The 576,716-nt window shown below is 37.3% G+C and overlaps 1 protein-coding gene and 1 long non-coding RNA gene across 2 annotated transcripts; one reads left to right on the top strand and one right to left on the bottom strand.

Annotated features, from left to right (window-relative positions):
- Positions 1–92,337: 92,337 nt before the first annotated feature.
- On the top strand, positions 92,338–534,875 carry LOC132657042 (uncharacterized). The gene is made up of 4 exons (XR_009594884.1): positions 92,338–92,411; positions 103,335–103,441; positions 104,207–104,343; positions 534,766–534,875. It is a non-coding gene; the product is annotated as an uncharacterized LOC132657042 (long non-coding RNA).
- Positions 509,330–510,505, bottom strand: Pdha2 (pyruvate dehydrogenase E1 subunit alpha 2). The gene has a single exon (XM_021627456.1). The coding sequence runs from the start codon at positions 510,503–510,505 to the stop codon at positions 509,330–509,332; it is 1,176 nt and encodes a 391-aa protein (XP_021483131.1).
- Positions 534,876–576,716: the final 41,841 nt, after the last annotated feature.

Here is a 576,716-nt window from a genome sequence, read left to right as displayed (position 1 = left end):
TTTTAGGTATTGGGAGATTATGGAAAGAAATAAGGATTGATTAGAAGGGCAAAGTTTGAGAGGATCCACAGGGGAAAAGGAAGCTGAGTCTACTCTGTAGATCCTTGAAGTCCCTGGGGCCTGTGGGAAAGGAAGGAAGATGGGACCCTGTAGATTTTACAAAGCTGAAAATAAGACTGCTGAAGATATTTGGACAGTTATAGTGTAGGACATGCTACAGTTTTCACAACAAGATGTTTTCTGTGCTTTGCTTTGTTTTGGTGTGTGTGTGTGTGTGTGTGTGTGTGTGTGTGTGTGTGTGTGTGTGATTTTGAAGGAGAGGTTGCCAGAGTGGGTACAAGGGAGATTAGTGAGACTGAGGTGCATGGTGTGAGACTAAGAATCAATGAAAAATAAACAAACAAGCAAACAACAAAGCGCAGAATCGGAATTGGAGAGTGGGAAGGAGAATGAAGTGACCTTTTCATCTCATTCCAAGTCAGAATAGGAGCTGAGACAAAGGGATGGGTGAGGGAAGAAAGTTGTAGAAGGCCTGGGAATGGGGGCTGAGAGCAAGGAGCAGGCATTCTGCTTTTACAAAGGTGGGGATAACACCAGGAGTCTGAAACTGTAGGATATTAAGGAGAATGAAGACTGTCTGCATGATTCCCTGGCCGGCGTGGGAAGCGCATTTCCAGGTAGAGTCCAAATTAAAAATTTAATCATTATAAATTAGTCTTGGGAATTTACTTTTGTAATGCATTTTAAGAGAGTGTCATTATAGTTGCATAAATATTTATATATGTTTTACATGAAGGGTTTCCTATTACTGAATAAAATGAATGTATTTAACATGTGAATATGACATGACAATTTAGTTAAGTGAAAAAATTTCAATTTTTTAAAAGAGAGTATATTCAAGCACTGTTATTTAAACTAGGAAAAAAAACTGTCCATAAGTGACTAACTTCCCTGTATTTTAACTTATCACTCAAGCTATAAGATAATGATATGTAATATAAATATAAATCACTCAAACATTATTTGTTTTAAATTTACATTGAATAGTGGCTATAATATATTTTCATTAAATATGGGTAGAATTTAAGTATTCATTATAAGGATTAAAACTTTGCTTCTTAACATTTAGATACAAATCCTGACTTTAGATGATTGACTTATTTTTTTTCAAAGATGGTAATAGCACATTTATTAGATGTTATAAAATCATTACTTTGTTTATTTATTTATTTACAAAGTTATATGTTTTGTCTTCTTTTAGGAAAAGCTCTACTTCAGACTGTTGTCACCTGCTTAGATAACCATTTCTTGGCAAGCCATGTACAATTCTCATTCTTTTCTAATTAATTAATTTATTTATTTATTTAGTAGTTTATTTACTTTTATTCTGTTGTAGCCCACACACACACACCTCCTCACAGTTCCACGCATCCTCCCTCTTCTCCCCCTATGTCTGTCCCCTACTCCACTGATAGGGGAGGACCTCCTTTCCTTCTATTTGATTCTATCCTATCAGGTCTCATCAGGGCTGGCAGCATCATCTCCCTTTGTGGCCTAGCACGGCTGCATCCCTTCAGGTATAGGTGATCAAAGAGTCAGCCACTGAGGTCATGTCAGAGATAGTCCCTGATCCCCTTACTAGGGAACTCATATGGAAACTGAGTAGCCTATGGGCTTCATCTGAGCAGGGGTTCTAGGTCCTCTCCATGTATCATCCTTGCTGGAGTATAAGTCTCTTCAGGACCCCCTGAACCTAGATTTTTTGGATCTGTTGCTCTCCTTGTGGAGTTCCTGTCTGCTCCAGGTCTTTCTATTTCCTCCTTCTTCCATAAGGTTCCTTGCACTCTGTTCAAAGTTTGGCTGTGAGTTTCAGCATCTCCTTTGATACCCTAATGGTCAGAGTCTTTTAGAGGTCCCCTGTGGAAGGATCCTGTCCTGTTCCCTGTCTTCTACTACTTCAGAGGGCAATTGTCATTCTTTTAGCAATGTCTTTTGTCAATGATAGCTGAGAGGGCCAATTAAGTGTTCTTGACAAAGCATTTACAGAACACTTACGTTACATTAGAAAGAACATTCGAGTCTCTCTGAGGAAAAAAAAATAGAGACTTGATTTTCTTCAAGCAACATTGTTAGCTTCCATACTGAAAGCTGCTTCATAAATCTTTGTCCTTAATAATATGTACATTTATATCTTACCCTTTATTATCTGTCTTCCCACTAGGTGGCAGGGCTTTGTCAGTTTTGTTAATGATTACAGCCTCTGGCAATTAGTAGGTGCTCAAAAAAATAGAGCAAATTAAATGATTCAGTGATGGGTTTATGAAGCCTGTTTGTGATACCATATTGCATAAGATTCATAAGCTAAGCCCACACTCCTACTGAAACGGAGAAAAGTGTGATAGAGAATTTCATTCATTGGCTTGTAAGTTTGTGCTTTCAATATGTATATTTGCCAGGTTCTCTGAAGATGGGACATCAGACAAATGCCAGGATATTGAGTGAGCCAGCAAAACCAGAACCTTTGTGTGAACACATTCTGGCTACAGTTTTTGGGTTTACAATCAACTAGGTCTTGGCTGCACTGTTATGTGAGCAGCAGGTGTCTGAAAGCATTAATTGTCCAATCAGACATCTGTGGAGCTGGCATGTGGCTGGCTGAAGAAGTTGCAGTAAAGATGGTGCTAGAAGAACAGTGTTAATAGACTTTATTCTGTTTCCAGTATATTCCTACGGAAACATTCAGTGCTGTCTTAACAGTTGCTCACATTTTAACTGCAAACCACTGTTTCTATTAAACTTTCCTAACAGGGCACTGAAAGAATTTCATATACACAACAGACAATACATGATAGACTATACATTCTATGCTTTCATATTCCCACTAAACTACACATGATGGACTATGTATACTTTATATTCACATTCGCAGCATACTATGTATTGATAGACAATACATTGTATGCACAAGAAAACCAACAGCATTCTATTTGCTGAAGTCTTACAGAACTTCAACAAATAGGCTTCCCAGGTTTGATCTCCTTTGCAAAATTCAGGTTTAACACAAATATATGTTAATGACACAGCTTCTATAGAGGTTTTCTATATAAGTTTCTGTAACATATGTTTAAATTTTTTACTCTCAGAAGAAATTCTACACATAATTTTCTATATAGCATCTCCATTTTAAGATGCGGTTTTGCTTTAAGAGGTTTTTTATTTTTGTTTGTTTCTTTCCCGCTTCTTTCATAAGATTCCCTGCACTCTGCCCAAAGGTTGCCCATAAGTCTCAGCATGTGCATTGATAGTCTTCAGGGCAGAGCCTTTCAGAGGTCCTCTGTGTCAGGCTCCTGACTTGTTCCCTCTTTTCTCCTTCTTCTGAAGTCTATCCTGTTTGCCTTTCTGGGTAGGAATTGAGCATTTTAGCAAGAGTCCTCCCTCTTGGTTAGTTTCTTTAGGTGTATAGATTTTAGTAGGTTTATCCTATATTACATGTCTATATGAGTGAGCATATACCGTGTGCATCTTTCTGCTTCTGGGATAGCTCACTCAAGATGATCTTTTCCAGATCCCACCATTTACCTGCGAATTTCATGATTTCCTTGTTTTTTATTGCTAAGGACAGGAACTCCACAAGGAGAGCAACAGAGCCAAAAAAAAAAAAAAATCTGAGCACAGGGGTTTTTCCTGAGACTGATACTCCAACCAAGGACTAAACATGGAGATAACCTAAGAACCCTGCTGCACAGATGTAGCCTATGGCAGTTCAGTATCCAAGTGGGTTCCATTGTAATAGGAACAGGGACTGTCTCTGACATGAACTGATTGGATTGCTCTTTAATCACCTCCCCCTGAGGGGGAAGCAGCATTGCCAGGCCACAGAAGAAGACAATATAGCCACTTCTGATGAGACCTAATTGACTAGGATCAGAAGGAAGGAAAAGAAGACCTCCCCTATCAGTGGACTTGGGGAGGGGCATGCATGCAGAGGGTGGAGGACGGGAGGGATTGGGATGGGAGGAGGGAGGAAACCACAGAGGGGATACAAAGTGAATAAAGTGTAATTAATAAAGAATTAAAAAAATAAAAAAATGTTTTGTATTAAAAAAGAGGGTTTTTTGCATGTACTTAGGTTATTGGAAAATTAGAAATGGAATTTTTAAAGAAAATATAAAATATATTTCTCAAAATCATGTCACTGGATTAGAGAAATAGCTCAGTGATTAAAAGTATTTCCTGCTCTTCCAGAGGACCTAGGCTTGGTTTCTATCATCCTCACGGAGGTTCACAACCAACTATAACTCCAGTTTCAGGGGATATGCACCTTTCTCGCCTTTGTGGTAGCAAGCATGAATGTGATGCAAATATGTGTGTGTGTGTGTGTGTATTATGCATATATGTTTGAGACAGGGTTTCTCTGTAGACTTGTCTGTCCTGGACTCACTTTGTAAACCAGGCTGGCCTTGAAAGTACAAAGATCCTCCTACTTCTGTCTCCCCAAGTGCTGGGGTTACAGCCATTTGCCACTGAGTCAGGCTAAATATTTTAATATGTATACCTAGTATGTATTATTTTTAAAAAAACTGTTTAGTGTTAGTTTGCCATCTCAATGACTTAAACTCTACTCACATTCTCAGGTAAATATTACCCAAAGACTACGGGTAAGGTAGAATTTTAAACAAATTTGATTTTTGCTTTTTCTCTCATGAATGGTGAAAGAGTAATCATTGATGGTAAGTATTTAATGATGTTTTTTGCTGTTAGTTCATTAAGGTTGCACCAATTCTGGTAGTGAGGAAAATAGCCATAGGTTAAAAAATTAAAAACAAAAAACAAAAAAATAAAAACAAAACAAAACAAAAAATGACTTCACGTACTTCACGTAGAGCATTAGGACCCTGAAACAGAATAAACGTTTAAGGGACAACCAGGGACCAGTGTGAAGGAAAGACTGGGATGGGAAGGTGTTCTGTAGGCCGTAAACTGTGCATGAGATTAATAACAAATATTTTACATCGGTGACGTTGAGAATCTAAGTTGTTGCAGGAAAAACAGGAGGTATTGCTGAACTTCAGGTAAAGATTCAGTTACAGATGACCTTGGCTGGGAAATCACGGCTTATTTCTCTGTTGATCTTTAATGATCTCCCACAATCTACTGAGCAGATGTATTGCAGTGATTAAACAGGTTTGGCATGCAAAAACCCTTCTTAGTTCTATCAAGCACAAAAGTAAAGTCTGGGAAGATTTTGATTATAATTAGATTGAATTATGAGATCATTTGAGTGAGGCCTGTAATACTGAGGTTTATCAACTGAGGACAAATGATAATCAAGTCTTTTGTAAAGAACCACAGCAACTTCCTTTGGTTGATGACATCCTTTGTTATCCTGTCATCCAAATCACGTGCTCCCTAAGTGGTTTATGCTCATTATCATCTAAGACACAAATATTACTATTATTTCTCTCACTGCTCAGCTGAGAATGCAAAAGTCAAAGGCTAAATGATTTGCTTCTACTGGACCATCTGTCTGGTCATTTTCATCATTTTGATTAATATTGTATTAATATATTTTAACATTTTGAATTACTGTAGAAAACAATGAAGTTTGCTCTCACATTTTCATATATACATTCCATTGTGTCTTGCTGATATTCAACTCCTGTTAACTCCCTTCTGTCTTATGCATTATGTCACAACCCACTGTAAGTTCAGCTGTGCTTCTGTCCTGCTGTTTCCAGAAGACAGTCTTTATCTGTAGTTATCCACTGCCTCTGTACACTTCCCACTTTCTCTTCTACCGTGATCCCTGTGCCAAGGCATAGAAATATGTTTAATTCTATATTGCATGTAGTGATAACCTTGTTGGATATGAAATCTTGGTTGGCAATTACTCTGATGCAGTGCTTGGCTATATATATCTTTCGATGATTCCTTAGTTTTGGAAGCTTATTATGAGGTATGGTGTTATTCTGATACATTTCTTTTTATCAATTGTCATTTTTATATTGCAGGTTTTAAATTTTTCCCCACTTGGTAGTTTATGTAAGATGTAAAATTAAGTAGATCTCTACTTATCATATCTATTTCAGGTTTCAAATAATTCTATGTCTGGCTGTATATATCTTTCCCATGATTTGAAAGATTTTATAGCTTTATATACCTCCCAGTATTATCTCAATTCTTTTTTCATGATTTCTTTACTTCATCTTTTGAGTATATTAATTTTTTTCTAATTGTTGTTACCATGTTTATTTTTATTGATGTCTAGTATTTATTCAACCTTGATTTCATCTGTTATTCTCTCCCTGTATTTTACCTTACTAGTTTATATGTTTTGTTTTCAACATTTCTGTTGGTTTTATTTCAAGATCTCCATTTTCTTCATGAATTTCACATCTGTGTTCTTAACTTTATCTTCTTCATTGCTGTCTTCAATTCGCCATCCTGAGTTTTATATCTTTAATTCATTCATTTCCCTGTATGGTTCCTCTTTGAAATGATTGAATATTTATTAATATAATATCTAGAAACATGTATCTGTCATCTTAACCATTTCTGTCATTTCGTACTTAGTAATGGAAAAATTGTGATATTTCAGAGAAATCATGTTGCCTTGTTTTTACGTTTCTTATAATTTTGTGTTGTAATTGCACATTTGTTGGCTTGGGTAGAAATGACTTCAGATTTCATAACTTGCTATCATTCCGGAACTATTATCAGTCAGCTAGGAAGCTCAGACTTAAGCAACATGTTGCTTTTCAAGATGGTACCCTGTCTCAGCCTACCAAGTCAAAGTGACTGAAGAAAGGATCTCCTCTCTATTGCCAACCCATAACACTGGAGATGTCCTAGTCATACAAGCCACCAAAGAACCAGGCTTCTGCTACTATGAGTAGGGGGCCAAGGTCAAGCCCAGACACTTGCTTTGCTTGACAGTTTAGTCTCTGTTAACCCCCTTGGACCCAGGTTAATTTACTCTGTAGGTCTTGTGGTGTCCTTGACCTCTCTAGCTCTCTCAGTCCTTCCCCACAAGATTCCCAGAGCTCCTCCTATTGTCTAGCGGTGGGTCTCTGCATCTGTTTCCATCAGCTGCTGGATGAAGCCCCTCAGAAGACAGTTATGCTAGGCTCCTGTCTGCAAGGGGATGGGAGCTTCCCTGTCTCTGAGGAGAACAAGAGGATGCAATGGGGCAAGGAGGTATGAGGGAGGGAATGGGAGGAAAGAAAGGAAGGGTGTGCAATCAGGATGTAAATTGAATACATTAAATAATTACTGGAAAAATAAAGAACTAGGCTTTCCCCTTGTACAGTAGTACTGTTAGTCTCTGCTTACTGAGGCTGCAGTGCATGTCTTTTGGATGAGTTTTCTGTTTACCCTGCCTGGACAGGGAAACCCTAAGCTGGATATTTATGCTGCTTCCTGTTTTATACTGTATTATGATGCTTTTTTTTTTCTTTTTTTCTTTTAAACTACCTGTTCTGTGATTTTCAGATTCTTCCACTTTCGCTCTCTGGACTCAAGTTTTGATTTCCCGACTCTTCTCAATTACAAGTCACACAAAGGCTGTGTCTAATCAGCATTGTTCACACACACACACACACACACACAGAGAGAGAGAGAGAGAGAGAGAGAGAGAGAGAGAGAGAGACAACAACAAAATAAACAAAACTCAGGTGGGTAATACTTCTCTACTGTCAGTTACTTCTCTATCATTTGTTATGTGGTCTGGTCTGTCGTGTGTGTGTGTGTGTGTGTGTGTGTGTGTGTGTGTGTGTGTATGTACTATATCATATAATGTATAATCAAGTCTTCTCTTAAAAGTTGCATACTTTAATAAAAATGCAAGACTGTGGGTTTTTATTTTGTTTTACTTTATAAATTTCATCCACTAATTCTAGTCACTGAGGGTGAAAAACTAAGTTAATGAATATACTTTGCTATGTCTTTTTCCCACTTCTCACTGCGACCATTTTGTTTTGGAATGTTTGTCACAGTGACTGAAAAGAACAATTACTTATACATTTCACACTATATCTCTTAAGTTTTCAGAGAAATAAGTTACTTAGCAACTTTAATAACAATGTCATACTTAGTTAGGAATACATTTTATCCAGTGGGCTTATCTCTGCTAATCCTTCAATGCCACATAATACCAAGCAGTAAGCGTTAGTAAAGAGTGTTTTGAGTCTTACTCCAAAGGCCTTTAAATGAAAGGAAAATTTGTCCTTTACAATTAGACACTGACTGATGATACAACAATAGAACCCACTAAAAATAAACATAAGTTCTAGTGAGGTGATATAGAACCAGTGGCTGTCTGACCCTCCCTCTGAGAGCAGACAATCCAAGAAAATCCAATTATCACATCCATATTCAGACAAGGAAATAAAGAAAAAAAATAACTGTATTTCTCTTTATTCCTTTTAAAGTATGAAGAAAATTTTCACAATGGACAGTAGCACACTTTTCCTGATGTACTGTTAAGGTTTCCTTCCTATATTAAAAGTTTTACTGAGATCTAGAATGAATATTTGTTTTAATTACTGAGTTTTTGAATATGTGGGTTTTATCAGAAAGTCTAAATATTAACTTTTCCATGAGCATTTATTGTAAAACACCTTTTAAATATCTAGAATATTAAACATACTAATGTTACTATTTTCTTATAAAACAAATGTATGTTACTAATGCAAATATCCATGAAATGCTACTTCCTGCACAGTCAGAGATACAGTTGAGTTTCCTTCAGGCTCTGTGGACATTGCCTCATGAGTTTTGGGTTCTAAGGAGGCCTCTTTATATCTACAGATATAAAGGTCTTCACTGTACAGCCTCTAAATTCTGATTGTTTACAACGCTGTATTTCCTAGCATCAAATTCGTTCTCATATCAATGGATTTGGAGGTGGACTTAAAGCTGCATGTTTTTCTTACATTTTATTCTAATTTATACAAAATGTATATTTTATAAATCTTTAATTGTTGAAAATATATGTTCTCTTAAGTATAAAGTCTTAAAAATGAACATTTTGAGACTGCCTGCTTTCTTCAGGTAGGGTTTTTTTTTTTTTTTCCTATTATCTGTAAAGTTACCTAAGAGTTGTGTTTTAAAAAGAAATTAGTAGGATTTTATTTTTTATTTTATCAATTTAAATTTGAAAAATTATATCTAGACAATAAGACTGACTGTGAGGCTTTCTACAATCCTCCCACCCTCTCCTAGAGGTATTTATTGTAGCAATCTTTACAAAAGGATGTTAACATTGGGAACATAATGAGAATGTGCTTCCTTTGTGGTATCTCTTCAGGTTACTGAATTTTATTACAATATTCCAGAAACTTGTTGCCTTTCATAACTTTCATTGTTAGTTGTCAAAAAGAGAAAATGGTTTCGTGGTGTAGGCCATGCTGTGAGAGGATTTGCAGCTACAGCAGTCAGTCTGAGGTGACCGGACACCTGGTGACACAGAGCAGAGTCGACTAGATGCTGGTGACCAGCCCTGCAGAGGCCCAGTGAGTCTCCGGAACATTCTTACAAGCTTCAACTTCATGTCGTTTAATTTTATTCTTTCAAAGAGCTTTTTGATCACAGAAAAACGAGATGGTAGGTGCAGGGTTCTCAAATATCTAATATCTGCATGTGTGTACACACATACATGTACACGCATGTACAAATTTACAGACAGACAAAAACAGAGAGATTCATACTTGAGAATTGCATTTTTAAAATAATTAATAAGCTTCCTTTGAGATATCACTATCATGGTTGACATTAAAGTTTTTCTTACACATTCTATTGACTTTGATAAATATATAACGATGGAATGGTAATTCCTAATGGTTTAGGACACATATATAGTATTTTATTATTTAGCAATACTATGAGCCATATTTAATTTTATGTTCTTCTAGTTTCTGGTAACAATTCACATTTATATTTTTATAACATTGTCTTTTCCAATATGTCAGATACATAAAAATCATACCATATTGTAGTCTTTACAGATTATTTCCAATTCATAACATACAGTTAAGTTTATTCTGTGTTGTTTCTTGACTTTATGGCTTATTTCTTTTAACTCATAAATACTTGAGGTATATATATATATATATATATATATATACACACACATACATATACATATATCACAGTCTGCTTATTTATTCTTTACAAAAGTACATCTTGGGCTCTAAGCTTTTTGCAGTTATTAGAAATATTCAAGGGTGGTTTGTTAGCTGAGTGGGTATAAGTGTCACCTTCCATAGATAAACATGGACATGTGTGGTGACTGGATATTTTATCATAGGGTAATTCTGTTCAGTTTTGTGGGAAACCTAAAAAATATCTTCCAATGAGCTTCTACCATTTCACATTGTGTGCTCTGGTTGCTCCATAGCCAACTAGAAGTATTGGGTATTCAGTGTCTCCACCCTGTCCAGCATTTAATTTTTTTTTGGGGGGGGATACCTAATTCTTTCCCCCTTTTTATTAATTTTTATTATTAGTTACATTTTTTAAATTTTTTATATTATTCACGGGTTATTCACTCTGTATCCCAGCTGTAGCCCCTTCCCTCATTCCCTCCCAATCCCACCCTCCCTCCCTCATCTCCTCCCTGCCCCTTTCCAAGTCCACTAACAGGGGAGGACCTCCTCCCCCTCCATCTGACCCTAGCTTATCAAGTCTCCTCAGAACTGGCTGCAATGTCCTCTTCTGTGGCCTAGCCAGGCTGCTCTTCCCTCGTGGGAAGGGAGTGGAAGAGTTCGCCGTTGAGTTCATTTCAGAAATAGTCCCTGTTCGCCTTATTAGAGAACCCATTTGGGCACTGAGCTACCATGGGCTATATCCGAGCAGGGGTTCTAGGTTATATCCATACATGGTCCTTGGTTGGAGAAACAGTCTCGTGAAGGACCCCTGTGCCCTGGTGTATTTGGTCCTTGTGGAGCTCCTGTACTCTCCACGTCTTTCTAACACCCTCTTCTTTCATATGATTCCCTGCACTCTGCCGATGGTTTAGTTATGGGTCTTAATATCTGCTTTGATACACTGCTAGGTAGAGTCTTTCAGAAGCTGTCTGTGGTAGGCTCCTGTCCTGTTACTTGTTTCCTCCTACATTTTCTCGTTGTATTAGGCAGACAGTTGTGTTTCATGCTTGCTTTGCTTTCCCTTCTTTAATAGCATGTCAGTTGGTGGCCCCTTTCTAAGTTTGTACTCTGTCTGCACAATCAGCTTTAGTTCTTTGAGGATTTTATTTTTAATTGGATTTTATCCTTATAGCTGTATTTAAGAAACTTTTTTATATTTCAGGTGATACTCCTTTATCAGATACGTATTTTGAAAATAGTGTTTCAAGTCTGTGCCTCCTCTTTTCATTTTCTGGACAATTTATTTAGCAGAAAAATGTTTTAAAGTTTAATAGAGCATACCTTATCAACTATTTTATTTTCATGGCTCATGCTGTTAATGCTGCCTATAAAGAACCACTGCTACATTCAAGGTCATCTAGAAGATACCTTAGAAGTTACCTTCTATATGGCTTTTGAGACTTAGATCTACAGTTGGGCCTATGCTCCATTTTCAGGTAACTTTTATGAAAAATGTAATGTTTATGACTACACTCGTTATAACTTCCTCTTTGCTCTCTGTGTGGACACACAGTTTCTGGGCACCATTTGTTATAAGGGATGTATTTTTTCCCATTGTCTAAACTTTTTTTCTTAAAGGTCTGCTTGTGGTGTAATTCTAGGTTTTCAGGAATAATGATTAAACAAAAAAAAAAATTAAGATGCTTTAATATCCTAGATAACCCTAGATTTCCTCCAGGTCTAAAGGGGGAGGGAAAAAGCATTGTATAATAGATTTAGAAGAAGTAGCATTCTAAGAAAATCACTGTGGTAAATGATGTGCTTTCAAGTCTAATTGGAACCATGCAGTGTAAACACAGTTTCGTATGTAACTATATGAAGGGTGGTGCTCCAGTCACTAACTGAATGAAATTCTCAAATATACAGTGTGCATGGTGGCCTTTCTTTTTAATCTTCAAAAGCTTGTTCTTTGAGAATTGTGGGAGGGTGTTGTTTTTACAAATATCATTATTATTATTCATAGTAATATCGTCATTAATTACAATTTATTCACATTGTATCCCAGCAGTAGCCCACTCCCTCATCTCCTCCTGGCCACACCCTCCCACTCTTTCCTCTGCTATGGCCCTCCCCTAGTCCACTGATAGAGGAGGTCCTCCTCCCCTACTGTCTGACCCTAGCCTATCAGGTCTCATCTGGACTGTTTGGATTCTCTTTCTCTCTGGCCTAGTAAGGCCACCTCATGAGGTGGTGGTGATAAAAGAGTAAGTGACCTAGTTCATTCCAGAGACAGCCCCTGCTCCCCTTATTAGGGAGCTCCTATGGAGGCTGGGCTGCCCAGGGGCTATATCTGGGCAGGGTGTCTAGGTCCTTTCCATGCATGGTACTTGGTTATTTCATTAGTCTCTGTAGGCACCCCGTGGGCCCAGTTCTCTTGGCTCTGGGGTCTCCTTATGGAGCTCCTGTCCTCTCCGGGTCTTACTATCTCCCCCTTCTTCCATAAGATTCCTGCACTCTGCCCAAAGTTCGGCTATGAGTCTCAGCATCTGCTTTGATACCATGATGAGTAGAGTCTTTCAGAGGACTCCTGTGGAAGGCTCCTGTCCTATTCCAAAACACCCTTCAGTAACCCATTATTTTTTTAAATTGTTGTTTCTCTATTCATAAAATAGTCTGTGTGCATGTGTGTGTATGTGTGTATGAGTGTGTTTGTGTGCATGTGTGCAAAGAGGGATTTGTGGAGGCCATGATCAGGTGTTGGATCCCTTGGAACGAGACTGATTGTGATTGTAAGCCAAGTGATTGTGAGCCAAACAATATAGGTGATGAGAACAAAACTCTAGTCCTCCGCAAGAGCAGCAAGTGCTCATAAGCGCCACACTGTCACTTTAGCCTCTTAATTCAGTTTTCTTTGGAAATCTCAGTTTTCACAGAGATGAGGAAGACTGTGTTCTACTTTAACATAATCGGTCAGTGTTGTACATTTGTCTCTAAGCACTGTGTCAGAGGCATCCCAATGTTTTTCATGTTTAACTTCTATTTCCATTTGGCTCAAAATACTGTATATAGCTTATCATTGATTTCGTTTTGTATTTTATAATAAAATTATATGGAAAGTTAAAAAAATAGTTTTACTTGTTGTCTTTTATGCTTGGAAAGTATGAAAGGGTTTTCCAAATGCATCATTAACTTTATTGTCATAATTCTAGTGGATCATTGCACTGCCTGATTAGTTTTGATTAGTTTATATAAAGTGGAGATCAGAAATTTGCAGCTGATACAAACTAGTACCTTGAACTACATTTTTAAGGCATGGGTCATGTAGGAACAGCAGTTTGAATATGAATCAGTGGTAAATTTCTATTAACTGATAAAAAATTATTTGACTGAACATTTATTATAAACTTTTACTGAACAAAAAGCATGCTAATGATTAGGGAGAGATTTAAAAAAACTGAGATGGCAATAAACATATAAATACAAAGTCTATGTAAAAAAGACTACTTGTAACAAACTAATCGGTCAATAAAATAAGAAAGCTACATATAGATGGTTAAATAGAAGAGAGATGAGAGAGAACTCTTTTAAGCAATTTACCAACTTCTGTTTATATATTTTTTAAAGATATACTTTGAGACTCAGTATTCGTGGTAATGTTTCAAAGGCCATTCATTATAATGACTGTATTCTTGGGAGTACCATATGCGTGGTTCAAATGAGAATAGCAGTCACACACACATATTTGAACCTGTTAGCTTGTGGATATCTTAAGACATAAGTCAGTCAGAAGTGAATATGTAAAGAGAAAGGCAGCTAAATGTCTGTCTGATAAAACAAAATCCCAGGGTATCTTATAGCAATGTCTTTCCACATCAAATATGGTTAAGTTTTAACAAGTTGATTGAAATAATTCCCCTCTATAGCCTTGCCTACTGATGGTGTTAAAAGCAGACTTTATTATTTATCTTTTAATGTATACCATGATTATTTTGTCTCCTTTACATTTAAAGATTACATGTTTAATCTTACAATAGTTGCAACTGCTATCCAACTTGCAATCAAAACCATTAGCTCCCTTCTTACATGTACCAGCCTTCAGAATTATTTTTTTCTTTTTGTAAAAAAAAAAAAAAAATTGTAATTATAATTACAACACTTTACCATTCCTCTTCTTAACCCTAAGACCTCCTTAGGATTGAGGGAAGTCATAGTAAGGGGAACAGGGACTACTTCTGACAGGAACTCCATGGCAGGCTCTTTGACCTCCCCACCCCTAAGGGAAGAGCAGTCCTGCTAGGCCACAAAGGAGGACTTTGCAGCCAGTCCTGAAGATACCTGATAAAACAGGGTCAGACGAAAGGGTAGGAGGTCCTCCCCAATCCGTGGACTTGGAAAGGGGCAGGAAGGAGATGAGGGAGGGAGGGTGGGGTTGGGAGGGAATAAGGGAGCAGGATACAGCTGGGATACAGAGTTAATAAAATGTAACTAATAATAATAATAAAAAATTTTAATTAAAAAAAAGGATTGAGGGAAGCTATATACCTCTTCTCTTTGTTATTCACATTTCTGGCTGCTACTTTCATTATTTGTAATTGTATGCATACATGTATGCAATGAGTAAGTTTATATTCCTAAAAATAGCCTGTTCAGCCCATATAATATTACGTGTGTGTGTGTTTTAAGATTAAGCTTTTGGCACCAATTGTGCTTTTCTCTGGAGAAGCATACTTCTCCTGTTTCCAGCCTTTCTTGGTTTCTTTTTTTTTATTATTATTTTTTATTTTTATTTTTTATTTTTTTTTTCAATGCAGTTTATTCAGGAACATTGAACAATCCTCGGACCCCGGGGAAAGCCAGCCCACAGCTTAAATAGCCTCTGGGTAGCCAACCCAGGCTTGCCACATGGGCAATGCAGATAGGTCCACATACATGGAAGCAAGCCAGATCCTCAGCCTTAGCCAAATGTGGAGTTGTTCGTGACAGAGAGCACTCACCATCGGGAAGGTGGAAGGTGGAAACCAGCTCCATCTTTAAGGCATAGCATTCCGCAGCTCTCTACAGTTCCCCCTTTTTGTTTTAGACGCATCAGGCAAGAGTAGAGGTCTGATCTCTGATATTAGAAATAAATTGGGACTTTGTACAGATGTTCATTTAGGTGTCATCCACCCAAAGAGCATCAGACCAGTCTGATACCTTTTTCTCAGAGGTGGGACCTGGGGCATCAACCCGCATGCAATCAGACATGCTCTTCTCTGGGTCCAAAGCGGCTGACCCTGAAGAAGAAGAAAACAGGAAACAACCTAGGAACCTACCACAGAGGGCCTCTGAAAGCCTCTGCCGTTCAGACTATCAAAGCAGATGCTGAGCTGGATGGGCAACTGTTGGGCAGGTGAACGGAATTTTAGGTAAGAACTGGGATGTAGTCTTGGTTTCTTTTTAAGTAACTTCTTTCCTTTGTGATTCTGTTAATATTGTCAGATCGTACTGTCCTATGGGAACCTCCAGAACCATTTCAGGTTTTTGTTTCCCGAAATAACCAATTTTTGCAAAGATATCAGTAATAGCAGAAGCAGGGCATTTAAAAAAAAATAGACACTTTCTCTAAAGGAAGTAGAACAGAGCAAGGGAGTTAAATGGTTTCACAACAGGAAGCACGGCGGCTTAAAAATCATGTAGCATAGGCTTTGGGCTTATTTTTGTAGTGAGAGCTTTCATGGATATGCTCTGTTATATGTATTTGTAAACACAACTTTTATTGTAATTCTCATTAACATCTTAAATCTTCACCCAGTGGGGTGTGTTTTACTGTTTTAAGGCATTAAGAGTAACCCTTAGACATTCCGGAAGGCCTAGGTATGTGTGAAAAACAAAACAAAACAAAACAAAACAACAACAACAACAACAACAAAAACAGCTCCTGTTAGTCGTAATATAGGCTGCCTTGTTCATGATATCATAGACACATTCTTTGACAAGCTGGTCTCTTTATATATTAATTGTGCAAGGTTTTGATTAAACAATGAGGAATTTATTTTATGTCCTCTTCTTCTGAAACACTGTGATTTCTCAGTCACTTCAAGTGACTGCCCATGTGACATGGTGACAAACACCTGAAAGGATATATGTGGGGTCAAGGTTCTGGATTTTCAGCTCATGCTAACTGGATTTTGTTGGTTCTGGGTGAATCTCTGTTGATCCAGGCTACATGACAAAAGGGAATGTGGTGTAACAGTGATTCCACTCATAGCGATAGAATAAAAGAAACAGAATAATGTTTTGGAGAAAATATATAGCTTCTAAATGCATGTCCCAATGATGTTCTTCCCCTAGCTAGAAACAACCTTCTGAGATGTTAAAAATTCAGCTAAGAATTTAAAAAATAAATGGATTAATCACTGATAAAAATAAAATCCCTTACTGTGAACTCAACTTTTAAAATTTTATCAGCTAGCTTATGGTCTTCAACAAAAGCGCCTTTGGAAAACATACTTGGATTCAAACAATAATGAAAAGCTTTAAGCAACAAGATCAGTTCAACATTCTTCTTTTATCCCATTCTTATAAGAGATGATATATTTTTCTGAGCCTGCGGTCATGGCATGTCATAATAGCTTAACTTATGTTCTTTGGCTGTCATTTGATATTATTTGACAAATCTAGCCTTGTCTACAGCACAACCATTGTTTACAATTTCTTAAAATTTGAAGCAACAGTTCAAATTCAACTCTGTATAAAAATAACAGCAGTAGCCACTATTTTTATCTATTTGCTGTAGATATATAAATATAACATACGTTAAGAGGCAAAAAGTTTTCAGAACAGTGTCACATACAAAATCGTGTATATTCTAATAATATAATTTTATAGTGTTTATTTATAGTCATATTAATTCTATACCATGTTGTTTTCTCATATTTCTATATCTTTTTAGGATTAATTTATTTTTATTAATTACAGTTTATTCACTTTATATTCCCCCTGTAGCTCCCTCCATCTTCCCCTCCCAATCTCCTCCTCCCTCCCCCTTCTACATCCATGCCCCTCCCCAAGTCCACTGATAGGGGAGGTCCTCCTCTCCTTCCTTCTGATCCTAGTCTATCAGGCCTCATCAAGACTGGCTGCATTGTCTTCCTCTGTGGCCTGGTAAGGCTGCTCCCCCCTCAGGGGGAGGTGATCAAAGGTTCTATTCTAATATTCACTTGTGAAAGATATTCAACTCTTTGTGGTGCTGCAAAGAGGTACACATGATTATATAGTTCATAGAAATAAAACTCATGTCTTAGTCTATTTAGATACAGAAACAACCAGTTAATTTAATTTTGAAAAGGACTAGAAAAAACTTTCAAAAAACTCATAAAGGATCTGAGAGTGTATCAGCACAAATTAGCCTATGATGGTTTAATCCTTGCCCGTAGTGTGTGATATCATATATCAGGAGCTGAATTATGTTCACAGTGTGCTGTGCTGTCTCCTCTTACAGGGTCTAAATGCGGCGGGAACCAGCCATCTTGGATTTTATACATAAGGTGGGCTATGAGCGCTAAGAACACCCTAGCTCACTATTCCTTTAGTCCTATATGTGGGACTCCAGGTTTGCTCACCTAAAAGCAGTGTCTTTATTTACTGTGCAAATAATTATGGATGCGACTATTGAATAAGTAAGAATTTTCAAAAAGCAGAGGGAGAAAAACACTGCATCAGAGGCCCACAAATACTAGTGAGAATATGCTTCCAAAGAAATACCAAATGAAGAAACATCAAATTGATTATTCTTTCCTTAAGAAACACAATGACATCAACACTGTAAGGCATTTATTTTTTAAATTAATTCATTTTTTTATTAATTACAATTTATTCACTTTGTATCCTGGCTGTGGCTCCCTCCCTTTTTCCTTCCCAAACCCACCATCCATCCTCCTTCTCCTCCCATGTCCCTCCCCCAGTCCACTGATAAGGGAGGTCCTCCTCTTCCATCTGGCCCTAGCCTATCAGGTCTCATCAGGACTGGCTGCATTGTATTCCTCTGTTCCTTGGTAAGGTTGCTCCCCCTCAGGGGGAGATTATCAAAGAGCCAGCCACTGAGTTCACATTAGAGACAGCCTCTTTTCCCCTTACTAGGGTACCCACTTAGACATTGAGCTGCCATGGGCTACATCTGAGCAGGGGTTCTAGGTTATCTCCATGCATGGTCTTTGTTTGGAGTATCAGTCTCAGAAAAGATCACTGTGCCCAGATTTTTTGGTTATGTTGTTCTCCTTCTGGAGCTCCATAATTTAGGATAAACATACTAAAATATGTACACCTAAAGAAGCTAACCAAGAAGGAGGACACTTGATGAGATGATCAATACTAATTCAGAAAGACAAATTCGAGGAAAGTCAGAAGTGGGAGAAAAGAGGGAACAGAACAGGAGCCTACCACAGAGGGCCTCTGAAAGACTCTACCCAGCAGGGTATGAAAGCAGATGCTGAGACTCATAGCCACACTTTGGGCAGAGTGCAGGAAATCTTATGAAAGAAGGGGGAGATGAAAGACCTGGTAGGGCACTTATTAAAATACATTTTATTGCATTTTGACATATTAGTCTGTTTACTATGATGCTTTTTAAATAGCCTCTATTAGCTTTAATATCAAATCTATAAAACAGGTAGCTTAACAGAGTAGTTGCATAAAAAGTTCTGTTGTAAAAAAATTGACATACAAAATAATATTATCAAATGGTAGTCAGTTCTCTATGTTATAAGTGATGTGTTGTTTTAATCAACACTTTCCTATTAATCAAACATCAAGACCAATACTCCTAAGAGAAGACTGATTAGTATTAAGGAGAAAAAGCAAATTAAAGTAACCTTATGCAGACTGAGTAGTAATATTTAGTAATATATAAGTATGTTAATGAGAAAGAGGTCATGCATTTAAAAAGGAGCTCCCATTTTAAAAGGCTATGTGGGATGTTTAAAGGGAGAAAAAGAAAAGCATATATAATGCTATTATAATCTCAAATAAAGTAAACCATTAACCTGCAAAAAAACAATTTACACAGGATAGGGATTCAGAAATAAATCCCTAAAAAAAAAAAATCAGAGAAAACTCTTTTTTATGTCTCTATTTGAGGACTAATGAATAAAAGAGCGATATATGATAGGATAAAGTGCTATGGCTTTTATCTTCAGATTCTTCTATCAGTTTCTGCGAAGTTTCTTTTTTCCTTGGGGATGGGGCAGCTTCTGGAATAATCGTGATTGACTTTCTGGTGTACTGTCTGATGGGTAGGCCATGAATACAGAACAACAAAATAGAAGGGGAAATAAACCATTTCCGAATTTTATGACTTAGAGTGACTTAGGGAAAGTCTTGTTTCTATGAATGACTTCCAGTAGAGAAGACTGTCAGTGGACAGTGGCACAAAAACATCTAGGGACAGTGCTCCCATTTCCCTTTCAGTGCTATCTTTCTAAAACACTGAAAAAACTAAAGTGCAACACCGTGGAGTTTGATTTTTTCAGTCCTTTCAAAGTCACGGTACATTGAGTGTTTTCTGCCAACCATTATAAACAAAAGTTTTCCAAAGTTGATGTAGGTATTAGTCCCACCCTAACCAGAAATAGAAAATAGAGTTATAACAATGGGATTGGTGTAGTACGGGTTTATAGAATAAGAGAAGAAACAAACACTATTCTCCTCTATACTTTTTGTGTTCTTAGGTGGACTCCTCTATACATATATATATATATATTTATATATATATAAATATATATATATCAAGGAAATATATATATATATATCAAGGAAAAAAAAGAAGAATATAGCAATGTGTATCTCAGGTATACATGGACCTAGAAAAATGAATAAGCTACAAAGTGGTACTTCAAAGACCAGGCTTAAATATAATCCTCAATGAAAGAAAGCGAGAAAAAGCAAGAAAGCAAGAAGAAAGAAAGAAAGAAAGAAAGAAAGAAAGAAAGAAAGAAAGAAAGAAGGGGTTAGGAATGATGCAAGATAGTTGATGAAGAAACACGCCAAAAATAGGGGAAATACTTATGCAAAACCTGAGCCTTTTTTCTCCCTGGAGCAGAGAATATAAAAGCAGAAGCTTCTTTCATACATGTAAACTTTTCCTTGCATTGCCTTAGAGCTTTTTTGACTTCAGAGTTTATTTGTTCTTGGAGGGTTTCAAAATATTATTATGCTAAAATGGCATAAGTTGTATAACATATTCTAGTCATGTACAGTGGTCACACACTTGGAAGTGGCAAATACCAATCCCTCAACAATTCCCTATCAACCCTGTGGTTATATGGCCACACCTAGTTGTGAGAATGCTTCGGAGATGAAGTCTAGTTCCACGTCTAAGTACTATTGAATTAGCAGTCTATGTGTCTTATACCTTCAACTTAAATAAATGAGCACCATACTTTTAAGCTTTTTAAAAAATCTCAAAAGCTGCAGAGATAGCTCAGCAGTTAAGAAATTAAACCAGCAGGTCCAGAGGACCTGGGTTTAATTTCCAGCACTCACAATTGTTTGTAACTCCAATATTTGACACCCTTACACAACATACATGCAGGCTAAACACCCATTGCACACAAAACAAAAATAAATAAATTATAAAAGAGCCCCCATCTTTTGATAATGTTTAATATCTATTTATCTATCTATACATGCATATATATTTTTATTTATTTATGCTGTGCTTTGTGTAGAACCATTATGGTACAGAATTAATTTCAAATTGCTTTTTCATCATTTGAACTTAATTTTAATGTGACACAAATACGTTATTGCTTAATCCTTCATATCAGAGATAGAGATTTAGAGGATTAAAAAGAATGATTTAAATCCAACTCAGAAGAATGTTTATTAATGCATGACTGAAACATGAGCAAAATGTAGAATGAGTATAAAATAACTGTGGGTTGGGAAAGCTTGTATTCAATGGAATCAAATCATTGAACATGCAAGGGTTTATCTAAATGCTTTCTTATCGTTAATGAAAAATAAAGAAAATCAGTTTGGCCAAAGCGAGTTCTGGCTCAAAGAGGCATGCTGAGGAGAAAGAGAGGTAGAATAATGGGCTGCAATGTCAACCACTGAGAGCCCTGCCATGTAAAGAGAACAAAAGAACTGAATCCCTTACCCCTTAGCGCCTCAGTCCTAGTGATCTCTTTCAAAAGAATTCCAGTGAGACACAGGGAATGTATTGTAGAAGATATGCAATGTTCACTATGAGGCATTATGGAGTACTGTCAAGGGGTCAGAGTGGCCAGTGGCCAAGGAGACCACTGCAGAGGCAAATACTCATGAGGGTTGAAAATGGACAGTTGCCAGAGGGACACTTAACGCTGGTCTACATTGTTATATAGATTTTATGCCATTTCTAAAGTCTGTGGAGCAGAAAGCTTTTCTGAGGGGGACAGGTTGTGTGTGTCCAGATGATGTTTGGTGCAAGGCCTGTTTGAACTGATACTAATGGGAGGAAACAAGGTTATAGCAAGCCTGCTACATGGTATTCTCATGTCATTTTTGGGAGATCAACCTGAAACTTGTACACATGCAGGGGTATAACTTTTAACCTGTTCTTTTGACCAGTTATCACACATGGAGTAAATTAAAAAGAGGTAAAGCAAATGAAAACTCAAACTGATTGCATCTGTTTTGGGTGACCTTTTTAAAGTTTTAATTATCATTATTTATTACAATTTATTAACTGTATCCCAGCTGTGGCCCCCTCCCTCATCTCCTCCCTATCCCTCCCTCCTTCACTCTTCTCCTCCTATACACCTCCCCTAATCCACTGATAGGGGAGGACCTCCTCCCCTTCTAACTGAACATAGTTTATCAGGTCTCATCAGGACTGACTGCATTGTCTTCCTCTGTGGCCTCATAAGGCACTCCACCATCAGAGGGAAGTGATCAAAGAGCCTGCCACTGAGTTCATGCCAGAGACAACCCCTTCTCCTCAGAGGTAGGGAACCCACTAGGAGACTGAGTCTGTGGACTACATCTGAGCAAGAGTTTTAGGCCCTCTCCATGCATTGTCCTTGGTTGGGATATCAGTCTCTGCAGAGATCCCAGGGCCCAGTGTTTTGGCTCTGTTCTCCTTTTGGAGCCCTTGTCCCCTCCAGGTCTTTCTATCTCCTCCTTCTTTCATAAAATTCCATACATTCTGGCCAAAGTTTGGCTATAAGTCAGCCTCTTCTTTTATACCTCAATCAGTGGAGTTTTTCAGAGTCTTTCTGTGATACACACCTATCCTGTTCCCTGTCTTCTCCTGCTTCTGATGTCTGTTTTTGCTGTTCTGAATGAGGATTGAACATCTTCCCTAGGGTCATTCTTGTTGTTTAGCTTCTTTAAGATAATAGATTTTAGTATGTTTATCCTATATTTTATATCTATTAACCACTTATGAGTGAGTATATACCATGTTTGTCTTTCTGCTTCTGGGACAACTCACTCAAGATGATCTTTTCTAGGTCCCATCATTTGCCTACAAATTTCATGATATCCTTGTTTTTATTAGCTGAGTAGTAGTCCATTGTGTAAATATACCACAATTTCTGTATCCATTCCTCAATTGAGGGACATCTGTGTTGTTTCCAGATTCTGGCTATTACAAATAGAGCTGCTAAAAACATGATTGAGCAAATATCCTTGTTGTATAGCTATACAACATATATCTCATATATATTGCATATATCAGATATATGCCTAGGAGTGTTATAGCTGGATCTTGAGGTAGCACTATTCTTAAGTTTCTGAAAAAGTGCCAGATTGATTTCCAAAATGGTTTTACAAGTTTACATTCCCACCAGCAATGGAAGAGGGTTCCCCTTTCTCCACATCTGCTCCATCATGTGTTGTCATTGATGTTTTTTTTTTCTTAGCCATTTTGATGGGTGTAAGTAGAAACCTCAGGGTTGTTTTGATTTGCATCTCCCTGATGACTAAAGACATTGAATATTTTTAAGTGTTTCTCAGCTATTCAATATTCCTTTATTTTGAATTCTCTGTTTAGCTCTGTACTTTTAAGAAAAAGAATTGAAAATATCATCCTGAGTGAAGAATCCCAGAAGCAGAAAAATACACATGTAAGTGGATATTATACATATAATGTAGGATAAACATACTAAAATCTGTAACACGTAAAGAAACTAAACAAGAAGGAGGACAAGGGTAAGAAGATCAATCCTCACTCAGAAAGGCAAATGGGATGGACATCTGAAGAGGGAGAAAACAGGGAACAGGACAGAAGTCTACCACAGAGGTCCTCTGAAAGACTCTATCTAGCAGGGTATCAAAGCAGATGCTGAGGCTCATAGCCAAACTTTGGGCAGAGTGCAGTGAATCTTATGAAAGAAGGGGGAGATAGAAAGATCTGGAAGGGACAGGAGCTCTACAAGGAGAGCAACAGAACCAAGAAATCTGGGCCCAGGGGATTTTTCTGAGACTGATACTCCAACCAAGCTCCATGCATGGAGATAGCCCAGAACCCCTGCTCAGATGTAGCCCATGGCATGCCAGTATCCAAGTGGAATTCCCTAGTAAGGGAAATAGAGACTGTCTCTGACATGAAGTCAATGGTTGGCTCTTTGATCACCTTTCCTTTAGGGGGAGCAGCTTTACCAATTCACAGAGTAAGACAATGCAGTCAGTACTGAAGAGACCTAATAGGCTAAGGCCATTGGAAGGGAAGGAGGACCTCCCCCATCAGTGGACTTGGAGAGGAGCATGAGAGGAGAAGAGGGAGGTTTGGATTGGGAGGGAGCTACAAAGAGGATATAAAGTGAATAAACTGTAATTAATATAAAAATAAAAATAATTTTAACAAAATTGAAAGCTATACTCATGAAGTCTCAACAATATGGGTGCCCAAACAAGAACTAAACAAGATTGACACAAATATACATGCTAACATGGAAGAGAGAAATCTCTCTGGGCACCAACTCTGAAAGTGTACTATAGTCATGAACAAATTGTTGAGAAGAGAGGTAAATATTTTTTCCCCAAGGAAGAATCCCTTAATTTGTTATCCTATACAAAGTGATCAAACCAAAGCATACAAGGAACACTATATGAAATAAACAGATTATATTGTTATATTAGGAATATACATGGATACACATATATACATAAATGTCACATTTGCATAAATTCTACATATATATTCCTATATATGTACATACACACACATGTATATATTTATATTTATATATATACATAAATGAACAATTAAAACTGAATTTGATAGAGCAGGAGTTGAGAAATATATATAGTTGGAGAGAGAAGGGTAGAAAAAGAGGTAATTATATTTTTAATTTAAAAGACAGTATAGCCATTCCTGATGAGACCTGATTGGCTAGGGTCAGATGGAGGTGGAGGAGGACTTCCACTATCAGTGGACTTGGAGAGGGGCATGAGAGGAGATGAGGAAGGGGGTAGAGCTGGGATACAAAGTGAATAAACTGTAATTAATATAAAAAATTAAAATTAAAAAAAGTAAAAATTAGAAATGATTCAATAAAAGTAGCTATACTTTACCAAGAATAAGTAGCCTTTTCTCTATTGGTACCCAGAAAGTTCTTGAACCTTTATTTTTCCTACAGTTTGCCTTATCTGTTGACCTCATCTCACATGGAGAAAAATCTATGATACTTCCATGCCCCTCCTGTATAGTATTTGAAGTACTTTGGAAGCACAACAATGACACTGTCCTAGTCTTCATAGTTCACCTGTCACTGTTTTCTCCTTGGAAGATTAATTTGTCAACAAAACAAGCCTTGTGGGACTTGAGCTGTTTTTTAAGGAAATGACAGATAAGCATCTACCTTCTATATCTGCCACTCAAAGAAAATGTTCAGGAGCAAAAACCTCTGCCTAGCATAGCTATCTTCCTTCTTGTACCTATCCTTTTCATCTATCTGTGTATCTATGGATCTATGGATCTATCTATGGATCTATCAATCTATATATAATCTATCTATCTATCTATCTATCTATCTATCTATATTATACCTATCATCTATCTATCTATTTTCCATCATAATTTTTTTTTATTATTTGGAATTTCACACACTGCATCCAGTTCACATTCATTTGTCATTCCCAGATCCATCCACCCACCCTTGTGTCTCCCTACCCAAAGTAAAGAAAAGAAAAATATATATGAAGTCCAATTTTTGTTGCCCATATCCTCATTGGAGCATGTTCAACTCCCAATGGCCATCTCCTTAAAAAAAAACTGAGTCCTTTCCCAACCCGACCACCCCCTGCCAGAAGTCATCAGCTTTTGTGAAGAGCTACACTTTAGAATCCCTAATGCATTTTTTTAGGACTTGCATTAATGGCGTCTTGTCTAAATTGTTTCTAATTTTTTCTGTGTGTGGGGGGGGGGTAGTTATCACAGAAGTATTCATGTCTCTCATTCTCAACTATGACTCTGGAGTCATCCACATCAGTACAAAAGAGATTTCTTTGCCCATATCAGCCAGCAGCAGCACAGATCATGAACTTTCATAGTTTCCAGGAGCAGTACAGAAGCTGCCACAGTCTGGTTGCCAGTCGCAGTGGCAGCATGGACCACAGGCCTCAATATTCCTTTTAAAAAATGGGGACTATACTGTTGTTTTTGTCTGTTTGTTTTGTTTTGTTGAGATTGACAGGCTTTAATCTATTTTTCAACCTTGGCCTAGAATCACACAATCTCTTTCTATAATCTCCATATTCTAATTCATTTCAGAAGAAGGGGCTGGTAGTAGAAGGGTTTTCAAAGCCTGGTAAGGAATTTTCTGCAAGTTCTGGTTTTGGATTTACAATCTGTATATTATAAAGAGAGAGGAGGTCCATTTTCAATGACAATTAAGTTTGAGACTATCTGGTTACTACCATATCCATTTCATGGTAGTAAAATGTGACTTAGGGCATGGCTTATAACCTTGAAAATTTTTATCAGAAATCTCCCCTTCTTTCTGATGAAATGAAGGCATACAAACATCAATGATGAGGACTGTAAGTACTTTACTTACTCATTGTCTTTCCTCATGTTTGTAACTCTATTCTTATAATACTGCTGTGTAGTGCAGTTATGTATGATCTCTGCTTTTATGTCTTCATTTTATCAGCATTGTTGCTATGTGTAGTTTCTATGATTTTTTTAAACAATTAATGTTATTGCTTAAAATAACACCACCTTTTCTTTTTGTGAAGAAGCAATTCAGAGTGAATAAACATTTCTAAGTTAACATGAGAAAAGTTTATTCTTAAGTGAACAGGTGTCACTAATTACAATGTTCTTTTATCTGATGAGAACATTGGAAAGTGTGCTTTTTAAAATTCTTTAAAATTTAAGTAAACCCTTTCCTTAGAAAGTTAGAGAAAGAATTACATGCATTGGCATTTATTTACTGTGTTCACATCTGTTATCACATACTGTTACAACAACAACAGAAACAGCTACAATTGGCTTCTCACTGACTGCTAGAGATTCAAGGCCAAGCCGTCCTTTCTTTCCCACAGCAGGTTTCTGGCTCAAGAAATATGTAGCTGGATATTTGTAAGCAAATGAGATTTAAGTAGCAATTTTATAATTTGTACAACTGGAACCTCCACAAGCAAGGTAATTATTCCCCTATCAGTGTGAAGACAGCAGCTGAAGGTTTTGGAACCTCAGTGACTCTGTGACAAGCAGTGCTGGACTCTGAATCTTTCTGTTCACAGATGTAGCAAGGAAAGTGGTGCCTGAAGAGACCTCAACAGCGATACAAAAGACACCCAAAGCATTGACATATAAATCTGGCTCTATCCAGGTTTATCCACAATAAAGATCAAAAAATCCAGGATCACTGTTGTGCTTTTGAGAGAATAAGACAGAAGGAATATATTTTAGACAAAACTAACTCATTTACATGAAGTACCACTCAAAAGGTGAAAAGCAAATCTTTGCTTGTAAGCTTAAGAAGAGTAGAGAGGGATAGAGAAGACAAGACACAAAGGTATTTAGAGGCTGATGTAATAAAAAAAAATCACGCTAAGGCAAGGACACCCAAGAAGTGGTTGTGATTAATGGCTTTCCTAGATGACTGTTAACTGTTATTTCTATCAGTATAATGGAACTCCATAAAATTGGGATTGCAAAATTGACTGCTACCGTTATTATTGAGCATCACACAATGACACATGTAGAACACTTCATATGAGGGCAGAAGGGAATAAATCAAGTTCTGGAAAAACCCTGACAAAGTTCAGGAATTCCTCCTGCCTTTTCCATCTGAGACAGGAATAACCCCTCTCATCCATTAAAGTTTGCCATGAATTAGAAATCCTTGTGACATAGTGCTCTTGAGAAGCACACAGTCACCTTGATTGCCCACTTTCCTTTTATAATTAAAAAAAGGTCCTCAAATTCCTTACTTTGCTTTCTCTCTGAATTCTTTCCAGAGAGCCACAAGAAACTAGGGAAAACAGGGTAGAGAGCTTAGTCTGTCTTCCACGTATGACTAAGACCTCTGTTCCCTGTACTCCAAGCATTGCCATGATTAGTGCTATCATGCTTATACAAACAGCTTCCTATCTTTCTTGGCACAACAGGAATAAAGAATAGGGAAAGCAGTGTCTTTTAAATTAACACATATCAGGACCCTACTGAAATATTTAAATTTTGTGATGCTTCCCCCCCCCCAATAGGGATTATTATATATTGCTGCAACTATTATCACAGAGGTGAAATAATCAAACATACTGTAGGAGGCGAATCAGGGTGATCTTCAAATCACTCTTTGCCTTTCACTACTCTGTACTACAGAGAGCTCACTCATACAGAGCAGACTTCTCTAGCTGCCATGGGACTGAAAAAAACAAAACAAACAACAAAAACCAGAAATACTAACAGGAAACTCTTTGATAAGTGTTTGATAAGAGGACACAAACACCCCCATGCTTTTCTGTGTCTCAGCTTCCAGTGCAGATGACTGAGGGGCCTTAGCTGCTCCTCTTGTTGTACATGGCTTCCTCTCTGCCCCTAGCCCATCAGAAGCTTCCTTTATATTGTAATTATGTTGTTTCTACCTAAAAACTCCTAGAAAATACATTGTCTTTCATGTTATGTTTATGGTGGACCTAGAGTTTATTTGATATATATTTTGTGATATATTATAGATGGTTTTCCAACTAGATTTTTATGAAAAAAATCCAGTTGAATTCTGCCAGCTTTTGTTTGTCAGAAACAAGGGATGCCTAAACCTGTCTTCTAGCTCAAAGTAGACATTTTGACATACCTCACTGAACTAGGCCCATGGAAACCGCAGAAAAATGACAAGCCCATGAATTTCACTGTACACTTCCATCTCCCATCATTTAATTATATTGCCAATATGTAGAAAACTTGCTGCATTTCACTTGTTCCTTTTATTCAGAATTGTGGAAAAACAATATTGTGAATGAGAAACACAAGTAAGCTCCATGTATACTAAAGAATGATATGAGGCTAGAGATTACTAGGTAGGGGTAGTACAGAAAAGCTATACAACTATCTTTGCCATCAGAAAACAACTGATTTTAATAGATTTTATTTGCTGGTGTTAAGCAAAATAATACAATTTACTAGATTAGCAGCAATGTTCCACATACCAATAGATGTGCCGATTTACTCAAGCAATGTAATGTGGATAACAGAAGCTTCACTTCACATCAATATCTAACTGAGCCATTCTCTGAGGCCTATCTGGTCCCCACAGAGAGCAAATTGATGAGAATGAGGATTCCAAGAGGAAAGCCCTCAGTTTTTTATTCAAATCAATTATGGTTCCTCTGCAAATACGGTCTTGCCTTTGATTTACTATTTTTGTAGGGTTGGTTAATTCCGGTAAGTTCTGCTCTTTTCTACAGCTGTAGTTCTCATTCAACAGGTCAGATAACCAATGTCTGGATTCTACCCTTTGCCAAAGTCATCTTTGGAAAGTGTGCCTCCTGAAAATGGAGACATTATCCAAGAAGTGGTGCAGAGCTTCTTCGGATTTACTTACCTGAGTCTCAGCTAAGATTCCATTAAATGTAATTCCAATGTTTGTACTCTGACTGAGAGCCCACAGTGTGACTTATTCTTTGTAGAACTAGAACATGTGTCGACTGAGATGCAGAAGTTCCACATATCTTAAAAAAAAAGAGATTATCTCTTTTTTTTTTTCTTTGTTTTCATTACACAGTTATCCTAATGAGTGGAATGGAAATCATTCATGAGAAAAAAATATGAAAATTAACAATATAATCTTATGTGTTAGCAAGGCGTTTTCTCAAGAGAATTTGGCTTCTTTGTTGAAGGCATTCTGTATAGTCTTAGTTTCAGAGGATGAGTTCATTACCATCATGGCAGGGAATTAGGCAGCAGACAGGAAGGTCCATGTAGTAGAAAAGTGTCTGAAGGATTTCACACCCTGATTTGAGGCTTCATGCATCAAGAGAGTTACCGGGCCTGGCATGAATTTTTGAAATAATAAAGCCCACACCCAGTGACATACCTTCAATAGGGCCACACCTCTTAATCCTTTCCAAACAGTTCATCAACTCAGAACAAAGCATGCAAATTTGTGAGCTTATAGGAGGCATTATCATTCAAACTACCTAGCCCTCATAGGCTTGTAGCCATACTATAATTTAAAGTACATTCTGCCAGCTTCAAAAGCTGCCATACACTTTCAGTCTTAAGGCTGTTTAAAACTCCAAAGTCTCTCCTGAGACTCAGGGCAATCTCAATCTGGAACCTCTTGTGAAAACAAAAGCAAAAAGCAGACTACATACTTCCGATATAAAATGGCACATAATATTCATTACCATTCGAAAACAAAGGAAAGTAAGCATAAGGAGAAAATACTGGGCAAAGCAATACCGAAAATCAGCAGAACTAAGTTCACATTCTGCATCTCCATGTTCGATGTCAAATCATTCTTCAGTTTACCAACTCCTACAGCTTTGTTGACTGAAACACACTTTTCTCTCCTGGGATATTTCCATACCCCGTTAGCAGCCATCTTTGGTAGATATCCCAGGACTATGACATCTCAACATCTCCAATGCAATCAAAGTTTTGCCTTCCCCATTTCAAACAGTGCCCTCTCTGGGCCTCCATGCAGGGACTGCTTTGCTAAATACCTGCCTCAGGAACCTGTCACAGAAATTCCCCAGTCCTGGTACCAACTTAGTTACTGCTCTATTGCTGTGAAGAGACACCATATCCAAAGCAACACTCATAAAAGAAAGTATTTAATTGGGACCTTGCCTACATTTTCAGATGGTTACAGGAATATCATCATGGTGGGGAGCTTCACAGCAGGCAAAGAGGCAGACAGCATAGTGCTGGAGAAATACCTAACAGCTTTATATCCCAAATGCATGCAGCAGGCAGACAGAGAGAAACCCTGGGCCTGACATGGGCTTTGTTCAAAGCCCACACTCACAGTGACATACCTCCTCCCCCAAGGCTACGCTTCCTATGCCTTTTCAAACAGTTCATCAGTTGGGGACTCAGCATTCAATATATCAGCTTGTAGGGATCATTCCTATTCAGACCACTAGTGGCACTTCTTAGCTGCTCCTATAACCAAAATTAATGTCTGATCATCCTTCTCTCTCCAACTGTCAAAGCACTGAAAATGAAGAACAAAGAGTTCAGGCAGACAGCTAGAGTTACAAAACGCCAAGAAAATCAGACATGTCCCAAATGGGAAATTCTTCTTACTAAAATTCTAAGTTGATCAAAAATAAATCACAACAAGTATAAAAGAGCCAGAGAGATGGTTCAGCAGTAAGCAGACTGGTTTCTCTTGCCTAGGATCAGAGTTTGGTTCCCAGCTCTGACAAAGTGCTCAAAACCATCTGTAACTTCAGTTCTGGGGTATTTAATACCTTTTACCAACCTATGTGGTCTCCACACACAAATGTGTTACTCATGCATATGATCAAGTAAAACATTCCTACACATAAAATAGAAAAAAATGAATCTAAAAATATTTTACGTGTGATAAGAATAGTTATTATTCTATAAACCACAAAATCCAGTGAAATACATTCAAAGAACAATATAATGATTTTCAGGTGTATACTCTTGGGTGAGAAGTAGCATATCCTATGATAACTTGTTCTAGATTTTATCAATTCCAAAATTTTTACCTTCATAGTCTCTGCAATAGGAACTAGTTCTGACTCATGTGGAACATTCATGATAAGTAACATTTCTTTTTTATCTTTTTCTTTTTTTATTTCAGTTTATTGTTATTATTATTATTTTTACATCCCAAGGGTGTCCCCTCCCTTCTCTCCTCCCTCTCCCTTTCCATTTCTGCCCAGAAAAGGGGACTCCCTCCCTAGCACATCGAGCCACATCAGGATTGAGCATATCCTCCTCCTTTGAGGCCAGGCAAGGCAGTACTGCCAGGGAGAAGTGATACAAACACAGGCAATAGAGTCCATGTTAGAAACAGCCTCACTCCCCTCATTCGCCAGTCAACCCACATGATGACCAAGACGCCCATCAGCCACATATGTGCAGGGGCCTAGGTCCAGACCATGCATGCTCTTTAGTAGCATTTTCACATGATTTCTTGAAACAAGGGGAAATATGTATGTATGTATGTATGTATGTATATGTGTGCATAACAGAATTTCTACAGAAAACTTTTTATTGAAACAGCCATTTCTTCTGTTATTTTATTATTGATGAACTATTTGACAATGTCATACATGTGTAAAATATTAGATAACTTAGTGCTGTACACACCTAACTCTATTATCCCACCTTCCTGCGCATCCCTCTCACATGCACATATATTTTGGTTTAATTTTGTGACACCTTGAGTTTAAGCAGAGATATCCTGGTGAACAGGTTTTGAAACTATAGAATGGAGCCTCGTAGACTCAACAATGGTTCCAGTGGTACCCTGTTTTATTAAACATGTCTTAACAAATCTAATTTCTGAATGGAAAGATTATATAGGCGTACAATACACATCAACCTGTCTGAAAAAAAAATTTAAATACTCACATATAATACTTTAAATTTTTTAAATGTTTAAAATTTTTGTACTAATATTGGACATTTTTATTAATTTTACTTATGAACATTTATTGATTAGTGCTTTATAGAGGTAATGTATATATTCACATTATAAGTCAAACATTTGGCTTTTAAAGAAAAACAAAATATTCATGTGTTTAAAAATATTCTTTTAAAGCCACAGTACTTCTCTTTTTGTTTTGAGAGCTCTAAGGTGATGAATAAATATTGATAAGGCATTTAGTGAGGTGTGTAACTGTTGTAACTCCAGAAGGCATGCTTCTTGTGAGCACTCTAATACATGGAAAATTTCCAAGAAGTATTCTGAGTCTCATAATTATCATCCCAGATGCTAGACTGTGTCTGCGCGGGACAAGCTCAATGTGCTGTCACATCCAGCAGGGTTGCCAATCTTAAACCAACTGTGACTACTCTCTGTACATTTCTCTCTCTGGGGCATTACCAAAAAAAAAAAATCTTAATTAGCTTTTGTTTCCAAGCAGGGCTTCATTTTTCATGATGTTACTTTCATTTTACTGGGATTATGAGAAGCAAATTGACCTTGACATCTCATCTATTACATTAAGTGTATTGTTTATGCAATATCTAAATTCAAGTTATTAACCTTACTGAGATAAAAACCAGAGGAATATTAAGGACACACATTTTCCTTTAATACCAAAGCATGAATTTGTTATATGAAATTAGGAATCATGTTAAGATATGACAAATTTCTCAAAGCAACTACTCTGTTTTTGAAGGTATGTTAATAGATAATAATATACACAAATTGAACAAAAGGTGGATACGTTCTTTTGGTGCACTGATACTGATGATACAGTTTTGTTTAAATTCTGCATTTTGAAATTGCAAAAACCCTAGGAATATACACTACTTATTCTAGAGAAAAGTCAATTTGAAGCATTCCAAAGATTCCAGGGGAATAAGCTGGACCAGTGCAAGATTCTTAAGTATTTCTATAGCCCAAACTTTTGAGAAACTTAGCCTAAAATGCATTTTTATTAGACAGTGCCATTCCAACTTAACTTCAACTTTTCACACAATAAAATTTGATTTACTTAAGTATTCAGATTGAGTTCAGGAGCAACTTAAATATGCTTCCTGAATCAACTGCCAATGATGGTGAAGAGCAGATTGTCAACGTAAATGTGTTGGCTGAACCAACTGCCAATGGAGGTAAAGAACTGATTGTCATTTACCTTCTAGGATATTAACAGTGTGTTTAACAAGTAACAATATGCGTCCCCCTTTTAGTAGAAATGCTGCTTACTAATGACATCTCATTGCCTCACACAGCAGGGACACTCATTCTATTTGGGCATAATGACCAAGCTAACATCAGTTTTTAAGAATGTATGTTATCATTATTCATTACAGTACGGCACTGAAGCTTCTCTGAGAGGCAATAAAGAACAAAATGTATATTTTAAAGATCCCCATTTTCCCCCTAAAAGCTTGAATTAAGCTGCAGTCTGTGGTGCTCAGAGAATTGAGTTATGTCCTCAAGCAATGCTTCTCTTAGAGTGCATCATGCCTGCAAAGATTGGGCTCTGATTAGCCTCTGAGTTTTCTAATACAGCTGATTGATTTTCTGCTACTGTAGATGCCATTGCATTCTGTGTGCTGGCACGGGCTCTCTGTCTTTTGCATGAATGATGGATGATTGTCTGTGAGGCTCCAAGCGCATACTTATTTCCTCTTCAATAAGAACAACCGTCAGTATTATTTAAGCAGAGAAAAACACTGAGGCAAACCGGCATCCTTAACAACAGTTAGTGCTCTCTTCATACTCCTTGTTGATGCTATCTACTTAACCCAGTGTTCTATAGGAAGTCGGTGATCATGCTCAGGGATCTTAATCTCCTTCCTCCCAGGTGGAGAATGAATACACTTTAGTTAAAACAGAAACATGTATCTTTTCTGAAACAATAATTAGTAAGCTGTTTCATTTTTACATTATATTGGCTGGGACATTTGTTTTAAATGTAGACTAGCACTAGAAAATAAACCTGTAATCTGAACCCATTAAAAATTTCTCACCATAAATGTACGTGCAAAGTCATCTGAGTATCTTAAATTCTGTATTTAAGAATAAGTAGGTAGTAGTTATCTCTATTGTTCGCAGGAGGCTAGGGCTGAGTGGTCATGACTTTAAGCCCATCTGGATGTTAGGGCAAGACCATTCTGAAAGAAAAAAAAAATTGAAACAGCAATTTCAGTGCCAATTGACAGAGATTTTTTTTTCCACCGACTGTCTTAGTTCAGAGTCAGTGAAAGCAGAGTCTGAACAGTGCTCTAGTACTAAAGAAGGGGAGCTTGAATGATCCAAGAGCAAGTGACGGAAACCAAGGACAAAGTAGGGTGCTGACGGGGGCAGGAGAACTCTGCTCTGCTCTGGTATCTCAGGGAATCCTGGGATATGTGTGCAACCAGTTACATGTCCACATCTGAAACAAGGGCTCAGCCTTTCTCTCCCCTTGCATTACCTCGTTCTCGTGGGCTGAATCGGGGAAGAAGGGGAGCTAAATACCCCAGGCTTGTCTATGCTCATCAGTTCCCACATCCGAGGACACACAGAAGAAAGAGAGAGCCATGGGTTATTACATAGCCAGCAATGACTAGTTGAGGGATAGGCAGATCCAACGGTCTGGAGACCAGAGTTGGGCAGTAGCATTGTTGATCATACAATTGACATGTATCTGGCTTGTTCCTATACTGGGCACCAATATTGAGAAAAATAACCAGTTTATTTAAAATATGGTTCCAAGAAACTAAGGTAGAGTTGGTTAACAAGAGTAACCATGATCTGAAGGTGTTCTGCAGCATGTGAAGTTAACAAAAAAGAAAAAAAAAAGATTTTTGTTTTATTAGTTTTTTTTTTTCAATTTGTGCATAAAAAGAAATCCACTTTTGATGTTTTCAGTTTCCTTAAGTAGATGATGAAGAAGACATGTTTTGGTGGCACAAAGAAAACCTCAAAGAAGTTCAAATTCAGCTAAATGTTTTAAATCGCCAAAATCTTTATGGAAAAAAATGTTTATGGCTTTTAAAAATTGCACCTATTATTCTGCAATATTCCTGTCTGTAAAATGCCTCATGAATCTGAGTTAGTATGCACATGGCTCACTCACAGACACAAACCAAATTGTACACTAAGGATGAGGTATGGACCGATTTTCTCCAGATAGGAAGTACCAAATGCTTACACATTCACTTGGTGAAATTGTTTTGCTTCATGAAGAGTTATCTTTCTGAAAACTTAAACCTGTGCCACTTACTCCACAATAACATGCATTTTGCTTTTCTTCTTTTCAGCTATAAAACATTGAATAGTTTTGGAAAATAATTTCACGTGGGACAAAAGTAAATATTTTGATATTTTATTGTTATTATTAACGTGATTGACACTCAGTGCCCTAACTGGCTGATATCAGGATGACTGATTAATTCATACATTCTGAAACAATTTCAAGTCACAACATGCTAATAGATAAGGCTTTGTCCATAGCTCCAAGTGGATGACTCAAGTTGATACATTAATATTGATCTTGTGGTGCTTTGGCTGCTTGATATTTATGCTACACATGAGCTTCCAGTATGAATGGCAAATTGTATGCAGCTAGACTGATACGTGTCCTTCTGTATTCTTCCCAAACCTAAACTTTTCCCGATATTCAAACTATAGTTACAAGGTAAACTCATTACAATACACATCTTCTAGGCATTCCTCTGATGTTAGTTGAGCAACTGAGGAAATTGGATAGGTAGGGGCACATAGCGTAAGCATGCATGCACATCATCAGCTGAATCCACATGACATCTATGAGAGGAGTACACAGAAAGACTCCTGTTAGACTCAGACCACACCACACCGTGTAACAGTTCTCGCATGTGAAAGCAGATCTTACAGTAATATTAAGAGATTAACCTCTTGTAGGGTCGTCCTTAGTGTTTAGTTTCTTTAGGTCTGTGTGTGGCTATCTTAGACTCCACTCAACAGAGGATCAAAGCAGATGCTGAGACTCAGGGTCAAACTTTGGGCAGAGCACAGGAAGTCTTATGGAGGAAGAGAGGGGTGGGATTAGAGGGACATGGAAGGGGCAGACGCCGCACAAGGAGACCAACAAAACTAAAAGATCTGAGCCCAGGGGGTCCTGCAGACTGATGCACCAACTTAGGACCATGCATGGAGGGGACCTAGACACTGTGCTCAAAATGTGGCAATTGGCAGCTCAGGCTCTACGTGGATCTCTGAGTGAGGGGAGCAGCTGCCTCTAGCATGAACTCAGTTGACTGCTTTCTGATCACTAGCCCCTGATGATGCAGCCTTTCCAGGCCACCGAAAAAGAAGTTCTAGTCAGTCCTGATGAGACTTATAACAAGCTATTGGCAGATGGCAATAGTGGAGAAATCCCTCTTTCAGTGGACTATGGAAAGGTGATGGAGGGAAGAGAGAGGCAGGGTGAGACTGGAGGGAGTTGAGGGCCTCAACCAGGATATATAACGAATAAATTATGAAAAGAATAAAAATTATACAAAAAAGCAAAGATAACTAGCCAAAACATGTAGCCATTTTGTAAATATAAATAAAGAAATGAATAAGAAACAAAAAAAAAGAAATTAACCTTTCAATTTCTAGTTAAATTGGAAATGACAAAGTCGTAGTGAACCCATTGATTCACTCACCTTTTTCCAAAAAGCTAATCATATTAAAATAGGGGCATATAGTAGCAATTTTTGAAGAATCAATGTAAAGTTCTTAGGAAGAAATTACTCATCCACTTAATCAGAATCAACTGTGCTTGTGTGACTTGAGAACACTTAAACTGTATTAACCTAGTTAACAAGGCACACACATGCTCATTGGGCACACTGTAGAATACACTTTGATGTCACTTAACCATAGCTGTGCAGCCTCATATTTAACGTAAAGTTATAATCACACCTTCTCCTTGAAAATATCACTTGTAAAACACTTAATCATGAAGAGTACCTGGCATATGTATGTACTAACATCATCCACTCCACTTTTAGTGGCAAGTCTAAGAAATCAGTTGAAGATAATACAGGTATTGTGATATAAAATGATTAAAAGTATATTATTTTCAATAGTGGGAAAACATGAATAATGTATAAATCATAGCATGGAGCTATGAGTAATTAAGCAAAACTATTTAGATGATATGTTGTATGAAAAATGGCATGGCAGAAGTTATATTATTGAATCAAAATATATCAGTATTACATCAATAAAATGAATTATGGTAAATGGTATATGAAGTATGATCGAATTTATTAAAATTAAAATAAATTCATCAACAGTAAATTCTGAATGTAAAAATATAACGTAGAATTTTATGTCCCTGAATGCAGGTGAATGAATAAGATATATTGTCTTTTTCATATCATATGGCATTTCCCAGTTTGTAGTGAAACAAGAATTTCTTTATAAGAAGACTAAGTTGATTTGAACTGTTTTAAAACTTCCCCAAATTATATCAAATAGTCTTAAATCTAACTCATAGTTCAGTGAATACGATTCTTTCATATGTAGTTTGCATACCTTTACAAAATACATGATACTTCTAAATGAGAATGTATCCTTAGTAGAGAAACTGCTGGTTTGAATCTAATTAATCTTTATAGATATTTTCCATAGTACTGACTTGAGATAATATTGATGAATTATTAAATGGCTATTTTTGTCATAAAGCAATAACAATACCAGCTTGTCCTCCATGCAGCAACCTAAAAACACTGAAGGTTGACTAAACCCTAAAGTCAATACCATGTAAAAGACCTATGTCATATACTAATGAAAAGACCTAAGTCATATAGTCTATACTCTTTATAGTAAATTTTTTCTTGACAGAACTCACAATGGACTCCAGGAGTCTTTGAGATTTTTATTTTTCCACCTTATTTATAGATATGTATCTTTGATGATTAGCTTCTGACTTCATGCCTTTCATTAAATATAAACTTTTATTGGCCAGTAGTTTTGTTGACCATGGAAAATATTATATGTATTTGGCAATCTATAATCTGTTGCTAGAATAAGTCACTTAATACTTCATGTAGTAAAAGTGTAGTCAAAGTGTAACCAATAGCCATTTTTATAGTGAAGAAAACTTATAGCATATCTAAATGTAGCTAGCAATGAATATAAGATGCCTCCATGGGCAGACACTTTCCACATTGTCTCACAACCTGAGATTGTTTCCTGGGACCCAGATGGAAGAAGTGAACTAACTCTGTGACTTTTTCTCAGACCCACACACACATGCTGTGGCATAAGTCCTCAACAAATTAAAAATAAATAAGGAAAGGGAGCAGCAACTGGCTCAGTTTTTGAGAGAAAATGCTGCTTTTGCAGAGGACTCATGTTTGAGTCAAAGCACAGATGGTGAGCAGCTCATAACTAACCGTAACAACTTCAGAGCCTCTGATACCCTCTTAAAACACTGTGGGCACCCATGTACACACACACACACACACACACACACAAACACACTTACACACATTCAGATCAAATAACACAATCTTTTTCTAAGGGGACAGTAATTTTAACATAAAATAGAAAGTTCTCTCACACAGACCTAATGAAATTAAACCAGCATGTCACGCCATAGAGTACTAGATGAAAGGCTTGACCCTTATTGAAGCAAGGTCTATCATGATCTCAACTTTGCCAATCCTTTGCCCATTGATGGCAGATCGTTCCTGACTTACAAAGATCACAAGACCAATACATTAACGGGTAAAATCAAAGAATTTACAAGATGCCATCTGCAGTTGCTACAGTGTCTTCAGAGAGAGAACCTGCATACAGACAAACAGTGCTTTTGCTACAGTTCCGTAGAAATGGGATTGGTTGAAGCCAATAGCAGAAGGCAGGAAACTAGAGACAAACACCTTCTCACTGATGAAAGAATTTGATTCTACCAGATGCAGATATTGGGTGTGTGTGTGTGTGTGTGTGTTGAAGTTTATACTTTCTCCTGAATAGTTTCTCCTTTCCACATACTCCTAACACAAAACTAGAGTTTGGCAGCTTATTAATGCTCAATACGAAGAAAGTTTGGCAGTTTATAGATGCCAAGTACCTGGGATCATGTGTCAGGCATGATTATCAGCAGCCCAGTTTCATTCCTGTACTTCCCATGGGACTCTAGGGTTATGTATGTGTTTCTATTCTTATTCTGCACAGTCAAAAACCTATGTACAGCAGCAGAGAAACACAAAGAACCCTTCTCTGATCTTATCAATATATGACATTCTTTGTTTGTATTTTATGTTTCCTGTCATTCTGAAATAGGTTTATAGTTATGTACAAAAAAAAAAAAAAAAAAAAAAAAAAGACAAGGAACCTGGAACTGATCTTATATCTTTCTGGGACTTAGTCCCAGGAATTACACACTGAAACTGAGGATCTTTTCCAAAACTGTAACTTCCAGAGAGTCAAGTAGGCAAGATATCAACTTTTGATTCATTTACTTGTTTAAAAATGTATCTGGGGCATCCTTACCCATCTTTTAATGATCTTCATTGAATATTTAAGTACCAACTCATGACATATCTACTTAAACACAGTTTTCTTCACCTGGACATACATCTGGAAGAACACAATTCAGAATTAAATACTTCTTTTCATGAATAAATATTTCATGAACTGCTACTAACCTCATGTTATTGTTTTTTTAATTGGATAACATCATGAGTGTTTTCTTGTCACCATCAACTCTAACTTTCAAAATGCAGATTTAACATTCTAATAAATCTACAGATATTATAAACACAACCAGTTTCACTGTATAGATTAACATATATGGCAACTACTCCCCTCAGTTATCAACATATTTGTAAATATTCATTTTTAATTTGTTATTTTAATTTCAAAAGTCTAAAATAAAAGTGGGTATAATGGGATTGAACTATGATTTCCTCTGAAATATTTATTACAGATTTTTTCATCATTTCATTTAAAACTGTTGTGAGGTAGCCACCAGGGAAGGCTACTCAGACACAAAGTTAAGCTGATAGAAAGTCACTATCATCCAGCCAGCCAGCACACTGTGTTTTCTAGACCCCACTCTAGTCCTGAGCCTCTATCAGGGTGGGATTTTAAGCACAAAAATAGCATTCAGAGTGGACACAGCCAAGTTAGCAAGTAAAGTTAGCAAAAAGAAGGAAAATAGATGTCAAAAAGCAAGGATACTACATTAGGGACTTTCCCGAAACTATGGACTTGGATGGATTATTTCTTTGTTCTCTTGCTAGCAATTGTTGCTGTCTATGCTCTGGGTCCCAAGGCCTAAATGGTATTTCCATCATGGCATTAGGTGTGTTAACCTCTGGACATTAAGGGCTAGTGTCCTGTTACAGTAACAAAGAACTATTGAATGTAAACTTATCAGAAAAAGCAAAAGTGACCTACTAACCAATCAACAATCTCTCCGTCACATAATTGCTGTTTCTTATTGTAACAATTCATATTTTTCTTTTCCAGTGTCACATACCTGACATTAAGTTATTACTTAAATTGGAGTATCTGAGTATTGATTTGATCTGAATGAATATGATAGAATATAGAAATGGGACAAGATATGTAAATCAGTGAGTATGCTGTAAGTGATCCTCAGTACAGTTTATTTCTATTTGTTGATATTATAATTACATATTTCTCATTTCCCTTTCTTTCCTGCAAACTCTCTCTTGCAACTGCCATTTTATCTCTGTCAAATCCATGGAGTCTTTTCCTTTAATTGTTGTTACATTATAAATGCATATGTATACTCTTCTTTTTTAAATAACCCACAGAGTAAACTCTGCGTCTCTCCTGTAAGCATGGCTGTGAGTTCATACAATAGAGCATGGCCAACCTACCAGGTGCTACATTACAAGAAAACCGACTCTTTCTCCCCTAGCAGCCATCAACTGTCAACAGTGCCTCACCTGCAGGTGGGACTTACATACCTCTCTCATTTATTATGTAATGTCTGCTGCCTTAATCATGTGCAGATCTTGTGTCACAGGCAACCACAGCTCTGAACTGTATATTGGCTATTCCAATATGGGGAGAAACTAAAGTCTCTCTCAAGGACCAACTAATAAGAAGACTACTAGCCTTGGAGATCAGAAATAAGGTCAGTTTCATGAAATTTCATGCTAGTCTCAGAAATAGCATGAAAAGTAAAGTAAGTTAGATGTGGATTTTAGTCATCATCATTCCTAGCACTTGAACAGGCTCCTCTCACTCACAGATAGGGAGATGAATAACTGTGACAGATGGTACCTTAACTAATGGGATACTGTGCATATGTGGGTGTGGGGTCTTGAGCAGAGCTATGCAACATCTGCATTAATGATTGACATGTTCTAACTTGGTCTGTAGAGAATATTTATCCACAAATAACTTTGTTTTCTTCTCACTTGTTCCCAACGTCATTTCAACTAAAGAGGTAGAGAAAAACATCACCAGCCATCATCATTTGGTTCAAAGTGCCAAAGGAGCCCCAGGAAGAATTTTCGTCAGTTTTGATCCAGCATAATCCACTATCATTGGGTTTTTGGTGGAGACTAGAGTTGAGTGAATAAGAAGGAAAATTCCTGTGTAACATCTGACAACTCTTCACCAAACATACAATTAGGCAGAAGTGTATCCCATTCTTGGATAGTCAAGCCCAGAATAATAGGAACTGTCAGGTAGAATTATTATGCTTAGGAAAGCTATATTTCAAAACTGAATATTAAAGATCTTTCAAGGATAGGGAAAATTGAGGGTTGTCATGGTCCCCAGGGCAACCCAACCAAAAATGCATCAGAGGTGGCCACATGCAGAAGTGAAAGATGCATACTTATTGGTTAGATTTTGTTGTCAACATGGCACATACTAGAGTCATCTATGAAGAGGGAACCTAACTGAAGAGTTGTTTCCATCAGATTATACAGTAGCATACCTGTGGCACACCTTCTTGATTGCTAATTTATGTGGGAAGGCCCAGTTTACTCTAGGCTGCGTTATGTATGGACCAGTGGTCTTGGGCCATACAAAAACATCCAGCTGAGCATGAGGTAGTGGAAAGGCAAGAAGAAAAGACAGCAAGCGGCATTCTTCAATGGTCTTTGGCCAGGTTCCTGATGGAGTTATTGTCCTGAATTCCTTGAATGGTAGATTAGAACCTGCAATATGAAATAAAGCCATTTTTGTCATGGAATTTTTCACAGCCGCAGAAAAATAAATTAGAAAAAATTATTGCAAGAGATCAAGAAAGCTGAAATCATACAAACATAGTCAATCTACAGAAGAAAAATAGACAATAATCAAATATCGACACAGTACATCATTGAACAACAAAGATAAATATGAGGAAAAAAAACAAGGAATTTCCAAGATACTTATAAAAGTATAAAATAAGTTAAACTAGTCTTCATGTCTCAATAAAACTCTAAATGTAAATAGAGTGAATTCTTCAGTTAAATTATATAGACTATCTTTAATCAAACAAAAGACAAACAAATGATAATTATGGGTTATTATGGCAAATATTTACCTTTTATCTATTTTCTATATACTTTATTTGGATTATTAGAACATTATTCTGCATACTTTGCAACTTTTTCTCACTAAGTATATACTTGGTTTGCCATTTCTTATACACATCAATTATAAAGTACATACTATCACACTATATGAAGAATACTTAGTATGAAAATCATCATTTCTCAAACTTACATCCTAACAGAAACACTAATTATTACTGATTTTGTTAACTAATAGAATGATCAATTTAAAATGTCACTTTTCCTTCTCCTATGACTTATTATCATGAGTCATCTCTGAGGTGCAACTTGGTGGATATGAGGAAGACTGTAAACATCCCTTCAAGCCAATTTACACAGATAAATAAACCAGGTCTCCCATAAAGGGGAGATAAGTAGAAAATCTCTTCTCTCTTTCTCTTAAATCCATTTTACTTTATCATTTCTCTTTATTCTTTACTTTTCATTTTACGTATTTAATTATTATTATATTTCTTTTGCACAGGGTCTTGCTGGCCTGGTAGTCTCTATGAAATGCAGAATAAGCTCAAACTCATGGCGGTCTTCCAACCCCAGCCATCTACATACTAGGACTGTATGTTGGATCTACTATGTCTAGATCATGGAATATCTCTTTTAAGATCAAAATTGTCATACTGTTACAGTCCAATTAACTATCTATTAACAAGAGAGCTGATCTTTTCACCAAACACTATGTGTTATCTAGAATAATACTCAGCATTATTTTCTTCTAATGTAAAAAATGAATAAATCTATCATCTTTAAGTTGTTACTATAAGTTCAGCTAGAAATTCAAAGTTATGTAAAAGGCATTTGCTAGATTCTTCTAAGATCAATGATTAGATCACAATTGTTTTACTTGACATTTAAAGGGCTCCAAGACCTGACTGTCAGTTCCATTTATCTTCTTTGGTGCAATTACACTGGATTATATGTAATATGTTCCATTATTTCAATTGTACAATGCCGTTTCAAGACATTTTCTTCTTTCAGCAATGTGCTTTTTCTCTTTCCTCATCCTTCTATTTTCAGTGATGATGTTACCATTATCTGAAGCCAGATGCAAAGGCTTTATTTTTGTTTTTGGTTTTTAGGAGCAAAGGAATGTTCCACCTCTACCCAGCACATGACATGTCTTTATTGGAGCTCTTCAGGACCATCCTTTGTATGTCCCAACTTCGCATCCTTTACATACCACCTTCCGTGAAATGTCTTATCACTTAAATGTTGCTCTCTTTCCTTAACAAGCAGTATTTATTTGCTTGACAGGTATCATACGTCTTATGTTGTTACCCTCATCACCTTCTGTGTGTAAGTTGCACAGGTGGTCACTATGTATTTACTTGAGCTTATTACTTAAGAATTTGAGTCTAAAATTTAGTGACTGTAATGGCTATGAAATTTAAATAGGATATACACAAATGGCTATTTGTATTTTAAATAGAATTAGTTTATTATGTTATATCTGGAGATATACATTTTAGACAACCAGAATCTTGTAAAGTTTGACCATTTTGTTAATTTATTGAACTCTGATATCATTTTGTGTAGATGACTAGAACATCACAAAGGACCAACGTACTAGGATAAACATACTAAAATCTATAGTCATAAAGAAACTAAACAACAAGGAGGACACTAGGAAGGAGGCTGAGACCTCATTCAGAAGAGTGAACACTGGAAGTAGAAGACAGGAAACAGGACAGGAGCCTTCCACAGGGGCCTCTGAAAGATTCTACCCATCAGGGTATCAAAGGTGATACTAAAACTCATAGCCAAACTTTGGGCAGAGTACAGGAAACCTTATGAAAGAAGAGGAAGTTAGAGAGATCTGACGGGGACAGCAGCTCCACAAGGAGAACAACAGAGCCAAAAACCTGGGCCCAGGGGAGACCAATACCACAAACAAGGACCATGTATGAAGGGGACTTAGACCTCCTGCTCATATGAAGCCCATAGGATTCTCAGTTTCCAAGTGGGTTCCCTAATGGGGGGAGCAGGGGATGTCTCTGGCATGAACTCAGTGGCTGGTTCTTTGATCACCTTTCCCTGAGGAGTGCAACCTTTCCAGGCCATAGAGCAAGTCCTGATGAGACCAGATAGGCTAGCATCAGACAGAAGAGGACAAGATCCTCCCCTGTCAGTGGACTAGGGGAGGGGCATAGGGTCAGAAGGAGGAGCGTTGATAGGACTGTGAGAAGATGAGGGGAGCTACAGCTGGGATAAAATTTGAATAAATTATAATGATAGGATAGATAGATGATAGATGATAGATAGATAGATAGATAGATAGATAGATAGATAGATAGATAGATAGATGATAGATAAAAATAAAAAATAAAATTATGTTGAAATCTGATTTTAGTGTTAATTTCAACTATAATGTTCCTAGGTTGGCATTTCTTTCTTTCTGTAATTCCCTATATTCCCAAATTTAAAAGAATCAACAAATACGCATGTCCATGAAAGTGTCAGTTTCATAGACAACTTGAATTTAGGCACAGCTCTTTAGTTTGGTGGTTGAACAAAATATATGGAAGAGAATGGTCTTAGTCCTATCCTCTTCATCTGCAGGTTTTATTTTCCTGGACAAATTGCATCTCCTGGTTCAACTTCAGCTTTGACACCAAGTAAGTGGGCCAAAGGTTCCTGCCTCAGGAGGTGTGTGAAAATGACTCAATATTTATGAATAGTTATATCAATTATTTTCTATATTTATATATAGAATATATATATTGATTTAGATATCTTCCTAGCACGTTCCTGCAAAAGAAACACAGACAGAACAAAAGTCTCACTAGCAGTAAGCTCCCAGCCTAGTTGTATTTCACAGTGCTGTGCAGTTACTCTTTTCAGTTTACATTTTCTGCAATAAAAAAATGTATTAAGTCCCAAAGAAATTAAGTAGAAAACACCAGCACCTGTGTTTATGGCATACTTTTACTCTTACATCTAATGTTTTGTTTTTTTTTTCTTTCACTTTCTGGAAAATTAGTTGCTTGCAAACAGGTTGGGAAGGGGTCGTAGAAGAGAGAGAGGCAACTTCTGTAATTTGACTATTCAAGCAAAAGTTCTACAATGAATGGCAAAAATAAAATAATGAAGTGTGTGGTTGTCTATAATCTAGATGATAATGTAAGAATATTGTTTAGCATAAGTGTAATGGCAATCTGAGTTTTTCCAATTATATCCAAAATGCTGACAAACCAATTCTGCTACCACGTACATGTCATTAGATAGATTAGTGCTTGAATGAATGCCATGAGCATCCTCATGTGATTTAAGAAATATACCTTCAATTAATGGCCCTATCCACAATCTATTGGAGAACCTCTTGAGGAATTGTAATTATTTTTATATGTATGTATTTGGTAAATGATGCTATAAATGAACTCAGACCAAGAAATTACTAAACAGAAGAAAAGAGGAATCTATTCCTTATTAGCAGTGTGATATAAAAATTTAAATGATGTCCTAATCACTTACCAGCATTAAAAAAGTTAAAGAGAATATTTATCTTCCCCCAACAGTACATAAAATAAACCCTTTGTGTAAAGAAAAAGTGTACTTTTTGTAGTAATTTATTATTTGTCTCCTGAATGTTTATTTTAAATCTTTCTTCCAATGTCTTAGATAGTTTTCATTTAGTGCTAATTTTGTCAGTTTATGTGAATTTCAGATTATCTATTGCTACTTTAAAGTTGATAAACAAAGCAATTTTCAACCATATTTCAACAAAACTGAGAAAATTTAAGTATCAAATGTATAGTATAGTATTTCTTCACTTTAATTATTTCCCCTTTCTCTCATCCTTTCTCCTCTTTTCCCTTTCTCTTACAGGACAGGTTACTATCTCTGTCTCTCTTGTTTCTAAATCAATAAATACATCATAAAACCAGAAAGAACTTTTCTTTTTTTTTTGGTTTTTAAATTTTTTTTAACTTTACACTTTATTCACTTTGTATCCTCCCATAAACCCTCCTACCTCCCCTCCTAAGCCCACCTTTCCTCCCCCTTCTTCACACATGCCTCTTCCTAAGTCCACTGATAGGGGAGGTCCTCCTCTCCTTCCTTCTGAGCTTAGTCTATCAAATCTCATCAGGAGTGGCTGCATTGTCATCTTCTGTGGCCTGGTAAGGCTGCTCCCACTTCAGGGGGAGGTGATCAAAGAGCAGGCCATTCAGATTATGTCACAGGCAGTCCCTCTTCCCATTACTATGTAACCCACTTGGACACTAAACTGCCATGGGCTATATCTGTGCAGAGGTTCTAGGTTATCTCCATGCCTGGTACTTGGTTGGAGTATGAGTCTCTGGAATATTCCCTGTGTTCAAATTTTCTGGTTCTGTTGCTTTCCTTGTAGATTTCCTGTCCTCTCCAGCTCTTACTATTTCCCACTTCTTTCATAAGATTCCATCACCCTGCCCAACAGTTGGCCATAAGTCTCAGCATCTGCTTTGATAGTCTGCAGGACAGAGTCAAAAAGAACTTTTCTATGTTAGCTAAATGACAGACGACAAAAAATGAAGGGTGTAATTGACTCTATGATTAGATTCAATCATAATATTAGTTTTAAGTTTGGGAAAAGAATTCCCACATCAGAATGTTACAGGCATTCAATGGCAGATAAGGCAGAATTTCCTTTCACCATTAATTCATAACCCTTTCTACTGACTGACTTTTGTCAAATTAACACAAGCTAAAGTCTTCTGAGGGAAGAGAACCTCAATTAAGATATTGCCTCCATAGATCATACGTACACAGTCTTAGTGATTGATGGGAAAGGCTGAGCCCATTGTGGGTGGTGCTTGCTGTCTCTAGGCTTATGGTTCTGGTTTCTGTAAGAAAGAAGGCTCATCACGGCTTAGGGAACAGGCAAGTAAGCAGCACTCCATGCTGCCTACACCAGCTCCTGCCTCCAGGTTCCTGCCCAGTTTTAGTGCTTGTTGTGGCTTTCCTCAATGGATGTGATTTAGGATACATAAGCCAAATAAACCATTCCCTGTAAGTTGCTTCCCAATATAGCAATAATAACATGTAACATGGAACTCAAGTATGTCCCTTATTGGCATATTATTATCAAGAACAATACTTTATAATTTAATTTTTTTACTCTTTTTTTAAATTTTTTATTATCTTTTTTATTTTTTATTTTTTTATTAATTACAGTTTATTCACTTTGTATTCCCCCATAAGCCCCTCCCTCCTCCCCTCCCAGCACCACCCTCCCTCCCCATTCTTCTCACTTGCCCCTCCCAAGTCCACTGGTAGGGGAGGTCCTCCTCTCCTTCCTTCTGATCTTAGTCTATCAGATCCCATAAGGAATGGCTGTATTGTCATCTTCTGTGGCCTGGTAGTGTTGCTCTCCCCTGAGGGAGAGCAAAGAACAGGACTATCAGATTATGTCAGAGGCCGTCCCTCTTCCCATTACTATGGAACCCACTTGGACACTAAACTGCCATGGACTACATCTGTGCAGGGGTTCTAGGTTATCTCCATGTATGTTCCTTGGTTAGAATATGAGTCCCTGGGGAGACCCCTGTGTTCAAATTTTCTGGTTCTGTTGCTCTCCTTGTGGGGTTCCTGTCCTTTCCAGATCTTACTATTTCCCACTTCTTACTAAGATTCCATGCACTTTGCCCATCAGTTGACCTTAAGTCTCAGTGTCTACTTTGATAGTCTGCAGGGCAGAACCTTTCAGAGGCCCTCTGTGGCAGGTTCCTAGGCTGTTTCCTGTTTTCTTCTTCTTCTGATGCCTATCCTTTTTGCCTTTCAGGATGGGGATTGAGCGTTTTAGTCAGGGTCCGCTCTCTTGATTAGTTTCTTTAGATGTTCAGGGTTTTAGTAGGTTTATCCTATGTTATATGTCTATATGAGGAGTATATAACCGTGTGTGTATTTCTGCCTCTGGGACAGCTCACTCAGGATGATCTTTTCCAAGTCCCACCAATTTTTTTAAGCATTAAAATAAATCATGGCAAATTGTGAGTTTGAGGTTACACATAAAAAAAAAACTGTTTATGCTGTGTTGGCTGAAATAATTTTCTTAATCTCCTTTCTCTTTACTTTTTAATAATAAAGCATTTCCTTTTCTAAATGGTCGTAATAAAAGATTTTCTCAGTTGTATGTGAAGATACAAATATTTTACACTTTTCATTTTTTCAGAAACTACAACATAGTTAGGTGATACAAACATATCATACATCTCTCTCATGCATCATGTCTGATGAAGCATCTGACTCCTTGGTCTCCTTGTTTTATGTCCCCTTTCTGTATGCCTTCTGGCACAGTAAAATCCCAAAGGGCTCTAATGTATTCCATAAAAGGAAGTGGCATTATTTGTGTATAACACATGCAATCATCTTACATCTTTTAAATAACCTAAATTATAATTCAATTTAAACTAAAAACAGATGGCTTGCATGAGAATGCCCCACATAGTTTTGTATATATAGATAATTGGTCTCCAGTAGATGTAAGTGTTTAGGAAGGCTTAGGAGATGCAGCTTTGTTGAAGGAGGTGTGTCATCAGTTGTGAGTTCTGAGAATTTTTAAGACTCATTATTCCCAGAGTTCACTCTGGGCATATTACTTGTGAAACAAGATGTGAAGTCCAAGTGGATCACCAACCTCAATATAAAACAAGACACACTAAACCTGTTAGAAGAAAAAGTGGAGAAGTGCCTTGACCTCATTGGCACAGGAGACAACTTCCTGAACAGAACACCAGAAACACTGGTTCTGAGATCAACAATCAATAAATGGGACCTCATGAAAGTGAAAAGCTTCTGTAAAGCAAAGAACACTGTTGTCAGAACAAAACAACAGCATGCAGATTGGAAAGGATCTTCACCAACCCTTTATTTGACAGAGTTAATACCCAGAATATATAAAGAACTCAAGAAGTTAAAAAGCAACAAATCAAGTAATCCAATTTAAAAATAGGGTACTGAGCTAAACAGAGAATTCTCAATAAAAGAATATCGAATGGCAGAGAAAAACTTAAAGAAATGCTCAACATCCTTAGCTCTCAAGAAAAGGTAAATCAAAATGACCCTGATATTTTACCTTACACTCATCAGAATGACTAAGATAAAAAACTCAAGTGACAACACATGCTGGAGAGGTTGTGGAGAAAGGGGAACCCTCCTCCATTGCTTATGGGAATGTAAACTTGTGTAACCACTTTGGAAATCAATCTAGTGCTTTTGCAGACAATTAGGAATAGTGCTACCTCAAGTTCCAGCTATACCACTTCTAGGCATATATCCAAAATATGTTCAAGTATACAGCAAGGACATTTGCTCATCATGTTTGTAGCAGTTTTATTTTTAATAGCCAGAACCTGGAAAAAAACCAGATGTCCCTCAGTTGAGGAATGGATACATAAATTGTGGTACATTTACACAATTGAATACTACTCAGCAATTAAAAACAAGGAAATAATGAAATTTGCAGGCAAATGGTGGGAACTAGAGAAGATCATCCTGAATGAGTTATCCCAGAATCAGAAAGACACACATGGTAATACTCACCTATAAGTTGATATTAAACATATGATATAGGAAAAACATACCAAAATCTATACACCTAAAGAAGATAAGCAAGAAGGAAGACCCTGGGTAAGATGTTCAATCTTCTTTCAGAAAGGCAAATGAGAGGACATCAGAAGAGGGAGAAAATAGGGAACAGGACAGGAGCCTACCACAGAGGGCCTCTGAAAGACTACCTAGTAGGGTATCAAAGCAAATGCTGATACTCATAGGCAAACTTTGGGCAGAGTGCAGGGAATCTTATGAAAGAAGGGGGAGATAGAAGGACCCGGAGAAGACATGAGCTCTACAAAAAGAACAACAGAGCCAAGAAATCTGGGCCCAGGGGTTTTTTCTGAGATTGATACTGCAAACATGGACCATGCATGGAGATAACCTAGAACTCCTGCACAGATATAGCCCATGGCAGTTTAGTGTCCAAGAGGGTTCCCTAGTTATGGGAACAGAGACTTTCTTTGACTCAGGGGCTGGATCTTAGCTCTACCTCATGGGGGAGCAGCCTTACCAAGCCACAGAGGAAGACAGTGTAGTCCTGCTGAGACCTGATAGGCTGGGGTCAGATGGAAGTGGAGGAGGACCTCTTCTATCAGTGTCCTGGGAGAGGAACATAGGAGAAGAAGAGGGAAGGAGGGTGGGATTGGAAGGGATGAGTGTAGGGGCTACAGCTGAGATACACAGTAAATAAATTGTAATTAATAAAAATGAATAAATTTTTAAAAAGTTGTGAGGTCTCAGATGTTCTTAATAACATTTTTTCCTCTCTAACATCTTGGACTCTAACCCTTTGAAATAGTAAGCCCAAATAAATGCTCTTATTTTCCTAAATTAGATTGGTCAATGTTTTTTTTTTTCATAGCAGCATAAAAGTAACCAATACAACAGTATATATTATATTATGAAATAATGATAAGGATAAATGTAATGTACATGGTTAGTACCTACAATTTTTACCAGCATTATTTATATCTAAATGTGCTGAAAACTCTAATTGTTCAAATGTTTCAACCATCTATATTTCATTTATTACTAAAACATTTTTTCTAAGACAGAGCAGTATGTAATAATATAAAGATATGGTAGTTTTGTCCTTTTTGTCATTCCTTACAAAAATACTGTTATGCATGATGGAAATAATTGATGAAAATTTCTCCTCTGCATACAAAAAAAATTTAAAAACATATAAGTTTATTATCAATAATTTCTTCCATTAAATACAAGTTCTGATTGAAGATGTAGCACATAAATCCAAAGGAAAGCTCAGTAAAGAATTACCGAATACATTGCTTCATGCATCTGAGCACAATTATCCTCAGGACAATTTCTCATCTTAAGGATCAAAATAGACTTGAAGTCATGTTTTTTTAGTCAACAATTTTATAAGCACTAGATGATAGTTATTAAGCTACAGTCATTGACTTTATATGAAAACACAGAGTCCTTGTCCCTCAGCAACATATCCAGTTACCTATGCAGCATCGTTAAGGATTCCCCAAGGAGCAGAAAAGGACAGCCTTCACCAAGATCTTTTTTACTTTCTGCTAGAATCTTAACAATATTTTCCAGTACTCCCCATACTTATTAACATCCTTCTACTTCAGATATGGCATTTTAAAATGTATTTTGCAAGTGGATCTTTGACAAGTTATCGGATTTCTTGTATTTGGGTATTTTGTTTTCTTACTTAATGGACCTATTATCTTAATGGATTAAAGTTTCTAACAGAGGGAAATCATTTTCTTTTTCACGTTATAAAAAATGATGTTTAATTAGGATTTTTTTACTTTTACTAAAGAAACTCAACACAGTTACTGATGGAGCTAGTTGGTTCTTGGGAATAGGTTGCAAACTGAAACATCTTAAAACATAGAGCAATGCAGTAGCAAATGATGATATGTTCTGAAAAATCCATTAATTTTAAAACCAGATAAAAGTGGATACTGGAGAAAGTACCTGTCAGTCAGTTATTCAAGAGGTTTTGAAATAGTCATGGAAATTCATGGATTCCTCAAAATTGATAAAATAATATATTCAAAAGCCTAGTACATGTGGCCCACAAATAGAAAGTTAGTTTCAATGATTTTAAAAACCAATGTGTTCGTAGCTCTTTTTTTAAGCTAGTTTTTAAATTGAATATAGATTTGTCTCATATAGTACATCTCAACCACAGTTTCCCCTACCTGAATTCCTCCTAGTTCCCCTCACTTCCTCTCTCCTCAAGATCCATTTCCTCTTCAGAAAAGACCAGGTCTCCAAGAGACAACATCCATACAAGACACAATAACATAAGGCAAAAGCCTTCATGTTGAGGATAGAGTAGGCAACCTAACAAGAGAAAATAGTCTCAAGAGAAAGATACAGAGGAGTCAAAAGATATGCCTGCTCCCTCTCGTAGGAGTCCCATAAAACTACCAAGCACACAGCCACAACAAATATACAGAGGACTTTGGGTAGCCTCATGCAAACCTGATTCTTTTTATTTCAGTGTCTGTGAGCCCATGTGAGCCATGCTTACTTGATTTGGTGAGCCAAGTTTTCCTGTTGTCCTCCATCTCTTCTGAATTCTGACTCTCCTGTTCTTATTCTATGGGGTTCCCTGATCTCCAAGGGGACTTCCAGTTTAGACTTTCTCTGTTCATAATGTCTGGATAGGCATCTTGCTTCCATTTGCCATTGAGGAATCCTCTCTGATGACATCTGGACCAAGCACCCATCTGATCTATGAATATAGCATAGTAATTACATTGACACTTTTTTTTTTAAAACCAGTTCCATTTGGACCTACCCTAGGTTTCTGGGTTCTTCAGTCTCTTGTTCCTGGCCATCCAGGAAGTATCAGGGATAGGCTATCTATTTTGGTCTGGGCCTTTAGTTAAACCAAATATTGTTAAGCGCCTCCCACAAGTTATGCACCACCATTTCCCCAAGCATGTCCTGCAGGCAGGACTTATTTGTTTGGGTTGGTCCAGGTTTCTCTTTCTGTAGATTTCAGATTCCAAGCCTACTTGGAATCTGACCTCTCTATGTTCAATGAGTTGAGTAGAAGTTGTCCTCAGCAATGTGGCCCTGCTGTCAGTTTTCAGAGGGTGATGGTTTGTCCTAGCATCAGCATGGGTCATTTAGGGATTTCCATAGCACCTACTCAGCCAACAGCTCAACCAGAATATATCCCAGTTCCACATCTAGAATCCTTGCCTGGCTACAAAAATGGCCATTTCTGACTGTATTCCTAAGAGTCCACCCTAACGTCACCATTATGGATGCCAGGAAGTTTCCACTGCACTAGGTTTCCACAGCATTACCCAAATGCTTCCTAAATCCATCTGTGCATCCATGCTATTTTTCCTCCATCCATCCTCCCCATTCCTGTCCCCAGTCTACCCGCAGGATCTATTCTACTTTCTCTTCACAAGGATAAGCAGAACCTGGAAATAACTTAGATGTCCCTCAAATAAAGGATGGATAAAGTGTAGTATGTTTACACAATGGATTATTACTCAGGATTTCTTTTAATGACATGACATCAATCTGCAGGCAAATTGATGCTACTAGGGGAAAAATCATCCTGAGTGAAGTGACACAGATGCAAAAAGACAAATATTCTTCATGTTCTCTTCTAAGTAGATATTAGCTGTCAAGTAAATGCTAACCTACCTACAATCCAGACCCAGGAGGCTAGGTAAAGAAGAGGGCTATTGGTGGAAGCATAGTGTTCATAGCTCTTATTGTAAGGTTCTGATAAATCTGATGGCTTCAAGCAGCACAAATATTATCTACTATTTTGGTCTGAAAAAGTTCTTCAATAAGTTTCTCACCTGGTTGGAATCACGAAGTCTGTCAGCTTCGGTCTGGGTTTTCTGGAAGAAAGTATCCTTCATGTTCATTTAGATGCTGATTATTTAGGTAGCCCTTTGACTGTAAGACCCAGAATTCCTTTCTTTAATTATTTTTAGACTGGAGAGGAGGACCTACCACCCTGAGAACCTGACATCCTTCTTTCAGTGCTTGTCCCTGGGTCTCATGTCTCATCATCGGCAATGAGCATCTCATTTTTCACCTTTCTACAGTCCCTGAAAACTTTATCCGGTGCTGAATCTCTCTTACTACAGTCATGAAAGTTTCTGTATGATTAAGGGATTTTGATTAGATTAGGTCTATCTAGATAGTTCAAGGCAAGCTCTCAACCTCAAATTCTGGAATCTTAAACATAATGACAGGATCTCTATTTTTATACCGTAATTTATTTTAAGTTGCTGGAATAAAGCTGGTAACATTTTTTCAAAAGACATTCATTATTCTGCCTACTACCTACCATAGTAATTTAAATAACTCAATGAAAAACCTAATTCAGAGAGAGAAAGCAGAGGGAGAAATAAATTCAGGAACAGGTTGTGAAAATTATATGTAAATCTAGTTGAGGCATTACAAATCAGTAAAACTATAATATTTGGATTGGTCTCCTCTCATGGATGAAATTTATCTAATTTTAAAACATGGAAATTATTTCCTACACATCAGTCTTGTTTACAGTAATATATGCTGTTTGGGAAATAAGATGGAATCAACAGTAACTGAAACAAAGCTACATGTCTTATAGTAAAACATTCATGGTATAAGATATTTTATCCTATTTTAGTTTTTTTATTATTTTCTCTTTTTCTCTTTGTACTGTTAAGTTAATGGATATTTTTCTAACAATTTCTTGCTAGCTTTTTGAAATGTTAATGTTGCATGTTTAGGGGGTAATATAAAGCAGTAAAGTAAAATTTAAAGCTAACAATTGTCTAATATTTTACCTGTAATAAAGATAGTTTGAATATGTAAGGTATGTACATTTAGAAAGAATGTTCTAATGGGGAGGAGGTCCCCCCATCAGTGGACTTGGAAAGGGGCAGGGTGGAGATAAGGGAGGGTGGGTGGGAGTGGGAGGGAATGAGGGAGTGAGATACAGCTGGGATAAGAGTTAATAAAATGTAACTGATAAGAAAAAGATAAAATTATAAAATAAAAAAGAAAGAATGTGCATTCACTGTGTTTTAACATGCACAAGTAACATGAGCATATGTAGATATCTGTGAAGCTGTGATGATGTACTTATATGCCTATTTGATCATAACTATTACGTCTACATTAGGAGAAAAAAAGTCAGCTTAACTTAATCTCTTAATTTAAGATCCCTTAAACTGATCTTCTTATCATCCTTCATGGTTGGATACCATAAAAAGCTAAAATGTTACACTCAGGATGCGAGGCTAAGCACTGCACTCAGGGTCAGCCGCTTTGGACCCAGAGAAGAGCATGTCTGGTTGCATGCGGGTTGATGCCCCAGGTCCCGCCTCTGAGAAAAAGGTATCAGACGGGTCTGATGCTCTTTGGGTGGATGACACCTAAATGAACATCGGTACAAAGTCCCAATTTATTTCTAATATCAGAGATCAGACCTCTACTCTTGCCTGATGTGTCTAAAACAAAAAGGGGGAACTGTAGAGAGCTGCGGAATGCTATGCCTTAAAGATGGAGCTGGTTTCCGCCTTCCACCTTCCCGATGGTGAGTGCTCTCTGTCACAAACAATTCCACATTTGGCTAAGGCTGAGGATCTGGCTTGCTTCCATGTATGTGGACCTATCTGCATTGCCCACGTGGCATGCTGGGGTTGGCTACCCAGAGGCTATTTAAGCTGTGGGCTGGCTTTCCCCAGGGTCCGAGGATTGTTCAAGGTTCCTGAATAAACTGCATTGAAAAAAAAAAGTTTTCATGTATATAATTACATATATTGTTTTAATTTGAAATGTTCATGTATATATACATGTACTGATATATATATATATATATATTATATATTATATTTATGGCATATATGTCGATTGCTTTAAGAACTGAATAATAAATAACATCTATTTCTCAAAAAAAAAAGAAATATCACTTTAATTCAGCAAAAGTTTTTCAAGAAGCTTTGTTATTATGAATTGGTTCAGTATGGGTATTAAAAAAATGAAACATGCAGTATTAAAGACTGATGAAGCCACAGAAGAAAGAAAAAAAAGAATAGAAGGAAGATAAGAGAGAAGGAAGGAAGAAATAAAGAAGAGTATAAAACTGTTCAATATAAGTATCTAGAATTGAAGGCATATAATTTAATGATCTAGGAGACATTTTTAGAATAAACTGAGAAAAACAATAAGTAGTTGACATCAATTTTGAAAGTTGGGAAGGATGTCTTATTTTAATAAGATACAAAAGCTATAAACAAGCAGGCCTATGAGGTTAGATTTTGGGTGCTCATAGAATAAAATAGACAATGTGGCCACTGCTGTGTTCTAAAAGAGAAAGACAATGTACAATTAGGACCAATATGATTTCTTCTCTTACCAGTTGTGTGTTCTGCGGATACTTCTATATTTTCAAACTTCTGATAAATGTATAAAGATCCCTCTTCAAATATTGTCCTTACTCTCACATATTACAAATGTGAGTCCCTTCCAAAATTCAAGATGTGCAAGAATTGTTTTACAAGGCTACGACAAGAGCAGCATGAGAGATGGACTGGGAGACAAGGAAGTTGGGTGCATACAAGCCATCTATGCAATATTTGAGGAGGCTGAGAAGATATGTTGTGAATGAGGAGGAGTGGATGATGGTCAGAGAAGGTAAAAGTGTAGTGCTGACTAAATTAGTAACATGGGTTAATGTGACATAAAAGGGAAGGAAAATCCAATATACCAATGAAAGTCCTAGTACAGACAGCTTTGAATTAGTACTGCTACTAAGGAATTAGAAAGGGTAAAAGCAAAATAAATGGAACAAAGTGAATTTGTATTTAAAAAAATAAATTCCTGCCTTTATTATAATAAACCAATAAAAATGATGCTAAAGTTATCTTAAAATTAAGGTTCGCTTTCTAAATAAATAACATTTTAATGAACTATCAAATGACTTAATTATATAATATTTTGATATGAAATAATAGTTGTATCACAAACTTTTCCCAGGACAGTGGAAGAGTATCTGACAGAACCAGCTTGTAGGAGAAAATAATTATTTTGCCTTTCAGCTGTAGAGAGACCACAGTACATCCTAGCCATAGACCTTGGCAGATAGTCTCAATCCACAGCAGTAAGGACAGCAGAATGGAGGCTTCTTAGTACCCACCAGGAAGTAGAGGACAGAAGCTGAAATCAGACGTGAGATGAATGCCCAAAGGCTGAATTAAAGTGATATTTCTAAGGATAATAGAAAGATCAATTTCAAAATATCTTAAATAAAGAGATTAATTTAAGCTGATTTTCATTTCTTTTGATGTAGACTTCCACCAGTCCGCTGTCTCTACAAGATTCCAGACCTTCCAAAAATAACACCACATTCTAGGGCCCAAGGATTCAAATCCTTAGCCAATGAAAGACGTTTCAAATTTAAGCCAATATAATAATTCAGCCCCAGAGTATATATCCATCCAATTCTTTGAAGCTATGACATTTTCTGTTTTCCTGAAATCCTTCCCATATATATATATATATATATATATATATATATATATATATATATGTATACGTATACATATATATGGGACACACACACATACATATATATATATATATATATATATATATATATATATATATATATAAAACACTATGACCACAGCAACTCAGGGAGGAAAGGATTTATTTGACTTATACTTCCAAAGCACTGTTCATCATCAAAGGAAGTCGGGACAGGACCCAAAAGCAGGAACCAACCTATTGACCATGGAGGAGTGCTGCTTACTGTAGAACCCAGGACAACCAGCCCATGAATGGCTCCAACCATAATGGACTGGGTCTCCCCTAATAAAACACTAAATTAAAAAAAAATGCCCTAGAGGTTTGCTTACAGCAAGGTCTTATGAAGGTTTCTTTCACTATGATGACTATAATTTGTGTCATCTTGACATAAAGCTAGGTTATAGGGAGGGAATTGAGGGTCAGAGTTTGGGAGAGACATCTGTAATTGGGGGAGCATTGTGGACCCATAGTATAGTGAAAATTCCTGGAATCTATGAAGGGAACCCTAGTAAGGACTCCTAAAAATGTGCCATATCAAGTCATAATTGACCATCTCTTGTAGTCAGACAAGGCCCCTGTAGAGGAAATGGGTTGCATTCAGTTGAGGTTTTTGACTTATGGGGCTCCATGGAGATCTCTAAACAACCCTGGATGATGCTAGGGCACACAAGGTTTCTCTCTAAAACCTGAGAGTGGGGACCCATTGCTGGGGACCACTTCCATAAGCTCATTGAATGTAGAGGTTAAGCTGTTGCTTAAATGGAGGCTTCACATCTATATTTTTTTAGTACCTTTGGTGCAGGAGGTATTTTTTAAGGTACAGAAAGAGAAACCCGGGCACCAATCTCACCACAAAACTCTCAACCCACAATCTGTCCAGCCTTCGAGATGTGCTTAGACAATGGTGGTACAGAACTTGTGGCAGTCACCAACCAATGTCTGATTTAACTTGAGGCTCTCTCTACAATAGGGAGCCAATGCCCAACACTGCTTGGAGGCCAAGAATTGGAGATGGAATAACCCAGAGACCTAGATTAGAACCAAACACAAATGGCCCAACCACAACAACAAAACCAACAAGATTCCTAATGATAATCTGCCAGACTCACTGACTGCTGCTTGTCCAATCATCATATCAAAGGCTTCCTCCAGCAGCAGAAGGGAAAGGATGCAGAGACTCACAACTCATAGCAGGGGACTGAGGGGAGTCTACATTTTACATCTCCATCAAGTCCCTCTCCTAACAGATTGGGGAACCCACCAGAAAAAAAAAAAGAGAAAAGTTTGTAGGGGATGCAGGACATCAGGAGAACAGGGACTACTGATTCACTTAAGCAAGACATACATGGGCTCACAGAGACTGAAGCAGCAAGCATGTATTCCACACGGGTCTACACTAGGTCTTGTGCATCTATGTTGTAACTGTCAGCTTGGCATTTGTATATGACTCCTCTTTGTGGGAACATGTGTGTTTTTAACTCTTTTGCCTGCACGTGGAACTGTACTCCTCCTGTTTCTTTGCCTCATCCAGCCTCAGTGTGAGGGCTTTTGCCTTGTCTTACTGTATTTTGTTTGGTTGAGTTTAGTTATTGTCTTCTTTTCGGAGGGGAGGTGAATGAGAAGTGGATCTGTGGGAGTGATGATGTGGGGAGGAGTTGGAAGGAGTAGAGGGGGAAACTATGGTAATGACTTACTGTATGAGAGAAAAAATACATTCTAGATTTAAAATTGAAAACTAGTCAGAACAATGTGTGCATCTGTTTATATATGCCCTATGTGTCTCAGTGCCTACAGAGGCCAGAAGGGATGGATGGCCAGGAGCTGAAGTTACAGGCAGTAAGCTGGGCTGGGCAGTGTAGGTGCTAGGAAACAAACTAGATCCTCTAAAAGAACAGGGACAGTCATCAAGGCTGATCCATCTCCTCTGCCCCTGATCTTTACATTTTACATAAGCATTCCTAGCAAAGCTCTCTGGCACAGATCAAATTACTTCAGGAACAGAGCAGTTTTCCTCCTCTTTGCTTTGAAATCCTCCCATCGTGCTTTGTTGAGCTATTTAGAGCAAAATGTTCAATGCTTATTTTGGAACAAAATCATCTTACAGTCTTTAAATGCAAGCATTTCTTAAATCTTAACTCTAATTGGTTAATTAACTTCCAATTTGGTTGACAAGAGCTAAATGAAGAGGCTCTTGGTGTTTGCGAGGACTCTGGGAAATTAAATTTAGAGATTACAGTGTAGTCTGCCTCCAAAATGCCAAGTCCAATGCAGGAGGCCTTCTCTCATTTTCGGGTTTCTTTGCATCAGCCAACAGTACCTTGTCAGAAACCCTGATGCTAAGTTGCTGTCTGCCATTACCAGAAAGCCCTGAGCTCAGTGGAAAATGGAGGACTTCCTTTACCAGTGAGGGTTTCTCTTCTCTGCCTGGGAATCCAAGACCTCCAAACCCTCTAGTGAGAGATGTCTCTTCCTCCTCAGGGAAATGCGGGTCCAACTCCATTTCTTAAGGTAAGAACCCATCCAGGAAGCAATTGGAATTCTTAGAACGTCTCTCCATATTTATGAGGTAACTCAGTACCTTAGCCCTTCAGCCAATGACCTTTCCCATCCTGGATATTTGTACTCTCTTCCCAAAGTTCTGTATAATCCTCCTTCACCCTGAATAACATTGATTTGCTTCCAGACAACTGGTACCAGAAGGTTATTTCTGTTAGTTCTCATAGGCCATTGAATTCCGAGTTTGTCACCTCTACTCCGGTGGCCAACGAACCCAGCAATGAAGGAGAGACATAGAACTAAGTAAAAAAAATGTGCTTTTAGGGCTTGGGACCCACACTGGATGCTGGATCTTAACACAAAACCCCCATTTCTAAGCAACCAAGACATCAGAGTGAGGTAGTATTAACTTCCTTGAGGTCTCTCTGGTGCAGGCTGAGATAGTCCCAGCCTTCCTCTGTCCATGATACTTTGTCTTTCAACTGTCATCCTTCTGCTGGGTGCCGCCCACTGTTAAGGTTTTCTGCCCTGTAGCTTAACTCTGCACAGTTTAGTCTGAGAAGCAGGCCGGAAGAACAGAGGTGCACGTTTCTCGTTATCAGCAGAAACAGTTGTGAGCCTTGCTGAAACTAGCTGCAGCACGTTATTAGGAACACAAGGGGAAAGGAAGAAGCAAGCCTGAATGCTAGAAGCCATTGAGGTAATCCCTGGAAAAGATATTTAAAAAGAGAGCATTTCCCTACCCTGAGAGGGGCTGCCTGAGGGGCTAGGGCTCACAGACCAACTCCACATAGCATCACGTGTATGCTACCGTATTAAATCTTACTCATTATGCTAATTTTCATTTTTGGTAGCTATAAGGCAACAAAAAAATCAATTTTAATTTTATACTGACTTTTAAGAATATATGTAAATTAAACAGAAATTGCTGAGTTTTGAAAGAGTAACTTTTTTGAGTGAGGGTTAAGAGAGCACATCTTTGTAAGAAATAGGTAAGATCTGTTTGGGGTGGAAATTCGATGAAGCAGTGATCTTCTGCCAATGACATGTGAAAGGCAAGAAGAAGGTAGCACGTATATTTAAAGACAATGCTGCCTTACTTTTCAATCAAATTATGTCATTTTCATGCAAAGTTATTTTAGAAAGATGTTCGATTTCGCAATATGGGACAAAAAACAAGTCATGTAACATTTTAATGTTGTCAGTATTAATATTCCCTTTTCCACTGTTTGGACATTAAAAAGTGTACTGAGATAGGTTGAATGTTGCAGTTCAATTATTCCAAACTGTCTGGAGATGTAAGCAGGTGAGGAGTAAACTACAGTATGTCTAAGGATGCTATGTGTATGGATGACATGATTTCCAGAAAAGATTTTAGAGGAATACTCTACCAATAAAAATACAGTAAATTTACAACATAAACCAGTAAGCTACTTATTATATACATACATATATATATATATATATATATATATATATATATTACCCTGCAGTTACTACAAAGCCACTACATGATGAGAATGTTTGGTCCGTGTACAATTTTGTGTTTATGGCTTCATTGTTACTGTCTTTCATATTATTTTCTGTTTCTTTTAAAAATATATTTATTTATTTGTTTATTTATTTATTACAATATATTCACTTTGTATCTCTGCTGTAGCCCCCACCCTAGTCTCCTCCCAATCCCACCCTACCTCCTCCTTCTCCTACCATGTCCCTCCTCTAGTCCACTGATAGGGTAGGTTCTCCTCCCCTTCTATCTGACCCTAGTCAGATCTCATCAGGGCTAGATGCATCATCTTGAACATTTGCTCAACTATGTTCATAGCAGTGTTATTCATAATAGCTAGATTCTTTTCTGTTTCTTAAAAAAGAAAAAATCAATACATATATTGAAATTATAGTAGTCATAATGCCTCTCTTTCTCTCCCCAACATGCCTTTCTCTCTCTCAATCTCTCCCTATAGATGTAGATAATTTTGAGCATGTATTTTTCTTGCTTTCATATCCAGATAGCTGAGCTTACCGGCACCTGGCCCCACATCTGGCTTAAGAGGCACTGATAGCATGTTGTTTCAAATATGGTAGCCAGGAAACCACTACTTCCATTGACTGCCTGGTATTCGAAAAAGTTCCACATGAAACTTTGGCATATTTTCTACTTGTTTACATTTTCTCATGCCATAAATATTTCTACAAATGTAGATATATGTTTATATAAGTTTTACCTCATATGCTGTGATTAGCTTTCCAGTACCATGGTAAAAAATCTTTATAAACCCAACCTAAAAGATTTACTTTGGATTACAATTTCAGAGATAGAAGCCCATGATTTATCTTCATATTTGTTTAGTGCATATGGTCAGACAGAATATCATATCAATAAGTATGTGATTTCAATGCTGTTCACCTTTTCCTGGGTTAGAATCAAAGAGAAAGAAAGGAGCAGATTTCAATGTCTTATTCAAGGGTATTCCCCCAAGAACCTAAATTCTTTCCACTAGACTCTACTTCCTAAACATTCAGTCATTCCCTAATAGTGCCAAAGATTAATGATGAAATTTTAAAAATATTGCCTTGGGGGGGGGGCTTTAAGTTACAAATAAGGACATTTAGTTAAGTATTGATTCTTTCTTGTAAATTGTTATGATAATATAAGAAGTTGAAACATCTCAAACAAAAGAGTATGTAGTTGTATGGCAACTATAATCATTACTATATACTACATACTACATACTACATACTTTCTTCTGAATATTAACTAACTTAAGAATCATTAGGACAACACTGATAGTAACGATGGTTTTCCTAGTAGTACCATGAATCACCTAGTCCAGAATACCAAACTCCTCTGAGAATTAAATGATATCACAGACATTGTCTCCACTGTTCTGGGTTAATTGTAAGTTCTTTACCTGAGGTGTTCCCTACGGTATCTATGTAGACTAAGCCTTCTCTAACTAGCTCTTCTGTTATACATGACATTCAGTGACAACTTACACATCCCACTGGAAATACTTTGCCAAAATAAAAAATTTATATCCTTTCATTATTTCCAGCATTTTATCACCTACTGTTAAAAGGATGGTAGGAAAACAAAATAATTTAATAACCTTTCCAAATTCCTCTATTTCCTTTCAATATTTTTGTTGTTGGCCTTTGTGAAATATAACTTCATTCTAATGTCTCCAATATTTAAACAAAAACCATGTTATTTGTATTTGCATCCACTTTTTGGCAAGGAATGGTTGAATCATACAAGCAACACTCTATCTTTTTGTTTTTCTGAAAATCTGATTGTAATAGTTTACTTATGCCTTTAAACTTTATTAAAATATTCTACCTTGTAAAATATCTTTTTAAAAAGCCCCACATAGTTATTGGAAGCAATAAAATGACAAAATTGAGACCACAGGATATAACAGAAAATCTAAATTCAAATAATCTAAATCATATTACTTACAACTTGGAAAAAATGCTGGCTGAGTTAATTCAGTCTCTACAGCTTTGTTTTCTCATCTTAAAAGGAAAAAAATGAATTTCCTATGCCTATATTGCACCTTATAATTTCTATATGATGAGATTATACATCAGAATGTGCTAATATTGACCAATCACAATAGCACCTCAAATGTTCATTCTGAAACTGAATGTTGGTATGTAGACTGTCACCTGCTACTTATTCATACATAAAAATCATAATTATATCAAATGCCATAAGGGAAATTTTCAAGCAGGAGAGTAGAAAAAGCCATGGCATTATTTGTTGGCCACATTAAAAAAATATATGAATGAATCAGGGTATTTATAATCCTGAAGTATAGGATGTTTTCCAAGTTTCCTCAAAATATGACAGAATGAACTGATATGCAACCCCAGTGGAAAAATATCATCCAGATGACTTTGTAATATGTTCAGAGTCAGCCTGAGATGAAATTACTTTGCTTGTGAGGAGAAGGCATGATTTGGTACTAGACCAAGTATTCAAAATGCAGAGCATTGCTCACACTGAATACAGGAAACGCTTCCTATGATAATTTATTCTATGAATATTTTTTATTTTATTATTTTGTGGAAGTATAGTACTTCCTTGTTCCAATACCAATGAAGATAATGCAGTGTCTGTGATTAACAAACCCTTTGGTACCTGTGGCTACATAGGTACCTGTGGCTACATAGAAACAGAATCACGTGGGAAACATAGGAACTCTACACAAATTACCCATTTTTCTTCCTCTGAGACTGCAGTGGCTCATCAAAAGCTACTGAGATATACTCACGTGATTTACACAAGTACAATGCTGTGAGCTGCATGTTGTCTGGGGACTGTAGTTGATGTTTTCTACAGGTCCAATATTAGAGAATTTAAGAGTCCTGAAAAGGAAAAGTTTTCAAGTCTGTTTTTTTTTTTCTTAATTTTTTTTTTAACAAACTTGATGCTGGTGACCCCTTCTGTCTCCCAATATGCAAATCTAGGCTAGATGTGATCCTGTCCTTGCCTCGTGATTAAAACATCAGCATATCTTCTCATTTTAGGAAATCTGTCTTAAATTTAATTATTTCTGTCTATGTATTTTCTGAAAATTCAGTCATCCATTTGTTGATTATTCCCTTATACTAGTATATAAAATGAGATCTCTCCATCCAGACAAGGAGAAATTCATGTGCATATCATCTTTTATTTTATTTTTTGAACTTTTCTTCACATTACACAGGGAGAAATTGCCCTACTCCTCTTGAACCTTTTTCTCTGTTATCTGCTGCCTTTTTGCTTCATCATCCCGATTGAAATTCCAGACGGACTAGAAAGATTCCTCATGGCGGCCCCAAGGTGTTGGCACTGCATGTGTAAATCTGTGTCGCATCTCCTCCCTGCCCCTCTGTTCCTCCAGCTGCCACACACTTTCTTAAAAATGGACTTGCTCGGAGAACTGGAACGTTAGCTGAGATTTCCACCAGGCATTACCAGAGGAAGAGCAGGTGATGCCCAGGAATGAGACAAGGGCTTCGCAAAGGAACATCACATGTTCCGTGGAAAACAGTACTGAATCTTGACAAAATATGTCAAAATACTCTAAGTATGATCCTTGTAGTAGGAAGATAGTAGCTTCATTGATATGACTAACAATTATCTTTTATACACAAATTATTTCTACTTGAAGTTCAGACATGGTCTTTCTAGCTTTTATATCATGATAGGAAGACATTATTGCATGAACCTTACATGTGAATAAAATCACCAAAAATTATTAGTTTATGTTTGAGTTTAAGTTATATCCAAGAGATGATAGGCTCACTCAACTTGTATTATTTTTTTCTGAGCAGAAATAAGCAAATAAACATACTGTAAAAACAAATATGTGTGTATATGAATAAATAGAGAGGGCTGTAAATGCAGAAATTTCCAATGCTTGGATATAATGTGATAATATTGGATAGTAGGAATGGCCAAAAATATAATAAACGGGTATGAATAATAATCTTAAGGTATATTATCTAAAAGTAATGTGTTCCGAGAGTTGGTAATGCACCATAGTGGGTAGCTATAGCTTGGTAAACAATTCCTTTGTTTGATTCCAAGCACTGAAAAAAAAAATGATGACAGTTACACATTTACAAAATTATAGTTGCTCTGACTTTAAGAGTTGTCAATCCACAGACATAGACTATTAAATAAAAACTCTAGTAACAAATGTATGGAGAAACTTCCATTGTGTTGTTGGTAAAACAAGTCCAAGAGACTCCTAAAAGGTAACTATTGTCATTGCTCCTGATTGCTCCCAATAAGTGGAATGTAAAATTTCATTTCAGATATAATACTCAGAAAACTTGTGATGGATCGATCTGACCTGAAAGTATTGTCCCTATGGAATAATTTTCATAGTACCAGAAAATGCTATCTAAGCTGCCAAAGGGAGGGAACAAACAGGAGTTCTATCCAGTTCTGATACCTGTGACCCACAACAAGGTGCATTGGTGGCACTCATTCCTTAGAAACTAATAGCTTTCTAACTGGAAGTAATGCCTGCTCAACAAAAGAGAACTCATAGCTGGGACTGGAGACTGTGCCAAATTCCAATGGCTAGTGAGGTTATGGATATTAGCAGAGAATTTACTACTGCTACTTTCCTAAATCAGCATAATTATTTACTATTTTCTGAATATTCATCCTTGTCCCCACAGTAAATGTGGTTTAAACAGTTTATGAAAGAAGCTTCTCTTTTCAGTAGGTAGAGATCATTAAAGAAAACCATATCTGGTCAAAACACAGAAAATAATTGACTGTGGTGTTTAGACCCAAATAAATACTTTCCCTACACAACCGCTGCACCTAGCACTCAGGAACACAAGAGGAGATGGAGCAGAGAAAATTTATAGAGAATGTTTAACAAACATTGCTATTTGGCTTTTGGTATATATTTAATATGCAAAGACTAAAACAGGAAATATAATCAACCAAAGAAGTCACTTCATATTTAGTCATGTTAGAATGGGTTTTAGCTGATTTAAATATGGTACCATGAGTTACCTCAATTGGACATCTGGCCTCAGGTTATTTTCCAAGCAGGGATAGAAAAAATGGGATGTTTGCCATTTTTAAGAAGCAAGTATGATGTTTAGGAAATAAAATTGCTTATAAACTAGGAGAGGCATCTCAGTTTAAGAGATTAGTACTTGCATTTTCCACGGGCTGGATTTTCACTACATAGCACTAATTTTAGTGAAATGAAAAAGCTGACCATAAAATTAGTAATACTAAAAGCTAGAGTAGAAGAGACAAACATCTTATTTATTATAGCCACAGTAAAGAAAACAATATTTTTCTAAAGAGAAACCTGTGCATAAGTTTATTAAAAGGAAGTCATCCATTGAAAGCTAACAGAGATAAGAGTTCATTTAATAAATGAAGGCTCACGCTCATGTGGATTTTTTATCTATAAAGAAAATCCTGAAGCAATTTATTTCTCTTTAATTTGGATGTCAAATATGTCTTACTTTTTCCCTTTCTCTACCTAGTAGGAAGAGTTAATATGCTTATCGATAGATAAAACTTCAAATATCTCTATCAACCCCCATGTGAACGTTAAAATAAAAAAAAACCAGTGAGATCACAAATCTTAACAATGCTGAATCTTGCAGAGAATAGTTTTAGGAATTTGATTGGTGAGATTATTCTGATTTAACTGTTACATGAGTAAGAGAAGGGACACTGCATTGGTCAGGGTCACGATCTGACTGAGTGAACGCTCTGTGATACTGTTAACAAGCATTTCGTCTGAACTTTGAGATGATGCTCAATGTTTGTTGGCTTTTCTCTCAGATGTAACAGCAGGAACATCCCTTATCCAGTCCAGCAGCAGCTGTGTGATGTAAAATACAAGCTTAGAGGATGTATATATCTCAGCTCCTTGAGATGGCCCAACTAAACAATATCTGCAGATGCTGTGTTAATTTCCCTTTAGGTTAGATTATTGGCACAACTTGTTTACTTAAGCCTCAAATCTTTTCTTGATCACCATTTGTAGGCTCTTTAAGTAACACCTTGTAGAACATGGACCTGGTGTCTTGACTAGGACTCAGGGTTGATTCATCTTCACACCACATGATGGTTAGCCTGAGTTTCTCTCTAGATGGTTCTGAAGATAAAGCATGCTTCAGACATAGCCATAGGTTGTTAATCTATACTTTTCCGATTCCTGTAACCCCACACTGAGAAGGAATGTGATGTGATCAAAGAATGGGTTACTAATGGCTTCAGGATCTGGTCAGGATGGTCCAGGAAATTTCTTTCAGCCATTGTTCTAGCTTCTCACAGTTTATGACAGATTGCATAATAATGTATCTTGTCTTTCACAGTTTTGCTTATGTTATTCTCTCTGCTTAGAAAATAACACTTTGTTTCCAACATATCTGATTTTGAGTTGTTATTTAAATGGGAAGTGGAGAAAAAATTTGAACAAATGCCCAGCATTTCAAGCCAAATTAGAGGCATTTCTTGCATACTCTCACGGACTGCTGAACATTCCTCTATTAATGACACAAGGTTCTAAAGTTGCTTGAATTATAATATTTCTAACAGGCTGGGAATGACTCAACTACAAGTGCCATGTATGTTTAACATTAGCACTCTACATTAGTCAGTGTTCCACGGATATGATAAAATAATTAAGGCTGAGTATTTTATAAAAGATGAGGCTTATTTAGATCATCATTTTGGAGAATGAATGTCTGAAAAGGGTGAACTCATTAATTTGACTTAAAATCTTTTCTGGGAAACCAATGGTAGGCTATTTTAATAGTACTTTGAAGAACAAGGGATCTAGTCTTCTGACCAGGCTCAAACCTGATCCATGCTCACACTGCATGGTGAACCAGACTTAGTTTCTCTCTCCATGGCTGGATCACATCATGGTTAATAACATTATAGTAAAATCATGTGTATGAAAGAGAATACCTGATGATTGAGGGGATTATAAGAGAAAGAGTGAAAGAGATAAAAAAATAGAAAGAAAGAGATGGTGGGGGCTGAAAACAACTTGCCTATAGGTCCTATCTTTTAAAGATTCCCTTTCTTCTTAACATCACCCACTGATGCCCAAGCTAACCATACTAGAAATCGAGTGGCACAAACAGCTGAACCACAAGCAATCCCATGCTGTTTTATTTAAGCATATTTTTAAAATTTATTTATTTTTTATTAATTACAGTTTATTCACTTTGTAATCTCAACTGTAGCCCCCTCTTCCATCCCCTCCCAATCCACCCTCCCTCCCTCTTCTTCTCCTATGACACTCCCCTAGTCCACTGATAGGGGAGGTCCCCCTCCCCTTCCATCTGATCCTAGTCTATCAGGTCTCATCAGGAATGACTGTTTTTTTTAAAAAAAATACTGATTTGTCTAAGAACTCTTTGACTTCTATACATAAACTCCAATACTATGCAGACAGTAAAATTACAGGTAAATAACTTTTCAAATAAAAGTGTGAGGAAGAGGATAGCAAAAATGAATCAACTTGAGTATCAAATGGGTACACACTCAGTCTTGTTATTAGACTTATCTAGAGAAAAGCTCACTGAAAAGTACATATCTTAAGACTCACTTAGACAATTGCGTAGTATGAGAAATTTGTGTAAGCGTAATCTCCTGGGTCAGTTCAGAAATACATCTGCATATCTGGAAAATTTAAGCTCTGTAAAACAAATTTAAATAATTGCAAGGTAATTTTGCTTTGTTTCATGTCTTTTAAAAATATTTTAATTTTATTTTATTTATATATTTATTTATTACAATTTATTCACTTTGTATCCCTGTTGCAGTCCCCTTCCATGTCTCCTCTCAGTTCCACCCACCCTCCCTCTTCTCCCCCTATACCCTTTCCCTAGTCCCCTGATAGGGCATTCTGCCCAAAGCTTGTCTATGAGTCTCAGTATCTCCTTTGATACCCTGGTGAGTAGACTCTTTCAGAGGCACTCTGTGGTAGGCTCCTGTCCTGTTCCTTATCTTCTCCTACTTCCGATGACTATCCTGTTTGTCCTTCTGAATGAGGATTAAGCATATTCCCTAGGGTCCTCCTTGTGGTTAGGCTTCTTTAGGGCTGTAGATTTTAGTACGTTTATTTACATGTCTTTCTACTATTTTGGTTTGGTAATCTCCAAATGTTATCTAAACCAATAAAATGATTTTCTTATTCAGTACTTTTCTCATATCTAGATCACTACTAAGCATTCTATGATATCCAATTACTACACTACTACAATACTTTACTACTGAAATTACTACATCTCCATTTCTGAAATAATTGAAAATCACCATCCTCTACTGTTTATGTTTTAAAGTGCACTTTCATCATTTTACAGTGGGAAATGGGGGAAATGCAGAATGCAGTTCTCCATTTTGTAAAATTCTCTAAGGGAAAAAAAAGAAAACTTATGTAAGGTAAAAGACCAGGAGAAAGATCACGAAGTAAAAATCAAGGTAAAAAGTAAAATTGGTCACTTTCATTTTCTATGACAGATAATAACAAGACAAATAAGAGGTAAAAATAGGTAAATATTTTCACTAAATATTTTTATAGCATCGTATTCAAAAGTATTATTCCATCTCTCTGGGGAACGAGCCTGCCTAGACTACACTTCTATAGGAGATAATTAGGGCTCTCAAGAAAGCAATGTGGTGATCAATAAGACTTTCCGGCCATGCTTATTTTCTAGTGATATCCCAGGAAGCCCTAGGGCAAAATAATGATTCTTGTGTCTGATGGATCCAGACCCTCCGGCATGTCTCAACAGCCTATTTGGCATTGGCTTCTGGTGGATCTTAGTTAGGGGGAAGCATTTTGCAAAATTCAGGATGTGCACCAGGATGTGTGCTGTTCATACATTGGAGGTGTGGGGGGTAGCTGCCTTGAGACCACGGCAGGAGCATAGCTGTGAAGAATCCACACAGTCGGAACACTGTTTCTGTGTGAGAGAGTTAGAAGTGGACCATTGGTTTGCACCATCCTGTCATCTGCATCACGGCTCCTCCTTCCCAAGGCTTTTCTCAAAGCACAAAAAGCATCTACTGAGGATTAGACAATGAGTGCATGCATGTGAGTTGGTACTCCTGTATATGGGCACGTGCGTGCTTCTGTGTATGTGCCTGCATCCATGCATATGCATTTGTAATGTGTATGTATGTGTACACATGTACAAGTTTGTATGTACATGCTTGTGATCATGCATGCATGCTTATGTATGCAGCTGTGTATGCCCCTGTAACTACATTCATGTGTATATGTGAACATACATGTGTTGTGTCTGAGTGTGATAGCAGGGTTGTTTTTGCAAAACTGTGAGGTGTATACAAAGCTGGAGAAAAATTCATGGCAAGAAAAATGAAGATCAAATCTCTGTCTTCAAAGAAGAGGGTTCTCTTTGCAAGTTGTCACTAAAATGTCACCTTATAACCGTGTTAAGCTAAGTTACATCTTTTAATAAGAAATCTACTAATTTTCATCAGCTGCTAAGATATTTCTTTAATATTCCACCCTATGATTTGAAAGTAGATTCAAAGAATTCAGCTAGAATTAATCAAGGAAGATGGAGGGGGAAAGCATGCTTAAAGGGATTAAATCCTTGTAACTGAAAAAGAACATTAAGACTGAAAATGTCAAGAAGAGGATTGAAGTATTTTAACTTTGTCATATGGAAACCTGGTGTTTGTAATCATCTGCATCATTCGATATGCATGCTATGTGCTGTTTTTTTTCCTAGTATAAATCCTACATTTTTCTACCAGAAGGCTCTTAGAAAACCTCATTTTAAAATATAGAGGGTCTTATTGTTTTTTTGTGTGTAATGGTGACCTACAATTTCTTAGTGAAATATCATATTTTTCTTGAGATGTAGTACAGTTATATAAGGGAGAGAGAGAGAGAAAGCATTTAATGGCAAAGGTAGTGAAGATGGTTATACAATGTCTCCATAAGACTTTTCCCTTTATGCCATAATTATACAGAGGTCAAAATCTTATGATTCTGCTCACCCTTTGAGAGCCTGTCTTCCTTCTCATGTGTGATGAATTTATACTGATGCCATTTCCAGTAAGAGACAGACAGATTGATGACATCTTTACTCCTACCTTCAATTCAGAAGCTGGTCCAAGAGGCCTACCACCCCATTAATGTCTTAAACTCAGGGTCATCCTTTAAAAGCAAAAGCCAAACCTCCATATTATTTTATGTCTTCCCTTAAGGTCAGAAAATTTGACTCCTTTCTATCACCATTTAATGCTGCATCCAGCAAAAAAATAAATTGTCTTTTCTGCTGATTGACAAGAGATGATGACATAAGATAAATGGTGTATTTTGGCTTTCTGTAATACTTTTTCTTCTTGTTCTGCACTAACTGCCTCCACATTTAGTACCTCCAATGTACTCTCTTGTCTCATCTTGCTCCCTTGATTCTGTACTGCTTCAGTTTAGTTACAAATCCATACTGTGCTGAAAACATAGCATGGACAAATCCTGAAATAGCAGTAATTATTATGGATAGCATTTGCAAAGCCTGGAACAATTTCAGAAGAATCAAATGGAAATATTTGAAGTACATATAAAAGGAAAACCACCCTGGGTACAAACATATATAAGCAAATGTATGCCTTTAAAAGGCTAAGATATCTCCATTCAACAATCAAAAAAAATGCAAAACCTAAATTCTAGTAATAGATTGAAGTAAGAGTGTGGGCGTCATTAGAAAGGGAAGCAACCGGAAGTGAACAATTGAATACTTAAAATGAGTGGTCACATTCATCATCCAGGGGAAAGAAAGTCTCAACTCACTGTGCTAGTGAGAGGATCCAGGATGTCAGCAGTCTGAGTCCTACAAGAGAACTTAGTGTACATAGTGGTGAGCTCAGAGAGGAAGAGTGCCAAGTAGGAGACTTTATGAAATAATGAAAAGCAACACAGGAAAGGTAAAGTATAAGAAAATCTCATGATTTTCAATGGCATGTCCTAGAGACAGTATTTTTTCAGTTTGGTTGAAAGAAGAGAATATTCTATCAAAGGACAAGAGTTGCCTGTAAGTCAGTCAAGACCTTGACCATGGCTCCTAATCAAGAGTGTCACATGGTCACAACAGTACCTTATAGATATTGAGAACAACATCATTGTGATGCTGGGAGACATTGTGAAACTGAGAGAAGGCTCAGCATTTAAGAACACTTGCTGGATAGACTAGGATCAGAAGGAAGGAGAGGAAGACCTCCCCTATCAGTGGACTTGGGGAGGGACATTTGTGGAGAAGGGGGAAGGAAGGTGGGATTGGGAGGGGAGGAGGGGGTTTTATGGGGAATACAAAGTGAATAAAGTATAATTGATGAAAATTAAAATAAAAGATGTAAATTAAAAAGAGAAGAAGTGCACGTGCTGGTTTACAAAGGACCTTGGTTCAGTCCCGGAAGGCTCATGACAGCTCTCTGTAATTAGAGTTCCAGGGGTCCATCAGCTCTCTTCTGGTACCCGGGAGCACTGCACAAATGTTGCACACAAATCTGAGACCTTATGATTTTCCCCAACCATACTGGGAAGTCAACTGGAGCTGTCATTATTCAGGTCTTCTTTATGTAGCCATATTGTTGAGATTTCAAGAGTACTGTTTCCCTGTGGTGTCTAGAAGATATTTTCTAGCAGGAGAAAACTTTAGCTCTGGCTCTTAAGTCTTTCAGATTCCTCTTCCATAACTTTCCCTGAGAAGCATTCAGCCATATTTTTGAAGTAAAACCTACTGATTCTTTGGATTTCTTCTATGTCTGTCCCTGTGCCCCCCTTTTCATTTCTGATTTTGTTGATTTGGGTAGTGTCTCTCTGCCTTTTAGTTTGGCTAAAGGTTTGTCTATCTTGTTGATTTTCTCAAAGAACCAGGTCTTGGTTTCATTGACTCTTAAAATTGTTTTCTTTTTTTCTATTTTTTTTTTTATTTCAGCCCTGAATTTGATTATTTCCAGCCACCTAATCTCCTGGATCTTCTTCTTCTTCTTCTTCTTCTTCTTCTTCTTCTTCTTCTTCTTCTTCTTCTTCTTCTTCTTCTTCTTCTTCTTCTTCTTCTTCTTCTTCTTCTAGAGCTTTCAGGCTTGCCATTAAGTTGTTTGTATGAAATGTCTTAAACTTCTTTCTGAAGGCACTTTCCTCTTAGCACTGCTTTCATTGTGTCCCATAGTGTGAGTAAATGTGCCTCAATTTTCATTGAGTTTTAGAAAATCTCTAATTTCTTTGTTATTTCTTCTCTGACCCAGCAGTTGTTGCGTAGAGAGTTGTTAAGTTTCTATGCATGTATAGGCTTTTTGTTATTTTTGTTGTTGTTGAAGTTTATTTTTATGCCATGGTGGTCTGATAGTATACAAGGGATTATTTCAATCTTCTTATATCTGTTGAGGCTTTCTTTGTGCCAGACTGTATGGTCAATTTTGGAGAAGGTTCTATGGGATGCTGAGAATAAGGTATATTCTTTTGAGTTTGGGTGAAAAGTTCTATAGACATTTATTAGGTCCATTTTATTTAGGACCTCTGTATGTGACTTTATTTAGCTTCTGTCTGGACCTGTCCCTTGGTGAGAGTGGAGTGTTGAAGTCTCCCACTATTAGGGTGTTGAGATCGATGTGTGATTTAAGCTTTAATAAGGTTAATTTACAAATGCAGGCACATTTGGAGCATAGATGTTCAGGACTGAAATGTCCTTTTGGTGCATTTTTCCTTTGATGAGAATGAAATCATCTTTTGAAGTAAAACCTACTGATTCTTTGGATTCTCCTCATCTTTTTTTGATTAATTTTGGTTGAAAGTCTATTTTATTAGATATTAGGATAGCTAATAAATTAGGATAGGCTCCGTTTGCTTGAAAAACATTTTTTCAGCCTTTTTCTCTGAAGTAGTGCTTATCTTAGTTGCAGAGGTGTTTTTCTTGAATGCAGTAGAATGTTGGATACTGTTTCTGCAACTATTCTGTTAGTCTGTGTCTTTTTTTAAAGATTTATTTATTATTTATACAACATCCTGCCTGCACACCAGATCTTACTATAGAATGGTTATGAGCGACCATGTGGTTGCTGGGAATTGAACTCACGGCCCTTAACAGAACAGAGAGTGTTCTTAACCTCTGAGCCAGCTCTCCAGCCCAGTCTGTGTCTTTTTATTGGAGAGTTGAGTCCATTGATGTTGATAGATAATAGTGACCAGTGAATGTTAGTTCCTTTTATTGTGGAGTTGGTGGTGTTACTGTGTTTCAATGCTTGGTTGTTGTTTCTTTTCTTTTTTAATTCTTTGTTGTGAAGTTATCTATATCATGTATTTTCTTGAGTGTAGTTGATTTCATTGGATTGCAGTTTTCCTTCTAGTATCTTCTGTAGGGCTGGGTTGCTGTGTAGATATTGCTTGAATTTAGTTTTGTCCTGGAATATTTTTTTAATCTATTAAGAAGATATTTACCTGTGAAATTTAAAGTGGGTGAAATGCTAAGAATGTAAGTAGTCCAAGCCATAATGATGAGGATGATGATGATGATGTAGGTCTGAAAAGCAAGACATTCAGGGTGCTGCCTTTTGAGAAAGGGATCTATAGATGAATAAAATATAAGTCACATTAATAATAAATAATTTTAAACCAGATGAGACAATAAGAGTGTTAAACTGCAGTAGGCATCCATCCTTTATTTTGCGATGTCCAATATCTTAAACCCTTCCTTTGTGTAGATAAAGGACAATTTATGAAACAAAACACAAGTACAATTTTATAAGCAGATATCATCATGTTTTAAGATTATAATTTTGTGTTGGACCACAGCCATAGCTATCCTTGGCTGCATGCCTGCTGTAAGCTACAGGTTGGACATACCTGCTAGATATAAAGCCGTGTTACCACCTTACCTATAAATGTACTTTCCATGTAGTGGTTAATACTGAAGCTTTCAAAAGAAAGAAGCTTGTACTAAACAATGTATGGTTCTCTAAAGCTTCCAAACCTGCCTACCAAACGAAAAGTCCTCCATTCATTGCATTATCTGGAAGGGATGTTGTATACTATTGGCTTACTTTACAGAACAATGGAATGATCTGAGAAGCCATCAGGAGGTAGAAAGAACCAACATACCTATTTCACAGCCAATAAGGCACCAAAAGAAAGAGAAGAGAAAAGCTGAACATATGAGTACAGTGGGCTTTCTTTAATAAGTGATTTTTATTTCTTACATATGAATAGAATAATACTTTGAAGTCCTTTTATCATTTTTAAAGTACAGCCAGTGGTTTTTAAAAAATCACAGTTATAGTATAGGTATTTAGTAAAGAATTTAAATGAATATTTATTGAATGGGCCTTAATAGTCTCCTAGTTCAATAAGATATGACCTGTAGTGTTGATAGATTTTTTTAAAAGGTTTATCAAACAAGTAGGCCTGAAATTTTCAATTTTTGGTGCTTCTTTTTGGCATCATGCGCACACAGCCATTTCCATTTGCATTTACACTTATTCAACAAAACAGAGTGATTACACTCTAGACTTCCTGGTCCACTGCCTCCTTCAAAATTCACTAACAATCAAATCACATAAGAATAAAGTGCCCTTCACTTTTTAAAGCATTTCATGTTTCACTAATAAGATGACTCTTTGTATACAGGAAATTGCTATTTAAAATGCCATCTTTATGAATATTCTGCTTAATTCAGATTAAGATCTCCCATTAAGGCAAGCAAAACAGAATGCTGACTGTACTATAAGAAATGCTGTAATAAACTACTTTTTTTTAAAAAAAATGCCCTTTGTATAGAGTGCATGTTAACAGTAGTTGGGCAGCTAGTATTTCTCCTGTCCAAATGACAGATATCCTTTTTATATCTATATTATTCCTGTGTAGTCCTTAAAATTACTTCAGCAAGGAAACTTTGAGTACAAAATTGCCAGAGATGAGAATACACATTTATATCTCTGGTACTTAAAAAGTACATTTCTTCCCATACACTGACACATTATAATGATGTCAAGGTCCTGAAAAAGGAGCATGACATTAACAAGATGGAAGGCTAACTTAATGGAAGTTCCATTGATAAAATGCCATCCTCACAAAGCTTGTAATTGTTCTCTGGCTATTATACTCTTACCAAAGAGGTAATATATCAGAAGACTGTTCATCGAGGCCGAACTCTAAGAGATTCTCAGACAGTGCAAGTTGTATATCACCAAACAGTGGAACATTAAAAGCAACTAACTTATTCATTAATTATTGTAGCTTACTGACTGCAGTCAAGAATTATGACAGAAAATCTAATCATTAAAAATCTCATACATAGTTATTTGAAGATGTTGTTTTCTTTTAAAATGAAATACATCCCTTGAAAAACAGATCAAAGAGTCCATCTCCTATGTACAAATTAATAATGACATAGCACAAGACTGTAAAGTTTCTGGGATTCTAATTATGTTTGTGCTTCAAGTTTCTCATAGCTCATATAAAACTGAATGTAATTATGCAGTAGAAAGTTGTTGATTTCCATCACAATGGTAGGTAAATTAGCTTCTGTATGAACATCTTACCTTTAATTGTTAAAACTTTGCAGTAAAAACCAAAAAACACTCTTCTGTTTTTTTCTTTGAGTTATCTTAATTTACATTATTCATATTTTCATAGAGCTCATTCCTGACACTCTTTCCTGTGGTAACTGAAGTCCTTACAATGACATTTTTAGTAGAAAGTGTCTCAGGAGGAATTTTTATGATTACTAGATTCAGCAACAGAAAATACTTACAATGAGTGTATTGTGTAGACTGGTGGGAATTATGATTTGCTTGACATGATAAAATGTAACCATAGAATTTGTGACTCTGCCACTAACACTATATTTTGAGTTCTAACTATCAAATTGTATTTTTTTTATTTCAAAAGGAAGTGGGAAAAGAAGAAAGTGTACAATGACCAAAACCGACTTAAATTCACTGAACTCAGGGTACCTCACATTCCTAGTGTTCATTCATTCCACGACCCTTTTCAAATCCTTAAAATACAAAAACAACATGAAGAGCCAAAATTGCTTTAGCCTGTTTCCCTGATACTCAGAATCTGAGATGAAGATTGGAGCAAAAAAGTAGTGAAGGAAGCAGGAGATTAAGGAGTTGAGAAACTGACATTTTTAAGAAGAAGGCCCAAATTCATCCTGTCTTCACCAACGTCTGCTTTGGAGCAGTCTTCTCTAAGACGTGAAGACTGATGCTTCCTCCCTTCCATGCTTAGTTATCGACGCTATCAGTCAGCGCCCAACTTCTGGTCTGGCTACAGCATAAAATGATAAGTTCCCAGGCTTGCTGCTCTCAGTGTGAAGCCTGGCTACATCAAGCAGCTAACTATCTTCCGATGCCCCGCAGCAGGGCCCATGTGGCTGGAGAACATTTCAGAGGCTCTGTTAAAGGAGGAGCTCAGGTATCACAGAGTAGCATGCATCGGCCCTAACAACAAATCGCACTTGTTCTAAAAATATGTTACAGTGAATTTAAATTTGATAGTTAAGTATAAAGATAGGAGGCACCATTTTGTTGATAGTTACCACTGTTTCTGGTAACATGAACTCACTAAAAAAGGGCCATCCTGTACTTGGTTGGCTGTGCACATGATATTATCTGATCCATGGCACACTCGGTGTAAGAGTTGTTAACACTTATCCTTAAATTCACCCAAATACATATTCCTTCTTTAAAACTTGATCCGTAAATGTATATGGATTAGAGCCATTTTGGAACTACATATTGGAAAACCATATGGCTAAAGGCTGCTAAATGCCTGGAAGATTAGCCTGAGAAGTTCTGCAGCTAGTTTTATCTTCACTACACCCGGTGTTATATTTGTAATTATAAATCAAGGAAGAATAAATGGAAAGCAGATAAAAGGTATCATGACTACCACTTAATTAGTATGCTCTGGATTAATTTGAATCTTTGCAATTAGATAACAAGTTATTTCAGTTATTTCATGAGAAATCAATGACAACAGAAAAAAATGTTCTCAGAAAAACTGTTTCAGGCATTTTTTTTCCCCTTCCCAAAGCTCTTAAAGTGGTAGCTTTATCCAAAGAGCTAAGAATCCATCTGCTTGGCAGATACTAATTCTGGTTGACTGTAACCACAGCAGATACCCACTCTCATACCTAAGACATTAGTTATTTATTATTCTATACATGCTGGCTTCTATACTGATTCTATTAAAAAGTACTGCAGTGTAAAAGACACTCTAATAAATTTTCGGTGATATTTGTATTCATGCCAAATAATTCTCTTAAGATCAGAATGTCTTTTTTTTTTTAATTTTTTTTTATCAGTTACATTTTATTAACTCTGTATCCCAGCCGTGTCCCGATCCCTCATTCCCTCCCAGTCCCTCCCTCCCTCCCTCCCTCATCTCCACCGTGCCCCTTTCCAAGTCCACTGATGGGGGGGACCTCCTCCCCATTCATCTGATCCTGATTTATCAGGTATCTTCAGGACTGGCTGCAAAGCCCTCCTCTGTGGCCTAACTGGACTGCTCCTCCCTTCGGGGGTGGGGAGACCAAAGAGGGATATACTCACTTATATAGACCTATAAGATATGATAAACATAATGAAATCTATACACCTAAAAAAGATAATCAATTGAGCGGACATGGGGTAAGATGATCAATCCTCGTTTAGAAAGACAGATGGGATGTGCATTGAACGTATGACAGGAGTCTACTGAGCGCATCTGAAAGACTCTAACTAGCAGTGTTTTCAAAGCAAAGACTCATGACCAAACCTTTGGCAGAGTACAGGGAATCATAAGAAAGAAGGGGAGTTAGTCTGATGGGGAAAGGATAGGAGCTCCACAAGGACCAAATAAGATCAGAATGTCTTTAAGGAGACGTTCTTCAGTAATTGAATGTGGAGAAATTTACACTATTCTTCATATATGAAATATAGAAAAGCCTTATAGTAATCTTTACATGTGCAAAAAATAAAATCAAGCCTGTATTGTTAGAATAATGAAGCAGGAGTAGTGTAGAAGAAATAACTGTATTATGATGAATAAAACTAAATTTACCCTATAGAATTTCTCTTATACCAAAAAAAAAAAGGTACCTCTGTCATCCAAGTTCACCCACTGCTAATATACATGTTTACAGCTATCAGAAAGCAGAAGTTTCTTTGTAAAAATGAGTAGCAAGACAGGTTGAGTATTCATTATATACTTGCAATGTGTGAAAAAGATGGATTGAATTGATCCCTCTGGCAATTCTCATCATCAATAACAGTGAATGATGGCGTCTGGGGAGAGGAACCTGCAGTCAACCTGTGACGCTTACTTCATTTCACAGCCAATACACTTGATTTTTGAAGTCATGGCTGGTTAATGGTGCTGGATCATACATTAGCTCGAATTTCAACACAGGTTTAAGGTGAAATATGCAGACCTGAACCCCACCCAGTTTACTTCATTGTGTGAAAGTGAAGTAGATAATGAAAGCGATTAAATGCACAACCTAAACAACGTATTCAAGTTCAAAGCATAGTTTTCCTGCCTCTCATTTACCTAAAAATAGACCAACCTACAACACCATCAAATAACACTGGTGGATAGATGCAAATTTTTAAGTAAGCAATAACAGAATCTACTTTTGTTAGATACTAGTGTTTATCGGAAAGCAAGCATCCTAGATCCAGAGATAAGAGTTCTTCAAGTTGCCTTTGTGTTTGTAGCAAAATAAGTCTCTTAGAGGAACAAATGCATTTTTTTTTGCATAATTTCCTTATGAGCACACTTTGCACAAAAACACAGCGTGCAAGTGGCAGCCTTTCAAGCGTGCTGCTTCTGTGAGGTTTATTAGGCTGTAGGAGCAACAGAGATCCTAAGCAAAAGAACTTTTCCTTTTGTTTGTTGAGTTATAGGAAAACAATGTTCTGTGTTAATCATTCTATATAACTACTATCACCCCTCCTTTCTGTGCACATCTTATTTCTAAAACTTGGATACCTTAGTGAATTAAACATGAGACTGAGTCAGTATAAAGGGTATAAAATTCTTAGTAATGTTTTGAAGGTACACCGGTCTGTCATAGAACTTTAACTATGTACATTCATCCATAAATTCTAAATGATTTTAAGTGACAGAGTGATTAGTACAGTGATTAAAGTATAGCTGTTTAACCATTTTTGACCTTCAAAAATCCAATTTCCCATGTTTTGCTACAAGTACTTGACATGCCATTGACAGAGAACAATGCTTGACCTACTCACTGCCTCTAGGTACTCACCGTATTTAGGTTCTCTTGATGTGTTTAAAGCATAAAGCTAACCACATCTATTGTCAATATTAATATATTGCCCTATAGAATCTTATGCTGTGCCTCACAGTACCCAAAAACTTTGAATGAGTTGCCAGTGTTACTCATCTTAAGAGACTGAATATACAAAGGAACAATGATTAGCGCAACAGATAATAGAAATATGACCCTCAAATCCTACAGTGATTAGTCAGAAAATTAAACAGTGTGCACAACCCTTGGCTTAGAACAATCACAACTTGGACATTACATTCTGGGACATGTTTGTTTGTTTGTTTCTATGTTCATTTGGCTTTCATTTGTCCAATCAGAAATGGCAATTACCTCTCCTAAGTGGTAATAGAGGTACTTGCTTCTAATTATGTTGCTAGGTTCCCCATGACAACACCTCCAATGACAGCATGTCTGAAGGTGCTCCCTTCTTTATGAAACACTGTTAACATTCTGTCTGCCCTTGGATTTCTACCATAGAGAGGAAAAAGGTGTTGGATGACTTGCTCTCCCGAGCTCTGAATAAATAGCCTGTTACTCTCTGTCTGCTTTTGACAGTCCATCTGCCTGACCTTGTTTGGAGCATTGGTAGGAGCCCAGGGGTGTGACTATGTAATCAAAGCCTCTTCTCAAGCTCCTGGTCCCTCTGCCCTGATGCCTGCTGCTGGTGCCGTCTTTCTTTTGCTGGGTGTTTCACAGCTTTTTCCTTGCACAGCAGTCAGCTGACATTCTCTTCTTTTCTCAGCCAGCAGGAAAACACCCAATGCTTTCTGTGTAGTGTTGGCAAACAAAACACAGGATGCTGGTTAAATCTTAAGGTGTATCATTGTCTTATCAAATCTCATTGTAACAAAAACTTGACTAATACATAGACGGTGTTAATTGTTATACGAGCTTTAGTTTTAGTAGGTTGATGATAATATTTTTATTATCTTTGTATATATTTGTACATGTACACATTCATTTTAAAATATGTCAGCAAACAAAACACAGGATGCTGGTTAAATCTTAAGTGTAAATGGTTCATTGCCCAAAAAAAATTGACTAACACTTATATAAAAGGTATTAACTTTCATCTGAACTTCAGTTTTTATAGGTTAATGAGAGTATTTTTTATTATCTTTGAAGACATATGCACATATACACAGACATCCACATGTATTTTTAAATATATTTGTATATACATACATATGGATATATGATTACACTAAATATATGTGTGTATTTATATTCACACATATAAGTACAATATGTGAAGCATTTTTACATCAAATACAGATTTCATCCTGAGTCCATTTCTGTTAATCTAAATGCATAATCATATTTTTAATGTGTGGTCCTTGGAAGGCAGTGCTTATAGCACAGTCTTTTGATAAATCTCTACTTTTCTCCAGTGTTTGTAGCTATCCCAGGAGACTCAATGCAGATAGATGAAGTTTAGAAATGGAGGTTAGGAGGATGGACTCGGCAGAATTTCACAGCGAAACTTGAATTCCTTCCCCCTTGCATGCTTATACCTGTATCTCTCTAGTCAGAGGCTAACCACTCTAGGGTCTTAAAGTCTGCTTCTCTCTCTTCAAACTTCCACCACAAACTAGAACAATTTTTATTTTGATTGCAAATCAAGATATATTTTTATCTTTTTATGAATTAACAGACACGTACATGTATCAACATATATGCACATTTACAGAAATGTGTGATTATACTGAACTATATATTTTATACATATTGATATACAATGGCTAAAATATGCTATATTTAAAGCATATTTACACTAAAATATCTACCTTTTTATCTGATTGAATATCTTTTAAGATAGCATGCTTCTTGAAAAGTACTCTATAAATACTAGAAGCAAGGTCAAGATGAAAAGTATTTCAAAAGATTGGTAAAAACAGGAAAATAGAGTGGGAGGAGGAAAGGAAGGAGAAGAAAAGGAGGGAGGAGGAAGGAAAGTAGGAAAAGGGCAAAGGGTGGAAGAGTAGAGGACAAAGAGGGTAGAAAGGACAAGGAGGGGGAAGAGGAATGGAAGAAGACAGTACATTTTGAAAGATGTTTCTTTTGTCATAGCAACTTTATAAATTCATGTGATCCATCGCTACCCTCATAAGTATTAGATATATTTAACATCTCCTCAATCCATATGCTTTCTCTGGATGATGATCTGTTTATTTCATGGTTATTCTTTCTTGCTACTTGTTACCTTTGTATATGATTACTTACCTGCATTCATTTATCCAATTTAACAAAATGTCATATAAACTTATGGAAACTATATCAGTTTATTGGAAAAATGTTTTCGTTTCTGATATCCCTGCACATATAAATGAAGCTAATCTAACTGTGGCAGATGCTGATCTGAATTCAGCATGATACTTTCATGTCTCTTCAGGCCCTGGGCAACTAGAAGTAAGAAACTTGATGGGTTAAAGAGGGGCTCCCCCATTTCTTTCCTCCATTTAGCTTGCAAAGGCTTCTCTTTGCTTCATTCTCGTCACCTTGTTTCTGCCTCCATACTTTGGCAATACTTTGGCAACCATCAAATGCCAGAGAATTTAAGGAGTGTCAGGATTTTCTACAAATGCAACAAAGGGTAGACATGAGCTATGACCCAGGGTCCAGAAAAAATGAAAATACATTTAAGATTGGGGCCCACAATGGAAAAGTGAAACAGAAAATTCTTAAGAAATTATGGTTCTGAAAACAGATGAGAAGATACAAATGAGGGGAAAAGAAATGGGTAAACATCAGTGTGGTTCTAGCACAGTTCATGTGGATTGTTTTATATTATATTCATCACCCAACACAAACTCTCAAACAAAACTTTTTTTACTGTTTTGTTGTTGTTGTTGTTTTTAAGGATACGGTGAAGTTGTACACAACATTAGGTGCTACCGTTATTAAACATAATTGGCTCAAAGTTATTAAGTATCATAAATCTAAAAATAAATAGCACTGAATGGTGGGCAGGCTCCCCAGTTAAGAGATCTTGCTGTCTTCTAGAAGACCTGAGTTTGGTTCCCAGCACCCAAGTCTAGAAGGTAAAAAACTCTGATAACTCTAAGTCTAGGGAATCAGATGCCCTCTTCTGGCCTTTGTGAATACCTACACACATTTACACACACACACACACACACACACACACACACACACATCTAAATAAAATGCAATAAAAATGGATTGTTAAAATATGTTGTGACAACATTAATCAAATTACCCACTGCTATTTACAAAACTTCAACTGGAAAGCTGTTTATCATAGACACTTGACTCCTGGAATCAGAGATGTTCTCTCACACCAGCTACCTCCATTAGAAAGTACGTTTGCATCTTATAATGATGAATAATACTTATATAAAAAAGCTAAAATACATCTAGCCATCCTGAGCAAACTTGGCTCTGACACTCCTTTCCCTTCTCTCCAATTCCCTCTGCTTTGCTGAAAAGTGTTAGGTTATATTCCTAAAGTTACCCTTCAAGGTCCATTTCCTTATTTGGGCACTTCCTCCTTCTAAGACTGACTACCAATGTCCCACTATCAAAGAATTGAAGTTAAGCAATGAAAAGCCTCCTTTGGCTTCCTACTTAACATGTGCATTAAAATTAAACACCTCATCCTAACACAGAGTTTCCCCTTTTACCTTTATAAACTGCCATTTGCCCCTCTATCCAGAAGCAGTCATTTTTCCTTTCCTGGGACAAATATCCCTTCCTCCCTTTCCCTTGCCCCTTTTCTCTCTTCCTTGTTCCCTTCCTCTTCTTCCCCTTTCTATACATTGTATCTTAAGCATTTATCCATGTGCTTTGTACCTGTGGGGCAAATATCTTTTGTGCTGAGAACTTGATCATGTTTTTTTTGTTTGTTTGCTTGTTTGTTTTGTTTAGCAGACTTAGAGGATCTACAAAATTTTTCAGAATATGTGTCTTACTTTGATTTGACATTCAGAGGACATAGACCAGATTTTGTTGTACTTTAATAACAAGTAATATACATATATATATGTGTGTGTGTGTTTATGCATATATAATATATGCATATGTATTGTATATGTATAATATACATATATAATAACAAGTAATATATGTTTATACATGTGTTTATATATATGTTTATATACATATATATGATTTTATACACATAAATCTATACATTTGTCAGCTGCAAACATCAATTCATTTGGTTAGTTGTTCTGGTTTGGTTTGGTTGTTTGAGGATTTTTGTTTGTTTCTATCACACTGGACTAAAACAGGGTTATAGAAACACATGAAAGCAAAATTGAAATAAATTTATTGTACTTATAATTAGTTAAATTCTAATGTGGCAGTCCAGGAATTGCATGCCATATTCTAGGGAATTAAAGATAAGTGGGTTCATTCCCAATGATCACTCAGTAAAAGAGAAAAGGAGAGAAAGAATGAGTGGAACACCATTTCCTTAGATAGCCTGAATCAATGCATGCTATTCATTTCTAAAGGTTTGGTGTGGTTAATAAATTCAGGAATCATTTCTGACTTCTGGAAAGCATTACTCAAACGACTTAATCAAGCCTTGCAGATTTCTCTTCTTCCAATAGATGTTTTCAGAAAATTGAGGTTTTGTGGTATGGGAGTGATGTGAAAGAAAATGAGTTTAGGAAAGTATTGAAATTAAGAGAAAAAATATGCAGTCATCAAACTTTAAAAAAAAAATCTTCAGGTGGATGGAATGAGATTATCAATATTCCACATTGCTCTCATGTAATTAGTTTTAAAATCAGTTTTTGTTTGAGTTGCATTCGTTTGAATTGCATTTTCTTTCTTCTGAAGTGTCAGGGATTGACTAAAAATTATTTTTCTAAATGAATACCATAAATGGACATCTTACTATAAAATTGTATATTACCTATTAAAGATATAAGATTAGTTTTAAAGAGTGCCATTAGTATAGTCAATAAAAGGATATGGAGGAGCAACATTAGTAGCAACAGACAGTTGTTCTAACCCTTTGCACGAGGATTCTTCACGCTGATGATGCAGGAACCACCGAAGCTGTTTGTCCAAGGTGAAGTACTTGTGGAGTGGGCATCAGTTAGACAGGCACTCAGGTGCACGCATTCTTGGCCATTGGATGGCCACATAATGAGCAGCAGGTCATCCATCCTGCGCCTTGGAATCAAATGCAAATGTTTTCCAAGCACAGCTGCTCCTCATGTGAAGGATGAATGTTGGGTATTTGCTGTCTCCTGGGTTTCTTTGTCTTTCACAAGGTAACATTGGCTCCATTATTCACTAAACTAAATAGTATTTTGCATAACCATAGAGGGATATATATATATATATATATATATATTTGTTTTTTATATACAAAATAACTGAAGGTTTTAAATTATTTCCTTTACTATGAATCATTTTAACACATGAACTAATTTTTAGGTGAAAATAGCATTAAAACTGAAATGTGAAGAAAGGTGCAAAAGGAATCTACTAATATTCTAAATAGAATTTTTGTTAATCAATTTCTTCTTTAATAATTTTCTACATGCATGTAATGTACTCTCATTACTCTCTCCCTTCTACCATCATTTATGTTCATCCCTCTTGTTCCTGTCATTGCCCCTTCTATGTCCATATCAGCCTTAGATTCATGACTTTTAGGTTTGTTGTCTAACTCGGTTAGTTTAACCTGGGCTATCTGTGTATGCACTGGAACTGGGATGTTCATGAAATTCAAGTCCTTTTAGTGGATTGTTGCTGCTCTTTATCTTCCAAGGCTAAATTCATGGAGTTAAATGACTTGAATTTGAATCCCAGCTTCTTGCCTTCCCAGTTCAGTGAATTAAGGCAAACAAACATCACCTGAGTTTATGTCTTGTTCAATGGATGAGGGTAAACTGGGTGTCACACACATACCTGAAATCCTGGGACTCAGGAATCCAATGAAAGAACTGCTACAAGTTAGGATTATTCTGTGCTAAATACTGAGACGCTGTCCCAGGAAACATAAAAAAGAAGGAAGGAAAATAAAGATAAACAGTATCTTGTGCTAGTAGAATAGTCTCGTATCTGCTCTAAACAATGAATTTGAGAGCTGCCTTGCCAAAAGTAGGCATTTTGTTGATGATCCTTATTGCAGCCTTCTGCAAGGATCCATACATAATTAAAGGACCAGTGCTATCACCGCCTATAATACCCACATTTAAAAATAAAGTCAGTTTGGCCATTCCTGAGTTAAACAAAATACACTTGGAATATTGTGAAAGACTTTCTTTTCTTGAGAAAACCTCAATAATGGATTAAGGACATTGGTGTTTGTGTAGCTAAGAAAAGTGCAGCATAATGAATATAGAAAATTAGAAGTCAGTATGCTTCTATAGATTAAAAGCTATTAATTTGAATATAATAACCATTGATCATTATTTTAATTACAGAAGATTTAAAGATGTAAAAAAATCTTTAGCATATATATTTATTTTTATGTATAACAGTCTTGAATTTACTAACTAGGAAGTTAATTTACCTAACTATGACTTATTTTATTTAATAATGTCTTGATTATATTATTTTTAATTTTGGTTTATTAGGGTACTTATAATTTACAATAACATTTAGCTAACATTATATTTTCCTTTATTAAACATTTTCCTATGTTAACATCAAAATAGTCCTTTGGTTTGATCACAGCATTTTATAGATGTGCCTGTCTGAAACAATCAGCAATTTATTTGCTAGAAAGTATTTTAATATGCATATAATTTGTAATAAACCACCTGCATTTAGTGATATAGAATAAAAAGCATTTTATATGAGAAATTCCAGAAGATGTTGGATTAGTTGACACTGATTAATAATTAATGCTTCATAAAAGAGAATTAACCCTTTCTGACCTTCAATCATTTCTTATATGCATGTCTGCTTTATTTGTACTTTACATTTAGCTGGTGCATTAACAAAGGGTCTCCAGAAAGGTGATAAATAAATTTATTGTATTCATAAATCACAGCATCTTAGATATTTTACCATAGCTGCAAAGAGATTAAGATGTTATACTTCCACAGGATGGGTTAGTCAAAGCACGTGGGACCCTTTTTTGTCACAAAATATAAAATTGAGAATAGAAAACTAAAAGATGTTATTTGGTAATAACTCAAGAGGTTTCTGTTCATGGTTAGCTGCCTCTATTACTATGGATTATGGTAAAACAGAGTACAATGATATCAGGAATCTTAAAAGGGAGATCTGTTCACCTCTTAGCAGACAGGAAGCAAAGAAGGAATAGCAATGGAGGAACAAAACCAATATACACCTTTCAAAAGCCCCAAAAAGGACCCAATTTTACCAAGACCACATTTTCCATAGTCCAATTGGTTCCATTGCCCCATTCAAACTTTGGCTCCACCAATGGACTCTACTGTTTATAAGGAAAGGCTGTCGTCATTTCATCTTCCTGGAAGAACTCTCCTATAGAGCCTCTGAGGGTATGCTTCACTAATCCTAGGTTGTCTCATTCTAATCAAGTTGACAGTCAAAGAATTATCATCATAAAGTTGTAGTTGGTTTCCAGGAGAGCTCCAGAGAGGAAACAAGCAAATCACGAGGGTTACCAAAGTTGACAAACAAGCTTTAAGAATTCATCTTAGTTTATTCACTTTGTATCCCCCCCCTGTACCTCCCTCTCTCTTCCCCTCCCAATCTCACCCTTCCTCTTCCTCACCCCTGTCCCTCTCCCAGTCCACTGAAAAGGGAGGTCCTCCTCCCCTTCCCTCTGATCCTAGTCTATCAGGTCCTATCAGGACTGGCTGCATTGTCTTCTTCTGTGGCCTGGTAAGGATGTTCCCTCCTCAGGGGGAAGTGATCAAAGAACAGGCCAATCAGTTCATGTCAGAGAAGGTCCCTGACATTACTATGGAGCCACTTGGAGACTGAACTGCCATAGGCTACCTCTGTGCAGGGGTTCCAGGCCATCTCCATGAGTGGTCTTTGGCTGGAGTATCAGTTTCAGAAAAGACCACTGTACACAGACTTTTAGAATCTGTCGCTGTCCTTGTGGAGTTCCTGTCCTCTCCAGTCTTACTGTCTCCCAATTCTTTCATAAGATTCCCCGTACTCTCTCCAAAGTCTGGCTATGAATCTCAACATCTGCTTTGATACCCTGCAGGGTAGAGCCTTTCAGAGGCCCTCTGTGGTAGGCCCCTGTCCTATTCCCTGTTTTCTCCCTCCAATGTCCATCCTCTTTGCCTTTTTCAATGGGGATCGAGCATCTTAGCTAGAATCCTCCTTCCTGATTAGCTTCCTTAGGTGTACAGATTTTATTATGTTTATCCTATATTATATGTCTAATATCCACTACTGGTGAGTATACAACCTGTATGTCTTTCTGCTTCTGGGATACCTCACTCAGGATGATCTTTTCCAGTCCCCACTATTTACCTGCAAATTTTATGATTTCCTTGTTCTTTATGGCTGAGTAATATTCCATTGGGTAGATGTACCACAAATAAATAAATAAATAAATAAATAAATAAATAAATAAATAAATACAAGAATTTATCTCAGAGGAAGAGGAAGACAATGCAGCCAGTCCTGATGAGACTTGATAGTCTAGAGTCAGAAGAAAAGGGAAGAGGACCACCCCTATCAGTGGACTAGGGGAGGGACATAGGAGGTTAAGAGGGAGGGAGGGTGAGATTGGGAAAGGATGAGAAAGGGGGCTACAGCTTGGATATAAAGTGAAAAAACTGAATAAAAAATTAAAATTAAAAAAAAACATGAAAAAAAGAAAGATTCATAGGTCAAATTTCACCCATATATAAGGAGAAATAACTAGTCAACTCTGTTTTCTTTGCTTATGTTTTAATGTTTTTATTTTTTAGTTGTTAAAGAATTTTTTAAAGGTTATTATGATAATTTAATATTTTTCATTTTAATTTATTTTTTATTAATTACAGTTTATTCAATTTGTAACCCTTGATCCCTCCAACCCCACCCACCCTCTCTGTTCTTCTCCCATGTCCCTCCCCCTGTCCACTGATAGGAGAGGTCCTCCTCCTCTTCCATCTGTTAAAGAATTTTTTCACTACATTTTGTAATTGAAATTGAACTAGTCTTGTTTCATTACATGGACATAAGTCTAGAAGTGGTAAATTATTTTAACTTAGAAGAAATGTAAAAATGAAGTCACAGATTCTTCTGAAGTAACTAAATACATATGTGAACTTAAAAAAAAAAACCTCCTCTTAGACTAGGAGAGTTTGCAGTGGACATTTCACTAATGCTATTGAAAGAGAGTTGAAAAAACTAGACAATTTCAATTCACCCTTTGATGGAAAGTGGAAAGCTTTGGTGGCAGATGTCCTATGTACGGTCTGATATTTGTGCAGCCATCTTCACATTAGAACCCTAGCCACAGTGAATGTATAATACACGCAGTATAGTCAGTCCACTTCAGGTGAGATGAGCTACTCAGAATATTTAAACAGATACATAAAGTATCCTGCTTAATGAATATTAAAATTTTTAGAGCGGTAGAACCTATTTCTAAAACTTTCTGTGAATAACTTCTAAATGTCATGCAACTTGAGGTTAATTCATAGTACTTCATAATTATAAGTATATTATATCATCATAAAGAAGTATCTTTTAAAACATTTTAAAAATAGTAAGTGCTGTCAGCATCAGAGATTAAGATGTATTTTATAATATTGGAATATGAAATATTATGTAATACATGTCACAACAAGTTGTAATTAATTACAAATCAGTTCTACTTATGAACATAATATACATACTTTGTAACTTAAACTATGTTGACGGAGTTTAGATTCATATAAATATAATACAGAACTAGATAGTTTTCAAATAGATGCACCATCCGAGTTTCTTGAGAAGAAAAAAATAAAAAAAAATAAAAACTAGACAAGCATAAGCACAGCAAGTTCTCGTGAAAAGCTAGGAAAGGTTGTGGCGGCTCAATTTCTTTGTTTTTTGTAATATAAGTTTTTAAGAACTCCATGCATGGGTATTCTCTTTATGTTTTTCCATGCCTCATTCTTCCGTGTCCAAATCTCTCTATTTGCTATGGCCCTCTTAAAGTCATGACTGCTTCTTTTATTATTATCATGTTGTGTGTACAATACACATTGCACAGAAACACACACATTTCACTCACACACTCAAGCTTGCACATAACCTTTAAACACTGTTCATATGTGCATGTGTTTGGGACTGACCATGTGAAACTGACCCAGCCATCCCGGTGAACATCTGTGCAGAAACTTGGTTTTCCCTCTCTCAGTAGCTACTGAACACCCATAGCTCCGCACGTGGTGGGTTGGGCCTTAGGAAGACTACATCTTCATTGCATCTCATCATGTTTGCCTTCAGGGTCCTGAAGGTAAGACTGTATTGCTGAAGAAAACATGTTTCTCCTATTTCACCTTTCCAGTTATTTGAAACATACAGTCCTATAGGATGTGACGCAGAATTGTTTATTTCATCCTTTTATTTACCTTCTTTCTCATTAGACTAATATCGAATATAGTCCATATTCTCAATTATTTAAAACAAATTCCTTAAAATGTATTTACTTGTTGAATTTCTATTTATTGATGATAAAAATATGAATGTTCTCTGTTGTACTTGAATCAAAGAAACTAAAAAAAATGATTTATTATATTTGGCATAAGTTTTAAAAAATGCTAAATATTTTAAGGCCACCTCCATTTTGGTTTGCTAATTAAAACAATAATAATTTTAGTACTTGCAGGCTAAAACAAAGAGAACAAACTCTGCAAGATTAATTGCTTATTTTTTATTTTATATTTCTGATTTAAAGATATTAACTAGATAAGGATTTCAAGCACCTATGTTCTAGATGTCCATGGCATTCTAATCAGAAGTTCATATTACATTACTGGTTGATTTCTTAATGTTGATATAGTTACTCAGTGCTTGTTTTTCTGTTTTGAGGCACAATAAAAAAATGTATGTTCAAAAGAGACTGTAAAAAAATAAAAATAATAAAAAAATAATAAACACCACTTCCTGTGAACTTATTTTAATCCTTCCTAATGGAAATCTCCTCAGGGGAACTAAGTATTCTTTCTTAATTGTTTATAATCCATTTATAATCATTAATTTGCTCTGGGTAGTTTTCATTTACTCTTCTCTTAAAAGTTGCAAATGACTGTTGCTGTTTAATGTGGGCGTTAATGATTAACTGATACAATGTCATCCAGGGGAGGAATTTTCCAGGGCTGTCTCATTAACCAGATGACCCGCAGACGTTGTCAGCACTACCCAGCGAGGTGATTGATGGCCAGAGAATAAAGGTTAGTGACTCTCCCTCAGGTATTAATGTATAGCATCTTCACTTACCCCTGTCTTGGGCTTTTCCAGTAAAAGATTGATTTATTACGCAGCTTCGATGGAGATTTGTCAAACTCTTAATCAAGGAATTCTATATTGCTACAAGTAAATCAATGACACTTTCTGGCAAAATGACTTTTACAGTACATGAAAACAATGCTTCCAGTGCATGAACCGTTCTCTAATGGTGATGCATTTCCAAACATGAGCGCAGCGATGGTGGACATAACAGAAAGGACAAAAATGCAGTATCCTTTGACAAACAGGCACTAGTGTAAAATGAAAGGTTTTTGTTTGCGTTTTTTTTTTTTTTTTTTTTTTTTTTTTTTTTTTTTTTTTTTTTTTTTTTGTCATTTCTCAAGATAGAGAAAAAACAGTTCAAGCTCAGGGCCATCGGTGGAACGAGACACAGAAGATGGAGGGGAAACAGTGAGAAAGACATTCTTTATGGATTAATACCTCTGTAAAAAGAAGGTGATATGAAGAGAGTACAGCAGCCTGGCTTTTCTAGAAATCCCTTCTTTTTTTTTTTTATTGAAAAATCAATGCAGTTTATTCAGGAACCTTGAACAATCCTCGGACCCCGGGGAAAGCCAGCCCACAGCTTAAATAGCCTCTGGGTAGCCAACCCAGGCGTGCCACGGGGGCAATGCAGATAGGTCCACATACATGAAAGCAAGCCAGATCCTCGGCCTTAGCCAAATGTGGAGTTGTTCGTGACAGAGAGCACTCACCATCGGGAAGGTGGAAGGCAGAAACCAGCTCCATCTTTAAGGCATAGCATTCCGCAGCTCTCTACAGTTCCCCCTTTTTGTTTTAGATGCATCAGGCAAGAGTAGAGGTCTGATCTCTGATATTAGAAATAAATTGGGACTTTGTACAGATGTTCATTTAGGTGTCATCCACCCAAAGAGCATCAGACCCGTCTGATACCTTTTTCTCAGAGGCGGGACCTGGGGCATCAACCCGCATGCAATCAGACATGCTCTTCTCTGGGTCCAAAGTGGCTGACCCTGAGTGCAGTGCTTAGCCTCGCATCCTGAACGTAACATTTTAGCTTTTTATGGTATCCAACCATGCTTGGGGAGAATGTCCTGCTTCAATGGCTGTAAAGGCCTGAATGATCATGGCTGCATCACACTGTTGTGAGACTCTAATCTTGCATATATACCACAGGCAAACCAAGACTATACTTTCAGGGTTGATGTCAGGATCCTTGGAATCCCTGAAGACAGCAACGTGTGCTTTTTTGGATTTCATGACAAGTATTGTGCTTGGCAATTAACCAACAGTGGTCTCCTGAGTGGCAATGGCTGTACTTTGCATCACTGACCTAACTGTAGATGATATGCTTCTAAATGTCATTAGTGTTTATTATAGACAAAGCAGAAGCACAGCCTAATTGGTTCTAAACATCTAATACAGAGAACTCTGAAACCATGTTGTTGCGCAGCGACCTCCAGTTTGTGGCGCTTTGTTGTGGCAGCATTAGGAAGGTACACCTCTCCCTGCTGTGGATCCAGGTCATTTGGTGCTGATGGTTGACTGGACATAAAAAGGACGTGCCTCACAAGACAAAAAAAAAAAAAAAGGTCACATCATGTTGAGCTCTGAAATTCACAAACAAGGCATTGTGTAAAAATGTATAAGCAAAAGACATTTTTCTCTTTCTGTGTGTGAACCAAATGGAGAGAAAATGAACTGTAGTTCTTCTGCAAAATGAGGTAGTCCCATCTCAGAGATGGGTAGTTTAGATTAAGAGGTGGAAGGGACTCTTCCTCTTTAGATATTCCATTTGGAATAAAACATTAAAAAATAGCCATCAGAATTGACATTTAGAAAATAAGGCAAAATTCAGTGTGATTGCTAGGAGTTTTTTTCAGTTTTCATTACATACACAATGTGAAGCATGTTTCACAATTTCAGAACATCAATTATAATCTTAGAAGGGCCTCAAGTCTTCAGAAACCACATTGGTATCAAGTGCTTAATATAATATTTTTAAACAATAATCCATTAGTTTAAGAAAATCTAATATGACATTAAAGCTTAGTGCTACTATGACTTTCTCTTTACTATTAAACTTATGGCTTAAGAACAAAAGCAACACTTCAAAGGCAAACTCCTATAATATGACATGGTAAAATGCCACTTTCATTGCATGGACCATTTCACCGAAATGAAGTTTAAGGATGTGCATTGTTTTGGAAGAACAATTTGTCTTTGAGGAACTGTAAGTACATTGGAGAAAATCTTGGAGGTTCCCTTCCCTTAAGTGTCACACATACACGCACACACACATGCACACACAAAGACACGCACATACTCATGTGTAGGTTCAAATATACACATATACATACATGCACACAATAATCATGCATATACATACATACATGAATATCATATAGACACATACACCCATATACACATATCACATAAATACATACCACACAGAAAAAACACTTATATAATCATCAATTCATATACATATACACACACATACATACATTTATATACAATTGAAAACAAGCATGGACACATACAAACACTATGCATACATGTACACAAAATATACAAACATACATATATATGTATACATGCATCATATACATATCTACATAATGACCATATAATATAAATTTTTACTGAAATAGCACACTAATCAAAATCTTTCATATCAGTGGTTCTCAACCTTCCTAATATTGTGACCCTTTAACATGGTTCCTTATGCTTTGGTGACCTTCAAGCGTAACATTATTTTTTTGCTACTTCATAATTGTAACTTTATTAGTTATGAATTGTAAATATTTGATATGTAGTATACCTAATTTGTGACCCCAAAGGGGGTTATAACTTATAGTTTGAGAACCACCATTCTATAATTTAGTAAATTATATTCAGAGTTGACTTATGTTTACAATTCCCAACAAATCTATGGGAATGACTTAATTTTTGCTCTTAATATCACTTGCTATCTAAATAATGCTATTCACAGGATTTGACAAGACTTTGTTTCCATCTACAGACTTATAACCATTGACTTCTATAAACTATGTGAATATTTAAGATTCTAACAAATAATGAATTATTATCCTGTGTCATGACTCAAACTGAAAGTGTTGTATTAATACAAGAAAATTCTTGTTGGGTCTGACTAATGTGTGGAGGGTAACATGATCATTTTATTCTTATTTACTCTGAATTTATGAAACAAAAAACTTGCTGTTATCACAACATAAAAATCTGTAAGAGCTACTTTTTAAAGAAATTCCTTTTAAATTCAAAGTACACCAGAAGGCCTGCTAACACTCCCATGCCCGCCCATTCCTTCAGATGATTCATGGCTGCAGCAATCCATGTTGATAATCCTGTGGCTAGTCCTGCGTCCACTCCGGTAGAATTTACTGTGACAATGGCCACTCTCAGCTGCTCCATCATAGTATCGAATTCTCCAGTCCAATTACCTAAAATATACCTCGACAATTGTTTAGACAAATTTGCAGCACGGGAAAAATTCTCATGTTGTATGCTAGTGACACAAAGTCCAGCATACTTTCATTGACAGCCAGGTTGAGCGATTTGCCATAGGGTATCAATTTGCTCCTGCAAGAGGTCAATCCTCTGATTGAACACCATCAAGCTTCCTTTTAGTTGAGCATTAATTCCTTTATGTACAACTAAGGCATGAGCTACATTGGCTAAATGATTATTCAGGGTCTGAGCAGTCTGCCCAGTATGACTCATGGCTAATGCCCTGGTGGTAGCTCCAACAGCCGTCAATGAGATGGTAGTAACAATGGTGGCTGTAGTTCCAAGATCCCTTTTCTGTCTGAAGAGAGTCATAGCATGAGGGGCATCAATGGGCACAGGCACCCAGTGAGGCATGCGAGTAACCAGGGCATACCTAAATTTACTAGCATTCCAGCATTGGGCAAAAAAGCAAGTATCATTACCACAATTACTTGGCTCTATCTGGCTAATAATGAATAAAAATGGGGGATATAGACAAACAGGTGTGGGCTTATAGGAAATATTATGAGAAGCCTTAACCCCTCGTTGGAACATCCTGTGTCAGTTCTAGAACTAGCAGTGGTGGTGTCCGAGGTCTGAGTAGGTTCAGGAGACCATTGCCCCCAGGGGCGAGACCTGCTCCATGCCAATTGACTAACTCCATGTTTTCCTCCAATTTTGAAAGTCATTTAAGGTTCTTAAATTATTTTTTTCCCTTTTTTTAAAATTTTTCATCAATTACACTTTATTCATTCTGCATCCCCCCATAAGCCCCTCCCTCCTCTCTTCCCAATCCCACCCTCCCTCCTCCCTCTGCTTGCATGCCACTCCCCAAGTCCACTAATAGGGGAGGTTCTCCTCTCCTTTCTGATCTTAGTCTGTCAGTTCACATCAAAGTGGTTGTATGAATCATCTGAAGGAATGGGCGGGCATGGGAGTGTTAGCAGGCCTTCTGGTGTTGGTCTCCTTGGTTTGCCTGTGGTATATATGCAAGATTAGAGTCTCACAACAGTGTGATGCAGCCATGATCATTCAGGCCTTTACAGCCATTGAAGCAGGACATTCTCCCCAAGCATGGTTGGATACCATAAAAAGCTAAAATGATACGCTCAGGATGTGAGGCTAAGCACTGCACTCAGGGTCAGCCGCTTTGGACCCAGAGAAGAGCATGTCTGATTGCATGCGGGTTGATGCCCCAGGTCCCGCCTCTGAGAAAAAGGTATCAGACGGGTCTGATGCTCTTTGGGTGGATGACACCTAAATGAACATCTGTACAAAGTCCCAATTTATTTCTAATATCAGAGATCAGACCTCTACTCTTGCCTGATGCGTCTAAAACAAAAAGGGGGAACTGTAGAGAGCTGCGGAATGCTATGCCTTAAAGATGGAGCTGGTTTCCGCCTTCCACCTTCCCGATGGTGAGTGCTCTCTGTCACGAACAACTCCACATTTGGCTAAGGCCGAGGATCTGGCTTGCTTTCATGTATGTGGACCTATCTGCATTGCCCCCGTGGCACGCCTGGGTTGGCTACCCAGAGGCTATTTAAGCTGTGGGCTGGCTTTCCCCGGGGTCCGAGGATTGTTCAATGTTCCTGAATAAACTGCATTGAAAAAAAAAAATTCAAAGTAGAATTCAGTTAAAGTAATCCAATAATACTCTTAGCAATTCAAATTAACCATACCAATCCCTTTAAAATAAAAGAAATATGCTCTCCATATTCACACATATTTTGAACAAACAAATCAAGAAATGATGACAGAAACTTAGACATTTTCTAAAAACGTTGCACCATTGGATGACTGTGAGAGAATATTTCATAAGAAACTCAATCTCGATCATGAAGGCCTCCAAATGTCCTTACTGATTTACTATGGGACGATTCCCTTCCAACACGAGATTTCTTTAGTGAAGAGATGTCCTTTGAAGTCGATTAAACTTGGTCATGGTGATACCAAGGCTATGAGCACTTTCATAGCTAAAGGCAACAAATCTTTGACAGGGAGGCATGAACACTAGACTCCTGGTAGGTGTGCTATTTTCAACATAACACCATGGAAGGAGCATAAAGTAAGTCTATCTGTTTGAGATTTAAATTTGAGCTGTTTCAGGGCTTTGAAGAATAAAAATACAAAGTCAATGAACTTTTCTTAACTTTGAAGAAGTGAGTACCTGTATATAAAACTTTATTCTCTTCCCTGATATTAGCCTTTTTAAAAATTCTTGACTTTGCCCATAAATGCTACCAAGATGTAAGATCCAGAACAAATGCTACTCAATAATTATAGAGTGTACATATGCCATATAGAGGGCTTTGTACTGTGGATTAAAACAGATACTTCTGTTTAATTCAGGTTTTTAGACATCTTTGATGGCTAGGAAATTACTGCCTTTTGGAACTTTTCTAAATCAGGTGATTAAACTAAATTGCTAATTGAGAAAACACGTTTATTGTTACATGTCATTATTTTTCTTATGTACTACTAAGTCAGAACTCTTATTTTTTTTAGAAAGATAGAAAGCCTTTCCAGTCACTTCCTCATTCACAATGTGTAACTCACCACTACACAATAAAGTGAGAAAACTAAATTTGTATATAACCTTTTAAAGAAATTAGTTAAGTATAAAGGTGTGAAAGTATGATTTTAATAGTTCCATTACTATACAGTACATAAGAATAAAAAGATCCATTTGATTCCATTTATTTTTGGAAAGAGTAATACTGAACTATTTTCTTTAACTGTGGGTGATGCCTTCATATTATTTCTCACACAAAATGAAAAATATAGGTAAAAATTACATATTCACTTGAGGTAATCAATTCAGATAATGGAGTAAGTCTATTCACACTGTGTTGATTTTCTTCTTAGGTAAAGCTATCTGAATTCTTTCACTAATATTAGGTTTGAAAGCATTTTAGAGTAATTGTCTCAAGCCATAAATTGTCAGAATATCATAAAGAATAATCCATTAATAAATTTCCATACTGTTATCAGAATGCTTTATTTTCCTCTGGGGTAACACTGATTTAAAACAAGTTACAATAGAACAACCAAAAACCTTCAAATTGACCAACATACAAATATAAAATTTTCACTTTCATTAAAACTAGTCAAAGGAGATAGGTCAGGTTTTGAGGAGTTCTGCTAAGCAGAACTCCTCAAACCAGTGTTTGCACTGGTTGAATTTGTTTGTCAGCTTGATGAGATTAAGAAAGGCACAGGAAGCAGCTTAAATGGTGCAGGGCTGTAATCTCAGTACTCTGGCGGGCAGATTTCTGTGAATTAGAGGCCAGCCTAGTCCACAAACTCAGTCCGAAGCAGCCAAGAATACACAGAGAAACCCTGTCTCAGAAAAAAAAAAAATGCGCAGAGTAAAAAGTACTGTTAAGAGGTCAGCCCTGGCTTTCCCCGGGGTCCGAGGATTGTTCAATGTTCCTGAATAAACTGCATTGAAAAAAAAAAAAAAAAAAAAAAAAAAAAAAGAGGTCAGCCCTAAGTAAGATATTTATAATACCACTTCTGGTTCAAAGAACATGACTGAAAAAAAGGCAGTAAAAGAAGGGGGGGTGGAGAAAGAGCTTTAAGATAGGGATAAGGACGCAACATCGCCAATTAGAGTCATGAGCTCACAAAGCAGTTGGGTCTATTAGCTGGCACTGACTCTACACACATCAGGTTAGCGTAACAGTCAGAAACGTATGGGGAAATGACTTATCATCTGAATTAGAAGGGAAAATGGGAAAAAAAAAACCACAAAGTATAATTCTGACCCATCATTATTTAAATGCCAAGTCTTTCTCTCAAGTAAGTCTGACAAGCTGTTGGTCTTTCCTGGGGATAAGTTCCTATTCTAGTTCTAGCAAACAAGGTCTTCCTTCTATATACTTCATTGCTCTAACTCTTTTTTTTTTTTTTTTTTTTTTTTTTTTTTTGCCTCTGAGGAAGCGTTTATTGGTGGAAATTCTATTTTCTGAAATTTCTTATTCCAACAGACTTTGGCCAATATGAGAGGCATGAGTGTCTCTTAAGAAAAGGTACATTCCTACCACACAGGCTAGGTATGGGACATTCTGGTAGTCTTCTGCCCAATCCTGGAAATCTGAGTGAGGCATAATTAAAAAATTAATAAATTACATTTTCTGTTTTAGTGGTTTAATTTGGTGAGCTTTCTTTCTTTCTTTCTTTCTTTCTTTCTTTCTTTCTTCTTTCTTGCTCTTTCTTTCTTTATTTCCTGTTTGGATTTTGTTTGTTTGTTTGTAGAAGAGATTTTGGAACAATATAACATACTCACTGCTCTTATTCAGAGCTATAGGGATAGAGGGCTATAAGAAGGCTATTTGGTTTTCAACCTTTTTAAGATAATATACTTAGCAATACATTGTTCCATTTCTCTGTTAATTACTATCTTCTAAGGACTTTGTATAGCCAGTATCACATCACCTGGAATATTAAAGAATATGAAATTTCCAGTTGCATCCTAGTTTTAGTCAGAATCATTGTTTTCCAAAGAATGTAGATAATTTTCATGCCTTTGAACATTGAGAATTGTTTTTATCTACTAAGGCACTTTCATTGCCTTACATCAATCTGGAAAAAATAGAAATACAGTTGCTTGCTACAATGTGTATTCCAGGGAAAAGGCTAAGGAAGACTTCTCACTGTGCCATTTATTAGTCATTTTTTCTTATGGCTAGGCTGCTATTGCTTAAATGATGATGCCTAAATAACACTAAAATCACAGGCATACTGTGAGGCATTAAGAGGATGGAAGTGTAACCTAATTATGATATTTCAAGATGAGAACTTGGAGAGATAATTATAATTAAGCATGGTACTCTGTTTCACATAGGGATTTAGGAGAAATTCCAGCCAGGAGGAAGATCTTAATAGATTTGGCTATTTACACTTTGAATTTTCCAGTCTTCAGAACCTACTAAGCAAACCCACTAAGCCTCTTTACCTCATAATAGCCCCCCATCTGTACTAATCAATAACAGCAATAGAAAGTGGACTATGATACCTCCCTCCCCTGTCCTTGTGCTAGCTATATCCACATTCTCTGTCCTCAAATTACTGAGGATGTCATGCCCGTCCTCTGCTCCTATCCACTCACTTCTAGTTGTAATCCTTAAAATCAGTATTATTTCCAAACATGTTTCTGTTACCAGCAGTCTTTCAAAAATCTTCATTAAATTTTCTCTCTCACTGTTTCTCCAAACAAGGACCATGTATGGATGCAAACTAGAGCCCCTGCTCACATGTAGCCCTTGGTAGCTCAGTATCCAAGTGGGCACCCTAATAAGGGGAACAGGGACTGTTTCTGACATAAACTCAATGGCGGGCTCTTTGACACCCCCTCCCCAGGGAGGAGCAGCCCTGCTAGGCCACAGAGGAGGACTTTGCAGCCAGTCCTGAAGACACCTGATAAACCAGTATCAGATGGAAGGGGAGGAGGTTCTCCCCTACAGTGGACTTGGAAAGGGGCAGGGAGGAGATGAGGGTGGGAGGATGGGATTGGGAGGGAAAGAGGGAGTGGGATACAACAGGGATACAAAGTTAACAAACTGTAACTAATATTCAAGAAATAAAAATTTAAAAAAATTTTCTCTCTCTCACTGATAATCCTTTCAACCTTTCTAGGTTATGGGGCCTTAAATGCATAAAAATTACATAATTCAATTATGTTAATATTTTAAAAAGTAGATGTGCAAAACCTTTAAATCTGCATTCCACTTGGGTCAAAACAGCATTTCATTGTCTGTTCAAGCCATTCCAATCGTTTCTGTTCCCCACTTTTCTGACTTCATCTTTATTCTGATCTTTTTTAGTATTGCACAGTTCTCATCTCCTTGCTTCTCCTGATTTTTCTTCAACATTCAGTGCCTCTAACTGCTAGATATTAGCTAACTTATGGATCATCTCTTTTATCTTCTGCACCACTGCCATAGCTGGTCTACCTAAAGCCATGCATTTAAATCTAAGCTATGTGTTGAGAGAAAGTATTTCTTAAACCCCGGCATTTAAATTTCACTTATTTAATAAACACCTCAAAATTAATGTATTATTTTTCTCAATCATGTGCAAAAATAGTTAATTTTTGGTCCCTAAACCTTTTCATTATTCTCCCCCAGATCAATAATTGCATGGCCTTTCACTCACTTATTCAAACAGCCCATTCCATCATACGAGACTTTTCTTTTTCCTTCAATACAGATATTCTGAGAATCACCGATTTAATATAATAGGTATCTTGATGTTGCTCAATTCATCTTTATTTTTAAAAGACAATGCTAAAATTATTCTATGAAAACAATTTTCATAACGTTTTTCCTGTCTTTTAATCTATGCCCTAAAGCCCAGCCTCTGAAGTAATCATTTAAATATAACTAGCTCATGTTATTTCCCTCCATTGGATAGTCAAGTGGCTTTTCAAACTCCACCAGCATTCATGATCTATTAAAATGCATTTTTCACACTGCTGTATTCATAGTCATGGTACTCTAGGAGAATCAACTTCCTTTATCGTCATATTGCTTGCCAAGTCCCCTTTGCCTCATGAATTTTGTATTCTGCTTTTTTGTAGCTGGTTGCTCTCAGCTTCATTTTTTAAAAATTCTAACACTGCTTTACTTTTTCCTACTGTGGAAACATGGTGTCATGTTTAGTCAACCTGATTTTTCCAGATCACACTCCTTTGCTTTTAAAATTAACTTTCTATTATACAATATTTTACTTCTATCTCATTCAACATTTTCTCACTACTTCAACATACCTGAAAATCAGTAATTGTTCTAGGCTGTTGATCTAGCTCAGTTATTAGTGCTTGCGTAAGACAGAACTCTAGAATTCAATCAATAGCATAGTATAGGGAGATGTGGTACCATAGACTTGTAATTAGCACTTAAGAGGTGAGGGCAGGAGGGTTCAGAGACTTTCATAACTACGCCATAAGTTTTAATCCAGTGTAGGCTATTAACACATGAGAACTTAACACAAACAGAATACTATAATTTTATGTATATATACAGATGAATTTCAGCTTATGTTTGGTGAGTGTTGATGACAAGACCAGTAGTCTCTTTATATAGTGCTTATCATCTGGTAGACTAAGAAACAAAGAAAATGCCCACATCATAAACAAAAGTAATCCCTTTTAGTCAATTGGACAAAGTAGTTCAGGAAAAACAAAATTATTATCATAGTTTTGGAACATAGAGGCCAGTGATTCTCAGTCTTCCTAATGCTGCAATCCCTTAATACAGTTTCTCATGTTATAACCCCCAACCATAAAATTATTTTCATTACTACTTCATAACTCTGATTTTACTGTTGTTATCAATCATAATATAAATATCTCTGTTTTCCGATGGCTTTAGGCAACACCTATCAAAGGGTCATTCTATCCCCAAAGGGTCATGACCCACAGGTTGTAAACCACTGATCTGGAGGTCCCAGCTCGAGGCAAAGACTCATTCAGAGTCAGGTAAGGGCTTAAGTTGTAGTTCATTGACATCATTCTCTTGCTTCATCTTAATATGATGGAAGGGTGAAAAAGCTCCTTCTCATCTTTTCAAATAAACGCAATCTGACTTTTTCCCTATTTGTGTCCCTTTAGTTTTCTCCTTTTGCCCTTTTGATCCAGATAAAGTTTCCAGAATTATATTGCAAAGGAGAGAAGACAGTGGGAAGCCCTGTCTCCTTCCTGATTTTAAAGGGGTTGATTTGAGTTTTTCGCCATTGACGACAATGTTGGCTAGATGTTTGTTTGGCCTTTAGTATGCTGAAGTATGTTCCTCCCAGTCCTACCTTCTCTAGAATTTTATCATGAAAGCATGGTACCAAAGACTTTCTCTGCAGCTATTGAGATGATCATGGATGTTTTTCTTTAAGTTCAAGTATATGCTTTATTATATTTATTGACATTTTGAAAAAAAAAAAAAGAACAGTGTTTCTGGTATAAAGCCAGCATGGAAAGATATCTGCAAATGTGCAATAAATGACCCTCACATGTTGGCCATACCAATAGTTCTTCAGTTATACTTAAGGTCCACCCAGCAGTAGGGAAATTATGCCTTATACTAGAAGTCTAGCCAAATGTATAGGGCTAATGAGGTCATACATTTTAGAGAGAATCTAGTAACTCCACTTTTCTAGATCAACAAAATTGCTTGCTATACTATAAATCTTATTCTTGTACCCAGAGATAAATGTACCTACCACCCACAATCAAAGAATCTTCTTTTTACAGCAAATGAAGACCATCACAGAAAACCACCACTGAACACAATGAACAGACCAATGCACCACTGGGAGCCTAATGGGTACACCTGTCTCAGCTCCTGCATCTATGATTCAGAGAATAACACTGAAGAGGAACAGAAAGATGTAAGTGCAGTAAGAGCCAGAAGTCTGCTGTAAAACAGTTCCTCCTAAAAAAGGCTCCATAAGCAAGCCTGGAACAATGGCAGTATCAATACTCTTACTAATGCGGAAGTGTAGAGATTTACTGGGTCTTATATCCAGACAAATAAATGACTATAGGCAACTATTTATTGCTGGGAGAGGGAAAAGTAGCTTATCCCAGAGATAAGCTATCTTATTGTTTCACTAATATAAAGTAGTTAGGCCTGACACCATATATATATATATATACCACAAAAAAAAATGGACTGAGCAAGTTTACTTATATATTTGTGTATACACATACATACATAAACACATACATATGTGATATATTATATATTACATTCATATATGTATATATGTGTGTATATATGTATAAATGCATATATATGTAATATATACATGTTACATACATATGGTACATATATGTGTAACAGTAGCAATATAAGAAAATTAGGCTATCAATTTGAGGGGTTATGATGGGTTAGATGGAGGATCTGGAAGGAAAAGAGAAAAGATGAAAAAATGATGTCTCTATTTTAATTAAAAATATATATTTTTTAAAATTAGAAGCTAAAAGCACTTCTCTTAAAACTATGGTCCTCAAATCTTAAGCATTCTGTGTTAATAAATTTCAAGAGTAGAAGCAGGGTAATAGCAGAGGGACAATTAGCTGAGTGGTGTCAGGTCTTTGAATTATTCCTGTTCCACACCTTGGTAACTGTGGAATCCTGGCTAGTTTTGTCACCTTTATAATCTCTGAGTTCTTTGAAGTTCTATCACAGGGGAATAACACTGCCTTTCCAAGTGAGGTTGTCATAAAGGTTAACCTGACAACACATATATCCCTATGATAGAAGGATGGGTGGATGGATGGGCCCCAGAGGGTAAGACTGAGATTTGCATACCATTTGGTAGAATGTCAGTCACACTGCGGTGTTTAGCAGTGCATTTTTATAGGTCCTTCATTTTTAGTTATTAAAATATCCTTAGATTTACTGATTTTTCACAATACGCTTTCCAGACATTTTGCATTGCTATTTTATGTCCATTTCCAACCAAGGATTTTTCTTATGCATCAGTGGCACTTATACCACAAAATGTGCTGCTTAAACTGAGTATATAGAGAAATATTTTGTGTTTAGTATTATACTGTCTAAAATGTAAAAGTAGTCACTGGTTAATATTTCTTCTATGTTAAAAATAAAGAAAAATGTAAACTTACAGAAGTTTTTAAAGAATTAAGGCATGTCATTTATAAACATACTACCTAAACAAAGCATCCAAATACAATATTTCTTTCTGATATTTCGTGGATGTTTTCACTGTATCATATAACATAAGATATTCTAGGTAAACTTCCTTGACTTAAAATATATCCATGCAAACATTTAAGTTACTCCTTTTAGGCAGTGATAAGAATTACCGGCACCACTGGAATTTCTTTTTTACTATTTATATAGTTATATGGTAAGTGTATCAGAAGACAAACAATGTACTCTCATTAAGTACATTTTCACTACTCAAGAAAAGAAGACTACAACAATTTTTCTGAGAACAGTAATGTCACATAATCAAGTCATCAAGAATTAAAGACAGACATGCCTTTCTAGGAAATGTATAGACACCATATATACTGTGATGTAATCCAAATCCTATGGCCTTCACTGACTACTGTTATATAGCTACAGACTTCCTGGCCCATGGCCTTAAAGCAAACATTTCATAATAAAGATTATAATGAGTTATTTTAAATGTTACCTATGCTTTGCAGTCTGGTCTGTTTTCAGATTTGAACACAATCTATCATCCTAGAGTTGTTAATCTAAAAACATGACACAGAACACGTTGAAAACAGTCATTTATTTCTTCTTGAGCAACACTGAAATAATAGGAATATTCTATCCTACAAAATAGAGAGGGAAATGCTTAATCAAAAACAGTCTAGAGAAGCTGCTAGGATTGGTCAAGAGCAATTGCTACTCTTGCATGAGTTCCAGGTTCAGCTCCCAGCACCCACACAATGGTTTACATCTGTCTGCTGTTCCTTTAAGGTTTACAGCCACTGATTATTCACACAGATTGTAGAGGTCAGGCCTTTGTTTTTATTTCCACTGGTAAACTTAGATCGTAATTCATAATTCCATTGAATTTCTTACAATCTGCATTCTAACCTGGAATTTAATGACTATTAAAAATTATGTTACATCCATGTTTCAATTCAAAGTTGGCCAGTATGCGTGTCATGTGTCTATCATGACACAGTCATACATGGTGGTTTCATTGCCCTGAAACATGTGACGCATTTTATTGATTCAACATTCCCATAAGACATTATAAATCTCCAGAATCACTTAGTTATGTTCTCTACATCCTCATGTCTGACTGGTCATAGCTCTCCAGGACATTGTAGAATGGATGTAGAGCAATGGTTTTTAACCTTCCTCTAGTGGCAGCACTTTAACACAACTCCTCATGTTGGTGGTGACCCCACTGCATAAAATTATTTCTTCGTTACATCGTCACTGAAACTTTGCTACTGCTTTAAATCGTAATGTAAATATTTGATATGTGATCCCAAAAGGATTGTGAGCCATCTGTTAAGAACCATTGGTTAAGTGTGTGTTACCTTTTAAGTTGACTTATTTCCCTTATGAGTATGTAGATAAGGTTCATCTGTATTTTCCTTGATTTTCTGGTCAGTAATTTTTGTTACTGTATACTATTACATTGTGAATGTACAAACTGATTTTAGCTTTCACCTTAGATGGGCAATTTGGCTGCTGCTAATCTAACATCATCTAAGCTGACATAAATATTCATGTGTGGGTTTTGTGTGGACATATTTTTCCCCTCAGTTGCACAAGTGTGAAGGATCAACAGTGCAGGATTCTAGGGGAAAAGATTCATAAGTTTCCCAGAAACTGCCATTCTGCTCTTGAAAGCAGATAAGATTTTTTTTCTTTTCATTTCCAAGTTGATGACTGGGAGTCGCTGTTGATCTTTCTCCCTGCCAGCAGCTGACATCATCAGACTTTTTAATCTTTGCTAACCATTTATTTTTATTTTTATTTTTTTTCAATGCAGTTTATTCAGGAACATTGAACAATCCTCGGACCCCGGGGAAAGCCAGCCCACAGCTTAAATAGCCTCTGGGTAGCCAACCCAGGCGTGCCACGGGGGCAATGCAGATAGGTCCACATACATGGAAGCAAGCCAGATCCTCGGCCTTAGCCAAATGTGGAGTTGTTCCTGACAGAGAGCACTCACCATCGGGAAGGTGGAAGGTATGCCTTAACCATTTATTTTTGCTTTAGTTTTAAGTTTACCAGTTAGAAATTGCACTGAGTATTGTTTCTACAGTTGCTTAACATTTGTATAGCTTTATATTTTTGTATATTTTTGAACACAAATTATTCCCCAAATATGCATTTTAAAAGTATTTCACTAATTTTGATATATCTTATAAAATTTAAAAAATTGACAAAAAAAATCAGTTATTGGTTGGTTACTCCCTGAAGCTTTTGGCCATCATTACACTATCAAATTTTGCTGGTAGTATACCATTATAAATAAAGGGTTTGCGGATGGCTTAGTGTTTATGCTATGTTTTGCATGCAGAGTACCTTCCTACTTCAAAAACACTGGAATGTAGGGACGAAAGCTCCATGTGGGCACCAGCCTTCTGTCTCCATGTTCAATATAGGTGTTGTTTTCAGCAATGTGGCAAACCAGAATCTTGTCAACAGTTTAGGTTGTTGGGTTGTTTGGTGGGCCTCCTTTGACCAACAACTCAACTGGATGTAACCCAATCATAGTACTGGAGGATTGTTGGCTGACAAGAGATGGCCAGGTGTGATTCTGTCCCCATTACTTGGTGATTTAATTTACATTTTCTCCACATATGTATGTATTTTAGAAAGTTTCTACTATGCTAGGTTTTCAGTCTACCTCGTAAGCACCCTTTAATTTTAGCTCTCCTTCCTCATATTCATTTCCACAACTCCCTCTTCCTTTTACCTACCTACCCTTCTCCATTTGATTGTCTCATTCCATCCCCTTCATCCTTATTTATCGATTTTATTTCTATTTCCTAACAAGATACATCTGTTCCCTCGAGTTTCTTGTGCCATACCCACCTTCTGTGGTTCTGTTTGTTAAAGCCCAGCTATCACTAATTTAAGAGCTAATATCCAACATGAGCAAATGCATAGTATATAATCTGAGAATCTGTGCTTGAAAATTTTGATTGTTTGGGCAGTTTGTGTGTGTGTGTTTCTGTATATCTGTATGTCTGAAGATTTTTACATTTAAACTTTTTAAAAATTTCAGAACTATTTGCTAAAAACATCTTGTATCCACTTAACTGTATTTGTATAGTTTGTTTATCAACTTTCAAAGCTATTTTATTGGTCTTTATTTTCAAGTAAATCAAGTTATCTTTATTAATTTGTTAGGCAATTGTTGGTTAGGCATTTATAGAGTATAATAATAAAACAAGTATCAAGAATGTTATTCTCTTCAGTATAATTTTTCTGTATTGTTCTTTTTGGTTTTCACACAAACTTTTGAGTTATCTCGTACATACCTACAAAATAGCTTGTTGGGATTCAACTTAGGAGTGTGTAGCAATAGACAAGTTGTGCAAACAATGGCTTTCATCTGAACAATGTTAGTTTCAAGGCTATTAATACAGAGTATATCGCTGTTTATTTAGGTTGCCTTTAATGTCTGTGTACTCATATGGTCATTAGTAACCTTTAAAATAATGATGATTTGTATCTCCATTTTATTTTTATTAGCCTGGCAGAAGATTAATGTGGTTTATTAATACTGAAGGGAAGTTTGTCTTTGTTTTGGTGACTTTGTATAGATTTTAAATTCAATATTATTTATATATTTTATTAATTTAGAATATTTTAGTTTCACATTAATTAAACCTCTTTCTCTAGTGTTCAAATTAAAAGCTTAAATAGTATATTTAGACCTAAATGTATATACTATAAATATATTCACTATAAATTTCCTTTAAACAACTACTGCTTTTAATGTATCTTCAAATATTGATCATTTGTATTTTCACTTATATTTAATTCAATACAATGAATACTTTATTTAGTCATCTATTTTCATGTACTTGTTTAACTTTTATGAGGATGATATTTGGAAGGGCAATTGCTTAAATTCAAAATGATTTTTTCCCACAAGGTTTTAAATTATTACTTCCTATAAAAATTGATTATTTAGTTGTTTTATAAGGAGGCAATGGGATGTGGGTGGGGCTATTGAGAAAAAAAATCTTGCTCTTTTATGTAACCCAGACTGACTTGAAAGTTACTATGTAGCCCCGCCTAGCTTTAAACTTCTAATTCCCCCTGCTGCATAGTTCTAAATTCTGGGAATACAGACATATACTGTCTTACCCAGTGGCTGTAATATTTAAAATGTGCTTGCTCTTATATTACGCCTATAATGTTTAAGTTTATGTTTCATGTGTTCATGAGATGAGTGTGCATTCTATCCTTGTTAGATAGATCAGTTTTGATGACAACATGAACACATTCATTGTGAGCTTCTTCCTCAAATATCTAAGTTCTTTGTGTTGTTTTTTTTTTACCGTTAGATTACATGAAAACATATTGAAAATTCCAACTATAAAATTAATTTATCTGCTTTGCTTTCAGATTAATCTTTGTTTCAAATAAAGATCTAACATGTCTATAAGTTAGCATGCCAAGGAACAAGTTCTACTATAGCATTTTCACACTTGGTTTTAGTTGATCTTCATTTTCTGCTCCTCATGTTCATCTCTCTGCCTTATCCCCACTTACTTCCTTCAATCACTATTATCTATCTTTCTACTTTAATGTCTCAAGTATTCTATTATCATTTTTACCTCTTTTTCTTAAAAACATTTTTCAACACTCATTATCCTCATTCTAGTTTCATGATCTACATACACACACACACAAGCATACATAACTGCCACACTGATAATATTAGAAGTGTATAACTTTTTTCTGATGGTATTATTATTATTATTTTATAAATTACAGTTTATTCACTTTGTGTCCTAGTTGGAGTCCCCTCCCTTACCCCTTCCAACCCCACCCTCTCTTCCTCATCTCCTCCCATGCCCTTCCCCAAGTCCACTGATAGAGGAGGTCTTCCTCCCTTTCCCTCTGACCCTAGCCTATCAGGTCTCATCAGGGCTGACTGCATTGTCTTCCTCTGTGACCTGGCAAAGCTGCTTCCCCATCAGGGGGAGGTAATCAAAGAGCCAGCCACTGAGTTCATGTCAGAGACAGTCCCTGTTCCCTTTACTAGCATAGCCACTTGGATCCTGAGCTGCAATTGGCTACATCTGTGCAGGGGTTCTAGGTTATCTCCATGCATGGTCCTTGGTTGGAATATCAGTCTCAGAAAAGAATGCTGGGCCCAGATTTCTTGGTACTGTTGTTCTTGTTGTGGAGCTCCTGTCCTCTCCATGAGTTTCTATCTCCCCTTTCTTTCATAAGGTTCTCTGCACTCTGCTACGACTTTCAACATCTGCTTTGATACCTTGCTGGGTAGAGTCTTTCAGAGGCCCTATGAGGCAGGCTCCTGTCCTGTTCCCTGTTTTCTCACTCTTCCAATGTCTGCCCCAATTTTTTAAATTAACCGAATGAGGCTCTCTTATGGGGACTAATGTCCATTCAAAAGTGGGCAAGAGAGCTGCTTTACTCATCTCACCACTGTGGCTGTGGCACAGGCCTGGTACCTGTGAGCTGTAGTAAGGGTCCACACCTGATTCTGAAATCACCAGTGACTTGAACTTGGCCTTTTCAGTCTTCACGCCTATGAGAAACAAATTATTGATGTCCCCATCTTCTTAATGAGTTATCTTTGTATATCAGTCTACAGAGACTAAAGCTTATTAAACAACACATGAAATAAGTTTGTTTGAAATCCTGTCATGATATGGACTCTGTTGCCTGCTCTTTGATCACTTCCTCCTTGTGAGAGTCCTTGCCAAGCCACAGAGGAAGAGGATGCAGACAGTCCTAACGAGAATTGGTAAGCTGGGGTCAGATGGTAGAGGAGGAGAGCTCCCCTTTTCTGAGGAAGAGGGGAGAGGGATGGGGGAAAGAGGAAGGAGGAAGGGACCAGGAAGAGATGAGGAAGGGGCTACAATCAGAATGTAAAGTTAATAAATTATAAAAAATAAATTTAAATTTAAAAAAGAAATCTTCTTTGATCACCTACCCTGAGTGAGTGAGGGGCATCCTTACCAGGCCACAGAAGATGACAATGCAGCCACTCCTGATAAGATCTGATAGACTAAGATCAGAAGGAAGGAGAGGAGGACCTCCATATCAGTGGGCTTGGAGAGAGGCATGTGTGAAAAAGGGGGAGGGAGGGTAGGATTGGGAGGGAAGGAGGGAAGGGCTTATGGGGGGATACAAAGTGAATAAAGTGTAATTAATAAAAAAATAAAAATAAATAAAAACTGAAAAAATAAAAATTAAAAAATGTTAAAAAAAGAAATCCTGTCATGAGGACTAAGATTAAAATTATATAGTATTTTGGGAACGCATTTAATACGTATATTTCAAAAATACATATGTTAATAAGTATGTTAATATGTATGTTACAAAAAGCAATGATGATTGAAGATAAATAAAGATTTCACTATAGTTACTATTTTCTTTTATTCTCTAGCATTTTGCCATAAATCTTAAAGGTAATACAATTTATTTAAAAACAATCTCATCTCAGAATTCTCTAGGTTACATATTTAAATCAATTCACACATTTCTTTACCATACTGTTGTAACACGAGTGATTAAAGTTTTATTGACAAAGAGTTATCTGTTAGTACAGGCTAATAGAAAATGAAGCAAATGTGTGTGTATAGTGAGGAATTGTGTTAATTTGCCTGGGAGTTTGATTTTGCTTCCTGTGCTGTGAATGTTGCTGCAGAGATCTCGACATTTTTGTTGTTGCTGTTAGTTACTTTTATTCCTCTCTTAATTTTGTGCTCCCAAAGGATTATTAGTGATGAGAGTCTGTTTCTAGACATCCTTTAGCTGCAATGCCCTGCCACTCTCCTAGACCCATCCTGGCTTGTGAATAGCACATAGAGAACAGAAGGAATTATAGTATTTCCAGGATACAAGCAACTGCATTTGGGATTTGGTACTTGATTTGGAGAGAGAGAGAGAGAGAGAGAGAGAGAGAGAGAGAGAGAGAGAGAGATGCTCAAAATTTTTCCAGTGGCATAGTATGTTTTTAACCAGGAGATAGAAGAGTACGGAGACACGAGTTGAACAAATGCTGCACCCTGCAGAAACAAGGCTTTGGAGAGTGGGAGGTTGTGCGGCAGAGCACTATAGCTTTATTTCACAATCAATACTCTTTCTCCTGCTTCCAGATTGGGTAGAACTTCTGAGATAGAAACTAACAAGCTATCAGGTGATGTTTTTCGAAAGCCTTTAGCGACCAAGATTTTCTTATCACATGCTAATCAGTCACTAGTAAATTTAAGATAGTTGAGATTAATTTGAAAACAAATATGTTCATTTATAGGTATAAATACATATTATATGTGCATTATGTATATACTATATATATATTTGTGTATGTTAAGTATATATATATTAATGTGAATATACATATATATTACAATTATGTTTATATATTAATAACCAAAATTTCTTCTACTTACCAAGAAATTATATTTTTGTTTAAATATACCAAAAAATGTAGCCTTGAACAAAAATACAATATATGTATACAGACAGAAAAAATGATGTATTCTTCTTTACTTTTTTAAATTATAATTTCATTTATGGTATATAGTGCTTTTGTCTAACATTATAAAATTATATCTTGAGAAGTTTGAGTTTCTACACAAACAGGTAATTCTGGAAATGAAAGATTTAAGAATTCAAACAGGAACTACAGTAGCAAGCTTAACCAATAGAATACAAGGGATAGAAGAGAAAAATCTCAAAGTTGAAGATATAGTAGAAGAAATGAATACATCAAGGAGAGGAAATGTTAAATATAAAAAAATCCTGCCACAAAATATCCAGAAAATCTAAGATGCTATGGAAAGACCGAGGCTATGAATAAAAGGAATAGAGGAAGGAGAAGAATCCAAGCTCAAAGGCCGAGAAAATATTTTCAACAAAATCGTAGCAGGAAATATTCTCAACTTAAAGAAAAAGATGTCTATGAAAGTTAAAAGAAGCATAGAGAGAACCAAATAGATTGGGCCAGAAAGGAAATTCCCCATGCCCCATAATAATGAAAACAGAAGCATACAGAAAACAATGAATGATTACTAAAAGCAGCATAGAAAACTAGACAATGGTGATGCATGCCTTTAATTCCAGGACTTAGGAGGCAGTTGGGTAAATTTCTGAATTCATAGTCAGCTTGGTCTATTAAGCTTAAGGACAGCCAGGGCTACACAGAGAAATACTGTCTAAAAAAGGGTGGGGGGCAAAAATCAACCCCCTTAGAATAAATAAAAAGCTGCAAGGCAAGATGATAAAGAAAAATAGGAATACGCACTAAAATACAGTATATTCAACAAATAGTGCTGGTATAACTGCCAGGAACAGATGCATCTTTCCGAGAATAAGAAATAGATTAGATTTTGCAGGAGGACTAGGAGTGTATGGGGACAGAAATAAGAGGATTCAGTTTGGGGTATTTGAATGGTGGGAGAAAGTGCAGGGACAGATAAAAGGGAATGAAGCTGACATAAAAATACAGTTAAAGCCCTCAGCATTCTATATCTTCACTAAAATCCAACACTCCTCCTAAAATAGACCTAAAAAATGTGGTACAGTGAAAGAAAAAAAAACTTCAAAATATTCTTTATGAATGTTGGAGAGATCTTATGATAACCTGCTATGCTTGCAGACAGGGCCCTAACTTGACTGTCATCTGGGAGACTCCAGCCAACAGCAGATCGAGACAGATGCTGGAAAATAAATACCTCAGTCAAAGAAAATCTTAAATCCAAAAATCTCCTGACACAAAACATCCAGGAAATCTGTGACACTGTGAAAGGATCAAACCTCTGAATAATAGGAATAGAAGAAGAAGAAAAACACACATCATTGGCACAGAAAATATTTTCAGCAAAACCTTAGCAGAAAATGTCCCTAAACCAAACAATGATATGGCTATCAAAACACAAAAACCATAAAGAACACCACAAGGACTGGTCCAAAAATTAAATTCCCCACTTAAGAACCAAAATATTTAGTTTACAGAACAAAGAAAAATATCAAAAGCTTTAAAGGAGAAAGGAGCAAATAATACATAAAGGAACATCTATTAGAACAACATCTGAGTTTTTAGTGGAGAATCTAAAAGCCAGAAGTGCCTGGGAGATGTTCTACAAATTCTAAGAAAACACAGATGCCAGCCTAGACTGCTATCCTCAGCCAAGCTTCACTCCGAATAGATGGAGAAAGACATTTCATGACAAAACTAAATATAAGCAGCATCTAATCTGAAGAGGCTGACCACACCAAATAAAACACATGGAATGAGTAAAAAGACTAACAACAACAACAAAAAACCCCAAACATACACCACCATAACAAAATAACAAGAATCAACAAATACTGCTCATTGATCACTCTTAACGTGAAGAGTATAGTTACCCATGTTTTACTCTCTTTAGGCACAGACTAACAGAATGGATCCAAACACAGGATCCATCCTGCTTCTGCATACATGAAATATACTTAAATTTCAAGAATAGACATCACCTCAGAGTAAAAGAGTGGAAAAGATATTTCACATAAACAGACCTACCAGGCAAGCCTTTTGTAAAATGTATTGTGTGTGTGTGTGTGTGTGTGTGTGTGTGTGTGTGTGTGTGTGTGTGTGTGAATGGCAGTAGAGCAAATATATTAAATGTTATTTCTTGGCCTTATGGAATGAAAACAATGACTTTTAGAATGAGGCTAAATAATATAACCAGGTTTCTCTTCCCCTAAGTTATACAGGCAATTCATCTTTAGTATAGTTTCAGAATTAAGGTGATAATACCCCAAATGTCACTGTGGAAAGAAAACTAGCAACCTCACTCTTAAAGAACAAAAGTGTAAAATGATGTACCAAGTTATTTTTTAAGGTATATTGTGACACATCTTTAAAAACACGGACTCCAGGTATGAAATAATAAGCTGGTTTCATATACTTGAGGGTTTCCATTGATTTTTAACTTTTAAGTTAAATATAAAAACCATTAGGTTTCCATTTTTCTTCAACAAAGAGCTACTGGGTATCTGCTATTTCAGATGCTGTTTTTGTAAGTTAACATTAAATGTTTGTTATTTGCAGAGCGTTAAGAGACCATTAAAATTACAAGCAATAATGGAAAAAAAATAAGTAAACAGTATTTTTTTCATAACAGGAGAAGAGAGCTATAGTGGAGTGGTATTAAAATTATCACAGAAGTCTTATTGTAGAGTCATGGAACAGCTTCATTACAAAGTGATTTTTGTCTCCCAAACATTTGTACAAAGCTATCTGTTAGGCACTGTCCTAAGAGCTTTTAAATGTTACATTGTTTAATCCTTGTTGATTCTGTATGATACAGGTACTAGTGTTACTAGTATTTTAAATAAAATGAAAAATGGAAATTAAAGTCAAGTACTTGCCCAGGATGCACCGAGTTGGACAGTGATCCTACTAGTCTCTCTATTCGTATCCAGTTTCTCTTGGTTTCATTCTCTCATCCACTCTATGCTCTGGACTTTCTTCCATGAGCAAAGCTGGGAACAAAATAAACAGAGAGATGCAGGCTATGTCATCCTTTGTAGGAATGCATTTAGTCTTATCAAAGGGACAAATGCCAACGACTATCCACAAAGGTCCATCCACAACCTCTGTGCTGTTATTGAAGAGGAAAGAGAACCTCTGATCTATCACTCACTTGAGTCACTAAGGGTAATAAGATGTATATAACTTAACAAGTTGGGGGAAAATGTTTTGGAATGGCTTCATAACAAGGAAATAATCAACATGTGCTGATGTAACTTTTTTAAAAGGTGTCAAAAGGTCATGTGATAATCACAGTTATGCTTGTATGCACATATTCAAGAATAGTCAATATAAAAACAAGGAAAAATATAGATAGCATAAAGCCACCAGTGGTTGCTACGGATATAATATGGGTAAAAGAATGATAATGGAGATGGACCCTAAAACACTTAATTTTTATTCTAAGGGAAATAGGGAGCCAGTGAAATGCTCTGATGCGTAATCAGCGTGCTGTCTTGTGTAGGAATCACTGTGCTGGTGGTGTGGAGTTGTGTACTGTGCAGAAGATGAGCTCAGGGCTGGCACCCCAGCCTGAACACCTTGCAGCAATAGTGAAAAGAGGTTGCTGTTTCTTGGATCAGGAAAATATGTCAGAGAAATGACAATTATTCATATTCTCATGTGTTTTAAAGTTGGGAAACATAATTCATTGATGCTATGAAATATAGGGACAAAAAGGGAAGATTAAAAAAAAAAAACAACATGAAGGAAATTGGCCTTGAGTCAAAATATCAAGTTGCTACTAATTGAAACAGAAAGACTGTAGAAGAAGCCTATTACAAATGAATGCAACTTTGAAAAGGCTAAATTTGACATTCTTTAGACATCTTGGTGGGATGTGAGTCTAACATCCAGGAAATTCAGGGTAGGTAGTATCACAAAAAAGCATTAAATGCTTTAAAATAGGTGAAATAATGAAAGCAGTAACATTGGCAAAGAAGAGAAAAAGCCTTAGGACTTTTACATTAGTACATTTATAAGGAGACTGAAAATAAGCAGATTATGAGGGCACCTGAGCAAAAAGTTTCTTTATGTAATACCATATTATTAACACAGGTAATAAAAATCTAAGCTACATGTAGTGGTTTGAATTGTAATGGCCCCTATAGGTTCATATGTTTGAATACCTGGATCTTAATTGATGGAACTCTTTGGGAAGTACTAGAGGTAGAGCTTGTTGGAGGAGGTGTGTCACTGAGCATGGCCTTCGTGGCTTCAAAAGCCTCGTGCAGTTCCCAGCATGCTTCTGCCTCTCACCAACAAGTGAGCACTCCGTTGTCCCTGACACCGTGAAGTTGTGAACTATAATGATCTGTAATGATACCACAAATAAACTCTTTCCTTTTCAAATTGTTATGGCCATGGTGCCTTATCACAGTGACAGAAGTAACTGAAACAGAATTTGGTACCAGGAAATGGGTGATTTACATGAAAACAGGCCCATGTGGTTTGTTTCCTTGGTTTGGGGTTTTTGTTGTTGTTGTTGATTTCATTTTGCTTGTTAGAAGAATATGAAAGACTTTGAACTTTTGGAGTAGCATGGTGTTTGAACACTGCGGACAATGCTTTATGGGCCAAGTCACCCTGCTATGAAACTCGAAGACAGCAGTGCTGAAAAGAATGTGGAGTATGGATTAGCAAAAGGACGAGGAGCTGTTTTTGTGATATTTTGGCAAAGACTTGTTGATTTCTGCCCTAGTCCTAAGAACTTGCCTGAGGCTAAACTAAAGAGTGATAAACTAAATTTCCTTGGTGGAGGGCATTCCAAGAGAGCCTTATATAAGGAGACTCATTGACTCCTCCAGCTGGTTAATAGTAATCACTGACGCAGGTCTAAATAAAAAGGAATAAGTGAGGCAGAAAGCAATACATAATGCACAAAATGAAAAGCAAAAGGGTACCCCAGTCAAGGTCTGTGCTGAAAGAGATAAGATTAAGACCTCATCTGAGTTCATATAATGAAAGGGAACCCTGTAGGCAAGCATTTACCCAGCTCTTTTATTTTATTTTATTTTTCTGAAAGTTATATGCATAATCCTAAGTAATTTTCTGCTCCTAAAAAATCACCACAGGAAAGCTGTTAGGAATGTGATTCAGTGGAGCTATGATCCACCCCAAGCAAGTTGGCAGCCAACTTTGCAGCATTGTTCATGTAGTTCTGGCTTTAGAATTTTGATAGAAACATGTGAAAAGGAATCGTAGAACCTTCCTCTGCATTAAAGGGGAATTGCTGAGGACAGGCAGTAACTGAACATAGTATCTGCAGGGAGGCCCTAGGAGTGCAAGGAGCCCTGAAAGACATTGCATGAAGCTCTGAAAGGAAAGTCTGTTTTTCATTGGGGCCCTTAAAGATGATGGACATGCCAGAACTATGGAGTATCTCCCAAGGAGAGTAGTAAACAGGGAGTGGAACCAGCCAGAGAGAGAGAGAGAGAGAGAGAGAGAGAGAGAGAGAGAGAGAGAGATGTTTTAAGTCTAAACAGCAAAGCAGAAATGGCAGGTGATAGAAATGGCAGGGAAAGGTAACTTGGCAGGTCCAGCCAAGGTATGCTGCATGCTGCATAGATCACACCATGCAAACAGTTTATTGGGGGAGACGGAGCCAAAGGCCCTCTTGGTGTGAGGATGAGAGAGAGAGAAGCAGACAGACAGACAAACGGACAGAGAGGCAGACAAAGTCTGGGGAACAGAGAGAATGAGGGAGAGAGAAAGAGAGACACACACACACACACACACAGAGAGAGAGAGAGAGAGAGAGAGAGAGCTGAGATATGGAGAAGGACCGTTTAACGAGGGTGCACATGTTGCCCAGAAAAACATGCAACTCACACCACCAGTGGAAAATGTGCTGCATCTGGTAATTGTTACACTAATTGTTTTTGGTCCTGCTTTGGTCCAGCATCTCTCACAATTCTATCCTCGCTTTTGGAAGGGAGGATATATATGTTCTGTGCCACTGCATGTAAGAAGTGTGTAGTTTACTTTTGTTTATACAGGGTTTACAGCTGACAGATTGCCTTTAGTCTCAGAAGGACTTGGACTTTTGGCATAAAGACTTTTGGCTGAAAGACTATGGGGACTTTTGAAGTTCAACTAAATAAGAGTTTTCAGTACATAGGACCTGTAACCTATGGAGACTAGGAATGGAATATGGTGGTTTGAATGAGAATGCTATTATAGGCTTATAGTATCCACTTAGAAGAACTTTTTGAGAAGGACTACGGGGCGTGGCTTTGTTGAAGGAGATGTGATATTGGGTATTCTCTGAAATTTAAGAAGACTCAGGCCAGTCCTTGCATGCTTCTACTTTTTGCTGTGGTTTCAGAAGTGAGTTCACAGCTGTTCCTGCCATCATGCCTTCACACTGAAATCATAGCCTCTAGAAACATGAGACCAATTAATTTCATTTTTCAATAAATTGCCTTATTCATAGTGTCTTATCACAATAATTAAAAGTAACTAATGCTTTACCTAAAATACAGAAGTTAAAAAGTTTCAGCTACATTTGTACTCTGCCTGGATTCAGATTTATACTCTTTCAGTTTTAGAAAGAGTCTCAAAATTGAAATTGGACAGTGGAAATGAAAAAGCTCCATGTTTCATAGCTTCAAGAAATGGTTTCCACCTTAAGGATGTGTGTGTGTGCGTGTGTGTGTGTGTGTGTGTGTAGGTCAAAGGTTGCCTTTATTTATCTATCTCATTCACTTTATATCTACATTAACCTGGAACTCATTGATTCAGCTAGATCTGCTAACAAGTAAACTTCAGAGGTCTATTTTTCACCTGACGTGGGAGTTCATGCAGCTGCTGAAAATTTGAAATCAGGTCTTTATGTTTGTGTAGCAAATGTATCACTGACTAGGCCACATTCCCTGCCCAGGCCTGGAAGCTTCTTTGGATTCAGTTTGAGTCACAGACATTGCCCAACCCTGTTAAAACTGGTCTGTAAATGGGCTGTTAGTGTTTGTTTTATATATTATTAAGTTGGAAGGGGAGAGGAAAAAAGGGAGCAATTAGGTATTGAGATAGGAAAAGAAATACTAAATTTAAAGAAAATAAAAAGAGAAAAAGAGGAAGAGAAAAGAAAAGACAAGTAAAGGGAAAAAGAAGTTATGGATGGGAATGTGGAGAAAAAAAATAAAAGAATGAGGATAGAGAGAGGGGTAGGGAAAGAGAGAGAAAAATTACCTTCATTCTCTAGTCTGCACTTTCAGAGATGTAAGCAGTAATCACAGGCTCCAAACACTTTCTGAGCATCAGATACTAAATAGCTATATTTGGTATTTAATTGACCCACAGAATTAAGCTTTTGTTAAAGAGTTGATTTTGTAAGGGAATTTTGCTTTGGAAGTTCATGAAAAGCAGATGGATTCTGGGAAGGAATTAAGTCTCTGCTGGTGGGAGGGTGATGGGTTCTTTCATTAATAAATGTGAACAGCCGGGGGATGTTAATGAATAGACATCCCGGAACTTACATTCCACATTTGTTCCATAGAAGTAAAAAAAAAAAAGACTTGAATATGTTAACAGAGGTATTTTACAAAAAGAAATGCCAATTACAAGAAGTACTTAATATTATAAATATTATAAAAATAATTTATACTACTTTTAATACAATATTGTGGTTATTCATATTGCAATTTGAGGATCTATGAAAATTTAGGTAAATAATATTATTTAACATCATATTTGTGAGACAATAATTGACCCCACTATTTAGGATCTCATATGTTATCCTCTTTATTGTACATGTTACTCTCGATTTAGTGGTTGCTTTGAGGACCTGAGTTCCATACTCAGAATCTACTTGTAAAAACTTAAGCATGAAAATGACAACACATACTGGAGAGAATGTGGAAAAGGGGAACCCTCCTCCATTTCTGATGGGAATATAAACTGGTACAACCACTTTGGAAAACAATCTGGTGCTTTCTCAGATAATTAGAAATAGCGCTTCCTCAAGATCCAGCTATACACTCCAAGGCATATATGTGAAATTAGATCAAGTATGCAACTAGGACATTTGCTCAACCATGTTTGTAGCAGTTCTATTTGTAATAGCCAAAATCTGGAAACAACATAGATGTCCCTCAATGGAGGAATGGATACAGAAATTGTGGTACATTCACACAATGGAATACTTCGCAGCTATTAAAAACAAGGAAATCATGAAATTTGCAGGCAAATGGTGGGAACAGGAAAAGATCATCTTGAGTGAGATAACCCAGAAGCAGAAAGACACACATGGTATATACTCACTAATAAGTGGGTATTAGACCTATAATATAGGATAAACATACTAAAATCTGCACACCTAAAGAAGCTAAACAACAAGGAAGACCCTAGGGAAGATGCTTAATCCTCATTCAGAAGGGCAAATGCAATAGACATAAGAAGCAGAAGAAGACAGGGAACAGGACAGGAGCCTACCACAGATGGCCTCTGAAAGACTCTACTGATAGAAGTATCAGAACAGAGGCTGAGACTCATAGCCAAACTTTGGTCCAAAAAGAGACCAAAAGAGCCAAAATAAAACTGAGCCCTGGGGCCCCTGCAGAGATTGATAACAACTAAGGACCATGCATGGAAGGATCTAAAACCCTTGCTCAGATGTAGCCCATAGACTCCGTATCCAAGTGGGTTCCCTAGTAAGGGGAGCAGGGGCTGTCTCTGGCATGAACCCTATGGTAGGTTGTCTGATCACTTCTCTCTGGGGGGTGGGGGGTTTCAGCCTTGCCAGGCCACAGAGGAAGACAATGCAGTCAGTCCTGATGAGACCTGATAGGCTAGGGTCAGAATGATAGGGAGGAGGAGGTCCCCTATCAGTGGACTAGGGGAGGTACATAGGGGGAGAAGAGGGAAGGAGGTTGGGATTGGAAAGAGATGAGGGAGGGGGCCACAGTCAATAAATTGTAATAAATAGTAAATAAAAAATTAAAAAAACAAAAAAAAACAAAAACCGTATGCATGGAGGATCCTGTTTTTAATCTCAACACCATGGAAGCAGAGATAGAGAAATTCATGGCTCTTCATTGACACATGTCCTCTAAGATACTTTCAACACCATATTCTCAGGCAACTCCATGTATTCAGTGAGTTTCAGACCAATGATGGACTCTGAAATTAATGATGGATGGTACTTGAGGAATAAGAGCCAACTTGTTTTCTGAATTCTGCTCATGTGTACACTCATATCACTCATATCATTTGTCCACATGTAAACACAAATACACACATACACACACAATCACAATTCCATCTTGGTTTGTCTGTTTTAGCTCACTCCCCTCTCTGAGATTTGCCTTTGAGTAATGTATGGACATTTATATAAAAGCTGAAGTAAACTTCAGGAATGTATCAAACATTGCAGTTTGTGAAAGAGAACAGTGTTTATCATCAGTAGTACAAGTACTCGGTAACTTATATCACAAACTTCCTATGTATTTTATTTTGTTGAGGCTAAAGAGTATCAAGCTGCAAGAATGCTATATAAATACATATTCTTGCTTGCTTCAACGTGTGCCTTTAACTACCTTGAAGTGCTGTGCATTTTCTGCAGGTTCATCTGTTCTCAGCCAACTTCAGATGGTTGGCTGCTGCACTCATTCGTGCAGGAGAAACAGCCACACGGCGGCTTTTGTAATGTGTGAGGCAGTATGTGGCCACATGCCTTGGGATTGCCATGCATCCCCTGACATTCTAATGCAGGAAGTAGGAGCTTCCCTGGATGAGTGACATTCAATTATCCAAGAAAGAAATTCTTAAAGGACCACACGATGCAAAGATAAATCACCTTAGCTGACAGCTCCATTACAAAACTGACATATGAAGAAGAGAGGGGCCCACTGGGCGGAAGGCATTCTCTCAGCCACTCCCCAAGCAACTGCAGCTTCTGGGCAGGGAAGAGTCTTGGCCAGATGCTTTGGGCAAGGCCCAAGAGTCACATTACCAGAGGATTAGATTCTCCCCCACAATATGAAGGACTGTTCCTGACATCAATTACTTGCTAAATAACCCTTGAGAAGTTTCTGACAAGTAAATGTAATGATAATTTTATGATATGACTAAGGCTATACAGAGCTCCTCCCCTCCCCACACCCTAACCTTCAAACTATAATCAAGTTCTACTTAGGTTTTGCACTCCACTTAGCACAATTCCTTCCTGTCAAATTCTTTTGTCTCTATCAATCAGTGCAATTGTCAGACACTGTCAGACACTGAATAAATATTTGTGAATAAATAAATTTACATGAAGAGGGAATATCTTACATCTGTGCACATACCAATGGCTCCACGCACTTACTCAGGGGCCTTTTTTCCCCTTTCTCTATGTGCTTTAGCATGAAGTAAATCCCATAATCTTTACTACTGTCTCCTCCCTCCTCCAGCAGTTTCCACTCTGTCTTGCTTCTAGCATCTGTGAAAATGTGTTTAATTAAGGCTTGCCTTATGTCAAAATTATTATTATAATAGCATTGCCATCAGAGGGCTTTCTTACTATTTAAATTAGATAATGAAGTAAACCACAAAGCCTCGCTCTGCCATGGCATACTTTCTGCAATGTCACTCTTTGGCTTTTTGCTCATGGATGACAGAGGCCACAGCCACAACTATTGTCAGAGATAAAAATGCTATCTGGTTACTTGTCTGGCAAACACAAAAATGTAGGATTTCCTTCTCTCTCCAGTAATTCTTTAAGTTAAGTAGCAACTTCACAGCATGCCAAAGTGGACAAGCCTCCTTCCTGTGTAACAATAATGGGGAGGAGATTCCTCAGTGACAGGCCTAGTTTCCTGCTGGATATGTGAATGTCCTCTAAAATATATTCAACACCGGATTCTCACTTCTGCAGCTTCTTATGAGAAGTCTGTTCCCAATTATTCTAAGAGGTGTGGGCACAGGGAAAGACAAGGCAAAGTTGCACCTATTCTTCCTTGTAAAAGTAATAAACCTTCAACAACATGAAACACAATATGGACAGTGACGCAGAGGGCTTCCTCTGAACTTCTGAGATAATCTCATTCCCATTTTGATTCCAGTAACAGGAAATGTGATGAAAATGTCAAGAGAGGTTACTAAACGATGTAGGCACATTTTCCATTCCTGTGCTGCATTTTTAATAGTTACATTAAATGTGAATACTTTAGGGACTCTCTTTCCCTCTCCTAGGGAAAATGAGGTGTTCTTGAGATAAGACTTTGATATTAGTAAAGGCTTTAAAGAGACAGCTATTTAATTATGCATTAATATAAATGCTGAATAAGAAAGGTTCCTTAATACAGCAAGCCCCTATTACAGGTTACATCCTACCCAGCCTATTAATGTTTAGTTTCTATTTCTGGTTGTTGTTATCACTGAGTTTGGACAGACCAGAGAAATCTAATTAAATCAGCTGATTTCTTAAGGGATAGAGAACTTAAAAGAAATTTACATTTACATTGGAATAAGTCATTGATATAAAGTGGAGCAGATGTTTCTATTTGTTGTTTTATCATTTAATCATTCATGTAGATACATCTCTCACAGTAAAACATAAGCACATGCACACACATTATTGCCAATAGTGTCATACAGAAAGGAAGTTTTAAAACAGTACATGTACACTCCAAACAAGGGCCATCTGAAGTATTGGTGAGTTTCATAAATAAAATGAGAAAAGTCAGAGATTTCGTGTATGGCTCCATTTATGCTTTGTGCCCTAAAATGCCATTGTGCAGATTTTATTGTGTGCTTCCTTGCAGCTTAAGATATCTAAAGTTAAATTTTCAATAAAATATTTAAGCAATATAAAAGTCAGACATAAGAGAAGGATGGTTGGAAGTGTATTGGGGAGAGAGTACAGACTCTGCAAAGGGCTTTTGGCTTTCTTCTTGTACTCCTGAGGTGCTGAGATTTTGAAACAGAAATAAGAATGTGTTATGACAGCTTTTTCCCCCTTTCTCTTTAAGTTCTAAAATGTTTCAGGAGACTAAGTATTTGTAAAGGGCAAAATGAGAAGGCCAGGGTAAAGAAAAGGGTCCTGAAGCAAAGCCAAGAGTTAGAGAAGGGATCAGCTCCCTGATACCAAAAGAGGTTAAAAAACAGAAGGAGGAGGCAGTGGGAAGGAGTATCTGGGTGCTCATGCTGAATGAGACACTTGCAAGCCTTCTGCTTAGAACTTTCCTTTTCCTTGGCAGAAACCGACAAACTCTTGGATTTTGTGTAGACATAGGAGCATATAATTTGGATATCTCAAGGATGAAACTATCTGCAGATGTGGTAAGATCATGAAGGAACTCAAATTTAATTCTGGATTAAGGAATTGTAAGTAGTCCTTGCCCTCCAGTAGATGCAGAAATTCAGTTCCTACACTAACTTTATTTATTAAACCATTTGGGAAAGCCAGCTTTCCATGACAAACTATAGATCAATTCGAGCATCTATGGCTTAAAATCAAGTTGCTAATGATGCAAATGACATTTAATGCTTTCTTATCTTTAACAACCCAAGATCAGCTTGATTCATTAGGCCACCAACTTCAGTGCCTGGAATATTTCACCTCACTTTCTGAGTGCTGGGATTATAAGTATGAGACACGTTGTAAGGGTTCATGCCTTTCTTTTAGGAGGCATATCTAACATTTTTCTATTAACATCTAAAGATAAGTTAAAATTACCACCTTCTATACTTCCTGACAGCATTTGTCTGCTTTGTAGACTCAAATCTTGCCCTAAATGTATCATCCAAAAATCTAGAGTAGTGAGAGTGGTGATAGTTGAAAACCTATTTGGTTGAAGTCGCTGTCACAGTACTCAGTTTCAGTATTTGACATTCTGACTAATTCAGCCTGACCCTTTAACATTGAAAGGTGCGAGAAGAAGGAGGGAAAGAATTTGGTTAAGTATTAGTACTAGACTTCGACTTCATTGTGGTCAGCAGCAGGTTGGTTCCTGGAATATTTAGCTGTTCTCATTCAGGATATATATACTCTGAAAAAAATATATATAATGAATAAAATATATAATGAATTATATATATAATGAATAATATATATATATATATATAATGACTCACCAACACAGGTAGTAATATCTTTTATTATTAGTTGATATGAAAAGATCCATATGTGGACATATAAAATTTAGTTCTTATGATAGCATAATAAAGTGGAAAGTTTTTATCTCCACAGAATTAGATGAAAGTAATTAGGCAATAATTAGCTTGAGTAAAAATTTAACCAAAAGTACACACTTCAAAGTTGACATTGCTCAGTGGTAGCCAGCTTGCCAAGCATGTGTGAGAAGCTTTAGGTTCAATCACTAAGAAATGCTTTAGGTTCAATCACTAAGAACACAGTGCAGGCTCTTTCCGGAGCATCATGATATCAAGTTTGTATTGGGAAAAATATGCTGAAGATATGACAGCTACATTTATATGTATAAAGTTTTATTTAGAAATTCATGTTTGCCATTGATATTAATGTAAATAGTAATTTGAATTCTCAATATAAATTAAGGATGCATGATATTTTTAATATAATTTTCATTTATTACAATTTATTCACTTTGTATCCCAGCTGTAGCCCCAGTCCCCTCCCAAACCTGCCTTCCCTCCCTCCCTCATCTCCTCCGATGCACCTCCTCCCCTTCCATCTGACCCTAGCCTATCAGGTCTCATCAGGACTGTCTTTCATAGTCTTCCTCTGTGGCCTGGTAATCCTGCCTCCCCATTCAAGGGGAAGTGAATAAAGAGCCAGCCACTGAGTTCAAGTCAGAGACAGTCCATGTTCCCCTTACTAGGGAGCCTATTTGGAGACTGAGATGCCATGGGCTACCTCTGTGCAGGGGTTCTTGGTAACCTCCATGAATGGTCCTTGGTTGGAGTGTCAGTCTCAGAAAAGACGCCTGTGTCCAGATTTTTTGGTTCTGTTGCTCTTCTTGTGGCGCTCCAGACTCTTCCAGGTCTTTTTATCTCCCCCTACTTTCATAAGATTCCCTGCACTCTGCCCAAAGTTAGGCTATGAGTCTCAGCATCTGCTTTAATATCCTGTTGGGAAGAATCTTTCAGAGGCTCTCTGTGGTAGGCTCCTGCCTTTTTTCTTGTTTTCACCTTCTTCCAATCTCTATCCCGTTTTCTTTTCTGAGTGAAGATTGAGGATCTTACCCAGGATCCTCCTTCTTGATGCATGATATTATATATAAGCATACTCTTCACTTTCAGAGCATTCGTCATGGTTTACATTTACTTTTAAATGAATGTGATGTCATGTAAAAGAGACTTTATGTATTTACACTATTATATCTTTAGTATCTAGCAGAGTGTTTGACTCACATAAGGGGAGCAGGGGCTGTCTCTGTCATGAACTTGGTTGCCTGCTATTTGATCACCGTCCCCTGACAATGCTGCCTTGCCAGGTCACAGAGGAAGAGGATCCAGGCAGTAATGATGAGACTTGATAAGCTATGGTCAGACAACAGAGGACAAGAACTCCCCCTTTCAGTGCACTAGGGGAAGCAGATGGGGGGAAGAAGAAGGGAAGGTGGAACTGGGAGGAGTTAAGGGAGGGGTCTTAATTGGAATATGTAATGAATAAATTGTAAAAAAAATAACATTTTAAAAAAGTTAACAAAACGAAACATGCCATAGTGTTTGTTAATATCCTGAAAACAATATTCAAAACCAATCACTTTTTACCTACTTTCTCGTTTGATGAAGAGACTAAAATAGATTAATCATAAATTCCCCCCTCCATATTTATGTTGAATATATGGGGAGAGAACAAATTTTATTTAATGAGTAAAAAGAGAGAAAACAGATCCCTGGACTTGGCTCCATTTGTAAGCATGACTACTTGAGACTGATACACAGCACCCAGTTAGGAAACAGGTCTGTGGTGCAGAGCTTCAATTGCAGGGCTGAGGAGGAAGTAGAGCCTGGCAGAATCCTGAGGCAGGATGGCCGGTCAGCCTTGCCTAATCAATCAGACTGTGCTGTGAGAGATTCTGACTCATTCTGGCTAAACCAGATGAACAGTGCCTGAAGAATAATATTTTTTTTAAATCATGATTTTTATTTAATTTTTATTTTTTATATTAATTACAGTTTATTCACTTTGTATCCCAGCTGTAACCACCTCCCTCCTTCCCTCCCAATTCTACCCTCTCTCCATCACCTCCTCCTATGCCCCTCTCCTAGTCCATGGATAGGGGAGGTCCTTCTCCCCTTCCATCTGACCCTAACTTATCTGGTCTCATCTGAACTGGCTGCATTGTCCTCCTCTGTGGTTAGAAAGGCTGCTGTCCCATCCAGGGGAGACGGTCAAAGAGCTAGCCATTAAGTTCATGTCAGAGACAGTCTCTGTTCCCCTTACTGGTGTAACCACTTGATACTGAGCTGCCATGTGCTACATCTGAGCAGGGGTTCTAGGTTATCTCCATGAATGGTCCTTGGTTGGAGTATCAGAATAACATTTAAAGCTGACTTTGTTGAGCACTGGCCTCCATGAGTGTACACATGCCTATTAGTACACACAGAGAGACAATTTAAAGTCCCTTCCTTGATTTCCTTTGTGCTTGATTACTGCTGTTTTCTGCACTCTTTCCTGTGCCTTTCTATTCCACATGTGCCTGAGACTACTGTGAGATTTCTATCAACACTATGATTATTTTTTAGTCATTGTGCAAGTTTATCTTCCCGTTGGAATGATTTTCTTGCTGTTTTCAGCTGTCAGAATGCAATTGTTATTTCAGATTAAAGATATCTTCTGCTGTGCCAACAAACACCCTTAATTTGTGTCACAAAGCTCATCACAAGCTGACTTTTGAGTCTCTGTTGTATGTATACCTTCCTTACTAGCAAGAGCCAGAGAAACTTTTTTCCTGAAACCATGTTCCCTCATTTAAAAAAAATAATAGTCAATTAATGTTTATTGAAATGAATTCTGCATATTTATTAACAGCGTGAGATAATGACTAGGATATTAATAGTGAGCTGCTTCTAGTGCCAGAATCATGTATTGCCAATAGCTGAAATGACAACTCATTCAATCAGGACAATTATATTGTCAGGCATTTTTAAAAAGTAGCATCAGTTATTGTAGGGAAAAATAGCACTGAAGATATGAAGGGTGGGTTCCCATGCTGGTAGAACAAATAAATTTTGATAAAGTCCTTGCTAGCTTTCCATGCCTACTCTAGAAACAGAATGCCAATAAAGCAACGCTCAGATGAGCATGGCCATTAGATTTATTTTCAGGGGATTTTGCTAACACACTTTCCATTTGCTAACAAAGGGCAAAATAAAGTGTGTTTCTTTCATTTCACCCCATAGTTGTCTACATGTCTTAGTTGGTGATAGAGATTCCTAAAGCTGTTAGGCATGAGAATAGAACATTGGAAAGAAAGGAGGCTGTCCCTAGAAGCAGTGTTTATACCTCTCCAGGTGTGGACCAGTACAGCTCTTTGTGGGTAGTGAAGTGTCCTCCACATCATGTTTTCACTGGTCATTGCACTGTCTAGTGGGTAAACTTCCTTTCTATTAAAATCTCATTGTTGCTTCCTTATCGCTCCACTGCTCCTTTCTCACTCAATTGTGTGTGCTCATCCCTCCCTTCTTCCATTTAAGTAATAAACTGAGTTGGTTTCCCAATAGTCAATTCTAAATTAGGCATCTTGGAAACTATATTAAAATTTTAACTAAAAGCATAAGCACCAGTTTCAGGAGTTGCTTAATTATTATGCAAACACTGGGGAAATCTGACTCAACACATCTTCAATAATTGGTGCCATATATTAAGTGTTGGCTGAGTGCAAGTTGCAAAAAACAAATTACTTCGTTGTCAAACATCAGGACAGAATTATGTTTCCTATTAGCTGAGGTACAAGCTGTCCTATTCCAAATACAGGAACTATCTCTTCAGTCAAAGTAGACAAAGGTGTGTGAGAGCATAGAAGTAAATTAAACAGGAGGATGCATCAAAGATGGCAGGTGTTTATTAGACATCTGATACTGAGTCTCGAATGAGCATTTCTGAAAAATGAAAAACCACAGAGTGTTATGGAAGCATTACTTTCTCTGTGCGGCAGAGTAAACTCATCTTTGTGAAGAATAGTAGAAAGAAACAAGTTGCTTTTGAAATGTCCATGTTAGAGTCATTGTTGTCCCTAATTATTTCATTTGCAAGCATCTCTTTTCTCATGAGAGTCAGTCTTAAAAGTGTGCTACACAAAGACTTGGGAACTCAAGGGCACTTTGCAGTATCTGCAAAGTCTAAACTATTTTCATAATGTTAGGACCTTACTTGGCTTCTTCACAGTGGTGACATTTTTTCTCATGATAAAAAGCACTGATGGAGAAAAAATGTTGTTTCTTAAAATTGATGCAGGGCAGAAGTACAGAACTATGCTACAGTCTAGGCTATATTAATCTCTATTGCCATAGTTTCACAGTAAAAACTATCTACTTTTGCAGATTTTGTAGCAACTAAAATTACTTTTCATTAAGACCAGATACTTAACTTTAAACTATACAACTGTCATAATTTTAGTAAACTGTGTTACATACATATTATAATTTAATGGAAAATAATTTTGAAAACAGTAATAAACAATATGAAGTACTTCATATAAACTCTTTCATGCCAACACAGGGTTATTTACAATATGAAAATAACAAAATACATTTGTTGGGATGAAGGAATATTCTAATGAATATTGGCTTAGATGTTAGAGAAGGTGTATCGTCAACTACCCACAGAACTTGAAGAGGCGTAATAATTTAACAGTTTATTGAAGAGTGTCTGGCACAGAAAATAGCAAATACTACTTGAATCTGGGACTGAAAATCTGCACAGTCAAGTTCTTGTTACAGTTTCCAGTCCCCAATGTTTCCCAAGTTCTACAAACTGAACCATCCCAAATTATTAAGTAGTAGCTAAAGAGTTCAGAATCAGTTGATGCCAGGGTATACATTTAGATAACTCACTCAAACAGAATCAAATAAAAGGTATATAGACAACAAAGGAAGGAGAGTTAAGCCAGACAGACACAAAATAGCACGAAAATATTTTAAGAGTGTTCATATGTGTTTAAATTATACCTGAACTCCCCAACTTTTGAGATTGAGAGTGTAAAACGGTGGACGCTTTCTTGACCTAATTTTTCCTGTGCTGAAAATCTGTCTAAACAATTGTCTAGCTATATTTTAGGTAATTGGACTGGAGAATTCCATACTATGATGGAGCAGCTGAGAATGGCCATTATCACAGTAAATTCTACCAGAGTGGACGCAGGACTAGCCACAGGATTATCATCATGGATTGCTGCAGCCATGAATCATCTGAAGGAATGGGCTGGCATGGCCTTCTGGTGTTGGTCTCCTTGGTTTGCCTGTGGTGTATATGCAAGATTAGAGTCTCACAACAGCGTAATGCAGCCATGATCATTCAGGCCTTTACAGCCATTGAAGCAGGACATTCTACCCAAGCATGGTTGGATACCATAAAAAGCTAAAATGTTACGCTCAGGATGCGAGGCTAAGCACTGCACTCAGGGTCAGCCGCTTTGGACCCAGAGAAGAGCATGTCTGGTTGCATGCGGGTTGATGCCCCAGGTCCCGCCTCTGAGAAAAAGGTATCAGACGGGTCTGATGCTCTTTGGGTGGATGACACCTAAACGAACATCGGTACAAAGTCCCAATTTATTTCTAATATCAGAGATCAGACCTCTACTCTTGCCTGATGCGTCTAAAACAAAAAGGGAGAACTGTAGAGAGCTGCGGAATGCTATGCCTTAAAGATGGAGCTGGTTTCTGCTTTCCACCTTCCCGATGGTGAGTGCTCTCTGTCACGAACAATTCCACATTTGGCTAAGGCTGAGGATCTGGCTTGCTTCCATGTATGTGGACCTATCTGCATTGCCCCCGTGGCACGCCTGGGTTGGCTACCCAGAGGCTATTTAAGCTGTGGGCTGGCTTTCCCCAGGATCCGAGGATTGTTCAAGGTTTCTGAATAAACTGCATTGAAAAAAAAAAAGACATCCCCTGTTCCCCTTATTGGAGAAGCCACATGAAGTCTAAACTGCCCTTTGGCTACATATGTGCTAGGCATGTATGTAGGTCCAGTCCTTGCATGGTCCTTGGTACTTCAGTCTCTGCAAGCACCTGTGAGCCCAAGTTTGTTGACTCTGTTTGTCTTCTTGTGGACCTTCAGTCACCTCCAGGTCCTTTTGTCCTTTTTTTCTATACTCCCTGTGCTCAATTCAGTGTTTGGCTGGGAGTCTCAGCATCTTTTTTAATCTGCTGCTGGGTGGAGCATCTCAGAGAAAAGCTGTGCTAGGCTCCCATCCGCAAGCACAGTAGAGTGTTGTTAGTAGTGTTAGGAGTCGGCTCCCTTGCTGTGGGTCTCAGGTTGGGCCAAGCATTGACTGAACAATCCCTCAATCTCTATCTTTATCCCTGAACTCTTGTAGGCAAGGTAAATTTTGGATTGAAGATTTTGTGGGTGGGTTGGAGTTCCCTCCCTCCACAAGGAGTATTATCTAACTAGAGGGTGATCTATTCAGGATCCATAACCCCTGCTATTAGGGGAGTCTCACCTAGAGTTATCCACATATCCTCCCAGGAGCCTAGCCTGCAGAAGGTCTTCTGCAACAACTTTAAAGACATCCTAAGTGATTTTTCCAAGCAAAGTCATCCTCTCCACCCAATGAGAATATTCTCTTCCAAACGTGTTCAAAATAAAGATAAGCCAGTGGATTTTAATGAATTAAATAATTATAAGTTATACTTTTTTTAGGTTAAGATTTCCTCATTGCCAGCTGAACTTTTATGAAACTAACAAGTGCTACTTAACAGTTTTTAACAGACTTTCTTCAGTTTTTTTTTTTTTTTTTTTTTCCTGGCAAGGATACTTTTCCTTTTCTTAACTACTTATCAGCAAAAGACAAATAACTATAGAAGACATTATGAAACACACATCTTATTTTAAAATAAATATTATAGATATTCACATAAATATATCACAATGACAATGTTAGTTATTATTTCTTTTGGAAGATGAGATTTTATTTTTAATGTAACTTATATTAATATTAAAGAGATTAATAACAAGTAAATTAACACATATTTTATTTACACTATTAATGAATAATTTGTGTGTATGTAAGTGGATTCCTGTGTATCATAGCACAAGCGCGGAACTCAGAGAATAACTTTTAGATGTTGAGCTTGCAGATGTAGAGATCTAGCATATAGATAGTAAGGATCAAATTCAGGGTCCCATGTTTTGTGGCAAGCACTTTTATTCACTGACCCTTATTGTCAACTTATTTACTATGGTAGATAACAAGAAATATAATTCTTATAAAAACTGTATTTTGGTTTCCTTAGTACTATAAAAAATACTAGAAAAAACAACAAAAATAGAAAGATTAAGAACTTTTATCTTATAAACTATGCATCATATAGTACAGTGATGCATAAACACTCATTAGCTGTTGACATATTGTGGTAGTATTAATTTAATATTTCTTAAGATAAAATTTCAAGGGGTAATTTTTGTTTCTGGACATGATTTTTTCTTATTTATGTTTTACAGTTTTAAAAAATAAATGATTTAACTACTATTCTAAACTTCATTTTAAAATTTTAAAGCAATTGTACTTCTAGTGAAGAGAAAAATAAGCAAATGTACAGTGTTCATTCTAGATTTTAAAGTAAGAAATATAGAAATTAATTGGTAATTACATTGAATCATAATTACATTGAATTATGCTGAATTAATTCAATGTAGTTACATTTAATTACAATTAATTTACAGAAATTAAATAAAGTGTGATAAATATATAGTAGCTTATCACAAACCTATGAAAGCTTTTTATTTATAAATGTATTGAAACCAGTTTGCATTTATGGGACACAAAATAGTAAGCAGATAACAATATAATATGATTTTGCTACAAACATACTCATTCTATTTTTCTCTCCCTCCCCTCCAAGTTTTCAGCAAGTACAGATAAATTACAAAACATATGTGTATAAGAATAGAATGCAACTCAAAAATGAAGAGAATATTTCCATGTACCAAACAGCTGTTAAATATAGGTTAAGCCTGACACTTTCAGTTTATTAGGCCTTTGTGCATACTGAGAAAAGAAAAGCACACATGCTTAGTACAAAATATGAAGATGGGTTTCATAACTGAAACCAGGATGTAGAGAACATGTGACTCTCACAAAAGCATCAAGTGAGAAGAGATCAGCACCTTCCAGCAGCTGCTTGATCATCAGCTTTAAGGATGTGTTGAGCAAGTCTCTAATTATGTGATGTGATTCTCTGACATCACTCTGACGCAGAAAAACAGAGGCTGATAATTTAACTAACAATTTTGGGAGGTAACATGAAAGTAGCCCCAAAGCTGGAATCTAGAGAGAACAGAAAATGGAAGAGAAGTGAGGAGGAAAGTAAGTAGTATTCCACTGTGTAAATGTACCACAATTTCTGCATCCATTCTTCAGTTGAGGGACATCTAGGTTGTTTCCAGATTCTGGCTGTTATGAACAAAGCTGCTAAGAACATAGTTGAATAAGTGTCCTTGTTGTATGGTTGAGCATCTTTTGGGTATATGTCCAGGAATGGTATAGCTGAATCTTGAGGTAGCACTATTCCTAATTTTCTGAGAAAGTGCCAGATTGATTTCCAAAGTGACTGAACAAGATTACATTCCTACCAGCAATGGAGGAGTGTTTACCTTTCTCCACAACCTCTCCAGCATGTGTTGTCCCATGAGTTTTTGATCTTAGCCATTCTGATAGGCATAAGGAGGAATCTCAGGGTCATTTTGATTTACATTTCACTATGACAAAGGATGTTTAGAGGGAAGGGGCTACAGCCAGGATACAAAATGAATATATCCCAAAAATAATAACAATTTAAAAAACACAGAGTATCATTAAATGCATATGCTTAGTATTATAAAAGAATTAAATATTAAGAAGCTGGCAATTTTATAATCTAAATTTGAGCATGCAATTCTATAAAATAATGTCTTTCATGAGGTCGTACTATCTATTAATTTGACACTGTCTTCCCAAGTTGCCTTTTTGAGTATGTGGTCACTCTATTACAAGTAAGTTTTGGCACATGAATTATATGTAAATAAATGATTTGTAGCATTATTCATTAAATATACGCAAACCTCAACACCATGACTAACTGTAGTGTTTTAATGAGAAATGTCCTCCATTGGCTCAGGGATTTGAGTGCATTAGCTGGTACATGCTCATCAGTAGCAAAACTGAAAAACAGAATGATGATTAAAAGGAAATTTCTTAATTATAGTTGTAACATAAAATTATATAAAATTTATACTAGGGAAAATAATACTTAAACATTAAATGTGGAAGTGTACCAATTTGGAAAAACTGGGCATAAATGATAAACATCATTAGAATTACAGTTATCACCAGTAAGGAAAGAGAAAATAGGTTTTAAAAAAAAGGACACGTGGAAAAAAAAAGGTTATTTAATGGACTTGGGGAGTGGCATGCATGCAGAGGGAGGAGGGAGGATGGGATTGGGAGGGGAGGAGGGAGGGGCTTATGGGGGATGCAGAATGAATAAAGTGTAATTGATGAAAAATTAAAAAAAAAATAAAAAATAAATTAAGAAAAAAAAAAAGACCTCTGTGCGTGGACAGAGATTGGGCAGCTAGAGCACTTGCTTCCCAGCTTGACAACTCAGATCTCCTGAATCTGATCCACACAGTCTATAGACCAAGCAAGCCCTTTCAAGGTAAGGCTAGCCCACTAGGAAATGGCTGGAAGCGTGTGGGCACCTATCCTGGCGATACAGTTTTGAGCAGCAGGAGACCCTATCTCAACCAGGGAGCACAGCAAGAACCGACAGTGAAAATGACCTCCGCAGGCATATCGTGGCTTATGTGGGCCCATTCTCTCCTCCCCACTGAGCTCGGGAAGCAAACTTCATTGTCACCTGGGCTTCACACATACCTTTCGTGGTATCACACTATAAAATTTTTAATAATAATGTATAAAATTATTCCGTTTTAAGATTGTTTTGAAACAAATATTATTAGTCATTAGTCGTTATTTGAAATGTTTTCATAGAGACATGCATTACATTGTATTAAGAGGCATACTGAATGTGCTAGCAATATGAACTGTATGCTGAAATAATCAGGATAAGTTAAATGTTTAATGTAATGTTTAAACTGCCTTTAATATTTAAATTCAATTTCATGATGGTTTCTTAAGTGAAATTATATGAGTTGGGTTTTAACAGTTTTGCCCAAATTGTCAATATTTATATAAAAAGATTAAAATTATAAAGGAAAACTTTCCAGTGCTAACACATCCATAGTGTATACATTTAGATGCCCATATTTACTATACCAGTTATATACTGAATATTAACTAGATATTTATAACATTTCTCCAAGTGAAGAGTGGGAACATCATTTTTTGGCTATTTTGACAATACATTATTTAGTTTAAGTAAATTTGCTTGATGCCACACTTTGCTAGGACATGCAAATCCACTGAGGAAGAACAGTTACCCAGTGGCTGAAAATGTTAACCAAGCAGAAGACCGCCACTTTAAAGATTACTTTGGTACTACAGATGTAAACAGACATGCACTTTTTTAAATTTACATTCAGTTTTCCTGCTACTAATATGAATACATTGTTCTTAAATACACATTTATTAAATAATAGGAAATTTGTATGTATGCTCTAAGTCTTAATTATTTTTATTTTAACTCACATCCAGCACTTTCTATTTTGTCTTTGACATCGTAGAATGACAATATGTCATTCACAGTATGCTTCTTCCTCCTGCTTTTGATTCAAGAAGAGCTCTCAGCTTTTCCTGAAGCCATGTCTTCACTCTGAAATCATAAGTCTTTAATTCTCTGGAATGATAAACCAATTAAATACTTTCTTTCATAAGTTGTCTTCTTGGCCATAGGGCTTTATCACAGTAACAGAGAAATAACTAAGTCAGAAATTAGCACCAGAAAGTAGGCTTTTTCATGAGGAATGTGACCATGTGGTTTGTTGGTTACCTTGAAATATTGATAAGCAATGTGCATCACAGGTAGACTAAACATCTCAGAGATCCATAATACCATTAGTTAAAACAACATGCTAGGGCTGGAGAGAGGGCTCAGCCATTAAAGGATAGACTCACAACCAAAATAAAACAATGTGCTAAATTGTTAAAGTGTCATCTCGTTCTGCATCTGTAATAATTCATCAGTATCATGTTTAGATACATACTAGGAAAATTACATTCTTTTTTAATTTTTTTTCTCATTAGTTACATTTTGTTAATTCTGTATCCCAGCTGTATCCCTCATTCTCTCCCCAATCCCACCCTTCCTCCCTCATCTCCTCCCTGCCCCTTTCCAAGTCCACTGATAGGGGAGGACCTCCTCCCCTTTCATATGACTCCCTTTTGTCAGGTATTTTCAGGACTTGTTGCAAAGTCCTTCTCTGTGGCCTAACAGTAGTGCTCCTCCCTTGGGAGGTGGAGGTCAAAGAGCCAGTTATTGAGTTCCTGTTAGCAATAGTCCTTGTTCCCCTTACTATGGGAAACCAATTGATTACTGAGCTATCACGGGTCACATCCGAGCAGAGGTTCTAGGTTTTATCCTCTCATGGTCGTTGATTGAGTGTCCATCTCAGAAAAGACCCTGTGCCCAGATATGTTTGGTCCTTGTGGAGCTCCTATCCTTTCCACATCAAACTCCACTTCTTTCATATGATTCCCTGCACTCTGCCAAGGGTTTGGTTATGAGTCTTAGTATCTACTTTAGAACACTGCTAGGTAGAGTCTTTCCTATGCTTTCTGTGGTAGACTCCTGTCATACGTTCAATGCATATCCCATTTGTCTTTCTAAATGAGGATTGATCAACATACCCTGTGTCTGCTATCTTGATTATCTTCTTTAGGTGTATAGATTTCATTATGTTTATCCTATCTTTTAGGTCTATATAAGCGAGTATATTCTACTTGCAGAAAAATGAAAATAGATCCACATTTATCACCCTGCACAAAACTAAAGTCTAAGTGGATCAAAGACCTCAACATAAAACCAGATATGCTAAATTAATTGGGAAAAAAAAGTGGGGAACAGCCTAGAACTCATTGGCACAGGAGACAACTTCCTGAACAGAACTCCAACAGCACAGGCTCTAAGAGCAACAATCAATAAATGGGACCTCATGAAACTGAAAAGCTTCTGTAAAGCAAAGGACACCGTCATCAAAACAAAACGACTGCCTACAGATTGGGAAAGAATCTTCACTAACCCTTTATCTGACAGAGGACTAATATCCAGTATATACAAAGAACTAAAGAAGCTGAAAAGCAACAAACCAAGTAATCCAATTAAAAAATGGGGAACAGAGCTAAACAGAGAATTCTCTGTAGAGGAATATCGAATGGCAGAGAAACACTTAAAGAAATGCTCAACGTCATTCGCCATTAGGGTAATGCAAATCAAAACAACCCTGAGATTTCACCTTACACCCATCAGAATGGCCAAGATGAAAAACTCAAGTGACAACACATGCTGGAGAGGTTGTGGAGAAAGGGGAACCCTCCTCCATTGCTGGTGGGAATGTAAACTGGTACAACCACTTTGGAAGTCAATCTGGCACTTTCTCAGACAATTAGGAATAGTGCTTCCTCAAGACCCAGCTATACCACTGCTAGGCATATACCCAAAATTTGCTCAAGTACACAATAAGGACATTTGCTCAACCATGTTTGTAGCAGCTTTATTTGTAGTAGCCAGAACCTGGAAACAACCCAGATGTCCATCAACGGAGGAATGGGTACAGAAATTGTGGTATTTTTACACAATGGAATACTACTCAGCAATCAAAAAAGAGGAAATCATGAAATTTGCAGGCAAATGGTGGGATCTAGAAAAGATCATTCTGAGCGAAGTATCCCAGAAGAAAGAAAATTACATTCTTATCTAACAAAAGAGGAAATCTACTTTAATTATTGCTTTAGTTTAGGGTTCCTGAATGCAGATTCTGAGATAGAGAATTTCATGCAGAAGATTTATCTAGTAGTCTCTCTGTCTCTGTCTCTGTCTCTCTCAGAAAATTTCACCTAAGGAGTCAATGAACATCAGAACAGGAGCAGAACCTATCCACCCCGTAGCTACAAGTATAGCCTAATGTTCCTTTAACTTGCCCCAAATAGAAATGAAGGAATTTTAGCAGCCTTGCTGCAGCTGGTAATGGAGCGAGAACTTAGCCATAAAGCAGCATTCTGAGAGGAAAGACAATCCTTCCTGGGAGTCAGAGCTGTGAGTTACAACAGTTCATATCGTCTAAAGCTGGCCAACATATGGCAGAGACTAGAACCTGAGCACCACATCTTACAGGCTTCCACAAAGTAAAGCTTCCATTCAATCATTAGATAAATTGGGAATCACAATAAACTACAAAATATTCCAACTAGTCTTGGAAGTTAAACAGGAAAGCTGAGAAGTGGATGCTCCAAGTTGCTGCTATGATTTTAGTTCAGAGCCAGGCGTGGTGGTACATGCCTATAATCCCAGCACTCAGGAAGGCAGTGGCAGGGGGATCTCTGGGAGTTAGATGCCAGCCTGGTCTACAAAGTGAGTCCAGGACAGCCAAGGCTATACAAAGAACCCTGTCTCAAAAGACAAAAAAAAAGGGGGGGAGGGGTTTCATTGTATCATGTTTTTAGGGCACTACCTTGGAGGAACCCTTGCCTCTACCATGTGTTGCTTGGAGTTACAATATAGATATATGAAAACTGAGGCAAGTCTCTAGTAAATAAAAGTTCTATGTTGATGGCTGAAAAGCTACCAGATGGTCTGGCAGCAAGGTTCCAACTGTTATGGAAATTGGGGAATAGACTTATCTTCTTGCCCACTTGGAGGATCATCCCCTGTCTACAGGGAGGCGAACAGTCGGGGTCTTATGAGGAGAATCTATTTTTGTTAAAGAGCTTTTAATCTCTATCGACTGAAGACATTTTGTGTTTTATCTTAAAAGCCATCTCAGCTTGGTTGGGATTGACTACCCAGAAGGCCACTTTAAGAGTTTTAAATCACTCTCTGGAATCTGTGGCAGAAATTTTCATGACTGATGTGGACAAGGAAATGAGCATGCTGTTCACCTGCTGACCGAGATTTACTCCCATGGAGACCACATCATATAGTAGGGAAGGCTCTGGCTATCTCACCTTGGAAGAGTTAATCCTCAACTGGCTCCCTATCCTATTGTGAGTATTCCTGCGTCATCTGGACTTACAGAGTGAAAAGTTAGTCTCAACAGGCTCAAGAATATCACAGATCATGGCTCACATAAAGTGACAGAATTCCGTACACAGATTTTAGTTCTAACATATTTGCTGGAGTGTAAGCAGTCTTACGGACATACATCCACCTTGCTCAATTGTTTAAGATGGGTTTGAATTCTGAGAGCGCAATAATATGATTCAGAAAGAGAGTGTCTGTTTCTCCTGTTTTCTAGTGTGGCATTCGTACAGCTTGATTCAGGCTAGGAAGCATTAAATAAATGTGCTCAGATACTTGTGCGTGCATATTGGAAGTGCTGAAAATGCTTCACATTCTTATTTATTGTAAGGATGTTAGCAAGGACACTTCTAGATACATTCCACTACCACAATCCCCACTCTGGCGTTTTCATATAAGCTTCTCCACTTCCAATTTCCCAAGGACAGAAAATGATATTCTTAATACATTGTGTAATTTCAAATTTATTGTCTATTAATTTTCTATCCTAGTCTGAATAAGTGGTCCTTACAGCTGCAATTTTGGTATGTTTTGTTCACATCTGTACATTAAGTCTGAAACTACAATGTGACACACAGTTGGAATTCAATAAATAGGTAATTATTAAAATGGATGAGTTCACCACCAATACAGTCTACTTTCCCAACTGACCCACAATTACACAACCTATATTAATTTGAGCAATAAGTAAAGCTAAATGTCTGTGGGAACTTGATGGCTTCACTCAACTCTCAGTCCGTGGGCTAAGTGATAATTGGTCTAGAAATAACTTATTTTGATCTTAAATAATATTGCAATGTCATTTATACTGTGTTTATGTTTCCCTGCTACTATCATTCCTGTCTTACATCTTGGTCAAATGAACAATATCAAAACAACAGCATACAATGTTTGGATACTATTTAAATGTGAGGTAAAGCATGAAAATTATAGCAGTTTGTCCTCTTCTTTTACATCCTAGCACTATACAGAGCAGATTGTTCATATGAGTCTGGAGACAATTATTATATTAACCTTATATTAAACCCACTGCTTTACATACTAAAAATTGAATATAATAGTTAAAAATACCATAATGAAAGAAGTGAGCACATTCCCTTAGTGAAACCACTTTACTATTAAATGCTTGGGGGAGAAATTAATGTACTCCAAAGAAATCGACAACCAATTAGGGTGTACTTGATGCTCTTTCAACTCTTTCTCCACACTCCTGGAGGTTAAAATCTATGAGTGACGCACACCAATTTTTTTTCTTCACTCTCAACTACATAACACCTTGCACAGTGTCCATATGAAAAAAGCAGAGGATTTGGTGTGCAGGAGATACATGTCACCAGCTGCTCTGTGTCTACAGTGTGTTTTATGGATCTTGTACGTATTATGTGTGGCCACACTCAAGTTTATATTCCAAATGCTGGCATAGAGAATCTCATAGGCAAGGAAGAGAAGTGTGAATTCATTCTTAGAGGCTGTAATTGTATCTGCTTCCATCCTGTCACTTTATCCCACTTCCTATCCTTTCAGCAAGAAGAGAATAAAGGTCTGATATCTTACATCAGAGAGATGGTAGCACAGGTGTGACACCTAATAACAAACTTGGCTGGAGTTTCATGATGCCACTGGCACATGGCGCTCCAATAAATATGTCTGTCTGTCTGTTTGTTTGTTTGTTTGTTGTTTTCTAAAGAGAGAGAAAGAAAAGGTGTGGAATTGGTAAAGGGGGGAGGAGAGGAAGACCAAGCAGGCGTTGGAAGATGTTAAACCATGATTGTAGAATTAGACTTTCCCCACACCTATTTTATTTAGGGTTCTTAAGCACATTTCCCCCCTTCCAATTCCCTGAAAACTTAGGTAGGAGATTAGTAGGGAAAAGTCTTCTTTTATCTATTTTCTGCTCATTAGGTTCATGTGCCTTTGAGGGAAGAGCAGACTCAGTCATCAGGATACTAGCAGTCCAGTCCAAAGGCCAGCACCATGCAGCAACATGATGTCAGTGAAAGCTGAAAGACTCAGCCTGAAGGAGCTCTCTGGAAATTTTCTTTCTGCTGAGTGACGTGTGGAATCATGAAGATCAGTGCAGCAATGGTGGTCCAAAAAGCACTGTCTCACTGTTCATGGGCCTCTATATATTTGCTCTCATCAGAGTCCACTCACAGATGCTCCCAGCTGGCCAAAGTCACACCCTACACACATGAGAGCTCACAGAAAACATCATGAGCCCTCTCACGAGCCAACCTGGACAAAACATCAAGTGACCAGCTTGCAGCAAAACATCACTGAGTCTTCAAGGAAAATAGAAATTTCTACATCACATAACAACAACAACAACAACAACCGTTATAAACTTAGTTGAGCAAATGTCCTTATTGAATTGGTGGGACATCTTTTGGATATATGCCCAGGAGTGGTATAGCTGGATCTTGAGGTAGTGATATTCTCAAATTTCTGAGAAAGGACATGTTCAGATGTGGCCAGTTGGCAGCTCAGTCTCCGTGTTTATCTCTGAGTGAGGGGAACAGGGGCTGCCTCTAGCATGAACTCAGTTTACAGCTCTTTGAGCACTTACCCCTGAAAATGTAGCTTTACCAGGCCACAGAGGAAGAGGATCCACGAAGTCCTGATGACATTTACAGGTTATAGGCAGATGGAAATCGTGGAGAACTCCCCTTTTCAGTGGGTTAGGGGAAAGGAGATGGGGAAAAGAGGGAGGGAAAGTGGGACTGGGGAGAGTTGTGGGAAGGGACTTCAATCAGCATATGTAATGAACAAATTGTGAAGAAAAAATCATTTAAAAATTGCATTCAGAAGAGGAAGAAAACAGGGACGAGGACAGGAGCCTAACACAAAGGGCCTCTAGAAGATTCTATGCAGCAAGGTATCAAAGCAAATGCTGAGACTCACAGCCAAACTTTGGGGAGAGTGCAGAGAATCTTATGAAAGAAGGGTAAGATGAAAGACCTGGAAGGGACAGGAGCTCCACAAGGAAAGCAACAGAACCAAAATATCTGGGCCCAGGGGTCTTTTCTGAGACTGATACTCCAAGCAAAAACTATGCATGGAGATAACCTAGAACTCCTGTCCAGATATAGCCCATGGCAACTCAGTGTCCAAGTGGTTTTCCTAGTAAGGGAAACAAGTGCCATCTCTGACATGGACTCAGTAGCCCTCTCTTTGGTCACCTCCCCCTGATTGGGGAGCAGCCTTATCAGGCCACAAAGGAAGACAATGCATCCAGTACTAATGACACCTGATAGGCTAGGGTCAGATGGAAGGTGAGGAGGACTGTCCTTATCAGTGGACTGGGGGAGGGGCAAGGGAAGAGAAGAGGGGGGAGAGTAGGATTGGGAAAGGGCTACAGTTTGGATACAAAGTAAATAATTTGTAATTAATAAAAATAAAAAAATATTTTAATTAACTATATATATTCATATACATACATATTTTGCTTTTCTTAATAGCCATCAAATAAAATACAGAAATGTAAATTTATAAACATTAGATAGAACCATTGTACTCATAAAAAATTTAATTTACACAAAATAGAAAAATAGAAAAAGATAAGTTTATATAAATAAAGCACTAAACAAGTTTGTCTACTCATGAGGAAGTAGTCATCCTAATTATCATATACTAAGGACTGTTTCCAACATTTCAGTTATGAATTAGATGTGGTCTTATAGTCATTAAATCAAACTATTATATTTGTTCAGATAATGGGGAAACTAAAATGCATGAAGGTTAAACATTTGCCCATGGATGTCCAGGTAATATCTGTCACAGCTTAAAATGAACACAGGCACTGTTTTGCGAGGCTGGATGTGAGAGACTAAATCACAATCACTTAAACTGTAAATCTGTCAAAAAGTGGTAGATTGAAGGCTCTGTCTATAGTCATGCACCAGGATTCCTACCATTATGTCTTTCTAACTCTACATCCATAAGACAGGTGAGTGTAATATTTGTTAAAGTGAGGGTCAGAGTCCACCTATTTCATAACCTCTTGGACAATGTAGGCTCTTAAATATTTACCTAAAGAAAATATGTACAAAATAAGTTTAATAAATCTATATTTAAAATTATACATATAAATATATATAACCACTAAGTCTAGACATTTATATATATAATCCCTTTTATTCACACTAATAAAATTACTAATAAATCTATTCTGTACACTTATAAAGTTTTACTTTCTTATTTTATGTGTATGAACTATTTTCTTGCACATATTAATGCACATAATGTTTTTTCCCTTGTGCCCATGGAGTCCAGAAGACAGCATCACATCCCCAGGAGCTAGAGAGAGAGATAGTTGTGAAATACTGAGTGCTGGAACCAAACCTGGGATTCTCAATAAGAGCTGCTGATGACTGTACTGATGAGATGTGTCAGACCTACATACATTATTATTAGGAAAAGTGTGTTGAAAACTAGTATTCATTCACAAAGCACTCTGTACCTGGGGTTTACCTGATGAGATCTAGCAAGGAACATGATGTACATGAACATTGTTGTTTGTATTGTGTTTACTAATATTAGCTATAATTACACAGTAAAAACATGACTTGGTACATGTTCAGGTAAAATTTGAATGATGTTGGAGTAAATGCAGAGAACATTCTATTAAAGAAAAAAAGTTTGGTTTGTCCTAAATAGAAAGAACAATTCTGGTATTTTTATCTCAATTTAAACAACAATAAGGTGTATTTGGAAAACACATATGTAAGCAATTTCAAACTGCAACCATATTATTCTTGCCTTAAATGCATATGTGTGGATAATTTTACAACAGTTCATTTGTGCATTCATTCAAAATTATTTTTAAAAAAATACTAAACTCTTCCAGACACTAGCTAAAGCACTAGGGGCAGTTTTTAACATGAGATGTAAATTTTAGAAATAATTTTGAGTTATATTTATATATTGTGTATGTAATCAAAAGAGTGATCTTTATAAACCATAGAAGACCATAGTGTCCAAACTGATGTGCAGGTTGAAAATATTCACTCTAGGCTTTCCAAAAAAAGCAGCTTATCTTCTAAAGTTATTGTATCGCTAATGTAATTATATTTGCTATTTCTCCCATAGTATCTGTAAGTCACGTGTTTCAGGGCCACTTACCTTCTATCTGAAATAAGAATGAATAGTGCAGGGCTGTTTTAAACAAGCATCATAGCATGTGACAATAAACAAACAAACAAAAAAAGAAGACCTTCATTTCAGATGAACTCATAAAGCATTCATCCATGCTGCTTGGAGTTTCCTTTATTACAACGTGTCTTAAAGCTATTAAGTGGATACAACCATTCTACGCAACAATAATCTGCGAGTTCTAGAGCAGATTATTCACTCAGAAGTTCTGTGTCAGTCCCTTAAAGTCATATCTGAACTTTGCAATAAAAATATCTAAGTACTGTCTTCATAAGGAAATAAATCCCCCATGAGATCAGTGCATCTAAATAAGTATAAGGAGAATGCTATTTGCCAGTCTACTTAAATCATTTAACATGCATATATATATAGTGTTTATTTATCCCATATTCACCACCATTCCTTCCTCTAAGTTCTCTCAGATGCGCCGTCAGAACCCACCCATCCTAACTTAATGTTTTTTAATTTTATTTTTTATATTAATTGCAGTTTATTCACTTTGTATCCCATCTGTAGCTCCTTCCCTTATCTCCTCCCAATCCCACCCTCCCTCATCTCCTCCCATTCTCCTCTCCAAGTCTACTGATAAGGGAGGTCTTCCTCCCCTTCCATCTGACCTTATCTTGTCAGGTCTCATCAGGACTGGCTGCATTGTCTTCCTCTGTGGCCTGGCAAGGTTGCTCCCCCATCGGGGAGGCGGGGAGGTGGTCAAATTGCCAGCCACTCTGTTCATGTCAGAGACAGTCCCTGTTCCCATTACTAGGGAACCCACTTAGAGACTGAGCTGCCATGGACTACATCTGAACAGGTGTTCTAAATTATCTCTATGCATGATTTTTGGTTGCACTATCAGTCTCAGAAAAGACTCCTGTGCCCAGATATTTTGGTTCTGTTGCTCTCCTTGTGGAGCTTCTGTCCTCTCCAGGTCCCACTATCTCCCCCTTCTTTCATAGGATTGTCTGCACACTACCCAAAGTTTGGTTAAGAGTCTCAGCATCTGCTTTGATACACTGCTGGGTAGAATCTTTCTAGAGGCCCTCTGTGGAAGGTAGCTGTCCTGTTTTCTGTTTTCTTCTTCTTCCAATGTCCATATCTTTTGTCTTTCTGAGTGAGGACTGTCTTTCTGAGGAAGGAGGGACCTCCTTCTTGCTGAGCTTCTTTAGGTGTACAGATTTTATTATGTTTATCCTATATTATAGGTCTAATGTTTACTTATAAGTGAGTATATATCATGTGTATCTTTCTCCTTCTGGGATACCTCACTCAGGATGATCTTTTCTAGATCCCACCATTTGCCTACACATTTTGTGATTTCCTTGTTTTTAATTGCTGAGTAGTATTCCATTGTGTAAATCTACCACAATTTCTGTATACATTCCTCAGTTGAGGGACATCTGGGTTGTTTCCAGGTTCTGGCTATTACAAATGAAGCTGCTATGAACATGGTAGAACAAATGTCCTTGTTGTGTACTTGAGCATCATATATGTTTTTAAACTATTGTTAAAAACCATAGTGCAATTAGTGTTATATGGAAATGGCAAACATGCACTGTAACATGGTCAACCTTCCAGGAAACACACCACTAGAGACAGCTGACTCTCCCTCCCCTTGTAGCTATCAACTGTCTATAGCTCCCCATCTAATGTTTAAGCCTGTGAGTCCCTCTCTTCTTTGTGCTGAATCTTGATGGCCTTGACCTTGAACAGGCAATCACAGGTTCTGGAGTTCATGAGTACTGTAGTCCAGCAATGTCTAGAAACACTGTTTGATTCAAGCCTCCACTACTCCTAGCTCTAATGATCTTTCCCCCTCTTCCTCAGCGATGTTCCCTGAATATCAAGAGGGGATGCGATGTAGCTGTCTTACCTTGGTGAGCACTTTACAGATATTCTTTGAGTATTTGAGAGTTAACTACTGTCCATTACACTAAGAAGCTTCTCGGGTAAGATCTGACACTACACCATGCTACAGGTAGACAGATAACAATGTAGATGCCAGTTCAATATAGCCATTCTGCAAATCAATACTATACCTCCCCCCATGTTCTAATAGTTCCCCAATCGTGGGCTTCGTGTGAGATTTACAGTATCAGACAAGGGTAAGTATCCATCTGTAAAGGGGGCCTTAGATTCAACCTGAAAGTTGCTGGTTACAGCCATAGCATTCATGCTCCTATTTCACCCATGGCTAAGTGTTGATGGATGAAATGTGATTATTTTCACAGTGTGAATAGTTGGGTGTGAGCTCTGCCAGCTTTATTGGTCCAGCACCTTATACTGCACTCTCTGGTGCTAGGAGAGCTGTTCGAAAGACCAGCTGCTTTCAAGCCAGTTCCAACTGGATCATTAAGTACGTTTCTATGGCATTCTGTGGGAAACAAACAACACTACTAAGACCAACTGTGAAACAAAAATGCTTTCTACATGCTCAACGTCATTAGCCATTAGGGAAATGCAAATCAAAACGAACCTAAGATTTCACCTTACACCCATCAGAATGGCCAAGATGAAAAACACAAATGACAACACATGTTGGAGAGGTTGTGGAGAAAGGGGAACCCTCCTCCATTGCTGGTGGGAATGTAAACTGGTACAACCACTTTGGAAGTCAATCTGGCGCTTTCTCAGACAATTAGGAATAGTGCTTCCTCAAGACCCAGCTATACCACTGCTAGGCATATACCCAAAATTTGCTCAAGTACACAATAAGGACATTTGCTCAACCATGTTTGTAGCAGCTTTATTTGTAATAGCCAGAACCTGGAAACAACCCAGATGTCCATCAACGGAGGAATGGATACAGAAACTGTGGTATTTTTACACAATGGAATACTACTCAGCAATCAAAAAGGAGGAAATCATGAAATTTGCAGGCAAATGGTGGGATCTAGAAAAGATCATTCTGAGTGAAGTATCCCAGAAGGAGAAAGACAAACATGGAATATACTTGCTTGAATAGACCTAAAAGATAGGATAAACATAATGAAATCTATACACCTAAAGAAGATAATCAAGAAAGCAGACACGGGGTATGATGATCTATCCTCATTTAGAAAGACAAATGGGATATGCATTGAATGTATGACAGGAGTCTACCACAGAAAGCATCTGAAAGACTCTACCTAGCAGTGCTCCACAATAGATACTAAGATTCACAACCAAACCTTCGGCAGAGTGCAGGGAATCATATGAAAGAAGGGGAGTTTGATGTGGAAAGGATAGGGGCTCCAAAAGGACCAAACGTATCTGGGCACAGGGTCTTTTCTGAGATGGACACTCAACCAAAGTCCATGAGAGGATAAAACCTAGAACCTCTGCTTAGATGTTACCCGTGATAGCTCAGTAATCAATTGGTTTCCCATAGTAAGGGGAACAAGGACTATTACTAACAGGAACTCAATGACTGGCTCTTTGACCTCCCCACCTCCCAAGGGAGGAGCAGTACTGTTAGGCCACAGAGGAGGACTTTGCAGCCAGTCTTGAAAATACCTGACAAAAGGGAGTCATATGAAAGGGGAGGAGGTTCTCCCCTACTAGTGGACTTGGAAAGGGGCAGGGAGGAGATGAGGGAGGGAGGGTGGGAATGGGGAGGGAATGAGGGATACAGCTGGGATACAGAATTACAAAATGTAACTAATGAGAAAAATAAAATTATGGAAAAGAAAAATAAATAAATAAATCACAATGTAAATAGCAAAAAAGAAAAAAAAGAAAAGAAAAGAGAAGGTAACCAACAATATAAAATATTCCAGTAGCTCATTTAGGATGAGAACTGAAATCCAATGGTTTAGCTGTATTATTGTCTGATGTTGAGAAGAGTTTCATTGAAGATTGAGCAAAAAATTATTTGTGCAAAGAAAATTTATAAATGTAAATGAAGGTATCAAGTCCTAAGAAAATACAATAAAGATATCAATATAAGAGAAACTCTGTGAAGAGTTCTTACACTGGGGAATACTCTTGGGGATTTTATTTTGTTTAATAAAAAGAATAACCAGGTTTAATGTATTTGGGAGTAAATACAGGAAGGGGGAGATATTGATGCAGAACATAAAGTATATAAGTACATATTCTGTCCATTTGAAATCAATAAAAGACAAGCCAATTCAAAAAAAAATGCTTTCTACAAACCGTTTTGTGAACATGTGCAATGGCAACATTATTTTTCATGCAGGACATGCACTGTCCTTGTTCGTGGCATTGAGTTCTGCATACTTGAAACCGTTGCAGAATACCAAATATTAAATTTCACTTGGCATTTTCCTAGAGTTTGAATGTGTACATTGTTGATTATAAAATTTCTTCAACTTCTAAAGCCGATGGCAAGGCCATGATATTATTTTGTGGGTGAAATCAGGCTTAGCAAAACTGAGTGAAGATGTTAAAATTAAGTTTGAGTACATGCCATGTACATCTTTCTAGGTCTGGATTACCTCATTTAGGATGATCTTTTCTAGTTCCATCCATCTGCCTGCAAATTCCATGATTTTTTTTAAATAGGTGAGTAGTATCCCACTGTGTAAATATACCACAATTTCTGTATCCATTCTTTGGTTGAGGGACATCTAGGTTGTTTCAAGTTTCTGGCTATTATGAATAAAGCCACTATGAACATAGTTAAGAAAATGTCTTTATGGTATGGTAGAGCATCTTTTGGCATATGCAAATGGGTGGTATCTCTGGGTATTGAGAAAGAACTATTTCCAATTTTCTGAGAATGTGCCAAAATGATTTCCAGAGAGGTTGTACCAGTTTGCACTCTCTGTAGCAATGGAGGAGTGTTCCCATTTGTCCATATCCCCTCCTTAGCCATTCTGACTGACATAAAATGGAATCTTAGAGTCCTTTTGATTTGCATTTCTCTGATGGCTAAGGTCATTGAGCATGTCTTTAAGTTTCTCAGCCATTAGAGATCCCTCTGTTGTGAATTCTCAGTTTAGTTCTGAACCCCATTTGTTAATTGAATTATTTGATTTATTGATGTTTAATTTCCTAAGGTTTTTTTTTTATATATTTTAGATATTAGCCCTCTGACTTTATAGGGTTGGTAAAGATTCTTTCTCAATCTGTAGGCTGCCATTTTGTTGTATTAACCATGGCCTTTGACTGACAGAAGTTTCTCAGTTTCATGAGATCCTATTTATTAATTGTTGATCTCAGAAGCTATGCTCTTGGTGTTCTGTTCAGGAAGTTGTCTTCTATGCCAATGAGTTCTAGACATTTCCACATTTTGTCTTCTAGTAGATTCAGTCTCTGATTTTATGTCAAAGTCTTTGATTTACTTGGACTCGAGTTTTGTGCAGGGTGACAAATGGGATCTATTTTTTTTCTACATGCAGACATCCAGTTTTGTCCAACAATGTTTGCTGAAGATGCTTTCTTTTTTTCCATTGTATGCTTTTGGGTTTGTTGTTGTTGAAAATCAAGTGTCTGTAGGAGTGCAGGTTTTTTTTTTTTTCTGGGTCTTCATTTTGGTTCCATTGATCAAGCTGTCTGTTCCTATGCCAATACCATGCATATTTTGTTACTGTTCCTCTGTAGTATAACTTGAAATCAGGGATGTTGATATCACCAGAAGTTTTTTTATTGTACAGAACTATTTTGGCTAATCTGGATCTTTTATTTTTCCATATGAAGTTAGCAGTTGCTCTTTTCAGGTCTGTATAGAATTGTGTTGGGATTTTGATGGGAATTATTTGAATCTGTAGATGGCTTTTGGCAGGATGGCCATTTTTACTATGGTAATCCTGCTGATCCATGAACTTGGGAGATATTTTCACCTCCTAAAATCTTTCAGTTGCTAAGTTTGGTACGCCAAGATATTTAATATTATTTGTTGCTATTGTGAAGGATGTTGTTTCCCTAATTTCTTTCTCAGCTCTTTCGTCTCTTGTATAAAGGAGGGCTACTAAGTCTTTTGAGTTGATTTTGTATCCAGACACTTTGCTGAGGGTGTTTATCAGCTGTAGGAGTTCTCTGGTAGAATCTTGGGCTGTCACAAATGTATGTTATCATATAATCTGTGAATGGCAATAGTTTGAATTATTTTCTTCTAATTTATATCCCCTTAATCTCCTTCACTTACCTTCCTGCTCTAGCTAGAATTTCAAGTACTATATTGAAGAGATATGGTGAAAGGGAGAAGCCTTGTCTTGTCCCTGATTTTAATGAGAATGCTTTAAGTCTCCATTTAACTTGATTTTGGTGATTGGCTTGCTGTATATTATCTTTATTGTGCTTAGGTATGTGCCTTGTATCCCTGATATCTCCAAGACTTTAAACATGACGTAGTGTTGGATTTTGCCAAATGCCACTTTATCATACAATGAGATGATCATATGCTTTTGTTCTTTCAGTTTTTTTTTATTTTGTTGTTTTGATGGATTAAGTTATGTATTATGTTGAACCATCCCTGAATTCTTATGATAATGGTGGATGTTATTTTTTAATGTGTTCCTCGATTCCTTTTGCAAGTATTTATTGAGTATTTTTGCATCAATCAATGTTAATAAAAGCTATTTTTCTAGAATTCCTCTTTTGTTGGGTCTTTGTGTGGTTTAGGTATCAGGGTAAGTGTGGTTTTATAGAATGAGTTTGGGAATGTTCCTTCTGTTTGCATTTTGTGAATAGTGTGAGGAATATTGATATATTAGTTCTTTGAAAGTCTAGTAGAATTCTGTACATATGGTATGTACCCATTTATAAACAGGTATTACATCTATAGTAGAGGATAACCATACTACAATACACCAACCCGAAGAAGCTAAATAACAAGGAAGGCCTAAGGAATGGCACTGGAATGTCACACAGAAGGGAAAATAGAGTAGAGAGCATAAGTGGATGAAGAGAGGGAACTGAGCAGGAGATGGAATGGGGAGGAAAACAAGGGTGGGAATGAGATGTGGGGAGAGCTGGGGTGGGAGGTGAGAGGGCTGGAGCAAGAAGGAAAACCAAGGGGGGATTTCTTTTTCAAGCGGGAGGCCTGCAATGGGGTAGGCCTGGGAGAATATGGGTGTGACACTAGCTGAGATCCTTACAGGGGTGGGGCATGAAGACTGAAATGACCTCCTTTTAGCCAGGAAGGACTATTGGAAGGAAAAACAACCCACCACAAAACCTTTTGATCAAAAAATTACCCTGTCTACAAAAAATATAGGGATAAAGAGGGAACAAAGATTGAGGGATTGTCTAACTAATAATTGGCCCAACCTGAGATCCATCCCTGGCACTATTATTGATGCTCTGCTTTGCTTATAGACAGAAGCTTAACTTGACTGTCTGACTGTCATCTGGAGGCTCCAGCCTGCAGCGGATTAAGACAGATTCTGGGACTTGCAGCCAAGCAGGAGGCAGAACTCCAGGGCTCCTGTGGAAGTGTTGGGGAAAAGAGGGAAGAACCTGGAGAGGACAGGAACCTCACAAGAAGACCAACAAAAACAACCAAACCAGACACATGGGGGCTTATAGAGAAATCAACTAAGGAACACTCATGGCCTGGACCTACGCCCCCTTCACGTATGTGGTCGATGGGGCTCCTGGCAAGTGGAGTGGATGGCTGTTTCTAACATGGACTCTATTGTCTGTGTTTGGATCACTTGCCCCTGGCAGTACTGCCATGCTTGGCCTTAGGGGATGAGGATAAGCTCATGCTGGGGAGGGTTGATACAGTGGGTGGCTTCCCTTTTTTGGAGGAAAAGGGAGAGGGAAGGTGGAAAAAGGAAAGAGGGACTGGGAGGAAAGGAGGTAGGGGGCATCCTTGGCATGTAAAGTAAATCAACTAATTTAAAAAGGAAAGAAAAGAAAAAAAGAAATACAAAAAGCAAGTTTGAGGCTGTAGGAACTATTTTGTGTTTAAATCATAAATGAATATATACAGATACACATCACTTACATGTAAGAACATAGTCATTAAATCTTTCAGTCAGCTCTGAAGCCTTTAAATAAAACAAAAGATAGTCTTTTAAAGCAATCTTGTGAAACAAAGATATGCATTATGAATGAATGAGTGGGATTTATTGATTAAAAATTAGAAATTTTGCATAGGTTAAAAACTATAGCTACTTATTATATTCTGTGTTTGTGAGAGAGACCAGAGACACTCACTTTCATATACATCAACTCATTTAATTTATATCATTCTTCATATTCATTTTGTATATGACGAAACTAAAAGCAAGAGCAGAATGATTCTGCACCTAATAAAGAATAAGCTGTCGATGCAACCAGAAGACATAGTTTCTTAAGAAGATGAGTTTTTAAAAATATACTTACAAAAGCCCTTTACATAAATTATTGAAGAAGGAAATTACCATTTTTCAATTAAATTATTTGATTAATTACTTTAATTAATATAAAATTATCAGACTCTACATATGATATATCATCAGAGTATGAGATTCTGATGTTACATATATAGTGTAGATTTGTATAATGATGGAAAAATCATGCCAGAGAACTCTCATCTCTTCTTTCCTTATTAATTACCTAAAAATGCTAGATGAAGCTATGGTTCTGCTAGGTCAAAAGCTGGATTAAAAATAAAGCTAAAACCCCTATAACTAAAACAGGTGCAACATACTGAAGAACAGAAGATTCAGGCAGTCCTAAAAAGACTTGATAGTCTGGGGTCAATTGGTAAGGGAAGAGGGCTCCCCCTTTTTGAGGTCTAGGGGACAGGGATAGGTGGGAAGAGGGAAGAAAGGTGGGACTGGGAGGAGACAAGGGAGAGGGCTACAATCGGGATGTAAAATTAATAAATTCATTTTTAAAAAGATCGATTACCACAATGGACTTCATTTTTAAAGCAATTTATCTCCAAAGAGTTGCTGGCCAATTCATTACAGGAATTTGCAGAATGAGAAACATCAAGACTCAGCTACTCTTGTATTACTATGATCAACTTGATTAGATAATCTGCCTTCACAATCCTTTCCCACAATAAAAAGCAGCCTTTCACATATCATAAACATTTCATATAGATTAAGATCATCGTGGCTATTAAGCTCTTCAACACCATTATGCAAATATTCTTCCAAATAGATTAATATTTCACACAGCCAGGGGCACAGACAGATAGGGATGTTTTATTTTAAGGAAAGAATACAATACATGCATATTTATTTTTCTAGATAGATAAAAGTAAATTGGGGATGCCATTCTTTTTCTATAGCTGAATTTAGAAAAAACTTTAGTAACTGCATTCTCCTGGGCAATTCTGTTGACAGTATTACAAAAATTGCAAACTGAAAATATGCACAAGTCAGAACTAATTATTTAGGTGAAACTAAGTATGTAAAAGCACATGAAGCATTCTTTCATTTCTACCCACAAATGCTCTGTGACTTTTAATATAAAATACATAGTAAACCTTTCATATTTTTCATCTGAAATGACCAGATGTTCTGATGAATGTTTTACTCTTTTTAGGAATCATAAATGTGCTTTTCTTCAATCTGAAATGTCAGTGTGATATTATTCCCATCTGATATTAGCTGATGACTATTTCTTAAAATTAACTCATGATATTTGGATAACTATTGAGAGTATGCTTTACTTCTTCAAGCTACTGAAGTATAAAATGGCCTCTTTGTAGAAGTATCCATGTGAATAATTTTCTGTCTTTAAAAAATATTTTTCTTTGATTTCTTTCTCTGTTCAATAAAAGTTTATATGTACATACACCAATATGTGTGTTTATATTGTAATATACCACCTTGTTTATATTTTTTTCAAGGTAGAGGTGATAACAGCACCATTTCTTTATGAAATTCCATTCTAGAAAGTTTCTGTCTTCTCTTTTTAATAAGGCCTAACACAAATATTTGCTGTATTTTGCAATTGAATTTGTTCCTCCTTGAGTTGGAGATCTTTCAGTCCCCTATTCAACTTTTCCACTTATCATAAGCACATTTATTCTTTACTTCACTTGAGAACAGGAGATTAATAAAATAATAGAAATACTATTTTCCCACAAGGTCGATTGAAGGATTGTAGAAGGAACCGCTTCATTGTTGAATGCCTTTAGATGAAGAGTCTTATGATCTTGTTTAGATAAAAACAAATCATTTTGCATTTTTAATGTATAAGTATTTCCTGTGTTGTAAAATAAGCTCTGAGAAAGTTTTTTTTTATCTGTGTGCAATTACCTAAAAATTCTCCCTTAAAAGCAATAAACGGTAAATGGTATTTGGTTCGGAAGTATAGCAAAACATTTCTCATATTTTCACTTATTCCTCGTACTACTCAGAGTTGAGGTTTACAGACAGAGATTGGCACCATCAGAGAGTTGATATTTTTAAATTTTATTTTTTATATGAATTAAAGTTTATTTACTTTGTATCACAGCAGTAACGGCCTCCCTCATCCCCTCCCAATCCCACCCATCTGCCCTCATCCCCTCTCCAACTCCACTGATAGGGGAGGTCTTCCTCCCCTTCCATCTGACCCTAGCTTGTCAGGTCTCATCAGAATTGACTGCATTGTCCTCCTCTGTGGTCTGGCAAGGCTGCTCCCCCTTCAGGGGGAGGTTGTCAAAGAGCTAGCTGCTGAGTTCATGTCAGAGACAGTCCCTGTTCCTCTTACTAGAGTACCCACTTGGAGACTGAGCTGCCATGGGCTACATCTGAGCAGGGGTTCTAGGTTATCTCCATGACTGGTCCATGGTTGGAGTATCAGTCTCAGGAAAGTTCCCAGGGCCCAGATTGTTTGGTTCTGTTGCTTTCCTTGTGGAGATTCTGTCGTCTCCACATCTCCCCCTTCTTTCCTAACATTCCCTACCTTCTGCCCAAATTTTATTTATGAGTCTCAGCATCTGCTTTGATACCCTGCTGGGTAGCGTCTTTCAGAGGCCCTCTGTGGTAGGCTCCTGTCTTGTTTCCTCTTTTCTCCTTCTTCCACTGTCTGTCCCCTTTGCCTTTCTGAATGAGGATTGATCATCTTACCATGGGTCGTCCTTCTAGCTCCGCTTCTTTAGGTGTACAGATTTTTGTAGGTTGATAAGTTGATATTTTAAAGGACATATATATGGTCACATCTATATTCCAAAATCTTCAATCTTCATCTTATCGTCAGTCCGTTTCTGTGTTGAATAACATGATGAAGACCCAAACTAGAGATACAGAAACCTTGTAGAGGGGAAAGCAAAAATGAAGTTTAAAATCTCACAAAGAACTAACCTCAACAGAATAAAGAATCCCCACATCTGATCTGTCACGGTGGTCTCATAGTCACACTTACACCAACACCATTAGATTTCCTGTGTAGTTCAGGAAAAAAAATTGAAACAGGGACTATGGCAGGCCTCAATGAGCAAGGCATGAGAAAATGCTGTGGATGATACAGGCAGTTTTTCTAAATAATTTCTCACTTTTTGTGGTACACACATGTAAAAATGTGAGCCATGTGAAGGGAAAATAAAGAGCAAAATTCATCAGGATGGCTGTCAAGAAAGAATGTGTACATTGTCTCCCCAAGGCTTTAAACAATCGTAGCCTGCATTGCAGGATACTCTAGGGCACAATTAATTGCCTATCTGATTCACTTTCATACCATAGGAGAAATAATTTACCATTAACTCCCTGGAGCTCTGAAGGAGTTAATGTTCATCACATGGATGAGCTCTTTATTCCCAGAGAGAAGCTAACTCTTTCTGCTTGAGCATAGGAAGAAACTCAATTCAAGAAAATATTAAACCATTTGGAAAGAACATTAGACTGAATTAAACACTCTCTGTGCTCACCCATGTGATAAAATTAGCTCATTGTCTTCTCCTAGTCTGTTTGCCAAAAGCACAAGAAACAAGAATATGTACTACTAATTTAATTGCGTAGCTAACCAATAATATTTGTTAAGTACCTACTGTTTACAAAGAACTATCCACAGAAAGGGCATAGTCGTAATGAAATCAGACTATGCAGAGAGCGTATGATATCTGAACATCAAACTTTGACATCTTCTCTCTGCCTGCAAAATTAAAAGCAACAAAACCTTAAATGTAGTAATTTATTACATATCTGATAGACAGATCACACCATAAACATTGAAACAAATAAATATTGTGTTACCTATTATAACTTTTACTCATTTAAACTTTAAAGCTATTTTGACACTTTAACATATTGACCTAATTTATTACAGTAGACTCTCCTGAAAGCTAGGTACTAGATAATTTTAAAACTTCTTTTATGATTCTAATTTGCATCAAAAATATAATACACTTCAAAAGTGTATTATATAATGATATCATATGCTTGTAGTATGACATTTATGTGATGAGAATATTATACAACATTGTATTTTGACTTTCTGTGTATGTGTAGGTATGTGTGTATGTACATAGGTGTGTTGATATATGTTTCCTTTTCATCAATGTACATGTGAAGGCCAGAAGACAACATCAACTGTCATTCCCACACATCAATACACAAACACATACTTGCATAATATGCCCCTCACACACACACACACACACACACACACACACATTGGCCTGGTGCTTGCTGATCAGTGAGTCTCAAGGATTCCATTCTCTCTGCCCACACATTGAGATTACAAGTACAGACCATTAATACTACTGTGGTGTGTGTGTGTGTGTGTGTGTTAGGGGAAGGAGGAATCCTGGAGATTGCTTTTAAGGTAAACATTTTAACAACTTAAGCACCTCCACAATAATTCTTTTCAGCTTCTTAAGAAAGGAATAATACAAAATATAAGAATGTAACAATGTTAGTATAGCCAAATATATATACCCTAATATTATTTTCTTACTAATAAATGCATCTGAAACTTTACTGTAGAAAATTCAATACTATTTAAAAATAATAGCATTGATTTTACTTATAATTTTATAAATGGTAATCAAGTATTATTTTCATATACGTACAGGCAAAGTGTAATTTGCTTTGGTCAAGTCAGCTATCTAAGATGTATTCAGGAAGCAAGAAGTCTCAGATTCAGCATCAATACACATATGTGTTCATTTTTTCCTTTACATCGTTGTAGAGATGATTGTTAATTTAACACTGCCCATGCGGTGTGTGGGGAAATGCTCTACACCTTGCCCTTGCCTGATGCCATTAGGTATTCTTGTGGATTGGCAGCAGACCCATTTGCATTCTACGGAGTGAAGCACTGAGAGAGAATTTATGGAGATTGAAATGTGAGCTACATTGAGAGCATAATTCCAAGCAGATGATTTCAGTTAATTAAAACAAGTAGTACAGGTTCCATATAAATGGGTGCTGGTAATTTCCAGAAAATATGAGCACCCAGTACATCTACTGAACTATACATTTTATCACAGTCAATCAACTGTGATAAAAAATTCCATAATTACTCTCAAGATTCACAGAACAAATTGTTTTTTTATCAAACTAATATTCTTCAGTATTCTCTGACATACGGGATGAGGACCCCAGTTTATTTACTTATGTCCTCACTTCTCTTTTACTGTGTCTATTTGCCTGCTTATTATATCCTCCAACAGAAAAAGAATGTAGAATATCTCCGCGGACTTGAAATATTTAGTAATATAAAACAGTATGCTTGGAGTGAGTGGGAGCTAGGAATATGTTTATGTGAGATAAGTGAGAGGACGTACTCCTTTTTTAATTTCTAGACATGCAGGAAAAACAACATCAATTTTCAATACACCATGAATAATGAGAGCATCACCAATAAATTTTCTGTATAGTGATCATTTTCTTATCCTTACACCTTGCTGCTTAGCTGAAAGACAGAGAACCTCACCAAAGATTGTTTCTCAAGTTGGGCCATCTGTTCTACAGTGACTGAGTTCTTCCCGATGTAGCCCATGCTTTCCAGTCCTCAGCATCTCTCCATGACTCGTGCCTTTAAATCCAGCACTGTGTGGGGGAGTCATATGTATTATCCGCCAAGTTCTGTTGTCAGCTTGCTGTGAAGCCCTGGCCACACACTGGACCACAGCTTTTATGTGCTGACTTTGAGGAAACGCTATCAAAAGGATTTCAACTCAGTGATTATAGATTTTTATTAATCACAACTAATTTTTCAGCTCTAGCTAACCAGCATTCATTGACCCACTAAAGCAAAGGTTTCACTCCCATGGACACTTAATTCAAATATATCACATGAGCAGTCCTGATGGAGTTTTTAAGAGACTCTCTACTATGGCCTGGTAAGGCTGCTCCCCCCCAGAGGGAGGTGATCAAAGAGCAGGCCAATCAGATTATGTCAGAGATCAGAAAGGAGAGGGGCTTATGGGGGGATGCAGAATGAATAAAGTGTAATTGATGAAAAATTTAAAAAAAAGGGAAAAAAATAATTTAAGAACCTTAAATGACTTTCAAAATTGGAGGAAAACATGGAGTTAGTCAATTGGCATGGAGCACGTCTCGCCCCTGGGGGCAATGGTCTCCTGAACCTACTCAGACCTCGGACACCAACACTGCTAGTTCTAGAACTGACACAGGATGTTCCAACGAGGGGTTAAGGCTTCTCATAATATTTCCTATAAGCCCACACCTGTTTGTCTATATCCCCCATTTTTATTCATTATTAGCCAGATAGAGCCAAGTAATTGTGGTAATGATACTTGCTTTTTTGCCCAATGCTGGAATGCTAGTAAATTTAGGTATGCCCTGGTTACTCGCATGCCTCACTGGGTGCCTGGGCCCATTGATGCCCCTCACGCTATGACTCTCTTCAGACAGAAAAGGGATCTTGGAACTACAGCCACCATTGTTACTACCATCTCATTGGCGGCTGTTGGAGCTACCACCAGGGCATTAGCCATGAGTCATACTGGGCAGACTGCTCAGACCCTGAATAATCATTTAGCCAATGTAGCTCATGCCTTAGTTGTACATAAAGGAATTAATGCTCAACTAAAAGGAAGCTTGATGGTGGTCAATCAGAGGATTGACCTCTTGCAGGAGCAAATTGATACCCTATGGCAAATCGCTCAACCTGGCTGTCAATGAAAGTATGCTGGACTTTGTGTCACTAGCATACAACATGAGAATTTTTCCTGTGCTGCAAATCTGTCTAAACAATTGTCGAGCTATATTTTAGGTAATTGGACTGGAGAATTCGATACTATGATGGAGCAGCTGAGAGAGGCCATTGTCACAGTAAATTCTACCAGAGTGGACGCAGGACTAGCCACAGGATTATCAACATGGATTGCTGCAGCCATGAATCATCTGAAGGAATGGGCGGGCATGGGAGCGTTAGCAGGCCTTCTGGTGTTGGTCTCCTTGGTTTGCCTGTGGTATATATGCAAGATTAGAGTCTCACAACAGCGTAATGCAGCCATGATCATTCAGGCCTTTATAGCCATTGAAGCAGGACATTCTCCCCAAGCATGGTTGGCTACCATAAAAAGCTAAAATGATACGCTCAGGATGCGAGGCTAAGCACTGCACTCAGGGTCAGCCGCTTTCGACCCAGAGAAGAGCATGTCTGATTGCATGCGGGTTGATGCCCCAGGTCCCGCCTCTGAGAAAAAGGTATCGGACGGGTATGATGCTCTTTGGGTGGATGACACCTAAATGAACATTGGTACAAAGTCCCAATTTAGTTCTAATATCAGAGATCAGACCTCTACTCTTGCCTGATGCATCTAAAACAAAAAGGGGGAACTGTAGAGAGCTGCGGAATGCTATGCCTTAAAGATGGAGCTGGTTTCCGCCTTCCACCTTCCCGATGGTGAGTGCTCTCCGTCACAAACAATTCCACATTTGGCTAAGGCCGAGGATCTGGCTTGCTTCCATGTATGTGGACCTATCTGCATTGCCCACGTGGCACGCTGGGGTTGGCTACCCAGAGGCTATTTAAGCTGTGGACTGGCTTTCCCCAGGGTCCGAGGATTATTCAAGGTTCCTGAATAAACTGCATTGAAAAAAAAAAAAAAGAGACTCTCAAACTTTACTGACCACATCTCCGTCATCTGCATTTTTCTCAGTATTCTTATCTTCTGAGAACTTATAGAAGAGTTCATTTCACTCTCAGCACCAGTGGCTTTTCCAGGCATCACAGTGATCACAAACCAAAATCGTGATGTTTGCTACAACTCCAAACGTGGTACCAATATTTTCATCTGTTTTGCCTTCTGTTCCTACAATGACTACCAAGAACAAAAGCAACTCTGAGAGGAAAAGCTTTATTTTATTTTATGTTTCAATGAATTTGGTTCATTACTGGGGAATGACAGGGCAGAAATCCAAGCAAGAACCCAGAGGTAGAAAAAGGATCTTAGGGGAAAACTTCTTATTGTACTGCTTCCTCTGAGGCACTCGGCTACTTCTGTTAATTAGCTCAGGTTCACCTGTCTAGGAACAGTACAAGCCACAGTCAGTTGGGTCCTTCTATATCAATTAGTAATTAATAAAATGCCACACAGACATGCCCTCTAGCTAATCTGATAGAGGCAATTCTTCAATTGACATTTACTCTTCCCAGTTGATTATAGTTTGTGACAGTTTGTCAAAAACTTATTAGTATAGGAAGGTTTTAAAGCACAGAAAGGTTATGCTCACAAAGCCAAAATAATGGCTAGTGTCTCAACCTGAGCCCTATTCACTCAAGGCTGAATATCTAATTAAATTCAAATTAGCTGTTATGCTATCCATGATCATGAAATTTGTATATGTACTGTGATATTCATTCTTCAATCTACTGTTCAAAGGATAAAATCTTGCCTACCGTTCTTCCACCTTTGTTCCAAAAACTAAATATTCCATTGACTGAATATCTCTGTCCATAGTGGGTGTAACTATGGCAGTCACAGAATTTAAAAATAATGTTGATGGAACATAGAAATTTTAATATTAGTAATTTTATTAATGTCATTAACTTTGTTACACAGAGAAGCAGATAATATGTCTGACCATCTACCTGACTAAGTAAATAGTCATGACCACAGTCTTGTTTATGTTTAAGCATGTTTCTCTTAGTTTTCTCTTCAGTCTATTGAATTTTCTCTTTACATAGCTTTATTTACAAATCATATATCATTCCCAATATTTTTACATTAAGATTGTGAGGTACAGAATTTATAAACAATAACGGATACTATGATTTTATTGATAAAGCTTAGAATTTTAATGAAATAAAAACAGGAACATTGACTTCTGACTTCTTGTAACTGTAAAATTTGTCACAAGGCTTTCCTTACATATTTTCAATGTGAAAGATTAAGTAAGTTATTTAAGAAATGTATTTTGGTGAGCTAGTTATACATGCTAATTTTTATGAAAATCTGGTTTATGATTTTGGCTCTGTGAATAGCAACTATAAATCTTATCAGGTTAACTCATTCTGGAGCCACCATCTTAAAAATATGTAACAATGGAGAAATACTATTCCTTGACTCACATTATTTCTGATTAAGTCAAATACAAAGATTTTAAAGCCGTGTAAGATTCACACAGATTTTAGGTGTGCTTTAGCTGGATAGAAATAATGAACTTACTAAACCAGATGAGATTTCGCATTAGGTATCACTCATTACTCGGTTGAGGTTAAGGTTTATTAGCAAATAATCCAGTCCCTTAATTTTATAGAAATGGATTACACAAAATGTAAATGAGCTCTGAGTTGTTCTTCCTGTTGGCATCCTCAGAAAAGACAGAAGTTCATAGAGAGTATCTTAGTCACAATATCATGACATCAATAAAACATTAACCAAAATATGAGTATCTGCATCACAGAAAGTGTGCTACCATTTAGAAAACAGAGCTTTAAAAACAGCAACAGGTAGATAATTAACAGTACTGTAGAAGAGGATGTGATTCTATTATCTCTAGCCTGATAATCTGTACCTACAATTTTGTTAATACTATTTACTATACTGAAGTTAGTGATATGAAAACTCAAACAAAGACCACTTGACTGAATAAGATGATAGAAATCTAAGAAACATCTTCAGAAGTTAGTGGAATCATAAATTACCCACCATCATTTGATGGGTAAGAGCGATCTGGAGTTTAATAACAAGTTTTACTAAAATATTAAATTATTTTGAAAATGTTTTTTTTTTACTGTACAAAAGAAAGAAAATGATATTTGGCATTAAGATGGAGTGATGATATAGTTTTGGGATTTGATGGTGAGGTAAATAAAGGTAATAGAAACATGATGAGAAATTAAGATAAAGCCAAAAAAAGCTTATTTTTAAGTGCAGATGAAGACATCACCACATTTGAAGCAATTAAACAATACTAAATTTATGGTTATGGAAAATAGCCAGGCATATTTGGTAAAACAAGCTTGGAAATGACTTAAAAAATACATATTTTCTTAAATCCTTCTGTGAATAAAGCATTAGTTTAGTACCCAAACCAGACAAAGCATTACAAGAAGTAAAAATTCTGACAGACCAATTTCTCAAACCTTCAACCAACACTTACAAATTATAACATGAGTCAAGAAACAAACAGAACGCATAACTAAACAGAGCATCTGTCTGACGCTCTGTGTGCGCTTTCATGTAAACACAAATAAACATGCACATTGACCATCCACAAGTTCCCTGTGCTGTACCACCCGGTGCGGGGACTGGGGACTGAGTGCCAGCAGCGCTGCTGCTACTTCGGTGGCTGTGAGGGTCTCGGAGGCAATGTCCTCAGCACAGATAGAGAAATTCCACATCAGCAGCACTTCCAGCCCTTGACGTGCGGACCAGACATTTCTGGAAGCCACTGGGCAGCATGTGCTTGCTTTTCTTGCTGCTCCCATAATAACCTACTCTTGATGTCAGTCAGGTCTGGGTTTTGGATCATTTCCACACCCTGTTGACAATAACTCTGGGTTCTGACAGTCACTTAATTTTGACATATTGCTGTGACTGGTGCCAGGTGAACTTGGTTCTCTCTGTAGCTATCTTGGGCTTCACCAGAGGCCAAAACACAGCCACAATGTCACAATAAAGATGGCAACAAGTTGGAAAGAAGTGCCAAGGAAGAAGGGATTTAGCTATCATTATTTTAAAGCTCAATTTACAGAATCACACACACACACACACACACACACACACACACAGAAAGCTAGTTGCTTTGGACCATGTGTTGTATGCAGGAACAGAAAAGCAAATCAGGACAGAAATCAGTAATGTGTGTACTGTTGTGACAGAACTCACTATTTTGATTTTTCCTTTTTATGGTGCATTTTGAAGCTTTGGGCTGGAAAAGCTAATAGTTCTCAGAATCTTATTATCAAATTTTCCCCTTCACAAAAATAAATTTAAAGTAGACTGCATACATTAATGTTGAAAAAAAATACTCTGGACCTTGCAAAGACAAACCTAAATGATTTTAAGCATTACAAATAATCTTCAGATTGAACAAAGAAGGTATGATTGATGAGGCACTAAATTAATATGCTGGACTTTCAAATTAAAATCTTCTTGCTTGTAAAAGATAACAAGATAAAAAGGAAAACTGATAATATTTTCAAAAGGTAAATTGATAAGATACTGTTAACACATGGAAACAAATGAATAAAACACAACCTGCACAGAAATGCACCAAGACCAGGTCTAGTGGTTTGTGCCTACAATCATAACACTCAGAGGATAAGGCTAGAGGGTGATTGTGGCTTTAGTGGCCATTCTAAGCAAGCATCTTGCAAAAAATATACACATGGTAAATAAATATATTAAAAAGTGTTCCATATAATATGTTGTTGTAGAAATGCAAATTCAGTAATCCTGAAATAACCCAGAATGCTTTTCAGAATGGCCAAAATCCAAAACACTGACACTACGTGGAAGTCAGGATACAGGCAATTGGAACTTTCAGACATCTCTGATGGGAATGACAGAATGGTTCATCCATTTTAGAAAACTGTTTGAATTTTATTTGTTAGAAAGCTAGACATACTTTTACCATGGCATATGCTCTTGAGAATGTGTTAAGATGATTTGAAACAACAGACACTTATAGTAAATTTATCCATAATTATAATTTGAAGTGATCAAGGTGTTCTTTAACAGGTGAATGGATAAATAGACTGAACTATATCCAAAAATAGCTTCAAACCTGGAAAAAGATAGACCAAAATGAGAGAGTAACTAAAAATCGATGCTGGGTGACAATAACCTTATGTCATTCTAGAAATAGAAAACCGTGTGCCACTACAAGGAAGGGTGTGTGATAATGAAGGGCACATTTTGCGGGACCCTGTAACTACACTCAAAGTATGATGTTAGAGCAATGTTGTAAATTTTCAAAGTATAAAGTGTGCAGCAATAAATGATCCATAATGTAAAATACAAATTCAGTTGTAAATATGTGTCTATAGAATTAATTATAATCAAGGTGTCATGCCTGAGAGCTACTTTTTCAGGGGATCATGCCTTAGTCAAGAAGTATGAAAGTAATTTTACATTTTCTGCATACTAGCTCAAAAGTTAAAATTTACTTTAAAATATGATTAGAAATATTTAAATTGAAAATATGTTTCAGCCATGAAGATTAAGCGAAGACTTCCAAGCAAAGACCCTATGATTCAGAATTGACATCATTAATGTAGACAGAGCAATTTGGAGAAGTACTTATTTCATTTGAACAAGTTTTAATTATGAATGTGTGTGTGTGTGTGTGTGTGTGTGTGTGTGTGTGTGTAGGGAACATACATGGTATGGTGTGTACAGGTCAGAAGGCAACAGTTCTATCCTCCCATCATGTGAGAATGGATGAAAAAACTCAGGTCATCAAGTTTAGCAGAAGTGTGTTTTCTTGCTGAACAGTCTTGCGTGCTCCCCAGTAGGTACTTATTCAGTGGAAAACTCTCTGGGTGTCAGTCCTTAAGGCACACTCTGAGTCCAGAAGCTGAAAGCAAAAGCCCTGGATATGATAATTGCCCCTTACACTTCCAGTTATTAAACAAATGCTGCCCACTCACCTTACACAACTTTTAGAAGAAATGGGCATAAATGCCAAGTTCTTTTTTATTGTTTATTACTATTAGTTACATTTTATTAACTCTGTATCCCAGCTGTATCCCGCTCCCTTATTCCCTCCCAATCCCACCTTCCCTCCCTCAGCTTCTCCCTGCCCCTTTCCAAATCCACGGATTGGAGAGGATCTCCTCCCTTTCGTCTGGCCCTGTTTTATCAGGTATCTTCAGGGCTGGCTGCAAAGTCCTCCTCTGTGGCCTAGCTTCTCTGTGGACTGCTCCTCCCTTGGGGAGTGGGGAGGTCAAAGAGCCTGCCATTGAGTTCCTGTCAGAGATAGTCCCTGTTCCCCTTACTATGGGAAGCCAATTGGTTATTGAGCTACCACGAGCTTGGTCCGAGTAAAGGTTCTAGGTTATATCCATACATGGTCCTTGGTTGGAGAAACAGTTTCAGAAAAAAACCCTGTGCCCAGATATATTTGTTCCTGTTGGGGCTCCTATCCTTTCCCCGTCATACTAACTCCCCATCTGCCGAAGGTTTGGTTATGAGTCTTAGTATCTGTTTTGAAACCTGCTTGGTAGGGTCTTTCAGATGCCTTCTGCGGTAGACTCCCGTCATACGTCCAATGCACATCTCATTTGTCTTTCTAAGTGAGGATTGATCATCTTACCTCGTGTCTGCTTTCTGAGTGTCTCCATGAATCTGTTTTAGGATAAGAAAGGCCTGTCTTTTTATTAAGGCAGGTACTAAAAACTGCCTTAACTATTGACATAAGACAGATTACTTCCCATTTACAGAAACTGCTGTTAGCCATGTAACTGATGGCGTAAAAAACCTTTCTTTGTCTCAAATTTTGCATGTTCAGTTGTGTTATCAGCCTTCCCACACATCTTGGCTAAGGTGTCAATCTTATATTGATCCCTGGGTTGGCTAGTGCGCTTTTCTCACCCCGTTACCTTCACACTCGGCTCCAATTTACAAATCTCACTAGCGTAGGCAATTTTGCTATCTTTTCACAAGATGACAGTATTCTTGGTTCAATGATGAAGTGTGAAAATTTGCCACTAAAATAATAAATGTGATACATGATATTGGAAGCTTTAGTTTTGAAACCACTAATGTAGTTTTTGAGTGTCTGAAAAGATTTTGAAGAAAATGAACAGTTTTGTGCAGCTTTCCAAATTTAGAGTTAAATTTAATTAAAGAAAATCAAAGAAGAAGACGGGAGTGGGGTTTCTCTTTAATTATTTGTACTTGATACAATACACACATATGGACTATGGCCTTCACACACGGTTTAAACCACCCTCCTTGTTATCTCATAGAAGTAATGACAAAATTTAGAGCAGACAAACAGAAGACTATCTAATAAATGTAGAATTGATGGGCATTCATCCATTATAAGAGCATTAAAATTAAGTAGTAAAAGTAGTATTTTTATTACTGCATACAAATATAGAACTTCCTCTAAAATTCTTTAGAGAACTTTCATGACTTGTGCTATGTAAGCTCTGAAATTTATAAAAAACAAATACCTAAGAAGTTTCAACATTTTTTTTCAAGTGGTGATTTAAGGACTACAAAACCTTATTGTGGAAGAGCAAGCTCAATCAATATATCAGTGTTCTCACTGTACCTAACTGTTAGCAGTTTTACTAAAATACCATTTGTTAGAAAATACCACAGTGGTTCTTAATACCATCTATGGTAATTTAAAAGTAAAATGTTTACTAGAAAAGAGAAATTATTGAAAGAATAATGTGTCAGCATCTTTACAATGTTTAGTCTATGACACTGTTTGTCTGTCTATGAGTTCTGGTTAGGCCTGGCACAAAGAAAGCCAGTATACAACATGTTTAGATTATGAAATCATTGCTAAGTGATGATACTTGCATATTTGGATAGAGGTTCATTTATTTTCTTTTTAAGACAAAGTAGGGAGCAATAATGAGGTAGCAATGAGGGTACCATTTCATGAAAATATTTCCTTTGAATTTCCTGAGAATCTTCAGAACATAAAAGGAAGCTCAGTGAATAAACCTGTAACACTTTGGGTTTGCTTCTTTTCAATTTTCAAATAGATATATGCTTTACACCTAAGATTGTGTTCATGTTCTTTTACCCAAGGGAAGCATCATCAATTGCTTTACAAGATTTAGACCCCAGCCCTACATGCAACAACCTTTGGAATAGTGTTATTGTAGAAGGAACATGGTGCTAGCAGCTCTGTTCCCTGGAGACCCTTGGTTGTTTACAGAGCCCAGCATTTTCTATAGGAGTTTTACTTATGGTGGTTAGACTGTTTGTTAGTCTATTGAACTCTTTAATACATTAAAATAACTAGGATGAGGATGAGGTATCACTAGAGAAGAGAAAAACAAACACAAAAGAGGAGACAAGATAATGGAAGGAAGAGGGGAAGAGACACCAAAGAAGGGAACTAACTGGGAGTGGAGATGAAGGGGAGGGACAGGTCTGGAGATTCTGGGGTTTCTTCGTCCTCACTGGCTCTAAAATAGGTTTTATATTCAATTTTGAAATTAGAACAGATGGGTTTTAAAAATCCATCTAGCTCTGCATTTCCCGGAGCTACACAGTGCTCAAGTGTTCACTATATTTCAGAGTACTTGGATCGCTAATAATTTTTTTTCATTACCTGTCAATGTAAACACTAAGCTATGAGCATGTCCTGTCTCTAAAGAAAATGAACATCTGAATGAACCAAATCATTGTCATGACATCTTTTCATCCTAAAAATATCTACAGTTTGAAAAAGAGACACATGTTCTCTTCAATTGCTTCTCTACTGAAGGAAAAGACTGAGAGTAAACTTTTGTACAGTGGGTAAACTCTTGTACAACGGACAGGCACTGTGCAGGAGCTGAAGAGTGGAGAGATTCCAGAGAGAAGCACAGTGCAAGCCAGGTTACTCAGATTGCTTATGTAGATACAGTTTCTTTCCACCATCTATCGGCTACTTCTCCTAAATGATCAAATTAATTATGTCTCTAATATTTAGAAATTAAAACTCTTTTATGAATGCTGTATATAAATCAGAAATTTCAAACATGCATCTCAGTTTTTACCCAACCACATTCCAGTCCAAACATACAGTCTAAAGACTGTGTAACTGACCATTCCTCACAGCTTTGTCCATAAGAGCAGAGTATAGAAAATAAATCTTAGAAACTGTTTCAGTTCAATTCTATTAATTAAAAAAAAAGCAAAATGCAAAACAACTTGATTTAGAGAAAAACAGGTTTCTGGTTGTTTACACTTTGTTTTTGTGCCTGTGTAAAACTGCAAGAAATTACTTGCCTTTTTTTGCTAATTATTGTTACTATTTACAATTTATTCACTTTATATCCCAGGTGTAGTCCCCTCCCTCCCTCTTCCATTCCTATCCCTCTCCACTAGACCACTGATAGAGGAAGTCCTCCTCCCCTACTGTCTGACAGTAGCCTACCAGGTGCCATCAAGACTGCCTGGATCCTCTTCCTCTATGGGCTGGCTATGTCACTCCACCAGGAGAAGTGATCAAGGAGCAGGCAACAGAGTGTATGTCAGAGAATGTCTCTTATTCCCTTATCTTGGGAACCCACATGAGGACTGAGCTGCCAATGGGCCATATCTGAGCAGTTGGTCTAGGTCCTCTGTAGACATGATTTTGGTTGATACAACAGACTGTGCAGTACTCGCCTGGACCCAGAGTTTTTTATGCTTTGAGACCTCCTTGGGTGGCTCCTGTCCCCTCTGAGTCTTTCTGTCTCCCCCTTCTTCAAAAAGACTCCCTGCACTCTGTCCAAAGATAGAATATGAGTCTCTGCATCTGCTTCAATCCCCTGCTGGATGGAGTCTTTTAGAGAACATCTGTGGTAGACTCCTATTCTCTTTCCTGTCTTCTCTCAATTCTGATATTTATCCTGTTTTTCCTTCTGAATGAGAATTAAGCATATTCCAAAGAGTCCTTTGTTGTAATCAGAGATTAATATTTACTATTGATTCATCTTCTGGTGATGCTGCTGTTAGTCCTAAACAGCTGTATACCCAAATCACCACACAGAGACTGGGTTTATTTAGTTAACCTAGAACACAATGCTGGGCAAGTTCCTCCATCCTAAACCTCCAAGCCCTCATAGTTTCCTAACATTTTTATTTCCCACATTATACTTGCTTTTTGTGAAATCTTAGGTCTGGTTCATGCTCCTTGTCCTCCAAGATCTCTCTTCCAGCTCCATCTCTCAGCTCTCCTCTAGCCCCTTCTCCTCCTACTCATTTCCTGTCCTCTAGCTCCTCCCCTCTTTCCTGTCCTTTGGCTCCTCCCAGCTCAACATTGTGTCTAGTGCTTTATTTGGAAGTTTACACCAAGTTGAAACAAGATGCTTAGAATGAGTATCACAATGCAATATCCGGATTGAAACCAGAGAGTGGGGGGCAGAAATCAGCATTTAAATGAACAAGGGTAAGGGGTATACGTTTCAAAAGAACATTATAACAGTCCTTCTTGTTGTTTAGCTTCTTTAGGTCTATAGAGTTTAGTATGGTTATCCTGTATTATATAGCTAATATCCACATAAAAGTAAATATACACCATGCATGTCTTTCTGCTTCTGCGGTACCTCACCCAAGATGATCTTTTCTAGTTTCCACCATTTGCCTGCAAATTGCATGATTTTCTCATTTTTAAATGCAAAGTAGAATTTCATTATGTAAAGGTACCACAATTTCTGTATCCATTCTTCGGTTGAGGAATATATGGTTGTTTCCAGATTCTGGTTATAACAAAAAAAAAAAAAAAGAGCTTCTATTAACATAGTTGAAAAAATGTCCTTGTTGTATGGTTGAACATCTTTTGGATATATGTCGAGGAGTTGTATTGCTAGGTCCTGAGTTATCACTATTCCCAGTTTTCTGAGAAAGCAAGGGATTGATTTTCATAGTGGTTGAACAAGTTTCTATCCCCAGCAACAATGGAGGAGGGTTTCCTTTCTCCACATCCTCCCTAGTATGTTACTTGAATATTTGATCTTAGTGATTATGATGTGTGTGAGATGGAATCTTGGAGTTGTTTTGAATTACATTGCCATGATGACTGAGGATATTGAGCACTTCTTTGAGTTTCTCCACCATTCAATATTTCTTTGTTGAGAATTCTCTGTTTTCATCTGTACCTCATTTTTATTTTATTTTTTATATTAATTACAGTTTATTCACTTTGTATCTCAGCTGTAGCCCCCTCTCTCATTCTATCCCAATTCCACACACCCTCCCTCATCTCCTCCCATGCCCCTTTCCAAGCCCACTGAGAGGAGAGGACCTACTCCTCTACCCTGGCCTATCAGGTCTCATCAGGACTGGCTGCATTGTCTTCCTCTGTGGTCTAGCAAGGTTGCTCCCTGTTTAGGGGGAGGTGATCAAAGAGCCACTGAGTTCATGTCAAAGATAGTCCATGTTCCCATTACTAAGGAACCCACTTGGCTACTGAGCTGCCATGGGCTACATCTGAGCAGGGCTTCTAGGTTATCTCCATGCATGGTCTTTGGTTGGAGTATCAGTTTCAGAAAAGACCCCTGTACCCAAATTTCTGTTGTTCTCCTTGTTGAGCTCCTGTCCCCTCTAGTTCTTACTATCTCCCCCTTCTTTCATAAAATTCCCTGTACTCTACCCAAAGTTTGGCTATGAGTCTCAGCATCTGCTTAGATACCTTGTTGGGTAGAGTCTTTTTTCCTGTCCCATTTCCTGTTTTCTCCTTCTTCCAATGTCCATCCTGTTTGCCTTTCTGAGTAAGGCTTGATCATCTTACCCCAGGTCCTTCTTGCTTAGCTTCTTTAGGTATACAGATTTTAGTATGTTTTTTCCTATATTACATCTCATTTTTTAATTGGATTATTTGGTTTGTCTGTGTTTCATTTATTGAGTTTTTTTTTATATATATATTCTGGATATTAGCCCTCTGTCAGATATAGGGTTTGTGAAGATCCTTTCTCAGTCCATCGGCTGTCGTTTTGTTCTGTTAACCATGTCGTTTTACAGAATCTTTCAGTTTCATGAGGTCCCACTTATTGATTGTTATTCAGAGGGCCTGAGCTATTGGTGTTCTGTTCAGGAAGTTTTCTTCTTTGCCAAAGAATTCAAGGTTCTTCCCCACTTATTCTTCTAACAGATTTAGGGTGTCTAATTTTATGTTGAGGTCTTTGATCCACTTGGACTTTACTTTTGTGCAAGATTACAAATATGGATCTACTTGCATTTTTTCTACATATAGACACCCAGTTAGACCAGCACCATCTGCTATGGTTTTGGCTTCTTTCTCCATAGGTGTGTTGGTTTATTTGTGAGTCTTCAACTAGATTACATTGATCCATCAGTCTGTTTCTATGCCAGTACCATGATGTTTTTATTACTTTATAGTACAACTTCAGATCAGGGGTAGAGATACCTCCAGAAGTTCTTTTATTGTACAGGATGGTTTAGCTATTCTGGATTTTTTGTTTTGTTTTTTTCATAGGACATTGAGAATTATTCTTTCAAGCACAAAGAATTGTGCTGTTATTTTGATGGGAATTGCATTGAATCAGTAGATTGCTTCTGGTAGGATGGCCATTTTTACTATGTTAATCCTACTGAGCTATGAGCATAGAAGATCTTTCTATTTTCTGATATCTGCTGATATCTTCTTTAGTTTCCTTTTTTAGAGACTTGTAATTTTTTTCATATGAGCCTTTTACTTGCTTGGTTAAAGTTACACCAAGTTACTTTATATTATTTGTAGCTATTGTGAAGAGTGTTATTTCCCTAATTTCTTTCTCTGCCCTTTTTTCTTTTGTATACAGGAGGCTACTGATTTTTTTTTTAGTTAATTTTGTATCCAGTCACTTTGTTGAAGGTTTTTATCAGCTGACAGAGTTCTCTGAATCACTCATGTATGCTATCATATCATCTGCAAATATTGATGCTTTGACTTCTTTCTTTCTAAATTGAATCACCTTGATTTACTTTAATTGCTTCTTTAATCTACTCTTATAGCTCTAGCAAGGACTTCAAGAACTATGTTGAAGAGCTATGGAGAGAGTGGGCAGCCTTGCATTGTCCCTGATTTCAGTGGGATTGATTTAAGACTCTCTATGTTTAGATTGATATTGGCTATAGGCTTACTGAATATTGCCTTTACTATGTTTAGGTAAGTGCCTATATTCCTGATCTCTTCAAGACTTTAAACATAAAATAATATTGGATTTTATCGAATGTCTTTTCAGCATCTAAGGAGATGATCATGTGGTTCATTTTTTCTTTCAGTTTATTTGGTGGATATCACTGATGGATTTCTATATATTAGACAACCCCTGCATGCCTGGATGAAGCCTACTTGGTCATGGTGGATAATATCTTTGATGTGTTCTTGGATTCAGCTTGTGAACATTTTATTGAGTATTTTTCCATCAATATTCATGAGAGAGATGATCTGACATTATTTGTTAGTCTTTGTAAGGTTTAGGTATCAAGGTAATTGTGGCCTCATATAATGAGCTTGGTAATGGTCCTTCTTTTTCTATTTTGAGAAATATCTTGAAGAGTATTGGAACTATCTGTTCTTTGAAGGTCTGCTAGAATTATGCACTGAAGCTGTCTGGCCCTGGGCATTTTCTGAATGAGAGACTTTCAATGACAGCTTTTATTTCTTTAAGAGATAGAAGACAATTTAAATTATTTACCTGATCTTTTTTTTTTCAACTTTGGTAAATGGAATCTATCAGGAAAATTGTCCATTTCATTTAGATTTTCAAATTTTGTTGCACATAAGTTTTTAAGGTAGGACCTAATGATTCTTTGGATTTTCTCAGTATCTATCATTATGTCCACCTTTTCATTTCTGATTTTTTGATTTGGATAATTTGGATAATGCAACAAAGGTTTCCCCAAGGTTAGCAGAGCTGCCTGGGAGGTGGGCTCACAATGAGCTTGCCTGGTGAACACAGAATCAGAATGGGGCTGTGACTCAGGGTAGTGTTTCTGGAACACATTAAGGCTTCCTGAAGCCCCCATCTCATCTTAGGAATGGGCTTGCCAAAAGTACCAGAAAGCTCACAGGTCTTTGTTTAAAAACTCTCTGTCTTCTGGGGTTAACTTTTCCATTAGGGATTGATATACTCAAAGCCTGATGGGTAGGACTTCCTTTCCTGTAGTTAGTTTGGCTAAGTCTTTGTCTATCTTGTTGATTTTCTCAAAGAATCAGCTCTTGGTTTCCTTGATTCTTTGAATTGTTTCTTTGTTTCTAATTTATTGATTTCAGCTCTGAGTTTGATTATTCCCAGCCATCTAGTCCTATTGGGTGTGTCCTCCTCCTCCTCCTTCTTCTTCTTTTCTTTCCCAATGCTTTCAAGTGTGCCATTAAGTTGCTTGGATGAGATATCTATAATTTCTTTATGAAGGCACTTTAGTACTATGAACTTTCCTCTTTGCACTGGCTTTATTGTGTCTCATGTGTTTGGGTAAGTTGTGCCTTAATTTTCATTGAATTCTAGGAAGTTTTTAATTTGTTTATTTGTGCTCTGACCCAGCTGTTGTTGAGGAGAATTGTTCACAAAGTAAAAGGGAAGATCAATCTAGAAGAGCCAATTGTGCATCCCCTAATGTAATATCTTGACTTTCTTTTCCATAAAGTATTGTACTGGGCTCTTTTTGTTATCTTGCTAAGAATGAAAACTGTACATTTAACTGTTGCACCTTTGTTTTGTTATTTTTAAAAATTATCTTCATATATTGCTAAACAGCATTCTACCTCTCAACCAGAGGTGGCTTTGCCCAAATGGGAAATGTATAACAAGCAAAAGTAAGGGAATTTTAGCTACACAGAGCTCCTTGAAATGATGTGTCTTTGTTCCTAATGGTATCTGTCTCACTCTCCATGTGCCTAGCTAGGTTGTCATCAGATTAGAGACAAAGTGAAAATCTTTAGTTCATTTAATGAAATTAAACCTTATAGGAGCTATGTTTAATCATCTGAGAGCAGAGAGTGGGACAGAGATGGGTGCTGGGAACATGATGAATCTGATGAAAGCACTTTAATTCAGAGTTAACCTGCTGCCTCTACTTTTCTCCCCGTGTGTATTAATTGTAGAGGGGAAATTTTATGTATCACTTAGATGTCTCCTTTATAACTCAAGTTTTTTTTTCACATAGAGTATAAAATGTATGCTTAGATTTTCCAGGAACACTTGAGGGAAATGCCTTGTAAATGGGTATATAAATTTGCTTAATTAATCAAACAAAAAGGAAAAGCTTTTAGAGAGCAAAATCATGATGGGAACTTAAAATAAGGGAAATTAAAAAGATAAAGCTTATTACTGCCTTCTAATTTTAATTTATGCTGTAAATAAAATAGGTTTAAAAGCAAAGGCTGTGAAAATATGCCTCTAAAGCAGGTTCTCCAGTATAATTGGCTGGAGCCCAAGAATTACCAACAGGCTCTGAGTCAATATTGTTCCTTGTACTCTTGGATGCAGTCGAAACATTCCGTAGTTGGTCTGTGATCCCAAACTAACTTTCTAAATACAAGGGTTAAATTCTGACATGCAGAGGTGTTTGTGCTTGTATTGAAAATCATACAGTTTTATAAATAGAAAGCAACTGGAAAAAAGCATACTAATTTGGGGAGGAGTTGTGAATGTCATTCAGTGGCATATGCTTTAGTGTTTGTTTTCTACTTCCGATAAATCTGGATAAATTTGTACAAATCCAGTTGAATTCAAGTCTTCAGTCTATGGCAATGTACATGAGAATATACACTCTGGGTCATTTATAATGAAGCTCTGCCTTCATGCCTTCAGTGTGTGGTGCTGTGGCAGTGGCAACATGGATAGTCAAGGGCCTTTAGACAAATGCACAAGGCTGGCTCAGCACAGAGGGAAGATTCAAGATCTATACTTTCACAGAGTGTGTTTGCAGACCACCATGCTCACCAATGGAGCTGTGCCAAGACAGGAAAGACTGTTCCACTTCCCTGGAGATGTTCAGTTTTTTTTGTTTGTTTGTTTGTTTGTTTTTTTGTACTTGGCGTAAAATAGTGACCAAAATGTTAAAGCAGAAAACCTGTTGTCTTTTTATTGAATGTTTTCATAGATGTATCTCTTTTCTACTTTTTTTTCTTTTTCATTCTTCTCTCGTAGGTTATATTCCAAATGCAGCTTCCCCTCCCTCCATTCTGCTCTGCACCCCCCAACTTCTCCTCTGCCCCAGATCCACTGCTACTCTGTGACCCTCACCTTCCACCCCACAGAGGCTGTGGGTTTAGGCTGGCACAAACCCTCATATTAAAGGCTGAACATGGCAACCCATTAGGAGAAAAGGTAACAAGAGTAGGCAACAGAGCTAGAGATACCCCTCACACACACACACACACGCACACACACACACTCAATAAGAACACAAACCTACACAACTCTAAGGTATATATATACAAAGGACTTAGCTCTGACCCATACAGGATCTGTGATAGTTGCTTCAGTTTCTGTGAGCTCCTATGAGCCCTGCTTAGTGGGTTCTATGGGGTGTTTTTGCCTGGTGTCCTCAACCCACTAGCTCCTACAATCCTTCTCTCTCCCCTTCTGTGGACTTCCTTGGCTCAAGCTACTGACTGGCTGAGGATCTCTGCATCTGCTACCATCAGTTGCTGGATGACTCCTCCCTGATGGCAAAATGCTGATCTCTCTTTTCTTCTAATAGCCCATATAATTTAATATAACTCTGAAGTAGCAAATGAGAAGCTACTTGAGACATGGAAATTAGTTTTATATCAAGGGGTCTAAATTTGGAGGAAAGCATGAACTCAAATATGTTCTGACTTGTAAGCCTGCAGGCAAAATGTACCAGTTACTGTTTTACAGATTGTTCCCACCAAAAAAAATAGATTTTAATCCTTGTCAAGTTATTTTTAAATTATAATTTATGAGCTACTTCTGATTAGAAAATTATCTTTTACTATCTACAAGGATGTGTTCCAGTCATTAACTCTTTGTAATTACAATTGTAATCCAACCATTTTCTATAGCAATTGTAGAAGATATCATATATAACATAAATGATTAGCATTTATGAGGATTATTACTATTTTCCAACTTGAGAACTTTCTAGGTATTTTACATATGTCAAATAATCAATACACCACAGCAGTCTTAATGAGCCATATACTTACACCCATTTTACACTGGTGGAAACTGAGACACACAGACAAAAAAAAAAAATGCTTAGTAACTTGGCAGAAATTAAACAGCGAGTTCATGATGTATAATGTACAACTTAATAGTCTGAATTCAGAGACTAAAATCTTAACACTGTATACATAATTACAAATGTAAGTGCTGTGACTGAGACACGGTGCTATAAGCTGCCCATGTCAGTGCTCAGATGCTAAGCCACACTTAGAATGACCGCTCAGAAGCACGGAGTGGACTTTCCGCACTGAGTTTAGCAACACTACTACATGAGTGTCAGTCTAGCTGTGGCACTGTCTGCAACCTTGATGAGTAACATTAGTTTGCGTCTTAGAAACATCCTGTCCCTTGAATTATATGAAGAAACAGAAGCCTGTTTTCTTATCTATCAGCCTGATATTCTGTCAGCTTCTAAGCTCTTGAATCTATTGGGAATTTCCATATTCTGCTCCAGAGACCCTCCATCTTCACGGTACGTGCTTGTCTTTATGATTACCTTCTCCCTGATCAACCCTTGTCTTTACAGTGAATGAAAACAATGTGCTTTCAGAGGTTCATGGAGTGCAGTGGAAGCATGGTCTACCACATTCAATAGTTCTTCCCACTTCCAACAGGAAGAGATTTTTACAGGACTCAAAGTTAATCAGGGTAGCTAAATTTTCTTCCTGTAAGACCTTACTTTCCACAGTTTTGTTTTTCTTTTTTTCCCAAATTTTCTATGGTGATGGCTATATTACAAATTAAAATTTTTGTAGAATGATTTTGGTTATATTTGATGGTACATTAATATAATCAAGGCAAAAATTAAAATTTAATATTTGAACTAAAAGCCTCTAGCATTTTTATCCTACTGAATGTAATTAGAATGTTCAATACGTTGTTTTTGTTAGCAGTGCACACTTCTAGAAATGATGTATTCACTTTTACATAATTGCTTCAGTTTCTATCCCATATACCAAGCCACCTCGACTCACTTAGAACTAAGTTTCAAAGATTATATCTCCCGCCCTGCCCTCTGTTGGCACCAGCACCACCCATTAATTCAAAGGTATTTAAGGGAACTACTATGAAGTTGACATGACACATCCAAATGGAAATGGCTTGCTGTTCATAATAAGGGGGTCTGTGGGGTGGGGGACTGGGGAATAGAAAAAGATGCTATTTCTGTCAAGTTATTGACTAGTTCATCTGATCGCTGAAGTTGCAGCAAAATAACTGGAGGCAAGACAGGTACACTGCTCTTTTAAAAGCAGATGGTAGAACTCACAAGAGATTTGAGCAAAGAGAAAAAAGATAAAAACTTAACATACAAACAGATTACTGTAAAATGAGCTGTTTTTCAAATAATACTAGGAATAAAATCAGCAAATGCAATCTTTGGTCTTACACTATCTTCCTAGAGCAGAGTCATACGATATTTTCCAAAAAGATGTTTACTTTCTGATCTTGCTAACTTTATTTTTAATATCAGGTTTTGAACATAATTTTTTTCTGTTACTCTTTTACTATTCTGTACTTGCAAAGGGACAGTAGAAAACTACTCTTCTGGAATTATCTGGATTGTTGCTTGACTTTATATCCCATAACTAAGGATATTGATTGCCTGGCAAATTCAAATTTATTTAAATATATTTGTTAAATTAAATTTCTGCCTCTATGTTTATGTTACATTTTGTTTCATGGTAAAACATGCATTTTGAAGAGCAGCATTGGAATATCTGCCTTATAGTTTTCTTTGTTAATGGAAAATTCTACATTTATCTTTGATAAATATTATGTGATGATCAGGTCAGGGTCAATACTGGCAGTGTCCATCTTAATTGTGTAATGTAAATTCATTTTTTTTCAGTTAATCCCAATTATCATTTCTTATTTTTATTATCATCATTTACAATTTATTAATTTTGTATCCCAGTTGTAGCCCCCTCCCTCATCACCTCTCAGTCTCACCCTCCAACCCTCTTACTCCCCTTTCCCTCTTCCCTAGTTTTCTGGAGGTCCTACTTCCCTACTGTCTGATCCTAGTCTATCAGGTCCCAGTAAATTCTTAAGGAAATACCTTTCTTTTTTTTAAAGAACATTTATTTTAAAGAAATCTTACACTCTATGGATAAGAATATTGACACTATTTAATTGGAAAATATTTACCAGCAGTGGGCTATCTTTCATAAAACTCGATTTCAGTTGGAATTCCATATGCCAGAATTGCCAAGATTTAACTCTTTAGGCTATAGTCATGGAACAGAGTGAAGTACTCTAATCCTGGTAATTGAAAACTCAGACAAGAGTTCATTTAGTAGATACTTTTTCAATGTGATTCAAATAGTTCATCATTATTAGCTTCATTTTTAGTTAATACTATCATTAACTTATTAGGTTAAAATATGTTTAGCATGCAGCAAACAATCCCCTGAAGAACAATGAAGTCTAAATTCATTGTGAGTTCTGTGATGCATATCCTACCCAAGTCTCTCCATGTGTGAGAAGGCAATGCAATGGCAACAAACACAAGAGAATATGAAAGATCTCTATCAGAAATGGATGGAACAGCATGCCCACAGCTTCACTTAAAAAAAAATTACCAGCTGCATTTCAGTATGAAAATCTACCTCCAGTTATGTTTTCTGTCCTCCTCTGCAGCTTTTGTCATCTCATCTGCCTTAGGCTCTGAGGTCCTCTTTGCCCTGGTGTTACCCAGCACTATGACTCCATGATTGACCAATCCCATGACTCCAGTGATGGGGCTTTTGTTCCCTGGGTGATGCCTGTGGAGCCTGCTAGTTGATTGTGGTCACTCATGGGGGACTACCTGCCAATGATGCCCGCGTCTCCAAAAATGAGACCTCTCTTTTTCAGTTTTGTATTATTTGCTCTATTTTGCCTGGGGATCATGGGACTATGTCTGAATGTTTTGTACCAGCATGACAAGGGAGATTCCTCCCTGTTCCTTGCAAAGAGAATAATTTTAGAAGAGAGAAGTGGGATTTCTCTTTAAGTGCTGCTTTCATTTATACTGTAAAACTTGAAAATAAAAGTGACAACTCTTTTAGTTTGAAAGTATTATCAATTCATAAAAGATTATATATATCTTAAATATCTTATGAATATTTAGAGAGTTATCATTCTCTGCTATAGAATATCAGATTTATAAAGACAGAATTTATATCTGACTTATCCATATCTCTGAAACCTGTTTGCTTAACACATGGCAGTAAATATATGTATTTATCTCATTAATTTAAGGTCAACTCTGAAAACTGTGAAAATAAAACATAATCATTTGTTGGCATTTCAATGGCAAGTATAGAGTATGTAACATTTGAATGAAGTTTGATTTATTCTGTCTTTTTGTGTGTGTCTGTGTGTGACCCTACTTATTATTATTTTCAATGAATGATCCGTCCCACAGGTCTGTCACTGGAGATCCTGAATGGGGGAGTGGGAATGAAAAAGGAGACAAGGGCAGGAGAAATGAAGACCAAGACAGTTTCTCTGATCAAAGTCTCCATTTATTATTTTTAGTATATCCTTTATGTAGGCAGGGCAAAAGTAATGTAATTGCCTTTGGCAGGGTTACTAAGTGACTAGATATCACAGGATGGCCCACCAAGATGTGCTAATAATGGTTGTTTGGAAAGTTCCTCAGAAGTGTCACTTAGGAAGCCCTGAAGGAGAGAAGGATTTAACATATTTCAGGAAGATGATCTTATCAAAAGCCCCAGGTCAGCCAGGAATGCATGATTGTATCAGAGCAGTAGTCCCGCAAGCCGGACACCAAATTCAGGGGGCAGCAAGGTGCCAGAAGGTCCCCGACAAATGAATAGTTTGATGACTTTATTTTTTAATTAAATTTTTATTTTTTAATTAAATTTTTATTTTTTAATATTAGTTGCAGTTTATTAGCTTTGTATCCCAGCTGTAGCCTGCTCCCTCATTCCCTACCAATCCCATCTTCCATCTCTCTTTTCCTCCCTGCCCCTTTCTAAGTCCACTGAGAAGAGAGGTCCACCTCCCTTTCCATCTGACCCTACCGTATCAGGTACCTTCAGGAATGGATGCAAATTCCTCCTCTGTGGCCTAGCAAGGCTGTTCCTCCTCCCATGGGGGGTAAGGGGGGAGGGTTAAAGAGCAAGCCATTGATTTCATGTCAGAAATTGTCCCTGTTCCCCTTACTAGGGTACCAAATTGGATACTGAGCAGGGGTTCTAGGTTATATCCATACATGGTCCTTGGTTGGAGATACAGTCTCATAAAAGACCCCTGTGCCCAGATATATTTGGTCCTTGTGGAGCAACTGTCCTCTCCAGGTCATACTAACTCCCCCTTCTTTCGTATGATTCTCTTCACTCTGCCAAATTTAAAAAGCAATAAATGAAGCAATCCAATTAAAAAAATGGGGTATGGAGATAAACAGAGAATCCTCTGTAGAGGAATACAGAATGGCAGAGAAACACTTAAATGCTCAATGCTCAACATCATTAGCCATCAGAGATGCAAATCAAAACGACTCTGAGATTTCACCTTATACCCATCAGAATGGCTAAGATAAAAAACTCAAGTGACAACACATGCTGGAGAGCTTGTGGAGAAAGGAGAACCCTCCTCCACTGCTGGTGGGAATGTAACCTTGTACAACCACTTTGGAAATCAAGCTGGTGCTTTCTCAGACAATTAGAAATAGCGCTTCCTCAAGATCCAGCTATACCACTCCTAGGCATATATCCAAGAGATGCTCAAGTACACAACAAGGACATTTGCTCGACCATGCTTGTAGCAGCTTTATTTGTAATAGCCAGAACCTGGAAACAACCCAGATGTCCCTCAATGGAGGAATGGATACAGAAATTGTGGTATTTTTACACAATGGAATACTGCTCAGCAATCAAAAATGAGGAAACCATGAAATTTGCAGGCAAATGGTGCAAATGATGATCTACAAAAGATCGTCCTGATTGAGTTAACACAGAAGGAGAAAGACACACACAGTATATACTCACTTATAAGTGGGTACTAAACCTATAAGAAAGGATAAAAATACTGAAATCTGTACACCTAAAGAATATAAACAAGAAAGAGGACCTGGGTTAAGAAGATCAATCCTCACTTAGAAAGACAAATGGGATAGACATTGGATATAGGAGAAAACAAGTAACAGGACAGGAGCCTACCACAGAGGGCCTCTGAAAGACTCTACCTAGCAGTGTATAAAAGCAGATAGTCATAACCAAATATTCTCTGTCTTTAGAGGGACTAATTTTTAAAAATTCATTGAAAGATAAATGGTAAACAAAACTGCTCTATTTGTTGTGGCTAAATTAAATGATAACAGTGGCTTAGCTAGTTAACCAGATGAAATACATTCTTGTATTGTAAATGTAAGATTCAGCATAGTGTTTCAATCAACTAGTTTTTCTTTAAAAATAGACTTTACTATGAACCCAGTCTTGTCTTATTTCCTTAAATGAGACATTAGCAACATATTATATGCATGCTATGTTTCTTTCATATTTTGAGAATATGAAAAAGTCTTGTCAATTTCAAGTAAATAGATTATATTTAAAAATCAAGATCAAATTTAAATAAACATGTTTTTTAGAAAGAACCTGTTTAAATTCCAAGAGGGGCTGTACAATGTTCTTTGCATTCCTGGAAAGACAAATCATGTTATCACCATCCATGAAAAGACTATGCAACATGCAACTCTGTAGAAAACAGGGTATGAGTAGTTTAACTCGATTTTTCAAAGGAAAATTTGAAAAATTGTACTTAAAGTCGTAGTCATTTTAATATTTTTATAATTTTAATCATAAAAGGTAAATATAGCTGAGACCAAAATAAATTTTGAGAGAAGTATTTGCAGGGCATTTGTCATATAACATTCCAGTGCATATAGCTGCTGTAATACAATTCATAGAAACAGTTTTATATTTACTTTATGTTGTTTATGAATGATTTCCTTATATGTATGTAGATGAACCATGTGTATATGCATTTGGTGACTAGAGAGGACAAAAGAGGGTGCAAAATCCCTTTCATCTGAAAGTGCAGGAGTTTGTAAGAGTCCCTGTGTACTGTCAAGCAAACCAGGTTTCCTTACAAGAAAAACAAGTGTTCTTAACACCTGAGCATTCTCTGCAGCTCCAAGGTTTGAAAAATACATTTGACATTTTTTATTATAATATTCATGAAATGTAACTTGTTATTTTGATGTATGCATACATTATGGAATAAATAAATTATTCTAATTGCCATATTTATTCCCTTAACTTTGTGTGTGAAGTAACATTCACAATATACATTCAGAAATTGTCACTTTTTACCTATATAGTATGTTACTAATAACTACTTTCAAGTTACTAATAACTACTAATAACTACTATCAGACTATCTCTGGGATTAGTATTTGCTATCTAACTGAAAATGTATTCCTTTAAATTAGCATGCCCTTGTACCCAGGGCCCTCAAATATCTTTTGTGACTAATATAATACTACTTCTGTATTTTCAAAGATAGAGTTTCATATATATGTATTTATATATACATATAGTATATGTATATAGTATATATCTAAACATATAATATAGCATATATAGTATTAACTATACATTTATTTTCATTTAATTTTAATTTTTGCAATTTGTATATTTTATATCCTGATTGTAGCTACCTCCTTCTCTTCCTCCATGTTCAACCCTCTCTCCCTCTTCTCCTCCTATCCCTTTCCTAGTCTACTGAATGGAAGAGACCTCTTCCCCTGCAAACTGACCCTAGATTACCAAATCTCATCAGGACTGCCTGAATCCTCTTCCTCTGTGCCCTGGCAAGGACATCTGCCAGTGGTAAGTGATCAAAGAGCAGACAACTGAGTTCATGTCAGAGAATACACACATTTAAATATTAGTATTAAATCCTTCTATTTCATAGAGAGAAATTCTAAATAAGCAACTTTAAAAACATGTTTAATCAAAATAAAAACTAAACATTTTAATTTTTAATTAATGTATTTTTATTTTTTACAATTTATTTATTTATGAATACAATTTATTATTTATTTATTATAATTTAATATTCTAGCTGTATCCCTCTCCGTCATGGCCTCCCAATCCCACCCTCCCTCCCTCTTCTCTTTTCATGCCCCTCCCCCAGTTCACTGATATGGGAGGTCCTCCTCCCCTTCCATCTGACCCTAGCCTATCATATCTCATCAGGACTGGCTGGAGTGTCTTCCTCTGTGGCCTGGTAAGGCTACCCCCCCCCCCATCTCAGGGGTTGCTGTTCAAAGAGCCAGCCACTGAGTTCACTTCAGAGACAGTCCCTGTTCCCATTGCTAGGGAACCCACTTGGAGACTGAGCTGCCATGGGCTATATCTGTGCAGGGGTTCTAAGTTACCTCCATGTGTGGTCCTTGGTAAGAGTGTCATTCTCAGAAAAGACCCCTGGGCCCAGATTTTTTTGGTTCTGTTGCTCTCCTCGTGAAGGTCTTCTCCATTCCAGGTCTTTCATTTCCCCTTTCTTTCATAAGATTTCCTTCACTCTGCCCAAACTTTGGCTATATGAGATCAGCATCTGCTTCAAAACCCCACTGGGTAGAGAATTTCAGAGGCACTCTGTGGTAGACCCCTGCCCTGTTTCCTGTTTTCTCCATTGTCTGAGGTCTATCCTGTTTGCTTTTCTGAATGAAGATTGATCATCTTACCCAGGGTCCTCTTCCTTGTTTAACTTTTTTAGTTGTACAGATTTTAGTGTATTTATCCTATATTATATGTCTAGTATCCACTTATAACTGAGTATATACCATGTGTGTCTTTCTCCTTCTGGGATACCTCACTCAGTATGATCTTTTCCAGATCCCACCATATCCCTGAAAATTTCAAGATGTCCTTGTTTTTAATTGCTAAGGAGTGTTCCATTGTGTAAATGTACCACAGTTTTTGTATCCGTTCCTCAGTTGAGGGAAATCTGAGTTTTTTCCAGATTCTGGCTATTATGAATAAAGCTGCTATGAACATGGTTGAGCAAATGTCCTTATTGTGTATTTGAGCATATTTTGGATATATGCCTAGGAGTGGTATAGCTGGGTCTTGAGGAAGCACTATTCCTAATTGTCTGAGAAAGCACCAGATTGATTTCCAAAGTGGTTGTACAAGTTTACATTCCCACTAGCAACGGAGGAACGTTTCCCTTTCTCCACAACCTCTCCAGCTTGTGTTGTCACTTGAGTTTTTTATCTTAGCCATTCTGATGGGTGTGAGTGGAATCTCAGGGTCATTTTGATATGCCTTTTCCTGATGACTAAGGACATTAAGCATTTCTTTAAGTGTTTCTCTGCCATTTTATATTCCTCTATTGATGATTCTCTGTTTAGCTCTGTATCTCATTTTTAATTGGATTACTTGATTTGTTGCTGTTTAACTTCTTTATATATTCTGGATATTAGCCCTCTGTTAGATATAGGGTTAGTGAAGATCTTTCCCCTCTCTGTAGGCTGTCATTTTGTTCTAATGACAGTGTCCTTTGCTTTACAGAAGTTTTTCAGTTTCATGAGGTCCCACTTATTGATTATGGATCTTAGAGCCTGTGCTGTTGGTGTTCTGTTCAGGAAGTTATCTCCTGTTCCAATGAGTTCTAGGCTTTTCCCCAATTTTTCTTCTAACAGATTTAGTGTGCATGTTTTTATGTTGAGGTCTTTGATCCATTTGGACATTAGTTTTGTGCAGGGTGATAAATCTGGATATATTTGCATTTTTCTACATGTACACATCCAGTTAGGCCAGCAGCATTTTTTGAATATGCTATCTTTTTCCATTGTATGGTTTTGACTTTTTTGTCAAAAATTGAGTGTCCGTAGTTGTGTGGGTTTATTTCTGGATCTTCTATTTGATTCCATTGATCCTCCTTTCTGTTTCTATGCCAGTCCAATGCAGTTTATATTACTCTTACACTGTGGTACTTCTTGAGATCAGGGATGGAGATACCTTCAGATGATCTGTTGTTGTACAGGATGGTTTTAGCAATCCTGGGTTTTTTGTTTTTCCATATGAATTTGAACATTGTTCTTTCAATATCTGTAAAGAATTGTGTTGGTATTTTGATTGGAATAGCAAAAACTAAACTCTTGATCAGATTTAAATGTTGTATACTGAGCAGGCCCTGGTAAAATGTGTGGAACACACAAAATAATTATATAACAGCTAAATGTGTCCAAACACTAAGATGTTGCAATATATAGAATAAAAAAAAATCTCATAGTATACAAATTATCACAAGTGATATGATATAGTTTATAATTTTGAGTGAAAATGAGATGAAATATTCCTACATTCTCTGGGTGAGAAAAATGATAATTTGTAGTCATAAATGCCAGTAGGCAAATAAACAGTTATAAAACTTGTGTCGAATTGGAAGACAACAATATACTGACTATTCATTGGCTGTTTTTCTTTTGAACAGAGCCAAGGCACTACAGTAAATATGCCTGGAAGGCCTGTGCAGCAGGAAGTCTTTTCTGATTCCAGCCATAGCAGAGCCTTGAACATTTACCCTTCTTTGAACTCTGTGCCTGAAAGAAAGGGAAGACTCCAGAGTCAGGCACATTTATCTGTAGATTTGATTATACAACTTACTGCATGGTTAAAAATCATTGGATGTTTGAAAATAAAGTTGTCTCCTGAACACAATGAAATAAATAATCTCAGAAGATTTTTGCAAAGATCAAATTACATATTGTAAAACACAAGTTTTATCCCCAGAACAATGCCAATATTCCACCACAGCACTGCTCAGTTTTTAACCAATGATGAATTTTAAGTGGGTCAAGTAGGAACTATAAGAGACACAAGTAACTCTCACCTGGTGCAATGGTCTCATCATATTAGACCTTTTTTATTTTTTTTTATTTTTAGTTAAAAAAAATTTAACTAAAATTAACTGAAATGGAGGACAGAAAGGATGATAAATGTTTCCAGCCTGAGTACCAGCTTAGTGTACCCACTGGAAAGAGGGTGTTAAAAAGTGTTTCCACAAGTCTGGGACTGGCACAAAGGAATGGAGATGTGCTAGAAGCAAAGGCTAAAGGTCTGGCAGGAATGAACTAGGGGGACTCTGAGTCTTCACCATTAGAATAAGTACCCAGGGAATGGGGGTGGGTGTGAGTAGTGGCCAGGCCCCAGAATCACATTCTATCTGGGACTGGTTGTGGCTACACTAGGCTGGGACTCAGGTAGGTAAGTTTGGTTGTGCTTTTTTGGTCAGACTTCCTTAGTCTTGTTGCAGCTTGCATGCATAAGCCGCATAGAAAGGAGCTAAAGGAACAAAGAAATGAGATGACTATTAATGAGACACAGCTATACTCTCAGATCTTTACCAGACTGTGCATTTGTCAGAGAAGATACTTGGAGGGTAATTCACACAGACCCCCAGAACCCTAAAATGTGTAGAGTGAAAAACTTTTGAGTACTCAATCCTGAATGGGATGGCTTCATCAAACCTCTCCCCTCAAGGATCATGGATCTATGCAGAAGAGGAGTAGGTGGGTGGGAAGATGGTAAGTATCTAGAAAAAACTGAGGAAGGAAAAATGTAATCAGAATATATTTTATGAAAAATAAATAATTTTCAAATTAAACAAAGAAAAAAGCAGGACATGACCCAGAAGATATGGAAGACTCCAAAGAATAAATGTCTTCCAGACACAACAGGACTCATGTACACATGAGCTCACAGAGACTACACAGGATTTGCAAAGGTTGAAGCCAGACAGTGTCCCACAACAGAGATCAGGAAGTGGAAACAGGATCCTAGCCATAACCAAGAAACTACTTGTAATTGATACCTTCAGGCAATGGGAAAATCATTTCAAGATGAAACACAATATAAAATACATAGTTTTTGTTTGTTTGGTTGTTTTTTTTTTTTTTTTTTGTGAAGACTTTGTTTCATCTTGACACTTCCATTCTTATTTTTGTTTGTTTTGTTTTGTAAGTTTTGGAAAGAGGAGAGAGAGATAGAGGTAGATAGATGATACATAGATAAATAGATGGCATATAGATGATAGTTGGCAGATGAAAATCATAATCAAAATATATACTATGAAAAAATTAAAAAGGAAATGATGTGGTAATGGAGTTACTTAAAAACTATATATAACAAAACTACTGCATGCATGAAGAAGGAGAGGGAGGGTGGGACCGGAAGAGAAGGAGGGAGGGGCTTATGGAAGGATATAAAGTGAATAAAGTGTAATTAATAAAATAAAATTATAAAAATAGTTTACTATAAAATAAGAAATTGAATGACACAGGGGTTTTTCTGAGACTGATACTCCAACCAAGGACCATTCGTGGCTATAACGTAGAACCCCTGCACAGATGTAGCCCATGGCAGCTCAGCATCCAAGTGGATTTCCTAGTAAGGGGAACACAGACTCTCTCAGACATAAACTTTAGTGGCGGGTGCTTTGATCACCCCCCCACCCCAGCAGGGAGTAGCCTTGCCAGGCCACAGAGAAGGACAATGCAGCCAGTCCTGATGAGACCTGACAGGCTAGGGTCAGATGGAAGGGGAGGAGGACCTCCCCTATCTGTGGACTTGGGGAGGGGCATGGGAAGATGGGATTGGGAGGGAATCAGAGATGGGGCTATAGCTGGGATACAAAGTGAATAAACTATAATTAATATTAAAAAATAAAAATTTTATTAAAAAAGAAACTGAATCACATATCAGCGTAAATAATAGCACTGAGCAAGCATACACATCAAGATCATAAATGCTTCAAAGAATTACTTAGACTATCAGTGCAATGCTGTCTTATACATCCTTTTGTGTTTTGGAAATCATGTTATGTATCTGATTTTTCTGACGGATGAGCTTGCTTCATACCACAAAAGATCTCATATACTTGGAATTTTTCTTCACTTTTTACAGATGTATTTCTTCCAACACATCAGACATGTTGAGCCATAGTGAGATAAAGGCAGTGAGGTTGTCAGAACGTGTTTGTCTGGGTGAAGATTACATAAGACAATGAACCTCAGGGGTTTAGGGAAAGTTCCTGCTTGTGAGAGAAGAGTGGAGGGCAAGAGCACGGATTCCTGTTGCAAGGTAGGCATTCAGTAAGTAGTTGTTGAGTGAATGAATACATGAATTAAAATTAATTACTGAATGGGGAAAGCCTTGAATCAAAAAGCCCTTCCCTTGCATACAGCCTCTTGGTTCTCTGCCAAGGCTCCTTGACACAGACCTTTCTATATAGAGGTGTCTGTTGAATCAGGTTTTCTTTTTCCATTATGTCTTCGTACTATTCCTTCTTATTTAAAAACCCAGCAACACAGCATGTCCACTTATATTGAACCACGTGGTTTACTTTCCAACTATCAAGGACACAGAAACTCCTAAGGCTTCAAAAATAAGTTGTTTTCTTTAACTAAGGGCACAGTCTGCTACCTTTCATCCACTTAGTTGATGTTTGATATACAAGAGTTGTGTGGGGTTTTTTGACTCGCAATCCAAGATTATTTGAATTGCACAAGGTATTAGGAAAGAAAGCATTACATTCTGGATGTTTTTAGACAAAACTTACTGTCCTCAAATATCTTCACTCAAATTACACATTCAGCTCAGTATTTGAGTGACCCAGGTGAAAAGAGGGAACTTTTTTCAAGAATTGTCTCCTTCAGATTGGCTTGTGGACATGTTTGTAGGATATTTTCTTAATTAACAGTTTATGGCAAAGGGCCCTGCCCACTGTGGATATCCCTAGCAAGGTGGCCTCATTTCAATAAGGTAAAGATAAGTTACTTTTTTGATTGCTCAATGCAGTCATCAGCCTTAAAATCAAATATATACCATTAGAAAAAACTGATTCAAAACTGTGTCTATGACTGTGTGAGTGTGTGTGCACAGGTACGTATATATATATATATGTATGTAGTAATAGTAACCAAAGGAAAAGACACTGAAACTTAACATGGGGAACATGGGAGCTGCATGAGGAAGAAACAAGATGCAGGAAGTACTACACTTCTATTTCAATGAAAACAATTAAAATGATATATGTAATATATAATAAAATTATAGGTATACATATAGAAAGAAAAATAGGCTACAATATAGGTCAACAGTACAATACTTGCCTAGCATGTAAAAGACCCTTGCATTGGAAGAAAAAATAAGAAAGAAGAAAAAAAAGAAGGAAGGAAGGAAGGAAAGGTTGGGAAACAAGCTGAAATAAGTCATTCTGGTTTTGATGAGTTGTTTTTGATCAGTATTTCATTTTAATAACAGTTATGGAGTGGATCAGCCACTGTTTACAAGTCAGTGTGCCCTTAGGAGTCAGTTAAGACAAAGTCTACACTGATTCTATATAAGCCTGTATTTCATTCTTCTTTTGTAACATGAATATTATTTTAAGATAATACTGTTTTGCAAAAAATACATATCTCATTGAAAATCTAAGTCAGAGCACTATTATCTATTTTTAATTGATTTTTGATGTTATAATGTAATTATAGCACTTAATTATTTCTCCTTCTCCCCTTCCCTTCAAATCTACACATAGACCCATTTTTCTCTTTCAAATTCATGTTTATATAAATTAAGTATTATTAATATATACATAAATATATATATATAATTCTAAATACAGCTTGCTTATCATATAAATTATGTACATGTATATTTTCTGGGCTGATCATTTGGATAACTAGAACACTATTATTTAATGTTACAATGAAAAGCAATGGCAGGTTTATAGTCAATGAACTTTTAGACACATACATAAATACACATATATAATATATGTTATATATATAGCATATATTGCATATATAAATATATATTATACATATATTAAATAAATACTTATCTTTCAATTGTATTTAAAAAATTTATATCATAAGGTTTTCTTTTAACTTTGGCTCAATTTAATAACATAAGAACTTCAGACCTATCTCTCTTATGAACATTGATGTAAAAATACTCAATAAAATACTTGCAAAGCGAATCCAAGAACATATCAAAGATATCATCCATCATGACCAAGTAAGCTTCATCCCAGGCATGCAGGGGTGGTTCAATATATGAAAATCCATCAATGTAATCCATCATATAAACACACTGAGGAGAGAAACCACATAATCATCTCCTTAGATGCTGAAAAAGCATTTGAAAAAATCCAACATCCATTCATGTTTAAAGTCATGGAGTGATCAGGGATACAACACACTTGCCTAAACATAGTAAAGGCAATATAGAGCAAGCCTATAGCCAACATCAAACTAAACAGAGAGAAACTTAAATCAATCCCACTGAAATCAGGGACAAGGCAAGGTTGTCCACTCTCTCCATATCTCTTCAACATAGTACTTGGAGTCCTAGCTAGAGCAATAACCACAACTAAAGAAAATCAAGGGGATACAAACCAGAAAGGACAATGGAATATATAACCTAAGCATTCACCTTGACAGAAATGTATTAAGAAATTGCTTTCACAATTTTACACACTTTCTGTTTATATAAATTCTTTAAGCATCTCAATATTACTACCAAATATTCAGGAGATGAATCAGTTGATGAAGTGGTTGCCATAAGAACCTAAATTAAATCCAAAGCACCCATATGTAGTATTTCTTCTTTCTCTTCTTTTTTGAGGTCCATTAAATGGGATGGAAATTACATGTGAACTACATTCAAGGGACTGGAGAAATGGCTCCGTATCAGTTTTACTAGTTGCTATTCTAGAAAACCTAGGTTTGATTTTATAGACATATATGATGGCTCATAATCATGTATAACTCCAATTCTGCAAGAGGTGAGGTCTCTTCTGTCTGCCACAAGCATTGAACACAAGCGGGGCACAGATATACATGCCACCAAAAAAATGACACAGATAAATTAATAAAATAACTTAAAAAATATATTCAAATATAGAATCATGGGAAGTAAATGTCTACATAAATTCCGAAGAAGTGCCAATTTATCCAAGGTCATAAGTATCTTTTCAAATGATACAGTTGATTCTAGCTAAAAATTAATTTGACAATAAAATATTTTGTAAAGGTAAATGAAACCGTTACAATGCTGCAGTGTTAGGAACATAACAACATTCTAAATACAAGGGAATAAACAGCACTCAGTAGATTGATAAACTGTTTTGCATCTCTTAAAAGTATGCAAATGTAGCAGAAGAGTTGTCACTTCAGGCTTACAATATTCGTAACAAAAAAACCTAATTTGTAAGACTTTGAAAAAGAGTCTGTAAAATTAAAAATAGCAAAAGAAAGGGGTGGCAAAAAAGTAGGAGGAAAGGGGATAGAAAAAAATTGATTTCCTTTGAAAATTAAAAAAAAAAAAGTGCCAATACTGGGGTGAGAACTACTGGGAGGAAACACTGAATCTTATGAGCCAAGAAAATGTCATAAAACATTTTCTTTTGGGGTAATTTTTTAGGAAAGGGAGGTGTGTAGCTTGGTACTAAAGTGTTTACCTTGCATGGAAAACACCCTTGTTAGATCTCCAACAGAGAGTAGATGAAGTTTGGTGATCACGTTAGGTCCTTTTCTATGTGAAGATGGTGTTTCTGATCTCAGTTTACCCAACTTCTCATAATATGTTAATTCAATGAACTGTGCAGTCTTTAGCACTTTACAAATTACATTGGAAGAGTCTAAGTGCTAAAGGATCTGCCCACATAGTTTAAAGTTTATAGTTAGTTCCTAACAAGATAGAATATCATTTCAGTCTTCAGAATTAGTAAGTAGATTCCAGTTAATATCTAATGGAGAAAGACGGAGATGGATGGAAGAGAAGAAACTGTATATGATGAGTCACACACTTAATGGAATAGAATGAGAGCAGAGGCTTACATGGCGTATGGAAAGGAAGAATACTTAAAAATAAAAACAATACCAAGGAGACCAACACCAGAAGGCCTGCTAACGCTCCCATGCCCGCCCATTCCTTCAGATGATTCATGGTTGCAGCAATCCATGATGATAATCCTGTGGCTAGTCCTGCGTCCACTCTGATAGAATTTACTGTGACAATGGCCACTCTCAGCTGCTCCAGCGTAGTATCGAATTCTCCAGTCCAATTACCTAAAATATAGCTCGACAATTGTTTAGACAGATTTGCAGCACAGGAAAAATTCTCATGTTATATGCTAGTGACTGTCTCGCCTCTGAGAAAAAGGTATCGGATGGGTCTGATGCTCTTTGGGTGGGTGACACCTAAATGAACATTGGTACAAAGTCCCAATTTAGTTCTAATATCAGAGATCAGACCTCTACTCTTGCCTGATGCATCTAAAACAAAAAGGGGGAACTGTAGAGAGCTGCAGAATGCTATGCCTTAAAGATGGAGCTGGTTTCTGCCTTCCACCTTCCCGATGGTGAGTGCTCTCTGTCACGAACAATTCCACATTTGGCTAAGGCTGAGGATCTGGCTTGCTTCCATGTATGTGGACCTATCTGCATTGTCCACGTGGCACGCCTGGGTTGGCTACCCAGAGGCTATTTAAGCTGTGGGCTGGCTTTCCCCAGGGTCAGAAGATTGTTCAAGGTTCCTGAATAAACTGCATTGAAAAAAATAAAAAATAAAAATAAATAAATAAAAACAATAACTTCTCGATGTCCTATTACACCAGCCCTGGACTAATGCCAAGAGGAGAAAGAAAATCATCAGTAAGCCCATGGTTGCCCCACTTAAGGAATTCAGGCATTCTTTGATGAGTGTTTATAACAGCAAGGTCTGGTGCTTTCTATTTGATTGTTAATTATTTTGCTCCCTGAGGTCTGGTTGCTGACTATCACATACCCCAAACAATGCTTTTGTAACCTTGCCTCCAAAATTATCTCTAATTGGCTAAGTAGAAGGCCTACACACCTGGGAAGGGAAGAAATGAGAGAAAAGCTATGGTTCTCTCCAGGAGGCGGGATCAGGGGAGGGGTGATGACAGAAGGATCATGGGAAGGAGAGAAAGAGGTATGAGAACAGAAGCAAGTGGGACTGCCATGGGTTAGCATGGAGAGAACCACGTGGCTGGCAGGAATTTACTCTGAAGCGGTGTTGGAGAGAACTAGCCTAGATGAAAAGAATGTGCAAGTGTTTATGGAATTATGCATGGGAAGAAGCCCAGATAGGGATGATTAAAGCAACCTGCATGGGATGTGGGGCGGCGTGGTAACAAGGTAGCTTAGAGGGTTTATATCTGGCCAGCCTCAGGTGAATAGGCTTATTTAAACTTCTATCAGGCGTCTGTGTCTTTTATTGATATGGTAGTGAGTTACTAAAACCACTGTAATAATTATAGATAATTAATAGTAAACATTAATAGACTTTTATTTTCTACAAGTGGATATAGAAATGCTGGTTTCCTGGGGGGAGGGGACTCACTACAGTACACTTAGCAGAATAGCAAGAAATTTAGCGTGCCAACCTTCATGCGTATGCTGTGACCGGGATGACGAAACACCTCTGCATCCTGGTCGATCTAAACATGCTCCAGGACCATTTGATGCAGCATGTGATCACACCTGGGATTTCCTTGTTTCCATGCTCCGAGGACATCTTGCAACAGCTCAGGGCCCTGTGTGGTCTGTAATTTGGAATAACGTAGGAATTTCTGACAGGGTGCTTTATCAACAGTGTTCTGCCGTCAGCGTATTTTCATTATCCACCACACTATATAGGCTCTGGATTGAGACATGTGTTCGAAGTTTCCAGTGTGATAGCATGGAACTATGATCTAAAAAGATGGAAAAGAATAACTGCATGTTGGTTGTCCATGTTCTCAAATCATACTTAATGACAACATTGGTAAGTGTACATAGCTGACATTCTCAAGTCAGATGTAATCACAGCATTGCTAGGGGTGGTGAGCTAAGTTATCGTGTAAACCGTGCTTCCTCTGAAAACATTGTGCTGATGAACTGGCTGACTTCCATGTTTAGCGAAAGTAAATAAATAAATAAATACCCCATGCGGAAGAATGTAATATTTAATTAATCTAAAGTGGTTTCTGTTTTTGTTTTCCTGGACGGCGAGTTTACAGAAATTTCACTTCTTCTAAAACTGGTTGAAAACAGCTGTTTGTATTCCTGTGTCTCTCTTGTATCTGGCAGTTTTCCATTTGGGGGTGCTGAGATATCATCAGCGAACTCCATCTAATGCATCTAGGACTCCCTCGGAACAGAAAAATAGGACTTTCAGCAAAGAAAGTTTACAATGAGCCCAAAACATGATGTAAAGAATTTTCTTTTCTTTGCTTATAAATTAAAATCAAATTAAATGAAGGCACACAGACAGTAAGTAAAAGCATCAGATGTTTCAAAAGCTTGAGATCATCAAATTTGGAGTTTTTTCCAAAGTAATTTATAAATTCAATAATGAGTCATAGGGGAAGTCAATTAATGTCTTTGTCGTTTTCTCTTTAAAAATTATATCCTCAGTGGACTAGGGGAGGGACATAGGGGGAAAAGAGGGAGGGAGTATGGGTTTGGGAGAAGATGAGAGAGGGAGCCACAGCTGGAGTACAAATTGAATAAATTGTAATAAGTGATAATCATAACTTTAAAAAGTCAAAAAATTATATTCTCAAAATATTTAAAATGAAATGACTGTTGCTAGGTAACTCACAGTTGTAGATGTCTTCACCTCAAAAGTACATAGATTTTTGGGGTATATCTACATTCCTGAGCAATTAAAAGAGACCCATTCTTAGTGTTCTATCACCTTCTGTGCCTGTGTGACATGGTAAGTTGGAATTAATTTCAATATCGACACATTTATGTGTGTAATATCATGCTCTCACTCATGAAAAGAAATATAAAGGACATAGAATAACATTTTCAAGTCATTCGTCTCAGCTCCCCTCCAGATTTAACCATCTTTTTATGTTCTTTACTTCAGCCTCTTTTCTTTAAAATATATAAAAAAAAAAAAAAACTTTTAATTAAAACGTAATTACATCTGTCTCCTTTTCTAATAGAGACAGGGACAAGCATATGTATGAGTTACGGATGATTGTGAGCCACCATCTGGATGCAGGAAACCAAACTCAGCTCTTCTACAGAAGCAGCAAGTACCCTGAACTGCTATACCATCCCTCAAGCCCTTTTGTTGAGCATTATAAAGACTACATTTCAAATGAATTGTAAAAATTCTGTTGACAGAAAAGTCATTGTTCAATATTGCCATCTCCTTAAATTTTTTTCTCTGAAACATACAATTTTTAAAAGTGTGATGCTGAAAATAATATAATATCTTAAGGCTTATGCTTCTGACATAAACCATTGCTTTATTTCACCAGTGTCTATCACTTTAATTTCTATATTTCAATAATTTTGAGTCTATGTATAAAATCATAGGGTGATATTGTTGTGAGAACTGAATGCAAGAAACAAAAACCATCTTAATAAACATACTTAATCAAGCAATTATGCTGAAGAGTTTTTAAAATCCATAATGGGCTTCTTCTGGTCCTTCATCATATTTTAAGAATAATATATGTACATATATTATATATATTCCTGGACATTTTCAAGAAGGTCATGATACAAAACAGAAAGCATTATTGAAATCTCACTGTGACTGTGTCCTCGGCTTCCACTCAGCAGGTCTTTGGTTTCCTGATGCCTTTTGTAACATTTCTGAAGCTGGAATTTTACTTAAAAGTAGACACATAAAATCAACATAAGATACATATAGCATGAAATTTTCTCCTCTCATTCGCATGCTTCTGATAATCTATTCTTAAGCCATTGATAACTTTTCAATTAATATACTAGAGACAAGTTTGTTCCCTAAATACTCAGTAGTAAAAGAACCTTTGCATTAGGCATATCTAAAAAATATTTCATGTTTGTTCCTGTATCTATAAAAAAAGGAGAATAAAAAACACCTTACTCTCACTATCTAACGGATGTTTTTGCAGGCAAGGAACACTTCTCCAAAAGGCCTCTGTTTTCAAAAGGCGTGTCTCTCTATTGTCACAATATGCAATTATGTCTCATCCCAACACCTTCAAAGGTGCTGGCACTGAAAGAGCCTGAGTGCTTGGTTTCCAAAGAATGAGAAAAGGACAGATATCCTCCAGAAGTTTTCATTTTTCTCCTCATAGCCTACACTTGGGAAACGTGACTGCCTCAGAGGAGCTGCCCATGGCATGACGCAGAGCAAGGTTAGGCTTCATTGTGTTTTAGAAAACAGATGCCCCAGACAAATACACCAAAAGGTACTTGCAACAAATCAGAGTGACAAAGCATGATGAAAACAGAGATGTTTCACTACATTTGTAGTGCATTGGAAAAAAATAGATGTTCCATGTTCAAGACATGAATAGAAAAATTGCCCTTATAAAGCATTCGTATTTCACATTTTGCCTTTATTATGAATGGAATGAATTAATTAATCATCTTCAATTCAACTTTTAATTTTGAAGTGGAAATGACAGTAAATTCTGTGCTTGCCAGACTTGAAATGTTTCTTCTAGTTAATACACTTCTATAAGAGATACTGTCTCCTATATATTCAGAGTCTCCTTAATAGCTAGTTGCACAGATGATCATTGCTAGCAAGAATCATGAAATTCAATTTTCATCAAAATTTTCAGATTTTTTAAGTAAGTTTTTAACTGAAATAAGATTATTCCACTTACTCCATTCCCTTCCCTCCAACCAGTTACTTAAATTGCTGTTGTTTGAACACTTTCCATGTAGTCATAGATTTCAGGGTAAAAACAAGCAAACAAAAAAAAAACCTCAAATATTTAAACTCATATTAAGAAAACAGTGACTTTATATAACAACACTTATTTTGGCCTTTTGGCCGAGCATGATAAGGTGGTAGCTATGTGCCGGTAATTCTAGCAGTTGAATATAGGGCTGAGGGACAGGAGTTCAAGATCCTACTACCTGCTTAATAAGACCCTGTCTAAGAAAGCATGTGAACTGATAAATAAGACCTTACACATTCATAATTTTCAGCATGTCAAAAAGAGAAGACCTGCTTGGTTAATGTAAACATGTTTATAAAATATAATATACATTAAAATGCTGATTAACAGTATAGAATGTTAATACACAATATACTATTAAGAAATGAAGGTACAGTAGACAATTCTAAACCATAAACATTTTGTTTCCACTTTGTATTTTGCAAGCCTTAAGTGTTATCAATTTCTCAAAATGTACAGTGGAAAGGAAGGAATAGATTTAAAGATATGAAGGAAAGTTGATGAGAGTCTTGTGTGTTTAAAGTTCAGCATATTTAATGTAAAGTTTCATTAAATATGATTAAATAATTTTGATTAGAAAAAACAGCAAAGATCTAAAATGCTGGAGTCAGCACTAGTCTAGGAAAGAGTGTAGCCAAAAACAGAAAACAAAAAACAAAAACAAGGGAATCTCAAGCAGGCTTTTACTTTATAAAATAATAGAAAGGGAGACATTTCTAATGAGTTGTATTCTAGATGCCTCGTAGAATACAAGGTCAGTAGTAATGAAGTTCCAGACATGTGATCCCAAATTATGATACATTTGCATGTGAGGAAAATGTAGGAAAGCTACTCTCATTTCTTCCTTTTTCCTTAAGGTACCTCTGAAACTAGAAATTCCCTCTCCAGCCTACTATTCAGCTCATCTGAAAAGTCGGTCTTCAAGTCCACTGCTGGGGAGATCCTCCTCCTCTTCTATCTAACCGTAGCCTATCAGATCTCACCAGGACTGGCTGTAATGTCTTCCTCTGTGGCCTGGTAAGAAACTGCTCCTAGGGGAGGTGATCTAAGAGCCAGCCACTGAGTTCATGTTAGAAACAGTCCCTGTTCCCCTTACTGGGAAACCCATTTGGATACTAAGCTACCATGGGCAACATCTATGCAGGAATTCTAGGTTATTTACATGTATCGTCCTTGGTTGGAGTATCAGTCTCAGAAAAGACCCCTGAGCCCAGATTTCTTTGTTCTGTTGCTCCCTTTGTGAATCCCCTATCTCCTCCAAATATTTCTACCTCCCCTTTCCTTAATAAGATTCTCTGCAGTCTGCCCAAAGTTTGGCTATGAGCCTCCACATCTGCTTTGATACACTGCTGGAAAGAGTCTTTCAATGGCTCTCTGTGATAGGCTCCTGGCCTGTTTCCTGTTTTCTTCCTCTTCCAGATGTCTGTCCCATTTGTCTTTCTGAGTGAGGATTCATCACCGTACCCTGGGTCCTCCTTCTTGCTTAGCTTTTTAGTTGTACAGATTTTAGTATGTTTATCCAATATTATACATCTAATGTCCACTTATAAATGAGTATATACCATGTATGTCTTTCTGTATATGGGATACCTCACTCAGGATGACCTTTTCTAGATCCCACCATTTATCTGCAAAATTCATGATTTCCTTGTTTTTAATTGCTGAGTAGTATTCCTTTGTGTAAATGTACCACAATTTCTGTATCCCTTCCTCAATTGAGGGGCATCTGGGTTATTTCCAGGTTCTGACTATTACAAATGAAGCTGCTATGAACATGGTTGAACAAATGTTCTTGTTGTGTACTTGAGCATATTTTGGAAATATGCCCAGGAGTGACATAGCTGGATCTTAAGGAAGCACTATTCCTAATTGTCTGAAAGAGGTGCATGGGAAGAGATGAGCAAGGGAGGATAGGGATGGGAGTGAGAGGGCTACAGCTGGGATACAAAGTGAATAAACTCTAATTAATATAAAAAATTAAAATTAAAAAGAAAAAGACCTTCTTCAACCATGGTTTTACCCATATCCCAGAGGAAATTACCATATGTACTTAGAAGACCTGAGCAAAAGGTGCACCACTTCTCAATTTACCATTGACTTACAGATCCTTCATTCAAAAACAGTTCAAACTACTCCCTTCTTCACCAAACTTGTAAACATATGTGTTCATTTCTGTAATGTCTTCACTTCTTATACAGGTGCTTTTTACTTAAGATTGTCTTAAGTAAATTTGTTTTCCCTGGTTTTTGCTATAGTGACCTCATCCATAAATGAATAATGAGCAATTAAGATGTTTCTTCCACTGTACGAGTTGATGTTGGCACTTGACCAGAATTGCTATCTCAGTTGCATTAACAAGATGATTAATATTGTGTTTATATTATCTGTATCTGTGTCAGTACAGTTATATGTATGCACACGTGTACAAATCCCACTAAAGTTATCACTTGAAAAAAAAGAGACAGATCTTTATGAAGATGCAAATCTACTCAAAAAATTTAAGAATCAAAACTTTTTTTTTCCATTGGCCTTTAAATCATTTTCTTTGTCATGTAAATGTCTAAGAGTATCATTTTATATCTTGTCCCTTCAGACAGAAAACCTTTTATTTTTACTAAGTGTAATCAGACAAAATATTTTGCCATAAAATTATCTAGTTGTCTATGCTGTAAGTTTTACTAGTTTTTTGCTTTCATCTAGGATATGTTTATTCATCTCCCAATATTATCTCAGAAATGTCTATCTATATCTTTAAAAAAGATTCAATTGACTTTTATTTTTTCTTGATACTTTTATTTTTCTTTATCTTCCCCTTCAGCAATATCTGGAATATTGCCTTATTTATTGCTACCATGAACCATAAGTCCTCTAGATTATGTCTTCAAGACCGGTGACATTCCTGAACTACAGCAAAATTTTCAAGTGTTCAGTGGATCATGTTTAGAATGCTACCTCACTGGTTGTCTATTCCTCTCTTCATCTTCTGGAGAAAACACCATCAAAAAGCACTTAGAAAACTTTGGAGATGCATCATCTGGTAAAAACTTTTATTATGAAAGCATAAGAATCTAAGTTGGAATGGCCAAAACCACTATGAAAAGCAGGCATCGAAGTACACTCCTATAATCCAAGTCTATTGATGCAGAAACAAGATTACTGCAGAGAAATTTTAACCTTGCAATATGGCTGCTCTGCTTTCATCCAGTCTTCACTGTGCTTCTAAAGCCAATAATAGATGATTTACTTTCTATTCTATCTTAAGACTTTGAACTCTGAATATATATATATACATATATATATATATATATATATTTCCCATCCTACACACAGCAAGGACTAGAAATGGTCATTAATGTTGATGTCAGCAAGACAGAGATATTTCTCCAATGAGATTTTGGTCGCCAGTGTATTTGGGGAATAACCTTTAGGGTCAACCTGATGTCCAGGTTACTCATATGCATATGGATCCTCTGCTAATGTTCTTTCACCTCAACAGAATAAAATGTGACAAGTCGCATCAATAGTCATTGTTTTCTAACTATTTATTTTTATCCTTATGACATGGGCACATATGCATGAACAATGAGACACAGAAAGTTCCTCGGTAATGAAGCTGAGTAAATAAATGAGAGATTTTGGAGCTTCCTGGCTTTTTATTCTAATGGATAAATTATGTACAGTTCAGTTTTCAAGTTCTGTGCTAATACTGGAGGAACATTAAATTATTTCTCTTCATGATACTAGATGTCTCATATTTAAAACCAACTTTATCTTCCATTTTCATCATGCTTAATTGCAAAACGCTTCTACATGAATCTCTTAAACAACTTTTATACATAATACACAGATTACTTATCTTCACATGTTTGTATGTTGAATGGATGTTGTATTTATATTGTGAGGTTATTAACATTCCTGTTACAAATATATGGTTGTACACCTAAACACTCTATGCCAGGAGCAGTTGGTACTTTATTGGCCCCAGCATGAAAGAAAATCTTTTTTTTTATTTTATTTTTCTTTTTAGTTACATTTTGTTAACTCTGTGTCCCAGCTGTATCTCACTCCCTCATTCCCTCCCTAACCCCACACTCCCTCCCTAGTCTCTTCCCTGCCTCTTTCCAAGTCCACTGATAGGGGAGGACCTCCTCCCCTTTCATTTGACCCTGTTTTATCAGGTATCTTCAGGGCTGGCTGCAAAGTCCTCCTCTGTGGCCTAACAGGACTGCTCCTCCCCTAGGGGGGAGGGAGGTCAAAGAGCCTGCCCTTGAGATCCTGTTAGAAATAGTCCTTGTTCCCCTTACTTTGGAAAACTACTTGGTTACTGAGCTACCACGGGCCACATCCGAGCAGAAGTTCTAGGTTATATCCATAGATGGTCCTTGGTTGAGTGTCAGTCTCAGAAAAGACCCTGTGCCCGGATATATTTGGTCCTTGTAGAGCACTTATCCTTTCCATATCATACTAACTCCCCTTCTTTCATATGATTCCCTGCACTCTGCCAAGGATTTGGTTATGAGTCTTAGTGTCTGCTTTGAAACACTGCTAGGTAGAGTCTTTCAGATGCCTATTGCGGTAGACTCCTGTCATATGTTCAATGCACATCCCATTTGTCTTTCTAAATGAGGATTTATCATCTTTGCCCGTGTCTACTTTCTTGATTATCTTTTTTAGGTGTGTAGATTTCATTATGTTTATCATATCTTGTAGGCCTATATAAGCGAGTATATATCATGTTTGTCTTTCTCCTTCTGGGATACTTCACTCAGAATGATCTTTTCTAGATCACACCATATCCCTGAAAATTTCATGATTTCCTCCTTTTTGATTGCTGAGTAGTATTCCATTGTGTAAAAATACCACAATTTCTGTATCCATTCCTCCGTTGATGGACATCTGGGTTGTTTCCAAGTTCTGGCTATTACAAATAAAGCTACTACAAACATGGTTGAACAAATGTCCTTGTTGTGTACTTGAGCAAATTTTGGGTATATACCTAGGAGTGGTATAGCTGGGTCTTGAGGTAACACTACTCCTAATTGTCTGAGAAAGCACCAGATTGACTTCCAAAGTGGTTGTACCAGTTTACATTCCCACCAGCAATGGAGGAGGGTTCCCCTTTCACCACAACCTCTCCAGCATGTGTTGTCATTTGAGTTTTTTATCTTGGCATTCTTATGGGTGTAAGGTGAAATCTCAGGGTTGTTTTGATTTGCATTTCCCTAATGGCTATGAGGTTGAGCATTTCTTTAAGTGTTTCTCTGCCATTCAATGTTCCTCTTTCGAGAATTCTCTGTTTAGCTCCGTTCCCCATTTTTTAATGGGATTACTTGGTTTGTTGCTTTTCAGCTTCTTTAGTTCTTTATATATACTGGATTTTAGCCCTATGTCAGATAAAGGGTTGGTGAAGATTCTTTCCCAATCTGTAGGGAATCGTTTTGTTTTGATGACAGTGTCTTTTGCTTTACAGAAGCTTTTCAGTTTCATGAGGTCCCATTTATTGATTGTTGCTCTTAGAGCCTGTGCTGTTGGTGTTCTGTTCAGGAAGTTGTCTCCTGTGCCAATGCCTTCTAGGCTGTTCCCCACATTTTTTTCCAACCGATTTAGAGTATCTGGTTTTATGTTGAGGTCCTTGATCCACTTTGACTTTAGTTTTGTGCAGGGTGATAAATATGGATCTATTATGAAAGAAAATCTTAACCATTTCCTTCATCATGGCTGACCTTTCTTCTTCAGCTTTGATGGCACCAAGTTGCTCTCTCATATTATCACATAAATTAAAGCAATGGAGTAGAGAACATTTTTTACTCCATTGGGTCTATATTCTCATATTTCCATCTGTTTTTCTATTCTAAAAATTATGAAAAAGAAGACCTTTCTATGTACAATGAACAATTTATTTTTATTGAGGTGGCATTCACTATGCCTTTTAAGGGTCACACAGCATCCTAATTGCTACCGCAAGTTTACTTTTGTTCAATACATAAGCAGACTTTTGTGTCTTTGCCAATTTTATAATGGTATTCCTATTTGTAATTTACTTTAAATATCCTTCTAGATGCTGTTATTATACTTTACTGAGGTAAAATTCTCTTATATCAAATGAAAATCTTCTGGAAAAGTGACAGAAATAGATTTTCTTTTAAGATCCAGAGCATCACTAGACCTGGGTCAGTTTTTAGTACCAGATATTTTCTTTTCACATTCTAAAACTTTTCCTTATACACATAAATAAGTACGGCTCTCATTCTCTTCAAAGAAAGCTTCTCTTTACAGCAAATGGAGACTACTACAGAAAACCACAACTAGACACAATGCACATATAAAAGGACTGTGGGGAGTCCGGCCCAACAGATACCTCTTCAACAAAAGTCCTGTACCTAAGTCTTTGGGAACATCATGGAAGAAATAGCATGGAAAGATTTTAAGAGCCCAAATACCAGGAAATCTGCTATGAGACTGTTTTTACATACACACACACACATACACACACACACACACACACAAACACACACACACACAACATTCTAAGCAAAATCTGAACAAGGATATCAACAGATAGCCTAGTGAGGAAGGAGGAAAGGCTCATGGATTCCCAGCCTCAGATGAAGACTATAGGTAACTAATGACTGAGAGAGGGATAATAAGCTTTTTCCAGAACAAGTACCTAATTCGCTACCCACTAAAAAGCAGCTACATTTCATATATATGAATATATATGTATGTGTGTGTGTATATATATACATATGTATATATGATTATATATATTTGATATATATTTGATTATATATATAATCAAAAAGAAAGAAACCATTAATTTGTGAGGGACACAGTCATGGGGAACAAGGCAGGAATGGAGGAAAATGACATGAGAAGAGCTAGAGGGAGAAAAAAGAAGGAAGGATATGATGTTAATGCTTTAAATCAAACACACATTCCTTTTTTTCAAAAGTGAAAGACTTATTGATATTACAATATGAAAGGTTGGTTACAGTTTTTTTTTCTAGTAATTCTAGCATTCAAGGAAAACAGTACATCATTTGTGAACTTTCAAAGCTCTTTAGGAGACATAGCATTTCTGCATGAAAGCTGGGGAGATCTGCAGAAAGGAATTGTTGAGACCGTGGGAGAAGATGAGGGTGAGGAAGAAGAAGAAGGAGGCACTGCAATAGTGTAAGGCTATGAACACCTGAGAGATGGTAACTTGGAGTTTGCTCACTAACCCTGATACACATGTTGGGTGTAAAATCTACAGAGGTGAGCAAGCATGGACCTGACATAAACATAGATCACTTCCTCATCTTCTGCACACTGTCCTCTCTTACCCTTCCCAGCTTTCTCCTCTCCTCTCTTATCTTCCTCTCTTTCCCCCTCACCACCTTCCATATGTAGACTTTCTTCACTTCCTAATGGAAGTGATGTTTCCAACATTAGAACAGCTGTAGAGTATAACACTAGCATTCTCTTTTAACGGATCAAAAGCTGCCTTGTTTATGATAGTTGAAATTGTGTTTCTAACAATCACTGTATTTTTCACTTTATTACAAAATATTAGTATAAGTGTTATGAATCTCTCTGGATATGTCAAATTTTCTAAAATATTAATAACACCTCCCTGCATATTTTTATATTATACCACATTTTATGTAATTATTCCCTTATAAAATTAAAACAGGCTTAAAAAGAACACTTTTCCAAAGCAGCTTCTTCCCACAGCCCATAGAGGTTGAACTCTGTACTTTTATTTTTCAGCTAATTGCCAGTGTTGAAAATAAATTCATTTTCCACATATTCTGGTAAACACACCCACCCCCCCCCCCCACACACACGCGTTCACGCACACACACACACACAGAACTAGAAACTATGTTTTTGTAGACTGTTTGCATATCACCAGGAATGAATGCTCTAATTTCCCGAAAAAAATAAAATATGTTTTGAATTTCTTTTTGTTGAGATTCATAGTTTAGATTCAATAATATTTTTGGCATTCAATCAAATGAGAGTGAAGCAAAGGTCAAGCAGGACGTTTCAGGAAACATAAAAATATTGTTTTCTGGAATTTTTTCCTTTGAAAATATTTACAACCCTGCAGTATAATATTATTTCTTCTCTCCAATAAATGTAAAAATAACACAATTTTATCCTAGATTTTTTTATGTATTATAACCTTTGGGAAAGGTCCTCTTCTTCAATTGCTTTATTCCTGTAAAATGAAAATAATGCTGTTTACTATTATATAGACTGCAGAAGTCAGAGAAAATGAATGTGTACATAAAACCAATTAAGAGAGGAAATGTCACATGCTAATGTCTGTTCTCACTACCACTGTCATTATAATGAATTTTAAATTTAAGCAAAATTCGTATCTGCTCATAAAAACTCATGAAAACAATTGATGTTATTAAGATGCACATTAGTCTACAGATAAATAGCAAAAACAATGTTTCTGGCTTTAGGGTTTTTATTTTTAACTTAATTTTATATTTTTTAAATTTCCTGTCTTTTTTTGCATTACATTCCTACAATGCTCTCACATAGACATAACCTGCTCAATCCACTGCATGTCACTGCAGGTTCCTTCCATAGTTGTGGTGCAAAGGCTTTATAGCTGGGTAGCATTCCTGTTTGCTTTTCTCCCTATGCGCTCCCAAAGCTCCTTCTCAGGCTAAGAGAGCTTATCCTCAGCAGCAAGACTCCCAAGTCAGCTCCACCTCAGCTCTTCCTAGGCTTCTGTCTGCTGTGCATAGGTCACTTGGGTAACTTCTAATAATTCCTTAAAACCCAAATCAAAGCACATGTCCCTTGTGGGACAGTGTGTGAATATCTACAGATGAAATTAATTTCTTTACAATTTTGTGACACTCAGGAGAATTCTGTAACTCAACAGAGATCAAAGGGCCTCCCTCCACTGGGACCTCCGCGTTTCCACTTCACCTCATAGATAAAGTGTAAAATCTGGACTTTGCTTTTCAGTGGACAAGGAAAGTAGTAGATGGAAACACAAGTCCTGCCACCAAATAACTGTAAGCATTAAAACACGGTGTCTTGGTAAATGGTTATGAACATTACATTTGTGTTTGAGTGTGCAAACGTGTGTATATGTGTGTGTGGTATGTGTTTAAGTGTATATGTTGTGTATGTGTGAGTGTGTGTTCAAGTGTGTGTATTTAAATTTTGTGTGAGTGTATGTGATCGAGTGTGTGCTTGTGATGTTTGTGTGTTTGAGTGTATGTTTTTATGTGTGATGTGTGTGTGTGTGTCAGTGTATTCAGGCATAATAGTATATGCTATATGTAGTAAATTTCTCCTGCTCTCCTCACATCAACTGCACCAATCCACAACAGAACAGAGCTCATCTGGCTTGCTACCCTGATTGGTCACACTTAGTGAGGGTCATGGTTTTGCCTAATTATTTTTAGCTGATTTCATGCTGGATTTCTGCTTAAACATAACCTACAAAAAAGTAAATCAACAAGTGAAAGAAAATCAAGCAAATTATACTCCCTTTTTATACACCCTGAACATTTTTTTCTATCACATTACACTTTTATTTCTTTCATCATCTCCCTCCTAATCTCTTTCTAGTCAGCATGAGGAAAACTCCATTAAATAGAAAAATATGCATTTTTCTAGGGTAGGAGAATTGATACACCAAAGACTATGCATATTAAAAGCTTTGATACATTTTGCCAACTTTCTATCTGCAGATACTTTATTGCTATCACAATCATTATGTAGCATGTATAATTTTAATACAGATATATAATTACACCATTTATTACAGCTATCACTTACTGTGTTCTTACAATATACCAATCATGGTGTTAAGTGCTACAATACATTAAGTGTATCTTTATGTGCTCCTGCTGGCAATGTCAGAGCTCCCATTTGAAGGTAATCTCATTTAAAAATCTCTAATCATTGAAAATAATGTTTTATGCTTTAATTCAAAGTAGAAAGCTTTTCATGCTTTTACTAATCATGTATTACTTTTAAGAAGTATCTTCCCAGCGCTGGTGTAGCAAAGTACTTCAAACAAGGTGATCAGAACAGAAATCTGTTGTCTCAGTATTTTGTAGGCAAGAAGTCCAAAATAACCACATCAACCACACTGTGAAGGAAGCTCCATGGGAAAAGGAGCTCCAGTCCTCTCTCCTAAGGACTGGGAGTTCCTTGCTGGTCATTGACTAACTCCAATGTTCACATTCTTGCTGCATTGGACAATCATATCTCAACACTGGACCCTTCCTCAGTCTGTTTAACAAGGACATCAGTCATGTTACATTTCTTTCTACCTCAAATGTTCCATCTTGAGTTGGTCATCTGCAGAAAAACGCTATTTTTAAAAGATCATCATCTTCTTTTAATTCACCAGCTCCACTGACCTTCACACTGATGGAACTCTTCTCACAATCTCGGGCTGATTTCTGCTTCTCTGGCTTTTGCTCAAATGTCACCTCTAAAGAAAGAACTTGTCACAAAATAAAAATAAATCAAGTCAATGACTTCACACTCCACATAGACTGTACAAATATGCCACAGTGACTACCTGTCTGTCACAGTGAGGACCTCTGGGAATGCCAACATGCTTTCAGCCCTCCGGGGAGGTACAGGCCTCCTGGGAGGTAGCTTTGATAGAATCTCTGTCCATGGGTAAGAAATTAGCCCATGCTCTCATTTTCTCTGTTCACTTGCTCTTTGACTCCCACGTGAGATCAACCTCAGTTATAAACACAATACACAAATATTCTCCTGATGACAAATCGTTCAAAATTTTTCCTTTCATAGAAAATAGATAATTTTTTCTATACAATATATTCTGATATGGTTTCTCCTCTCTCTGCTCTCTACTAGCTCCTCCTCATCTCTCCTTTGCTCTGGGTATACTCCCTTTCTGTCTCTTATTAGAAAATAGCACACATCTAAGAGACAACAACTAAATATGAAAAATAAAATATAACAAGATAAAGCAAAAGCTATCACATTGAGGCTGGACAAGCTAACCAACAGACAGAAAACAGCTACAAGAGCAGGCACAAGGGTCAGAGACACACTCACTCCCACTCTCAGGCTTCCCATGAACATACTAAGCTGAAAGCTGTAATACTTAAACAGAGGATCTGGAACTGACACATGCAGGTCCTGGACGTGTTGCTTCGTTCTCTGTAAGCAAACATGAGTGCTGCTCAGTTGATTCAGGGGGGCATCTTCTGCTGGTAACAAATCTTAAACAATCACATTAAAACCGGAAACGCTGATCAAACTACAGTGTACTCTTTTTCTATCACTTTTTCTGTTTAGAATTCCACACCGTATTTGTGTTTCATGCTTCTGCCTATCTTTTATTTTATTTTATTAATTACACTTTATTCATTTTGTATCCCCCCCATAAGCCCCTCCCTCCTCCCCTTCCTATCCCACCCTCCCCTTTCTGCATGCATGCCACTCCCCAAGTCCACTGATAGGGGAGGTTCTCCTCTCCTTTCTGATCTTAGTCCATCAGTTCACATCAAAAGTGGCTGCATTGTCCGTAGAGGCCTGGTAAGGCTGCTCCCCCTCAGGAGGAGGTGACTAAAGAGCAGGCCAGTCAGTTCATGTCAGAGGCAGTCCCTCTTCCCATTACTATGTAACCCACTTGGACACTAAACTGCCATGGGCTACATCTGTGCAGGGGTTCTAGGTTGTCTCCATGAATAGTCCTTGGTTGGAGTATGAGTCTCTGGGAAGTTCCCTATGTTCAAATTTTCTTGTTCTGTTGCTCTCCTTGTGGAGACCCTGTCCTCTCCAGCTCTTACTATTTCCCACTTCTTACATTATCTTATTCTGTGTCACTTTTCAGGCATTCCTTTATATATGCCTTTGTCATTTTTCAAAAGGAACCTATCAGGAATTGCATAGAACAACGACCAATGGGCATTTATGTCATAGTCTCATGATCATACTGGGAGACTGAATTCCAGGAACTACACTAGAGTGACCTGTTCTCATTGCCTGATGTTAGGAGAACACTGGGTCAGCATCACTCACTCCTGAGGAACTATTAGTCTCCCAGTCATAGTTTGTATGTAGGTTCTCCTGCTATACTGCTTCCAGTTTTCTCCTCTTTCCACTTTTCAGAAGTAATCTATACTCCCTCAAGGAAAGGAAAAGAGAAACTAATTCACATATATATGGATGGATGGATGGATGGATGGATGGATGGATGGATGCATGTGTTTTCAAGATTACTTGTTGAATTTCTGTGTAAGGAATATTTAAAATGCTACAATAAAATATGGCCCAGTTTTTTAAAAAATGAACAAAATATCAGATGTATCAAACTGTCAAAACTCTTATACGACACTCAGCTAATCATGTTAACATATTCAATTTCACGGGTTGTTACAAGAGGCAAGTTGGAACTCAGTGAAATAGTGAAGTATATATTTCTAAAATTTAGTCTTAAAACCTGACAGCATGAAATTCTTACTGGATGTCAACCCAAAGAAATATTTGTTTCTCAGCACTGTAAACAACAGAGTTTATGTCAGAGCAAGGGCTGTTTTCAAATATCCAGTTTTGCTTCAAATTGTAAAGTTTGTGACAGATAATACACTAGTTTATGAGGAGGCATAGGAAATAACACAAAAAGTGTATCACACTAGGGCCAAGTGGAGCATGGGCCCTGAAGAAACAAAACAACTGCAACATAAAAACAAACAAACCAACAAACAAAAAACCCTCTCCATTCCTACTTTGTGTTGGAAAACGCAAAGTATTGACTGATTGAAAAATTATAATGCAAATACAAATAAAAACAAAGCAATCTATTCATGAAGTAATAGTGTTTTTTTTAAAAAATAGTCTCCCTATATATCATGTATCCTTATTCATGCTTAAGAAAAACATTCTTTTACATAAGAAAAATTATTTATGGATTTATTTTTTTAGTTTCTATTTTTTATATTAATTACAGATTATTTACTTTGTATTATAGCTGTAGCCCCCTTCCTCATTCCCTCCCAATCCCACCTTCCCTTCCTCATCTTCTTCCTGCCCCTCTCTAAGTCCACTGACAGGGGAGATCCTCCTCCCCTTTCATCTCACCCTAGTTTATCAGTTTTCATTGGGACTGGCTGCAATGTCTTCCTCTGTGGCCTAGCAAGGCTGCTCCTCCCTCGGGGGGAGAGGGTGTCAAAGACCCCTGCACTGAGTTCATGTCAGAGACAGTCCATGTTCCCTTTACTAAGGTATACCCATGGACTACATCTGAGCAGGGGTTCTAGGTTATATCCATGTATGGTCCTTGTTTGGAGAATCAGTCTCAGAAAAGACCCCTGTGCCCAGATATATTTGGTCCTTGTGGAGTTCCTGTCCTCTTCAGGTCTTATTAACTCCTCCTTCTTTCATGATTCCCTGCACTCTGCCCAAGGTTTGGTTATGAGTCTCAGCATTTGCTTTGATACACTACTAGGTAGAGTCTTTCAGAGGCCCTCTCTTGTAGGCACCAGTCCTGTTTTTTGCTTTCTCCTACTTCCAATGTCCATCCCAATTGTCTTTGTAAGTGAGTATTGATCATCTTACCCTGGAACCTCCTTGTTTAGCTTCTATTTATGTATTTAAATGAACACTTTCATATAAAATGTCAATATTTGATTTTCCTTTCTAAGCTTCTGATACTGTTAAGCTATTTATACCAGATTTTTTACAAAATAGGAATATGATATTGATGATTACTAGCCAAAAGAAATTCCTGTTACTCAATTAATTATAAAATCTCAATACTTTAATCTCTATGCTATTTGGCAATGTAAATAAAGAATAGGCTTTATTATGTCTAAAAATGTACATCAGGAAGAAAAATATACTATTTTAGGTAAAATAGGTCAAATACAATGAATGTTCACATCACTGATTACAATTTTCTAGAAGATACTAATTAAGCAGTTAATATTATTAAGCAGTTAATATTATTAGGTGATCCAAAGTACATCAACTGTTAAAAAAGTGTTTACTTGGGATTAATAATGTTTAAGTTTATAATTTGGTATCTTCTTTTAAAAAAATGAAAATGAAACTTCTGTACATGTGGAGAAGTAAACAGGAAGCAGTGGGCTCTCTGTACGGTGTTCCATTAGTTCAGTGTAGCCAGCACTGCAGCTGGACAGTGGGGGACAAACCTTAGTTAGCATGAAGAGTAGAGAAGGGTGAAACCTGGACAGAAATATCTAGTGTTTGTCAGCTTAACCGCAGTGGTCTGAAATAAACTTCTGGACTCTGATTTGAAGAAAAAGAAAAAGAAAGAAAAAAAAAAAAAACAGCTCCATAAATAAAACTGTTAAGAAATGTGTTACCACAGAGAACAGTTTGTGCTGCATTGTGACTAGATTTTAAAGGCGCAAAGAACATCATGTTGCTTTAAGTGCTATTAGGTGTGATGATACTTAATGACACTTCTCAGTTCTGATTTTCCCGAACTTATAAATTGCTAGGTCAACTGTCTTTTTCAGTAGGCAAACCTCTCCCCTCTCCCTCAGTCAGTGGTAAACACTTCTTTTTAATTAACTAAATTGTTGTCCAGCCAGAAATCTTGACATTGAGAAAATGCATGTCTGGAGATTTGCTTGACAGAGGACCCAACAGGGTCTCCATATAGAACAAAAAACATGACATTGTCTCTGAAAGAAATGTATGGTCTTGCTAATCAGAGGTTCTGCTACCAGCAGGAGTCAGGGCTCTGGAGACACAGAGACTAATAGTCACCACATCCTCTGTTCCTTTATGGAGGCAGAGGAAGAACACTCAAATAAATCAGATTTGTCAAGGCCTAAGTGCCATTAGGAATGTCAGCAGGTTTGAATTGGAGTTTCATAGCAGTGGACAGAACTTTTGATTGCACTTCCCAGGAGCCTCCCCCTCAAGAAGCAGGCAGGCATTCCTTTGGCTTCTTCCCCACCTGTTTCCCCTAAATGTCTTCCCTACCTACTGTTTCCAGGTATTCCATGCCATCTAATTTATGTATAAAAGATACCAAGGACTACACAGGGAAAGAGCAACATATGCTGCCTTCTCTGTATCTTTTTTGAGGCTCATCTATCTTTGTCATTCTAAGCAACACATACTGTAGTAATAGGCAGTTATTATCTCTTAAGTAGGTCAGAAAAGAGCTATTTAAATGATTCACCCGTTCTTGGCAAAGCAAGGATATTATTAGAGAAATATCTAAGTTATATATAAGGTAAAAAGTCTTAGAAATAATTATTAAAACTATTTATATATTTTACATACATAACATGTAGGTTATTCCTATTAATTATGGTGTCATATAAGCTGATAACCGTGAAAGCTTTTCCCCCAAAACAAAACATTTTAAGTTAAAACAAGTTTATTTATTTATTTTAAGAAATCTTATAGAACTCACTGTGGACCTTGGAAGGATGTCTGACACATCATACATACAAATGCTAACTATTTGTTGAATACTTGTGATGTAATATTTCATGAGGGAGTTTTGGATGATAAATTGGTTATGAGAGATAAGGCTTGTGCCTTTTATATCCTAAATTATAGAGATTTCTATGTTAAAAGTCTCAATTTCTTTCATCATTTGCAAAGCAAATACTTCTATAACTCTGATAAAACTTTAGGAATTATTAGAAAATGAATTGGACTCTTAATAAAACCATCGTTTTTTTTATAAATTCTCAAATTTAATATATGCATTGAGACTCACCAAAAGCAAACTGAATATAACTGAAATAGTAAGAGAGGGAGAAAAAAACATACTTGCATTGAAAGGCAAAGATATTCCACATCCAGGACAGTGACATGCCTTTCTTCATTCCTTTGGATAGATCAAGTTGTTAGCTGTAGTTAACAGCAAGTAATTTATATTCCATTAAATAATTTTCTAACTGAATTGTACATATCTGAGCATGCATATGTCTCCTCAATTAGCTGTGTTTCTCTTCATTCATTAAACAAATAATTATTTAGTGAATGCCATGGCACTGAGAATTCAAATACGATAAGTGTCTGCCCCTGTGATCTGAGGACTTAGTCTCACAGAAGGCATTTATGCATCGAGAACACACATTGTGATTATGAAAAAATAATGATGATAGTGAGCAGATAAAACAGCTTCGCTGCTCGTAGGAATATGTCTAAATAGAACTGTGAAGCAACCAAAAATATTTAAAAGGCATGATGTGAAATTTTATTTGCACAGATATATTCTAACTTACATACAACTGCTCAATCAAACCGGCCAGAAAGAACCATAGAAGTTTTCCCAAAGCAAGTGAGACTGGAGATAAAATCTATAAAATAAAAGGGAAGCTTTAAGTAGATGAGCTGGCAAAGGAGAGCCATGTAGGTGACCTGGAGAAAGATGAAGAAAGATCTAAGTAGCAATTGTTTGAGGCTAGGCAAGCAAACCGCAGGGCTGTGCCTGTGTCAGGAGAAAGAGGCTCAGGGTTACAGTGCTGTCAGCACAGGAATAAGTAAAATGTTGGCCTGAGACAGGAAAAAGTGAGTAAGGTCTGGGATTTTCTAGTATGATCACAGGTTTCCTGTTTTCTGTGAATTGTAGTTAAAAGATAAATGAGTGAATGTACAACCTAATGAGAATCTGAAAATGTAACATTGCCTTGACAGAGTATTCATAGGTACCGGCTATCATGTTTTCTCTGTACTTTTATTTAACAATATTTCTAGGAATATAAAAAATAAATTTTTTCTTGAGGTATACAGTGGCTAGAAGCTAGTGAGGAGAAACTATCAAGGGCAATTAAGTATGCAAATATTTTTTTAATTTTATTTTATTAAAATAAAATAAAATTAAAAAAATATTTAATTATTTTATTTTTATACTTTATTCACTCACTTTGTATCCCCCCATAAGCCTCTCCCTCCTCCCCTCCCGATCCCACCCTCCTACCCCCGTCTTCACACATGTCCCTTCCCAAGTCCACTGATAAGGGAGGTCCTCCTCTCCTTCCTTCTGATCTTAGTCTATCAGATCTCATCAAGAGTGGCTGCATTGTCATCTTCTGTGGCCTGGCTGCTCCCCCCTCAGGGGGAGGTGATCAAAGAGCAGGCCAATCAGATTATGTCAGACACAGTCCCTCTTCCCATTACTATGGAACACACTTGGACACTAAACTGCCATGGGCAACATCTGTGCAGGTGTTCTAGGTTATCTCCATACCTGGTACTTGGTTGGAGCATGAGTCTCTGGGAAGACCCCTGTGTTCAAATTTCTGGTTCTGTTGCTCTCCTTGTGGAGTTCCTGTCCTCTCCAGATCTTACTATTTCCCACTTCTTATATAAGATTCCATGCACTCTGCCCAACAGTTGGCCATAAGTCTCAGCATCTGCTTTGATAGTCTGCAGGGCAGAACCTTTCAGAGGCCCTCCATGGCAGGTTTCTAGGTTGTTTCCTGTTTTTTTCTTCTTCTGATGTCCTTCCTCTTTGCCTTTTGGGATGGGGATTGAACATTTTAGTCAGGGTCCTCTCTCTTGATTAGTTTCTTTAGATGTACAGATTTTACTAGGTTTATCCTATATTACATGTCTATATGAGTGAGTATATACCGTGTGTGTCTTTCTGCTTCTGGGACAGCTCACTCAGGATGATCCTTTCCAGGTCCCACCATTTACCTGCAGTGTGCAAATATTTATTGGCTACTAAATATATGACAAAGGGTAACCTCATAGCCCAGGGAAGCAAAAGAGAAGAAATAAGGACTGAGTACCAGAAACTTCAGACAATCGTGAGAAAATTTTAGTTGGACAAAAATGAAATTTCAACCAACATTTCCAAGGAGGCATTCTGCCAGTCACTCCAAAACCCTGAATTGATCACTGAATGCTTAGCCATTGTTTGGGAACAGGGTTTGGTTGCAAATGCAATGATGGAAGCAGGAAGGAGGCATCAGTGTCCACATCTTTTATAATTTCAAGACATGGAGTCCAAGGGGCACTTTTAATGGCTGCTACACACATGAATCTAAATGGACCACTCTCTGATGACAGATTGTAATACAATCATGGTATCAATAGATCACAAAAAAATTTTTTTACTCAACTTATTTATTTAATTTGTAGCCATTTTTGGCCATGTGAGAGTCATAACAGAGTACATATTAAACAAGCTGCACCTGTCTCTAAGATCATGCCTACATGGCAAAAGGACAATCACAGAGCTCCTATCATGAATTATGAATTATGGCTATATTTTTAGAAGAATCTGTTACACATATGTGTAAAGGTTTATCTTTATTATAAAATTATCTCAAGAAGATTATAGAATTGATGAACTAAATCTAGTATAACAAGAAAATTTATTTGATTACAAATTTCAGTCTGCCAATTGATATACATCTCATTTGTTCTTTGCTAATTAGAAAAAAAATCCACAAAATTTCACTGTGGTAGTTTTGAATATTTTCAAAAGTGTATCTTTTGAGACAACAAGGCTTTTCAAAGATCCATGACTGTTATCCAAGAAACAATTCAGGGAATAAATGTTCTTAAAGTATTTTGAAAAAGCGAGACCAATAATAACTAGTACAACCATATTCAAAAGGGGCAGTGTGTGTGAGTGTGTGTGCTTTTACATATTTAACTAGAATGGACATCCTTAAAATCTTTTTCAATTAGGTTATAATGAATCTCTTTGCCTTTTATATGACTATCCAAAGGACGTTTCTTTTTTTTTTTTTAGTGAAATTGTCTTTTCTAGTATAATCACTGTTATTATCATTAGGTGAAAAATAAATTCATTTTGATTGAAGCTGAATTTAATACATAGCAAGTAAGTATAAAGAATGCAGACAATATAGAAACCGATTATGATTAGTAGTCATGTGCTAATTAGTGAGGAAAAGGAATGTGCCACTATACTTTTCATTTTCAAAGAACTCCGCGAATTTGCTTATGAAGTGATTTCAAGAGCCCAGAACGTTTTAAATACTTGCCTATTTTCTATATTGATAATTAGTTCATGTAATTGTTTTGAAATAACTGATTCAAGCATGTTTTCGGAAATTGACCTGAGCTTGTAGTTGCATTGTCTTCTCTAAAAATAAATAAATAAATAAACTTTATTAGAAATCCAGTTTTATGTTTTATGGATCTTTAAGGGAGGAGAACACACCAAGGGCAGGATGGATGACTCAGTGAAGTGCACATACTATTCTTGCAGAGGAACGGAATTCAACTTCCAGTACCCGTCTGCAAGCTCGCATTGCCCGTAACTCCAAGTCCAACATCTCTGACACCCACTTCCAGCCTCCACAGGAGTTGCATGCATGCCACATACCAGCCACCCAGAAAACTGAAATATTCTAACTTAAAGGATGAATACACTACAAGTTATCTATGGTGAACATTGGGTAGTTCTTTTAGGGAATATGAAAATTTCCTGTTGAAGGGTGTATTTATTTGTCTTTATCAAGTATAGTACAAATGCCAAGGTTAGCGACTTTTCTTATTTTTTTATATTTGACCTTATTACAGGATCACCATCTACGATCCAAGAAAAGATATGGCAAATACCAAGGATGTGCTTGGGGCTCTAGGTGGCCAAAAGAGGGTGTCAGGTGCCTCTTAGTATCACATTTTAAACAGAAAAGAAATTGATATTTATATAGCTGTAAATACAGTTATAAAATTAGGAAATAATAATTGTTGACAGTTGAATCCTCAGGGACATTGATTCGGTTACCACTCCCTCACAGCCACACTTTCTTCCATTTCCATCCTGGTTCGAGGTCAGCCATGTAGACTGAGCTGCTCCTTGCACAGCTCCTTCTAGTGTCCACGACTGTCAAATTTCCCACACAGCTAAACGAAGGAGGGGGCTTCTGTTGGAATAAAAGTGAATAAAATGTAAGTAATAAAAATATAAATAAATTTTAAAATGTAAAAAAAAAAAAAAAGAAGCCTAAGCTGCCCGAGTCCATCTCCAGTATAAGATTTATTTAAGGCAAACATTTCAATATACCTTGCCAACCTCAAAGCATGACCTATCGGAGAAAACATGAGTTGATATCCCAGGTGTACTACGTTTTGGTACAGTTTTAGAAAAACATCTAACTTGCCACTTCAAATCCTTCATGGAATAAAACACAGTACCAGTAATTAATGAAAGAAACGAATTTACCTTATTTTCTGAATATCAACTAATTTGCTCTTCCAAAAAAAAAAAAAAAACATTCAGGATAGTGCTATGAGGTAGAGCTTAAATAAGCACATCTATGTAAAAATGTTTGGCAAGTACAATATCATGTTCTACACGAGAGCTGCAACTGCTCTGATATCCTCTGAATACCCTAATCAGTGATTCATCCAGTTGTAACATTTGTGTTTATACCCATCCTTCCTGATTAAATGGCTTATATTTATACTAAATGTCCTTCTCTTGAAAAAGATAGCACATTAAATTGTAAATGATTTTGCTCATATAGTGAACACACTGTTGATGAGGTAAGTGAACTAATCATATTTATGGGTTAAAGATTGGTCTAATTAAACAAAGAAAATTTATCTCTATTTACAAGAGATAGAAATATTTATGGATTATATTTATTAATTATGGGGAGGAAGTAGGAAATCTTAGTGTCTGTCAATATAAATCACATTTTTTCATAATTAAGTTTGTCCAAATTAATTGTTTAATTATTATAAGTAGATGTTTGTTTTTAAAACAAACAATAAAAGTATAAATTCTTCAAATAATGGGAAAGAATCAAGAAACTGGTGTATTTTTATAGATTCATTAACTATTTGAGATCACTAGATTCTCATAAGCAAAATGAAGTCCCATGTTAGTAACAATGTGCAAAGAAATTGGGATGTTTGGGCAGAAAAAAACATTAATCTTAACAATAGAGTCTCTAAACCAAGAAAGCATTTCATTCGAAGACCCTGAACTTTAAAACATTTTACATTTTTGTTTTGTTTCATTTTATGTGTCTATTTGTCTGAATGTGTGGAGAGCACTGTGTGCGCCTGGTGCAGATCAGGACAGAAGAGCTGCCGAAAACTCGTTATAGGCAGTTCCGAGCTGGCATGTGGGTGTTAGGAAGCGAACCGTGGTCCTCTGCAAAAGCAGCTATTGCTTTTAACTGTCAAGCCACTTTTCCAGCCCCCAGAAACTTTTTAAAATACAGCTAAATTCTGATGATTTTTTTTTCTGGTAACACGTTTGTGAATATCAAAAAACAAAATAAACAACGGACTTCCAACTTATCTTTAGAAACTGTGGGAAATCAACACATCTTGTCAGGTTTGTGCATGTCAGCTTCTGTTAGTCATGACTGCACAGTAAGATTGCTCAAAAAATGCTCCTTCTCTAAAGCCACTCACCCGACCTAGAAACATGTACAAGTCATCTGCAAAGATTTGGACCTAAGAGACACTTTAAATCAGTTTAACATCTTGAGATCTAACCTATAAGACATTTGAAAATACTATTTTTAATTTTTAAATAATTATTAATTTGAGTCATTATTCATTTTTTTTAATGATGGTGATTAAAATTGGGGAAGTGACCTATTTTATAAAGCTTCTTTTAAACTCCATATAAAATGATCAAAATAAAATAATGCATTTTGAAAAATGTCTGGACCCAAGAAATTCTTGCTTTATATTCTTTACACAAAAGCAATGAATGTAACATTCCCAGTGTCCACACATTTTTTCCTAACTATACCCCTCTTTATTTTGTTTCATTGACCTATTTTTCTATCTCTGTATTTTGTTATTTTTGCTCTCACATCTTTCTTGAATATGCAGGTTCATAATTGCTATCAAATTTCAAAACTGGTCACTCAATATTTATTCATATTTTTTGCTCCTCTCAGTCTTCCCCTTATTATCTCCTTTGCCTGCATATAAACTTTAGGGTCCTCTGGCATCAAACATATTTTTTCATTTTAGTAGAGCTCTTTCACATCATGTTTAGACTTGATAGACATCATTGGTATGTACAGAAGTTTGCTATATCTATGATGTGTATTTTGCACTCATTTCTAACAGTATGCTTTTCATTGAAGATTTGTATGTATAGCTACCAGAAGTTTTGTTTGGAAGTTTTTTTTCCTACTTCTGTGTCTCAAATTAATTTTCAGAAAAAAAAAATGAAATGTTGTTTTAATGGTTTTGTCATTTATTTATAGTATCTATATTATATGTGTTGCAAAACTGATTTTGGTTACCATTGAGGATGTCTCTGTGCCTCTGAATTTCAAGTGTCTTACTCTGTTTGGGATGTAAAAATAAATCATGTAGATCAGATGGTCTTTAAAAGTCAGCTTATTTCTTTCATTTTTAGACAGCTGTGGGGCTCCTCTCTGGTTCATATTTCAGTTCCTTGGCACATCATGTTCCTGGTAGAGGGTATGTTTCTTTGTTTTGGATTTATTTTTTTATTTTTGTATATCACCATGTACTGGAAGAGGAAAATGAACTCTCATCCACCCATTTCAAGAAGCCATTCTGATGGGTTTAAGGTGAAAGCTCGGGGTCATTTTGATTTGCATTTCCCTGATGACTAAGGATGTTGAACATTTCTTTTTTTTTTTTTTTTTTCAATGCAGTTTATTTAGGAACCTTGAACAATCATCTGACCCTGCGTAAAGCCAGCCCACAGCTTAAATAGCCTCTGGGTAGCAAACACCAGCATGCCACGTGGGCAATGCAGATAGGTCCACATACATGGAAGCAAGCCAGATCCTTAGCCTTAGCCAAATGTGGAGTTGTTCTTGACAGAGAGCACTCACCATCGGGAAGGTGGAAAGCAGAAACCAGCTCCATCTTTAAGGCACGGCATTACACAGCTCTCTACAGTTCCCCCTTTTTGTTTTAGATGCATCAGGCAAGAGTAGAGGTCTGATCTCTGATATTAGAAATAAATTGGGACTTTGTACTGATGTTCATTTAGGTGTCATCCACCCAAAGAGCATCAGACCCTTCTGATACCTTTTTCTCAGAGGCGGGACCTGGGGTATCAACGCGCATGCAATCAGACATGCTCTTCTCTGGGTCCAAAGCGGCTGACCCTGAGTGCAGTGCTTAGCCTCGCATCCTGAGCGTAACATTTTAGCTTTTTATGGTAGCCAACCATGCTTGGGGAGTCTGTCCTGCTTCAATGGCTGTAAAGGCCTGAATGGTCATGGCTGCATTACGCTGTTGTGAGACTCTAATCTTGCATATATACCACAGGCAAACCAAGGAGACCAACACCAGAAGGCCTGCTAACGCTCCCATGCCTGCCCATTCCTTCAGATGATTCATGGCTGCAGCAATTCATGATGATAATCCTGTGGCTAGTCCTGCGTCCACTCTGGTAGAATTTACCGTGACAATGGCCACTCTCAGCTGCTCCAGCGTAGTATCGAATTCTCCAGTCCAATTACCTAAAATATAGCTAGACAATTGTTTAGACAGATTTGCAGCACAGGGAAAATTCTCATATTGTATGCTAGTGACTCAAAGTCCAGCAGACTTTCATTGACAGCCAAGTTGAGCGATTTGCCATAGGGTATCAATTTGCTCCTGCACGAGGTCCATCCTCTGATTGAACACCATCAAGCCTCCTTTTAGTTGAGCATTAATTCATTTTTGTACATCTAAGGCATGAGCTACATTGGCTAAAAGGTTATTCAGGGTCTGAGCAGTCTGCCCAGTATGACTCATGGCTAATGCCACAGTGGTAGCTCCAACAGCCGCCAATGAGATGGCAGTAACAATGGCAGCTGTAATTCCAGGATCCCTTTTCTGTCTGACGAGAGTCATAGCGTGAGGGCATCAACGGGCACAAGCACCCAGCAAGGCATGCGAGTAACCAGCTAGTAAATTTACTAGCATTCCAGCATTGGGCAAAAAAGCAAGTATCATTACCACAATTACTTGGCTCTATCTGGCTAATAATGAATAGAAATGGGGGATATAAACAAACAGGTGTGGGCTTATAGGAAATATTATGAGAAGCCTTAACCCCCTCGTTGGAACATCCTGCATCAGTTCTAGAACTAGCAGTGGTGGTGTCCGAGGTCTGAGTAGGTTCAGGAGACCATTGCCCCCAGGGGCGAGACATGCTCCATGTAAATTGACTAACTCCATGTTTTCCTACACTTTTGAAAGTCATTTAAAGTTCTTAAATTATTTTTCCCTTTTTTTTAATTTTTCATCAATTACACTTTATTCATTCTGCATCCCCCCATAATCCCCTCCTTCCTCCCCTCCCAATCCCACCCTCCCTCCTCCCTCTGCATGCATGCCACTCCCCAAGTCCACTGATAGGGGAGGTTCTCCTCTCCTTTCTGATCTTAGTCCATCAGTTCACATCAAAAGTGGCTGCATTGTCCGTAGAGGCCTGGTAAGGCTGCTCCCCCTCAGGAGGAGGTGACTAAAGAGCAGGCCAGCCAGTTCATGTCAGAGGCAGTCCCTCTTCCCATTATTATGTAACCCACTTGGACACTGAACTGCCATAGCCCCACTTTTGATCTTGGCCATTCTCATGGGTGTAAGCTGAAATCTCAGGGTTGTTTTGATTTGCATTTCCCTAATGGCTAGTGAGGTTGAGCATTTCTTTAAGTGCTTCTCTGCCATTCGATATTCCTCTACAGAGAATTCTCTGTTTAGCTCTGTTCCCCATTTTTTAAGTGGGTTACTTGGTTTGCTGCTTTTCAGCTTCTTTAGTTCTTTATATATACTTGATATGAGTCCTCTGTCAGATAAAGGGTTGGTGAAGATTCTTTCCCAATCTGTAGGAGGTCACTTTGTTTTGATGACGGTGTCCTTTGCTTTGCAAAAGCATTTCAGTTTCATGAGGTCCCATTTATTGATTGTTACTCTTAGAGCCTGTGCTGTTGGTGTTCTGTTCAGGAAGTTTTCCCCTGTACCAATGAGTTCTAGGATATTCCCCACTTTTTTTTCAAGCCGATTTAATGTGTCTGGTTTTATGTTGAGGTCTTTGATCCACTTGGACTTCAGTTTTGTGCAGGGTGATAAGTATGGATCCATTTTCATTTTTCTACATGTAGACATCCAGTTGGACCAGCACCATTTGTTGAAGATGCTATCTTTTTTTCATTGTATGGTTTTGGTGTCTTTGTCAAGTATCAGGTGTCCATAAGTGTGTGGGTTTATTTCTGGGTCCTCTGTTCGGTTCCATTGATCCACCAATCTGTTTCTATGCCAGTACCATGCAGTTTTTCTATGCCAGTACCATGCAGTTAAACATTTCTTTAAGTGTTCTCTGCCATTCAATATTTCTCTATTGAGAATTCTCTGTTTAGCTCTGGATTAACTGATTTGTGGCTGTTTAACTTCTTTAGTTCTTTATATATTTTGGATATCAGCTCTCTGTCAGATATAGGGTTGGTGAACATCCTTTCCCAATTTGTAGGCTGTTGATTTGTTCTGATGACAGTGTCCTTTGCTTTACAGAAGCTTTTCAGTTTCATGAGGTCCCATTTATTGATTGTTGCTCTTAGAGCCTGTGCTGTTGGTGTTCTGTTCAGGAATTTGTCTCCTGTGCCAATGAGTTCCAGGCTCTTCCTCATTTTTTCTTCTAAAAGGTTTGTATGTCTGGTTTTATGTTGAGGTCTTTGATCCACGTGGACTTTAGTTTTGTGCAGGGTGATAAATATCCATCTATTTTCATTTTTCTGCATGTAGACATCCAGTAAGACCAGCACCATTTGTTGAAGATGCTATCTTTTTTCTATCGAATGGTTTTGGCTTCTTGGTCAAAAATAAAGTATCTATAGCTGTGTGGGTTTATTTCTGGGTCTTCTATTTGGTTCCATTGATCCACCACTCTGTTTCTATGACAATACCATGCAGTTTTTATTACTGTTACTCTGTAATACAGCTTGAGATCAGGGATGGAGATACCTCCAGATGATCTGTTGTTGTACAGGATCGTTTTGGAGATTCTGGGTTTTTTGTTTCTCCATATGAAGTTATGAAGTTGAGAATTTTTCTTTCAAGTTCTGTAAAGAATTGTGTTGGCATTTTGATGGGAATTGTATTGAATCTGTGGATTGCTTTTGACAAGATGGCCATTTTCACTGTGTTAATCCTACCAATCCATGAGCATGAGAGATTTTTCCATCTTCTGGTATCTTTTCAATTTCTTTCTTCAGAGAATTGAAGTTTTTTTTGTTTTTGTTTTTGTTTTTTTCAAATAGGTCTTTCATTTGCTTGGTTAGAGTCACACCTAAATTTTTTTATGTTATTAGTGGCTATTGTGAAGGGTGTTGTTTCCCTAATTTCTTTCTCAGCCCCTTTGTCTTGGGTATACAGGAGGGCTTTTGATTTTTTTTTTTTGAGTTAATTTTGTATCCAGCCACTTTGCTGAAGGTGTTTATCAGCTAAAGGAGTTCGCTGGTTGAATTTTTGGGGTCACTCAGGTATACTGTCATATTATCTGCAAATAGTGATACTTTGATTTCTTCCTTTCCAATTTATATCCCCTTTATCTCCATTATTTGTCTTAGTGCTCTAGCTAGGACTTCAAGTACTATGTTGAAGAGATATGGAGAGAATGGGCAGCCTTGCCTTGTCCCTGATATCAGTGGGATTGTTGTAAGTTTCTCTCCATTGAGTTTGATGTTGGCTATAGGCTTGCTGTATATTGCCTTTACTATGTTTAGGTATGTGACTTGTATCCTTGATCTCTCCAAGACTTTAAATGTGAATGGGTGTTGGATTTTGTCAAATGCTTTTTCCACATCTAAAGAGATGACCATGTGGTTTTTCTCCTTTAGTTTGTTTATATGGTAGATAACATTGATGGATTTCCATGTATTGAACTACCCTTGCATGCCTGGGATGAAGCCTACTTGGTCATGGTGGATGATATCTTTGATGTGTTCTTAGATTAGTTTGCAAGTATTTCATTGAGTATTTTTTCATCAATGTTCATAAGAGAAAGAAGTCTGAAGTTCTCTTTATTTTTGTTGGGTCTTTGTGTGATTTATGTATTAAAGTGACTGTGGCTTCATAGAATGAGTTTGCTAATGTTCTTTCTGTTTCTATTTTGTGGAATAGTTTGAAGAGAATTAGAGTTAGATAATCTCTGAAGGTCTGGTAGAATTCTGTGCCTAAATCATCTGGCCCTGGGCTTTTTTTGGAAGGGAGACTTTTGATGACTTCTCTATTTCCTTGGGGAATATAAGACTATTGAATCTTTTTACCTTGCCTTGATTTAATTTTGGTAAGTGGAATCTATCAAGATAATTATCCATTTTATTTAGATTTTCAAATTTTGTGGCATATAGACTTTTGTAGTATGACCTAATAATTGTTTGTATTTCCTCAGTGTCTGTAGTTATATCATTTCTAATTTTGCTGATTTGGACAGTTTTTCTCTGCCTTTCAGTTAGTTTGGCTAAAGGATTATCTATCTTATTGATTTTCTCAAAAAAACAGCTCTTGGTTTCATTGATTCTTTGAATTGTTTTATTTGCTTCTTATTTACTGATTTCTGCCCTTAGTTTGAATATTTCCAGACGTCTATTTCTCTTGGGTGTGTCTGCTTTATTTTTTTCTTAGTGCTTTCAGGTGAGTTATTAAGTTGCTTGTATGTGATGTTTCAATTTTCTTCTTGAAGGCACTTAGTGCTATGAATTTTCCTCTGAACACTGCTTTCGTTGTATCCCATAAGTTTGGGTATGTTGTGCCTTCATTTTCATTGAGTTCTAGGCAGTCTTTATTTTCTTTCTCTATTTCTTTCCTAACCCAGCTGTCATGTTCAGATATGTTCAGTTTCCATGTATGTGTAAGCTTTTTGCTATTTCTGTTGTTGTTGAGGTCCAGCTTTATTCCATGGTGATCAGATATGATACAGGAATTATTTCAACCTTCTTGTTTCTGCTGAGTCTTGCTTTGTGACCAACCATATGGTCTATTTTGGAGAAGGTTCCATGAGGTGCTAAAAAGAAGGTATACTCTTTTGAATTTGGGTGCAAAGTTCGGTAGACATCTATTAGGCCCATTTGATTTAGGGCCTTTGTAAGTGTCTTTATTTTCCTGTTTAGCTTCTGTCTGGATAATCTGTCCCTTGGTGAGAGTGGAGTGTTGAGGTCCCCCAATATTAAGGTGTTGGGATCGATGTGTGATTTCAACCTTAATTATGTTTCATTTACAAATGTAGGTGATCTTGAATTTGGGGCATAGATGTTCAAAATTGTGATCTCCTCCTGGTGAAATTTTCCTTTAATGAGAATGAAGTGCCCCTCCTCATCTTTTTTGATTAATTTTGGTTGAAAGTCTATTTTATTAGATTGTGAGCATGTGAGTGTGTGTGTGTGGAAGTGTGCCTTGAAGGACAGGGTGTTTGAGGATGTAGATTCTGAAAGTATTGGGCAAGGGTGCTGTGCAGGCACCAAAGGGATTGCAGGCACTTGAAGTCTTTGCAGGCCCAATTTGCTTGTGCAGATTCCCTGAATACCTCAGTGGCTTACAGGCCACTGGTATTCAGCTCTACCTGAACTCCACAAGTTATTTGCCTGAACTCCACTGGTAGACCCACAAAACTGGGGCTTCAATGTTGAAAACACCATCCCTCTGTTTCCCACAGTGGGTAGGTGGGAAGGATCTGATGTCTGGCTGCTAGTTTAGAAGGGCCCTGGATCTGGGGCTCTGCAGGCACTTGGGAGTCCAACTGTAGCCGTGGAACTGGGAAGCTGATCCAGGTGCTTGCTGGAAAGTACTAGGGAGCCACAACATTGATCCACAGACCTATGTGGCCCAGCATGCCTTGTGTACCTGGGCGGTTTGGTGGCTCTGGCAACTTTGGTGGCTGTACAGTTGTCTGTCCACCACTGAGGGATTGAGCAGCCCTTACAGTCACTGGCTGGGAGGCCCTGCAGAGTCCGTACAGGTGCTCACAGACCCAGACCCAGTAGGATGGAACTGCGGATCTAGGACTGGGAAGGCTGGTACAGCTGGCATCCAAGGCTGAGGAGCTAGGAGCCCCGCCTCTGCTGTCTCAGTCCCCAGGCAGTGAGTTCTGTGCTAAGAGTCTCTGGCACTGTGGGCTGGCTCTGCCAAGGAGGAGCAGGGCCTGAAAATGGGAAGTGCAAAAACGGTTCCAATATTCACCCCTGTCAATCCGCAGAGAAGTCAGCAGTGACCTGAATCTAAATGGTCTCAGCTCACCTGATGTCCCCTTTCTCCCTGGAAGCCTCAGTGTAGATTTTGTGGCTTCAGTTGCCCCTCCACTCACCAACTGCAGAGTTTCAGATCCTCTGCCTTTCAGATACTGTGCGTGCTGGTTGCCGTCATCTTGTATCCCCCTTATGTTTTCTTTTTATGAAACACAGTTATTTACAGAAAGGAATTTGATGCTCTGGAGCCTTCTTTTAGGATTTTTCTAGGATATCCATAATAACATTTCCTCTATTTCACTCCAATTCTCCATGAAATGTGAAACGCCCAATGAGGCTGCGAACAGCAGGTACTTCTAAAAACCATTATGCTCTTTGGGCTGGTATTTCTCACTGGTACATAAGTGTAGCACACTGAAAACTCTTAAGACAGTTCTCCTGGAAAATACTTCCCAGTTTTCTTTGTGCTGAGATCTCTATCTATACTCTCTGATCCTGACAAATTAGATGATCCCAGGATTGAGGTGGTCATGGAGAAAAACTGAGTTAGACATCAATTGGCAGGCTTAGAGTCCCTCAGGATATCTCAGAAGAGGCTTCTGATGAAGGTGCAGTGCAGTTACAGTGGAGACTCCAGCATATTTGACATACCAGGAATATGGGATGACCTCCAAAGACAGAAGCAGCTGTGGAGTTGAGCTGGCATAGCTTGCAAGATAAGCTGTGTGCTGTGAATAGCAGAGCAACATAAATGAACCTTCCTAAGTCATTTGGTGCCCAGAGGATTGTGAAGAGTTATCAGATATTACATCCTGAATTTATATACTACTCAGTGTTGGTTTTGCTTTAATTTGATTGTAACTATGCCCTGGTCTTTCTCTCTTGGAATAAGTATGTAACTTACTTCTTTCCCCTTTTATATAGCATGAGCCCACAGTTAAGAGACTAGATGTTTTGAGAAATTTTGAATATTTTAAAGAGACAGAGAGGGAACAGCAGCCTTGCCAGGCCACAAGGGAGGACATTGAAGCCATTCCTGATGAGACCTAATAAGCTAAGGAGAGGAAGACCTTCCTTATCAGTGGACTTGGAGAGAGGCATGGGAGGAGATGAGGGAGAGAGGGTGGGATTGGGTGGGAATGAGGGAGGGGATTATAGCTGGGATGCAAAGCAAATAAAATGTAATTAATGTAAAAACTAAAAATTTAATTTAAAAAAGAAACAGAAGTTCTTCAAACTGTGAAACTTTTAAAGTGCTTCATATTGGGATACTAATATGAGACCCTGGAGATAATCAGGAAAAATACAAAAGTTGTTCTTTTGTCATAATGTATTGCTGTTTCAATCTGACAAAAGAACAACTGCGCTGGTTTTTGTTGTTGTTATTGTTGTTGTTGTTGTTACATTTACACAAACATCTGGAAAGAGAATTTCAAATGAGAAATGGGCTCTATCATAATTGCCTGTAGGCAATCCTGTGAGTGTGTTTTCTTGGTTAATTGATGTGAGAAAGCCGATCCATTTTTACATGAGCAGCCCTGGACTGATGAGCAGGTATATGTATATTTGTATGAAGTCAGGCTGAGAAAGCCATAAGGAGCAAGTTTGTAACAGTGTTCCTCTGGGTTTTTGTTTCAGTTCCTGCTTCCAGGTCCCTGCCTTGAATTTTGTCACTGACTTCCCATATTACACACAGTAGGCTGTAAAGTGAAAGAAACCCTTTTTTCCCCAAGTTACTTTGGTCATGTTTTATCTCAATAACAGAAACCAAAATAAGACCCTGCTATTCTCCTGGCCTCCCATGCCCTACTCCATTTAAATCTCCTATTTCAAATTTCCCTTTGTATTTTTATGATATTATATTTATGTTCCCCTTCACTGGACGATCTGTTCCTCTCCCAGTCTCTCACCAACTGCCCAAACACTGCGGGAATCCTAAATGAAACACACACAACCTAAACTGTACAAACTAAAATGCACGCATTAGAAGTGACACGCAATATCCGTCCTTCTCAATTATGGTTATCACATTCAGCGTGTTTGTAGGTCAATCCATTTGCCTTTAAATTCAATTTTTCTGAACAGCAGAGTAGTAGTTCATTCTGTAAATGTTTCAGTGATAATAATAATAATATAATAATAATAACAAATGATGATAATAATAACAACAATATGGAACAAAAGAGAAAAAGAAAGAAAGAAAAGGTAGGCTGGTGACTGTCTAGCTTCAGCGATCCTTTATCCATTCCCCACAGTACGGAGATTGCAGCTGTAACTTTGACCACCTCTTGTCTTTTATATGAGTGCTAAATCTCAAGAAAGATCTTCAGATTTTTCACACAAAACCCTCCTCCACACAGAACCATCCACCTCCTCATTAGTTTTAACATAGGATTAGATATATATTTTGAAAAATATACATATCTTTATACATACATGCAGTTTGAGTTTTGAGATTATTCTATCCTATACAAAGTAATTTTCTTCTTTCATATTTAGTTTTAAAATAAATGTTATTATCTATCATTGTTGTCGTTGTTGTTATTATTCATTAAAATTTACTCACTTTGTATCCCTGTGGTACCCAGTCCTGCATCTCCTCATGGTCCCACCCCCCCTTTCCTCTCCTATGCCTCTCCCCTAGTCCACTGGTACTGGGGGTCCTCTTGCCCTATCTGACCCTAGCCTATCAGATCTCATCATGACTGTCTGGATCCTCTTTCTCTGTGTCCTAGTAAGGCCACCTCACCAGGGGGAGGTTATCAAAGGGTAGGCAACCAAGTTCATGCTGGTGACTGGCCCTACTCTCCTTCCTAAGGAACCCCCATGGAGACTGAGCTGCCCACAAGCTACATCTGAGCAGGGGGTCTAGGTCCTCTCCATGCATGGTCCTTGGTTGATTCATTAGTCTCTGCAGGACCCCTTGGCCCAGATTTTTTGGTTCTGTTGCTCTCCTTGTGGAGCTCCTGTCTCCTCCAGGTCTTTCTATCTCCCGCTTCTTCCTACACTCTGCCCAAAGTTTGGCTGTTGGTATCTGCTTTATTACCCTGCTGGGTAGAGTCTTGAGGGGCCCTGTTTCAAATGAATAAGAAGAGTTAAAGAACAGTACAATACATAAATGTGCATGGAAACCACAAAACTATACCCCTCACTTTCTGATACACACACACACACACACACACACTGCACTCTGTTATACACAAATATACACAAACATCATCCTTTGTTACTCACACATACACACACATACACATACACTCCATGCAATCTGTTATGCAACATACAAACACATATACACAAACAGCACTCTTTGTTATTCACACACAAATACACACACACTGCACTCTGTTACACACATACACACACAAAGAAAAATTTCTGATAAGCTACTTTACTCAAAATTAAATCTAAAATGTGTTCTTTCTTTGCAAAAGTCAGGACATAAAGGTCTCTTTAAATCATTAATGCAACTCACTAAATGTCTATTTCATTGTTCCATTAGAAAACTCTGCAAACACACACATAATTTAAAATGCAAAATTATAAATGTGTTCTTACATTCTCATTTTTTAAATTTATTTTATTAATTACACTTTATTCACTTTGTGTCCCCCCATAAGCCCCTCCTTCCTCCCCGCTGGATCCCACCCTCCTTCCCCCTTCTTCACACATGTCCCTCCCCAAGTCCACTGATAGGGGAGGTCCTCCTCTCCTTCCTTCTGATCTTAGTCTACCAGATCACATCAGGAGTGGCTGCACTGTCATCTTCTGTGGCCTGGTAAGGCTGCTCCCCCTCAGGGGGAGGTGATCAAAAAGCAGGCCAATCAGATTATGTCAGAGGCAGTCCCTCTTCCCATTACTATGTAACCCACTTGGATACTAAACTGCCCTAGGCTACATCTGTGCAGGGGTTCTAGGTTATCTCCATGCCTGGTACTTGGTTGGAGTATGAGTCTCTGTGAAGACCCCTGTGTTCAAATTTTCTGGTTCTGTTGCTCTCCTTGTCGGGTTTCTGTCCTCTCCAGATCTTACTATTTCCCACTTCTTACATAAGATTCCAAGCACTCTGCCATACTAAAATCTGTACATCTAAATAAACTAATCAAGAGAGAGGACCCTGACTAAAACACTCAATCCCCATTCCGAAAAGTAAAGAGGATGGACATCAGAAGAAGAAGAAAACAGGAAACAACCTAGGAACCTGTCACAGAGGGCCTCTGAAAGGCTCTGCCCTTCAGACTATCAAAGCAGATGCTACATTTTCACTTTTTAAGAGAATTCAGAAAGACTCACAAGGCAACAGTTCATCGATGCTTTTACTTCTACAGATCAGTATGTAGTGACAAGCCTATTTCCACCAACATTCTATAAGCCAGACAACACCTGTAGGGCAAGCACATCAGGGGCATTAAGTGTCTGGAAATAGGAAAATGATTTCCACTTACGGGCAGCTGAAATGCACCAGGGAAGACAGTGAGAATAATGTTATGTCTGGTCTCATTTTGACAAACTCGTGACAGCACCATTTCTTTCCCTGATAGACAATCTTTGAAATACGTTTGAAGATTCCTTGTACTTGAGCTTGTTTCCTCCACAATGTCTATGATCAAAGCTTACGTCCAACAAAATGTAAAATAATGTCTATTGTTCCCTGTATGTAACAGCTAACCTGATTCTTTTATCTTTCCTTACAGAACACGGGTTTGTATTTACATGAGTGTTGGCAGAAGCTTCAAAAAGCAGATGTATAGATCATCCATTCTGTCTTTATTATGCTCCTACCATTCCTTTATTAGCTCTGCAAGAATCATTATGTTATTAAAAGTAACATTGTAAATGTTCTTATCATACTAAATCACAATTCACTTTTACAATAATCAAAGTAACATAAGTATAATCAAATTACACCCATAAAACTGAATATCACTGTTAAATAGGTCAGAACTTCTGTGCTCCTAGAGTTTTGTCATGTATATTTCAGTCAACCTAGTGAGAAGTGTAGCGCCTGGTTTTCAGCATATAGGGAGTTAGGATGCACAGTTAATGAAACCCATATATTAGGATTCGTGCCACTTCTATAGATCTTGAGTACCAAACTTGTTCTAGTTTATTGTATTCAGTAGAAACAACATAATAAAATATAAGCTCAGGTATGTAATTCATATACAGTGGTGGAATTAATTTAGAGTTGGAAAGTAATTGCATCCCCTGATTAATATCACATATTAATATTATCTGATTTGTTTTCATAGCTAAACAAGAAAAAATACACTACCACCATATCTGTATACATGGGCTGGCACTGAAATGTATTTTGAAAAGACTCATACCAACAATTATATGCAAACTAATACATATGTACACACACGCACGACTTAAAGCTTTGTCAAATAATGTCACAGACTGTAAGGTTCATATTAAAACAAAAATCATTATAAATAATAGCTGTGACAAGTCTCTTAAAGAAGGACACAGCTGAGCTTATAGCAAATCCAAATTTAACCTGGGAGGAGAAAGACGAATTTAACATCTAAACTTGAAAAGAAGAATTTTTTTTTTTTACTACATCTGTATTAAATCTAATTCAATAAAAATTGGAAAATTCAATGACTCTACCCATACGTTTAAAATCCCTCTGCCACTCGCTGAGAGATTTAATATATGTTCTCATTTTAGCATAAATGATTTAGTTGTAGAATATTTTGAAAGTACTCTGATACGGACAAGAACTGTCCCCAGGATATGTCATTTTAATATTTTATGCTTGCATTTCCCACACAAGTGAGTGTTGTCATGCAGCTCGAAGTCTTTATATCATGATAGTTCTATCGATGTATTCTTACTCTCACTTGCATATGGCTATTAAGCCTCATTGCCACAGCTCTCAGTCAAGCTAACATACGGGGGCTCACAGGATAAGTTCTACCACGGGAGCTTTTTGCAGAGTGCCCATGCTAATATGATATTATTTTATTTATTTATTTATTTATTTATTCATTCATTTATTTATTTATTTTGCTGAGAATGTGAGGATTAATAAGGAGCCAAGGCATCTCTGTGAAGTCTGTGCTCCTTCTCTAAGTGGCAGCTAGGCAGGTCATTTAAGTGAAAATCACACCAAGTCGGTTGGCAGTGTTATTCTGTGGAGTTGTAATTGTGTGGTTCACTTATCTTCAAGATCCCTTAAGGCATTTTTCTTTTTCTAAATGTGTTTGTTTCTTTAAATTTCTTATTCATATGTAAATAAAGACTACTAGCCATACAAGTATCATTAATCAGAGAAGCTTCACTTATTGCCATTTTGTCTATTGTTTTTTTCATGGTTGTTGTGCTTGCTCATGAAAATCAGGTCAAATTCATATAATACATCAAACGGTATGAGCAAATAGATGATCATAGAGGTGTTCAACATTATTAGATGTTTTGGCTTTATTAGGATTCCACCCACAATCAGCTCTGTACAAAATATCAGAACAAAAATAAGAAGGCTTTGCAAATCATCTTACCTCTTCCTTCCATGAAAACTGTTGACAAAGTTTTGTACTATTATTTTAATATGTGCAGGTACAAGTTTAACTATTTGCCTTACTGTAGTTTAATAAGCAGCCAGAGCTGTAATTGCTCTGCTGCTGTCAACAGCATGCATGCCTGAGGATTAAAATAGCTTTTTCCATTCCTGATGATTGTAGTAAGGTGGATGATTTTATTTAGAAGTAGTTCAGACCACTTACTAACTGCAGCTAGTTTTACAGTAAAAACAAGGGTGAGGCATGAATTGCTTGTAGAATGAATTTGTCTCTTTTGTTGGAGCAGTCATCACCTTCGTGAAAGATTTTTCATGATAGAATAACTTCAAAACAACCCAGTAATCCATCATTGTCTCTGTGAACCATCTTCCTGTTTTCCAAATCATTTATGAATTATGACAAAAACAACATTGCATGTTATTGTGACAGGTTTTCAGATAAAAACATGTGTGTTTTGTACATATAAACACACAGGGTACAATTTATAACGGCAGAGTGGCTGTGCTAGTTTTAACACTCTGAATGAAAGTTGGTCTCACTCATCAATTCACATTCCATCATCTTTCACCAGTCTCTGAAGTTCCAGGATGCACACCGCATGGGGTGCTTGTCATTTGTACAAAGAAAGAAATAAGAAATGCTATAAACCTATTTCCCTTGACAGCAAAGACACAGATGGAGATGGCATTTGGACCATATTGTCTGCTTGAGGGTCATCCCGAAAGCCATTATCTCTCATAACAATGAAACCAAAGTTATTTATTTCCCCACAATTTTCTGATCTGGTGTAAACAGTGTTACCTTGGGGGCTTGAGTTTCCTTCTAAGAGGTTGTGTTGTCCTTGAGAAGAAACACCACATATGGCTGAATATTTGTGGCTGATGAAAGTAAAAATTACAAATTATACATAAGAGTTGTTAACTCAAAATAGAAAAATATTAAGAGGGACCAGTGAGACGGCTCTCTTTGTGGAGGCACTTGTCACTAGGCTTCACCACCAAGATTCAATTCACTCCCCACATGGATTAAGGAAGGAACTGATTACCACATGCTGTCATCTGAGGTTCACCTTCATGCTATGCCACACCCCTGCCCTCCAGATTTGTACGTTAATATTTATATTATGAGAAATTGAACTTCATCCTTATTGGGATATGTACAAATTAGATAAGCTTTCTTGGAAGTTTTCACTGTTAATATTTTTATTTCATTCAAGTCATTTAAGAACTGTTCTTTTGAAATACAATCATACATTTGTTTGTTCTATTGGTCAGACAGGGAATAAATGTTTATAAAAGCCTTAGCATATAGCAGACTCAATTGTAAATCAGAAAGTGATACAGGTCAAAGGGTGGAAAGGAATAACTTCTGACACTGAGACCTATGTTGAGATCCACCAATGAAGCAGTTGAATCTCAGTAGAAAAGACAAATGTAAAAAGTAAGCACAAGTCAATTACATAGAACAAAATTATTAAAAGTATGATGGAAAAAAAAACACAGGGTGAATGGGAACAGGGGTAACCCCAGAGCAGGGTTCACATGAAGTGCAGCCAGTATTACAATCCATGTCACATCTACAGGCTCAGTGAAGAGTCATCATCAGCATGACTTGGAGAAGGGCATTCTGGGAGGAGGAATTTTCTTTACAAAGCCACTGAGATTGAGGATGGTGAAGCATATTTATGGAGGAACCTGAGACAGGTACAGCTAGCCAAACTGAATGAAGTAGCAGAAGGTATTGAGAGACCAAAAGATAAATTAGCAGCTATTATTAAGACCTGAAGTGGGTGGGTAGAGAAGTCCAGCAATGTCCTGAGGGGAAGGACTGCCTTACTGCATTCTTTCCCCACCCACTAGAGATACAGTTGCTAGGAAACTGGACCATCCCCCTAGGAAGGGACACCGGGTCATTAATGGTCTGGGAACCTTCCTATAGCCAATCGATTCAAAATGTAGCATTTTGACCAATAGATGCTTGCCAGGCAGAAATCGCCCCTGCCTTGGGCATGCTGGGAGGGACCAGAATCTTTTAAATCATCCAACTAAATTAAGCACGGGCGCTCAGCTCCCATCGCTTTGGCGGTGGGTGTGTGTGGGCCCAAGCTGCAGCTTGTAATTTACAATAAAAAGAACCTCATATGTTTACAGAGGAGTCTAGTTATTCCTGGTCTTTTGGGGTTCGTGAACTGGGCAGAACAGTATATAAATGGGAGCACATAAACACTACATCCAATTTAAGAAACGTTTTGGGTGTCTTTTGCCACTTTTATTATTACTTTAGGTCATGATATTATCTGGGACTATGACTTTGAAAGAAACAAAGCAAGCTTGAAGACTGGTGGCTCCAAAGAAGAGCATATTTTAACTTTTCCAACAACTGAAAGAGAAAGGTTGGAACTAGAAAATCTTTCCAGCAAGTTTGTGATTAGCCAAGATAATGAAAATATATATTGTATAAAGTAATGAGCACAGTCTATTTACTCAAGGTTTTCCTGAGTAAAATGTGAAATTGTAACAACAATACACATTATTTCATGCAATGACTATACTTATTATTATTAGCACCCGGGAGAATAATCACTTGTGACTGGGAGGAGAAATTGTTTCATACACACACACACACACACACACACACACACACACACACACAAAAGCAACCAAATTTTCTCTTTTGGGAAAATAAGTGCTTTAAATGAACCAATTTGACTCTTTTCAAATGATAAGCCAATTTTCTCAAACACCAAATCAAAATAAGTTATTGAGGCTCACTGAAGGCGTGAGCATCAAAACATGTAACATTAAACGTTGCATAATTTGCAAAAATTGCTGATGGGTGTGTATGTGCGCACTTACTATCTCATTTGGTGTCAACAAGATTATTCAAGTAAACTGTATCATTTCGATTCCAAGGCATTAGCTCTATTATAAAGACAGAATGGGCCTGGATTCTCTGTTTGTTTTCACATTCCACTTTCTTGTCATTTGCATTTCTTCCCTCTGTTCCTTGATGTACTCCTCTCCCATAATTGGCATCACAATCCAAAGCAATGGTTAAGATAAGCAAATATTTACAAAAGATTAAGCAGGTTGGAAGATATGTCAGTCATCCTACATTTCAGGAAGGAAACTGAGTACAAAGAATGTAAACTTTATGAATTATGGCTATAAGCCACTAAAAAAAGGTTCCATAATTCATTGGAAATGACACGCAAATTCATTGGTTTCTTATTGAAAAAAATATTCATTCAACCAAAAGAGATTTCAGAGTGTTGAAATACAAAAGTCAAAAGCTATTTTTTCACTTTCCAAAATGTAAAGCTGAAAGAATTAAATTTGATTCAAATGTATTTTATTTTCAATTAGTCACATCCATACTAAAAATGTCTAGTTTTATTGAAGTAGATAAAGTTACATTATAAATTGCATAAAATCTATAAAATGTATTCAGCATATATTGTAAAATACCACATAACCAATGGTTCAGATAACACCTTACAACTGATTTACAAGTGTCTGTTGAATTTGTCATTATATCACTGCTCCTACAAAGGAGACAAAATTTGAAGTATATATATATATATATATATATATATATATATATATATATAATCTTAAAGCATCCAGTCCAGAATTACCAACAAATAATTATCAGAATCCCAAAAGTTTCCCTTTCTGAATAATGTCTGAAATTTGTGTTTGTTCTACAAATTTACATTATTAAAGTACACAATGTTTATTTATAACTGAATAATTATAAATATAGTAGACACATAGATTATAGAAAAATCTGAAGAATTGAATCTGACATTCAGTTTTATAGGAAAGTATTCCTGATAGTCATTCTTTATAATTAATATTCAGTATAGGTTGTCATTTAAAGTTTTCACATAAAGTTTGTCACATAAAAACTTTCTGTGGTCACTCAAAAAAACTGAAATAAAGATAAGGCATTACAAATCTCTATGCAAATGAATCTTTTTTCGTGGTGAAGTGTTCTAGCTTGTCAGCAGCTCTCTTGACATAGCCCATCACAGGATTCACTAACATAGATCCTTCTTCAGCTAATGAAGAGCAGCCTGTAGACGGCTGAGAATTTATAAACAAACCCAATGCATGATTCACAAAAATATTAAACTGTTCACAAAAAGGTGAAGAACCTTTTCTTCTAAAAGCACTTCAAATATGTGTCTACCCTCAAGTAAATATGCAAACAATTTTTTCTATTTAGGAAAGTGGCCACTCAGGGCTTGTGTCTTAAGTATGTAATGGCCTTGTGCAACGCCAGATGGGATCTGAGTATCACCACACACACCATTCAGCATGAATGGACAAGGAAGGCATTTTTCTAAATCACATCTTGACTGAAGAAGGGCATATTTTCCCAATTAGAAAATAATTTAAACATCTTTGCAATACCACATCTGTGTCCTCTTGAATTAGGCAACACACTTGCCCTGGTCTACCTCTCAAAGGCTGCTGTTGAAAGGGTGGTTGAACAAAATGGATCTACTTCACAGGCAGAAAGACTACAACGATGGGACTGCCTAGGCAGCCTGTTACCAGTGCAATGGCAACAATAAAAAAATTAAAAGCTAAAGAGTAAAACCAATATTCTCCTATTAAAAAATGCAAAATAATATAAATGATAAGAGAAGCAAGACTTTTAAACAGGTTTAATATATAGCCAGGATGTGGTACCTGTTTCAGTTTTGAATATTTACAGAAAGATGAGATATTATTCTTTGTGATTTTCTTTTGTGGAAACGTCTTTTAAATTTACAGATCCCATACATTTCCACTGTGATTTTTAAGACTTCAGGAGACTAAACCATAGTCATTACATAATAGACAAAGAAATCATGTTTGAGATGATGATGTTCTGGAATCAGATGATGATGATGATGGCTACACAGTAGATGTTTAGTGACACTGAATTAAATACCTTAAGTGCTTGACATCATACAGAGGGGATTCTTGGAAAGAAGCAAGAAAAACAAGTACCAGGCACGGAGATAACTTAGAACCCCTGCAGAGATGTAGTCCATGGCAGCTTAGTGTCCCAGTGGGTTACATAGTAATGGGAAGAGGGACTGCCTCTGACATAATCTGATTGGCCTGCTTTTTTATCACCTCCTCCTGAGGGAAGAGCAGCCTTACCAGGCCACAGAAGATGACAATGAAGCCACTCTTGATGTGATCTGATAGACTAAGATCAGAAGGAAGGAGAGGAGGACCTCCCCTATCAGTGGACTTGGGGAGGGGCATACGTGAAGAAGGGGGAGGGAGGATGGGACTGGGAGGGGAGAAGGGAGGGCCTTATGGGGGATACAAAGTGAATAAACTGTAATTAATAAAAAAAGACATAAAATTGGAAGACATTCAGTTAAAAAAAAACAATTTTAACTTCTATAATATGCTTATTTATAACAACCAATGCCATAATGTAGATAAGGTAGGCTTTCCCTCTAGCTTGTTGCTCTTTGGTTAACTACACAGGCTGATTGTTTCTAGTGTGTACTAATATTCCTGACGTGTATTTAGAACACTACTATCTGTATTACTTCCACAAAGTACAAAAATGCAAGAAAGTTAAGGCAGGAAAGGAAAGGTTGCCACAGGTATGGAAGTGGGGAGGACAAGGGAAAAAGAGAAAAATAAAACTCTTTCCTTGGTGCTTTCACTGGGGATTTGAGGGCACTCTTTGTGGATCATTGAAACTAACAGTAATTCTGCATCACAGAGAATATTTGAATCATCTAAAGTATTAAAAGCGCCATTATGTATTTTTAAACTAAGCACATTAATTAGTCTAAAAGGGAATTAGCACTTCAGTCTTCTCTCTTGATTACTGTGAAATATTTTTCCACATATATATAATTATTTGGCAATAATTAGAAAGAAGTGTTACTGAAGAATAGGACATTAAAACCTGAGAGATATTAAGTGGCTAAAAAAATGGGAAGAGAGACATGTTGGGCTTAATTGCTTGCGTTCATATTCTTTACATGAGAAGTACAATTGGCAGTAACTGTATCAAAGATAGCCTGGAGAATGCTGGTCCATTTTCTAACACTGTAAGAAATGGAACCACTTCCTATTACATTCTAGGAACACTTTGCAAGATGAAGAAAGTAAGGACAAATCAGAAAGGGCTGAATATTATAAGCATTTATTCAGAATTTCTGAACTCAACAAACTCCTGTTCAAATAAAAACACCACTCCAACAATACAAATCATTCCACCCATTTGTGTCCTTAACAGATAAAAACATTGAGTGATGAACAAACTTAGTATTACATTAAAAATGATTGTGAAATGCTAGATGTGAAAAGGCTCAGATTAATGGAGTTTTAATTGATTTCCTCCCAAGTTCTTCATTTTTTCTTTTTCCTTTTCTATTTTTACTCACTATCACCATCACTTATTTTTATTGAATGGACATAATTTTCCATGTGATAACATTATACAAACATATTTGTAATTGGTTTAAGTGTACTACAAGTACATACAGTAATACGTGACATGATATGTATTTTAGTTTTGTCATAACTATTCATGCACCGTAGATTTGATGCTTTGTTGTTTAATTTGGGGTATTGTGTTAGATTTCTGTGGCTATAAGAAAATGCCTTCAATAAGCAACTTAAGGAAATGTTCATTCTGCTTGTAATTTCAGAACTTCAGTCTCTAGTCTCTTGTTTTGTACAGTACACAGAGGAGTGACTATCAAACCCAAGAGGGGTGATTGTCTCAGTGTGACTAGGATATACAAAAAGAATTAAGGGAAAAGGGCCAAATACCCCCATCAAGAGCATATTGTCAAACTTACTTCCTAAAGGTGCAAAGACATTCTAACAGTACCACCCATGATCTGGGTATATAACAAGTGGATATCTAGGAGACATTGAAGATATAATAAATTGAAGAGAATAATAAAGATTTAATTAACCCATACTCTACAGTTCTGTATCTTCCACCTTCATTTCCCAAAGACTTCACTTCAGTTCATGTTGGTTGTCATTTCTACCATATTTCCATGAATTTAGGAAACAATTAAAGATGGAAATGTTAGTTCATCTGTGTAGGAAGCATCTATTAACTCTTCTATGTGGGCAAGAAGTGTGCCTGTCCTACATGACAAATGCCATTTGCCTAATTTTTTTCCTTCAGTTCCTTGTTTGGTTTAGATCTCTGCTTAATTTATACTACAGTTGGTGTTAATTTGGTTCTAATTACTTCTGAGATTAGTGGCAAATTTTATTTCTTTCTTACTAGTTATATTTTACTTAATTTAAAACATTGTTTTTCATTTGCTAGAATATTGCATTTATATAAGTGAATTAAAGCAGGAGATTAAAAAAAGTATTGTGTTCCTATAATTCTGACATGTGAAACTGGCTGTTGCCAGACGAGAGAGAGAGAGAGAGAGAGAGAGAGAGAGAGAGAGAGAGAAAGAAAGAAAATACACTTCACATTTTCATCCTTATTTGATGAGCTATTTTCATGACACAAATTACATACATTTATTTCATGTCATTTTAAAAAACTATATACAGGGAGAGTTTGGGATTAGGCCCGAAAAATTCTCAGAAACCTTTTATTTAGGATAAGAGATGAGGAAATCCGTATCCAGCTCCAGGAGTCTAGTTACACGATGGAAACTGCTGCCTCTCCCAGAATCACACACAGTGGACAGGATGCAAGCATTCCGAGTCTTGGGCTCTTTTCTCTGTTTCCTTTAAATGTCAAAAGTAACTTCATATTTTGGGACCATTCTTTAGCATCAGCTTTGAACTTTTGAAATGATCTCTCCATATTCTGAGTAAACTGTTAAAACCGACCCAAAATATTTTGTAAATGAGCACCTGGTCATCAGGAAATCTAGACTATAACCCTTTCCTTCAGTGGCTCTTTTCAAGGTTCTGTTCTAATTAAAGTAAAAAGGCACAGCAAATATTCCCTCTCCACACTTTTGCTTACCTTCACTCTCAAGTTCAACATTTTAAGTTTTTACTTCTGCTCAAATTCTTCACATTAATCTCCTCACTTTTCACTCTACCTGTTACAGTGATTTTTATTCCAACAGCAAGACAGCAGTTGGGAGACAGCCTTTTCACCTTTATGCCACCAGACGCCAGGCTTATTTACTGTTCTGTGCTGCCACTCCCTCTGGAGGCCAATAGTCCTTCTTGAAAGGAGCAGACAAGGTTGCAAGGCTCACACAACTCACAATAAATGGGTAGGACTTATGAACGTCTTCCCAGAGAAGTCATAATGAGAAAAGCAGATCTGGGGAGAGGAGAACTTTTAATGCTGTGAGTGCAAGCACTGTGTGCAAGAAACAATGCTGTAACCAGAAATATCAGGGAGCCCTGCTGGAGTCACCTCACTTTACTGGAGGAACAAGTATCTTTTTGAGGTACTTGTTCTTTGTTTATTTGTTTGTTTCAATGTATTCACTTTGCATCTGGGCTGTAGCCATCTCCATCTTCTCCCAAGCCTACCCAACCTTCCTCTTCTCCCCCTATGCCCCTTCCCAGGTCCACTTGAAGAGCTTAAGTTAGCTTGGGTGACTCCATTTTAAAATAAGAAGCCATCTTGTGCACACCAGTGACTGGGTGCTGAACTTAGGTACCAGGAATTATCACAAAATGTTCACTTGGCAGAAAAGAGAGTTAACTCTCCTAGCAACAGCCTCCAGAAAAATATCACAGAATAAATACTTGGTGAAAAATAAAAATAATTCCCCTGGCAACAACCAATCAGAATCAGGTGGGAAAAATTTCCCCAATGTTCCAGACATAGTTTAGAAGAATAGCTATTGTATTTAAAGCTTCAGCTAAAGGGTCACCTTGCCCCTCTAACTTTTACCCACTCCTGTAGCTCCAAGGCATGGAACCCCCCCAGCTTGTGGATTTTCCATATAAAAACTCTATTCACCCAGGGCTTAGGGTCCCACTTCTTTACTGCTACATCAGGAAAACTTGGGTCCTGTGTTCAAACAGGTATACAATAAACCCTCATGTATTTACAGCAAAATCAATTCCTAATAATCTTTGGGGGGGGGGGGTCTCACAAACTGGGCATAACACACTGAGAGGGGAGGACCTTTTCCCCTCTGTCTGACCATAGCCTATCATCTTATCAGGGCTGGCTGCATCATCTTCCTCTGTGGCCTGGCAAGGCTGTATTCCCCTGCCTCCCCTCCAGGGGGCTGTTGATCAAAGAGCCAGCCACTGAGTTCATACCAAAGACAGTCCCTGTTCCCATTACTAGGAGCAGGGGTTGGGAGAAGGAGTCACAGAGACCATCTCTGGGCAGGGCAGGAGAGAAAGAGAGAGAGAGGAGGGGCTTCCAGTTTTCTTATTAGGTGACCCAGAGCATGGTGGTTCCAGGTGGTCTTCTTGGTGGCTTCGCTGATATCTGATATCCTGTTTGTCAGGTCCCTTGGGGCTGGCCTTACAGATGCCTGCTTACAGATCCCAATATTCCTCCTTTTTGTTTTACTAAAAAGTGAGGAGCTAGTTTCCCACTTGGAAACTGAGCAGCCTAGGGGCTTCCTCTGAGCAGGGGTCTAGGTCCTCTCCATGCATGGTTCTTGGTTGGAGTATTGGTTTTTGCAGGCTCCCACCACCCCTCCATGCCCAAGTTTTTTGGCTCTATTGGTATCCTTGTGCAGTTCCTGTCCCATCCAGGATTTTTATCTCCCTCTTCTTCTATAAGGTTTCCTGCAGTCTGCCCAAAGTTATGAGTCTCAGTATCTCCTTCCATATCCTGATGGGTAGAGTCTTTCAGAGGCCTCATTTCTGGAAGGTTCCTATCCTTATTAATAAAATAAAAGAAACATTGAGAACAATTTTTTTTTTTCAGTTTAAAGAAAGACTCGTAGTACAGGCTAGCTGCAAATTCTAGAAGCTACTGGGAAGAAGAATATGGAAAGAAAACAGTGAGACAACAATGTTGTTTGTTATAAAGGAATTTTATTCTAGCAGTACAGCTATGCTGGCTATGCTATGCTGGCACATCCAAAGACCTAGGTCTGTGTAATCTGAATACCAGTAAACCCTTAGTACACACCTTTAATCCCTCTAGCTAAAATATAGACAGGACACACCTTTAATCCCTCTGGCTGGAATGCAGACACACCTTTAGTACATACCTTTAATCCCAAACAATGATCTCTAATAGAAGGACAGACAAAGTGACAAATCAGGGAAAGATTTGAGAGAATGAGTCAGAGATAGAATACACCTATCTCTCTTGGCAACAGGCAAAAAAGAGAAGCTACTTAACAGCAGCGCAGAGATAATAGAGAGGTGGGAGTGAGCAGTACAGGAACAGTAGAGTCTGGAGACAGTACAATAGAGTTCATACACTCAGTACAGTACAGTTCAGTGCAGTTCGGTTGATATCTGTGCAGGCAGTTCAATCCTGTTCAGTTTGTGGAGTTCAGAAGTAATTTTTCCAATCAGAGCAATTCAGTCAGAAGCAAAAAAAAAAAAAAAAAAAAAAAAAAAAAAGCCAGTTTGAATCAGTCAGCTTGGACAGGAGTTTAAGCCAGAACAGGTGATTTGAACCAGCCAACCAAAGTTCAGAAAAAAAACAAAAACTGAAAATTGTGAGCTTATTCAGCAATATGTCTATAAAGCTGAAAATATTTTAGGCTTTGGTTAGTAGATGAAGGCTGGAGCCGGAAGCCTTGAAGGTTCTGGATTGCAGAAGACTAGATTGGAAGCTAGAAGCTTTCAGGCCTAGGTATAAGGATATTTAGATAGAAATGCTTTGGACTTACACCTAAGCCATGTATTAGTAAAGCTTGGGCATGGTTCTCATCTCATCCTACCATCTGAGGAAATTTAAACAACATTCACAATCTGAATTTAAACTGGCATGGCTATTAACCTTATGACAGAAAAGCAACCACATTTTTGTAGAATGAGGCATTGGAGAAAAATTAAAAAATTCAAAGTACCAAAGAAAGAATGCATAAGTTCTGCAAAGCATCTGAGGGGGAATGGGGAGGGGAAGAAAGAAGAAAGAAAATCAAAACGTGATACCTTTCTGGACTATGACTTAGGAACTCCAACCTAACTGAACTTCATGGCCTCTCATAGGTTCTGTGCTAGGGAGTTAGAATTCTGAAAAAGTGCACCCTCTTATTTAAAAGGTAATTATTCTTCCTCTCTCCCTAAGTAATGATCCTTTGGATGACTGGCTGGCTCAACTGGATTACCTCTTTAAGAGGGGCTAATGAGATAATTGATTTTAGAGGAGAATCTACTACGTCTGCTATGCTGGACTAGCATAATTCCTAACCACATTCTAAAATTTGTATTTACTCCCAAATTTAAGTGTAGCTCCTATTTCTAATCAAAGAAGCTTTCCTTTACAGCAAATGGAGATGAATGTGAAAAAAGCACAGTTAGTCAAAATGCCTACCTAGATTAATTGATCATAAGAGGTCCAGTCCCACTGGATATAATCATGCCACAACTCCTATAGCTCAAGAAACTTTGTGAAAAAAAAAAAAGGAATTTAAAGATAGTAAGAACCAGAAGACCTTGTAGTCTGCCTTGAAATTGATTCTCCTAGAAATGACATGAAGTTTCACATATGATTCCTCAATAATATGTCAGTCTAAGCAATGATTCCATGAACAAACATGCTATGATAGACTTGGAGATTTCGTGGACCATACCCATGACAACGAATCATAGGCAATTAATAAGTGCTGATAGAGAAATAGAGAGAATTGGTCTTGCCCAGGAATGAGTCTCCCCCATTAGTTACCCTATACCACGCAGCCGGCCTTGAAACAATATACATGTAACAACACTAAACAAACTCATCATGTTGTATATTTATGTATACATTCTATGTGTTGTTTTTGTATATGTGTGTCTAAAACAATAACAGTAAAGAAAAAGTCAGGGATAGGAAGGATTAGAGTAGAGTACGTGACAGAGAATGGGATGAGGAGAAGTATGTGGGAAATAAAATAATTATATTTTAACTAAAAATGTTAAAAACTTTAAAAATGCCTTTCCGGCCTATCTTCATGAGCCACCTTCCTATTTATCATCTCATTTCCCAAAACAAACTGTTTAAGAAATATCTGTTCAAGTTATGGAGAATTTTATCTTTGGTTAAGTCCAGATTGAGCAGATGTTGTGATACTATCTGTTCATTCTCCTAGGTACTCCCTTCAGGCTGAAATGGTGATACTAGTGGTGTGTGAGTGAGAGGACCGGTTATGTTCTGGTGGTGTTAACTTAGCAAAAATGTCTGAACTTAGCAAAAATGACTTCCTTCTCTCAAGACACAGCTTTTGCCTTTGCCCTTCTGCAGTATTAAGTCCAATTTTCTTTAGGCTCTTCAAGCTTCTACTCTAATTATATGTCATTCCCACATTCATCTCCTAAACACCAAGGGAAGCAGCCATTTTGTAATGCACCTGCTGCTAACTCTCTGTCCCATGATGGTTTCAGGTCCTTTCACTTGAGCTCCAGAAGTCCACATTCTCCTCCCTACTTCATAATCCATCACTCTCCCATTTGTATGTAATATCAGTTCCCCAAATCCAAATCCAGATTGATCCAATGTTAAAGAGAACCCCCTCTCTCCAGTTCAACTGAGAAGAGATGGAAATTACATATTTCTTACTTTTATTTGGGTAATTCTTTGTGATAACATATATTAGGTCCCAAATCAAAGACCTCAGATCTTGAGGTGAAGCCATTGAATAGAAACTCCCTTCCTGTTTGACTTCCTCCTTCTCCGAACACCGAGCGCTGTGCCATCACCAGGAAACAGCAGTGAATATGCTGGAGTAAAACCGGTTTGCTGTTGTTTTCTTGCCTATTCATTGCACTTGAACTCTGGTCACAAACAACTTAATGCAACCGCCATGGGTTCTTTACAGCATGATGCTTGGGTTCTAAAACAAAAGGTGTAAGGATAAGGGGAAGCTGTGAGCCTTTGTTACCTGGCCTGCATTTCATTTCCTTTAGATGCTATCAGTGAGAACTGAGAATCAAACTCTGACTGCTATTTCAAGCAGAAGGCATTAACCTTCACCTTTAAGGTAAAGTCATGTCAAATAATTTCCACACATATTTGAGAGCTACTCTGAATACATCCATCAGTTCCTACATCTGCAACAGAACAGAATGATATTTATGAGCTCATCATAAATATCAGAGATGTAACCTATGAATACAGAATACAGTTGAGTAATGCAAAAAAAATAAAATAAAATAAGCAAAACCAAAGATCTGGGGGAAAAAAAAACCTGTCTACCTTCAACTAAAATGGGCTTTAATAACAAGCAGAATTAGTTCATTTGGAGCGTTATTTTCTTTCTTCTAAAAGGATTCTGATTATTATACAGCAATATCATGAAGATCTGAGACCCAAGGAGGTAACTGGTCAAAGCCATCATACTAGACTTCACAAGGATGCTCCAGCATAAGACCAGAGTTGTAAGGCTAGACAAGCTGGGTGTAGCCCAGACATGCTGAATCTGCCCTCATTGACCAAAGATTTGCTTTTTTTAGTTCCTAGCACTGCAAACGTTTTGCTCTTTCATTTTTTAATAAGAAATAAAATTTCAAAGATGCCAACAAATTTATGCAGGTACAAGGAGGCATGTTAAGCTCTTGAAGGAAGATAGCTTCCATGTATCTGCTGCTGTAGTGCTCTCTGTACTCTACAGCGAGAGGCACCCTTTAGCCATCTATTTTAAGAAAGTAATAGCGGGTGACATTTCACAAGCCAGGCATGTTCTGTTTAAAAAATAAATGAATCCTATGGTTGTTGAAAATGTCTCAGAACATCAAAGAAGATATGTGATATTTCAACTACCCAGAACCTCAAAGCCCAATATATAAAGAAAAGGGATAATCAACGTGTACCCTGTTTAATATCACCTTGTATTCATAAAGCTCATTTTCTCAAACTGATTTATCTGATTATATCACCATATGATTTCTTTTATTAAGTTTACAATTCCCTTTCTCCATCTTTATCTGCAATTCATATTATCATTCAATCTTTAGCAGACAAGAATATGCCTCACACTCTTAGTTATAAGTGGGGACAAATGAACATAGAATGGAATTCTAGTGACTGAGCAGTCACTGAAGTGCTGAGGGATATACAAAGGAAAACATTCTACAAGTTTGGCAACACTGACGTGCAAGAAATGAAAAGCTGAAGGAAAAACCATAACCCTAGGTTAAGATATTTAAAGCACAGCAGGCAAAGTATCACAGCCCAACATGTAAAAATGTTGGTAAAATAAAAAAGTGTAATCAAATGACTATATAGTAATTCAAAATTTGTAAGTAAATATGGAACACGACAAACATTACTAGAAGCAGCGAGTTTTGTACTGATGACATAAAGAAATGCCATCTCACTCACTTGTCTAAGGTCTAAGCTGTCATATGACTTGCTGAGGCTTAAGGTAGCTGTAGCTCAGAATTTCTCATACACTGCTTCATGTTAGCTCACAATATCCCACAATGACAAATGAAGATAAAGAAATACAATAAAACATACATTAATATTTTCACAAATCTCTCCTACTAGTAACTGTATCTGTTACAATTACCTCCACAAATAGAAAGACATGCATTTACTTGAAAGAATCCATGTTAGCTGCTACCTAGGGATAAGGTAAGCAGACGTTCATAATGAGATGATGTGTATAGAGGAATTCTTGTCATAAGCATTCAGAAAAGTGCATGTTTGAGAGTGTTTGTTCCATTTTTGAACTAACAGTCACTAGTGTTTTATGCCGGTCTCTACATATTAGTCAGGATTATAAAAATCGGGACAGCAGCCGTGTCCGCGATGTTGTGAGGTACCCAGAGTCCTCTTTCAAACCTCTCCATGGGAAGAACTACTTTAAAAAATGATGTCCTTGCATTTTGGAGCATAATGTTCAGTGACAGTTTGAAATGTGAGTTCACAATATGTTAGGTCCCCAACAGTTTTCATAGAAATGAAGTGACATGTCCTATTTAAAAAAAAAAAAAAAACAAAACAGTGTTTGTTAGTCAACTCAAAAAGCATCAGCAGAGAACCAGGGGATATCAGTCAACAGATACTGAGAAGGCAGTTGGAGGCAGAAATCATAAGTTAACGTGTTGCTTTATACTTTTCCATGATTGGTAAAGTTTATGTAAGTTTGTGTTGTAATATTACATGCTTTTCGAACAGTACAGATTTTGCATCTATGTGTCTGGTGACGGGGAAAGTAGAGGATAGTGGATAGTTGAAAGTGTTGATTTTATTTCAGCAGACAGTCTATGTCCTATCTGCTTCACAATTCTTCAGGGCTGCCACACTGCTGACAGGTCAGAGGTCAGCCTTTTATGAGGATGTGTGGGACTTCCAGAATCGGGCTTTTACCTAACTCTCCCATTTTTATATTTTACTTTTCCTTAAAGTTCAATAAGAAAGAACTGTTTGAGGTTCTTTTTAAGGGCCAAGTGCTCTTCCCTGCCCTTTGCTCTGTCTCATCTTAGACTCAAGAAGGTATTTCAAAGCTCTGAGTCTTTGTCATTTTTTTTTGTTTGTTTGAACAATTCCCTGGACAGAAAGACTTAATGCTTCCACTTTTTCTTGAAAAACATTTTTTCATAGTTCTTATGCAGTATTATAATTATTTTCTAAATCCTAACTTAGTCACTAAGGGCACAATCATCAAATACTCAAACAGGAATTAATACTTAGGCTTTGTCATTTAAAAAATATGTGTGGTCTTAAGTAATTTACTTAACCTCTCTGATGGAGAAAAGGGGTTAATGGAATTTACTAAGGAGACTCACGTCTCAAATGAGTTGCAGAAATATTAAAGACAAGTCCTAGGCCAAAGCAGCTGCCACCAATAAGTGGCAGATTCTAAGTATGTAAGATCTTTGGTTCTAAGAGCATGTTTATTTGCATATTACCCAAAAGAAAGGCTTTGATTTTAATACGTAGCATGCTTGATACTTGAATGAATAAATGTGAAAGGGTCTAGAAGAGAGCACAATGAACAAATGCTGCTTGCTGGAATACAGTTCAAATGATAATACCCAACTTAAAAAAAAAAAACACACAAATAAGATACCTATACCACATTTGTGGAATGCATTTGTGTGAGGTATATGTACTTGTTTATACTTCTGTGATTGTATGTATGCACTATGTGAATGTGTGTTATGTGCAGGTCAAATTTTGATGTCTCATTCTTCCTTGATCACTTTCTATCTTACCTTTTGAAATAGGGTCTTTCACTGAACCAGGAACCCACTAATTTGTATACACTTGTTGGTCAAAGAGCTCTAGTCTTCCCACTTCTGGGGTTACCATCCCTGGATTTTACCTCTGTACTCAATATCTGAACTCAGATCTTCATGTTTGAGAATCAAGCACTTTCGTCACTCTTCATGGCCATGCTTACTAGGGAACTATAATTGTAGCATGTGTTTATTGAATGCTACTATGTATTGTTCTTGAACTTTTTGTACACAGTCACACATGCATTATTTTAACATTGTTTCATACAAAGTATAACTGAGACCAAAAGGCCAGTGGCTCTTGAACTGTGTGGACACTTAGATGTATACTCTGAGAAACAGCATGGAAAGCATGTCTGTCTTAGTGACTGGTTAGAACCTGGAACAAAAAAAGAGGCATTTACTTTATTTACTTACTTGTTGTTTTTTGTTGTTGTTGCAGTTATTGTTCATTGGTTGGTTGGTTGGTTATTTATACACTCAGGCTTATCTGAACTTCATCTCTCCTGTTACAACTTTTCTAAGCTCTCACATGTTATGGCTGCAGGCATGTGCCATCCAAACAGTGAAGGGCAAACTTTTAACAGAGAAAACAATAAGAGGTGGTCAGGAAACAGATGCATCGAACAAGTTGAGAAAGAATGACAGCTCTGGGCAAGGTGGCAGAATTCTTTTTTTAAAAAGTCGAGCTGTGGTTTGCACAGTGTTCTGATATTTGAATGATTTAAAAGAAATCTGAGCCTGTAATTCCTGCCTCTTCTCTGGCTAAATTACTGCTCAGTCTAGTTTAATTCTGGTAAACATTTTCCCAGTGAGGATTGGGAACATTTCCACTGGCCACAGCAGAAGAACCACTGAAGGCTAGACGGATATTCTACAGTAAATAAATTGACAGTGCCGTTTATCACCAGTCTCCTGAGAGTTTAGTCAGCGTGGAGTCTGCAGTGGTAGTAAGCCCTGGTAGAGCTCAGAAGAAATTGAATTCAGTATCTACAAGACTGAGAAGTTCCTGAAGTAAAAACATGTTTGAGAAAACCTGTGGCACCCTTCTCTGTTATCTTTGCCTAGCTGAAGGCAAGCATACAGGACAGTGTCATGATCCTGCCTTTATCAAGCTCATTGCAATATCTCTAATCTGTGTGTGTATGCATAAAACATGTACTTTCTATGTACATATACATCATGTACACACACACACACACAGACACATATGTATGTCTCATGAACTTCTTCTCCAGAGACGATGTCCTGCGACAAACTGCCTGACTGCCACAGCAGGTGCGTACCAATAAGTCTCTGGCCAGGTCTCAGGCACACTGTATAATGGAAACTCAGAATCAGTGTGTGGGATGGAAGGAATGAGCAGAGTCTTCCCCTGTCCATCCACATTCTCTGAAAACAAGTATGCCCGTCCTCCAAGATGTCCATAGTAAATAGACATAAAACTAGATAGCTAAAAACTATATTTTCTTGTTTCTGTAATTGTCAGTCATCTAATGCCAAATCCTTCCGGGGGAGTCAGATGAAGTTAGATTTTCAATGATTTTTCTAGTCTGTGAGGATGCCAGCTGATCTCTGGTCCCCTTTCTGTCGTGTTCCTTCTTATCCTCAAGGATTGTATCTCCACAAGTAGGTAAATGAAGATACACAATTATTCAAAGTATTTCTGAAATATTTATTTTCATATTTTCAAAACTTCATATTTTACCACTTTGCATAGGAACGACTCCACAGTGAGGTCCTGAATGCACAAAACACATGAATTTTGAATAAAATCACTATTAAATTATAGCCTTTAAATATTCTAAAATGCTCAGCAACTCTTCAAAGGGGAATTTGTCATTTGAAATCATGAAATTCTACATAGAATTGTCCTGAGAGCAAATATTAAACCAAGGACCATGTCTGAAACTCTGATATAACACTCCCCCTCCTCCCCCCACTAAAATCACTCCTTACACAAACAGTATGAACAGCCAGTGGAACCCATTCCTGGGGACCCTGCCTACCCTGTTGCCTTTGCAACTCTGTCGTGTCTCTTCTTTGGAGTGATGTTCGTGAGAAATAAGCTTGTCTGAAATGCAGCTTCATGTCACATTAGCATATGGCCATGACATATGGAATGAAAACCAAATGACTGGTTTCTCAGACCTGTGGAAGCAGAAGAAAAGGGGGCTTCAGAAGAGACACATCCCTCTCCGCAAAGGCAGCTGCCCAGCACACCATGCTCTCCCGGTAGACTGGTTCTGGCCAAGACAAGTGTCTTCACTGAAAAGAACACTGCCAAGAAGCTGACCTTGGGGGACTGGAGGCATCACAGTGTGATATTTACATTTCTTTGAAGTTACTTTCAAGTTTTGAAAAGCACTCCAAAAAAAAACCCTCATCCTCAACTGTGACTTGAAACATTTTCAGTTCCCTGGGAGCAGATCTGATGCTAAGATGGACTGAAAGTGACATGTCTGCTTCATTCTTGTCTGTCCCTATGTTTTCCGCTCGGTTTCCCAGCCAGCCTGAAATAAAGCAAGCCAGCAGATTAATGATATTAAATGCATGCACCCACACCTTCTTTCTCATCTGCCTCCTGATTCAGTAGTTCAAGGTCCTTTTGAGAACATGTGACCTACAGTATATTACTTTGGTATCCCCACATTCTGAAGAGGGAGACCTCCTCCTCTCTGATTCTTTCTTTACTTTGAAATTGTTGCTAAATATGTAAGCATCACGCCCTTCGCCACATGCTGCCAGGAAATAATACTTTGAAGACACTGCTTAATCCTTTATGTGAGTGACAAGTTGCTCTAAAGCTTTGTGAGTTAATCAACTTGAAAAATCCCATCATCCAGAAACTTCATCCTAGCTCAAAGAAACGAAATGCGAGAATATCAACTCTGGTATACCATGAAGACCCCCTGGGGACAGCGTAAATACAGGAAGTAAGATATGAAAACATCATGAAGTAAGGCTGTTGAAGAACACAGCACAAGTGTCACTTCTCTTGCGCACTTGAGATATGATTTCTGTGGTGGAGCCATGAGCTTCCTCATAAACCCATCATAAAAATTCAGGTCCTTCTAATTTTAATAAGGATTTCTGCCCTCTGCTACTAAATGATTGCTTGTTCTCATTTAGCATCCAGTAGTTACCATTTCTGATCACATCCATGGACAAAACCTCTATCTTCAATACTGCCTTACCTTCTCTTGTATCCCACTAAAGCTGACCTTCAGTCACATGATACTTTAAAATTTAGCCGCAACAGCTTTTCTACTTAGCCTCACATTGACACCTAAAGTGCAGCTTATAAATACTGAATAAGATTGAGTCTTAGGAATACTTTGTTTTTCCCAGTATATTTTCATCTCTTTATGTCAGGAATCTAAAATAAAATCTCATCAACATATTAAATATGATAAAATCTAATGTGATTTTAACCACTGCATGTTCACGGATCATTAATCAGGGTCATCCCTGTCCATTTCAGTTGCCCCACTCTAAAGTTCCAAAGTACTGGCACATGTCTTTGTACACAGAGAACGGTGGGCTCAGGTCTTAGTTTCAGTTCTCGTGAATGATTTGGCAGTTGTTACTACATTTAAAATATCTGAGCCTCTACTCTGGGCCATAGTATAGCACTGGTGGCTCAGGACACCAGGAAAGTTAATGCCTCTGTAACATGGAATAGAGCATAGCTGTTCGTGATATGGCCCTACATAAGCCTGAGTGAAGGAAAAATATAGGATTGGAGGCCCCATGAGTTCATTACAATATGGCAGTAATATGTATGCTTTGTTCCTTTAGAAAGTGTTGTTCAGAGAGGTCCCAGCCCTTGTCTGGAGGCAGGAGACCTTAAGAGGCTTAGACTTATTTCCCTAATGGCTTTGTCCTGCCCCCAACTCCTTTTTGTACACTCCATTGAGCAATCACTGCAAACACGATTTACCCTCCAACTTCAGTTCTCTTGTTGCAGCATATCCATGCTGGTTACTGTAATGCCCACCTGTATGTTAAACAACAGCAGCTGAAGAAGAAAATATCTGTGCCTCAGTCTCCTCATCCGTAGACCAATAATGAAAGTTTTAGGGTAGGCATACCAGATAATAGCAGAGCCATAGCGTATAGGTAATTATTCAGAACAAAAAACTGTAACTTGCAAAGGAGAAAAAAGGCAAGTGGAGTACATGAGCACATTGGAAGGTAAAAGAAAAAAAAAAAAGAAAAAGGCAGATTTGTCTCTTAGTCAACATAATAGTTCATGCAACGGAACTCTGAAATGGATGATCCAAGTTTCACACACAACCCAGTTTACTGAGGGTGAAATTGGTTGTGTTTAATTTAAAAAGTAGTCAGTGAGAAGGTTGAACATACTCAGTACTCACCTTACTGGATTTAACACCTAATTGCCAACGACGATAGTATTCTACTTTGCAGCAGTGTTTGTAAACGCTTCCCCATAACCTCTTACTCACAAAGAGTCTACCACCACATTATGCAATTACTATTTAAATCCTTATTAGGATAATAAAGTTATTATCACAGTTGCTAACCCTTTGAACTTCCTGAAGGTTTATCATGCTCCTTACTGTGGCTTTTCCCAACTTCCTCCTCTTATTCCCTGAGACTCAGGCTTATTTCTCTGGTTCATCTTTATCAGATACTCAGTTTCCAGTGATTGTCTCGAAGTGAAGCCTCTCTAAAATGAATAAATCCTTCTAACATTGTTTTTACTGGGTTTGTTTTTTCTATTGGTGCTTATATCAAAGGTCTGCCTGAGGTCTCTTAACTGTTCCTAAATATGGAAACATATCTGAGTTGTACTAAGAGATCCTCAGTGGCTTTGATTTGCTCACTTTCGTGATCCCTGATTGACTCTTCACCATCTGTCATTAAATCATCAGGTCCTCTAAATACTAACAATCATTCATCCACCTTACAGAGAGCAGATGGAGAGCAAGCAGGGTATAGCTCATGTTTCCCAGCCCTGGGGAGGGGATCTAGTTAAAGAATGAAATGTCCTTGACAAACCCACCTTCCACAATCACTCACAAGCTCGTTCATAAGTAAAGAGGTCTTCTATCTAGGTTGAAATTATTCAGTTTTGCCATGTTGGATTTCACCTCTGTCTTCTATATACTTATCAGAGGATAATATCATTAGGGTGTAAAATAAATGTTTTATAGTCAAAATAGCATCTTTGGTGGGAAGATAGCATTCATTTTTTTCTTTTTTTATTAATTAATTCAATTTAATCTTCATCATAGGCCCCTCCTTCCTCTCCTTGAAGTACCACCCTCCCTCCTGCAACCCTTCTTCCCTATTCCTCAGAAGGGGGGAGCCCCACTACCCAGGCACCCCAGCTCATCTATTCACATGAGGACTGAGTTCATCTTCCTCCCCTGTGGTCTGGTAGGGAAGTCCCATCAAGGGGAAGTGATCAAAAAGCAGGCAATATAGTCCTTGTAAGAGATATTGGCCACTCCCCTAACTAGTGGGCTCACATGAAGCCTAAGATGCCCATCGGACTTATTTTCTCAGGGTCTGCTACCTCACTCAGGATGATCTTTTCTAGTTCCATCTATTTGCCTGTGGTTTTCATGATTTCCTTGTTTTTAATGGCTAAAGGTCACCAAGTCTCCATATCTCCTCAATATACTACTAGAAGCTCTAGCTAAAACAATAAGGCAACTAAAAGAGAACAAAGGGATACAAATCGGAAGGGAATAAGTTAAAGTATGACTATTTGAAGATGATATGATAGTATACATAAGTGACCCCAAAAATTCCACCAGAAAACTTCTACAGCTGATAAACACCTTCAGGAAAGTGACTGGATACAAGCATAATTTTTAAAAAAATCAGTAGCCCTCCTGTATACAAATGAAAAATGGACTGAAAAAGAAATTAGGGAAACCATACCCTTCACAATAGCCAAAAATATTATAAAGTATCTAGGGGTAACTCTACGAAAGAAAGTCAAAGACTTGTATGCCAAACATTTATAACTTAGTAGCTCTTATTCAATCTGAGTTGGCATGCACAGAAAGTACCAGCTTGAAAGCTTTCATTCTTTTGGTGTGCCTTGTGATGATCTGTGTCCCTTAAATGAAAGGTCGGAAAATAACTGATCAAGAAATAAAAAAGAAAATTCACAAAATTATAATGAAGAAAAATGTGTGAATTGAACCTTGTATGGCTGGTAAAGCTAAAATATTTAGTATCTAGCTATTTATAGAAAAGCTTTGCCATCCTCTGCTTTAAATTGTCTCATTTAGTCTGAGGGCAGGATTTTGGAAACTGTGGAGTCTGATTTGACAGTCGACCCTTTGTGCTGCCATATTTATATCCCAATTAAACTTCTTGAAGGCAATAACTTGGGTCAGCACCATTCCGTGTATGCAAAAGCATAATAATTATTCTATTCACCCAGAACTACCTATTTGATTTTCAACAGAGATGGCAAAACATATAATACTAAAAAAAAGAAAAAAAATGTAATGGAGTTAAAGAGATGAGGGCACAAGAGCCATAACTAGCATGGATACAGCCTTTGAGCTGACCCACAGCTTGAGGGGAAAAGAGCTATAGTAAGTGGTTATATGGGTAGTTTTCTATATGAATGTGGCTGGGCCTTGATAGACACAGACATGTTGTCAGGGATTAAAATGTGTCTGTGGATATTTGTTTTGAGATTTACCCCAGCATGTGTAGATGGACGAAAGCATCCTAAAGTGGAAATGCTGTATTCTTTACACTGAAGTGCTGAACAGGAAAGGCTCAATAGGTTGAGCTGACTTTATGATCATCCAGGCTAGAAATTATTCCCTTGGTTTTCCACAGTGTTGGGCAGGGCACCCCTAATGACTTTCCTAGTTAACCATATTGTTAATTGAAGATCTCTGTATTTCTCAAAACCCAGAATTATAGGAAGAAATTTCCTACATTCACTGCCTGCCTATATATCTATCTGTCTACAAATCTGCCTTCTATCTTCCCTTTTGATTATTTTTCATCAGTGAAATGTCACTAGCCCAACAGCTATCCCTCACCTACTTCACATGATTCATAATGGTTAATTACCACACATTGATCAAACCTGAGAAGAAAAGGTAACACATTAGGCTATTGAGAAGAAAATGGGAGAGACTACCTAAATAACTGGGAAGTCAACAAGTGACATTCATAGAGCAGATACATATATAGAGCAGACATTCATAGAAGCCATAAATGATAGATAATTATTATTATACCAAAATTCAAAATGTGTATGTTGAGAACATATATACTCTCACAAAAACACTTGAGTTCACATATTGGGCAACTTAAAACTGTCTATAACTCCAGATCTAAAGAATTTGACATCTCTGGTTTCTGCAGGCGTGTGAGTGGACACACACATGCACATATTTAAAAAAAATGATAACAATGTAGAACTTTTGCTTGTCAAAAGATGCTACAAATAATTAATAAGATGAATAAGCAATCTTCAGACAGAAGCATATTAAAAAAACACATATTAGAACCCACTGTTATTCCAGAAAGATAAAGAATTACTTCTGCTAGAAATGAAAATATTATGCAGTTTTAAAAATTGAGCAAAGATTTTAATGAACAGCTCATAAAAATATCTACATGATGACTAATATGCACATATGAAAGAGCCTTACCTAATTATCTTTATATAAACTCATATTAGACCTCTAATGAGATATCATACACATTTACCAGAATGGTTAGGATTTTAAAATATTGATGCCAAGATACAAGAAAAAAATTATAGAGCAACTGGGTTTTTTCACATTCTTGGTAGGACTACAAAAATCAAACATCTAGTATCTTATTTTTTAAATTATTTCAGTTTCTTTACTTTACATCCCAAGGGTACTCCCTCCTTCTGCTTCTCCCAGACCCCTCTTCTCTCTTTCCTCCTTTTCTTCTTCCTTTTTTCCCAGAAAAGGGGAGCCCCCCATATCAACACTCCCCAGCACATCAAGTCACATCAGGACTGCTTTTATCCTCATCCCCTAAGGCCAGGCAAGGCAAGTGATCCAAAAGCAGGCAATAAAATCCATGTTAGAAATAGATTCCCTTCACCTCCAGTCACCAGGATCCCCACAAAACAGACATTTTGATCCTACATTATTCACTAAGAAAATTGAAATACATGTCCATAAATTCTTCATGGTTATTTACAGTATTTTCACTCATAAGAACTACATAAGAGAAATGGTTCTGCTTTCTAGCACTAGAAAAACTGGTATAGTCTGTAATGTAGTCAGTATGATACAATTAAAGATGTTTAATGAAAACTCTAATAGCATATATAATTCTCAAGGACATAGAGCAAAGGAAACATACAAAGAGTATGTTGTGGTATACTGGTCATAAACAACATAACTACTGTGCCTTATTACTAATTGAACTTACCACAAACATACTCACAATACTCCAATGATGATGAGATATTATCCGCGAAGGAACTTTCCAAGGCCATCACACTCCAATTGTTCAAAAAGGCTTACGATATGGAAGACTTTTGTGAAAGAAGGGACAGGAAGATTGAACAGAGCAGAAGGATTTTTCTGGGGGATTGTATCTCCTAGAAATGTCATTGAAGCTACACCCACGAAGTCTCATCCGTGTCAATGCCTAATCAAAATTGGCAACAACACATATTCTAACCTAGAAGTGGGGAGTCCCACAGGATCTCTACCCTAGAGACAAAAAAACAAAAAACAAAAAAACAAAACAAAACAAAACAAAAAAAAAAACACCTACAGGCAATCAAGCAATCCCAACCACAGGCAAGATAGTCTGCCCAAAAAAGTGCCCCCAATTTGTTTATCCAAGGCCAAATGGTCAGCCCTGAAATCATGTACATTCAATAACACAATATGGATTATATGAACTGAGCAAGTTGTGCTTGTATGTTTAGATACATATACATGTAGATCAACAATTCAAAAAAAAAAAAAAAAAAAGAGGTCATTGAGTCAGTCATAGCAACACATACCATGAATCCCAGCACTTGGGAGATAAGGACAGGTGGATTTCTATGTGTTTGAAGCCAGCCTAGTTTACATAATGAGTTTCAAAACAGGAATTGGGGGAGAGACCCTAATTCAAGAAAGGTAAAGAGAGAAACGAAAGAAAGACGAATCAGAATGTAGTGATCTGTGTGTGTGTCTGTCTGTCTGTCTGTGTGTCTGTGTGTGTATCTGTCTGTGTTCACCTTCCAAAACAGAAGCTGCCCAAGCTTCTCTAAAGAAACAAAGAACCTGGCTCACCCCTTGACTGTCAAGCATATACATTATACAGACTTTTTGTTTTTGTTGTGAAAGATCCTTTCTCAGAGATGGAGAACTGTGAATAAAAAGTACCTCATTGACCAGGCTATTTGCTATAAATCCTGGATTTTCTAATTTAAAGCTATGTTACCTTGGGGTAAAAAAGATCTCCATATTCTTACTTTTTTCCTTTTTATATTTCTATTTTATTTTTCTCTATTTATTTATTTAGTAATTACACTTTTTACATCTGGACGTCAGCTTCCTCCCTCCTCTCCTTCTAGTCCCTACCCCATGCCTCCCTCCTTCCAGTTTCCTCTCTCCTTCCTTCCAGAGATGGGGAGGCCCCCAATTGGTACCAATCCACCCTGGTATCTCAAATCACAGCAGGACTAAGAACATCCTCTCCCACAGGGGAGTGACAAGGGAGCCCAGCTAGGGGAAAGTGAACCAGTGATAGGTAACAAATTCAGAGACAGCCCCCACTCCTGTTGTCAGGGGACCCACACAATTCCAAGCTGCATATTTGCTACATATCTGTAAGGGGTCTAGGTTCAGTCCATGCAAGCTCTTCAGTTGGTGGCCCAGTCTCTGTGAGCCACGACAGGTGCAGGTTAAATTATTCTGTAGGTCTTCTTGTGGCACCCTTGACCCCTCTGACTCCCTCTATTCTTCACAGCACTCCTTGTGCGCAGCCCATTGCCTGGCCTTGAGTCTCTCATCTGTTCCCATCAACTGCCAGAGGAAGCTTCTCAGAATACAGTTAAAATAGACTCCCGTCTGCAAGAATAGCAGAGTATCATTAATAGAAACGGTGGTTGGCCCTCTCTCATGGGGTGGGTCTCAAGCTAGGCCATTCACTGGTTTGCCATTCTTTTGATCTCTGTTTTGTCTTTGCCCCTATCCTTCCTGTAGACAAGACACATTTTGGGTAAGGTTTTATGTCTGTGTTGGTGTGCCCTCCCTACGTTGGGAGTCTCATCTGGTTTCAGGAGGTGCTGACTTTATGCTCCTTAATATCAATTGATTGGATTCTCAGCTAAGGTCACCTCTACAGAATCGCAGGAGACTAGCTTTTCTCAGAGGTGATACCCCAAACTGATTTCTATCCTCTCTCCCTGTTCTTCTCCTCACTTCCATCCTCCTCTCTGCTCACCTAATCCCCACTCTTATTATCCGTCCACCCCATCTTTCCCTCAGCTCCCTCTGTCCATCTAGTCAGGATGTCTATTGTCTTTCTGTTCTGAGTGAGATTCAAGCATCTTCATTTTTGCTGCCCTTGGCTTCTTTGATTCTGTGGTTTGTAGTATGGCTACCCTGTACTATATGGCTAATATCCACTTATAAGTGAGTGTATAATATGCATGCCTTTCTCTTTCTGGGTTACCTCACTCTGGATGATCTTTTCTAGTTCCATTCATTTGCCTACTTATTTCATGATTTTCTTTTTTTTTTAATAGCTGAGCAGTATTTCATTGTGTAAATGTACCACATTTTATCCATTCTTTAGCTGAGGGGCTGATTTTAAATAACAACCACAAAATAAGAGAAACGTATACTTTATTTTATACAAGACTCTGGCAAGTACTAACTACTGTAGAATAATTTTCTATAATTAGTTTTCTTTTCTACTCATTTTAACATATTTCTATCTCTATGAAATCTATTCTTAAATTCTCATTTGTTTTGATGTGTACATATACAATTTCATGGTATATATTAAGTATAATTTGCTTTAACTTTTTTGTTTGTTTTTGGTTTTTAAGACATACCCAGCTGCTTTAACTTTCAGTGCATATAAATTTCTGTATTTTTCTAAAGCAATCTATAATACTATGATTTGTTCATTTTACAGTATTAAAATATTTTAGTGTACTGGCCGTGGCTGCTATTTCATACATATAAGAACTATTTCAGCTTTGTGATGTATAAACAGTAGCATTCAGGCTTTTTGACATCAGGCTTGGCAGGAAATACATGTGTGCATAGCTATATTATACTATATATATGCATACACACATACAGGCAATATGGTTTGGCAAGAATCCTCTATCAATGTTATCTCAATTAACAAGGAAAGTATGTTAGTGAATCATAATCTCGCATTTAAAAACTTCCATAAATAGATCACATATTTAGTAATCTTCATATATTTCAGTACTTTTGAAAAACTGCTGACCACTTTGCAAAGAGTTATGAGTTTTCAATTTGCTTTAGATCAAAACCTTCTTTATTTTCATAAAAGTGACAAAATTATTCAAAATTAAAATATTGCTATTGATCTAAACAATCACAAAATATACTTTGAAAGTATTGAACAACTATAACCTTCATGAAGGACCGTACCTTAATCAACACCATAGTAATCCAAAGGCATCTAAATATTGTCTATGTATGACTGAAGCGTCTTTAAAGGGCACTCTAATTAATAAATGCATTAGGCATTTGTCAACAGAACAGATAAATGTTTTATTTGCTGTACTCAAATAAAACCTCAAATAAAAAGCTTTACATATTTTTCACTCCGGTAATGGCCAGATCCCTGATGGAGAACAAGTGGTCTAATCAACAGATAGGGCTGATCTTAGAGCCTCAGATTTAAGCCCATTTGAGGTTTTACTCTTCATTGATACAGACTGATCACTTTGATTAGCTAGTCATTTAATTAGAAAATAGATAAACTCTCTTATAAAAACTGAGTCAGGGCTTAGTTTATAAACTTTGGGTTACTATTAGTAATTCTAGTTTGCAAAAAAACTATAACCTTCAGAGTTAATATTGTCTTTACATGAGAGCTCTTAAAATAACTGATGCTATCGGAAATATGTGAAAAAAGCAAATGCACACAGTTATGGTATACAGAAGATGAAATATCAGATTTCAAACAGCTAGTGAATATTTGTTCTTGTGAGTGTATGTTTATTCAGTATTTGTGCCTTGAGTAAAATTCATTGATGTAACAAAGGTCTGTTTTCTTTCCTTATTTTTACATAGTAATCAGTCCTATTGTTTGCGTACAGAAAAATTCTTCCAGGGTACAATTAGAACAGCTTTAAGTTATATAGGTTCAGGGAAAAACTAAGCTATCATATTTCTTCCCAGAAGAGTCTCTGTTGCAAATCACCCACATATAAAAGGAAGGGTGGAACAATCCGGTTAAATGATAATGGAAGATACAAACTGTAAAACTCTGACTGTATGAGTAAGACCCAGAGATGAGACCGGTTTCAAAGGCCAACCCAATTTCTCCTTGATAGGAACCCAGGGGCCCTTCCTTTTCCACTGAGCTCAATTAGCCCCTTTGCTCCATGACATCACCAAGTAACTGATTTCAATTGTGCTTCAAGAGCCTTTTACACATAAGAATTAAATGAGACTGTCTCATTTAATTTCAGTTAATGTAAGTATAGCTTCTGAGGTGGAATTGCTCGGTTATAACACTGAGCTTGGAGCCAGACGGGCTGATTAATTCCTAGCTGTTTGAAGTGCTTTCTTCTCTTATCTTCAGCTATGCAGGCCTAACCACAGCCCGAGGAGAGCGGAACCTCAGGCTGAGGAAGATTTTTGTCTCCTCTCCATAGAGAAGAACAGAGAATAGATAAGCAGCATGGCAGGAGGCTGAAAACAAACCAGAAACTTGTTGCTGATTTTGAGGAATATGTGGGATTGTGGGTCTGCTTTGCAAAACCCCAAAGTGCGTACTATAACATCCTGATATCTGACTTTCAATTCCTTGCCGCACTGTGCAATTCTAATTGAAAATTACTATTGCCTAGGCACTAACATTACCCTAAAGATGTCCTAGTTAGTTCCAGTTGAGGTTTTTACATAAAACGAGCATTAGCTGCAACAAGAAAGAAAGGGAGTGGATGGGTGCTGTGAGTCGTTACGGCACCAATTAGGAAGCTTTCCCAGATTTCATTGTATAACCTTTCAAGATCCTCAAATAATCTGCTTGGCAATTCTCAGGAGAGCACTTTTATGATCTTCAAAGGAAAAAAAATTAAAATATGCCTCAGCGTGGGTATCCTAGCAATCATACTCTGGCATATCCTCCAGCCTGGGATGAAAACTGGATGGATTTCTGAGGGTAATTTAATGGCGGCACTTCTTCGTTTCCCAAGCACACAGGAACACACCCGCATCACCTCACACACAGTTTGGAAAGGGGTAACCGTCTTTTCCAAAAATATGCCCAGGTAAGAACAAGCTGCACAGGCAACTTTAGAAAGTGTTAGCCTCTCTTCTTTTCATGGGTTACACTGCCAGGTGAAACAACCCGCACCAGCAGCAAAGCCCTGGTTTTTGGCACCTTTGGTGCTTAAGAGTGAAACAGCAAACTAAGGCTTTGCCAAGGAGCTTCCAGTAGCACATTGGAAAGGCTTAGCCACTCAAGGGAACAAACTATTAAAACTAAGCTGGCTTCAAAAGTGTTCTTCTTTGTGCTCTTCAATATTCGCTCAAATAAACATGCCCAAATCCTGAAGGAAGTCAAGGAAACCACACACCGAAGACTCTCACACAGAGACTAGCACCAGTGTTCAAACCTGCACTTTCCGTTTTGGAGAAACATGATGAATTCAGAGATTGACAGGCAGAAGGCACACATTTATACTGGGTGTTTTTGTCAATGCTTGATCACCAATGTGCTGGCTGGTTCTGACAAATTTCCATGATACCGATGAGAGTCTATGTGATCTTACAACAGAAAGTGCTTCCAGAGTGACACTCACCATAGCAACAGAGCTCTCCAATTATGTTATCTCAGGGCGGCCTGCACGAGGAGGAGAATATCCTCTTCGTTATTAATTCAGGATTGCATAAAGATAAAATGGTGACGGCTAGGTACAGATCATGGTCTGTGGAGACACAGCCACAACCTGAGGAGGTAGATCTATTTTATTTCAATTCATCCATGTTTGTAAAAAGGCATTCCATACTTAAATAATGTTGCCAAAGGACCGTGTTTAAATTCTGCTGCAATTAGGAATTCAAAATCATGACCATTTTGTCCCTGTCATAACCACAGAAATAAAAATCATACATTATAAATATTAACTAATGAGGCAACTCTTAAAACTCCTTAACATTAATTCTTACTTTTCTTGTTTTGGAGCGTAGAAAGAATATTGCTCACTGGGACATGTGGATAACAGAGTTGTTATTGATTAGTCACCTGTTATATAAGCAGCTTCACACCAACTGTCTCATTTAGTATAAGCTGTTGAGAGGCAGCTAGGTATTGCACTTTTGGAAATGTAGATGACGCAATGATGCTGTAATGTACCCAAAATCCCATGACCAGCTAGTGGCAAAAGTCTCTTCTCAGGATGCTTTCTCTATTGTCTTTTTCAGTATTCATCCGTTGCTTTCTCTTCTTGCTCTCATCTCTTCTCTCTGTTTCGTATGTTTTCTTCTCTTTTACTAATTACTCCTCAACTTCCTGCTGAAAATCCCGAGAAACTCATTCTCTGAAAGCACAGGACTCCAGGTGATGTTGCCAGCTGCACAGGGTAGGCTAGGCTTTCCAAAGCCTTCACAGGTGCCTTCCACAGTGGCCATCTGTCTCTGCAGTATTATCCAAATCCTTACCCTCCTTTGCTGATGTTCTTGCAAGGTGTTTTTCTTTTCCAAACTCTCCTTTTTTCCTCATGATTGCTGCAGGAAATAAGTAATGTTCTGGTTTTTAATCTACTATCAGTGATGTTAAGATTCCAGAGTTTCCACCATTAAAGAATGACATTAGAAAGTAAAGTATTGTCCTACACTTGTAAAGTTTGTTGTAAAACAGCAAGTTAGGAATAATACTTGTATATGCAAATATTCAATACTGCAAAATGTCAGTTGGCACTTGAACCAAGTTGTTCATTTATGTTACTGAAAAAAAAAAATGGAAAGTAAATGCTCATCAAGTACTCTACATAAATCAAAAGTATCTTCACTGGAGAATCCAGGCCAACATTTTCTGCTTTCTTTCCATAACAACACTTGTTGGCATAAATCTATAAGTATATTTCTACAGTGTACTGTATCTGCAGAAACTTTGCATTTTTCCCTAGGAGAATTGAATAATGTCTAGAATAAATCGTTGGGTTAATTTTTTGTCTTCCTGTTCTAATCTGCTTCTTATATTAAATAGCTCTACCAAAGTAAATGTCTTGAAGGCTACTCATGTGTTTGATTCTCTCTTTTGCTGTGTTTGGCAGCAAACATGGGTGTCATTTGAAGTGTAGGTCACTAGGAATCACTGAAGTTCAAAGAAAACAAGAGGCTCATGATGGTCCAGAATTATTTTTATAGTTAAACATTTTCATATTTTGAATTTTCTTTTTTACATTTTCTCCAACTTATTATTATTTTTGTTTGTTTTGCTTTTCAAGATAAGATTTCTTTGTGTAGCCTTGGCAGTCCTGGACACATTTTGTAGAGCAGGCTGGCCTGGAGCTCAGAGATATGTCTGCCTCTGTTTCGCTGTGTGCTGGGATTACAGGTGTGCACCAGGCTTCTCCAACTTCTTCTTTTTTTTTTTAACTTATTATTTTTTTATTAATTATAGTTTATTCACTTTGAATCCCAGCTGTAGCCGCCTCCATCAGCCCCTCCCAATCCCTGCCTCATTGATTTCCATGTCCCTTCCCAATTCCACTGATAGGGGAGGTCCTCCTTCCCATCCCTCTGACCCAAGCCTATCAGGTCTTATCAGGACTGGCTTCTTAATTGATAGAACTATGATAATTTTTTTTTGCCCATCTAGAGAAAAATTAACTTTTTCTGCCCCCTGAATATTTGCTAACTTGAGTTTATAAGACAATCTGAAAATGGAGAGATTATCAAGGAAAAGGAATCTAAATTTAATAATATGCAAACATATGAAAGTCACAAATAGTTAAGGATTCAAAAGAGATTCAGATAGGTCTGTAGGTAACTTTAAACTTTATAAATGGAGTAAGTAATTTTAGAGAGTTCAGATTAGGCTCTACAATATAGATTAGCCACAGAAAAAGTTCTTCTGAGATCCTGCTGTAGTATCACTCTACTCTCCCATCCTGTGAAATAGTCTTCTAAATATACTAGCCTTTAGGTAAGTAGAGTGCCACAGAAAACATCCTTTCCAGCTATTCATGGCAGAGAGTGGGCGGGGAATGGGGAGAGTGATGCTAGAGGTCAGAGAGACCTTGGTTTTTCTTAGTTCAAAGCATTAAACGTGGCAAAACATCAAACTCAGACTTTTCAGTTTCTGGGGCACAACATGCAATTTGAGGCTTAAAGTTGCAAAGCGGGGATTTGAAATTAGGTCATTTTTTATCCTTCGACTTTCAATATACCTGAATAATCCCATTAAGGATTCTTCGGAAAGCTTGAAAGAATAAAACTATCCGTAATTCAAGCTTCAAATCAGAATCAAAAATTCACAAGCTCCACAAAGGTAATGATATACTATTAAGAACATAATTATGCAGTTGTCAATCGATCTTTATCTCAAGTCATCTAAAAGGCTTAATATGTTTAACATATGTTCATAATATGTTCAGCTGACGTTTATCACAAATACTCTATCATTTCTGAGAGGCCTACATGTGTAGCATATGCATACTTATATATGGGGTTTGTTGTTTTCTATTTTTGTTTTTCTTTTTAACATATAGTCTTTTCAGTTGAATTACTAAAAATATATTAGATATATACATATATGATATAAAATGTGTTTGGGAATGGCCAAGAAACAGGACTATAATTCTAAATATAGTAAAACAAGATTGGCTAATTGTACGTTTTTGCACCTAGATTGTACAAGAATGTTCCTGTTAGCATTGGGTCTGCTTGTTTATGTACACAAAGTTTTCTGTAATTAACTGTGATGTAATCACCATTGAGTAACTTGTTAAATGGGAAGCACCATACCAGTGATCATGGTGGGAGGTAACCTTATTTAGACCCCGTAAAGCAAAAACAAAACAGAAAGACTTGGCAATGGGCTGAGGACATGGTGGGAAGGATGGTGCTGTTAGGGATAGGAGAGCTCTATGAGAGCGTAAGGGGATTGTATGTAAGAACTGAACTATAAACATTTATAAAATTGTCAAACTGTAAGTTAAACCTTCAAACAAGAACACTTTCCTTTATATTGTAAGAAAAGGTCCCCAGTTCTTTTGTACATGTGTAGTGTATGACTTTTAGTCTCCTAGATGATATCCTATGGATTCTTATGCTCTTTGATTTTAACTGTTTCGGAGCTCATACATACAAAAACATGCCTTCATATTTCATTCTTCATTCACATCTGCAGTTGATCTCCCCATCCTTGTGCACTAAAACCTATCATTTGTTGCTGTAGAAGCCGATAGATAGCTTCTGATCATTCTAAGTACTTTAAGCTCAAATTGGAGTCATTTTCTTCTCTGTTCTCCAGCAGTTTTTCAGACTGCTATTGGCTCCTAATGGGCTGAACAAGTCACAATTTCTGCTGGACACATTTCAAGTAGGAAAGGTGCTACACGTGTGATGTTTCCGAGTTGACAACTCGTCAACTAAACAATCTACTAATTCAGGGCAATGACATATTGGAGGAAAAAAATTTCTCTGTCCAATACAGTAGTCCACCAGAGATTCTATTTATGTATTTATTTACTGTGTGTGCACATGTGTGTGTGTGTTGGGGGGTGTATGTTACTTTAGGTGATCTTCTTTGGGAACATCTGTGAACTTGTCAGACTTTAACAAAATTTAATGACTGACATATGGCAATGTTATGAAAGACCATGATAATTGAAGAGTTTGAGATACCATTTTGTCTTCTGAATTAGTCAGGGCAATAGTGTTTTATCAAATAAAATGTAGCTCAGAGTCTTGACTGAGTCAGACAAATTAGCAGCTATCAGTGTGTTCAGGATCTCAAAAAGAAGAGCCTGAGTTTGAAAAGCTGATTAAAGCTGTGTCCCCAAGGGAGATCATCTAAAGGGAACAGATTCCTCACCAAAAATGTTCCCATGGATAGCACACAGATCCCAACAAGCCTGTGCCACAGCTGATGCAGCAGCAAACCAGGCTGTGGGCTCTGCAGGAATCAGGACTGAAAACCATGGTGACTTGAAAGAGCCACTGGTGGGAGTTCACAGACAAAAGACTCAAACTGCTTATAATGTTCCCATTATCTTCAAAATAAAGCATGTTGTTAAGTATTCCAGAGGACTTACTGCTTTCCAAAGACATTATGCTGAAATTTTCCCTGTTTCAATCATGCATTTAGTGTGAGTCACCATCTTTAAAGAGAAAGAAACTTGAAAGGCATTACTCAAAGTTTTCTGGTTATGCAGCAATTTCTTGGAACAGCTAATTCACTCGATGTTTCCATTAGCCTGGTTTTAGACAGTGTACAGAATGCTAGATGGAATAATTACAGGCAAACCATTCTAAGAAGTAAGTCTTAGAATATTTTATAGCTTGATTATATTGGTTAAATTGATCAATCTGTGTTTGGCATACTTGTTAAAAGTAAAAATTTTAATGTCCTGATTTTCAGTCTGTAACTTCACATCAGGTCACAATTGATGTTGGACATTAGTTACCTTTTTTGTTGTTGTGAAAAAAAAACACCTGACAAAAGCAACTAAGGGGTAGAGAGACTCATTCTGTCTCCTAGTTTCTGATGGTGTTGTCCATAAGGACAAGGAATTATCCTCAGGAGAGTTTGTTCTGTGTTGATGGCAACCTTTCGGAGTAGTTTAGTCACATTTGGGTGGATGTGGAAGCAAAAGAACAGAAGCGCCCATTTCTGCTTACTAACCCCCTGTTGCAATGCTTAATAACCACCTCAAACAAAGCTGTAAACTCAGAAAAAAAAATGTGTTCAATCCTACGAGTCTGTAAGGACGTTCCACATTCAAGCATAACATAGGGTTTTCAATTTCTCAAGGTTTTTCTTGGATAGTTAAGTGTTATATTCAATTATTTATTAGAAAAGTAGGTAGCATTTAATGCATCAAGATAACCAAGGTATCATGATGCCTTTTTACAGACAAATATTTTGGAAAAATATGTAATTTTTCTAACATTTCTCCTGCTTTCCAGTGTGTGCAAACATGTGCTGTGCGTGTGTGGGAACATGTGTGCGCACACAGATGTGGAGGTCAAAGGTTAACGTCTAGAATCATCTCCAAACATTATTCTACTTTATTCATTGAGACAGGATCTCCCTACCAGGCTGGGGGCTCATCAATAAGGCAGGTTTTCCTAGCCCACTTGCTATGGGGACCCCTCTGTCCAATACAATCACCAATAATTACAGTTGTATCTCTCTACTCACTTGAATGCATTGAGTCCTTGGTATTTTAAGTTCAACATTCATGCTTATATGGTAAGTGTTTTGAACATTGACCAATCTCCCTGGACCCTTTTTGATAACTTCATGAATACTTTCATAATAACCAAATGCATACATGGAAGTTTTATAGTGCAAAGACTTTTATAATTATTTACAGTATATTTACTAAACTTGAAACATAGAATGAATAATATATTTATTAATATTATTTTCAACTTTATGCAAACAAAATATTTTATATGGATTCAAATTTGAGTTTCTATTTTTATACGACGTAACACAGAATTTGTCTTGATTTTGACATATCTTTTTATAACAGATTTTTAAAATAATCAGAAACAAGATAAATTTATAAGTTTAGAGAACATATGTTACATGCGATGAGTCATTAAATTGCAACTATTAATAATTGTAAAACTATTGTTCTATTTATTTGTTAATTTCAAACTCTGATTGTTGAAGAAATGTATATCACATATTCTGATTTAATATACATGATTCACATTTCACGTGAATCTGCTAGGCATTTAATATGTAGTGAGTGAGCATTGAAAGTTTATCTTCGTAGAAAATCATTTTCAGAAATTATTTCACACATCTGCCTACCTGTTTCTTCTAAGCCAAACAAGAAGGGAAAATTGTACACTCAGAATCTTGGAAAAAAGCAGTGTGAGTGCCAAACTGTAAGCAGGCTGCCTTGTGGGTGTTTGTTAAAAACACTACTATCTTTTTGAAAATAGATATTAAAATTGACACTGTTTGAAGTAAAAGATTTGTTGTGTTACTCTTTTTTTTTTCAGAAAACTACTGCTACTTTAAGTTTTTCTTTAATTTTTTGAGATTTTGGCATCATTACATTATTTCCTCTCTCAAATTCCTCTCATATATTCATTCCTACTCTCATTAAAATTCATATCCTCTTCATTCATTAATTTTCTCCTCCTCCCAAAATATCCTTCATCTGACAAATTTATCATGAGAATTTGGTACTTATACACTATGGAATACTATTCAGCTGTGAAGAAAAATGAAATTATGAACGTTACAGATAAGTGAATCAAAGTATGAAAGATCATATTGATTCAGAAAACCCAAATCCAGAAAGACAAAGGTCATGTGTTCTCTCTCATCTGGGACTGCTAGCTTCAAATATTCAGTTGTGAGTGCATGTACTGGAATAACTGTTGAAGCCAAAAAAAATTTAAAAAGGCCAGTTGCCTGGGTGTGAGGTGCATTAGCAGAAGAGAGCAACATACAAGAGACTGGAGGGGGAAATGTGAAAAATGAGGGGCTCTAAAGAGGGAGGCAAGAGGAAATGAATATAACAGTAGAGTAAAAATAGCAAAAAATGTTGGGAAAATTCATAAAGAATCATGCTATTAACTATATAAGTAAAATATCTATAATTCAAATGTCAATGTATCAATATTCATACATAGTTTGAATGAAGTTTTCTCATCTGGGCTGGCATCGTTTCCCCAAAGAGCTAAAGACAATTTGACAACAACAAAAGAAAAGACCAGTCCTGTGAAGCCCTCTTTTCAGATGTTAGTTAGGGATGCCAGGAGACTCTTAAATATTACAGGCTATTGCTCTGTGACTATTCTCACAGGTAAAAGGTAAGTTTTTCTTGTTGAATATATCATTCAGAATTTATTCTAAATAAACACTTTAGACACATGACCCAGATGTCCCTGAGCTGGAACTGACCTGAAAGCCTCTTCCCCAAGGACTAGCTGTCATGGTAACAAAAGGTGACGGCAAGCTTCCAGAGGAGGGAGGCAACCAACACTTCAACCCAGCTATGCTGTCTGTGAACCACAAAAAATCATCAGTACTGCATGATAGGCCTCAGCATAAAACAGCAGCACACAAGCCTTGGGGCTAACCAACAGCTCTGTATTTCAATTTAAGGACCATTCAACAAGCAGGATATCATGGCTGGTACTAGAAACCTAACCAACTACCTGGGGATAGTGAAACCATGGATCTCAGGTAAGAACTTTACTAAAGCAGCATAATACCTGATAACAATCTAAAAAAAAATGTCCTTAACAGGTAAGTGTGGTTCTCACTCCTAATCAAGTATGCTTTTCCTAGCAACAGATGGAGACCATGAAAAAGAACCATGAGCAATCAAAATGCAGACCTGTGGAGCACAATCCCAATAGAAATATCCGCACTTCATCTTCTGCTCTTAGGCTCGAGGATCTCTGTGGAGGAAGTATCAACAACATGACTGCAAAATTGAGCTGAACAAGGATGACACCATTAGACATGGTAAAGTGGACAGAGGAAACCCCGCAAGACCTCAGCCCTACACACAGAACAACAGGCATCTACTTATTGAAATGTGTGTGTTAACCGCAGCCACTCTGTTGTTCATATTTGGTATTGTTTATGTTCTTGGTGGAACTTTATGTTTTAGTAACCTAGTTTCATGCATCATACTTCTTTTCCCAGTCTCTTGGCTATATTCATCCCTTGCTTCCACCCCAAAGGTTGCTTTTTGTTTGCTTGCATGCTTGAATTTTTTTTCCCTCTAGTTTTTGATTTGTTGATTAAAATTTTTTACACTTTTTATGTACTAGAACGTTTTTCTTTCTTCATCAACTATGGCATGTAGACTTTTTGGGCATAGAAGTCTAGATTGTCCCTCATTGTCTTTTTATTAATATATTTTTTTTATTTGTAACCATTTATTCACTTTGTATCCCAGCTGTAGTCCCACCCTTATCCCACCCAGTCCCACCCTCTCTCCCTTTCTTATCTCCAATGCCCCTTCCCCAGTACATTGATAGTGGAAGACCTCCTCCCCTTCCACATGACCCTAGCCTATCAGGTCTCATCAGGACTGTCTTTCATAGTCTTCCTCTTTAGCCTGGTCAGGCTGCTCCCCCTTCATGGGGAGGTGATCAAAGATTCAGCCAATGAGTTCATGTCAGAGGTACCCCTTGTTCCTCTTACTAGGAAACCCATTTGGAGACTGAGCTGCCACAGGCTACCTCTGTGCAAGGGGTCTAGGTTATGTCAGTGGTCTTTGGTTGGATTATCAGTCTCTGAAAAGAAACCTAGGCCCAGATTTATTGGTTCTGTTGTTCTCCTAATGGAGCTCCAGACCCTTCCAGGTCTTTCTATCTCCTCCTTCTTTCATAAGATTCCCTGTATTCTGCCCAAAGTTTGCCTATGAGTCTCAACATCTGCTTTAACATCCTGCTGGGTAGAGTCTTTCAAAGGCCCTCTATGGTAGGCTCCTGTCTCATCCTGTCTTATTTTCACCTTCTTCCGATGTCTATCCTATTCGCCTTTCTGAATGAAGATTGAGCATCTTACCCAGGGTCCTCCTTTTTGCTTAGCTTCTTTATTTGTACAGATTTTAATATGATTATCTATATTATATGCCTAATTGTCTTTTAAGATTTGGAATGCATTGTTATAAAATTTTCCACTGAGAAACCTGCTGTTACTCTTATAGGTGTTTTGTTTTGTTTTGTTTTGTTTTGTTTTTTTCTGTGTGACTTGTATTTTTTCTCTTGGTGTTCTCAGTACGCTTTCTGTGTTCTGTGCACCCAGTGTTTCAACTGGGTTATGATATGCTGCGTAAATCTTTGTGTCTGGTCCTACCTTTTTTGTGTTCTGTGTGTTTCTTGTATTTTACATGTATGCACTTCCTTATGTTTGCAAAGTTTTCTTCTAGGATCAAGTTGAAGATCTTGCCTATATCATTAACTTTGGATTCTTCTCCCCAGCCTATACCTATAACTCAAAGGTTTTTCTGTATGTCCCATACTTCTTATATGTTTTCCCTTTGATCTTAATTTTTTATATCCCTTGCTTATTTCACCTAGACCTTTTCCTTTATCCTTGAGTCCTGATACTTGATCTTCTGCTTCATTATTCTACTTGTAAGGATTTGTGTTTTCTGGTAGGGTTATTGGGTTTTGTAATCCTATTGTCATTTTAGTTTGAGTACTTTTACTGTTTCTATCTCTTCATTGAATTTCATCCTCAAGTCTCGCATTGCCCTTGTCATTCCCATCTGCCTATTTCTGTTGTTTCTAGGATATCACTCTGGTGCTTATACTCCTTAAGCTCTTTCTTCTTACTCTTTTCAAGCTTTTTCTCTATCCCTTCTTTAATCTACTTATGCCTTTTGTTTAAGTTTATGTTTGTTCTTTTAAGTTCTGTATCCTGGAGTTTCATGTCTGTAATTCTCATGGGCAAACATTTCTACTGACCAGTGGGTTACAGAGGGGAAATATTGGCTTGATGTTCCATTTTGTTTGCATTCTTAAGATGACATTTGAGCATATGGACTTCTTTTGACAGTTCTATATCTGATATAGACAGAGAAGAAGAAGAGGAGGAAGAAAAGGTGGTGTCAGGGTAGGTTAGGCCTAAGAGTTGGAATGAACTCTGGTGGACAGAGAGGCTGAAGCCTGTCTGTTATTGTCCAGGCCTAGTGTATGTATGTGTGTATACAGATGTGGTTGGATGGAGAGGTTGAAAATGGTTTGAGAAGAGCAGGGGGAGTCAGGGAGGATGGAGGCAGGAGCCTAAAGGTTGATTGCTATGGAGGCAGATCAGCTTTGGCAGTATTTAGAGCAGATATAAGGTAAAGGGAGGGTGTATAGATGGGAAGTCAAACAAACTAGAAAGGCTAGACGCTGGAGAAGGATATGTAGGAGGAATGTGTAGGATCTTCCTGGGTAGGAAAGTTGAACCCCCTGCATTAAAAAAATAAAAACAAAACAAAACAAACAAGCAAACAACAACAACAACAAAACAGCACACACTGATTTAATACAGTTGGTTCAGAAGCTAGAAACAACCGAGATGCCCCTCAACTGGGGAATGGATACAGAAATTGTGGTACATCTACATAATGGAATATTACTCGGCAATAAAAAACAAGGAAATCATGAAATTTGCAGGTAAATGGTGGGAACTGGAAAAGATCATCCTGAGTGAGGTATCCCAGAAGCAGAAAGACACAGAAGGTATATACTCACTCATAAGTGGATATTAGACCTATAATATAATATAAACCTACTAAAATCTGTACACCTAAAGAAACTAGTCATGAAGGAGGACTCTGGCTAAAATGCTCAATCCACCATTCTGAAAGGCAAAGAGGATGGACATCAGAAGAAGGAGAAAACAGGGAATAGAACAGGAGCCTGCCACAGAAGGCCTCTAAAATGTTCTACCCTGCAGGGTATCAAAGCAGATGCTGAGACTTATGGCCAACTGTTGGGCAGAGTTCAGGGAATCTTATGAAAGAAGTGGGAAATAGTAAGACCTTAAGAGGACAGGAGCTCCACAAGGAGAGTAACAAAACCAAAAAATCTGTGCACAGGGGTCTTTTCTGAGACTGATATTCCAACCAAGTACCATTGATGGAGATAACCTAGAAACCCCTGAACAGATGTAGCCCATGGCTGTTCAGTATTCAAGTGTGTTCATAGTAATAAGAACATGGGCTGTCTCTGACATGAACTGATTGGCCTGCTCTTTGGTCACCTCCCCCTGAGAGAGGAGCAGCCTTACCAGGCCACAGAGGAAGACAATGCAACCACTCTTGATGAGACCTGATAGACTAGGGTAAGAGGGAAGGAAAGAAGTCCTCCCCTATCAGTGGACTTGGGGAGGGGCATGTGGGGAGAAGAATGAGGGAAGGTGGGATTAGGAGGAGAGGAGGGAGGGGTTTATGGGGACATACAAAGTGAATAAAGTGTAATTAATAAAAAAATTAAATTAAAATATTAAAAAACAAATCAACCACAGACTGGAAATATTGAGAAAAAATTCAACTAGTATATAAGTATATATAAGTTTATAAGTATAAAATGAACAACTATTTCAAAGTGTTTTTATTGTGCAAGATATTAAAATAATATAGAGGTAATTTAAAGTACACAGGAGTATATGATAGGATATATGCAACAGAATGTACAGTATTTCACATATTAGAAAAAAGTTGCTTATTGGGAGATTTCAGTATCTAAGTAAAAGTTCTTCATATAAATTGTTTTTACTAACTCCCTCTTCTTTCATATGATTCCCTGCACTCTGCCCAAGGTTTGGTATGAGTCTCAGCATCTACTTTGATACACTGCTAGGTAGAGTCTTTCAGAGGCCCTCTGTGGTAGGCTCCTGTCCTGTTACTTGTTTTCTCCTATTTCCATCCTATTCATCTTTCTAAGTGAGGATTGATCCTCTTATCCAGGGTACTCATTCTTGTTTATCTTCTTTAGGTATACAGATTTTAGTATGTTTATCCTATCTTATGGGACTAGTATCCACTTATAAGTGAGCATAGACCTTGTGTGTCTTTCTGCTTCTGGGATACCTCAGTCAGGATGGTCTTTTCTAGATCCCACCATTTGCCTGCAAATTTCATGATTTCCTGGTCACAGGGGTCTTTTCTGAGAATGATTCTCCAACCAAGGACTATGCATGGATATAACCTAGAACCCCTGCTCAGATGGAGCCCATGGTAGCTCACTATCCATGTGTGTTCTCTAGTAAGGGGAACAGGGACTGTCTCTGGCTGGCTCTTTGACCTCCTCACTCCTAAGGTAGGAGCTTCCTTGTTAGGCCACAGAGGAAGACATTGGAGCCAGTTCTGAAGAGACGTGATAACCTAGGGTCAGATGGAAGGGGAGGAGGACCGCCCTTATCAGTGGACTTAGAGAGGGGTAGGGAGGAGAAGAGGGAGGGAGGATGGAATTGGGGGGCAATGAGGTAGAGGGCTGTAGCTGGGATACAAAGTAAATTAACTGTAATTAATATAAAAATAGTAATTTAATTAAAAAAAAGAACTTGTTTTTATTCCTTTCCTTGTTGCTATGATAAAATGCCCTAATTTAAACAGTTTAATAGAGAAAAGGCTTATGCATTCTCACAGTTAAGGGCACAGGCCATTATGGTGAAGGAATCAAGGCAGCAGTGGCTTGAAGAAATGGGCCGCCTTATAATTATAGTCAAAAGAGAGTAATGATATTCATGCACACTGATGCCTATCTCACAATCTAAGATCCTCTGCTCCCGCAAAAAAATACGGGAACTGAAGATAATCACAGTAGCCACTCACAGAGGCCTACTTCGTAAGTAACACAGGTCATCAAGTCCCAAAGAGCAACTACACCTGAACTTTACCACAATGATGAAGTATCTTAACAGTGATTTACTGAAATTAATATTTTCCTAACAAACTTTATAACTGTACATAAAATATATTTATTCTATCATCACATGAAAAAAGCTTTTGAGTTTAAGACTCTGCTTTCTTGAATGTTAAACCAAGGAAAAGAGCAATGACTTTTATTCATTCACTTATTCAGCCAACATCATTTGAAGTCACTGCTCCAGGCTCTAGAAACGCAGTGTATAGAAAAATCAGATGATCAAACTGCAGTGTTCTCTGAGGTAGGAAAACAGTCAGACAGGTTCAGTGAAAGAAAATAAGAAATAAATAGGATGGAAAATTGTGCTAATGTTCGAAGGTGAATTTGAGTTTCAGAGAGATGAAAAAACAAAGCAAAGTGTCGGGGGAAGAGCAGAATGGATGGAGTTTATAAAGGTCTAAGGTAAAAAGGTCCTGGTACACAGTGTTGCAACTGACGCAGGTCAGGTGGAAATGATGCAGGGAAGAAGAAAAAGAAACACAGAATCAGGCCGAAGAGACAGGTGCAGTGGAAACCATTCATTCAACCTATTTGCATACTTCCAATATCAAAGCACCATTTTCTTTCCTTTCTTTCTTTTATTATTTTTGTTGTTGTTGTTGTTTATGTGTTTTTGCTCTTCAAGGCAGGGTTTCTTTGTGTAGTCCTGGCTGTCCGAGACTAGCTCTGTCTATCAGGCTGACCTGGAACTCAGAGATCTGCCTGCCTCTGCCTCTCAACTGCTGGGATCAAAGGTGTGGGTCACCATCCCTCACTTCATACTATCACTTTCTAAAGTTAGTTAATTAAAATTTTTGTTTTAGGACCCCAGAGGACAAAAATTAAGATTGATAAAGTTGTTGCAACTAGTTTGCTTTTTTCTAAATAATGTACAGATACCCAAAAAAGTCAGACTAAGGAATCTGTCTCAAGGAAAAGGGTGTTTGCCTATGGCATGAATACTTTACAACCTGTGGTAGGTCCTACAGGTAATGTGTTCCTTTAAAGCTTTCAAACCCAGGTGCTTAGAGAAATGGATACTTATGATTGCTCTCTTGTCCTTCACTTTCTAAAATTCTAATAATATTTTCGTTATCCTTTTATTCTGAAATATAAGTGTTTTTATATGTTTGTTTGCAATATTTGTTTTAAATAGCCAGTATTTATTGTGCCCAGTATTATTCTCTTGGAAACGAGTTGTAATGGCTGTCTATAAAGTCAAATGTTACTTTGTTTCACTCTTTTTATCTATATTTAGCTTCTGAGGTTGATATTATTTTAAAGGGAAAAACACATAGAAATTATGACACAAAAAACACCATGTAATCTCCTCTTTACTTGCTTTCTGTAGCTACACCATTCAGACTTTGTAGTCTCCCTCCTCAGCCAACATTTGGGCAGTAAAGATTAGAAATTAATTTTTAAAAAAAGATGTGAATTTGGATGTGTAAAGGAAAGGAAGCACCTCTAGAAAGAGGTGGATAAGGTGTGAATACGACCAAAATGTTGTAAAAAAAAAACATTCAAATAACTAACAAAAATGTTTAAGAAAATTTTCATAGTATATTACCATACAATAATTTCTCCTTTAAATGTCCTGAGAGAATGTTCAGAGCTTTAATTCTACCTTAAGTTAGTAATTATAGCTTCACATATCCCCATATTTACTTATCTTATACAGATATCTCATTGAAGAAACAGTACTCATGAATTTACAAAGGAAGTGTGAAATTCATATTCACTCAGAGATCCAATGAGGGAATAGAGATTTGTAGCTACCCTTATTGTTTAAAAAAATCAATTTCTCAGAGGATCTACTATGAAGACTTTGACTCAATGGGTTTTAAATCACAAGCCGCAAGTACAGGATTCAAGATAGGTTTGCTAAATGCCATGGGCAGAAATAGTTTCCAAGAGAAGAGGGCCCAGATGTGGGTTTGCTGATCCATGCTCTCTTTCTCCCGCAGGAGAAGTTAATCATTATGAGAACAGAGCAGGCCAGTCTGTGTTTTCACAGTATGGGACTAAGCAGCCTGAGAGAGCCATGGTAATGCCGAAAGGGTAAAAGATATGGACTGCTCTGTTTCAGTTTACAGACGGAGGTACAGGTCTATGCCCGTTCAAGAGTCGTTGTAAGTTTGCAGAAACCAATTCTTTACCTTGGCTTTTCCCGCCATGCTCAGTGCATACTTGTCTGTAATGACCCATGGTTGCTGCTTTAGCACTAGCTTTCATGCCTACACACCAGGCAGTAGGGAGAGCAGAAGGAAAAATTATCACTTTGCTTTTAAGAAAATAATTGGAAATATTATACATTTTCTTCACTGATACGTTATTATTAAAAAAATCAGTCACGTGACCACATCTGGCTACATCAGAAATTGAGAAATGTCTTTGTTCTTAGAGACTTTAAACTCAGCTAAGACCCAGGAAGTCATTTAGGAGAAACAGATACTCAGTGTTGTTCCCTTCTGCTTTGCATATTGTGTTAAGATGCAAATGCTTCTATTGAGTTGAAGCTCTGTTGATTTGTGTCTCAGCTCCATCAAGCATGTTATCTCATTCATGCTCATGCTGATCTTCTGACTCATGCAGTCTTCCAACTGCTTTAGAGAGAGAAAGCACAAGCCCAGAAAATGTACAGCTTGCCCATGACTGTGCATTGAAGTGCAATTAGCATCCTAGGTTTACACTTGCAGACCTTCCATGTGTCTCAAGGGTAATGAGAGACGTTCTCAGCCTCCCATGGACTCAAGTATGAAGACTGCCTCTTTTCTTTCCTGCTCTCATTAATTTCTCATGGATATTGCTTTCAAGAAATCCACGCTTATTCATTTTTAGTCCTTCCTTCTTTGGCCTGCTAATTTGTCAGTGTGATGCTACCCACTGTTTTTGCACCTGTGCTGGTTTACATAATTTTTTTTCCCTGAATTCAGTTGCAGATTAAAAACATTGCTGGAGATATTAAAATGATGCTGATGATGATTCTTGCCCACTTACATGTAGACTGATGTGAATCATGCTCTCTTCATTATGATATTGTTAGGCAGACTCTACCTAAAGTTCCTTTTAAGTAATTAGAATTGTGTCATGGAGAAGCACTGAACTTGAACATTACCTAAGAAAAACAAAAGCACCTGACAGTCTCCCAGCTCTCTGCCTGTGTAGAAGTGAGGCAAGGCAGGGAACGTGTATCTGAGACTCCTTCTTGTCACTTAGTTCATGTTGCCATCTGGCTGCCTTAATTTCCACCCACTGCTTGAAATATGTGTTTATAGAAATAAATATGAAGCTGCAAATAAAGTAATATGAAAGCTGCAAAAGGAAAACTGCAGTTCTGACAAACACTGAAGCCCTGGTTTTAAAAATAGCTTTGCACCATCATTTCCAGGTGCTTTAAATCATGAACTCTAAAAACACATACATGCTGATGGCTATCTGATGTGGTAATGAGCTTATTAATTTCCATATCCTTGCCACTGAATATCTTGCTTGTGTTGCCTAAGTTCATATTTTCACTAATCTTTGAGTACTTCTTTAAATGACAAAATAGACCATTTTAAACTAACTTTATATTTGGATACCAATATGCTGGAGATGATGTTTGTGCTTTTGCAATGATGTATATGGGTGTTATGCTCTTGTACATTTGAAAGTTGAATCACTCTAATGGAATTGATTATATATATATAGATAGATATAGATATAGATATACATGCATATGCTACATTTTATAATCAATATATAACCAATGTGTGTATATATATGTATGTATATATATACATATATATATATATATATATATATAATTTTGAGTAGCTAGAGATTTTATTATATTGTAGGGCTTGGTCTTCCTGTTAAGATAGCTTAAGCAGGAGCAATCTTGCCTGGAATATGATGGCCTGAGTTCAAAGTCAAGGACCCGTGTGAAAACAAAATAAAACCAAACAAAGCAAAATGTTTTGTGGTCACTTTTACTTGTACTACTTTGGGTGTGGGACAAAAGCAGGGCGTTAATCTTCACTGGTCATCCAACCTAACCTTTTTGATGAGCTCAGAACATCCAGAACATCCAGATACAGACAACCAAGATAATTTCCTACCCTCCATATATGCACACATAGTATGTATCAAACATATGTACAGGGACATGTACAAAGGCTCTCTCTCTCCCTCTCTCTCTCACATACACACACACACACACACACACTGCTATTATATCAAATATTTCACTTTCAGCCATTACTTTTGGTGTGTTGTCAGTAGTAAACAACAGGAGTCACATTGATAATTATGGTCATCATGATGATAATATCAGAGGGCTTACTAAGCAATTATTTCAGATTTCAAAGCAAGAACATACAAACACATTAATCCATTCACAACCCCAATGTCTCTGTCTCTTTCACACACACACATACACACTTTGTTGCAATTTGATAATAATTTATTAATGTACTCTTCTTGAATGCTGATGGCCTTATATAAAAGATTACTCAATGATTATAGACTAATCTACTGGAAAATATCATTCATAAATATTCTTTGTTTAGTGAAGTCAAGGTAATTTGTGAAACCCAATAGCAGCTGTTAATATAAGTTTATTTATGGCTGAATAATATTGTACCATGTACTTTTCTGTGAGGTGGTATACTGCTTGTGAAGAAGTAGTGATAACCTCTCCACTGATAAAAGAAAGGTGTCCTAAGAAATAGAAGTACAACAGGACAACACAAAATGGCAAGCACACTTAGTAAATGCTTAGGGTATACTGAGTGAATCTTTAGTGACATTGACTAGCATTGACTAACTGTGTAGGGCCCTCCATGGACAATATGTTTACATGCGATGAGATACATGAGAAACAACAATGGATTCCAGGATTTATTAAACGAAAGCCCAGTGCTTCTGAATCTTGGAGTTGCATGTAAATACTTAGCCTTGAAAGGGGAATAATGTTCAAGATCTATTTGTTTTATGACTCCTGCAATCTGGGAAAGATACACTAATTAAAAGCACACAATTCTAGTGGGAGCTTTTAATCTGAAATGGCCCTGACACAGAGACCATCTCTAAGCTCTGAGGCTATTACTCAACAGACCATCAGGACACCATGGGATAAGAGGAAAATTTTGCTCCTTTCCTCTTCAAAAGCCTGTTCACAAATGTAATTAAAAAAATACAAATACTCATTTTAATAAAATTCATAAAATTAATTTCACCTAAAATGTTTTAATTGAGTTATATTTTTATTTTTAAAAAAGCTTTGCTGTGTTCAATGATGCTCATTAGATAGTTTATCATTAGAAACAGATTTCGCACTTCCACTACAAAAATTTTATTTTATTTATTTAGTCTTTTTAATTTTAAATTATCTTCACAATTTATTCATTATATATCCCGATTGAAGCCCCCTCCCTCAACTCCCCCATTCCCACCTTTCCTCTCTCTTCCCCCATCTCTTTCCCCTAGTCCACTGAAAGGGATAGTTCTCTACTGTTTCCATCTGCCCATAGCTTCTTAAGTCTCATCAGGACTGCCTGGGTCCTCTTCCTCTGTGGCCTGGTAAGGCTACGTCATCAGGGATAAGTGATCAAAGAGCAGGCAACTGAGTTCACGACAGAGGCAGCTGCTCCCCTCACTCAGAGATCTACATGGAGACTGATCTGCCAATAGGCCATATCTGATCAGGGGGTCTAGGTCCTCTCCATGCATGGCCCTCCGTTGGTGCATCAGTTTCTGCAGGAACCCTTGGGCCCAGATCTTTTACTTTTGTTGGTATCTTTGTGGGGCTTCTTTCCCCGCCATCTTATTCTGTTCCCAACCCCCTCTTCCTCCATAAGACTCCCTGTGCTCTGCCCAAAGTTTGACCCTGAGTCTCAGCATCTGTTTCGATCCCCCTGTTGGGTGAATCCTTTCCACTACAAAAATTGTAAAGAGGCACTAGAGAGATGGCTCTGTAATTAGATATACTTGTTGCTCTGGCAAAGGACCTGGGCTCAGATCCCTGCACTCAAACGCTGGTTCACAGTCACTTATTATTCCAGTACCAGGGGACTTGATGACCCATTTCTGCAGGTAACAATCACATACGTGGTACACACACACACACACACACACACACCACATAAAGTAAAATAAACTAATCTAAATAAATACACATTTCAAATATAAGAGAACTCAAATAACAAGATACGATAACATGTTATCTTCTAGGAGGAAAACACTTTCTCCTCAGAATAATAAGTAGCACATAAAAGTCAGCGAGTAACTTTAAGAATTATAATTTATGGACTAACATACAGCTTATTGTTAAAGCTCTCACCTAGAATGCACAGACTCGAGGGGCCTACCCCAGCACCACACATTCAAACACACACGTACACACACACACACACACACACACACACACACACTCACACACATAGTGCATTATTATATTATTGTATTTCTTTAGCCATCTATGACAGTCTAAATGACACGGTTCATTTCTATTTTTTCATGCCTAGATGTTTTATCCTTGTTTTTACTCTTTCAAAGTTCAGTAATAATGTCATTCTGGGAATGATTTTGTTAGCTCTGTATTTGTTTCTTTCTTTGACGAATTCCTCAACCGAGGCTTCCTGTGTTAAAATACGTCTTCCTGATGCTGCCTAGGTACCTGCATTTGAGAAACAATTACCAGTTGTAGCAAAAGAAGACAGTTTTGTTTTGCTTTGGTTTGTTTCCTGATGGCTCCCATCAGCATGGCTCCCAGGCCATGCCCCTTCCAATGTTGCCAGGCTCCCATAGTGTGATTGACAGTACTCTGATCAGATCTAGGTTCGCGCGAGCCTGCTCTACGTTGCATTGTCTCTCTAGATTGGATTAAAGTCTGGCTAGGTTACTGTCCTTGACAAATTAAAAGGAACTTTCATTTGTAGTCATTCTTATCCAAGCTCTCTAGGCAGGCTCACTTTGTCCACTTCATAAATCTCATTTGGTGTCCTCTTGTATTGTTTCTAATGCTTGTGTGTTTCTTAGGAAGGGGCAGAGAAAACCTATTCAGGTCACATCTGCTGAGTCAAAACTCTAAATCTGGGAAACAACCATGACACCTGCCACACAATATACAACCATTAACACCTGCCAGACAATGTGATCCAGCACTTAGGACGAAGCAAACAGGTACAGACTCCCACACTGTTTGTTGCTGTTGAACTGTAAATAGGCTAAAGATGGTCAGCTTTTGCTTTGCTAGAGGTTCCTGATTAGCCACAGTTCGCTTTGCCACAATCTCATTGAACAGGATGTTTATACTACCTACTTATTAGTCAGTTAGAAGATGTCTCAATTATTCAAGCAAACTCACAGCATCGCAATGTTTGCATTTAAGTAACCCTTATTTTACCTTATAATGGCCTGTAAAAAGCAAGCACGGCAACACTAGTGAATAGATTGTGCCATAATAAAAGCTGTAAAGGTCTCCCTTTCCCTGTCAAATTGAAAGTTCTTGACTTGATAAAGAGGCTGTACACTGATGATCCTAAGACCTCTGGTCATAATAGAGCTGTTATCAGAAAAATTCTAAAGTTCAGGTAAGTTCTGCTGTTACCATCTAGAATACAAAGTGAAAGGCATACTCTCAGTGCTTGATTAAAATGAAAAATACATTAAATTTATATGTATCAGGAAAATACAGAAAATAAAAGATTTTCTGTTATTTGTGATTTGAAGCTTCACTGTTAACCTTAGAATTTGCTAGCCATGGGTAATAGGGTATATGGTAATTACTATGCTTATGCATTAAAAATATAAGCTCTTTGGGCTCAGTGATGCATGCCTGTAATTCCAACACTCAGGGAGGCAGAGGCAGGTGGATCTCTGTAAGTTCGAGGCCAGCCTAGTCTACAAAGTGAGTCCAGGACAGTCAAGGCTACATGGAGAAGTACTGTCTCAGAAAAAGCAAGCAAACAAACAAACAAAAACACCAAATAAAAATAGAAAACAAAACCAAACAAACAAATAAACCAAAACTTTACAAAGCACTATTCCCTGGGCAGTTTTCTTCAGATTGCTTAAAGACAATAAGGTAAGTCTTGTTTACTCACTCTTGGCATACCTTCAGGAACTTCCTGACTTATTTCTTCTCTCAGTATAAATCAAAGTCTATATTGAGTTATATGGGACTAATTTCCATATAAGTCACTATATACACAGTACACACACACACACACAGGCAGCAATACAACACTGTTAGAGAATGAAATCAAAGGCTTCCACACCATGCCACTTTGTTCCCTTAACTCCGTTTCACACCCTACGTTCATTAAAATAAAACATTAGCCCTTTCAATTTATTACCAGGTGAAACAAATCTATAAAAGTCTTGGTATTTTAATATCATACATTATGAAGTTGAGAATATGCAGCATCTAGTTTATGTGCAATTTGTATGTAGTTTCAGTTAGCTGTAATAATTTAATGACTTTCACATTTCTAGCTTAAAATATAATGAAAATTGCTAATAACTTTAGGCTCCCTGTAAAGAAGATGTTAAATGATTTTAATAAACATTTCACTTCAGCATTAGGAAGGCTTTTGCAATAAAACTAGAGGAATCCTATGAAAGATGTTATCATGCTTTTACTCCAGAAGTAAGGGTTGCATTCTAAATGACAGAAGAGTTAAAAAAAAAAAATAGATTGTGTAGGTACCAGTCTTGAAATTCGCGTATTACGAAGTGGCTTTCATGATATTTAAATGACATATATTACTACATTCATTTGGCCACCCAAATAAAGCTTATGGGTGTGATACATTTCACTGTATACAGAACTCACTGTTATTCTTTAGTAAATGCTTTAGCATATTCATTAGATTATAATTATACTTTAATGTATTCAATAAACAATAAAATATGTGGTTTTCATTTCTCGAAAGCAAATATATATCAAAACCTTGCTGTAAAGGCAATATCATTGTATTTAAGTTGTGTTACAATAAAAATGTTGAGTAGATATAGCAAATAATTTGCCTAATGGGAGGATCTTTTCTACTTACAAGATTAGAAGAAACTGCATTTAGTAAGTGGTACATACGCAGTATAATAAGGCATTATGCATGGCCTCTCCTTTCTATTTTAATTGGCTCAAGCACTCAATACAGACTTATTTCTCAATTTGGGGAATGTAATTCTGCTCTCATTACTAGCATAATACCCACCCAATAAAAGCCATCCTGTGTCGATTTATTGCTTCACCAAGTACTGTAGAAAGGAGAAGGCTCTTTATAATTCAAAAGCTTCAAAATTAATAACTTCCCCACAGAAAAATGACTTCAGATGATGAAAATTATCTCAAGCTGTATAGCTTTCAATTTTCGTGACCAGAAGTTTTTAAAATACAAAAAAAGAAATTTAGAGTATTTTACCCATTCTATTGTAAAAGGTATTTTTGTTTGCTTGTTTTGTTTTGTCCTTGTACTTCCTAACAGGCAAACATGGAGCGGTTCTCAGTCAGTGGCAGTGTTGCCCAGACTCTGCCTGTTTATTGAAATTATCACATTGTCTAAAGCTGTGGGGATAGTACTTACCATTAACTGAGAGGATGCTCTTTACTCTGAAATGCCACAAGATAAATGTACAAAATACATATTTGAATATAAAGCATCAATTTCGTGAAATAAACCACAGGTAATATAGTTAACAATTAAGTTAAATAAGTCTGTAAGTAGTTGACCTATATAATATCAATATACAATTACAATGTTGTCCTGATGCTAACAACCAACCATCATCTGTAGAGTACAGGATGGTGATAAAGCCTTGGAAATACACGATTGCTTGTTTGATTATCGAGTACCACATTTCATGTGTACATGCACACACCTATACAAACATGCACACTCACACACACACACACAACACATGATGTAACCTATTACAATTTACAAGGAGGTGCTCTTTTTCATATATAATAATCCATCAAAAAGATTTTTATGCTCCATTTTGTCTTACATGCACTTCTGAGCACTTTAGTGTACCACCATCTGCAAAATGATAACTTATATTTGCCCAATAATTCAAACCTCAGATTTCAGGCACATCTGCCTTCCTTTTGGCAGGCATAGTGGGAAAGTCGAGCTGAGGGCTTACAGCCAGGTGATCAAGTCAATGATAAAACCTTTGAGGAAGTCAACATTCCAAGTTCTGCACTTTGTATATTACTTAGGAAAGGATTTCAGAAGTGTCAGCTTCATGTGGAAGAAACAGGATGCTCACAATTTATGTTGATATTTGGGGTAGATATTTAGAATTTTCATAATGTAAATCAGAGATCCTTTCATCATCACACAACATCTGCAGTTTTCTATGTCTTCATTTACCCAGTTAGCCCTTCTTTCCCATGATTTATTGATCTTTTGTTTCTGTCTATTCTCTCCAAAGCAAAGCAGCTTCCACGTTCTTCCATGCCTCAGGGATTTACAGCAACTGAAGTCTCTGTTTTTTTTATGCTCCTCACATAATTTATTCCTTAAGCTTCACTTGTAATGCTCCATCATGGATTTCCTCAAGAACTGATGGAGAAGAAATTCATATTCCCTTCATTCCTCTTCCTAACTCCATTTCATTCATTGTTTCATATTGCTATTGAAGTCACTCAGCTGTTTGTTTAATTCTTGTCGTTTCTGTGATAATTTAAATATGACAAAGGCAAAATATTCATCTTTTTGTGTATTCAGCTTGCCAGAGTACAGAATAGGCATCTAGTGTTTGAAAATTTACCTAGAAAACATTCAATATTGAATAAACATTATTAAAGTGATGAATACAAAATCAGGTGAATGATAATATAGTATATATAATATAGTAAAAATAATGAATAACAAAAACATTTAATTTCGTATGACTTATGATGTAGAAGTATCCATGAGCTGGAATTGCTACTAATTAGACTCAAGACATAGGCATGCTAACTCTTACCTCTAGCACCAGGAGAGTGAAACAAGAGAGTCTCAAGTGTGAGACCATTATGGACTGTATGAAAAGTTTCAGAAGCCTGGGCTGCAGTGGTAGACCCTGTCTCAAAAGATTAGCAAAAAGAAAAGAACTTCAACAGCCCTGATATCATCAAACCTTAGAAACTTCAACAGGAAAGGGACTCTATAAAATTAGATTTATATTTAATAAAGTATAAACATAACAAATTCATGTTAATAATTCTAATCATCTAAAAAAGAAGATTAAAACTGATGTCTTGAATTTTACCTCAGAATGATGATTATAAGAACCATGTCTCCAGCTGAGCAATGAATAATCAGGAGATTCAGCCTCATTAGGACTTTTCCTTCAGTGAGAAATTTGCCTTTTAATGTTTAAAAAAAAAAATCCCAACATGCATGCAAAATTTCCCTACTGTTTTATTCCTTCACTCTGGTAATATTCAAGTTGCATAAAGTACATTAACTTATTGTTGATTTGGGCACTACTGCATTTTTAGTCATGTATTTTGATACTTTACGTGGGACTGCTTAAATAAAATCTTATTCCTCAATAAAATATAACTATAATTTTTTATAATTATAATATTATATATTTTTATAATATTTAGCTTGTGGTCAGTATTTTCTATGTTTCTAACTGCAAAAACTAAACCACCAAAAATGTTCTTTATTGAATAACCAAAATCTTTCTCTCTCTCCATAAATATATATATATATATATACATATATTCACATGTATACATTATTAGATTATATATGTGTGTATCTGTCTGTCTTTCTGTGTGTCATGTGGTGTGTGATATAAATGGAAAACAGATACAATGATGAGTGTAACAATAATAAATATTGCAACATAATAAAATAGCATAAAATAGTTTGTGAGTTGAATAATATTCCCTCAAAATTCATCTTTCAGTCCTTACACTCAATATATGAAAATGTGGCCTTACTAGGGGGTGGAACCTTTGTACAGGCTCTCTCTCAAGCAACACCACGGTCCAAAGAAAGCACAACCTGGTTTGTAATACTTTGTTTTAGTAACCTGTATATAAAACAGCATCTATATTTACACATAACATTGCAAATTTCATTTAAATAATGTTTAAATTAAGTTCACGGTTAGTTTCTGAAAGATAAAAAAAAAACTGATTCCAGTATGATAAGGCTGCTCTAACAAAATAGCATAGACAGAGACTGATAAAGAGAAATTGGCTGGATTTGGCAACACAGAGCTGTAACTCCAACACAGCAGGTTGGATTAAGAGTATCGTAGAAAGGATAGGAGCTCCACAAGGACCAAATATATCTGGGCACAGGGTCTTTTCTGAGACTGACATTCAACCAAGGACCATGTATGGATATAACCAAGAACCTCCACTCAGATGTAGCCTGTGGTAGCTCAGTAACCAATTGGTTTCCCAAAGTGAGGGGAACAGGGACTATTTCTAACAGGAACTCAATGACTGGCTCTTTGGTCTCCCCACCCCCGAAGGGAGGAGCAGTCCTGTTAGGCCACAGAGGAGGGCTTTGCAGCCAGTCCTGAAGATACCTGATAAAACAGGATCAAATGAATGGGGAGGAGGTCCTCCCCATCAGTGGACTTGGAAAGGGGCACAGTGGAGATGAGGGAGGGAGGGAGGGACTGGGAGGGAATAAGGGATCGGGACATGGCTGGGATACAGAGTTAATAAAATGTAACTGATAAAAAAATAAAAAAAAAAGAGTATCGCAGACAATGCCGTGCTTTACAGCAAGCAGTCTGAGCTACATAGTAAGACCCTCTCTCGTAGTCCAAATGAAATGAAAACAAAACCAGAAAACAAAAGTAATGCCAAGAACAAAGAGACAAGAAAGGTGTTGCACACTTTTCTGAAGGTTGCAAGTCCAAGATCAATGTTAAGCCTCTCCCACAAATGGTCCTGTACTCACTGGATCCTCATAGGGCAGAGAAGACAAGGCATATCTACTGTGTCTTTTGTAAGACAAACACCCCTGACATCCTTCAGACATAATCTTCACTTAATGGTCACTGTTATTAACGTTGTATTGGAAAACAAGAATTACAGAGCTCAGTTTTGGGAAGCAATGTATATTTATTCTATAGCCGAGATTCTTATTGAATTTTATTTCATTATATTCTTCATGACAATGAGCATAGTTCTGATAACCCAGGAAGTAGACAAGATTTCTTCAGCTGTGCTGATGAAGCCAAGAAAAGACTCTATAAAGGTGGACTTCCTGGATACAAATGCCACTTCTTTTATGATCTGTCCAGTGAGTTAAACTTTTTTTACTGGGAAAATGAAAAGATTACCTATCGATGTGAAGAGTAATTGAGGCTAATTAAATTTGGTGAATAATAAACCCTAGATATTGGTTGTTAGCTTGGCATGATGCAGCTATCACTGATATAACTTAAACTGTATTATGAAATAAAACATCCTTACTGAAATATAAGAGTTGCCTTTTAGCCAGGCATGGTGGCACACCCCTTTAATCCCAGCACTCAGGGAGGCAAAGGCAGGCAGGTCTCACTGAGTTTGAGGACAGCATGGTCTTCAAAGCAAGTCCAGGACAGCCTGGGCTACATGGAGAAACCCGGTTCTGAAACACTTATAAAAAGGAATTGCCTTTTAAGCCCTTAGAACACCATCTTCCCATTTATCCCTTTAAGGAACAAAGCAGATGATCTTTGATTCACAATTGGAAAATAGACTTTTCTAATGCATTCAGGTAAGCATATGATGTACTAGGATGTTTCTGTGTTTTGTAGAAAGTATCGTCAATCCAAGTGAAATAATATTTAACATATATTACATATATATTAATATATATCTCTTTATATTAATGTATAAAAAGTATAATTTTAGGTAAATATAAAATAATTCCTTGAGGCTTTATCATACTTCCTTGGTGTTAGTTGTGCCTCTTTTTTCTCATTCTACATTGACTTTTTCAACACCTTTGCAGTTAGAGCCTTCTCCCCATTTTGCCTACTTGCTCATTTATATAACCTATATCCTGCTTTTGCCCATGACACACAGCTCTCTAACTGGAGTTAGCCTACTCAACAACCAAGCAACCAAGTGCAGTACTAGGAACCTAGCCATCATAATTCCTCACTGCATTCTAAAATGTACCCTTATACCTAGAGTAATATGTAGCTCTTACCACGAATGCAATGATCTTTTCTTTACCGAAAATGGTGGCCATTATAGAAAGCCACAACTGGTCAGAATGCAGAGATCAATGGGGAAACTGAGCTCCAATGGCTATAACTACAGCACAACTCCTCTACTAAGACTCAGGGATCATCACAGAAGAGGAGGTGGAAGGATTGTGAGATCCAGGTACAGGAGTCTGTGTGAGACTATGTCCTATTGACATGCAGGGAACTATGATTCCTCAACAGTGTGGATGCCTAAACAAGACCTGGACAATGACAACATCAACAGGCATGCTAATAGGATAGGGATAAATATCAAAGGGTTTCAACCATAGACAAGGTAGTATAGGCAACTAATCACTGATAAGAATGATAGAATTAACATTTCCTAGGGACAAGACCCTTAATTAGTTATGCAATACAAAATAGCCATCTCTGGAATCAAATACACACAAGTCATGGAATCCGTAGGTTGTATTTATACATTTAACCCATTATCTTCATAGTAGGAAGCATGGTGACCTGCAGTCAGGTGCTGGAACAGTAGCTAAGAGCTGCATCAAGATCTGGAGAGAAAGAGACACAGGGAGAGCCAGAGAGAGAGAGAGAGACAGACGAGACAGAGAGACACACAAAGAGACACAGAGACATAGAGAAAAAAGACTAACACTGAGCTTGACTTAGGTGCTTGAAACCTCAAAGCTCACCCCTAGTGACTCACTTTCTCCAACAAGGTCACATCTACTCCAACAAAACCATACATCATAATCCTTCTAATTGTTCCAAATAATGTTTATTTTAATTTATTGCAATTTATTCACATTGCATCCCAGCTGTAGCCTCCTCCCTCATGACCACCCAATCCCACTCTCTTCCTTTTTCTTCTCCCATGCCCCTCCTCCGGTCCACTGATAGGGAAGGTTCTCTGACCCTAGCTTATCAGGTCTCACCAGGACTGTCTGCATTGTCTTCCTCTGTGTCCTGGTAAGACTGTTCCCCAGAGGGAGGCGATCAAAGAGCCAGCCACAGAGTTCATGTCAGAGAACTCTACCTCTTACTGGAAAACCCTCTACCTCTTACTGGAAAACCCACTTGGACACTGAGCTGCCATGGGCTACATCTGTGCAGGGGTTCTAGAGTATCTCCATGCATGGTTCTTAATTGGAGTATCAGGCTCATTAACTAATTAATTAATCAAATATATTAGCCTAAAAGTAGCAATTTTTAGTCAAACCTTAAATTTTATTCATTTTTATTTATTTTTTGAAGATGAATTGGTTTTAATATAAGGAGAAAGAAGGTATGATAGAGCACTCTTGTGGAAATGGTTTTTAAGATAGTGTTTATTATTACTGAAGTAAAATTATTAATACAACAATATATGTTCGTTAATTATCCAATGAACCATGGGTAACAATTGTCTTATTATTTTTCTCCTTTCCATCCACTGATCTGAATCTCAGCACCCATGCATTTGTGTGTAAACTGATTCTGTAAGAGTTTTCATAAAACCAAAAAAAAAAACATTTATGAATACAAAACCCTAACATTAGATTTTTATAGTTAAATGAGTTTTTTCATTCAAAAACTCAACACATGACTTCTTGCAGTGCTGAGTTATAGCAATGACTGACAGTCACATAGGGCTAGATTCTGTGCTTTTTTTTTTTTCTAATTCCTTAAATTTCCCAATCCAAATGTGCTATGTAAGGGCAAAGAAACAATGCCACTGGAATCGCACATAAAGAAAGCAGAGATTCAATGTAATAGCATTTGTTTAATATGACTGTCCATGGCAATGGGGTTATTGTTTCTGGACTTTGTACTTGGATTTTTATAAAAGGAGAAGCTTTAAGAGCAGCCCAATATTTGCTTGATAAATACATGTATATCTCAGCACTATAATGAAAACTATGATTATATATTCATGAAAATGCTGTTACCAATCATTTCAAGCCCAATTTATCCCAGAAGCAACTATCTGTATTTATCAATCACTAGAATGTCTGAAATGGTTATTTAATTTATTTAACCTGGACACGTTTTCATTTTAACTATTTTATTAACAATTATTCATTTAAATTACAAAGATACCATTTTAATAAAAAATGCCCACCACATTATCCCTTCCCTCAAGGGTCATTATAATCAAATTTCTCAATTAATTTAGACTTGCATCTTGACTGAGCCATTCAGACCACTTGTATTTTGAATGTCAAAGCTTTCTGGGTCACACCAGAATATAGTTCATGATTCCAAGGGTTTTATTAGAAATCCTGCTGGGAGAGGTTAAGAGGCTGCCATGGCTCTGTGGAAATGTAGGACAACACTGTGCGGATATTCTCATAAAAAAACACAGACAAAGATAATAAACAGAGTAAAAAGAAAATTGTTTTATACTCATCTGCACAGATATAGACTATAAGGCTTTTCAACTCCACCATGAAAGATGAACAACTCCGTCACGCTGTCTCTCTCAATCACACTCATACTCATTTACAAAGTAGGAACAATAACAAAATGATAAAATTATAAAATTTCAACTGAATTTGAAATATAAGTCTCGGGTGTATATTTGACATAGAACATCAGATATTTTTGAAATGAAGATTTTCAAACTATAGGTGTTTTACATTTTGTTACCAGTGACATATTTAATTAAATGATACTTAAGTCATGCAAGAGTCCAAAAATTCAAGTATTATCTGAAGAAAAAGAAGAAACATTTATCATGAAATTTTAAAAACAAAAATAAAATTATTTTTATTTTAAGTGAATGTTTTTGTGACTTTACAAATATGTACAGAACCTTTGACCCAAATAAAAAATATATCTTCTTAGCAGCAATTCCTGGAACTTTCTCCAAAATTGACCAGATGCTCAGATACAAATCTAGTCTCAATCGATTTTTTTAATAAAATGAGTCTTATGCAAGAAGTGGGAAAGAGCAAGATTTGGAGAGGACAGGAATCCCACAAGGAGAGCAACAGAACCAGAAGATTTGAACACAGGGGTCTTCCCAGAGACTCATACTCCAACCAAGTACCAGGCATGGAGATAACCTAGAACCCCTGCACAGATGTAACCCAAGGCAGTTCAGTGTCCAAGTGGGTTCCATAGTAATGGGAAGAGAGACTGCCTCTGACATAATCTGATTGGCCTGCTCTTTGATCACCTCCCCCTGAGGGGGGAGCAGCCTTACCAGGCCACAGAAGACCACAATGCACAATGCAGCCACTCCTGATGTGATCTGATAGACTAAGATCAGGAGGAAGGAGAAGAGGACCTCCCCTATCAGTGGACTTGAGAGGGGCATTCCTGAAGAAGGGGATGGGTGAGTGGGATTGGGAGGGGAGGAGGGAGGAGCTTATGGGTGGATACGAAGTAAATAAAGTGTAATTAATAAAAATAAAAAAGAAGAAAATGAAATAATACCCTGTATGTATTCTGATTTAAATCACACATTAAATTTGGAAACCAAGAACAAGATAAACAATAAAAAAAAAAAATTCCAGAATCATGGAAACTGAACAACTCATTACTCAGTGAAAAAAAAAAAAGTCAAGATAGAAATTAAGAAAGAAATAAAAATTATTCTATTATTTAAAGAAAATGAATACACAACATTCCCAAACTTGTCGATCACAATGAAGACAGTTCTAAGAGACAAGTACATAGTACTAAGTGCGTATATAAAAAAATTGGAATGATTTCATACTAGTATCAACAAACCTGAAAACATGAACAGTAAAAGGAAGGAACTAAAGGTCAAGGAATAATAAAAACTAAGGTCTAAAACAATAAAATAGAAACAGAAAATAAAACTAACAATACAAAAAAAATCAATAAAAGAGTTGGTTACTTTAAAAAAAACAATAAGATTAACAATCCTTTATTCAAATTAACTAAAAGGCATGAGAGGACAGATATAAATGAAGAAATTTGGAGATGAAAAGTGGGATGTGACAATAGATATCAAAGAAATCCAGAGAATCATGATGTCATACTTTAAAAACCTATTATCCAAACATACTGGAAAATCTAAAATAAAAAATGATATTCTGCCGAAGGTTGAATGGGGAGTTTGAAGTGGAAAGGATAGGAGCTCCACAAGGACCAAACGTATCTGGGCACAGGGTCTTTTCTGAGATGGACACTCAACCAAAGTCCATGAGAGGATAAAACCTAGAACCTCTGCTCGGATGTGACCCGTGATAGCTCAGTAATCAGTTGGTTTCCCATAGTAAGGGGAACAAGGACTATTTCTAACATGAACTCAATGACTGGCTCTTTGACCTCCCCACCTCCCAAGGGAGGAGCAGTACTGTTAGCCCACAGAGGAGGACTTTGCAGCCAGTCCGGAAAATACTTGACAAAAGCGAGTCATATGAAAGGGGAGGAGGTCCTCCCCTATTAGTGGACTTGGAAAGGGGCAGGGAGGAGATGAGGGAGGGAGGGTGGGATTGGGGAGGGAATGAGGGATACAGCTGGGATACAGAATTAACAAAATGTAACTAATGAGAAAAATAAAATTATGGAAAAAAAAGAATAAAAAAAAGAAAAAAAAAGAAAAAAAAAGAAAAGAAAAGAACACACCTAAGAAAATGGTGAAGAATTGGTTGATATGACTTAAAATAAAGATTAACTGTAAAAAAAAATGATATTCTGAATATATATATAATAGGCATGCATACATATAGTATTATATATAATACATTATATTATATATTATGTGTATTATTATGTATATATTATATACATATTGCACATATATAATATGTATAATATTATTATATTATGTATATGTATAATATAATATAATATACATATTATGTATAATATTATATATATATATATATATATATATATATATATATATAATGTGATGGTAAAAAAACACTAATCTTTCTCCATAATGTTAGTCTTCCACATCATCACTATATTCAATTATTTTTCACATACAAGTATTGTTTTCTCAATTTTATTTATTTATTTTTATATTAATTACAGTTTATTCACTTTGTATCCCAGCTGTAGGCCCCTCCCTCATTCCTTCCCAATCCCACCTTCCCTCCCTCATTTCCTCCCAAGCCCCTCTCCAAGTCCACTGATAGGGAGATCCTCCTCCCCCTCCACCTGACCCTAGCCTATCAGGTATCATCAGGACTGGCTGCATTGTCCTCCTCTGTGGCCTGGCAAGGCTGTTCCTCCCTCAACAGTACCAAAATATCTGGGCACAGGGTTTTTTCTGAGACTGATACTCCGAACAAGGATCATGTATGAATACAACCTACAACCCCTGCTCAGATATAACCCATGGCAACTCAGTATCCAAGTGAACACCCTAGTAAGGGGAACAGAGACTGTCTCTGGCAAATATTATTTTGAATTCACTCTTTTCTCAAGTTCTTCCCAAGTGAGTACCAAATCTATTCTCTGTGAAAAGCCAAAACTTCAGTAACATTGCACCTTTACAGGTCATCAAAAATAAAATATTAACTACTCGCCAACATATGACCAAAGTGAGATAGCTAAAGAGAGGGTATCGCTTCCCAGTCATCTTGAATACGGTTCAGATGAGCATGGACGAAGCACTAGAGTAATTATCACTCACAGTTTTACCACACATTAATGAAAAACAGCTACATGTCCTATTGTGGTGGTGTTAGAGACAGCATGAGATTGCCCCCTTTTAGTGTTATGAAATGGTTAGCTTGTAAAAAGTTTTCTTAAGGAAAACTGAATAAATGAACTGAACGACTGAATGCAATTGCTGGGTAGATGATCATGTTATTGTGTCAGAACTATGTGAGTGTAATAGATATAAAAAGCCACTTACAGTCAGCTTTGGGGGAAATTGCAGTGTTACATTGCGCACTTCCAGAAAAATCCTTTTTTCCTATCAATTATGGGTAAAAGCGACTGTTAAAACTGTTGTTTGGGGCCATGGCCAAGTCATTCTGGTACCAGGGCTGTAAATCTACCTCTTGTCAGGTACAAGAAATTTACCTGTAAACACCATTTCAACAGAGAGAAAAGAAAAAAAAAAAAGATTATGGTGCTTTGATGTTAAATACAAAATATTTATCTTAAAAAAGAAAACATGTAGAGACACCACTGAAAATGCTTGCTTGTCTCAGAGATAGTCATAAATTCTGTAAATTTTTCATAAGTTAAAATGTACACATAGTAATCGTATTTTGTGACTCACACATATTTTGTGGCTGCAGCTTTTAACATGAATAGCAAGTCTTTTATGACCATTACAAATCTCTGGCTTTCCATTCACTTGTTAAGGCTTTAATCTTGTCACTACTGTACCATTCATCTACAGAGTAATATTTTATTTTGGGGTGTGTTTGAGTTAGAAATGCATTGAGACAAATGTTGACACAAAGAGAGATATGCCAGTGACCTTTTTCAGTACAGAGCAACTCATTTATTCCTGAATCATGCTGTAGTATTTCCTGAGCATCTAAAGCTTTTTATTGTTCTTCGGGGGTTTGCCATAAAACATAGCAGTTGAGAGCATCACATTCTTATCTTTGTTGCCCTGGGTCACTTCTGAAGATTTGATTTTCCCCTCAGAGATGAATTCAGATTTGTAAGTTAAGCAAATTTTAGTTTTGCATCATTTAACTTCTCTTCCATTGTTGTAACACAAATTAAAAAACAAGTTAACAGTATAATCATAATAATTTCCCAAGAGTATGACAGTGCTGGTTATATATTTTACCATGTGTCAAGAGTCAGAGGAGATAAAACAATTAGCTTAGCTCAAGTGTAAACTTGAAAGCCATTTTCACGTAACATACTTACTTATATTCATATCCCTAGATTTCTGCAAATAACAGGTTCCTTAGTACATATCAATCAGTGATGAGGGCTAAGAAACAGAAAAGAAAGGATTATGTGTTGGCATTTCCAGGTCTAGACTTACCATCGTAAAAAAGGAAAGATAGGATTGATAGATTTCTTCTTTAGTTCTTGTTTCTATGTAAATTCACTAAAATCACACTCAACAAATTGATCAGATTTTTAATAACGTATATGTAAAGTTATTCAAATTCAAATATACATTCATAACAAATTTAACACATGTAAAATTTGATATTTATTATGCACCTTTTATAACAAGAAATATATTACTTAAGATAGTAAAATATTAATTTTACTTAGAAATGTTGATTTTATTTTTTCTTTTTAAAAATTGTCCACTAATTCCCTTTTTTGCAGTAACTGAATGTATTATACAAAAGTTCTTTACTGCTTAACAACAAATTTGGTTTTCCACGTAAATTTGGAAAGAAATTTATGTATCTGAGATTATTTTAAAGATCATGTGAAAAATATGAATAATCAAAAACAATGAATACTAACGTGTATTTTAATTAATGTATATTTTTACTAATTACACTTTATTCACTTTGTGTCCCAACTCTAGCCCTCTCCCAGTGAGCTCAAGGCTCTTCCCCACTTTTATTTCTAACAGGTTTAGTGTGTCTGGTTTTATGTTGAGGTCTTTGAACCACTTGAACTTTAGTTTTGTGCAGGGTGATAAGTATGGATCTATTTGCATTTTTCTACATGTAGACAACCAGTTAGACCAGCACCATTTGTTGAAGGTGCTATCTTTTTACCATTGTATGGGTTTAGCATTATTGTCAAAAATCAGGTGTGGTTTTATTTCTGGGTCTTTTATTGGATTCCATTGATCCATCAGCCTGTTTCTCTGCCAGTACCATGCAGTTTTTACTACTGTTGCTTTATAGTACAGCTTGAGATCAGGGATGGAGATACCTTCAGAAGATCTTTTATTGTAGAGGACTGTTATAGGTGTTCTGGGTTTCTTCATATTCCATATTAAGTTGAGAATTTTTCTTATGTTTAATAGTGCAATCTTTTTTTTTTTAGAATTTCTTTTTCTTTAGACATGCATTTCAAGTAACATTCTTGTTACACATGAATTGTTAGTAAGTTATGTTGCAATGCATTATGTCATGTTTTAACTTGAGTTTTTAAAAAAAAAAAACGCTAGGGAAAACACAGACATCAATAAGTGGAGTTTTAAGGGTTCGCAGAGTCTGAAGCAGCAACCATGGAGCTTGCATGCGTCCATACTTAGGTCCTCTGTTTATATGCTATGGTTGTTAGCCTGGTGTTTTCTGAGGGACTCCTAGCTGTGAGAGAGGTTATGTCTCTGACTCTTCAGCTCCTGGGACTCTTTTCTTCCTACCGGTTGCCTCACTCACAAGGGTTTGTGCCTAGTCTTATTGTAACTTGTTATTCTACGTTCAGTGGGTATTCCTGAGATGTCTGCTGTTTTCTGAAAGAAACTGGAGGAGTGGATCTGGAGAAGAAGGGTTCTTAGGAGGGAAACTTGGGAGGAGTGTGGTGGAGTGACAGGGAGGGTAGAAGGAGGGAATACTGTGTTCCAGCTGTATTAAGAATAACAAATCAATAAAAATTATGCTTATAAAGTTTAAAAGAGTAGACTAGGAATTATTTCCCAGTCCACATACTGCTCTATACTAAAGTAACTGGTAGTCACAGCAAAAGAAGCTAGAAAACTTTACAGGATACTTCTAGAAAGTCAATGAAACCTTTATGGCATAGATTAAAAAATTGTTTGAGTTTTTAGTCAATATATTTTGGTTGCTTGTTTGCTTTGGGCCACCACACATGCAAACATACTGATAATTTGAGCACATTAACAAGAATACATGTAAAATCTTTCTTATTGTTGTTTTTATCATTTAAAAAAATATACATTACAGGGATAGAATTGCTACCAGCCTATTATATTGTTTTTAAAGCCTGAGAGGGTTCTTACAGAGTTTGCTTTACCCTGGAGTGATACCTCCTTCTTCTCAGTGTCATCTTACAGTCTAGCCTACGGCTTTTGAGTCATTGACAGGAGAAACTTCAGACATCAGCTGTGCTCACAGACCTCCCACGCCTCCTGTGCTTAGGACAATCTCATACAATGAAGAACAATCTCTGTCCAGCCAAACAGTTGTGTTGTTGCAGGAGCACTCAAATGTCCCTTTTTCCTTTTTATCTCAGACCAAAGGTAGCCAAGAGCTTTGACAATAACCTGTGATGTTTCGCATCAATGGAACCAAACTGGCCAACGCCTCCCAAGAAGGTAAGCCATTTCTGACACTGGACTAATTATTTCTTAGCCTGTAGTGTCCAGTAAGGCACATTACGTCCCAGTGAGTACTCCATTTAAAAACATTTTTACATATATATATATATATATATATATATATATATTAGGAAGCTGATGAAGTAGTAGATTTCCTTATAACACAATCAAAGGGTGCTTGGTGTTAGCTATTCTTCTGCATATTCCTTTCTATAACCTGCTTTAGCATCCCAGACCCAATATCACCTTTCCTGACTTCCTGTCCTACTATCCCTCTTTAACTCTCTCTAGCATTGTGCTAGTTACTTTTATGTGGCTGTCATCAAACTCTGCAATGAAAATAATTTACAAGAGAAATCGTGTATTTGGGTTTGCAGTTCCAGAGGGATACAGTCCTTGATGGTGGAGTGGACATAGTTGGCAGAAAGACAGGCAACGGAAATAGCAGCTGAGAGCTCACATCATGAACCACAAGTAGGGAGCTCTGCAAATTTAAATGGCCTTGAAACTTCAAAGCCAGCCTGCAGTGACATCCTTCCTCTATCACGACCACACCTCCATGCCTGCACCAACAGCACTACCAACTGGGAGCCAAGTATTAAAACATCTGAGCCTATGGAGGACATGCTCACTCAAACCACAATTACCACTGCGTTCTCTCTTTATCCTTTTGAAATACTTCCTCATGTCCCCTGTGATGACTAGCTTTATCTCAATTTGACACAAATCAGAGCTGTTCAGGAAGAGGGAATTTCAACTGAGAAATTGGCTACTAGACTGGCCATTGAGCAAGCAGTTTATTGGCTGAGGTTTGATATAGGAGGAACCAACTCATCATGGGTGGGCAGGTTGTATGTACGCTATAAGAAAGCAGACTGAGCAAGCCACGAGGAGAAAGCAGGTGAGCAGTGCTCCTTCCTAACCCTTACTTCAGCTCCCGGTTTCAAGTTCCTATGCTGTTTGAGTTCATGTCCTGACTTCACGAATGATGGACAAGTCTATGGAACTTTTAGATAAAATCAACCCCTTTCTCCATAAGTTGGTTTTGGTCATGGTGTTTTTTCAGAGCATGAAAAGCCCTTGGACAGTCTCTCACTCATTTCTTAGCATCTAAATAAGCATAAGGCCTTTACTACTTTTTCTACTTGTTCCTGCATGGCATTTTGCTGTAATTAGATCGACAAACTTTGCATCACAGTATGTCTTGCTACAAACTGGTTCTATTCCAATATCTCAGGACACTGCTCTTTTTTTCCCCCTTGCATTTCTTAGGAGAACATGGCTTTAATCAATGAAATCCAAAGTTATTCATGGTATATTCTGTCTTCTAACATACTTGTAGTTAATTTTGTTTATATTGGGATCCACATTAATTTATCATAAATCAGTTTCCTTTCTTTTCATATTTATATTTCATTTAGAGTCCTAAAATAGTTTTTATAATTACCTTTAGATATAAATTGTATTATTTATATATTTAATTTCAAGTTAATAAATAGATCATTAAAATTGATTTTCATAAAAGAGAGTGCATAATCAAGTACAATAGGGTTAAGAACTATTAGGATAACTTAATTTATTAAAAGTGAAAGCTCTTTCAAAGTAGTGTATTAAATACAGTACTCCACTGTAAGCACAAGAGGCCTCCGATTTCTTTCCTTATAATATATTCGTAAACTAACACTTATTGCTCTTCTACCCTCTGCCAGAATTCAATGGAAAATAGACGCATAATCTTCTAATCACCTACCTTCCACAGCATTCTGAGAAGGTAATCTAAGTAGTCTTTCTTATATACGTAAAATTGAGGCCTGAAGAGTACACAATGTGGCTAAAACGTACATCTGGAGACAACTCACTCTGTGTGTTGGTTAGAGGAGGTGTGCAGGTGTTCTCTGAACAGCTGAGGCCGCAGGAACAGTGACTCCAGGGAGTAGTCTTTCAGAGGGGTAGAACAAGGACACAGCCTTCCCAAGGGACACTTTCTAATTATGAGAAATGCTAAAGATTCAGAATCCAGGCCTCAGGCAGAGCAATAATGATCTATAAAACAGAAAAATTGGCTACTCTACTCCACAAGATAAGGGGACAGGAACATTAAAAGTTTTCGTAGATTTGATGCAGTATCCTATAGAAGGCACAGAGGTGTTTGTGCTCACGTACATGCACCAGCGAGCCTGGAATGGTAAGCACCAAAGGTTTTTCGCCAAAGGAAGGAATGAAAAAACCATTGCTTTCCCAAGAGGCTGGAGTGAACATGGTTTTCAGGTGACCATTGCGCCTTCTGTGTGGCTGAAGACTTTCTGGCACTGGACTCTCTGCCAGACTCATCCTTGTAGACTTCTGTTTCTCAGTCAGTCTATAGAACCCATCTTACTGGAAAGTGTCACATGTACTTTACAAAGATTTCCAGAGTAGTCATGTCTGATCTGTACTTAGCTTAATTTGTTTCTCAACAAGTTAGCTATGCTTTGTTGTGCTCGCAGGACTGAGTTAATCACCACAAGAATAGTTTCCACCAGATTGTGCTGTTCTTTTTTATTATTATTAATTACATTTTACTCACTTTGTATCCCCTCCCCCTGTGGTTCCCGCCCTCCTCCTGTCCCAATCCCTCCCTTCCTCCACCCTCTGCATGCATGCCCTTCCCCGAGTCCACTGATAGGGGAGGACTTCTTTTCCTTCCTTCTGATCCTAGTCAATTAGGTCTCATCAGGAGTGGCTGCATTGTCTTCTTCTGTGGCCTGGTAATGCTGCTTCCCCCTCAGGGGGAGGAAATTAAAGAGCAGGCCAATCAGTTCATATCAGAGACAGTCCCTGTTCCTATTACAATGGAACCCACTTGGATACTGAACTGCCATGTGCTACATCTGATTGTGCTGTAAAGAAACGCCTAAAGAAACAGCTCAGGGCCAGACTCCTGAAGTTTGAACCAACTCAGCTACTGAGTTGTGTTGCACAGAACTACCTTCTTGCCTCCCACAGCTCATCTCGCTGCTGCAGGTGGAGGTCACAGAGACCTACACAGTCTCACTTCAGGATAAATTCTAAAAATGCAGAGATCAAGACACTTCAGAGCAAAGCCAGCATTTCAAGTAAACAGCAACAAGGGTAAAGAATCTTGAAGGACTGGGGTCATTGTAGAAGGTTTCATTGATATATAACTTGGGCACAAGTGCCAACCCAACAGACAGAATCTGAGACAGTGGACTTAATTCAATCCTTCCTCTCCATAAAGCTACTGCTGGGAAATAACAGACATTTTGGAAAATTATTTTGAAAACAAATCTATGAGTTGAAGCAGCAGGCCAGTTGTGCAATGCTTGTTTACTATGAATGAAGCCCTGAAGGCAAAACAGCAGCAAATATATGTGAGAACATACACACATACAAACAAACACACACACTCACATATACAGGTACATACACACCCACACATCATGCTGATTGTAACTTGGAATTATTGTTTCTTTGCTTCTGATAGAACTTTCTGGCTAATTTGTGCTGAGAACATTTTTGTTTTATTCTCCATCATTTGCTTCTCCCACACAAGCAATATACGTGCAATTAAAAATAAGATTTGACTATTTTATGATAAGAAAACAAATAGTTTAAGATCATTGATTTTTTTCTACTTTAAACACTAAATATGGAAACTAAATTAGTACTACAACATTATGGCAGTGGATGCTACTCTTTTATTAATATAAGTGAGATTGAGACATAGGATAGAACTAATGTGATCCAAGCCAGGGAATCTTGTTCCCATGGTTCATATTCACAATTAATATCTACTCAGATAAAACGCCACATAAGTCTGAAGACAGATACTAGTGACAAGGAAAAAATTTTCCTATGTGGATTAAATAAGGAAAATAATATGTATTATTACAACCTTTTCATGGCTGGACAAGTCTTTCATTTTACACAACGAATTAAATGAGAATTGTTTGTTGTTGCTGTTAAAGCACTTTAATCAGAAGCACTAGCCCTTGTTCATTTCAGATTTGTTTGATTTTATTTGTCCTGTGTCACTGAGCAACTTAGGATCTCTAAGTTTAGGTTATGTTATCTATAAAATAAGAAACACAGCAAGTCTATATAATAAATATTTTGAGGGGATTCAATGGCATTACATAAAAGATGTGGTTAGCCTAGTGCCTCTCATGAGAACTCGGCATGAACATACGATTTACTGTGTTTGAATATAGACATATAGAAAACAATATTTTGGAAAGGAAAAAATGCAAATAAAACAATACAATACTTTTTAAATGAAAATTTAATTTTGAATGCATTACCTTGAGACACAGAAAAGAAATTCTATAGATCTATAATATACAATTTTTACATGAACATTACTCTTCAGAACTATGATATTTTGTGTAATGATAATCATGCTTTAGATGAATGTGTGAGAATCCTTTTATATTGGCTAATCAAGCTTCTAAAATTTTAAGCTAACAATTTAATGAGTTTGAAAGAAGCAAAACTGATAGACAGAAATACAGTGTGAAAGCCTAATTTCCTGAATAATGAACTTGGAGCCTCCTTCTAAGTACTTCTGCTTTGTTTAAACATAATCACCTTTCTTTGTACCTGTTTAATTGTTGAAGGCACTGAAAAATGTAACACATGGGGTCAGGTTAATATTTAGAGAGAATTTCAATGACTAGAATAAACTTCATTCCATGTGTTCTATACAGCAACACACCTTTGAATTTTTTTTTAAATCAGGAATTTATTTAAAATTAAGAAACTATGGGAGCTGGAGGGATGGATCAATGGTTAAGAGCACTGTCTGCTCTTCCAAAGTTCCTGAGTTCAATCCCTAAAAACCACAGGGTGGCTCAAAACCATTTCTAACAAGATCTGGTGTGCTCTTTTTGGTGTGTAAGCATGCAGTTAGGAAGAGTACTGTATAAATAATAAGTAGATAGATAGATAGATAGATAGATAGATAGATAGATGATAGATAGGTAGATAGATAGATAGATAAAATCCTTTTTAAAAAGGTTAAGAAACTAAAGAATAGAGAGAATAAATAAAGAATAGAATCTAATGTTCTACATTAAATTCTGTGCTAAGGAGCACAAAAGAAGCAAAGTCAAATTAGCTTCAGACTTCAGGGCACTTCCTGCCCTGGCCAGCAATGAAGTCCGAAACACACCTGACACAATCAAAAAACTGAGACAGAGTTTGACAGAAATGAAAAGAAAAGAAAACAAAGGATGCATGATGAGCATCAGGAACTTGGAATAAAATGCATGAACATATTTCCATGGTTGAATATAAACATTGTCCCCAAAAGTTCCATACATAAAGGCTTGGTCTGTAGGGTAGATGCCTTGTGAAATCTATTGGTAAGTCCTTAGGTTTTGGATGTGCAATCACCATGGGGCTGGGGGATCATCATGGGACTCAGTTCTCTTTAAGTTCTACCTCTGTGCTTTCTGGCTTGAGATATAATTCCGGCCACTGGCACCAACTTCCTTATTGCAACACAAAGCAATGAGGCTATTCAATCTTAGACTCGAACATCTAGAGACATGAACCTCTGTTTACTTCATGAGAAGCCTGTGATGGATATTTTTGCATAGTAACACAAAGATAACCAATATAATAATTTTAGTGGAATTCAAAAATGTAAAAATGGGCGAGGAAATCAGACTTCATTGTGAACACTTTCCTGAAGAAATTTTCAAGGAAGATTTTTTTTTTTAATTTGAAGAGATTTTTATTTATTTATTTATTTTTTAATGCAGTTTATTCAGGAACATTGAACAATCCTCGGACCCCGGGGAAAGCCAGCCCACAGCTTAAATAGCCTCTGGGTAGCCAACCCAGGCGTGCCACGGGGGCAATGCAGATAGGTCCACATACATGGAAGCAAGCCAGATACTCAGCCTTAGCCAAATGTGGAATTGTTTGTGACAGAGAGCACTCACCATCGGGAAGGTGGAAGGCGGAAACCAGCTCCATCTTTAAGGCATAGCATTCCGCAGCTCTCTACAGTTCCCCCTTTTTGTTTTAGACGCATCAGGCAAGAGTAGAGGTCTGATCTCTGATATTAGAAATAAATTGGGACTTTGTACAGAGGTCAAGGAAGATTTTTAAGCCTTTAGAAATGATCCAACTTTGCAAGTTTCACAGAAATCCAAATAATCTATAGATTCTGATAATAATAGTTCATTCATCCTGCTCCACTGAGTACAATAAATGGTTAACATCAATTTCTATTGATAAAAGTTGGCGGTTAAGAGGAAGAAAGTGTAAAGGAAATATTTACACTTTTCACCAAATTGATTTATAAACATAAAACATCTTTTAAAGTCTATTTAAAAATAATAATATAGCTTTCAAGGTAGCTCAGTAGATATTTTAGTTGCAACCAACACCAGAAACATGAGTGATATCCTTGGAAGGAGATAGGTGACCTGTTATTATCCCCTTATTCACACACATGTACTCACAAGTAAATAAAAAACTGCATTTGTAAATATAAGTGTAAAAAGACCTATTATATAAAACATTAAAATGGGAAATTTTTAAGGAATAATATTTTCAATGTATAGATGTCAAATGATTAAATGTTCTTGAATTTCAAAACTTTGAAAATAATTATTAAGATACTCAATAATAAACTTATAAAATATTGATGACACTAACCATGAAAGAAATATAGTTACTAAATTTTATGCATCAAAAATTAATTACAAACACAAATACTTTATAAAGATATAGTTAACCAAAGTATTTGACAGTATACATTAACAGGGTGTTGCAGGAAAAATGTAAGCTGAGTTTTATTACCATAGAAAGTAATTTGGTTGCATACACATTATTAATTATTATTCTCTACATTAATTATTTAATTTGATCCTTCATACAATAACTGTTATATACCTAATGGATATTTGGTACTAAAATGTAGTTATGTAAATATGTAATCATTGTCTTCTGACACCGTGATTCATATAACTTAGTGGAGAAGAAGCAAAATAATTGATATTGCTACAATTGATGTGAAGTTGATCACACAGCCTTCACTTTCAAGACAGGAAAATTCAAGTTCAAGATAAGACTGGAAAGATAAGCGGAAGGCAGCCAGCTAAAGAGAGGTGATTAGTTACAGTGAGAGAGTACACAGCAGTAGGATCTAACAGCAAGTAAGACTTTGGTGAGTACTTGTTATTCAAAGAACAGTGATGCTGGAAGGAAGCAGGCTGCCATGAGAGACTGGCTACTGTTAAAGATCTCTGGTAAATCCAAACAAGCCACTGGAATGGGAAGACGATAAGGTTGTGACTGCCAGCAGCAATAGAACCAAGGAGCACTGACATCAGAGAGTGTGTCCCAGGAGCTTTGCAATGGTGGGTTGGTTTGTAGATGTTACTGATGTGAAGTAGGTGTGGGTCACTGATAATGGATACACTGAAGGAAATGAGGCTAACACAGCTATTCCATGCTGAAGGACCTTTTCATTAGTTAAATTCATTCTTTAACAAATCGTCCATGCGCATACTGCATTCTTATTACACTCCTCACCTTCCTTCCCGTATGTTCCTCTTGCCCTCTTCCCTAGAAGTTTCTTTCCCACATTAATGTAGTTTGGGTGCCTGTGTGTGTTTGTGTAAGTGTGTGTGTATGTGTGCATGTCTGTCTCTGTGTGTGTGTGTCCAACAAAGTATAACTAGGATCATAGTAATGACTGTGTGTCTAGAAATGTTTTGGATCCAAGTGAGTTTCCCAGTGAAAACAATGAGTCTCCATCTCCTGGATACTCAGAGGAGTAACTGATAGTTCTTCAAGAAGAGATACTATCCTACCAGACCCTGATGGAAAATCTTTATTGTTGTTATTATTCTATAACACAGATAAATCTTGGTCTATAAATAATGTAGTGGAAAACCTTATGTTTTGTAGTTGTATTTAATAAATTAAAATATTTTATACCTGTACTTAACAAATTAAGATTTAACTAGATCAAAGGCTTCTAAAATGGAAATAGGAGAAAAGAGGTGGTCTATTTATTAACTGGTAAATGTTCTTTCTAAAGCCTGGATAGTTTACTTTCCCATAATATATTATTTTGAATCAGAAACATTCTGAATTAGTCTGCTTAATCCTGTCCATAAGGCCCATTATCTGCCATCTATCTGCTAAAAGCAATGTCCAATTCAGAAATGGCATAAATATTTTTTTCCTATTGTTTGGGCATTCATAGATAAATCTAGGCCCAAATTTCCATTCATTTACAACATTCCCAACTGCTGCTTCTACTCTCCAATGACAAAAAAAATTGGGATTGAAATCTCCAGGCATCAAAGTGTTGATAAAAGCTTTACAAAGAAAGAGGAAAACAAGAGGCAGGGAGGTTAGGAGAGAGAAAGGGGGAGAAATGTAGAGGAGAAAAAGAGAATGAGAATGCAAAGAGGGAGGAAGAAACAGAGAAAGAAGTGAAAGGAAATGAAGGAGAAACATAGAACATTAACCTTACAGAGAACGGTATAGACCTCCTGGCCTTTTTTGAACCATGGCTGCACATCCATCAACAATGGCCAGCATCTCTTCTACAGAAGATTGCTGTGAAATCTACAGAAAGAGTGATTGATGTATTTGAGAATCAGGTAAGTTTCCAATGACGTAAGCTCTGAAAAGGTATCTATGATCAATTTCAGAAGTGTAAGTTTGTGTATTTTCTTATGATGGTTGTACAATTCATCTTTTCTATTTGTTTTGTGTTTGTATATATTGTAGTGCTTGTTTTTAATTGATGTGTTTTATTTGCGATTGTGCATGGAGAGAGACATAGGACTTTCAGAGTTTAATAAGAAGATATCTGGTACTTGTCTGTTGGGTAATTTTGGAGCCCTGTGTTACAGAGCAATTAACTCCTTACTGCCATCTCTGTCTGCAGGGCAGTGGTGTTTATCCACATTCTCCACTGCAGAGGAGTGCAAGATTAACATAGAGCAATTACTCTTTTGAGACAAAGTCAGCCTTAAACCTTTCTGGTTTGAGGTCAGAAGCTTCACTTTCTATTTCCAGACCCAGGCTTATTGTTTTCCTTGAGTGACACAGCTGAGTTCTCCCAACTCATTGCTTTGATGCTCCCAGTTTGCATGCAAACTGAGAAAACCAGAGATACTGAGATGTGACAATTCATTCATTTACATAATAGCCTTGGTAGCGACACTTCAACATAATATTCAGACAAGGCCTTAAGAACTCATTGAAAAGGCAAAGCGCTGGGGGTTCTAAGGTTAACAGTCCATCTAGACGGGAGCTGGTACTGAATGCAGGAGCTTCCAGCTGAAAGGGATTGCTGGCTCGGGAGTGAGATGCGCACGTGGCTTGGGTGACTTCAACAAAGAGTTCTTCTGTGTGCAGTTTGAACAGATTCCATGAATGTGTGTGGCGTTTTATGAGCCTGTCTCCAGCCACAGCGTTAATGCATCTGTTCTGCTCCATCTTTGTGCAGTCACCTGGACTGCATTGTCTGACATCACCATTCTCTATTAGCCTCCATCTGCTGGTCTGTGTCTGTCATTTCTTTCACGGTAACATAATGTGACAGAAGCTTCGTTTGCCTGAACTTATCTTGGCAAGTTCTTTGCCAAAGAGAACGCTGCAAATATCAGTTAGAGCTTTCTTATCTGGCCATGAATAGCTAAGGTTCATAAATCATTCTTTCACTTTCCATTTTGCAGCATCTAGAAAGGTGGTATTATTGACTTCAGATCACTGGAAAAGAGCGGTACTAAAATGTGTATTGACCAGCTTTTAGATCCTAAGCTCTGTTTTAAATGTAGACAGTGATCTTAACCAAAGCTCTTGGATGTAAAACTGAAGCCACTAACATGGCTTACAAGGGACTGTAAAACTCTTGACAACAGCCACTTTAGCAAGTTGGTAGCAATCTAGTGAAGCAAAAAATGTTCTGGCCTAGGCTTCTCATCCCTTGCTTCCTAGGCTCCTTTATTTTTATTTATGCTAATTTAAGAAGCTGCTTACATTATCATAAACCTATAAATACTCACTGTGAACACTATATTGAGGAAGCAGCTAGAAAGCCCACATGAAGCCTCCTTGTTCATACCCGGACATGCTCTGCTGACGCTTTCACAGTACTCTGTGTTTCCAGATTATTCAACTGAGAATTAGCATCTGAAACTTCCTCCAAAGAAGCCTAAGCAAATTAACATTTTACTGTGAGAGGGCCCAAGCACAGACTGTTTATTCCCTAGGCCTGCTGACACACTCTGGAAGCATTGCCAAGGTCATGCTTACAGTATTATGATCCTTGAGAGCACGGAAGATCTGACATCACAGGAGAAGGCAAACATCCTGAAAGAAAGATGTATATGGTCAGGGGTACATATTTATTTGTTGAATTTCATATAGTACGCTGAGCAAACAAGAGTAATTTTCTGGCATTCTTCTTTTCCTCCCCTGGAAGTTTTTCTATCAAGTATTTCAGATACATTTATAATTGATAATTATTGTTTAGCTTTTCTGGTTCATTTGAGTAAAATTTTCTGCTTATATATATTTTAATTTTTTATTTTTATTAATTAAAGTTTATTTACTCTGTATCCCAGCTATAGACCCCTGCCCAATCCACTCCTGATCCCAACCTTCCTCCTCTTCTCATATGCCCCTCCTCCCAGTCCAATGATAAGGGAGGTCCTCCTCCCCTTCTTTCTGACCCTAATCTATCAGTTCTCATCAGGACTGGCTTCTTTGTCTTCCTCTCTGGGCTGGTAAGGCTGCTTCCCCCTCAGGTGGAGGTGATCAAGGAGCCAGCCCATAAGTTCATGTCAGAGATGGCCCCTGTTCCTACTATTGGGGAACCCTCTTGGACACTGAGTTACCATGGGCTACTTCTGTGCAGAGGTTCTAAGTTATCTTCAAGCATGGACCTTGTTTGGAGTGTCACTCTCCCAGAAGATCCCTGTGCCAGGATTTTTTGGTTCTGTTGCTCCCCTTGTGGAGCTCCTATTCTCTCCAGGTTTCTATCTCCCCCTTCTTTCATACGATTCCCTGCACTCTGCCCGAAGTTTAACTATGAATCTCAGCATATGTTTTGATACCCTGCTGGGTAAAGTCTTTCAAAGGCCCTCTGTGGGTAGCCTTCTGTCTTGTTGCCTGTTTTCTCACTCTTCCAATGTCTGTCTCTATAACAAATCTATAGTTTGCTGACAAAATGAATGCAGAGTTCATCATAAAGTAAGCAAATGATCTTAATATAGTTTGAGGGCAATCCCTAAACCAATAAATTATGATTTAATATTTTATCAAGTGATATGGTTTTAAAATCATGGGTATTTCATTCATTGGGGAGTTACCTCAGGTAAGGTGTTTAGGGGTAAGAAAGAGTTTCTTACCTCAGATAGTGTTCCCATTCTCAAAGGCAGAGAAAGGCACACGGAAGACTCCTGAGCCTGTGAATTCAGATTCAGTTCCTGCTTAGTGCTAAATAGCATCAGTACATAAAATGTCTCATTTTTTATGAAGACAAATTGCATGAAAGTATATTTTCTATTAATGACTTCTCATTTACCAGAAAAAAGAAAAACAGAATTTCAAGCAGAAAACTAATCATTTTCCTTATATCTATAGTCATTTGAGTTTTATCATCATAAATAAGGCATGAGTCCTTATATTAATTGATACAATAAAAATAGCAAAAAAGCAAACAAATATAGCATAGGTCACATCTTTGTTGATTCTATGTATGCTTTCTACACATAGATAAAAAAAAATCCAAAACCAAATTAACCTTATCAGAGTGTGGTGAATTTAGAGAAGGTACCAAAATTTATCATAATAAATACGTAGATTAGAAAATAGATATCCAAGTAAGTGGTAGGCGCAGATATTTCATTCTGTCCACTTCATCACATTAGCCTTTTAATCGTCACTCTTTAATTAGCACACTCACTATGAGCAACAATTGTGAAGTCATTTAGGAGTTTCCCAAAGAAGTCACAATCCACTTGGGATAAATGTACCTTTTAATAATGAAACATAATGAGACTTTTATTACAGATGCAAACTTCAAAGAAAACACAATAGGAGCAATGAATTATTCAAAGGATCAAAAGAAAGAGTAAAAAAATAAATAGAAGAGTTGGAGTTTGTCAGACAGAGAAGATAAACAAAGATGCTGTGGAAATCATGATAGTGTTACCAGGTAACTAAGAATCCCTAGGGCCCTTCCAACTGTCAGGGCATTAGCTTGAAAGAGTGTGATTATCCAAACTAGATAAATAAAACCACGGTTGTGCTATTTTTCCATGCTATCTTCAGCAGATGAAATTGGTTATGTTTTATTTTATTAGTGTGTGTGTGTGTGTGTGTGTGTGTGTGTGTGTGTGTTAGATTGGAAAAGGAATGGAGAAGATGGATTGAGATACACCTAACATTGATTCTCCTGCTATGGCTCCTGAGTGGATATAGAGTCCAGCAATGACAGGACCATTTCCTTTTCTGTTAGATGTAAATTTTAGAAAATAAATAAATAAATAATCCTTAGTGCTAATCTGCCTACTTTTTGATACCATATCCACCTTAGAGTGTCTCCGGAAACATGATGACACTGTGATATTTTAATCCATGATAAAACTATGCGCTCTTTAATATAGAATGCAGACAAATATCAGAGCATCTGCCTAATTTTAAAGCCAACATTTAAGGATGTAAAATAAAGAGAACTTCTAGAGGCATGAGAGGACCATTAGGTCCGCACTCTGCAGAATAATTATTATGCAAATGATCAGTATTAGCAAATGCTTTGAAATATCACTGATGAAATCTCTATTTGCTCTCCAAATAGAATATTTATTTTATCTAAGTTAAAATTGAAACTCTATTGTTAGTAGGTCTAATTATAGCAGTCTGGAGAGATATTACTACAATTATAATCTGAACTATTTCCCATGGCCACTGTAGCCTAAAGCAGACAAGAATGAGGTGATTTTTCCAAGTGGAGCTGTGCATTCTATCTAAAATTAATATGGACCTTGGGTGCAAAAAGTTCACAGGGGATGCCTTTACATTTCATTATAAACATCTCTGAATTTTCAGCAGCCACCTCAATAAGTATGTTAGTATACTCAGTGAAAATGGAAATGCTGAATCTTTTGTAGTTTAACATTTCTTATAATACAAAGATAACAGAGACTACAGGGTATCCGTTTCTTAACACTTTTCTAGAGGAAGATATTTCTTACACTTCTATGAAAACCAGACAAATTTTGCCATATAGCATTACTTGAGTAACATTTATTTTATGTGTACAAATTGAAAATAACAACCACAAAACACACATTCATGCACACACACACAAACACGCACACACATATTATTGTTCCTGTTTTCTTATATTACAGGTGTCAGGAAGACTATTAACAAAGCTCTTTTCACCCATATAGATTCTTACCCTCTGAACAAAAGCAACATTTATTATTTTTTTCTCTTAAATTAATATTCTTTTTCTGAGTCAAAAAGCCCTTTCCCATAGACAATGAATTTTTACTTTAAAAAAGTTTTATTCAACAAATAAATAAAAGTTTTCCTCATTTTCCAATTATCTGGAGGGCTTGCAACCAAGAAGAACCTCTCTATACATTCACAGCAATAAGATGATAATTCACATTTCATTGATTCATTTGACTTCTTTAACTGAGTAGTAAAAGGTTTTGTTAATTTTCCAGATCAAATGACCAATGACCCCTCTATTTATATTAAGTGATCTCTTTCCCACCATGTTAGAGTAAGCAGCATTTAGATATGTCACTGTTAACGTTTAGAGGATGAGAGTCAATTCAATACTAAGACGAAAAACAAGGTTCACCTTTCTCTCTGGACACACAATTAGAGATCGTCAACCTGGCTTAGTTAGACATAACTGAATGAGGACATTTTCAACAAAAGAATTTATTGAGAAAGATGTTAAAAGAGAAGATTTTTCAAATTAAGTTTTTATTTTTTTACATTAAATACATTTTATTTGCTTTGTATCCTAGCTGTAGTCCCTTCCTCATTCCCTCCCAATCCCACCCTCCCTCCCTCATCTCCTCCCATGCCCCTTCCCCAGTCCACTGATAGGGGAAGGTCCTCCTTCCCTTCCATCTTGCCCTAGTTTATCAGGTCTCATCAGGACTGGCTGCATTGTCTTCCTCTGGGGCATGGCAAGGCTACTCTCCCTTCTGGGGGAGGGGAGGTCAAAGAGCAAGAGAGAAGATATTAATGCTTTCAGAAATGTTTAAACACTCACACCAGTGATAATTGCACCTTTTTCTATCTAAAACCTGAATGGATATTCTGGAGTAGGGTAGAGGCAAAAGTGGTAAAGGGACAGACAAAGTCACCAAAAAGACAAAGAGCAGAACACAGATCTCTCCACAAATACACATATTCTCTCTCTCTCTCTCTCTCTCTCTCTCTCTACACACACACACACACACACACACACACACACTCACAAGCTCATACCACATTCTGTATTATAGTTTGCTTCTGGAATTATTCTATGCTTTTCTCTAGTTGTCTTAGAAATTCTCTTTTCTTCCCTCTTCCTTGAAGTTTGTTGGAGAAACCACTAAACTAGTGTTAGTTATTAATACTTACTAAATTAGTGTGTGACATAAGTATGGCAACATATTAGTGTACTTTTGCTAAATTTTCCCTTAGGTCAGCTTTTATATTAAGTACTGTCCTGTAGCCCCTACAAAAAAAAATTTGGTAAGAAAAGAATATTGAGCTGCCATGAGATATGAGCTTGAGACAGAAAACAATCTGAAACTGGTATCTTCATTCTTGAGATACGACCTTTTGTGCTAAGCAGGTTTAAACTTTGTAAAATCATTTGCTTCTGCCCCAACTGTGCCTTGTCTATCCTATTTTATTTGATCTTGTTCTTCATTTATTCAACCTTTTAGTCTTTGGAACTGCACTAGAACTTGGATATACCACAGAGAAGAAAATGTAGTGTTATATACTGTACCTACTCAGCAAAACAGTCTCTATGGAATAATGGTGCTCATATAAGAAAATGCCACTTAGATGAGTTAGGGTCTGCCATAGGTTTGCTGAACTCATAGAGCCCTGGGAATCAAGATATATTGAAAAATCTATTCTGCCAGCTACATAAAAACACTTAAAAGCATTGAGATCCTTTGTGCCAAGTAAAGAAATTGCAAGGAAAGGCAAACGGATATTAGTATATACCAAGGCATTTCCCTTAACAGGTTTTTCTTTATTTTTATTAAATGTCTATGGTTCTGGCACAGTGGTTTTCACTTTGTGTAAAAGCCTAATATGTCACAGCATAATATTTTTCAAAAAAAATCATTATTTAAATTTTTCGACAGGATCCAATTTTGCTGAACATTTCCCTTCTTATCTAGTAGGTCACAAATAATTTAAAATAGATCATTACATTAAAAATGTATGTAAATAAGATTGGTACCTTGTGTTGCAGGCTAGGTATGATGGCTCTTCATGACTACAGAATATATATTTGAGCAGTATAATCGTTGGTTTATTTTGATGTAAATTATGGGGGAACTGTCAACTCTTGTGCTATAATGACTTCATTTACTCCTATTTCATTTTCAAAAAAAAATCAAGTGGAATGTAGACCCAATTATTAAATATGAAAGCACATATAAAATGCATAAACCTACATTATAGATATGAGTTCACCAATATACAGATCTTATATCCTAGAAATATTGTAAAATCACCTCAGATTCATTTTAGGTGAATCTGTTTTCTAATAGAAAAATCCCTGTTAAATGCTCCAAGTTAGATTTTCTTGGCAATGTGGAATGCACAGAGCCTGTGGTGAGGAGAAATAGATGCGTGGCCGGTGACTCACCCATCCTGTCACCCCAGAGCTGCCATGATGGTCAGCAGGTACAAATGTTGCTGAGAAGGTACAAACTAGTACCTGAGAACCCACACGAATAAGACGTGATGGCACTCATTCGGACTGGGTCAGGAGAGAGCTAGATTGAAGCTTAGGAGTGGACAGCAAGAAGTTATGATAATGATGAACCACCCAGATCACCCCTTCTTCATTTAGGTGAGAATGTGCAGTATTGGTGAAAGGGCTCTCCAGTGAAGATTAATGAACTTCTTGTCTAAGAAGAGGAAAGGTGATAGATTATCTATTTTTTTTTCTCATTGCAGTAAACAAAAAGATGACAGAACTGACTTCTGAGGTGGAACCCTTATTTTACTTCATGGTTTTATCTGTGGTAGCCAGAGCATGTAGCTGATAACACGAAGTAGTGCCTAGGAAGCAAAAGAGGCCTCGAGTGTAGTTCAGAGTGGGTTACGACCTTCAAATGTATACCTCCAAAGTCTAAATCCACAGGTCAGCCGCTATTTCTCCAATGTTCTACTGTGTCCTAAAACTGTGCCATCCTTTGGGAACCAAGTGTTCAAATGCAGAAACCTGGGGAGTGCACATCCATGCTTCAAAAGGTATTCAGGCAATTCAACAAGAATCTGGATGAGATGTGAGCATATTTATAGTCTGAGCTTCCGGAGTTCATGGCAGTTCCATGCAGAGTCAGCCATGATACTCCCACAAATACACTTGCACATATCTGTACTGTTGTGCGTGTATATGTCCCCAAACATTTTCTTATGAACTAATGTTTTAGCCTACGTTGCTCAGCCATCCAAACCTGAAGCAGTAAAGGTACTGATGCTCTAACAAGAATTAGAATATATATAATATAATAATATATATAATTAGAATATATATAATATATGTTTACATAAGTAAATATGTAAAAAATATATTTACTTGTTTTACTCAAAATTTTAGTGTCTAATTACAGTGAATTTGGGTGACAAGAGAAGCTGAGGAGTGGATATAAATTAATTTGATCATCGAATAAAATATAAAATGGACAGAAAATGTCCCAGCATCAGGAGACAAAGAGTATGGCCAAAACAGTAAGAGGGCGTTTTGTGTAGCACTATTGGTAACTCAAGAGCATAAAAGAAGCTGCATTCTATGGTCTGCTCTAGATTAAAGGAATATAGCAAGGTGCCATTTATTTGTTTATTTTGCATCGTTTAGTTTGGTAACTCCAGATGGATCCATTTGGGTCATTTGGCACAATAATTACAATTAATTTAAGAATTGATTTTAGAAAAAAAATACCTTTTGCAACCTAAAGTATTGAACTGACTCACTAGGGTAATGCCCTGCCATTAAGCCACTGACCTTGAAATAAAGGACATGCAAAGAAGATCTCTAAGGGAATTGAAATATCTTGATATGGTTGCCTTGCAAATTATTTTAGTGGTAACCAGCAGAAAACGCACTGTAATATCAAAAGTGAAATCATAGAACAAAGGGAACTCTCCCTTCATCCTAAGGCTTTATCTAAATATTAACACAAATACATACGCCTAGGTAGCTAGGCATAAATAAGATAGGCTGATCATTTTTCTCATAAAATTGACTCTATTGACTATTCTGACAGGTAAGAAATAAGGTTCCATTTTTAAAATACATTTAATTCTAAAGCTCATGAGAATTGTTTTATTTTTAAATTGAAAATAGATTCTTTTCTTATACAATAAATATCATCACAGTTTCTCCTCCCTCCACTTCTCCCACTATACCTCTCCTCTCCCCAGATCCTCTTTTCCTTCCTTTCCCTTAAGAAAAGAACAGGGCTCCAGGAGACAACAACTGAACACGACAAAACAAGATACAATTAGACAAGGCAAACACCCTCATAAATTTCAATTCACGGTTGTTCAAAACAGGTAACAATCAACTTTGTCTATGCCCATGTGATAGAATACAGGTGTGAATTGCTTGAGATCCCTAGTCTAATGTAGAGAATTGATGAACATAATAATGAACAAGGATCAAGAATTATAAAGGTCATATTTCATTTCTCCTAGGAATTTACCAACAGATACAATGCTACTGGATCTCTTTCTTAATTTCTCTTTCTTAATTTCTCTTTCTTTCTTTCTTTCTTTCTTTCTTTCTTTCTTTCTTTCTTTCTTTCTTTCTTTCTTTCTTTCTTTCTTAATTACAATCTTATTCCCTGTACCCCCGCCACAGCACACAGCAGCCCTCTCTCTCCTCTCCTCCTAGTCCCACACACCTCTTTTCCCACTATGCCCTTACCCTAATCCCCTGACAAGGGAGAACTTCCTATCAGGGCTCATCAGGACTGGCTGCATCATCTTCCTCTGTGGCCTGGCAAGGTTGCAAGCCCCAGGGGGAGGTGATCAGAGAACTAGCCACTGAGTTCATGTCAGAGACAGCCCCTATACTCCTTACTAGATAACCCACTCAGAAACTGAGCAGCCTATAGACTTCCTCTGAGCAGGGGGTCTATGAATGGCCCTTGATTGGAGTGGGTATCGAAAGAGATACTGAGAACCATAGACAAACTTTGGGCACAGTGCCCAAAACCTTATGGAAAAAGAGGGAGATAGAAAGACCTGGAGGGGGCAGGAACTCCACAAGGAGACTAACGGAGCCAAACAAACAAGTAAAACAAAACAAACAAACAAACAAACAAATAAACCTGGGCCCAGGGGGTCCTGCAGAGACTGCTTCTGGATCAAGTCTTTTTTTTTTTATTTTTTTTTAAATTCTTTACTAATTACACTTTATTCACTTTGTATCCCCCCTGTGGTTTTCTCCCTCCTCCCATCCCAATCCCTCCCTTCCTCCACCCTCTGCATGCATGCCTCTCCCCAAGTCCACTGATAGGGGAGGTCTTCTTTTCCTTTCTTCTCATCCTAGGCAATTAGGTCTCATCAGGAGTGGCTGGCTGCATTGTGTTCTTCTGTGGCCTGGTAATGCTGCTTCCCCCTCAGGAAAAGGTAATTAAAGAGCAGGCCAATCAGTTCATGTCAGAAGCAGTCCCTGTTCCTATTACAATGGAACCCACTTGGATGCTGAACTGCCATGGGCTACTTCTGTGCAGGGGTCTTAGGTTATCTCCATGTACAGTCCTTGGTTGGAGTATCAGTCTCAGGAAAGATCTCTGTGCAAAGAACTTTTGGTTCTGTTGCTCTCATTGTGAAGTTCCTGTCCTCTCCAGATATTACTGTTTCCCATTTCTTTCCTAAGATTCCCTGCATTCTGCCCAAAGGTTGCCCATAAGTCTCAGCATCTGCATTGATAATCTGCAGGGCAGAGCCTTTCAGGGGTCCTCTGTGTCAGGCTCCTGCCTTGTTCTCTCTTTTTTTCCTTCTTCTGATGTCCATTCTCTTTGTCTTTCTGAATAGGAATTGAGCATTTTAGCAGGAGTCCTCCCTCTTGATTAGTTTCTTTAGGTGCACAGATTTTAGTAGGTTTATCCTATATTATATGTCTATGTGAGTGAATATATACTCTATGCATTTTTTCTGCTTTTGGGACAGCTCACTCAGTATAATCTTTTCCAGATCCCACCATTTACCTACAAATTTCATGATTTCCTTGTTTTTCATTGCTGAGTAATATTCCATTGTGTAGATATACCACAATTTCTGTATCCATTCCTCCACTGAGGGGCATCTGGGCTGTTTCCAGCTCCTGGCTATTATAAATAAGGCTGTTGTACAACCACTCTGGAAATCAATCTGGCACTTCCTCAGACAACTAGGAATAGCACTTTCTCAAGATCCAGCCATACCACTCCTAGGCATATACCCAAAAGAGGCTCAAGTACACAATAAGGACATTGGTTCAACCAGGTTTGTAGCAGCCTTATTTGTAATAGCCACAGCTGGAAACAGCGCAGATGCCCCTCAGTGGATCTTAAGTCTTAAGAAAATGAAATCCATTGTGTAGATATACCACAATTTCTGTATCCATTCTTCAGTTGAGGGGCATCTGGGCTGTTTCCAGCTTCTGGTTATTACAAATGAAGTTGCTACAAACAGGACTGATCAAATGTCCTTGTTGTGTACTTGAGAATCTTTTGGATATATGCCTAGGGGTGGTATAGCTGGATCTTGAGGAAGCACTATTCCTTGTTGTCTGAGAAAGCCCCAGATTGCTTTCCAGAGTGGTTGTATCAGTTTACATTCCCACCAGCAGTGGAGGAGGGTTCCCCTTTCTCCACAACCTCTCCAGCACAATGGAATATTACTCAGCAATGAAAAACAAGGAAATCATGAAATTTGTAGGTAAATGGTGGGATCTGGAAAGGAACATCCTGAGTGAGCTATCCCAGAAGCAGAAAGATGCACACGGTATATACTCATTCATATAGACATATAATATAGGATAAACTTACTAAAATATGTACACCTAAAGAAACTAATCAAGAGGGAAGACTCTTGCTAAAATGCTCAATTCCTATCCAGAAAGGCAAAGAGGATGGACACCAGAAGAAGAGAAAACAGGAAACAAGTTAGGAGCCTCCCACAGAGGACCTCTGAAAGGCTCTGCCCTGCAGACTATCAAAGCAAATGTTGAGACTTATGGCCAAACTTTGGGCAGAATGCAGGCAATCTTAAGAAAGAAGTGGGAAATAACAGTAAGATCTGGAGAGGACAGGAGGTCCAAAAGGAGAGGAATAGAACCCAAAATTTTGAGCACAGGGGTCTTTCCTGAGACTCATACTCCAGCCAAGTACCATGCATGGAGATAACTTAGAACCCCTGCACAGATGTAGCCCATGGCAGTTTAGTGTCCAAGTGGGTTCCATAGTAATGGGAACAGGGACTGCTTCTGACATGAACTGATTGGCCTGCTCTTTGATCACCTCCCCCTGAGGGGGGAGCAGCCTTACCAGGCCACAGAGGAAGACAATGCAGCCACTCCTGATGAGACCTAACAGACTAGGATCAGAAGGAAGAAAAAAGATACCCTCCTCTACCAGTGGACTTGGGGAGGGGAGTGTGTGGAGAAGGGGGAGGAAGAAAGGGGTTGGGAGGGGAGGAGGGAGGGAACTAGAGGGGGGATACAAAGTAAATAAAGTGTAATTAAAAGTAAAAAAAGAAACACTAGCCAAAAGAAAAAAGAAAAAAAAAGAAAAAAAAGAAAAGAAAAGAAAATGGAATCCAATAGCCAGTAGGAGTTAGTGCAGCCTTGATATAGACTTCAGGACATTCTTACTCTTCCATTGCCTACTTAAGGTCCACAGTAAAAAACATTGAGTTTGGAGAACTCAGAAATATGGCAACATTGACCATGCTACTGACTTACTCCAGAAAGTTAGCCACTTTTTATGTCTTGCTTGTGAAAAGGAGGAATTATTTCACCTAGAGTTCAAATACTCTTTTAGCATATCTTCCCATTTGTATACCATAAACTAATTTTAGTAATGAAAGATTATATGCCCACTATTGTGGTGAGGTTGTTCTCTTAGAATCCTCTGACTAGGACAATTTATAATAGTCTATATCAAATCAGTATGCTCCTAAAGAATATAGATATTATTATCAACACATTCATAGTCACTATTCATGCAGTGTATTTTATTAGGTCTAAATTACGACCTCACTAACTGTGCTTTGTGTGAATATGAATTATTGGATGATCTGCCTCAAGAACTACACCTCACCCATGAGTAACTACTGCTCTAGCCTGTGCTCCTCTTGTTAAGACTTCTGTCTCAGAATTGCCTCAATTGCTTTTCTCCTTGTCTGATTACTATAAACTATACTAAGAGAAAGAGTCTATTAAATTATAATTTTAACACTGTTCCTTCTGTTCTTATGCCTTCATTTTCTTTCTTTCTTGTTTTTTTTTTTTTTTTTTCAATGCAGTTTATTCAGGAACCTTGAACAATCATCTGACCCTGGGGAAAGCCAGCCCACAGCTTAAATAGCCTCTAGGTAGCCAACCCCAGCATGCCACGTGAGCAATGCAGATAGGTCCACATACATGGAAGCAAGCCAGATCCTCAGCCTTAGCCAAATGTGGAGTTGTTTGTGACAGAGAGCACTCACCATTGGGAAGGTGGAAGGCAGAAACCAGCTCCATCTTTAAAGCGCGGCATTACGCAGCTCTCTACAGTTCCCCCTTTTTGTTTTAGATGCATCAGGCAAGAGTAGAGGTCTGATCTCTGATATTAGAAATAAATTGGGACTTTGTACCGATGTTCGTTTAGGTGTCATCCACCCAAAGAGCAGGATACCTTTTTCTCAGAGGCGGGACCTGGGGCATCAACCCACATGCAATCAGACATGCTCTTCTCTGGGTCCAAAGCAGCTGACCCTGAGTGCAGTGCTTAGCTTCATTTTCTTCTGACTACTCAGAATACAGCCACTAATCCTTGTTCCTTGACACTATCTGGACAGCCTACAGGAATCTGGGTCACCCTTTCTCTCAATTTCAAAATACATTCATTCATATTCCTCTTTTCTTCTCTCTCTCTCTGTCTTTCTCCTGTCTCCCACCTCCCCTCTCCCAATCTCTCCTCTTTCCTTTCCCCTCGTCCATCTCCTTCTAAGTACACCATCCCATTGGCCTCATATGGACCACTGAAGCCAGCTGTATCACCTCAAAGATATATAACCTGACCTCACATTGGTCTGAAATAGCTGAAATATTCTTTTCTCATTGTGTCAGTTATGGAGAGAGAGAGCGGATTCTGTCTCTCTCTCTCTTTTTATATATATATATATATATGCATAAATATACATAAACACACACACACACACATATATATATATATATATATATATATATATATATATATACACATGGAAGTTCACTACAAACAATTACAAGATAGGGGTTGATTCATTCAAGAATGACTTTCTACTTTCTAGATAGGCAGAATCTATTATCTGATCAGAAGTGCCAACTGGCATTGAAAACCAGGATTATTACTAGAGAATCACTGGTCTTCACTTTGTTAGAAGACCAAAAAAAGCTGGAGTCTGATATCAGCAGACAATAACAGCAGTAGCAGTGCTATCACCAAAGGATGCAGGAAAAGCAGGAAGGTAGATAGGCAACATTTTGCATTTGCCTTGGACTGCTTTATACCTCTCAACCACTCATTGAAATGACCTAGAAGGTCATCTCTCTCTTCCGGCAATCTTTTCTTGAACTACTCTTGCAGAAATTTGCAAACCTTCATTTTTCTTAGTTGGCTTCATACTCTGTCAGGTAAAGTTGTTTTTTTTTTTTTTTTTTTTTTTCCCAACACACATCTAATGTAGTGCAGATTTAACTTTCCAATGTACTGACCTTTTCAATTTCTTTTAATGCTTCATGAAACATAGACTTATATGTGTGCATTTTATTTTTACCTTAATCATTCACTTTTTATTAGTATGAATCTCATTATTTCTTTATGAATCAAAATGAATGAACCATAATACAGTAAAAAAGTAATATGATGATAAAATATTTTTTTAAAACAATGACTACAAGTCAGTTATAATTATTTTGACAAACATTTGGGATGACTTCTGAAATGCCATGGGGACTTGACTCTGTATCCTTCTTGGATTTGAGACTTTTAGCTGCTGACAGCTACCTGAGTGTTCCCTTTGTTGGTGCCTGCAGACATAATTTCCTTATAGTATTTCTTCCATTTCTGATAGCTAGGTATCTGCCTTCATCTGTATAGATATTAGCACTAAGTGGACAGTGACTATAAATGTTATCTAATGCTTCTGAGCACCTTATGGCCAAGACATACTGTAGCTGATAGTGCAGATTCTACAGTGAAAGTTCGTTAGTTCACCTCTGGTCATATTTGCCACATGGGATTCAGGCTACCTGATGACGCAGGAGGTTATCAAGGTTCCTCAATAGTCTCAGTTTATTTTATTTATTTGGCAGTACTGTCATTAATCCTGTCAGTGTGCTCGCTTTGCAATCAATAGCACTACCAGACTTAGCATATTCTTTGTGTACCAGACTCTCAGCACACTGGACACATCTATCAAGAAAGTGCTCTCCAAAAACCCCAAAATAGGAGCTTAAAATCTTGATTATAAACTCTGCTCCTCTCCCCGAATCTACCAATTTATTTAAAGGTATTATTTTAACTAAAAAAAAATCTTTTGTTTGTTTTAAATTTCTGTTCCTTCAGCCCAGAAGAAAATAAAATCCTATTAAAATATCTGGCGCATTTTTCTCTGGATGATGTCTAGTTTACCCCCCCATGTCAGTTTCCCTACTTCTGCTTACTGCTGGATTCTTTACAGTTTTCTTTGTTTACTGAACTACAACACTAGATAATATATATATATATATATATATATATATATTTCTCCAAAGAGAAAAAAAAAACACATTAAAACCATGAATCCATCAACATCGTTATTATTTAACATGAATTACCTATTATAGGGATACAATGGGAGTCACTGTTATAGTGCTTTCTGTAATTATTTCATTTTAACGAATCCTCTTACATTAGGAATGGAGTATAATGTTTTACTGAATTTTTCAAAAGAAGAAACCGAGGCACAGAGAAGGTATATGACACTTAAATTCTCAGGAATTAAAATGACTGCAGATGGCACTACAAAGCCAGGGTGCATCTTGAGGCTTTACCATCCTGTTAGTCACCCTTCACGGCAACAGAATAAGTAGAAGACACATAGAGCATTTCAGTGTTTAGTTGAACAAACAGATTTTTATGAGGAAAACATCCTACACATGTAGATACTCGACAATATGTAATTTTACAATATATTTTTTTAATTTTTTACAATATTATTCAAATAATAATATAATTTAAATTTCCTAATATAATAGCATACAATGCTATTCAAACGTAAGTGAAAATATATATATGCTCTTATTTGAATGGTTTTATCATCTAACTTGGCATCTAACTACAACTAAGTGCTAAATTTTCTTACTGTTCGTTAAGTAGGTAAAATATAAAAATTTACTCACCGTTTGTTAAGCCAAACATAAGCATGCCTATGAAATGCATCAGTGAAGCATTAAATAAGATCTAAATGGATGGCAAGATGATTATGCTGTCATAAAAAAATAGAGGCAGGTCACCAAGCTCAAGTGAAGCAGAATGAAGATTAAGCCTCAGAGAACCCTTCACACAAGAAGCCCTTTCACACAGTCAGAGCCCTCTCAGTTACAAACACCTGTTGTCATCTCTATCCCGATCTCGATAGGAAGGGCTGGGAAGGCATGAGAAAGGGATTCCCTTAGCTTAACTAAGACAGCAATAAGGGACAGACTTCAAATATAGCCATGTAATTGATGCTATTACAAATACGTATGAAGCTCTTACTCATGTCTTTGTTGTTTTTTGTTTTCATTTTGCTTCAGACCCATCCTTTGTGCTCTCTCAGCTCTAGACAACTCCCCATTTCCCTGTCAAGATCTGAAAGAATGGCACAAGATTTTTTTTTCCCCTTCTTATTGCCTTTGTTAGCAGTCATGAAAAATAGCATTTGTTAGACACTTGGCTGACTGTAAGCACAGAAACATTTTATTTTTAGATGTGCTAGTTTTTAATTTTCTGACAAAAAAAATATAAAAATGTAGAGTCATCTGTTGGGTTTTGGGACTACCTAATTTATCCATTTGAGTGACTGTAGCATAGAAGTACCTACTGTATCTGGAACCTGGAAAGAAAGACTAGACTCAAGGTGGATATTTCCACACAAGCAGGTTCTGAAAGTGTTTTGTAAGCAAAGGGAGACATAAGGAATGTTACATTAGCCAAAGGCAAAGCTGACAAAAAAGGAGAGGAAAGAAAGAAAGAAAGAAAGAAAGAAAGAAAGAAAGAAAGAAAGAAAGAAAGACCAAGAAACAAACAACACAATCACTGACATGTGGAAAAAGTCCAGCCCAGACTGACCACAGCTGGTGTTATTATATGCTTCTTAAATAGACTAAAATTTTAAAATGACAAACATAACAACAAATGAAACCACCCACTACTCTTGCCTCAGGGTTCTCTGAATATCAGCAGTGATTCTGAATAGAATAAGAAAGTTGTTTGCTTTTATTGAGCCCTTTGGTACAGCTTGCTCTTCTCTCCAAGTTTGGCTTCTGCTTTCTTTTGTATTTTAATACCCCTGTTCCCTGTGGATGTGTGACTTCAAGTTTGATATGTGGAAGGAAGAACCATGCAGATGTCTACAATTCTTATCTCTTATCCCAGTAGGTTTGTTTTTAATTCATTCTCCCACACTTGTACCTCTAACCTCCTTAATAAAAATGAAATCCCCTTTTATTCATTAGCATTTTAATGGAAAAAGAAGGCTACAATAATAGTATATGCCATGTCCATATGCTATGTTAAATAGGACAGAGCATTCCATAATTCCCAGAAGAAAGTTTCCTGCTGCCTAGACAGAGAATGTGATTCTATCAGTACTGGTTATGGTCTTATTTTCTTTCCATATTGCAGTTACGATTATGAGCATCTAAAGTAAAAAAAATAATAATCAAAACACTCAGCAATTTTACCAACCTTTGTAAGAGTATAGGATGTCTCCAAAGCCGGAAACCAAAGCACAACTAAATAAGCATCATCAGAACTAAAATGAGACCCTGTGATGAGACCTAAGGTGGACAGAGCTATTCTGGTTCTCCGTCAGGGTATACAGGGCTTTGTCAGCTCACCCAATAATGTTTCAAATTTATTCCCATGGAAACATTATATTAACATATTTCTAAAGCTGTCCTTCTCTTTGAAAGGTATATTTACTGAAGGCTTCTTGTGAGGCCCATAAGAGTTTGCAATCGCCTCCATGAGTCAAAGCAATAGCTCAGCTCTGATCCACCTTAATATCCTGTAAGACTGATGCCTAAAGCCAGTTGGCCTTGGATACATCATGAAGGAAAAAAATATAAGAATCTAAAGAATCATTTTCCATAATATATAGGTGTTATTAACACAAAAGCCATACACATGAAATGAAAAGCCTTGGTCTACTCAACACGTTTTACTTGATACGTTAGTTAAACTATTATTTTAAAGCATGTTAACAATTTTAGTAGTTTTCAGTCCCCAGTCAATATGACAACTGCCTCATGATAAATATCTGAAGCAGCCAGGCATGTGTTCATACTTTAGAAATACAGGTACATCTCCAGCTTTGAAATATCACCTTATGTTTTCAGTGTCCTGCCACATATCAGTTAAAAACAAAGGAAGGGCTCAAATCTGCACGCAAAGGCAGGCATTGATACTTACTCATTTCTTATATTCAAGGTATCTGCACGTGACTGTCTTATAGTTAGTTATCTATCAACAGTAAAAAAAAAAAGAACTTCAGAGTGATGGTTTATAGTTAATAATCTCAAAGAAATTAATCATTTCGATGTCTTGCAAGTAGATAGGACAAGTTTAATTATTGTCATATTATAGATAATTAAACTAAGGCTCAATTATCTATCTACAATTTCTCAGCAATTAATGGCAAAGGTCAAACATGAATCCATGTCTCCATATCCCTAGGGCTGGTCTTATCTCTATATATTTGTTACATTGTTAATGCCAGAGGCATCTAGAGGGAATCAACTGAAATTTCCTGGTTGAATGGAGCTGATGTTCTGAAACAGAGACCCCCTCCCCTCCATCATTTTTCTTTTCAGGCCACATTAATTAATTTATTTATTTATTTATTTATTTATTTTATTTACTTACTTACTTATTTGTTTATATATATATATTTTGCATTTTGGCCCATATTGGTTTTTTTAATATTAATATTTTTTGTTTTAAATAATGTTGGTCTCCTTGGTTTGCCTGTGGTATATATGCAAGATTAGAGTCTCACAACAGTGTGATGCAGCCACTATCATTCAGGCCTTTACAGCCATTGAAGCAGGACATTCTCCCCAAGCATGGTTGGATACCATAGAAAGCTAAAATGATACGCTCAGGATGCGAGGCTAAGCACTGCACTCAGGGTCAGCAGCTTTCGACCCAGAGAAGAGCATGTCTGATTGCATGCGGGTTGATGCCCCAGGTCCCGCCTCTGAGAAAAAGGTATAGGACGCGTCTGATGCTCTTTGGGTGGATGACACCTAAATGAACATCGGTACAAAGTCCCAATTTATTTCTAATATCAGAGATCAGACCTCTACTCTTGCCTGATGCGTCTAAAACAAAAAGGGGGAACTGTAGAGAGCTGCGGAATGCTATGCCTTAAAGATGGAGCTGGTTTCTGCCTTCCACCTTCCCGATGGTGAGTGCTCTCTGTCACGAACAACTCCACATTTGGCTAAGGCTGAGGATCTGGCTTGCTTCCATGTATGTGGACCTATCTGCATTGCACACGTGGCACGCTTGGGTTGGCTACCCAGAGGCTATTTAAGCTGTGGGCTGGCTTTCCCCAGGGTCCGAGGATTGTTCAAGGTTCCTGAATAAACTGCATTGAAAAAAAAATAATAGTGTTATACATTCACTTGTATCACAGCTGTAGCCCACTCCCTCTTTTCTTCCCAATACTTCCCTCCCTTTCTCATCTCCTCCCTGCCCCCTTCCGAATCTACTGAGAGGGGTGTCCTCTTCTCCTTCCATCTGGCCCTAGCTTATCGGGTATCTTCAGGATGGTTGCAATGTCCTTATCTGGCCTAGCAAGGCTAATCCTCCCTCGGGGGGAGGGGAAGCTCATGAGTTCATGTCAGAAACAATTCCTGTCCCCTTTACTAGGGAACCCACTTGGATACTAAGCTACCATGGGCTATGTCCAAGCAGGGGTTGTAGGTTATATCCATGCATGGTCCTTGGTTGGATAAACAGTCTCATAGAAGACCCCTGTGCTCAGATATATTTGGACCTTGTGGGGATCCCTGTACTATCTAGGATATACTAATTTCTCCTTCCTTCATATGATTCCTTACACTCTGCCAAAGGCTTGATTATGGGTCTCAGCATATGCTTTGATGAACTGCTAGGTAGAGTCTTTCAGGTGCCTTCTGTGGTAGGCTACTGTCCTGTTACTTGTTTTCTCCTATTTCCAATGTCCATCTTCTTTGTCTTTCTAGATGAGGATTGATCATCTTACCCCTGGACCTCTTTCTTGTTTATCTTCTTTAGGTGTACATATTTTAGTATGTTTATGCTATCTTATAGGTCTATATAAGTGAGTACCATGTGTGTCTTTCTGCTTTTGGGATACCTCACTCAGGATGATTTTTTTTTTCTAGATCCCACCATTTGCCTGCAAAATTCATGATTTTTTTTTTGTTTTTAATTGCTGAATAATATTACATTGTATACAAGTACCAGAATTTCTGTATCCATTGATGGACATCTGGGTTGTTTCCAGGTTCTGGCTATTATGAATAAGGCTGCTACAAACATGGTTGAGCAAATGTCCTTGTTGTGTACTTGAACATCTTTTGGATATATGCCTACGAGTGGTATAGCTGGATCTTGAGGTAGCACTATTCCTACTTGTCTGAGGAAGTGCCAGATTGATTTCCATAGTGGTTGTACCAGTTGACATTCCCACCAGCAATGGAGGAGGGTTCCCTTTTCTCCACAGCCTCTCCAGCATGCGTTATCTCTTGAGTTTTTGATCTTAGGCATTCTGATGGGTGTAAGGTGAAATATCAGGGTTGTTTTGATTTGCATCTCTCTGAAGGCTAGGGATGCTGAACATCTCCTTACGTGTTTCTCTGCCATTCTATATTCTTCTGCAGAGAATTCTCTGTTTTGCTCCATACCCCATTTTTTAATTGAGTTACTTGGATTATTGCCTTTTAACTTCTTTAGTTCTTTATATATTCCAGATATCAGCCCTCTGTCAGATGTTGGATTGGTGAAGATTCTTTCCCAATCTGTAGGCTGTCCTTTTGTTCTAATGACAGTGTCTTTCCTTTACAGAAGCTTTTCAGTTTCATGAGGTCCCATTTATTGTTTGTTGCTCTTAGGGCCTGTGCTGATGGTGTTCTCTTCAGCAAGTTGTTTCCTGTGCCAATGAGTTCTAGGGTCTTCCCCACTGTTTCTTCTAACCGATTTAGAGTATCTGGTTTTATATTGAGGTCTTTAATCCACTTTAGTTTTGTGAAGGGTGATAAATATGGATCTAGTTTCATTTTCTGCATGTAGACATCCAGTTGGACCAGCACCATTTGTTGAAGATGCTGTCTTTTTTCTGTTGAATGGTTTTGGCTTCTTTGTCAAAAATCAAGTGTTGGTGTGTGGGTTTATTTCTGGGTCTTCTATTCAGTTACGTTGATCCACCTTTCTGTTTCTATGCCAGTACCAAGCAGTTTTTATTATTGCTCCGTGGTACAACTTGAGATCAGAAATGGAGATACCTCCAGAGGATCTGTTGTTGTACAAGATCATTTTGGAAATTCTGTGTTTTTTGTTTTTCCTTATGAAGTTGAGAATTTTTCTTTCAAGGTCTTCACAGAATTGTGTGGGTATTTTGATGGGAATTGCATTGAATCTGTAGATTGCTTTTGGCAGAATGACCATTTTTACTATATTAATCCTACCGATCTATTAGCCCGGGAGATCTTTCCATCTTCTGATGTCTTCTTTGATTTCTTTCTTCAGAGACTTGAAGTTTTTTTCAAACAGGTCTTTCACCTGCTTGGTTACAGTCACCCCAAGGTACTTTATGTTATTAGTGGCTATTGTGAAGGATGTTGTTTCCCTGATTTCTTTCTCGGCCCTTTTGTCTTGGATATACAGGGGGAGTTCTAATTTTTTTTTTTTTTAGTTACTTTTGTATCCAGCCACTTTGCTGAAGGTGTTTATAAGCTAAAGGAGTTCTCTGGTTGAGTTCTTGGGGTCACTCAGGTATACTATCATATCATCTGCAAATAGTGATAATTTCACTTCTCCCTTTCCAATTTGTATCCCCTTGATCTCCCTTACTTGTCTTATTGCTCTAGCTAGGACTTCAAGTACTGTGTTGAAGAGATATGGAAACAATGGGCAGCCTTGCCTTGTCCCTGATTTCAGTGGGATTGATTTAAGTTTCTCTCTGTTGAGTTTGATGTTGGCTATAGGCTTGCTGTATATTGCCTTTACTATGTTTAGGTATGTTTCTTGTATCCCTGATCTCTCCAAGACTTTCAACATGAATGGGTGTTGCAATTTGTCAAATCCTTTTTCGCCATCTAGGGAGATGACCATGTGGTTTTTTCTCCTATAGTTTGTTTATATGGTGGATTACATTGATGGATTTCCATATATTGAATCACCCTTGCATGCCTGGTATAAAGCCTACTTGGTCATGGTGGATGATATCTTTGATGTGTTCTTGGATTCGGTTTGCTAGTATTTTATTGAGTATCTTTGCATTAATGTTCATAAGAGATATAGGTCTGAAGTTCTCTTTTGTTGTTGGATCTTTGTGTGGTTTAGGTATTTAAGGTGACTGTGGCTTCATAGAATGAGTTTGGTAATGTTCCTTCTATTTCTATTTTGTGGAATAATTTGGACAGAATCGGAGTTAGCACTTCTTTGAAAGTCTGATAGAATTTTGCACTGAAACCATCTGTCCCTGGGCTTTTTTTTTTTGGAAGGGAGGCTGTTGATGGCTGCTTCAATTTCCTTGGGGGATATAAGGCTGTTCAGTCTTTCTACATGGTCTGGACTTAATTTTGGTAGATGGAATCTATCAAGAAAATTGTCCATTTCTTTTAGATTTTTGAACTTTGTGGCATATAGGCTTTTGTAGAACGACCTAATGATTGTTTGGATTTCCTCAGTGTCTGTAGTTATATCCCCCTTTTCATTTCTGATTTTGCTGATTTGGATAGTTTCTCTCTGCCCTTTAGTTAGTTTGTCTAAGGGTTTGTCTATCTTGTTAATTTTCTCAAAGAACCAGCTCTTGGTTTAATTGATTCTTTGAATTGTTTTATTTGTTACTAATTGGTTATTTCAGCCCTGAGTTTGATTATTTCCAGCTGTCTGCTCCTCTTGGATGTTTCTGCTTCTTTTTTTCCTAGGGCTTTCAGTTGTACTATTAAGTTGTTTATATGAGATGTTACAAATTTCTTCTTAAAGGCACTTAGTGCTATGAATTTTCCTCTAAGTACTGCTTTCATTGTGTCCCATACATTTGGGCATGTTGTGCCTTCATTTTCACCGAATTCTAGGAAGTCTTTAATTTCTTTCTCTTTTTTTTTAAATTAATTTTATTTTTATTATTAATTTTATTTTTTATTATTAATTTTATTTTTTAAATTAAATTTATTTTTTGTTACATTTTATTAACTCTGGATCCCAGCTGTATCCTGCTTCCTTATTGCCTCCCAATCCCACCCTTCCTTCCTCAATCCTCCCTGCCCCTTTCCAAGTTCTTTCTTTATTTCATCCTTAACCCAGCTGTCATTGAGAAGTAAGTTGTTAAGTTTCCATGTGCGTGTAGGCTTTTTGATATTTCCATTATTGTTAAGGTCCAGCTTTAGTCCATAGTGGTCAGATAGTATACAGGGGATTATTTCAATCATCTTGTATCTGTTGAGGCTTGCTTTGTGACCAACTATATGGTCTATTTTGGAGAACGTTCTATGAGGTGCTGAAAAGAATGTATACTCTTTTGAGTTTGGGTGAAAAGTCCTGTAGACATCTATTAAGTCCATTTGAATTAGGACATTTGTAAGTGCTTTTATTTACCTGTTTGGCTTCTGTCTAGATGATCTGTCCCTTGATGATAGTGGGGTCTTGAAGTCTCCCACTATGGTGTTGGGGTCAATTTGTTATTTAAGCTTTAATAATGTTTCATTTACGAATGTAGGTCCTCTTGTATTTGGGGCGTAGATGTTCAGAATTGTGATATCTTCTTGGTGGATTTTTCCTTTGATGAGAATGTAGTGCCTCTCTATGTCTTTTTTGATTAGTTTTGTTTGAAAGTCTATTTTATTAGATATTAGGATAGCTACTCCTGCTTCTTTTTTGGGTCCATTTGCTTGAAAAACTGTTTTCCAGCCTTTTATTCTGAGATAGTGTTTATCTTTGTTGCATAGGTGTGTTTCTTGGGTGCCGCAGAATGTTGGATCCTGTTTCTGCACCCATTCTGTTAGACTATGTCTTTTTATTGAAGAGTTGTGTCCATTGATGTTGATAGATAATAATGACCATTGAATGTTATTTCCTATTATTGTGTAGTTAGTGGTATTACTTTGATTCATTGCTTGTTTTCTTTTGATTTTTGTTGGGAAATTATCTATAACCTATGTTTTACTTGGGTGTAGTTGTTTTTGTTGGATTGGAATTTTCCTTCTATTATCTTCTGTAGGGCTGATTTGCTGTTCAAATATTGCTTAAATTTAGTTTTGTTGTGGAATATTTTGTTTTCTCCATCTATGTTGATTGAAAGCTTTGTAGTCTAGATTGGCATCTGTGGTCCCTTAAAGCCTACATGATATCTCCCCAGGCCCTTCTGGCTTTCATAGTTTCTGATGAGAAGTCCGGTGTGATTCTGATAGGTATACCTTAATATGTTACTTGGCCTTTTTCCCTTTCTACTTTTATTATCTTTTTCGTCATTCTGTAGATTAAGTGTTTTGACTATGATGTTGTGTGAGGTGTTTCTTTTCTGGTCTAATCTATTTGGTTTTTCTGTAGGCCTCTTGTATGTTTGTGGACACCTCTTTCTTTAGGTTGGGAAAATTTTCTTCTATGATTTTCTTGAAAATATTTTCTGGACCTTGGAGCCTGGAATCCTCTTCTTCGTCAGTTCCTATTATTCTTAGAATTTGCCTTTTCATGGCATCCTTGATTTCTTGGATGTTTTGTGTTTGGGATTTTTCCGATTTTACTTTTTCTGTGAGAGAAGTATCAATTTCTGCAAGTGTATCTTCAATACCCAAGATTCTCTCTTCCATCTCTTGTATTCTATTAGTAATGCTTATCTTTGTGGTTCCTTCTCTTTTCTCTAAGTTCTCCAGTTCCAGGGTTTTCTCAGTTTGTGTTCTCTTTATTGATTCTAATTCTGTTTTCATGTCTTGCTACATTTCCTTCATCTGTTTGAATGTGGATTCCTGTGTCTCCAAGATGGTCTCTATTTTTTTTGTTTATTTCCTCTGTTAATGCCACTACTTCTGCCTCCATTTGTTTGGCTATATTCGCCTATGTTTCTTTAAGAGCTTCGTTCACTTACTTTTTCTTTGTTTCCATTTGGGAAGCCAAATCTTTGAGAGACTTATTTGTTTCCTCATTAACTGTTTGAATCTGTATGGCTATTTCTCTGAGAGATTTGTTGGTTTCCTCTTTATGTGCCTCAAGTAACTGGATAATCATAGCTTTAAAATCATTTTCTTGTGTTTCTGATGAGTTGGAGTATCCGATAATTTTGGGGGTTACCATGGAAGCCATCATATCTTGATTTACATTGGTTGTGTTCTTTCGCCGACCCCTGGCCATTTGGTTATCCGTAGTGTTCATGGTCTTTTCCTGGATTCTGCAGCTCAGACTGATCTTTCTCTGGTGTCTGGAGAATTCTTCAGGAAAATGGGGGAATTCAGTGGTTTCAGTGTGTGTGTTGGTGATTCAGCTATACCTGTAGGAGGAAAGTTTGCAGCCACAGAAGGGCAAATGCGGGGTAGCATGTGATTGTGGGTGTGCTTGTAGGTGTGTCCTAAGGGACAGGGTGTTGGAGAATGAAGAGACCATCAGTGTGTGAGAGGGGTGTCTTGCAGGCACTGAAAGTGTTACAGGTGCCTAAGGGATCACAAGCGCTGCTGAAGATTCTGGGCACATATTGTTTTTGCAGGTCGGCTAGGCTTTGATGGCTATTCAGCTGGTTTTCTGCCACTGAGGGGTTGGTTGGCCCATACAATCACTGGCTGGGCAGCCTTGTGTAGTCAGTGCTGCCACTTGCAGACTTGGGATCTGGGAAGGATTGTACTGAGGATCTGAGTGTCTGTGGCTGGTACTCTTTGGGCTTGCGCTCTGGTGGGGTGGAGTTTCTGGTGGTGAGTGCACTCTGGCAGGACCCGGTGGTGGTGGTGTGCTCAGAGGGTCCAGAGCTCGGCAGGAGGGCACTAGGCGGGGCATGGGCTCCTCAGATGTGTGTTCTGAGGGGTGGTGCTCAGCGGGAGGTTACAGCTCTCCCCTGCAGCTGATGGGCCTGAAGCCCTGCCTCTGCTGTCTTGGGCCCCAGGTACTGAGCTTTGCTGATCCAGGAAGTATTATACCGCGGAACTAGTTTCTGTGGTTGGCACTCTGTGTTGGGCCCAAGCTCTGGTGCTGGCAGTGGGTGCGCTCCTCTGGTGTGGTAGGGTTTCCAGAGTTGTGTGTGCTCTGGTGTGACTGGGTTTCCCGGAGTGTGTGCACTACAGTGGGGCGGGATTTCCTGTGGTGTGTGCGCTCTGGTCGGGCAGGATTTCCGGAGGCATTTGAGCTGCTTCTTGTGGTGAGATAGCATCTGTGGGATGGGGCGGGGGGGGGGGGAAATGCTCTGCTGGTCCAGAGCTCGGCAAGAGGGCCCTAAGTCGGGCCCTAGGAATGGACTCCTTGGTTGTGTGTCCGAGGGATGGTGTTCAGCAGGCGGTTACAGCTGTCTGCTGCACTAGGGGCCTGGAGCACTGTCTCTGCTGTCTTAATCCCCAGGCTGTGAGCTTTGCTCTCAGCTGCCTGGTGCTGTATGCAGGCTTCCCTGGGCGGGAGGCCTGGACAAGGGAAGTGCCCTACTTCATTCCCAGAGAAGTCCAGGCCTGATCTAAATCTACAAGCACTCCACACTTCTGTGGTGTCCCCTCTCCTTTAGAAAGCCCAAAAGTCCAAATTCTAGTTTCGATTGTCTCTCCACTCACCAATTTCGGAGTTTCATGTCCTCTACCTCTCCAAGACGGTGGGTGCGCTCTGTTCCCCACCATCTTGGAACCCCTTCAGACCACTTTTAGTTATAATTTTCCCCATGTTTCTGTGGCTCTCATGTGGTGGATATTTTGCTCACATAGCTGGCCCCATACTTCCCCCATAGATTCAATCCCATAGGAATCTATAAAGAATGCTATTAATTTTTTCCTAATTCCTTTTAGTTTTTCTCTTAGGATAGAGAACTTTTTGTGCTTTACAAGTGTATTGCACTGCTTGTAATGCTAATATAACCTTGAGTTATATTAATACTAAAATATCAGTATATGGGTACTAAAATAACATACTAAATGATGTCAACAGCAGATGCTTGGCAAATATTTAGGGGTGAAGTGGTTCATAACATGTCAAACAAAATGAAGAAAAAAATGTTTGTAATAGAAAAACCTCATCCTCTTCTGCTATTTTGTTATAAGATATGAGGTATGAGTTATTTTGTTTATTAGGATAAAAATTAGAAAAGGCAGAGAAAGGCCCAAAAAACTGGAATCGGAGCTACTTTGTAGAAGGTTCAAGATTGTTTTTCTTTGATTAAGCCTTGAAAATCCAGGTTCAATCTTCTTGAGAGGTCAAAAATGATATTGCAAACTACATCATGCCAAGATTGTCCAATCAGAGTGACAAGATGCCCACTGTGTGTTACCCATAGTCCAGGGCATGTAAACAGGGAAGAAAAGGAAAATGCATTGCAGACACACACACACACACACACGACATCAGAAAAATATCAAAACGTCCAGAGGTGTTATCTGAAATTACTATATTTCCACAGGAGTCCTCAAAGTCACAGGAACACTAAGAGCCCCACTGTCATTGACGATGGCGAAGAACTCCCACCTGTGCTCTGAGGATGTCAGACCTGGCATTGCAATGGCACAGAAGAGGTCCAAAAGTGCACATAGCCTCACTCTTCTTACACCCTGAACCTCCTGGGTTCCCAACTAAGAACTTAAGTGGTACCTGCCATGTCACTCTGCAACAAAAGATAAAAGATAACCAGGATATCCTTGGTTATATAACTAGAACTACAACCTCAAAGTTGAAAATGTCCAAGCTTCAAAATTGTAATCTTGGCTTCTTATTTTAATGTTTGTGTTTCCTAATTATTTATGTATATATTTACTTTTATTTTTATTATTTATTACAATTTATTAACTTTGTATCCCAGCTGTGGCCCCTCCCTTATCTCCTCCCTCCTTCCCTCTTCTCTTCTATACCCTTCCCCTAGTCCATTGATAGGTGAGGTCCTCCTCCCCTTCTATCTGACCCTAGTCTATCTAGTCTCATCAGGATTGGCTGCATTGTCTTTCTTTGTGGCTTGGCAAGGCTGCACACCCCAGGGGAAGGTGATCAGATAGCCTGCCTCTGAGTTCATGCTAGAGAAAGTTTCTAATCCCCTTCCTCAGGACCCCACTTGGAGATTAAGTCTATGGGCTACATCCCAGCAGGAGTTTTAGGTCCTCTCCATGCATGGTCCTTGGTTGGTAGAGATATCAGTCTCTGCAGGGCCCCCAGGGCCCAGTTTTGTTTGTTTTTCTTTTTTTTTTTTTTCTATTTTTTTCTGTTGCTGTCCTTGTGGAGCACGTGTCCCCTCCAGGTCTTCCTATCTCCCCCTTCTTTCATAAAATTCCATGCACTCTACCCAAAGTTTGGCAATGAGTCTCAGTTTCCGCTTCAATACCTCTATCAATAGTCTTTTAGAAGCCCTTTGTCGTAGGCTCTTGTCCTGTTCCCTCTCTTCTCCTGCTTCCGATGGTTACCGAATTTGTCCTTCTGAATGAGGATTGAACTGTTTATGCATTTATTTAGTGTATGTGTTTATGAGACAGAGAGAAAGAGAGCAAAAGAGAGCATGTATATGCTGTGTGATGTATGTAGAGCACAGAAGACTGTTTGTAAGAGTCAGTTCTATCCTTCTACTATGTAATCTCAGGGATCAAGCTCAATATGTCAGGCCTAGAGTCAAGAACCCTTTGCCCGCGAGTCTTCTCACCAGCTCTCTATCTGAGAACTGAACTGAACTATATTTTATATTTCCGCCTAAATCAATATATTTGTGTTTAAAAACCTCATAGAGCATTCACATTTTTTTTTCATTCACAGCCAGACTTGAAGTAACTGCTTTTACTCTCTTCTGCTGCATTTTCTTCCCATCCCCAGTCAAATGACATATGTTAGTCTGCATTCAGTCATTGTAGATTAGTTTTCTTTCCCGAAAATGCTATATAAATTGAATAATACAGTAGGTTATCTTTGTCATCTCATTAAATTCAAACCTCAAAGTTAATTTGAAATACAAACATATTGTTGCATGTATCAGTATTTTGTCTATTTTTATTTTAAGTGGTACAAATTGCTTATCCTACCCCTGTTGAATAGCGGGTTGTTTCCAATTTGGGGCTACCAAAAATAAAACTGTTAAGAATATTAGTACACAATTCTTAATACAATATTACAATATATGCTTTCATTTGCTCTGTGTAAATGCTAATTATTCAAATGGCAGAATCAAATGTTTCTTGCATGTCTAAATTCTAAAGAAATATCATGGTTTCTAAAAAGAAAGTTTGGTATCCTATAATTTCCCACATCAGTCCTTTGCTCCATACAGAGATCTACAGTTGGTATTGAGAGACATTAAGAATAAGTTCTTTTTATAGATAGATAGTGAGGGAAAGAGAGCTCTGGGTTGATGTGGTCTTACTGGTAAGTCTCAAGATGTTACAGAATGGTTTTCACTTCTTGCTTTTTCCTCTGAGGTACCACAAAACTAGTGGTCCTTCCCCATGGTTTTCCATAGGTGTAGAAATATTTTGCATGATTTCCTAAGCATTCACAGTTAGACACAGGTTGTGCACCAGTCAGTCTTTCAGTCTTTTAGTAAACCAATCAGGAGGTGACATGGAAAACTCTCATTATCTATGACTAAATTTTTCTTACCCAAAACCTACAAGAATGAATAATCATATATTGCATGAATATTTATTAAAATGTCCTACATGAAATGATCTGGTTAGTCCAATGTGAACTGCCTTCACAATGGAGAGGTTGAGCATTCTTCTGTTGTCCAGTCCATGAGGCTGGATGTCTTAGCAGTCCCAATCTTGTACCAAAGACCTGAGGCTCTTCAGTCTACATTTGATAGTTAAAGAGGATGATCTCTTGTGTCAGAACAAATGGCAGAGGCTGCATCAGTGAATGCAACAACATGGTGAAGCTCATCTTAATAACTTTAGGATGGCGTGTGCTTTCTTATTACTAATTTCTGAGAAGCACTTTCTATTTGTAAATCCTTTATTAGATATTTCATTTTTAATGTTTCTTTAAACCAGCATTTTGACTTTTCATTCTCTAAACAGTGTCTTTCAGAGAGAAAATGTTATTAATTTTGATGAAATACAGTTTATCAATCCTACATTTTTTGGATATGGTTTTTGTATTATCTACAAGAAAGTTATAACAAGTTTACATCATAAATGTCTTGTTTTCTTCTAGAAGTCTATGGCAGTAATTTTTCTACTTAGCTTTATTAGTCACCTTGAGTTATGTATGAGTATAAATATGTTCTTATTGTATATGCCACTTTTCCTAGAAGACACAACACACATCTCCTAATACCAGATGGGAAATGCACAAGAGAGCCAAATTGTGATTGAAACAAAACACATTGCTGTAAAGTAATATATTTTTACTGTAGTTAGGTACAGGAGAATGGGCAATGAATTACTTTCATGGTATTAATTGTCTCTTTACTAAGGAGAGAGGAACCAGACAGTGGGTAAAATAAAAGCTTAAGAGACTTAGAGATTAACCGTAATAAAAACGAAGCAATAGATCAAAGCAAAGAAGCTAGCTATAAGAACCTAGGGACCACAGAGAGAAGTTAAAGACGGACAAATTGGGAAGGGTCAAAGTGGAGAAGTTTGCTGCTTTTTACAAGTTTGAGTGGGAGAACTTCATTTACAGAAAAGGAAGAGCATCTTCCCCAGAAAGTCAGTAACACAATATATGCATACAATGGGTACACAGGAAACAGGGACCTTCCAAACCACAGAAGGCCTATGCAAGAACCTGAATGTTGAGTGGCATGACCAGAAGTGAAAGCAGGAAAAAGGTATGTGCTGGGGAGATATGCATATAGGTTTTGACGAACCTGTCACAGAACGCTTTTATCTAAGTTGAAGTTCCCACCTTTCGAAAAGACCCAGATTTTGCCAGGTTACTGGTACACTTCATCAGGCTTCCTAAATTCACACAGCCAACAACCATGTCATTGGCAGAACCTCAGGTAAGTGTCTTCTTTCAAGGTCCCTCCTGTGTTCTATTCTAAGAAATTCAACATTATGATTGCATTAGTAAAGAAATGCTAAAAGAAATGCTCTTGTTTGTGATGTGACAGAACCTATCTTCAAGCATACAGAAAAAGCATACAGTAAATAAATTAATAAATCACACAGTGTACTTACTCCTTTGCTGTTTAGGTTGGACTTGTACTCCTTTATATAAAATTTAAATTACTTGCAACCTCAAAGTAACATACTAAGTTGTTACAACCTAACGAGTTGCATACATCTTTCTTAGAGATGAAGTTTTCACCACACTCCAAAATGAAAAAAAAAGAGTCCTGACAGATTTTGTTGCACTTTGCAGATAATATTATACTTCAAACATAAATATTTATCTTAGTAACTTATTCATATCCAAACAATAAATTACGAAGCTAATCTCTAATAACTCAGATGAAAGTATTTTTAAAAGAAATAGAAACACTACATAGAAATACAATTAAAACATGCAAAACTATTGTCTTCCCTTTGTTTTAATTGACCAGAAGGTTGTAGTTTATATCTATGGTGTCATCCTTAATTTTATATGCAAAATTTTCGTAACTTCAGCCAAACCTCATTTACCTTGCTAAATTTTACATAATTAAATATCCGAAATATCCCTTTCAAAGTGCACATAATCTCCAATCATGGGCCTTTCGTGCATGGCTGCATGTTTCCATTACATTATTAGATACGGCAGTGCCATTAGAAACCTAAGAGAATGTCTGTGACTACAGATGATGTAGTTACTTTCCTGTGTAACAGCCACTTCAATTTATTTTTAGTCATCAGGGTCAATCATTCCAGCCAGTAGATTGTCTCCTCTTCAATCGCTTAGAGGCTATGACTGAAAAATTCAACAATGGTCAGATGAAAAGCCTAAGTCTTGAATCAGTGAAATCTTTGCTGATTTCCTATTGAAAGTAATCTCTTCCTGGAGACAAACACGTTTAAGATAGCTAGATTGTCAAAGCAGCCAAGAAAGAAGCAGGGTTCAATGAGTGTAATTACTTAAGAGTGATTCCCACAATTGTTGTCTGATTCTCGAATGCACATAGTCTGGTCATGGTAGAAGTAACCTTAAAATGGTCACTGTATTAGAAAAAGTACCAGTATTTCAATGTGCAAATTCTCAAAGGAGCCATCACTGTCCTCAATAACCCACACCACCATTCAACAAAGGTAGCTTCTTCTTCTAATAAAAGATTGAAATCCAGCTCACCTTCCACCAAAGAGTCTACTGAAATCCTCTCCAGTCTCCAAATTAGTATGTCAAGGATGCACTGTTGAGCTCAGCTGTTGGAAAAGCAGTTACTTGACTCTAGAAGTAACAGAAATCCTTGTTGTTTGGCCCATGCATGACTTCTGTTGATGTCACTGTGACCACCATATTCATGGGCTCCTTAGGCAAGAGCCTGAAAGATAGAGCATAAGAAGTGACTGGATCCAGAAGTCTACTGTTTCATGCACTGATGATCGTGTCAGCTCTGATTACAAGGTTTTGTCTGTGGCAGCTGGGGATATGGTTCAGTGAGTAAGTGCTTGCTATACAAGTATGAGAACTTGAAGTCTATCTCCTACAATGCTTAAGTGAGTAGTATGGCCATGTGAGTAGTATGTACCTATATGTACAGGGGAGGCAAAACTAGGAGGACTGCTGGGGTTTATTGGCTAGCCACTGTTTATGGATTGGTGAGTTCCAGGTTCAATGAGAATCTTGTCTCAAAATAGCGATTAATAATAATAATAATAAATGTGTACTGTGACTACAGCTTCATGGTATTGACCTGTGACCTCCCTATAGGTATGCACATTATATGAATGTGAACATACACACACATAACCATGTACATACAGGAATACACAGATACACACTCATACATATATCCTTGCACAGATTTCTCTATGATGTATATCAGTGGGTAAATATTCTCATCCCAAACAAATACTTTTTAAAAATGATTTCTAGGGTTTTTTTTTTTAGATCAAAATATAATTAAATAATTTATTCATTCCTTTCATTCCTTTGGATTTTCCAATACACCTATTCCTTACTTTTTCTAATTCATGGCCTTTTATTAAATGTTGTTACATATATATGCAGCAAATACCCATTTTAATTTGTGTTTATTGTGAGGAGCCAATACTCAGGCTTTCCTGTGAAACTTGATTTCTCCACTCTTCTAATATTATCTGTCATGTGCATGAGAATCTATATAATCTAAGTGCTACTTGCCATAAATAGATGCCATTCTGACCTCAGAATAACTCTCACTCAGCACTCAGTAGAGCACGAAATTTCCTGACAAACATTCCATGGATGTGATTTTGTTGTTGTTCACCAGTGATCTTCACAGTCATTTCTGAACAAGCTATCCATTTGAAATAGATGCCATCTCACCAAGTGACTCATTCTAAATCAGATTCAGGATTGTTCTTTCTTAATTAATTGATTGGAAAGTGTCACTCCAGATTCCAAAGACTTGAACTAACAAAATACAAGGCAGCATGAGTTGGTGTTAATGAAATCAGAACTATCTGTTCATCAACTCACTTATAACTTGTCAATCAAGTACAATCAGCATATTGAATATCCATCCATTTGACTAGTGAGATGGTTTATAGAATGTCAAAATAATCAAGTTCTCATCCAACAGCTAGTAAATTGTGTGTATTTGAAGCAACACTGTGAAATTGTGCCTTGATATTCCAATCAATTCTCCAGGTCATATTTTTAGAATAGGTATAGACATAACAGCATAATCCAGGCTAAAACATGAAAACTAGGTATAAGGGCTATCGTGATTTTCGTCAATAAACAAATTCTATCTAGTAGAGCAGTTATAGATAGAATATCACTACCTGAGAACACTTAAAATAATCAGTCATTATTCATGTAATTGTCTGTCCAAGTAAAACTGCTAAATGAAATGGGATGTAATAGGCATTAGTACCTCTGCATCTTTGAAGATGACATAATTACATCAATCTCTGCAATTCCCTAAAGGGTGGGGTATTGCATCTGTTTCAATATAATTGTCTTGGCAGAGAGACAAAGTTCAAAAGCTTCCATTTAGCCCTTCCCAACACAATGGACCTCAAATGTTAAACAAATGTTAAACCATCAGTGTGGTGATTACTTTTATGCCAGTTATAGCCAATAATTATCAGAATGACCAAAGGGTTTCTTTGCAGACCTACTACCGTAGCTGTAATTTTGACTTATGACCTCACTGAGCCATCATAGTCTCCCACATTATTTAGTGGCACTCTGGCATTTGACATCTGACATCACAAGGAATCACCTTCAGTTCCAACTAAGCATATAGTCATCTTTATCAGATCTGACTATTCTCTTCTCCCTGGTACAGAGATTCAGGCCACATTGAAGGAGAAGTACAGGTTTCCAATATTTTGACATTGAGATTTGATGTTGTCTGCAAATATGTTTGGCTATGTTCATAGCTAACTTGCAAGCTTCCAGCTACAGAATGATATTTTTCTGGCAGAGAAAGATCTAAAGCAGAAGTGCTATATGTTGTCCCAAATGAGATCTTCTCTACAAGAGGCTGATTCTTTTATTATTATTATTATTATTATTATTATTTAAATTATATTAACTCTATATCCCAGCTGTATCCTGCTCCATCATTCCCTCCCAATCCCACCCTCCCTTCCTCATTCCCTGCCCCTCTCCAAGTCCACTGATAGAGGAGGACCTCCTTCCCTTTTATCTGGCCCTGTTTTATCAAGTATATTCAGGACTGGCTACAAAGTCCTCCACTGTGACCTAGCAGGACTACTCCTCCCTTGGGGGGGGAAGGCAGTTCAAAGAACTGGCCATTGAGTTCATGTCAAAAATAGTTCCTGTTCCCCTTACTAGGATACTCACTTGGTTACTGAACTACCATGGGCTACATCCAAGCAGAGGTTCCAGGTTATATCCATACATGGTCCTTGGTTGGAGAAACAGTCTCATATAAGACCCTTGTGCCAAGATATATTTGGTCCTTGTGGTGCTACTGTACTCTCCAGGTCTTACTAACTCCACCTTCTTTCATATGATTCCCTGCACTCTGCCGAAGGTTTGGTTATGAGTCTCAGTATCTGCTTTGATTCACTGCTAGGTAGAGTCTTTCAGAGGCCCTCAGTGGTAGGCTCCTGTCCTGTTACTTGTTTTCTTCTACATCCAATGTCCATCCCATTTGTCTTTCTAAGTGAGGATTGATGATCTTACCCCAGGTCCTCTTTCTTGCTTATCTTCTTTAGGTGTATAGATTTCATTATGTTTATTATATCTTATAAGAATAAATAAGTGAGTATATACCATGTGTGTTTTTCTCCTTCTGGGATACTTCACTCAGAATGATCTTTTCGAGATCCCGCCATTTGCTTGCAAATTTCATGATTTCCTTGTTTTTAATTGCTGAGTAGTATTCCATTGTGTAAAAATACCACAATTTCTGTATCCATTCCTCCATTGATGGACATCTGGGTTGTTTCTCAGACAATTAGGAATAACACTTCTTTAAAATCCAACTATAAGACTCCTAGTAATATATCCAAAAGTTGCTCAAGTACACAAGGACATTTGCTCAACTATGTTTATAGCAGCTTTATTTCTAATAGCAAGAGGCTGATTTTTAAATGGGCTACATGAATGTGGTATTGAAACTGTATAAGAAGCTCTCATCCTCACCATAGAAACCCACATTAGACTTCTTTTTACCCATTTTAAAGTATCTCATGTTGTGTAAATCAAGCAATATGATAGTAACCTCTTGGTCCTTTTCCTTTTTAAAAGGCTGTCATCAATTAGGAATCACTAAAGATCTCAACAGTCAGTGCACTAATTTCTGTCACTTCCTGTTCTCTTTTATGACTTGTCACCTTGAATCTGATGAAAAAGTACTGCTCTTTATAGCCTACTCTTCTGTATAGCCTACTACTCATCACTGGTTTTCAAATCAAGGAGCTTATCTTAATAGTGACATTCCCTGTAGTCATAGCAGCTTTTAGTAGAACAAGTTACAGAGTTTCATGGTATTTCCTAGATCTTGTAATAAAACATAGTTGTGGTATAGGCAAGTGTGTAATACAAGTTAAACTTGGTAAATATTTGGCTTTTCAAGGCTTTTCATTTCCATTCGTGTCAACCTAAAGAAACTGGCACTCCCACCATTAAGAAATTGATATTCTAATTAATTGTAAATGCACACAAACATCTAAATAATTAATACTGAATCTTGTGGATCAAGTTAATACATAAAATCTGGAATCTATGCCAAGAATACCAATACCAGCCTAGGAAGAGGTCTCAGTGGATAACTTACCATGTAATCCTAAGGATCTGTTCTCAGGTCCCCAGGAACCACATGAAAACTTTCTGTAGTCACATACACAGCCATAATCTCCATGCACCTGCTGGAAGATGGAAGGTGGAGGAGAATCCACAGAGCTCAAGGCCCAGCTAGCTGACATAGCCATCAGCATACAAGAGACACATCTCAAGCAAGGTAGAAGAAGAAAAATGACACTTGAATTCGCCCAACTTCAACATGTACACTGTGGCATACACACACTCCTTCCCTTGAAGGACTCCATTATTTCATCATTGTCAAGTGGAAAATGATACATTCTTTAAGCTTTTTTTATATACCCAAGATTATATTTATTTCTTAATATTTTCAAAAGTCTTTCCCTGGTTATGGATTTATAGCTTGTCTTGTTTTCTCCTGGCACTTTAAATGTCTCATATCTTTTGGATTGTTTCATTTCTGTTTCAAAATCTACTGTCATTTTTATTTTTGTGGACATGTATATAATATATCATCTTGTGCTGATTGCTTTTAAAATTGCCCCTGTGTTACTGGCTTAGATTATTTCAATCGTGCTGTTCCTTAGTGTAGTATTTATGGTTCTTGTAATGGAGATTTGTTTGGTCATAATAAAGGTGATAAGTCTGTGAAATAATAATTTCAGAAGGTATTTTTCCATTTTGTGTTGTATGTTTCTCCGTCTGTCAAATAGTGCATTCATATGTGTACTGGTAGGTATGTCTTTCCAAGCAGTTAGAGATGAGAAGAGTATATTAAATGTCATGCTTTATAATTATCAGTTTTGTGTCCTTGAGACAGGGACTGTCACTTAGCCTGAAGCTAGGCTTGCAAACAGAAACCCCAGGAATCTTCCTGTCTCTTCCCCACCCAATTCTGGGGTTCAGGAATAAGTGCATATCCCTGTGAAAATTTTCATATATATTCTGAAGCTGTAAACTCAGGACCTCATGTTTGCATAGCATCAACAAGCTCATGAATGTACCTGTAAACATATATATGTACACATGCCACTCAGAAATATGCAAAAGTAAGTCTTCTAGAGAGATGTTGATGAGAAGCAAATGCAAGAAACAAAGCAGAGACCACTGTATAAGTCACAGAACTTGCTCAGTGTCACTTCCTGGCTACATTTCAAAAAACACTGTCTGGAAGGGAACAGTGTCTTAGGTGAGGGTTTTGGAGAACTTTGTAGAAAGTTGAATGACGTTCTAGAAAGCACTGCCTGATAAAATTATCACTGGGTCCCCATAAAGTTCTTTAGACACACTCTTGCAGGAATCCCTTGCAAATCACTTTTTCTTTCTCCTTCACAAGAACATTAAGATATTTGACATTTTCTGCCCTGTTTTCAGATGAAAGTATGGTTGAAAGGATGATTTTATACACAAAGAATAAGGTGGTGATATTTTCATTTTCATCTCTTGTGCCTTTGAACATCAACTATAAGACCTCCTATCTAAGCAATGAGACTTTTGAGCTTAGATTACACTTAAAGATTCTGTAAAGAAAATGCAATATTAACCATTGCTCTCTTGTTTCTAAATGCATTGATATAACCAGGCAGTATAAAGATATCAATCATCAGGAGACTTATTGACTGTTCAAAATAGTTCTATCAATATCTAATTTGCTGTCTGATCTAATGCACACTCAGTCAGGCATGGGCCTAAGTTCTGACTGTGACTCTCCAACTATACTAGCTTTCTTTTTCCACAACAAGAAAAAGCCTTCCTATTATCTTTGACCTTACACCTACTCAGAACTTCATTACCTGCCAGAAGGGAAATCTTCAAGACACACATCAACTTCTTTGCTCTGACTTCTTTCCTACCCACTAGCTGAGACTTGAATAAGACACCACAGATTCATCACATTCTTTATATTCAGAAATGGCTGGGCCTTTCTCAAATAGTCAACAAAATTTCTTTCACTGAACACCTAAGTAGAAAATTCTGTTTATCAATTTCTAGAAAACTTACACATTTTCAACTATGTATTGACTATAACTTTCACTCTAAACTAGATCCCCACCCCTCGCAAAATGGAACAAAGGTTTACATGTCTGATCATTGTATGCTTCAAATCCTTACAGATCCATCTACAGCACATCTCCTGCATTCATGGCTCTGGAAATACCATGGAAGAGGGCAAGAAATTATTGTAAGAGCAGAACACCAGGACTTCTACCGTGAAAGGGTCTCCACTAGATATGGCTACATAAACAACACAGGGACAATGCAATATCAAAGAACATACTAATGGGAAGTCTGAAAATTTCACAAGGTTTTACTCCTAGTCAATGACCTACAGGTAACTAATGACTGCCGAGAAAGAAGAATTAGCATCTCCCTGAGAATGAACGCCTAATATGTTGTCCAATAGAGAGTGGCCATCTTTGTTACAATATATGCATAATCAACAAAAATAGACTAAGTATGTTGTACTTAAATATATGTGCATATATACGTGAAACAATAACAATCAGAGACAATCTGTCAACTTGAGAGTAAGAGGTAGAGAACAAGGGAGGAACTAGAGAGAGGAAAGGGAGTGGGTAGTGATGTAATTGTATTTCAGTGAAAATATATTGAAAAAAATTAAGTCTCATGAGCCTGGAGAGATGATTAAGAACATATAAATGTGCTTGCAGAAGACTTAGGTTTGGTCCCAGAATCTACTACAGGAAGATCGGAACAGCCTGTAACTTCATTTCCAGGGCAACTGATACAATCTTCCAGCTCCCAAAGTCAACTGCACTCATATATATATATATGAACACACATATAAGTAAAAATCAAACAAATCTAAAAATATTCAGATACTTTTTATACAGTCTTCCTTGAAATGATTAGGCAGTCCCGTTCTGTGACTCACACATGGAAAGAGGCAACCCTTTCCCAAGTACAGCCAGATGCACTTTCCTGGAACTGGAAGAAGCTTGTTCCACACTCTAGAAACACCCAGATCTTAAAGAATAGCAGAGCCATTCATTGATTTGGTTTTATCAAATATTTACTGGCCTATATGATTCATCCAAGCCCTGTGGGAGTATGGGAGTATGTATGAACAAAACAATGGATACAGATTAGATTCTCTCTTCTAAGAGTTTAGAAGGGGTTCTCAAAGCATAGCAGCTTATAGAGAACAAGAGTTCAAAACTTATTGCAAACCAGGACTTACCTCATCTCTGGTGTTATATGCAGCCTAATCCTTCCTAGTGTTCCATATAACTAAAAAGGTGCTCATTAATTTAAGGAGCTCTATTGTAGCACATATTAAAAGGGTATAGACAATGAAGCTAGGATTTTTAAACCTACTAGTTCACTTTTCCTTTTCTTCATTGTCTAAGGTGAATAGATAGAAAGAACATCATTGCCACAATTACAGAACTGGGAAAAAAGCTAGGTCTTATAATTTTCTCTGAAACCTCTTAGGGTAGACTGGCTACAAGAAGAAAAAGAGAAAGAATAGAAATTAGTAAGTGCTATTTCTTTTCTCTACTGCTGAAGGAAAATGTACTGATTGTTTAAAATATTCCTTGATTATCAATATTTATCTAAGTGATGGAAGAGGAATATGCTTCTTGTTGTGTTCATTTCATAAGATTTAGTAGAAGAAATATGCATACACACATGAACATGCAGATATATAGTCCACACATGGTCCACAAATATACATGCAGGCATTCACACATATGTGTGTATGTATGTGCATGTAAAAATATCCAAGGAATCAGAAGACAAAATTATAGTACAAATCAGTACTAACTAAAATAACATACTTGATAGCAAGACAGAGGAAGTTGAGATCTAAGATCCTCTGAGTGTGATGGAAGGTAGTTATGCTTAATAAAAGCCTGGCCTTTCTCAAATAGGAAAATGAGGATACCTTGTGGTCTTTTAGCCAAAGGGGAAGGTTCTTGATATGCAGCAGGAAGATCCAAACACTTTCAGATTCAAATCACCAAGCAAAATATCCAATACTGCAGAAGTATAGTTGCTAAAATGTACCACTCTATTAAAAACAAAACAGAAAAAAGCTGTAGGTGCCAACAGTTTGGTTTGTGCTATGACATTATACTTCAAAGCAATAACTGTTTCTTTCTATCAAATGGCAGCTGGGATTAGCTTAACTTGGCTATACCTGGCTAATCTGGCTGTGTCTTGTCCATGTGACACTTCTCCTCCTGCAGGGATCTGAAAGCTAGCAAATCATGCTTCCACAGAGCGCTGAGCTATGTGAGCACAAAACTACAAAGGGAACAGAAAGCTACAAAGGGCTACCCACGGCCCAATCAAACAAACACATTTTCATTTCTGCTGCATGACACTGACCAAAGCAAGATACATGCTCTAATCCAAGGTGAAAGTTAAGTAAATAATATTTACTTGTGAATATTTACTTTATGAAACAGAGGGAAGAGGAAAGAAGTACCAGTAAGTGTGAACTTCCTGGGAGCCATAATAAATCAACATGTTTTGCTCTCCTCCATGGAGGCTTCAGCCTGAAAGAGCTGGCATGCATTCCAGTCAAATCACATTTTTTTTTCCCTATTATTCTGAAAAATGTTAGCGTATTGAATAGCTTAAAGCTACATGTCCTTTTGTTATACATAGTTCTATAAGGACCACCACAATGTCAGTATGCTAAAATCCAGACTCAGGGAGAGTACTGTGCTTCTTCCAAAGTGAGAGGGGACAGTGAAGCTGGAGGCGGGTGTCATTTCTGTGTACTACCTTCGCATGGCTCTGCTGAGCCCATTCTTTCATTCCCAATCCAGAAGACCAGGCTCTGCTCTCCATGCTGCCACAGTTCTGCTCCTCGTTGCAACAATGCTTTCACCTGGCTAAGGCTCACATTTTCCAGGTTAACTGATGATCATCCTTGTCTTCAAAACTTAATTCCCTTTTTCCATGTAAACCTATATGCTCATAGTTCCCAGAAATGAAATACAGACACAGACAAACTATTTGCCTACCACAAAAATCACATCATTTTATGTTGCTAGGAGCTTCTAAGAAACCAGAGCCTCTATGATCATGAAACAAAGTGTTTTCAAATTATTTTTTAAAAGTTTATAATTTTTCTGATCATGTCAGTAACTGTGTTTTATAATTGATTTTTTTTTTGGCAACTTAATGCAAGCTAGAGTCATCAAGAAAAAGGGATTATTATTTGAGAAAGAGCTTTCATCGGATTGCACTATGGGCAAGCCTAGGGTCCATTTTCTTGATTGCTGATTAAAGTAGGAGGCCCCAGCTCACTGGACAGTGCTACCCCTGGGAGATAGTGCTGGGTATTATAAGAAATCTGGCAGAGCAAACCAGTAGGCAAGAACCTCTCCATAGACTCTGCATCAGTAGAACCACCGTGTCACTGCATTGAGTCCCTGCCCCGATTCCCTTCTAGACTATGATATGGAAGTGTTAATGAAATACCCTTTCTCACATTACTTTATGGTCACAGTGTTTGATCACAGCAACAGAAAATAAATTTGGGCAGTAGTAAAAGATAAACCTTTAAATAATGGCAAAGAAAGTCTGATTTCTAATTAACAATTTTTTTAAATGTAATTCTTTTTTTTTAAAATTTTTCATCAATTACACTTTATTCATTCTGCATCCCCCCATAAGCCCCTCCCTCCTCCCCTCCCAATCCCACCCTCCCTCCTCCCTCTGCTTGCATGCCACTCCCCAAGTCCACTGATAGGGGAGGTTCTCCTCTCCTTTCTGATCTTAGTCTGTCAGTTCACATCAAAAGTGGCTGCATTGTCCTCTACTATGGCCTGGTAAGGCTGCTCCCCCCCAGAGGGAGGTGATCAAAGAGCAGGCCAATCAGATTATGTCAGAGGCAGTCCCTCTTCACATTACTATGTAACCCAATTGGACTCTGAACTGCCCTGGGCTACATCTGTTCAGGGGTTCTGGGTTATCTCCATGAATAGTCCTTGGTTGGAGTATGAGTCTCTGGGAAGTTCCTTGTGTTCAAATTTTCTTGTTCTAATTAACAATTTGAGAGCTACTTTTGCTATTTTTGAGAATTGCTCCTGGAAGGAACAATGGGGGACAGGGAGGAGAGTTGACAAGCATAGAAACAGGCACTATTTGCAGCTTACATAATGCTGAGGTCATCTCTCACTGCAAGCCCATTCCAAAATTCAGATGCTTGCTTTTGTCTTCCCCTGCCTACCTTCAGTTATATTTGAAAAAAATGTAATTTGTAAGTAACGTAGATATTTATTAAGTGCATATGCCTGTATGTCTTGGAGATGTCCATTGTATCTTATGTCTGCCAAAAATAAGCTGGTAAAATAAATCTTACTATTCAGCCATACTGTGCATATTAATAATATTTTATACAGAGATGATCAAAAGTATGTTTTTCTCTTCCACCCTTGGTTTTCTAACTTAGCTATCTCTTTTGTAGAGGGACTATAAACCAACTTTTGCGATATAATGTAGTGATGAAGGTAGTTATCCACTTGTATTATTAAAATTTTGTGGCAAACCCAAGGTATATTTACCAGTTATTATCTCTGGGAGTTGGAGTCTTCAATCCAAAGTTACAGAACACAAATGGAAATGAATCTTATTCTGTGCATTTTTTAGGCAACTAAACATAAAGGAAATGTCACTGATAATTTTATTCTTGTTAGTTGTCAAAATATATACAGCTAAAAATTACAATGGCTTGTACAATGGAATTTTATTTCTCATATATTTCAATCACAAAATGAATGTGCCTCATCTATGGGAGACTTGGCAATCATTCTCAACAATCCATGCATGATGCCCTCATGGAACTTGTGGTAGCCCCTCCCTTTTGTTTTTGCATGCTTATGCATTTTATTCAGGATATAAAAACACCAGAGTTATTAGTGGAACCTTAAAAAATAACCAGAGATGGAGTGGACAGATCACATCCTGTGATTCTCTGTTGGTGAATACATATTCTTAAACTCAAAGAAGATGAAATAAGCTGGTCTTTATGGACACAAAAACAGTTACACAAAACAAGAATAACAACAACAACAACAAAAATGGTTAACCACCTGCTAGCCATTCTTTTCCAGAGGTTGTAAATATAAGCTCTTTTTTCTTATGCTTAGGTCATTTGGCACATGATTGCTGCTTAAGTTATTGTACACAAGCTATGCTACTCAAATAATTACCTCAAATTATAATACTCATTATTGTAATTTTGAATATGTCACAGTAATGTTTTTAAGCAAAGTGAATAAGATTTCCTTTAAGGACTATTTTCAAATATTACTCAAATGTATCCTACGTTATGAAAATCAAAACTGAAAAGACTTGTATCAAACCCAGATAAGCTATGACATACCAGCTGCAGCCTTGTTTCACAACCTGACCCCTGTTGTGGGGCCAGGGTAAATCACTCAAGTTACTTAAATGAAGGACAAGGTGTTTTTGATCAAGAAATCACTAGAGTCTTGAGGACTTAAGGTAAAATCCAAGGTATTAGTGGTTGAGAAGACCCTAATTGGTTGATTTCCAGAATACTGATAAAATGAAGACTGTTGTTGTCTCACTGTGCAAGGAACACAGCTGTGTCGAGCAGAGCACACAACAGTGAGACCGCTCATTCACTGAGGCTAAAGCATTATTTGAATTTTTGCGTGTGGTTGGATAAGGTATCTCTGAACACCACAAGCAGATTTGCTCATTGATAATAGCATATCTTGACCTAGGACCATTGTTAAGAACTCACTCAACATGATTTTTCAGAGAACCTCAACAGTTGTCAACCACCAAACCTGGATTTCATGATCATAATGCTAATGAACTCATTTGTCCAAAATGCAAATATTGCGTCATTCTCTTGGTTTAAATTTAGTACTGTGGTTGAGGGAAAAACTGTAAACTCTGTGGCTGGCAGAAATAGTCCTGTAGTTTATAGCTTCTGCTTAATTGTCCTGCTCCTTTCTTTCCCTCTCTCTGACAAGTTTTCTGCATTTCAGCCATACTATACTGAGATTTTAAAGAACCTGCTCTTTCTAAGTGCCATCTTCCAAGCTCCTCTGCCTCCCTCAAAAGGTCATCTCTCCTTTTTTTCCATTTATTTTCCATCATCTTTTAAGCCACTGCTTAAAGAACTCTCATCCAGGAAAAGCAGCATGATGTAAATCCATTTTAAAATAGATTTTAAATCACTGTACAAAACACATAAAAAACTTCTTATAAGCACTGTGAGTGTTGATTTTTTATTTTATCTTTCTCAAATAATATTACATTTCTAGAAAGGGCAGCATGTCTTACTAATCAGAAAATGGAGATACATGCAACCCCCAAATTGGGAATACTCTTCCATCCAAAAACTTAATAATGAGCTTCTGATCAGGTTTTAAAACTTATTCTCATTAGAATAAATTTGTCAAACATCAAAGTTGTTCTCTAAGAAAGATACTCCCTTAGATGACTTACATACTTTCAAACACACATAAATTAATGTAACTATGCTAATGATATGCTCTCACCAACAATAAAGGAAGTCAGACTGTAGTGGGACAATTTTCTCAAAGTTTCTAGGAAAAAAAAAATGGTCGCTGGTTTAAAAATTAACTATCTCACCTTCCTTTCAGAGAGGAAAGTAAAAAAACACTGGTTCCAGCAAACACTGAGAGATTAACCCTCACTGGGGGAGGCTGTTAGGAAAATGAACGATAATTGGGAGAAGAATAGGAATCAAAAGAAAATCAGAAAGATTTAATGTGAAACATTTTAAATTAAATAATTTATTTATTTATGACAATTTGTTCACTTTGTATCCCTGCTGTAGCCCCTTACCTCATCCTCCCCATTCCCAACCTCCCTCCCTCTTCTCCCCCTGTGCCCCTCCCTTAGTCCACTGATAGTGGGAGTCCTTCTCCCCTTCTACCTGACCCTAGCCTATCATGTCTCATCAAGGCTGGCTGCATCATCTTCCTCTGCAGCCTGGGAAGGCCACACCCCCCTCCAGGGGAGGTAATCAAAGAGATGGCCACTGAGTTCATGTCAGAGACAGCACATGTTCCCTTTCTTAAGGAACCCACTTGGAAGCTGAAAAGCCTATGGACTTTCTCTGAGCAGGGGGTCTAGGTCCTCCCCATTTTAACCAATAGTTATAGAGTTCCTAAGTTGAAAAAGGTTTATTTATTTGCAAGTTTGAATGGAGTCTGAGCCTTAGTAGAAATCATGAGTTTTACAGCCCCATTTGAAATACTTCCACATAAGAACTTAACCATAGACAAAAGGTAAAGATATACCTCAGATCACACCAATCTTCATGATCTGAATGAAATTGTAGAGTCAATGGAATTCTGAACACTAGATCCAGGGCATAAGACGTGAATCACTGTGGATCTTAGCATGGACCAAAGACTCAAGGCATATCCTAGAAGCAGTGCTATATGAGAAACTGTAATTCTGGGAGACACTGTGTGGTTTGAGGAAAGAAAGAAAGAAAGAAAGAAAGAAAGAAAGAAAGAAAGAAAGAAAGAAAGAAAGAAAGAAAGAAAGAAAGAAAGAAGAGAGGAAGAAGAAAGAAAGAAAGAAAGAAAGAGAAAGAAGAAAGAAAGAAAGAAAGAAAGAAAGAAAGAGAAAGAAAGAAAGAAAGAAAGAAAGAAAGAAAGAAAGAAAGAAAGAAAGAAGAAAGAAAAAGATTTTATATGGCATTCATATTTGATGTAAATTTGTAAATGGAAATCCTATTTTAATCTAGGATATTATTCACCTTCTTTTTATGTATTAAAAAAGCAATGTCAGCTACTGAGTTCATGTCAGAGATATGAACTGCTCCCCTTACTAGGATGCCCACTTGGAGACTAAGCTGCCATGGGCTAACTCAGTGGCTGACTCTGATCACTTCCCCCTGAGTGAGGGGCAACCTTACCAGGCCACAGAGGAAGACAACGCACACAGTTCTGGTGAGACCTGATAGGCTACAGTCAGATGAAGGGAAGAAGGACCTCCCCTATCCGTGGATCGAGGAAGGGGCATGGGAAGAGAAGAGGGAGGGAGGGAGGGATTAGGAGGGGATGGGGGGGGTTACAGGTGGGATGCAAAGTGAATAAATTGTAATAAATAAAAAAAATTTTAAAAAACAATGCATCTCAGATCTCATGTATGTTCATAGTTGCTGCATGGATCAGACAACTAGCCTTATATACACTGAGACTTCCATTGCTATAGGACATGAAATTGAGGGTGAGAGAACCTCTCTAGTGTATATATAATTGAACAAACCTTGAGTGTTTGTGGAAGATAGCTATGATAACCAGAGAAGCAACTCAGAATGCATGAGAACAAAGATCTAAGAATGGTAGATTTGTCAAGAAACAAGGTTGAAATAATGTGAGCCCAGTACTAGGCTGATACAAAACTTCAAAAACATGAAAATATTCAGCCTCTGGAGAGAGGAACCAGGAGGCTCTTGGTACCTCTTACATTTATCATGACCAATTCATAGTTTTGTATTATGAGGAAGAAACTACTATAATTTCTGTAAGAGAAAAATGTCTTATAATTGCTATTTGAACCAGGATTCTTGAACCTTTGGGATTTATGTAATAAGTTCATGTAGTCTCATATTTTTCCCCTTGGGAAGACCCAAACTGTTAATCTTTGTAACAGCAGAGAGAATATACAGCACAAACATAAGTTAACTATGTATAAATTAACACATATGTAACTATGTTGATGATACATTCTCACCAATAAAATTGGAGGAATAGTAACAGAAAAAAAAAAGCCATGTAAGGTAACTCTTAAGACAGATCTAAAAATACCAATAATGGTAGCAGTGTTACTCATCTCCTGAGATTAAGAAAAATCATGTAGAAACAAAATGACAAAATTTTGTGCATAATACTTCTGTAAGAATGTTAACATTCACTTTCCTTCAGTTTTGAGGGTAGTAAGTATATAGTTCATTTGTAGTCTTTTTTCAATGTGGGTGTATCTAGGATGTCAAGTATATTCATAATAAATTGATAAATAAAAAACGCTCAATATGTAAAAAACCAGGGTAAGATGAAAACTAACCAAATAAAATAATTTAAAATACCCCAAAGAAATAATGGAAAGCAAAAAGAAAAAGCATATAATATATAGGGATTTAATATAATAGGAAGGTATGTACAATCTCAACAAACTTAGCTGATAGTTCCAACCATGTAAATATCAAATATCAAAGGCTACAAATGAAATGCCTTTTTATAATACAAAAATTTGAGAGAAGAATAAAAGTAGAAATATTAACACACTTAAAAATGTCATTATATTCAGTAAATTTGTGCTTCTAAGTGCCTCTAGGGTATAGCACACCTGTAATAACATCACTTGAAAAATTCAAGCTGACTAGAGACGTATAAAGCAGCATGGGCCCTACAGAGAGGTCCTGTCTGAAAGGTGGAAAAGTACCACTAGTGGTATTATATAGTGATAAAACACTGTGATAATATTTGGTCACTTCACTAATATTTATGGTAGGGATGGTTCTAGAAACATATTGACAAAGCAAGTTCATATATAACTTCTTAGATAAAAACTTATGCTGGGACAGTTTTATTTCTCGTGATTGGAAATAATGTGTGTATTCAGAATATTGACAAAAATCAAAGGAAACACTGAAGAATCCAAGTTCATGATAGAAGCTATTAACACACAATGTTTCTTAATTGTTATAATTAAACAAGCACAAGACACTATTAAAGAGAAGGTTTTAGAGTCTTTGACCAACATAAATTATATGTGTAACACAATGGCCTTAAATAAAACACCACAGCCAGCAATCCATCTTAAGATCACACAAAACATTTATATTAAAAAGCATGTAATTGCCACAGACTAACTGTCAGCACATTTCAAAGTATTGGCTTCATATGGATTACATTGTCTTGCTAAAATGTAATAGAAAGAGTCATTAATATTTAAAAAAACGTAGGGAAAAAAACTGGTGTACCTAATAGCTTGTGTGTTAATGTAGTCACCACAGCTGAAAATGGCAAAACCTTTGGAATAGGCTGATAATGAGCATTATATATCAAAATGTGACATACAGCTAAACATCCCTTAGAAGACTAAGGGCTTGTATTAGAATAGAAAGAAACAAAGTCAAATGTTATGCATTCTACTTAAGATATGGAGAAAAATATAAATAAAATAAAGTTTGAATATCAATCCCATATAAATTATTTTGAATTTCCCAAACAATGGAAGGAAAAAAAATACTAAAGGGTAAAATAAAAATAAAATAAAATAGGTAAAATAGTTTTAGCTACTTATCCTCCTATTGGCAATTAAAAACTATTAGGGATGGAGCTATCATTTTCTTCAGTGTCATAGCTACTGTTAAGGACTCCTCACTCCATCCTTCCATACATCCTTGTACAATAAACTCTGAGAACAAAATGCAAAAAGACATAAAAAGGAGGAAGGGAATTTGATAAAACTAAGATGAGTGATGAAGGGCATGTAGAAGGAAGTGCTGGAGGAATAAAGTTCAGTACACCCATGTATGAAACCAGCAAATAATAAATATGAAGTAAATAAAAGAAAAACACATGTCACAAAAATAATAAATTTAAAAGCAAGAAGAAATAAAAAGGACATATTGGGCATTGGAATATAGATATAAATGCAGCAAACACCCTGCAAGAGCTCTTAATGTATGAAGACACTTGATACATAAAGGAACCTCTTTTTGAGTGGGTAGAAGGTTAAAATATGAAAAATATAGATTGTATTCCAAATTTATAGAGGAAGACGTCTATGATTTCACAAAGGAAGCTTGTTAGTAATGTAAAAGTGGTTGCCTGCAAGCCTTATGACCTGAGTTTGATCCCTGGCCTTATGGTGGAAGGAGGGGCCCAACTCCCCAAAATGGTCATTTGAACTCCACAGGAATGTCATCAGTAGTTTGTAGTCATACAAACTTATTATTGGGTTTTTAAAGAAATATAAGGTCTATGAAGAAAATAAGAGGATAACTGAACCTGTTAAGAATGGTGATGTAGAGAAACATGCCAAACACCCTCAGCCAAACAATTTCCCAATACAGTGAAAGGAAGCAGAAATTGGTTCCAAAAGAAAAACAGACAAGGTGAGCCATTCTGCATTCAGTCCAAGCTCACAGGCCACAAAGTGATTTCAGATATGGAGAGAAATCCCACTCTTGGCATGCTATCATACTCATAGGGCAGTGAAGGGATGCCACGTTGAAAGAGAACCTATTATTAAAACCATCCCTTACTTCAAGCTATACTACAGAGTAAGAGTAATAAAAACTGCATGAAACTGGCATAGAAATAGGCTGGTTGATCAATGGAATCTAATTGAAGACCTAGAAATAAACCTGCACACCCATGAACACTTGATTTTTGACAAAGCAGACAAAACTATACAATGGAAAAAAGATAGCATCTTCAACAAATGGCACTGGTCTAATGGATTGAGTACATTCAGAAAAATGCAAATAGATCCATATTTATCTCCCTGTACAAAATTAAAATCTAAGTGAATCAAAGACCTCAATATAACACCAGATACACTAAATCTATCAGAAGAGAAAGTAAGGAAGAACCTTGAACTCATTGGCACAGGAGGCAAGTTTCTGAACAGAACACCAAGAGCTCACGCTCTAAGATTAACCTTAATAAATGGGACCTCACGAAAATGAACAGCTTCTGTCAGACAAAGGTCACTGTCAATAGAATGAAACAACATTTTGCAGATTGGGAAAGGATCTTCACCAATCCTACAACTGACAAAGTGTTAATATCCAAAATATATAATGAACTCAGGAAATCAAACACCAGTAAACATAATAACCCAATTAAAATGTGGGGCATGCTACTAAACAGAATTCTCAACAGAGGAATATCGAATGGTGGAGAAGCATTTAAACAAATGCTCAACTTCCTCAGTCATCAGGGAAATGAAATTCAAAATTACTCTGAGATTTCATCTTACACCCATCAAAAATGGCTAACATCAAAATCTAAAGAGACAGTACATACTGAGGAGATTGTGGAGAAAAGGGAACACTCCTCCATTGCTGTGGGTGTAAGCTTGTACAACTACTTTGGAAATCTGGCACTTTTTCAGAAAATTGGGAACAGCTTTACCTCAAGACCCAGCAGTACCTCTCCTAGGTATACATCCAAAAGATGCTCCACCATACAGCAAGGACATTTGCTCACCTATGTTCATAGCAGCTTTAATAACAATAGCTAGAATGTGGAAACAACCTAAATGTCTCTCAACTGAAGAATGAATAAAGAACCTGTTGCACATTTACACTATGGAATACCACTCAGCTATTAAAAATAAAGAAGTCATGAAATTTGCAGGGAAATGGAAGGAACTAGAAAATATCATCCTGAGTGAAATAACCCAGATGCAGAAAGAAACACATGGTATGTACTCACTTATAAGTAGATTTTAGCCATATAGTACAGGATAAGCGTACTATGAGGTACAGATCCAAAAAGAAAAAAAAAGGTAAATAACATGGATAATCCAAAGGGAGGATGCATAAATCTCACTCAGAAGGGGAGAAAGAACAGACAGAGGCAGTTGTTGAAGAGAGGGAACATGGGAGGAGAGGGGTCACAGAGAGTTAAGAGGGTGGAGGTCAGACCTGGTGAAGAGTGAAGGTGAGAGGACAGAAGGCCTGTAGAGAAAAGAGAAACTGAGGGCTGGGGTGAGTCTGTGACAAGCTGGAGACCTAAGTCAGGATAGGCTCCTGGTACCACATGAGGGAGACTCAAGCAGAGATTCCTTCTAGCAGAGGCTACAGAGACTGGCGAAGACACCCTCTAAGTAGATTAGCAGAGAGAGGAGAACAAAAACCCACTGATGAAAACTTTAACCCAAAATTTACCCTGCCTACAAGATGTGTAAGGATAAAGATCGAGCAGAGATTCAGGGAATGCCCAGCCAATGCTTAGCCCAACCAAAGACCGCCCTATGGAAGAGTGCCAACCCCTGACATTATGAACAATACTCTGCTAAGCTTGCAGACAGGTACATGGCAGAATTGTCCTCTGAGATGTTCTACACAGTAGTGCCTCAAAATATTGGGCAATGCTTAGGGAGTCTTACGTAAAAGTGGGCAGAAAAAGAAAAAGATATGGAAGTGACAGGAGCTCCACAAGAAGACCAACGAGCCAACTAACCAGACGCCAGAGGGGCTTGCTGAGACTGAAGCAACGATCAAAGAACGTGCATGAACTGGACCGAGGCCGCCTACAAAGATGTCGCAGATGGGCGGCTTAGGCTTCATGTAGGTCCTCTTCTAAGGAAAGTGGGAACTGCATCTGACAGGGACTCACTTGCCAACTTTTCTGATCAGTCCCCCCAGGCAGGATTGCCTTGCCAGGCCACCAGGGAAGAGGACAAGTTCAATCCTGATGCAACTTGATGAGATGGGGTGGATGGGAAGGGAAAGGGAGCTTGAGGAAAAGGGCAGAGAGGGAGAGAGGGTAGGACTTGGATGCGGAGGGGGGAATATAGAGACTTGGGGGAGGAGGGGTGGGGCTACAACAAGGATGTAAAATGAATAAAAACTGAAAAAGTGAAAAAGAGTATCGCTTTCTTAGAAAGCATTGAACTCAACAAAACAAAACATAAAACAAAACACAACAAAAGAAAAAGAAAAAAACTAAGCTACCCCAGGGCTTGTGTTCACAGAAATATGAAGCCTCAGATTTTCCTGCCATAATAACTAGATGGAGGTAGTTTATCTCTGGAGCCTCAGTTTTGTCTGCAACAGCATCTCAATAATACTAGACTAGGAAAGCAGTTTTGAAAACAAGAGGGCTAAAAGTTAACAAGGTGTAAATGACAGGAGGACCAGCTCAGCAGGGAAGTACATAGGGAGAGACAGGACTTCTTCAGTGGCCAGGAACATGTCATCAGGTTATTATAATCCTTTAGTTTGATAGCTCTGAACCTCTGGTCAGCGGGTGAATAAACTCTAGAACTTTTTTTTTCTGACCCCATACTCTAGGGTGGTACTTGATACCCACAGTTCTTAGCAGGTCTTGAAAGCACCAAACAGGTTCTCTACCTGTTCCTTCCCAGGGCAACTGTTTCTTCCACTTCCAACATGCCTGAGGGGCAAGCTCAGCTCCAGCATTAGCTATGTAGATTGGACCATCAGGGAGTCTCAGTCCAGCCCACAGAATGCATCACTGCCTCTTGGAAAGGAAGGGAAGGAGGGAAATGACTGAGGTAAAGAGCACATACTCAGGCAGATGTCATATTCTCCTTCAGTAACAACCAAAGCAAGAAAACCAACTCCACACAAGAAAGACAAGGGTCCAAAAGTTCAGTGATCTCCCATTATGCTAACTGTCCATCTCTGATTTCTGAGGACTCAGAAAGAAACTACCTAGAACCTTACTTTTCTTTTTATTTTTTAATCCTCTGATTTCCTTTTTATTTGAACATTTAGTAAGATATTTTACTTTACTGTATGTTTTAAAATGTATCTATTTCTATTTGTGATTCTTCGTACATTAATCTAATCTCCTTTATGCAATAGTTCTTGTGCTTTCTCTTTAAATGCTTAGTTATGTCTGTGTTCCTTCCTTTATCTTCCTTCTCTAAAGCTGGTTGTACTGGTATTACTAGTAGCGCTCATGTTTTGATTTTTATTTCCTTGCTTACAATTATCTGACTTTGTTTCAAAATCATTTCTTGGACTGGGTAAAATATCGCTGCTCTTACAACAATTTGTTTTCTCCTTGCTGATTAGTATTTGTGACTGAGCCTTCCTGAGTAGACTGCCCGGGGAGAAGATATACCCTGAAATGCAAGAGATAAACTTACTACAGATCACAGACCACAACGAACGAGGGATAAAAACGGGATAGAGAGCAATAAAATGTGACTCCTGCAAAGATCACAACTTCTTACCTACTGAATGTAAAGATATTAAGATAAGAAAAAACTCCAGATGAAGATTTCTAAATGTTTCTAGTAAAAATGATAAAATGACATTAAAGAGAAAAGAATATGGCAAATGAAATTATTCCAGGCCCTTGAGAGGAAAGAAGGCAGAATAAAGAAAAAACTTAACAACTCATATAATAAAATCAACAACAGGGTAGAAAAATCAGCAATCAGGAAACGATTATGCAAGAAAACTGATATTTTGAAAATAGAAAACAGATTTTGAAAAAAGAAACAATTAACAAAAGAAAATAGATTAGAAACAATGAACAAATGGAAAGATCAAGTCGAAGAAAGAAAATATAGGGAAAAAGTCAAGGTTGAAAATTCCAACCTCACTAAAGAAAAAGATGAACATGACAACTAAAAAGAACCTCTGTAATATGATAAAGAAACACATCCTCATAATCCATGGGATAAAACAGACAACTGAGATAAACAGTAAGATTATATAGAGAATGTACTCAGTGAAATCATAGCAGAAAATTTCCCATATCTAAAGAACTAAACAAAAAATAAAGAAATAAAAAATAAAGAAAAGAAGAACTAGACAAGAGGAAGAACAGGGGAAAAAAAACAAACACCGGATTCCAGAGAGAGCCTGGCACCTGCAGGGCAGGCTCCCTCCTCCACTTCTGGGACCCAGAAGAATGGGCACAGATATACAGGTTTTGGCAAGGAGTTCATGGTTTCTGTCCTTACCTGTGAATCAGTACCAATCATTTGCAAGGCTGAAAAAGTTTTTTTTTTTTAATTAAGAAGCTTCAAATTGATAAACCTATAGATAAACTGAAAGAGAAAGAAAAGCCAAATTAGAGTTAAAAATGGCAAAGTTAGTATATATACCAGATACCAGCAGAAAATAGAGAATCAAGAGTATACTTCAAACATTTATATTCCCAAAAGCCCTAGAACCTACAAGAAACAGATAAAGTGAATTTTGAAGGAGGACATGCATCCTACTAAGTTGAAATCAAGAAGAAATAAACAACTTAAACAGTTCGATAACCATCAGAGAAATTAAAGTAGGAAGAAAATGTTCCCAGTGTCATGGGAGGCTCCAACAGCAGCGGATCATCAAGACAGATGTTGGGACTTACTTGCAGCCAAGAATGAAGGAGAGGTCTGGAGGTACTGCAGAAGTGTTGGGAGAAAAGATGGAAGGACCTGGAGAGGACAGGAATCATAATTTGCGGTTGACTCATATGCATGAAATATTTATTAGATGCTGTTACATAATATTTAAAGACACAGAAAAGGGAAAATTATAAATAAAATTTGCAGTTTTCATGTTTGTTTGCCCAGGCAATACAGTGGATTCAGATATAGTCTAAGTACAGTTTAAACTTCTGTCTGTACTTCCTTCAAACTTATATAGATTGATACATTCCAGGATTGTACCCCAAGCTAAGATCGTGAACAAGCATGCACATTGTGCTTGTTTGAAGGGGAGTGGCCCATATACCCCTATATTTGAATGTGAAGGTCCCTTGTTGGTGGAAATGTTTGGGGAAGGTTAGGAGGTGAGACCCCACTGAAGATGTGTCACTTGGAATTGAGGTAAAATGTCTCTGCCATTCCCAGTTAGTCCTCTCTCTCTCTCTCTCTCTCTCTCTCTCTCTCTCTCTCTCTCTCTCTCTCTCTTTCTCTCTCTCTCTCTCGCTTGTACTTGTGCTTGTGAATCAGGATAGAAACTCTCACCTACCCCCCCCAGCACCATCCCTGCCTGCTGCCGTGCCCCCTGTCATGATGGTCATGGACTCAGCCTCTGACCTGTAATCCCCAATATATTCTTTCTTCTGTAAGTTGCCTTGATCATGGTGCCTTATCACACCAATAAAAGTGTAACAAAGACATAAATATTGGCAAGAGTCAGCTTTCACTTCATCTACAATGCAAACACAGTATCATCAAAGAAAATGTTTCCATTCTTCCTCTGTGGTACATATGTACAAAGGTTCACACTGATGTTCTGATTTGTGAATGGAAATTATAGAAGGTGTTTCAAATGACACCTAGTTGAATCTTTAACATCATTGCTATTTTAATTGACAAACATTAATTAAAATATATATTAATATGTTTATTAAAGTAGACAAGCATTTAACAAGTTAAAACATTTCAGAATAGCCTTAATATAATTAAAAATCATGTACATATATATATTTACTCATAGTCAAAATATTACTGCTAAGAATGTAAAGTTGCCATACTGTAGAATGTTTATGACTAATCAATAGTTCATGATTTTCAACTTAGTAATACTGTTTTACATGCTAAATTGGTGTGTTGTTGGTATAGTTTTTGAAATAATAGAATGCAAATGTAAATACGAGTGACTAGCCCATAAGGCTGCTGCCCTCAACTCTGTCAGTCCCTTTGGTTAAAGTAGCTTGTGTAGGAAACATGCTTCGTAATGTTGTCCTAGCCTATTCAGATTATTCTGTTTACTTAACCACAGCACAGTGTTCTCCTCTCCACAGTGGTGAGAAAGACATGAGATTTACTATCCTCAACCGTCAGCTTTACAGTAAGGACAGATGAGTCTCACTCCGGAGGAGTAATAAATGATGATTTGAAATGCCAAGAAGAAAACTAAGTAGGACATGCAGCTGAAATTGAAGAATCTAGTATCTAAATAGTGGAGGAAGCTTCCCCTGATGATATTCTATTTGAAGTTCTATGAATGAAAAATTCCCAGGCAGAAGGAATAGCTGCTACAAATGTCCTGAGAAAGATCAGATATAAGCATTTCTGAAACACCAAAATAACAGCATGTAGCTAGAGTGAAAACATGGCTAGAAGAACAGCGGAGAGGAGCAGCAGTTACTGCTGATTAATATGATGAAATTGTTTCCATCCCTCACTGTGGACCTCACAAAAATTTTCCTGCAGCATAACAGTATTTAAATTAAACATAAAAGAAGAATCCCAAAATTAGAGACAAAATTACTCCGGTTAGACTGGAGTAATGACAGGAAGCTATAAATGAAATCATGGAGGTGTGAATGCACAAAAGCAACAATAAAGGGAGTGTTTTCTTAGACCAAACAGTTGCAAAAAAAGATTGAGAAATAGGTAGCATAGTAATTTTGAAAATTGGATCCCAACTGGAAACGTAGAAAACAAGAATGAAAGGAGGGTGGGAGAAGAGATTGAAAAGAGTTTGGATTAACAGAATAAATTCCTAATGAAATATTTAAATAGATAAAACAAGAGTTCTTAGTAATACCGGGAACAAAGTAGAAATATTGAGAGAAGTCATAGAAGCGATATATGAGGATATTGAGCCTAAACGTTGGAAAGGATGACAGGTAATAAAATTGAGGAATCATTAAGCATTTGTTGTCTGAGGGCTATTTCATGGTTTTCTGTAGAATGTAAGCAAGCACGCAAGCAATGGCCAGAGGCTGGGCTCTACACACCTAATACCTTGGGTTCTTAGCCCAAAGTTATCCTCATGCCTCCTCAGCTACTGGGATGGCTGACCTTTTCCACTCAAGCCCCTCAAAAAAAAAATGTATCTCTGTTTGCATCATTGGCCTAGGCAGCCATTTGTTCTTCATTTCAGCTTCCTCCTTCTGCACTTGGTTAAGCTTCATAGCACAAGGTGGACAGTCTGAATCCTTGGAAAAAGAAAAAGAGTTTGTGTTGGAAGCAGCTTGGAGACCAGCACCAGGAACAAAGTGATCATAAAAGCTTGTGTGTCCAGATTCTGGCTATTACAAAGAAAGATGCTATGAACGTAGTTGAGCAAATGTCCTTGTTGTATGGTTGAGCATATTTCTGGTATATGACCAGCAGTGGTATAACTGTGTCTTGAGGAAGAGCAATTCCCAATTTTCAGAGAAAGCACCAGACTGATTTCTAAAGTGGTTGTACAAGTTTACATTCCTACCAGCAATGGAAGAGGGTTCGGTTCCCGTTTCTCCACATCCTCTCCAACACCTGTTGTCACTTGAGGTTTTTTTTTTTGTTTGTTTTGTTTTTTGTTTTTTGTTTTTGTTTTTTGGTGCATCACTATTTTTTAATATTAGTTACAGTTTATTAACTTTGTATCACAGCTGTATCTCTCTCCCTCATTCCCTTCCATCCCCATCCTCCCTCCCTCATCTCCTCCTTGCCCCTTTCCAAAGCCACTGATAGGGGAGGACCTCCTCTCCTTTCATCTGACCCTGGTTTATCAGGTATCTTCAGGACTGGCTGCAAAGTCCTCCTCTGTGGCCTAGCAGGACTGCTCCTCCCTCTGGGGGTGGGGGTGGGGCAAAGGGCCTGCTATTGAGTTCATGTCAGAAATAGTCTCTGTTCCCCTTACTTAGGACTCCACTTGGATACTGAGCTACCATGGGCTACTTCCGAGCAAGGGTTCTAGGTTATACCCATACATGGTCCTTGGTTGGAGAAATAGTCTCATAAAAGACCCCTGTGCCCAGATATATTTGGTCCTTGTGGAGCTCCTGTCCTCTCCAGGTCATACGAACTCCTCCTTCTTTCATATGATTCCCTGCACTCTGCTGAAGGTTTGGTTATGAGTCTCAGTATCTGCTTTGATTCACTGCTAGGTAGAGTCTTTAGAGGCCCTCTGTGATAGGCTCCTGTCCTGTTTCCTGTTTTTTTCTACATCCAATGTCCATCCCATTTGTCTATCTAAGTGAGGATTGATCTTTTTTTTTCAATTCTTTATTAATTACACTTTATTCACTTTGTATCACCCCTGTGGTTCCCTCCATCCTCCCATCCCAATCACTCCCTTCCTCCACCCTCTGCATGCATGCCCTTCCCCAAGTCCACTGATAGGGGAGGTCTTCTTTTCCTTTCTTCTCATCCTAGGCAATTAGGTCTCATCAGGACTGGCTGCATCGTCTTCTTCTGTGGCCTGGTAATGTTGCCTCCCCCTCAGGGGGAAGTAATTAAAGAGCAGGCCAATCAGTTCATGTCAGAGATAGTCCCCGTACCTCTTACAATGGAACCCACTTGGATATTGAACTGCCATGGGCTACATCTGTGCAGGGGTCTTAGGTTATCTCCATGCATGGACCTAGGTTGTAGTATCAGTCTCAGGAAAGACTCCTGTGCTCAGATTTTTTGGTTCTGTTGCTCTCCTTGAGGACCTCCTGTTATAACACTCCTAGGCATATATCCAAAAGAAGCTCAAGTACACAATAAGGACATTTGCTCAACCATGTTTGTAGCAGCTTTATTTGTAATAGCCAGAAGCTGGAGACAGCCCAGATGCCCCTCAGTGGAGGAATGGATACAGAAATTGTGGTATATCTACACAATGGAATATTACTCAGCAATAAAAATCAAGGAAATCATGAAATTTGCAGATAAATGGTAGGATATGGAAAAGATCATCCTGAGTGAGCTATCCCAGAAGCAGAAAGATGCATACAGTATATACTCACTCATATAGACATATAATATAGAATAAACGTACTAAAATCTATACACCTAAAGAAACTAATCAAGAGGAAAGACTTTTGGTAAAATGCTCAATCCTTATCTAGAAAGGCAAAGAAGATAGACATCAGAAGAAGGAGAAAAGAGGGAACAAGTCAGGATCCTGACACAGAGGACCTCTGAAAAGCTATGCCCTGCAGACTATCAATGCAGATGCTGAGACTTATGGGCAACCTTTGGGCAAAATGCAGGGAATCTTCTGAAAGAAGTGGGAAACATTAAGATCTAGATTGAGGATTCATCTTACCCCAGGTCCTCTTTCTTATTTATCTTCTTTAGGTGTACAGATTTCAGGATGTTTATCATATCATATAGGTCTATATAAGTGAGTATATACCATGTATGTCTTTCTCCTTCTGGGATGCCTCACTCAGAATGATCTTTTCTAGATCCCACCATTTGCCTGCAAATTTCATGATTTCCTCCTTTTTGATTGCTGAGTAGTATTCCTTTGTGTAAAAGTACAATTTCTGTATCTATTCCTCCGTTGATGGACATCTGGGTTATTTCCAGGTTCTGGCTATTATGAATAAAGCTGCTACAAACATGGTTGAGCAAATATCCTTGCTGTGTACTTGAGCATCTTTTGGATATGTGCCTACGAGTGGTATAGCTGGATATTGAGAAAGTACTATTCCTCATTGTCGGAGAAAGCACCAGATTGATTTCCAAAGTGGTTTACATTCCTACCAGCAATGGAGGAAGATTTCCCTTTCTCAACAACCTCTCCAGCATGCATTACCTCTTGAGTTTTTTATCTTAGCCATTCTGATGGGTGTAAGGTGAAATATCAGCATCATTTTGATTTGCATCTCTCTGATGGCTAAGGATGTTGAGCATCTCTTTACGTGTTTCTCTGCCATTCTATATTCCTCTACAGAGAATTCTCTGTTTAGCTCCATACAACAGTTTTAATTGGATTGCTTGATTTATTGCTTTTTAATTTCTTTAATTCTTTATATATTCTGGATATCAGCCCTCTGTCAGATATAGGGTTGGTGAAGATCCTTTCCCAGTCTGTAGGCTGTCGTTTTGTTATGACACCAGTGTCTTTTGCTTTACAGAAGCTTTTCAGTTTCATGAGGTCCCATTTATTGATTGTTGCTCTTAGAGCCTGTGCTGTTGGTGTTCTGTTCAGGAAGTTGTCTCCTGTGCCAATCAGTTATAGGCTCTTCCCCACTTTTTCTTCTAACGGGATTTAGAGTATCTGGTTTTATGTTGAGGTCTTTGATCCACTTGGACTTTAGTTTTGTGCAGGGTGATAAATATGGATCTATTTTCATTTTTCTGCGTGTAGACATTCAGTTGGACCAGCACCATTTGTTGAAGATGCTGTCTTTTTCCCATTGAATTGTTTTGGCTTCTTTGTCAAAAATCAAGTATTCATAGGTGTGTGGGTTTATGTCTGGGTCTTCTATTCAGTTTCATTGATCCTCCTTTCTGTTTCTATGCCAATACCATGTGGTTTTTATTACTATTGCTCTGTAGTACAGCTTGAGGTCAGGGATGGAGATACCTCCAGACTATCTGTTGTTGTACAGGATAGTTTTGGAAATTCTGGGTTTATTGTTTCTCCATATGAAGCTGAGAATTTTTCTTTCAAGGTCTGTAAAGAACTGTTTTGGTATTTTGATGGAAATTGCGTTGAATCTGTAGATTGCTTTTGGCAGGATGGCCAATCTCCCATGCTCATAGATTGGTAGGATTAACATATTCACTTGAGTTTTTGATCTTAACCATTCTGACTGGGTATAAGAAGGAATGTTAGAGTAATTTTAATTTGCATTTCCCTGATGACTATGGACGCTGAGCATTTTTTTAAGTGTTTCTCCACCATTTGATATTCCTCTATTAAAAACTCTGTTTAGCTCGGCACACCATTTTTTATTGTATTATTTGGTTTCTTGGTATTTACTTTCTTGAGTTCTTAATATATTCTGGATATTAGCCCTCTGTCAGATATAGGATTGTAGGGTTAGTGAAGATCTTTTCCCACTCTACAGGATGTCATTTTTTTTTCTGTTAGCAGTGTACTTTGCTTTGCAGAAGATTTTCAGTTTCATTAGGTCCAATTTTTTGATTTTTGGCATTCTGTTCAGAAAGTTGTCTCTGGGGCCAATGAGTTCAAGGCTCTTCCCCAAGTTTTCTTCTAACAGGTTCAGTGTGTCTGGTTTTATGTTGAGGTCTTTGACCCACATGGAATTTGCTTTTCTTCAGGGTAATAAATATGGATCTATTTGCATTTTTGTACACATAGAGATCCAGTTAGCCCAGCACCATTTGTTGAAGATGCTTTCTTTTTCTGTTGTATGGTTTTGGCTTCTTTGTCAAAAAGCAGGTGTCCATAGGTGTGAGAATACAATCTAGATGGTTCTCAACTGAAGAACAGATACAGATATTTTGGTACCTGTATGCATTGAAATACTGCTCAACTTTTAAAAACAAGAAAATCATGAAATTTTCAGGCAAACGAATGGAACTAGAAATGATCATTCTGAATGAGGTAACTCAGAAGAAGAGAGACATGCATATTATATACTTGCTTATAAGCAGATATTAGTCATATAATATAGGATAACCATTCTAAATCGACAGACCTAAAAAAGCTAAACAACAAGGAGGACCCAAGGGGAAAATGCTTAATCCTCATTCAGAAGAGCAAACAAGATAGACACAGGAAGTAATAGAACAAAGAAAACAGGATGGGAGTTTACCGTGGATGGTCTCTGAAATACTCCACCCAGCAGGGGATCAAAGCAGATGCCAAACTTTGGGCAGAGTGCAGGGAGTCTTATGAAAGAAGGGTGAAATAAAAAAGACCTGGAGGAGACAAGAGCTCCACAAGGAGACCAACAGAACCAAAAATTCTGGGCACAGGGGAGCCTGCAGAGACTGATGCGTCAACCAAGGACATTGCATGGAGAGGACCTAGAGATGTAGACCATAGGTAGCTCAGTCTTCAAGTGGTTCCTCTAGTAAGGGAAGCAGGGGCAGTCACTGACATGAACTGGGTTGCCTGCTCTGTGATTACTTCCCACTGTGATGTGGCCTTGCTGGACCACAGAAGAAGAGGATACAGGCATTCCTGGTGAGACCTGATAATCTAGGGTCAGATAATAGAAGGAGTAGGTCCCATAGCAGTGGACTAGGGGAGGGACATAAGGAGAGAAGCGGGAGGGAGGGTGGGACTGGGAGGAGATGAGGGAGGGGGCTACAGCCAGGATACAAAGTGAATAAACATCTAAATATAAAATATAAATATACATATACAAATAAATAATATAAATGTAAATATTGTATGGCATTGTTGGTCAGAGAGTCTCCTGGACATTCACTCAGCTCTTTCACTCCCTCTCTTCTCCCTCCTTCCCTGCACTCTTCCTTCCTCTGATTCTCCCTCTAATTCTCTACATTGCTCCTTACTTCCCTCCCTTTTTTTTACTTTTTTATTTTATTGTTTTATTTTATTTTATTTTATTTTATTTTATTTTATTTTATTTTATTTTATTTTATTTTATTTTATTGGTGTGTCCCTTGAAACATACTCTTTAGGTATTCATGTAGAGGTCAGAGGTCTATGCCAGGTTCTTCCTCTGTTGCTCTCTTCCCTGTGTTTTAAGATAGAGTCTCTCACTATTTCTGAAGCTCACTTATTTAGCAATACTGGATGACTAGCAATACTTGGGATCATCTTGCCTCTGTCTCCCCAGTGCCCTGATTAACAACACAGGATCTTAACAGCTAGCGTGTGCTTTGGTGGGTTCTGGGAATATGTACTCAGATCCCCATGGCACTTCAACTGAGACATCTCCCTGGTCACTGGGCTGGATTTTCTATGTTGTGTGTGTCTTGGAGGATTATATTATGTATTGGTCTTTGTTTCCTCAATAATGCATGTCATCTCCCCATTTTCCATCATCATCTTGCATTCTTGACTGGGGTGGGCAGTGGTGTTTGTCAGGATTGCTTATTTCTTCACTGATGCTATTGTTATTCTTTGCATTTCCCATTCCTGTTCCTGTGGCTATGATCAAATGGAGACCCTGTGGCCTCTTGCTGCCAGGAGACCATTAAAGGCATTTTCCTTGTATTTGAAACAGGAGATGTTTCTAGCTGGGAGCAGCAGTGGCATTTCATACTGATAGCATTGAAATTCCTAGAATCTAAGCCATGTGAATGTGTACACAGGTGGCGTTTTACAGCAACATCTAATATGCTGAGGTTTTAGTACCTTTCTGTTGTGGTAATCCTAAGAAAGATGTTTTAAGGTAAAGATGAGCTCCAGTCTCAGATAGTACAGCTGCATATTTACTCTGGTTAAGTTATGTTATTGGTTTGCTTATTCACATAGTCATGATGCTCTCAGAACATCTACTAACACTGTCCTGTAGGGCAGCTGTTTATTACACGAGCCTCTAAACCCTTTGCCTGGGAATATGCTTAGGAAAGCATCTGATGCTGAGGCAGGTGCTCTTATGATTGAGAAAAAGATAGTCTCTCTTCCCCCCTCTCTCTTTTCCCTTCCTTCTTCCCTTCATCTCTTCCTCCCCACCTCACCCTAGCCACTTATCCCTTCTCTTTTGTTTGCCCCTCGATTCTAACAACACAGATCCAGAACCCTTTCATCCCCTAAGAGTCTGGGAGCTTTTTTTAAAAAATGTTTAATCTGATGCTTCACCTCAGAACAAGTATTGTTGATGAGAATCCAGCTTTGTCACCTTCTTACTAGCTGTCAGGAAGTTATATAACTTGAAGGGAGAAGTATCACAGCTGGCTACCCTTTCTTTCTCTGGGCCTCTCTCTCTCTTTGTCTGTCTTAGTCTCTGTGTCTCTTCCCCAAAAGATGGAAAAGGATAAGGAGAAGTCACTAGATTTCAAGGAGCTCTCAGTACGCTTTCCTGAGGCAGGAAGCGGGCTGCTAGCAGTTCAAAGGGAGAAACTGGAAGGAGTGGCTCATGAACCATGGTGAGGTCCTGATGGAGGCAACAGTAAGGAGCTGAACTGTAAGTTAAGAGGTTAGTGGGCACTTGGGTATGAGGTAATGCAACTAACTGAGCCGCATTAGTGATGAGCCTTGACACTAACTGACTGGCCCCATCTGGATGTCGGTTTTCCATCTGTTGGTACCTTAGCAAACACACTGGTCAGATGACAGTCTGTAGGGACCATCGCCACCACAATGTTTTGTGTCCTTGTCCATACGGGGTCCAGGTGCAGGTGTTACACTGTTTCTTCCGTCTAGTGCATTTGATAAGTTCTCAGGTCTAGTTTTCCTAACACTACTTAAAAAAATAGGTCATATGGTCTATATCTACTGAGATAAATGAATAGCATGGCATCCTTGAAACGCTTAGGGATAAGATACTTAGGTCTTTGACTTACTGGTGTTGTTGGACTCCTGCTGCCCTTTACGTGCCCAGGAAAGTGCAGACTCACTCTGCCTCTGCCTTTTCACTAAAAATGAAATCAGAAGCTGTTTATAAAATGTATTGTCTCAGTGCAAGACAATGCTTGAAACATTGTCTTGTTTTATATAGTACAGAGTATCTTCAAAATTGGACACAGCCCGATTAGAGCACGTAACTCTATACAATGACCAATATTTAAATGTGCATTATTTTTTTAATTTTTATCATCATTTTTTTACCTTACTCTTTGCAGTAATTAAGATGTTGTGATTTTTTTTCTAATTATGTTTTAATGCTTAATACAATTTATGGCAACTAAAATATTTAAAATATTCTTATTTTTATTTGCTTTGTCAAGTTGTAATTGGTATGAAGACAAATTTTAGTTAAAATATGTAATCAATAAAGCATATAAATTAGTAGCAAGCTAAGAACTTGAATTTATTCATATCCCAATTTTAAAACAGAATTGTTTAATGTATATTTATTTCATTAGCATTATATTCAGTTAAGTTAAATTATGTCAGTTTTACATTTTAAAAGATTAAATATTTTAGCTAGTTTTTAAGATTTTTATTTCATTGTTTTGAAATTGCTTGATTTTGTTTCTCATTTCATAAGTTATTAATTAATACATTAATATATTTTTTAATAAAATATTGATTGCCTATGCTCTATATTCAGTTTCATCGAAGTATTTGAATGTTCTTAGCTTACCGAGCTAAAGTTTCACACATGGTCATTGGTTCTGTGTGTTGGAGTTTGGTGTACTGTGTATACATGCCCTGTCATTAACTTCACACTAAGAATGATCTTTTAATGTCCCTGTCATACCAGTACCAAAGATACAGTGTATATTATTCTTCAAGAGCTCCAATTTAGCAAAATTTCACATTTTATGGTTTGATTTGAGACCCAGATCTAGTCTTTAAAGTACATTTAAGTTGTCCTGATTATTTGCTTCAAAACCCCAATGACATATAAATTTTATTTTACAACAAAAGTAATTCATTTGATAGTTTTAAGTTTTTGCCCTATTTCTTTATACTTCTTTTGTTCATTCTAGATACTGAATCTAATTAAAAAATTTTAGCATCTGACAAGATTTCTTTTGATAATTTCATTCTTTCTTTAAGTTTTTCTTCATTTAAATTTAATTTCCTTAATAAATATGAACATAAAATTGTGAAAAAATTTAATTAATTTATTTTTTATTAATTACAATTTATTCATTTTTTATCCCGGCTGTGGCCCCCTCTCTCAGCACCTCCCAATACCACCCTTCCTCCTTCTTCTCCTCCCATGCCCCTTCCAGAGTCCACTGATAAGGGAGGTACTCTTCTTCCATCTGATCCTAGCCCATCAGGTCTCATCGGGCCTTGCTGCATTGTCTTCCTGTGGAGCCTGGCAAGGCTGCCCCACCACCCTCAGGGGAAGATGGTCAGAGAGCCTGCCATTGAGTTCATGTCAGAAACAGTCCCTGTTCCCCTTACTAGGGGAACCCACTTGGACACTCAGCTGCCATGGGCTACATCTGTGCAGGAGTTCTAGGTTATCTCCATACATGGTCCTTGGTTTGACTATCAGTCTAAGAAAAGCCCCCTGGGCCCAGATTTTCTGGTTCTGTTGCTCTCCTTGTGGAGATTCTTTCCCCTCCAGATCTTTCATCTCTTACTTCTTTCATAAGATTCCCTGCACCCTGCCCAAAGTTTGGGTATGAGTCTCAGTATCTGCTTTAATACCCTGCCTGGTAGAGTCTTCCAGAGGCCCTCTGTGGTAGGTGTCAGTCCTGTTCCATTTTCTCCCTCTGGTGATGTTGATCCCCTTTGCCTTTCTGAATGAGGATTGAACATCTTCTCCTGGGTCTTCCTTCTTGCTTAGCTTCTTTAAGTGTACAGATTTTAGTATCCTATATTATATGTCTTAATACCCACATATAAGTAAGTATAGACCATGTGTGTCTTTCTGCTTCTGGGATACCTCACTCAGGATGATCTTTTCTAGTTCCCATCATTTGTTGCAAATTTCATGATTTCCTTGTTTTTAATTACTGTGTAGTATTCCATTTTGTAAATGCACCACAATTTCCATATGGGCTAATATCCAGAACATATAAAGAACTCAAGAAGTTGAAAAGCAACAAATCAAGTAGTCCAATTAAAAAATGGGGCACAGAGCTAAACAGAGAATTCTCTATAGAAGAATATTAAATGGAAGTGAAACACTTAAAGAAATGTTCAACACCCTTAGTCATAAGGGAAATGCAAATCAAAATCACCCTGAGATTTTACCTTACACCCATCAGACCGGCTAAGATTAAAAACTCAAGTGACAACACATGCTGCAGAAGATGTGGAAAAAGGGGAACCCTCCTCCATTGCTGGTGGGAATGTAAACCACTTTGGAAATCAATGTGGCACTTTCTCAGACAATTAGGAAAAGTGCGTCCTCAAGATCCAGCTATACCACTCTTAAGCACAGATCCAAAAGATGCTCAAGTATACAACAAGGACATTTGCTAAGCCATGTTGGTAGCAGCTTTATTCATAATTGCCAGAATCTGGAAACAACCCAGATGTCCCTCAACTGAAGAATGGATACAGAAATGGTCAAATTTTTGAGCAAATTGATTTTACTCCTTGATTTCATTTTATATGAAAAACGTTCTCTGTAATAGTCTATTTTTCTACCAAGCATCATGGTATAACTAAGTCTTCTTTGTGTCTGTAGGAAGCCTTATCTAACAACCTAGTTCACTGACCAAACACATTGGTTACTTGTAAGTTGTTGCAGGAGATGTTTCCTGAAGAGTTATTTGGCCTGACTTCAGATTCTAACTGACTAACTCAATGTAATGTTTTGTGATGCTTTTGACACCCTCAGGACATGCCATCTCCAGTACTTTCATTTTAATCCCTGTGCCATGCTACTAAATATTCTGCTATGGTAAATAGTTCAAAAACTTTGCTCACTTGGTTATTTTCATGTTTTATTTTGATCTTTGGGTGATAGTATTATTTTTCACCATGAAGTTAAACTAGACCATTGGACCATTGAACAAGCTTTTTTTTTTTTTTAGGCATTTAAGTGGAATGACCCTGTTAGGAGCATGTGGCTGCCATTCCAGAAAATCCAGTGTGAAGAACTTATTTATTGACTCATTCAAGTAGCCTAAGTTGTAGGGATACTGAAATATGTGACTGAGGCTGGTCCATCATGGAATACATGACTATACATTGGGGAAAGGAAGAAAGAAAGAAAGAAAGAAAGAAAGAAAGAAAGAAAGAAAGGAAGGAAGGAAGGAAGGAAGGAAGGAAGGAAGGAAGGAAGGAAGGAAGGAAAGGAAGGAAAGGAAAGGAAAGGAAAGAAAAGAAAGAAACCTTATCTAACTTATATATCTTTTATCTTTTACCCTCAGTTCTCTCCTCTCATCCATATTAAAGGCTTAGTATCTTGAAATTCAGATATATTTCTAAAGGTGCTTCAGGCTAAAGTGGGTCTGCCCAGGCTTACAGCAGTTTTTATACTAATCAAAGATATAAATTCAAGTTCATGGATAATCAACTGAAAGGAAAATGGAGACTAAAGATTTTTTCCATTTATTTATTTAGTTAGTTAGTTTATTTCAGTTTATTTACTTTACATCCCAAGGGTCCTCCCACCCTCTTCTCCTCCCAGTGCCGACTTTCCCCTCCTTTCTCTCTCCCTTTACCCCCAGAAAAGGGAACCCCTTCCCCGTGCATTCACCCTCTCCAAAAAATCAAGGCACATCATGATTGAGCATATCCTCATCCCCTGAAGACACGCAAGGCACTGTAAAGTGCCTTTACCCTGCCAGGGTAAAGTGACCCAAAAGCAGACTATGGAGCCCATGTTAGAAACATATACCCCTTCACTGGCCAGGTGCCCCACATGAAGAGCAACCAGAACATTGACCATATATGTGTAGGGGGCTTAGGTCCAGACCATGCAAGTTCCTTGGTAGATGTCTCAGTCTCTGGAAGCCCCCATGGATCTCGTTTAGGTTTCTCTGTTGGTTTTCTTGTGGAGTTCCTGTCCCCTCCAGGCCCTTCCATTGTTTCTTCAGCACTTTCACAGGATCACCAAACCTCCATCACATGCTTAGCTGCAAGATCTAGCATCTGTCCTTATCCTCTTCTGGTAGGAGCCTCCCAGAGAATAGTCAAGTTAGGCTCTTGTCTGCAAGCACAGCAGAGCATCATTAATACATCAGGGATTGGCGCTCTACAGTGGGGTGGAGCTCAGGTTGGGCCAATTATTGGCTGGACTTCCCCCAATCTTTGTTCCCTCTGTAACTTTGTACTTCTTGTAAGCGGGATAATTTTGGATGAAATTTTTTTTTTCGGTGGGTTGTTGTTCCCCTCCTTCCACTAGTCCTGCCTGGCTAGGAGGTGATCACTTCAGTCTTCATCTCCCTACCTGTTAGGAGTCTCAGTTTGAGTCATCCCATATCCTCCCTGGAGCCTACCCAGTTTCAGGCTTGAAAATGAGATGCACCCCCTCAGTTTACCTTCTTGTTCTCATCCCTCCCACTTCCCACCCCAGCTCCCCCCAACTCTGATCCCCACCCTTGTTTCCATCCCCATTCCATCTGCCTCTCAGTTCTCTCTCTTAATCCACTTCCACTGTCTATTCTATTTCTCCTTCTGAGTGACATTCAGCACACTCTATTGGGCCCTCCTTGTTACTTAGCTTCTTTGGGTCTGTGGATTGTAGTATGGCTATTCAGTACTATAGGTCCAATATCTGCTTATAAGTGCATCATACCATGTGCATCTTTCTGAGTCTGACTCAGTGTGATCTTTTCTAGTTCCATCCATTTGCTGGAAAACTTCATGATTTCTTTATTTTCAATAGCTGAGTAGTATTCTATTTTGCAAGTGTACCACAATTTCTGTATCTTTTCTTTCCTTGAGGGACATATAAGTTGCTTTCAGTTTCTGGTTATTATGCATAAAGGCACTATCAGCATAGTTGAGCAAATGTTCTTTTTGAATAGTTCCTTTTGGTCATAAGCACCTTTGGAGTATATACCCAGGAGTGGTATGGCTGGATCAAATGGCACTGGTCTAATTGGATGTCTGAATGTAGAAAAAATGCAAATAGAAACCTGCACAAAACTCAATCCAAATGTATCAAGGACCTTGACATAAAACCAGAGACTTTAAACTTACTAGAACACAAATTGTGAAAAAGTCTGAAACTCATTGGCATAGGAGATTACTTCTTAGACAGACTGTCAATGGCACTGGCTCTAAGATCAACAATTAATAATTGGGATCTTATGAAACTGAGAAGCTTCTGTAAGTCAAAGGACACTGTCAACACAACAAAATGGTACCCTACAGATTAGAAAAAGATCTTCACCAACACTACATCAGAGACAGGGCTAATATTCCATTTACACAAAGAACTTGAGAACTTAAACATCAACAAATAAAATAATCTAATTTTTAAAAATGAGGTACAGAACTAAATGGAAAATTCACAACAGAGAAATCTCAAATGGCTGAGAAGCACTTAAAGAAATGTTCAATTTCCTTAGTCATCAGAGAAATGCAAATCGAGGCTAGAGATTTTAGGTCATAAGTTTGCTGATTGTATGATATAATCCCCTTATATTAAACAGAAAGAGAAAACCATGCTTGTGTCTTCATTCAACAGATCCTGTGTTTAACTAGAATCCATCTTCCTAAGGGGGTTGTTCCGTGTGGAACTTCCTGGCTGTATGACAGACAAGTACAAGTTCCTTCAAGATCTGTCCTTTTGACTTGGTGGCATTCCACTTTAATCTTTTTGACATCGGGGAGGAAGAAATAGTAAAATCCATATGGAGCAATCTTTCTTTAGAATCCCACATTTATTCTCTCACCACTGGAAAATTATCCAACTTCTAAGTTTAAAAAGAGAAAGTGGAAAGGAAATGTCCTTCTTCTAAGGCTATCAGCACTTATGAAACCTTTAACCAGCCAAGGCAAGGAAGATTCTTTAATTTTTATGGTTGTTTGTTTTTGTTTGTTTGGTTGAGTTGAGTTGGGTTGGGTTGGACTAAAGGTTTTATTTATTTTTTTAATTCATATTTCACTTGTGTTGAAAACTGTCATAGATTCTCTTGGGTTTGTATCCTAGGTGACACATCTTTTGAGTTTCTTTATTGCCAGGCCTTCCTAGAGAAAGACATCAACAATGCCTGAATAAACAAAAACACAGAACTGGTTTATACCTTCCACAAAATATTGAAAAATTTTGAAGTTCAGGAGAATTTAAATTCATTTCTTCCTTGTCCTATAATGTAATCAGTCCAAGGGAAACTTTAATTGGAAGGACTCTATTATATTCAACAGCATCAGAAAAATGGGAGAAAGATACTAGAAATATACTTTCTTGAACTGCGATAGAAAGGCTTACTAAATATAAAATTGTTACTTTTGTGAAAAAAATGGTAAAAATAAAAATAAATATTTTAATGTTGCCTATAGAAAACATCTGTATTAAAAACATTGCAGCAAGCTTCCAAATGATATATTTCATTATACATGCTGATTAAAGTAAAATATTACTAAGACAACTAAGCAAATCCTCTGGCAAAAGTAAAGCAGTTTGAAGGAGGGCATTAAGACCCCAGGAAATTAGAATTCGTTTGATGATAAGCTGGACCTTAGCAAAGAATAGTGCTACCAAGAATTACAGACCACAAAGAGCGGTTTTTTTGTTTTTGTTTTTGTTTTTGTTTTTGCAATAAATAAAAATTTCAATAAGACTAACTAGGAAAAAAACACAGAAATAATTTGCTGTGAAAACTGTCTTACATAAAAGGACTGCAGATGTAACTTGTGGAGAGATTTTCTGTTTTAGGGTGTAACATAAAAAGAGACTGTACAGTCGTGTCTGTGTGTGTGTGTGTGTGTGTGTGTGTGTAATAATAACATTCAAAGATGAAGGTGCCAGGAGTTTGAGAGAGAGTGGGGTGGTTGGTACATAAGACGGTGGAAGAAGGAAAGGGAATGGAAGGAAATGAAGTAATTATATTTTAATGATAATTTTTAAAAAGTAGACTTTAAGAGGACAACTCTTCAGGCTTCTGTCTGCAAGCTTAGCAGAGCATCCTTCATAGTGTCAGGGGTTGGCCCTATCCCATAGGGCAGGTCTTTGGTTGGGCCATGCATTGGTTGGGCATTCCCTCAATCTCTGCTCTATCTGATCTATCTTTATCCCTGCACATCTTGTAGGCAGGGTAAACTGGAGTTGAACTTTTGGGGGTGGGTTGGAGTTCCTCTTCCTCTGTTAGGAGGCTAGTCTAGTTGGAGGGTGTCCTCTGTGGTCTCTATGGCCTCTGCTACTAGTAATCACTGCTTGAATCCCTCTCGTATCCCTTACCCAGCAGCACCTCAAAACAGATGCCAAGTCTCACAGCCAAACATTGGCCAATGCTTACAGAGTCTTGTGAAAAAATAGGTGGAAATAGCAAAGGGCAACAGGAGCTTCACAAGAAGACCAACAGAGCCAACTAACCAGGGGCCAGAGGGGTTTGCTGAGACTGAAGCAGTAACCAAGCCCCATGCAGATGGAATGCGTAGGCTTCATGTGGGTCCTCCAGTATTGAAAGGGGAAACTGTATCTGAAAGGGATGCACTTGCCAGCTCTTTAATTACTTCCCCCTGGTGGGACTGACTTGCCAAGCCACAGGGAAAGAGGATGTGCTTGGTCCTGATACATCATGATGAGCTGAGGTGAATGAGAAAGGGAGCTCCCCTTTTCTGAGGAAAATCAGAGAGGGGAGGATTGGGAGAAGGGGGAAGGAAGAGAGGTTGAGACTGGGAGGGGAGGAGGGATGGGACTACAACCAGGATGTAAAATGAATTTTAAAAAAATAATCAATTATTTTTAAAAGGAGTAAACATTTCAATACAACTGTGTCTAAATGAATTCTTTAGTACAACAAATGAATGATGACTCAATGGCTGCCTCTACTAAGCTACTGGCTATCAGCTGACCACCAGTACTTGACTATGGTAATATAAACAGTATGTATAATGCTGTCTCTCCTGCCATCAGAGAATTCACATTGAATTGAGAGGATTCTAGAATGGATTTCTACTTAGGAAGTCTGAATTAATTTCCATAGCTAAATGCTATAATTTCTTTTTACAGTGATATTTTGAACGATATATTGAAAGAGGATAGTGCTGTTTCCTGAAGATCTAACACATGCTTCTAACATCTTCTGCACATCTGTCTCCCCTTTTCTTATCACCCTTATACACTCAGACTCTGGGAAATAATGCATTTCAAAATTTTAATGTTCTTTTAGTAGTGCCATCACAAGGTTTTGATATAGATTGTGTCCCTGTCCCATAAGATGTGCGGGAGGAAGCTTGACTTTTGTGTGGTCAACTAGTGGCAGTGTGGACTTTCAGGGTTACTGAGGAAGTACCTCTAGAAAGGATCAGAGAAGCTCTCATGAGACCTATATGCTCCTGAAAGACTGAATATTTATGAGAGAGCCTAACCTGAGGCATCATCGAGCTTCCTGTTTGATAATATTATCTTTCATGTGTTCCTGTCATCATTAATGAGATCCTCACACATCTGAGCTTATATCAAACAATGACCTCGAGTCTCTGGAACTGTGACGTTCTTTGGAAAATGTACTTGTTTAATGTATTTGTATTAACAAAAACCAGAGCTAATACACACTGTTTCAGTCACCTTTTCTGCTGCTGTGACAAAACACCAGCCCAAAGCATCTCAAAGTAGGAAAGAGTTTGCTGCACACTGTGACATTACAGTCGATCTCTGAAGAATTTGGGGTGCGAGCTGAAGGCAGGAACTGAAGTTGAAAGCACAGTCTAAGGTGCCTTCCTTCCTTCTTAACCATGTCTTGCTCAGCTAGACTTAGTATACTACCCAGGACTAACCTGACCAAGTGCTGAATCCCCAGTAGTAGGCAGGGCCCTCTCACATCCATCACTAATCATTGGTTGGGCATTCCCTCAATCTCTGCTAGATCTGATCTATCTTTATCCTTGCACATCTTGTAGGCAGGGTAAATTGGGGTTGAAGTTTTTGTGGGTGGGTTGGAGTTCCCCTTCCTCTGCCAGGAAACTAGTCTAGTTAGAGGGTGTCCTCTTCAGTCTCTATGGTCTCTGCTACTAGGAGTCACTGCTTGAATCCCCCTTGTAATCAGAAAGTGCTCCAAAGACCAATATAATGAAGGAAATCCCTCAACTGAGGTTTCCTCTTCTTAGTTTAATTTATATCAGGTTGACAAAATTTAACCAACTCACATACTACTTTACAATTTAGGATAGTTTATAAGTTAACAACACATATTATTAAATCTCTGGCTTCTTAGAAATAATTACCTTTCTAAAAGAAACCTTCTTTATATATCAAACATTTACATATATATGTGTATAAATATATATACATATATGCGTGTATGTCAACACATATGTACATACAAACATATATATGTATGTACTTATATATGTTTATACAGATATATGGATATATATGTATATATGTAATGTGTGGGCTATTAAGGAAGAGATAAACTTCCTTGAGTCTTATTGATGATGTCATCTTCACATGGAATCCACCCTGCTATTGACACTTTCAGCCTCATTTCACGAAAGAGCATTTCACAAATACTACATCTTACCTGGTAATTATTTTAAATTATTTTTTTCATAGATTATCATGGATCATAATATATTTTAATCATATACTTACCTATCTATTAATGATAGATACCACATTGTAAGAATACCAAGGCTCAAACAACATCAGTCTTATTAAGCATTGAAGAACTGGCCTTTAGATAATTGTAACACACTGGTAATTGTTGAATAAAACTTTGAGTGTGTGTGTGTGTGTGTGTGTGTGTTGAGGTGTGAGGGGGGAAGAGAAAGGGATAGAAATAGAGAAAGACAAATTAAAAAACCTTAATATATATATATGTGTGTGTGTGTGTGTGTGTGTGTGTGTGTGTCAATCAATGACTGAACACCAAGCTAAAAGTCTTGATGAATGAATGAATAGACACCACACACGGCATTAAAGAAAATGAAGTGTATGTCATCATTGGGAGGTTTAGATTTCTTACAGTATAAAAGAGATATAAAATGTATTCCAAGTTCTTTTTCATGGATGTTTAAAGGTTTCTAAAAACAACATTTATTTAAGTGCTAAATTACTATTATTCAAAAATAATTACAGTGTACTTCAGAAATGTAAAACCTTTCAGTAACAAACTCCTCATGTCTGTGAATACTCCAGTGAACCACTTTATTTTAAATTCTTATCCATTTTGTCCATTTTGTCTTATATATAATGTTGAGGTTTGTGTTTCAAAATAAACACAACATAGTTGTATGTTATTGACATTTCCTATACTTAAGAACTTACTGAGAACATATGGCCCCTAAACATTTGGGTTGAATATCTAAACTGACAATGTCACATACAGAAAAAAATGAATAATCACTGACACAATTAGGCTTTCATGAAGAGCACCCACTCTTCCAAATAAGTTTGAAGTTCATGGCAAGAGGAAAGGAAGGAGATTAGCATGAGGCTGGGGTGTTAGTGGATGAGCCGGGTGACAGTGGCTAGGTTAAGAGTTTTATGATTAAGTTACCCAGCAGTACCACTGGGGTGTAATTGGCTTGCTTCTGTGTACTAGAAAATGGGAAGAGAATGGTAAAGTTTAAAAGGTTCTAGAGATGCAGTCTTAGAAATAGAGCAAGTCTGTATAAATATGCTCAGTATCCTACACTCATGTGCGTTTCTATATGCATTCATTTTGTAAATAAAAGATGTTTAGAATGTCATTATTAATATTTTGATGTAATATCAATGATTAAGTATGACAATAGTTTCTATTTGTTCTAGTTTCTATTACAGAGGTATCTGAGTACATTTTTCAAGGTAGTTTTAAGTAACAGTTTGATACTCAGGACATGGAGCTATTGTCAAAAATTTTCCAAAACACTTTAAGATTTTCTAATTCATCCATTTCCTAATTTAGTTAATATGTTGATGGTTCCATTCAAAGTAAATTTGATACTTGGGATGTGTCTTTGTTTACATGTACCCCACATAAGATATAAACATATCAAGCCTACAGATATTTATAATAATAATAATTTCAGGAAACTCATTCTTTAAAAATGAGAAAATGGGTTTCTTGTTATTTCATATGAAGTTGAAAATTTTTCTTTCAAACTCTGTAAAGAATTGTGTTGGTAATTGCATTGAATCTGTACATTGTTTTTAGTAGGATGGCTATTTTCACTATGTTAATCCTGCCAAGCCATAAGCATGGGAGCTCTTTCTATCTTCAGACATATTCTTCTATGTCTTTCTTCAGAGACTGAAATTTTTTTTCAAACAGGTCTTTCACTTGCTTGGTTAGAGTTACACCAAGGTACTTTATGTCCTTTGTGGCTATTGTGAAGGGTGTTGCTTCCTTAATTTCTTTCTCAGCCCATTTCTCTTTTGTATACAGGAGGGCTACTGAATTTCTTGAGTTAATTTTGTATCCAGCCAATTTGCTGAAGGTGTTTATCAGCTGTAGGAGTTCCCTGGGATCACTCTTGTATACTGTCATATCATATCATCTGCAAATAGTGATACTTTGACTTCTTCCTTTCCAATTTGAATCCCCTCGATCTCCTTTAGTTGTGTTATTGCTCTAGCTAGGACTTCAAGAACTATGTTGGAGAGATACGGAGAGATTGGGCAGCCTTGCTTTGTCGCTGATTTCAGTGGGATTGCTTTAAGTTTCTCTCCATTTAGTTTGATGTTGGCTAAAGGCTCGCTTGCTGTATATTGCCTTTACTATGTATAGGTAAGTGCCTTGTATCCCTGGTCTCTCCAACACTTTAAATGTGAATTCATTTGTCAAATGCATTTAGCATTTAAGGAGATTATCGTGTTTTTTTTCTTTCAGTTTGTTAATATGGTGGATCACATTGATGGATTTCCGTATATTGAAACATCCCTACATACCTGGGATGAAGCCTACTTGGTCATAGTGGATGATATCTTTGTTGTGCTTTGTACTCGGTATGTATTTTGTTGAGTAATTTTGCATCAACTTTATATGGAATAACAAGAAACCCAGAATCACTAAAACAAAATTCTACAATAAAAGATCTTCTGGAGATATCGCCATCCTTGATCTCAACTGTACTATAGAGCACCAGTAGTAAAAACTGCATGGTATTGGCATAGAAACTGGCTGGTGGATCAATGGAATCGAGTAGAAGATGCAGAAATCAACCCACACATTTGTGGACACCTGATGTTTGACAAAGATGCCAAAACCATACAATTGAAAAAAGAGTGCATATTCAAAAAATGGTGCTGGTCTAACTGGATATTTACATGTAGAAAAATATAAATAGATCTATACTTATCACCTTATACAAAACTAAGGTTCAAGTGGATAAAAGACCTCAATATGAAAACAGACACACTAAATTAAACCTGTTAGAAGAAAATGTAGGGAAGATCCTTGAACTCATTGACATAGGAGACAACTTCCTAAACAGAACACCAACTGCACAGGCTCTAAGATCAACAATAAATAAATGAGAACTCATGAAACTAAAAAGCTTCTGTAAGGCAAAGGACACTGTCGTCAGAACAAAACAACAACCTACATAAGCTGGGAAATGTTCTTCACCAACCTTATATCTGAGAGTGCTAATATCCAGAGTATATAAAGAGTTCAATAATTTAAACAGCAACAAATCAATTAATCCAATTAAAAACTGGGGTAGGGAGCTAAACAGAGAATTCCTCTGTTTAGAGGAATATAGAATGGCAGAGAAACACTTAAAGAAATACTAAATGCTTAGGCTTCAAGGAAATGCAAATCAAAACAACCCAGAAATTTCACCTTACACCCATAAGATAGCTAAGATCAAAAACTCAAGTGACAATACATGCTGGAGAGGATGTGGAGAAAGGGAACCCTCCTCCATTGCTAGTGGGAATGTAAACTTGAACAACCACTTTGGAAATAGATCTGGGGCTTTTTCAGACAATTAGAAATAGTGCTTCTCAAGATCCAGCTACACTACTACTAGGCATATATCCTAAAGATGCTCAAGTACACAACAAGGACATTTGCTCAACCATGTTCATATCAGCTTTATTTGTAATAGCCAGAACCTGAAAACAACCCAGATGTCCATCAATGGAGGAATGGATTCAGACATTGTGGTACTTTTACATAATGGAATACTACTCAACAATTAAAAACAAGGAAATCATGAAATTTGCTGGCTAATGGTGGGAACTAGGAAAGATCGTCTTGAATGAGGTATCACAGAAGCAGGTAGATAAACATGATATATACTCACTTGTAAGTAGATATTAGACATATAATATAGTATAATCATACTAAAGTCTGTACACCTAAAGAAGATAATGGAGGAGGACCCTGGGTAAGATGATCAATCCTCATTCAGAAAGGTAAACAGGATGGACATCAGAAGAAGCAGAAAACAGGGAACAGGACAGGACCCTACCACAGATGGACTCTGAAAGATTCTACCCTGCAGGGTATGAAAGCAGAGGCTGAGACTCCTAGCCAAACTTTGGGCAGAGTTCAGGGAATATTATGAAAGGGGTAGATAGAAAGACCTGGATGGAACAGGAGCTCTACAAGGAGAACAAAAAAAGAATAACAACAATAAAAAAAGCTGGGAACAGGGTTCTTTTCTGAGACTGATACTCCAACCAAGGACCATTCATGGAGGTAACCTTGAATCTCTGCACAGATATAGCCCATGGTGGATCAGTGTGAAGTAGGTTCCCTTCTAATTGGAATAGTGACTGTCTCTGACGTGAACTCGGTTGCCTGCTCTTTGATCACCTCCCCCTGAGAGTGTATGCCGCTTTATCAGACCACAGAGGAAGACAAAGCAGCCACTCCTTCAGGTGGCTGAGACCTGATAGACTATGATCTGATGGAAGGGGAAGAGGATCTCCCATATCAGTGGACTGGGAAAATGTCATAGGTGGAGAAGAGGGAGGGGGCTACAGTTGGAATACAAACTGTAATTAATAAAAAATAAATAATTTTTTTAAAAGTTTCATAGGAAAACAAGAGCAACTGACAACTGAAAACTAAAATGACTTTCTCTTTAAAAATAATTTTTAGTGAAAGTTTATATGAACTAAAAGTTTTACTTAACAAGTAAAATATTACACTCTTTCTTTTGAAAACAAATTAGAATTCAAAGCAGTTTTATTGAGTAATAGATTTAAAATGACTCAAGCTCAATTTATCTCTTTACAACTCTTAAGTGAATGACTATGTCATATGTGCCACTGTAAGGATAATGTCTGAAGTGATCTCAGCATTTAAATTTTAGACTTGCTCCTGAAATAACCACGTATATTGCAGTCCAGTGTAGCGGGAGATAGTCCTAAAATTGAATTTTTAAATTTACTTGAAAGTAGGACACACTGAAGAAAGATATTAAACACTATTAATTCAGCTTATGTTAGCATATAGTTTAGATGAATAGTAGATTAGTAGATAGTACGTAGGTAGGTAGGCAGACAGACAGACGGATGATAGATAGATGATAGATAGATAGATGATAGACAACAGAGTGAACATATCATGTAAGTGTCAAGATCTAGGAAATAAAAGTACTTGAAGGGCAATAATTTATTTTTAAAAGAAATTATTAAAATCTCTGGTATATTTTTAAATAAAAACATTGGCTCAATAACTTTTAGAATTTCACTGGAATTCCTCAAATTAAGCATCCACTTTTTTTTTCTTTTAGTTAATTCATATATATATATATATATATATATATATATTACTTTTACAAGATCTTAGGGAAATTTCTTCTTCTTTTTTTTTTAATTTTACTTTTCTAGTTATATTTTGTTAACTCTGTGTCCCAGCTGTATCCCACTCCCTCATTCCCTCCCCAACCCCACACTCCCTCCCTGGTCTCCTCCCTGCCCCTTTCCAAGTCCACTGATAGGGAGGGCCTCCCCCCCTTTCATTTGACCCTGTTTTATCAGGTATCTTCAGGGCTGGCTGCAAAGTCCTCCTCTGTGGCCTAACAGGACTGCTCCTCCCCTGGGGGGGGGGGGAGGCGGGTGAGGAGGTCAAAGAACCTGCCCTTGAGATCCTGTTAGAAATAGTCCTTGTTCCCCTTAGTTTGGAAAACTACTTGGTTACTGAGCTACCATGGGCCACATCCGAGCAGAAGTTCTAGGTTATATCCATAGATGGTCCTTGGTTGAGTGTCAGTCTCAGAAAAGACCCTGTGCCCAGATATATTTGGTCCTTGTAGAGCTCCTATCCTTTCCATATCATACTAACTCCCCTTCTTTCATATGATTCCCTGCACTCTGCCGAGGATTTGGTTATGAGTCTTAGTGTCTGCTTTGAAACACTGCTAGGTAGAGTCTTTCAGATGCCTTTTGCAGTAGACTCCTGTCATACATTCAAGCATCCACTTCTTGCACACACTCAGTGCACAAACTCACCTTTTGGCTCTTTACTTTGGTTTTGCGGGATCCTAAGTATTACTTTGCAGCTCTCTATTAGACATTGGCAGGACACTTTCCATCTTATGCCCTCAGGAGAAAAACAGCTTAGCTGAAGCATGCCTTACTTGTACACTAATATTTTATGCTTTTAGTAATTGTCTAAGATGTCACACTGTAAATAAGATCTGAAGATAAAATGGTATAACTGTCACACCTGATACTGTAAACTGTGGAATAAATAGCAAATAATTTGTTCTTTTTCTACAAATCACATGACCTAAAAGAAGGGCTAATAAATAAATGTTCAAAGTGCTGTCTGTTCTGTGTGAATGTCACAGAGAATTAATTGTATTTTTAACAGTGCTATTGACTGTAACATCTTTACAGTTGGCTTAGCTTAATATATTCAGCATCACTGTAGAGATATGGAAAAATCCATATTGTGTTACCAGAAGTCATAAATGGTTTACCAAGGTTGACCAGATGAAAGAAATAATTCAATCACTTGAATACAAACTATAAATCAATATATTGTAAATTTTTTAATCACAGTGTGCACTTATAAGGACTGAGCATCGTAAGACAGTTGATGTTTTCCAGTAGGCATAATTGAAGAGCATGTTACCTTAAAAATATGAACCGCTCTAAAGTTGAAGCCTCACATCTCAATTTACTTACCACAAACCAACATTTATATAATTGTAATAATCAGTTCACATTTGCAAAGGCACGCTGCTTTCAAATAAACACACAATTGCATTTTTCTGTTGATTCTTTATTGATACTTTTTAACTAAATTCAATGTCAGTTATGAGTTTAAGTAAAAAAAAATTAGTCACTATGAAATATTTCCTTTAAATAAAATAGTAAGATTTCCAAATTGATATTTTTCTCTCTTAAACTAAATTTGATAATTAAGTATCCAAATAAATATTTCCTCTTCAGTATTATTGTCTTTTAGTGATGTTATTCAAAAGAATATTTCTGGAGACCCTAAAATCTGATAACCATTGCTGAGAAGTTTTATATTGCTGTTTTCAGATTTACTACATAATTCCTTGCATTTTTTTCTACAAAACTTAATGAATTGTATGTTTCTAGTGATTAACCCATTTGTTATCAAATTATCCCGTTTCCTGGCATAATAATTTTTCATAGTATTTTCATACTGTTAAGTAATTTAAAATCATTGCATAGACTGTCATGTGAGTAATATGTGTTTTGCTATATATCTACAAAGTGTACTGCCTCATCAGACAGGAAATGTGAGAATTTGAAGGATCCACATCCTTCTACAGGAGCACTCTCTGTACTTTACCAAACCCCTGTAAGAGTCACAATTCGGTGACTGAAATTCAAAACCGGTATCTCAAAATCTCAGTATTTCAACAGATGTTTGAGATGTTAGACCATTGCAGAGCGTCAGCCTATGAGCAACTTCTGTAAACATTCATAAGCCACTATTACTTAGAGATTAAGAGCTAATCTTTAGAGTCCTGTCCACTGTGGCTGGCTCTGTCCCACACCACTCAGGGGCCTTGCTCATATGTCTGGCCTCTATTCTGACATTCATTATTAACTCTGTATCCCAGCCATGTCCCGATCCCTCATTCCCTCCCAGTCCCTCCCTCCCTCCCTCCCTCATCTCCACCGTGCCCCTTTCCAAGTCCACTGATAGGGGGGGACCTCCTCCCCATTCATCTGATCCTGTTTTATAAGGTATCTTCAGGACTGGCTGCAAAGCCCTCCTCTGTGGCCTAACAGGACTGCTCCTCCCTTCGGGGGTGGGGAGGCCAAAGAGCCAGTCATTGAGTTCCTGTTAGAAATAGTCCTTGTTCCCCTCACTGTGGGAAACCAATTGGTTACTGAGCTACCACAGGCTACATCTGAGCAGAGATTCTAGGTTATATCCATACATGGTCCTTGGTTGAGTGTCAGTCTCAGAAAAGACCCTGTGCCCAGATATATTTGGTCCTTGTTGAGCTCCTATCCTTTCCATATCAGACTAACTCCCCTTCTTTCTTATGATTCCCTGTACTTTGCCAAAGGTTTGGTCATGAGTCTTTGCTTTGAAAACACTGCTAGTTAGAGACTTTCAGATGCGGTCAGTAGACTCCTGTCATACGTTCAATGCACCCCATCTGTCTTTCTAAACGAGGATTGATCATTTTACCCCATGTCCGCTCTCTTGATTATCTTTTTTAGGTGTATAGATTTCATTATGTTTATCATATCTTATAGGTCTATATAAGTGAGTATATACTGTGTTTGTCTTTTTCGTTCTGGGATATTTCACTCAGAATGATCTTTTCTAGATCCCACCATTTGCCTGCAAATTTCATGATTTCCTCCTTTTTGATTGCTGAGTAGTATTCCATTGTGTAAAAATACCACAATTTCTGTACCCATTCCTCTGTTGATGGACATCTGGGTTGTTTCCAGGTTCTGGCTATTACAAATAAAGCTGCTATAAACATGGTTGAGCAAGTATCCCTGTTGTGTACTTGAGCAAACTTTGGGTATATACCTAGCAGTGGTATAGCTGGGTCTTGTGGAAGCACTATTCCTAATTGTCTTAGAAAGTGCCAGATAGCTTTCCAGAGTGCTTGTACCAGTTTATATTCCCACCAGCAGTGGAAGAGGGTTCCCCTTTCTCTCCAACCTCTCCAGCATGTGTTGTCACTTGAGTTTTTCATCTTGGCCATTCTGATGGGTGTAAGGTGATATCTCAGGGTCGTTTTGATTTGCATTTCCCTGATGGCTAATGAGGATGAGCATTTCTGTAAGTGTTTCTCTGCCATTCGATATTCCTCTGTCGAGAATTCTCTGTTTAGCTCTGTTCCCCATTTTTAATTGGATTACTTGGTTTGCTGCTTTTCAGCTTTTTTAGTTCTTTGTATATACTGGATATTAGTCCTCTGTCAGATAAAGGGTTAGTGAAGATTCTTTCCCAATCTGTAGGCAGTCGTTTTGTTTTGATGATGGTGTCCTTTGCTTTACAGAAGCTTTTCAGTTTCATGAGGTCCCATTTATTGATTGTTGCTCTTAGAGCCTGTGCTGTTGGTGTTCTGTTCAGGAAGTTGTCTCCTGTGCCAATGAGTTCTAGGCTGTTTCCCACTTTTTTTTTTCCAATTGATTTAGAGTGTCTGGTTTTATGTTGAGGTCCTTGATTCCACTTTGACTTTAGTTTTGTGCAGGGTGATAAATATGGATCTATTTTCATTTTTCTGCATGTAGACATCCAGTTGGTCCAGCACCATTTGTTGAAGATGTTGTCTTTTTTCCATTGAATGGTTTTGGCTTCTTTGTCAAAAATCGAGTATTCATAGGTGTGTGGGTTTATTTCTGGGTCTTTTATGCAGTTCCATTGATCCTCCTTTCTGTTTCTATGCCAATACCATGCAGTTTTTATTACTGTTGCCCTGTAGTACAGCTTGAGATCAGGGATGGAGATACCTCCAGATGATCTGTTGTTGTACAGGATTGTTTTGGAGATTCTGGGTTTTTTTTTTCTCCATATGAAGCTGAGAATTTTTTTTCAGGGTCTGTAAAGAATTGAGTTGGTATTTTGATGGGAATTGCATTGAATCTGTAGATTGCTTTTGGCAGTATGGCCATTTTCACAATGTTAATCCTACCAATCCATGAGCATGGGAGATCTTTCCATCTTCGATATCTTCTTCGATTTCTTTCTTCAGAGAGTTGAAGTTTTTCTCAAACAGGTCTTTCACTTGTTTGGTTAGAGTCACACCAAGGTACTTTATGTTTTTAGTGGCTATTTTGAAGGGTGTTGTTTCCCTAATTTCTTTCTCAGTCTTTTTGTCTTTGGTATACAGGAGGGCTTCTGATTTTTTTTTAGTTGATTTTGTATCCTGCCATTTTGCTGAAGGTGTTTATCAGCTGAAGGAGTTCTCTGGTTGAATTTTTGGGGTCGCTCATGTATACTATCATATCATTTGCAAATAGTGACACTTTGACCTCTTCCTTTCCAATTTGTATCCCCTTGATCTCCTTTAGCTGTCTTATTGCTCTGGCTAGGACTTCAAGTACTATGTTGAAGAGATATGGAGACAATGGGAAGCCTTGTCTTGTCCCTGATTTCAGTGGGATTGATTTAAGTTTCTCTCCATTGAGTTTGATGTTAGCTATAGGCTTGCTGTATATTGCCTTTACTATGTTTAGGTATGTGCCTTGTATCCCTGATCTCTCCAAGATTTTAAACATGAATGGGTGTTAGACTTTTTCAAATGCTTTTTTGGCATCTAAGGAGATGATCATGTGGTTTTTCTCCTTCAGTTTGTTTATGTGGTGGATTACATTGATGGATTTCTGTATGTTGAACCACCCTTGCATGCCTGGGATGAAGCCTCCTTGGTCATGGTGGATGATATCTTTGATATGTTCTTGGATTCGGTTTGCAAGTCTTTTATTGAGTATTTTTGTGTCAATGTTCATAAGAGAGATAGGTCTGAAGTTCTCTTTTTTTGTTGGATCTTTGTGTGGTTTAGGTATCAAGGTGACTGTGGCTTCATAGAATGACTTTGGTAGTGTTCCTTCTGTTTCTATTTTGTGGAATAGTTTGAGGAGAATTGGAGTTAGCACTTCTTTGCTATTCTGATTTTAATAATGATTTCATAAGTATGTCGACAAATTACAAGCAGCAAAATGTGAATGGGATTATATCAAAATAGAAGTTTCTGTATAACAAAGCAAACAACAAACAAAGTCAAATGACAACTTACAAAATGGGGAGAAATATGTATAGACCATTATCAACTAAGGAGTTAATCTCTAAAATATATGACAAACTACTATTACTCAAGAAAAAAATAAAATACCCAATAAACTGATTTTTTAAAGGCCTAAGCATTTTATCCCCAAGGAAGCCATACAAAAGACCAACAGGTATGTGCAAAAATGTTCATTATCAGTTGTGCCTGGGGAAATGTAAACCAAAACCACAATAAGATTTATCCTCACACCAGCCACCATGGCTATTATCAGAAAAAGACAGATGACAGAAAGTGTTAGTAAAATATTCAAAGAAATTGGAGTCTTTGCAAACTATTGTTGGACGTGTGAAATTATATAGCTACTGTGAAAAAACAGAACTGAAGTTTCTAAACACATGAAAACAGAATTAGCCCATAATTTGCAATTGCACTTGCAAGAATTTATCCAAAAGAATTGAAATCAAGATCGGAGAAGAGATCACTGTGGCACTTTAGACAATATTTAAAGAGAGGTAGAAACATCTCTTGTTCCAGCGTGCACCAGAATGCCTAAAACAGAGAAGTGTACAATGTCAAACTGTGGAACTCTAACAAACTAGGAGATTCCACAATATGTGGCAGAGTGGTTAAAATTGGGAGAAACAATTTTAGGCAGCAGAAGTCACGTTCACTTAGATAAGGTTAGTAATCCCTGGCAATCTTCAAGGCAGTAGGGTCACTGTAGCCAACCTGTATTATACACTTAGAATTTTTTGACAGGAAAGTTCTCATGTGGTGTTTTCCTACTATAATAAAATAATTTTTAATGAAAAAGTGTAAAGCTGTTCCTGGAAGTTTCATTCTTATATATGAATCTATAAGTTACATTTATCTTTAAAATCCTCCACCCTAACGTACATTTTCCCCAAGGGCTAAGATAAGAAATTATAGACTTTTCCTTGCACATTACACTTCATTTAACTTTCAGCTCTGCCTCTTTAAAGAAATAGTGATAAAGTGCTGCATATAAAAGAAGAATTGGCAAAGAGAAGGTGCAAATTGGTTGCCGGGGGCATGTGGGAGGATCCGTTTTCCTGTCACAATGATGAAACACTGTGAAGCTGCACAGAGCGGCAGGCTGCTCAGCATGCTGAAGGGAGCAAACCTCCCTCACTTTCCGGCTCTTCAAGGCGGGTTAATTTTATAGTTACCTCGATTTTAAATAATATTTGTAATTATTTTCAATAGAAAAATTTGCAATCCTAGTCTAGAATTTTCCTCCATTATAAAAACTACCATTATTCACTTCAGAAAAAAAAAATAACTTCAACAATTTCCTTTGAATGTGATCTTTGTTTGTATATTTTTCACGTATCTCTGCTTATTTATGTGACTTAAGCTGACTTATTTTTTTCAAATTCTTTTTTGTTACTATTTCAAACTTTTAGTACATATAATAAAAAAATACTAACATTGAACTCATGATGAATGTTAATTTGTGTGTGTGTGTGTGTGTATCTTCAAGTGTATGCACAGGTATGTAGAGGCCAGCGATCACACTCAAATGTTGAGCGCAAATACACTACACTTTAGTTATTGTGACTGGAATTTTTTTACTGATCTTGGAACTCACTGACTCATCGGGACTGGCCTGGCAGGAAGCGCAAGAACCTTCCTGTCTCCAGGCCCAGAGTGCTGGGTTTACAGTGTGTGCCAATACACCGGCCTTTGTGGAGTTCTAGGGGATTCCAAATCATGCTTGTTCAGCGAGCACATTACAGACTGAGCCATCTCACCATGCCTGCAGGAGCAATAATTTTATGGTGTCCATTTCAGTTGCAAATTTCTTTCACATATTCCTTAAGAAAATTTCCACAAAATAAAGTCAAATGATGTTTAAGGTTTATGAATAAATACAGCTTCTCACACTAAGAAGTGTATTGCATTGAAATCAGACTTTAGAAAACTGTTATTCCTGTTTTGAATCAACTCATTCATCCTACCAATTTCTTTGATTTAGCCTATTTAATTGAGTGATGGTGTTGATTTACATAGGTGATGATTACATACTTATGAATAATATAAACAAACAAAGTGATAAGTGTAATTGGTTTTCTGAGATTCAGAAAATCCTTAATGACTGCTGTACTTTTGCATAAATATAAAATACAAAGTAAAATAGATCCATTATTATAGAAGAATTAAAATTTGTTGTTTTGTAGTCATCTCTAGTTCTTCAGCTTTCTGATTTTTATTTTGCTTGCAAATCTACATAAAATATCAGAGATTAATATGTAAAGCATTACTTATTAATCTAGGGCCCTTTGTAAATAGCCAGAGAAAAGAACCATGATGTAATTATTGTATTGGAAAGTTGCTAGCAGAAAATAAGTAGAGGAAGAGGGAGATGGGGGAAGGAAGAAAAGCAGTGTGAATGAGGATCCAGTTTGCTGGGATCAGTTCTCAGAACTGTCTGTTATTTGGTCACTGGAAGGACAGACACCTTTTTCCAGATTCCCTCTATCCATTGAAGTTCGGTCTCAGTGATGTAAATTCCCCTACCCTGCATCTAAACTGAGCTTCTTTTGTGGATCAGTGGACTTCCGCAGCCATGGTGCTGTCTGGGCACAAAACAGCATGGCTTTAGTAGAATATACTATATTATATTAATTACATTATAGCATATATTTGCTAGACAAGCAGCATGAATTTAAAATGCATTGCCAGCAAGTGGTAAATCCAAGCTCTTCCAAAGCAGCAGTCCACAGCAGTAAGCAAAAGTGGAGGCAGGCCTCCTGTTGTACCACAGGTCTCCTGTGTACCATGTAGCAGACACATCGACCCAGAGACAGTGGAAAACATTTCTTCCGTCCTTCATCTGTTCATTTACAGAAATTCACTGGTGTAGGTAGTATCAGTTGGTTTCAACATGCTTCCTCTTTTAGTCCCTTTTCTTATATTTTTGTGTTTTGTGGTCACCAAAATATAGCTTAACATGCCATGCCAGAAAGAAATGGAATATTGTATCAAACTGTAGGGTTTGAAAGGGGTAATTAATTTTCCTGGGAACCTACAAATTTCACATGTATTGTGTTCAGTATTATTGAACCACCAAGGACATACATACATTTTCCCCTTATTATTCAAAGCTGATGTTGCTAATGGGGATTGTTCTCTCGGCCACTGAAAAGATGGATGTGTGACTAATGGTGCTTTCCATCCCACATAAATGTGTGTGCTGTCCTTCAGCTATGACTTACTATGACTGAAGCTATTTACCACGAAGTCTCTTACACTCTCCCCCTTCCCAACACCTTCACTGAAATACAAACACCTCCTTTCACACTGTATTGTGTAGGACTAAATTGGCTTTGCATTAAAAAGTGAAATGTCCTCTTCTCAGGAGAGCTGTCTTTAGCTTACATTCTAATGCTCACAAACATTCACCAGGAAATACAAAGCAAAGAATAAAAAAATCATGGGGAGGACATACTCACATTCCTCAGGGAACGCATGCAGAGAAACTAATGGAGTAAAATTACAGATTTCTTATGTTACACAAAATGATGTTTATTTTGGTCTTTGCTGTTTCCATTAGTTATCTATCAAGTTCTTGATCTATTCCTTAAAATTTATGGGAGTGAGATCGTGTTGTTAACCGAGTTCAGTGTCAAGTCTGTTCTTATTAGTCTGAATCCTCACTAGAGAACAAATGCTCTTTAAAATTTTTATGATACTTTCCAAGTATTATGCTTTTTTCTGTCATCCTGTCTCTATTGGTTCCGTTCTTTCATTTCCATAGCCAGATTATCATCCCTTGTTTATTCTACACATTCTACCAGCTAGTCACCTTACTGATTATTAGTAACTATACATACTCCTAAATTACTGCATGTGCCTATGATAAAATGCCTCATTCTTTTCTGCAAATCTGTAAAACCTAAAGAAAGAAGAAATTATTTAAAGCATTGACAGAACAATAACAAGATGAATTGCCAGGACAAAAATACCTGAGAATAGTCACAGTCAACCGAATGTACCAGGTTAATATAGAGACTATAACCTGGAACTGGAACTCCATCAGAAACATCTGCTGTTGCATGAGGCTGTCATAACATGTCATTGCCTCCCAGCCTCAAATACTCGTTTTCTCAAATCTTTAATCTTTAAAGATGGATAACTCCCTTCTCCCAAATTTATGTCTTGGAACTTAATGACTGCAACAAGAAATTATTAAAATGTGAATGTGGACTCCTACAAACACACTTTCCAGCTAAGACTTATTCTTGCATCTCAGGCATACAACAACTTTTAAAATAGCAATTAGCCAGAGATTTTCAATTTAGTTAGTGCTTAGTAGAAAATGACTATAAAGCTCCAGGTTGTTCATCAGACTTGGAGGAATAGATAGAGTTTATATAATAGTTTTCTGAATACCAAAATCTCCAGAGCCTATTTTCCAGTTGAAAGAATTAACTGCAATCCAGGGAAATTCATATTACATCAAAAGGAAAGAGCATTTCATTCTAAGGCTAAGTACGAACAACAGCCAAACCACCTTATGCAGGGTATGGATGAGATTTTTCAGTCTGTGATTAACAGATTGAAAATCTCTGAGATCTCTCATACTTCAAAGAACACTGTGTACACAGGAAGTTTCTCTCCTGACTCCTTGGAAAGATCAAAGTCCCAGAAAAGAGTCTCATGAAAAGAAGCACAGTCTCCAGATGCTAGAAGCACAGGCCACTCTCTGGGAGCTTGGGAACACCATGCACTCTGGGAAAACTTGACTCACTAAGTGAACTCCCAGGTGGTGGCCATGTTTTTTAGTTCTTTTGTACCAAAGTGACTCATAAAAAGAGAGAGAGACTTATTTTTCAAACACTAGTCTTTAATCACAATTTCTACCATTTCCCAGAGTTTCATCTCCACTGAGATTCTAAAGATATGTGCTGTTATACAGAAAATGGAAGAATCAGCAAAGAGAGAAAGAGAGAGTGAGCACAAGCGATTTGAAAAGCCTTTTTGTATGTATTTGTTTGGAGAATTATCATTCTAATGGGACCAAACTAGATGTGATAGGACAAAAGTCTACTCACCTTTCTGTCTTGGTGTCCTCTGTGATAGATATCTATTGATACCAGCTAACCAGAGGTCGACAATTGTCTTTTATCAAAAGACAGCCTCAGATGCTCAGACAAGGAACACATTTAACCTTGTGAAGGTCCCTGGCATTTGCAACACCCAAGGTGAGATTGGCAGGACTCCTTTCTAAGAGCCTTTGTTCATTTGCATGCATCCATACAAAAGTTACACAAACTGATATTAGAATGTGATTTTTGAAGGACACCATGAGGCTCGTCCTGTACAAGAGGATCTTAAAATGTTGACCATAATGAGGATAGTGACTCTAGACTATAGCTTCTCCTCAAGTAACAGCAGGGTTACATCCCAGTAAACACACTTTGACTTGAAAATGTGTTTAATGCTCTGCATCAACAGAACATTATAGCTCAGCCAACAGTACACTGTAGAATATGAGATGTTTGCCCTTGTCACAACGTGGCTGACCAGGCATTGTAGGTCATTGCTACTGCTTTTCCATAGACTACGCCTTACCGCATTTAACCATCTCAGGAAAGACCACAATTCAAAATTTGAACTAGAACCCCTCCAGACTCTGTAATATCATAAAGTAAAAAATAATAATAATAATAATAAACAAATAGACAAAAACCAGAAGACAAACTGAGGGTCATTTTGATGTCTTTAGATTTCCTTGCCTGTGTCCTAATGTCACCAATTTACATAAAAGCTCTAGTCTTCTAAATATTTTCATTGATTATTCTTAACACTAGACTTAGAAGAAATATGGTTAAAAATAATTTCTTAAGAGAGTTTCTAACTGCGCAGAAATTGTTTACATATTATTTATTCTATCAACCAGTTGCTCGTGCTAACTACCTTTGTTTTTTCTTCCATTTTAAAATTTTATTTCATGTCAGTTTACTTACTTTACATCCCAAGGGTGTCCCCTCCCTCCTCTGTTCCTAGTTCCCCATCCTACTCTTTCCCCCTTTCCTTTTCCTTTTCCCCACAGAAGAGGGGAGACTCCCTCTCCCTGTATCAACCCTCTCCGGCACATCAAGCCACATCAGGATTGACCAGATCCTCATCCATTTCCAGGGGGAAGTGATTCAAAAGCAGGCAGTAGTGTCCATGTTAGAAAGAGAAGCCTCTGCCCCTTCGCATGCTAGGTGACCTATATGAAGACAAAGCTGCCCATCAGCCACATATATGCAGGGGGCCTAGGTCCAGACCATGCATGGTCCTTAGTTGTTGTCTCAGTCTTTGTAAGACCCTGTGGGTCTGGGTTAGTTGTCACTGTTGCTCTTCTTGTGAGGTTCCAGTCCTCTCCTGGTCCTTCTGTCTTTCCCCAGGATCCCCAGAGCTCTGCAAGTCCCAGCATCTGTCTCCATCCACTGCTGGCTATAGCCTCCCAGATGATAGTCATGTTAGGCCTCTCTGCAAGCATAGAAGAGCAACATTAATAAGGTCAGGGAATGGCTCTCTACATGGGGTGTGTCTCGGATTGGCCAGTCTGGTTGGACATTCCCTCAAGTCTCTATTCCCTCTTCATCCTTGCATTTCTTGCAGGCAGGATAATTTTGGGATCAAAGGTTTTGTTGCTCCATTGGTCCTGCATGGCTGGCTAGGAGGTGGTCACTTCAGTGTCCATGACCCCCACTCTGTTAAGAGTATCAGCTAGAGCTTACCCTGCCGCAGGCCTCCAGCTTGACGAAGATATGCCCTCCTCAGTCTCCCTTCTTGTTCTCAGCCCTCTCACCTCCCATGCCTGTTCCCCTGTTCTCCCCTCATCTGATCTCAAGACATGTTTCCCTCCCCATTCCATCTTCTGCCCTCCCAGTTCCCCTTCTTCATCCACTTCCGCTGTGTTCATAGATGCTTTATTCGTAATAGCCAGAAACTGGAAATAACCTAGATGTCCCTCAACTGCAGAAGGGATGAAGAAACTGTGGTTTCTTATTTATTTTATTTATAGGTTCATTCAGCTATAACCTCATTCTGAGAAACCCCAGTTTGTCAAAGTTACACAATGGAATACTACTCAGCTATTTAAAATAAGGAAATCATAAAATCCCCAGGCAAATGGATGGAACTAGGAAAGATCATCCTGAGTGAGGTAACCCAGACCCATAAAGACACACATGGTATGTACTCGCTTTTAAGCGGATATGAGACCTATAACAGGATAACCATACTACAATCCACAGACCCAAAGAAGCTAAGTAACTAGGAGGGCCCAAGGGAGGGTGCAGGAAGGTCAGTCAGAAGGAGAAAATAGTGGAGAGCAGAAGCTAACTACCTTTTTAACAGAATCCTTGAGCATCTTTCCCAAGCATCGTGGTACCTCATATGTAACACAGGAAGACTTCATTGTTCTTTTCTGAGAGAGAAATAAGATCATTTTTTACACTACTAGCCTACATGTCAGGAATTACTAAACAAATTCCATTTTTTTTTTCAAAACATTATCTTCACGTGTGGGAAAGCACTTCAGAGAGCATTTTGCAAAACTCTTTTAATCAGCCTTCACCTCTTTCACGAGAATCCAGACTGGCTGCGCAAGGTTGAACTTGAGAGTGCTTAAGTTCTCTAATTTTATTCAGGCTTGCTGACTGCCAGACCTCCCACTCACTCCAGCGGCGCTAACGAACAGAGGCGGCGCTGTATCTTCAGTGGGGAGACCGAGGTTCAGGTGAGGAGTTGAAGCCTGCGAAAAATAGGAAAGCTGAAAATCCCTGTACGGATTTTGTCAAAACACTAGAACTTCTAACTCCTATCTGTTGCAGATGGGAAACTTTCCATATAGTTCAAGATGTTTTTCCTCCCACTAACCTGAGATGTGATTTGGCCTGGCCACAAGTGCTAGAGTTATGGAATTGCTCAACTCCTCAGAATTGCACACTTTCTTGGCGTGCACCCCAGTGATTCCAGGGCCGGATAAATGGCTGCCAGTCACGTGATATTTCCACAGGCAAGACCCCTTTCTTTATTCAGCTATAACCTCATTCTGAGAAACCCCAGTTTGTCAAAGTCCTTAGCCCACCCCTGGAAAACCACGAAGAAGGGGGAAGATGGAGAAAACAGAAAATTCATTCCTTTAGAAAATACCTAGAGATATTTAAATTAGCTATCTGAGGAGTAAGAATACTGCCACAAAGCAAGTAGCAGCAAGCATAAAATGCGGACAATCCCCTCAGCAAATGGTTAAAATAAGCCATCTACCAAGCTTTATCAGCGCAGCAGTCCCCAAATTTAAATAAAATATGGTGTTACACATGTTTTCAAGATATAAAAATTGTAGATATCTGTTCTGAAATATTACATTGAAAACTCTACAGAAAAATCAGCCATTTCCACAGTTAAAGATATCTCAGCATTGCAAAAATCATAAATTAATTTTATTTATTCCATCTGCCCACTCAGATAAATCATTATGTAGCTATATGACGATTTTATAGATTAACCTAGTTTTATGAATTCTATGTCTATTCTGTAATCGTCTGAACATAACCCTTAATTTCTTCTGAATGCATTAGTAATTTAATGGGCTTCCTATTGTGCTTAATCCTTTTGTTCTTCCATAATGTGGAGCACACTTAAAATGCCTATCTGCCCTTTCATTGAGTACAGAGCTTTGGTAATGTGATTTCTTCGTTCATCCCTCTGCTCTGCCCATTAAGGACTCGTGTATCCTATGTGAGATTACTGCATAGTTATGGAGGAAAAGAGTAATTACTTCAGAATCTCCATAAGAGAAGCTTATGCCCTTTAGATCAGTGGTTCGCAAACCTGGATGATCAGCACAATTACTGTGGAGCTTTTTAAAACTGATAAGTCATCAGAGCTCCATCCTGAGAGACTCTGCTCTCGTGGACTCAAGTTTTTCTATATTTGAATTAATACTGGCGCTCATATCGAAGGACAAAAAAAAAAAGAAAGCGCTGTTATCAACCACCTAGATTACATTCCAGAAATTGAGGATTTATTTATCCCTACTGCTGGTTTACACTGCTATCCTTGAAAGAATTTTTTACGCTGAAAGATCTTTTTTACTCCATTGCAAACCACAACCCAAGAACAAAAGACCAGTCTTTCATGTATGAGAAACTGTGGTAAAGGCAACCCATCTCAACCACCCTTTGAGATATCTATGGCCTTCTGGGACCATGCTGTTAGTATCTCCCTAGGTCCAGCTGCTTGCACCATCAGATTCTAAAACACTTACTAATGAACTCCCTTCATGCAACTCTCTCAGACACATTTACGGTCAGACTAGGCATTAAAACACAATGTCAAAAGATCCCTTCCTAGGTACCTAAGTGACTATTTCATCAATCAGAGTGTAAACTGAATTCTAATAATGTAATAATCAAACTTCTTATCCCTCCAACCACCACCAGATCTCAAAGCTGGTTTATGGTTTATTTGTTCTTTTTTTTGTTTCTTTGTTTTTGTTATATATATATATATATATATATATATATATATATATATATATATATCACAGGTCATTCACTTTGTATCCCAGCCATAGTCCCTTCCTACTTTCCCTCCCCATCCCACCCTCATTCCCTCATCTCCTCCCTGCATCTTTCCAAGCCCACTGCTAGGGGAGGTCCTCCTCTCCTTCATCTGACCTAGCTTACCAGATATCTTCAGGCCTGGCTGCAATGTCCTAATCTGTGGCCTAGCAAGGCTGCTCCTCCTTCTGGCAGGAGCCTGCTATTGAGTTCATGTCAGAAATTGTCCCTGTTCCCCTTACTAGGGTACCCACTTGGATACTGAGCTACCATGGGCTACATCCGAGCAGAGGTTCTAGGTTATATCCATACATGGTCCTTGGTTGGAGAAACAGTCTCAAGAACCCTGTGCCCTGATATATTTGGTCCTGGTGGAGCTATTATCCTCTCCAGGTCATACTTACTCCCCCTTCTTTCATATGCTTCCCTGCACTCTGCCAAAGGTTTGGTTATGAGTCTTAGCATCTGCTTTGATACATTGCTAGGTAGAGTCTTTCAGACGCCCTCTGCTGTAGGCTCCTGTCCTGTTTCCTGTTTTCTTCTAATTCCAATGTCCATTCTTTTGTCTTTCTGAGTGAGGATTGATCATCTTATCCCGGGTCCTCTTTCTTGTTTATCTTCTTTCGGTGTACAGATTTTAGTATGTTTATCCTATCTTATAGGTCTAGTACCCACTTATAAGTATACACCTATAACATGTGTGTCTTTCTGCTTCTGGGATACTTCACTCAGGATGATCTTTTCTAGATCCCACCATTTGCCTGCAAAATTCATGACTTCCTTGTTTTTAATTGCTGAGTAGTATTCCATTGTATAAAAGTACCACAGTTTCTGTATCCATTCCTCCTCTGAGGGACATTTGAGTTGTTTCCAGGTTCAGGCTATTATGAATAAAGCTGCTACAAACATGGTTGAGCAAATATCCTTGTTGTGTACTTGAGCATTTTTTGGATATATGCCTAGGAGTGGTATACCTGAATCTTGAGGAAGAAGTATTCCTAATTGTCTGAGAAAGTGCCAGATTGATTGCCAAAATTGTACAAGTTGACATTTCCTCCAGCAATGGAGGAGGGTTCCCCTTTCTCCACAACCTCTTCAGCATGTGTTGCTACTTGAGTTTTGTTTTTTGCTTGTTTGTTTGTTTTTTGTTGTTGTTGTTTTATCTTAGCCATTGTGATGGGTGTAAGGTGAAATCTCAGGGTCATTTTGATTTGCATCTCTCTGATGGCTAAGGACTTTGAACATCTCTTTAAAGTATTTCTTGGCCATTCTATATTCTTCTACAGAGAATTCTCTGTTTAGCTCCATACCCCATTTTTTAATTGGATTGCTTGACTGATTTATTGCCTTTTAACTTTTTTACTTCTTTATATATTACAGATATCAGGCCTCTGTCAGATGTTGGGTTGATGAAGATCCTTTCCCAGTCTGTAGGCTATACTTTTATTCTGAAGACAGTATCATTTGCTTTGCAGAAGCTTTTCAGTTTCATAAGGTCTCATTTATTGATTGTGGCTCTTAGAGCCTGTGCTGTTGGTGTTCTGTTCAGGAAGTTGTCTCCTGTGCCAATCAGTTCTAGGCTTTTCCCCACTTTTTCTTCTAACCGATTTAGTATATCTGATTTTATATTGAGGTCTTTGATCCACTTGGAGTTTATCTTTTTGCAGGGTGATAAATATGGATCTATTTTCAGTTTTCTGCATGTAGATATCGAGTTGGACCAGCATCATTTTTTTGAAGATGCTGTCTTGTTTCCATTGAATGGTTTTAGCTACTTTGTAAAAAAAATCAAGTATCCATAGGTGTGTGGATTTATTTCTGGGTCTTCTATTCAGTTCCATTGATCCACCTTTCTGCTGCTATGCCAATACCATGCAGTTTTTATTACTATTGCTCTGTAGTACAGCTTGAGGTCAGGGATGGAGATACCTCCCGATGATCTGTTGTTGTGCAGGATAGTTTTGGAAATTCTGGGGTTTTTTGTTTTTCCATATGAAGTTGAGAATTTTTCTTCCAAGGTCTATAAATAATTGTGTTGGTGTTTTGATGGAAATTGCATTGAATCTGTAGATTGCTTTTAGCAGGATGGCCATTTTCACTATGTTAATCCTACGGATCCATGAGCATGGGAGATATTTCCATCTTCTGATGCCTTCTTCAATTTCTTTCTTCAGAGACTTGAAGTTTTTTTCATACAGGTCTTTCTCCTGCTTGGTTAGAGTCACCTCAAGGTACTTTATGTTATTAGTGGCTATTGTGAAGGGTATGGTTTCCCTGATTTCTTTCTCAGCCCTTATTTCTTATACAGGAGGGCTTCTCATTTTTTTGAGGTATTTTTGTATCCAGCCACATTGCTGATGTTGTTTATCAGCTGAAGGAGTTCTCCTTGAATTTTTGGGGTCACTCAAGTACACTATCATATCATCTGTGAATAGTGAAACTTTGACTTCTTCCTTTCCATTTGTATCCCCTTGATCTCTTTTGTCTTATTGATCTAACTAGAACTTCAATTACTATGTTGAAGAGATGTGGAGAGAGTGGGCAGCTTTGCCTTGTCCCTGATTTCAGTGGGATTGATTTGAGTTTCTTTCCATTGAGTTTGATGTTTGCTATAGGCTTGCTGTATATTGTCTTTACTATGTTTAGGTATGTGCCCTGTATCCCTGATTTCTCCAAGACTTTAAACATGAATGGTTGTTAGATTTTGTCAAATGCTTTTTTGGCTTCTAAGGTGCTGATCATGTGGTTTTTCTCCTTCAATTTATTTTTATTTGTTCTTTTTCATCAACCACTTATTTACAACTTCCTGCCTATTGTGGAAGGTTTCTTTTATAATGAAGTATATTTTCCTCTCTTTTATTCCAAGACCACTCTGTAGTGTTGTGGCTCATGATAATTCTCTTCCTTGAAGTTTGCTGTCTAATCTATCACTACTTATCCATTACTATATGTTATAGGAATACAATCACAAATTTTCTTATAACGACTAATGATTTACATATACTGTGTTTCTGATTGGAATCGACAAAAAATCTTTTGTTTCATAATAGCTTTGGTGTCTTGTATCTTCCATAGTATAACTATGTGCAGTCTGCCCACAATAACGATTCATGTTGTATCATAAGACAGCTCTCCCAACCTTCTGATTTTATGAAGATTTTTCTGAATGATAAAGGGGGACTCTTATGCAAACTCACACACTGTGGAAGAAAAAAATTTCTCTTTTGACTGTAAGGACCTTTTTGAAATGTTTAACTTTTCATTATGTTAGTGATATCTGATATGATGGAGCTTTTAAACTTGTTGCTTTAGCTTCTACATCAACTTCAACTGAAAAGTTACTTCCCATAATCAATTACTGTAAGCAGCAGTCCTTTCCTTAATATTTGCAGAAAACACAATCACTGGCATCCCAGCACTCCTGGATTACGTGTGAAAGCATAAAATAAGAAAATTCTTTCCCTACAAAAATTCAACCTGGAATTGAGATGTGGCAGTATTTTCTGTTCTTTTTTTTTTTTTTTTTTTTTTTTTTTGCTGTTGTTGTTGTTAGCGTGGTATTGGGGATTAAACCCAAGTCATAGGCGTGCTAGGCACACAATTTCCCGGCTGAACTACGTCCTCAGTATTCAGATATTATATTATATTTTGACTTCTGCTTGTCATTTATTAACATTGGTAACTTAGAGAGTTGCAAGTTTTCTCTCTTTTTTAATTTAAATTTTTTATAAAATGGTGATAAAGTTATGAATGCTATTTATAGTTGATAAGAAAGAAAGTGGAGAAATAACAATTGGAGTAAATTATCTGACATTTGGCATATGGTAAATCCTTAATAAGATTGGTTCTTGTTTTTAACTTTTAGAATGTTTCTACCAACAAGAATCCTGAATAATTACGGATGTGCTGTTTCAATGTAGATTAAGGAATTCAGTGTAGATTAAGTACTCTTATGCAATGCTATACTCCCAATCTCAACCCTTAGAAGCGAAAAACGGCTCAGGTCTGGACAGGAATACATCAACTAATGTAGGGATCCCTAGGATATTATGACTGTTCCTAACGTCTCAGAAAATATCTACCTCAATGACTCATCAGAGTAACATCCTGAGTCATCAGAGTAACTGGTGAAAGTTTTCAAAATGTGCTCTCATTTTGCCTTGAGATTGGAATTTGCTTGGGATGGCACATATTCCAGGGTTTTTTGTTTTGTTTTGTTTTGTAATTTTGTATTTCTCCACATAATTCATGTTTATACTCACTACAGACAAACAAGAGTAAAACTGGCAGGTTAAAAACAGGCTATTACCAATTGGTCACAGAGAAATACAAAGTCACATTGTGGCTTAAGATTGAGTATCTCTCTGTGACAGTTAAAATACTCATGGAAAAATGATATGAATAAGCAAGAAATTGTGTTCTTAAAATAAAAGTATGGCACAAAATTATCAACATGTCACTACTTTGATGAAGCCATTTACGTCTATTTTAAAAAGGCAAATAGCTGTTAGAAAAATGGCTAATGATGAAGAAAGAACTTGAAACAATGGTATAATACTTTCCTAAGAACCATAGGATGAGGAAGTTTTTACTAAAAACATAAAGTTAGACTGTATTCTTTAGGACATGCCTGAAGATTGAAATTGTTAAACCTATACCTTTCGTTATATGTATCCAGTCACTTTACTGCTCCTCAGCCTTCTTTAGAGACAAGGTTATTTTGTTGAACTAATGTAAGCAGCTGTTCTATATTACAAAATTTTCCTGGTAAATTAAGACCTATATTCACAATACAAATGTAATCATACATAGTACACTTCCATACATAGTTAGTGGTATATCTAACAACATGGATCATTGGATGTCAAAAGCTTCAGACTGGCAGACTGAAAGAGGAAAAAGATCTCCAGAAGGGAGTCTAGCAGCACAGGGAAGTTTCATTCTTCACCAAGAAACTTCCCTTTGCTTTACAAACACTGAACTTTATTGCATGAAATGCATAAGAATTGTCAAGTAATTTCCTGAAGTGATTGTAATAAAACTTTGTCTCTCTGCCTAATACTTTAGGGCAGGAAGCTTTACAATGCATATTTATAGCTTCCCTCCAATCTCCAAATTAGTCTAAAACAATATTGAATATACATTTTTTAAAACTTCAATAATATTTTGTCTGATAATGATGTGAGCAAAATCACTGATCCTGTCGCCACTGAGCAAGAAAGGAAGCTGGTTTGATCGATCAGAAAAAACATCAGTGTTGACAGTTGCCCATTATGTGAAAAGTCAATGCATAAAACATCATCATAAAAAAAGTAAAGTTATACTCAGGGAGTAGAAGATGATCAGAAGATACAAAATCTTACTGTGTTTTAAGGTAACAATTCAAAGATATATAGTGGACAGAAGAGACCAGTGGATTCTGGTATACTTGTAAATTTTGTTATTAATCATCACTTTTATGTAAAATGCGTTTAAAGTAAAATAAATAAATACAATGAAACGAAAATTTACAGATGAAAAGAAAAGCCAAATAAAGAAAAACAGAGACTTCTGGTTTGAGTCTTAAAGACTGTAGAGAAAAGAAGGAAGGAAAGAAAGGAAGGAAGGGGGGAAGGAGGGAAGGAAGGAAGGAAGGAAGGAAGGAAGGAAGGAAGGAAGGAAGGAAGGAAGGAAAGGAAGGAACAAGGAAGGTTTGGGAAATCAGTCACAGTCAAATCCTGAAGCCAAATGACTATTCATTTGGGAAAGAGTAGATCAAGCCATTTTAAAACCACATTCAGTCACTCAGCTTTGTCATTTAATTGTCATTCAAGATAGAAAATGTGACAGGTAATTAAAAAGAAAAAATACAGCCTTTATTACCTTTTATAGGAAATTGATTTATTTATTTTCTTTCATATGATAGGACTTTTCAAATTATTTATTCTTCATACTTTAGAATACATAAGCTAAGAAATAAAAATAATAAAATCTTTTGCGTCCTTATATACTATCGTCACATGAAATATATCCCAAAAATTATTGGAACAAATAAATATTATATACATATACATTTTGTTTAATTGAATATTAAAAAATAAGAACACTAAATGAGAAGACATTTACATCATGAAATTTTTAACCAGAAATGTCTTTCATATAAAAAATGTGTTAATGATTTTCCTTTCATTTCTGTAAATGTACATTCAAACATATATACATGTCAGTGTATATATGCTTTCTTTATTATTCAATCTAATATCTTATCACAAGCTACCCTATTCTTTTTCCTCCCAGAAGTCATTAGGCAAGAGTCAATTTCCCTGATGAACATAGATGTAAAAATATCAGTAAAATGTGAGCAAACCTAATCAAGAGCACCTCAATAAAATCATTTTCTGTGTTCAAGGTGCGGAGAGGGAAGGATGGTTCCACACATGCCTCCAGCCTTCCTGCCCACCCAGGTCAGCTTCCTTCATTTCCCAACTAATCCCAAACAATTCCCAAGTACTGCTTATCCTGAAAGAGTAAGCTTATCCGGAGAAGCTGTCGACTTCTGTTTCTCCCCAAGCTTGCTTTCTAGGGACACCCTTCTGGAACAAACATCTTCCAACAGAGTAAACACTGACGAGTAGCCACTACATTCCCAGTTTGGGGGAAAGATTCCGCAATGAGAGACAAAGCTGGGGGCAGGGTTTTGTCCATGTCAGATCTTTGCCTTTTGTTGCACATCCATTTAAAGAGCATCACTAGTCTGTGCGACAGCAGCACGTGTGCTCATATGCTCATCTATGAATCAGGTGCTCTTCCCTCTGTGATCAGAAATTGTAGAGGAAATTTGAGCTTAAAGCGGCACCTTAAAATACTTCTCTCTCAAAACTGATTTTCTGAAGAAGAATTTTAAAGAATCTCTCTGACCTTTCAACACAGAGGAAAGATTGTAAAATTCAGGAATTTTTTTTCACCAGTTACAAACATACCTATAACTATCGCATTATTCAGCACAAATACACACTTAAAAGATCAGATGTTAGAAGAAGAAAATCATGCTGCTCCTGACCTGAAGATTACCTGTTGGCCTCCTCAGAGAAGATGATAGGAACATTTGTATTAATTAGACATCAATTCTTACAGGAAGTCTGCAGAGCTTTGAATTTCTTTTTGATGTCAGTTAGCGAAATAATGGAAGTGTGAGAAACATTTATTTTGCTTGGGAGAATGAAAAATAGAGAATAAAGAAATCAGAAAGTAATCATGTCTTCTAAACTTTTCAAGTCATAAAGTATGGATGATTCATGGTCATCACTATAAAATTTTTATTTGTGGCAAATGTTAGTCTCTGTGCAACATAAGTTCAACTTTAAAACATTTGCTTACTGTGTCTCATCCGTAAGACAATTTGGTAGGTGGCGTATGGAATAAAAGAAGCTGGCATTCTCATTTGGGAACATATAACAAATGCTGCATTGGTCTAACATGGTGTTGTGACATAACCAGGGGCTGCCCCTACAATTTTGGTGCTTTCAGAGAATGTCATGCCAAAAACTTTGCTATGATAATGTCATTGAGCAGAACATTATAGGAAGGGATTAAACTAAGGATGCAGATAGTGGTCATTTTAAATTACTATAAGAGAAGATGCGTGGAAGCAGGGAGAAAGGAAAGAAATGCAGAAAGACAGGACTTGACAGTTAGTAGATTTCCTCCTCTTTGCTAAAGTTTGATTAGTCCAAGTCCAAGTTCAAATAATAGCTCTTGAGTTTTCATGGTTAACTCCAGCAGGGGCAATGTGTTCAAAAACAAGGTGAGGAATGTTCCACTACGTCTTTTTGACAAGCAAAAGTGAGATTTAGAATGCTGGATCAGAAAGGATTTTTTGTGGGTTTGTAGGACTTTGACCAAAAGAAATTTCTGTTTATGTCAACAGGACATAAACTGATAATATCATTATTAGTATTTTCAGTATTAGTACATTTATTATGGTTTTTAATAAAAATGATATTTTTATTTTAGTTGAAAAAACAGAACAACAACAACAAAGTAGGGTTTCCTTAAGTTACTTGATGAAAAACTACTCTCGAAGGAAACTGTTATTTTGTTTATAATTTACATCATTGTAAAAGCTTAAGGGGCACTTGCAATCATTTCATTCGTTGTCTCTGTAGGCAAACAATAGAGGGTAGATTGCTGTCATTTTTTTATCAAAGTACAAGAAATGCCGCAACAGAATAAATTAGCCCAATATTTAGTATAATGTTAGAACCTCTGTAAACACAAAACTAGTTCTAATTTTAGTTATGTCAAAGATTTTGAGAAGCAACATGCTATATAATGCACTGACTGCATTATTACATAACTCCTTAGGGGATAATAGTAAACCTCCGGTCGGGAGGAGTGGTCACAGGGCAGCTCCTCCCACTCAGGGTTCAGATCTTTGGCTTGCTGTGGCTGAGCAATCTGTACAGAGATTGTTCTTGCTCCTTTTAATACACCCTTGATCATGTTGTATTGCTAAATGTGAGTGCGTGTGCAGATCTAATTTATTCAACAGAAAGTAACATATTAACATATCCTAGTCAGGTCTATACTATAAACCATGGTAATTTTCAAGAAGTAGAGATGTAAAGTTCTTTTCCTGATGTGTGAATGTGTGGTATGTGTGTGTGTGTGTGTGTGTGTGTGTGTGTACATTAATTGTTTTTTTTTTTCTTTTTACATCCCAACCCTCAATAAGATTTAAAGTATGGAAAAAGTCTGTAATAATGTTATAAAAATGTAAACAATTTGTATCCTTACAGAAAAATCTATTTGGGCCATTTTGAGGCAACTTCCAACAATAAGAGAGTCTTTATGTTCACAGTGTAAATAAATTGTTGGAGACAGTCAGAAGCCCAGGAGCACAGACTTGAGTTGTGGAATCCTCTACATTCTGAATGGATGGCCCTCAGCTCCACCACCCACCCCTCATCTGCATCAAAGGCCCACACCTTCCTCATCATAGGACTTTATGAGTAGCTTAATTAGCACCAAGAGACACTGTGTCTTCCTCTTTAGCTTAGGTGTCACACAAAAGAGCACCAACATGTGCCACTAATGGGTAGGTTGTAAGTGGGAAAGGACAGAAATAAAATAAATACAAAAATGGGTGAGTACCATTGGTGGAGCATATTAAGAAGTGGGAGCAATAGAGAGGGGAGGACAAAGGGAAAGAATAAAGAACGAGAAACAAAGAGATGAAGAAACAGAGTGGTGAGAAAGTCGATTCAGAAAGGAAAAAATATTAGACATTTCCAAATGATTTGACATATAAAATAAGGACTCAGTGACTAGGGAACAGTTATAGGTAGGAGAGTTAAAGATTTATGTTTAACAGGACACAGGTTGGAGTATGTATTTTATAAGCCTCTGTTCTACATGGAGGATTTCTGCTTCAACTCTTGTTTCCATGCTACTGCTGTGCTAAGACATTCTTGGCCCATACAGACCTTCTCATGGACCAGTGAGTCTTTATTGTGCTGGGAATAATTTTACAAAAAGGAAACTGTTTCTGTTTTCTAGAGACTTGGCTTATTTTGATATATTTTTATTTCTTCATGGTATATGAAAAAACTCTAACATATGTTTTGTTGCGGTATATACTCTGTTTAAGCCTATGAGCCAGGATAATATACAATGGGGAAAGGGGCTCATCACTGTGGAGGTTAGGAAGTTTAAGAAAGAGGCTTCTCAGCATCTTAGGAGCATTTTTTTGCAGTCTCTCCTTATGAAACTGGGCCTCAATTAGAAAGATAACTAAGCCAGAGGAGAAAGACAGAGAGACAGAGAGAAAGAGAGAGAGAGAAAGAGAGAGAGAGATCACATTTATAGGAAAGGCTGCCTTTATGGTCCTATAATCTATTAATTCATACATGCATTCTACATCTGAGGAAAAGAAAGTCTTTGTTATGAGAATATTTACCCCCCAAAAGTCTCATTTTTGGATGTAATATATCTTAGCTATTGAAAATAATAGTTTTTGTTTGAGTTGATCTAGCTAATCTCATGGAAGGGCTTCCTCCCTCTTCACTCATTTTTTTCTTTAAATAAATTACAGTGTATTCACTTTGTATCCCTGCTGTAGTGCCCTCCCTCCACCCCTCCTAATCTCACCCTCCATCCCTCATCTCCTCCCATGACCCTCCCCATGCCCACTGATAGGGGAGGTCATCCTCCCTTTCCCTCTAACCTTTGCCTATCAGGTCTCATCAGACTGCCTGGACTGTCTTCCTCTATGGCCTGGAAAAGCTGCTTTTGCAGGGGGAGGTGATCAAAGAGCCAGTCACTGACTTCATGTTAAAGACAGTCCTTGTTCCCAGTATGAGGGATCCCATTTGGACACTGAGCTGCCATTGGCTGTATCTGTGCAGGGGTTGAGGTTATCTCCATGAATGGTTCTTGGTTGAAGTATCAATCTCAGAAAAGACCCCTGAGCCCAGATGTTTTGGTTCTGTTGCTCTCCTTGTGGAGCTCCTGTCCCTCCAGGAATATCTATCTCCCCCTTCTTTCATAAGATTCCCTGCACTCTGCCCAAAGTTTGGCTATGAGTCTCAGCATTTGTTTTGATACCTTGCAGGATAGATTCTTTCAAAACCCCTCTGTGGTAGGCTCCTGTCCTGTTCCTTGTTTTCTCCATCTTCCCATGCCCATCCCGTTTGCCTTTCTGAGTGAGGATTGATCATCTTCCCCAGGTTCCTCCCTCTTGATTAGCTTCTTTAGGTGTACAGATTTTAGTGTGTTTATCCTATATTATATGTCTAATATCCACTTATAAGTGAATATATACCATGTGTGTCTTTCTGCTTCTGGGATACCTCACTCAGGATGATTTTTTTTTCTAGTTCCTACCATTTGTCTGCAAATGTCATGATTTTCTTGTTTTTAATTGCTGAGTAATGATCCATTTTGTAAATATAATACAATTTCTTTATCCATTCCTCAGTTGAGGGACATCTGGGTTGTTTCAAGATTCTGGCTATTACAAATAAAGCTGTAATGAATTTGGTTGAGCAAATGTCCTTGGATACTTGAGAATCTTTTGGATATAAGCCTAGGAGTGATATAGCTGGATCTTGAGGAAGCGCTATTTCCTAATTGCCTGAGAAAGCACCAGATTTATTTCCAAAGTGGTTGTACAAGTTTACATTTCCACCAGCAATGGAAGTGTGTTCCCATTTCTCCACAACCTCTCCAGCATGTGCTATCACTTGAGTTTTTGTTATTAGCCATTCTGATGTGTATAAGGTGAAATCTCAAGGTCATTTTGATTTGCATTTCCCTGATGACAAGGATATTGAGCATTTAAGTGTTTCTCTGCCATTCGACATTCCTCTATTGAGAATTCTCTGTTTATCTCTGTACCCCATTTTATAATTGGATTATTTGATTTGGTGATGTTTAACTTCTTGAGTTCTTTATATATTCTGGATATTAGCTCTCTGTCAGCTATAGGATTAGTGAAGAACCTTTCCCAATCTGTAGGCTATCATTTTATTGTGATGACAGTGTCCTTTGCTATACAGAAGCTCTTCAGTTTCATGAAGTCACATTTATTGATTGTTGCTCTTAGAGCCTGGGCTGTTGGTGTTCTGTTCAGGAAGTTGTCTCCTTGCCAATGAGTTCAAAGTTCTTCCTCACTTTTTCTTCTAAGAGCTTTAGTGTGTGGTTATGTTGAGGTTTTTGATCAACATGGACTTTAGTTTTGTTCAGGGTGGTAAATATGGATCAATTTGAATTATTCTACATGGAGAGATCTCAGACCAGCACCATTTGTTGAAGATGCTGTCTTTTTTCCATTGTATGGTTTTTGGCTTATTTGTAAAAAATCAAGTATCCTTAAGTGTGTGGGTTCATTTCTGGGTCTTCTGTTTTGATTCCATTGATCCACAGTCCTGTTTATATGCCAGTACCATGTACTTTTTATTACTATGCTCTATAATACAGCTTGAGATACCTCCAGATGATCTGTTGTTGTACAGGATTCTTTTAGCAATTTGGGGGGAGGGTGTTTTTTCCATATGAAGTTGAGAATTGTTCTTTCAAGGCCTGTACAGAATTGTGTTGGTATTTTAGCCAACATCAAACTAAATGGAGAGAAACTTAAATCAGTTCCACTGAAATCAGGGACAAGGCAAGGCTGTTCACTCTCTCTGTATCTCTTCAACATAGTTCTTGAAGTCCTAGCTAAAACAATAAGACAACTAAAGGAGCTCAAGTGTTTACAAATAGGAAAAGGAGAGGTCAAAGTTTCACTATTTGCAGATGATATGACAGTATACATGAATGACCCCAAAAATTCAAACAAAGAGCTCCTTCAGCTGATAAATTCCTTCAGCAAAGTGGCTAGATACAAAATTACCTCAAAAAAAAAATAGTAGCACCATTGTATACGAAAAATAAAAGAGCTGAGAATAAAAGTAGGGAAACAACACCCTTCACAATAGCCACTAGTATCATAAAGTACCTTGATATGACTCTAACCAAGCAAGTAAAAGACTTGTTTGATAAAGTCTCTTCAAGTCTCTGAAGAAAGAAATTGAAGAAGATATCAGAAGATGGAAAGATCTCCCATGCTCATGGATCGGTAGGATTAACATAGTGAAAATGGGCATCCTGCTAAAAGCAATCTACAGATTCAATGCAACTCCCATCCTCAAAATACCAACACAATTCTTTACAGACCCCTTCACTCTTTTGCATCCCTGTGTAACCTACTGTTTTGGAGAAGAAGATAATACCCTTTTACAATAGAGAAGATGTTTGTTCAATGAGGTGCACAAGATAATTGGATTACCATGTTAGAATCTCCAGTGTTACCACCACCCATGTATGATTCGTACATGAGTTTGGTGATTCAGCTTCTCAAGTGAAACTTGGCAGTGACAATAACATCATACATTCTTTCTCAAAATATGCTTTTCAGTGTAAATTTACAGAAGTATAAACTTATGCATATAGAAATGTCCAAACCTTTATAGCAAACTAATATAATTAATGATTATTGCTAGGTATGTTGCCTGTATAGATTCCTACGTCTCCTATTGATCAATCTCTGTATTTTGAGAGACCTTCTGGGCTAGATAGTCAAGAGCTTCACATAGTGACATGTAGCTCTTAACACCCTCAACTAGTCCAGTTGGTGGTGTATACTACCAAACCTTCCTAAGTCACTCACACATCACATTACATAGTCATGGTGCCTACTTCTTCAGATGTTCTGGGCTCTCAGGTAAACCAAGGACCTGCATTTGCTTTTCTTACTTTTTTCCTCCTGTTTTAAAATAACTTTGTCTTTATTTGTTTATCTTCTTTTAATTTTCATGTTAAAAACAATGGGCAAAGTGTCAGTGATGTAAGCTAGGACGTAATCTACAGAGTACTGTAAAACAGGCTATAAACATTCAAAAATGCCAAACCATATAATGTGAAATGTAAAGACAATGTGTTTCTCTCCATTTCCTGGAATCTCCCAAAGTTCATGGAACTTCTTCAGTAATAAAACTGAGGATATTTTTCATGTAACATATACGATTAAGAAATGGAACCCCCCAGGAAAGGATTGGTGTCTGGAAATAGCAAGATGTTATGAGAGAGTTGAGACTATAGCTACATATCACCAGGCTTCAGGGAGAGACAGACATGTGAGCTGATGACAAGTTTCAGCCCATCAGTTTACACAATAATGCTTCCATACTAGAATCCATTTGCCAATTTCCAAGTAAATTTCAAATAGATATCTAAAGAGTGGTTAATGAAAACTCTATACCTGTTCTCACTTGTGGCTGTCTCCAAGTAGAAAGTTTATCTTCATTTTTATTATATACATTATCCATAATCCAGTGGACATAAGCATAGCATTTTCTCTGCTAATTGCTAATACAATCAGATATGACTCTCTATGTTGTGTCAGAACCAATTTGAATTAAACCAAACTATTGGACACTGAATTGGTATATACAGAAGAACTTCTTGATTGGTCATACAGAGAAATAGCTATTTATTTTTGTACCAAATACTCTTTTTGTAGTGACTGAGGAAAAAGCAGATAAAAAATTTTTGGATATTATTTCTACTAGTTTTTTATATAACTGTTTTCTTGTCTCTAACACAATCATAACTTAATAAGATATTTAGCTCTAAAATCCATGATATAGATTTAGACTAAAGGAAGAATGTTATTGACAAGAAAAATCTGGGTGTGTTGGTTCATATATGTAATCTTTACACATGGAGAGGGACACACTGGGACTGGAGCTTGGAGGTCATCATGGGCTAGTAACTCCATGCTCTACCTGTCTGCCTAGCAAGTCCCATCCCAGACTTATCAAATTAACAAGACACTATCTCACAAAAGTATGTTCTAACTTACCTCCAAGAAATCATTGCTGTGGAAACTTTGTGTCAAGATCAAACTGCAGAGTATGTCTGGTTTTATGTTGAGGTATTTGATCCACTTGGACTTTAGTTTTGTGCAGGGTGATAAATATGGATCTATTTGCATTTCTCTACATGTAGACATCCAGTTAGACCAGCACCATTTGTTGAAGATGCTCTCTTTTTCCATTGTATGGATTTTTACTTCTTTGTAAAAAAAAAAATCAAGTATCCTTAAGTATGTGGGTTTATTTATGGGTCTTCTATTTGATTCCATTGATCCACCATTCTGTTTCTGTGTCAGTACCATGCAGTTTTTATTATTATTGCTCTGTAGTATAGCTTGAGATCAGGGATGGAGATACCTCCAGATGATCTATTGTTCTACAGGATCCTTTTGGCAATTTTATTTCGTTTTTGTTTTTCCATATGAAGTTGAGAATTGTTCTTTCAAGGTCTGTAAAGAATTGTGTTGGTATTTTGATGGGAATTGCATTGAATCTGTAGATTGATTTTGGCAGGATGGCCATTTTCACTATGTTAATCCTACTGATCTATGAACGTGGGACCCAGCAGTGTATCAAAGCAGATTCTGAGGCTCATAACCAAACTTTGGGCAGAGTGCAGGAAATCTTACGAAAAAAGGGGGAAATAGAAAGACCTGGAAGGGACAGGAGCTCCACAAGGAGAGCAGCATAACCAAAAGATCTGGGCACAGGGGTCTTTTCTAAGACTGAATACTCAATCAAGGACCATTCATGGAGATAACCTAGAACCCTTGCTTAGATGTAACCCATGACAGCTCAACATCCAAGTGTGTTGTTCCCTAGTAAGGACAACAGAGACTGTCTCTGACATGAAATCAGTGGCTGGCTCCTTGGTCACCTCCCCTGAGCGGGAAGCAGCCTTACCAGGCTACAGAGGAAAACAATGCAGTCAGTACTGATGAGACCTGATAGGCTAGGGTCAGATGGAAGGGGAGGAGGACCTCCCCTATCAGTGGACAGGGGGAAGGGCATGGGAGGAGATGAGGGAGTGAGGGTGGGAATGGGAGTGAATGAGAGAGAGGGCAACAGCTGGGATACAAAGAGAATAAACTGTAATTAATATTAAAAAATAAAATAAAAAACTTTTGAGTAATGTTAGATAAAATACAAAATATTAAAGAAAAAATCTAAGCAATCAAACAACTGCCTAGAACATAAAATGGTACAATGTAGTAGATAATCATAATGGGTAATAGGTTGAATATTAGAAAAGGAGAAATTTAAATGGGAAAACACAATTTATTTTAGATATATTAGAAAAGAATTGAAATGGATAGATGTAGGAAGTCAGTTTTAAACTTAAAACAAAATAATTGTAATTTTTATCAGTGAGAATTAAATGAGTCACTGCACACACAGTAAAAATTACATTATACTAAGAGAAACATTTTTTAGTATTAACAGTTGCTTTTAGAGTACAGAGGTCCCAAGATCTTGAAATAGCAGATCTTCAATATGCAAATTTCACAACCTCAAAGTTTAAGTCATGTCCAAAACCAAAAACAAAAAAGCATGATTCTATCACATACCTGTTTTAACAACCTAATAAAATATCATGAAAGCTGAATTAGGTACAGTATCATGAAACTTTATAAATTCTTGGAACCTTAAGATCATTTATAATTAGGGTTGTTGAATCATGCTCTCCCCACAATGTTTCCAAAATATTTGTCCCATTATGATAAGTCCTGATCTATGAATGTGGGACCCAGGTGGACTTAGGTGATGTGGAAAGAAACAAACATTTTGGGGGAAATTTTAAGTCTGTATGAATTTTTCTTTGAAAATGAAAATTGTATCACAGTATAGTTCAGTGTTGCTATACAAGAAGCCGCAGCTGCTAGTTTGTGAAAACTGAAGGCTACGTGGAAAATATTATTATTCTAAACAGATAAGAGGAATTTTTAAAGGAGGAATCAATTAAGAAAACATCTAGATTACCAAATATGTCCCTCAAAATGTAGAGGAACCTGAATTTTGCTTACTCATTTATCATAAAACTCCTCTCTTAATAGGCTCAATCTTTTAAAGTCCAAAACATTTATCAGTTCACATTTCCAAACCTGCTGTTTCCAGAAAATATGATTGCAATCCATACTGAGCTAAGCAGCGTGAAATCCCTGTTCCCAATTATGTTCTTTCCAACTCAGGTCAGGCAAACAAACTCAGGACAACTTTAGAATCACTGATCGACTTAAAATGATCTGTGCTCTGGGACTTATCTGTCAATTTATTCCTTTCTTACCCTACACATCACCCACTTAGTGGCTTCAACACCACTAATGCGCTTGCTCTTGAGTCTATAGTCAGTGGGCAGCCTCGCAGACACAGAGAGTTGGGCTGGCTGCTGTTCTTTAGGTTCTGTGTGGCTTGAGGACTTCGCACAATCCAGAATGGCTCCACGTATGTTACTTCTGCGGGCTCGAGATCAATAGGACCGGCTTTTAGAGAGATGGTGCTATTCTTTCCCGGGAAGATCACTGATTCAATAATTAAACCACATTGCAAAATGCACATTCGACATAACTCCTTGATTCATCTCTACTAATCATTCCATTGGTTAACGAAAACATGTGACTAAATTCAACATCAATGGAGCAGGATATCACCCACTGAGAAAACTAGACCGAAGGAATATTACACACATACTCTATGCCATCATGGCACAATCACAGAAATTGTCTGATAAGCTCTCACTCTAGTAAATGTCCGAATGGCAGTAGTGCGTAAACCTTCATAAGAAGTCCAAGCACATCGTAAATACAGTGCTGGCCGATTCTAGAAAAACCTGCTACAATTCATAGAAAATTAAATAAACTTCCCATTAAAATATGTTCAGTAAACATAATATTTTTCTTTAATTTTTTTTTTAATTTATTATTCATTACAATTTATTCATTTTGTATCGCGGCTGTGGCCCCCTCCCGCGTCTCTTCCCATCCTTCCCTCCAGCCTGTCCTTCTACGCCCGTTCCCTAGTCCACTGATAGGGGAGGTCTTCCTTCTCTTCAATCTGACCCTAGCCTATCAGATCTCATCAGGACTGGCTGCATTGTCTTCCTCTGTGGCCAGGCAAGGCTATTCCCCTCACAGGGAGGAGATCAGACAGCCTGCCACTGAGTTAATGCCAGAGACAGACCCAGGGTCCCTTACTAGGAACCCACTTGGAGACTGAGTCTATGGGATACATCTGCGCTGGGGTTTTAGGTCTTCTCCATGCATGGTCCTTGTTTCGGGTATCATTCCCTGCAGGGTCCCCAGGGCTCAGATTTTTTATTTTTTTAATTTTATTTTTTTTATTTTTTGGCTCTGATGGTCTCCTTTTGGAGCTCCTGTCCCCTCCAGGTCTTTCTGTCTCCCCCTTCTTTCATAAAATTCCATGTGCTCTGCCCGAGTTAGGTTATGAGTCTCAGCCTCTGCTTTGATAGCTCCATCAGTAGAGTCTTTCAGAGGCCCTCTGTGATAATTTTTAATATAAAATCAAAACTATATATAAAGGTAATATTAATCTTCAACCAGTTGTTTGTTTTGTATATATTGTCCATTAATGTATGTGAAGTTAATGGCATATTAATAAAGGATAAATTAAAGCATTGTATTGCACTGTATGCAGTTAGGTTGTGGGTCTCACTGTCACAGGAGGTCATTGTGTCAAATATTGTGGATTGAATTTTAAAGCCTGCTGAGATTTTTTATAATGACTAATAGCATTCATCATTATTCATGCCAGGCTTCAGGTAATGAACTCTTCCACTTGAGGCTCTGATCACCTCAGGGGTCAAATGGAGCAGTCCCCTTTGTGTAGCTAAATGACAGACTATACATTTGGGAACAGCCATAAACTTGAAAGAAAAGATTTAAAAAAAATTAGAGACCTACAGAAATTATATAATGCTTCAAATTTTGATGTGGTAAGGGAAAACCTAATAATATATCACTATCAAACCTGTTTGTTATATTTTTAGCACAATTGGCTTTGAGCACTCTAAAATGCAGTGAGACTGAAATTGCAGTTATATCTCAATTGCATATAAATAGATAATCCATTTTTAATTCAGAAAGCCAAGCACAGCCTCAAACTGTTATAAAGACAAAGAAAACATTTTTCATTGCTTTAAACATTCATGCTAGTACTCATCTAACTGAGGTCTGCTTTATTTGAGGAGCAGAAAGGAAAGAAGAGATTGGAGCAATGGCAACCTCATCTCTCCCCCTCTCCCTTTTTTTTGTGCACACCAGTAAAAGCCTTACATTCCAAACGGAAATACAAATGCTGTATTCATTATATTGCTCTCCAGGTTAGGAATAGAGCATCATTTCTGCACCTGTATCATAGGATAAAAACAGAGAACCACAACAGAGATGGCCTTCCTCTTTCTTAGAATTGTTTTATCTGCAGACTATCAAAGCAGATGCTGAGACGGTGGGTAAAGTGCATGGAATCTCATGTAAGAAGTGGGAAATAGTAAGATCTGGAGAGGACAGGAACTCCACAAGGAGAGCAACAGAACCAGAAATTTGAACACAGGGGTCTTCACAGAGACTCATACTCTAACCAAGTACCATGCATGGAGATAACCTAGAACTCCTGCACAGATGTAGCCCATGGCAGTTTAGTGTCCAAGTGGGTTACATAGTAATGGGAAGAGGGACTGCCTCTGACATAATCTGATTGGCCTACTCTTTGATCACCTTCCCCTGAGGGGGGAGCAGCCTTATCAGGCTACAGAAGATGACAATGCAGCCACTCCTGATGAGATCTGATAGAATAAGATCAGAAGGAAGGAGAGGAGGACCTCCCCTATCAGTCGACTTGGGGAGGGGTATTCGAGAAGAAGAGGGTGGGAGGGTGAGATTGGGAGGGGAGGAGGAAGGGGCTTATGGGGGATACAAAGTGAATAAAGTGTAATTAATAAAAATTAAAAATGAAAGAAATTGTTTTGTCTGTTTTATTCTCTATTTTAATGATGAAAAAAATCCAGACATTTTAAAACCATAATGGAAATATAAAATTAACACCTAGACCAACGTAAACACATTTGGGGAAGTTATATGGTGTTTTGAGTTATTTGCCACATATTATTTACCACAATCTAAAGCAAAAGTATTAGTCTTATTTTGGTAAAGGTCATTCTTGTAGATTCCAACTATTTACTGTTTCCATCTGTTATGTATAAAGGAGAAAATAGAATATAAAATGTGTTGAGTTAGTTTTATTTTTTTGTCATTACTAGTAATTCCATAAATATTAGTAGAGAGGATTATAAGTGTTTGAGGTAAACAAGTAATGAAACAATATGCATGGGATAAAGACTGATGGTATCTCTAACTCTAGGTAAAACACTAAAAAGAGGTAAAGTTATCCAATATCCTGAGTTAGCTTGTGGCTGAAACCCTGGAAAAGATTCATGATTCTTTAATTTAGAATCATGTTAATAATTATTATTTCTTTAGAAATGGTTTAAAGTATTTCAAAAATATATAGCAAAAGTTGGTTTCTAATTATATATTCCATGTTGTTAGCTAAGCTACATGCATTTGACAATCTAAGAATTTATTTAGATAACAAGGACCATATTAGTTTTATGGAAATAGAGGGGAAATAGCACTTACAGTTCATTTAAGAGAATAACATGGTTAACAGCTCAGCAGACCTATCTCTTTTCATTACCATAGTAATCAAAAAGTCTAAATAATAAAAATAGATTTTTTTTTACTTTTTCTTTTCTTTCTTTTTTTTCCTCAGCCATAAATTTAATAGATGGCATATATTTTATATCCGGTACTCAGGTCACCATGATAAGTACTGGTGGCAACTTCTTCTGTTGCTGAGTTGTCATAGCTCAGGATGCCAAGAAAACTGGTCCAAGTTCTAATTGTTCTTTTTGGAGAAAAGCAGCTGACAGGAGCATGAATATACAGAAAGCAACTGTTCCCCTTCTGCTGCCCTCAATCCACAGCACATTTCCTCCATTCTCATGATCAAAAAGGAATCCAGCTGAGAAAGTGAGCCAAGAGAATAGACTTGGGATCATAGAAAGAGAACTGAAGGTGAGACCGGACATAGCTGATGCCTGATAATTAAAACACTTTGTTTGTGTGTGGAGAAAGTCCATTACTACAAATATTAAAAAGCTGAGAGTTGACTGTACAAGGTAGTTTTGGCATTAATAATGAATAGACATCATACATGGTATAAACTCTAAATTATTGATTACGTTGAACACTGGTGACTCCTCATCATTTAGCAGATCACCATATGCTTGCACGACCAAACCTCTGAGTATCATGAAAATGCCAAAGTTTCAAAATTAACTATTACTGCCATGATGAATGATCAATCAGTGTGGACTTTCAGCTTGAAAAATAATCATGTTTTCTACTAATCAATAGTATTTGTTCATAATATTTAAAAGAAAAATAAATATGTAAATGTACATATAGAAAACTGAGCATGGGATTAGGGATATTTATACTTACTCACTATATAGAATTTTTAAGAACCCTTTCCATTCTTTGTTACTCCAACTACAAAAATCATATCATCTGTAAATAATGAGACTCTTCCCTTGTTTAACCAATTTATATATGTGTTCAGCCTCACAGTGTATTTGATTAAGAAGGACGTTAACTTGTGCTATTACTTTCCCTTACAAAATCATGACTGTCAGTTGGTCTTTACTTGATGCCATATTTACTTCTATTATTCATATAGTTTTTATATTATTTTATACTATTTGCCAGGCTCTGGTTTGCACTCCCCAGACAAAAAGGAAACTGCTGACATTTGAAGGTAAATTATGTTTTACTAATGAATCTTTGTATTGCTTCAGAATCACAAAATTAAAGGACGATTTGAAATGTGCACTTTGAAGCAGCACCAAGATTCTATTATCAGTTGCTAAACCATGCATAATATTTGCACTAGATGCTGTGAGGGAAAAATAAACTCATTAATACCGAAAAATTGTTGTTTTCAAGTAGTTTCGTTACAGCTGAGTAGGCAGTAAGAGCTGTCTCATGCTTTTACATAGATTATTACAAAATCTTCACAATTGTCCTTTGAAGTAGGGTTTGAAATTGCATGGATAATGAATCTGGGGCCCCCAAAAACTTGAAAGGACTTGCTTCGCTTCATATAAGGATTATCTAATCCCTAGCATAGCTAGCTTTAAGGCTCCAGCTGTCTAACTTAGAATCTGCTTAAATATTATGCTATAGCTTCCCTGAGAATGTAGGACCCAGTAGCAACTGGTTGATAACAGAGAGTGACAGTTTTGTGCCATTTTTAAGGATAAAATGTCATTTTGCGGGAGAAGAGTTTTCCAGGAAAAAACCCTCTAATGACATAGTAGTGTGACGATTTTAGAATCTAGGAGAGACAGTGAATTTATTAATCTAATGAAAGTATAGTATTTATAAAGAAGAGGCAAGTTTGGCTAAGACTGAAAGAAATTTGGATGCTAACCTAAAAATTATTCTTTATTAATTTGTAGTAAGTAGAAATAGCAGAGAGGCTGCAACACTTAGAAACAGTAGCCTGCATATAGCAGGCCTTCTTTATATCTTCAATCAGAGAAATTAAGATAATAAAATATAAAAACAGTACCAAGGAATGGGGACACTAAGAAACTGTAAGAAACAATAATCAACCAAAAAATATAATACAAAGAAAAAGAACTCCTTTGGATCAGCATAGTATTTCCCACCTTAGCCTATTGCAGCCCCAAAGAGAATAGTCAGGAGGAACAAAGCATGGGTTCAAAAGTTCCAATGCAATTTCCATCTTCAAACTTCTGTCAAACTGTGCTGGAAATATTTTTATCCGAACCCTCCTAGGATTTCAGGTAGCCTCCAGCTATGCTGAGCAACTTTTCATAGGGTTTCAAACCTTTCATTTCTTTTGTGACTGAAATATGGATTTGGCTTATCTTAAAAAGCACATGTATGCATGTGCACACATAAACTCCATCCCAAAGAAAGCTTAAGCAAAAGAAAAGTTGCAAAGTCTTTAAGACTATCAGCAAAAATTAGCTTCAAATGCTGTGTGTGGGCCTACTCACCTGTCATCTCATCAGTTTGTTCTTCCATAAAGATGACCTCAGGATCAGAACTGTGTTATAAATCTTCATGCTGAGGCACATTTTAATTACTTTCTGAATCTAAGGAAGCCCTGTCCATAACCGTTGTCAGGCATTTTGCACATAATTTAAATTATTGAAAGTCCAGCACTGCAGAAAGTCCTGCCTACCTCATCTGAAGGTTCAGATGTACAAAGCCTGGTAACAAAACTATTTATATTTGCAGTTACAACAAAAGACACCTGACTTCTATCTAAAATTTTACGTACCTCAATCCACATTTTTGTCTCAAAAAGGACATTTACATGATCAAATCTGAGAGCTGCATTTTAGTGATTTTTACAAATGTTCACCAAGAGTAATTTAAATATGTGCTAAATGCAAAATATTTTTAGATGTTAGTGTCAAAAATATAGTGAGTGACTGATGCCAGAAAAAGTGTAACTTTATGAAAATTTAAATTTTATGCATATTTTAATCTACTCCAATTTTTCAGCTATATTGAGGCTTTATTGAGAGCAAGCAGAAGTTGGACTTTACAGAATCACTCTCCAGTATAACTTTTTGCTGAAAATATTGCAAATCCATGCTATAAAATACCCCTAGGTCACAGGTTCTAACCATTTGAAATATGACTAATATGGCTGAGAAAATAGGATTTAACAGTTTATTTAAATGTGATTAGCTTAGGTTTGAATAACTGAAAGAGTTGGTTTATATTGCTTAAAAGAGTAGAAGCTAAATTATACAATATGGTTAGCAGAAATCAAAGTATGTTTTCATGTTCAACAAGTAATTGCTGCCTGTGTATCTTCAATGAATAAAATAAAAATCACAGTGATCACTTTATAACCTTATAATTATAGTCTTTCAAATATACATATGTATAAGTATATTCACAGACTTTGTTTCATTTGATTTGAGAAACAATCAGGACAGTTCAATACCTTGGGCTGGGTGAGGAAAGTTTTCTTCAATGAGCAGGCACTTTGTCATAAATGGGCCGATTCCCCACAGAAAGACGTTTATTACAAGTTTACAATAAGACATCTGACTCTAGTGAGGAAAGCTGTGTCTGATAACGCATCAGTACATTTCCATGTCTTTCTATTAGGTTAGAGCTTCAGAATAAACTGTGGTCATGTATTCTCATTAACACTGTTGAAAATGTTTTCAACCCGGCCTTTCTGTTGCATTTATTATTGGTTGTGGAGCTTAAATATATGCCCTTCAAATACCCCAGGCTCTATGTCTTTGCCTGTGACTTTAAAATATCCCTGAGTGCTATTTCATTTAGTAGTCCTACTTAATGAACAGTTACAATGATTACTGGCTGATGTATGGCCACACACAGGAAAATAAATAAAAGGGAGCTGCCACACAAAATTATTCACCTTTGTTCTTTCCAGGAAGTCTTGCTCTCTGCCATTTCCACAGAGAGGATTACTTTCTCAGTTTTTCTCTTTGCTTCAGTGGATGGTAGATGTTTTTGGAGTTTCTCTCTGTGTAATAAATTACCTCTTTTATGGTAGTATTTAGGAGGTATATTTTAAGGGAATCAATAAGGAAGTAGTTGAGACCACAGTCTCATCCCCTTCTACATGCTATTAGTATTAGAATCCCATGGGCCAACAGGGCAGTGAACCACGGTAATGAGGTTGATAGTTCATGACGAGGCCAATGTGACAAATTGCCAACCTGCTGAGGGGACAGCCCCTCTAACCCCCGAGAAGGCCAATGTTATTCCAATTTCAATCCTGTTTTGTTCTTGTTCTAAGTGTGTATATGCTAACACCACAATGAAATGATTCAAATGGGTGCACTCACTCCCCTCCTGTCGAAGGAGAGCACCTGGTGGTGCATACATCTTTAATTCCTCCTTCAAACTGACATGTTCCTAGGCTGAAATTAACCAGCGTTTGTCATGCACTTTAAAGCACGAAAGAATGTTGCATTTTTCATGACTTATTTTGGAAGTATCTGTGAAAGCGATAGTTTCACCTACTCCTATTGCATATCTAGAACGATCTTTTAGCTCTATTGTTCCTCTTTTGATAGTAACATTGACTGAATTTTACAGTATTCTTTCCTGTTGGAATGGAATCCCTCTCAGGCAGCTTTTCCTCTCTATCTTCACCTGTATTGTAATTTGTGTAAGAAAGGCCTAACACACAATTGGCTGACAAACATCCAAATACCATTATGGGATGAATTTAATTATAAATGCTGTTTATAATTCATCTTAATTTACTCCTCTGGTCTTCACCTCACCTTTAGACATTTTCTTTCAATGATGCTCCTGTGACCAAGGGAACAATGAGACTAAGTTGTGCCACTGAATTTTAAGGGGAAATGTGACCAAATTCATTGACTGTTCAACAATTCTTTCATTAGATAGGAAGAAGCATTTTAGGAAAATTATAGTATGGCAAGGCCTCAGAAACCAATATCAACTTGTTCTGAAAGGTGATAAACAATATATCTAAAATTTTTGTGACAAGCCAGACATTTTTAGAAAAAGAAGTACTAAAACTATCTTAAAATCTTAATGTTTCTAATTCTTTTTCATTTATCCATTCCTAATCTTGCTAAAACATCCCTTGTTCTAAGGTCTTAGAAATTTACCTCTTCTGTGTTTAGTCCTAAGATTTTATGTGTCTTTAGAGAATCAAGTTTTCTTTTCCAAATCTTTGTAAATTCAGTGTTTTAATTACTAAACAAATGCCTCTAGCACACAAAATTTGAGTCTGTGTAGCTCTACTCAGCTTTTACCTAGGTAAAACATTGCAATTATTTTCCTGCTGCCTCTTTTGTTTTCTTATCTAAACTCCTCAAGCATAACCTTTATGTGATCCTTTTGCTATCTTAGCTGCTAGGGTTCTTTGTTCTGGCTGGTCCAAAAGGGTGATCCATCAGTTGCTCTAGGGAAGTTCACAGTAAACATTTTTTTTCTAGAGGGACTCACTGCCTTTTACTTTTTATTACTCAGTGGTAAGGTACATGCAGTCTGCTAACTAGATTTAACTTCTATTTTTGCTTTCATTTGTCAGCAAAGCATTTAAACACTTAAATGCTTAATGTAAGACATGCATTCATCAGTGCTTAGCCCTTCTACTTCACTCATGAACAGAACACTTCAGTGATTTACTACTATAGATTCAGATGTTTGTGTTTATCTTAGTGTGCTATATGTAGCCTATAGTTCTAGTGTTCCAGAAACAGGCAAACAAACAGAATTTTCTATCCTTGCAGAGATTATGTTATCAAAAGTTACATCAAGGAAGTAAATGAACAATGTAAACCTTGGTTCTCCTCCTCTGAGAAGCATATACCGCATGAGGTTAATTATACAGGATCTTGTTAAGAACAAAATTGCAATTAGGCAACATAAGGCCTGTCCTAATATATGACTTGATCTGTCTGACAAACTCAATATAAAATGGATGGGTTTAAAACCTTAGGCAGAGTGCAAGGAATCCTATGAAAGAAGGGGGAGTTAGTATGACATGGAGAGGACAGGAGCTCCACAAGGACCAAATATATCTGGGTTAGGGGGACTTTTATGAGACTATTTCTCCAACCAAGGACCATGTATGGATATAACCTAGAACCTCTGCTTGGATGTAGCCTGTGGTAGCTCAGTAACCAAGTGGGTTACCCTAGAAAGGGGAACAGGGACTGTTTCGGGCATGAACTCAAGGGCAGGCTCTTTAACCTCCCCACCCCCCAAGGGAGGAGCAGCCCTGCTAGGCCACAGAGGAGAACTTTGCAGCCAGTCCTGAAGATACCTGATAAAACAGGGTCCTCCCCTATCAGTGGTCTTGGAAAGGGGCAGGGAGGAGATGAGGGAGGGAGGGTGGAATTGGGAGTGAGTGAGGGAGCGGGATACAGCTGGGATACAGAGTTAATAAAATGTAACTAATAATAAAAATAAAAATAAAATAAAATGGATGGGTTTAGGTGTAGAATAGTTAGATGCCTTGTGGACAAGAATTATGACACTGGTAGTTTCACAAAAGGCAATTATTTCTTTAGGCTGCTTAGGGCATGACCTTGTTTGTTACCCAAAGAGTAGCAGACAGCATCAAGATTTTCTCACTGAATCTTTCCTGGAGTCCCATACAGTTTGTCTTTTTCTGTGTACGGTAAACTCATCCAACATCTATCTAAACTTCCTAGATAGAGGCCCTGAAGTTCTCTTCTCTGTCCCAGGCCAGACCCTAGGCTGGTAAGTGTATATGACATCTTGTCTACAAGTAAAATATTACTCCAAGAATCCAAACGGGCTCACTGATATGTGAGCTACTCTCCTTCTGCCAGGAAATACAAGATTCACTAATTTGTCACCTTAAGGTTGGTATTCCAGTATGTTCCTGACCAACGAGACCCTAAAGCTTTACCAGTCAGTGAAACCCTGTAGGTAAAGGCTACCAGCCTTCTCATGATTCTAATTATTTTCCATCTTTTCATTTCTAGAATTGTTTGACTTACTATGTTAAGAAATATACTTCACAAAGTTGGACAAATCACATCAGGATCTGCAATTTTCTTCTGGAAAACATGTTTTGATAAATAAAAAAAAAGCAAATCCTCTCTCTAAAACCTAAATTTTCATCTTTCTACTTAAATAAACTCATTGGGTTTTTTTCAACTAGCTCTTTGTATTAATTTCCTTGTCCAATGTTGAAAGAGTTTTTATATTATCATCTACTAGAAATTAATTTTTATATAGTTTCTATGTTCTTTGGCATTTATAGATTTTCCTAGTACTATTCTTGCTGCATAAAGTTTTATGAATATAGATTTTTCTCAGTGTGCACCCATTCTCATTAAATAATAAAAAGCTTTGTCCAGTTTAATATGCTGGCCTTGAGTTCTGCATCCTCTTATAACAATAACAACACTTAAGCTTCCACGCTGTGTTTAACCAGAGTATCTTTGTTTTCATATTAACACACAACTTTATTCTTGAACCAAACGTTTTAATTTACTAAGAGAAACTTATAATGTAGATTTAGGCATGAGCAATAAGAAAGGGGAAAGAGATATACAAGGGAAGAGTAACAGTATAAATTTAGATGAACTTGAGTTTCTGAGAGAGCTGCTGTATTTTAATTTCTATTCTCTGAGCTAGGTGTAACAGCCCGTTCTGAGTAGCACACCTTATCTTCTCTTCTGAGTTTATTGGATAGAAAAATTCCCCGTGTGAGAATCATCATGAGCTAACTTTATCAATGGGGCTACCCACTGAAACCCATATTTGAAGAGGCTACTGAAAGGCAGAGATGATTTGATGAAATAGGTACTAGGTTATTTTCTGATTTTGAAAGTTATTTTTGTCTTTAGGCTTTCCTCACACTCTCAGCTCCCTGACTTTCCTGAAATGAACAGCTTTTACTCCATTATGCCCTTCTGCCATGATAATCATGCCTTTGTATGGTTCTAGTTAACATTTAAGTTGTCAATATAAGGTACTTTATCATGATAACAAAAATCTAATTCAAAGGGTATCTTCCTCCAATGAATGAAAATGAAATGTTTGTGGACAAAGCTATCTAGGTATTAGAGGTTTAGGACACGCACAAAAACACACACTCACATATTGCAGTTGTTATTCTCTCTTTTTTAATATTAAATTTTATTTTTTATATTAATTACAGTTTATTTACTCTGTATCCCAGCTGTAATTCCCTTCCACATTCCCTCCCAATCCTACCCTTCCTCCCTCATCTCCTCCTGTCCCTCTCTAAGTTCACTGATAAGGAGGTCCTACTCCCCTTCCATCTGACCCTAGCTTGTCAGATCTCATCAAGACTGGCTACAATGTCCTCCTCTGTGGCTTAGCAAGGCTGCTCCTCCTGATGCTCCCTCCTCCCTCAGGGGGTGTCAAAGAGCCTGCCACTGAGTTCATGTCAGAGACAGTCCCTGTTCCCCTTACTAGAGAACACACTTGGATACTGAGCTACCATAGAGGGCCTTAGAAAGACTCTACCTAGCAGTGTATCAAGGCAGATGCTAAGACTCATAACCAAACCTTGGGCAGAGTATAGGGAATCATATGAAAGAAGGGGAGTTAGTAAGACCTGGAGAGGACAAGAGCTCCACAAGGACCAAATATATCTGGGCACAGAAATCTTTTCTGAGACTGATTCTCCAACCAAGGACCATGTTTGGATATAACCTAGAACCCCTGCTCAGACGTAGCCCATGGCAACTCAGTATTTTCTCTCTTTTAAACTTAGTCATATATCATGCTAGGTCCATCTAGATTCCTAATCACTGAAGAAATATATTTGATATTATATAAAACAAACAGTATTGGTAAAGAAAAAGTTGTAGATATGAGTTATTCATATAATTATTGACTTATTTTGTTGTTGTTTTACTCTTATCAATTTTCTCCTGATGGCTAGGCCAGTCTTTAAATTAGCAAGTAATATCTATTTCTTTTCAAAAAAAAAATGACAGAAGTTTACAAAGCCTGTTCCTAATTGCTATGTTTATGATAAAATTATATTTATTAAGGAAAATTTTAAATGGTTCTAAATTTTTTTTTACTAGGGAGGTGATAAAATTTGTGCCCCCTGCTTATTTCTCACTATGCTGGATAATTAGCATAGTATTGCTGTAACAAATATCTGAAGTTATCAGCTTAGAAAGAGGTTGAATTTGACTCAATGCTCTGAACATGTCATTTTATGGCCAGTTGTCCGTTGCTCCTGAGCCTTTGATGAGCCAGTCTTTCATTCATGATGACAGCTTGCTATATAGCATCATGAGATGTGGAGCAAGGCTTTCTACACATTGGGATAACATAAAGAGCCATATGAGGTCAGCTCACTATACTTAAATAATGTGTATTTTAACTCAGAATTTTAGCTAACACATTCATCAAATACTTTTTGTAAATTAATAAATAAAATATAAGAACACTCCACATCAGATATAGCATAATCCTTGCAGTAGAAATAAATCATTTGAACTATCACAAAATCAAAGGCAATTAAAAATACAGTTACTAAAATGCTACTGAAATTTGCTAATACAGTTTTTAATAGATGGAGTCAATAAGAAGACTCCGTGAGCAAAAGTACTGACCTTAAGACTCTGAAAATCTGGGTTCAAATATAGAATCCCCAGTTAAAAGAAAACTGGCTTTGAAAGTGATACTTTCCTGTTTTCTTCTTCTTCGGATGTCCATCCTCTTTGCCTTTCAGGATGGGTATTGAACATTTTAGTTAGGGTCCTCTCTTTTGCTTAGTATGTTTAGATGTACAGATTTTAGTGGGTTTATTCTATGTTGTATGTTTACCCCTATCAGTGGACTTGGTGAGGGGCATGCATGCAAAAAGGGGGGGAGGATGGGACCCGGAGGGGAGGTGGGAGGGGCTTATGGGGGAATACAAAATGAATAAAGTATAATTAATAAAAGTTAAAAAAAGAAAGTGATACTTTGACTTCCATATGCATAACAGTGGCTCTGTGTAAAAAATGATAATCACTATAAAAACAACGGAAACAATAATAAATAAATATATAATAATACAGGCAGCAAGGAAGAGGAATTAGTTTCACTGTACTTAGCTAGCATGAATATTAGGGTCTTCAGTGCCCACCTGTCAAGCTATACTTGTCCACTTGTACAAAAATGACATGGCTGTTACTGGTTGACCAAGAGCTCTCTGACTTGATGCTCACTCCACAGGAAGGAATTCATACCAGGTATTGTAAGCCCAGTCAAGAGCCCATGCTCTTGAGGATGTCACCAGCTCTGGAGTTTAACAATCTATTGTTAAGGTAAGTCACATACTAAAGAACTGCCCTTTAAAAATATGGTATACTTGTAGAGAATTACCACTAGGTCCTTAATCTGAGAAACTTCCCAGAGATCTACAGTGAATTCAGAGACTTATGACTGCCATAGTGTTTAGAATAAGTGACAGTTACATGATCAGATATGAAAGGACATTTATAATACTACTCTAGGACTTGGAATATAGGAGCTAGACGATACAGAGAAGCAAAATTTCATATTCAGTGAAATACACAGATATTGCAATCATGAGCTCTCAACAAACACAGGTAACTTCACTCAGTCAGCCCAAGAATAAGCGCTTCTCCAGCCAGGCGTGGACGGAGGAGGAGGAGCTCCGGAAAGGTTGCATTCCTGCTCTACTATATCCTACACCGGTTTCAGGAAAGGGGAAGTCACTGGCTTGAGGAACTACTTGAGACACCACAAGATTCTGCTGAGAACTTCAAATACAAAGGTCACATGGATAACTCAGATTAAACTAAATGAATCAAAAAAAAAAAAAAAAAACAGAAACAAAAGTAATGAATTTGAGAAAACGACAAGTAAGGGAGGGTAGCAGTAAGAGGGATATAGGAGAGGGCTGAGGAAGAGAGTAACCAGATTGCATTGCATGCAAGAATGACCCTGTGGAATAACTAATTTCTAATTTAAGTACTATTAATAATAGGATGTTGAAACTAAAGAAAAGTTTAAATCATGCTTTGATTTCATAGGAAGAGACGTAAAGGAATGTAAATCAATTTAAAAAAATGACGGTATTACAAAACTTAGTTTGAAGAATTACATCTCCTGTTGAGAAAGGTTCTTATATTGCAAGAAAGTCTAGAAATACGTATATGAAAACAGAATTATATTTTACAGGCCAACATAGACAAATAAAACAAAAATACTATACTCAGTTGTAGCACTACTTAAAATAAGATATCTCTGAGTGGGGGGAAATATAGTTGCTATTAACTCAGTAAAAAAAAAAAAAAAGATAGAAAACCAGAAAAAAAAAATTCAACAGAAAGAAAGCCAAATCTGAAATAATCTCCAGAGTGTGCCAGGACTTAAGAAATATAAAAGCTGGTAGCAAAGATGAAATCTTGCCAGACAAAATTAGAGTGGGAAGCTCTGAGGAGGAAGGGCCTCTGCACGCCACTGAAGAGAAGGACGCTCTCAAGGACTTTCTGCAGGCTTCAAGGCCTTCTCACTATACACTCTCTTCATGCTTTGCACACCTCACATGGCTGCACGGTTCTGTGTCACAAGGTCTATTTCTAAAATTCATTTGAATTACAGTCATTCCAACATGGTGCTCTTCCCAGAAAATCAGCTCAGGTCTCCAAGACCAATACCTCTGCATGCGTGATGTTTGTATCAGTCTCTAAATTTTTGCTTCTCAGGTTCATCTCTTTCCAGGACTTAGTTCAAGATGCCTGCACTTTACTATGATTTGTGAATTCTCATTGCCACTGCTGAATAAATATCACTAGTCTTGGGCAGATCTCTGTTATCAGTATGACAGAAAGTATTCACGGTCGGGTTATACAAATATGACAAAAATTTTGGAGTAATGACAATTCATAGACTACCTGAAACAAGCTGGGAAGACTCTACAAAGAGGTTTGGGAAGATCCAGCAATATTCCAAATAAAAAAAGATTATTAAAAACTTATATAAAATATTGCAGTATGAGTCTGAGTGTGCTATAACTATAGGACCATAAGGATGTAGGCTTTTATTAAGGCAAAAAAAAAGTTTGGAACTAAAATCTTATTGCAGTTCCTAGGGAAGATCGGGTCAGGGGAGAAGAGCATACAAGTCTGCAGTAGGTCACCTATACTCCTGTGTCAAATGCTACACATGGAAGAATATTGCTTCTGTGAGCCTAACAAATGAAAAAAAAAAAAAAAAGAATAAAGATGACACCTTGGATACCTTTATGAAAACATAAACTTCTCTATATCTCTTTTCACTGAAAAAAGTGTGGAAAAATTATTATTTTTATATAATGAAATCAAATATCTGGAAATAAAGCAGAGATTTAAATACAGATGACAAGCAGTTGAGTGCTGTGGTTTGACCACATTCCTACCAAACCCCCTATCCTCAAGACAGCTGGAGGAGGCAGTACCGACAGCAGCTGCTCAGGCAGTGAGTATCTTTCTTCCAGAGTAGATTAGGATATCTTATATTTGAGTGACCTGGAAAGTTGATCTCACCTTTTCCTCTGCACTCTGTGTGAGAATATAAGAAAGTACTGCCATCTGCTAGCACCTTGAACCTGGACTTCCCAGACTTCAGAACAGTTAAAAATAATAGTCTATATATCAGAATTAGACAATCACAGGAAACTGCTCCTGTCCTTGACATAAACACCAAACAGAGACTGGAATAGAAATTAATTTAAAAAACTGTTTCATTATTAGAGCTTAATAACTCTCTTCAAAAGAGGCATACATGTTATGTACTCCCTTAGAGTAGATTTTAGCCATAAAGTACAGGATAACCATATTATAATTCACAGACCCAAAGAAGATAAGTAACAAAGAGGACCCCAGGAAGGATTCTTAAATCTCACTCAAAGGAGAAATAAAATAGACAGTGGAAGCAGTTGAAGAAAGGGAACAGGATAGGAGAGGGAGGGAGGAGAGAAATGAGAGTGGGCTCAGACCTGGGGGGATCAGAGGTGGGAGGACAGAGGGCACGCAGAGAGAAAAGATACTGTGTGTTGAGTGGGGGAGCATCTCTGTGACAAGCTGGAGACCAGGGAAAATGTGGGGGTGACTCTAGCTGAAAATCTGAGTAGCAGGGGTCATAAGACTGAAGAAGCCACCCTCTAACAAGATAGGACTCCTAGTGGAGGGAGGGGAACACCAATCCACCCACAAAAAGTAAAATCCAAAATTTACTGTGCCTACAAGATGTGCAAGAATAGAAACAGAACAGTTTGAGGAAATGTCCAACCAATGCTTGGCCCAAACCGAAACCTATCCCATGGGAGAGAGCCAACCCGTCACTGTTAATGATGTTCTGCTATGTTTACAGACTGAAGCCAAGTGTAGCTGTCCTCTGAAGGGCTCCACCCAACAGAGGAGCCAGATAGATGTTGAGACTCACAACCAAACATTGGGCTGAGCATAAGAAGACTTGTGGAAAATTGAGGGAAGCATAGAAGGTAGCAGACAAGAGCTGCACAACAAGTCTAACAGAGCCAACTAACCGGGAACCGGAGGGGTTTGTGGACATTGAAGGAACAACCAAGGACCAAGCATGCACAGGACCTAAGCCCACTACAGAGATGTCGCTGATGGGCAGCTTATTCTTCATGTGAATTCTCTAGTAAGGGGAGTGGAGACTGTCTCTAAGATGGACTCTGTTGCCTGCTTTCTATCACTTCACCCTGGAGGGGACGCACAGGGGAAGAGGATAAGCTCAATCCTAATGCAACTTGATTTGCTCATTGGGTTGGTGGGGGGAGCTCCTCTTCTCGGAGGTGTAGGAGGGAGAGAGGATGATGGACAGAGGATAGAGCAGGGAGGAAAGGAGGAAGGTGGTTACAATCAGGATGCAAAGTATATAATAAACAAACAAATATTTTTTAAAGAGGCATATACTTAGCAAAAGCCAACAGGCCATTCTATGTCATTTCACTTGAAGGTTATTTAGGCTCTTTAGGTCTGTGGCTTTTAGTATGGTGATCCTGTATTATATGGCAAATATCTGCTTATATGTGAGTATATACCATGCATGATTTTCTGGTTCTGAGTTGCTTCACTCAGGATGAATTGAAAACCCAGTGACAGAATTAACCAAATACTGAACTGTCCTCTATGTTTCTGATTGTATAAACAGATTTGGGAAAATTATGATTTCTTCTTTAAATATTGAGTCTTCAGAGAATGCTAGAGCTAATGTCCTTCTTAGAAGGATGGTAGTTATTAATTTATTTAATTGATGTAGATGTAGAAGTAAATAGGTTGTATTTAAATTTAATACATTTTTTTAGTGATCTCTGTGTACATGAGAGAGAGGGGAAGGGAGGGAGGATAGTATAGCTCCCCTGTGGAGGTGAGAGGACAACTTTGGGAGTTAATTCCATCTTATCAGTATATCAGTTCTAGGTATTGAACTGAAGTCATCAAGCTTTGAAGCAAGTGTCCTTACCAACTGTAAATTTAGGGGGAATAAATAAGTGATTTTTAGAGACATTCAACACCCTAAAAAGCCTCCTGTAGGCCCTACGTTGTTTATTTCTTTTTGTCAGTTGTATGTTTTGCTCCTATTTACAAATTGCATATCTAAAATGTTTAATGCATTAGCATACTCTTCTTAGCATAATTCATAGCACTCCTCATGCTTTGCTATCCAGGGTGTACACAGTAAAGGAGGCCCCTCACGCTGTTCACTGTGTCTTCTCATTGATTGTGAAGTGCATAGGGATGTACCAATTTCAACAGCATTTTATTCACAGAAGAGATTTTGAGTCTCTTTTAAAAAATGTTCTATTTAGTGTATCTACTTTTAATTACATTAGAATATATTCCATACTTAAGTTATTTCTGCTCTCTTTTTTAAAGTACATAGTTATTTTTGTTACTTTAGGTTTGACTAAGCCTATCCATTCTTTTCTAATGTGAAATTGTAGATGATTGACTTGAAATCTTTCTTATATGTTTTTAATGCTATAAATTTCCTTTGAAGCATTACTTACTGTATTCCACAAATTCTAAGTTGTGCTCTTATTTAAACTAAACCTCAGTTTCTCCTGAGGTTTATTTAGCCCATATATGATGTGAAATTCATTTGACCTTCAAATATTTGTGTATCGTCCAGCTATGTTTCTGCTTCAGCTTAAACCCACACCTCCCTGCAATCATTCTCTGTGAGGCTTCTATGCTCTGCAGCTTGTGATGATGTTTTTCTGTGGACAGAAGTGTGGTTTGTCTTGCTGAATGTCCTGTGTAATATTGAGAAAAAATGTATATTCTGCTTTCTTTGGATAAATTGGTCTAATGATGCTAATTGGATCCAGATGATTGATCATGCTGTTTAGGTAAACTTTATTTTTACTGATTTTTTCCTTACCTGGTCTAGCAATTACTGATGAAGGAATGTTGAAATCTCTAACTGTGATGGACAATTTGTCTATATATGTTATAGACTGTTATGTCTTCTGATAAATTGATCATTTTACCATTGTGTAATGTCCCCTACATAACTGATAATTTTCCTCTTTAAAGGTGGCTTTGTCTGAAATTAATATATCCATGATTGCTCGCTTTTGATTGGTGTTAGAATGATAGATCTGTTACCTCACCTGATTTTTTTCTATATAAAGTAGATTTTTCAGGTAATTGACAGGTAAAGGGAGGCCTTGTCCCACCTTCTGTAACTTTCCTGAACTAAACTGACAATGACAGATTAACTAGAGTAAACTCATACACGTTGTTAAACATAAATAGAAAGCCTCATTAAGTCATTGGCCCAACTCATCATGAGTCTGAAAATTATTTAAGTTTTTCTAAAAAGAAAGAGTAAATATACTTTTCATTAGAAAATTTGGGGGGGGGGACCAAGCAATTTTTAGGAACATTTACTGCCCTGACACCCTTGTAACAAAGACCATTTTTCTCAACAGAAATTACTACCTCTTAGGAGTAATTCCCTTAGCCGGACAAACAATTTTATCTTAATTAAAAAACTGGCATTGTGTTTATTTTGAACTTTATACCATGTCATATAATAATTTGCTTCTGACAGATATCCTTGTAATATTTCTGTACAGACCCTTTTCCTAAAGGAAATTGCAGTTATACAGTATTAGCCAAGAACAGATTCAAGCACTTTAAAGTATTAATTTCTTATCCTCGTACATCTGAAGTTAGATCTTATCAATATTCATGTTCTACCTGTGGGGAAATACACATAAAAAAGTAACTAATATTCAAGAGATCACAGTTATTAGATAGTGACTCTAGTTTGGCACCCCAGAAACTTGTCTTAAGGTTTAGACAGCATTCTAACTATGGTGTCCTCTGTAATAAGAACCCTGCATCAAGACAGTATGAACAAAGCAGGATTCAAACATTTTAAAATATTAAATTCTAATCCATGTATATGTTTGAAGCTAGATTCTATCAACTCAATATAACTGTAGAAAAACATGAATGAAAAAGTAAATAATATTCAAGAGATCACAATTATTATATGGTGACTCCAGTTTTGCACCCCTGTGTAGATAAATTTTAAGCCAGCAACATGGTTGATCTGTCAAGGGATCACATCCAAAGATCACATTCTGCTGGAATGCAGACATGCTCTGGATTAATATATAATCTAGCTGGAATGCTAACACACCCTTATTACACAGTTTTAATTTCAAATAATAAAGGTAAAGTTGGTTTATAAAAGGAAGCACCCATGTTTAAAAGTGTTGTCTTATTGACCAGCAGACATGTGACAATCAGAGAAAGATTTTACAAAATGAGTAAGAGGTAAATATACTCACCTCTCTCTAAAACAGAACAGGAGAGAGAGGCTACTTAAGAGCAGCAGTGTGGGAAGTAAGAAAGATGTTTTTACTGAGAATTTTATTGAGACAGGTTGCAGAGAGAACAAGCTAGACGAAAGTGAAGGAAAAATGAGCCAAAGAATGAGAAGGAGCCAGAAGATTAAAATATATTGCCAGAATTAGTGTGAGGCAAGGCAGAGCAATTCAATCAGAAGCCAAGTGAAGCCAGTTTGAATCAGTCACCTTGGAGAGGAGGTTAGGACGGAAGAGCCAAGTTGAACCAGCCAGTGAGAGTTCAGAAAGAGCTAGACAGACTTGGGAACAGCATTCATCTCAAGCCTTCATCTGAAGAAATTAAAACAACAATTACATTACAGGAACTTGCCTTAATGTTCAGACATTTACCATCCTAATTATCATGCCTTCTGTAAAAAGAACCTTATGGAAGCTTTGTACCAGCAGATTACGGATGTTCCATTATTGTCTCCACAGATACAGACACTCACTTCAGTTTATTTCCTTGGCAACATCATGCACAGCAAATTCTATATTATTATAGTTATAACCCATCTTATTTATATGAAAATGACTATTAAAATGTATTGCAACACGCCCTCAAAGTTTAAACTGAGCAAGGAGGTTCTATTTCTTCAATCATGTACCTCTTCCCCACTCCCTCTATTCACCTTCTCCTCTTCTTAAGAGTGACACCACTAATCCACGTTAGTCACACTGAGAGCTGTCACCCACACCCTAAAGTATGCTAATATTTTCTTCATTTAGGTAGGCAGTGGTTCACATTTCTGACATACTCCTCAATAAAGACTACCAAGACTGTCATGTAGCCAACGGCTTAAACCAGAAATAAAACTGAATAATTATTTTGACAATTAAAATGAGTGATTGGCAATAAAGCCCTGTTGAGGAATTCCAGGTGATTCTAAAAGTGCTTTTGCTATTGTTTATGTATATGTGTAAGAATTTTCAAATGTGCATTAAAATTAATTTTATGTGTACGGTATGTTTTATAGTGAAAACTTTAGGAGTTAGACAAACTAAACTTGCAAAAATTATTCAGGTACCCGTTTCCCACAATATCTAAAATACCAAGAAAACAACAAAAAAGAAGTAAATGAAAATCCTCAGAGAAAAACTCAGCCTTGAAGAATATTGATATGGCCTGTGAAAATGTCTGACTGTTACTGAATTGTTCTCTAAGCAAAGGTTGGGCAGACAGGCAACCACTGCTAATAGTTCAAGCCTTCCTACAATAATTACCAAACCTTGAAACCCCAATAACTGGAGTATCTTAATGAAATATTCTAATTATTAAGAAAAAGGATGTGTGTGAGTGAGACAGATGTACGTAATGAAACAGTTTCAGGAAGAAATGAGAGAATATGAACGTATGTGTGTGCACCACTGGGTTGTAAGCATGCATTTGTAGTCTCCATAAAATTTAAATATAATCATTTCAAATGTATTCCAAAGCACCAGGTTTGATTTGGACAGATTTTTTTATTTGCTAAATAAAATAAGCACTATTCTTTTCAGCATGAACTAATTTTAAACAGAAATATGTTCATATGTTAAATAAGGAAATGGATTATTGGAAGAAAGCTATTGTAGTGGTATATACAAACAAGTTGTTAAAACCACAGTGTTATTTCTGATGGTGACATTGGCAGTATAAAAGGAAGGTCATGTGGGGTGCGTTGGATAAGAAAGAAAGATGTGAACATTTATTAGGGTAACTGCATGCCTCTCATATTTGGATTTTTAAATTTTTCCAGAAAGGGTCTCATTCATTATGTAGCCCTGGCTGGCCTGGAACTTACTATGTAGACTAAGCTGCCCTCAAATATTTGCCTGCCTCTGACGTCAGAGTTCTGGTAATAAAAGCATTTGTCATTATATCCAGCTCACATGTTTAATTTTAAGGATTCATACAGCACCCTGAACTTTTTACAAGATGCTACACACACTTTTAGAATTTTATTTACCTATTTTATCTTATGTACTGTTTTCTAGTAAATGTTAATTATGTCAATTCATATGGAAATTATCACAGTTATACATAAATGGCATACAAATAGAATTTCCTTTAACAGGAAGGTGATTCTGGAACATGGGGCCCGGTCCTTGATCAGAACACAGTTCTATTTTATTCTCAGTGGCTTTTACCAAATAGTCTGCTATTATTTTTTGTCTATACCTTTAATCTTAATATTTGACTTTTTTACCTATTCACCTTTTTGTTGCCTTATTACTACTATTACTATTATTATTTACAATTTATTCACTTTGTATCCCAGTTGTTGTTCCCTTCCTCATTTCCTCCTGGTCCCAACCTCCCTCCCTCCCTCTCCTTCCCCTATCCTTCTTCCCTACTCAACTGATAGGGAAAGTCCTCCTGTCCCTCCAGGTCTTTTTATATCCCCCTTTTCCATAATACTCCCTATGCTCTGTCCAAAGTTTAGCTGTGAAACTCTGCATCTACTTCAGTCACCTGTTGGTTGGAGTCTTTTGGAGGACATCTATGGTAGGCTCCAGTCCTGTTTCCTCTCTTCTACCTCCTAAAATATCTATTCTGTTCTCCCTTCTCAATGAAGAATTAAGCATCTTTCCTAGGATCCTCATTGTCATTTAGCTTTTTAGGTCTGTAGATTTTAGTATGTTTATTCTATATAATGTGGCTAATATCCATTTATAAGTAAGTATATACCATGCATGTCTCTTTGTTTCTGGGATTCCTCACTCAGAATGATGACTGGGAAAAGATCTTCACCAACCCTACCACTGACAGAGGGCTAACATCCAGAATATATAAATAACTCAAGAAAGTAAACAGCAACAAACCCAGTAATCCAATTAAAAAATGGGGTACAGAGCTAAATAGAGAATTCTCAACAGAGGAACATCAAATGGTGGAGAAACACTTAAAGAAATGTTAAACATCCTTAGTCATAAGGGAAATACAAATCAAAACAACCCTGAGATTTCACCTTACACACATCTGAATGGCTAAGATAAAAAATTCAAGTGACAACACATGCTGGAGAGGTTGTGGAGAAAGAGGAACGAGGAACCCTCCTCTACTGCTGGTGGGAATGTAAACTTGTACAGCCACTTTGGAAATCAATCTGCTTTCTCAGAAAACTGGGAATAGTGCTTCCTCAAGACCCAGCTATACCACTCCTGGGCATATATTCTGAAAGATGCTCAACCATCCCACAAGGACATTTGATCAATTATGTTCATAGCATCCTTATTCATAATATCAGAATCTAGAAATGACCTAGATATCCCTCAACCAAAGAATGGATACAAAATAGTGGTACATTTACACAATGGAAAACTTCCCAGCCTATTCACCTTTTATAAATAATTTATGTCCTATATTTTCCACCCCATTGTATAAGGAATACTTTAGATTATAATATTGTGTGTTCTAATCTGATATAATCTTTATACTCTCTCTCTTTGTCTCACCTATTTCTAGAAAATGTATTTTGAGAATTTTATAGAGTATTTAACATTAAAAATGGTTTTATTTACAGTTTTCTACTTTTATTGCGGCCTTCTTGTTATGCTCAAATGTCAATGCAATTACTGAGAATCTCTTCTAAAGTAGGATGCTTCGATGGAAACCACTCACTCCAATTGCTGGCTGTCCTTGCTCTGGCACCAAATTTCTACATGCTCAAAGGCTCTTTACAAATGAAGATGATTTTGATGCTGGGCCTTAGCTTAAGGACCCAAAATCTAAAATGACAAAACAAGGACTAAGGGGACTCACATCTAAAAGGTGGCAAGCTATCTGGCTGATAACAGCAACACATAGCAGCTATTTTCTCATGAACAGACCACAAAATAAAGGGACAGCAATATAATGAAAGAAAAGTTTGTGGTGGAATTTATCACTTATTCTCCGAACTGACAGAAGACTTTTAACTAAAATAGTTCAGAAAGGCCATTTCATTTTGGCATGAGGATAAATAAATCTACTCTCGGAGAAACTAAACACAGAGAATAACAAAGCAGCCTGCATTCTACTGCTCTGCAGGTAAACAGGTGGGTAGCATGAACACGGAGACTTTGACCTTGCTTCTTTCTTGTGTCTCTAATCCTATAATGGGTAGTCTCACCTCTCCCTGCTCACACAAATGAGTCCAGAAACTTGCCCTTGACAGAGCACACACATCCTGATCCATGCTAAAGATAGAGCATGTGCTGACTATTGGGGAACCTCCTTTTGACATCTCTGGAGACAAGAACGATCTACTGTTTTTACCAGCATTAGTTATAAAAGATGCTCCCCACCCCAAAAAAGAAAAAATTAAACCGAAACTTCCCTAGGTAAGTCTTTCATCTTGCTACTCTACTGTAAAGCTGATATTGCCATCTCATTGCTTTTAAAACCTTAGCTCTAAAATTAACGGCTTGGATATGATCTATAAGTACAAAGATACAGGTTCTCTTGATAGGCTAAGCATAGATATGAACACACTCATCACTTAGAGAAGAGTAACTGTCACAATGTTTTGGAGATCTTAACTTTTGCATCTGTGTCTGCTATAATCTTAAGAGGACCAACATGAAACTTCTGCCTATTTGTCACTGTTCTAATTTTTTAAATTACTGGCTTCTTACCTAGCTGCAAGCTGAACCACCTAGGGAAAAAAGTCCCATCTTTGTTAAAAACTATACAAGCTTAGTTGTGTTGGAGTAATGTTTGGCATAAATCTAATTACAGGCAGAACTTTGGTATTATAGTTATTACAAACACCTCCTGTCTTAGTATTTTGGAAACGTTGTTCTGCATCACCTTCTGATTGGTCAAAAAAAAAATCGCTGAATGGCCAATACCCGGGCTGAAGAGTAAAGGCGCGACTTCCAAGCCCAGAAGGAGAGAGGGTCTGAGATGGGAACCAAGAGATTCTCCATCAGGACATGGATGAAGAAGCAGGTGCTAGAAAGGGACTAAGAGGGCAGTTAACTGGCCATATGGCAAGACATAGGCCAGGCCAGTATTATTGGGTTAGAATAGTTGAGTATCTTCACTAATGTTAGTGCTCTAAGGCTTATAATAATAAATATAAAGTTCTCCATGTCATTATTCAGACAAAGGGCAGGCTTAGAAAAATCATAAGAGTATACGGTTGCACTTAGAACTTGGTGATTCTGGAGAATTTGAATGTTGCTGATTCAGAAACAAATTATCTTATGACTTTTTTTAAACTAATATTTTTTGAGATTATAGTATAGTTACATAGGTTCCCCTTCTTTCTTCCTTCCAAACCCTCTCTTATATCCATCTTTTCTCTCTTTCAAATTCATGGTGTGTTTTTTTATTAGTTGTTGTGACATATATATCTGTATATGTGTATACAGATCTGTATTTGTATATGTAAATACAGGTATACTCCTAAAAACATAAATACAACCTACTCGTACTATAGAAATGTTATTTGTATATATGTTTTCAGGGTTAACCATAGGTATTGGATAAGTAATCAGTGTATTCTTCCCTGAGAAAGACCATTTCTCTCTCTTTCAGCCTCCCTCAGTTGCCCTTTCTTCTCTTTGTCGTGTTGAGGGCTCATGAATGTCCCTCTGCCCACTTTAACATTTCCATTGGTATTGTCCTTGTGCTGCTCTTATACAGGCAGTCAAGCTGGTGAAGCTTTACAGGTATAATGTCTGAGATTCCTAGGAGATACCATCTTGCACAACCTCTTTTAACCTCTGAGTCTTACAACATTTTGTCCTGCTTAAGTGTAACAGTTGTTTTGAAGATATATCTTTTGGGACTGGGTTCCACGATTTTGGTTGTGGTATTCTTTAATTGACGCCTCTGTTGAAAACTGCTGAAGACACTGAATTTCAGACTCAGGGCCTAGAAGCCCTGAGGTGGAAATGATTTGAATGCTTCCTTCCTGGGAACTAGTTTTCATGGTATCAGAAGGCAACATGTAAGCTTCCAAGGAAGCAAGCCACCAACAGTCCTACTCAGCTCTGATATCTCTGCACTAAAAAAACAATAAGCACCACATGATCAGCTTGAGGATGCAGTGGTGGCATTAATACCTTGGGAGTAACCCATAGCTCTCTAATTGGATGTAAGATATGCTCAACAGGAAGAAATCAGGACTCACACCTGAAACTCAGCCAACTATGAGTCATGGATCTTAGAGAAGAGCCTACAACCACGCTTTACTAAACCTGCATAATTCTTAGCTACATTCTAAACTTCTGTCCTTATACATAAGACTATCACCCATCCTTCATCAAGAAATTTTATGCTATCATTAGAAGTCTTTAAATGTCCACATCTATGTCTGTCTTAACAACCTTTTTCCTTTCATGTAAAACCTTTCAGGATATATGAAGTTAACATACTACTGGATTCCATTAATGTCTAAGCTAAGAATATGATCAGTTGGCAACTAACACACATAAGCAGAGACTTTCCAACTTTGTTATAACATACCCACCTGATGTCTCCATGAAAATATTTGAAAAGTGCCCTGTTTGTTACTCTGTTCTTTTCTCTAAGTACCAATGTATAATAGGTCTGTTATCAAGTTGAAACATACATGGAACCACTTTAATCCAAATATCTTGGATTTATTTCCTTTGAAGTGAGAGCTGAGTTTCTGAGTTAACAAAGTATCATTTGCGTTTTGTTTTGTTTTGTTTTGTTTTGTTTTGTTTTTCATAAAATGTTTCCATCATCCTAAGTTTTAAATTTTTACATAGGCCATTGGAAAGTTTCATGTAAAATATCAGTTTTACCAATATTGTGGTAATTGCTTATTTTGTCTATGTTAGGTACACATGATTTCTTCATTCAATTTTCTACTCCTGGGGCTTGGTAGGCTGCTTAGTAATTATAAACATTTGTTGCTCTTACAGAGGATCCAAATTCCGTTATCATACCCAAGTCAGGCCACTCACAAGTACTTACAATTACAGCTCCATGAGATCCAATGCCCGTTTCAGGCAATCCTGAGCACCTGCAAACATGTGCCATGCCAACACACGCACACACACACACACGAATAAAAATATGAGGGTTTTTAAAGTTTCTATTCTTTTAACTCTTTGTGTAGGAAAAAAAAAACTGTTACTTCAGAAAAAAAAACTATTACTTCAGAATAAAAAAAAACTATTACTTGAAAAAGAGGGGCATACATCTTTGTTTTACTATATGTTACTACAAGAGAATAGCACAGATAGGATAATTTATAAAGAACAGAAATGCATTTCTTATATTTACAGTGGTTAAGAATTCTGAATCAAGAGACTGGCATCAGGTAAGGACTGTCTTGCTATAGTACATGGCATATTTCAAAAAAAGTAAATAAATCTGAGAGAGAAAGAGAATGAAAATAATTATTCAGAAATGACGTCTACTAAATTATTTGGGACAGGGCATTCCACACTACAGCTATGGAGTTCAGAGGACAATTTGTGAAAGTCGGTTCTCTCTTTCACCATGGGCATCCTGGGAATTGCATTTAAATTATCTGGTTGAATGGCAAGTGCCTTTACTTTCTGAACCATCTCACTAGCTCTAGTAATTAATTTTGTAAGGTACCCTTTCCCATGACTATGACACCAGCATTTCATGAAAGCCTCATCTCCATGACAATACCACTTCTCAGGAGATCAGAATTTGGGTGTCTTAAAAAACCCAGTTATGTTAGGTAAACATATTTTGTTTTTATTCTAAGTATGGGGAGTAGCCAATAGAGACCTACATCCCCTTTCCTCTCTTTCTTTCTCTCCTACCTAGTGTTGGGAGATTTGAACGGAGTAAGGGTTAAAAAGGTGTTAGTTATAAGAATCCAACAATGTATCATGTAAAAAAATGCCAACAAGATTTCCTTCTTTTTAATTGCTGAGTAGTATTCCATTGTATAAATGTACCACAATATCCAATATCTGTATCCATTCCTCAACTGATGGACATCTAGGTTGTTTCCAGGTTCTGGCTATTATGAAAACAAATGCTGTTAAACATGGTTGAACAAATGTCCTTGTTGTGTACTTGAGCATATTTTGGGTATATGCCTAGGAGTGGTATAGCTGGATCTTGAGGAAGCACTATTCCTAATTATCTGAGAAAAGTGCTAAATTGGTTGTACAAGTTTACATTCCCAACAGCAATAGAGAGGGTTCCCCTTTATTTGCAGGCAAATAGTGGGAACTAGAAAAGATCATTTTGAGTGAGGTATCCCAGAAACAGAAAGACACACACAGTATATACTCACTTATAAGTGGATACTAGACATATAATACAGGATAAACTTACAAAAATCTGAACACCTAAAGAAAGTGAGCTAGAAGGAGGACCCTGGGTAAGATGATCAATCCTTACTCAGAAAGACAAACAGCATGGGCAGCATAGAAGAAGGAGAAAACAGGAAACAGAACAGGAGCCTACCATGGAGGGCCTCTGAAAGACTCTACCCAGCATTGTATAAAAGCAGATAATGAGACTCATAAACAAACTTTGGGCAGAGTGCAGGGAAACTTAGGAAAGAAGGGGGAGGGATAGTTAGACCTGGAGAAGACAGGAGCTTCAAAAGGATAGCAACAGAGCCAAAATATCTGGGCACAGGGGTCTTTTCTGAGACTGATACTCCAACAAGGACCATTCATGGATATAACCTAGAACCCCTGCTCAGGTGTAGCCCATGGCAGTTCAGTATCCAAGTGGGTACCCTAGTAAGGGGAATAGGGACTGTCTCTGACATGAACTCATTGGCTAGCTCTTTGGCCTCCTCTCCTGGATGGGGGAGCAGCCTTGCCTGGCCACAGAGGAGGACAATGCAGCTAGTTTAGATGATACCTGATAAGCTAGAGTCAGATGAAAGGGGAGGAGGACCTCCCCTATCAGTGGACTTGGAGAGGGGCATAGGAGGAGATGAGGGAGGGAGGGTGACATTGGTAGGGCAGGAGGAAGGAGGCTACAGCTGCAATACAAAGTGAATAATCTGTAATTAATATAAAAAATAAAAATTTAAAAAAATGCCAACAAGTGGTGCCCAGACAAGGGGCAAGGTATAATGGGAAAATTAGTTTCTAAAGCCATAGAGTAAACAGCAGGGTATGAAAAATATGGATATTCTGCTTTAGGACATCAACAAAAATTTTATTGTGGGTGTTACCACTGGATTCTCTCCCACTTGGCTCCGAGACTGAATTTTCTATATTCCTCCTTCTTCCTTCTATATTCTGTCTCAAGATAGGTTGGGAGAAAGGTTGAGTAAGTTGAAAATTTTGAGTGGAAATGGAGTCATATGAGAGGCAACTGGAAAAAATTTGGGGTAGAGATGGAAACACTTCAGAAGTGAATAGTGCCAGAAAAGGGAAAACACAAGAGTTCAGACTTAGTGACTGAGCAGGAGGAAAAGGAAAAGCAGACTGGGGTACAAGGGTTGTTGTCACTTCATCCTGTGCCAACCACTTAATTTTCAAGTCCCTGAAGCCCCTGGGTGGCAGGGGGCCTGGAAGATCAGGAGGCTGGCTGTACAGGGTGGCAGGGTTAAACAGAAACAGCCTGTATTGAGAGAAAGGGCTAGGAGATTGCCACCTTCAGCTTTCCCAGTAGTCGCACAAGGTCTCACATATCAAAATGTCAGATGCTTTAATTGTCACAAATTTGGCTACTTACAATGAAATTGACTGAAAACCTCAGAGCTCAATGGCATGTCCATTAAGTTTAACGGATCTGGTACTTTCCACTGGAGAAGCACATTCAGCTGGGGCACTGTGTTCTCGCAAGAATGCTTTCTTGCTTTCATATGTAGTTTACCTATTTATTTTTATAACAGAAGTAATAGAACTTCAGTAGTTCTTTACAAAGCTAAATGGCGTGAATATTTCCGATCTTATATTTTCCTTTGAATGCATTTGTTGAATAATAACTTATTTAAAATTCTCACACTTTAAAACAGAAATGCATATTCAATTTTTGACTTTTTTTTTTTGCTAAGATAAAAAGACTGTTTTTGTCAAGTGTGCCACGCGCTTCTACGTAGAGAAGAAAATGGTTGTGACTGGATTTCAGATGTAAGAATCTAATGATGTGATGAGTGGAGGGGACAGGTGATGGTCTGCACCTCTCAATTCTGGTGTTACTGCTATTTGTTAAGGAACAGTTTAAGCAAACTTGTCAGAAGTAGTCAAACTCTTTTAGAACGTAAGACACATCTGACTCCTCCACATTCCTCAAGTTGGTAAAAATAGTCTCAAATACAAAATACAGCCATGTGCTTTGAGTGACAGTAACTTTTGCACTGGAAAATTCACAGATATTTGTATCTGTGTAAGCTATTATCTTTAAAAATAGTTTCATTATTTCCCTTCAATGTCTTCTGACGCCTTTAAAAAGTATAAGATTTCAAATGTGTTTGAGCATTAAGGAAGATACCTTATTATCCGGTAGGAGTAAGTGAGAAGGGGATAAATACATGCTACCCAGTTGTTTAACTCTTACTGTTTTATGCAAAGTCTGCCTTGGTAGTGAAAATGACAAGGCTGGTGTTGAAAGTGCTTGCTACAAGCCACATGTCTTCCCAGAACAGAGTGAAAGCCAGCACTATTCGTTATAATGCCTTGTTTCTAGCAGAGAGATGAGACAGTCCTGAGCCACACGGGTCCTTCTCCCAGCCCTCAGCTGGAAACCTTACCAATGTGCTGTAATTTGGAGGGAAGGAGAGTTATAAATTATACACCGCTGTAATTAGATGTGAAATTGCTGCTCATCAGGTACCCACACCATTCATAAAGACCTTCCCAGCTCGTTGCACTGGACTTCTTAATTTGGTTCCTGGGAGGTAGTTAATTTCCTCTGTAATTGAAAGAATATCCATTGCAAATGATTTCTAGGAACAAGCAAAGAGGGTGATGATTTGCTCAAGTGGTCAGTGGGTCTTAAGCTTTACATTTATTAACTGGCAGTGATTTCTTCAGGTCCCCTGAATTTCTAACTTGATTCCAGGAAAGGCCATGTGCCTTGGCCGGACTCTGCCATCTCACTGTGCATTTGAGGAAGGGGTGGGAAAGTTGGTGGACCACAAGGACACAAAGGACTACTAACCCAAGGTATGATTTGGGTTATGTTTATGATTCTGAAATGCTAGTTAAGTGATCCCTGGACTATATAGTGTATAAAATATCCCTGTGGGTTGCAAAGACAAAGAAAAGAACTCTTTGGCTGTTCCCCAGCACCGCCCAAAGCAAACTATTAAGTATTTTCTCCCTTGGGAAAATGACTCTGATTGGGTTTGTAAATGCTTAACTTAGCATAAGGAATGCTGCTTGATGGCACCTTCCGAGTTTGTTAACCATGATGATTCGCCTTCGGAACTAGGCATTAATCATATCACAATTTCAACAAATGTTTTAATCACTACAGGTCAAAGTTTCATAAACCTTCTAACAGTAACTTGGTTCTAATGACATCTTATTTTGGCATAGCATCTCTCCAAGGGACACAAACCATCGTCAAAACATATCTTTTTTTTTCTTCTGTTTTTTTTCAGTTTTTTCTTTTTTTAATATTTTTTTTATTTTTAAATAATTTTATACATTCATTTGTATCCCAGCCGTAGCCCTCTCCCTCTTTTCCTCCCAGTCCTCCCCTCACTCTGCCCTGCCACCTTTCGAGTCCACTGAGAGGGGGTGTCCTCCTCTCCTTCCATCTGGCCCTAGCTTATCAGGTATCTTCAGGATGGTTGCAAAGTCCTTATTTGTGGCCTAGCAAGGCTGCTCCTCCCTCAGGGGGGAGGGGAAGCTCATGAGTTCATGTCAGAAACAATTCCTGTCCCCCTTACTAGGGAACCCACTTGGATACTGAGCTACCATGGGCTATTTCTGAGCAGGGGTTGTAGGTTATAGCCATGCATGGTCCTTGGTTGGATAAACAGTCTCATAGTAGACCCCTGTGCTCAGATATATTTGGACATTGTGGGGCTTCCCATCCCCTCTAGGATATACTAATTCCTCTTTCCTTTATTTGATTCCCAACACTCTGCCAAAGGCTTGGTTATGAGTCTCAGCATCTGCTTTGATACACTGTTAGGTAGAGTCTTTAAGGTGCCTTCTGGTAGGCTACTGTCCTGTTACTTGTTTTCTCCTATTTCCAATGTCCATCCTCTTTGGCTCTCTAGAGGAGGATTGGTCATCTTACCCCTGGACCTCTTTCTTGTTTATCTTCTTTAGGTGTACATATTTTAGTATGTTTATGCTATCTTATAGGTCTATATAAGTGAGTATATACCATGTGTGTCTTTCTCCTTTGGGGATACCTCACTCAAGATGATTTTTTCTAGATCCCACCATTTGCCTTCAAAATTCATGATTTCCTTGTTTTTAATTGCTGAGTAGTATTCCATTGTGTACAAGTACCAAAATTTCTGTATCCATTCCTCATCTGAGGGACATCTGGGTTTGTTTCCAGGTTCTGGCTATTACAAATAAGGCTGCTACAAATATGGTTGAGCAAATGTCCTTGTTGTGTACTTGAACAACTTTTGGATATATGCCTAGGAGTGGTACAGCTGGATCTTGAAGTAGCACTATTCCTAATTGTCTGAGAAAGCACCAGATTGATTTCCATAGTGGTTGTACCAGTTGACATTCCCACCAGCAATGCAGGAGGGTTCCCCTTTCTCAACAGCCTCTCCAGCATGCATTATTTCTTGAGTTTTTAATCTTAGCCATTCTGATGGGTGTAAGGTGAAATCTCAGGGTCATTTTGATTTGCATCTCTCTGATGGCGAGGGATGTTGAGCATCTCCTTATGTGTTTTTCTGCCATTCTATAATCTTCTACAGAGAATTCTCTGTTTAGCACCATGCCCCATTTTTTAATTGGGTTACTTGAATTATTGCCTTTTAACTTCTTTAGTTCTTTATATATCCCAGATATCAGCCTTCTGTCAGATGTTGGGTTGATGAAGATCCTTTCCCAATCTGTAGGCTGTCGTTTTGTTCTAATGACAGTGTCTTTTGCTTTATAGAAGTTTTTCAGTTTCATGAAGTCCCATTTATTGATTATTGCTGTTAGGGCCTGTGCTGATGGTGTTCTGTTCAGGAAGTTGTCTCCTATGCCAATGAGTTCTAGGGTCTTCCCCACTTTTTCTTCTAACCTTTCTAGAGTATCTGGTTTTATGTTGAGGTCTTTGATCCACTTGGACTTTAGTTTTGTGCAGGGTGATAAATATAGATCTATTTTCATTTTTCTGCATGTAGACATCCAGTTGGACCACCATCATTTGTTAAAGATGCTGTCTTTTTTCCGTTGAATGTTTTTGGCTTCTTTGTCAAAAATCAAGTATTCATAGGTGTGTGGGTTTATTTCTGGTTCTTCTATTCGGTTTCATTGATCCACCTTTCTGTTTGTATGCCAGTACCAAGCAGTTCCTTGGACACATGTCCGAGGAGCCCATATCTTATTTATTTTTATTATTAGTTACATTTCATTAACTCTGTATCCCTGCTATAAAAACATATCTTATTAGTTATAAAAGCCAGAAAACAGGCTAAAATAATTTTTAAAAAGAATTTATCCACAAAATAATAATTTAGTTATCACAGGTAGTTCTTATTGTTAAGCAGAAAAAAAATCAGCATTATTCTCTAAGTTTGCTTTCTCTTTATAGTAACTTAAAACATTAATTTGTGATGTAGGTTATGAATTACCAGGAAATTAAAAGAGAATTTTTCTTTTGTTGAACTATGTTAGTAGCAACTTTATTCATAATAGTCAGAATTTAGAAACAACCCCGATATCTCTCAACTGAGGAATGGATACAGAAATTGTGGTACATTTACACAATGGAATGCTACTCAGCAATTAAAAACAAGGAAGTCATGAAATTTGTGGGCAAATGGTGGGAACTAGAAAAGGTCCTCCTGACATACATGGTATATACTCACTTATATGTGGATATGAGACATAGACTGTAGGATAAAATCAATACACCTAAGAAGCTAAGCAAGAAGGGGGACCCTGGGTAAGATGATCAATCCTCACTCAGAAAGGCAAGAGGGATCGACCTCTGAAGAGGGAGAAAACAGGGAACAGGACAGGAGCCACCACAGTGGGCCTCTGAAAGGTTCTGCTCAACAGGGTATGGTAGCAGATGCTGAGACTCATAGCCAAACTTTGGGCAGAGTGCTGGGAATCTTATGAAAGAAGTGGGGGATACCAAGGACTGGAGGGCACAGTAGTTCCACAAGAAGATCAACAGAACAAAAAAACTGAACACAGGGGTCTTTTCTTAGACTGATACTCTAACCAAGGACCATTCATGGAGATAACCTAGAACCCCTGCAAAGATGTAGCCCATGGCAGCTCAGTGTCCAAGGGGTATCCCTAGTAAGGAGAACAGGGACTGTCTCTGACATGAACTCAGTGGCTAACTCTTCAGTCACTTCTCCCTGAGAGGGGAGCAGCCTTGCCAGGCCACAGAGGAAGATAATGCAGATAGTCCTGATGAGATCTGATAGGCTAGAGTCAGATGGACATGAAGAGAACCTCCCCTAACATTGTATTGGCCATGGTGCATGAAAAGAGAAGAGGGAGAGAGGGCAGGAATGGGAAGGGATGAGGGAGGGGAGCTACAGCTGGGATACAAAGTGAATAAATTGTAATAGAAAGAAAGAAAGAAAGAAAGAAAGAAAGAAAGAAAGAAAGAAAGAAAGAAAGAAAGAAAGAAAGAAAGAAATTTAAAAAAAACAAGAACATTTGACAAAGCCTTAACAGGTTAAGTCAATACCTTATTTTCTTCTCCTGTTACCATGAATAAGCACACTGAAAGAATCAACTAAAAGGATAAAGCAGTTACTTAATCACACAGTTCCAGATCACAGTCCATCAAGTGGGAAAGTCATAACAGCCTGTGCTTGAAACAGCTGGTCACACCTCATCCATATTAGAACTCAAAAAGAGATGAAGAAAAACCCTCAGCTTATTGTCTAAGCTTTATTCAGTGTAGGACCCCAAAGCCAAGGAGCAGTGAATCTGGCAAGAGGGGAGGCCCATACACATTAATTAATATAATTAAGGGACAGTCCACACATTAATTAATATGATTAAGATAATTTCTAGCAGACATACTCTGAGGCCTTTTTCCAGGTAATTCAAGATTGTATCAAGTTGACAATTAAAACCACCCATCCAAGACAGGCTACTAAAGGAGAACAAACCGTAGGTAAAGTACAATCATTTATTGTATGCATGGAGATTATGAACTTCTGAATGAAATTAAAAGGAATAAATAAAGTTTTACTCATCAAGGCGTTCCAAAAACATGCAACATATATTCTTACTTGATTGATATGTAAAAGAAGCAGATACCATTAAAGATAATCTTTTCAATATATCAAAAAGGAGTACAGAAAAGCATATTTAAGTTACATTTCTATCCTTTCCTCCTTTCCTTTCTTCCTTTCTCCTTCCCTTCTTCTCTCCCTCCCTTCTTCCCTCCCTGCGCACCACCTGGTATATGTGTGCATGTGTGTGTGAGCATGTCTGAGTGTGAAACAAGAGGCCAGCCACCATGTCCATCTTTAGGAGCCATCCATCTTTATTTCGCTGTCCTGAAATAACCATTAGCTCGCTGGTCAGTTAGCCCCAATGCCCCAATGATCTGCCTGTCTGTGCCTCCAAGGTGCTACCATAAATATATGCTATCACACCCACTTTTTTTTTTTTTTTTTTTTTTTGCTAATTACAGTTTATTCACTTTGTATCCCAGCTATAGTGAATATAGAGACAAATCTGAGTACTCAAGTTTTGAAGTCAAGGATTTTAATGGCTGAGCTAGCTTCATTGTCCAACACTGTTCAGGTTTTCATACGTCAACACGCGTTTATAGGGAGGAGATGGAAGACTTGGGAAAACCTTTTAATGCTCTGCTATACATTCCTGGAAATTTCTGCAAAGTTGTGAAAGAATATTTAAATCAACAAGTTTCTAGAGTTACCAAAGTATCCAGAAGGTCTTTGGGCTGTTTCCTAGATGCAGTACAATTATGAAACTATAGAGATTGCTCTGCAAAAAGTTCTGGATCACCACTGCGTTTGCAACACAAAGGGTAGACACTGACAGAAGAGAAAGACTAAAGTCAAGGCCGACAGAATAGAAGCTCCTGTTGAATGTGATTGGATTCTAAGACTGTATTCACATGTGGCTGAAGCAACAGAAACAAACTGCCTAGGCTGTACCAAATCTTCGGGAAATTTCTGTTCTTTTTCATCACAGCACTGTCTGGAAGGCAAGAACTAAGGCTTCCAGGCTTCAATCGACCCAGGGGAGCTTTTCTTCCTTTCTTTCTACATATCTTTCTTTTTCTTCTTTCTTTCTTTTTTCTGTGTATATTTCTTTCTGTTTCTTTTTTCTTTCTTTTCTTTTTCAACTCTTGAGTACTTAATCCAGGAACACTTGGAGGAAAATAGGTGTCACATTGGACACTGGAAAGGGAAGACATGGTGGAGGGGAGGGAAGCAATGAGGACAGGACCTTCTGAAAAAGATGTTTCAAAAGGCAAGCACATTGCTCATAGAAATGGCAGCTGGTTACATATATCACCAAGAGAAGGGCAGGCTGTCCTACCCTGAGACAGATGCATGGGGGTGTGGGACTGGCACCCAGCTCAGTAACTCTGCACAGGTGAGAGGATCTGAGCAGAAAACAAATGTCCTCTGTCAGGATTACCCATGGGCCAGTGCCCTCAAGGAAACACAAATTAAAGCAATAACTCAAACATCATATCATGAATGTGGAAATAGGACAGCACAGGATATTACAAGACCTTTCTGGAATAATATCCAAGCTCTTCATGGGGACATCTTTATCTTTTGACATCCTACAGAATAGATCAAAAGATTTTATCACCATGTTAGAAAAAAAAAAATCACAGAGTATTTGAAACTGCCAGTCAGTCATTCATCTGACAGTTAGATCACTATTATTCTGCTACATGGGGAAAAGTGTAATTATGCTTTTATTTTAAATTAAAGACATTTAGTATTGTGTATTCCAAAGGCAAATGATTTATGATATCGACTTTATGTTTCCCTGTTTCTCCTAGGCTCCTTTTGTTATTGTTTTGAGACAGGGTCTCATGTGGCTCTTAATAGCCTCGAACTCACTACCTAGCCTATGACTAGTGATCCTCCTGCCTCCACCTCCCAAATGCTGGGCTCATTAGTATATACCACCATGCCAGCCTCAAAGCCTGTTAAGGTTCCTTTAAACAAGTTAATGTGTGATCTTTCATCTCTACAACTTACACATTTTTCTTACATTTTATATTCAAATTTAATGTTGAATGTATAACTAACATAAGCCCTTGAAGTAACCTTAACCATCTCACTAGCATCAAGTCTTCTCTCTAATCGTCTTGTACTCACTAGGAACGACACTCTTAATTGGGTACAAAGGTGCCTAAATCAAGACTCTCTCTCTTAAGAGGTCACCATCAAATTAGTGAGGAAATGAGACTAAAGAGACAGTACAGTGACGGTGAAGTCTCCAATTCTTGTAAGATGGCAGTTAACGTATAGAAACAAGTGACTTAACTCTGAGTGTTTTGTAATATTTGTACAAACTAATGATTATTTCTTTTAAAGCACAAAAAGTCTCCTAGAAATTTAACAAAGAACAAAGAAATGTTTTGTGAGTTGAAACCCTTACAGAATCTGCTGGTAGCTGACCCAGGATATAAATGTCCAACGTCTGACTTTAGATCATATATTCATTTATGGTGAAATCTGCTCCTAAGGTTGAGAATTACTTGAAAGAGGACAGCAGAGAGAATATTAGATCAAAGCTCCTGCAGGTGGGTAATAGAGAAAAGTAGTTTTTACATTCTTTCTCTACAAAAAAGACAGTGTATCAAAACTTGAGGGCAGCTGAAAGATGCAGTGACATTGTAGAGTTGTATAAAATGCCTGGACAGACCTGAGATATGGAGGCATGGAGTCCTCTTTTCATGTGGAGGAGCTACACATCTAGAAAATTCTGTTGCTAAATTCTGATTCCCCATTCAGTACTCTGAGGGTGGAGGGAGATAGTTGAACAACAGAATTGTTAGTATTGAGATAATATTCTAATATCCCCTCTCTGTCCATTCCTTGTGTCTGAAATAGTTACTATTTTAATGTGATCCATCTGTTGGAATCCGTAGTGCTATATGTGCATTTCACTTTGCAAATCAGTCATTCTACACTTTTTTTGTTAAATTTAGCACATTTTCTAACCCTACTGTGAAGGTGGGGTCAACATGGGCATGTCAATCTCTACCCTATAAACAGTGCAAATCTTGGTAATCATGAAGCTCTCAAGCACGTTCACATGTTTTGCATTAAGGCTTATATGAAACATGGTATTTATAGCCCTACTATTTGCAACGTTCAATATATATTTAAAAGAATGAGTAAATGTTCAGTGCATACATATTGATAGATTAATATGTTTGATGTTTTCTAAAGTTATGTGCAACAAGAAATAAATTAATTTTTCTGTTCTATGTGATATGTTTTGAGGTTTTGAATCATACATGTCATTCAAAGAAGAAATAAAAATAATAAAGTTTGAAATGAGTGTATAGAGTGATTGGGATATCAATACAGGTTTTTCCCACATTGGTTAATAATTTAATCTGAATTTTAAAAGCATGTAAAAAGCCTTATATCAAACTTGCATTAAATAATTCCATCTACTTATATAACAGGAAAATGTTTAAGCAAGAGAAGATGGGTACTAGTTCACATCCCCATGAATCAGAAAACACTAAACTCAAGTTCCATGTTGAATTTCTTTGTGTTAAACAAAACACAAAAACAACCTAGGTGAAACGGTAATTCCCTTAACTGGAAGATAACAGGCTGTATCCAACAGAGTTTTCAGGACAGGTGGCTTTCACCATATCATAAACTAGATGATGATTATTCTGTATGCTCTTAGGTTCTGAGGAAATAAGTTTGTACAGACACTTAAAACAGCATGTTTTGTCCAGATTAGTCTTCATTTGCAGGAGAGCAATGCCAAGTGTCTTTAAAGCAGTGGCTCTAAGGAGTCTTAGTCTTAACTTTCAGTTAAGACTGAAAGTCCTTCAGAGGCAAAACTATTGGGGAAACGTTGTATGCAGTGGGAAAATGAAAAACTAACTTCATTTTGGAAGAAATGACTTTTAAAAATCTGGCCGCCTAAGCAGTATCAGAACAAGGGTGACACCAACAGGCGTGCCAAAGTGGATGTGGGGAAAGCTCAGGAGACCATGACCCTAGAGCAAGAAGTTCAGACAACTAAGGAATGGTAAGAGTGAAAGAATAGCCTCCAGGGAAGAGCACACCAGTCAGTTCTCCTATCCCAAATGGTCAACCCCGAAAGAGCTCAGACAAGTAACATTATACTGACTAAACAGGCTGTGTACATGTATCTAGGAATTATGCATATACATATATATCATTTATTACATATGGTGTTCATGCACACACACCTGTGCTTGCACACATGCACATGTGTACAAATTATGTACATATACATATACACATATTGTATGAGGATTCAATTGGAAGAAGAGGACCAGCAAACACATAAATTTCCCCTACAACTTGATGTAGGAATTACTAGACCTTTTCTTGCAGTGGATAAAACTTGGGCTTATCATACAGACTTCAGTAAACTTCCAACAGAAAAGACTCTTACAACATGGTTTATTTTCATTTTTCATGAATTCAATATGATTTACATAAAAAATCCTCCTAACCAAATTGCTTTTGCGCTGTGAATCAGCAATGACTTGTGGGCAGAAATAAAGAAGGATGCAGCATGTTGTCTGTATGTCACCGCAAGTGTAACTCTTCTATATAAGGTCAGGTAGGAGAAGGCGAGATGAGAAGGGCCTGAAGGAGTTATAGACTTGTTTGCTTAGAGTACTCATACAAAGCCTTAGAAATAAATTATTTTCTGACATCGCAGTTGCCCTAACCTGCCAGGTTCTTCAGAGTTATGTGGAAATGAGTAGAGTGTTTCTCTCTTTCTCTCTCTCCCTCTCTTTGTTCTCTCTCTCTCCCTCTCCTCTCTCTCTCTCTCTCTCACACACACATACCAGAGGCCTCTTTTGTATATTCATTTGGCATTTAGCACATTGACATTCATTCTTCATTCATCCTTTTCAAATTCATTAGAAAATGTTTACATAGACTCCTTCATGGCCCTTTTTATTAGGGTTCCATATGAACTCCCATGAAATACCTCTTTTATCATGTCACATGTCAGCTTATCAACAGAATTTTTTGCACACCTATGTATTAATAACAGAGCTCACAACTGAAAGTTTGTACCACTTGTAGGTAATAAGCCCAGATATGAGATGTCCTTTCTCCTCCCACTTGTCTGGAAATACTCTTGCATCTACCACCCCACAAACTACTCTGCTAGAAAACCTCACCTCTTAAATTTCCACTAAAAATAGGGACTCTCTATCTATTAACTTCTCATAGAATAAAGATAGATTTTATTTCCCTTCTACATTGATATATCTGGAGCTCCACTTTGGAATATATACACATTTTAAGCCTTACCTGATATGGGATGTAAGTTAGACAGTGAAGAAAACAGATACTCATGAACTGAAAAGTTAAAGCCAATAGTTATACAAAATGCTAGGTGATAGCTTAATGGATGGATAGATGAAACATAGTAGGTAGAAACATGTAATAGATACATACATACATACATGCATAATATGATAATTAGATTATAGGTAGATGATAGGTGATCAATTAATAAATAAATGATAGAGAATACACATAGATAAATAACTGACAGAAGACCTATTGATGACAGATAGATAGATGATTGATAACTGATAGATAGATGATAGATAATAGAAAGATAATAGATGATAGAGATGATAGATAATAGATAGATTATAAATAATAGGTAGATAGATAGATGATAGGTAGATAGATAGATAGATAGATAGATAGATAGATAGATAGATAATAGATACAGAAGGAGAGAAAGACAGAAATACAGATATGTGGATCATAAGTTAGGTAGTTCAAACTGTATTTGTTTATTTAGAGATTTTAACAACATTCATGTGCACATGTGCTAAGTATGAGGACTAAGAATTTTGAATAAGGAAGGCATACAGATCTCCCTAGAAAAGTATGTCATTTGGTAGGTGATGTGTTTTGTCTGTTATCATGCAATTGGTCCAAAGTTTTCAAAGAATTGATGAGAGCAGATATGATACCAGATTCCAAATTCAGAGATATTGACTAGGATGTAAATCAACACATATCCGATACCTTCATGAGATAAAATCCATAGGCTCTATTTTCTCTGTTTAAAAATATTTAATGCTACATTGATATATTGATAATATGGAATAAATAAAATGGATCCTTAGGTGAGGATAGCACCTAAATAAATTTACCATTTTTCTGTTGGGAAAAATGTATATGCATGAAATTTTTCTGTGTGAATTCCCATGCACACAAACATTCCATATACAGTTCCCACAAGTGTGCATGTACATGTATGCAAGTATGTGAACATGGGTGAACATGTTGAGTCACTTACTCAAGTGCTCTTCACTTTTTATGATGATTCAGAGGTTTTTACTCGACTCTGGTGCAGTGGTTCTTAACTTTCCTAAAGCTGAGTCCTTCTAATACAATTCCTCACATTGTGGTGACCCTCAACCATAAAATCATTTAGTTGCTACTTCGTAACTGTATTTTGCTGCTGTTATGAATTGTACTGTAAATATCAACCCACAGGTTGAGAAACTCTGATCTAGAGCTTGCAAATTCATCTAGAAAAACTATCCAGCTTGCTCTGGGGAACCCATTTCTCCATCCTCTGAGTTTTGGAATTATATGCAGGCCACCATATCTTATCCGCTTTTAAGTGGGTGCTGGGGATATAAATGCAGTCTTCATGGGTTTTGGCAAGTGCTTTAATTACTAAACAATCTGCCCAGCCCAAACCTATTAAAGAGCTTTTTATAGTTTATTTTTATTTTTTGAAAAACGCTGTGAGGGAGGAACAAGGATAAAATATTGTCAGACATTTTTAACTTAATATTTCATTTTTTTTTCTTTTCATTCTCCGATTATTATTAGGAAGTAAAAACTCTATTCCTGTAAAGGCTTTTGGTCATTCTCGACTATGTTCATAGAAGCTTTATTTATAATAATCAGAAGCTGGAAACAACCCGGATGTCCCTCAGTTGAGAAATTGTGGTACATTTACTCATTGCAATACTACTCAGCAATTAAAAACAAGGAAATCATGAAATTTGCAGGCAAATGGTGGGAACTAGAAAAGATCATCCTGAGTGAGGTATCCCAGAATCAGAAAGAAACACATGCATATACTCACATATAAGTGGATATTAGGCATATAATATAGGATAATCATACTAAAATCTTTACCCCTAGCTAATTAAGAAGGAGGACCCTGGGTAAGATGATCAATCCTCATTCAGAAAGACAAACAGGAAAGATATCAGAAGAGGGAGAAAACAAGCAACAGGACAGGATCATACCACAGAAAGACTCTACCTACCCAGCAAGTTATCAAAGCTTATGCTGAGACTCATAGCCAAGCTTTGGACAGAGTGCAGGGAATCTTATGAAAGAAAGGGAAGATAGAAAGACCTGGAGTGGACAGAGTTCCACAAGGAGATAAAAAAAGAAATCTGGGCACAGGGATCTTTTCTCAGACTGATACTCAAACCAAGGTCCATGCATGGAGATAACCTAGAACTCCTGCACAGATATAGCCCATGACAGCTCAGTGTCCAAGTAGGTTCCTTAAGAATGGGAACAGGGACTGTCTCTGACATGAACTGATTGGCCTGCTCTTTGATCATCTCCCCCTGAGGGGGGTGTAGACTTACCAGGCCACAGAGGAAGACAATGTAACCAGTCCTGATGAGACCTGATAGACTAGGATCAAATGGAAAGGGAGGAGGATCTCCTCTATCAGTGGACTGGGGAGAGGCATGGGAGGAGATGAGGGAGGGTGGCATTGGGAGGGAGCTACAGTTGGGATACAATGTGAACATATTGTAATTAATTTTAAAAATATGTTAGAAACGAACTGGTTTACCAGACTCTCATGAAATCTATTTGTGGTGGGCCATGAACATCTCTATTCCTAACATGATTGCTTTAGCCCTGCTGCCCCAGGACTACAGATCACACTTTGCACAGTAACGACAGATAATTGGTAGTTTTGGCAGCAAGCAGAATTGGCCCCATTTCACCATGATTGTTTTGTGTGTAGAGTATGTGTCTGAGTTCTGTTTTGCTTTATTTATCCAGTGCTTTTGTTCATTTTTGATAAGCCAAATCCTGTGCCAATTAAAGAGGGCAACTATAACTGAATGCTTGGCAGTCATAATAATTATGTAGCCTGTGATGTGAAAATTAATTCATATTGTCAAACCTCAATAGTAAATATCTATTTTTCAACTGGAGTTGGGAGCAGGAATCAAACAACTAGTTTAGGATTGAAAAGTAGATTCAATTTTCAAAAGCTTCTCTAGCATTTTCAAAACAAATAAAAACAGTTATAACAAATAAAAACAATTCCCACAAAATTAATATATTGTTACTGTAACTTCTACCTTCTCCTTTTCTTTTTTTTTACCTCTAAACATATTTTTATTCAATTATGAAACATTGAAGTTGTTTCAAAGGGTGGTAGGGCTTTGTCAATTCACTTTTGGGATTGCTCAAGTAATTTTGGTATTACAACAGGTTGAACATTTTATTAATTGATAAATTTTTCTCTTACCTAAACCATCAGCATGAGAACAGATTTTATTTTATACATTATTATATGAGAGCTTTCAATAATGTATAACTCTAAATATTAAATATGAACTGTATTAGATATATACACAATTATTACATGTACTTATTGTTAAGTGGGCAATTCTAAAGAAAAGAGTGAAGCAAGGTAGGTGTGGAAATGACAGGAGTCTACCACTGAGGGCCTCTGAAAGTCTCTACCTTAGCAGTGTGCAGGGAATCATAAGAAAGGAGGGGGAGTTAATATGACCTGGAGAGGACAGGAGCTCCACAAGGACCAAATATATCTGGGCACAGGGGGCTTTTATGAGACTGTTTCTCCAACCAAGGACCATGTATGGATATAACCTAGGACCCTTGCTCAGATGTAGCCCATGGTAGCTCAGTATCCAAGTGGGTACCCTAGTAAGGGGAACAGGGACTATTTCTGACATAAACTCAATGGCTGGCTTTTGACTCCTTACCCCCACCCGAGGAATGAGCAACCCTGCTAGGTCACAGAGGAGGACTTTGCAGCCAGGCCTGAAGATACCTGATAAGTTAGGGTCAGATGAAAGGGGAGGAGGTCTTCCCCTATCAGTGGACTTGGAAAGGGGTAGGGAGAAGATGAGAGAGGGAGGGTGAGATTGCTAATGCTTCCATTTATCTTGGATTGAGACTAAGTTTTGGAAGTACTATTACTTCTCTCAGCAATATTCAGTCTGGAGTCTGCCAGCTACCTGAATTCCAGAAGAGTTGTGAATGCTACCCCAAACACATGTGGATAACATCACATCATGATGTCAATGGCATGGGCAACCCTGCAAACATTCCTTATCTTTAGAACTCCCAATGGTAACAGTAATAACAAAATATTCAGACAAGCAAATTACAACAACGGCACAACATTTTGACTGTTCTGTGCTCTTACCTAAGAAACAGGAATGACAAGAAGGGTCCCACTCATGTTGAGAGACTCTCAACACTTTCTGAAAGAGAGTCTACCCCTGGATGATCAGGTGAGCTACTAATTGTGGTGATGAAGATCGGAGCGAAACCTCTGCACTTTGGCAGGCTCATTGTCATCCCTTGAATATATGTCATCCATTTCTCTCACTGCTTCCTTGCCTTGGACAAAATCCTCAGCAGTAACTCAAGCCATTTTCTTTTCTTTCAGCTGGTGTCCTTTACATAGGCAGGGCACTGACAGTCTAAGCAAAGGCTAATTTTTAATGAGAGTTTAGGGACATCAGATGCCTTACTTTATGTATCAGAACAGACTATCTTTCATCATTTCCCTAATAATAAAACAATCCTGCTGTATTTCTTCTGAAAATTAACATTTCTGCAGGCTTGGGTTTGGATCACAAAGCTCCTGGGCTAGCTCTTGGCATGTTATTCTAATCCCCTGCCAAGGTTGTCAGGAATCCTGTTAAAGTAGCACAGAACCAATGCAGACTTTCTTCTCTACTACTGTTCTGGTTTTATTTTCCTCCAATGTGCAGAAAATTAAGTGACTAAAAGAGGGGGTTCTTTTGTTATTGTGCTATTGTTGTTATATTCAATCATAGCTATAAAAGCTGTGATAATTCAGCTATTCTGTCTTTGGGTAAATGCTAGTGTCTTTATGAATCTAAAGCTGCTAACTTCCTGCTAGACCTCTGGCTCCTCTAGATAATGAGATGAGAAGATGCTCACAAACTTTTTTTCATTCTACTGACATGTTTCTTTGGCTTATGCAAGGGTTTAGCTTGATTTTCATTTGCTAATTTGAAACCTTGAAATATCCTAATTTACTTCTGTGCTAAGCGTACTATGCACCGAAGTGGAAAGTAGGGGATGAATTTAATAAAAAAATTCCATGAATCTTTGTGAAATTCATGAACTTTTCTTTAGACATAGGAATCATATCTCTCTGTATGCAATGTTATAAGGGGATATATACATGCAGTGATTAATGTTTGAAAAGTTCAAAATGCAAGTATTCAGAGAGCATACTCTTTTAACTGCCTTACACATGTCTTATAACCCATTCATGAGAATTTCTCAAAGCCAGGTTTGTATGTATTCACTGCTGTATCCCAGTATTAGGCTTAGTATATGTGGTGTTATCAAAATTGTCATGTGTTTCTGAAATAATTACTTAGAAGTTATAAAGTCCTGAAAGCTGGAGTGTTATAGTGAAGTATACAGGACAGAAGATGTTCTAGATAAAGAAAACTAAATAAATGAAAGAAACATAGACTACCTCATGGTAGTAGCCTCTGTAACTGCACGACACTTCATCAGAAGCCTTATGATTCTAGCTTTAAGTGTGTGACTGGCTAGTTTTGCTTCTACTTGACCCAAACCAGCGTCATATGGGAAGAAAGACTCTCAGTCGAGAACATGATCCAACAAAGCTGGCCTGTGGGCAGGACTGTGATGCTTCTTCTTGATTGACAATCGATGTAGGAGAGTGCACTATGGGTGGTAGCACTCAGGGATGGTGGTCATGGTGCTACAGAAAGCAGGTGAGCAGGTGAAGAGCACCCCTCCACAGCCTTGGTATCACTTCTTGACTTTATGTTCCTGCTGTGAGTTTCTGCCTTGACTTTCCTCAGTGATGGGCTGTGAGGAGACACTGTGAGCTGAAAACTCAAAGTGCATCCGCAAGTTTCGTCACAGTGTTTTTATCAGTGCAGTGGAATCCTTAACTGAGATAGTGATCCTTATTTATAGACTAGACTCATCTGTTCGTTCTTGACCAGGTTAAAATTAATCTCACAATTCTCAGTGAGTGTTCATTGTTTGTCTTACCTTGGAAAGCAAGGTGAAGCAATGCCTAGATCACACAGATTAAGAAAGCACAGGAATAAAAATTTAATGACACACACAGTCATACGCACACACATCAAGCATATAGATGTTTATAATAATTTGTTATGTGAGTCAATGTGATATTTAAACTCATTCAAGAAAGACATAGGGTGGTCGTTACTGTAGTTCACAGGGACCCCAGCTGGGTAATATTGATGATTCATTTTCTTCTCTGATTGTGTACCCAGCTCTTAAGCAGTATGAAGGCCATTCAGTAGTGATCAATATCAGTTTGGTTTCTACACCTTCTATTACTTAAGAATATGATGTTTTTAGAAACAGGGTTTTTACTTTAAGTTCTGGAGCGTTACCAATAGCAACAGCAAAAGCTTGTAATATTGAGGATTTTACGGGTCTCTTTGGCCAACAACTCTATTATAAGTAATCTATTTCTGTAATCCACTTCTATTTTTCTGCTAAAGGGGAATGGTATTTAAATTTACTTCTAGTGAATTATCATTATACCCATAGATATAATCTTGCATTGCTTAACCCTCATTAGAGAAAAAAAAAATTTTTTTCTTAGGTGATGATTATTACAGAGACCCTCAGCAGGTCAAGATGCAAGAATAAGAGACTTCAGACTGGTTAATCCAAAATTGGATATCTAGATGACACCAACTCCTCCCCAGTCTCGGGGATTATTGAGAAAAAGGGTTTTCTTACCTATGCTCTGAGGCTAAATTCTGTCCTATCTACACTTGATTTTAGCCAAAAGGCCAAGAAGCAATGATTCTTCTCTACCTAAAATAATAATCTATTTTATTTTTAAGAGCAACGTTATCAGTGTAACTCTTAAAATGCTATGTAACTCTTCTTGGACATTTGTATGAAGATTCCATGTGACAGTGTTGAGGTCTGCTTCAACTTTTTGCATAAATATAGCCCCTCTGATAAGACTTAACTTTAGTTTTCAGTGTAAGTGTAGCTCCTCTGTTGACACCTGCCTTCATCTTTAGCATCACTGAAAACATTTGTCTTTAGCTTCCATTTTTGGTCATAAGGTGAAATCAAGTTCAAGTTCTTAGCTTCTGCCTGCTTGACATAAAAATAGCCTTTTACTTACAGTTCAGTACCTGTTAATGTTCTGCTTGTGTTGATGATAAATATATGTCCCACTTAAGCAAAACCACAATATACTGATATGTTCTTTTTTTCCCTTAATAGTTGGGAAGTAGAAAGTTCCTGTACCATAAATCCTAGCCAATCATCTTAAAATGCTTTGTCTAGCTACCTATGTGCAGTATACCTGGAATAGAATCGATTCTTCCTGCTTGGTTATGATCTTTTTTCCTTTTAATACTCACTCTGAGAATGGCTCATGGTCACAGTCTACCTATCTAAGTCTGGTGTCCCAGTGGTCAGTGTGCAAATATTCCTGAACCCCAAAGAACAGAATTCAGTCTGATACATGAAAAATAAGTATGTTCTGAACTTTTAACTCTTCTTACCACTACCACGAAAATTTTACGTAAACAATCTTCTTTAAGCATTAGATAAAAATAATATGATGTATGGTTTAGCTATACTTATTTTTTTTTAATATGAGAACTTGAATAGATGTCTCTATTAGCTATTTGTTTATTGTGGTGACAAAGCACCTCAATTGGGGAAATTTATTAAAAAACACATTTAATTGAACTTAAAGTTTCAGAGATTAGAATACATGATGAAGAAGCAAAGGACCAGTGAAAGGAAGAGCTAAGATCTCACATCTTGACCCCCAAGTAGGAGTCAGAGAGAGAACATTGGGGATGGCACCAGTCTTTTGAAACCTCAAAGCCCACCTCATGAAAAACCTTCAAAAAGGTCACACGAAGTCTTTTTAAATAGTAAGTCTTTCTAAATAGTTTGACTAACAGAAACAAAGTATTGAAATACATGAGCCTATGAAGGTTATTCTTATTTAAACCTCCAGAAAGGAAATGACATTAATTATATTCATTAGCTGGACATATGAAAATAGCCTGTCTCCTATTACGTCAGGAGAAGAGCCCAGAGCTTTTCTTATTTGACTTTCTGCACCAGATTTGTCTTCAGGTTATCTGCCTTCATGTTTGAAAAATCATTGCAATAGCCACTGAGTCAATATCACCATGTTATCTTATTGAAAAGAAAACTTTCCTCCTTTCACGGATATAAAATAAGTATTTAATTTTCCTTTTTTCATTTATTGAAAATAGATTATTTTTGTACAATATATTTGGATTAAGTTTTTCCCTCCTCAAGTCCTCTCAGATATACCCATTTCCACAACCATCTAAGTCCACACCATTTCATGCACTCTCTCTCATTAGAAAACAAACAAGCTTCTAAATAAAAAGAAATAATAAAAAAATGAATAACAATATAAAACAAACAAATATGAGCAGAACAAAACAAACAAAAAGATCAGAAGGAAAAAAAAAACAAGAAAGACATATAGACACAGAAAAACACATTTTCACACACATAGGAATTTCATAAAGACACCAAATTTAAAACCGTGATATACAAGAAAAAAAAGTAAAGGAAATTTTTAAATACCGAGACAAAGAATTACAAGACCAAAATATCTCCAAAAACATCATTGAGTTCATTCTCTTTTGGCCATCTATTGGTGAGGGGGCTATCCTTAAGTCTAACTTGTATACCCAGTAAGACTTTTGTAGAAAACTAAATTTTCACTTGAGTGGTTATTAAATGGAGATAGCTTCTAGATGACAGAGAGAAGCTTGGATCCAGCTCCCCCCTCAGCACTAAGACCCCATCCATCCGGTGCCGACACTTGCAAGCCCTGTGCATGCTGCCCCAATCTCTGTGAGGTCATACACGTATTAGTGATGTGACGAGAAGGACTTGATTCCATTGTGTCTTCCATCACCATGGCCTCTTTACAATCTTCCTGCTTTCTCTTCTGCAGAGTTCCCCCTGATCCCTGAGGTGAGAGATCTGGTTGAAGCAGCCTATTTAGAACTGAGTGTTTCAAGGTCTCTCAGTCTTTCTACTTTGTCCAGAGTTGGACCTTTGTATTTCTTCTCATCTCCTAAGAAGCTTCTCTGATGACGGGTGAGCAAGACACAACTTCAAGCATTTGACAGCCCTTTAGATGAAAAAGGACCCAGGAGAATTCTAGAATCTGACTAGGTAAAGCATGACATATATTTAAAACACCTACTGACTTAGACACAGCAGAGCCCATCTCTGGAAATGGATATTAAATTCTTGTCCTCTGAGTCAGAGATAATAAATGCTAGAGAAAACCAGCATGAGTGTTTTGGAGCTATGATGACAATAATATATTTCATCAAAAGTGGATTGCTTTGGAGAGGAACAAATGTTAAAAGTAGTCTGGCATTAAGGCTAATGTAAATAAAGTTTCTTTCCTGAGAGTTCATAATTACCATTTTGTTCTTCTGGAAGCATTTTTAAGGCATTTTGAGTGAGTAATACAAAGCCTAGAACAGCTAGACATACATTTCAAATTACTCAGTAAAGAAGAGATCTGAGATTAACACCATCATAAGCATTACTCACTTATTTCCTAGTAACTTGGAAAACAAGAATTTCCCTATCAAGATACTCTTGTAGGTAAATGTAACTTTTATGTGGTAAGTTTCTCAGACAAGTGTTATTTCTGTCATTTTCTGTCTTCTATGTTAGTATTGCCATGCCAACTGACCTTATATCCAGCAACGTAATGCATACAGTAATCCTTTCTCGGGAGGGGAAATATAACATGTATAACCCAATTGAGAAATTAATCACAACATGCTGTGGCTGGCTGTTACAGAGAGCAGTGCTATGGTTCTTTGTGTCCTCCAAAGCTATTGGCCACACTGGCGCTGTGACCTTACATAGGTGGATCAAATGCATTCTGGAAGTGTGTTGTTCCCTAAAACATCATGCAAACTAAGTGTTTGGTGTATTTAACTTACAAATCAATGGTGAACCAGATCCTATGTCTTCCTCTACCATTTTTGCAGGGAGTGGGTTAGCCAAGCCTTTCTCCTACAGAAGATAAGAAATTAAAAAGTACACCACAGGCTTCTGTTTACTCTAATGGGCTGCTTCTTCCATGGATATTAGCACATCAGGTTTTTGAAGTTCCCTTCCAACAATAAAATACTTAGTCTCAAGTTTGTGACTATAGATAGAACAAATATTTCCTAGGATACAAATAACAAAATCTCTACAGGTGTTGAAACATTTCAGTATGTTTCCAATTCTACCGGCCTGAAAACTATCATTAGAAAACACTCTAGGATAGTTACATCAAATGTTTTTCAGAACACTGGGCAGGTATCTCGGATCAGCTCTTTTTGACAAGCCATTGAACATACAACAAATGGGGACACTTCTTGCCACTGAAGCAAACATGATGGCTTATAAACGATAAATTACAAAAAAAAAGGCGCCTCCTTCCTAAAACTCAAAATATTTCCTAATACAATGGAAACTGGATGATATAAATCCCTGCCTATTCTCATTGCAACTCTCTGCAGCAGTTAGTAGCACTTAGTTCTGTGAAGCAATCTGGAGTCTTCCTAGAAGATTAAAGACTCTGAAGATATTTCTACCTAGCTGTCACAATAACAATTATAGGCTCATGACAGAAAGACACAGAGGAAAGAGGGCTTAAAAAGTAAGTGGGGGAGGAAGGAAAGAAGGAAAGGAGAAAGGGAACAAGAGGCGATGGAAAGAAGGAAGGGAGGAGATGAAGGATGGAAGGGAGGAAGGAAGAAAAGAATTACCAGCTGATACACAGCAGATTTTTGACAAGTGAAAGTGCTCGTTCCAATTATACTGCTTGCAATCTCCACAGTTCTTCAACTGGATTCCTACATTTGCTCCTACCTCTAGGTCTTTCTTCTGTATCTTTTTATGCTGCCAGTTTTGTATGTGAATCGGATAATGACTCTGGCTTTTTAAACTCACTTTGACAGTGCACAACTGAACATGAGCAACAACTCCTAAGTAACGCGATTGAAAAGAACTAGCCTAAAGCCATGCTGCTCAACGCATAGCATTTTTTCTTTCGCTTTCTAGATTCCACAAAGTTCATGTTTTTGTTTTTTGTCTTACAATTGACCTGGGCTTTGGCATTTGTTGATTCCTTTTTCTTTCTTCTTCTTTCCAACACTTGGTACCCATACAAGGTATTAACAGGACTGGGGAAATGGCTGATTCAGTACAGTGCCTGCTGCACACACACTGGAAACTGACTTTGATCCCAAAACCCATATAAAGAGCTAGGCATGGTGCCACCTGCTCGCAATGCTGGCCCTGGGGAAGCAGAGCCAGTGAATTTCTGGGGCTCAAAGTTGTCCTCTGGCCTTCCCATGCACATTTGTATGCATTCTACATGCTTGCACCTATACATACATACACACTCCTCCTTCTCCTCACTCCCCACACAGACTCATACACTCAGACTAAGTAAATAAATATTTGGAAAAATAAATATATGAAAAACATTAATGACCAGGTTTCAAACAATACCATATGAATTAAGTACTACCAATATACCAGTAAATAATTTAAAAGGTAATAGATCTCATATTCTAATGAAGACATAAGATAACCATTAAATTTGATAAGTACATAAATTTTATGGTATGTTAAAAATTAAGTACTATGAAAAATCATATAAGAATACTTAGCATTTATTTCATGATTAAATATAATGCTTACTTATATTTTTAACCATGATTAATCCTTCCAAATTCTGGAATATTCATTCTGAAATAGTCCTAATAATACTACTGTCTTAAATTATATGATTTTTCCAGTGAAGAGATAAATTTCTCTATCATTATTTATTACTTTCCTTCCACTCTTCTTGTTTTTTTCCTAAGTACTTATTTAAAATCTTGGATAAATTCTGGAGTTGTTAGCATTCATTTTCATCTTAATTCCATCAGTTTCTCCTTTTAGCACATATTTTGTGAAGTATACAATTAAAAATTTTAAACTTCTTTTTAGATCTTTGGTTCCATATATTTCCCAACTAATATATATATATATATATATATATATATATATATATCCACATACCTATCAAGAGTTATTTCTTCAATAATATTCATCTTTTTATTTGCCTATTGTCTGTATGTTTATTTGTGCCCATTTGTGTGCGTGTGTGTGTGTGTGTGTGTGTGTGTTCAAGGAAGCACAATACAACATAGCTGGGGCTATCACAGAACAACTTCATTCTCTCTACCATTTTGGTTTGGTGATAAAATTCAGTTTGGCAGACTCAGTTAGCAAGCATCATCTCCTGGAGGCAAACTTTAAAAATAAATTGAATCAGCACTGGAGAGTTGGCTCTATGGTTAAGAACACTTAGTGAAATTGCAGAGGACCTCGGCTTGGTGTTCAGAGTCCACATGGATCTCACAAACACTTGTCATTTCAGGTACCGGGTTTTGATGCCCTCTACCAACCTGTGGGCACCAGGCTTGGATATGGTGGGTGTATACAGGCTGGCAGACATGGGTAAAGATAAAATAACAGTACTTTTAAATTAAAATGTTAATTAAATTACATCTTACCAAACTTAGTGGGATGAGATTTATGTAGTTCTGATTTGTTAAAATTTTGTAAAAAAAGTTTGTTATAAATTCTATCTCATATATTTAAAGATTTTTTTTCTTTTCTTGTACTCTTGTAGCATTTAGATTTTGTACTTTGTGTGATAACTTTGTATGTTAATATCTCTTTAATTTTCTGATGATTTTATCAAGTGTTTGATGATTGCATTTTATTGTAATTGTACCTGGAGCAGGATTAATAGTTCTGATGCTGTTAATGCCTTCAGTGTAATTATGCTTTTCTTAAACCCAGCATTTATTCTCTGTTTCCTAGGTAATCAGTGCAAATTATAAAAGACTTTCATTCTCCATGACCAGAGGTAAATGTGAGCCACAACCCAGAGAATTCTCTACTAATAAAAATACATCCAGAAATGACAGTTATGATTAAATTACCGAGCTTGGATGTTAAAATAACTATTATAAGTATGCTCAATATGTCCATGGGTGAAAATGAAAACAAACATAATGAGAAAAGAAAGCTGGAAGATAAAATAAATGCCAGATGGAACTTGTAAGGATGAAAAATATAAATAACATGAAAGTATCGCTAGATGAAATTAACTGTAAATTAGACTCTGCAGAAAAAAATCAGACAGTATAAATAAAGTAGGAAAAAATTACCCAAAGTGACATACACAGGAGTAAAAAAGACTAAAGATAAACAAGATGAGCATCACCTTGAGCCCTGAAGAAAATTATCCTGATAGACATAACAACTGTTCAAAGAAATAATTGCCAGGACTTTCCTCATAGGAGAAAAGCTAAGAAGACCTAAGATGCTCAAGCAACCATCTGCAAGATAAAGATATGGAAAATGGGCTCTTGCCTTAAATTCTTGATAATCAGTGATAAAGAGAACATCTTAGATATGGGAGAGATTAAAAGAACATTAATCATACAAAGAGAAAATATAAGAATCACAGCATGAGAGAACTCAATGGAAAATGTCTTTAAAGCATTTAAATTCCAAAAGGAGCATTTGGAATGTTACACTCAGAAAAAAAAAAAAAAAAAAAAAAAAAAAAAAAAAAAAAAAAAGGAGCACTTTAGGCAGAAAAAAAATTGACTGCTAATAATTTGAATGTATGTGAAGCAATGAAGAATGCCAAAAGTAGGCAGATATAACATTTGCATTCTTCCTAACTGTGCAGTAAGAAAACCCACATTAAATCAAGTTTTTCTGTTTTTGAAAACCTGGATCAGTAATCCACTTGGACACTAAACTGCCATGGGTTGCATCTGTGCAGGGGTTCTAGGTTATCTCCATGCATGGTACTTGGTTGGAGTATGAATCTCTGGGAAGACCCCTGTATTCAAATTTCTGGTGGGGGAAGCAGCCTTACCAGGCCACAGAAGATGACAATGCAACCATTCCTGGTATGATCTGATAGACTAAGATCAGAAGGAAAGAGAGGAGGACCAACCTTATCAATGGACTTGGGGAGGGGCATCCATGAAGAAGAGGATGAGAGGGTGGGATCCAGAGGGGAGGAGGGAGGAGCTTATGGGGGGATACAAAGTGAATAAAGTGTAAAAATAAAAAAAATAAAATTTAAAAAAGAAAACCTAGATCAATTCTTTCGTAGCATTCAGAAGTTCTAGTTAACTTGCCTGTTTTTTCCACCTATTAAATTATGCATTTCTCATCCCTCAGTTACACCATAATACTTTTTCTTTAATTTAAATGTATGGAATGGTTAAGACTCTCACTCATTACTTCTCTCATATCATTTTAATTTTAACATATGTGATGTTCAAACTGTGTGTATAAATATTATGTATGAAATATTAATATATTTACATACAAATAAGTAGAGGAGTTTTAATGCAGCAACATGGCTACTCTGATTACATCCAAAGACCAACTAGGTCTGCGTGATCTGTCTGGAACACAGACATGCCACCTACCTTAATTCTTCTGGCTGGAATACAAACACACCCTTAGTACACACCTTTAATCCAAAACAATATAGGTAAGGTTAGTTGGCAAAAGGAAGCATCCATGTATAAAACTGATGTATAATTGATAAGCAGACAAAATGGCAGATCAGAGAAAGAGCTGACAGAATAAGATATGCCCAACTCTCACAATGAGAGAAAAGAGAGAGGATTTACGAGATCAGCATACAGAGAGAAACAGAGAAGGGAGAAGGAAGATTTACTGTGAGAGTTTCACAGAATAGAAGAGAGAACAAACTAGACACAGATGGAGATGGACAAGCGAGAGAATGAGAAGGAGCAGATTAGAACAGATTACTGGAGTTATTTTGAGGCCAAGCAAGCAGAGCATTTCAATCAGAAGTTGAGAGAAGCCAGTTTGAATCAGTCAGCTTAGAGAAGATTTTGTGTCAGAACAGCTGAATTGAAGCAGGCAGCAAGAGTTCAAAAAGAGCTAGAAATGGTGAGTTTATTCAATAGTAAGTCTTAGAGAATGAAAACATTCTAGGCCTAGATTTGATTATATGAAGGCTAGACATTCCCAGGGTATAGGATAGTGGAAAGAGAAGAGGCAGTAAGCCTCAGAGACAACAATTGCATCAGGGAAATAAAAGTTACTTTTACAAAAATTAATATGTGAACAATCTCTTGACAGCATGCCAAAAATCTAATTTCTACTTGTTATATATATGTAGTGTGTGTGTGTCTAAAACATAAGAGAAATACAAATAAGGACTAGGGGCAGTTAATAGTTGTTGGGAAAGGGTGGTTTATTTTTGTTAGTGGGATAGCCGCTGGCAAACTTTTCTTGCTCTACTAAATAACCTTCCACCCACATCCAAGCAATTGGATAACACATTAGAAAGGAGATACAAAGGGAGACTTCTGTTGGGAAGAAGCATTTCTGTGGGAGAAGGAGATGAATGAGGGGTGGGTACAGAGAAAGAAATGACTAAAATTCATTATACAAATGGATGAAACTGTCAAACAATGAAAAGTGAAGTATTTTTAAAGCAGAGCTAGCAGAAGGCATCTAGCAAAAGAAACATTAGTAGCACAGTATAAATGTCTCAGAACTATGTCAGCTGGAAAGCATTGTTCTTGAGTGGCAGCCCTGTGTTGTCACTAGTCTCAGGAGATGAGCACAGACACTAACTTTTTACATTGGTTTAATTGGTATTATTTTGGGAAGTACTAATTTGTTCCGCACACTAAACTGCAAAAGTAAATGGCTCCTCAAGGGCTTCCATGGCTGCCAGTAGACTAATCCTAAGCAATTGGAAGAGTGAAGTAGATTTTCTCAGAACAAATGTACAGATTAAAATATTTTTAGCTCTAGATACCATAAGGAACAAAAGCTACAAAATCTGTTGGATAAACTAAATATATCAAAGTCCATGCCGAAGAGATTTCAGATGAAATGCTTACTGCTGATACACCAGAAAGGAGAGATTGGGGGAGATTCATACATACATATATATGATGACTTTAGAGTCATATAGTTTTATCAACTTTAATATGAAACATCTTTTTCATTCATCTGTTGAAAGTACATATGAGCAGATATATATTCATTACTGTGGATTAACATAGTTTGACCACCATTAATCCTGAACAAATCGTCTGAGTTAATCATTGAAATGTAAATAAACAGATATATTTAATAGCAGTCCTGGTTTTCTTTACAACATACTAGTATCCATTCTTCAGTTGAGGGGCATCTGGGCTGTTTCCTGCTTCTGGTTATCACAAATAAAGCTGCTACAAACATGGTTGAGCAAATGTCCTTATTGTGTACTTGAACCTCTTTTGGATATATGCCTAGGAGTGGTATGGCTGGATCTTGAGGAAGCGCTATTCCTAGTTGTCTGAGAAAGCACCAGATTGATTTCCAGAGTGGTTGTACAAGTTTACATTCCCACCAGCAGTGGAGGAGGGTTCCCCTTTCTCCACAGCCTCTCCAGCATGTGTTGTGACTTGAGTTTTTCTTCTTGGCCATTCTGATGGGTGTAAGGTGAAATCTCAGGGTCACTTTGATTTGCATTTTTCTGATGGCTAATGATGTTGAGCATTTCTTTAAGTGTTTCTCTGCCATTCGATATTCCTCTACAGATAATTCTCTGTTTAGCTCTGTTCCTCATTTTTTAATTAGATTACTTGGTTTGCTGCTTTTCAGCTTCTTTAGTTCTTTATATATACTGGATATTAGCCCTCTGTCAGATAAAGGGTTGGTGAAGATTCTTTCTTAATCTGTAGGCAGTCATTTTGTTTTGATCACGGTGTCCTTTTCTTTTCAGTTTTATGAGGTCCCATTTATTGATTGCTGCTCTTAGAGCCTGTGCTGTTGGTGTTCTGTTTAGAAAGTTGTCTCCTGTACCAATGAGTTCTAGGGTCTTCCCCATTCTTTCTTCTAACCAATTTAATGTGTTGGGTTTTATGTTGAGGTCTTTGATCCACTTGGACTTTAGTTTTGTGCAGGGTGATAAATATGGATCTATTTGCATTTTTCTACATGTAGACATCCAAGTAGACCATCACCATTTGTTGAAGATGCTATCTTTTTTCCATTGTGTGGTTTTGGCATCTTTGTCAAAGATCAGGTGTCCATAAGTTGCATTTTTGCATTTTCAACTCCCTGATTATTCCTTAGCCTCTTGGTATGATCTTTGTTTTTTTTTTTTTCAAGTTCATTTTGTTCTCAAATTTCCTGTATGAAACCTTTCCTCCCTAGTTGCTATCCATGAGATGATAAATACATTACTTTTTTGTCTGGTTCAAAACCCTTTATCTAGTCTTTTAGACACATGCAATCAATTGCATACTAGACCCCTCTATTTTATTGAGGTACTAACATCTTCACATACACTTGACTAGAGTAAATTCATAATCTCCAGCTTGTATACAGCTGCTGTGCTTCCTGTCTTGGTAGCTGAACAATTCTGTTATCCTGCCACCTTTCTTCTCTTCTCTACTTCTTCCTGCACTTTGATCCATTGCAACCACTTAAAAAAATGAATTTACTGCACCTGACCCCACTCTGTAAAAACACAATGGCAACATTCATTTCAGTAGCTGGTGTTTGGATCTGCAGAGGAGCTTTCTGTGGCATAATTTGAACTACAGCTAGGAAAGTTTAGGTTTGGAACATGCTTCTTCCGTGCAGTGGTGACTGGAATTTGGTCAGGATTGTAAATCAAACTGAAAAAAAAAAAATTATCACAGTTCTTTTTTTTTAAATTACACTTTATTCACTTTGTATCCCTCCTGTAGCTCTCTCCCCCTCCCCTGCCAATCCCTCTCTCTCCCTTCTCCACACATGCCCCTCCCCAAGTCTACTGATAAAGGAGGTCTTCCTTTTCTTCCTTCTGATCCTAGGCTATCAGATCTCATCAGGAGTGGCTGCATTGTCTTCCTCTGTGGCCTGGTAAGGCTACTCCCCTCTCAAAGAGAGGTGATCAAAGACCAGGCCAATCAGTTTGTGTCAGAGACAGTCCCTGTTCCCATTACTGTGGAACCCACTTGGACACTGAACTGTCATGGGCTATATCTGTGCAGGGGTTCTAGGTTATCACCGTGCATGGCATCACAGTTCTTAACGGAGGCAGTTTTTGTGTGTCTTAAGTGGCTTATATATAAGAATAAATGCAAGAATTGAGGAGTGGAGGATGGTGTTTATGTGATAACTGTTTCTATTAATGCAATACAGACATCAAATCTGTTTACTGATTCTGATTCCTCCTGTCATAGTTTTGGTCCACATGTGTCTGCTTTTCCAACTTAAATTACTCTGATAACCTCTTGTATTCTCCTTTTGGCTATAAGCCTTGCCCTTGACCCATCAGTTTCCTTTGTTCTGAATTATTCTTCCGAAGAAGAAGCCATTATCCCTCACTCTATTGATATTTCTCAGTGAGTTCCTTTTTCTCTAAGGATGAAATCAAATTACTTGAAATGTTTTATAAACTCACTGATGAGCTTGCGTTCTGTACTTCTGCAGCTTCATTTCTTGTACATTTAAAAGTCTAGTCTGCATTCTAAGCAAAACAAAACTATAGTTTACATCTCTTAAACACACTATATTTTTTTCTCTTAATTAAACAGCTTTACTATTCTGGCTTATGTGTGTTGAATATTTCTCTTCCTGCATATTTATTTATAGTATAGGTCATGCTTGGCCATTATTATTTTTTCTAAACATTTATTTTATTTATTAATCTATGTGTATGTGTGTGGGTCTAAGTATATGAGTATATGTATGTGGACCATGTATATGTAGGTGTCCGCAAACCCAAGAAACGGTGTTAAATCCAGTTTAACTTGACATGTATTTGCTTGACATGAATAGTGCAAACTGAGCCTGGTTCCTCTGCAAGAGTAACAAGTGTTCTTTGCCAATGAACCATCTGTCTAACTCCTCATTTTTATTGTTAAAAATAATGTCTCTATAACCATCTTTGAATCCCATGGCCACGTTTTTCTTCTTCTTAGAACTGTTAGCCTATAAGAAGCCAGGCCTTCCTCCATCACAATGAAGGCAGAAGGCTTCTTTACATACACTGTTTATCTCAGCACCCAACATATTAACTGGAAAATCAGATTTGTATAATGTGACCAGAAATATGAACTCACCCTGCTACACTAAAGAAGGAAATCCCTGAAGTACCAATGAATCTAAAATGTGACATATGTAAAAGCAAATTACAAAATGCTCCTAGAAAGTGTGCTCAATATGTGCCTTTGAGAATTCTCTGGAGAGGAATACCGAATGGCACAGAAAATAAACAGAAATATGCAATGTCATAGATAAGCATAAACACTCAATGAAGGACTATTATGAGATGAGAAATTCTTATAAAAGTTTTATTTTGTATTTGTTTATGCTAATTACTACGATTTTTCTATACAATCACACATCGGCATTACATTATTATTACCTCACCTTTAGAGATAAAGATACGGCGAAAAATAATGGAGCTTAGACACAAATCTAGTTTTGATTAATCATCATTCTAAAAGTCACTAACATACACTTGTTAGCCCTGGGACTAGCAGCAGGTATTCTGAAGCCAACTGACACTTACATTAAAATAGAAAAAAAATGAACAAACAAATACACTAATACCCCACAGTCAACAGAATGTCATTTTGCGCCTGTGTGGAGAGCAGGCATTTGTGGGATAGTTCATTCCCATTGCCTAAGAGACCACACCCCAGGAAGAGGGCTCTTCTTAAGGCTTGTAAAGACATACAGTAACTCTTCAATAAGACAATGACAATCATTCCCCAGTATCCCTGGCGCCAATGCATTAGTTCAAGGGTCACAGCCATAATTCTGCTTGGGTTATTCAGAAAATAATTTCTTTTTCTTTTCTTCTTTCTAGTTCTTTTCTAACCATGCTTTTTCTTAAAATGTTGGGCTTTTGTCCCAGCATTTGGGACTTTCTTGCTCTTCATGTAAAGTCATGTGTCTTCCCTCCATGCCAGCTTAAATGGCATGACTTTTTCCTTTTCTCACCTACATTTTCTTCTTCTTGACAGCACCTAAATTTACAGATTGCCTGTCCTAGGATTTTTCTTTTAAAGCCTAGTGAAATTGCCCTCATGTTTCCATTTGTGTCCCTGCTTATATTATTTTATTAATGAGACTAAAATCCTAAGCATGGTCTCAATTTTCCCTGTATCATCAATCTAATGTACTAATATCCCTTAACTTACATTCAATTACATTCATAGTGAATAATCAGACAAAGAAGGTGGATTGATTTATCTTTCACCTGTGAATCATAGCAAATTAAATAAATTTTCTCATCAATAGATAAATATTTTTCTTTTATCAACAAACATACAAACACACATACATAAAAACACTGTTAACATCATAACAATACTGTCAACTCCAAACATGTAACTTAAAAAACTTTACTCATTACTCTACAAAATCCTTAGCCCTAACATCACAATTTATAGTCATGTATTATATAAATGTATATGTATCTAAAAATGAAAAAAGTCTATTGCATAATGCAGCTTCATTTAACTTTTCTGGTGACTGCTTTATGACAGTGACCTACATGGTCTGCAAATGTAATGTGACAAAGAATATATCTGCTTTCCATCCCAAGGACATTCTTGAAAATGAGCTGTAATATTTCAAGAATTTTATCCTTGTGAGTAAAATGTTAATAAATAGATAAATCTTTAACACTTGCCAAGTCATATGCTTGTGTTCAGTAGAGCTAAAGGAAGGATGTGAAGCTGAAGGGAGGAGGAATAGAATAGAAATTGTTGATGTTGTCACCATTATAAAAGTTAGCCTGAACTGATGAGTCGTTCTTGGTCAAGAGTTGAAGAACATTCCTATGGGAATAAGTTGTTGGTATGTGTACATCCACAAAGAGTCAGAATAAGCCACCAATACCAATGAGATGAAGTCAACACTGACATCATTTCTAAAGTGACCTAGACATCAGAAATGACTGGCTCTGAGCTGTCCTTCTGCTCACACAAGTCCTCATGCTAAAGAAAAAGAATATCAGTTAGGCTAAAAGAAAATAAATCAGAGAAAAGCAAACTCCAGTAGGTTTTACTCACAGATAATAAAAGAGAAAGTATTCAGTAATTTAGATATTTTTGGTTTTGATAACTTATCTTAAAAGAGATAAGAGATAAGAGTATTAGAATTTACATTTTTTTAATATATCATTTTAATTTTTCTGTTGTACTTGCAATGGTAATAAAAAACAATATATAAAGTTATATATTCTCCAACTTTAGCCCATTATTTAACCCTTTATTTATCTCTTTAGATTAATTATAAAAATTCAATGACCCAAGACTGATTTTATGATATGATTTTCAAAGAGGTTCTTAATGAGCAAATGACTAGAAGAATCATAGTAAATGATAAGGTAGAAATCCAGCCCAGAATCCCTCAGGCTTTGAAGTCATGTTTTGAAATATATCATTTTCTATGACTTATCTTGAGTATTATGAAAATAGTAACATTCTACAGAAAAATTGTGAGCCTTATTGGAACTGTGGGTTCAGCAACTTTGCTTCAAACACACCAACTCACCCTTTCTGAACAACCAAAATATATGCTTTAATTGTTCCTTCAATATTACTCAGTTATAAGCCAAGCAACTCACATGCAATCCTTATTTCCCATAGTTACTGTGTTATGTTATTATGTTGCAAAACGGAAATACAGTTAAAGCCCAAAATATATTTACAATGCCCCTCAAAATAATTGGGTGAAATAGCACTTACATGCCTCTTTTAAAAAATATAATTGGACCAATAATTATAATTTGTCTGAACTGGGTTGCTTAAGAATACTTAAATTAGAAGTCCACTTAAGTATTTTATGATGACCTAATTTATATTTGGTAAGTACTATAGCAACCATGAAAATACTATTTCATGTTATTCTGTCATTCAGTCGGTGTCAGTGTCAGCATTTTAATGAACTATGATATGGCTAGCTTATAGCAGCTTCTTGCTTTTACCAAACATTTATGCAACTCCACTTTCTAACTAGTCATCAGGAAGACATTTTTTTCCAACATTCACAGGGCACCTAACACTGTTCTTATGCTGGGGATGTAAGAAACACACAATCTAGATTTCTTGTAAGTAGTGGCATTCAGGCATTTGTAAACATAAAAAGTTGTAGTTACAATGATCAGTTTTAAAACTTAAAAAATATATATTGTTCATGTGTTCATGGGAGCACGCATTCCTCTCCTCTCTTTCTCTGTCTCTCTCTCTCTGTCTTTCTCTGTCTTTGTCTCTCTCTTTCTCTCTCTCTCTCTCTCTCTGTTGGTTGGAGAAGGCACATTCATGCCATAGCATTTACATGGTTTTCAGTGGGCAATTAGAATCATTTCTCTCCTTCCTCCTTTACATGGGTTTCAAGGAACAAAATCAGTTAGTTAGACCTGAGCAGGAGTAACAACATTTTGTTTTTTACACACTGAGGGATTTTGAAGTCATTATTTCATAACATTCTTTTCTTTCATTTTAGTCAATGCCAATATTATATTCACCCATACTTAGAAGTATGTTTATCAATAACTTCATATTTAAGGCAGCTAGTAGGTTTTCACAGTAGTGAATAATAAATGAATAAAAACATATCAGAGCAGAGTACAAGACCTTACCATCTCAGAAAGATCACTATATCAAACACATTTTTTGCCATTCCAATAGCTTAATAAAAATTTATCTGTGCTCAGGGACACCTTTACCATATGAAATTATCTAGCTCTGTTTTAGGCAATGTGTAGTTTAGTAATTGCATACATCATCTTCACGCATGGGAAAGGTAATGGGGGCAAAACATGTATATTCATCAGCAATAATTATTAGAGCAAAGATTAATTGCCACCAATAATGATTAGTCAAGTTGATAATTAATGACCATACCATACCTACCACAGCATTAAAAAGGCAATTATGTTCCTCATTGCTACATCTCATCTGTATCATGTAGCAAATTACAATTGTAAATGATAATGCATATTGAGGACTTTATTGCTGCATAATTAATTGAAGATGTGTTCTCAAGCTATGATTCACTGACTGGTTTTATGCAAATGGCAAAATGTAAATAAAATATATAATATAAATTTATTGCTCTAAATTTAATTCAATAAAATTGAATCATCCTATCATATGTAAAGGAACTTATATAAATGTATTTGTTAAAATTTAATAGATGTAGTTCTTCTTCCGTCAGGAATTCAAAATTGCAAAGACAAAAAAGAGAGCATTTCCATTGAATTATAGAAGTAGCAATTAAATTACAAAAATATAGAGAAAAGCAATGTAATTATGAAATGTTAAAAATAATAGAACTCAAATAATACAATTTTATAAGATATGTGAAGTCAATCTTACAAATAAAAATGATAAGTGCATCTTTTTCAAGACTATGTAGCCCTGTCTATTCTGAAACTTGTTGTGGAGACAAAGCTAGTCTTGAACTCACTGAGATTCACCTTCCTCTGACTGTGGAGTGCTGGGATTAAAGGCATAGGAGACCACAAGCAGGCCAACTACCAATTTTACAAAAACAAAACAAAAAACAACAGCTTAGAAGTAACCAATAGTTCTCTAGTTGGACCTTAGACCCACAAAACAAGAGGGAATTCATGTTTGGTCCTGAAAACCTAGCCAACTACCCAAGGCTAGTACAGTCTTGGAGGAGAATTTAGAATGCCACTTTACTAAACCAACCCCTAACTACATTCTAAACATTTGTCCTTATGTCCTCTGAAAAGGGTAGTCCTAATCCATCATAAAGGAAGCTTCTCTGTACAACAGAGACTATTACAAAACACTACGGCTGATGAAAATGCAGAGATGTAGGTCTCAGTCAACGGACACATGTGTAAAGTGATCAGGGATCACAATAAAAGGGGAGGCAGAAAGAGCTGTAAGACCAGAGGCTCAATGAGTTCGCTGGAAGACTGTCTTCCAGTCACGTCTTCTAGCAGTGTCTTCTACACCCACAATGTCTCACCAACATGACTGCCTGACCTGAACCAAACAAGGATAAGAACAGCAGATATGCTGAAGGGGATGAGGAGAACTAGGTGGCTTCAACTTTAAACATAGCTAAAGCAAATAAGCAATGTTGAGAGAGGAAGAACTAGTCACCCCCAGGGATAGCACACAACTGGCTATCCAATTTTGAAATTAAACTTAAAATAATCATGCTTTCACATTTTGAGGTTTATAATAAATTTTACTTCAACTTTCCGATATAAAGAAGATAAGTAATGGACACTGAAAGAGGAAGCAACAGGGAGGAACTATGATGACAATTACAGTGTACTTTCTGGAATGATAGGCTGGGAGCCCTGTGAACTCACCCTTCAAAAACATGTAAAAATATGGACAAACAACTCCATTTTATAACTCTAAAAAAAGAAAGAAGCTAAATTAGCAAAATCCGGGGGACAAGGTGGACACCACCTTTTAACAGACGTTATAACACTTCTGTAATCAGTGCTATCTAGACTATTTTTTAGGTTAATTTAGTTCCTTGTAATACTGCATATCTGAGGTAGGACAGCAAAAGCCATCATCCTTTATGTGAAAGGTAAAGCTTAGGTTCCTCTGGAGTTTTACCACTAAACGCCATTTCTAAACAACAGTCAGCTTATTGTCTGCAGTTACAACTCCCTGTGATTTCTCTGTTGCCAGCATAGTATGACCACTTCACATCACTTATTCAATACAGCTGGATAGGATCTATCTCCACCCTCACCCCAATGCCTGTCCCAGAGTCATCACCAGGAGAACAGCAACTATGTAGCAGCTTCTCAGCCACCCAAGTCTGAGGCTGAACTGTAAGTTTTAAAAACTTAAAGAATGTTAAAAACAAATCCCAGAGACCCAGATAACTACAGGGAACTCTGATTGTTCTAGCTTCCTGCAGTAGCTGAAAAACTGAGTTTAAACAAGAAAACACAGGAAAGGAGGCATCAAAAATTATTAGCTCACTGATTTGCCAGTAGATAGAAGGAAAATCAACAAGCAAGAATATCTTTGCAGCTTCCAGAAAGTTAGATATTTATTGCATAAATCTTTAGAAAAACTAGCAAATAAACAAGAAAGATGATAAGGAAACCCAATGAGTCATTAGCTGTACAATAAATTATACTATTGTGGAGATGGCCACTAGGAAATCAAACTCTAAAATCAAGACAAATCTATTAAAACATACACATCTATATCTATACCTGTAGATGCAAGTTGGGCAGGTAGACAGGATGGACAGGTAGGTGGAGAAATGGACAGAAAAACAGATCTCCCACATTCAGAGCAACATACTTCTTGGAATATATCTAAATCCTGGGGACTAGAAATATGGCTCAGTAGTTGAGAGTTCGTATTGCTCTTGGATAGCATCTACATTTCGTTCCCAGCACCCACATCAAGTGTTTATATTAATTCTCCCTCCAATTCCAGTTTCAGGAAGTCCACAGCCTTCTGATCTCCTCAAGCACCTGCACACGTGTTCTATAAATAAACATATATAAGCACACACATAAACACACACAAATAAAAAAATCTGAAAGAATCATTTATGCAGAAGCAGAAGAAACTAGGACAACTTTAATGACATTGAAAATCTATGCACAAAACACTAAATGGTAAGGGGACTGGATATCACAGTAGCAGTAATATATTACAGAGAAAATATACAATTTGCAATAAAAAATATGAAACATACAAAGAAACAGGAAAATGGTTTTGCTGTATGAGGAAAAGCAGAAAATGTCCCCCAGAGATTCCAGATTGCAGATATACCCAGAATTTAAGGAAACAAATCTTTTTCTGTAAGTATGTTCAGAAAAATTAGCATCATATAAAATGTAAAGACAATGATGTCCAAAATTTTTGAAAATGCCAGTCTGTATAAAAAATGTTCTTTCATATTATAGAATAAACAGTTATCTCCTCTATAAATAAATGAGTTTGCTTCTATCAGATAGCATGCAGAAATAAATAAAATTAAAACTCTCATAAATGTTAATATAAAACCTAAGTTTGTAGAATACCTCAGAAAAAAAAGTGAATCTTTTTTTTTTCCATTAAATGGATTTGGCATCTTTGTCAAAAATCAGGTGTCCGTAAGTGTGTGGATTTATGTCAGGGTCTTCTATTCAATTCCATTGATCCACCAGTCTGTTTCTAAGCCAGTAACATGCAGTTTTTAGTATTGTTGCTCTATAGTACACCTTGAGATCAGGGATGTAGATACCTCCTGAAGATCTTTTACTGTAGAGAATTGTTTTAACAATTCTGGGTTTCTTGTTGTTCCATATGAAGGTGAGAAATTTTCTTTCAAGGCATGTAGCAAACTGTGTTGGTAATTTGATGTGAATTGCATTGAATCTGTAGATTGCTTTTGGTAAGATGGCCATTTTTACTATATTAATCCTGCCAAGCCATGAGCATGGGAGATCTTTCATGTTCTTTCTTCAGAGACTAGAAATTATTTTTCATACAAGTCTTTGACTTGCTTGATTAGGTTCACAGCAAGGTACTTTATGTCCTTTGTAGCTATTGTGAAGGGTGTGGTTTCCCTAATTTCTTTCTCAGCCCTTTTGTCTTTTGTATACAGGAGTGCTACTGATTTTTTTGAGTTAATTTTGTATCCAGCCACTTTGCTGAGGGTGTTAATCAGCTGTAGGAGTTCTCTGGTAGAATTTTTGGGGTCACTCAGGTATATTATCATATCCTCTGCAAGCAGTGATACTTTGACTTCTTCCTTTCCAATTTGTACCCCCTTGATCTCCTTCAATTGTCTTATTGCTCTACCTAGGACTTCAAGAACAATGTTGAAGAGATATGGAGAGAGTGGACAGCCTTGCCTTGTCCCTGATTTCAGTGGAAATGATTTAAGTTTCTTTCCATTGAGTTTAATGTTGGTTATAGGCTTACTGTATATTGCTTTTACTGTGTTCAGGTATGTGCCTTGTATCCCTGATCTCTCCAATACTTTAAACATGAACAGATGTTGGATTTTGTCAAATGCCTTTTTAGCATCTAAGGAGATGATCATGTGGTTTTTCTTCTTCAGTTTGTTTATGTGGTGGATCACATTGATGGATTTCCATGTATTGAACCACCCCTGCATGCCTGGGATGAATCCTACTTGGTCGTAGTGGATGATGTCCTTGATGTGTTCTTGGATTCAGTTTGCAAGTATTTTGTTGAGTATTTTTGCATCAATGTTCATGAGGGAGATTAGCCTGAAATTCTCTTTCTTTGTTGGGTCTTTGTGAGGTTTAGGTACAAAGGTGACTATGGCTTCATAGAATGAGTTTGGTAGTGTTCCTTCTGTTTCTATCTTGTAGAATAGTTTGAAGAGTATTGGTGTTAGCTCTTCTTTGAAGGTCTGGTAAATTCGGTGCTGAAACCATCTGGCCCTGGGCTTTTTTTGCATTGTAGATGTTTGATGACAGCTTCTATTACCTTAGGGGATATAGGACTATTTAATTGGTTTACCTGGTCTTGATTCAGCTTTGGCATGTAGAATCGGTCAAGAAAATTGTCCATTTCATTTAGATTTTCAAATTTTGTGGCATATACACTTTGGAAGTAAGACCTAATTATTGTTTGGATTTCTTCAGTGTCGTGGTTATATCCCCCTTTTGGTTCTAATTTTGTTGATTGGAAAGTTTTTCTCTGCCTTTTAGTTAGTTTGGCTAAGGGTTTGTCTATCTTGTTGATTTTCTCAAAGAACCAGCTCTTGGTTTCATTGATTCTTTGAATTGTTTTATTTGTTTCTAATTTATTGATTTCAGCCCTGAGTTTGTTTATAAATAGATCTATACTTATCACCCTGCAAAAAACCAAAGTCCAAGTGGATGAAAGACCTCAACATAAAACCAGATACACTAAACAGCTTAGAAAAAAAGTGGGAATACCCTTAAACTCATTGGCACAGGACACAACTTCCTGAACAGAACACCAACAGCACAGGCTCTAAAAGCAACAATCAATATATGGGACTTCAGGAAACTGAAAAGCTTTTATAAAGCAAAGGACACTGTGCTCAGAACAAAATGACAGCCTACAGATTGGAAAAGGATCTTCACCAACCCTATATCTGACAGAGGGCTAATATCCAGTATATATAAAGAACTAAAGAAGTTAAACAGCAAAAAATCAAGTAATCCAATTAAAAAATGGGATACAGAGCTAAACAGAGAATTCTCTGCAGAGGAATATGGAATGGCAGAAAAACACTTAAAGAAATGTTCAACCTCATTAGCCATCAAGGAAATGCAAATCAAAACGACCCTAAGATTTCACCTTACACCCATCAGAATGGCTAAGATCAAAAACTCAAGAGACAACACATGCTGGAGAGGTTGTGGAGAAAGGGGAGCCCTCCTCCACTGCTGGTGGGAATGTAAACTTGTACAATCACTCTGGGAAGCAATCTAGAGCTTTTTCAGACAACTAGGAATAGTGCTTCCTCAAGATCTAGCTATACCACTCCTAGGCATATATCCAAAAGAGGTTCAAGTACACAATAAGGACATCTGCTCAACCATGTTTGTATCAGCCTTATTTGTAATAGCCAGAAGCTAGAAACAGCCCAGATGCCCCTCAGTGGAGGAATAGATGCACAAATTGTGGTACATCTACACAATGGAATATTGTGAGCTATCCCAGAAGCAGAAAGATGCACATGGTATATATTCACTCATATAGACATATAATATAGGATAAACCTACTAAAATCTGTACACCTAAAGAAACTAATCAAGATGGAGGACTCTTGCTAAAATGCTCAATTCATATCCAGAAAGACAAAGAGATTGGACATCAGAAAAAAAGAGGGAACAAGTCAGGAGCCTGACACAGAGGACCTCTGAAAGGCTCTGCCCTGCAGACTATCAATGTAGATGCTCACACTTATGGGCCACCTTTGGGCAGAGTGCAGGGAATCTTAGGAAAGAAGTGGGAAACAGTAAGATATGGAGAGGACAGGAACTCCACAAGGAGAACAACAGAACCAAAAAATCTGAGCACAGGGGTCTTTCCTGAGACTGATATTCCAACCAAGGACTATGCATGGAGATAACCTAAGGCCCTGCACAGATGTAGCCCATGGCAGTTCAGTATCCAAGTTGGTTACATTGTGATAAGATCAGGGACTGTTTCTGACATGAACTGATTGGCCTGCTCTTTAATTACCTCCTCCTGAGGGGGAAGCAGCATTACCAGGCCACAGAAGAGGACAAGGCAGCCACTCCTAATGAGACCTAACTGACTAGGATCAGAAGGAAGGAAAAGAAGTCCTCCCCTATCAGTGGACTTGGGGAGGGGCATGCATGCTGAGGGTGGAGGAAGGGAGAAATTGGGATGGGAGGAGGGAGAGAACCACAGGGGGGATACAAAGTGAATAAAGTGTAATTAATAAAGAAAAAAAAAGTGAATCTTCCTGAATTCCAGTAAGGTAAATAATTATTGGAAATGATACAAGAGCAAACTGAGGGGAGGAAAAAGAATATAAATTGAAATTCATCAAAATAGAAAAAAAGAGGGGGTTGAACAGATTGTTCAGCTGGTAAAATATTTGTTGTGCAATGAAAGACCCTGAGGTCATTCCCGATGAGACAACCAGTCTAAGCAACTTGAAATACTTCAGGACAATGAGAGATCATGTTTCCAAATAGAAGTTGATCACTTCTGAGAAACATTACCCAACATTGATCTCTCCCCTCCACACAAGTACAAATATGTGCATGCAGACCCATGAACATAAGCACAACTACAAACACATGAACAAGTAGACAATCAAAAATGTAAATCCTTAGTATGTTAAAGGACGTCACCAAGAAATGAGTAAACAAACTACAGAATGGGAGAGAGTAACTGAAAATCATTTCTGACAAAAAAAAAAAAAAAAAAACCTAGTCATTAGGAAGACAAAGATAACTCAGCTGAAAAGTAAAGAACAAACAAATCAAAAACAAAACAAAACAAAATAATCCAGCAACATAGCTGCTCTGGCAAGGGATCACATCCAAAAGTTTGTGTGATCCGGCTCAAATGTATACATGCCACACAGCTTTAATCCCTCTGCCTGGAAAACAGATACACCCTTAGTACATACCTTTAATTCCAAACAAGGACATTTAATTGAGGGGCAGAAAAAGTGTGGAATCAAAGAAGGATTTGATAGAATGAGTCAAAGATAGGATAAGCTCAACTCTCACAAGAACAGACAGGGAGAGGAAGCTACTTAAGAGCAGTGAATGAGGAGAGAGGACACTGAGTTCCATGCCATTCAGTTGAATACAGCTGAACTCAGGTGAGTTTATGCAGTTCTGTTCAGTTCCACTCATTCCCTGAAGTCAGTGCAGTTCAGTTCGTGGAGTTCAGAGGCAGTTTCTCTAAGCAGAGCACTTCAGTCAGAAGTGATAGAAGCCAGTTTGAATCAGACATCTGGGAAAGGAGTTTTGAGTCAGAATACCTGAGTTGAACCAGCCAGAGTTCAGAAAAAACAAAAACAAAAACAAAAACAAAAAACAAAAAAACAAAATTAAAAAGGTGAATTGATTCAGCACTAAGTCTCAGAGGCTGAGAATATTCTAGACCTGGGTTAGCAGACAGATACTAGAAGCTGAAGCCTTTGAGGTACAGATTTGCAGAAAATTAAACTGTAAGGGGGCTGGAAGCTTCCAGGTCTAGGCCTAGAGATAGATAGAACAGAGACAGAAATGCTTGAGGCTCAGCCCAAGTCTCATATATTTGGAAAGCATAGATATGGCTCCCATTCCACCCCTTCCTCTGAGAAAATAAAAGGAACATTTACAGAGTGAAACATATATGTCAAATTGGCTATTTTATGATATAAATTGTATCTCAATAATAGTTTTAAAAATAAACCACCATTATTCTTATGTTATCTAAAAACTCAGAGGTGTAAAATAAAAATAATCTCTGTGTGTTTGAAAAATGGAAAAACTGAGTAAAGACTATCTTAAAGTCTGCTGTAGCGTAGAATATCCTTCAATTGTCCAGGAGGTCAGTTTATCAAGTAATGTCATCCAATGGTTACTGACAAGAGTGGACATCAGAAAAGTTGATACTGGGCCCAATTATAGCAACATTGACTGAAGGAGAATGGAGAACTTGATGTTTCCAGAGAAAAAGTTCATCCAAGAAAACTCTGATTGCCTTTTATGGACTGTATGTTGGTAAAATGCTGAGTAGTGAAGTTTTCACTCTCAAAGACTTTGCTTTCTGAAATAAATGAGCCCAAATTCCTACCTCCACTATGCTTGTGATGGGGTGTAGCTCTTTGACAATTTTATTGAGTTCAAGGCCATAAAGGACAAACAAAAGGAACTCTGAACAATAAAAGCTCTTTTAGCTTCAGAGAGAGTTATTTTCTACTTGAGTTCAGTTCTGAGTCTCTAAGCCATTGTGCTGAGCCACCAGTGATCCATTCAGAATGGACAGGCCTCACCTTAGTATGCATGGATGATTGCCAGTTCAACTTAGCTTCTGGGCCGCATGAGAATGCTATGTAAGCTAGTCTTGTGGGAAGTCCCTCCTGTGTTTGTGTTTCAAGAATTTTGGAGAATAAAAATAAATCTCTTGTGATAAATGAAAGCAGTAGGTTTCATAGAGGTCTTGAAGCCACCCAGTGCCTCCATAGAAACTGTGCTGTACTATACACCTCTCTAGAGCTCTCCCTCCACCAGTTCTCATGGTTCATTCCTACTGCCTTTGTTTCTGTTGTTAGTTCTGTTAGTGTATTCAACTATAAATATTCAGAGATAGGATTTAAGAGAAGGCAGTTCATGATTATCTTTCTGTGTCTGAGTTACCTTTCTCAGTATATTTTCCAACTTCATTCACTTCCCAGCAAACTTTGTGGTTGTATTTTTCTTTGCAGTTGAGAAGAATCTCATTGAACATATGTACTACATTTTCATTATTTATTCATCAGTTGAAGGACAATTAGGTTCTTGACATTGCCTAGCTATTGTGAATAGAGTGGCAATAAACAAATGAGCAAGCATCTCTGTAGTAGATTATATTGAGTCATTTGGAGGGGAATAACTTTGTCACAGAGAAGACCTACTATTAGGTCTTCGAAAATTCTCCACAAATATTTCCAAAGTAAATGCAACTGCTTGCAATCACACCCAAATCTAGCATTTTGTTTTCAGGGTTTTGTTTGTTTGTTTTGTTTTTATCTTGGGCACTCAAATGAGGGTAAGCTAAAAATTCTCAAGGAACTTTGAATTTCCTTTCCTCAAATTGGGAAACATGTTGAATATGTTACGATACTTCCTAGCCATTTTTATTTCTTTTGAGAATTCTCTTTCAAAATTAATATTGTTATCAGAAAGATTAAATTTAGAAAAGTCAAGATTGTACTCTCAGCACTACTAAGGTAGACACTGGAGGATCTCTGGGCACTTCTTACCCAGCCAATTTATCTGAACCAGTGAGTGCCACTTTCAGTGAGAGGCTGTGTCTCAAGAAAATAAAATGCTTGAGGAAGACAGACAGAGTTGTCTTTTGGCCACCACGAGTTGGCACACATGCATATGTGTGCAGCTATACACATACACATAAGCAAGCATGTGCATACGCAAACATACACAAAAAAGTAATAAAAAAATGGGATGTAGTATACTCTAATTGAGCAAAGAATGATGTGTAAATCAGGCAGCCCTCTGAACAAGAACAACACCCTAGCTCTTTGATCTGTAATGTGAACAGGCAGCATTTAGGGACTGTGAAAGGAAGTGAAGTACACGGGGATGGATTGGTAACACAGCTTGGTTTGCCCACTTGAACATGGGCCTGTCAGCTGTGACTGAATGAGGAAAAGTTGCTATGATTGGCCAACATTCAGCAACTCAAATAGACTATTATTTTATGCATTCAAGGAGAAGGGGCATGCTCAGAGTAAATTTACTTTAGTGGTCTGTCAATATTGTCAAACTGAAACAAATTTCTCTCAAATAAACGACTATAATTTTGATTTTGTGTGTGTGTGTTTTGGCTGACTGAGCATAATTTTAATTAAGAAGTAATTTGGCAGTGCTAGAGAAGTGAGACTATTTTATTTACACAACTTGTTTTGCCTTAATTGTTTTGAAATTTTTTACTCACTACTTCTATTTCAGTGTCCTTTAAGAGTGCCATTAGAGTTCTCAAAGGAGATGCTCATGTTCTTTGAAGGTTTGAATATGACTCAAAGTTTCGAGTATTTTTTTGGCAATTCTCAAAAGTATATATCCATGCAGAGAAACTGATCACTTTTAACTAGCTTGCATGTAAACACACACACATACTCCCAGCAAATGTTATTTTTAAATGAAAAAGTATAATTTATAATTTAATGATTACTTCTCCCTTCAACACAAACATGAGCTATGAATTATTTCTATCCCATAGAATTATAAAATGTTTGGTTGGATGATATCTTAGTAAAGCATAATTAGCATTCTTCATCTTTACAGATGAAGATGCTTGGAGTCAAAAGAGAATACCACAACGTTACAAATTTATTTAAAGATCAATGACATACACATAAAAGCACAATGACTAAATCTCCAGTACATTCAATGTAGCTAGCCATTAACATAGACTATTGCAGGAAGGGCATTCCCTTCCTTTCTTGATGTAACTACATGAGCCCAGGCCTGTACCTCAGCACTGGGATTGCTGGAACTCCATGACTATTGGAGAGAAAAAAAAAAAAAAACCGAGAGAACATCTATCACTTCTTTGTCACAGCTACTTCTCTTCTCCACACACACTTTCTTTGATAGCCTGTCTATCAAGGACATTTCAGTGGCATCCAGTTATTAACAGACTTTGAAAAGTTAATGGCAAAACATCTGAATTTGCAAAACTTAAATGATACTTTGTGAAATATGTGGACAATTTGTATTTCCTTTTATTTAATCAAACACTTCTTTGATTCCTCAGCAACATGAAAAAGCACATTTTTGTTTGCTATAGACCACGATCTCCCTCATTTAACCTCCATGAATGATGTCTAAAACACAAGCTTTATATTTAAAAAGAAAAAGAAAAACCTAATTATGAATACTATCTTTCCAAGGAATGGCAGCTCTTCTTTAATTTATTTTGTCTTTGCCCAGTGCATTGATCTTTTGTCTATTTCTGTGCAAGTTAACTTATTCTGATATTTTATGTCATGAATCACTATAGGAATTTAATTAAATTGATATATTAGCTGCACTGTAATTGCCATTGAAGGGCTGTAAATGTCAGGCCACTCTGGTCTCCTCCCAGACCATGACTAGAAAGAAGATGCTATATAATTTTCATTATCAAAATGTTTTTTTTAAAAAAATGACCCAGAGATATTTGACCTGGATCTGCAGTTAGAATTTTACCTTTGTAGGAAGACAAAAAAAAAGATAAATACTTTTGCAAACTATTTGATTAATAACCTATAGTTATTGCTTTTGAATTTTACTAATGCTCCCCTGTCTCGCAGCTAATGCTCTTCTGTGCTCATCACCTAATCACTGATAAGGAGCCTGTCAATATCAATGCTGTCAGACCTTGATTGTAATTTATTCAATTTTTACATGTTAATTCCACATCACTTTTTCCTGAGAATATCATAATAATTTACTTTGAAAGTGAAAACCAGAAGAAAACAGGAGACAAACTAGGAACCTACCACAGAGGGCCTCTGAAAGCCTCTGCCCTACAGACTATCAAAGCAGATGCTGAGCCTGATGGCCAACTGTTGGGCAGAGTGAATGGAATTTTATGTAAGAAGTGGGAAATAGTAAGAGCTGGAGAGGACAGGGTTTCCACAAAGAGAGCAACAGAACAAGAAAATTTGAACACAGGGAACTTTCCAGAGACTCATACTCCAACCAAGGACTATTCATGGAGATAACCTAGAACCCCTGCACAGATGTAGCCCATGGCAGCTTAGTGTCCAAGTGGGTTACATAGTAATGTGAAGAGGGACTGCCTCTGACATAATCTGACTGGCCTGCTCTTTGATCACCTCCCCCTGAAAGGGGAGCAGCCTTACCAGGCCACAGAGGAAGACAATGCAGCCACTCCTGATGTGATCTGGTAGACTAAGATCAGAAAGGAGAGGAGAACCTCCCCTATCAGTGGACTTGGGGAGTGGCATGCATGCAGAAAGAGGAGGGAGGGTGAGATCAGGAGGGGAGGAGGGAGGGGCCTATGGGGGGATACAAAATGAATAAAGTGTAATTAATAAAAAATTTTAAAAAAATAGAAAGTTCCCATACAAAAATGTATCAATGTAAGATTGCTATACAAATAAAGTAGTTTATTCAGAAAAGTCATCATCTGAGTGCACATTAGCTATGATTATCTGGAGGCATGTAGTAGCATGGACGCTCTATGGTGAAGCTGTGACTGGGCCAGGGAATTAAGTTAATTAAACTTGTATTTAATAAACAACAGCAAGCTCACACACTACTGATGCTATGGTTGAAAGAGTAACATTTTAAATTGCTTAATAAATCTAAGCTTAAATATTTTGATTCTTGTTTAACATTTGGTTTATTCAAATACATACGAATATGGGCCTGAACAATCTGAAAGAAAAATTAAATTAGTCAAGCTAGTCTGAGTCAACTATTTTCATCAACTTACAATTATGACAAAATTAGCTTGCTTTTTCAACTACAGATAGAATACAGAAAATACTTGGGAGGTTGATAAATGGTAATAAATAAGTTTTAATTAACCCTATAATAGTTTACAATCTTTTAATGTCTAATTAATGTCTAATTAGTTGACACTTGATTTTCCAACATTTTAGCTTTGCACACTTAATGGTACATCCCCTACATGAGTACTCTATGTATTATAAAGTGACATGAATAAATATTTGGTTTAATTGAATAAGCAATCTATGAATAAATGCTAGAAATATACTTTATATTTAAATTTCTAATAGAAAGCCTATCTGCTTTTTTACTGACTAGCATCATAATGCTTACGTTTAATAGCCTTTGCAGTCCAGAATAGTTTTAGATTTACAGAGAAATTACAGAGATAACAGATTTTCTATCCCCACCTAGCCTCTTCTCCTGTTGGTGTCTAACATGAACATGTTACAGTTATTACAAGGATACTTAAAAGTTACCAGTAACTCATGTTCACACTTTTCTCGAATCTCCTTAATTTCTACCTAATATCTTTTCTATGTTCTAGGATCCCATCCAAGTAACATTATTATTTACCTTAATAAACTGCTGTTAGCAGTTTCTAGATACTCTAGATTTTAATAATCTTTATAGTTTGAGGAATGCTTGTCAGACAATAGGTATAATGTCCTTTCCAGGGGAATTTATATGATGTTATCCTTTCACTTAGAGTACAGGTAAATGCTTTGTATGAAGAAGAAAAAAGTGTTGTTTTAATACTTGAAAGATTGATATTATCAATGTGATTTTTCATTGTTGACTTTGGTTATTGGCTTAGATGGTGTTTGCCAATTTCTCCTATATGAAAGGAACTGATTTCAAATTTGATGCCACACTCTTTGAAAATAAGTCATAGTGTATATCAACAATATTTGTAATGCCACATCCTTAAGAAGCAGTCCTAGAGAAAGTTCATAGACTTTTTCTCCATGAAGTATGTATCTATTCTTCCTATGAACTTATACATTTGTTAGTCATTCATTTATAACACTCTAAGAGAACATCTAATCCAACTCAATATATCCAGTTCCAGTGGCAATTACAACAAATGGAAGAAACATTCAAAACACTTGTTTCTGAAATGGCGATGTGAGTTTCCAATCCTAGCCTACGACTTGCCAAGTTGCCTCTGGCACTCTCACATAGTATTGATGGTCCTGTAAAGGAAAACCTATGTTCCTCTTTCTCTGGTTTTCTCTTATGATTTTGAACGATATGGATCTTCACAAGTAAAGAAAGAAAAAACTGTCCTTAGTTGTTCTTTAGACTCTTTAAGAAAACCCAGACAGGAAAATCAATTTTACTTAATGTATTTTTTTTAATTTTTATTTTTTTAATATTACTTACAGTCTGTTAACTTTGTATCCCTGCTGTATCCCACTCCCTCTTTCCCTCCCAATCCCACCCTCCCACCTTCATCTCCTCCCTGCCCCTTTCCAAGTTCACTGATAAGGGAAAACCTTCTCCCCTTCCATCTGATACTAGTTTATCAGGTGTCTTCAGGACTGGCTGCAAAGTCCTCCTCTGTGGCCTAGCAAGGCTGCTTCTCGGGGTGGGGTGGGGGGGTTAAAGAGCCCACCATCGAGTTCATGTCAGAAACAGTCCCTGTTCCCCTTATTAGGATACTCACTTGGATACTGAGCTACCAAGGGCTACATCTGAGCAAGGGCTCTAGGTTGCATCCATACATGGTCCTTGTTTGTTGAAACAGTCTCATAAAAGACCCCTGTGCCCAGCTATATTTGGTCCTTGTGGAACTCCTGTCCTCTCCAGGTTGTATTAACTCCTCCCCCCACCCCCCGCTTTTTTTTGGTTCCCTGCATTCTGCCAGAGGTTTGGTTATGAGTCTTAATATCTGTTTTGATACACTACTAGGTAGAGTCTTTCAGAGGCCCTCTGTGATAGGCTTTATTCATAATAGCCAGAACCTGGAAACAACCCAGATGTCCCTCAGTTGAGGAATGGATACAGAAATTGTGGTACTTTTACACAAGGGAATACTACTCAGCAATTAAAAGCAAGGAAATCATGAAATTTGCAGGCAAATGGCAGGACCTAGAAACGTCATCCTGAGTGAGGTATCCCAAAAGCAGAAAGACACACATGGTATATACTCACTTATATACTCCTATAAGATAGGATAAATATACTGAAATCTATCCACCTAAAGAAGATAAACAAGAAAGAGGACGATGATCAATCCTCACTTAGAAAGACAAATGGGATGGACACTGGATGTAGGAGCAAACAAGTAACAGGACAGGAGCCTACCACAGAGGGCCTCTGTAAGACTTAATGTAATTTTTTATTCTCTGCTGTGACTTACATATTCTTTTTTTTTTCTTTTCAATAAAATTGTATTTTTTGCAAATCTACTCTTTATTTATGAAATACTTGCCATGTGTTCGGTTCTGAGAGTAATGAGCAAGTGTGCTACCTATAGTTCTCAAATCAAACATACTATATTTGATTTTGGTTCATTTGCAGTTAAACTGAGGAAAGCAGAGAGTAGAAATAGTCATGGCCATTGCATGTTTTAAATTACCTGGTCACTAAAAATACATCTCTTCCTCTTTTCATTTTACAATTACATCAGATACCCTTGGTCAAATACGATATATTATCCAGGGGTCCATTAAATATTTTGTTCTCAACTCTCAAAGGTCAATAAAATCATAACTGACAAGTAACAGGATAAAAATCAAGAAAAAATTCTGGTAAATTGCAGGTCCTCTAGTACGCTTCAATCACAGTAGAATGACTTTGTATAACATGGACGTCAGCATGACTTGTCACCATTAAATTGGCACAGGAACAGACAGTGCAACTCCTGTGGCTCTGCTTGGCTCTGCGTGGCTCTGCTTGCATCTTGTATATATTTCCACCTTCATAAAGACAGTGACCCAGGGAAATGATTGCATATGTTTATAGAGACTCTGTTTTAGGTAGCAGTTCAGTTCTTTCTCTCGGTATAAATACAGATATATTCACAAAGAATTGTTTCAATAATGACTTGATATCTGTGTGATACTCAGACAATGAAACTGATCCTGTCTTAAAAATTATGTTCACCAGTTTTAACTACGTTTATGAAAAAGGATGCTATGACAAAAATTATAGAATTACACTTCGAAGAATAACCATGCATAGTTTTTATAAAGACAAAAAAAATGTAGTGCAGATTGCTTGTTCTCAATGTAATTCAAAAACTATTCATCACCCCCTGAGGGAAAAAATAAAAAAACAAATTCACTTTAAATTGAAAAGCAGAGAAAAATCCAAATGTAATAATTCCATAGAAAGATCACAATGAACAAAATATTTCCAAATTTAACACTGCATGTTATAGAACTTCAAATATTTTGTTTGCTAAAATACTAGCATAGGTGAATATCAAAAAAATTTTTCCCCGCAAGTCTGCTAGATTTATACAACAAAACTAATTTTGGATGTCTTTCAAACCCTGTGTGATACAGATATGCAAATGTCTATAAAGTAGTAAGATGGCTCAGAATATCACTTTCTTCAGAAAAATAACTTCTTAGAATTTCTGTCAAAGAAAACCCAAAATGATTGGTGATATGAAAAACATTTAACATTTGAAGATTATGTGGAATTACATATAATTTTATAAATAATGACTAGCAAAAGAACAATAACCTGGATAGCAATGAAATCATTAAGATATCATTTATGAGTAACAGAGCAATTTTAAGTTTTATTGCCAAACTGGTAACTAAGTAATGATGTGCTTCCAGTTTATAGTAGCATGAGTCTAGAGTCTGTATATAATGAACCAAATGACAATAACAGCTGTTCATTTATCCTCAATCCTTGATGTTTCAATGAAGATTTACAAAGAGCAGTCACAGGTTTGAAGCCATATATATAGGTTAATTTGAAAAAAAAAGAGAGAGAGAGACAGTTTTGAATCATGGATATGGATCTGATTATACCCCTCAAAATGTAAAACCTACCTATAGAAATGCTGAGAGTTGTTTCATTTTACAATTTTGTACAGTGTATCCTTAATTACAGCTGTAAAGGAAGAACAATTTACTCAACAAAGACTGTTATTCTATGGGAGAGAAGAAAGCCACCAAGTTGACATCTGCAAATTATGCAAATAGGGTAGTAGAAAATAACAAGGCCCTAATAAGGAAGCCCTATTCAGATGGAAAAGGGGAGTAGGGGAAAAGCTCTTCTGAGATAATTACTAAAGTTGGGAGGGCACTTATTCCCAGGGTGCTTCTCAGGGAGGACCAGTTTGTTTTCAGTTGCCTCCTCAAGTGGAAATTTAAGTGTGAATTAAAAAATGGCATGCTGTGTTTGAGGAGTGGGGGCCCTTACTCTCTCGCCAAAGAGCAGCATTGAAGAGAAAGCAACATGTTATTGATTTTGAGGCTCCAATGTGCTTTTCACTCCCATGCAGTGACTAGTAAGTCATTTGGTGCTGTTTACAATAGGAGCTTTATGAATAATGTTAATACATGGAGTATCTGCATGGCTGCTCCTTTAACCTGCTAACATGTTGCCAATTGCTCCTTAATAATTTTCAAATTGAGATAAAATCCTTATTAGTGAATAAAAACAGGAAATTTATTCTCAGTGGAATGTCTTATGCACCTATAAATCCTGTTGCGCTTTTGCACTTTTATGTCAAATTTTGTTCTAAATTAAGTAACATAGGTTAGGCTCATAGCCTGGTGGCAAGTTTGAAATCCTCGTCTGATGGTTATCATAAGTATGATGTTACATACTACACTTGTGACCAAATGGAACACAGTAGAGTTATTAGGAAATGGTATAGTGTGCAAAGTAAGTGTGGGTAATAACAGGGAAAACATACTGCTTGCATATTACCTATATTACATGTATGATAAACTCTTTAGACCAGGTGGCGTTAACATTTTCCATTTATCAGATATCTTCAGGACTGGCTGCAAAGTCCTTCTCTGAGGCCTAGCATGGCTGCTCCTCCCTCAGGGATGGGGGAAGTCAAAGAGCCTGCCATTGAATTCATGTCCGAAATAGTCCCTGTTCCCCTTACTAGGGTACCTGCATGGATACTGAACTACCATGGTAGCTACATCTGAGCAGTGGTTCTAGGTTAAATCCATACATGATCCTTGGTTGGAGAAACAGTTTCATATAAGACTCCTGTGGCCAGATATATTTGGTCCTTGTGGAGCTCAGGTCACACTAACTCCCCCTTCTTTCATATGACTCCCTGCACCCTGCCGAAGATACCTGATATACCAGGGTCAGATGAAAGGGGAGGAGGTCCTCCCCTATCAGTGGACTTAAAAAGGGGCAAGGAGGAGATGAGGGAGGGAGGGTGGAATTGGGAGGGTGGAACTGGGAGGGAATGAGGGAGAGGGATACAGCTGGGCTACAAAGTTAATAAACTCAACTAATATTTTTTAAAAAGTTAATAAACTGTAAAAAAAGAGAGAGACAAAGGAGAAAAATGCAAGAAGTTAATTATGTTGCAAATTGGATGAAATGGAGGGTTGTGCTCTTAGAATATTATATTTAAAAATAAAAGGAATAAGTTTAAAAAAAGATTTTTTCAATTTATGACCTGCATACCAAAATAACTAAATATATAGGGATTTTATAACATCGATTTAATGGGAAATCATGAAGTATTTATGACAGCTGATTCACAATATAAATGACAGTGGTGAAAGGTAAGGTACAAACAGAAGGTACTTGGAGGAAGACAGTTGAGAAAAATCACACTTTAGGTGACGGAAGAGACAGAGAGGAAGTGGAAAGCTTTCCCCAGTGTTTAAGGTCTTTACTGTGTGTCAAGTGAAAGAGGTTTTAGTTGTGGTACTTCCAACATGTAAAGCAGTGCTCCAAGGAAAGCATGATGTTATCATTTTACACAGTCTCAGAGAAGAAGCTGCCACTCAAGAATGGACACTACTGTTAGGCCAGGGCTTTTGGTACAAAATGCAAGATGGCCTGGGCCAAGAGGTTCCTGCCCTTCTCTTTTGACCAGAACCCCACATTTTCAAAATCTCGTGCAAATCACTGGACAAAGCTGGCTCCTACTTCCAGATTCCAAGTGACCACTGGACTTAAGACCCTATAGACCTAAAGGGCCCTGAACTCACCAAATAATGTGAGTTCAAATAAGGTACCCGAATAAGGTATTCTACTACCCTCTCCCTTACATCTCAGTTGTCTCCCACTCCCCTTTAAGAAGCCCTCACCCCAGCCCAGTCTTTCTACTTCACTGCCCTCCCCTCTTCCTGTGCGGTTGGTGAACCTGCAGGGAGCTGCCCCAATAAACTTGCCTTTTTACTATAAATTTGGCTCAATTCAATTTATTATGTCTGAGCAGTCATTCAAATACAGCCTCGGTTGTGTTTGAGCTCAAGAGTAGTTGAATTCTTTATGCTCGGGTCAGAGCTCAATTGTTTTGTTTTGTTTCTTTGTGCTCATTAGTGAAAAAAAAAAAGGGAGAAAATATTCAATATAAAAATAATGGAAATGTGGGTTCCCTAGTAAGGAGAATGGAGGCTATCTTTGACATGGACTCTGTTGCCTGCTTTCTGAACACTCCCCCCACCCATCCCTTTTGGGGCTGCCTCATCAGATCACTGGGGAAGAGGACTTGCTCATTCCTGATGCAACTTAATGAGCTGGGGTGGAGGAGGCTCTCTTATCTGAGGAATAGGGGAAGGAGTGAAGGGAAGAGGGAGGGAGTGAGAATGGGACCAGGAGGACAGAAGGTAGCTGGCTATGATCAGGATATAAAGTGAATATTTATTTTTTTAAATACACAGTCTTTCTATGTTTTTAGCTCTCTTGGAGCTTGATTCTGTAGAACGCTTTATTCTGCTCTCAACAATGTGGAAATAGATAAGAAAATGCATAAAGCACTAAGAAGAATATAGAAGAAATGGGAGAAATGGCAAGTGTCTTGAAGAAAATTTTATATTATGGAATATAGGACAATTCCAGTAAAACTGAGTTTGCAGTGTGCTCTCATACTACTGATAAAAATCAATGCATGATTTCCAGAGTCATTTTTCATGACGCTCTAACAGTGTGTATCTCTGCACATGTTAAATATCTGATTCCTTTGCAAACAGCAACTCTGGGAGGTGATAGAACCTTTAGGAAAAAGGAGTTAGATAATTGGAAACAGGCCTTTGAAGGGGAACTGAAACTTTCCCCTCCCAATCTATCTCTTCCATGATAGGCTCTCACAATGTCATTATCTCCATTAGGGTGTAGGGAGCCAGCACAAATTAAAAAAAAAAAAAAAAAAAAAAGGTGTGACCAGGAATTGAAACACCATATACTTGGTCCGTTTATAAATCTCAGGTATTATCACTGTGCTAACAAGCTGATCAGTGTCTTAGGGTCTATTGCTGCAAGAACAACAACAACAAAAAAAAAACAAAAACAAAAACAAACAAACAAAACATGACCAAAAAGAAAGTTGGGGAGGAAAGGGTTTATTTGGCTTATATTTTCATATTGCTATTCTTCATCTAAGGAAGTTAGGACAGGAATTCAAACAGGGCAGGAACCTGGAGGCGGGAGCTGATACAGGGGCTTTGGGGGGATGCTGCTTACTGGCTTGCTATTTCTGCCTTACTCAGCATGCTTCTTATAGAACCTGCCCAGGGATGGCACCACCCACAATGAGCCCTCCCTCATCAAACACTAAAAAGAATGCCTTAAAGCTGGACAATTTGGAGGCATTTTCTCGATATAGGTTCCCTCCTTACAGATAGCCCTGTTTGTGTGTCAAGTTAACATAAGACTTGCTAGTACAACTGACCCCCTGGTCAATCTGGCACACAAACTCCTCACTATTAAGCCACACATTTTCTTTATTATTCATCCCCCAAATACCACATTTAAAACATAAATAACTTTAAAAGACCCACAGTCTTTACACATTCACACACACAAACCAGGTGTGGTGGCACACACACATAATTCTAGCACTCTGAAGACAAAGGCAGGTGGGTCTCTGTGAGGGAAAGGCTAGCCTGGTCTACAAATTGAGTCCAGGACAGTATATATAGAGAAACCCTGTTTCAAAACAAACAAACACACTAAAATTTCAGTCTCTCTTCATGATGCCAAGCCTTGACGTCTTTGCAATGACCTCTTCAGTCCTGGGATTTGAACTACCACCAAGGCTATACCTATACCAATGACTTCTCCTCCCCTCTCAAACTACCAAGCCTCAGCTGCTCTCCAGGGCACCTTTATATATGCAAAACCAGTACCACATTGGTGACTCTTACACTGAGAGCAAGTTTGGCTGACAGCTTGAGGTACAACCCCAGCTGCTTCTGAAACACAGCTTGCATGTGTGTTGACCCTGAAGAAACACTTCCAAGATGATTTTTTCCTTAAGGATGCTGGTCTTTTCTCAATCACTGCTAATTTGTTAGCGCCAACTAACCAGTATCAATTGCCCTTGTAATGCAGTTTCACTTCAATGTTCCTAGTCTCTTCAGCCCCAGCTGAGCAGAACAACAGTTTCATTTTAAAATAGAAAAAGGCTTTGATAAGTCTTTAAAATTCCCTCTAACACTTCACAAACCATGCCTTTATCTTCTGCACTGTTCTCTACATTATCTTCTACACTCCTACAGAATGAATTCTGATCTCTTTGCACTCAGTGACTTTTTTTTAGATCAAAGTTTCAAGGTCCTTCCACGATCCTTCCCAAAACATGGTCTGTCACACAATACCTCACTCCTGGTACTAACTTGTCTTAATTAGTTACAATTGCTGTGATCAAATACCGTTACCAAACAGCAAGTTAGTGGAGGAAAGGGTTTATTTGGCTTAAAATTCCATAATGCTGTTCATCACTGAAAGAGTTCAGGACAACTCAAACAGGGCAGGAATCTGGAGGCAAGAGCTAATACAGAGGCCATGGAGGGGTGCTGCTTACTGTCTCGTTACTCTTAGCTTGGAAAGCCTGCTTTGTTATAGAGCCCAGGACTTACAGACCTCTAGTTTTTGTGTGAAGATGACATAAGACTATCCAGCACAGTCAGCAACAGCAAAGAGTAATACATGGGACCCAGAAATTGATGAGTTCAGCAGCATGGCAAATTATGTGGCTTAAAGGAGGAAAATTTTCTGAGCCCTTCTAACATGTTTCCTTAAGTCTCTAATGGAAGCAAATTACATTCTTTCTGAAGTTACAGCATGGCTATAGTCACATTCAGATCAAGTGTACCACTGAAATCTAATAGCTCTTACCCTCCAGCAGTGATATTAAAATAATTATTTCCTCCTCCATTTTTCCTTTCTTTTCGTGACAGTGATACTTCATGTAACCCAGAGTTCTTAAAATAGAGTTACTGAGTACAGCCCAGCACAGCAACTATAGAGGCACAATTCTCTCTTTTTAATAATTCTAAAACAGGACTGCTGAAATAACACTTCCGCCTGGAAAGCTGACTTTTAATAGAACATTTTTATGGATAATTGAACTCTTGCTCATTGTTCAAAAGGTCATGAGGCTTGACTGTGTTCTTTTTCTTTGGATAAATTATTCAGCTTAAGTATTTATTGGCCTGTCAAAAATCAAAGTATTGTACAAACTCTGTTACTCTTTCGTGTTTCCTAGTTTGATTCTACTCTTTTCTGTAACTCCACCAGAAAATCACCATCTTCCCTCCGCCAATTCCCATTCAGGGACCTATATTTGCTCTGTGCTCAGCATACTCTGTGTATTAGCTTCATGAATCACATAGACATGGATTTATTCAATGGGAAAATTATAATACTGATTGAATGGAGACTTTGATTTTCCTTTCAAGCTTGATTCAATTTTTTTAAGTATTTGAGAGCATTGCATAAAAGGAATCTTCAATAGAAAGAGGAAGGCAGATTTTGAAGACATTACTATAATTAGATTATCAGTGGTTATCTATATAAGAATACAATGGCAAAATATATATTCCCTAACACTATCAAATTAGTATGTATATAGTATCTAGGTGACATATGATAACCAACAGATTGGGGAATCACCTCTAAATAAAATTTGTATTCAAATTAGAGAAATCTATTTTCCTTCATTTATTTTTGTTATTCAAAAATTTTCTATCTAAACCATTTGACACTAATTTCAATATCCAATGAAGATTAAGATGAAAATGTTGCTAAATTTGAAAAAAACCTTATATGCTGCTTTTACTTTTGCATAATAAAAACATGGCTTGCACTGACCTACTTACATGGAAACTATGAATTTTTACTGTTTGCAGATTAAGACTTAATTCCTTTCAAATTGTTTCTTTTCTTAGTGACAAGCACTGCAAAAATAAACTAGAAATCAATATTAATTATACTATGCTAGAGTTAATTTCTTCTTTACAACACCCATTTGGGGTAAATTTTTTACAGAGTAAGAAATGGAGTTACACAAGGTGAAGTCAATTCTCAAGATATCATCTTTCTTGGATGCAAAGGTCATGACATAAACTGGTATTTAAGTGCTATAAATCAATATTCTACTGCCAAAGGTGGTACCTAACAGAACTAGAGAAGACTCATTGTCTGAAAACAGATATGAGATGCTGCAATAGACACTGGCTTATGGATTACACAAAGGTATGTCAGCTTCACCTTTGGTTTCTTGCCCTTATTTGAAACCTACTAGTTCATCTCTTTCTTTCATCTTATGATTTGGAATGTTTGATTTCTCTGTTATTTTTCTTTTTTTGTTGTTCCTTTGCTAAAGGCAATTGGTCTGGCTTAATTCTTCTCATATTCTTTATTTATGGCCATTTGGTTGCTGTGTTTCTGTTCTACTCAGACTTATAAAAGCTGTGAACTCTCAAACTGAGCATACTTCCTAAGAATTCCAAATGCTTTTGGTTTTCCATTAAAGTTCTTGGAAACCAGTGTCATGATTAGTGTTATCATCTTGACAGGATCCTCTGACAGCCCTCTGTACATGCCTGTGAGGAACTGTTACCTGAGATAGGGAGAATCCCGCCCCCTTCCATACTGTTGGTGGCACCAGTACATAGGTGAGGGATCCTGGACTGTCAAAAGAGAAAAGAGAGGGAGCTGAGCACTAAAAAGCCTTCTGTTTGTTTGAGGTTATGAATGTAAAGTGATCAGATCCCTTGAGCCTCATTCAATTTCCCTGCTATCATGAACTGTTACTGAAGCTAAGATGAAACCTTTTCCTCTTTAAGTTGTTTTTATCAGAGTATTTCATCACAGTAACAAAAATAGAAGCCAACATTTTACTTAAAAAAGTAGATGATATAAAATAAAAATCTTTGGTATGTCCAGAAACTGGTTCTGAAATCATCTGGGAAATCCTCATTTCTGCTTTCAATTAAATCTGTCTCAGAAGAGCAGTATAAACCAAGCATTAAGTTCAAGAAGATTTAAAGTTTGGCCAAATATAAACAAGTAATATTGTTTCAACAAGTTTTGGCATACTAATTGGAGTATAAAGAACTGAGCCTGTATGATTTGTCAGGTGTTCCTTAGGTAAATTTTAATCTGTATATTCTTAGATGATATAAGATACTAGTCAACAACATAGCCTTTTGCAGTATGAATGCCATAGCTATCTTGAAAGGGAAATTAGAGTTGAATTAAGTGCATCAATCTCATCCCTTTGATTTTACTTTTTCAGTTTTGAGAGGTGGTGGTGTTTGTTCTTTTTCAGTCAAAAAAATCACCATGGTTGCTTTCTCATATCTAGAACACATCTAGCAAGGATTGTAAAGGAAGAATAACATTAGCATGAAGATTAATGCAAATAAAAGTTTCTCCTAGAGTTTTTGTTTACATTTTTCCTAATTAGTATACCACAAATATTGTAAACAAAATAAAGTGTTTTGATAACCATCAACAACCAAACATCCTCATTTGTGTTGCCCCTACCTCTGCCCTATAACACACTTCAGCACCAATATCACATACTCATGCCTTCCATGATATACACCAGTTCATGTGTATCAGCTGTTGCAAATGGCTTAGGAGGAGAGGTCGGTCCTGAGTGGCTGGAACTCATCCTCCTAACTCAGAAGAGGATTTTAGACAAACTCATGTCACAGGAATCAACAATCTACTTCTTTATATAACTATTTATTTCAAGACTCAAACAAAATGAAATGACTCAAACATAACTGCTATGAAAAATTGAGGAAGTTAACCTGTTTTTCCTATTTTACAACTATACATTTAGATTAGAAATTTAAATGTTCTAAAAGATATTCATATTGCTTACAATAGTGTTTTTAATGTTACAATATAAAAGGGAACATTTTCAACAAACGTATATCTTCTAATCTCCTTAATAACCGAATAATGTATACAAGTTTACAAGACTTTTGTTTGCATTCTTTTATTTATTCCTCCTTAGCAAAGCTGGGAAGTTTCCTAAAGTTCACCATAAATGTTCCACTGAAGAATTTGTAACAAATCTACAAGTACTCTCTAAATGATGGACTTATACTTGATCCACTTATTTGTACCACGAACTTCAAAGGGTGTAGATTGTTGGTAGATGGTATGTGCTATTTCTTCCACAGATGGTTCTGGATCCGTTATAGCAAACTGGGCTGCTTCCTCTACTTCTTTTTTCACTTCTGCATCAATTTCCTTCAATTCTTCAACATTGCTGAGGTTGTTGGTCACCATTTTCTCACGGAAGAGCATAATCGGGTCACTCTTGCTTCTCACGTCATGAACTTCCTCTCGTGTTCGGTAACTGATCCCTGGATCACTCATACTGTGACCATGATAACGGTAGGTCAGCAGCTCCACCAAAATGGGCCCCTTTCCAGATCTGCAGTGATTAGCTGCAAACTTGGTCGCCTCACGAACACAGAGAATATCCATCCCATTCACCCGCAGTCCAGGGATAAAACTGCCTCTCTTGTAGTATTCAGTGCTGGCAGCTGCTCTTTCGATAGCTGTCCCCATAGAATAACGGTTATTCTCACAGATGAAAATGCAGGGTAATTTCCACAAGGCTGACATATTGTAAGCTTCAGCCATCTGGCCCTGGTTAGCCGCACCATCACCGTACATGGCCACACAGACCTCACCAGTTTCCAAGTACTTACAGGCAAAAGCAACACCAGCTCCCAGGGGTCCTTGTGCCCCTACAATGCCATTGCCGCCGTAGAAGTTCTTGTGGTACATGTGCATGGAGCCTCCCTTGCCTCTTGAGCAGCCCCCTCTGCGGCCGGTCAGCTCTGCGAGAATGGATTTCACGGGCATTCCCCGCGTGTAGCAAACGCCATGAGACCTGTAGGAGGTGATGATATGATCCGTGGGATTTATCCCTGCCTCCAGGCCCACATAGCAGGCCTCCTGTCCGTCACACAGGTGACAGAAACCGCGGATGAATTTCTGCTTATAGAGCTGATCGGACTTCAGCTCCATGCGCCGAATCACCTGCATGGCCCGGTAGTATTTGAGGGCCTCCTCTCGGGTGAGCAAGGTGGAGGTGGCGGGCCCTTCCTCCAACCGGAACAGATCGCATTTCTTAATGTCACAGGTGGCTTTACTGGAGAAGTTAAAGGATGCCAGCAGCCCTCTGAGCGGCGGCTTCTGGACCTCTCCCGAAAACACGCGGGACACCACAGCCGCTAGCATTTTCCTCATGGAGAAACGCAAGGCGCAGTACCGGCTCCTAACGATCACTCGGAGGCTTTCAAAATGGAGGCCCAGCTCCTTGTGACGCAAGAATAGCGCGACAGAATCACGTTGCCTGCGTCCTCCACCCGAAGCCACGCCCACGGAGTCTGGCGGTCAGTGTTTTCCAGGCCAAAAACTAACATCTCAGGTGCCTTCATCCTAAGTAACGGCCTCACTGTCGTCAGCCCCAGGATGTCTTTACCTGTGCCACTCAGTAAAAATCCGGACAGGGTGAGAACATAGCCTAGTGTACTTGAGTTCCATCTCAGCACCCCAAAGCTTGGGCAGTAACTGCTGCGCAGATGACATGGAGGCTTGTAGGATCCCCACTTCAGTCCCATTCTCAGGCAACATGAGGCCTCTCTGGGGTATGTTTCTGCTCCCACCTCAAAAAGAGGAAGGGAGGGGCAGGCCAAAATGACGTCATTGTTTCTTCTATCTTTATGTTTTTAAAAGAAAATTTAACGTCTTCACATATTTATTGACAAGTATGTACAAATACACAAGTGAAGAACGAATACAACCTGATTATTACCTTCTACTTGTTTATATGTCCTGGTGTAATAATTGTCTTAACTGTTTTCTAATGAGAAAAAGTATTCAATAATACTCTATTTGTGATTTTTTTTGAGTATATTTTTTTTTCTTTGTTCATTTTGTTTTTTTTCTACTTAAATCTTTAAAATACGTTTGGTAAGCTTAATTCATCATATACTATTTTTCATTTTTTTACTAATTATTTATTACAATTTATTCATTTTGTATCCTGGCTGTGGGCCCCACCTTGTCTCATGTCAATCTCTCCCTCCCTCCCTCTTCTCCTCCTATACCCGTCTCCTACTCCACTAATAGGGGAGGTCCTCCTCCCCTTCTAGCTGACCCTAGCCTATCAGATTTCATCAGGACTGGCTGCATTGTCTTACTCTGTGGCCTGACAAGGCTGCAACACCCAGGGGGGAGGTGATCAGATTGACTGCCACTGAGTTTATGCCAGAGACAGACCCTGCTTCCCTTACTAGGTAACCCACTTGGAAACCGAGTCTATGTGCTACATCAGGGCAGGGGTTTTAGGTCCTCTCCATCAGTGGTCCTTGGTTGGGGTATCAGTCTCTGCAGAAACCCCAGGGCCCAGTTTTTTTGTTTGTTTGCTTGTTTTTGTTTTTGTTTTTGTTTTTGTTTTGGCTCTGTCTCCTTTTGGAGCTTCTGTCCACTCCAGGTCTTTCTGTCTTCCCCTTCTTTCATAAAATTCCATGCATTCTGGTTATGAGTCTCAGCCTTGATCAGTGGAGTCTTTCAGAGGCCCTCTGTGGTAGGCTCCTGTCCTGTTCCCTGTCTTCTGCTTCTAATGTCTATTGCATTTGCCCTTCTGAATGAGTACTGAGCATCTTCCCAGGGGTCTTCCGCATTATTTAGGTTCTTTAGGACTATAGATTTTAGTATGTTTATCCTATATTATATGTATAATGACCACTTATGAGTGAGTACATACCATGTGTGTCTTTCCACTTCTGGTTTACCTCACTCAAGATGATCTTTTCTAGTTCCCACCATTTGCCTGAAAATTTCATGATTTCCTTGTTTTTAATAGTATTCCATTGTGTAAATGAACCACAATTTCTGTGTACAGTCCTCCATTGAGGGACATCTACATTGTTTCCTATTAAGAAATGGGTTTCAGAGCTAAACAGAGAATTTTCAATAGAGGAATATCAAACGGCAGAGAAACACTTAAAGAAATGTTCAGGGTTATGCAAATCAAAACTACCCTGAGATTTCACCTTACACCCATCAAAATGGCTGAGGGCAAAAACTCAAGTGACAGCACTTGCTGGAGATCATGTGGAGAAAGGGAAACCCTCCTCCATTGCTGATGGGAATGTAAACTTGTACAACCACTTTGGAAATCAATCTGGCGCTTTCTCAGACATTTAGGAATAGTGCTTCCTCAATATCCAGCTATACCACTCCCAGGCATATATCTGAAATATGCTCAACTATACAACAAGGACATTTGCTCAACCATGTTTTTAGGTGCTCTATTCATACTATTTTTATTTAATGAAAAACAAAATTGCAAATTAATTAAATTAATTTAAAATCCTAACTTTTCAAGATAACCTTTTCCTTAAAATGTTTAAAACAAAATATTACTGAAGACAATGCAACTTTTATCCTCCTACTTCTGTCACAGTTAAGAGGGAGCTGAACCTCAAGACTAAGGGCACTAAAGCTTTGTTTCATATGGGCACTTTGAATGCAGGATTGACGTGCAGATTCTCCTAGAAAGTTTGCAGACTTCAGGCTTCTCTCTGATTTTGTTACTGTTCTGAATTGTGCCTGTTGTTTTTGTTGTTGTTGTTTTGTTTTTGTTTTTTTCTGGGTTTTTGTTTGTTTGTTTTTTGATGTGTCTTCTAACCATCTTTTTCGTTGTCACTAAGGTGAGCAGTTTTTCTTGTACTAAGATATATCTCCTACCAGTTTCCAAAGACTCACATTTATTTGTGGATTTTGCTTAGAAATCATCTAAATTTGACTAATCTTATTAAGGTAAATAGAGAGCCATTTTGTGTGTGTGTGTGTGTGTGATGTGTATGTTTGTATGGGGGGGGTCCTTTTGAAGGGATAGACATATGCCACAGCTCAAGTGTGAAGATGAGAAGACATTTGTTAGGTACAAAGCATTGCCTCCTCAAACAGCAGTGCCAGGAACAATGTCCTAAACAGATGGACTTTGACTGGTTAAAGAGAAGCCTAAAGGCAATTTACTGCTTACCAGAAAAGCCCATCTTCTAAGGTAGGGTTTCTGTTTACCAGGAACCACCTTTAGTCTTTTCAGAAGGTCAACTACCTTGGTCAAGGCATCTAGTCATTCTGTATAGCCTGTACCATCTCGAAGATACTCATCCTGCTTTTCTGTCATTTTTCTCTTCTTACATTCTGAGGTATGGCCTTGGCACTTTGATCCTCAGTAAACCTTTCTTCCTACCCATGAAGCAGTTTAGTTTCTTTAGTGGTTTCACTGTGCTCTGGCCTACAAAATTTTGGAGCCTGTTGTCTCCTTCTCCCCTGACTTGAGTTCTGAAGATTGAACTTTGGCCATTAGACTTTTACCGAATGAGCCATCTCACCATCCCTAGAGCCAGGTTCTCATAATTCTTTATGTAGTAACTATAAAGTGTAGCATCTCAGAATGTGCCCATTAAATAGTATGCTATTTTGAACTGCTGGAGAGCAGTGTTGTTTGCTTAAGTTACTGATACCAGTTCCATCTTGACGTCAAAGAAGCCTTAATTATCCTAGAGCTATAAGGATACTTGACAATTTTTATTTTTCTATACACCAATAAGCCACCCCTACTCAAAGACCCTGGTCTGCTTAGATTAGTAAGCAATTCTCCTTGACGTGTGTTCTAGTCTGTATCCATTGCCTATTAAGCAGTTTTAAAGTCTCTCCCATGTTATAGGTTCAAAGCATCTTCTTTCTCAACATTGCAAGGCTTACTTTGGATACTTCTGATATTCAGACAGGGCAAAGAAAATAGCTTGCTAAAAAGTTACCATACCTCTTTTTTTAAAAAAAATTCTTACTAATTTATTTATTTTACATTCCCAAGGGTGCCTATCTCTTCTTTTCTTCCAGTCCCCCTTACTTTCCCTCCCTCCCCTTCCTCTCTCTCTTTTCCCCCAGAAAAGCAGAGTCACCTCCCCCAATAAATCTTCCTCAGCACAGCAAGTCACATCAGGACTGCCTGTATCTTCATCTCCTGAGGCCAGGCAAGGCAGCCCTGCCAGGAGGAAGTGATCCAAAAGCAGGCAAAGCTGGACTCTCTTAATACATTTCAAAACCTAGCATCATAATAGACCTTTTTTACTGCACTTAGAATTCATCTGTTGGAATTTGTGTTCTGGCTGTGTTGTTTGCTCTGTCTTTGATAGTTAGCCTGAATCTGCTGTTCTCTCTTATTCCTGCAGGTATCTGCAGTCTCCTGGGAGCATTATATCCATAAGAATAAAAAATTGACACTGCAGGATGGAACAGTAGTGTTAATGGGTCACTGAGTGACAGCTGAGACTTCTCTCAGAGGGATCCGCCAGGCTTGTGCTGCCAGGAATACAAGAGCTATACAGTGAAAGTGTGCCAATTTAATCTTGTCACATGTAGCCTGGGCTGCAAAGATAGAGCTTCCCTTAAAAGCCAGTGTGACAAGGCTGAACTAGAATCATGTGAGAGGAGAACATGCAAGATGGCCTCTTTTTGCATCAAGATCTGAGCAGTATTTTTAAGTCATAAATGTGAAACTTACAGAGACCATTTAGGCATTGGCTATTCAATCTATTCCATATTCAGCTTAAATATAGACAGGCAGAATCGTGTGCAGAACACAATATACAAGAATATTAATCACATTGGTTAATCTCAGTGACAAGTTTTCAGACATATTTCTGTCTTCCCAGACAGACTTATATTACTGTATTTTCAAAGAAAAATCGAATTTCACAGACATCAGTATAACAGTTAAAAACTGCCCAAGGCAGTTGTTGATCTTCAGCTCACTCCTTATATTTTCCCGGCTAGACTCCATGCAAATTATTCATGTACTACTAGCCAGTCAGTGGTGGCATGTTGTTCTTATGGGATTCTTTCTTTCTTCTTTTTGTTTAATACCATCTTCATTGTGAAAAAAAATTAAGAAGCCTTTCATATGTTCATTTTTGACATTTTTTTCAATTAAAATCCCCCATAAATTCTTTGTGTTTAATTAATGCCAAATCTCACTTTTAATCTACTTCAAATTAAAGGAAAGTTGATGAACACTTTTATTAGGCTAGTGGCAGATATTTTGGTTAATTAACAAAACTACCAATAAAAGAGAAAACAGAGATCATGGTAGCAGTCATTCATGCCTTTGTGACAGCATTCATTGCATGACCAGTGGTTGATCTGACAGGCGTTTCTAAAGTTATCTTTAAAGTGTTACTCTGCTTACATAAACAGCAAATGAACAACTTTACAGTAATAGACAAGGATATATGAGAAAAGAACAGTATGAGTGTTTACATTTCTCTGGTAATGATTGCACTTTTCACCAAATGTTAATTGAGGAAAGCTGTTAAAGAGTAAGTATGTTCTTGATAAATAATATCAGACTCTCATCCTTATGATTAGTGGTAATATATTTTTTCATAGCTCTAAGGTTTGGCAATCAAGAGTGATGAGTAAGAACTCAGTGCACAAATTAGAAGTTATATATAACTCAAAGATAATTTCTCCCATTTGGTCTATTATTTTATCTCCCTTGGAGAAAAGAGAAAATATCAGAATCATATATTTTTCAAAATAATGACAAGGAAGGTCCCCTTTCAATATTATAAAAGTAAGGCTATTTTAGGAAACAGAGTTCTGGATAACACTTTCATCTTCTGCTTTGCTCTACTATATTTCTGAAATGTCATTACTCAAAAATCAGGAAAATTATCATGAAGGAAAGTAAAGGGGAAGGATTCGTATTCTACCACATGATGATACGGGGAGAAAAGAAAATAGTAATGTTGATAAACTTTAGAAGTAACTAGTTAAGCCACCATTGTTCTCCTTCTGGTGACAAGAATAATGTGACTTCTCCTAATCATAGAATTTGGGACCTGTGACTGAGTGTGTCAAAGTGAGATAAGAAATATAATTTCGCATTTATAATCTGATATTACAGTTTATGTTCTTAGCATCTCCATTTGAACAGAGTCCACAGAGGAGTAGGGAATTTTGAACTGAGTTCTCTGATTTGTTTTTGAAGTTATTTTGTAAATCCAAACTGATCATTCAAGTTAAAATTCACCAATAAAGTGAATGTTCTTGAAAATCAAGGCAATCGTGAAAGCTCTATCCTAGACCTAAGTCTGTTTTTATTACCTCCAAAAGTTTTTAACTCTCATTTACATAAAATTTCACTGTTTCAAGTTTTTACTTTGTAAACAAACCTATTTATGCCTACAATGTTGATTTTAGTAACTGTATTAAACTAGAAAGTAAAACATGAACTCCATATATTAGATAGGGAAAGGAGGGCTTCTTTATGTGTATAACCACTATTTTATGTTTTTGCCTCTTCTGGTCAGTATTACTATACATTCTTTTTAAATGGTCTCCACCATCCTTCCACTTAATAGCATTGAGTGGGATATCACTGTTTCTGATGTCACTGTGCTCCCCAATAGCACCGTTAATTCACTTATGTTTTTACAGTTTGCTTCCTTGATGAGGAGTAAGAGACAATGAAGGTTTACTTAGAAAGGGTTATTGGCAAAATTCCAGGGCACTGCTGCCCCCTAGAAGGAACTTTAAGCAACACACTTGACCAATTCATTCAGATCTGGAGAAAGACAGGAAGAAAGTAAAACCATGCAAGACACTTTAACTACTTCCTATTTCTGACTGTATTTTTGGTTTCCTATGCGCTACACTATGTTTAAACTGTGGAGAGGTGTAATCCATCACATTCCAAACTGAGACACTGGCAGAAGCTATTCCTACTGATTGACAGGAAATCCTTCTGGATGTGTACAGACATATATTTATCGCTATTGTTTTTAAACAGGGTAACAACTTTTATGTCACTATTAACAACTATTAATTTGATAGTTAAGGTACAGTTGTAAATGTTGTCCAGTTATGAAACTCACATCTATTTGCTAGAGAAATAGATAATCACATGGGCTTATTTGACTCTCTAAGTCCAGAGAGTCAGTTTGACTTGTTCCTGATTCCCATATGAGGGAACTAAGGACTATGAAGATTGGACGAGAGAGAGAGAGAGAGAGAGAGAGAGAGAGAGAGAGAGAGAGAGAGAGAGATAGCAAATGTAGTTGAAGAAAATAAAATGTCTATCCTTATTCCATCTTCCTGCAATGCCTTCTTTGATATCTCCACTTCTTGCTGAGCAACAGAAAGAAGTACAATGAAGACATCCAGACCTTTTCCTTACTCCAGTTCACATGAAGGTGTTGTGCTACAGTCTTGCCCAGCTTCTCTGTGCTGGCCTACAAAAAAGGACACATCAACATTGAGTGCCAGAGGAAGCAACACATGAGCAGCTATTACAGAGGCAATGAAATGAAAGTACTGCATTCTGGGTAGTGGTTAGCATGACAGTTTGTCTTTATTAGAATCAATGATGGACAAATTAAAAATAGAGTACTGTCAAACAGCAACACACAAACTAAAACACTAATTTTGTTAAGTTGTTCCCCTTAATTTGGGAACACAGCAGAGTTGAAAGGCACTCTTGGAAATATGAAAACCAGAATCTCATAATTATGCAATTCATTGTGCATATGAATGCAGTTTCTCCAAGCAACCTAAGACAATACAGTCAGTAGATGTTTTGATGAAGCCCTTCTTGTGTGAGAATCTTTCTGTTCCCATGGACCCACTGTGCATCAGGATTCTAAGGTATTTGAAATGTATTCAGTACTGTGAACCTAAAAGAACACCAAGGGAGCCTCAAAGATGACTTAAATCATTAATCCAGAAGATATCACCCACATTAGTAAATAAGAGAATGTAATGGGAGGATTTTTCAGCTCATATATGGGAGGCACTATCAAAAGCAATATATTGAGTAAGGCAGATAATATTAGGATTTGTTAAACTACCATAGACTGGCTCCTTCCATCCACTTGATTTCTCACTATCACATGCTGCATTCTTCTAGTAGCCAATATTTAGTGTTTGTAATCCTATATAACCCTCTTCCTGCCATACTCCCTGCTAAAAATTACCATTTATAAGAATGGATTGCAGTGTCTCCAAGAGGTGGGGAGAAAAACCCATGGGGGCTATCATATCCGTAAGTGCTGGACATGGCCTCAGGTCCTCCATTCCTTCTAAGAGAGGCATTTTTGTCTTCTGATTCTGTGCTTCCTTCCAGCACACACATAGCCCACTGCTTCCCAGACGCAGCTGCCTGTCTCCTGATAAAATTTGCCTTCAATCGGAACTTCCTGCTCATCTCAGCAGAGGAAGAATCTTATCTGGAAATCTAACCCTGGCCTTTGCAACATAACCTTCTAGTTTATCATGATACTCTGCTCTCCCACATCCTCACCAGAGAATCATTGATTTTGTATTCTTTGAATTGCTTTCATGCTCAAATTTCCTCATCTGTAAGTAGATACCAGAGACCTCATTGCCTCTTTTACATTTCATCCTACATTATTCCTTTTATCTAGTCAGGCTCCACAAATATGTAGCCAGCACCCACTGTCTCCATTTACTTTCCTCTAATTGCTTCCATATGCTTCTGCAATCTGTGTCATCAACAATGAACTGAAATTTCTCACATCAAGGACTTGGCTAAATTTAATGACAACTATAGTATTAGCAGTCTCTGGAACTCTCCACTACATAACAAAACTGCTTCTCCATGATATATTCTTACCCTGACTCAAAATTTAATATATATATATGTATATATGTGTATATCTATATGTATATATGTGTATATACAAATAGTCTTTTACCACTTATGAGCAGACTTCATTTCCTAATATGTAAAGCAGGGTCCAAAAGTGAATGTGGATCTAAAGTTAATGATATGTGTTCTGGTCTTGCCAACTTAAACAATTCCCCAGGAAGACCCAGATGCCTTATTGCTTGAATTCCCACCAGTAGAGAGATGCCAGTTCTATTTTCAACATTAGCTTCTCCTCATTCTCTATATGTTCCAGAAAGATATATTTTAAACTTGGTGTCTTTTTAAGCTTGAAAACTAAAAGAAAAGGTTTCTGTCCTCCTCCCCATTTAAATAAAAATAACTTTTCAAATTTACTGTCATTATCAAAGATAAATTATTAGCATATGGGTCAACTGTATCCTTCATTATAGTGTCTTTTATAAAATTCTATAGTGTCAATATAGGAAAACATAAATATAAAAATCATAAAACATCAAGAGTTATCAATTATTAAGTCTTTATTTCTCTCCATTTTAAACTTCTCTTGTGACTAAGGCCACATTTTGCATTTTAATAATTTTTGACATGTTTTCTTTCAAAAAATAAGCACTTCTCAAATCCAGAAAATCATTTAAAAGATCATTCACCCACTGAAAACTATCTCCAATATATGGCTATGTCATAATTAAAACATTTCCCTGTGACTATACACTTATGTTGCCATAGATCTTTTCTTAGGTGCCAAGCCCTTTTTGCATTAGTCAATCATCAATATTTTAAATATAGTTGGCAATTACTGCTGCATGATGCCAAGAGGTGACATTACAATTTTATCTGTTCAGGTCTTTCTTCTTTTGTGTATGGAGTTATGGATGTTGTTTCATGTATTTATAGAACTATTCCTACATCTGTGTTTTCACAAACTATACTATTATTTTCCAGGGCTTTTAGTTCCATAATATATCAGTTGATTCTTATACAATCATTCCTCATTTTGGTTATTGCAATATTATATAATTATATTTAACAAATTAAACCCCTTTACACTATAAATTTTTTCATTTTTATTATTAGTTAAATTTTATTAACTCTGTATCCCAGCTGTATCCCACTCCATTCCCTCCCAATCCCATCCTCCCTCCCTCATCTCCTCCATGCCCCTTTCCAAGTCCACTGATAGGGGAGGACCGCCTCCCCTTTCATCTGACCCTATTTTATCAGATATCTTCAGGACTGGCTGGAAAGTCCTCCTCTGTGGCCTATCAGGGCTGCTCCTCCCTTGGAGGGTGGGGAGGTCAAAGAGCCTACCATTGAGTTCATGTTAAAAATAGTCCCTGTCCCCCTTACTAGGGTATCCACTTGGTTACTGAGCTACCACAGGCTACATCCGAGGAAAGATTCTAGGTTATATCCATACATGGTACTTGGTTGGAGAAACAGTTTCAACAGACATATTTGATACTCGTGGAGCTCCTATCCTCTCCAGGTCATATTAACTCCCCCTTCTTTCATATAATTCCCTGCACTGTGCTGACAGTTTGGTTATGAGTGTCAGTATCTGCTTTGATACACTGCTAGGTAGAGTCTTTCAGAGGCCCTCTGTGGTAGGCTCCTGTTCTGTTACTTGTTTTCTCCCACATCCACTGTCCATCCCATTTATCTTTCTAAGTGGGGATTGATCATCTTACCCTGGATCTTCTTTCTTGTTTATCTTCTTTAAGTGTACAGATTTCATTATGTATATCGTATCTTATAAGTCTAAATAAGTGAGTATATACCATGTGTGTATTTCTCCTTCTGGGATACCTCACTCAGAATGATCTTTTTTAGATCCCACCATTTGCCTGCAAATTTCATGATATCCTCCTTTTTGATTGCTGAGTAGTATTCCATTGTGTAAAAATGCCACAATTTCTGTATCCATTCCTCCGTTGATGGACATCTGGGTTGTTTCCAGGTTCTGGCTATTTCAAATAAAGCTGCTACAAACATGGCTGAGCAAATGTCCTTGTGTACTTCAGCAAATTTTGTATATATGCCTAAGAATTATATAGCTGGGTCTTGAGCAAGCACTATTCCTAATTGTCTGAGAAAGTGCCAGATTGATTTCCAAAGTGGTAGTACCAGTTTACATTCCCACCAGAAATGGAGGAGGGTTCCTCTTTCTCTACAACCTCTTTAGCATGTGTTGTCATTTGAGTTTTTGATTTTAGCCATTTTTATGGGTGTCAGGTGAAATCTCAAGGTCGTTTTGATTTGCATTTCCCTGATGGCTAAGGATGTTGAGCATCTCTTTAAGTGTTTCTCTGCCATTCGATATTCCTCTACAGAGAATTCTGTTTATCTCCATTCCCCATTTTTTAATTGGATTGCTTGATTTATTGCTTTTTAACTTAGTTCTTTATATATTCTGGATATCAGCCCTCTGTCAGATATAGGGTTGGTGAAGATCCTTTCCTAGTCTGTAGGTTGTCATTTTATTCTGAGGACAGTGTCTTTTACTTTACAGAAGCTTTTCAGTTTCATGAGGTCCCATTTATTGATTGTTGCTCTTAGAGCCTGTGCTGTTGGTGTTCTGTTCAGGATGTTGTCTCCTGTGCCAATGAGTTCCAGGGTCTTCCCCACTTTTTCTTCTAAATGATTTAGTGTATCTGTTTTTATGTTGAGGTCTTTGATCCACTTGGACTTTAGTTTTTTGATAAGTATGGATCTATTTTCATTTTTCTGCATGTAGACATCCAGTTGGACCAGCACCATTTGTTGAAGATGCTGTCTTTTTTCCATTGAATGGTTTTGGCTGCTTTGTCAAAAATCAAGTATTCATAGGTGTGTGAGTTTATATCTGGTTCTTCTATTCGGTTCCATTGATCCTCATTACTGTTTCTATGCCAGTACCATGCAGTTTTTATTTCTATTGCTCTGTAGTTTGAGGTCAGGGATGGAGATACCTCCAGATGATCTATTATTGTACAGGATTGTTTTGGAGATTCTGGGTTTTTTGTTTCTCCATATGAAGCTGAGATTTTTCTTTCAAGGTCTGTAAAGAATTGAGTTGGTATTTTGATGGGAATTGCATTGAATCTGTAGATTGCTTTTGGCAGGATGGCCATTTCACTAAGTTAATCCTACCAATCCATGAGCACAGGACATCTTTCCATATTCTGATATGTTCTTCAATTTCTTTCTTCAGAGACTTGAAGTTTTTTTCAAACAGGTCTTTCACTTGTTTGGTTAGAGTCACCCCAAGGTACTTTATGTTATTAGTGGCTACTTTGAAGGGATTGTTTCCCTGATTTCTTCCTCTGCCCTTTTGTCTTTGGTATACAGGAGGGCTTCTGAAATTTTTGAGTTGATTTTGTATCCAGCCACTTTGCTCAAGCTGTTTATCAGCTGAAGGAGTTCTCTGTTTGAATTTTTGGGTTCACTCATGTATACTATCATATCATCTGCGAACAGTGAAATTTTGACCTCCTTTCTGATTTGTATCCCTTGATCTCCCTTAGTTGTATTTTTGCTCTGGCTAGGACTTCAAGTACTATGTTGAAGAGATATGGAAAGAGTGGGCAGCCTTGTCTTGTCCCTGATTTCAGTGGGATTGATATAAGTTTCTTTCCATTGAGTTTGATGTTGGCTATAGGCTTGCTCTATATTGCCTTTACTATGTGTAGGTATGTGCATCTCTCCAAGACTTTAAACATGAATGGGTGTTGGACTTTGTCAAATATCTTTTCGGCATCTAAAGAGATGATCATGTGTTTTTGGTTTGTTTGTTTGTTTTTTTACAAGTCAAGGTTTCTCTGTATGGCCTTGGCTGTCCTGGACTTGCTTAGTAATCCAGGCTGGCCGTGAACTCACAGAGATCTGCTTGCCTCTGCCTTCCTGAGTGCTGGAATCACAGCTATGCATCACTGAACCTGGCCTCATTACTTTTCTTTCTACAAACCTGCTAAAATTTTATGGCCTATATGCAATACATTTCATATAATTATTAAATTTTTATTTTATTTGATAGCAAATAATTTGGGATTTTTGTTTTAATTATATCAAAATTCATTTTTTCTTTTTTTATTGAAAATAGATTTTTCTTTCATACAATACATACCAACCACAATTTCCTCTCTCCAATCCTCCCAGCTCACCCCTACCTCAAACATCTTTTTATATCCATTAACATTCACTATATATATATGTATATATATACATATATATATATACCTTAATGTATGAGTTTTGTTTGTGTGTGTGCACATGCACACATGCTCATGGAAAGGCAGAGCAATCAGAACCCAGGGCACATGTGTGGAATAAAACTACAGCATTTGGGGGAATTTATTCTTTTCTTCTCACTTGGCTTCAGCAGGGTCTCTTGTGTTGTTTTTGTAGCCCTGTCCTTCCTCCAGATTAGATGGCCTGTGATCTTTTGACCTTTTCTCCCATTTATGCCTTATGTCTTCTTGTCAGAATTTTGTAAGAACTAAACATTGTCATTTTCAGTAAGTTCTATTCATTTGTGGATATATTCATTTGTTTTTTTCTCATTTATTAATAGTTGTTTGAGGATTTTATGAACTGTATTTTTATCCTATTCACCTCCTTTCCAGATCTAGCCCTCTTTCCCTACTATTCAAATGGTGTCTTCTAAAATATTTTTTAAAAACCTTTATACGCATACTAAATCACTTACACTTACTGAGTGTTCAGCATAAACCATTTACTGTTGTTGCATACATTGATATCATTCTCACAAGCTCACTTTTTAGGGTAATGTTAGTCTCATTTTCTCATAGTTTAAGTTAGTTTTCATAATGTGTGTCATCCTCGTTCCTCTTCCTTCAGAGTGGTAAACCTTATGAGTTCTGTTACCGTATTTTGAAACAGTTTAGTTTTACTCCAGTGTTAGTTCAACTGTCATGCCCTAGAGAAAGAATGAAAAAGACAGATTTATGCCTTCAGGAACCTTAAATTCTAGTGCAGGTCTTTGGGAGGCATAATTAAATTCCACTTCATTCCTGACTGGGTTCCTCATAACTTGGCCTATATGATAAATGATTCACTAATGGAGGGAAAAAGTGCCAACCTGAACCTTTCTTAAGAAGTTCATTTCAGAATATCCCAGTATGAAAGCAAAGGTGGTCTCTTTGCTCACAGTTAGGCAGACCCATCTACTCTGTCAGGGGATGAGCTCATCCCAAGAGATTAGGGCCATTGAGAGAGTAGACCAGAGCAGACTTTCTGCCTCCGATGCTATGCTCATTCAGGAATGAGAAGAACCCTAGCTTGGGACTCAGATTTTATATCCCAAGTTTGTCATTTAAGAGTCACTCTGTCTTTACCTATAAGCTTGACTTAAAATCTAGAAGAAAACTAGGGAGGTCTCTGCAACTGCAGAACTTCTTTCTCTCTCTTGTACCTGCACCATTCTCCTGCCCTCCTCCTACTCCTTCCTGGATATCACATGCTGGACTCCAGGAAAGTATACCTCCTGTTGCTCCTGTCACATTGTTCTTGGCTTTCATTGTGTTTTCTTAGTGGTAACATAGTTCTCAGTGGGGATGGTGAATTTTGTAAATTTTTTATTTGGAAACTGAAAAAAAAAATACTTGGAAATATTTTCATAAAATTTCTACCTAGAAAATATAAAAATGATAATTCTTTAAATGAATTCCAATGTTAGTTATGAAATAAGGACAGTGAACATAATAAACTTATATACAAAACAATCATTAAAATATATATATAAAAGTACCGATTTTATATTTGATTTAAAAATAATAGTTTGGGGTGTCAAAGTAGATGCTGAGACTCATAACCTGTCAAAGCACAGGGAATCTCATGAAAGAAGGGGGAGATGAAAGACCTGGAGGGGACAGGAGCTCCACAAGGAGAACAACAGAACCAAAAATATCTGTGCCCAGGGGCCTTTTCGGAGACTGATTCTCCAAACAAGGACCATACATGGATATAACCTAGAACCCCTGCACAGCTGTAGCCCATGGCAGCTCAGTCTCCAAGTGGGTTCCCTAGTAAGGGGAACGGGGGCTGTCTCTGACATGAACTCAGTGGCTGGCTCTTGGATCACCTCCTCCTAAGGTAGGAACAGCCTTATCAGGCCACAGAGGAAGACAATGCAGTCAGTCCTGATGAGAACTGATAGATTAGGGTCAGATGGAAGGGGAGGAGGACCTCCCTATCAGTGGACTGGGGGAGAAGAGGGAGGGAGGAAAGGTAGGATAGAAAGGGATAAGGGAGGGGGCTACAGCTGGGATGCAAAGTAAATAAACTATAATTAATAAAAAATAAATAAATTTTAAAAAATAATAGTTTGGAAAAAATTAGGAAAACATGTATCTATAGAAGAATCAAAAAACTCTAGCAACAAGAGTCTAAAAACATGAGACTCCAAAAGATTCATTGGTACATCAGATTGTAGGCAAGAAGACATTTAAAATATATTGGATGTGTGTGTGTGGGGAGGGGTTGTTGGTTGGTTGCTTTTGTCTTTTTGGTGTGGTTTTGTTTGTATGTTTGGTTGTTGTTGTTTATGACAATTATTATTTCCTACAAAAAATAGCATAACATTTTTGAAGGATTCTGGAGAAAGTTGAGAAAATAATAGTAAACTTGTAAGATGCATAAGAAAACTTTCTATTTTGCTTAAACTGTTGGTCATTTGTCCCAATGCTATGAGACAGCATTTGTATTTCCTTCTGCTTCAGCGCAGAATTCTACAAGACCTTCAAAGAAGTGCTAACTCCAATTCTCCTCAAGCTATTCCACAAAATAGAAACAGAAGGAACACTACCAAACTCATTCTATGAAGCCACAGTCACCTTAATACCTAAACCACACAAAGACCCAACAAAAAAAGAGAACTTCAGGCCTATCTCTCTTATGAACATTGACGCAAAAATACTCAATAAAATACTTGCAAACCGAATCCAAGAACACATCAAAGATATCATCCACCATGACCAAGTAGGCTTCATCCCAGGCATGCAAGGGTGGTTCAACATACAGAAATCCATCAATGTAATCCACTACATAAAAAAACTGAAGGAGAAAAACCACATGATCATCTCCTTAGATGCCGAAAAAGCATTTGACAAAGTCCAACACCCATTCATGTTTAAAGTCTTGGAGAGATCAGGGATACAAGGCACATACCTAAACATAGTAAAGGCATTATATAGCAAGCCTATAGCTAACATCAAACTCAATGGAGAGAAACTTAAATCAATCCCACTGAAATCAGGGACAAGCTGATATTTGATAAGCATGCCAAAGCCACACACTGGAAGAAGATAGCATCTTCACCAGTTGGTTCTTGAAAAATTCAATGTCCATATGTAGAACAATGAAATCAGACCCCATGTCTCTCATCTTACAAAAAAGTCACCTCCAGGTGGATCAAAGGCCCCAATGTGAAATCTGAAATACTGAAAATGATAGAAGAAAACATAGACGGTACCACAGAAGATAAAGATGCACAAAAGGACTTTCTGGATAGGACTCCACTCCTTAGAAACTGATGTTAACAATTGACAAGTCAGATTTCATAAAACTAAAAAACTTTCATTTACCATATGAAACAACCCATTTGCATAGACTCTGATAATCTGAACTCCAATCATTATAATGTAAGACCTGGAGTCTCACTGCTCAGGATCGCACCCTTCCCAGGAACTCTCACAGACCACAGCTCGATGCAAAAGCAAGAGGTTTTATTGCTATCGCGATAGGGTCACCCCTCCAAAGACAGGAGACGACCCCGAACATGCAAAGCACAGTGTTTTTATATCTGAAAATCAGGTCACTTTTGCTCTATAGTTTACAGCTGGTTGTAGATAGTTTACAGCTGGTTGTTTCTCAGAACAGTTCACCCCACCCTTCAAGAGCTCTCTGCACCTGGCTTCAATTCAAAGAATCACAGTTGCTTCTTCTCATTCCCAGGTGGTCCCTCAATACTCCAATCAAAAACAAGCTATTAACCCACACGACTCTCTCCCAAATATCACATTTGTTATTGATAGGTGGTATAGTTTGGGGTGGGGAATGTCTTATACTTCTGTGGGTTATTCTCCCTATTAGGCAAGCCAACCTACTGCAACCTGAGCAATACCAGCAAATTTCCCATAAGGAGGTGAAGAATTGTGGGCATTTCAGTGCCTAAATGAGCTACCCTGGTTTTCCAGGTTGTATCTTCCAAATTTATAAATGGAATCATTTTCCTATAAAGCACAGTAAGTGAAAGAAGAGGAAGAGAGCTTAGAGATGTCCCAGTGCCTGAAATCTTTTGACATGAAAAGAAGCAGCAAGAAATAAAGACCCCTGTCCCCACCACACTCTTTTAATTTGGCCTGATAGTATTCAATACAATTATTTCTTTAAATTTATCTAAAACAGGGTTCAGGGCTAATTGGATCTAGCACCTTGCTTAGTATTGGCCAAGAGGAAGTTCTTCCCCAAAAGATGTTGCTTCTAAGTAAGCACTATTTCTCACTGGGCAGTGTTCTCCATAGGTGGGATTTCCCAGCTGGCAGTGTTTCTTTATATTCTATCTTCATTTTAATGGAGAAAATACTGGACAACGAAACATTAACCTATGTTCTGGGCTGTTTCAGCATCCCTCACAGTTGACTACAAAATGGTGTAGTGCTGTTTCCCTGCCCTCCATTCTCTCCTGTATCACTGGTTTTGCTATGTACACTCAACTGTGGTGTGGTTACCAGGGGAAATTTTCCATAAAAATTTACAAACATCAAATATTTTTAGCGCAATGTATCATGATCTTTATTTAATCTTTATATTTGTTAGGCTCTTTGTGTACAATCAACATATTAAATTTCATTGTAAGAGTGTAGAAGCAATAAAAATACATTCTGGTATGACCAACATTAGAAGAGTCCAGGAATGCACCTTCCGTATGTAATGTAGGAACAGCAACAAATAAGTACTTTCATGAGTTTTTAACTATTTTCTAAGTGGCGGCATCTCCTCCACTTGTTGACATGTTCCACACAACCCAGAGATGTTCTCAGTTTCAACTCTGAGACGTAAAATGTGACAAAAATTAGACTAATTGAAAGAGGAAAAAAAATTCTAACATGTTTGAAGAGTGTGAGCTAAGGAAGTGCAGAGCGCATTCAAGAGCTCACTCACGGGATATTTGCACCTAGAGCAAAGGCATAGGAGGCAGGGAGAGGGAGCAGAGAAGGCTAATAGCCCAGGCAACATCACTATAAACTAAGTGGTTTAATAGAGGAAACAACACATAAAATTTAGTGAAATAAAGTGGGTGATTTTATTCTGTGATTCTTACTGCAGTAAGCTTATGGTCAGATAGTAAATCTGCACATAAGTCTGAGTATCTTTGTAAATCAGATGAGGTTGTGCTTGTGTGTGTGTGCGTGCGTGTTTGTGTGTGTGTGTGTGTGGTGTTTGCTTATTTGTTATTTCAGAGGGAATCTTTTTTTCTGAACAGAATATATGCATTCCATATAAAGTGAAAACAGAGCATCTTTTAATTACCCACGCCTTCACTTCCCATTGATTTCCACGCCATGTAATTGCATATAAGATGAAAATAAATCCAATTGTTCTCTACCACACATTCACATGAGCCTCGTTCTTACATTGCTTAGTCTTTAAAATTTAAGAAAAGAAAGCATAAGGATTTGCTGATGAAGGTGTTCAGTTAATTAACAAATAGTAAAATAAGAAACACTCATTTTAATTACTCGCTTCCACATTTCCTCCCCTGAGGACAGGCACTTTCCATAAAAGAACTTTGGTGCTTTCCAAAGGGGCTGGGGAGGTAATCACAAAGAAATCATAACTATTCTAGAATAGATGTGGAGACACAGACTGGACCCTGCATATTCCTTCAATTATTACAGTGAGTGGAAATGGGAAGGTATTTTATTTTTAAGACAAGAGATAGTGATTAACTGGGTAACAATATATGCCTTTATACAATATGTACAGTGAAGTCCTAGGTAAAGCTGCTTGTTGAATGAAGTCATTATGTTCAATGAAGGGACTATAATTTCAATATATCCGGTGTACCAAAGCGTGCTCAAGGTTAATTTCTTTTCTTCAATTTAACTAAATTCATTCTAATAGTCTGTAATATTCCTTTTGGAGTTTCAGAATCCATCCTTCTACTGATTAGCTACAATAAAGGATTTCCCAAAGTGTACAGAGATATTTTAAAATAAATACTTACCATGACCTTCAGTGTTCATTAAATTCGTATCTAGGAAGCCAAACATGTAATTATACAGTAAATTTGGAGTCTAAACTTAAGCTAAAATATTTTAATTTTCACCATATGCTTCCTCCAGCATAATTATAGAGTACACGGAAACTTTACAGAGCACATATTTTGAAATTCTTCTGAGAAGTTTTTTTTTAAAGAGTTATTTATTTCATTTAATGTGTATGTTTCTATGCCTGAATCTCTCCAAGTGCATCATGGACTCACAGGTATCTGCAGAAACCAGGAAAATCTGTTACTTCTGCTGGAATGAGAGGTACAGGGAGTGGTGAGCTACACTGTGGGAACCCAGGTCCTCTGCAAAAACAGGAAGTGCTGTGACCACCGAGAAATCTCTTCAGTCCTTTCTGTAAGGCTTTTATGTTGTAAAGAAAATATATGCTAAAAGATGCCTCAAGCCTTCGGTCCTAGCGTGCTTTCTCATTGCTGTGATGAAACGCTGATGAAAAGCAACACCAGGAGAAAGGGTCTGTTAGGCTTACAGGTTCCAGGCAATCATCAAGGGAAGCGAGACAGAAACTGAAGCAGAAACCATGCAGGAACACTCCATGCTGACTTGTTCTCCAAGGCTTGCTCAGCCTGCTTTCTTATTTAACACAGGACCAACTGCCCAGAGGTCGTCCTTCCCAAAGTGTGCTGGGCCTTCCCAAATCAACTATTAATCAAGAAAATGTCCCCCCCACCACATGCTCACAAACCATTCCACTGGAGGCAATTAATCAATCCAGTCTCCCTAACCTTCCGTGACTATTTTTTTGTGAATTTGACAAAACCTAACCATCATACATGCCAACAAATGAGCAGAGCATGAACGATAATTGTTTGTTTGTTTTATGAGAAGCACTTGAAAATCTTCAACTTTATGAATTGCTTTTGGGAGAAGGTTGAAAATACAGGGCTTACAGAGGGGACTCACAGAATCTAAACCACCAACCAAAGTGCATGCGTGGGCTAGGCCTAGATCCCTTACACATCTGTGGCAGTTGTGCAGATTGGTCAACATGTGGATCCCCTAACAATGCGAGTAGGGGCTGACTTCGGACTCTGTTACCTGCCGCTAGATCCCTTTCCCATAGCTGGCTGCCTTGTCAGGCTCCAGTGAGAGAGGACATGCCTAGTCTTGCTGCAACTTGAGATGCCAGGGAGGCCTCCTTTGAGAAAAAAAGAGGGGAGGAATGGAGAAAGGGGAAATGAGGATGGGGCTGGGAGAAGAGGAGGGAGGGGGCTGGAATCAGGCTGTAAAGTGATTTAAAAAATCATGGGGGATACAGAGAGTGAGAGGCTGTTGGACACTCAGTCTTTTTTTTTTTTTTTTTTCAATGCAGTTTATTCAGGAACATTGAACAATCCTCGGACCCCGGGGAAAGCCAGCCCACAGCTTAAATAGCCTCTGGGTAGCCAACCCAGGCGTGCCACGGGGGCAATGCAGATAGGTCCACATACATGGAAGCAAGCCAGATCCTCAGCCTTAGCCAAATGTGGAATTGTTCCTGACAGAGAGCACTCACCATCGGGAAGGTGGAAGGCGGAAACCAGCTCCATCTTTAAGTCATAGCATTCCGCAGCTCTCTACAGTTCCCCCTTTTTGTCTCAGTCTTAAATGGGATAGTTCCATTAAATTCCACCCTGCAGGGCTCCTGTGGAGAAGAAGGAGGAGGAGCAGAACAAGAAAAAGGAAGGAAGATTTTTAAGAACCAGAAAATCTGGGAGACACCAAGGAAATAAAGCCTTCTAAACACAGCAGGACCAACAAACACATGAACTCAAAGATACTAGAGCAATATGCATAGGGTCTGCAGTGGTCTGGGCCAGATGCCATCTCAGTACTGAGAGGAAAAATGGACACAAGCCACTGTTCCTAACCCAGAAGCTACCTCCAACTGACAACCACTCACAAAACAGAAAATTAGTTTTCTCCAATGGAGTCTCTGGACTTTCTCCATTGGTGGTGTGGAGGAATGAGATAGGGTCTCTCTAGGTAGTCTTGGCTGTCCTATTTAGACTTCCCTGATCTCAAACTCATAGAGATTCTCCTACCTTTGCCTCCCAGGTGCTCATATGAAAGATGTGTGCCACCATGGAGGGCCTACAAGGGCAGGTCTCATGCTTCATAGTAAAATTGCCCAAACAAAAAATTCACTCAATGTCATTTTTGGAGGTTCTTTGTCTTACAATGCTTTGTTAGGGCTTATTTTTTTTATAGGTCCTTTGTATATACAACATGGTTTCTGGTTCTGTGTTTTGATGAGATTTCTGTATACAAACATTTGTCTCTCCATTTATGTTTCTTGTGCTTTTTATTTTCCTCATTTTTATGCTTTTTTGTTTTGTCCTATTTTAGTTTGATTCTTTTTCTTTTGTCTTCATCATATGTTATTATTATTTTAGATGACTATTTGTTTTCTAAAGAGAGAGAAAAAAAATGGGTTGTAATTTGGATAGGGGTGAGATAAGCTAGGAGGAGCTGGGGAGAGCAAACTCTCATCAGAATATATTGTATGAAAACAAATTTATTTTCAATAAAAGAAAAATAGAAAAATTACATTACAAACATTTATTCACTCAGTGTGAGAGGTCAGTATGAGGAAGAAAATATAGTCAAAGAGACAACAGTGCCTCATGTTGGCACTGTAGTTTAGAAAGGCTTTGGATTTTACTTTTAATAATCTAGACCCAGGAAAAGTTCGAAAAGACTGGCAAATCAAGACTTAAAGGAGTATATTTAAGTTGTTCATTTTAATGAACTTTAGATATAACAGGTAAATCAATGTCAGTTGCAAAATAATTACAGTAATTACAGATCTATTCTGAAAATATGCTGTAAAGTTATACTTTGTTACTCGCTGAATTCAGAGGAAAGCAAAATAATTCTCTAAATTGGCACTTTCCATAATAAAGAATAATAACCAGCGTAGTCTTGACCTCTAATTTAAATAGGACTGGATTTTTTTAAAAATTCTTTCCACATTTGTTTCTCATTAGAGCTACTCATCTGAGAGTCCTTTCTACATAGCTAAGATCTGGTTGAAGTAGAACTTTGTTGTAGACACTTAGATAGACTTAGAAAATACTTTGCTAATACTTAGCCTATAAAAAGGCATTAGACTATGCAGATGGGTAGATTGTCATGAATCATCTCTTAGGCTTTAGGCTGATTCTGAAAAAATAGAACAATTAAATTTATCTAGACATTATCTATACCATGAAGTATGTGAGTGAGTGTGTATGTGTAAATACACAAACCATGTATATGGAAACTTAATATTTAATTATATATCACAGTGGAGGTAGAAAAAGTAGGTAACAAAGTTTTTGCCTTTAAAATTATTGTTATTTAAAAAATTATTATTATTATTATTTTACAATTTATTCACTTTGTATCCCAGATGTAGTCCCCTCCCTCATTTCCTCCTGGTCCCACCTGCCCCCCTCCCCTAGTCTACTGATAGGAAAAGTCCTCCTTTCCTACTATCTAACCCTAGTCCACCAGGTCTTATCAGGACTGTCTGGATCATCTTCCTCTGTGGCCTAGTAAGGCCACTCTGCCAGAGGGAAGTGATCAAAGAGCAGGAAACCAAGTTCATGTCAGAGACTGACCCTGCTTCCCTTACTAAGGGACCCAAAGGGAAACTGAGTTTGCCTATGGGCTACATCTGAGCGGGGGGTCTAGGTCCTCTCCGTGTATGGTCTTTGTACTTCAGTCCCTGCAGGACCCCTGGGCCTAGATTTTTTGGCTTTGTTGTTCCACTTTTGGACCTCCTGTCCCCTCCTAAACTTTCTATTTTTACCTTCTTCCATAAGACTTTCTGTGCTCTGACCAAAGTTTAGCCATGTGTCTCTGTATCTGCTTCAATCCCTGCAGAGTGGAGTCTTTCAGAGGACATCTGGGGTAGGCTCCCATCCTGTTCCATCTGTTCTACTGCTTCCTGTGTCTATCCTGCTTGCCCTCCTGACTGAGAATTGAGTATCTTCCCTTGGGTCCTCCTTGTTGTTTAGCTTCTATAGGTCTGTAGATTTTAGTATGTTTACACTGTATCATATGGCTAATGTCTGCTTTTAAGTGAGTATACACCATTCATGTCGTTGTGTTTCTGGGTTACCTCACTCAGGATGATTATTATGCAAATTCCATGATTTCCTTGTTTTTAATAACTGAGCAGTATTCCACTGTGTAAATGTACCACAATTTTTTTTTATACATTCTTTGGTTGAGGGACATCTAGGTTGTTTCCAGATTCCAGCTACTATGAATAAAGCTGATATGAACATAATTAAGCAAATGCCCTTGTTGAATGGTTGAGCATCTTTTGGATATATGCCTAGCAGTGGTATAGCTGGATCTTGAGGTAGCAGTATTCCTAATTGTCTGTGAAAGTGCCAGATTGATTTCCAAATGGTTGTGCAAGTTTACATTCCCACCAGCAATGGGGGAGGATTCTCCTTTCTCCACATCCTCTCCAGCATGTGTTGCCACTTGAGTTTTTGATCTTAGCCATTCTGATGGGTGTAAGGTGAAATCTGGGGGTCATTAGTTGTAAAAGAACATGAAAATGGAGAAAATAGTAAAATATAATAGGTGTGAATACAAACAGGAGACAAAACTCTAAAAACCAAAGAGAGATTCAATAGGGAAGAAGGGAGTTATCACAGTCATCCACTGTGGGCAGACAGGTAGGGTAGAAGCTTTATTTTATTTTCTTCAGAATATTGTATTCACAGCTAAATCCTATGGTTCTGCATGTGAAGTAACCTATTTTTGTAGTCTTGTTTTACTCCATAGGAAAAAGCATAATATAATCTAAATATTTTATGGTGTTGGGAATTGAACTTTGAGCCTTCCATACCCTATGCATGCTCTCTATCACTGGGATATTGGGATATTGGGATATTGGTGCTTTATTTCTAGCCCCAATCTGAATCATTTCAAGACAATTAATTTTAATATTTAACACTATATATTTTCATGTATATGATGCTGCTTTATTTTCTTTAAATATGAAATTGTATGGTGGAGAAAGCTAATTACATTTATTAAAATAATCATGGTATTTCTATTTGTCATTGTTCTTGTTAATTATATCCTGTGTATAATTGGTCATCTTAGCTCTTTATATTTAAATATTTGTGGATTATTTATTTATGGTACATATAAACTGAATTAAACCTATTTTATCAAATAAATATCAACATTAATTATAAATTGCCAATGACTTAATGAGGCTTCTTTGCAGATAAACAAGAAGTGATGACATATCAAATCTATTTATAATAAAACTTAAGAATATCATACTCACTCATATAGACATACAACATAGGACAAACCCACTAAAACCTGTGCATCTAAAGAAACTAAGCAAGAGAGAGGACCCTAACTAAAATGTCCAATCCCCATCCGGAAAGGCAAAGAGGATGGACATCAGAAGAAGAAGAAAACAGGAAACAACCTAGGAACCTACCACAGAGGGCCTCTGAAAGCCTCTGCCCTTCAGACTATCAAAGCAGATGCTGAGCCGGATGGGCAACTGTTGGGCAGGTGAACGGAATTTTAGGTAAGAACTGGGAAATAGTAAGAGCTGGAGAGGACAGGGTCTCCACAAGGAGAGCAACAGAACAAGAAAATTTGAACACAGGGAACTTCCCAGAGACTCATACTCCAACCAAGGACTATTCATGGAGATAACCCAGAACCCATGCACAGATGTAGCCCAGGGCAGTTCAGAGTCCAATTGGGTTACATAGTAATGTGAAGAGGGACTGCCTCTGACATAATCTGATTGGCCTGCTCTTTGATCACCTCCCTCTGGGGGGGAGCAGCCTTACCAGGCCATAGTAGAGGACAATACAGCCACTTTTGATGTGAACTGACAGACTAAGATCAGAAAGGAGAGGAGAACCTCCCCTATTAGTGGACTTGGGGAGTGGCATGCAAGCAGAGGGAGGAGGGAGGGTGGGATTGGGAGGGGAGGAGGGAGGGGCTTATGGGGGGATGCAGAATGAATAAAGTGTAATTGATGAAAAATTTAAAAAAAGGCAAAAAAATTAAAAAAAATAAAAAAAATTGAAAACAAAACTTAAGAATATCAAATGAATATCAGCTATAAAACTAACAAAACTGTACCGGCATTTATAAGTAGCTACAGCCCTCCTTAGTTAGTATTTAAACTTGCGTGACTTATTGCTCAGTAAACCACTGCTAAGGATTCAAAGGTACTGCTAAACTTTGAGGCATAATTTCTTCTCCATAGCCAAAGGTTTGGGATAAGAAGATCCAAAATCCCTTTAAGTTTCTGTTGCCAGAAGGGTTCATAATCTCAAATGCTCAAGATTTAGTTGAGTACTAAATCTTGGTGCTTGGTACATTGGATCTAGTTGTTCCAGTGTACCAAGGAGCTTATATCAGCTACATAAAGATGCTATTTCTTAGCTGAAGGCAAGAACTTTCCTCCAGGGAATGTTTTGAAAATGTTGTAAATGTTATACAGTCACTAATGATTTCCTTGGAAATAAGAATATTGAATGGGTGTGTAGCCCATGCTTCAACACAGTGTCCATTACTAGAGATGCTTTTAGTATTTAGTATGATCTTTCAGCTCCTTTACTTGCAGTAGGATAAGTCTTCTTGGCACTTGGAATTTTGAAGAAATAATGTATCTCCTCCTCCTCTTGTAACATGAGAGAAATTGAACTATGCAATTTACTTTCATTGTTTAGATTGCCACTTTAATTCTACACCCCATAGAAAGAATTATAGGAATAAACTTGATATGGTTATAATTATTGTGGCATTTAGGTTAAATATTTAAACTTAGGAATATATTTCCCAAGCTTGAAGGCACATTGTTCTCATATGTTGCATATTTATGTCTGGACAAAATTGCTCCTGTTCTACTCGATCTGCTATTATAATTTTGCCCAGTGTTTTGAAAGGACTGAACAAATTGTCTGAGCAGAAAACAAATAGTAGGCCAAGAATATCTAGAACAAAAAAATTTTATGTTTTCTACCTAACTTTTAAGTATGAAAAATAGAATTGCTAGTAAGAATCTTCTCACAGAGACTTAGCTCCTTCCTTCAACTGGATAGGTGGCTCCTAGGAGTCTTAATTGGTTACAGTGTACTTTCTTGTCAACCCTAACATAACTGGGGCTACTTAGTCCTAATCAAGTCCAGGTGGTGTGGTAACTTTTCCATCTTTGACTTGCACATATCCCAGTTACAGTCCTTTTGTCCATTAATGACAGTTCACCAGTCTGCTGGATGCTGAGGCTTCACTCAACTTTTTAATAGGTGAAGAATAACCACTTGAAAGACTGTCTAGTAGAGCACTCAAGGATGTATGCACTTGAAAATATGAGTCTCTATTCAAAAGTAATGTACTAAAATGCCCAGTGTAACATTCCAGGGGCCATCAAGATGCCCTTAGACATGTGTGTTAAATTAGGATCTTCTTTTGCAAATTTATCTTCATATTTACTCATTTCAGTCCCTAGAGAATTTCTCATTTCTCTCTGTTGGAAGTCTGTGATAATCTCACTTTTGCTTGCCTAGTATACACACTGTGATCCTGCTCTACCTCACACCTTTCTGATTTTTAAAGCATCAAAATGGCAAAACCTAGTATACTTACTGTTACCTGCAGCCCCTTGACATATGGTTTTATGCTATCTTATGCTGGCCTGGAATTCAGTAGCTAGCCCAGTCTGACCTCAACCACACAGCTATTCTCCTATTTTAGACTCCAGTTCTGAGACTACACGTGTGAGGCACCATAATCTCATGGGACCTATACTCAAACTATCTCTGGATTTGAGGAATTCTCTTTAAAATATAGGAAGTTGCTGTGGAAAATTAACATAATTCTAGAGAACCTGATTAATCGATTTAATTTATTGTACCCTACACTCCTAACAAAGCTCCTTTCAAGTTTTCTTACATTCCATAAGAAACCTTGTTTACTAACTTGGTGATGAGTATACTGCAAGAAAACTCTTGTTTATATGGTGTTTAAGTTATGAATGAAATAGGCACCTATTTGTGCCATGCAAATACTTATAGATACTATCTACATTGTCTATATTTGAATCTATATTTATCTATCTAACCTCTACATTTAAAGCTATTTTAGAAAGTTCTCAAGCAATTAATAGTGAGTGTCCATTATAGTATTAGTGGTCAGTAATCATAGCCAAATTCAGAATCTAGAGGATGAACCAAAGTAATTAGTTGGTGATCCCAGAATGTCAACTTCTGCTCTGGACAGAATCCAACTTGAATGGATGCCTAAAAGCAATTCCTCCATTGGTCTTTCTTCCTCTATCTTTGGCTCCTTCTTAGCTCTGAACTCAGTGTCATAATTCCATCATGCTGCAATGTCTTGAGATCAAGGCAGAGTGATAAATTCATGGCTACATGCAGATACAATAATAATGAATTCTTACATTCTTGAGACTGAGAAAAATAATACAGTAATACTAATATATCAAAATGAAAAGGCAAGAAGAAAATAAAACATTTTCAAAAGCTGCAACAAAAGAAGCATCATCTTGGTTCATATTGATCTGCTTCCAACAGCATTGCATTAACTTGGTAAGTGACTCTTCCAAAAGGCACCCTTGGTTGAGCTGATGAAGATAGGAGAAGGAATGCATAGGCAAAGAATTCTGTTTTGCCCATTTTTACTCTTTCACCCCTTCCCTCTCCTTCTCCATATTATACTATTTTTCTTAGTATTTCCATGTAAACACATTGAAGAAGGATAGGATATAGCTAATAATCACAACACATTTTATTTTATCTAGAAATATAATCATTCAGTTTGACTTCAGAGTCTTAACTGGTCTTATAGCCTATTTATGGATCATACCACAGACCTGGGGAGTCAGGATCATTCTCAATTAGGTAATATGATTTTCATTTCCTTATATAAATCAAAAACATGACTCTGCTTCACCAGATTCTCTCTGGAATCTCTGTTAACCAATATATTTTCTCTGAGAAAATTAGGAATGAGTGCAGTATTTTCTAAGCAGACCATAAAATAGACAGAACAAATTCCATTGGGTCAATAGAAGGCAGCTGAATTGTAGCCACATCCCACCAGCCCAATGGATTCAGAGAATGCGGTAAATAATGTCAAGGGCAGACCAGCCCATTCACATAATCACATCATATCCTCCACCTATATAGCTATTCTTCAGCCGGAGGGTGAGGACACCATTGGTTGCGTTTCATTCTCTTCAGGGTCAATTCCTTCCCACAACATATTTCATCCTCCACAAGCTAGTTTAACTTGACATTGTCAAAGGGTCAAGGAAAGAAACAAAGGGGGAATGGTACTTATTTTCCTGGACAGTGCAATGCCATGGCCAGCTGCTGTATGCAAGTAAACTCTTCACCAAGTAATATGCTTTTAAAAGATTCTACAGTTTCTGGAGACATTGAGTTCTCTTCTCTGAAGCCCTCTGAATCTAGGCAAATATACAGCTGTCTTCAATTAAATGCTAGGGCCTCTCAGACCCACAGTCTCATGTTTCTGCTACTGTTTTCTTGTCTCATCATGAAGGCCTGGATCTAGTGGAAAATGCAGCGTGTATCCTTTTTCCCAAATTTCCTTTTTGTGCAAGGACTGCAAGACTTTGGACTGAGGATCCTGTGGGAACAGTACTTTCTTTCTCAACCACCTGACACTTAAGATGTTATTGTCTCTAAATTTTCCAGCCGAAAGCTGCCTATTCCTATAATTAGAGAATCTTCAGCTAGAAGGGTCTCTGTTTTCTAACAACAGAGACATCTGAGAGCAACCCCCGGGTCCATCTCAGGCAAACTAGGTTACTATTGGAAAGTAGTTCCTACTTCAGCTTCTCCAAAGATGGATAGTGTGGGTGAACGTTTGGGGGAGGGTAAGAAATCATGAGAAAACATCTGTATCCAAATAAATCACCTCAAAAATCATCTATAAAAATGGTAGGCTTTGCACAAGGCACTTGGTCTCTTGTAGTTGGCCTCACAAATTCACCCCAAAATCATGAATAAAACAGTAAAAGTGTTTCTCAAAGGTAGCATAAAAACACTTGTGGAAGAATAAACATACCCCCAAATCTCAGTAGATTAAAGAATGTCAGATTCATATGTTGCTCTTGTTGTATACTCTCAGCCATGCTGTGCTCTGTGTTGTCCTCCTGGATGCTCTGCAATTGAGGCCAACAGCCCAGCCACTGTCTGGAACTTGTAGGAAGAACAGAGGCATGGCACACCACAAGCTCACCACAAGCTAGATCCTATTTGTCTGCCTTTACTAGAGTTAAACAGTAAGTCATCACCTCGATGAAAAGAAGTAACTGCCAAAGAATACATACTCTGTTTTCCAAATCTAATGGTCAGTGCTCAACACTTTTCTTGACTTCTCCCATTGCACTAGACACACTTAAGTTGATTCCTCCATCTTCAACATGCATTAGTGAATTTGAACTTACTTAAGTATCTTAATTTATGTTGTTTACTCTTCCTACTCGCGCTGCCTAAGATTAACCGTGGTCTTATCTTTATCAATATCCACGTTCTCAGTGATCTAGCCTGTCCCATGAACAACAACTGTAAAGAATGGGTCTTTAACACTCAGTTCTCTCCTGAGTTCCAGATCACTACATCCAACAACCCATTTGATATCAGTGCTTAGATGTGTAGCATCTTTCACAAGTTCAGTATGAGCAGATTTAACGTCCTCATCTCCCTCTGCACACTTGTTTATTCTCAGCCTTTCTCAATGTACCAAGAAGACTAAGCAAGCCAGGTGTTCTGTGGTATTTCCTACTTTGCTTGTGTGAAAGCAAAATTGTGTTCTATAGTTTTTACCTATCCATCATTTGTGTAAATTATATAATATCTACCTTTTAAATATATTCTGAATAAGATTTATTATAACTTTGATAGATAGTGACTAAGCTAAGACACCTCATCTTTGGACTAGTTTGTGTATTGATCCAAATTCTTATCTCTGTATTCTTTTCTACACTCCTTTCCTCCATAATCTTTTCTGCATTGTATTTAAAGTGTATTTAAATTTTTCTCATGAATACCTGCTACATTTGAAATAAATTTCAAAGTGTTACTTGAGAGACCTCAAATAAACCACATCTTCAAATTACAGTTTTATTCTTTCTTTACTCTCGTCTGTGCTCCCTGGATTTCCTGTGTGTGAAGCACACAGGACACAGTCTTATCTCAACACTTTGTGCTTCACATCCTTCCTATTGTACAGATCTCCCCACAGATATCTACATTGTTCTCTCTCATGTTTCCATCAAGCTCTTTTTAAGAAACACACCATTTATGAAGGAATTCCCTAATTCCTCTCTCTTTCTCCCCCTCTCTCACAAACACACACACATACTTACACACATACACACAAACATACACATACATACACATATTTGTGCTAAGATGCACAGACAATACACACACACTCATATGTCATCTATGTCCTCCTAACTTGACCATGATTTAATAATCTCAGTGACCTCAATGACATTTATAACATTAAGCTATTTGTTCTATTATTGATTTTTTTCTACAAGAATACAAATTCCATGAAAACTGAATCATTTTTCTCTTCGGCGATGTATTTGCCATATGTAAACTACTTTTTGATATATAACATTTTCTATAAATTGTACATTTGAATGAATAAGTAAATGTGTGTGTGTGAGTCCTCAAGAGTCCCTTACTTGTTTGAATTGTTTATCATTGTGTCTCTAGAACTGTGTCCTATGGCACACAGGGGTGCTCTATACATATTCAGCAAATAAATACATGGAATTATGATTGTCATAAAAGAAAATATATATCCATAGTAACATAACACTGGACTTGCATGATTCTTCATTGCCAATATTCTCACTAAGCCCTGTGCCCAACTCATAGAAAATCCTGATGAGTATATATTGAATGAAGGATTTTTGTCATGAAGAATAAATGGTCCTCCATACATCAGAATTAACACTATGGACACAATAAAACCGGAGGGATGGTATATGGTTAAAAGGAAATTATCAAAGACAAAAATGCAGTAGAGTGATCAGGTCTGATAAGACTAAAAATCTTAAAATACAGTGGAGAAGGAGAGACGGGAATATGGGAAGGGGACGTGAGGGTGGGACTAGGAGGAGTGGAGGGAGGGGCCTGGAATTAGGCAGTAAAGTGATTACATTTTTAAAAATCAAACAAATAAAAAATACAGTGGAGTTAAAATCAGGCAAGATTTTGAAGAGGTTAGCAGAAAAGGAAAAAATAGTGAAAGTCTGTCCAGTGGAGAGAAGAATCAACTATACTGTGTTACCACTAGGTCTCGTGGTTCCTAAATGTTTACATGATGAGATTACAGGATTGTAATGCCAACCTCTGTGCTGTGAAATGTTGCCTTTCATCTTCCTTTAGGCTATGAGACTCACATGGCAAATCCTGATACAACTAGGGAGACATCTGTGCCATATAGGTTACACTGAATTTTTATAAGAATTCACTGGACATATTAAAAACTCTCCTGTAAAACATTTCTTTCTGGAAATTGGAAATAGATTAAGCTGCATGAAATGGCAATAGCAGATTAATACTATAGCACAGCCTCTGGTAGATAGTCTAATAAAGGATTCATTCTGTGTAGTTACAAAAATACAGAGTCAAGTGAATTTTGTGCTAACTTCTACTTGCCACCTGGTGGCTTTAATTAACCTGTCTTGTGAGTCACTGTGCCTTTATAAATTCCATTTATATTGCTTTGTGAGGATATGACATTTACTTCTTCACACCATTTTGATTTTTTTTCAATTATTACCATGAAAAGGTATATTGAGCAAATGTCACCGCAAAGGAAGCCCTGACCAAGTCATGGAATTTCTCTGGGTGACCAATATTGAGTGCTCTAAAGTAGCAATATAAAGAAAATGCCTGGGCTTTCATAATGTGACTGTTAATCCAGGGATAGTATCCAGTTCCTGCTAATTAAGTGACTTCAGAAAGATAATGCAACTAACCCAAGAAAAATCTAGGCTGTGATTTGCAAAGCATTGAGAATTCCTTTTGCATTTGAATTCTCTAAGCGATGCAGAGTTATTTTGATCTATGATATATCAGAACCACACTTCCATGATTTTGGTATTCATATAATAAAAGAAGTCACTTGATTTCTTTTAGGTACAATAGTATATGTCAGTGACCAGGAAAGTTACTGTATCAAAAACATCTGCACGGTCCCAATTCCCTTAGCTTCCAGGACAAAGAAGGTTGCACTTTGTATATTCAGAGCCTGGAAAGCTTTCAGTAAGTAAGACAACTTTGCACCCATTTGTGAATTGGTGCAAAATACAAATATTATGACAAAAGACAAATATTAAGAGTGTGAAATGAAATGATCCATGACTTTCCCTTAAGATGATATCATCACCTCAAAAGAATGGCAGTTCAGTGTCCAAGTAGGTTCCATAGTAATGGGAAGAGGGACTGCCTCTGACATGAACTGATTGGCCTGCTCTTTGATCACCTCCTCCTGAGGTGGGAGCAGCCTTACCAGGCCACAGAAGATGACAATGCAGCCACTCCTCATAAGATTTGATAGACTAAGATCAGAAGGAAGGAGAGGAAGACCTCCCCTAGCAGTGGACTTGGGGAGGGGCATGCGTGAAGAATGGGGAGGGAAGGTGGGATTAGGAGAGGAGGAGGGTGGGATTTATGGGGGGAGATACAAGGTGAATAAAGTGTAATTAATAAAAAAATAAAAATTATAAAAAAATTCCATAGGAATTATAACTTAAAAAATAAAGCGGTAGAAGACAGATTTTGAAGTGTAAAATAAGGATGAGTTCCAGGGCCATGCATAAAGCAAGCATCAGTTGTAAGACAGAGTATGGAAGAATTGATTATGCTACTTGGTTGCTCTCCTGAGGAGGAAAAAGGAAGCAGGACATGCTCTCTTACTCCCTACATGCAGAAGAGGGGCCTGGAAACAACATGCTGACATCTCCGCCATGCTGATGCCCCAACAAACTCCTGTGCCGAATCAACCATTATAATTTGCAGACTTTCTGAGTCTACTGATTGACAGCTACACAGTGTGTCTTAATGGCCTCCTCTTCACCAGCCAATTTAAATGAAAAAGAAGCAAAATTACATAGAACAGAATAAGGATCAAAGGCTAAAATGGAAAGTAGGCAAAAACATGAAAAACAAAACATGCTTCACCAAACATCTCATACGAAAATAGCAAGTGGATCCCTCTAAGTACTAGTTACAAAACGAAAAATGCCTGTGACAGTTTTGAGGTGTGTAGGCTCTTCATCATGTAATAGAACATGCTAGCAGTGCTTTCTTGACAGGTCCCATTAACAAGTTCTTATTTTAGACTCTTTTTTTAATGATGGCAACTGTCTTCTTTGTGAATAGACTGGGCAACCAGAAGCTCAATGACATCTGACTGCTTAGTAATTCTTAGCACTCATATCAGAAAGAGGCTGGTCAATGGTTTTACTGGTATTTCACATCTGATATGACAACTCTTCCAACTGCATATGATCTTGAGCTGTCCAGGAAAGATAATTTCTCTTGTGCATATTCAGCTGTAGATTCCACCGACATGTAGCTCTTAGCACATAACAAGTACTATTTTTAAATTTTCTGATGAACACTAAAATTTTATGTACTTAAACAAAGTTCCAGGTACGTCAGATAAGATATAGCCTAACGAAATGACTCCCTAAAGGTTAATTTGTTAATAATTGTCTCATAATTTTAAATATTAATTATAGTCACATTATAAAGGACTTTTCAATGTCTTGATGTAAGAAGCATTGCTGGGTTTATATAAATGATACTCCATCTTCTATAAATTAAAAAAGATATAATGAAGTATGGATAATTATATTAATTTATCACTAATGGCTTCAATGAGTAGTATAATAAGTGGTTTATGCAAGAAGAAAATGTTGTATATACTCGTTATCATTAGTTATTAAGAATATAGTTGAATATTTTGTTCAATAAAAGTTTAAGTTTCATTTCTTATCAGTCTTTTTTTCCCTCCATTTCTTTAGACTCAAATTGACATTCATCAAAACGGAAGAGTAGGATTTAACCTTACCCACATATGTTAAGACAGCATAGACCATTTACTGCTACTTGAAAATTTGCCTGAGTATCTTAATTTTCACCAAACCCCAAAAATCTTATTTCTTAACAACATTTGCATTGTAAGTCAATATAACTGTTATTGGAATCACTAATATTTCATTTTTTTTTTCAAATAAATTACATTTTGGCAATGTTCAGATTGTATACAAAGGCAGTAAAGTTTGTTGACTTCTTTGATGTCGTTCTGAGTTCCAAATCATAGAAATAAGTACTGATGATGATGTTCAGGGATTGCTACCACAAAATATAAGACTGTTGCATTTGAGAAAATATATGTGTGAGACAAATTTCCATTGCTAATACAAAATACCTAATAAAAAATGTAAAGCTTATTTTATTACATGATTTTGGAGATCTCAGTTCATAGTCATTTTACTATTGTTTGGAGGCTGTAATGAAAGCAGGGAAGATGCAGTGGAATTAAGACGCTCACCTTATGGTGGCCAGGAAACAGAGAGAAAATGAAGATAAAATCTCCAAGTAAATACTCCGTACAAACTTCTACTTTGAAGAGTAGAATTTAAAAGAGTTTCCAAGCTCCTAAATTGCACCACCTCCCAAAAACCCATTAAAATTACGAATGCATCACTTGGTTAGTCGGTTAAGATGGTAGACCTTATAACTTAATCATTTTCTAAAAGCTTGTTCTTCAGCATCTCTTTCTGGCCACGATGGCTTCTGCACATTAGTTTATAGGGAACATTTCAAATCCTTACCACAGAAAAAGCAGGGAAACCTTTATGATTTTCTACTCTCCCCCAACTTTCCAAAATCATTGAGAAGAAATTATCTGCTGTTTTAAGACAAACCATACACCGTCGTTTTACTTAAGGCCTCTGTGTACCCAGGAAAGGAAGAAGCAACACAGAGAAGATTCTGTGTTGCCTTTTTAAATTCCCTTGACTCTTAGCATTAGATCATATCTGACATAGTGCTCTGTGACTGCTCCTTATCAGACAAGAACATGAGATTACAGTTTTCCCCACTCGGGAGATCTCCCTGTGTCAAATGTCATTTATTAAGTAAATTTGAATGCTCTACTATATGTCATTTGTTATAGGTCTGTCCATCATGAACCCAAAATAAAGAAAGCTTAATATTTTTTGGCTTTGCCACACTGTGACTGTTAGGCTTCAAAAATTGCAGAAAAAAAAACTTAATGTATATTCTTATTATTCAATGAATTCTGTTTCATGCTAATAGCTCCTATAGGGTAAAGCCAGAAAAAATCTCTTAAGAAACAGTAAGTCCTAGTGTTAGAATTGATACTTAGTAATGTGTTATAAGAGAACCCTCACCATGCCCCTCCCAACAAACACTTAACAAGAATATGCTTCTGTTGGCAGGTGTTGGAAAGGAAAAGAAAATAGTATTTCTTTCCCAGAGAGCATTAGTCTGGGCAGCAGAAAGGGCCAAGCTAGAAAGATAATCATTTCTCAACTTGTTCTTTTCTATTCTTTTTCATGTGAGATTATCTTTTAAGACTGTGGCAGCCAATATGGAAAGATGATAACAAAATTATCTTAGCAGTGATACTCTAACAAATCAAAACATAGTCAAGGAAGGGTAGTTATTGCAAAAGATAGTACAAAAGATAAAATGTTGCCATTAAAAACACAAAAACCAGAAAGAAGAGCAAACTGCGAACATGTAAGCTTTACAATACCAGTAAATAAAATAATTGATGTCTCCTTCAAAATTTCAATAAATATTTGAATGAATTCATTGGGCATACAATGTATTTCACACAAGGTGTTTTGATTATATTTATCCCAACATTTCTCTTCAGTTCCACCTTACTTCCTTACTGGTACAACATTGTGTCCCATTTTGATGTTGTTTTGATTTGCCTTTTCGTAAATAACCCACCCATCTTAACTTGTGTTGTCCACATGCTACTGAGTGTGAGGTCATTCACCCAAGTGTAAACAGGCTACCAGGAACCACGATCTAAAGGCAAACTGATTTTCTCTTGCATAGAAGCTATTAGCGCTCCACAGGGCCTCAGTCAGAAATTGGGTTTATAAACTGCATACCATTCCATGCCTGACCATTGCTTGGCTCAATCTTGTCTACCATTTTAAAGGATGCTAATAAATGTTAATAGGTTCTTTTGTCAGAAAGAAGTTAAAGAACAAGATGTACATTTTAAAAAGGAAATAGAAAAACTGAACAAATTAAATGAAATAACTGAATATTATGACAACAAATGATACATAATTTGTTTTCTCCTAACAGAAGTTATGCAGCTCATAATTCAAGATGATTATTTCATTGGAGGATAAAATAATTGGGATACAAGAACAGAAATGCCTATAAAGAGCTACATTATCTTTCAGCTCACCATTGAAGGCTACCAAAGTTTACTCTTCAAAGGGAGACTAGAAAACCTCATGTAGTCAGAGGTTAAGTTCTGCGGGGAGTCAGCAGAGAAGGCAAGTGCATATATCTACTCTAACCAGATACTGGCTGAGGGCTGCAGCTATTTTTCCAGCATGCAAATGGGGAACAATACAGATAGATGAGCCAACGTTGCTTGAGGTGTTGAGAAGTAGAATACTGGTTGGACACAAAATGTGTCTTCTACAGAGTCTTAATCAACTCAAAATAGAGATACAAACAAATCTTTCCCAACATTGATAAAGTTTTATTTTACTTTTGAAATAGATTATCATTTCATCACACACACATGGATTACACACGGGATGGGTCAGTGTTATATTTCAGTTCATGTATGCAATATGTAATGATTAGGTCCCAGTAATAGGCATATTTATCACTCCAGAAATTTATAATTTCCTTGTGATAGGAAGATTGAAAATATCTATTAGCTGTTCTAAAATACAAAATTAGTTAACTTAATGCTAGAGTTATATGAAAGGAGGGAACATCAATTAGGAAAATGCCTCGGTAAGATCCAGCTGTAAGGCATTTTCTTAATTAGTGATTGATGAGGGAGGACCCAACTTATTGTGGGTGGGGACATCCCTGGGCTGGTGGTCCTGGGTTCTACAAAAAAGACTGAAGCAAGCCGGTAAGCAGCACTCCTCCTTGGCCTCTGCATCAGCTCCTGCCTCTGCTGTTTCCATTCCTATCCTGAATTGAACAGTGCTATGACATGTAGCCAAATAAACCCTTTCTTCCCCAAATTATTTGGTCATGATGTTTCATCACAACAATGAAAAACCCTAACTTAGACAAGTTGGTAGCAGTTTACTGTGATAGAAGTATTTTGGAATTTTGGACTAGAAAAGCCATTGATGTTGAGAACTCAGTGGTTTGTTGTGTGGGAGCTTGAAAGATAAGAATGTTGAGACCAGTGCAGAGATTGGAGGCCTCCTTTGTGAAATTTCAGAGGGAAGCTTCAAGACTCTACCAGGGCAGTTTGCTATTTTGATTTAATGTTCTGTGTTTCTTGTTAGCTGGAGGCTGAAGAATCATCTGTGATTAATGAGCTACCAGAACTATTAAGGACAAACCTTTGTTTTGCTGGGACAATTGATGCTGGCAGCTGCAGCTGAGAATTTAGCATCATTAAGATGAGACAAGCATCTTTGAGGTGAAATCTTCGGGGAAGTGTTTCCTGAGAGTCAGCACATGGAAGTTGTGTTCCAGAGTTGGCCAAGGATGTACCTCAAGCTGGCAGCAAAAGTTGGTAGTATGAGAGTCACCCAGGTGGTACTGGATTTAAAGGCATGAAGGGGTCGTGGAGAACAGCTGAGGCTCAGTATTGTGAGAGGCCATGAAAGACCACTGGTGAAGGTGCTCCCTCAGTGGCAGTTGAAAGCCCAGGACTAAAAGGGTCATGTTGAGGTTTGGCACCATAAAGAGATCATAGGAGAGGCTGTTGGTGAAAATGCAGCTCAATTACAGCAAGAGACCCCAGCATTTTGGAGAAACTATTACCATGGGACAGCTAAGAATCATAGAAGACAAACTGTGTGTGCTCCAGACAGGAAAGCCAGAGAAGTGACTCAAGCTCCCCAGAGAAGTCCAGAAAACAGTGAGTTCCAGATCATTATTATCCAAGATACAATTAATATTCCAGATATAAATCCAACTTATTTATACTGTTAGAGTTTGGTTGTGCTTGGTTCACTTTGTGACTGTGTCATGGTTCTTCCCTCTTGAAAAATGTATTTTAAGTTTGATTTTTAAAGGATCCCACAGAAGAAAGACTTCAAAATTTTAAAAGAGATTTTTGGATTTTAGAAAGACTGAATATTTTAATGAGATGAAAAATTTAATGTTTGAATTCGTAAAGACTGTGGGACTTTTAATTATTTATGATTTTAATGTGAGAACTTGAGGATGAAAAAGAAAGGAAAGGTGTGGCTTAATAGTGATGTGTTTCTGTGTTAGGCTGACAAGAGATCAGTGTTCTGGCTAGTCTTAGGTCAACTTAACATTAGTTATTTAAGGGAGGAATCATCAGTTGAGAAAATGTCTCCATAAAATCTAGCTATAAGGCATTTTCCTGATTAGTGATTGGTAGGAGTATTGCCCAGCCCACTATAGGTGTGCCATCACCAGACTGGTGGTCCTAGGTGCTATACGAAAGAAGACTGAGCAAGCCGAGAAGCAAGTCAGTAAGCAGCACCCCTCTATGGCCCCTGCATCAGATCCTGCCTCCAGATTTCATGCCTTGTTTGAATTCCTCTTCTGAACTGAAATTGCTGTGGAAGTGTGAGCCAAATAAACCCTTTCCTCCCCAAGTTATTTTTAGTCATGGTGTTTCATCACAGCAATAAAAACTTTAACTAAGACACTTATTAGTTAAAGCTATCTTATTATGCTTCTGATCTGAATTTTCCTCAAAAGATAGTGACATTGAATATTAATTCCATATCTATGATGATCACTTATTCTCTTTACTATAGGTTTATTTCATTTGTTCATTTTGAAGTGAGATTATTTGTTTTTTAATCATTGTTTGTTTTCTTTACATATTTTAAAAATTACTGTCCTTTTGAATACTTTGCAAATGTGTTATCCATAGGCTTTCTCTTCATTGTATTGATTGCTTCCTTTGTTGTGTAATCTTTTAGTATACAAAATCTTATTTGCCAATTTTTAATATTGTTGTATAATTTTTATAATCATATCTGTTGTGGGTTATTAATATCTATTATTGATTATCTTTTGGTTAAGCTGTGGTTATTCCTAAACCAGTTGTATACCCAAATCAACACACAGAGACTAGGATTTATTTTATTAACCTAGAGCACAATGCTGGGCAATAATTATTCCAGCCTAAACCTCCAAAACTGCATAGTTTCCTATTATTCAGATTTCACCCACCATACTTGCTTTTAGTCATATCTTAGGTCCAGTTCATATCTCCTTGTGGTTCCCAGTCCTCTCCTGCCGATCTCTGCTCCCTATTCCTCCCATTGGCTTCCGTCTCCTCCCCTCAGGAGGATGTCCCACCCTGTTCTCTCCATTGTTCAGCATTGTGGCTCATTGTTTTATTAACAATATCGAGAACAAATGGTGACATTTTTACAAACTTGAAACAGGTGATGCTTAGAATAAACATCACAATGCAATATTGAGATTGAAACCAGACAGTGGGGTAGAGAAATTAGCATGTGAATGAACAAGGGTAATTGTATACACTGCACAAGAACATTGAAGGAACACATATCTAAAACACTTCTCCCAGACTGTCTTCCAGCGTTTCCTACAGGTTTGTTTCTAGTATTTGGAGAGTGTGGGCTGTTTGAGTTCTTTGACTAAGTTTGACTTCTATGTAGATGAGATATAGGAGTCTAGTTTCTTTGTTCTGTGTATGTCTGCCTAATTTTCCAATAATCATTTATTTAAAGGTTTCCTTTTATCAGTGTGCCTCCTTGTTGTCTTCGTCACAACTCAGTGTGACATAAATACATAGATTTATTGTCAATGATCTGTGTCTATTTATAAAGCAAAGACACATGCTTAGATTTAAATGTAAAGCTAAAATATTAATTATCTATACCACTGCCGGGGCATACTAGGGCACTATCACACAGAAAATACATACCTTTTTTTTTTTTTCAAAAGGTCTTTAGTATTCAGTGAAATGGAAATATACCTCATTAGAAAACAGAACACGCCATATTTCATCTCTTCCAGTAAGGGAAATGAGGTCGTTAGTGGATCAGAGAGACTTCCAAATTTCATGTTATAGCTTGTTATAGAAGAGGAATGTAAAGAATATTGCCATTAAGTGTACAAGTATATGTAAAAGTAACTTGGGTTCCTAACTTCGAGTTCTAGGAGGCCAGCAGTCGTTAAGTGCAAAAATAAATGCCTATTCTTGGAAGGCCCACTGGACATCCCACAGTGGGGAAATCCCCCACAGCAGCACAGTTGCATAGGATGCTGAGAACCAGCATGGTGTGGGGGAGAGAGATTCACACCCCCAGCACAGCATCTGCTCACAGACTAAAACCAGAGCCATGCTTACCCCTTCTGTCCATCTGGCACCCGCCACAAGACTTAATTCATCCCCAAATTAAACATGCACCGCTATATCATGGAACAAATTTTTAAACCTTATTAGTGAAATATAACTTTCTTTACCATGTTCAGTTATCTGAAATACTTTATATATGGTCATATTATGTGGTCAATGATCAGATAATCTATCACCCCCAAATTTCTGACCTTAAAAAAATATCTGTTAAAAATTAATGTCTTTTTAGCAAAAAAAAAAACAAAAAGTGCTATATTCCTTGACAACAATAACAGCCTGTTCAATTAATTTGCAGCTCAGAATCTTTACTTGTGTTAGAAATATTTTAATGAAAACAGTTTCATTTTACATTTGCTTTATTTTTCAAAAAACTAAAACAGAAAAAGAGAAAAAGGAAACAATTCATTGTTTGGGTATTCTTAGAATAGATCTGTCACTGAATTCCACATTCAGGGAATAAATTAAAATCTATTGGCTGCTATTGGTGGGAACCCCGGATGCCCAGTTAGCAAATGTACACCTTAGCAATTAGAACTGACAATATCAAAAGTTACATTGCTTAAAACACTAGTAATTCATTATTATCTTTCATGAGTTCTTTGCTTCAGGTAAGAATATAGAACATGATGATTCCCATTGGCTGAAAGTCTAGACACCACTATCATGCAAATATCAGTCATTCTCATGCTAGCTGATGTTGGCTCTGTGTGCCAGACTTACTTGGTGATTTCAGTGATAACTGCTACATATAATCTCTCCATTTAACCTGGATCAGACTGTCATGTAGATATAACAGAGAAAAAGAAACAAAGGTTCATGTTACATTTTAAAACCAGCTTTGGAAGTCATGCAGTAACATCTCTGCTGTTTGCTATTGATTGAAGAAGAGATTACAAAGGTCTCTCCCAGTTAAAGACACTCCACATCAAAAGGTCTACTTATCAAAAGAGGAGAATCTAGGTCAGGGAGCAAGAACAGAGCAGAATGGTATCTAAAATATGCACACTTTTTTGGAAAGTGCAATTTGTCACCCCATAGAGTATGATTCACTGACCCAACATCAGAAGGATAACCTCTTAGCCTGACTACACCTAGCATTTATATTTTTCCAAGACTAGATAATATTCTGAATGAGTTGGAAAGATTTTAAAGGGTATTTAGAATGTGTTTCTTCTACAGATATGTGCATGAAAAGTAACAAGAAAACAATCATGAAGACAGTGAGATTTTAATTAACTCATACATTTACTATATTTCTCCTCTAGATTAGCAATCCTTAAATGGTAGGTCATGATGGAGAATTGAACAACCTCTCATAGGGGTTGCTTAAGACCATTGGAAAACATTTATATTTATATTATGATTCACAACAGTAGGAAAATGACAATTGTAAAATAGCAATGAAAATAATTTATGGTTGGAGTCAGCACAACAGAACATGTCACAGCAATAGAAAGGTTGAGAATCATTGTTCTAGATTGTATTATTCCAATAGTAATTCATTGTCCATTTAAGACTACTAGAGAACCAAATTTATTGAGAATTAATAGTTCAGATACGACTCAATCTGAAAATAAAATATATAACCAATAATACCAAAGGCATTGAGAAATAAGATTACATTGTGTAAATATAAGGCAAGCAAATCTACCCGTACTCCACACAATGATCCATAGTCATTTGGACAAGTCATTTTCTACTTGTTTCCTCTATAGGAATTCTGTACATAAAACAACTCTCAGGGAATTCAGATCCAGGCCTCTATTTTTTTTTTTTGTATACACATGCATAAACACACACACACACACACACACACACACACACAGACATAAAGATGCACACATGAAAGAGCTCTATTCATTCTGTTCTACAGTAGACATAAAGACACAATAACAGAATTCATGTTATGATCCTTTTTGGCTATAACTGATATGGGTTTCTAAGTTTTCCTACTTAAAATTTAAAATGATAGTAGTTAGGTCTCAAAGAAACCCAGGACAAGGCTAAGTCAGCATCAGTGGCTCCTTCAGCTCTTCTCTCCCTGACCCCACCCTAAACCTTTCCCTCTATATGGTTGAGATTCCCTCCTGCCAGCAAGATTCCTATATAACTCAGCAGTTTTGGTTACACTGCTCTTTTGGCCCTGCTGTCTCTCTTGGTTGGCAGCTCCTCTCTTTTTCTTTTTACAGGTCTTCTCTCATGACCAGATTTAGTTAGCCTTCCGGGTTTAGCCTAGACTCTTCCCTCTGCCTGCTTTCTCCCTTAGATCTACAATAAAGTTCTTCCCCATACTTTAGTAGTCATGTCCTCCTCTTTTTATTTCATTCAATGAAAATCTTTCTCAAATGCAATCAATTTGATTGCAAGATGATTGCATTTTAAAGACAACAATAATGTGTACCACAGAGTTTCTTAAAAACAACTTACTACATTGCTAAAGTATTAAAATAATACAACTGCTAATATTCTCAAAAATTGTTAATCAACTTATTATTAGGTAAGAAAATGAGAAACAATTAAATGAAAGGTGTTTTAGATGTAAATTGGATACAAATCAGCTATATCTGTGAGAAGCCAAGAAACAATAAAACAGGCTCTGGGGAGAAAAAAAAAAAAAAAAACAGGCTTTCAAGACAATTGTCTTGACCTTTCACTTGTAATCAAATTGCTAGATTCTTTTTCTAGCTGTTTCCTCTGCCCTGGGCAGATTTTGCCCAGCCTCTCCATACTCTATACTTAATTGTTACTAATTCCTTCTATGAAAATTGTTCTGGGTGCATTATGTTGTGTTTTCATTTTTCATTTCTCAGAGGTAAACTGGTCCATGTAGCCTTACAAGACATTTTTTGGATAAGCAGGAATATTATTTCTCCCCTTCTGCTCCTGAGATAAAATTATCAAATGAAGCTCAAGTTATTTCTGTAATTTCTCAAAGGTCATCATTGCCTGGGCTTGTTTTTGATTAAGTTTTAAAGTGTGGATCCCCGTGTTGGTCAGGATAAATGTCAAGAGTATTCCAAAATGAACAAAAAGATATTGTTCAAAAATCTGACGGTTCATATCTAGGTACAATAGGTGATGACTTTTCTGCCTAACAGTGTGCATAGAACTGATACTATGAAAGGTATTTAGTACTCTGTGGGTTTTATAAAAAGAGTATGTGAAGTTGGGAGGAGAAAGTGACAGAGTGTCATGAGACAAGGTGGAGGGGAGCAAACAGGGTGCTCGATCTTATCAAAATGTGTCATTTATATATGAAACTCTCAAATGGTAAATACTCTTATTACATACAATTCTCTGTAGGCAGTCTAGGACTTTGATGACACATTGGACATTTGTGAAAGTTTCAAGAACCTGTCTTTGACTTCTCATTCTGCTTCGCTGAACACTCACATTTGATTTTAAGAGCCAAATTGATGGTTATTCTAACAGAAAGATATAGGGGATACCTTCTTTCCCTTTATGGTCTTTAGCCAGAAGGGTTCCACTATGTCTACTGAGTAGGAACCTGTTTGTATTCTTCCAGCAGCAAAGAACACAGTCAACGTATTTGTTCATGTGGAACTTGATTAATACAAGGATGAGGAGGTCAGATATTGGGAGTCTCATCTCATCTGTGGATGAAACAGTTAACCATCTCATCCACAAGCATAACAGTGGACAGACCTGAGTTGTAATCCTAGGTCTAAAATGTCGCTGCTTTTGAGAACCTCAGGCATTTTGAACATTAAACAGCCTTAGTAACCTCAACTTATCTGACTGCCCTCAAAGAGACACAGAGAATACTGCACCTATTAATTAGTACAAAATATTGAATATTTGTTTAGACTATTAGATGTGCTCAGTAAATGAGAACTTATAGAGACTCAGAAGGCAGGGATAATGATATATAATCCTTGAGATTCAGAGTGGATAGGATGATTGGTGTGTTGAGATAGATAATAACATGGTGATTTAGGGTATCACTGAATAGCCCAAGAACCAAAGACTAGCAATAGCACATGGGCCAAGTACATTCCTAACTGCTTTATTGATTTCATTTTCATTGTAGCCATTTATTACCAGCCATCAGATAACAACAACTTTTCCACTTATGTGTATTAAATTCAGCATTCTGTATTAATCTTGATTTCCTTGTACTGACTGAATGAGGTAATTGCAAGCCAAGTTCAATGAGTTCAGAGAAGAGTCAAAGGTGGAACAATTACTTTCCTCCTCTCATTGCTACTACTTTCTGTGGGATGTTGGCTAACCTAAATCTTTAGTAGTACAGACAATAAAATAGGTTATGGTGGTATATAAGAACCATGATCAATCCTCACTTAGAAAGACAAATGGGATCAACATCGGAAGTAGGAAAAAACAAGAAACAGGACAGGAGCCTACCATAGAGGGCGTCTGAAAGACTCTACCTAGCAGTGTATCAAAGCAGATGCTGAGACTCATAACCAAACCTTGGACAGAGTACAGGGAATCATATGAAAGAAGAGGAAGTTAGTAAGACCTGGAGAGGATGGGAACACCACAAGGATCAAATATAGCTGGGCACTGGGGTCTTTTCTGAAAATGACTCTCCAGCCAAGGACCATGCATGGTTATAACCTAGAACCCCTGCTTAGAAGTAGCCCATGGCAGCTCAGCATCCAAGTGGGTTTCCCTAGTAAGAGGAACAGGGACTGTCTCTGACATGAACTCAGTGGTGGGCTCTTTGATCTCCCTCCACCCTGAGGGAGGAGTAGCCTTGCTATGCCACAGAGGAGGACATTGCAGCCAGTCCTGATGAGACTTGATAAACTAGGGTCAGATAGAAGGGGAGGACCACCTCCCCTACCAGTGGACTTAGAGAGGGGCAAGGAGGAGATGAGGGAGGGAGGACAGGATTGGGAGGGAATGAGGGAGGAAGCTATGGCTGAGATACAAAGTAAATAACCTGTGATTAATATAAAAAGTAAAAAGTATAAAAAAAATGTCCCAGGAAAATGCTAGGTTAAAGTCAAAGGTCAGATAGGCAAGGCTATACCCCACTTGGGAGTAAAACAATCAAGCCAATGTATATTGAGATACTACTTTTTCATTTTTAAGAAAATGGATTTGTTCTAATAGTAACCTGAATTCTATCAATTATTTCACTAACACAATATATAAATATATACAATTTATAAATTATCTATTTTTGCTACATATGATAGTTTTCTTTATAAACTCCTCTTCCCTCCCATTAATACTTTACTCACTTCCTCCTTTTTTTCAATTACTCAACATAGATCACAGTTCATAAGAACTGCAATACATCTTATTGAACAATCAAATCAGATGGACTAATATTAACTGTCTATGATAAGAAACCCTGTCAGAGGAGTCACAAAAAGACCATAATCATTACCAAATGTGGGAAGAGCTCTGGACTTCAAGATAAAAACCAAATGCACAGTCAAAACACCCTCTTGGTTAAATTATCATTGATATAATTTTTATTTTTATTTTTATTTCAATTATCGTGAGCTATCCCAACACACACACAGACACACACACATCGCTCAGGAAAACTTCAGAAAAGACTATCACAGTGTCTTAATATTTCCTACAATAACCTAAGTGAGGTAATATACATGTAAATAATGACACACAGAGGAAAATTAAAATACCCTTGTGAAATCCAAGCTATAATCCACTGCTGTTGAGGCTGCAGTATTTTTCCACTGATGTAATAGATTGGAGTAAGTCCTCCTTTGTAAAAATTTCAAATGTGTGCTTGGTGCCAGTTCGAACATGCCATCAAATTCCCATGCTACAGATGTACATATCCACACAGATGCTTATGAGTGATAAAAAGGTGTTCATACAACTAGATTCATCAATAGGGGGGCAATGCAATTAGGTGTTGATAAAGGACAATGATTTAGAATTGCAGTTGCTTCAACATTTCTGTGGCAGAGGATGATACTTACACACAAAACATTTGATACTCTCTGTCTTTCCTACTCTTCCTTCCCAAAAGGATGCCATTTGATATTAGCACAGAATAAAAGAAAGCCTGAAAATGAAAGTTTTGCCTTTTATAGAAAAATATTATTCATTCAGTACAGGTCTAAGCAAGATTGATCTTAGCCAGGGTTAAAGCATATAAAAATGATCACCATAAAAAATGGCAAATTCAATTATGTTTTATATGAATAGGAACAACACCCAAAGCAAAAGCCAGCAGGCAGCAAAAACATGTCATTCCTGAAACCGCCAGTGAATTCACGTAATGTGGTAGAACCTCAGCAAAGGCATTGTGTGATCTATTGATTGAACATGCTTAGCCTTGGGATTGGCTTGGAGCACTGGCTGTTGTTCCAGAGGGCTTAAATCTGATTTCTAGGACCCACATGGTGGCTTACAACTCTCAGTAACTCCAGTCCAACTCCTGACTTTTGGGGGATTGCATGCACTTGGTGTATAAACATACGTGAACACATATCACCTATACACACAAACCGACAGCATGTTTTTAGAAGTCAATAGATAGAATATTTGTGCCTCCTGTATGAATTTTATTCCCTTGATGTATAATTCCTTTACATACGTTTTTCTGTTCCTCTTAAGATGAATATCCTATTGCACATTTCCTTCCTTTATAGATAAATTTGGACTGACCTCTTATAGTAAGCACATGAACTACTTTCTTTTCCTGGTGATAATATTTCTAATATATGGACCATTTTATATTTATTGAATGCATGCAATGAAATAATTACAATTGTTATTGGGTGTGGTTACAGGTGAATGAATATAAGTTATATATATATAAATTTATATATATTATATATGCTTTTAAATCTTTGAACTTGGTGGGGTTACGGTCATCAAAATATTATTTCTGATAGTTTGTGCTAGGCATATGTCAACATTTGCCAAATAATGCCACATCTCAGACTCAATGTCTAAATTTAATCAATATGCAGTATTCATGCCCCATTACAAGCATATGAGTGAATTTGAATAAAAGAAACAGTAACTTTGTATGCAAAATACAAAGTAAAAATCTGTGTGTTTACAATAAAGATGAATACCAAATGTTTCTTTCTTGTTATCAGGTTCTCTCTGTTGTGGAGAAAATAGGGTGAAATAAAATGCATATATTGTGATTTTTTTTTCCTTCATAGAGGGAAATAGCTTCTTTTTGTAGTATTTCCTACCATCAGCAAGTTTGGTAGCAACTCCTCAAATATTTAATATTAAATGAGCGTTTAAAGATAGTGTAAGTAGAAGATATCCAGACTTTAAGGACTTTAATGGAGTCTCTATATTGAGAAAAATAGCAAATAGCTTGAAGATTACTTTTAATAAGGAATAAAGAATTGTGTTTGCTGGTAGGTAAATCCTTACCTCACATGACTCGCTCAGGCTTTCTTTGTGTTGGCCATGGTAAACTGACTTGGATGGCATGGGCCAAATGAGCAAAATATATTCCCAAACACGAGTTGAAGACAGTTGCAGAAGAAAGTAGAGATTTTCAGCTAAAATTGTAAAGCAGGTAGAGAGCCTGATGAACTTGCCTCAAATTAGAAAACTTAAATTGCTTAACTTAGAGCTGGGATCACAATTTACAACTATTCTGTGCATTTGGGTTTTGTTGGTGGGGTTTTAAGACGAGAACAATCACCTAGCAGTTTGGTTTGGCTGTAAATGGCTAAGTGGCTACTTCATTTTATGACTGCACACACACATGCATACACAAACACACACACTCACACACACACACACACACAGATATAGATGTTGTCATTTAAACCTTGAAAACTAAGTTGCTTCCTTTCTTCTTAGATGGTTTCGAATGGAGAAACACTTTTATAACACTTGCTACCAGCCCACTAACATATTCTCCCACTAACATAACGTAAGAGCACACTGTGACGTTCTGTGCAATAGGTTTCTGTTTCCTGAAATATCAAACTAAATTCAATCAACCATTGTGTGCTCCTCCACCTTTTGCAGACACAGGAAGCAGGACCCCTTCACTGTTTGCCTGACCTTTTCTTTGTCTCCTTCTGCAGAAAGACTAGGATAGCATCTCTAGTCCAGGGAAGATTCCAACCTGTAAGTGATCCGGTTTTCTTAGAATTCCAAGGATAGAAATTAATTAAGAAAGTCTTTTCCTTGAGTTTGAGCTTTAATGGAGATCCTTGAGTTCTGGCATGGAAGAGTCAAAGCACCTATCTAACTTAGGCAATTGAAGTTTTGACTGAAACAACCTTCCCTTGAGATGATTAATAGATGTTCACTGAACAGTTATTTATGAACTTGGAGTCATAACAGGATGTTATACATGAAAACTTTTGTCAGATAAAACAGAGAATTCATATCTATTTGCCTCAATTTTATTAAGCTTATACATGTGAAATCTGGAATCAAAATCAGGCTAAAATATTGATTGTAAAATGGATTCTACCATGTAACCTATTACCCATATGGTTCAACATATGAAAGAAAATTTTTAATATTTTAAAACTGAGAAAGAGATATATTAATTTTTTTTTCATTTTAGATGATAAATAATAGACTATGAGATATTGCTAGATTAAAGGAATTCTTTTTAAGGACACCTGATTTTTGACAAAGATGCCAAAACCATTCAATGGAAAAAAGACAGCATCTTCAACAAATGGTGCTGGCCTAACTTGATGTCTACATGTAGAAAAATGCACATAGATCCATACTTATCACGCTGCACAAAACTAAAGTCCAAGTGGATCAAAGACCTCAACATAAAATCAGACACACTAAACCACTTAGAAGAAAAAGTGGGGAAGAGCCTTGAACTCCTTGGCACAGGAGACAACTTCCTAAACAGAACACCAACAGCACAGGCTCTAAGAGCAACAATCAATAAATGGGATCTCATGAAACTGAAAAGCTTCTATAAAGCAAAGGACACTGTCATCAGAACAAAACGACTGCCTACAAATTGGGAAAGGATTTTCACCAACCCTATATCTGACAGAGGGCTAATATCCAGTATATATAAAGAACTAAAGAAGTTAAACAGCAAAAAATCAAGTAATCCAATTAAAAAGTGAAGTACAGAGCTAAACAGAGAATTCTCAATAGAGGAATATCAAATGGCAGAGAAACACTTAAAAAAATGCTCAACCTCATTAGCCATCAGGGAAATGCAAATCAAAACGACCCTAAGATTTCACCTTACACCCATCAGAATGGCTAAGATCAAAAACTCAAGAGACAACACATGATGGAGAGGCTGTGGAGAAAGGGGAACCCTCCTCCACTACTGGTGGGAATATAAACTTGTACAACCACTCTGGAAATCAATCTGGCACTTTCTCAGACAACGAAGAATAGCGTTTCCTCAAGATCCAGCTATACCTCTCCTAGGCATATACCCAAAAGAGTCTCAAGTACACAATAAGGACATTTGCTCAACCATGTTTGTAGCAGCCTTATTTATAATAGCCAGAAGCTGGAAAGAGCCCAGATGCCCCTCAATGGAGGGATGGATGCACAAATTGCAGTATATCTACACAATGGAATATTACTCAGCAATAAAAAACAAGGAAATCATGAAATTTGCAGGTAAATGGTGGGATCTGGAAAAGATCATCCTGAGTGAGCTATCCCAGAAGCAGAAAGATTCACACAGTATATACTCATTCATATAGACATATAATATAGGATAAACCTACTAAAATCTGTGCACCTAAAGAAACTAATCAAGAGGGAGGACTCTTGCTAAAATGCTCAATTTCTATTCAGAAAGGCAAAGAAGATGGACATCAGAAGAAGGAGAAAAGAGGGAACAAGTCAGGAGCCTGCCACAGAGGACTTCTGAAAGGCTCTGCCCTGCAGACTATCAATGCAGATGCTGAGACTTATGGGCAACCTTTTGGCAGAGTGCAGGGAATCTTATGTAAGAAGTGGGGAAGAGTAAGATCTGGAGGGGACAGGAACTCCACAAGGAGAGCAACAAAACAAAAAAATCTGAGTACAGGGGTCTTTCCTAAGACTGATACTCCAACCAAGGACTATGCATGGAGATAACCTAAGACCCCTGCACAGATATAGCCCATGGCAGTTCAGTATCCAAGTGGGTTCCATTGTAATAGGAACAGGGACTGTCTCTGACATGAACTGATTGGCCTGCTCTTTAATTACCTCCCCCTGAGGGGGAAGCAGCATTACCAGGCCACAGAAAAAGACAATGCAGCCACTCCTGATGAGAACTAATTGACTAGGATCAGAAGGAAGGAAAAGAAGACCTCCCCTATCAGTGGACTTGGGGAGGGGCATGCATACAGAGGGTGGAGGAAGGGAGGGATTGGGATGGGAGGAGAGAGGGAACCACAGGGGGGATACAAAGTGAATAAAGTGTAATTAATAAAGAATAAAAAAAGAATAACAGTCATATGAAAAAGTAAGGCTTTCTTCTCTTTCAAGTTTGACTATCAGAGCTGAAAAATTCCTATGGAGCTTTTCATGTTGTCTTTCTCCCCTGGACTATGATTCACTTAAACATCGAATTAAACATGTGGTCCCAAAGTAGACCAGGTAAATTGAGAATCCATAGAGCTGAAGTTATAAAGGACTAGCTGATGTAGTAATAATGAAACTCTTATTACTGGCTTGCCACAAAAAACAAATGTTAACATACTGTATGTATCAGGATACAAAACATTCAGAGATGTGCCTAAAGATATAACAATTTAGACCAGTCATAAACTAACAACAGTTTTAGATAGAGGTACATATCTGAAATTAATCAAAAATTCCATTAAATACATTTTTGTTCACCAAAATAAAAGCTCTGCAAGATTCAACTTGGTGATAGAAAAAAAAATGATGTTAGTAATGTAAAAGAAATAAGGCAAATGGACATTGGATAACAGGCATATGTATTTATTAGAATAAGAATGCTAATAATGGACAGTTATCAGTTTTTGCAAATGGTTCCTGGTCTCCCAACTTGTGGACTAATAGATAAATATTAAAATTCATAAATATTTTATCATGGCTTCTTAGAAGAAGTAAGCCACGTGCTGCAGCAAAATATATAAAATTATGTTCACAACTCAGAGTCATTTAGGAAGTTCTAATGAGAACTAAGACTTTTTTGCCTTTTCAAGGAATGCTTTTTTAATTCTTATCGAGATTTTTGTGTATAGAAACCAAGATTCTTGCTAATTCTAATACTTCACTTTTACCAGCATTGTGTTCATTGTATAACATAAACCTACATTTCTTAAGCTTATATTACTGCATCTGTTAGATCATACTAGGAAAAGAGTAAAATATTTTTTCCTTAAGAAATTTATAATATCTTAGCTTGTAGTTACTTCCCTATTTTTTCTATACTGACCATTTTGTTGAATGACAAGAATAGACCTGTCCAGCAGGAGTTCAACTAAAGCAAGCTCAAATTTATGTTGCCATCGCATTGCTTTGTTCAGGACACCAAAAGCTTACTGCAACTCATCAACTCATTGTAAGTATAGCAATTTTCCATGTCTGGGCCTCATGTGACGCAACTGTGTTACTGATTCATAAATATCCCTTGCTTTTTGGATTCCTCTCAAGAACAGCAGTACTGTTCTTCCTTGCCTGTCATGGAAAATCATTTTTCAGGCAACAGCAGAGCATCCTGAGACACAGGGGCCCAGGAACCACACAACTCTGAAAGGAAGTCTCCTGAGCAGAAGTGGCACAGCTCCCAGAGGACCGGTATCGCCAGCTGAGCTGAGGAACTCAGGAGCCTCAGACCTGTTCCAGCTCCACTTCTTTGCTTCTTCCCTTTTCTTCATTGCTTGTTTGCTTCTTCCGATGAGAGAATCACACCAGTCATCAAATCTCATAAAAGAGGTTGTTGTTTGTTTGTTTGTTTCTGTGAGTGTCCAGGGTATAGAAGGATGTTCTCTCTCAGGAGAAAACAGCGGGTACATGAGCAGGCTGTGTCTGCTTATTTAAGAAATAAAGGATTTCTTAGTGGGTAGAGGTTTTTAGGACATATATTTCCAGCGTGAGGATTGGTGGCATTTCAAGTTCAGAGCTTGGGAGAGCTCAGGGACCAGTGGGTTTTGCTGCTCAGGGATTGGTGGATTTCTGGGGACAACTCAGGGATTAGTGGGTTTTTTTGTTCAGGGATTGGTGGCTTTTTGTTCACACTTTTTACCTAAAATTAGCATACTCTGGGAAGGACCCGACTGAGGATCTGAAGATGGCCTTTGTGACAGTTACAAAGGCTGGAAATACTGTTATGACAGTTAGAGAGGTCTGGAGGAGGATGCCTGGCTGTTGGGGCTTCCGCAAGCAGGGGCCTGGCCACTTTCCTGCCTTGATGGTTTACAAAGTTTACAAAGTATACAAAGTTTACAAAGGGAGTAGCCATGAACAGCCAGCAAGACATGAGAGGACAGAAAGAGGATTGAAACCAAGTCTGAAACTCAAAAGAGCAAACATTAAACACTGTAGCTTCAGGGTCTGCATCTAGAGAAAAGGAGAATTGAACTCAGCTCCAACAGAACTGAGCAACCCTTCCTGTATGGCATTATCCGGTTGTAGCCCATTTGGTACTGCTGGGCTGTCCTTACTCAGTGTCTGTAGCTAATTTGCTGACATTTCCACAATACCTTTGACTCTACGCCTGTCTCATATTTGGCCCTCTCAGCCTGCCAACATGGACTCCCATTCTGTATGATGTCACAGGTCTTTTAGGTATCTTTGTGGAAGTGTCATGATCCCACAGTTCTTGTATTCTACATCTTTATGAAACAAAATGAAAATGACAAAGTCTGCTGGCAACCAGACGTCATCTTGCCACCCCTGGATCATAGCTGCAGCAGATTCTGATCATCTGAACGCTCTTGGGTATTTTAGCACCCCAGTATTTTCCTTTCAAACCAAAGTTGTCAAAGGAATTTGCTCTCTTATATTCTTGAATCAGAGACAGGGGTGGGGTGTCACCAATTTTTACATGCTTCATCCGCATCCTTCTTGCTGTCCTGAGCCCAAGTTCTTGATGTCTTTCAAATGGTATCAGTTTCTTTAGCAATCAGTACTTCTTTGACAGACACCTTGAAACATAATCTTTTCCTGACCACACTTTAATTTTTCAGATGCCTCTACTCTGCTTTCTACTTCTGGTTTTCACTGTGAATCAGGTTAAAAGCAGCCACTCTCAGGCTATGTTGAAATTACTTACTTTAGATTACTAAGTTTAGCCACAAATTCCTCTGAAAGGGCAATGTACCCTAAAATGTAGACTGTACGTTGGCAGAATGTAGTACCGTTGCCACTAGATGGATCCTCAAAGAGTGCTCATTTCCAATCACAATCTCATGGGCACTCTATCCTCTGCAGTTCTGCTAGTGTTCTGGTCATCTGCATTCACAACAGGATAGGGCATTAGTTTTTTTTTTTAATAGTGAGTTTTAAAAAGATGTGTTTGTTTATGTATATGAGTGCTTTATTTACATGTATGACTGCATGACAGTAGAGGGCATCAGGATCTCATTATAGATGGTTGTGAGCCACCATATGGTTGCTGGGAATTGAACTCACACCTCGGGAAGAGCAGCTAGTGCTCTTTACTGCTGATCCATTGTTCCAGCTCCATTAAAATTATTATTATTATTACTACTATTATTAGGTTTTTTTGCTATAGAGTTTCTCTGTGTAACCCAGGCTGGGGCTGTTCTAGAACTCACCAGGTAGACCAGGATGGCCTGAAATTCAAATATTCTCCTGCCTCTGCCTCCTGGGAAGTGCTGAGATTAAAGGGGTGAGCCACCATTAACCAGCTAGTCATTAAAACTCTTACAGTATTACAAACCTTTCTACTCTATTTCTCTAAAATTAAAAAAATCATGATTAGCTTCATTTTCAAATATAATTATATCATTGACCACACTTCTCAGTATCATTTTCTGTATTAACCACTTTTTCAGGATTGTGACAAAACAATGAAAACAATATAAAGGAAAAATAATTCATTCGGCTCATTGTCTGGGGTATTTTATCTCATTGTCCCTATATTACATTGTTTCTGAGCTTGTGATACAGTAGAGTATAAACATGGAATGGCATGATAGAGGAAAATTGTTCACCTCATGGTGACCAAAAAAAATAGGACAGAGTGAATCCAGGAAAAAGATACTCTCTTCAAACATTTTGTCCTAAGAAGACTTGCCTCCTAATACCTGACTCAGCTAAGAACTCAATAATAATGACCAAAGTAAATCCTACTAAAAGGATTTATTGTTTAATAGTTTGGTCTTCATATATTGGCTCTTCTGAGAGGTGATTGTATCATGAGAGCGCTATCTAATTTGTTGATGACATTAGCCCTCTCCTAATCCAGCCACCTCACAAAACATCCACTCAGGTCTGAAACTCTTAACATATAAACTTTCAAGAAAGCATATCCCATCCATAAAATGTGAATCATTTGTTTCTATCAGGGTGAACAATTTATCCTTTTAAACTAGAATATTTTTCGTTTGTTTGGAGGTTGGTTGGATGAATTTTTTGTTTGTTTGTTTGTGTGTTTTCCAGAAAAGGTTTCTCTGTGTAACAGAACTCTAGCTGCCTTGGAACTAACTCTGTAGACCAGGCTGGTCTTAAACTCACATAGATCTGCCTGTCCCTGACTCCGGAGTGCTGAGATTAAAGGCATGCACCACCATTCCTGCCTCCAAACTGGGGTGTTTCATCATTTATGTTTAATGTAATTATTGAAACGGATAGCTATATGTCTCTCATTTTTTCTTTTGATATATGTTTTATGCCATCGATTCCTCTGCTGTAGTTTACGCCTAAAGTTACATAAAATGGATTCTGGAAAAATATGTGCTAGAAAATATGAAAATTTCACTCCAATATAGGTTTCACTATTTTTATTGTTTTAATTATGTTTATGCAAACAAATGTACTGTATACTTTAAATGGGTTTAAAACTATTGTACTTTGGAACTTAATTTTAAACAATTTTAGAGAAGAAAGACTAATAAGAATTTTTCTGTTTTTGTGGCTGTAGAGGAATTTTAATCCAGCAACATGGTTGCTCTAATCATACCCAAGGACATTCTAGGTCTGTGTGATCCAGTTAGATTATAGATATGCCCTTTGTACACACCTTTAATTTCAAACAGTGAAGGTAAAGTCGGTTCGTACCAAGAAGTACCCATTTTGAAAGTGAGGTCTAATTTAGGGGCAGGCATGGTGACAAATCACAAAAAGATTTGACAGAATAGAATGTGCCCAACTCCCATGGAAATAGAGAGTGAAGGGAGGTGAAGGGAGAGTGACACACACACAGAGAGAGAGGGGGGGGGAGAGAAAGGAGGAAACAATTTTACTGGGAAAGTTTTTACAGAAACAGGTTGAAGAAAGAACAAGCTAGACACAGGTGAAGAGAGACAAGCCAGAGAATGAGAAGTCAGAAGCTTAGACTAGATTGCTACAATTAGTTTGAGGCCAGGCAGAGTAATGCAGTCAGAAACTGAGAGAAGCCAGTTTCAATCAGCCAGATTGGAGAGGGAATTTGATCCTCAACAGCTGAGTTGAACCAGCCATCTAGAGTTCAGAAAAAACTAGAAAAGGGCCAGTTATTCAGCAGTCTCAGAGGATGAAAACATTCTAGCTCTCGATTAGATTGTATGAAGTCTAGAAGCTTCTTGGACTAGACTTAGGTTAGCAGACTGAGGCCGTGAGCCTCTGAGAGGACAATTTCATCAGGAAAATAAAGGTTACTTTTACATGTGGCCATCCACACAAAACTTTGTGAGTACGTTTGATCCTAGTTACTATATAGAATACACCATTTTCACTTGAAGTACTTCCATTGAAACTTAAAGATAACCATCTTGTATAAACAATTTTTTAATTTAATATTTTAAGAAACATCATTTCAATCTTAGTTTTTGAAGAGTAATTTTGTAGGAAATAGAATTCGTGGTTGATTGGTATACTTCCTAACATATTTAAGCGCTTGTTGTTTAAAACCTGTTTCTGATAAACAAATTATTTTATTGGGTATTTTTTTTGTATCGAATAAGTCATTTTTATTTTTCAGATTTCCATTTCTGTTATAACAGTTGACTTCAATGTGCCTAAGTGTATCTTAAAATTTACTGATTTTTAAAAACTGGGTAGATTAGATTTTTGAGGACTCATATTTGAAATTTTCTAGCCAAAATTTATTTTTAATGCTTTACTTTTTTCTCTTTTTCTTCTGAAATGACATAAGTTGATAAACTTAATGGTATCCAAATATCTCTGATACTGTGTTAAATTCTTTGCATGTGCTCAATATGACTTATTATGACTTCCATAATTGATTGATGAATATGTACATTGTTTTAAAACTGTATGTAATCTTAAGGCATGTTACAAGTGTGCCTGTGCTTTATTTTATGAGTAAAAGAGCCTCTATCCAGTCACAGATGACTAGGTAGCTATCCATCTGTGGTCTCTCTCAAGTATATTCTTTCTTATGACCTGTGTCTAAAGGAACATTTAGGAATATATCATTTCCATATGTTATAATGATGTATTTCATACCACTGTCAGCTTCTAGTCAATATGATAATCTATCTCATGTCCTTGTTGATAATCAGTATTATAATCAAAAATTAGCTGCATTGCTATCATTCTCTAGTTTCTGTCACCGACGTTAAAACTGGTTTTGATAGCACCCCCAAGAGTCAGTTTTTCCATGAACCTTTGTAAATCATAGTCTCTACAATATCGAGAACATTTGTCTTACAATTTTCTTTTTCTAATAGATATTAGCTATAGACTGTGAAGCCTCAAACTATGGCAGTGCATACAGAGAGTAAACTATTGTGAAAATACTTCTACACCTTTTTCTTCAGTTTGTCAAATTTCTCAAAGTAGTGAGAATATTCTGTTATTGCAGGGAGGGAAGAAAGTTTTCACTACTCCTCATTTAGACATTCTACAAGCTTCAGCCTAAAATATTTATTGTTCATTAAACCATATGAACACACAAGGCTAGTCAGTTTTCAATTTCAAACTTTGAAGATAATTTACCATCCATGTTTGACAATGGCCATTAAAGTTGCTATGTGTAGAAACCTGTACAAATACCCTGGATTGTTTATTATTTATCTTCCACCCCACATTTTATCACCAAATCCTTTGATATTACCAATGTAAGTATTCAAATTTATGGAGACATATGAAGAAGGAGTTTTATCATCATGAGGAGAAAGAGCTTCCTCATGGATTTGACATGGGAAAGAGTCTAACTCTATAGAAATTGGAATCTAGAAATAGAGACAGTGGAAATAAAACACAACGTAGTATTTGAGACTAGATCCAGTCACACATAAGTTTAAACCTAGCCCTAGGCTATAAAGATTAGCTAACAGAAAATTCCATGTGTTGGCAGTTGGTACAAACTAGGTAACTGGTGTTCTGGTTTCATTTATTTTTCTATAATAACGTATTGTGACTAAAAAGCAGCTTAGGGAGAGAGCATTGTTTTAACTCACAAATGCACATTGTTGTGTATCACTGTGGTAAAGTCACAATAGAAACTTAAGGCACAACCATAGTCAAGAGCAGTGAGAAATAAATGTCTCTGCTAGCCCACTGAGTCCTTGCTAGGTGATGTTCATAGTCACATGAAGCTAGATGATGAATGATATTAGCAAAAAAATTCCTCCATTTTCTAAAGACCAGAACAAAACATGGATGCTTACTGACTAATTGTTTGTAATACCATTTCTGAATCTTTTCATTCATAGAAAGAAAAGAAGAGATGGCATCTATTTCTTGGTATCCTCACTGATATTCCCTGTGTACATCATTCTGACAAAAACCTCAGTGTTCCTGTGTTGACTTTTACTGCTTTTCAGCTTTTTTGTACTCCTGTGTCTGGTTATTCTGTGTTTCAATGCTCTACATTAAACAACTTTCCTTAATGTCTAAGCTTACCAGGACCACCAAAATTTGAAAACCCTGGCTGATAAATCACAGAAATGTCTGTGGCAGAGAAGACAGTCAATAATTATTAAAAAATGGATTTAGATAAAGGTAAAGGTCTTTAGAAAAAAAAAACTAAGTGGTCAGTTCTTTTTTTTACAATGAATTCATATCTACAGATATATATGAAAATCATTTATATTAAGTAAAACAGCAATTTAGTTCAAAGTACTTACAATTAATGATGTCTAAGAACAAAGTTTTAGATAAGAAGTAAAGCAATTAACAATTTAATTCTATCTTATTCAGAGTTACTAACCACCAAATGTTTTATAATTATGAATAGACATTCACTTAAAATGTTACTGAGAATTTTCTAGGTGCTAGACTCATATCAGGTGCTAGAAATATAGGATTATACAAAAGAGGAAGCTCATGTCTAACTAGAAGTTATGTTTTCACAGTTGAATTATTTCCCTAAGGCAAAATTTAAATATATAAAATATGCATTTACATTCAGAATTATTAAAACACTTAAATGCCAATGTTAAATCTGGAAATACATTTGCGGTGATTTTAACTCATAAAAACTGTGCTTCTAAAATAGAGAACTCATATAGATGTATAAGTGCTAATTCTTAAAAATAGTTATTGTTTATAAATAATGTGCAAAACTAAAAATTACTAGTAGTACTTGGTAGGGTATTAACAATTATGTAAACATAGACAGAATAATAAGCCATTTTACTTGCAATAACTTTTAAGTGTTATGTTAAATATTAATGATTATCTTCTCAGACTAGGCACAAAGCTGGTAAGAACTTTGGCTAGATTTTCCTATGCAACATGGAGAATGTTTTCTCTTAGCAATGTATAACAAAAGCTGAAAGCTTTACCTTAATACAAGAATTTTAGTCCTAGGAATTTATTCTATTAAAACAAGGTTGGAGATGTTCGTACATATATTTCATTGTACTTTGTTATTATATATAAGTGGAAATTTAATAATGAAGTTTATTACTTTGTAGTCAGTAAAATGCTAATAAAACAAAATTAAGCATTATTAATAAAATAAAAACATAAACCAAAATAGATAATAAAGAATACATTTGGGAGCACACACAGTTTCTGAGCGGTGGAATACCTGAACTTCTGAGTTGGTGAATGGAAGGACCCCTAACCCAGGAAAACAACGGTGAGGCTTTCTAAACAACAGGGAACATCTCAGGAGGTGAAAACTTTGGTCTTCGGTCACCAGGGGACTTGTTTGGGAAAGGAGAGAAACGATCCTTTGATCTCTCGGCACTCCCCTCCTCCAGACCTCCTTCTTCCTCAGCACAGCGGCACAGTGGACTGTCTTTCTCAGCGCAGACCTAACTGCCTGGGGTATACAGCCGCTGAGGCAGAGCCCCAAGCCCTTTAGCGGCAGGCAAAAGCCAGCAGTATGTGTCCCAGAGTCCCAGATTTGCGCGGTGGCTGCACCATCCTCCCAGGGCGCGAGTCTGCTAGGCTCCATCCTAGCTCCGCAGGATCGCCATCACTGACGGTACGGCCCGCCCAATCCCACAGTGACAGAGAATATGCTATGTACTCACCAAAACTAGGCAGAAACGTCATACAACCTAGACACACCAGGCGCTGGGCCTCCCAAGCCTGGAGAGCACAGTGAAGAGACCCCAGGACTTCCCAGAAAGCATCGGGACTAGCAACCCAGTCTCCAGTTACAGCGGGACTTTCTTACCTGGTGGTGGCAGCAGCACTGAGCTGGCAGGGCACATCAGCCCTCCAGTTTAAGACTAACCAGGGCCAAACCAGAGAACAGAGAGCCTGGTTACCCCATCCCTGCTGAAGTGACTACCCTGAAATCTCCAGCTGCAGCAAGACCTCAGAACCTGGCAGTGATAGCAGCACAGAACTGGCGGAGCACATCAAAAAAACAGGGCCAAACCAGAGAGCAGAGAGCCCGGATACCACGATCTCTGCCAAGTGCCCTGCCTGTAAGTGAGTGCACCCTTGAGAATCTGCAGTTCCCCAGATCCTGGGTCCTTCTAAAACAGAAGCCAGGCATCAAACCCCCTCCCACCCACATACCCACTTTGGGAAACAGAGGGGCACTAGGGCCATTGAAATACCTGCTCTGTGGGTCTAAATGAGGAGTTAAGGCAGTTAATGCCAGAAATTGCGCTGCGATCATCACTAGTGCCTGCGACATATATAGTGCAGAGCCCCACACACTCAAGGGTTCAACATTAGCCATCACTCTGTCCCTTGAGACACACATCCACGCACACTTACACACACACACACACGCATACGCACACGCACACTCGCACGCACACACTTACATTTGCCCCATTTGCGCCTGTGTACTTTCCTCCCACAGGTACAGCTAGTCCTCAGCACAGGCTAAGAGTTCTCAGCTTCCTGAAGAACTCTCCAGATGCCAGAGACAGCACCAGTCTGATCTGCAGAATCCAAAAACAAACAGGGAAGGTTTCAGAGAAGCCAATGGCCAGGGGTAGGCGAAAGAACACTTCCAACATAAATCAGTACATCATGACTTCACCAGCAAACCCCAAAATCGATGGATACTCCAATTCAGCAGAAGCACAGGAAAATGATTTTAAAGCCATGCTTGCCCAATTATTTGAGGCTCATAAGGAGGAAATGAACAAATCTTTCAAAGAGTTGGCCAGTCAATTGGAGGTAAAGAAAGAAGAAATAGACAAAATCCTTAAAGAAACATAGGCAAACATAGTCAAACAAATAGATACACAAGTAGAAGAAAAATTAGTGGCATATAAGAAGGAAATGAACAAAGAAATAGAGGCCATTGTAGAGAGACAGGAATCCAAATTCAAACACATGAAAGAAATGGTGCAAGGCATGAAAACAGAATTAGAATCAATAAAGAAAACACAAAATGAGAAAACCCTTGAGCTGGAAAACTTGGAGAAAAGATCAGGAACCACAAAAGTAAGCATCACCAACAGAATACAAGAGATGGAAGAGAGAATCTCTGGAGCTGAAGACACACTTGCAGAAATTGATACTTCTCTCAAAGAAAAAGTAAAATCAGAAAAGTTCCAATCACAAAATATCCAAGAAATCAAGGATGCTATGAAAAGACAAAATCTAAGAATAATAGGAATTCATGAAAAAGAAGACTCCAAACTCCAAGGTCGAGAAAATATTTTCAAGAAAATCATAGAAGAAAATTTTCCCAACTTAAAGAAAGAGATGTCCATAAATATACAAGAGGCCTACAGAACTCCAAATAGACTAGACCAGAAAAGAAACACCTCACGTCACATCATAGTCAAAACGCTAAATCTACAGAACAAAGAAAAGATATTAAAAGCAGCAAGGGAAAAAGGCCAAGTAACATATGAAGGTAGACCTATCAGAATCACACTGGACTTCTCATCAGAAACTATGAAAGCCAGAAGGGCCTGGGCAAGTATCATGGAGACTCTTAAGAGATCACAAATGTCAACCCAGACTACTATACCCTGCAAAGCTTTCAATCAACATAGATGGAGAAAACAAAATATTCCATGACAAAACTAAATTTATGCAATATGTACACAGCAAACCAACCCTACAGAAGATACTAGAAGGAAAATTCCAACCCAACGAAAACAAATTCACCCAAGAAAACAGGGCATACAGATAATATCCCAACAAAAATGAAAAGAAAACAAGCAATGAAACAGGGTTATATCACTGACTCCATTACAAAAGGAACTAACATGCATTGGTCACTATTATCTATCAATATCAATGGACTCAACTCACTAATAAAAAGACACAGGCTAACAGAATGGTTACAGAAACAGGATCCAACATTCTGTTGCATCCAAGAAACACACCTATGCAACAAAGATAAACACTACCTCAGAGTAAAGGACTGGAAAAATGTCTTCCCAGCCAATGAACCCAGAAAACAAGCCTACAGATTGGGAAAGAATCTTCACTAACCCTTTATCTGACAGAGGACTAATATCCAGTATATACAAAGAACTAAAGAAGCTGAAAAGCAGCAAACCAAGTAATCCAATTAAAAAATGGGGAACAGAGCTAAACAGAGAATTCTCGACAGAGTAATATCGAATGGCAGAAAAACACTTAAAGAAATGCTCATCCTCATTAGCCATCAGGGAAATGCAAATCAAAATGACCCTGAGATATCACCTTACACCCATCAGAATGGCCAAGATGAAAAACTCAAATGACAACACATGCTGGGGAGGTTGTGGAGAAAGGGGAACCCTCCTCCACTGCTGGTGGGAATGTCATCTGGTACAACCACTCTGGAAAGCTATCTGGCGCTTTCTAAGACAAATAGGAATAGTGCTTCCTCCAGACCCAGCTATACCACTGCTAGGTATATACCCAAAGTTTGTTCAAGTACAAAAAAAGGACACTTGCTCAACCATGTTTATAACAGCTCTATTTGTAATAGCCAGAACCTGGAAACAACCCAGATGTCCATCAATGGTGGAATGGGTACAGAAATTGTGGTATTTTTATACAATGGAATACTACTCAGCAATCAAAAAGGAGGAAATCATGAAATTTGCAGGCAAATGGTGGGATCTAGAAAAGATCATTCTGAGTGAAATATCCCAGAAGGAGAAAGACAAACATGGGATATACTCACTTATATAGACCTATAAGATATGATAAACATAATGAAATCTATACACCTAAAAAACATAATCAATTGAGCAGACATGGGTTAAGATGATCAATCCTCATTTAGAAAGACAGATGGGATGTGCATTGAACGTATGACAGGAGTCTACTGAGCGCATCTGAAAGACTCTAACTAGCAGTGTTTTCAAAGCAAAGTCTCATGACCAAACCTTTGGCAGAGTACAGGGAATCATAAGAAAGAAGGGGAGTTAGTCTGATGGGGAAAGGATAGGAGCTCCACAAGGACCAAATATATCTGGGCACAGGGTCTTTTCTGAGACTGACATTCAACCAAGGACCATGTATGGATATAACCTAGAAGCTCCACTCAGATGTAGCATGTGGTAGCTCAGTAACCAATTGGTTTCCCAAAGTGAGGGGAACAAGGACTATTTCTAACAGGAACTCAATGACTGGCTCTTTGGTCTCCCCACCCCCGAAGGGAGGAGCAGTCCTGTTAGGCCACAGAGGAGGGCTTTGCAGCCAGTCCTGAAGATACCTGATAAAACAGGGTCAGATGAATGGGGAGGAGGTCCCCCCTATCAGTGGACTTGGAAAGGGGGACGGTGGAGATGAGGGAGGGAGGGAGGGACTAGGAGGGAATGAGGGATCGGGACACGGCTGGGATACCGAGTTAATAAAATGTAACTGATAAAAAAAAAAAAAAGATCAGGTAAAAAGACTGAATAGCCCTATATCTCCCAAGGAAATTGAAGCAGTCATTCACAGTCTCCCCTCCAAAAAAAGCCCTGGACCAGATGGCTTCAGTGCAGAATTCTACAAGAGCTTCAAAGAAGTGGTAACTCCAATTCTCCTCAAGCTATTCCACAAAATAGAAACAGAAGGAACACTACCACTCATTCTATGAAACCACAGTCACCTTGATACCTATACCACACAAAGATCCAACAAAAAAAGAGAACTTCAGGCCTATCTTATGAACATTGACGCAAAAATACTCAATAAAATACTTACAAACCGAATCCAAGAACATATCAAAGATATCATCCACCATGACCAAGTAGGCTTCATCCCAGGCATGCAAGGGTGGTTCAACATACGGAAATCCATCAAGGTAATCCACCACATAAACAAACTGAAGGAGAAAAACCACATGATCATCCCCTTAGGTCCCGAAAAAGCATTTGACAAAGTCCAACACCCATTCATGTTTAAAGTCTTGGAGAGATCAGGGATACAAGGCACATACCTAAAGATAGTAAAGGCAATATACAGCAAGCCTATAGCTAACATCAAACTCAATGGAGAGAAACTTAAATCAATCCCACTGAAATCAGGGACAAGACAAAGGCTGCCCATTGTCTCCATATCTCTTCAACATAGTACTTGAAGTCCTAGCCAGAGCAATAAGACAACTAAAGGAGATCAAGGGGATACAAATCGGAAAGGAAGAGGTCAAAGTGTCACTATTTGCAGATGATATGATAGTATACATGAGCAACCCCAAAAATTCAACCAGAGAACTCCTTCAGCTGATAAACAACTTCAGCAAAGTGGCAGGATACAAAATTAACTCAAAAAAATCAGAAGCCCTCCTGTATACCAAAGACAAAAAGACTGAGAAAGAAATTAGGGAAACAACACCCTTCACAATAGCCACTAATAACATAAAGTACCTTGGTGTGACTCTAAGCAAGCAAGTGAAAGACCTGTTTGAGAAAAACTTCAAGTCTCTGAAGAAAGAAATCGAAGAAGATATCAGAAGATGGAAAGATCTCCCGTGCTCATGGATTGGTAGGATTAACATTGTGAAAATGGCCATACTGCCAAAAGCAATCTAAAGATTCAATGCAATTCCCATCAAAATACCAACTCAATTCTTTACAGACCTTGAAAAAAAGATTCTCAGCTTCATATGGAGAAACAAAAAACCCAGAATCTCCAAAATGATCCTGTACAACAACAGATCATCTGGAGGTATCTCCATTCCTGATCTCAAGCTGTACTACAGGGCAACAGTAATAAAAACTGCATGGTATTGGCATAGAAACAGAAAGGAGGCTCAATGGAACCGCATAGAAAACTCAGAAATAAACCCACACATGTATGAATACTCAATATTTGACAAAGAAGCCAAATCCATTCAATGGAAAAAAGACAGCATCTTCAACAAATGGTGCTGGACCAACTAGATGTCTACATGCAGAAAAATGAAAATAGATCCATATTTATTACCCTGCACAAAACTAAAGTCAAAGTGGAATCAAGGACCTCAACATAAAACCAGATACTCTAAATCAATTGGAAAAAAAGTGGGGAACAACCTAGAACTCATTGGCACAGGAGACAACTTCCTGAACAGCACAGGCTCTAAGAGCAACAATCAATAAATGGGACCTCATGAAACTGAAAAGCTTCTGTAAAGCGAAGGACACCGTCATCAAAACAAAACGACTGCCTACAGATTGGGAAAGAATCTTCACCAACCTTTTATCTGACAGAGGACTAATATCCAGTATATACAAAGAACTAAAGAAGCTGAAAAGCAGCAAACCAAGTAATCCAATTAAAAAATGGGGAACGGAACTAAACAGAATTCCCAATAGAGGAATATCGAATGGTAGAGAAACACTTTAAGAAATGCTCATCCTCATTAGCCATCAGGGAAATGCAAATCAAAAGGACTCTGAGATATCACCTTACACCCATCAGAATGGCCAAGATGAAAAACTCAAGCGACAACACATGCTGGAGAGGTTGTGGAGAAAGGGGAACCCTTCTCCACTGCTGGTGGGAATGTGAACTGGTACAACCACTCTGGAAAGCTATCTGCTGCTTTCTAAGACAATTAGAAATAGTGCTTCCTCAAGACCCAGCTATATCATTGCTAGGTATATACCCAAAGTTTGCTCAAGTACACAAAAAGGATACTTGCTCAACCATGTTTATAGCAGCTTTATTTGTAATAGCCAGAACCTGGAAACAACGGAAGAATGGGTACAGAAATTGTGGTATTTCTACACAATGGAATACTACTCAGCAATCAAAAAGGAGGAAATCATGAAATTTGCAGGCAAATGGTGGGATCTAGAAAAGATCATTCTGAGTGAAATATCCCAGAAGGAGAAAGACAAACATGGGATATACTCACTTATATAGACCTATAAGATATGATAAACATAATGAAATCTATACACCTAAAAAACATAATCAA

The sequence above is a fragment of the Meriones unguiculatus genome, chromosome 10 (assembly GCF_030254825.1).
Source record: "Meriones unguiculatus strain TT.TT164.6M chromosome 10, Bangor_MerUng_6.1, whole genome shotgun sequence".
Taxonomy (NCBI): Eukaryota; Metazoa; Chordata; class Mammalia; order Rodentia; family Muridae; genus Meriones; species Meriones unguiculatus.
Note: the sequence above shows the minus strand (reverse complement) of the source record. Positions and strands in the feature narration are given on the sequence as shown.

Excerpts from the sequence above, each read along its gene's own strand:
- Pdha2 (XM_021627456.1), bottom strand. The coding sequence starts at position 510,505 with ATGAGGAAAATGCTAGCGGCTGTGGTGTCCCGCGTGTTTTCGGGAGAG.